This window comes from Mustela putorius, unplaced genomic scaffold (genome assembly GCF_011764305.1).
Source record: "Mustela putorius furo isolate JIRA1106 unplaced genomic scaffold, ASM1176430v1.1 tig00003858_pilon_pilon_pilon, whole genome shotgun sequence".
Classification (NCBI taxonomy): Eukaryota; Metazoa; Chordata; class Mammalia; order Carnivora; family Mustelidae; genus Mustela; species Mustela putorius.
In genome coordinates this window covers 48,341,655-48,918,370 of record NW_025422010.1, presented here as the reverse complement: position 1 = coordinate 48,918,370, position 576,716 = coordinate 48,341,655, and the positions used below count along the sequence as shown (strand labels likewise).

The following is a 576,716-nucleotide window of genomic DNA, read 5'->3' as shown; positions in this document are numbered from 1 at the left end:
AAAGACTGACAGGACCAAGGGTTTACAACAACATAGAGCAAATGGAACACCCAGTTATTAATGGTAGGGGTACAAAATGGTACAGTTACTTTGGGAAAGTTTAGCAATTTCTTATAAAGTATATACTTGTGCAAACAATTCTATTTTTTATAAAAAAGAAGATTTATTTATGAGAGAGAGAGTGTGGGAACGTGGAGGAGGGCAGAGGGAGAGGGAGAGAAGAGCTGATGCAGACTCTGTATTGAGCACAGAACCCCTGTGACGCTCAATCCCACAACCTTGAAATCATGACCTGAGCTGAAACCAAGTGTCAGGCATCCAACTGTGCCTCCCAGGAGCCCCAACCGATTCCATTTTTAGGTATTAGACCAAGAGAAATGAAAATACATGTTCACACGTAGGCTTACGCGTGAAAGTTCCTAGCAGTTTTATTTAGAGCAGCCAGGAACTGGGGGCAACCCAAACTTCCATTAATGAGTGTAGAAACTAGTTGTGATAGATCCATTCAATGGAATACTCTCCAGTGTTAAAAAGGAATGATCTCCTGATCTGTATTAGCAGAGGAATTTCAAAACATTGTGCTCGATGAAAGAACCCAGACATGAAAGATTATGGGATTACATTTATTAAGATCTGGGGAAATGAATTTAATTTACAGTGCTCGGAAATAGATCAGTAGTTACCTGGGGCTGGAGGAAAGGGAGTGGCAATTAACTGGGAAGGGGCTTGAGGAATCTTTGGGGGTGATAGGAATGTCCCTTCTCTTGATGATGGTGGTGATTCTATGTGTATATAAATTTGTGAAAACTCACCCAAAACGTACACTCCAAATAGGTATATTTTGCTGTATATAAATTATACCTTAGCAAGGTTTATTTTAAAAATAGTTTGAGTCTCATAGTTCTGGGATATGAATTTTAATATTCAGATGAATTTTAATATTCAGATTAAAGTTCTCTTAGGCTCTGCCCTTCATTTCACAGGACAGAGGACTAGAAAAGTTGAGACTTTCTAGTCCTTATTTGGTTTCTTAACTCATGGTATAGTCTTCTTTCCAATGTACCAATCTGGATTCTCCATCAGAAAGTAAAAATGAAATACCCCAAAATGCTAGCGTGTTCTAGAAGTGGAGGACTTGATATCACAAAGTTCAGCATGGAGGCTCATATGTGGGCATCTCCACCTAGCTGGAGAAGTCCTATCCCCAGGGGTTCTCTCCTCTTCTCTCTTTCTGACACCCAGTGTCCCAAATCCATGATACCTGCCTCATAGGTAAAGCCTCCTGGGATCACCCCAACAATTGCTTTCTCTTCTGACACTTCTCAATAGGTGCACACTTGGTAAATGACTGCAGCAAAATATCTTGAGTTGTGGTTCAATTCTTTCATTACTATTTTACCTTATATGTTGGCATATCTTGTTTCACCAAATACACGGCTGGTTTCTGTACAACCGAGGCTGTATATTATAAGTGCCTTCATTCTCTCTACATCTGGGCACGCATTAGGTCCAATGAATATTTCTTGAATAAATGAAACGTTTTTTGAGGACAGCCTCCATACCCAGTGGTTCTTGTTGCTGAAGAAGATATGGGAGAAGAGGGATATCTGGTCCTTGTTACCAAGGAGCTCAAGTATCAAGTGTCTGGAAGCCAGGTCTCAAAGGGAGAGGCAATACTGCAATCACTAGGAGTGGTTCTCAATCTTGGCTGCACAGGAATCATCTGGGAAATCCTAAAATAAATGGACTCCTGGGTCCCACTTGTAGATCTTCTGACATGATGATCTGAAGGAGGGGCCTAGGTGTTCAAAGTTTTGTACATTTCTCCCAGATGACTCAAATATGTAGCTGAGGAAATAGAAGGTATAAAATCTGCTTCCTAAATCCCACTCATCAACAAAAATGAGACTGGTCCCAAGAGCATTCTTCAATTGGGGATAGGGTATCAGACGGGGAGTCAACTTTGCCTCCCTAAGTTCCAAAAGGAACTTTATGACATCCTCCCCCAACATTCACTCTACCAGCTGCTCTGTTAGCATTTCCAAGAGAAGACAGAGAGCTCCAGAATGTTCATTAAGGGCTTTGGCAGACCTCAACAGACAAGATTAGAATTCGAAGAGAATTCATTCCTTTGTGTGGCGAAGAAGAAAGACAGCGGATATTTACAGCCTTGCGAAGCTGATCCTTTAAGAGAAACACAGTGCTCAGAGCTTGTTCATGGGTTAGATGTGCCTTTCTACTCCATGCCCTTGAAGGGAGTGTTCCAGGTGACTCCAACCCTGTCCTTCTAATTTAGTACAGCCTTATCATTTAGTCACTATGGAAGGGGCTAGAGACCCAGCCAAAGTCAGATTCATCACCCCAGGTCCTACAGAAGGAAGCAGGGATTGGTAGAATCCTCTCTTGGGGGCTTCTACACCCAGTGGTCTTTCTTGGGGAGCTGGAGGTTTTATCATTCTTCATTCCAGTAGTCTCAGCCCTCCAAAGCCCTGTTTCTCAAGGTGTACATTTGAGTCACCTGAAAGACTTATTGAAAATACAAATTTTTGAGACTCACCCCAAATCCTCTGGCTCAGAGACACTTTGGTGGGAGGCCTGGAATCTGAATTTTAAATAAACTCTCAAGATGATTCTTTTGTCTACTTAGGTATGATGAGCACTGATAGAAAAGAACGAGCACTGTACTTGGAGTCAGAAAGACTGAATGTAAGTTCCCAACTCTCCCACTTTCTGTCAGGACCAGTCATTCAGTCCGTCTGAAGCGCCATAAAAAGGGGCTACTTTTATTGTGAGGGTTACATGAAAATGTAAAATGTGAAAATGCTGCACACAGTGGGCCTTACAGACGCGTTAGATGAATCTAAAGATGACCCTCTGCTTGGTTTCTTTATTCTTAACCTTTTATTATGCAAAAATTCAAATATATGCAAATCTAGAGAGGATAGCCTAGGGAATGGAAAGTCCTCATTACCCAGTTTTCTTGTACTTTTGGTGGTTGTTATAATAGAAAAAACGATCTTCTAAAGTCGTGGTTCTCAGACGGTGGTTTCAGTCCAATGGGACCTTGTTAGAAATGCAAAATCTCAGGTCCCACCCCAAACCGAGAGAATCAGAATTATCCAGCCCCCAAAAGCTCTCCAGATGATTTCCATGCAGCTCAAGTTTAAGAAATATTGCTGATTGCGTCCCCTCTGGGTCCTTTAACATGATCCTCTCTTTTCTACAATTAATGTAATTTGTGGTGAGCCCTAAAGGTTTGAGCAGAGTCAGGGCTAATTTCTTTTCTTTTCCTTCTTCTTTTTCCCTCTCTTCCTTCCTTCTTCCTTTCCTTCCTTTTTTGTAGACTAGTTCATACGTAGGACTCTTAACCTTCCGCATTAGATCACCTTTGTAGTCTATCTTACCCCTCAATGCAGTGCTTTGAAAATAAATCGGTCAATATTTGTGGAGTGGAAAATAAATTTCTTGCCTAATATCATTCCATATTTCCCCAACTGTATTTAGCACAATTTCTATATACCACCTTAATTGTTCCACTTGGAAATTAAATTTTCATCTGAGGCAAACATAAGTCAATGACTCGGGAAACTGGAATATTAGCACCCATTAAATTCTTACCATCTTCTAAGGGACTCATATCCACTTGCTTGAGCCACATAGACAGGAGCATTGGTTACCTCTGTGGAGTGATTTAGGATGAACTTGGAAAGGACCCCTACCTACGAACTCCACTGGCTCACCATATTGCTGAAACCTCACCAGCTGAGATTTATTCCTTTGAATTTAAGGCATCAGTTCTCTCGTTAATTAGGTTTAAAGTGAAAATGCTCTGAGGGTAACAGATATCCATTTTCCGTCACCGGCATCCCACTGGCTATATTAGCTTCCTAGGGCAGCCATAAAAAATTACCACCAAGCGGATGGCTTGGAACAACAGGAAGTTATTCTCTCCAGCTCTGGAGGCTCTAAGTCTGAAACCAAAGTCTCAGGAGGACCGTGCTCCCTCCAAAGGCTTGAGGAAAGAATCCTTCCTTGCCTCTCCCAGCTCTGGGGGCCCCAGGCATTCCTTGGCTTGTGAGAGCATCGCTCCAATCTTTGCCTCCCTCCTCTGTCTTCACATGGCTTCTTCTGTGTGTCTCCATGTGTGTCTTCTCCTCTTCTAATCAGGACACCAGTGGTAGGATTTAGGGTCTACCCTAAATCCAGGATGATCTCTTCCTGAGCTCCTTAACTCATTACACCTGCTAAGACTCTTTCTAAATAAGGTCACATTCTGAGGTTCTCGGTGAGCATGAACTTGGGGGTGGGGTAACAACCCTTTAAGCCACTACACTAGCAATATATTTCAGGGTCAAGATTGCTGAGGAAAGCCATGGAGGAGGCTGAAGAACAATCTGGGGTCCAGTTAACTGTCCAGCTGAAGCCGCATACAGGAAGTTTGCTCAACACAAGCGCCCCAGTGGACCAGAGGGATGGAGCAATGCCAGAGGGGGAGAGGGACCCACAAAGGCAGGCCAGAAGGCCCTGAGATGACCCGCACTGACTTGATGCCCATAACAAGGTCGGTCATCATCTTTCCCCCTTCACTGGTCTTGAGTCCAGTTGCAGTTTTTCACAAACCCCACCCCATCTGTTACGAGAATATTCTGATGATTGCTGTTCAGCTAATGCCCAACTCACTGCCTGACAGGTCCTGGGGCATCACTTGAATCCTGTTCTTAATTTCCTAATAGCCATCGGTGTTCATTTTGGAACATCTTAAGATCATGTCCATTAGAAAGTTCTCTTTTTCTTTTTCTCCCGCGACTTCCTCCCTAATCAGCAGTGGGGAAATGTGCCTGATGTTTGAGAAAGCATACGGCTCTTTGTTCTCCCCTGTCCCACCAGCTGTAGCTTCATTAGCATCAGGAAGTGAACTTCCCAGCTTGGTCAAGAATTTCAAATGTTGATGACATCACCAGCCTCGGCTTCTTTGACTTTACTTTTCCTTCTTGAAATAACTTCCTTAGCTTCCTCCATCTGTCGCAGTCATCGGGAACCTGTTGTACCCAGTTTGCCATGGAGATTCAGAGATCAGCACAGCAGAGCTCTCGTCTACAAGGGTCTCACAGCCTGGCCTGAGAGATGAGCCAGGGACAGGGCCATGTATCTATGAAGCCAGCTATGCATGTATCGTATTTAAGGCTTGGAAATACCACCCCCGCCCATATCCCTTGATGTATTTGAACCGTAACATCCCTCTCTGCTCCCAAATTCCCACCATTCTGGAGACTGGGTAGTGTAGAAGGAGGCAGGATACTTTTTATTTTATTTTATTTTATTTTTTGCCTCCTCATGTCCCTGAGAGAAGGATTTGAATATTAGTGATAATAGCTAATATTCAATAAATGCTTACTACCCGTGAGGTACTGCTCTTAGCATGTTAGCTGCATGACTTAAACAATCCTTACTTCATTTCCATTTTCTGGTCTGGAAACTGAGGCACGAAAAGATAAGTTACTCGCCATGCCGCAAGTTCGCACTGCTAGGGAGTGAACGCAGATGCCATTTTCTCTTAGAAATCAGGGCTTTGGCTGTTTGCTCTCATGTCAGCTGGTTTTGCTCAGCCCCGTAAAAGCCCTCGAGGGAGAGGAGAACTTAGCCTTAATAAGTAAAGGCAAACTTGTCTGAGGTCCGGAGTGAGCCCTCCCAAAACGGAAGAGGAAGCTCTAAAGACCTCAGACCAGGCTCTTATGAGGACAGGTGAGTAGGGGCCGAGTGTGAGGCACCTGGAGACAGGTGGGCAACCCCCACTCTCGCAGCACCGCCTTATTCGGCTCTCAATGCCACATACCAATGGTATGGTCAAGGCAGTCAGGAGGAGAAAAGAGAGTTGAGGACAAGCCATGTGGTACATCCCCATTTAGGGATGGGAATGGACGTGTCAGCAAAGGAGAGAAACAATGATGGGAGCAAGGCAGAGCCCTGTCCTGGAGGTCTGAGGAGGGGAGTAGTTCAGAGAGGAGGGTGTGACCATGGGTCCCATAGAGGCAAAGAAAGCGAGGAAGACTGAGAAACAGGCACTGGCCCTGGGTGTTAGGGCATTTGGAACCTTCTGGAAAGCTGACCGGTTAAAGGATTGTGGGTGAGTCTGACCACGGTGGGGGTGAGTGGCAGGTGGTGAATGGTATCGAGAAAGTTCTAAGGCTTCTCTTCTTCATTTGGAAGACAGAATAGAAAGAGGAAGAGGGAGAGCTTTGGGGCTTGGCGGAGGGGCTGGTCGAGGTAAGGCATGGTCTGAGAATGATTCACGTAGATGTATCATGTGGCTAAAGAGTGGAACGCAGGCCTGGAGGCAGCAGGGAACAGGAAATGTCTGGAATGCCCAATAACAGGGCAACACAGCAAGGCACAGCCATATGGGGACATATTTTGCAGCTGTGAAAAATTACATTTTTGAAAGATATTTAACAACATGAAAACTATTTAACATGAAAAGTTTTCCCCCAAAATAATATAGGGAAAAGAAGGGTGAGAAATGACGTGATGCTTATAAGCATCCTAATAAAGAAATATTTTCATATTCCAATTTTTAAAAAAAAAATCTCTGTTATGATTCCAATTTCCTTGAAGATGTGTGGGTATTTGCACTGGCAGGAAATACACCAGAATGCATGTGACTTTTAAAAATTATTTTCTCTATGTTCCAAATTTTCTAAAAACAAACATGTGTTCCTTTTACGATAATTAAAAGGAGTACAGATGGCTGGTAGCTTGGGCTAAACTAGTCATATTATTGTGCCTCTTACTCGGTTATCTCGCTCTCTGGGATCAGAGAGGAAGTGCCTTCCCCGAGGTGACACAGGGGAAGCAATGGGACGTTATATGTGGGTCACACACTGTGTCCTCCCCACAGTGGGGCAAATTGAAGGGTTGGGAGGCCACGGGGAGCAAGCAAAGGGCTTTTGCATCTGGCTGGAGAAAGGAAAAAGCACACAAGGAGGAAACAGAGCTCTGGTGACGTGGCTTTGCCTTTTCAGGGAAGGCGTCCATCTGTGAGGGCTGGAGTGAGTGGAGAAGTGGGACCTTGGAGAGGGAACAGGCCACAGTGACTGTCCATTGCTTTGGGCAGGAGTCCCTGGCTTGCACTGGAGAAGCCTGTGTGCTCGCCTAGAGAAGGGAAGACTCCATTCAGCTAGAAGTAGGGGAGCCCCTGAGGACCCGGCACCTGCTGGAACCGTCAGTATTGCTTCTCTAGGCTTGGTGGCTCACGTGGGGCTGGTGACCTGCTAGGGAATGGGGAGCGACAGGCCTGGACGGTGGGCTGCCCCACTGACCCAGCCCCTCCCCCCACTTCCCCTCTTCATGGACTGTGGAGGAGGGACAGTGCTAAGAGGCGACAAGAAGGAGCAGAGCTCAGGTGTACGGCGGGGAGACACAGAGTGGAGGGGTGGGTATTTGCTGCCAGACAGCCTTCAGCTCTAATAAACTAGTGGGGGCAGCAGGTGTCCCGTGTCCTTTGTAGGCATATGAGTTGCATGGGGTTGGGGGGGTGGATTCCTATGTCTACCTTCTCTTTCAGTCTTTGACTTGCCTGTTCCCCACCACAGAAACAACTTTTCTTCCCTGCTGCTCTATCCCTTCCTTCCTGCCCCTGCCCACTCCGTTACCGGGCCGGTTTCCCACTTTTCTACCACTCTGGGCTGCTGTGCAGGGGGGGACCTCTGGAAGAATGGCCATGCCTGAACTCTAGTAGTATCATTGCTAAGAGGTGATGGGGGAGGCAGGTCATGTAAGCATGTCCCTTGGATCAAAAAGGCAATGATACATCAACAGGGCTAGGCTATACTCCCCAGTTATTTAATCAAATACTAATCTAGATATTGCTATGCTGACATCTAAAATCACTTGCCTTTAAGTAAAGGAGTTTACCCTGAATAGTATGGGTGGGTCTCATCCAATCAGTTGAAGACCTTAAGAGCAAAAACTGTGGTTTCTTAAAGAAGAAATTCTACCTTAAGACGGTGGCATCAACTCCTGGGAGTTGTCAGTCTCGCCGGTCTGCTTACGAATTTTAGCCCTGAGAGCCTAAGCCCTGACAATCACATGAACCAGTTCCTTGAAATAAATCTACCTATCATCCAAAATCTATCATCTATGTGTCTGTCTGTCTGTCTATAATCTATCTATCCATCCATCCTTTGCATTTGTGCATGTCTATGCACGTGCACACACTCTCTCTCCTTTTGGTTCTGTTTCTCCAGAGAACCCGGACTGATACAGCCTCCCATTGGCCACAATGTCACAGAAGCCAGCGGGCAAGGGAGCTTCCTAAGTGCCGCGCAGAATCGGGACGGCCAGGAAATGAATGTGATTAGCACAGTCTCTTGTCTGAAATGGCATTCAGAACTCTCCTATTCGATATTTTCCTGGAATGTTCCTTTCTTCTATAGTTCCCAGATGTTTGCACAGCAAAAGCAGCTAGCCTTTCTTGAGAATTTACTATGCACCAGGCCTCGTGCTAGGTAATTTCCATGTAATTTCTCATTTAATCCCCTGGACGACCCAGGGAGGTAGATACTATTATTATCTGTTGTGCAGATGAAGAAACTAAGAAGTGAGGGCACCGGGCATTTAAATCACATGCCCAAGACCACACGGAAGCCAGCCTCCTGACCCCTTCCTTTCAAAGGTTGATCACTCATGTGGGTATCCTGGATTTGCATTGGGGGTCTACTGTTTACTGTCTTTGTAGCATTGAGCAAAGCCATGAACCTGGCTCAGATTCCACTGCCTCATCTATAAAATGGGGTATGAGGGAGTTGAAAGGATCAGAGGAGGTCACGCGAAGGCTCGTACCCCGTCCACACACACCTGAGCATCTTCATTCACCTTTCTGCCCTTTTTTTCTCCCACCCAAAGGAGTTTCCATGTGTCTTTCTCCTTTCACTTAACCGCACTCTGTTCCCATTTTTACATCTTTTTTTTTTTTTTTTTTTTTTTTTTTTTTTTTTTTTTTTTGTCTTTCACCCAGTATATGCCACCTAACTCTGTCGGGCTTGACACCCAAACATGGTTGTGTCTGGGACGTGCCACCCTCAGCCAGTCCGAGGGCTGGAAGGAAACAAGGCACGATTTGCCTTTGTCTGGTGCTCATACAGTAAAAAATGCAGGCTGGGAGCTTCCCCAGCTAGGATTATGGCATTTTCCAGAAGCACTGAATTTACTTCCAGCAGGCTCTTACCGGCTCCTTTCATGGAATAAAGGGTTTGTCTCGATCTCCTTCTTACCCTGTAAACCTGTGTTCACAGCTAGCTGCTTTCTTGCACACAGTGCATGGATCATGCAATAAAACATGGCCTTTTGGTTTCTTTTCTTCAAGTATTGATCACTGTTCTGAATTTTCCATTCCAGCTTTGTCCTGCTATGATTTATTTTTAAAACAGGAGGCAGGCCATTCCTTCTCAAGCTTCTCTTCCTTTCTTTTGTTGTTTTTCATTTTTACCTACCTACTAACAAGAGAAAAATAGTCATAGGATCTTAGAATATTAGAGAAATAACCCAGGCCTGTATTTCTCAAACTGGAGGATTCGTACCTCTGGGGGGGAATCTGTGGCCAAGTATCCGGGTATGGTTTTTAAAATACAAATTAAGTGCGGAACAGCTTTCTGGAGCATCATTTTCCCTAAAGATTCAGCTGAGAATATGTTCATATTAAAACAAAGACTTAATTATGGAGTTGATTGCAAAATCCACATGAATTTTTAGGTTAAAAACTGAGATTCTTAACTCAAGGACTTCACGGAGAGGGAGAACAGAGTAGAGCAGCTGTTGACACCAGAGCTCCCAGAAAGCTTATGACTGGTTTATTAATCCAGGCTTCCAGGCTGGAAATTGAAGTCTCTTTCTTTCTTCGTTTCTTTTTTCTTTTCTCCTTCCTTCCTTCCTTCCTTCCTTCCTTCCTTCCTTCCTGTCTTTCTCTTTCTCTCTCTCTTTTCTCTTTCTTTCTTTCTTTTTTAATTTTAGTGAGAGAGAAGGAACAGAGGAGAGGAGAGGCACAAGCAGACTCCATACTGAACGCAGAGCCTGACGCGGGGCTGGATCCCATGACCCTGAGATCATGACCTGAGCCACAATCAAGAGTTGGATGCTTACCCAACTGAGCCACCCAGGTGCCCCTTGAAGGCTTTTTCTGAGCAGAAATTAAAAAGACCCAGAAAAAAGAGTCCCTTTCATAATATTTGGTGAGCCCACCTCCCAAATAAAAAGGCAAGGTTCCCACTGTGATTTCTGCCACCTTTTTAAAGATTAAACAACCGAAGATCACTGGAGTCTTGGATATGGTGGGTCAGTGCTGAATTTCATATCTGCCTCCTTTAAATTTGTCTCTCTGGACTCTCGAACCTGGCAAGCTAAAATCTACCTTCCTCAGACCCCCTTGCATCTAGAGTATGAGAAGAGATTTGGTTCCACCAATAAGAAGCACTTGAACAATTTTAGGAACCGGAAGGGAGCTAGAGGCCATCTCCCCGGGGCTGTGAGTTGCTTTTCTGCGGGTTCGTAGGTTACCGAGGAGTCCTGCAGCAGCCCTCCCAGGGTCTGTCTTTAGCTTCGCGGCAACTGAGTGACCCTTGAGCTCTTGTAACTTGTGGTAGCCTCCCGATCCTTGGATTGCATCCCTGGCAAAGTGTTCTTCAACGTAACTCTTCCCATGACGGCCTCCTGGTTCCGTGGCTTCCTGAATGTGGTGAAGCAGTAGTGTCCTTGGCATGTCGTTTTCTGAAGGTGCTGAGAGCTCAGCACAGAATCCCAGAGCCCAGGCTTCTAGCCCTTCCACTGATTGTGAAAGCACTCCATTCCCTGTATTAAATCCCTTTCTTCTCGAATATCTGCACTGATTTCTGTTTTATGGCCTGCTGCTAACCCTTGAGCAAGTCAGTAGTAGGTGGACGGTAGCTAAGACTGCCAGCTTTTTACTAATATCGATTCTCTTTAATTCTGCAGCTCCAGAGCTTTAGCTGACTATGGGGCTAGCTGGCATGAGACTCTTTCCAAGTCTCACTTGCAACAAGATGTGACCATGTGAGTAAGTCTGGACCAATAAGGTGTGATCAGAAGTGAGGCATGTCTTTTACAGATCCTGCGCTCAAAGGGGACAGACACGCACTCTCTTCCTCTTTTCTCCTCGTTCTCTGGGTGGGATGCAGCTGGGATGGTGGGAGCTAAGGCAGTCCGCCTGGACCCGGAGACAAAAGCCATGTGTTGAGGATGTCAGAGTCACGTGAGCAGGACAGCCTATGTTTGGACAAGTATGTGACAGGAAAATAAAATTCTATACTGAAGCTAGGGCTTGGGGGAACTCTGTTACAGCAACTCAAACACAAATTTAACATGTAGAACCTGTCATTTTGGAAAAGAATCCAATAGGAAAGACCAAGATATAGTGAAAAGGAATTCAGAAAACAGAGACAATGGAACAGAAGAAAACTTTACAACAACGACAACAACCCATAGTTAATATTCTCGGGGAAAGAAGAAAATAGATCACATCCAGAGAAAAAGAAAAATATACGTACTTCAAAAAAAAAAAGAATATTTAGAAATTTTAAAAAGAGCTCTTAAACTCAGATAATCAAAGATTTTTTAAAGCAGGAGACAGATTGGAAAGCAAGGTAAGGAAATCTTTCAGAAAGAACAGAAAAATCAAATAGAAGGAAAAATAAGAGTGAAATCATCAGAAAATTGAGCAGTCATTTGAATAGGTCCAAGATCCTACTAACAGAAATTATTGTGACTAAAAACCCAAACTGAAAGAAGTGAAATAATTAAAGACACAAAAGAAAACTTGTCTCCACAGAGGCATGAGTTTCCAAATGGAAAGGAGAATTAAGTTCTCATTATAACGAAACACACACCAGTCTCAGGACACCTGGCAGCAGGAGACCATCTTAGGGCGATCGGAAGGAAAAACAGGCTCACATGTGAAGTGTCAGGCATCAGAATGACCCCAGGCTCCTTAACAGCCGCTCAAGAAGCCAGAAGGCACTGGGGCAACGCCATCAAAATTCTGAAGGAAAGTGATTTTCTGTTTAGAATTTTCTGTCTACTCAAATTATCAATAAAATTTGCTCATTCTAGAGGAAAGTATGCTCAGACAGGCAAGATATGAAATAGCCTTTTATTCATCCATTAGAAAAAAGCTTTTGAAATGTCATCCTCCCCAGGGCGGGAATAAGCCAAGAAAAAAGGGACATGAGATCTAGGAGACTAAATGGAGAGTTAGGAGTTGAATTGGGTCTCCCCAGAACTCCTATGTGTTGAAGTCGTAAACCACATCTGCATAGAGGGGCAGCACTGATATAATGAGTTACTATGTGGTTGTTCTGGAGTCGCGTGGACCCTACCCTAACATGACTGCTGTCCTTACAAAAAGAACTCTGTGTTAAGGTTCGAGTCGTGCCACCACAAGCCAAGAAACTGCCCGAAGTTGGGAGAGAAGACTGGCAAAGATGCTCCCTTAGAGCTTTCAAAGGGAACACGGCCCTGCCAACGTCCTGGTGTCAGACACTGAGCCTCCAAAACTGTGAGGGAATAAATTTCTGTTGTTGAAGCCCCTCGGTCTGTGGTGCTTCGTAAGGGCCATGCAAGCAAACCAATATGGAGGCAGAACACGGACAGATAGTGGGAAGAGCGGCTCCAGAATGAAAGTGAGCCGCAGGCCTAGGAACAGCTTGTCTGCTCTGGAGTGGGAAGTAAGAGGCTCCAGTAATGGTGTCTTCAGGAGGAAAGCCAAGTTCATGTATTATTTGTTCTGTTTTCCCAAGTGGAAAGCAACACAGGGAGAAGATTTATAGCTCTGTTGGCAACTTTGGGGAGAACTAGGGATGGTACACACACACACACACACAAAACCAAAATCAAAAACAAAGAATAAAGACAACCCTTGAGACCAAGATACACCCAAAGGCACTGTATTTAGAGCACACCCCATGGCCTGGCAGTAAGCACTAGCTAGTTGGGATCTCTGACTATCCGCTTCACCAAAAATGATGAGGTAGCCGTACTGTGGGGATGGACATGTGGGCAGGGGTCGGCAAAGGGGAGCGAGCTTGTCCTCCCCCACAATAAACACCAACAAACAATATAAAAAGTCAATGAAATCAAGAAGTGCAGCACAAGGACATTAACTGAGGAAACAGAAGAGTTAAAAACAAAATGGCAGCCCCGCGGGATTAGGGTCGGGGCCGGCTAGTTTTGGATGGAAGTCTTCTAGCACTCTTTAATTTCAAAGTGTTTGCCTGTCTCACTTTGAAAAAACAAAAACAAAAACAAAACAACAACAACAAAAAAAAACTTTTGAAACACAGCCTTCCCTTTCCTTTTTCCTTACCAACAGGGGAGGCAGAGGTAGGGCTAGATGTGCCTCACTTATCACAGTCAGGTCCCTGATGGCAGTTGTCATACCCGATAGCCTTCTCTTTAGTTCTGTTTCACGTGTCACCGTTGCGCAGGGCGATGTTTTGTGCCTTACTGCACTTCGTCCGATTTGCTATGAGATGGATGGCATGGAGAGCTTGTACTATTAAAATTTTATCATCTAGGCTACAGATAAAGATGGGTAATCTGAAGACCATTAATTCCCTTCTGGAACTTTCTATCCATCTCTGTCTCTCTCTTGAGACCATGGCAAGCACTGGGCAAACAGATCCTGCTTTTGACTCTGCACACGTTCAGGCTCAGTTATGGTATCAGTATAAAGCTGGAGGCTGACATTTTGGAGGGAAGGAGGAGCAGATCGCTGAGGGCTTGCTGGCTGGCGGTGGCCCCCAGAGGGGGTGGATTGGGGTGAAGCTCCCCTGTGCCAGTGCCCTGAGGTTGCAGCTCATCTGCATAAGCATCCATCCATCCATTTGTTCAACAAACATTTATTAAGTGCCATAGCGCAAACCCAGGAGGCACAAAACAAATGTTTATCAAATAAAACTGCCTGGCACGGAACGAGGACTCGCTGAGGCAACAGAGCACAAGAGAGTGTCCCTGCCATGTTGCGTAGGAGATGCTGGGTGTCTGACCCCTGGCCCGAACCAGAGCAAGCTGGCTTGTCACTGAGCCCGTCACGTGGGGCAGAAGCAAATGCCTTGCTGAGGTCTCAGGTCGATTACATCTATAGCTTGCACCTTATCTACATGGCCTGTCACTCTATCATAGAAGGAAATTAAATTGGTCCGACTTGATTTACTCTTTACACGGCTGTGTCCATAAGCTCCCCAGGCCTTGCCCCCTTCTGGCTGAATGCACATTGATTGCTTGATGATTTGTTCTAGCATCTTCCCTGGAAGCCAGGTTAAGTTTAACGGGCTGTAAGGAATGTGGTCATCTTTTTCGACCTCCTAAATGATGGGCATCGTGTTTGTTCATTGTGACGCTCCCAAGGTAGCACCCCTTCTCTGGGAAACACTCGGAGTAATTGCTAGTTCCTCCCCAGTGGTCCCAGCCGATTCCCTGCAAGTCCGTTCATTCCAGTGTCCCCGTGGGTTTTGCTCCAGGCAGCTTCTTGCAAAGGATGCTCTGCTCTATTTCGGGTATGGGCCCCCCCGGGGCGTGTCACAGGGGGTGGGACTCCAGGCCTGGAAAGCAAACCCCAGGGCTGAAGACAAAGGAAGGTTGAAAGAAGAAACCTGCAGACTCATCAGCCAGGCGTGGGGCTGACCGATCAGAAAGCCCGAGAATTATTGGGAACTGGTCCCACCAGAGACAAAATGTCTGCTTGTGGTTACTCTCCGAGTGTAGCCCGCAGACCTCACATCAAAACGTGTCATCTTTTGGTAAAGACAGAAGTAAAAGATACACATTAAAACCTCTGCTCCTTTGTTACCGACTTGCCCTCTTAGTCTGTAGGGAAAGGTATTTTCCCGGGTTTTTCTTTTGTGTAATGTAAATGAAGAAGACTTCCGGTAAAATTTCATAAAAGCCTGTCTAGTCTTTCTGCTGTCTAGTCTTCCTGTGCCTGCAGGGTCTGGCCCCTTCTTTGTTCCTGGGTGATTCATTCTGTTCCTCCCTCTCTCTCTACCTACCCCATCTGCTCCCACCTCCCCACCTTCCGGTCCCAGAACACAGCACCTTCCTGCTTCTCTTCCCCCCACCCCCCGCCCCCCGCCCGCTTTCCATGTCCCAGTGTTCTTCTTGAGTCCCCTGAACAGATTGTTTAAAGGGCATTTGCTATTTCCCATAGTTCTTCACCTATTTGAATTTTTCTGTATGAAGTAGTGAGAAACTTCTTATGAATTCCTTCAGTTTATAGAGATCTGCTTTGGGAGGTTCTCTCCGGGTCTCTTTTCCTTTTTTTTTTTTTTTTCATGACCACCTTCTAGTTAGGATTGTAGAGTTTTGCACCAAGATCGAAATCCCAAATCCACTCCCTTCTAGGAAATGAATCAAGATAAAGTAAATTGCTCCTAACGTATCCTTAGAAATTAGTGATTCTTATTCTAACTTATTCTGTGGATATTTTAATGAAGAAGAGATTTTGTGTTACACACACACACCGCACCCCGATGCCAACCTGGCATTTCTTTGGGTATCTTATTTTCCAACATCAACCCCTAGATTTATAGATTAACTATACGCTTCACTGCCATTAAAAAAAAGGTTTAATTTTTTTTCCCATGAAGGAACCAAGAAATTCCAACCATAGCCTAAAATGTCCTTCTAGCTTTATTTCTTCCCAATATTCTCCCCTCCCCATCCCCCTTACACACAATGTCCCCCACCTCTTCTTTTTCTCCTAACTGATCCTGGGAAGATGAAACAACTTATAAGAGTAGAGGCATGATAAAAACCTTGCTTGACCTCCTGCCCTGTCCTGTCTCTCTGCCCGGTCTTCCTCACTGGTGCCATCCTCTTGAGAAGCGCCTGGTCTCCAGAAGGCTATGTGCCCCTTTAACTCAGCAAGCTCCTATCATGCCCTAGAAATCACTTATTAGGATTCTGAAAAATTGGGACATGTGACAAGTAAATGTTGATGATTCAAGAAGAAAATCAACATCTGCTATGCCAGCCAGGGAGGTGAGGTCAGGGTGAAGAAGGGCATCAGGGGACCATTCAATGAGCTCCCAAAAAAGGGAACAGCACAGTAAGGAATCAAGAGGTAAGGTGCGGATGTTTTCCGCCAGTAACATCTGGCAGAGAGAGAACGCTGAGCTTCTCCATAAAAAATATAAAAGAGAGATGAGGAAGGCCCATTTGGGGATTTGATCCTAGGCACACCAACATAGGGAAATGGGTAGACATCTTCCTGAAATGGCTGTAAGTTCACTGCTAAATTATTAAAGTGATGGGATGCCCGCACCTTCACTGGGAAGATGGAGAGTCCTTCCAGAAGGCACCAACATGGGGAAATCTGTTCCTGCACTCAGCTGAAGTTCTGAGCTCCTTTCCAGTCAATTGCTTGTGTCAATAACAATTCTTCCCTAAAGGGGCAGGCTTTCCAGGGCTGCTCCTCCATTTTAATAGTTTGCAAAGGGAAATTAAAGTGAAATTGAACTCTGTTCACCTTCCTTCCTCCCACCCCTGCCGCAGTCAATGCCGAGCAGCTGGCTCAGGAGCACTCAACTTTGGCTGCACGGTATGATCCCTTGGAGAGCTTTTGAAATGCCCACCCCAGACCAATTAAATCAGAACCTCAGAGCAGCTGAAGTCTTAGAACTAACTGCCCCAGGATGCCATGTGCAGTCAAGCCTGAGAATCGCTGAGTTGCTGGTCTGTATTTTTGGATAACGCATCTTGAGTGGGGCCGAGATGCCTATTGGGCAGTCTTCCCCCACCACCCCCAGGATATTGGCTCTGTTGCCTCATTCCAGGGGTTGCTGATCTTCCCATGCTTGTGACATCCGTAGGAACCCTGAGATTTCTGGCAGCACTCTTGAAATGACTCAAAGACCCAGAGTCACAGTGACCAGCTAGCAATTAGCACCTGTTACTTTGGCATCTCTATAAGTGGCTATGAATGCTCCTGGGGAGTGGCCATTCCCTACGGGTTGGGATGCCTTGCCCCTGTCAGATCTCTCTTGTACATTCTCAAGACAAAGCTCTTCCTTGCTCCAGTGAACACTCCTCCTTCTTTGGCATCAGCCTGACATGCTATGCTTCCAACCTATTTCTCTTAACAAGATATACCCACTGGTACCCCATGGTGTTAGAGCTCCTCTTATTCCACATGAAAGGCACCAAAGTAGCATTACTTGGTGGTACACTGATCAAAATCTAGTACACTCCTATGAAGAGGTCTGAAAAATGAGCTCCAACAAAGGGATTGAGATTCCCAAGTCTAATCACTGAAATCAGAATCTTTTCCTATCTCTGGCCCCGTTCTTCCAGTGAGGCATGGTGGGGACTTCCTCCCTGCCCCTGCCCCCTGTGGGCTCTGGGCTCCCTCTACCCAGAGGATGGCCCCATCCCAGGGGGAAGTGTGCAGAAGGTTTTCTGTCTAAGCAGGAAACTACCCCTCTCCAAAGCTTTCCTTGTCACTATCTGTCCCCTGCTCTCCTGCCCTCTGGCCTGTTTTCTTTCTGCTTCACTCATTCCCGCCCTGACCACCAACCCTCAGTTGCCCAGCCTCCTCCTCCCTGGCCTGTTTCCCTTGGCCCTGCCTTGCCTCTGCTGGCCTGACTCTCTGGTCTGACTCCCAAGTACCCACCACCACGCTCAGTCCCACTGTGGGAATCAGCTATTTTCAGCCAATGGCCAACGTTAGAATTCTGCTTTGTTCTACCATCTGCCCAGTGAGGTAGCAGCCATGCTCTACCTTCATCCCGATGGTCTTAATTGCTTCCTTCTCTTGGCCTTGCTTCCTCTTTATAACCAATCATTCTATTTCCCTGTTCCATTTGAAGCAGAACATGATAGAAACTCTCTGATCCCTTCTGTCCTGTCTTCTGCCCCACTGCCAAGGACTGGAGTCCCACATCCAGGCAAGGTTGTGCTCAAGAGCCTGGGATAAGAGACATGGAAATCAAATCTTCTTGGAACGCTCCAGGTTTCTACTTCTCTCCCAGCTCGTGGCTGTTTCTGTTTCTGATTTCTGTTCAGAAATCCCTGAGCCCAGAACAAACCAAGAAGCTGACTGAGGAGAGTGAAGAGTTCAGCCACAAGACAGGGCGCAGGTCCCAGCAGCTGGCAGCAACGGGGTCCCCTCCTCCTGGTGCTGCCCCTGAGGTCACCAATGTAGCAGCCCCAAGACTGAAGGAATATAACCATCTCCTGAGAGGGACACCTGATCATGGGTCCATAGCACTGGCCAAGAGGTGAACATTTATTCCCCTCTATGGCTATCCCAGGCTCCCAGAAGAAAGGAGGAAAAAACAAAAAAAGATGTCTCCCCTGGGATGTGACAAGGAATCCGTGTAAGAAGCCAGTGCCTTGAAAGGACTCTGTTTCTTCTTTTACCAGTCTGTTGGAGTCTTGTGAGAGTATTTTGACCAAAACAGCTAGGCTTTTGAGGAGGGAAGAGGAACACTGCTCTGTGTCCTGCATAATTGCCCTTTCTCCTCTTAGCTTCCACTGCCTCCTGTGCAGGCTAAATAGTTCCAGCTTCTTGGGGAGAAGGTGAATGAGGCCAAGTCAGAAATCACTGGAATGTTGGCACTAGAAAGAGCTTCTGGGCCAAGACGGTAATCTAGAGGCGACCCCAACCAAGTGGTACAGTCTACCTGGAGAGCCAGTCATGAGGCTGCCCGGGGACTGGTCACAGAGACAGGAGTCATCGATGACTGGTATCTGCCATAGGAGCAAGAACAGAATCATGTGCTCTATATCCCCTTCTCACCTGGTCCAACAATTTCATTTCCAGAGAGATGAGGTAATTTGCCAGAGATCACAAAACTAGTTACCAAAACGAGGCATTGAACTGAAATTACTGACTTCTGGCTCATTGCCAGTAGGCAGTTACTTTCTGTGGTGTGCCATGGAGTTAGGTGCCCATATTTGTGGTAGACACTTCTTGTGTGAACTGGGAATTCCTACAAAGTTCCATTATCTCCATGGCTCTGGGTTCTCTGTGGGGAGATTCTCAGCCAAACCCGCCATCTTCCTGTCTGTCTCCCTTTCTTCCTCTCTTTCTACTGTTCAAGGCAGTATTTGTCTTTCTCTGCTTAACATAATGCCCTCAGAGTCCACCCACGTTGTCACAAAGGGCAGGATTTCCCTCTTTCTCATAGCTGAATCACAGTCCATTGTATATACCCCACATCGTCTTTATCCACTCACCCACTGATGGACACTTAGGTTGCTTCCATGGCTTGACTATGGTGACTAACACAGCAGTGAACATGGTGGTGCAGATATCTTTTCAGTATCCTGCTTCCATTTTCTCTGGATATATACCCGGAAGTGGATCACATGGTAGCTCTACTTTTCATTTTTTGAAGAACCTTTACACTGTTTTCTGTACGGCTGCACCAATCTACATTCCCACCAGCAGTGCACAAGGGTTCCCTTTTCTCCGCATCCTCTCCAGTCCTTTCTATCTCTCGTGTTTTTTTACGGTAGCCAGTGATCACCATCTCCCAGTCTTCATGCTCTGTCCCCTTCTGCGCGGGCTGGGTGTGGTAACTTGCCTTTAGAGACTAGAACGCAGTGGAGTTGATGGGATGTCACTTCTGGAATTGGCATGGAAGAAGAGTCTGCCTTCTGTTTCGAGTAGTCTCTCACTTGCTTTGAGAGAAACCTGCTGCCATGCTTTGTCCTGTGAAGAGGCTGTGGTGGCAGGGAAATGTGGGGGCCAACAGCCAGCAAAGAACTGAACCCCTTGGTCCAATAGCCTTCAAAGAACCACAGGCGTGAGCTTAGAAGTGGGTCCTCTCTGGAGCAGGCCTTTGGATGAGACTGTGGTCCCAGCTGATTCTTGACTGTGGCCTTGTGAGACACCTGGGCCAGAGGCATGTAGCTAATTGTGCCAGAATTCCTGACCCACAAAAACTGGCAGATAATAATTGTTTGGTATTTTAAGCTGCTTAGGTTTGTGTTAATTTGTTACACAGCAATAGAAAGTAAGACACTTATATAATGATATTTAGAAATTACCTTGTAAAAAAAAATCCTAGGGACAAGTCTGCCAACAAATTTAGCTCTAACTCCTTAGTCTCTTTTCCCTTTCTCTTGCCTGGGGCTTTCTTCCTGATGTTGCTAAACTAGTTAGATTCAGACATCTGGGTTCGGGTCCCCGACTGGCCACAGAATCCCCTTCCTCCCAGAGCCTCAGTTTCCCCTTCCTGAAGCCGGCGTGGGGCACCTTCCCCGAGGACTTGCTGGGCGCCTGTTGGCATCCATCCTCCATGCCTCTCTCCAGAGGCACCAGCTGGCTTCAGTGTCGGACAGAGGGAGCCCCCCACCCCCCTCTCAACCTTCTACCCTCGTCAGCCACTGCCAGCACAGGAACAAGAATTTTCCAAAAACACAGCTGCAACCAATCTTCCACACTCTGCATAAAACCTCTCCCAGAATTTCCAAATCTGAAGACATCTGTGCTTGTGGCCCAGCCTCTGGGTGAAACCTGGGTCCACCTGAGGAAGAAGAGCCAAGTGGAGCTTCTCCAAGCCCTCCAGACCTTCAGGGCCTCTGCCAGCCATGCAAAGTGAAGAACTCACTGTGCCAGGCATGCGTTCTGTAGTCCTTCATGCAGTGACGCTCGTGGAGGAAAAGAGACGAAATGAATGCCTTGAGCTTCCCTTCTGGAATCCCACAGCAGCGAGGTGCTCAGGAGCCCAGTGCAGTGTGACAGAGAGTGCCCCGCGCATTCAGCCCTTGAGAGCTCCGGAAGCAGGCTGTGTCCCCTCCAGTGTGGCTCATTGCATAAACCCTACAACAGTCCCACTCCAAGCATAAAATGGTATATTTCGAGGGTGATTAAGCGCTAAATGTTCACGGGGACGGAGATCTCAGGGAGAAGTCATGGATTATGATCCTTGCAGAAAACGGATGCCAGAGCAGCTATGCTTTAGCTTTTTGCCGTGGCTCCTCTGGTAGTTTCTGGTTCTTCCCGCCATAACCATTCTTCGTGTCTCAGCAAGGTCCTCGCCTTCCTGGGAAGCTGCAGAGACAACAGAACCAGTAGAAGAGCTGGAGGATGGATACGCAGGTACAAATCTCCTTCATATTTTGAGTCTCTGGCGTAGGCCCAGTTCAGTCCATGAAGAGATGAGCAGATTGAAACAGCCCCACGAAGTTCTCTGCCAAGACATAGCTATCAAGTGGCAGACCTGGGATTCAAGCCCTGTCTGTGTGACTGACTCCAAGCCTGTGTTCTTTGCTTTATACGCTGGACTAAATGGCTTATAGGTACTTCCCCTAACTTGCATTCTCCTGCCTGATCTGGTGGTCACAGAATACCCCACACCGGCACGGGCGCTCTTGGCAACCCCATTCAGCCATGAGAGAGATGCGCGCTCAAGGTCAGTGGTTCCCGACCACTCTGAACCTCAGCATCTGCGGCGGCACCAGGCCCCACCTCACTCCTGAAACTTTCAGACTCGGGGGTCTGGGATAGGACCACAAATACAAGTTTTGTTAAGAAGGGCTCTGGTTGGTTCTGACGCAGCCAAACCACACACCCACGTTTTGGAACCACCAGGCTGAGTGATCTTAAACTCCTTTCTGGAACTCAGGGTCTGTGGCAGCAGGTTACTTGGCGAGCTGCCTGGTCACCTGCCTGTCCTCACTCCTCACTCTGTCGGGTATCCCCTTGCTGGGTCTTGCCATCCCTCCCCACACTCTTTGGCTCCCTCCTGGCCCAGACTAGGAACACAGGTCAGCACACACCTGCCCAACACTGGGCCCCTACCCCGCCCTTCTGCCTCTGCCTGAGCTCATCTTGGTCAACTCTTTTCCCTGGGTTTGAGCTCCTGTTGCCTGTCATCTCATCCTTCCAAGCCTGTATTTTTTTAAATAGGTAATACACAGACATGGTACAAGTCTCCAAAGTCACATAAGAACATACTGAGAAATATTTCTTTCCTGCTCTATCACCTGGGCACCCAGGTCTCATGCCCGGAAGGATTCCTAAAGTGTTTAACAAAAAGAAATACAAATGGTAGCTCGCTGTGTATACTGTTTTGCTCTGCTTGCTTAAAGGGAAATGTGTCTTTTTAAAAAAGATTCATGTAGACGCCTGGGTGGCTCAGTTGGTTAAGCGGCTGCCTTTGGCTCAGGTCATGATCCCAGCGTCCTGGGATCGAGTCCCACATCGGGCTCCTTGCTCGGCAGGGAGCCTGCTTCTCCCTCTGCCTCTAGCCTGCCACTCTGTCTGCCTGTGCTTGCGCTCTGTATCTCTCTCTCTCTCTATAACAAATAAATAAAAAAAAAAAATCTTAAAAAAAAAAAAAATAAAAAAAAATAAAAAAGATTCATGTATTTATTTTAGAAAGAGAGAGAGCATGAGCAGGGGGAGGGGCAGAGAGAGAGAGAGAGGGAGACAAGTAGACTCCCCACTCAGAGGGATCCTGACACAGGGCTCGATCCCAGGACCCCGAGATCATGATTTGAGCCAAAACCAAAAGTTGGACACTTAACCAACTGAGCCATCAAGGCACCCCCATTTTGAGGAAAGTATGTCCTGAAGATTACCCCAGATCCTTGTTTAGGGAATTCTACGGCTTCTTTCTTCTTTGCATAAGTGTGCCATAGTTTATTTGAACCATCTTCTACTGATGAGCATTTACGTTATTTCCAACCTTTGGCTATTACCACCAATGCCACATATTCTTATGCCCATGTCATTTCCCACAAGTATGAGAACATCTATAGAATAATTTGTTGGAGTAGAATTGTAGGCTAAATGACAGTACTCTCCTTCTAAACTACCAATTTCCTATCCCTGGTACCATGGATAACAGAGCCCAGGCCTCTGTTCATTTATGGCCTAGGTCTCTAATCTGTGTCCTGGGCATCTCACACTGGCCATTCCATTCACCCTCAGCCGCCCAGTGTGTGCCCCCATTTCAGCCTCTAGAACTTGGACTTCCATCACACTAGGCTGAATGGTTTTCCCTCTCTGTGTAGGCTTGATCCCCAGGTCCTGGAATCACAGTCTCCATCCAGATGTAAAGTTTTTGAGTGGCTTTCCAATGCTCATTACCCCCTCACTCCTCACGGTGGCCATCTCTGCATACCCAGGCTCTCTCTTGTCTCCTTCAACCAGACCCACTCTGGATCATTTCTAGATAAAAACCTCAGTATAGATGACATTTGTCCAGGAGCCTATCCATTTACCCTGGGCCACTCCATGCCCTCAAAATACTCTCCAGCTACCCCAAGACTCTTCTGGGCCCCTTACTTGGATTCCTTGTCTCTATTTAACAGTGCCATGTGCCAGATTTCTTACACTCCCCCAGCCTTAGTTCAGAACATACGTGTCTTGTCTTCCATCTCCTAAGGGTCCTCTTAGAGTCGTCCTCCTTGGCAGATAATGCCATCAATGTGCTCAACCTTCTGGTGGCATTCATCTTGGTGTGGCACTCCCTAAGAAAGAATGGCCCTTCAGGGACAGCAGTTCCCACATCAGGGCCCGTCAAGGGTGGGAGACTTGAGGAGAGGAGGGTGCCCTGTTGAGATGGTGTGGTGTGGTGTGGCAGGAAGAACCCAACCGAAGCAACACCCCCCCAAAACTGGTTCCGGGTCATCATATCTAACCACGCAAAGCCAGCAGCCCCTCCCCTTGCAGACAGCCCCTGACCTCATCATATATTACTGAGAGGTGTGGAGGTCAGCTAAGATAACGGATGTTTATTTGAACCATCTTCTACTGATACGCATTTACATTGTTTCCAACCTTTGGCTATTACCACCAATGCCACATATTCTTATAGCCATGTAATCAGCGAAGTCTTGACTGGATATAAGCCATTACTACTCTTCCTCTCCTGAAGGTCAGCATCTTGAGTGGCCAAGAATCCCAGCCCCGGCAAGAAGCCCCTTGGCAGGAAGAGGACAGCGTTGTCCTATCCTGTTTCCACCTCATTCTCTAGAAAGTACGGGCAGTCACGGGTTAACCAAAGCAATTCTCGTGAAAATCTTTCCATCATCGGAACCAACTCTGACTTTTTCATTTTGCCTTAAACCCTGACTTTGCCTTCTTAGATTCATCCAGGAACACGTCATCCTAAGCTATAAGTAAATAGACTACTTGAATGTCTTTTTGTGAATGCTAGACATTAGCACGCCCTTTTGCATCCTATCAGCTCTTCCTAATTTGGGGGAGACGTTTCCTGTGTCTGCTCTTCACACTGTGTCTTTCTGCTTATTTAATTTGCTGTGGGATCCTGACTGTCACGGGAGGTCTCAGAAAAGCCCAGATGAGAGCTGACAGCTTCCCTGCTCGACACTGACTTGGGATTCCCAGAACACTCTCGCCACAGCTTCTGACCTGAACTGTGCACACCCAGGTATCTGGATGCAGATGCTTTCTTTGTTTCTCTGTATCATTCTGATTTTGTTCCATTTTGTACTTGTCCATAACGGCTGGCTGAGGCCATGGAGTCTCCGATGACCTGGGGAAAACAGGGATCGTAAGTATTTTGTCCCATGCCATAAGAAGTGAAAAGAAGAGTAAATGCTCCCTTCTACAACTGCTTTAGGAACATATTTTTTTCCTTCTCTCTTTCCCCAGGCCAACTCAAAAGAAAATAAAACGCTAATTGCTAAAAGCTCATTCTTATTCCCACCTGTCCTTCACAGCCAGACAATGGCTAGGACAAAAGCATTTGAGGGAGGGGCATCTGGGTGGCCAGTGGGTTAAGCCTCTGCCTTCAGTTCAGGTCATGATCCCAGGGTCCTGGGATGGAGCCCCACATTGGGCTTTCTGCTCAGCGGGGAGCCTGCTTCCCCCCATCTCTCTGCCTGCCTCTCTGTCTACTTGTGAGCTCTCTCTCAGTGTCAAATAAATAAATAAAACCTTTTTTAAAAAAAGGCATTTGAGGGAAACAAGAATCTTGAGAAGTTAAAGGATTGCCCCACAGTTAGTAAGTAGCCCACCCAGGACCCAGAGGCAATGAAAGGAAGATAAGCATCCCCTTATCTGAAACCCTGTAAAACAGAGGGTCAATGCGCTTGGCGAGGGGAAGAGTCTGCTTATTTTGGGAAAACTGTATCTTGAAGATCATTCCACAGCAATGCATAGAGCATTCCCCAGCTTAATATTCTGTTTATTCATGTGTCATAGCTTATTTTTACCAATCAGGAGTAATTGGGACTAATATTAAAATCACCAGGGTGTCATACCCAGCTATAATCTGCTGTAGGTGTACACAGGTATGTGTAACGTTTAAATAGACCACTATCTATACGATGAATATAAATATTTGTGCATAGAGATATTTATTCATATAATACAGGTTATACCCCTGCTATCCAGAAGTAGAGCATTCCTATGAAATCTTTCATAAGCGAAATGGTGTAAAGCAAAGAAGCAATTACCATTAATTTATATGGAAACATTTTTGAGCGTTCCCAGACCCAAGGAAAAAAACCTCTTAGGCTTTTTTCATACCTTACGACACATCTTGCTAGCAGATGCCCAGAATAAATCGAGATACAGCACAGATGCCCAGACAGTTCAAAGCTCTGGGGCTTGCTGCTGAGATGCTCTGTGTGGTTCCCGGGGAAGGAGTCGGGCTGCGTCTCTCTCGCCCCCTCGTGCTCTCGCTGCCTCCAGACAGGCTCCCTGCAAACAAACGCGGAATGCTATTCTCCATTGTAAGGAAAAAAGCACTTTTTTCCTAAAAGTGAAAATCCCCTTTGGATTTCTTTTGGTCAGAAAACAGGTACTGATGTATGCCTTTCATTAAAGTGAAGGAGTATAACATGGACTTTGGAAAAGTGGGGCTATCTGTGTATTCTCTGAGTGGTAAATAATCTTTTATTTGTTCATTCTTGATGGTGTTTGACTTTTTAAAAATGAATCCCTTGTTCTTTTAGAGCCACCAATTAAGAATTTGTTCAAGTTTCGTATATTCTTTCAAACAATGGCTTCACTATCAAAATTCAGTGAATCTTTAAAATAATTTACACACACACTAAGTGTTTTGACATTTGGTTTTTGATCTTCCATACTTATTCAATTCCCCTTCCCCATCATTTTTCTAGAACAAGAACATCACCACTTTTTTTTTTTTTTTTAAGTGAGAGGTGAAGGTCATATTTTCTCTATTTCTGCAAAATTTCTTCAAACACCATGTTCTAGTTGTGGTGGGGGATGAAATCCCACTTGGATGTGTTATGCTGAAGATGTCCATCCAACGGTAACGATGAGACGTCAAGGGTATATCCTGTACTGCTCAGCCCAGAGTGGAGTTCCTCAGTTCCATTTACAGATGACATGCTCCTCAAACCGAAACTGCTTACTATCATGGGCCTCTCCTCTAAGAAACACTTCAGTTCTCAAGATCCCTCTCCAATGTGGCACCCAGAATTAAATAATTTTAGTATGCCCGATAAGGGTTGACCAGCAAGACGGTCTGTTATATCACTCTTAGGGACGACAGCAGATGGTAACCGCCGCCCAGCTCATACCCCCTCGAGCCTTCTCATTCAGTGCACACCAGTCTGACTGAAGCACCAGGACCTGTATGTTTTTGCCTGAGGGCTTTCTGGGGTTGCCAAAACCCATCTGGACTGTGCCCAGTCAGCAGCGCCAAGGAATGTGCAGTGCCCAGCCTTCAGCGAAAGGCAGGAGGGAGCTGGAGTATAGATACCGCAGCTGTCTCACCCCTCAGCGGGGCTCACCCTGAGATTCAGGTCCTTGTCACATCTCAGGGTACCACAGGAGCTCCCAGCTCCTGTCGCCCGCATGGCTGCCAGCTTCATACTCACGCTTTATTGGCTTTTTCCCTGAGCCTTCCTCCACCCCCCTATAGAAGGAGGTGTCATGGGGTCACCTCCCAAATTAATTAGTTGTACTGGAATCCTTATCTCAGGTTCTGCTTCCAGGGGGTACCACCTAAGGCAGAGCCTAAGAGTGCATCAGCTTTCTCAGCAGTCACATCCAGCTGGTGCTTGTCCTGATCTCTCGGTCAGATAAACCTCCAACCTTTCTTTTGTGTCAGCTGCCGCCAGGTCGCACTTCCTAATGCTGTGCCTCGGCTATTGATTTTTTTTTTTTTTTAGCCTCAACTCAGACTTTTGTTTATTCCTGTTCTGCTCTTGGTTTATTTCCATATTCTAGCCTAACAGAATAGCTTTGAATATTGGCTTGTTCTCTTACCATGTAAGCTGTGCTCCTCGCAGACAAGAGCCGGTTTTGTACATCTGAGAAGCCTGTCTTTTGTGCCTTCATTCACCTCTTTGAGGAAAATGTTGAACCAGGAAGGGTTAGGAACAGAATTCTAAGCTAAATTCCTCCTTGGAGTCAACAGTCAGGATCTTTTCAGTAAGAATCCTTATTAATAGTGATTCAAAGGAACAGCACACATTTAACCCAGAATTTACAGGCTTGCCCATAACCATATTGGGTATGATTAGCTCGTTGCTTTGCTAGAATCAAGATGAGCCCTGGTTATGTCGTACTTGTGATACACAGATCTATAACCCTATTGAAAAGAAACTGTCGTTAGTTTGCTTTGTTATTCACAAATCCATGTTAACTACAAAAAAACCTTCGGATTCATTTTGAAAAGCCCCCAGTCTTACTTTTAGTAATCTGTTCTGGAATTTTATCAGAGAGCTACACTTGAATGTCAGGGGACAGGGGAGGGCTCAAGTTTAAAGTTGTTAGACTCTCCCCTTTCTTTTTTATTTGAAAATGAGGACTTTGGCCAGTACCTATTCTCCTATCCTCTTTCCTTAATGTCTTAACAATGGAAAGTAGAACTAAGGTCACATTTGCAAAATCTTTTAGGAACCTGGCGGTTTATCTGCAAACATCAGCCCATGTCAAGTTCTCATGCTTCTCTGTGCCCTTCTCCTTCTCACTACTGCTCCGAAGCTCCCATCACCAGCAAGGCTGGCTCCTGCTCGAGAACCCAACTGGGCCCTGTGCCCATAATTCCTCATCAACGTTCTCAAATCTGGATCCTCTCTTTCTCATTCATCGTCTTACACCGAACACATGCTTTAGAGCTTCTGCAATTCTATTCCATTCTGTGGGAACCCAGGTTCCTTCCGGCTCAGCCCTTCATCCTCTCCTCAGGGTGGGTCAGCCCCATCTGTCCCAGGACTCCCCAGCCCGGCAAACACTGCCTTGAATCCCCAGAATGCCACCAATGATTTTGCTTTTTTTTTTTTTTTTGGTTTTGCTTTATTTTTCCTTTTCACTAGGATCATTTACGTTCAATAATCCAATTCATTTTTTTAAAAGATTTTATTTATTTATTTGAGAGAGAGCAATCATGAGTTGGTGGGAGGGACAAACGAAGAGGAAGCGGGAGAAGCGTGCAGCCCCCTGCTCAGGGAGCCCGATGTGGGGGTTCCGTCTTGGTACCCTGGATCATGACCTGAGCTGAAGTCAGACGCTTAACTGACTAAGCCACCCAGGCGCCCCCATATGATTCATTTTTCCCTTTTCCTTTGTCTCAGGAGAAACAATTCCTTTTTAAAAATAATTTTTATTTAAATTCAATTAATTAACATATAACATATTATTGGTTTCAGAGGTAGACTCATCAGTCTGATATAATAGCTAGTTCTCATTACATCCAGTGTCGTCCTTAATGTCCATCACACAGTTCCCCCATCCCCCCACCTCCCTCCCCTCCAACAACCCTCAGTTTGTTTCCTTTGATTAGGAGTCTCTTATGGTTTTTCTCCCTCTTTGGTTTCATCTTGGTTTGTTTCTGTTTTTTTTTTTTTTTTAAGATTTTATTTATTTATCTAACAGAGAGAGATCACAAGTAGGCACAGAGGAAGGCGGTGGGAGTGGGGAACAGGCTCCCTGCTGAGCAGAGAGCCCGATGTGGGGCTCAATACCAGGACCCTGAGATCATGACCTGAGCTGAAGGCAGAGGCCTAACTCACTGAGCCACCCTGATTTCATCTTGTTTTATTTTTTCCTCTCTTCCCCTATGATCCTGTTTTGTTTCTTAAATTCCACATATCAGAGGGATCATATAATTGTCTTTCCCTGATTGACTTAGCATAACACTCTCTAGTTCCATCCATATCATTGCAAAAGGCAAGATTTTTGTTTCTTTTGATGGCTGCATAGTATTCCATTGTATATATACACCACATCTTCTTTATCCATTCATCTGTTGATGGACATCTGGGCTCTTTCCATAGTCTGACTATTGAGGACATTGCTGTGATAAATGTTGCGGTGCAGGTGCCCCTTTGGATCAATACATTTGTGTCTTTGGGGTAAATACCCAGTAGAAAAACACGCTTTTATGATCTTTTCTCTTGGGATCAGCCCATTTTTCCCCCTGAGGTATTTTGGGTGAGGCAGACATCTCCTCCGTCTTTGATCTTCCCTACCAGCTTTCTTCCTGAACATTCCTCAAATCTGCTGATACCCTAAAATGGTTCAGGCTACTGACACAGTCTGCAATCCCCCTGAGGGCAAGAACGGGCCCCTCTCCGTGTTGCGCTCGGCACAGTACCTGGTTCTAGCCCTGTCTGTTCACGTTTGTGGAATGGATTTGGCCAACTGGGTGCCTTCCTTCTTGCAGCGAGGATTAGGGGCGCTTGCCTAGCACCTTGTCTAGCAGGGCTATGCTGAGGGCAGGCTGGGATGCTCGAGGGTGCTGGGGAGCAAGCATCTGACTTCCTGACGGAGGTGCTCTCACTTCGGAACAGCCCTGCCTTCCTCTTCAGGAAGCCTTGGGAATCAAGCTGGCAAGGAAATCAGCCATCAGGCGGCTTCCTGATGAATAACTCAGGAGGAGGAAGCCAGCCAGGGACCTCCCGAGTGTCCACAGCCCAGGGAGCTGCGATGCCACTCTGCGGAGGGGGCTTCTAGGGACATCTGCCGCAGACTGGTCAGCTGGGAACTGGAGGGACTACAGGGGAGGAAGTGGGAAGAGAAGGAGAAAGAGGAATGGGGGCAGGGAGGAAGGGAGCGGAAGGGAAGGAGGAGCCAGTCGTGTCTCCTGACTGCCCCCGAATCCCCTGGCAAAGCCATTATCAAAATTGATTTTAATAAATGAAAGATTTACCTGGGTCGAACATTGTTTTTAACTGGCGGCTATTAATTAATTAACCATCACCATCCTGGACATCATAATGGGATGATATTTTGATGCTAACACATTATTGAAAAAGACAAGCCGTGGTTTTTTTTTTTTTCCCCCAAGTAATCAATTAAACAACCCCAAATGAAGATTCCGACCACTGCTCTGCTCATGGGTACTTGAAGATCTTCCTCCGCAGGGGCCCCAGACACCTGCCTTCCAACTCTGGCTCCTGGTAGGCAGTTTGAGCCAAACCAGTTAGTGTTAACTCGGGATTTCTTTTCAAAATCACTATAGTTAACTTTAAGAAATCTCTGAAACATCTTCATAATTAATAAATGAAAAATGTTCCTGCAGCTAATCAATAAAGTTGTTAGAGAGAATTGATCGGATGGGGAACTCTTTTTGTGGGTACAATTTTTCACCTATTCAGAACAAAAGACTCCCTAGAGCGCCATCAGCATGATAGACACTTAAGAGTCTGACCCAAAAGGAAAAAAAAAAAAAAATAGAAAGACGATTAATTAAAATCTCCAGGAGTGACATCTACTTCCATCGTGTGTGTGTGGGGGGGGGGACTGGGTCAGGTGTGCAGGTGGCTAATGGGAAGCTTTGGGGAGGTTAAGGGACCAGAGGTGCCCTGGGACATCCCTCACCCTGAGGCTGTGCCCTGGACATGCTAGAGTCCTGGACTCTTTGCAAGATGAAACAGGAGCAGCCCATGGAGGCCTACAGTCTTTCAAGTTTGATAAAGAGTTTGATAACCTCCTTCTCAGAGGTGAGGTGCATAAAATGCAAGAGAGACTGCCTGAACAGAACAATATCTTGCCAATGATTTTCATGCATAAGGTATCCAGCATGTTCGGAAGCAACGAACCCTGGGTATTTTGCTGGATCTCAGACCTGACAGCCCCTCAGGATTATCTGCACATTCTGGGGCTCGGGGACATCTACTGAATCAGAATCTGTGAGTCTGGGGCCTGGAAATCTGTGTTTTCAAAACGTGCCCCAGTGATTTGACCCTGGTTTACATCAGGCTAGGGTTACGACTGATGTCGCCCACTGCTCTGTCTCCAGGTGTAAGTCCAAGTGTTGAATGATATGCGCAGCCCCCCTGCCCCTTTATCTTTTGTTGGGCAAGTCACAATACAGAGCATTTACTGAGCACTTACTGTGGCCAGGAATTGGGCTGAGTTATTGATCCTCACCGCGATTCTATGGGACAGGCAACAAGATCCATTTTACAAATGAGTCCACTGAGACTTAGAAAAGGAAAGTGATTGGCTAAAGGTCACACACCTAATAAGAAGCCCCCAGATTTTGAACCCAGGTTTGTCTTATTCGAGGGCATGTGTGTGCCCTGACTGCCCGGAAACCCTGCCCTGAGTGATGGGCCGTGGGGAGGACCCAAGGCAGATCCATGAAACTTTACCTCATATGATTAAGTGGATTTAAGTAATATATTGTCCCCCTTTATACAATGTCAACTGCCAGTCTTTCAAGCTGAAAAATGATGAAGGTGAGAAAGCAGGCCAATCAGAATGACAGCTGTCATTGTCCCAAAGCATATTAGCCAGTAAACTTACCCTTTCATTAGAATAACTATAATCTGATGAACTAATGACTATAGAGGGCGTTAGGACGACTGGGGCATGTGTTGAAAAAGCAGGTGCTCAGACCCACACCAGACCTACTGCATAGTCAGGTGACTTGCATTTTGACAAGCTTCCTAAATCATCATACTATCTGGTTAAGTTGGAGAACCACTGATATGGCACCTTTCCCACTGGCCCCAGTTGGTTTGGGCGGGGGTAGGGCTGAAGGTCTGCTTCCAGAAAGGTCTACACACATGGCTAGCATGGGTACTGGCTGCTGGCTGGGAGCTCAGCTGGAGCTGGGAGCCAGGGACCGTGACTCCTCTCCACATTGGCTTCCTAACGGGGTAGCTTGGGCTTCCTTACAGCATGGTGGCTGGATTCTAAGACTGGGAGTTCCAGGAGACAAAAGGTAGATGCTGCCAGTTCCTTCCACCCCAGGCTGGGAAACGGCTCATAGCCTCATTTCTGCCACATTCTATTGATCAGGCAATCATAGGACCCAGATTCAAAGAGAGGGGCATAGACCCTTCTCAATAAGAGGAATGTCAGGGGCGCCTGAGTAGCTCAGTGGGTTAAAGCCTCTGCCTTCGGCTCAGGTCATGATCCCAGGGTCCTGGAATCAAGTCCCACATCAGGCTCTCTGCTCAGCAGGGAGCCTGCTTCCCCCTCTCTCTCTGCCTACTTGTGATCTCTGTCTGTCAAATAAATAAATAAAATATTTTTAAAAAAATAAGAGGAATGTCAAAGAATTTGGGGGACACATTTTAAAACCACCACCGTGGGGATACCTGTCTTGAACCCACCTCTGCAATTCATTGTGTCACACGGGAGGATTCTCTTTACCTTTCCAGTCTTAGGATCTTTGTGGACAGGATGAAGAGGTTGGGTAATATTCCCATCTCAGGGCTTTCTGATTCTATGTCTACACATAACCAATAGGAGAGCTAGAGCACATGGGGACAAGTAAGGTCCTCTGCAAGATTATTTGTTTTTGTTCTTCAATGGTTACTACTTTATTGTGATTCTCTCACACATGCCTGAAATCCGTGTCCTTGTGGGGCTTTTTTAGCTTGGCTGCTGTTTCTGGTCAATGTCAGAAATCCCTCTGAGCTCTTAAAGGGGCTGAGGAGGTTAACTCAAGTGTTGGGAAGCAGGGCTGCTTATAGTGTCATTCCTTCCCTCAGGCCTGCCCAACATAAGGACACAATCGTGCAGCCACGGGCTTAGAACCTAAGGGTCATTCTTCAGAAGAATATGGGAAAGAAGAAGGATGCTTCAGTGCACCTTGGTATCTTCTTCAAGATCTACTCAAGAGAGCATTGCAAATGTCCACGCTAAGGAAGGGTGGGAGATGGAGATATCTAGCCAATACATCTTATTTCCTCATTCCAACAGATGAGAAAGATACCGCTCCTTCTGCCTCACCATGCTTAATGAGTCGGGGAGGTGAGGGAGATCATTCCATCATGCCAATCCCTAGAGAACAACATGAGGGACTTATACCAAGATTTTCTGTAGTTGTTTGAAGGGAGGGATGAAAATAAGCACCTTCCAAACCATCAAGAACAAGTGCATCATCCTGGAGATGTGGTTCCCAAAGTCACACGGCTGGTTCTAGGCACAGCCATGATAAAGACCGAAACATCGGCATTTTCATTTTTTCCAGTGGATGTGTGCAGGACACCTCTTCAGAGAGACGTGATCAAGGAAGACAAGAAGAGTGAAAGGTGGAGGAGTGTTGACCTTGTTTATGAAGGAATCTCTGAATCTCCTGGATGAATCACAAACCAAGGAGAATTGAGACAAGCATCTCAACTAGGGAGCGTGGACCAAAACAAATGGGTTTTTCATATTCCTCTTCACTTCTCATTTGAATATATGACTACATCACTTACAACCTCTTCTTTCTTTACATATTTGTGTTCCAAAGAAGTTCTAAACAGAAATATCTTTCTACAGATTTTATTTTTGATGTGCAATGAAAAGTATGTATTTAAAGGACCATTGAGATAAATTATATTTCTAATGACCTGGATTGTCAAGCTACAATATAATCTCTCTACTTGTTTTTAATCTGTAAAAGAAGCCCACAAAACTCAGAATCTCTGATATCATTTGTCAGTTCTAGAATTCCTTGATCCTAGAAACTTGCTAAAACTTTTTAAAACTCCAAAGTCAATAAACCAAAGAGACCCTATTCCTGGGTTTGAGAATGCTCTGTTACTAGGTGGCCATATGATGGTCCTTTAAAGCACAGAATGAGTAACAAAAAAGATTAGGGGTTCCTACACATTTTGGGGGACACTCTATTGCACTTTCAATGAAAATTGAGGGATTCTACTTGCCAGAACTCTTTCAGATGGCTTCATGTGAACAGACACACAACCTACCCTGGCTTAAACACACAAACAAAAAGAAAATGCGGGTCTGAGGGGAAAAACTCAGTGGGTACACGACAGGAAAGTTTGAGAGATGAACATCCTCAGGGAGAAATCCAGTGAAGTCATCAGGATATGCCTTCTCTCTCTCTCTCTCTCTCAGCTGTGCTGCCCTCTGTGTTGACTTTATTCTCGTCAGACTTTCTTAAAATGGTGGCAGAGAGAACCACTAGTGAAGTCACCCTATGTATCAACATGACAACCTTAGCTTAAAGGAAGTCGCAGGATGTGACTAGGGCCACATGCCTGATCCCGATGGGTCTGGGTCATGTGACTGGAAGTGAGTCACATGACTGGAATGACAGTAGGGTCAACCCCACTGTCAGCCACTCAGACCAAGCCAGCAGGAGAGGAACAGTGTTGCTGTGGCCAGAAGAGAAGAAAAAGAAGGTTGGGCAGCCAAGAAATAAACCCTTTGCCCAATAAAAATGCACACACCTGATATTCAATTCCTAAGGCTGCTGTCACAAATTCCCAAAGACGTGGGGGCTTAAAACAACGGAAATTTATTCTCTTACTGTTCTGCAGGCCAGAAGTCTGAAATTGAGGGACTTGCAGGGGCTCTGCTCCCTCCAAGGGCTCTAGAGAAGGATCGTACCATGCGCCTCCCAGCTTTCAGTGGCTCCTGGCCTTCCCTGCCTTGTGCCAGCATCTCTCCAGTCTCTCTCTCCCTCCGTCTTCACATGACTTCTTCTGTGAATCTCTGTGTGTTCTCCCCTCTTTTTCTAAGGGCACAAGTCATTGCTTTTAGGGCCCTCCCTAAATCCAAGATGATTTTATCACAACATCCTTCTCACACCTGCAAAGACCTTATTTCCAAAGAAGATCACTTCAAAGGTCCTGAGAGGGGAGAAGAAAGGGAGGGGCGGGGGATGTTGCTGAACCTGCTCCATACCTCATAAACACACACACATAAAGTCTGGCACACATTTTCAGGAGGTTCATGGAATCACTCAGTTCCATCAATGGATCATTGGAAAGGAATATGGGCCACAGATTAAGATGCCTAGGTGCTCGGTGCCTAGGCTGAGTGTGCTGGGTTTCTCAACCTCACCATACTGACATTTGGGGCCAGATAATTCTTTGTCGGGGGGCTGTCTTACCCATCGTAAGATGTTTAGCAGCACCCTTGGCCTCTACCCACTAGATGCCAATATCCCTGGGGAAAAAAAATCACGCCCAGTTGAGAACCCTTGGTCTATACCCAAACTTAAGTGCTATCAAGACACTTAAAGCCATTCTGGTAACCTAGCAATCCTGGAGATCTATGCCAAAGATGTCACATAGGGCAAACATGAATAAGAATGCTCAACAGAATATTGTTTGTGACAACTGTTTACTGGGGACACAATCTAGGTGTCCATCACTGTGGGAAATTAATAAAGGAAGTATAGTTTCAAGGAGCCTTTTATCACATATACTCCTTTATCTTTAGACCCAAAAGCTCCCTCCACCATTAACCACTAGTCACTAGGCCAGACTTCAAAATGCCTCAAAGCTTCCATTTGGTACTCTGAAGTATGAGTTCCATGGTTGTCTCTGCTCAGCCCTTCCCTAAAGGCTCATACCCTTCTATTTTCACAAACTCCTTTTCAAGGAAGAGGTTGTGTTCAATCCGTCTTGGTTTGCCTCCAGAATTTGCCTGATGCTTTGCACTCAAACATCATTCAATATAGGCTACATTTATTAAATATGTAATATGATTACCTGGAATTTATTTGTTAACTCTACATAAGATGTATTAAGATGGCTTGAGATAAAAATAAATGTTTGATTCTTAAGAAAATAATCTATTTTTAGAAAGTAAATATAATTTAACTCGGTTGCCCCGCATAAGTAGGAAATCTGATTATTCTTTGATCTGACTTTTCCTTTTTAAAATTTAATTCACGGAGAGACAACCAATTATGGATGACCCCTCAGCTTAATAACACATCTGTTAATGTTCTAGGAAAAAAAAAAAAAAGCCAAGGAATTAAATTAAGTATTAACGGGGTTTGAATTGATTTGAGGAACTGAAACAAATTGTTATCGTACCCTGTTGTGATCTAGTTCTATGTATTTGTACTGCCAAGACTGACTTCCTGCTTGGAAATAAAGAGGGACTCTATCCTTTCCTTGTGTTTTCAGAATTCATTTCCCTTGGGTCATGTAATGGTACTAGACTCTTGGTTGTATGTGAGTAATAAGAAGCCTGGTAGCCAAAGTGTTAAGCAGATTCGTGCATATGAATCATTCATTTATTTATTCATTCATCAGTTTACCCATTCAGTAAGCATTCGTAGTGCACCTGCTGTGTCAGACATTGCTCTAAGTCCTAGGGATGTAGACAAAGTAGAAATAGTCCCTGTCTCCAGGGAGCTGTCAGAATGGTAAGGAGAAGCCGGCATGCAAATAAATTGGGTAACAGTATTAGGGGGTGGTGGGGAGTCGTATACAGAAAACAGTGGAGACACGGCGGTGGGTGGGGCAGATCTACCTGGGAAGGGCCAGGAACGTCGTCATAGAGGTGACCCTTAGACTGGCACAGAGGGGTTGAAGGACATCAAGGGGAGGTGTCCTGTGGGCAGGTGGACATGGAGAGTTGGGAGACTAGAAGAAAAGCTGGTCCTGGAGATCTTGACTTAGTGATTATTAGATTCGAGGTGGTTTCGCAAAGCAGGGAGTAGCTGAGATCCTGCTCAGTGAAGACCGAAAGGCTGGGGAAAGCACAGAGAGTACTGGGTTTCCTGAGATCAGAGAAGGCTTTCCTGAGGAGGTGAGATCAGAGAAGGCTTTCCTGAGGAGGTGACATTGGAACACAGACCTGCAGGAAGCCAAAGAAAGAGTCTTATATGTTTATCTGAGAGGAGGAGCTTCTAAGCTAAGGGGACCGCATGGTGAGGGCCCTGGGCCAAGAGAGTGCCTGACACGTGGCCTGGGTGGTAGGGGCCAGCCAGGGAATGGGGAGGAGCCTGGAGGCCAGGAAGAGACTGAGCCTCTGTCTTTCACAGTCTGGGGCCCCCCAGCACCTGGCCAGGTGGGAGTTACACAGTAAGCACTCAAAACGGGAGGCATTCGAGGGAAATAATTCACCTCTAGGCCAAACTGGGCTTGCCTCCTGGGTTACTCTCACAGGGAGACAGTCAAGTTCAGCAGCTAGGTGGGGGCCCCGAGGTCAGCAGAAAGGGCTGACCTTCCCTTAACTCAGCCCCAGGACTGCTGGCCAAGGAGAGGGGCAGGGCCAGCCCTCAAAGAGCACAAATGAGGCCTGGGCTGCTTCCCAGGGGTACAGGCTAAACCTGAGGACACAGGCCTCTTGCCTGCTTGTGAGCTAGGAAAGCAGGTGATTGTCCCGCAGCTTTCCCCCACCACACAATAGCTCTCGTCCCTGCCTCCGCCGCCAGAGTCCTCGGGAAATCATGCGGTGCCGGGCAGGCAGCAAGTGGAATCATCCTACCCCAAACCGACAGTTACGAAGCCCTCGCCTGTGCCTGGCACTTTCTGGGAACTTGACTCATTTAATTCTCACCAAAAAAATTCCTGAAGTGGGGGATATTATTATCCCCGCTTCCCAAATGGGGAAACTGAGGCCCAGAAAGGCGAAATAACTGGCCCTGGCACACAGGACCAGTCAGCGGTTAAGCTGGGAGTGGCCCCAGGTGTTCTGACCCCAGAGGCTCCCAAACCACCTTTTAACCGCCACACTGAACTGGCTCTGGGTAGAGACCATGGTGGACGCCCAGAGGAGCCCTCCAGCACGGCCAGCGGCTCCTCAGGAAGGACTCCGACCGGACGTCTGTCCTCTTCCGTCCCACGCCTAATCCCACCTGGGGCTGGTGGTGGAGAGACCAGAATTCCAGGTACCTGGGAAAAGACCTCAAACGGCAAGAAATCTAGTTAGATAACCGCAAAGTGCCGGGCTTACCCAAAGCTCACTTGTTGATTTGCTGCCATCCTGAGGCTTGCTCCAAAGGTTCTAGAATGCAAACACAGGCAGACCTGAGTCCCCTCCCTCTCAAGCGTGGGAGGTGGTTTTAACCGAGCTACCACTCACCTCTGCTCCCAAAGGGCTGCGGTGGGGAGACCCCATGGCGGCCAGGCAGGGCCTGTGCGGGCCTCTGAGGCTGTTCCCTGATCTCTGCATGCTGCGCCTGGAGACGGGACCTGTAGGGGCTCATGATGTCCACTGCAGTGCCCTCCCCACGACCCAGCAGGAGCCTTTCAGATTTTTCACACCAGGGACCACAGCCTGCTCTCCTGGGCTCCTACATGGTGTGTGGAGTGAGCTTTAAGGGGAGGCAGGGAGAGGGAACCTGACCTCTGGTGACTTTCCGGACATGTTTTGGGAGAATGATCAGCATCTAGGTCGGCATGTCAACGACAGGGCAGGGGCAGGCAGCCTGCAGGTGTTCAGGGACAGAGCTGCAGGTACAACCCCTGGACCCTGTCGGGGCTGCAGCGGGCCTGCTCTCGCCCACAGCCAGGCTTTTCTGGAAATGGTGTGGAAAGGGAGCCGAGGGACACAGGGCCAAGACACAGAGACACAGAGACACCCTAAGGCAGCGGAAACTGTCTCTTCGTGCAGCCTGAGCCAATAAAGAGCCATTCCTTGGCCCAGAAGCCCTCGCGGGAACCGGTCAGAGGGCTGAGAGCATGCACTTCGCAACCCAAGGAAGAGCTTCCAGAAGATGAATTCCTGGTTCCTCTCCCTGCCAGTTTCGCTGTGGAAGAATGCCCTCTCTATGGTACGGGCACAGAGGACATGGCCAGGCTGGGATGCGAGGACAAGGAACAGGTGGCTGGCCCGGCTGGGAAGAGCGAGGTCCTGTCCAAGCCAAAGCAGCTGCCACTTTCCAGAGTGGCTGCCCCAGTTTGTCTTCCCACCAACAGTGTAAGAGTGCTCCCCTTTCTCCGCATCCTCGCCGACATCTGTTGTTTCCTGTGTTGTTAATTTCAGCCATTCTAACAGGGGTGAGGCGGTATCTCATCGTGGTTTAGATTTGTTTTTTTCCCCGATGCGGAGTGATGTTGAGCATCGTTTCATGTGTCTGTTAGTCATCTGGATGTCTTCTTTGGAAAAGTGTCTATTCATGTCTTCTGCCCATTTCTTAACTGGATTATTTGTTTTTGAGTTTGGTAAATTCCTCATAGATTTTGGATACTAACCCTTTATCAGATATGCCATTTGCAAATACTTCTTCCATTCTTTAGGCCGCCATTTAGTTTTGTTGATTGTTTCCTTCGCTACATGGAAGCTTTTTGTCTTGATGAAAGGGATATAGGTTTTCATGTGGACACAAGTTCTCAACTCCTTTGGGTAAATACCAAGGAACATGATTGTTGGATCATGTGGTAGTTTTGTAAGAATCAACCAAACTCTCCTCCAAAGTGATTGTACCATTTCGTATCTCCCCCAACCTCCCCACAGCAATGTGTGTTTCTGTTTCCCCATTCCCATCAGTGGTTGTTGCTAGGGTTTTGGATTCTGGCCATTCTAATGGGCGTGTAGTGATATCTTGTTCTAATTTGCATTTCCCTAATGACCTATGCCTGGGGCACCTTCTCATACACTTACTTGCCATCCGTATATCTTTGTTGGTGAGGTATCTATTATGATCTTTGACCCATCTTTTTGAGTCACTTTTTAAAAATTGTTGAGTTTTAAGTGTTCTTGGAATATTTTGGATAGCAGTCTATCAGATGTCTTTTGCAAACATTCCCTCCCTGTCTGTAGCTTGTCTTCTTATTCTCTTGACATTATCTTTTACAGAGCACAAGTTTTCAATTTTAATGAAGTCCGGCTTACCAATTATTTCTTTCGTGGATCATGTTATCTCTAAAAAGGTGGCCACCCCCACGGTCACCCAGGTTTTCTTCTCTCTTATCCTCTAGTTTTATAGTTTTGCATTTACATCTAGGTCTCTGATCCATTTTGAGTTAATTTTTGTGGAGGGCGTTAGGTCTATGTCTGGATTCATTTTTTGTGCACGTAGATATCCAGATGATCCAGCCCATTTGTTGAAGAGACCAGCTTTGCTCAATCGTACTGCCCTCACTCCTTTGTCAAAGATCGGTTGACTATACTTAAGGAGGTTCACTGTGTTTTTGTGTTAGCTTTTTATTATGGAAATTCTCAAACTCATACAAAGGGAGAGAAAACAAAAATGAATTCTCCTGTCGCTGTCGCCCAGCTTCCATAAGTATTCATGTTTGGTCTGTCTTTTTATCTACATCAGTCCCTGTCACCCCATGGAAGTTTCGTAAAGCAAAATCCAGATGGAGCCCTGCAACTCCATAACAACAACAACAACAAAACCACAATTAACCTGATTAAAATACGGGCAAAGGACCTGAATAGACATTTCTCCGGAGAAGACAAACAAATAGACAACAAGTATATGAAAACACGTTTGACATTACCCGTCATCAGAGAAACGCAAATTAAAACTGGAATGAAAGATCATCTTACAACTGCTGGGATGGCTATTATCAAAACATCATCAGGAGAAAACAGTATGGCAGGTCCTCAAAAAAATTAAACATGGAACCACCATGTGATTGAGCAATCCCACTACTGGGTATGTATCCAAAGGAAATGAAATCAGTATCTCAAAGAGATGTTTACACTCCAGTGTTTGTGGTTCATTGAGCATTATTCACAGTAGCCAAGATAGGGGAACAACCCAAGTATCTGTCCAAGGACGAACAGAGAAAGAAGATGTGGGATAGGTATACAATGGAATATTATTCAACCATCAAAAAGATGGAAATCCTGCTGCTCGTGACAACATGGGTGAACTAGGAGGAAATTATGCTGAATGAAATCAGCCAGAAAGGTGAATACTGTGTGATCTCACTTCCATGGGGAAATCTAAAATTGCTGAACTCGAAGAAGCAGGGCTAGAATGGTAGTTACCAGGGTTGGGAGCGGGGTGGGGGGTTGGGGAGAGGATCGTCAAAGGGTGAAAACTTTCAGTTATAAGATGAATGAGTTCTGGGGATCTAATGTACAGCGCGGTAATTAGAGTTGTAATACTCTATTGTATACTTGAAAATTGTGTACAAGAGGGAGCCTGAGTGGCTCAGTCCTTAAGCATCTGCCTTTGGCTCTCTGGTCACGAGATGGAGCCTGGCATTGGGCTGCCTGCTCGGCAGGAGGCCAGCTTCTCCCTCTCCCACTTCCCCTGCTTGTGTTTCCTCTCTCTCTGTCAAATAAATAAATAATTTCTCTCTCTCTGTCAAATAAATAAATAATCTTTTTTAAAAAATCATTAAAAAGGGGTGCCTGGGTGGCTCAGTGGGTTAAAGTCTTTGCCTTCGGCTCAGGTCATGATCCCAGAGTCCTGGGATGGAGCCCCGCATCGGGCTCTCTGCTCGCTGCGGAGCCTGCTTCCTCCCCTCTCTCTCTCTGCCTGCCTCTCTGCCTGCTTGTAATCTCTGTCTGTCAAATAAATAAATAAATAAATAAATAAATAAATAAATAAAATCTTTTTAAAAAATCGTTAAAAAAAAAAGAAAGTTGTCACAAGAGTAGATTTTAAATGTTCTCGCACGGAAAAGGTCCATACACACACAACTGTACGTCCACACATTAACTGTAAGACGAGGGAATGTGTTAATTAGCTTGATTGTGGTGATCATTTCACAGTGATTACGTATATTAAGTCATCCCATTATATACCTTTAAAAAATCACATTCTACAACCTAAATACACACAATGTATTTATCAATCATACTTCAATAAAGCTGGAAAAAAAAAAACCCAAATTCCAAACGTTATAGCATCTCATCTATAAACAACTAAGTGTATATTTCTAATGAAGAAAGACTTTTTGAAATAGAACCACAAACCTGTTATCAACTTTAACAACCTGTCGGCGATCAGATTTTCCCAACTGCCTCAAAAATGTGGTTTCATAGCTGTTTTGTTCAAACAAGATCTAAACCAGGCCCAGATATTGGATTTAATTGATATAGCTCTTAAGTCTTTTTCATTTTTATAAGAAAGCAACCAAAAAACCACATTTGTGGGCAGGAGGGCCTGGCTCTACCCCCTGGCAGCGGCGGGACTGAGGCTGTCACCATTCCTGGCCTGTGGCGCACTCCACCAGCCGTGGAGCCCTCTGAACACCAGCTTGCTAATATCCTTAGTTTGAAATCCACTTCCGTCCAGGAGTTGCAACGGCTGGCATTCGACCTGTTTTGTTTATATGTGCACAGTGCCGGACCCTACGCAGTGGGTGATCAGTCTTCCCCACTGGACGACGCTGTTTGTTCAGATCCTCCCCAATAGTGGGTTTTTAGGGAAAGAAGAGGGGACAGTTAGAGTGTGAGTGTGAAGGTTCAAACAGCAAATGACGGAGTCGAAGCACTAATACACTTGCATCAGGCATGGTTCTGAGTGCTTTAAGTGTGTCCAACCACTTACTCATCACAATAACCCCATGAGGGTAGGTACCATACTCTCTGCTCTACAGATGAGGACACTAGGTATAGGGCAGTGAAGTGACTTGTCCAAGGTCCCACAGCTAGCAGGTATGGAGGCAGGAAGAGAACTGAGGCCATCTGGCTTTTTCCCTCCGCACTGTGTGCTTGGGACCCCGGACCACAAGCTCTTGGGTTTGGTTGTCTGCAACACACAAGGGGACCTTGACAGAGAGGCAATGAGCTGACCTCATAGATGACTGATGATATGTGCATGGAGAGGACTAGAAGCCGCACCCACACACTGGCCCAGCACAGGGACTCACACAGCCCAAGGGGGCACTGGGCTGGGGTGGAGAAGGCGGGGAGGGAGGCAGCCGCAGGTGGAGCAGCCAGGCCAAGGGAGGCCTGCACAGCGCGGCAGGAAGCCCGGCATCACTTTGCCTGGGACAGTGCCCTCAGCCAGACCTTTCAGCTAAGAAATGCAAACATTCTAGAAGCCAAAGCCCCATTGTTCCTGGTTTTTAAATGACTGGAAACAAGAGGTCTAAAAACAGCAATCAGCAAAGTACTGAAAACAGGGTTTCTGGGGGCCACATCCAAGGTCACGCTTCCCATTTCTTGGCGTCTAGCTCTGCCGATCTGAGCAGCTGCCTCAGGGGATGAGTGGTCTGGAGGGGGCCCTGTGGCCTCCCAGAGTCAGGGCCTGGCCTCTGAAAGAGCCTGCCTGTCAGCTGTAGACCCAGTGGACTGGAAGGAACTGGCTTAATACATGTTTCTACTTTGGCATTTGGAGGAGGGCAGGCCCCTCCAAAGTGCGATGGGGCCCGCTGACACTTCCCTGACCTTTCCAAGGTGTTCTCAAGACACCTGCTACCTGGGGGCCGCCAGGCTGAAGCCACTGCTGTGCAAGGTGGTGACCTTCTAAATCCCGATCAGTTAATGAACCTGGCTGGCCCCGGGTGGGGGGGGGGCAAGGCTGCGCCCTCTGTGGTGGCTTCTGCCAAATTCCTCTCCTTGTTTTTGATTCCCTTTTTCCTCCTCCTCCCCCTTCCCATTATGCCTGACATTTCTAAGGCCAAGTTTTGTTACAAGCAATTAGCCTGTGTCAGGGATCTGGGGAGATGAGCTCGTGCCAAGACACAGGCCAAGGTAGACAAAGCATGAGTCTGGAGGACCGCTTGCGAGCTGGCTGCCAAGACGGTCCTGGAGCGCTGGCCCCGCAGAGACCACCCAGCTCTGCACTCACAAAGGGGTGGGGAGCTCCCAGGTGAGCCCGGGAGTGCGGAGCCCCGGCGGCGCTGTGCAACCCAGATGAGAGTCTCACGCCCGCTCTGGAGCTCTCTACCATCTTCTAATCTAGAAATTCATCCTCCCAACCTGAGTCTCCCAGTTGCTGGAAATGCTCAGGGGCCAGAGTTCAAGGCCTCTTTTCAGTCTTTGAAAAGGTGGGGGAGGGGCGCAGGAAGGGGAAATCCCGCATTTATCTATAATAAACTATACGGGGTAACCAAACATATGTGTATGTATTTTAATTTTTCCTGGAATTATTCATCCACTCAGTGTGGTTGTCTAGACGCTCAGTTATCAGTTTTGCATGCTGACTAATAAAAACAAGGAACACAAATTTCTGAGTCAATGTGTTTCATGGGGTAGGCAGTGTCTTCCCCATGGGAGCCAGGAGAGAGGAGAGCCGAACCCACTAACCATTCAGCTTCTGCTCCCCCATTTCAGTCTCGGGTGCTTCCTGATCCCCTCAGCCATCCCTCTAGGAGTCCTTCCCCAGGTGTCCCAGGGGCTCGTCCAGCCATTCAGACCCAATCATTGGAGTCTTGGGTTCAAAATTCCAGGCTTCGAATCCAACCACTGGTTTCAATGACCTCATCTCTTTGGTGCTGGGATATAATGAACCAACTTAAGAAATCAATGCAAGTTCCTGAGAGAGGGTGAGGCCTCCCCTGACCCTTGCATGTCACAAACGAGGACTTCGTGGTAGCTTTCTTGACAATATGTCCGTCTTTGGCATGGAGCCACAGGTGGGCATTTCAGGAAGGGGCGGGGGGGAAGCGGGGAGGCCTTGTGAGCTGGCTAAGGTCACACACGGGGTTGTGTAGACCGCCGTGCCCAGAGTTCAGGTCCCGCACTCCAGCACAGGACTCTTCCCACTTTGAGAATGACAGTGGCCATGTGCATTCAATCCATGTTCCACCTACAATCCATCAAGGGAACATAAACATAGAGTCTGCGATAACAGTAGGATCCAGAAACCCAGAAATTGCCCATTTTAGCCCTAAAGCCAACAGTGCTCTCATGAAGTCCCTTGCGGCCCTGCCAGAAACCCCACCAGATGGCAGGAAGCTGCCCGCCTTTTGAGGCAGTGGAGGGTCTGGGAGGAACAAAGCAAAGGAGACAGGGAGGGAAAAATCTCCGTGGAAGCTGAGGGTGGGGAGGGCTAAGTGGCCACCAGCCCTCTTAGCATCAGGCGTCCTTTCTCTCAACGGGGCAACGGAGGCCCCTGTCCCGTCTTGTCCCCAGGAAGGGTGTGAATGGGGCCAGACCCTAGGGTTCCCTGACCTCCTCCCCGTGCTGCGCGGGTAGCCTGGGCCACCATCTCTTCTGACCTGCACCCACCAGCACAACCATATGCAGCCCGCTCCCTCCTTTCCAGACCGTGCAGTGGCCTTCTGGCTCAAACATTCTGCTGCGGAAGCCCTGAGAAGCCCTCCTCTGTGCTCTCCAAAACAGAAAGAGGTGACCATCCCGCATCTCCTTACCCACTCTTGCGACCTTTGCAAATTTTGGGGGATGATAGACTGACAGGGTGGTTTTTACAACCAGGGGGTGGGGGGAGGGGCGGGGTGGGGAGCGGTGATTAGAGGAAGCAGCAAGGAATATGCAGTTGGAGCATCAGTGAAAAGGGCCCTCATTAATGTGGTCTCCAGTCAACAACACAAGATCCTCCCAGAGGTTAGAGCATCCTGCTGCCTACCGGCTCCCTGTGGTGAGACCCCACTGGCTGGCTTTCCCCTCCTCAGTCCTAGGGCCTGCGTCTTGTATTGGGACCATCCGTGCTGGTGACAGGTGCAAAGCACCAAACCTAACTGAGCTCCTTCCTCTCTCTGTTTGGAGTCTGGTGATTTTAAGTCGCTCCAAGGGACAGGGGACAGGAAGATCTCATTTAGCCCCCAGACTTTCTTCCTCCTCCACCGCTCTTGCAAAACAAAACAAAAATAGGCAATTAATTTCACCTTTTTATGTTTAACATAGGTCTAGAACACAGCCAGTCCCAGGAGCTGGGGACAGCCGCCCTCGGAACTTGCTAGAAATGCAGATGCCGGGCCCCATCCCAGACCCCCTGCGTCGGACCCTCCGGAGGCGGGGCCAGTAACCTGCCAATCAACAAGGCCTCCGGGTGATGCGTTGGTTTACTCAAGGTTGAACAGCTCAATGGGAGCTCGCCCCCCACGCCCCCCATGCCCCAGTTTCCTGCATTTGGGACCATTCAAACTGGAGTGCAAGACGCTCCCAACACGCGCTCCGGGGCCCCAGCTGCTCTCGCCCATTCACACCCCCTCCCTTTCCATTCCCAGTGTCGCCTTACTGGGCATCACACTGGCTCCTCTCCGTTTCCTAGCTGTCTTTCAAAATCTTACTCGTCTCTTCCTCCTGAGCCATCAGAGCTGCTCTGAAGCCACAGGCACTAACTCTCATTCTGCACTTGCCTATTTTAGATACTCATTTCCCCAACAGGCTAGCCGTGCCTTGGGGGGCAGGACCCTTGCCCTGGAATTCCCCGTGTCTCCCGCCCCGTGACCCCAGGCGCACCCTGGGTGATCTCAGGTGGTGGGCCCAGAAAGCTTTTCCTCCAAAGGCGATCCCAGGGCCGGTGTGTAAATCAAAAAGGATGGCCTGGGGGCACGGGGACCTCACAGTGTCCTCCCAGGATCGCCCTCCCAGCACACAGCCCAGGGAGCAGGCCCTCCCCTCCAGGCCCCTTCATGTTATTCCCCACGTGGATTAGAGGCTGAACACAAACAGAATACAAAAGACAAAAGACAGGGAGCTTTCCTTGCTGTCAGAGTCTATAAAAGTCTTGGAAGTGACAGCAGGAGCTCTTGCCTGCTGCTGCCGCCCTGAAATCCAGAAAGAATCAATTTCAGACCCAGGGCCAAATAGTGCCCCAGGGGGCGTGCCTGTGACAGGCACTGACTCCGCCCCCGCCAGCGAGCCGGAGTCGGGGAGGGAGGGGCGGGGCGGAGGGGGCATCCCGCGGTTTACAAAGGGAATGCACACCCCGTTCCGCCCCCAGCCTTTCACGCGACCCCTTCTCTGCAACCCGCTTCAGTCCTTATCAGAGCCACAGCTAGGATAAATCATTTTCTTTCTTGCCCCCACGAAAGCCAGACCGTGACCCCAGGATAGGGACTACGCCATCTTTCTCTTTGGATCCCAAGTCCCCTGAAAACATGTACATTTTCAGTACGTCCTTGTAGTTCACCGATAAAGGCAGTTTAGGGTTCCAGAAACTACACTCATTTATCCTTCTGGATTGCAAGAAAGGAATTATTTATCAGGGGCCAGCGAGTGTGTGGGTATGTGTGTGCATGATGAGAAAGGTCAAGACACAATGTTAGTTTTATTTGTTTGCTTATTTATTTCAAGAATATTGTTGATCCTGTAAGTTTAGCCTTCTCCATTTGTAGAAACAGGAAGCCCCAGGCTAGAGTTGTCAGATTTAGCAAATGAAAGTAGGGCACAGGGAATCCGTAAACTTGACTTTCAAATAAACAGCAAAAAAAAAAAAAAAATTTTTTTTTAATAAATATATCCTGAAGATTCCATGGAACTTATGTATACCAAGACCGTGTTTGTTGTTTATCAGAACTCCAGTCTACTGAGTGTTTTATCTGGCACTGCTGTCTGAGGACACTCAAATAGAGAAAGGCAAGAGGACTCTGGTAGAGGAAAAAGAATAACTAAAAATTGTATTGTAGTTTACTTTATATATATATGTATATATATATATATTTAAAAGAAAAAATAATGGAAAATTGCTTCTGCAACACATTTCTTAAAAACAGAAATTAGGCTCCTTTTATGGGAGTGCAAAGGTAGGTGCCAAGCTGGGGTCTCAGATGGAGTGATTTTAAATCTCAAAAAGAGCTTAGCTGTTTTTGTAAAAAGGAAAGTTGGCAAGTGATTAGTGTCGATGTGGCCCAGCTGTTCTTTTGTACTTTGAAAGAAACAATTAAAATGGCTGGGACATTAAACTTTAAAGAGCTGGGTCGTTCATATTCAGAAGCTAAATTTAAAAAGAGCCTGATACCTGAGAGAGGAAGGGGCATTTCTGAGAGGACATGATTTCTGTTCCACAGAAATCTCCACATTTTGGCCCATCATTTGAAATAGCTCGCAGGTATCTATTACAGATAAATAGACAAATACCAGGGTAAGAAAGTTCTTTCTTGCTTGGGCATGAAGAAAAGGAGGCAAAATTAAGTTTTTCCACATTTTCGATTGTGAAAGGCACAGTCTGAGAAGTAGAACACATTCTGGAAAAAATGGAATCAAAACTCGTTTCTTTCCACAAATTGCTGAGACCCCGCGATGTGCCGCGCACTGTTAGGGGGAAGAAAGCAAATGAACAAAGCAAATCCGTGCCCTGGAGGAAACGGACACTTGAGTGGCAGGGACAGAGCTCTCAGCAAAGGGATCTCACCTACTGAGGTGAGACAGCGTGGAGCCGGCGTTCCAAGTGGGAGTTCTGCGCTGGGGCCATGTCTGAGCCTCAGTTTCTATATTTATAAAATGGGAATAAAGGTGGGATTGCTTCATTAGATCATGAGGACTAACTCGGGAAGCAGAGTGCACAGTGTAGTCCCTGCCATACAGCGCGAGCTTTATAAATAGTAGCTACTGTTATAAGTATTGCATACTTTTTTTGGATTTCTGGGAGCACAAGGCAAGGAGACTGTTACTCTGCCTGGTCTCAGAGGTGGGGAGGGCTCAGCAGGCCGCTCTCCGGGAACTGGGTCTTAAAGGAGGGCCTTGAGTAGGGCGTTCTCAAGTAGCTCAGGGCCTGTCTTCACGGGACATGGAGGGTTAGAGGTGTGTACCGGACAGTGGTGGGCATGGGCGTGGCTGTCCCATGGGGGAATGACACTGTTTGGGGCAGCAGAGGATCCCAGACCTTATAAACCAGGCCATGTGCTTGATCTTCTAGAAGAATCTGAAAACTTCAGAAAGTCTGCATTTCTTACGAAATCTTTAATAGTAGGGTGAACACGAATGGAAAGGAGGCCACAGGAAAGGAAACGAGAGCACTGAAGGGGTCATTTCAGTGACCTACAAAGAAGGTGGAGGACTGAATTCCGCTGGTCGCCCTGCAGGTGAAGAATATAATAGCGATACCGAAGGTAACTCCGGGAATTCATCACAGGCCTTGGGGACCGAATGGGAGTGCGAGAGGCGAGGGAAGGAAGAGGCTCAGGATGGCCTCCGGGGTTCTGACCTGGGAACAAGGAGGAAGGCCCCACTCACTGAAAACAGATTTGGGGGTGAAGATGAGAAGTTAGGTGTGCATAATGCATTCCATTTTTATTTACTGAATTTAAGGTGCTTATGGGGCATTCAGGTGGAGATTTCTGCCTAAGAAGCCCAAAGAAACAGGGACGTGGAGAGGATGTCTGTCTGGAGATAGGGCATATAGGTGGCAATTGCAATGTGAACTTTTTTTTTTTTTTAATTTGTTTATTTGACAGATCACAAGTAGGCAGAGAAGCAGGCAGAGAGAGAGGAGGAAGCAGGCTCCCCACTGAGCAGAGAGCCCGATGCAAGGCTCAATCCCAAGACCCTGAGATCATGACCTGAGCCAAAGGCAGAGGCTTTAACGCACTGAACCACCCAGGCGCCCCGCAATGTGAACTTAGTTAGATGGAAGAACAGCAAGGGAGCCCATGAAGGAGACCGAAAAGAACAGCTAAAGAGGTGGGAGAGAACCACTAGAGCCTGGTATCTTAGCCTGAAAAAGACCGGGTTTCAAGAAGGGTTTCCCAAAAGTGTCTTTTGGATGCCACACTGCATTCCAATAGATGTCCTTTCCGTTTGGTGGTGGTTGATGGCCTTGGAGTGGAGGGATCGATGGGATGGAGCCTCGTAGCACGGAGAGAACTATTTGGGATCTAAAAGCTGCAAAAGACAATCCTATCCAGCTCTGCCCAATAGAGTAGCGCAGGTGCACAAAAAGTAAGCTTAACATTTCAAAAGAAATCAGACACAATTTCATTGGAATGTTCTCTCTCGACCGAGTTAAAGTGGTCACGCCTCTGAAATGGAGACATAGTTCTACGAGCTCTAGCTTAACTCAGGGAGAGTATATCTCACAAAGAAAATTCATACAACTGCAGACTCCATGTATAATCTCACCCCATAGCCAAGAGCAGATAACTAGGAAGGATAATAGGTTGCATCTCATCTTGGAGGAAAGATCTCACTTTCCAAGTGAACTTTACCAAGATCTCACCACAGCAATGCCACCTTCACCCTTCACAACCCCTATGACCAAGGCAACAGTTGGGTTCCCAGTTTTTTTCATCAATCAATACTTATTAAAGGACTGGTACATGCGTGGCCCTACGCTAAGCATTATGAACGCCATTATGGATGCATTACGAATGTAATCGTGGCTAGAACTGTATCATACTCAAGAAATGTGTTGCTGTGGCTGTTGCATAAGATACCCAACATGGCCCCAGAATTCCAGAAGTTCACAGTCCTGTTGGAGAGGGAAGACCTAGATAAGGACCATTGCTTGGGAGCTCTACAAGCTCTGTGGGAACACGGTTCTATCATGAGCTTGGCACAAAGGAAGGGTTCTCTGCATAGGGGTTGAACGAGGGCCCTGCATAGATGAAAGGTCATGTCCCCATCATGTGCTGGAGAACATCAGAGAACTGGAGAATGTGGCAGATGGGAGAAGCCTTTGCAAAAGAGCCGTGCCCTGATCGGAGTCTTATTTTATCCATTCGCTGTGTGTGTGCCCCTCGGATCGTGTGAGCGTTCTGTCTGGCTATCACTGCCTGTATGGGTCAGTGCGGTTCCCCAGGCACAGGCCATACCCACATGGACACTTGCTTAAGCTTTTGACAGCGACCACAATAACAATCATATTGCAGTGCTCTGCTCTATGCTGAAAAAGGTCCACTGTCAGACACACTTCTTCCTCCTCCTCCTCCTCCCTGAGTCTTAGGTCGTGTGAGGGTCTGGGTTTTCCAGAATGGCTCACTGGTGTTTTATTTGCAACAACAGACATTAAGGTTACCATAATTATTCTGTCACCTCTTGTCAGCGTTTAGGGCACAGGACGGTTCCCACTGAGGTGTCAGCCACTGCTCCCGGCTGCCTGGCAAACTGGGAGGCCACTGGACTAACTTCCCTGACCTCTAGCTGACCTGCAGGGATCAATGAACAATTAATTACTATCATCCCACTCCGGGAGAGATAGCGCACGGCCATTTCTCAATTACAGCAGCAAGTGCCCCTTAGCTGACAGTTGCCCGTCCGCCAAGACAAGCCCCCTCCCCAGTCCAACCCCACCCGCACCACACCCGCCCACACGTGTACAGAAGAACCCACAGCGCCTGTCTCAGACCACGCCCATCCCCGCAACGCCTGCCCCCGCAACACCCGCCATCACACTCTGCCTCCTGTGACATGTCCACCAAGACCCGTGGTATTTTCCACCATCGGCCCTTCCTCTGTGTTCAGTGCCCCCTGTATTCTGCTCTCTCTCTCCAGTCACCCCAACCCCATAACCTAGACCTTTCCCAGCCCTTCCCCATAGAACAAAATCTTCTCCTTTCTGGGCTGCCTTCTCCCCACCCCCTAGTAAGTGACGGAAGCCAGACCAAGCCACTCAGACTGAGATATTCGTGGCTGCTGATATCTTCAGGTACCACGCGTGTAGTTAACTGGGGCTTTTAAATCTTAAGTGAAGAAGTAAATATGGTGGCGCCTTCAGGGGCTCTGGCTCAGCCTGGAAGCCGGAGGGCGCTGTGTTTGGTTGCAGAGGCTCTGCGAGCCTTCAGATCTCACCAGCTGTGTGTTTGCTTCTTCATTTTCACAATAAACTCTCTGCAGTGGTTTATTTCTTTGGAAAGATCCACAGATGCGTTAACTAAGACATTTTTGATCACAGGCAGCAGAAAGGCAGCTCAGAAAGGTGGGACCTAAATGTTCCCTTGATGTGGAAGCTCGAAGAACAGCCAGCTCAGGCTTAGTGTTTGAACAAAGTCAGAAGGACCTGATCTCCGATTTCCTCAGCCCTGGCTCTCTTCCCAGACTGGACTTATCCACCAGGGCCCTCGCAACCTCCCCAGACTTCCATTACCCCCATGGTTAGCAGTCTCTGCCTACAACTTAGCTGCTGGTTCTCAGAAAGACAAGTTACAGCAAAAGCCTCCCGACTCTCTCTCTTGGTCTAACTTGACTGTCTCCATTCTTGAACCCATCACCAGCCCAAAGCTTGCCCAGAGCTTGGCTTAGGGAGGCTGGTGACTGTGGAGACGAACAGGCAAAACAAACAAGCAAACACCAAAACCAAAAAAAACCACCTTAAATTAAGAAAGTACGTAACATCCTGTGCAGAGTACCTGGCAAAAGGAGGTCCACACTCTCACAGCTGGGTAAGGGACCCAGGAAAGACAGTGCTGGAATAAACATTTCCAGGCCCTTTCCCCCCCCCATCCTGTGCTGCTCCAGCCAGAGGAAGGGAGGTCAGTTTGCTCAGTGAGAGCAAAGAGGACCAGTCCGGGGTCGCCTGGGTGGCACAGTCGGTTAGGCGTCTGACTCTCGATTTCAGCTCAGGTCATGATCTCTGGGTTGTGAGATCAAGCCCCACCTTGGGCTCCCCACTCAGTGGAGAGTCTGCTTAAAGATTCTCTCTCTCTCTTTCTCCCCCTCTGCCCCTCCCCCCTGCTCTCTCTCTGTCTCTCTCTAAAATAAATAAATAAATCTTTTAAAAAGAGAGAGAGGGAGAGAGACCCAGGCAGATCCCCTGAGCCACCCCTGCCAGGAGCCAGATCCCTGAGGGGAACCTGCATGTCTTGCTAGTTCTCACCCAGACCTGCCTGGCTCCTCTGGAGCTTGCCGTCCTCCTCCCCTCTCTTTGGGGTGCCCGTGGCTGGTGTAAGTGTTCAGACTGGGGATCCAAGTGCAAGATCCTACAGGGAGTCCCGTGACTCTGGTAATCGACTCTCAGATCCCAGCTATCTCCTTAATTGATTAGAACCAAGACTTCCTCCTTCAATCACAATAGCGATTTCCCTCCTCTTCTTCCTCCTCTTCTTCTTCCTCTCCTTCCTCTCCCTCACGATCATCATCATCATCCTCATCATCCTTACAGGGACCCTCTTTCCACACCAGAAGCTGGAGGGGGCAGAAGTCACTGTGGTCTCTCACTTTCTCTCCAGAAGAGAAACCCCTGGCCCTGAAGGTCTCTTTACCAGGCACTGAGACTCATCCTCGGCAGAGAATACAAAAATAATTGGAAAGCCCCGCCTCCGTGCAGCAGAGGCAGACCAGTCCCTTGGACTCGGGCACTAAATCATCCCACAAGCCCGTATATCTGCCCTGGCAAGAAGGAAAGCAATTGAAACCCAGTATTTAAAGGCGGTCTCGGATGGATTCCCCTTCTCGACAGCCTACAAAATGTTGGAGAATAGACCCTGCCTTTCTCTGGATGATAAAACAGAATCTGCTGTCCAGTAACTGGCCCTGAGAAAGTCCATTGCTCATCTTCATGTGACCTTCCTAAGAAACAGAACCGCAGGCCCAAACTCTTGCTTTTAACAGTTTTCCCTTTCGACCCATTTGCAAAGCAACTATTGTCTCCAGCATCCCAAGATCCTGCCCTTTCTGTGCATTTTAATGGAGATGACTCTCGCCTGTTAGCGAGAGTTTAACCAATACCCCATCTTCTTCCCTGGACCGTAACCTAACATGGTCCCAGAAAGGATTCCTAAGGGCAAATATTTTGGCTTGTTTCCATTCAGAAAGCTTCCCTGTTATTTGGACATTGATGAACTAAAACCCAAAACCTCCGGCCAATGTCCTCACCGCCAGCCTGACTTTGGAGGGCTGTGGGCTCCCTGTCAAGGGGATAACTGATCACAGGCCATCAGTCATCACGTCTTGTTTATGGGCAGGTCAACCCATTCACCCTGCAGGGCCAGACACAAGTGGGCCCTTCTCTTCCCCACTGGCTATCTCCTCTGTCACTCGGGTCTCAGCCGGGACATTCTCTAGTGCAGGCACTTTCTTTGACAACTTCTTCTGCTCCAGGGTTCTTCCATAGGACCCACATTACGTTTCCTAGGGCCACATGGCTGGGTGGCTGAAACAACAGAAATTTACTGTCTCCAAGTTCTGGAAGCCAGAAGTCTGAAATCTAGGTAGGTGTTGGCAGGGAAGAGTCCTTCTAAGAGCTGTTCCCGGCCTTTCCCCTTGGCTTGTGGAGATCTGTTTGTGTGTGTGTGTGTGTGTGTGTGTGTGTCTTCACCTTGTCTTCTCTCTGTGTCTCTGTGTCCAGGTATCTCCTCTTATAAGGAAACAGTCAAATTAGGCCCCACCCTAATGACCCCTTTAACCTGATTACCTGCAAAAAGACTTTTTCTCCTAATAAAGTCACATTTCTGCTGGTTAGGACTTCGACATGTGAATTGCAAGAGGACACGATCCAACCCGTAATAGGGCCCTATCACTTTACACCTATCGTGAGATATTAACTGGCCCCATGCCTCCTGCACCCCCTCACTGAGGGCAGGGACTGTGTCTGATTCTCCCCTCCCTTCCCAGGGCCTACCCTAGGGCCGTTGGTGTTCATGACTTCACACCTGTCTCCCTACTCATCCTTTTCTTCCAATTGTCATTCCCCTTGCTCCTTATAGCGAAGGCATGAGGCGCCTGTGGCCACAGGGATTCCAGAACTGGCCAGAGCTGAAGTGGGGCGGAGGGGTGCTCCAGAGCGCGCCTGCGGGTGGCGGCGCTGCTTTCATGATCTACACAGGTCCTCCCCATCTGCTTCTCCCTCCAGGGAGCGACCACCCCTGGGATGCTTGTCCCTCCTTGGCAGAGCGTGCGTCTAGCTAATTCTCCGGCTCCATTTCTGCATCTAACCGGTGGTTCCAGGAACCCAGCCATGCGCTCTAATGGGCCCCTGTCATTAGATCCTTGGCAAATGTTCACACTCTGGGGCTCCCCAAAGCCCAGGAGAGCTGGCCAAGGGCTGAGAGGCACCAAGGCCATTTTCAAACACAAAGGGCAGCAGGCTCATCATTGGACATTTTTTTTAAACCTGCATTTATTTAGTAAATAATGTATGTTAATGCAACATATGCTAGATTATGCAATAATTATGGAAACGACCGGATCTCACTATCCCAGTTTTCACTTGTCTTCCACAGCCTCTCAGCGGGACTCCTGCAGCCTCCTCCGGCAGAGCCTTCTCCTCGGGTCGTTGACAGGGCTGCCAGTGTTGCACGGCGGCCACTCCACTCCACATCCCTGTCACCTGCTGAGCTGCCTGCCCTCCTCCCCATAGCCCCTTTCTTACCCCAAACCACCCACGCCCTGCCGTCTTCTAGAGATGCCCCTTAGACCTGCGAGGCCTCCCTGAACTTATTGGCCTGGAGTCATCTCTAGACTTGTAAAATCACCTCATTCCATTGTGATTCTGGCCCTAAATGACATACAAGAGGCCACTGCAACTCAGCTGTTTCCCAGGCCTGTCTATAAAGTAGATCACAGAGTCCCAGGGGCCCCACTCTCTACCCCTCCCTCCAGGACCCCAGGGCGGTGCTAGGCACCGAGTCAGAATTACTCCTACTTCAGGAGAGGAGAATCTTACTGTCAGATCAGGTGTGTGTTTACTGGGGCTGGGGGTATATGGAGTTGGGGGAGGGGACAGGTGATTGATTGCAAAAGTGTATGAGGGAACTTTCTGATGCAATGGAAATGTCCTGGAATGGCTGAAGAGGAAAAGTGGGTGGTGACCAAGGCAGACACCCCACACCTCAGTGGAATCCCCACAAACATCAGAGCCATAGAAACTCCCTAGGAGCCTGACCAGGCAAACTTAAGGACAGATTAGCCCTAATTTGAAACAACAGCAGAAAGGTATTTCTTAAATTATGACCTTCAGAGTGTAGTGTTTGGGGAGAAATTAATATGCATTCTATGAAGGAAAACTTAAGGTCAAATGAGTAAGAAATGGTGAGTGAAATTCGAACACATCTACTTACTAGTGAGTGCTCGTCAGAGTTTTCATGATGTCAAGTGAATTATGAATCTCCAAAATGTAGTTTGCCAAGCTCCTTTTGACCATGGATGGTTGCTATTTGTAGTGGTGGTGGTGTGTATGTGTCGTGGGGGTGAAAGAGAGGGGAGGTAGTGGTTTTTGCCAAATACTTATTGACATCTTGAGGAAAACCACAGAAACAGGTTTCAAAAAAATGCTGCTGCCCTGGAAATGTGTGAGATAATAAATGTTAATTGTTGTCTTAAGCCGTTAGGTTTGAGGGTCACTTGTTATGCAGCGATAGATAACAAATAGAGTTAAGCAGGGTTTCCGTGATGTTTTAATGTAATGAGTCTTTGGGAAATCCTTCACAGCTTTCAGAAATGAAGATAGGCTGAAGATTCAGATAAAATTAATATGGTAGTCAACCTCCATGATGGCTACCAGTGATTCTTACCTATTGGTATTAATACTTTTCTGTTGTTCCTGCCCACATATGCCAACTTGATATTCAATAGGATTTTGCAGAAATGATGAAGTGTGACCACTGAGGCTAGGTCCTAAAGACGTCATAGCTTCTGTCTTGTTTTCTCTTGGGTCATTGACCTTGGGGAAAGCTAGCTGCCATGTCATGGGGAACTTGAGCCACCGTCTGGGGGAAGTCCAAGTGGTGAAGAACTGCGGGGCCTCATCCACAGCTGGTACTGACTCACCAGTCGTGGGCGTGCACCATTTTGGAAGCAGATCCTCCACCCCAGGCAAGCCTTCAGATGACATCATCTGAGCCGTCATCTAACCTCACAAAAGACTGTAAACTGGAACTACCCTGCTAAGCCACATCAGAACTCTTCACCCAAAGGAAATGTGTGAGATAATAAATGTTAATTGTTGTCTTAGACCATTAGGTTTGAGGGCCACTTGTTATGCCACGATAGATAACAAATAGAGTTTAGCAGAGTTTCCGTGATGTTTTAATGTAAAGAGCCTTTGGGAAATCCTTCACAGCTTTCAGAAATGAAGAGCAATGGTACTCTGGCAGTTATGCTCCCCTCCCAGTTACTGGAACAAAAGTCTGGAAGTCTGAGAATCACCCCTTTCCCAACCCTTCAAGCTCTGTCCTGTCACTCAGCAAAACAAACAACAAAAACTTCTACTCAGGGATGTTTTCTCCCACTAACTTGAAGACCAGTGGCGACAGATACGAATACATGGCTTCCATAATTTCCTTTTCACACGTTGCTGCTGCAGGTACACTTTTTCCTTTACCTAAGGTAAAGAGTTAGCTTGCACTGCATTAATTTAGCTTTAGAATGAGCACAGGATGAAATGACCTGCAACAGCCATCTGTCTGTCTTGGACCATACGCCTCTAGCTGTAAGGACAGGTAGATCACCTGGACAGGAGCTCTGGTTTTACCAAATGGTTGCGCTTATGGACAAAGTAACCACACCCCAGGGCATCATTTGGGCCATCCATCAGCTTTCAGCCCAGTCCCAGAGAGTCAACAAAAGGACTGTCAAAAATCCCACAAAGAAGGAAATCTCATAATCTCAGCAAAAAAAAGTCACATTATATTAATATTCTAATGGTTGCCTTACTGCTATACGTTCTTGCTATATTCTGAGAAAAGTCTTGAGTTACCACCTCAAAGAGAAGGATATGTAGTATAAAACAAGGCATTTAAAGAGTCAACACTAAATAATATTAATAACATGATAATGTTTGGTTTGAATTTTCTTGGGGGAAAAACAAAAGTCATGGATAGATAAATGTGATCACGAACTGACAAGATGAATAGGGGAGGCTACATTTCCCTGAGCCTCGGAACAAGGATATTGTTTTTACAGAGCCCCTTTCTTGGAAGAAGAGCTCATAAAACTTTATCATACATATATTTGCTCTGCTAATGTAATCATTTAATCTCTCTCCTGCTTTTGTGAAGGCATCTTTACTACCATGCAGCAGGAACCCCAGACTAATTGTGTTTACAGAGAATGTCAGACCATGGTCTGGAAAGGTCTGACTTTCTGAGAGGATTCAACAGTGAAAAATGCCACATGATTTTTCTCTTTATCAAAAAAACATTCTCAAGGTTTAATAAAATCGTAACCAGTGTCCCTATGAAGCAATGAGCACCATGTGTTGATTAACCTTATCTATAGCCCTCCTCATTCATTCTCTCTGGCACACAGGCTGCCGTGGGAGAGTAAATACTGCCCCAGACTTTACCTTTTCACCTCTTCCTAATCTTCCTTCAGGGGCCCCTAGCAACTGTCCTCCCCGCCGAGAACCCAGGTAAAATGTGGAGGTGTGTGAACTCAGACAAAGCAGTCAGTGTTTTGACCCATATCAACCCAAAAGAGGAAAGCTGAGAAGCCTTCTTCTGGAATCTTCCTCAAAAAGGTAAAGTAGACTCTTGAGGATGCTGGACACACCCTACGGGGATGACACAACATCAAGGAAAAGTGTGACACTCCCCACATGCCCTTGGTTCTTCCATTTTGCCCAAGGAAATGAGAAACCAAGCACCCACATCTTCAGGCAGAGTGCTGGGCTCTCAAATGGGAAGGAGGCACATGGGCAAGACAGTTTGTAGGTGCGGGGTATAGACTCCTGGACCTATCTGGGTGTCCACATGCAGAGCTTTGGGGTGCACACTCCTGATCCCAGTTGACTTTCTCACACAAGATGCCTCTCAGATGGTCTTGAGACTTTATCTTTTTAACAGTTAATGAAAAGAGAGAAAATATATAATTAGTAGTAGCTCAGGGGCCAAGAGCATTTCCAAAGCCAATGCTCAAATGTCTCCAGTGATTATTGTCTAGTTCTCTCTACTGATAGAACTGGTTATAGCTCTTGATCTAATTGGAATTCCATATCCATGCCTTTCCCCCTTTTCTCCTGATGGAATCCCAAAGGGCTCAGGGTGTGGATACTTGAAGGAATGGGTGAATGAATGAATGAATGAATAAATAAACAATTTCCCATGTCAATATATCATTCCATCCTCTGAACAACCTGATGAGATATGAAATCAGGTACTTTCTTCTTTTTAACAGGTATGTAAACTGAGACGCAAAGGGACCTAATGATGTTTCAAGGATCCATGGAAAATGAGTAGCACTGATTTAGAACTCACAATGCTCTTTCTACCCTCAAAGGAAAGAGGAGAAGCAAGGTAAGTGACTAATCCACAAACTCTGTCTTTACTGTATATGGTTCTAGTCTTAGTTAACAAGTAGTTCAGCCTACTCCCTCAGCTTGGATGGTCTCCTCTCCTTCCCACTCTGCTGCTCCAATACATTCCCAGAGCTCCCAGAATTTTACAGTCCAACAGAATCTTGTTTCTTCCATGGCACCTTTCTGAAACCCATCAGTGGAAGTTAACCTCTTCCCCTGCCCCGGGAGGCCTCCGTTAGTGCTGTGTATGTTTTTTTTCTATCTTGCTTTGTCTCCTTGGCCAGACTGTCAGCTCCATTCCTGGGTCTCCTACAGTATTCATGGTCCCAGTCTTGTCTTTATGGCCATTTCCACCACCGCTCTGAAAAACCTAGCTGGAAGAAGCATTTGCATCAATTATTTTGGAGCAAAAACAAGACCACCCCATGGGATGCTTCTCTTTCTATGATAAATGGGGGAATCAGGAATCAGGTGATATGGGAGAATGATTGGAGTGGATGTAATCCACTTTGGGTCTTAACTATTTCTGGACACTGTGTTCTTACTTCTTTGGCTGGTTCCTCCCTCCCTCATCCCTCCAGGCACAGGGTAACTATATAGCAATGGGATTGATTTTTTTTTCATTCATTTAAATGAAAAGACTTTCCTTCAAAGTACTTTCTTATTCTAATGACATCCTCATTATTCAAAATGTATTGATATCTCTTCTGGCATTTCTTTCATTGCTGCAGAATATTCTTTTGTATAATTCTCAATGGTGGCAGTTTTTCATCCCTTAGGGTAAGTTTGGCCGTGGCTCTTTGGCCAGATAATAATAACAAAGGAAATGTATGGAGTGTTTTACAGGTTTGGAGAACTATATCCTTGATGTTGATAGTCAGAATTAAGATTTCTAACTAAAGAAGGTTCTAAGTATTGTTTGGATGGAAAATTTTACATGGTAACAAAGGAAAGAGACAAGTTTTCTTAGGTAATTCCAGGATGGCCCCAAAGCAAGCCCAAGCACCAAGTTCTAGACCAGCTTTGAACAATGGTGGTCTCACTGGTCTACCAAGGTGACATTTTTGAAGGGTGGAATGGATTTGGATGCATTCATTCAGTGTGCTCGTTATTAAAAAATCATAGCCATTGTGTTAGGGGTTTTCAACAAATAGTCACAAAGTACCTATGAAGTGTTAGGTACCAGTGTCATAAAACAGGTATAGGGCTCCAATATCTGGGTTACAATCTAACTGGGGGCAAATAGGATAGTGTAACAGGTGCAGGATTAGAGGTGTCTAGGCCAAACGGCACAAAGGAAGGAGCTGTCACATTTTGGGGGGTGAATGGGGCAGAGGACACTGATGGCCAGACATAGAAGAAAGACTTCACAGAATAGCTTCAATCCTCACAACCATCCCCAAAGTAAGTATCAGTATTCCCATTGTGCGGGTCAGAGACGTTACAAGTCTGAACAAGGTCACGCAGCTAAGAGTGAGAACCAAAGATATTTTCACTCTGCTTGGTTCATTGGTAGATGTCCACACAATTATATTCAAGTACTAAATACAGGGTTTGGGGAAGCTGGGGGCTTTGGTATAGGCATGGACAAGTCTAAAAATCACAACATGCACCACCATTCCACGAAAATGGCATGAAACAGTATCAGGAATCCCTGAACACAAAGATATGACCCTCTTCATGGGGGTAGATCTCAAGTTCCTGAGGAACATGCGTTTTGCCAAGAAACACAACAAGCAGGATATAAAGAAGATACAAGCCAGCAGCACCGAGGCCAGCAGTGCCCAGGCCAAGGCTGTCAAAGAACCCCATCAAGCCCAAGGAGGTCAAGAACAGGATCTCAAAAGGGGGCAGCCACAAGCTAGGTTGACTTGCCTACATCGCTCACCCCAGACTTGGGAAAGGTGCTCATGCACACATTGTCAAGGTTCTCAGGTTCTGTCAGCCAAGGTCAAAGCTCAAACCAAGGCCCAGGCTGCAACTGTGGCCCAGGCTCCAAATGGTGCCCAGCCCCCCACGAAGGCACCAAGTAAGGAGGGATGGGGGTGACCTGAGTCTTCTGTCTGCATGGGGCTGCTGTCCTCCTGTGCTATTTGTACAAAGAAACCTGTGGCAAGATCTGTCAAAAAACAACCAACCAACCAAACAAACAACAAGAACAAAACCCATTAAAAAAAAAAAAATACCCCCAGGGTTTGGATCTGGGTCTGAAGTCCAACACAGTGCTCTTCCCACCACAGAATGCTGCCCTCACTTTTCTTGAATGATCAGCTTTGGGTTTTGTTCTAAGTTTCTAGGAATGCTCTAACTAGAACAAAGCACTCTAGAATAGTCCGCGACACAGCCGCGGGAACTCAGCAGGCGCTCTCCCTGTTAGTCTCTGTGAGGCTTTGGGGAAACACCTCACAGGTTCCTGTCTCCTCACAGAAGAGGAAGGTTGTGGCATGCCGGTTGAATTCAGGTGAATTCGGGTGAAAGCCAGCTCCATCTGGACATACCAAAGGGCAGGAATTTGGGCCTCTGGAAGCACCCGGAGGACTTGCCCTTCAGTTGTTCCCAGGTAAGAATGGGGCAGAATGGCCAGAGCTCCCAGTGTTTCCAGAAAATCTCTTAAACTTTATTTTTATCTGAAATCTCCTGATTTTCCAATAGTGACAACAAACAAAAACACTGCACAGGCCAAACAAAGTTGGGTCCCTCGTGGGGCCCCAGCTGGCCACCAGTTTGCAAAATCTGAGTGACATGACATCTGACACCTCTTCTAGCTCTAGAACTTGGTGATTCAGTGGCACTCGCATGGTTCTGCCCTTGTGAAGACACACATACAAAAGAGTATAACCCAGGTGTCTTCTGTCTTTGAGGTAATGCTGGTGAACCTTAGGCCTTATCACTGGTGACAGACATCTTCGAGTGGATGGATTTTTCTCTGTCTTGGCAAAAAGCCCATAACCAAGCTCCTCCATCCATGTTTAACATGGCCGCCCCACCTCTTGCTCCCGTCCCGCTGAAGACTACCCTGCCATGACCTTTGTCACCCCCCAGTGCCCTCAGGTATGTAAATCGGGAACTTTCCCTTCCAAACTGGGCAGAAAAGATATACTGTCACAAAGCAGACATGTGCAATCAAGTCTCAGTTATAGAAGAAGGTGATGTTCTGGAAATATTTTGTAAAAAAAAAAAAATTGTGTAAGTATGAGAAGGGTCATCAGATAATATCAGCTTTTACAGATTGGGGCTGCCCAGAAAAGAGTCTATAAAACACTCTTCACAGAGACTCAAAGGAGTATTGATTTTTTAGGAGCAGAAGGGGTCAAAATTACATCCCTTGCACAACGGCTGCCTCTGCTCCTCCATCCAGACCTTTTAAACAAAGAACAAAGTCAGGAAAAGGCAGAGAGAGAGAGCTGGAAAGAGGGACAAAGAGGAAGGCATTGTCTGGTCCCTAAAAACCTCCCACCCGCCCTCCCCTGACCCCCCGGCCACAGCACTGAGGCCCGCTGAGTCTCTTCAGGACAACCAGAGCCTGGTTTCATGTTGTGCCTGCTGCCGTTGACAGCCACCTCTGGGGACACCTGCTTTGTGTCCGGGAAAGGTCACAGTTGGGCGGGCAGAGGCCCGAGGCCACTGGCAGCCAAAGATTTCTCAGGTTGCTTCACCTGCTCCTGCAAGTACATAAAATACCCAGAAGGCACTAGACATGTCCTTATCCTGGCAGCATCACGATGAAATTGGCCTTGTAGGATCCTGATAGCATGGCCTGGAAAATGTATGATTGCTGGTGCCTTTTGACCCAGAAGGATAGGCATGTGGAAATGGGAAAAGGGTCACTCTAGTGTGCTGTTCCAAAAGGTGGTCCAGCCCGTATTCACTGCTGGGGACTGGGCGAGGTCCCTGGTCTGAGGGGCAGGAGGAAGCTTCTTGAGGAAGGAAGCAGGATTTATAAATCAGAAGAAGACCACTGACCTTGCAGTTGCAGCCAGGAAGAGGAGAGCGCGTGGGAATTAAAGAAAACTGGGGTTAGCAACAAGGTAGGAGAGCCATGCCTTGTACCTTAACTCTTGCTACTTATTAGAAGCAAGGATATCCTATTCTTAGCTCTTCCTCCCTTCCGGGTCTGACCAGCTGGTAACTAGACCAAATCTGCCTTTAAAAGGATCAAAGTAGGGCTCCTGGGTGGCTCAGTGGGTTAAGCCGCTGCCTTCAGCTCAGGTCATGATCTCAGGGTCCTGGGATCGAGTCCCGCATCAGGCTCTCTGCTCAGCGGGGAGCCTGCTTCCCTCTCTCTCTCTCTCTCTGCCTGCCTCTCTGTCTACTTGTGATTTCTCTCTGTCAAATAAATAAATAAAATCTTAAAAAAAAAAAAAAAAGGATCAAAGTAAATGAGCCCCTTCACCCAAAGTGGAAGGCTGGTTTGGAGAGCCCAGCAGAGCTTTCTTCCTGCCTCCCAAGTTGGAAGTGACCTTCCTAAACCTGGGCCAAGATGCTGGGAAGCGGAAGAGGAAGAAAGCTGTAGTCTCGGGCCTAGGGAAGCCGAGAAAACGAGGCCCCTGTTGCCTGCATTTTGCTGGGTGCTCCTGCTCCTGGAAGAGATGGCCACTGATCCCATCATGCAGTTCGAAGGAAGTGGAGAGGAGGCCGGAAGCGTTCACTCTAATACTGCTCCAGTCCACGGAGATTTGAGGGAGCAGAAGATAAATGTTCCCCCACCTCTCCCATGCAGGGTGTGGAGCAGAGCTGGGCCCCTGGACAGGTCACGACCAACCCAAGAGGCACTCACTGTGAAGAGGGATGCCAGCCCAAAACAGGGAGGGTTCTGCAGACCAGCCATGCTGCCTACTGACAAGTGAAGTCAACCGACATGGTGATACTTGCCATACAGGGGAGCCATGAGAATTAGGGTCTCAGGAGCTAAAAAAGAACCCAGAAGAGAAAGAGCTACGAAAGACAAGCATAAGGGATGGCTGTGGTGGCACCGGCAGGAAAGCCCATAGCTTAACCCCATAGCAGTGTCTTTGTAGTTCTTTTTGCAAAGACTCAGTCTTCAGGTTAGGTATCTGGACATGGGTTAGGGGTAGATATGAGGGAGCCCACAAGAGGAAGGCCAGCCTGAGGTGGTCAATGGCCAGGGAGGCTGTAAGCATAGAAAGACATAAGCAACAAGGAAGGAGGAGGGAAGATGCATTGGGATCACAGACCGTGGGAAGAATGGGGTGGGGCCAGCTGAGAAAGCTCTAGAACTGAGAATAGTGAGCTCTATGTGGTGATGATAGGGACAGAATTCTGATCTGGATACCAACTTCCCCCACCCTGGGCTTCCAAGAATTTCCAGCCGAGAAAGAGACTAGACACCTGGAGATGGTCTTGAGGACCTGAAGGGAGCACAGTCTGACCAAGATGGCCGATGTTCTCCCCATAGTCACAAGTGTTGAGTGCCAGGGGAGCGCTCCACCTCAGGTGGCCTGGAGGCAGATGAGACCTCAAATTAAGGAGCGTCAAATTTTGTGAGTGTAGAGATTCACCTCAGTCTGAACATTAAGGAGCTCTGAGATACGTCCTTGATGACAGATTGGTTCAGGGTTGGGTAAGATTCAGGTAGAAGTTGGGACTTTATTGACTGAGGGAAAAAGCCTCTATAAAGAATCTTTTATAAAATAGCAAGTTCAGTTCACTCACATTTCTCAACGTTGTACAATCTCAGTCAGTCAGATCTTGCTAAGATCCTGTCTCTTTCTCTGTGTACAACCCCACACTCCACCCCTAATAGTCCCTGAAAGCCCAAGCCTAAACTTGAACTGAAATATTTATAAAGAAACTACGAGCAAAGTTCAATACTTAAGGTTACATTTACACTTCCGTTACCAACCAACAACAGTCCTTCATTGATCAAGTTCTTGTCTGGCCACCAGTCATGGATGGCATTCGCTGGAAGACTGAGGGCTTCTGGTCCATGGAGTTGCTCCAGGTTACTCAGATCTTACACTGGTGCCTACACTCAGGTCAGTGTTTTCTGAAAAACCCTATCTCAAGACAGCTGTTTATTCCAGGTAGTAAATGATTACCTGTCGCCACAGCACCACAGACAGAACCCTAAGAAAACATCTCCCCAATGGCCCTTCTGGCTTATGGGGATTAGTCTAATCTTTCCCACCAGCAATTCTGTCTCCTCTGTCTGGGGCTTCTCAGGCAGACCATGTTCCTGAGCAAACACTGTCCACAGGAAGGAAGGAAGCTTATAGGGACTCAGTGACATTTGGAAATTGAGCATGGCGAAGACATGTTTATCCAGCAAAGACACATTTATCCCTTTGTTTAAAAAAAAAAAAAAAAAAAAAACTGGGAAAAGTGGGAAATGGCCTTTACTCTTCTTTGAGATCCAAAACCTCGCCATGGGTTTATCCACTCAACAATGTAGAGAGGCCCTACGAGAGAAGAGGACGTCCCAGTGCCACACAGCTGGGACAACGGTCCTGGTCGGACTCCTCAGGCAGCTCCCCGGGGCGATTTCCATGGCACCCCACGTTCCTGCAAAATGGAAGCTGGCAACAGGGTGCGCCAGCCCCTTTGAATGTAATAGAACCGGAAACCATAGCTCAGCGAGGAAAAGCTGGGGAGTTGAAGCAAATGTTACACCGGGCTCAGGATGGTAAATGCGGCCAAAGGGGCGCCTGGGGGGCTCAGGCGGTTAACGGGTAAGCATCTGCCTTCGGCTCAGGTCATGATCCTGGGGTGCTGAGATCCAGCCCTGAGTTGGGCTCCCTGCTCAGCGGGAAGCCTGCTTCGCCTTCTCCCTCTGCACCCCCCTCACCCCAAATCATGCTCTTTCTGTCTCTCAAATAAATAAATAAATAAATAAAATCTTAAAAAAAAAATTTTTTTTAAGTACATGGGTTTGTAGGTTCCTTCCTCAGCTTTGGATGACCCCGTGATTAAACAAACTGATGTTCAGAGAAGTTAAAAGACTTGCCCAAGGTCACCAGGCTAATTATCTGACTGAAACTAAGTACCCACGGGCCACAGCTCTCTGCTTTGTTGTTTTCCCAATCTCATTAATTCATTTAAAAGCGTGAACTACTTCTTGCCACCTTTGGAAGAGATTTATTTACAATGTTTTTAGTGTTTTGTTTTTGTTTTTTAACAGTCTCTAGTAATTCCACTTCTAGAGTCTCCTGCCAATATAGTCTCACATCTGAGAGACGATGGGTGTACAAGACTATACCCTGTGGCATTTTTTTAAAGTTTCTTTATTTTTTATTTATTTTTTTTAAAGATTTTATTTATTCATTTGACAGAGAGAAATCACAAGTAGTCAGAGAGGCAGGCAGAGAGAGAGACGGAAGCAGGCTCCCTGCTGAGCAGAGAGCCCGATGCGGGCCTCGATCCCAGGACCCTGAGATCATGACCTGAGCCGAAGGCAGTGGCTTAACCCACTGAGCCACCCAGGCACCCCAAGTTTCTTTATTTTTTAATAATCTCCATACCCAATGTGGGACTCAAACTCACAACCCCGAGACCAAGAGTCATATGCTCTTCCACCTGAGCCAGCCAGGTGCCCCTACATGGTAGCATGAAACCACTTAATTTTCCACCGATAGAGAGCCCTTCATGTAAAGTATCCAGTAGAGTACTATGCAGTTATTTTTTTTTAAGATTTTATTTATTTATTTGACAGAGAGAGAGATCACAAGTAGGCAGAGAAGCAGGCGGGGGGTGGGGGGAAGCAGGCTCCCCACTGAGCAGAGACCCTGACGTGGGGCTTGATCCCAGGACCCCGAGATCATAACCTAAGCCAAAGGCAGAGGCTTAACCCACTGAGCCACCCAGGCGCCCTGACAATGCAGTTATTAAAAAGAAGCTTATGAGAAAGGAGTTATTAAAACAAAGCAGCCATACTGAAGGTTCTGTACTTGTATATTCTTACCAAATGACCCATACAATACAATGTTAAGTGAAAAATAAGATACACAACAATGTATCTTATTGCGGCAGGTGGTCTTTTTGTAAAATGTGTGTGCGCATGTGTGTGGTCCTGGCAGATGCAGGCTAATTCTAGAAGAATGTTTAGGAACTCAGAAACAGTGGTTGCCTTCTGGGTGCTGATGTCTGACCCACAACAGGTGCTCAATGAACACTTGTCATCGAAGATCCCTCGGGCTTGGGGCTCATCGCTTACTACCAAGCTGGAAGTAAAAGTTTATGTATCCGAGCATTCTTATTCCCCAGAGTCGACACCAGAGCCCACGCCACAATTCCCTGGCTTTACGGAGTACATGTCCTGTGGCAAACGTCTCTGCAGCCTGGCACAGCCAGCTGGGTTCCAGCGAGGCTCAGAAGCCCAGCCTCGGCGGCTGAGCCCTTACTTCTAAATGTCAGGAGGAGAAACTCACCAGCCACTTAGCATCCCACAGGAATACTGTAAAATGTTTCCTAGACACCATCTACCGGGAAGTAATATTCTCCTCAGTAAAAAAATAAATGCAAAAGTGGTCCAGACAAAAACCCCAGTAAAAACACAGACTCCTTCCTCAAAATTGCAGGAGAGAGCCAAAATCTAAAATGCCTTCTTTTCTTTGTTAATATTTAATTTAAAAAAATTTTTTTTAAAGATTTTGTTTATTTATTTGACAGAGATCACAGTAGGTAGAGAAGCAGGCAGAGAGAGGAAGAAGCAGGCTCCCTGCTGAGCAGAGAGCCAGATGGATACCAGGACCCTGAGATCATGACCTAAGCCAAAGCAGAGGCTTTAATCCACTGAGCCACCCAGGCATCCCTAAAATTTTTTTTTTTTTTAAAGAAGTATAGCTCCTCATGCTGGCAGGATCACTCCCTTCCCCGGGCTACTCCTGGGCAGACCATCCTTCCCCATCATCCGTTCCCACTAACGGGTACCTGCTGGGCCTCCCAACTTTGGTGTCTGTTTTCTGAAATGGCAACTAGGTAAGAACTGAACAAACGAAATATACTAGTAGTGGACACATGCTTATAACCCAAAGAGATATATTTTTCAAGAATTGAAACTCTTACTAGAAGCAAACTAACAAGGAAGGCTTTAAAACAAAAATCATAATACTTGATACCTTTATGGCACCTCCCAGGTTCTAGATGCCCTTAGAAGAACTTCACCAAAACTAACGTCGTCTTCCTAAACAACCCAAGGCGGTCAGGATTAGGATGGTCCTCCCTGCATACTGAGGCTAGTTAACCTTCCCTGGGCCCTCATTTCGGGTTTGCATAGGGGAGACCCTGCTTTGAACAGGCCCTTGGAAGAGCTGCCCCCTCCACAAGGAAAAGACTGTAAAGTCTCTCCCGATAGTTCAGAGAGATGGCCCAGAGATGCATCATCCTCACAGCGGGGCAGCAGAGGAACAATGCCTTCGTGGGAAGTTGAAATCCCAAGGCTGAGCCTTCCACAGAGGTCAAGTTTGAATATGAGCTACCCAAGGGGATGCCAGAGCTCCAAACTGAGACCATTCACAAATCAGGGAGCGCCTGGTGCTCCCAGCAGAAGAAAATGCAGGGACCCCACCTCCCACCCCCTGCACCCATGACTCAGGGCAATGGGACACTTATAGAGCAAACAGACCACTAGGGAAGAAAAGTAAAATCATAAGTCCATATGAGGACAGGGGTCAGGCAGCTGCTCCCCAAAGTGCTCCTTCCCCACTTTGTCTTTATCTAGCACTCGCATGCTGCATTTTAATTTGCAACACCCCTCCCTCCCCCCCACAACACTGGAATTTAAGCTAGAGTGTTGAGATTTTGTTTTTTTATTGCTCCATCTCCCATGCCTACAGTAATGCCTACAGCTTCCTGGGCATTCAGTAAGTACCTGTTGGACACTGTTAAAAACAGGAATGCTTATTGGGTATGGCTGTGGGCACGGACAGCATACGAAACCTGAGTGGCCCAGAATTCAGCGGTGTCAGGGAAGAGGGACCCTCTGGAAGGACAGAGGGCAAAGGGTAGGAATGGTTGGTGATGCTTTGTCCAACTCTACAGCTGGAGCAGTTTATTTCTTTTAAAAGAATGATCTGAAGGCTTATGGCAAAATACTAACGTTTGTTACAATCTGGGTGGTGGGCACGCAGGGGCCTTAGAATATTCTCTGTGCTTTTCTGTTTGGAGCATTTCCTAACTTAAAATAAAAACAGGTGAAGGAAGGTAGGTGGGGAGTGGTGGATGCTTTGGGGGGCTCCAAGAACCCCATGGGACCTACAGGCTGCCCAGACCCCACATCTGAATTCAGACCACAGCCCTGAGTAAACCCAAGAACCCCAGAGAGGGTGCCTGGTCTGCATTCACACCTTCTCATTGCAGAGGTGAGCAGTAGATGGGGACCCGGCCTTGGAGAAGCAGCTTCCCCAGGAAGAAACCCCCCTGGGATGAAGATGGAGCTCAGCATGAGGTGGAACTGGGAAGGAGGTGGTTTCTGCTCCTCATGCATTTATTTAAAAAAAAAAAAAAAAAGGACCCCTCACATGTCTCTCAGCAAAAATGCAGTTATTTGGTTAAAGACACCAGCTACCAAGGCAGCTTGCAAGGTGAGGGATTTCTTTTCGGGTCTGAGACCGAGCTGGCCTCAGGATCTGCTCCACCGAGGGAAGCCCAGGCCAGGCCTGGATCTCTCATCCCTGCGGAGGCCGGCTCCTTGCAAGCCTGGGGAAGTGCACCCCCTACTGGGCGCCTTTCCCCGTCTGGCCACCCCTGGGGTGAAGAGGGCTGAGACTGGCTTTCCACCTCTCCATCTGCCCACATACCAGCACCCAGGCTCTTCTAGAAGCAGCTAGAAGCCAATGTAGTGTGTTCCCCTTCCCAAACCAAGATACAACAAAATTGGAGCCCATCCACTCTGGTGATCTTCCTGGGCCTTCATGAATTCTTTTCGTTGTTGTTGTTTTAAATAAAATTATTTATTTCTTTATTGGACAGAGAAAGAGATAAGGAGGGCAAGACCATAAGCAGAGGTACTGGGAGGAGAGGCAGGGCTTGGTCCCAGGACCCTGGGACCATGACCTGGTCCCAGGCAGGTCAAAGGCAGATGCTTAATGACTGAGCCACCCAGGCACCCCTCTTTTTGTTGTTTTGCAAAAGATCATGTGTCTGCTGGTTGTACAAGCCAAGTAAACCCTTGCTGAGTGTTTCTGCTCCTCAAGCACCAGGCAAGGGGTCTGAGGAGCTGAGAGAAACAGACAACCGAGCCACAGAGGTCAGCCACAGATGCAGTTTGAATTTTTCCGGTGGTCGCATGAATGAAAGTCCAAAGAAAAGCAAGTGAATGTTTTAATTAGTAGACTTTATTTTTTGGAGCAGTTTTCGATTTCCAGAAAAATATAGGGATCTCAGTATCATCACCACCACTACAAACACACAGTCTCTCCTACACGTGGCAATGCCGTGGGACATTTGTTACATTAGGTGAGCCAGTGTCGATGTCTTATTATTAACTGAAGCCCGAAGTTTCCATTAGGGCTCATTCTTGGTATCGTACAGAAAACAGAGCACATGGGTTTTGACAGATGTATGAATGATTGCATCACCTGTATAATATCATACAGAATAGTTTCACTGCCCTAAAAATCTCCTGTGTCCCACTCATCCGTCCCTCCCTCCCTCTCCCCCACTCCATCCCCAAGCATCTTTTCAGTGTTCCCATAGATTGGCCTTTTCCAGAATGTTCTATAATTGATATCATACTTTATGTAGCTTTTTCAGACTGGCTTGTTTCCTTTAGTCTATATATGCATTCAAGCTTCCTCCAGGTCTTTTCATGGCTTGAGAGCTCCTTTTAGCATGGACTAATCCTCCATTTTCTGGATATACCACAGCTTTTCTATACCACAGCTTTTCTATTCAGCTGCTGAAGGACACCTTGGCTATGAAATTCATTTCGGTAATATAGTTTGCTTCACTGAATATATCTAACCTACCATTTCAACGAGTCATCAGTTCTTTTAGGTGATTAGGGGGTATTTTACATTCGTTTTCATACCAAGGCTTCAAAATCCGGTGCATATTTTTTACTTACTGTGCAACTCAATCTGGTTAGCCACCTTTCAAGTGCTCGGCAGCCACGGGTGGCTAGTGACTACTGTATTAGACAACACAGATTAAAGGAAAGAAAAATATGGTCCCAACCTTGGGAGGTTTCGAATTTCATCAGAAGAGACAGAAAACCCCATCTTCTCACCCCCCGTGACTTGAGAATTGCGTACATCCCTTTCACACAGACACAAATAGGTTCAAAATTTTGCTCATTCATTGCTTGGATGTTGTTTGACTTTTTCCATGGAAAAAAAGTTTTGTTTGTTCGTTTGTTTTGCTTTTTTTTTAAAGATTTATTTATTTATTTGACAGACAGAGATCACAAGTAGGCAGAGAGGCAGGCAGAGAGAGAGGGGGAAGCAGGCTCCCTGCTGAGCAGAGAGCCTGATGCGGGGCTTGATCCCAGGACCCTGGGATCGTGACCTGAGCTGAAGGCAGGGGCTTTAACCCACTGAGCCACCCAGGCGTCCCGGAAAAAAGTTTTTATGATAGTTTTTTTGTGATGGACCTGCCCCAAATCTGAATCATAAGATGACATCTTAAGCTACTGCTTGAGTGAGAGAGAAACAACTAAGCGGGTACAAGTCTTATCTCCCCCCGACCTACTAGAAGTTTCCACATTGCTCTTATAGATTCTCCAGCTTCAAACTTGTTTTATTCAACAGGTACTAACTGAGCCCCCAGTGAGGCTCTTTCTCTCTTTGCCTGGCGTGCTATGACGTCACAGGGAAGCCATCCACACATAGGTAACATGAATAAGAGGGTCTTGCTTCAAGAGCCTGATGACTGGGACAGCAGGTGATTTATTATTCAAACCAGGATATTTAACTGGAGACAAAAGAAATATGCAATTCATGATCGTGCTGTCGTAGTCATCCCGTGACAGTCACAATCCCACAGAAAAGTTATCTGTGCTCATGAAAATGACTGGAGATGAAGGTTGGGGACATCTCCGTGGGTGGGAAGAAACCATTGTGGGGGAGGCTCCGGAGGACCTGGCGGAGGGATGGCTGGGAGGTTGCCCCAAGAGGGGGGTTTCAGCCAAAGAGCTTGAGTGAAGGCGAGAAAGAAGTAGGACATCCCCTTAGCAAGGCCTGGCATCCTTGGGCTCGGGCTCCCCTAAGTCCTGGCATAGCCAGGCTCTTCCCAGCTCATTGTCCTTTACGAAAAATCGAAAAAAGAACAAACAAACAAAAAATGCCTGTGGGCTACACAGCAAAGGATAATGGATAAAGGGGACTAATTTTAATTTTTTGCAGGTACCAGGGGAAGAGAAAAGGACCCCATTCGTGTGGACTCACCACCTCATCATCCTCGCAGAGGAAGGGGATACGTCTACGCCACTGAGTCGCGCTGTCATTTTATTTCATGTCTTTGCGAGTTTCTAAGTTAACTTTGAAGATTGTGTTCTAGAAATGTCACAGGCTTTTATTGTCCTGTGGGGGGCAGGAGCAAGTGGTTTTCAGAAGGAGAGACGAGATGCACCATGTCCAGATTTGTCCCAAGGAGCTGACAGCCTTCGCCGAAGGATCCAGATGATGCTCCATCCCATCAGCCGATCGAACCAGGCACAGAAAGGAGCTCAAGCTCAGCTGTTTGCAGCTGTTTGCTGTGCCCAGAGGTGCAATGCCTCGGGGTGGGGGGCCAGGGTGTGGGGCGGCTCGGAAGGGTCAGACAATCCATCCGAAGTCCTGGCCAGCCCTTAGCTGCTGCTCAGGAGACCCGGGATCCGGACCTGGTCAGTCCCTGGTTAGCCGTGGGTCTTGCCTTCCCGTTTCTACCTATTTGAGACAGACCATTGCACGTACTAGTCGTCCCGGGCTGTGGGGATGATTTCGGGCGAGTCTGTCCAAGTGCTGGGACGCTCTCAGTAATGGAACACAAACTAAACCCCGCAGCGGCCAAATGTGAAATAATGATTTGGTCCCTGTTTAGGAAGTGATTGCCATTCTTTTAATGGCCACGGGAGATTAAAAATGAGGAGGAGAGGGAGGGAAGGCAGAGGAAGAGTGTGAAGATAAAAATAGGCAGACAAGATTGAATCCCCCAACTCGGAATTCAATCCTGTCATCTCCTTGACAACTGGCCCTGCCGAGGGACAGGGGGCAGAGGTTAAGTCCCAGGGGTCCACCTGCCTCAGCAGAAATCCAGGCCTGGGGCCTGCCTCGGCGGGCAAACTGGAAAACCTGAAGTGGGAAGCTCCTGGCCAGCAGCCTGCATACAACCCGCCCTCCCCATCGTCTGACGGGGGGGGGGGGGGGCGAGGGGACAAATGCAGGGGAGAGGCTGCTTGCTGGGGGTCCCCCCCCCACCGCCGGGGGCTGTAAGGGCGCATGCCCATGAGATCCAGCCCGGCTAAGATTGTCAGGAAGTTCTGTATCCTGAACTCAAAGTCTAGAGAACCTTCCAGAGCCCTGTCTTCTGAAAGACAATGGCATCTGTGCTCCTGCCCCTTCCCCAGCAGTTGGAGAAATGACACCATGCAGCCTCTGCTGTGCAATGACCAGTGGGAGCTCTTGGGATCCACCCCCCACCAAGCTCGGCCTGGTCTCAGGTGCACAGGGCTGGGTCTCCCTGTTACTGTCCAGCCCCGATCTGGGCAGCTGTATATCAGGTCCCTCGGTCTGGGGAGCAGTGCCAGGAACCACAGCGAGCCGGGAGGGGCATCGCTGTTCCCCTCTCTGCAGCACCCAAGTTTTCTTTTCTCTGATCCAATCATCTGGAGAATGCTTATGTTATAGAGTCAAAGCTTGCACGAACTTTTAAGGAGGACACTCATAGAAATTTCACCCTTGCTGTGTTCTCTGGCTTGATTCACACACCACCACCACCACCCCCTCCCGCCCCCAGCACATACAGGCTCGCTCCCTGCTGCTGTGAGCGTGCTTAGCGGGAAAATCTGCAAACGGCAGGTCTGATGTGTTACCTTTCCAGGAATACTCGCCTCTTATGAGCACGTCAGGGAGAAGAGCCCATAAACCCCTGTGGAATGAAATTAGACTTAAATAAATGAAAAGATGGTTGAACTGTAGCTATTGTAGATCAGGCAATGCAGGGGAATGGCAGGAATTTGGGGCCCTTCCACTCAGGCCAAACAGACAAAGAATAATGGAAGAGCAGCCACCACTTACTGCGCACCTGCAGGATAGGTAGGTGGGACCCTCACCGGCAGGAGAGGCGTCTCCATCCCACCTAGAGCCACAAAGCCACTAAGCACCCACCTGGCAGGTAAGATTTTCATCCAGGAAGCCACGGTCCTTTTCTTCCTCTATCACCTCGAGGCCCTTCTAGGGAGTGAGAATCAACCCTAGGCAGAAGATTCATCCAGAAAAGGCAGTGACAAGACAAAGTAGCCTCTGTCCCCAAGGACGCCCAGGTGAGAAGTGGCCCTGTGAGCCAGGAACTCCAGGGCAAGTCAGGAAGCTGCTCCCCAGCAAGGGTAGGGTCTGGACTGGCATCCTTCTTGTGGCTTCCCACTAACCTGCTTCTTGTCATCAGAGTGGCTGCCCCTGTTTGGTGAGGTCCAGAAATGGGCCAAGATTAGGTTTCCGGCCAATCATCCCATGGTACGTGGATCGTATTTGGGTCAATCGCCGAAAGCTGGGGTGAAAAGCGTTCCCCCTGTGCGAGGCCCAGTGCCCTCCGGAGGCTGGACCCCTCTTTCCGGCATACTTGGCTGTGTGACTTGAGAGGGGCAGCCCTGTGCGTGGCACCAGAGGAAACAGGGAGCTAACTGGAAGCGCAGCCGGTGGTCGTAACAGCTTCCTGGATGACTAGACTTTTGGAAAAATAAATGGCCGGGAAAATAAAGAGGGGGATGTTGTGGCACCCGGAGCCCCTGAAGGGAAGCCCCCAGAGCCTCACTGGCCTGACTCTACCAGGCTTGATGTACCGTCCCACCCTGCGTCTCCGCCAGGAGCCAGTGACCATCCTCCCCAAATATCTCTGGAGTCTCATTACTATGCAGACCAATTTTTCATTCATCTGGAATCCACTGTAGCATTTTAATGTGGAAAGCCTGCTACTCCATTTCTCTCCCCTGAAGAAAAATGGCTTAATTTCTCCAGCTGATAGATTTTTTTTTCTGATCATTTAGACAGTAGAAAAAGACCCTGGAAAATCAGCTGTTGGGCTATCCACAGACATTTTATGATGGTCATAAACAGGGCTGTGGCAGGGTGACATGCCAGGCAGCATCCTGATCGGTGGCCTCAATGCTGTTATTGTCAAGCTCCTGCGAAAATGATGGGTAGATAGATAAATGGGTAGATGGGTGATAGATAGAGAAATAGATGATAGGTAGGTTGAAGATATGATAGGGAGAGAGATGATCGATGGTCACATGGATGGATGGATGGATGGACAGATGATAAACCATGATAGAAGCTGTGCTTCTCCGCCATTTTGAAAAGTATAATCCCTCCCTATATTTTTCCCTGCAGACATGTGAGACCTTCTGATACAAAATCAGTCCAGACTCCCCTACCTACCAACCCGCCCCCAAATTGAGACAGATGTCATCAGCAGGGGAAAAATCTATTTAGGAAGGAAATTAGAGGCAAAATTGGGGTTAATCATTTTAGCTGTTTTCTATTGTTCAGCCCATGAGGCTCAGATGAATGAAATCAGGCCATCCTGTCTAGGGTTCTTCCTCTGAGGCTGAAGATGGCCTGGTCTGGCCTGGGGCAGAAGAGGGCCAAGGGGAGAGGAAGGCCAGGCCCACTTCTGGGTGAAAGAACTGGAATTTCATTAGAAGAATGTGGTAGTTCAAGGCAAAAACCCTGGAGTCCAAACACTTGGGTTTCAAACTCAGATCTGAGTCCAAACTCAAATCTGCCACACACTAACTTTGTAACTTGAGCAAGTTACATGACTTCTCTGTGCCTCAGTTTCTCCATTGATAAAATGGGGGATAATAATAGTACATACCTCATACAATTGTAAGGATTTAGTGAGTTAATATCCATAAAGTACCTGAAACAGAGGTCAGCACATACGGGGTGGGGGGCCACGTCAAACCTTCTGCCTAGACACCGTTGATAAAAAGCAAGTTCACTACACAAAAGATGAGACTTTAACCCCAAAGAAGAGAATTAAATTTAATTAACCCAGCCTTGGGTTCAAGGCTGAAGATTATACTTAAGTATTACCCTCTTCCCTTATACTATTTATTGATCTTCCCTAAGATCCAAGACAGCTCTCATTCAAAGCACTAGCCCAGTCTGGGCCTGGACTCTGAATACAGAGGAAGTGATTTCTATGACCCAGACCAAGACCTCATTCCAAGGGCTGGCACCTCCAGGGCTGAATTCTCCACTGTCAGCTGTTGTGGCCTTGGAGGAGCCACTGGGCGGCTCAATGACCTCAGAAACCCCAGAGGAGTTGAACAGATTTTACCCTACTATTGCATAATCAAAATGCCTATAATCTTAGGCATGACTTAGAAGTCACCCAGTGCCTACATTCACATTAGCTGCCTATTTGTTAAATATGCTTAATGATGTGTGGCCTCTTTGGGGGTTTGGGCCTTAGAGGAGCTGAGGTTACAAAAGCAGAAGGCAGACAAGTGTTAACATTGAACTTCCCATACAAAATTTTGTGTCATTGTCTCAGTGTCTCCCAACTACCCCCCCACCCCGCCCAACTCTGCACACATCACAGGGACCAGCTAGAGATTTGGTTCTAAAACTGAAAACAGTGGGGCACCTGGGCAGCTCAGTCGGTTGGGTGTCTGACTCCTGATTTTGGCTCAGGTCATGATCTCAGGATTATGAGACTGAGCCCCATGTCAGGTTTTGCGCTTAGAAGGACGTCTACTTGGGATTCTCTCTTTCCCTTTTGCCCACCTCAAGTAAATAAATCTTTTTTAAAAACCTGAAATATCTCCTACTGATAAACCTTGATCTCCTGCCTAAAACTGCCTATTTCTCCTGCAGTGGGAGCCAGCCAGAGCTCTCCCTACCGTAGGGCAGTCCCAACAACCAGTTGGAATGAAGCTGGGACATTTTGCCTTTGGAGAATAGGATGTAAAACTAGCGTGTGTCAACATGATGGAGTACTACGTTGCCATAAAAAATGATAAGTGTGTGGATTCTGTCAATATATGGAAATGAGTATGTGAAATAATGTTAAATGGAAACAGGCAGAGGACCCAGTAGTTGGCCGGCACTGATTACAACTCCATCAATAATTACATCTGCACATTCAGAAGCAAGGACTAGAAGCCAATTTAGAGTTGCATAAATAGAGGATTATTCACCAGATTTTCTTTTTCTCGCATAGAATATATATTTTTTATCTTTTTAATGAGAAGAACAGGAAGTGTGGAGTCAGACCCACAAGAGAAGCATTTAGCTGCTGACGCAATTGCTTGGATGGGAAAGGACATTTGCAGCAGTTGAAAAAAAAATGCATCGAAGGAAGCTAGACGCCTAAAAACAGAGTCTCATGAACTATGCAGACCCTGTCTCTGCTGGACTGGCTGCAGCCCCAGGCTGAGTGGGGACTCCAGTACCATTCTCCCGTGGACAGAGAAGCAAGCTGCAGATGGAGACTCCGGAGGAAACTGCACATAGACATGGGGCTAACTCTTTACTAAATTCACGCTTTGCTTTCAAAAACAATGATCAGGGGCGCCTGGGTGCTCAGTCAGTTAAGCGACTGCCTTCAGCTCAGGTCATGATCCCGGGGTCCTGGGATTGAGTCCTGCATCAGGCTCTCTGCTCTGTGGGGAGCCTGTTTCCCCCTCTCTCCCTTCCTGCCTCTCTGCCTACTTGTGATCTCTGTCTGTCAAAAATAAAATAAAAATAAAAATAAAAAGTGTCCCTGTTAAGATAATAAAGTATGAGGTCATCCTATTTAAAGAGGCCACACAGGCTACAGCTTGCTGCCTGGTGGGTGAGGAATGTCTGTGTCTACAGGTGCCTGAAATACTTGTACATCGTGGCTCTTCTCACCTCATATCCACCAGGGAATCAGGACAGTGCATCTAGCTGTGGGTACATGTTTGGACTGATGGCAGTTCTCAGCTGGAGCTGGTTGGTAGCAGCCCACGAGTGCAGACTATGCACATTTTCCCAACATCACATTCAATGACGTCATGTTAGTAGCTTGAGATCAGCACCATGGCCATCAGGAAATGCACAAACCTGGCCTTTCCTTCCCCTCTACCCCCCCCCCACCCCACAGGGAGCTGGTTGTAAAATATTTAGCAGCACACCATGGATTGCTGGAGTCAATAAAGCCAGAATGTAAACCATCTTATGGGGTTATCTGATCTGACAGGTCCACATTTAGTTCCCCCTGCCTAAGCTCACAGCCACATTTCACACCAAATGCCAAAAAGCAACCAGAATGTTGTGGAATATGGTGGTCTTTTGCATAAGAGAGAAATTGAAAAGCATCTTCTTTTATTTTCCACACACATTAGAAACAGAACAAGAATGCAAACACAAATCAATTCAATTGTCTTGGAATATGACAGTTTGACTCACAGTCAGTTCATCCACTACCTGACAAGGTTGTCTGCATACATTAAAGCAGATGACTAGTGTGCTATTGACACAGTATTGGGTTTTCTGACGATGACAGCTTTTGAATAATGACTCTTTCTTCATCATACAAGTCACAGAAAACCCCTGCCCCAATGGACACCATAACATGGGTGTCACTATACAAAGTGGCTTATTCTTTGGCACCAACAGTGTCTTGTAAATTTTTCCCTCCTCACACCCCTTCCTCCTATGGCTCCTCATTAGACCCCCTCATGAAAGTCACATTTCATGGTCACAGACAAGCCATTACTTCCTGTCACATGCCATTTATTGGCAGGGCCCTTTTGTAACACATGATGAGCTTCTACAACATTTTAAGAGGTTCTTTTAAGTAACTTATTGACACCTGCACTTCAGCACTTGGTTAATGAGTCAGCTAAATCCAAAAGGGCCAGTGGAAGAATTGATGGTGAGGAAATTCTGGTCTTATCATGGAACCCACGGTACTACAAAAAAGAGTGCTTTGGACGAGCGGGGGATGATCACCAGCATCAACTCCAAAATAAGCACAACCTGGTCAGCTATGTGAGCTTTGGGGCTGAAAGAAGCACTGTGCTTGCTTTGATCAAGCATATCCTAGATGCAAAGTACTCTGCTAATTGGCAGAGGATAATTAGAAAAATTAGGATATGTGTTCTTTGCTTTTATAAACAAGTGAAAGAGATAGGATGGAGACAGAGGAAATAAGGAGGTGCTAGAGAATAGGAAAGAGAAGACAAACAGCAATGGCAATGCTTGACTTACCATTGTGGTGGTGGGAAACTAAATTAATTCAGTGCTTATGGCTGGACTGGATTCATCAGGACGATCTTCTGGAAGAGGGCTTTTGAGCAGGGCCCTCGAAGGTACTCCGCTAGGAATCATGGGAGTTTGTACCTTCATGAGCTGAAAGCAAACCAAAAATTACAAAATCCTAGGATTGAGAAAAGACCATAGCAAATTTTTCTTCAACTTTCTGGTCATTCCAGAATGTTCCCTGACAAGCTTGACTTTTTTTCTTATTTTACCATTCTAAAGTTTCCTTGACGTTTAAGTGCATCTGGGACCTACGAGGAAGAATTAGAATAGTTGATGGTATAACTACTGAAGCAAGAGCAGCTAGGCTCCCATTGTTCTTTAGTTAATCATTTACTAGCCAGTCCCTCCAACCTCCCTGTGGGCTCTCCAAGAGTGGGCACCATTCCAGGCTCTGTGATCACAGGATGCATGGTGCCTATTGTACTGATGGCAAAGAGCAGCTTCAGCCTTTGTTGGAAGACTTTGATGATGGTCATACTTAGCACTGTGATCTCTGGGACTGGTGACTTGTTAGTCATGTTTAACAAGTGCAAGTCCTTGCACCTACCTTAGGTAAATGCAGTTCACCCAAGAGACAGTTGTCTAATCCTGTCACCACCTAACCATCAGCCAGAGCACATGCTTTTTCTATGTTCATTCAAGTTCTAAGAATTTAAAGTTTTATGGTGGTTTAAAGGTCAGATTATTAGGGCAAAAAAAAGTCTTTGAAACAGGAACTTTTTAAAAAAGATTTTCTTTATTTATTTGACAGAGATCACAAGTAGGCAGAGAGGCAGGCAGAGAGAGAGAGGGGGGAAGCAGGCTCCCTGCTGAGCAGAGAGCCCGATGTGGGGCTTGATCCCAGGACCCTGAGATCATGACCTGAGCCAAAGGCGGAGGATATAACCCACTGAGCCACCCAGGTGCCCCCAGGAACATTTCTTATTAGTGATTGTATAATAAGCGTTAGGTCTGATATAATCTCACAATGCTGAGCTGATACAACCTTTAAAAGAGGGGAGAGGAGAATAGAGAACAAAGTTTCCGGTTATGAGCAATGACACAGATTTCCATGTCATCCTTATATTTCTGCATGCCCATAGCAGTCAACTTTAAATTAGACAAGCATTTGAGGAAAAGGCTGTATACACTTTGAATAAAATTGTGTTTCTATAAGCCTGGAGTCCACAACAAAAGACCTGGATTGTGTTCTCAGACATGTGTTCCTCTCCTTTGGCACAGTCGGAGTCTTATTTATCAGGGACTGAAATAATTCTTTCTTTGTCTCTCTGTACTGTAAATAGTGTCCTCAGTGCCTCCACAGGAGCTCCTTAAATGTCTGCTTGTGTTTCAGAATAGGAGTTCGATCATCTATCAATGCATGATCTTCTCCTAACAGGTCACCTGCCCTTATATTCCAAACTTGACAAAATGTGGTATTTGATTCTAACACATCACTCATAGGTAGTGTGACAACTCTTCAAAGAAAGAGTTGAACGCTATATAGTTCCTTTCTTACCTAAATGTTTTTTTTGTGAACATCAGTAATATAAAGTTCTGAAGTTTTCTGAAATTCAGCTCCATGTTTTCATTAATTCTGATAAATAATTGACCAATTTTCTCTACTCATCGTTCGTTCATCTCTATAGCTGGCTTTGAGGATATTTCTCTTTACACACATTTTCTGAACTTCTCACTAGGGTGCATGTTGTGGGGTAGCTGTATTTAAGAATTCTCTTTTTTCCCTCTGCACCTAGATTACCCTTAGACTTTAAAACTGGCACCAAACTGATGCTCATTTCCAAATAATTGTAATGTAGAGTTGATTTCTGGATTATGACAAGGCATCAAGGAGAAGACAGTGAAATCACAGTGTGTCTCAGCTTTAATTAATTTGATAGTCATTTGGGGACTGCCATGGGTTAGGAGGCTGTGTATTCTTGGGATGTTAGTGGTTTTTTTTTTTTCTTTTTCTTTCCAAAAGCCTATCCCAATTTATTGTTTCAATGAAATGTGAAAGCCAAAATCTCAGTGAACTACATTTTAATATCTACTCCAGTCAAAGGATTCCACTTATTGGATTCCACTCCAATTCCTAAGAGGACATAGAAGACATTTCCTGGTTTGGGCAAAATTCTCCACAAAGTCATAGAGCTAGTAGGAACCTCAGAGATCATATAATTCAATATCCTCATTTCACAGATGAAACAGCCAGAGTTTAGAGAGGTCAAGTGATCTGACCAAGGTCACTCAGCACATTAGCGGCAGAGCTAAGGCAAATCTCTTCCTGTGTTCTGTTCATCACACTGCACTCTCTGCCTAGTATATAGACCACTTTGGTGCTACCATCTCCTACCCCCTCTAGTACTTACCCTCCCACTTCCCATGACTTGGCTATTTCCTGACCAACTATTTTATATTTGGGCAATCCACACCACCATGAAACTTATATTTTTGCCTATTTCTTACTAATTGCTGTCATCAGTTGCTTTATAAGGCTGATGCTTCCAGTTTTGCTTACATCCATGGTTTCTGCTTTTATCCTGACACCTGAATCCACAGTATGTTACCTAGAAAATGCCCTGGATATTACTAGATACATCTTCCTTATCCCATACTCCTCACTGTCTTCTAGTTTTCAACCCACTGACAATTCCAGACCCTTAACTTTGAGATATTTTGGGTTCTTCTAATCCTGGCCTTTCTATGGATTTGCTGTCGCTGTCCATGGTGCTGATAATAGCACCAGTAGTGACGATACAGCCTGAGTAGGGAATGCAGTTAAGAGTTCTCTATAACACATCGGATTATTTTGGTGAACTATTTAGCCAAACAAAATTAAGTAAGATAATAATTAAAATTATAATCTTCATATATATTTAACCAGACATATCAAAAGTGGTTCCCCTTTATAATGACTTCAAGTCAAATGGGTAGCAGCAGATAATATGTTGGTATGTATTTAAAATTTTAAAGCATTTTTCAGGGAAAACAAACATGACTTGTGTTTTCTAATTTCCATGATGTATATAGTTCTCCCACAATGGCTAACTTCAAGCTACTCACAAGATGGCACTGAATATGAAGGTTGGAGGACATATGCAAAATCAGATGTCCTGAGCCAATACAAGCTGGTTCTATCACATCATTGGCCATAGCCCAATATTAAATCTCAAGTTACCCAAACTGGGTCCTACCCAAGGTGTGGCATACCTAACGTGGTTCGGGGCAAAACTATCTAGAAGGAAATGTCCCCAAGTTAAAGCCCTTTAGTGAGATCTGAGTGTAAAGCCAAGGGAACAATCTAGAGCACAACAAGGCTGACACAGTTCCTCAAAAAAAAAAAGACAAATATAGATGTTATGAGAAGTATTTTAAGAAGCGTGCATGGATTAGAATAAACAGGAGCTCAGTTCTGCAGAAAAAAGAAAGTTGGAGATCTGTCCTTATTGTTTATGGATGGATGGGGTGTGGGCACATCACATTGACTAAAAGGTGCATGGACAAAGAAATCACCTACAATGTGTCCAGCGACAAGATATTCTCAGCTCTGGATCTGAAAAGTGATATCCAAGTTCAAGGAGTTCTGTCAAAGTTCATTTTGCAATCACAGGTAAAATTCTATTATTGTAAATTCTATTTTTATCTCTAGTTCATTCTTTTTTAAGATTTATTTATTTTAGAGAGAGAGAGGGAGAAAGGGAGATGGGCAGAGAGAGCAAGCACGAGCAGGGGGACGGTTAGAGGGGGAGGGAGAGAATCTCAAACTCCTCTCTGAGTGAGGAGCCAGTCATGGGACTTGAACTCACCACGCTGAGATATGACCTGAGCTAAAATTAAGAGTTAGTTGCTTAACTGTCTGAGCCACTCAGGTGCCCCTCTGGAATTATTTTAAATTTTTTTTAGAAAAAGAGAGAAAGCATGTACTCAAGTGGCAGGGAGAGGAGCAGAAGGAGAAGGAGAGAGAGAATCTTAAACAGACTCCATGCTGAGTAGGGAGTCCAACCTGGGGCTCAACCTCACAACCCTAGACCATAACCTGAATCAAAGCCAAAAGTCTGACACTTAACCAACTGAGCCATACAGGCACCCCAGTTCATTTTTAAATTAAAAACATACAAAGTTGGGACTATATTTTGGTTATAAATGATAGAGGACAACTCCACTTAGAAAAATGAGACATTAATTGGGAGGGAATTTGGCATACTTCAAAAAGACACTAAAAGGACAAGTATTTATTGAGATTCAAGAACAGTTCAAACTAGGAATATGACAATATCAAGACTTCCATTTGTCTCTTATCTCTTCTTCACTTGGGTATCAGCTACTTTCTTCCCTCCCTCAGACTCCACTTCCCCACATAGCAGAGAACAATGTATCTTTTAAACTTTATACCTTATAGTCAAGGGGGAAAAAATGACTGAACCCTTTTAGTTCCAAATCCAAGAATCTCGAAGAAGAGATTCATTGTCTTAGATAAAGTAAATCTTTCTGCTGAGACTAATCAACTGCTAGCAAGGTGGTAGGATAACATAAGAACCTTGCAGAGCGAGGGGAAGTTCCCAGGCAAGGGATGTTGTTGGGCTAGAAATCCAAGAGACATCTACACCATTATCTCTTTCTACATGTCAGATGATTGGACCATAGAACTAGAGCTCTCCTGATGTGACTCTTAACAAATTACACTCAATAATGAGTAAAGGCTCTCATAAGACCAAATACTTGTAGCAACCCAGTGATTTTTTTTTAGTTACTGCTACTGAGTAGTGGACCATTTTTTCCAAACCTGTTTGGGCATCAGATTCACAGGAGGGTCTTTAAAGATGTTCAAATTCTGAAGTCCATACCATTCCTATTTAATTAAAATCTCTGAATAGAGGCCTAGAAACGTGTTTTTTAAGACCCCCAGATGGTTCCAGTGCACCCAGACAGTGGATACGGGTCTGCTGCCTAACATTTAGAAATGCGCCTTCTGGAGTTTAAATGTATTTGTGCATCAGGATCTCAAAGGAAATGAAAATTTTAAAAACTCAGATATGGGGGAAGGATGTGGTGAAGTTTTGATCAGGGAAAGCAATTACTCCTTCTCATGACAGATAGAACTCATTATAGGCATTCCTTTCCTTAGTCAAAACCCTTAGGGCCAGATGTGGTTCCGAATTCAGAATTTTTTGATTTCCAAATGTCACTTTCCATGTACATCCACCTCAAAATTTCAAAATCACGATGGAGAATATTTATTGAGCACTTGCTTTGTGCCTGTCGTTATCTCATTCCCACAATAACTGCACAAAATGAGTACTATTCTCATGACTGTTTTCTAGATGAAGAACCCGACACATGAAGAGATTAAGAAATGTGCAACACATCACACCACGAGGACGTGGCCAAGCTGGAAGAAAAACCCCTGGACCATTCCAACTCCGGTCATAAGCAGCAAAACAATTCCTCCCACGGATTTTGTATTCAGTGGGTCTGTGCTTGGGGGGAGGAAAGATTTGCTCTATGTTGTCGAGGTTTAGAGCTTTGGAGAAGGTCCCCCGGCCAGATATTTTCCAACTGGTGTTAAAAATGTTGCTCTCAGTGATTGAATCACTTGGAGGGCAGACATAGTAAGTTCCTAAGACTTCACAGAATGGATGACTTTACCAGATGTGTTCCCATTATAAAAGGAAGGTAGTCACAAGAGCTTTGGAGAGAGAGAGGTCAATGAAAGTCAAGATAGGAGAGGTATCACTGAAAACATGGGAAGTGAGGGAGACCGTCTTTACAAAGAGAGCTGGAAAGCAGAGGCCAACTTCACTGACTTTGCAGTTTGGCTTGAAGGGAATTTCTCTGGCCACTACACTTATCAGATACAAAGCTAGACGCCCTTGCGACAATTAGAATGATAGGGGGAAAGGACCGACTCTTCCACAATATATTCAGCTGTTTTCATTATGTCCCATGCAGTTCATCCATACTGTGGACTTTTTCCATCAGGAGCGAGGGCCTTCTTTCAGAGCAAACCAGGCCCCAAATCCACCCAAAAGGGCTTGGCCAGAAGGTCAAAGCATGTGTCCATTCTAGACTCATGCTGTCTTACAAAGTCATTTTTCTTTGACGTTACAAGCCTATGTGTCTGCTTTTGTTCCTTCTCTTATCATGGCTCCAAGGCTGTCTCCCCCTCCTCCCGGCCCCCAATGAATCACTCTCTCTTGTTTCCCACTGTCTGACTTCTTAGCCTCAATATTTCTGCCTTCTCCCTTTGCTCTCTGCAGGAAACCGAAGTCTCAGATTTCACCTCTACCTGAAGCCTGACATCTTTTCAGCACATATCAGAACATCCAAGAATTCCTCCGCCTCTTGTTTCCTCCAGCACATGTGCCTGTCAGCGGCCATGGTGAAAGGCACCCAGCTCAGGGCAACACTCAGATAATATTCAGAGCAGGCCAGAGCAGAGCATGCGGGGTGAGTAGCACAAGGGTCCCTCATAGAGGCTGCACTGTGCCAAAGGTGCCTGCATGTAGGGCAGTTTTTACATCCATCCAGAAGCTTTTTTGTCCAGTTCCATGGCGATCACCAACCAGCATTGCCACTTTGACCCAACATGCCTTATTTACAAAGAAAATGCCATTTTGCCCTTTTAAAAATAGATGCTTATAGTAGAATGTTACAACATTTAATGCTCTCCAATGCCAGAATAAAAAATGGGAAAAGAAATACAAAGAAGGGCTAATTGGTTTCCCCCAGGAAATGCAGCAGGTCAGCAAGTATCAAAATTGGATATTACTAAGCAAGCGTGTGGGGCTCTGCTGCTCTGCTGGATCCTGGGTGTTGGAGCTGGCAGGAGTCTGGAGTTCTGGTTCCCCTCGTGTCCCACAAAGGCTGCTCAAAGCCACCCAGCCAACCAGGGGTAGGGCCCGTGTTCAAGCCCCATCTGACTCCCAGGTTGATCTTCTTTCAACCACATGCCCAATTTTCTCATTTTGAAAATCAGGACAGTAGGAGCCCTTTGTGGAAGTCATTCACCAGGGAGGAAAGAGGAAAGAGCTAGCTAGAACCCTCTGGAAGGACCTTCTCCTTGGATCCCAAGACCTTACTGGCACTTGAAGGGATGGGAAAGGAGAACCTCCTCGAGGAGACCGCACATGGGACAGTCCTACTAGCCACAGTTCCGCAGGAGGGGCAATGAGAGGTGGGGGGGGGGGCAGCATGGCTCAGAGGGCACGGGGTTTGAATCTTGCCCCGAGAGCAGGGGGCAGCTAGGGAATGTTGTGAAGTGTGGGTGTTGCTTGGGCAGCTTGCGAGGGCTGGGGGAAGTGGCTGGAGCAGGCAGGGGGAGATGGATGGTCTCTGACCTGAGAGTGGCACTGAGGCAGGGCATGGGGGATGGGTGCTGGACCAAGTGCAGGGTTCCCTGCAGCACCTTCAGTGGCCCCAGGTCCTAGAGCCTCTGGTCAAGGAAGAGGGCGTACAGCACACCCAGCCTGGGCTCTGAGGTCGGCTCACCATCCCCTCCAGGGACTGGGTGGAGCTGCCGGAACCATATTCCTGCTGGAGCAAAAGGGAGCAAAGCCAAGGGCTCCCTGGGGGGCCGGAGTCTGAGAAGAGCCCGAGGCTTTGCAAAGTCCAGAGCGATCAATAGAGCATAATACGGGTCGAGAAGAAAGGAGGCGAAGTGGGAGAGAAAGCAGGCTCCGTGCCACAAGAGCTAAAAACAGATGGCTCGACTTCCCTCTCGTCCCCCAGCCCTTTCCCTCAGGGCATCCGAGAGCAAGACAGCCGCCTCTCCAGCTGAACGTCTGCATGCCCTTTCTCTTTCTCCCTCTCCGCCTCCCTCCCTGGCCTCTCCCTCTAGCTTTGCCCTCCCCCTCCCCCACACCTCCCTTCTCTCCCACTGATTACACCCTGGAGCAGCTGTGTTTTGTTTTGCCACCGCCAATTTTCTCATTATCAACATTTAGCTGCATCTCCTCCCCATGCAAGTGGTTGTCCTCACTGACACGGATATACAGGGGCACAAGAAGCCCTTCCTGGGGACAATCTTGGTGGCACCTTTCTGCAAGACTACTTTAGATTCTGCCTGGTAGAATTTTGCAGTGTCTGTGTGTGTGTTTGTGTGTGTGTAGCCTGGCCTGAATATTGTTGGTTTGCCCCAGGGAAGGCTTGGGTTTCCTGCCCCTTCTCTACGCTGGTCCTGCTCTAGACAGAAATATTCCTTCCCTAGGACACCTTCACGCTCCTGCCCAGCCCAAAGCGCGCCGTGGGATGGGAAACAGGAAGGGAAGAGTCAAGGTTGGAGGATGAGGGCGCTTGCATGGTTTGTGTCCTGGTATTTCTACAGACGTCTGTGGAGTCAACCATTCTGCTCTCCTTGAACTGCCTTTGCAAAATGCAAATGTGTGAGCCAGGAATGTCATTAAAACCTTTCGGCACTCACCTCTATGAAATTGTTAGCTTCAGCCCCCTAACCAGGTCTTGTGAGAAAGTGACTTAGGCTTCGAAAGAGAGAAGCACGTGTAGGGACACAGGCCCGAGGACAGCGTGGTGGGAGGCATTCCCTGGGAGCACCTGGTTAATGCCACAGGTGGAGCTGGGGAGAACATATCAAGGAAACATTTTGCACCCTTTGTCACCTTGTCTAGGACCACCAGCCCAGCCCAGCATCTCTCCCAAGATTTGGATATTTTTGCCTCCGTGTCCACTCTCCTTCAAAAGGAGTCACTGCTTCTTCTGCCCGTAATACCCCTGAGCACTTTCCTCCTTCCCGCCATGTGTCGTGGGCAGATGGTGGTGGTTCCCTATCCCACAGAGTTCAGAAGGTTCTTCAACCTGAGCGAGAAGCAATATGGTTCAGCAGTAGGATGGGCTTGGATTGGAGAATGAGGCAGACTTGGCATCTAATCTCAGCTTTGCCCATTTAAGGACCCAAACCACCATTTCCCATTTGTAAAACAAGAAGGAATTGCCTAGTCCCCAAGCTATTGGGCAGAAGATCGCCTCTTGCACGATACAGAGCCCCATTTGTATCTTGAGATCCCTGTCCTCCACAGATCAGGCATATTATAGAGGCACAAAAGTACTGAATCAACTAACAAGAATATAGTAGGAATTTAGAAAATGAAAATAGAATTTTTAGTATAGGAGTGTAATTAATACAAGCCCGATCTTCCTGTTCAAGGCTATATGCAAATGAGGCCGGGAAGCAGCCTCAGGAAGACCGCTCCACTGGGCATGTCTCCCTCACTGGGTATCGTGCTCACCTCCCCAGCATCCAGGCCCAACACCATCAGCGTGTAGCAACCTCGGTGTTCAGTGGGGATTAACCCCACCCGGGACCCTTTCCCTTGCCACAGTGAATGGTTTAGTTAATGCGGCTCAATCCATCCAGTGGCTGACATTACCCCAGCCAAGGGGGTTGGTTCAGGATGGTCCCATCAGCCCAAACCCCAGATCTCTTGTTGACAGTTGTAGACAGCCAGTGGCTGGATCCCAACAAAGACAGATCACCCCAGTAGTGCTGGCCACTACATGAGAAGCCAGCCTTTACATGGCATGAACCCCAGGGACAGAGAATAAGAAGGGCTCTGGATCTCACTGAGCAGCTGGATCCAACATTCCTGAAGTCCACCCACCTCTGGCATTTTCAGCTATGGGACCTGATATGTTCACTTATTATTTATGCCAATCAGAGTTGCTGTTATTTGCAACCAAAAATATCCTCCTGCTTCTGATTCTGAACACGGATATCCCGCCTACTTTTTTGGCTCAGATATCTGAGTCTCTCAAGCAGGATAGACAGCCTGCCTCATTTCTGGTTCTTGGCCTCACCACCTATTTGCTGAGCTTGCTTTTCATAGATCTAGGCCTTGGGTTATGAATTTCAAGGTGATGACATCAACCACACACAACTTCCTCATTCGCTCAAAAAAAAAAAAAAATTATAAGAACTTCATTATGGGGGCCCCTGGGTGGCTCAGTTGGTGAAGCCTCTGTCTTCAGGTCATGATCCCAGGGTCCTGGGGTTGAGCCTGGCATCGGGCTCCCTGATCAGTGGGGATCCCATTTTGCCCTCTGTGCTCCTCGCTTGCTTGTGCTCTCTCTGTGTCAAATAAATAAAAATATCTTAAAAAAAAAAAAAAAAAGGAAATCTTCATTATGGGTCAGGCACTGTGGTAGGCACTAGAAACAGGAGAGAAAGCAAGCCAAGAACATGCTTTCCCTAAATGGCATTGGAGGGACCGCGAGCAACTTGTCCACGACAGGTGTGTTTTATCTGCGAACTCCTCCATGGAAATGTTTCTTTTTCGTTCTATAGGACATGGCTATGGAACTTTTGCCTGAAGGTCTCAAAAGCCCCGTAGGAGTCAAGGACTTCAGCTGGAGACAGAGTGGGGGTGTGGGGGGGAAGCTCCCTTGCAGTTGGGAAGGCAATAGGGAGCCTCAGACATCAAGGATGGGGGCCAGCGAAGCTGCACCTCGTCAGGCTGTAAATTAGGTCCAATTAAGCATCCACCTGTATGATGGGCCCTGAGGTCTGGAATAGGAGTCAAGTAGCCTCCGTTGCTCGGCTGGGCTGGTAAGGGAAGCTCCCTCCTCATAAAGGACTATACCCAGCCATCTCTGAAGCCCAAATAGACCATAAAACTCCCACTCGGGACTCACGGCTATTAGGAGTAGGTTTGAAAAATCGGAGGCCGAGGCAAAGCCCCAGAAGCCTAATACGCACGGGTTTGCAGTTTTACAATTTAGTCAATATTCCATTTTTCTAGCGCACTCGGCTTGGTCTCGCAGAGGTCCCCATCTGTATTCCGGCCTCCCCGCCCGCGCAGGGGTGACTGCGGCTCGCGGTCCGCGCTGCCGACCCCGCACCAACTCCCCGAGGCCGCTGCCAGCCTTGGGGGCGGGAAGAAGCAGACCCTCACCTGCACAGCAGCCCCGGTCCCCAGACCCTTGCCTTATGCGCTCCAGCCCCTGCTCCAGATCCTTCACCCAGAGGTCGTCCTCCCTGGGGTCTCGCTCTGCTTCCCGGATGAGGAAACGGAGGACCCACGACATCGCATGGCCGGGAGCCTCGCATCGCGGGGAGGGGGCAGCGGTGGGGTCGCGAGCAGGCGCCTGGACTCGGGCATTCTTGGGCTTGACCACGTGCCCCTGGGCCTATTTGTAGACGCTCGAGGCAAGTGTGTGGAATTAAATTAAGCTAACGGGAGAGGCCTCTCTCGCAGACTTCATGCCCATCGCCCAGTCAGCCCATCCCCCACCCACCACCCCTCCAGCAGCCCTGGGTTTCCCTTTCAGTTTTCCCTCCCTTTCCCTATGATCCTTTGCTCTGTTTCCAATATTCCACATATGAGTGAAAGCACATGATCATTGTCTTTCTCTGATTGGCTTATTTCGCTCAGCATAACACCCTCCAATTGATGTCAGTGGTAAGTGTTCATCCTTTTACTGGGCATCCGTTTCCTATAATATGATGTGGCGGCTTCAAATTATGGTCCCCAAATCTGACATGCCTCCCTGGAGAGGTGGAGTCTGTGTCCCCTTCCCCTTAATCTGGGGAGGCTGTGACTGCTTTGGCCAAAGCCTAGGGACAGAAAGGACACTGTGCCTTTTGAGGCTAGATGATGCCATATGGTTAATCTGGGGAGGCTGTGACTGCTTTGGCCAAAGCCTAGGGACAGAAAGGACACTGTGCCTTTTGAGGCTAGATGATGCCATATGGTTTCCACCATGGTTGCTAGAACACTCATTTTGGAACCTTCAACCTCCACATGAGAAGTTTGACTAGGAGGAGACCACTGTGCTGGGAAGGCCACACGTCCGCACACTGCTCCCTAGTTCCAACTCGGCGCATCCTCCAGCCAGACCAGCTCGGCCGCCTCGTAGTACGGCCCTCCAGCCCCGGCGCTTGTAGCCAACAAAGCCACCGCAGCTGAAAGCCCAACATCACAGTGCAGCCAGCCTCCTGGCCCCCCAGAATCTGGGATCACAATATGTGGTGGTAGTTTCATGCTACAAAGTTTGAAGGTGTTTGGTTGTGCAACACGAGGTAAGCAGGACATATGGGAACCTACCAGTTTGTTGGGATTGGATGAGGTAATGTGGGAGACTTGGAGACTGACTGTAATGTAGTTTTAAAAATGCTGCATTGACCCAGCTGGGAAGCCCTGATGACAGAGTACCTTCCTGAGCAGTGGGTTAAATCTACGGCCCCGCGCCCCTTCCTCACAGGGGCCTCTTACTCCAGGCCACCTGTTCTAATCACTCCCCTACCCCCAGGCACCAAACAACCGGGGACAGCCCCCATGCCCACCCCTGGCACCATTCAGACTACCCTGCCTCACCCATAACTTCTCCCAGAAATAAAGGCTCCTGCCCAGCACCCCAACTCTGCCTTGTGACCTACCCGAGCTTCCCAAGTGGCTCTGGAAGGCATGCTGTGTGCTCCCCAGGGAGCTGGGAATAACAAACTCTAGAACCTTCCAGTGTCTTTTGCCAGCTCTGCCTGTGGCCTCACTGTTCCTGGCCCAAGGTAGTGCGGTGTGTCATCATGCTGGGTACCTTCTTTTCTTTTTCTCCCTCAGGTGTTAAGCCCTGTTTCCCTAGGACCCTGCAGTGGGGACATAACTTCTTCCCCTGTGCACAGCTAAGGCTTCCCTTCCAGCCCGTTCCCTCATGCCCGCTCTCCCCTGAGCTGGACTTCTCCTGCTCACCTTGTCTAAGGGGAAGCGATGTTACGTGTGGTTCACATTCCTCCCCTGGCCACCATCACCACCGGACTGGGGACACTAAGCCCTGGGCTGAGTCATCATCTGAGAAGTCCATTTCCTGGAGGCTGCTTCTCCTTCCACCCGGGGAAACCTTTCTGGAGGAGAAAAGGCATCTTTGTTTTTAAAATCCAAGAGGGAGAAATGTTGGACATATACAGAGAAACAGGTGAAGCCCTGCAAGTCCTCCCTCAGATGATTCTGAATTTCTTCAATGGCCTGATGTCTAGACACCTGTTTTCATTTCTTCCAGAATTTAGGGTTAGCTATTATTATGCAAATGCGAGTGCACCCCTATTGCTTGGCCAACTTTGGAGAAGATAAAGAATGTCTGAACCTGGAGGGAGGTTTGTCTGATTGTCAGGTGATAATTAGGGCTCACTGGCAGGGCTCCCCAACTATCTTCATAGAATTGAAAGGCTAGTGCCAACAAAGATGAATTTCTACCAGTGCAGTGTGTTGATGGAGGTTTGGAGAAATCACTAGAGAGAAATCTATTGAATAGAGTCTGGCCCATGTTCCATGAGCACGTTTACAAGCTTTCTGACTGCCCCGCTAGGCGACAGTCAGTGTCCTGGGTGGCTGCTGGACTTGGTCTTGTGTCTCTCTAAGTCCCTGCCATGGTGGTTTTCCAGCTGGGTCGTGAGGCTGAGCTCCTGATGATGCACACAGTGAACACCTGAGGAATAGAACTTCGTTATTGTAAATGAAACTAAATTTTATTACTTTGTCTGGAACTAATTCAGACACCCTGCCCACCTAATCTCACGTGGCCAACTGGTCAGAATGTCATTGCTCCCTTTTATTTCTCTGTGGCATCACCCCATCCTCTCCTTGTCTTTGCTGCCCCTGAAATCCTCCCCCTGCTCTCCGGCCCTCTGCCAAGGCCCCACAAGAGGCCACCACAGCCTGCTTTGCTCCTGACCACCCTGACCACCCTTGACTTCATTTGCAAGGTTATTATAAGGCTGGAAGTCCCCTGTGCCAGCAATCCAGTGGCACGGGTGGCGCGTGGGCAGCTTAGCCTTTGCTCAAAATGCTACTCTACCCAGGCAAACTCTGGCCCCAGCTCCCACTCGCCCTTCACTTGGAACAATGCAGAACATCCCACCCTCCCCCTGGGCCCACGTCAGATCGCAACAACACCATGTTCCTTGCCTAATGGACTGTTGCCAGATGGAGGAAGGGGAGTATAGTATCTTTCAAACTGAGAAGGTACTTCGAGACTAAAAAAACGAAGCAAGCTGCTCCATACCATTTACAGTTGTGTTCAGGGTAACTTACAGACAGGGCATCAGGCGGGTGGACGATCAGACACTACACAGCTCTTCTGCTCCAGGTCCAGGCCTGAACCCCTCACTTCCACAGACCTGGGGGGGTGGGGGTGGTGAAGTCCCAGGGTGGCTACGTAGATGGCCCCACCTGTGTACCAGTCATCTCTACGAGTTACCTAAAGTGGGGCCTCCTGTGCACTAGTCATCTCTACTAGTTACTTAAAGTGTGGTCTTCTGTGCACTAGTCATTGGTACTAGTTACCTAAAGTGGGGCCTTCTGTGCACCAGTCATCTGTACTAGTTAAAGTGGAGTCTTCTGTGGGCCACTTCAGGGAAGATCAGCACAAGCTTTCCTGCCTTCTGGTCATGGCCCAAGTTAACTCCCAGAGGACCTGGCACCTGTTGTTCTAGCTGGGTTCATGCGCAGGCACGAACAAGACAGAGGGCCAAAGATGGAGTCAGTGTTGTCAGCACTCCTACACACAACTTCTCTTGTCTTTACATTAAATTCACCATGACATTTCCTTCTTCCAAGACAAGAGTCCACTTCTGAGCAACGCTGTCCACTCAACAACCAAAAGGTCAACCAGCGGCTGGTACAGTGTCACCACCTGACACATAAGGCTAGGTAGCGAGGAGGGAAAGCACAAAATAGGCCCAAGAAATAATAGAGAAGTCGCAAGAATTAGCACTGAGAAGAGAGGGATCTCTGTGAATTGGAGCTGGAGACAAATGAAAGAAAGCCTAGGAGAGAGTGAGACAGAACCTGGCTATGGATGGTTTCTCTATTCGCATTCAGGGACTATCGTTTGCCTTAGGTCCAGCCCTTTTAGGTGTGATAGGAAGCAACTCAAATGCTTGGGCATGGCTGAGGGATAGTTAAAAGAATACAGGGTATCCCTCGGGCCCCAAGGGTAAAGTGGCCCTTCCTTGAGCTGGCTAGTCTCTGCTAACGAGAAGCCAGACAGGAGTCTTCCAGCATCTTCCAGTACTCCTGCCCCCCATGCCTCTTGCCTCCCGTCTCCCTCATTCCCGCCCCCTCCCCCAGCTATCTCTGCTCCCCTGCCTGGATTGGGTTGACCAGCATCCCCCCAGTGGCTAGAACCCCAGGCGTACACAGCCCAGGGACTAAAAGACACTTCTGAGCCCCAATTCTGAATTTCCCAATTGAACTGATTCCCACCAGCCCTGACCAAGTGAGACGTCTCAGGGAAACAGAGTGAGGCTGATGTAATCACAAAAGGTCTATCTATGCACGTCTTCTTCAGAATCGAAGGCTCTAAGGGCAGTTTGCTCTACTCCTTTCTCACACCTCTATCACAACCACTTCCTTGCCTGTCTTTAATTTTCCGTTTATTGACTTCAGCTTCTTGTTTCTGTCTTCCTTTTCTGACTACAGGGCAAGGTTCCCGAGAAACAACTGATTTCATTTGAAGCAGCCATTTCGGCTTAGTGACATTTGGTATTTGAGTGCAGATCTCTAGTAGTTACTGCTGCTTTTGCCAAAAAAAAAAAAAAAAAAAGCCAGTTGAACCCTGCCTGGCCGTGGCAGGAAGTCACACTTCCCCCCTCCTCACCTTCTCTTTTCCTCTATGTCTCATCCAGCTCGTGCAGCTCACATTAACACCCTTTAATGAAAGCAATCACTGAAAAGTTCTCCAGGTGTAGTTAAGACAGGTTAATAATGGTCCTGCCACGATGTGAGGGCATTCTATGATGAACGTGGAGTGGATGAAAATGTAAAGCAATCAATGTTTTCCATTTTCTAGTTCATTCATTTATTCTATATCTCAATCTTCCAGTTGAACGGTCAATTAGCCAAAGTTCTGTCATCCTCTTTTTTTTTTTTTTTGCTCTCTTATTCACATGGTATAATGAAGGAATGAGAGACGATTAGTCTAATGAACCACTGGTGTGTAACACAAGAGGGAAGAGCAGGAAATGTACCCAGGAAGGGTACATATGAGGAACTAGGATGTTGGGTGAGGTCTGAGAAAATCGGAAACCCAGGGATGAGATGCAGGAGGCAAAAGGAATGTGGAAGTTACATTTACTAATAAGAGACGGGAGCTCATCAGTGGTTTTCAGCATGATTTTGTGAAGGTCTTGTATAAGTTATCCATCACCACCCTATGCCAGTTGCAAACAACCACAGAGCCTCTTAGACATGCAACAGTAACCTTTGCTCCATGGGAATGCCTGGAGCCAGCTAAGGGCTAGTGATAGGGCTCTGCTGAACTGCGAAGAGCTCATGTCCAGGTTGGCTGTTTGCCGGCTGATCTTGGCCGGCTTGCTCGGGTGTCTGCTGACATCCCATTGGCTAAAGCAGATCATGTGGCTGAGCCCTGTGTTCAAGAGTGGGGCAGGTCACTCTGCCTGCCATTCAGCACTCAAATGCACATGGTAAAGGGTATAGCTCTCTGGGAAGGGTGTTGGATCGAGACCATTGTTGCAATCAAGTGCAAGAACTATCCTTAGCTGAAGTTCAAGGGCAGCTTCAGCAGTAGCAGCTGTCACCACCCTGAGTCTCCAATCTCCTGGCTCTGCACTAGACCCAAGGACATGGTTATTATATGCAGCCTTGATGGGCACAGACCTACTATGTGGCCAGAAGCTCTAGACGTCAGCAAGCATATGCTAGCAGTGTGTGGACAGCGGGAGCAGTAGCCTCTGTGTGGAGATCATGGATTTGCCCTCACTTTATAGCTTTGGGTTCATGGTTTCACAGTCCCTGAAGACCTTTCCTTTTCAAACAGGGGTATGCTACTCATCTCCTGGGGGCTGGTGGCATTATCTGTGCTCAACCATGTGGTCCTGGGAAATTTTTCTACTAGCATTGAAACAAATGTATTTTTCTTGCTTTTCTCTCCAAATAAAGAAACAACATTGAACATATTTATAAAACATAGTATTCAGGGGTATCTGGGTGGCTCAGTGGATTAAAGTCTCTGCCTTCATCTTAGGTTATAATCCCAGGGTTCTGGAATCGAGCCCCACATAAGGCTCTCTGTTCAGCAGGGAGCCTGCCTCTCTGCCTACCTGTGATACCTGTCAAATAAATAAATAAAATCTTAAAAAAAGAAAAAAACACACCACAGTATTCAAAAATATCTGTGCTTCCTTTTTATATAATCTTATCCCTGATCTTATCAACAAGACTGATCCAAATGCTTTTTTGAAAATTTAACATAATTAATTTCTTGGGACTATAATCCTTTCGGGGCAGCCTACCACTGGAGAACTTCAAGTCAGTATTAAAATATCTACAGGTATCAGGGGGTCTGGTTGGCTCATTTGGTAAAGCAGGTGACTCTTGACCTTGGGGTCATGAGTTCCAGCCCAGTGTTGAGCATGCTTACTTAAAAAAAAAAAAAAAAGAAAAAAAGAAATTCTGTAAGTTTTATCTACAATTACCTTATAATAAAAATAAAAGTTTGGGGCACCTAGGTAGCTGAGTCAATTAAGCGTCTGCTTTTGGCTCAGGCCATGATCTTGGGGTCCTGGGATTGAGCCCTGCGTGGGGCTCCCTCCTCAGTGAGAACCCTGTTTCTCCCTCTCCATTTCCCCTGCTTGTGTTCCCTCTCTCACTATCTCTCTCTCTGTCAAATAAATAAATAAAATCTTTAAAATAAAATAAAAGTTAAATTAAATTAAATTGGGGTGCCTGGGTGGCTCAGTGGGTTAAAGCCTCTGCCTTCAGCTCAGGTCGTGATCCCAGGGTCCTGGGATCGAGCCCCGCATCGGACTCTCTGCACAGCGGGGAGCCTGCTTCCTCCTCTCTCCCTGCCTGCCTCTCTACCTACTTGTGATCTCTGTCAAGTAAATAAATAAAATCTTTAAAAAATAATAATAATCTGTAGGGGGTTTTTTTCCACCAGCTTTGACAACCTTGACTCCTAAGTCACATATTCAGGATTTTAACTCATTTTTAAATGGCCTATCTCCATGCAATGGAATATTCTGCATCAATAAAAAGAATTGTGCCACTGACCCATGTAACAACAAGGATGAGCCATGAAAACGTCATGCTCCGTGAAAGACATCTGTCACAAAGGACCACAGATTGTACTGCTCTGCTTATACGAAATGCCACAAAACAGAGAAATCTATAGAGACAGAAAGTAGATTAGTTGTTTCCTGTAGCTAAGGGATATGGGAAGACTGGAGAGTGACGGCCCGAATGTATGGACTTTCTTTTGGGATAATGAAAATATCCTAAAATTGGTTGTGGCAATGGAAATACAGAGCTATGAGAATACTAAAAGCCAGTGAGTTGCATACTGTACATGGACGAAAACTTCAGGACATGGATTATATCTCAACACAGCTAGTTTTTTAAAGTTTGCTTTCTAACATCCCAGATCAACCAAGGCATCCACACCACCCTGTGCCTTCCTGGTGTCTTTCCTGCCATGTAGTTGAAGCAAAAAAGGGAGCCCCTAGAACACGTAGAACAGTTTTACAGAAAGAAAACAGAATTCCCCATGACTATTCTCATGTCAGGCAGGAGTAATGTTCCCTTTTTAATGTTTACACCATTATTGCCTGCCAACGCATGGACACCCACACGAGTATCCAAAATCTGACATCATCACCATCTGACTGGGGAAGACAGGGCAGAAGGCTTGGAAAGTTTAGAGGGAATCACCAAGCTCGGAATGATTGCTTTTGGAGAGTGAAGAGCGAGCGGCAGCTGGAAGGGCGCTGTAGGCTTGCTGGGGTGCTGGGAGCTGAAGGCTTATCTGAGATTGGAGTTTGTAAATATAGTGGTACCCATCGGCCTGGCTCCTCAGCTACGTGAATGCCAGCAGATAACTGGATTCACGCAAGGTTCATGCATGAAAAAGCTAGGAGAGCCAAGGCGTGGAAACAGCCTAAGTGTTCACAGATGGGTGAATGGATAAAGAGTACACGTGGTGTGTGTGTGCGTGTGTGTGTGTGTGTGTGTGTAGAGAATACTATTTATCCATGAAAAGAAGGAAAGCCCGCCATTTGCAACAGTATGTGTGGATCTTAAGGGCATGATGCTGAATGAAATAAATCAAACAGAGAAAGACAAATGCCGCATAATATCAGTTGTATGTGGAATAAAAAAAAAAATGCATGGGGGGCTTGTGGGGGGCTCAGGCCATTAAGTATCCGACTGCGTTTCAGCTCAAGTCACGATCTTCCTTAATGAGCAGCCCTGGGCCTGGAGCGGAGAAGAGGAGACGGAGGTGGGAGCCCAGCTGTGAGCTGCTGCGGTGCAGGCAGAGCAGGAGAGTGAGGCAGAGCTGAGCCGGAGAAGCATCAGGCAGCGAAGGAGGGTCCGGGGGCTCTCAGTTAGCCTTAACACGGAGCAGCAGAACGGAGGACCCTGGCCTTGGAGGTGGGCGGAGACGGAGGTGGGGAGCCTTATGCGTTCCTTCATTCGTCAAATGTTCATTATTCACCTACTACGTTCCAAGCGCTTTTCCAGGCGCTTGAGAGAAAAATACTCCTGTCCTCTTAGTGCTTCCATCCCAGTCGGGAGACAGGTGTTACACCAACGAGCAAGGAAAGTGCACCGTCGGCCTGCGTGTGACGGCGCAGAGCGGAGAGAGCCAGCAGCGTGCGGGGAGCGCAGGGCTGGGGCGCAGGGGTCAGCGTGGAACAGAAGGGTCAGAAAAGGTGAGAGACTCATAGGGATGGTGGAGGGGGCCAGGTCTGCAGGCCCCGAGGGGTCCGTGTGCTCACATAGAAACAGATCCCAGGACAGTCAGGACTGCAGCGCTGGGTTCCCTTCTCCCATGGCTGCTAAATCAAGTGCAAGGGTCTGCTTGGGCTATTGTCTCTCTTTGCGGCAGAGGAAGCATTTGTAAACTTGGTCTGGGCCTCACTGGGGCCGAAGCTAGGGATGTGGCTCTCTGTTCCTCTTAGCCGTGGCCGCTAGTTGGTCAAAGTCCTAGCCCAGCCCTCGAGGCCCGACTCCTTCCCGCACACCCACTACCCCTTCTTCTGGCCAGGACCTTCCTCCAGTCTGGGAGTGGGGAGCACACGGGGCCTGCCCGGGCACTGGCAGGCTGTCTGCGGGTCCCCTGGTCATGCCTGCATTGTTGCCCCGACTCTGGGAGAGGGGAGGGAAGGGCGGCTGGGAGTGCACGGGGTCTCCTTTCTCAGGGGCGGCCGTAGCGGGAGGGCCCTCAGCCAAGCGCCGGGAGACTGGACGGGTTGATCCTACCAATCGTCCATTAGTAACTCCAGATCCATTTTCCAGGTTTACATTCTCAATTCATAAAGGTTTAAAAACTATGGATTTTCATTTTGCTTGTTGCACCTGTAACCTCCAGAAGCATCCTCTGGGCACGGGGTGTCAGCCGCCGGCGGCCGGGCCTGCGAGGTAATATAACATCTCTGGGGCGGAGATGGCCGCGTGGGGAGGAGGGACATTAAGCAGATCCACAATGGCAAATCAATCAGGCCTGGCCTTGAGACTTGGGCTGGGGCTGCTCGGGTCTGCCCTGTCATGCCTTAGGGTGTGTGTGTCCAGGGGAGCGAGAGGAGGGAATGGAAAATTCTGGAAAGTGCCAGAGCTTCCAGGCCTGGTGAAGGCAGAGGAGCGAGGCCCAGACTCTGACCTTGAAAGAACTGAGAGGGCAGCTTACCCTCCACCTGCCACTGCTCTCCCCAGACTCTCGCCTGGGGCCCCGGCAGGCAGCACAGGGACAGACGCTGGCCTCCATGGAAGTGCCGAGCTGGGCGCCGACGCCACTGCGCCCTCCGCGTTCTCCCCGTGCCTCCTCACTCTCACCTCCCGTGTGCACGCACACACACTAAATATTTCAGTAGACAAATGATTTTGAAGGGTGTGGGAGCAGGCCAGAATAATGATTTATAGAATTTTAGAAAACTTGATTCCTTAAGTGTACTTCACAGCGGGACCGTCCCCCGCTCGAAAAGCAGGGCTCTGGGATTGATTCTTTTAGGAGGAAGAAGAAAGGGAAGCCTAAGAGCCCTTTACGCTGCGTTTGCAGGGCACTTGGCAGCTGCTCAGGATGCCCTCAGCACACCACCCCCCAACCGCCCGGGGCCCCTCCTTGTCTGCTCTGCCCTTGACAAGGGAGCCACTCTGGCTGGTGGAGGTGGGGCTGCTCCCTCCCTGGGGAACTTGATGTCCCCCAGGGGGACCTCTGGCCCCTGGACCCCCTGTGCCCGATCCCAGGTTAGTCCCCGATCCCAGGTGAGTCTGGTTCTGGCCGCTGAGGGCTTGCTAACAGGCATCCTGAGGCTCCAGGAGTGGCTCTCCTGACCCGACAGTCTGAGGCCAAGAGACTCCTGAGGCTCTTTCTGGATATAAAGGTAGGAGCAAGTCACCGTCACAGGAGCCCAGGCTGTGCAGGAAGTGATCCCTTGGCTGCCTCCCACCGCGGCGGGCCGGTGTTCTCCAGGCAGGCTCGGCCCCACCGTGAGGGCAGCTGTCGCCCCCTCACTCTCTCACTCTCTGGCCCAGGGCTGCCCGTTCCCTCCAGAGACAGCCTTTCCCACGGGAGGGGGACCTCCTCCAGAACAGTATGGAGAAGACTCCGGGGACTGTGGCCAGAGGAAGGCCACCCTCAGGCCAAACTGACCTCTGGGGTCTCGCTCGGGCCTGGGTGCTGCCAGTAAGGATCTGGGTGAGAAGAACAAGGGGCAGGACCCGAATGGCCACCGTCCACAACAGTCATGGGAGGCTCCCATGTTAGGGGACCAATTAATTATCCAAACCTCCCGATTTGAAAAGGAGGATGTTTAATCTCCCGTTCTCCCCCAGGGTCTCGGGCCTTTGACCCCGCTTCTTGACCTTTGCCCTTCTCCCTAGCTGGGCTCCCCAGAGGCCCTGCCTTTGTGCTGCAGTTTTGTTTAGTAAACAAGACCCCTGAGTGGGGGAGGGTAAATGCAGGACGCTGCCGGGCAGGGGCAGCCTTTGCCAAAGCCACAAGCTGCTTCTCAAAGGGCACCTTGGAAGCCCAGAAGAAAGGAACCAGGGCCTGGCAGGGGTCATTGCCAAGCACTGCTCCCAGGATTTTGCCCCGTGACCTGGGGAGAGGGCCTCAGTACTCCCGCCGGACAGAGGGCCCACTTCCCTGTTGCGGCATTTTTTTTCTGAGCATATGCAAAGGGGTTGGCCACAGCTCTCCCAGCAGTGGGGACAGCTATGGTCAGTGCAGTAAGACGATTCCCACAGGAGCTGGTAGAAGCCCCACGTGGGAGCTTCCAGCTCTTAAGCCAGCGTGGAGAAACAAGGCGCCAAGTCCTCCTGGGTTCAAATCCCAGCCTGGCATCCGGTTAGCTTTTTGGCTCTGGGCAAAGTACTTCTCTTTGCCTCCGTGTTCTCAAGTGCAAAATGATGGGAGAGAGAGGGCTGCTCAGATGGATTTGTCATAAAAATACATTAGACAAGGACCCGTGGCGTGCTGAGCCCCTGCATGGTTTTTACAAGGATCGACTTATTTTATTTTTTTTAAATGGAAGTATAGTCGTTTATTTTTCCAGGAAAATAGAGATTTTTCTTCCCAGCAGGTGGCTCTGCTTCAGCTTCATCCTCTGCCTGGGCCCCCACATACCTTAGCATCCCCAAAACCCCTAGATCCCAGGGACGACACCAGGGCTTGTGGCAAGTCTGGGTCTGCTTGAGTCTCTGGTCACTTTGGGCCAGTGGCTCTCCATCAGCATGGAGTTTGCCCTCTGGGGACATTTTGGCACTATCTGGCAACATTTTCGGGTATTGAAACTGGGCAAAGGGTTGCTACTGTCATCTAGTGGGTGAAGAGCAGGCATGTTGCTCAACGTCCCCCCAGGCCAAGGAGAGCCCCCCAAACAAAGAAGGATCTAGTCCAAAATGTCCACACTGGAGAGCTGGAGAAAGCCTGCCCCGGGCGCAGGCCCTTGGTGCGAGTCAGCCCAGCACAGGGAAATACCCGAGGTGCCTGCCTCCCGCCAGTCCGCCAGTCCCTGACCCAGGGGAATCTGGATGTTTCTCCACCGCAGCCAATGAGACCCATGGCCGGAAGGGCGAGCGCTCTCCCTGGGATAATTCCATTCCCCCGCATTCCCTAAAGAGTTCCATAAAACAAAAGCAACCCCGTGACACGAATTATGTATCCTGAGAAGCCAGGTACAATATGCATGCATGTAAATCAATGAACAAAAACCAATTCCTGGGGCTCCAATTGCTAGACAAAGCCTCCAAACTAATGCCTGTAATTTGAAGTATTCACCAAAGTGATAAAATCTATCCAGGGTGCCGGGTCCTCCTCTGTCTCCCAGTGACACTTCTGGCCTTTCAACTGTCACTCAGCCCGGGCCACTCGGAGAAGGGAGCGTCTGCTCCCTTAGCCACTGGGGTCCCCTCCGAGTTAAAGCTTTGCCGGGCGCCGTCCTCTCGCTAGAGACAAGAACCAAGAAGTATTCTTTCTGCTGGGCCCTGGTTACCTTGGTTACGGTCAGGGAACAAACCAATCAACCTAATTAAAGAGGGCAGGGGTGGGGTAGATCAGAGGAGGGTGTATGAGAGGTTGCCCTGGAAATATCTAGCACCTCTGTAATTATTTCTTCAAAATGGAGTCTGAATAAAACTCCCCAGCTTGCTAGAAGACCAACTAACCTCTCCCTTTTGCTCTACTTCATGGAGCCAAATACCATCAGTCCTGAATCCTTTACCACAAACAGCCTGTCTGGCATCAAACCAGATCTTGATAGGATGCTCTTGGGGGGCTCAATCTGGGAGACTGTGACGCACGGCTCTGTCTGTGTCTTTCCGACCGGGCAGCGTGATGCCTGAAAGTTGACCACCCTGACTGAGAACAGAAGAAAGGAATCTGGCCATCACCTTGAAATGGTATGCAGGGCCTATGATAAGCAATTAGAATCTCAATTCATTTTTTAAATTTCTGAAATGGAGAAAAAAAAATTGCGAAACTTGTTTTTCTTTCTTGGGCGTGGGGAAGGACTATTTCCCCAAACTACAAGGCTCCAAGAATTCGGCATTCTGCCTTAATGGGTTACAGCACAGACTTAATTACAGCTCCTCTGGAGTGCATAAGGCTTGACAAGATGCTGCCAACCTTTAATGAAACGGAACTAGTCACTAGAAATGCATCAGCCTGACCGCCCAACCTTGGCTTTATAAAGGGTGCTGGGACGTACTTTGTCTGTATCGGCATCAAAATAGCCAGTGTGTTTTGCAGGGAATACATGCTATACAGTCAGCAGGCAAAACATGCTCTACAGTCAGCAGGCACCGGAGAAGCAAACAAACTCAGGTGGGATGTTTTGCACCTGCGCCCCTGGGCAGGTAGTCCCGGGGCAAATCCCACACCACTCCCTCTGTGTGTCCTTGGGCAAGTCCCGACACTCTTCAGAGCTTTAGGTCCTCACATGCAAACTCTAAATAGTAACAGAGCTCCCATCCGGATGCTACTCTGAGAATAAAGACAGATGGTGGCGTGGAGCCTCCACAAAGCAACAGGAATCTGGTTGCGGCTGAGGAGAGCTCACTGTTGCGTAATTAAGGTAGTAAGGTGGGTTTAATCCGAGTCTTCCCTAATGCCCTAAGATGGGTTCAAAGAGTTTCCAAGGCAGGTTTGCTGAGCTTCCAGGCTCTTGGGCATGAGCGCTCTGCCTATCCGATCGAGGAAAACTCCTGAAGGTGGAAAGGTGAGACTTCCCCGGGTCTGGCCAGCCCCGTGAGAGTGTAGCCCGAGTGTGCTGGGGGGAGACAGGGCTGTGGAGTGGGTCTGCTGACACCGACTGGAACTTGGGACCTGGGCAGAACCCAGCATGAGTCTGTCCGACTCCCAGAGGCTCTGGTTCCTCCTCCACAAGGGAAGAGGGTGAGCTGAGAGAGACTGTCCTATTCTGAAGTTCCGGGACAGAGTGGAAACTGGCCACGGATGCACGCATTCTGTAATCCAGGGGGACGGGGGCACAGGGAGGCTCTCGTTTGTGTCTGTGACCAGCCTGTGCTGTCCAGGGCTCGATAGCTCTCTGCTGGTCGATCCATCGGTCAGATCCTGGCCTTGTGGCTCCCAGCTCCTTGCTCTTTTAATTTCAAAAAGGTCAATCAATCAATCAATATATTTTCTACAACACCGCAGTGCCCCTGTGCAGCTCGGAAGGAAGTCAGTGTCAGACCGATGGCACCCCCACCTCACCCTGAGAGGCAGATAAAGACCTCCACACACACATGCATGTGCAGGCAGGTGCCCACGGGCACCGCTGGGAACACATGCATACGTGTATGCGCATATGCACACACGCAGGGACATGGACACACGTATGCCCAGGTGCACACAGGCAGGAGGGTCGAGTGATGTCACAAGCAGGGTCTCGCTTCTAGGAGGCCACCTCGTGAGCACACATGCCCTTTTGGGGTGTTTCTCCAAGAGGCTTTGCTAGGTGCAAAGATTTGTAGGAACAGAGCCAAGAAGAGTGCACACACAACAGCCTGGTGCCGAGAACCACGCCAATCCAGGCAAGCCGAATGCAAGTGTGGGTCTCTCTGCCGACATGAGTATATCCACAGTGCACCACGAAGGGGGAGCCCCCATCCTGGGAAGGAACAGACCTCTCGGAGATAGATGCACAACAAAGAAAGCAACCTCCAAATAAGTCATGGGGTGTAGGGCGCTCTGGCCTCCTCCTCCTGCAGCTTCTTCCCCTGGGAGCACATCCATCAGACCCCAAACTTTCCCCATTTTCCAAGTCAGTGCCTGTGATGGGGCCCGTTGGGCTCCTGATTCCATTCCTTCTCACTGCTCAGCCAGGGAACCGGGCTCAGTTCAGAGGTTCCAATTCATTTCTTTATATCCACATCTGATCTTATCGGAAGGGGCTGCTGAGCGGGGAGGAGCGGCAGGTTTTGTTCCTTTGGCTTCCATCCTCCTTCCTCTGTGAGTCTCTCCCCTCCCCCCGGCCCCGGAGGGACGCTCCCCCCACCCCCAGGGCTGAGCCGAGATCCCCTCCTCTCCGAAGTTAATGGCTGTAAGAAGATTTCATTTTATTATTATCTCCAAGGGCTCTGATATTTTACATTTGCCTTTGACCAACTCAGAGCCCTGGACTCATCATTTAGGAAACAAAGCTTAACCCGGGAGCTTTAAGGAGGGCTTTTTTCCTTTCCATTTTAGCAGGCTAGTAAAAATCAATAACGCCATGTTCCCATCTGTAGCCCACCTGACATCTCATGAATGGTCAATGGAGCTGGTTTCTGGCTGCGGAAGCCGGGAGAGCCGCCCTGGCCAGCCTGGCTGGGATCACACCTCTGTTCCTCCAATTTAAAGTGCTTTCTCCCCACGGAAGATGCCCCTTGGTGTCTGCCTCGGGGAGAAGGTCAGCTTTTTCCAAAAAAGAGTTCAGGGTGACCATGCGGAGGACAGAAAAATTGTGGGGTGGGAAGGGGAGGTATTATCTGAGCACAGAGATTAGCCAACTCTAGGTCCCTCAAAGGATTCGTTAAATAGGACAAGCCGAGGATGGGGATTTGGAGGGTATTATTTCAGTGCAATTAGCCATGAGCTCCAGGACTCACGAAGCTGCAAATTGGTTCTGGCTGGTGCCAAAAGGTTTGGGACCCAAAGCCCTGTTTGGATGCTGTGCAAGCCCTCGATGGGTTGAAGTTGGAAACTGCAAAACAGCCCCGGTCTGCAGACGCCCCGTCCCTGCCTGGTGGGGTGCCGCCGGGACCTGAGTCTGTCCACTGGCCCTGGACATCTAAGTGTGCCCTCAAGGGGCGGATGGCCCAGAACAGGCAGTGTGGCCTCTCGGACAGCACAGGCAACGGTGCCTGTGCAACTCCCGAAAAATGGAGACAATATTTGGGAGCCCTGGGGCCGCAGGACGCATGAGAAACAGGGTTCAGCGAACACAACGGAGCCGGGGCAGGGGAACATGAAACAGCCACCATCCCCCTCTCACCCCACCCTGAGGCCTTTTCAAAGCCACAGACTGAACCATATTGTCACTCCCAAGCCAAGTTTAACTTCTAAAGAAATCTTTTCAAGATGTTCAAAGCACCCGCGTGCAGCTTAGCTCTAAGTGCTACCATCTGCTGCAGCAAGCAGCCCATCCCCGTAATCCCTGCTCACCGCGCTCGGGCAGAGGCCTCGTGGCAGGGTCCCTGCTGTGCCCGCTGGAGAATGCACGCCGGGTAGCCCGATGACAAAGGGCCCGCGGGGCACTCGGGCTCCTGGGCAGCAGTGCCCCAAGCTCCCCCGGGGTCTGGGAGCGGCACCGGAGGGACCACATCTGTGCTGACACCCAGCTCGGCCAGGGCCGGAGCTGTAACTGCCTCCCGGAGGGGTCCTGCCCCCCCCACCCCCCCACCCCCCACCCCCCCACCCCCAGCAGGAAAGGAGGGCTCAGAGTCCACTGGCCAGGCCTGGAATTCCTTGGACTCCAGAATTTCAGGGGCGAGCTAACAGGACCTATCTGATTCTAGATGAAAACCATCCTTGTGCTGGTTTTTGTTCCTCTTCTCCTTTTGTTTTTTTCCCCCCCGTCCACAAGTTGGGATGAAATCAAATAGCTTCGGATTTTTATAAGAGAACCGACACGTGTCGAGCCGCCCACCGTGAGCCATCTCCTCTCTGACCTTGTACCTCCGGTGTCCAGGAGATTCCAGGCCAGGAGGTCTGTTGTCCCGGCTCAGGAGCATGGCAGGTGCTCAGAGCCCAGGGGATGAACAGGAGTGGGTTCCGGGCCCTTCCAGAGGGAGGGGCCCGGGGGGGGGGGCTCAGGCATTAGGGAAACCAGGAGGCCTGAAGGACCAGAGTGGAGAGGAAGGGGTCAGCCTGGGGAGCAAGGTGATGGGGAGGAATCGGCCGTGCGCTGGCCTCCTCTGAAACCCTCAGCGACCGGGGACCTAGGCCAGCTTCACGGGGGAGAGAGCACCCAGGGTCCAGCGGCAAAGCGTGCCCTAGGTAAGTTGGAGGGCAAGGCAACCTGGAGGCCACAGCCCCCGCAGGTTTCTCAACTCAAAGATAGCTGTGATCCAGAGTCTGGGTGTCCCCTGCTCTGTGTGGCAGGGGAAAAGGTAGCCAGGCAGGAGGAGGGCCCTGGGGGCTGTGTGTCTGCCGTGGGTGCGGGGCTTAGAAACCCATGTCTAGAAGCCACTTACTGGATGGTATGATTGTGGGAAAATTACTTAAGTTCGTTGTGCCTTAGTTTTCCCATCTGTGAAATGGGGGTAGCTGCTGATAACACACCCCTCGCAGGGTGTCGCCACGGTTAGCACGCCTGCAGTGCTTCGCGCAATGTGGGGGACACAGCGGGGGCCTGAGGAGGCTTTGCCGTGATCACTATTATTGCTTTGTTCATCAGAAGAGTGCGTGAGAGAGGGGCGGTCTCAGATGTCATCTCCGCTGACAGAGGACAGGGAAGGCAGCTGGCCCCTCTCTGCCCAAAAGGGGCTCTCCCATCAGCTGCGGGGATTCCAGAACTCATTCACACCTTTCTCTCCACCCCTCTGCCCCTTTGGCCTGGGCGCCCCTGGCCTGGTAGCTTGGCAGATCTGAGACCACCCGCCAGGAGGCTGGGAGCCACATTTCCCAAGGCAGGTGCCTGTCAGAAGCTCTGCGGGGAGAAATTGCCCCTCGGGGTCTGCGTGGCCACAATCGCCAGACGTTTCTGGCAGCGGCTGTGTTTCAAAGCTGCTCTCACAACTGAGATTCAGATGGGATCCAACTGGCCCACCAGGGGCTCCCCAGGCCGGGTGACCCCCCCCGCCCCCCGCCCCAAGCTGTCTTTGACCACAAAAGCAATGCCTGAGTCCTAAGAAGAAAGAAAAACAGAAGATTGGTGAGCTTTGGGGCGGGGTGGGGGGTTGGGGTTTCTCTTTTTCTTTATTTTTATTTTTCTTATGCCCCACCAGAATCTGGGAGACAACAGCCAAAAGCCCTGAAAATCTTTAGCTCCCACTTTGGGCAAAGGACCAGCCTATCTTGCTATCTAGAAGTATAATGACGTGGATTTCACAGGGATGGTCCAATCCCTTCTTCCTCCACCGTCGTTTTGCTCCAGGGCCCACCCCATCCTCCATCCCACCCGGGGCTGGTAAACCAGGAGCCCAGAGAGAGGATGCGAGCAGGCTGGGTGTCCGTGACCAGAACACAGGTCTGCGGGGAACGTGCTGCTCCCACGGAGCCGGGGTGGAAACTGGCCGGAGTGCCTTGTCGCAGGGTTGCGGGGAGACAGTACTGGCCTTTACTTGGTGAAGCCTGGGCTGCTGGAGCTAAGGCTCTAACTCCAGCCGGGAACAGCTGCCTTCACAAGCACCGGTTCGCCCGTTCTCTGGGTGTGCGAATGGCCCGGTCCCCGCGTCTTCATCAGGAAATCATCGACAGCACTTGTACCCACCTCCTAGGGTCGTGGTGTGTGTTCCGTGCTCACACACGGCACGAGGCCCCTAGAACCACATCTGGAACTTACAGATGTCCGCTGTCCCTGTCCTGTCGACTACGGAACAGTCCTAGCCCCAAGTCGTGTTCTAGCTGACTTTCAGATGCCCCAGTGAACATTTCAGTGGGTTGAAAAAAATGTCTTCATAACGATCAGGGCTGAAAACATGTTTTTTTTTTTTTTTAAATATATAAACACAAAACGATTTTTTAAAAGGTTTTGACGTACAAGCAAGTCTCCCAAGAATGTTGTTTGTATCCGACTTGGCTTACTCCCCTCTGGCTGGCCAGTCATCCTCTTGGCCGTTCCTGCCTCCCTGGCCTTGGGCTGCCCGTCCCACCTGACCCGCTTTGAGGCGTCATGGTGCCACCAGCTGAGGTCAACCGGCCCTAGGCCCACATGACCTGAGGCTCAGATATCCCAACGTGGCATCTAGAGTCAGATCAAGGGCCACGCTCGAAAGGGTGCCGTTGCCTTGGGGACCAGAGGGCATGACCCAGAGGGGCAGGAGATTAACTAGCCCAGGAACCAACTTCAGCTGAGGGGTATGAGGATTCCGAGTCCCTCGCTTCTCCCAGGGGACCCTTCTGACGTGTGACTGCCCCATCTGCTCTCTCCAGAGACCTCTCCAGAGCCAAGTGTCCTCAGCCCCCTAGCGAGGTGTCTGAAAAATGAGTTGCTCAGGAACGCATCGCCTGCAGGGCTTTCTGTCCTCCATGGCCGCTGCTCTGACTTTTCTCCTCACTCTGGCTGCCCTGGGAGGGCACCTCCTGGAGAATTCCTCCTCCCTTTATCCCTGCCTCGTCCTGTTTTCCGAGACACTTGGACTGCAGTTTTCCCAAAGAGTGGAGATGGGACCCTGTCTTGGGCATAACTTCTCGAAGAGTTGTTTACCATTTCAGAAAATCACATAATCAATAGCAACAATACTTAAGGTATTGAAGTCACCGGTGCGACAAATCTCTACCCGCCCGTGTTTGGAGCATTTGCGGTGATTGTCTGTGAGGCTGGTGGCGCCCGTGTATTTACTTATTGAACTACTTCATTATGAATTACTTCCCCCTTATTTCTCCCTTATATTACCTGTAGGGCATTATATTGATTTTTTATTATGCATATAGCGAAGCTGTATTATCTATAAGCTTAATATCAAGATAGTTAAAAGGTCATTACAAGACATTTGTCATGGAAGTGGGCTTCAGGGCTGATGGTGTGCGAACCGAGCAGGGCAGGCGCCGTCCCCAGGCCGCTGGCCAGCTGTGTCGTGGTGCAGAAGATCCCGGGCCGTGGGTGGTCCGTGGGCTGTGGTTTGCAAAGTTGAGTGAGAGGATCCCAGCGTCCTTCAGACGTCTACTCTGGGGTTTAATTTAGGGGTGCCATCGGCTTTTCTTCTGGGCTTTCGCTAACGTGCTTTCTCTGTTGTCAGAACCTACATTCAGCCCACCTCTCATAGGCAGGAGTGGGGTAATAGTCATTCCTCTCTGAGCCTGGCAGGAAGTAAATGGATGCCCAGGTTTGATTTCACTCTAAAATCATATTCATACCATGGGGTCAGCCAGCTTGCAATCCTGGCCCACTGTACCCATCGGCCCCCACTGGGGATATCTGCCTGTGCTCTGTAAGTGGGCCCACCTGTAACGCCTGGGGTCAGCCCCAGCCTGGGTCTCCATGTCAGTCCTGAAGCTGGCCCTGCTTGCTGTGTCCCCAGGGCCATCCTGTGAACCATGCCCCATCTCTGTCTCTGTCCTTCCAGCTAACAGCTCCTGATTCCAGTCCCACGTCCGACTGTCAGAGCCAAGGCCAAGTCCATGGCATGGAGCTCTGAGTCCTTCCCTGGAGGGCAGGTGGTTTGAGAACCAGGCTGCTGTCCTTTGCCCTCTTTAGGGGGGCCCAGGGAGGGGACTGAGTGTGGTTCAGAAGCAGGAAGAACTCTCTTAGTGGAACCCCACTTGTCACCCAGCTGCCCCAAGTATCAGGAGCAAACCCACATTGATGACCCTTTCTGTTGTGCCATGTTGGTGACTGGACTCAGGGAGCGACCTGGGCAAGGATCGCCTTCCCCCGCCCCGATCCAAGAGCTCTCCTTTCTACCCACCGTATTTTCAAGTCCGAGGAGTGCCTGGCAATGTTGCTTGTGAGTAAAGAAGATGACAAAGTAGAAAGTTTGGACGAAAAGAAGTTTGTCTCTAAATGCAGCGGTTTCCCACAGGGACACCTCGGAGGAAAGGCCGTGTTCGGGACAGGGAGGAGGCCTTGAAAACAGCGAGCCCGAAGCGTGGCCCCTGCACCTCCATCTGCTGGAGGGGCACAAGTCCTCAACATGGAGGTGCTTCCAGGACGCTCTGCCTCGGATTGCACAAGAAGGTTCCACTGGTCAGCTCGTCTGGTGCCAGCCTGGAGCGCCCTGAATGTTCTGGGTCCAGGAGAGCCCCTCCCTGCTGCCAGTGGCAGGGGCGTGGGGGGCTGCAGCTCGCTGTTCTTGGGCCCTGGGCGAGGCCTGGGACGAAAGAGCTACACATGAAGCTGTTCAAGAACACCGATGGGCTTAACTCAGGCTTCTGAATAGGAAACAAATTGTCGGGTTCTTCCTTGAGGTCACCGTGCTGTGTTTTCCTGGAGCTTGTGGGTTCCTGTTAGGAAGAGTGGAACCAGGGAGGCTTGGGAGAGGCTTTGAGGCCTGAGTGTGGGGGTGCCTTAGACTCTGACAGCCTTGGCTTCTCAGCAGGTGTAAAGCTCCCGCGAGGATTTAACACACAAGGGGACGAAGACAAGGAGGTTCCGGGGACAGTGCTTACACATGTCCAGACAGAAGCCAAATTTCCAGAGGACCTGCTTTGCCCGAGGAAAGCCGGTGTTGTGAGGAAGGTTAGAGCAGTGACCAGAGAGCCCGTGGGGCCAGTAGGCCCCTGCTGGTGTCGGAGGGCCTCGCTGTGGCATCCAGAGGCAGAGCCCATGCTCCTGGCCCTCGGACTCCTTCAGCTGCTTTATCAAAAAAGCAAGACAACAAATGAAGCCCATCAGAAAGCCACCCCCAGGCATGGGAAGTCCCACCGCGGCCACGGATGGTCCTGGGCCCCAGGCTCTGCACGCGTGGCGTCAGGGTGCCCTGCGTATCTGGGGAGAGGCTGGGGGGGTTCCATACTGATACCCCTCGGTAGGAGAAGTGGGGGAAACTGAGCCTGCTAGGGAGGTCTGCTTATCCTGCGGGATGCCCGATCCTTGCCGAGTATGGGGGCTTCTTTTGTAGCCCCCTGGCCATAGCCAGAGGGCAGGGCTGGTAAGCTGCCGGCTGCTCTAATGGGAGCGCTGCGGGCCTCTGCGCGAGGGCCAGGTAGGCCACCGCCCCTCCCGTCCCCCAGGAGTGGCGACAATGTGGGTGGCCGTGCCCAGGAGTCGGCTTGCAAGGCGTACCCCCATCTAAATGTAGGCGCCTACACCCCAGAGCCCTCTCCAGCAGCATGGCCAGTCTCCAGTTGGAGACCAAGCTCCCGATGACAGCCCCCACTGCTGGGGCTGAGGTCGCGGAGGAATCAATGTCATCGACTTTCACTGCTGAAGGAGTTGGAGGGCCCAGCCGCCTCACCGGACCCTGTGGCAGCCCAGGGAATGTTCACTCCCACTCGGGGCCCATTTCCCCAAAGCCTCCTGGTGCCTGGCCTTCTTGGGGACTCAGTAGTGAAGGAGGCAGACAAAATCCTGTCCTCAGGGGCCACCATTCCAGTGGTGACGATGCCTTCCATTCAAGTTACACTCGAATTACAGATACTGTCACATTGTGACCCCCATAGTGATGGGAATATTATTTTCCTCTTCTTACAGGCGGGGGAACAGGCCCAGGGAAGCCAAAGGCCCACGCCAGGGGCCTCAGCTTGCCTGAAGGTCACGCCTTCTGACTCGCATGTCCCTCCCCTAGAGACCCGCTGGCCTCCCCGCTGCAGAGCCTCTCCCGCAGGCAGTCTGAGCTGGGGGACGCCTGACAATGTCTGCAGACCCTGCTGGTTGTTGGAACCAGGGTGCGCCCGGCACAGACCAAGCACGGGGCAGGGCGGCTGCAAACACGCCAGACTGCGCAGGACCGCCCCGCACAGCCGAGATCTAGTTGCCCAAATGGCCGGAAGTGTGACAGCCAGGACACCCTGCCTCAGAAGCCGGGGAAGGCAGGGACCGGACGCACCAGCTTCAGTAGTTCTCACAGGCCCTGCGGGAGAACAATACCATCCTGCCCATTTTACAGAGAGGAAAACTGAGGGTAACAGGGCTAACAAATGGCCAAGGTCACAACAACCAGAAACCAGTGGAGCTGGGGTTTGAATGAGCACCAGCTGGAACCAGCCTGACTTTGAGGGCCACCTGGTCACCCAGCATCGGGAGAACAAGAGGGGTCATCTTGGAGTCATCAGAGGTGACCTGTATAGCCTGGCATGGCTGGGTCCCTGGGGAGCAACAGCTTGGGGAAGGGCCACCCCCTGCATCCCCTGGCCGTCTCTGGGCCCTCTGCTTGCTGTCATCTTCGGGGTCCCTGTGTGGCGCCACGTGGCCCAGGCTCCGGCTGCCAATTTACCTTATTTCCCACTAACAAAATTCCCTTGCCACTTGTTTTTTTCTTTTCTTCTTTCTTGCTTGTTCTTGATTTGTTTGTTTTATTTTTTATTTTGCTTGTGGGAGCAGATCTGACCTCTGTCTTCCGCCGGGCATTAGATCAAAGGCTGAAACAGAAGCCCTTCTCCCCAGCCTGGGGTGGGGCTCGCGGATTTGTGGCCCCACAGAGGCTCACCCGGCAGCCACCGCCGCCACACCCGCACCTCCCGGCCACGCAACCCAACCGGGCCCTCGGCCTCCGCCAGACCCACACCGACAAGGAAGCTGGGACAGGAAGCAGGGAGACGAGGGAACATTCCAGAACAGTCATGAGGACTGCCTAGTCCTAGTTTCATCCTAAACGTGCAGGGAAGGGAATTACGGGAAACAGTATTCGGCTCAGCCAAGTTGACCCACTGCACCCACACCAGACGTGTGTCCATTCCAGATACGTTTTGCTTGTTTCTTTTTCAAGCTCCCGATTGTGTTTGTATAGATGAGTGTGTAGGTTTGTGTGGGCTCCCCTTGAGTTAAATACACCTCTGCGTGTCGCAGCTGAATTCCTTTGAGGATCCCTTTAGCTGCTGGCAGGGAAGGAGCACCGTGCCCAGAAACTTGCTGGAAAAGAATGTGGTGTCTGGAAGGAGTGGTGGTGAGTACGGGTGTGTGTGGCTCTGGTTTTTGGGTGTGTGTGCGTGTTTCAGGTGTGCGCATGTGGGTGTGTGTTTCATGCGTGTGTGTGGCTGTGTGTTCCAGGTGTGTGTGCACGGGTATGTGGCTGTGTGTTTTGGGAGTGTGTGTGTATATGTGTGTGTTTCAGGTGTGTGTGTTTGGGGTGTGCGCGTGCATCTCTGCGTGTGCCATTTCCAGGCACACTTCGTGCTGGGAGGGGGCCGAGGCGAGGAGAGTGCAGAAGGCGACGGACAACCCAGCTGCCCGTTGGGCTGTGAGGCCGTGTCCTTTCCCCACAAACCAGATGCAGATTTCAATCAATTCAATCAATGGGCAATGTTTGCTGGCCATAAAAATAGCCCAGAGGTTGCTCGTCAGCGGCTCTAAGATGGATGGCCAGTGGCCCCGGAGGTCCCAAAGGTCAAAGATGACTATCACCTTAAAATGTAATCTGTGCCGGCCCCCAGCCCCAGGCCCGGCGGGTGGGGGGCGTGCTGCCAGCCATCTGCAGCCACCCGCAAACGGCCCGCTCGGCCCAGCAGCCGGCAGATGGCTCCAGGGCACCATGGGCTGTGCCATCTGTCTGCCCACTGTCCCAAGCCCTAGCCTGGTGCCGCTGTCCTCCTGGGCAGGGAGAACGCACACATCGGTCTGCCGGCTGCTCTCCCCTCCACGACATCCCACCGGGGCTGCGAAGAGCAGGGCTGCCGTCTTGCTGGCACCCCACAGCCCCTTTCTATGAAGCAAGCCCTCGCCTCCTTCGGCTCGGAGCTCCCTCCCGCAGCTCCTCTGGCTGCTCAGGAGCAAGGAATACAGGGTCATTGTGTTTCCTTCGCACTCTCGAGAGAGGATGACCACAGCAGCCCTCTGCTCCGGAGCGAGTGAGGAGGGGGCCCTGGCGCGCTCCCTTCTTCCCTGCCTGTCTGTGCAGCCTCATTGCTTTTGCCCCTTCCCTCCTGATGGGTCTGGGCTCACCTCCCTTTTCTGCGCCCAGACATTCCTCCCCAGGCCTTCCTGCCGCCGGGGAGACACTGACACGGCACGTGCTCTGTCTTAGAGCCTCAGCAGCTCATCTTCAAATAGCTCTTTCTTCCTTTCCCTGCTGGTTGTCTGATGAATGCCAGATCTTTCCTCTCGTCTTTGGTGTACTGCTCTTCTTAATGTTTACCATCTGCAGCGCTGCGTTCGGGAAGTGTGTAAGGAGGAGACACGCCTGATGAACGGTTTGTCGGGCGCACTGTGTCCCGGCAGGGGTGGCTCCCACCCCTGCCCAGTGACGCTGTGGGACCCCGGTGTCGCGTGCTCTAGACTAGGGCGCGTGTGCCGCGTATCAGCCTCCGTTCACAAATCATCGGGCTTCGGCTACACAGAGGTCGGTGTGTCACCCAAAGATGTGGTATTTCCCAAAAGTCAGGAACCAAATAAATTATTACAGTTTAAAAATGAATCTATTTATTGATCTCCTTTCACACTATTAATGCTAATTGTTTTTCATGGTGCACGCGTTTGGGATTCATCAACATGAATTCTTAACGAACTTCCAAATGCAAAAATTAGAGCAGGATCACAGATAGGCCGAAGTCATCCTACCATTTCTCAGAAGGCCTTTGGCTCTGCAGGGTGCTGGCCTCGAGAGGTAGAGCTGCACGTCCGTCCCGAAGCCTGGGTGCTGGGCCAGCGATGGACAGGGGCACAGATGTCATGACTGGCTATCTCACTGGAGCCCTTCCTGTGAGCCCGGCTCTGGGCCAGGTTGTTAACAGGCTTTGTGTCATCCAGCACTCACAGCCTCAAGGGGAATTTCATGATCTCACTCGGTTTATTAAGACACTGAGACCCAAAGGTCAAATATGGTCTCACGTATCTATAGAGTGGAAAGCCCAATTAACTAATTAGATTAATTAGATCTTTAAAAAATCTTTTAAAAATCTTTAAAAAATCTTAAATCTTAAAAAAATAAAGCACATGGCCACTCCAAAAAAATAAAGCACTGAGCCAACGTTCACATTGGCGGCAGCAGGTTCATTTCAACACACTCCGTCACTGTTTCTGCCTGTCTGTCTGACTCAGAGTTAACCTTGAGCTGTCTGTCTAAAGGAGCCCATGCCACAGGCACACATCTCACACCTTGGATGGACTGTCATCACGATGGCCCATCATCACCACTGTGCCCTCTTATCTTTTTTGGCAAAACTACTACTTGTCTCCCCTAATTCCTCAGTGGTAACATTTTATCTAGACACAGTTCCCCTGAAGACTACATCTCCCAGAGTTCCTTGCAGCTGGGCACAACCATGTGACTAACAGGATACCAACAGACTAGATGTGTGCCGATTACGGGCTCACCATCAGAGACATTTTCTTCTCATCTTCCTGCTGTCTGGAACTCAGACATGATGGCGGGAGCTGAAGCAGCCATCTCAACCCATGAGACAGAAGCTGTGTGATAGAGAGAAGAGAGAAAAGAGGTTGAAGGAGCTGGTGTCCCTGATGCGACCGAGGTGCCCTCCCAGCCCTGAACCACATGCCTGGACTTGGACTCGTCTGTGAGACAGAATCGAATGCCTCTCTCTGCATAAGCCACTCTTGTTTTCATCCTGCTGCAGTAGCAAACATTTATCCTAACTGTAGCTTTCCAAGACAGTGCCGACAGATGAGATAGACCGAACAACAAACTCCCAAAGATGTCCATGACCCACTCTCCAAAACCTGTGACTATGTTACCTTCCATTTTTTTCCCCCAGGAGGTTGCAGCCAAGCAGTTTTAACACCCATCCCTGCCCCAGACCTTAAGAGAAATAAGAGCGATAATGAAAACAACTTTGTAAGCAGAAAATGAGTGCGTGTCCAGCAACCACCACTGTGATTATTATAGGCAAGAATCATCAAAAGATGGCAAAATTAGTAGGTAAAGATATGATGGGAAGCAGGATATGTGCATAATCCCACAGCATCTCCTCACAAGATACTTACTAATTACAAAATAGTAATTCCATAGATGACCACAGAGAAACCTGGCAGATATCACCTTATTCAGGCGATCAAAGTGGGCACCCCCCGGAAAGGCACAGTTACTCTGTGCAGGTACTGATACCAACACCACCATTAATGTATTCCTGCACAAATGCATAGTGTGAGTCTAGCCATTGGGAAACATCAGATAGACCCAAGTTTGGGACAGTTTATAAAAGATCTAGCCTGTACTCCTCAAAAGTGTCGAGGTCACAAGGGCGCCTGAGGGGCTCAGTCTGTTAATTGCCCAGCTCTTCATTTTGGCTCAGGTCAGGGTCTCAGGCCCCTGTGCTTGAGCCCCGCATTGCTGGGTGTGGAGTCTGCCTGAGACTCTCTCTCCCTCTGTGCCAGCCCTTCCACTTTGCTCACATGCTCTCTCTCTCTCAAATAAATAAACCTTTTTTTTTTTAAGTGTCAAGGTCATGAAAGATAATGGAAAACAGAGGACCTGTTACAGATTAGAAAAACAGAAAGAGGCATCACAACTTATGAAACTGGACCAGATCCTGGGCAAGGAAAAAAAAACAACAACAACCTGCCACACATTAGTTAGAACATTTTGTGAAATTCAAGGTCTACAATTTAGTCTGAAAGTGTTGTTCAGTGTTGACCTGCTGATTCTGATCGCTGAGCTGTGATGACCTCAGATGGCAACATTTGGGGATGAAGGGCACATGGGAATTCTTTTTGTGACTTGTAAGTCTGAAATACTTCAAAGTAAAGAGTTAAAAAAAAAAAAACTTCATGATTTATGGACCTGATTTGAACCTAACTATATCCTCAAAGGTCGGTAATACCTAAATTTACTGATGAGGAAACTGGGGATCAGGAAGTAAGTGACTTGTCCAAAGTCACCAACGGGTAAGTGATGTGTGACCCTGACAAGAACCTGAATTTCTTCTTTCTAAATCCTATTTGCTTTTCCCATTAAGATAAATGGGATTTGGGGCGCCTGGGTGGCTCAGTGGGTTGAAGCCTCTGCCTTTGGCTCAGGTCATGGTCCCAGGGTCCTGGGATAGAGCCCTTCGTCGGGCTCTCTGCTCAGCAGGGAGCTTGCTTCCCCCCCCCCTCTCTGCCTACCTCTCTGCCTACTTGTGATCTCTGTCTGTCAAATAAATAAATAAAATCTTAACAACAACAACAAAAGAAAAATGGGATTTTACTTAATATCAAACACTATAATTCGTTAACAACCAGCAGACAGCCTGTGGAGAGCCCAGAGCCTAAGCAGGACATAACGGACAGTTCCACTCTGGGGGTACTCTTGTCCATCTGCCTTCCCCCCCAAACCCCCACCTCCATCCACCTGGCAGCATCAACGATCAGAGACAGGATGACACTCTGCCAGCCCCTGCATTCACCAGTGATCCCACCCTTCCAAGGGCCGAAACAGAGCCTCCTTCTGCCACCTGGTCAGACAACGCAGTGGAAAAAATATGCCCTGGGAGCAAAATGAATGTCCGTAATGTTCTTAGTGAGCTGGGAGTTGAATTCACCAGGGACCTCGGATCTGTGCAACTCTGGTTACAAATAGGTCGACTTCAGATCCCAATCCATAAGGGAACTGTAGACAGATGGAGCTCTGAACTGGGAGTGTGGACACTTGGGTTTGGAGCAGAGATTTCCAGGGATGTCTAGTCCTGGTTTCCAAGACTGACTTGGTTTACTCCTGCTGTCCTGGAGTGGTTATTAATTGTTCCCCCTTTTACTCTCAAGAGTGTCCTGGTTATGACAATAAACTATATCGTTATCCTATTTAGAGTTTATCTAGTTGAAACTCTTCATTTTCAAGAAAAATGGAGGCCCAGAGAGGTCAGTGAGCTAGTTCGAGGCCACACAGCATTTAATAGCAGTGTCTTATGAGGCTGCCCTATTACTCCCAAGGGTGACCAACTTCAACCATTTTCAGCCAAGGCTTTGGTGGTGCGACCTGCCCAGCCCAGCTCTCGGTTGGCTCGAGGTGACTTTCTTTATGGCTCCGCCTCTTCCCACAGGGAAGGAGCTGGCTGATCCTGGCCTCCTCTCTCAGGACGGCTGCAGGAGCCTTCTAGATAGACTTGCCATGCCCATTCTCACTCCTCTCCAATGTCACGTGCCAGCCGATAGGCTCTTCAAGATAGAAATCAGATCATGCCCTCTGTCAGCTGAACGGCGCATGCGCAGCCACACTTGCCGGCCTCGAGGCCCTCTGTGAGCCCACCCCTCCTACAAACCGCCCCTTGGCCTCATGTCCCACTCCTCCTGTGCTGTCCTCCCCCCGCCCCAGGCCCTCAGCCATACTGGCTTCCAGTCGTACTTGTTTCTCAAGACAGCCATGCTTCCTCCTGGCGCAAGGGCTTTGCACACGCTTTTCTCTTAGGCTGGAACATGTTTCCATCTTTTTCCTGCTGGCTTCAAGGTACTACTTCAAGTCTGCCTCACTCAGTGGAATGCAAGCCCCAGGGGGGCCAAGTTGTGCCTGTCGTGTGTCACAGTCACATCTCTGTTGCCTCCCAGATGCCACCCACAAGAGGACGACCCGCGCTACTGAATTCATGGCGGACACCACAGTCTCATTCAATGGAGTCCATCCAAAACCATCAAGCATGCGGGGCCCAAGGATGCACTCTTCCCCAGATATGATTCCCTAGCATCTTCTCCTATTGGTTCTAAGTAGAACTAGAGTCACCCGACAGAAGATGTTCCATGTAAAATGACACGAATCCAACATCTTAACACACTGCTCTCACCTAGAAGCTACGTGAGGACTAGTCGCCTTTCTCTTGACAAGTGGCCATCCTTACAGAACCGATGATTCTGTCAATAACCCCCTGCCCTCAAACAAAACCAAAAAGCAACAAATACACAAAATAGAAACACAAAACAAGGGCATATGACCAAACCGTAGGGGACTTCTGATGTCAGTTCTTCAGACCCCCATTATGCAGATGGGAAAACAAAGGTTCCAGAGACGGAAGAAGGTGGCTTTTTAGGATTGGGGCATGGGCCAAGCTATTGATGGCCAGCATCGGGACATTTTCTAGAGGAGTAGCACCCTCCAGGGAAAGAGGGTCTGGGCTCCTTCCACCCTGGGGTACCCACCGGGTACTAGAGCCCATTCCCAAGTTGGGGCCTTAGGAAGCGATGTCTCTCCAGGACACACCCACATGGACTCCAGGGTGGTGCTTCTCAAACATCCCAGGCTCACAGACCACCCAGGGAGCTTGTCAAAGAGCAGATTCTGACGCAGGAGGGCTGGTGGGACCTGAGGCTTTGCATTGCTAACACGCTCCCAGGGCCTGTCATGGCGCCCGGAGCACACCGGGTGGAGAGGTTTGCTTCTAGCTCAGTAGTCAGCCACCTTCTCTTGTGAAGGTCCAGAGACGAGATCTCTTAGTTTTGCAGGCCTAGAGGCAAAACAGAGAATATTACCTGGGTGTTTCTTTTACAAAAGAGAAAACAAATTCCTATAATTTTTTGGATAGAATTCAAAATCTAATTATGATAATTGAATACAGATTTGCTTTGTTTTTGTTGGCTAGTTTGTTGGTAATACAGGGTGGCTGATGAAAAGCCTGAAATTTTGTTTGGAGAAAGATAACCCTTCATTTAACTGGGGCTCAAAGCCAGTACTCCCCATCATCCGATGGATCGCAAATGTTGATCCGTAAGAACCACTTTTAGCTCAAGGGGCACATAGAGAACAGGTGGAAGGCTGGCTTTGGTACCAACCCTGGCTCTAGCCCAATGGTCAATCCAAGGAGATTTTTCCCCTCTTTTCCCATCTGGGACAAAGAACAGAGATTCAGGGGTCTGGGTGTTACCCTGTCAACAGTTCCCATCCCTCCGCATGACTTAGTTTGTAACTAAGGAAGTTCCGGGCAAGGTCACACACCTGAAACAAACATCCTGATTTTTGCTTTGGAATTAACATTTGCTTTGAAGTTTGCAAAGTCAGTTCTCCAGTTCTCCAGGGCTGGTAGAGTTCAAGGCCACCCACATGTTACCCTTGAACAGCGCATGCTCCCAGAAGAGGCGATGATATTGATGCTGCCGCCTGACTTGTCCATCTTTCTGCCCCATCAGCTGTGAACTCTCAGACTTGAATGATCCCAGGTCAGCCTAGAGGCGTGGTGGTCACGGGCCACCGCAGCACTCGAGGTCGCTGGGGGTCGAGGCTTCAGTTCTCCAGAGGCATCACTTCCCCTCCCGTGCCCAGCCAGTGGTACCTTTTCTGGTCATTTCCACCGGTGTTCCCTTAGTCTTGGTCCTCTTCCTCACGTGGGTCAGGCCTGGGTGGAGCTTACCTCCTCTGGTTCAGCTTCTGCCATAAAGCAGCGAGTTAGGGACGACCCAGCCCTCCCGCCCCACAGCTCACCAAGTCGTACAGACGGACACAGCTGGCCCAGCTCAGCTGCTAACCAGCTGTTTACTCCTCCTATCATTTACGCTTCTCATGGCTCAGCCCCAGATACCGGGGATGAGCGACTTAACCAGCTGGAGCGCCACCCCCACCGTCGAGCAGGATCCTTCATCTGAATTCAAAATGTGGCCACAAAGAAGAGAACACTCAGGAAAGCTGCTGCTGAGAAGGAAAACCCCTCGAAGCAGGTTTTCAATGTGAAGAATGGAGACTCCAGCCTTTCATACCAGCGCCCCCGCTCCCTTGTTATCTAACACTGTATTTTACAGAAAACAAGAAATTTAAGCCTTGGGAAGTGAAGCACAACAAGCATTGTTCCAAGTGCATTTCTGAACTGGCAATGGTTAGCCTTTGTTGGATCTATTCAAGAAATAGATCCAGCATGAGATGCTAGCTTTCTATTCTTTGGCCAAGTTTACAATCAATATATTGGAAGTGATTCAGCCTTCCGCTCCCCCAGTGCTCAGAGGGGCTCCTCACTATGGTTGGTAAAGGTGGTTCTCTATCCCGGGGGTTAAGCTCCAGATCCATGACTGCAACCCTGGGACTGCCAATGACATTTGATTTCCCAAGAGCAGCGATGCTATTCCATGGGATCACAGGAATGGGAATTCATGGAGGAAGGTCTCACGGGAGAGACAACCATAGCAGTAAAGGCATTAAGGTCTGAACGTGGATGGTATTTTCTAGAAATGGTGAGTGGTCTGGGTGAGCAGACACTGTTAGCTACTGTCTCTCCTGCTGGGGAAACCCATGCCTCTCCTTCATTCCTGACATTTAAGCTTGTTAAATCCTCCCCTCCTGCCTAGAAATGTCCCTCAGACCTTCCTCTCCGTGTCCACTAAGTCTCCTGATCAGACTCACAGCCGTCACCCACCTGGTCTTCCTGTCACAGTTCCCTTCTGTCTCTCTGATCTGCTTGCCACCTGGCCACCAGGATTAGCAAAGAAACAGAGCTGTACCCTTCCTTAAATTCAGATCTCTCCCCAGACCTCACAGGAGAAAGCTGAGCCCCTTGGCACTGGCTGTGAGGCTCTCCATAGGGCCTCAGCTCACAGGCCTGCGGTCGCTTCCTGCCACGTCACCAGACAACGTGTGGTCAGGCTTCGGCTGGGGATGGCGTAACCCGTGGGGAAGTCAACTACATCATACGGGGAGAGTCAGAGGTAGGCAACTGCAGGATAGGCTACTCTAGAAGCCCCGTGGGGTCTCCAGAGACTCCAGGGTTCTCCAGCTTTCGGCTCTGCAGTCCCCAGTGGGTTGGCCTGGGCCTTTGGCAGGTTCCAGTGTGGGCCCAGGAGACAGCTCGTGTGGCCCCCAGAATCACAGACTCCTCCAGCTGTGTGCACAGATGGAAACTTCTACGTGAATATCTCTTTTCTATCCAGGAGAAAAACCTTTCCCAGAAGCACCCCTCCCACATGTCCTCCTCACATCCCCTTGTCCAGAACGGCATTGAGGGCCGCCGCTAACCACCGCTAGGAGTCGAATTAGCGTTATTGGGCTTCAAGTGACCCAGCTTCCACCCCCAAGACTGAAGAGAGCGTCCTCCCCAAGCACATGACCCCATGGTGTGATGAACAGGACCAGACCCAGTCGCATTATCAAGGAAGGAAGGAAGGAAGGGCAGAATGGCTTTCGGGTCAGCAGGCGCCACAGTTGCGCTCCTAGAGACCACCACCCGCTTTCATACCTTCCGCCTTCACTCGTGATCTCCCTTTGCCCCAGTGTTCTTCCGCCACGAGCAACCCTGATTCATCTCTCGAGGTCCAGCCATAAAGCCACCGTCAGTGCAATGTGCCAGTAGAAGACACCAGGATCGCTCCACTCGCCACTCTAATCCCGAGATCCCGTTGGCTGCGGGTCGTACGGTAGATCTCCAATAGTCACCAAATGCGTGAATGAGTAGAATGTTGACTATGTATCTACCAGAATGTATATATGCAAACGAATGTTTATCTCGGTGGCTCAGCAGTCTCATACTCTGTAGTCAAAGGACACACTCCCAGGGCCAGATCCGGGTTTCCTCTCTCTTTTCCTTCCTCCTTTGAGCTCCCAGGGTGTCCCTGTATCTTGCGCATGAGGCTCTGGAGACAAGGGCTGGAAGAGGAAATGAAAAGAAATGGAGTCTGGGGCCAGGGGGCTTGAGCAGCTGGCACAGGGAGCACAGGCTGAAGCTCTTAAAGCAGACAGAGCCCCAGGCGGCAATGGGGAGGCCACCCGGAACCCAGTGCCCCCGTGCTTAGCCTGTGGGACACTGGCTGAGCACAGTGAGGCTGCTCGAATTTATATCACCCGAAGGGGCTGTGTGTGTGTGTGCGCGCGCGTGTGTGCACACAATATGTATAATGGGCTTCACGAATACACTACATTAGCTAGATAGCTTTTGAGATGCGTAAGCGACGTGAGTGCCCAGGCTGTATTAATTTAGCCTTCCTAGAAATGCCTGGAAAATAATAGGCATTCAATGAGTCATTGAGGAATAAATGAAGATTGAATTTTGAGGTCCTTGGTTTTTTATTGAGGTCAGTAGGAGAATGAAGCATGTCTCTTTAGCTACTATGAAACTGGCCTTGAAGATACCATCCACCGATGGGGAGGAAAGAGCACTTGGACCTGAACCCTGGCTCCTCCTCCAACTAGCTATGGGAGTCAGTGGATCAGTTTCTATCCTATAGCATAGAGACTAAATCACAGGATTTTTGAGGGGCTTCAGTGAAATCACATCTGTCAAATGTCCAACGTGGTCTCCATAAATGTGATTTCTCCCTTCAAATTCTTTTATTGAAAGTTCCAGGTGATACATCTCATTCTGAATCTAGGGGTCAGAAGTTGGTCTTTCCTGATGTCCCCTATGGGTCCTCCTTGTATCAGATAATTAGGATTATCTAATTCACCTTGGCTCTCGCTGTTAGGAAATTTAACACCAAGCTGAATGGTAAGGTGCAGCTGATCCTTTGTTGATGCTTTCTGGAAGCCTCCTCTATCTCTGCCCCTGAAAGGTTTGGAAACAACAAACAGAAAGAGAAACGTGAGGGGTGGGGAGAAACCGGGTGATACAGAAGGTGCTCTGGCATTAACAGGACAGTCGAAGCCGATCTGGACCCTCCAAGAGGACCCCTTGACTCATTAGAAAAGAGATTTTCTTTGTAAGTAAGATTTGTGAGTCACAGAGTCAGGGTGTGACTCTTCCGTTTGGGTGGGAGTTCAAGTCACCCAGGAGGGGTGCCCTAAAAACTTGACTTTTTTATTCCATTTTTCAAATCTGAAGTTTGTATAGTATGTTTTATATACGTCCAGGATTCTCAACTTGTTGGGGAAATGCCCGTCTGGAGAAGAGTATCCCAAGGAAGAAGAAATGTCAGCAAAAGCAACTGGGAGAAAAAGTCAGAGAGACGTGTTCCCATGGGGGCAAGGAGAGAGAGTAAGTAGTTCACGGGGTGCCCGCAGCGACAATGAGACCCATTTCTGGAGGGCAGATTCTACTTTCTAAAGATATCCACGTCACAAGAGAAAACACTCGTCCCTGAGTTATAACAGAATTACTCCGTGGAATGTAGTACATTATAAAGCTTACAGATTTGAACTCAGCCATTTCATGGTAAGAGAGTCCACGTAATTCCTGTCCTTTAAAAATTGGCACAGTGGCCATAAATCCAAAGGGGAAAAATAATGACTTCAGTGGCTTAAATGAATGAAAGCCCTTTTCTGTTCTGCAACATCTCCTTCTGTTCCGAAGAGTGTCCGGCCAGCCCTCTGACGTCTGTCTCCTCGGCTCCGGTCACTTGAGGGACTCTGGAAGAACAGAGAAGCCTGGACTTTAGTGACAGACTCTGGGACTCTACTCCTAAATATGCCTTTTATTAGCTGTGTGATCTCGGTCATTTATCTTATGTGACCGGCAATTTTTTCATCTGGGAAAGGGAGGTAATAATTCATGGCTTTTAGGATTAAGAATTAAGCAGAATAATGAATGCGGCTAGTAGTATCTGGGACAAAGTACATATTCAGAAATACCAGCTCCTTTCCACATTTCCTCTTTACTTTTTAAAAAGGAAGCACTTTGATCTGGGTTGAAGGAAGGAAGGAAACACAGGAAAGCAAGGAATGGAAAAGTGTATCTTCCTGCAACACCGAGGCAGGATGTGAAGCGAGACTTGGACATCTCATACCTATACTTCTAGATGGTAAGAGTGGCATAGTTAACGTTTCTTGAATATTTACTTTGTGCCAAACCCTGTTCAGAGTGCTCTACCTGTATTCATCTTCTCTTTTTATCTTTATAACAAGCCTGTGAGGTAGGTATGACCATTATTCCCATTTTGCATATGAGAAAATGGGGGCCCACAGAGACTTATTGAGTTAATATGTGGCAGAGTCAGAGTTGGCCGCAGGCAGGTTCATTTCCTGGGAAGGAGACGGAGATTGACGTTTGAATGGCGTTCTGGGGATCCGCCCGGAGGCAGGAGGCACAACTGGGTGGAGGGAGAAGCTGGGCCAGCTGGAGAGGCGACAGAGGTCTCAGCCAGTTCCCGGGAGCCAGGATGTGGCCTGGCCCTTCAGAGATGGCCCAGCCGAGGCAAGAGGAGGGGAGTCTTTGTCCCCCCTTGACTCGTTATTGGCTGCAGCTGTGGTGGGAAGGAGGGTGCGGCCTTGAGAGCAGTGGCTCCCTTCGGCCTCAGGCACTTGCTGGAGAAGGACGCCATTGAGCGAAGTCAACTGTCCACAAGCCAGAACCCAGGCTCCTGGTGTCCTCTACAGTCATCCTTTGTCCCCTCGAGATGTACCTGCTTTGATCAAGTGCTGGGAGCGGCTATTCCAGGATTCTGGAGGGATCCTGTAAAAAAAAGTACCAGAGGGAACAAACCACAGCCCCAGATATCACAGCTGGTCTGGAAGCCACCGCTGATACACCCTGGCTCCTTCCTCCGTTGGCTGTTCGGACCCCTGCCCGGCAAAAGCCTCAGCTCCCCATCCACGACGGGTACCAGCTCCTCATAACCACAGCCGTCAGGTCTACAAACGAGGCAAGGCGATTTTGACTTTTTATTGGGGCAGGTGCCTTCGGCCTCCTGTAACCCTTCCTTGATTCCTTTAGGTTAGGATACACTGAACCCTTGCTGGTTGCCAGAGGGATGACAGGTTTTATGAATCACTTCCAAAGATCTCCCCAGGCCAGGCCCCTCTGGCTAAGAGGGGGGCTTGGTTCTCTAATAGCCTCTTCCACGCTCAGTCCTGTGAACACCACATCCTCTGGCCTCTCTTGCAAAGCAGTCACCTGGCGGGGTTCAGACCTGACATACCGTATCTCCTCCTCCACTCGGAGCTTCTCGGTTCTTTCCTCCACCATCTCCCACAGCAGTTCGGCGTTTCTTCCTGACGGAGATCAGCCTTCAGTTTCTCCAGGCGGAGCAGCAGATTAGTACCTTGTCCCTGGTCCTTGCCAGGCTGTTTCATCCTGGTCAATACACTCTCCCTAGTCTCCCTTCCTAGTCTCTCCCCTTGATGCAGCACCTTGGAAACCAGCCCAGGATCCGCCCAGTTCTGCAGGTCTGCCTTGGCGCTGTCCTACAAGCGCCTCTGGGATTTTAACGGGCCCAGCATTGCCACACGGCCGGCAGGTCTTGTTTTGCAAGGGAACGGCCTCTGCACCATCAAGCAAAGGGGAAGCAGTTGCTTAAAAGAGAAGGAGGGGGGGGCACTTAGGCAGGTCTGGGGAGGGTTTCCCAGACTCTGAAGATTTGAGGTTGTTCAAGTGCCTAGACCCAGATAGATAGCCCCACCCATCCTAGTTAGGGCTCTGACCCTGTACCAGAGGTAGAAGGGATAGCAAACCTTTGGAGGCCAAGGCTTCGGCCTCCCCGGAACTCCGTCGCAGAACAAGTCCTGGGTCTGATCCCCAGCTCACACCTGGCTGTAGGAGATGAGGCTCTTGAGATCCTGCCCAGGAGTCTCTCGGCTTTCATGCTCAGCCTTTAATTGGTGATTAATCACACTCGACTTTTGTCTTTTTTTCGTGTGCCCGGCATAGACCTGCAAGTCCACTGTCTTTATGATTCCTATTCCCCCTGACTTCCCAAATGCCTGCCGCGCTGCACCACGCCGATTAGCGCATCCGCTTCCATTAGCAAGCTGTCCCAGTTCGTCACTGAGGACGTTTTCACAGATGCATTCCATGATCACCTCCAGCTGCCGATAGGCTCCTCCTTGGTAATGGCTCAGTGAGGGACCCAGCTCCCAAATTCTGTGTTTGTTTTTCGAGATCCTGTTTTCCTGGACAGCTCCTGGTCTCATTTCTCCTGGGTTGGGTTCTAGGAGGCAGACCGACCGTGAGGTGGGGATCTGCATACGGGAAGTGTGTGGAGTCGTGTTCTCAGCACTGATGCGGGAGCGAGGGAAGCTGACCTGCTGTGAGTGCTGTGAGGGCTTCAGCCCATCCTCAGGCCAGGACTGCAGCTGGATGGCCCCCCCAAAGTTGTTACGAGGCAGAGCTAGACGGCTGGGCCCAGACCCATCACCCGAGATGCGAGATGTGAACACCCCCAGGAGGGTGAGCACGACCTTGGAAGCCCTGGGGTTGGGACCTGGAGCTGGGGAGGGGCAGCTAAGCAGCGCCCGTGGCAGGCAGCCAACACACGTGCTCCCAGCAGACTAGGACACAGGAGAAGAAGCAGGCGTAACTTTTTTTTAAAACAATTTTTTTTCTTTAACAGAAAATGAGAACTGGAGAACTGGTAAATGTCCGAGAAGTCTCTTATTCAGGTTTTTACGGACATCTTTTTTTAAAGTTTTGCCTCCTAGCTCCCAAATGTCCTGTGGCGGAGAAGTCCCGTTTTCTGTAGGTTCAGTCATCATTACCAGGGATGCCCACCAGTGCCTGGCAGGTTGCATGTTTGAAGCACTTTATAGCCATTCAAATGACAGAACAAACTGGACTTCCATAAATTCCTACCTTTACACAGCCCTTCCCTCCCCCTAATTTTTATTTACTTCTCAAGTTTCAGCCCAAGTTCTTCCTCTCTGACTTGATTCTACCCAATAAGCATGAATCACTTCTCATGGTCTCCTCGCGCTGGCATCTCTCTTTCCAGCATTTTCCATCAGCATGGTCGCCCTTTGCTAGGTGGGGAGCTTATCAGCAAGGAGACCAGAACGTAGAACAGATGCTTGCCATATACGAAGATGCAGAAATCCTTGTGAACTGAATAAAAATGTTTCTTTGCAGTGTCTTTTGATTATTCGTGAATTTTCACTAAAGCCTGAAGTGCCACTGGGTGGGTCAAGTTTTAGACCATACATTTCACATTGGGGTAGAGAGAAGTGCTAAGGCATTTTGATACCAGTCAGGACAAGATGTTAGCAATAGAACCTACACATTCAATTTCCTGTGCTTCGGGGGATCCCATGAAACCTACTTTATGACATTTTGCGCAGAGTCTTGTTTAATCTTCATGGATGCGTATTTTGAAGATACTCCTGTAAGTAATCTAAAATCAACCCTGATGCTAAGGTGAGTCTAAAATCTAACAGGAACTATTTCCTTTGTGAGGGATCAGTCCTAACTTCAATCGCTATCATTAGGCGGCCCCATCCACCTGCATTATTTTGGCATTTCTCAGTGTCCACCAGTTTTGGTGAGACGACAGTCACACACAGCAACACGGTGAAAAGCCTCGTGAACACAGGGAGAACCACAGAGACTCCCCCTTGGGTAAATGTGCAGATCTCTTACTGGAGTCTAGGTAGAGATGAAAACACAAAACAAAAATCCAAAGTGTTTTCCAAAGACCACGAATAATTTACAATCTTGTTTATCCACAATCGATAAAGACTTCTAAACATCTCCTAAAAATGATGAGCTCGCATGCATTGCATGCATGCTTTGTGCCACTCCTAACAAGCATTTTATAGGCATCATCTCATGGATCTAACAAATGCAACACATATTTACTTGATACCCACATTAAATCGGGCATATGCTAGATTCTTGCCCTTGTCTGGGAGATCACAGAATATGAAGGGCTCTTGGCTTGCTATGTCTTCCTTTTGAAACAAATACAATTTGAAATCTCCAGCCAGATCCATCTTCTCAGAATAAAGTGGATTTTTTTAATGAGAAAGAGGGCATATAGATTAAGGCTATATTTTCACTGTTATTTTAATACTCACACAATTAGGCTACGTTTACAGCACGCCTGATGTGGCCCAGCCATGAAAAAACAGGGTTAGATACTTAGAGTACTCAGGATTCCTTTGTCCTGAGGTTGGCTGGACGGTATGGGCGCCATTTGACTTCGTTTTCTTATCTGCAGGAAAGAAAAGAATCTGTATCTGTTTGAGGGAAGTATCAGTCCCCAGAATGAATGGCTCTAATCTGGCTGGTAAGAGTGGAGTGAATTGCTTACCTTTTTCCTAGAGATGCATCAGCCTCTCATTCAGCGGGGCACTAATTAGAATATTTTGTGAGTAATTTGCTTAAAGGGACTTGGGAAACTAGAAACAATTCAAGTTCGGTAGGCACAGGAACTCTTTTGTCATGCAAACGAATGAACTAAGTATGAAGGAGGGTCTGAGACTTTTGAGAGCAGCCTGGCAGGATGAACATGAATCGAAAAACAAGATTCTGAGATGGGAGCAGGAAACGAAGGAAGTGCTCAAAAACCAGTTTCTGTCTTTAAAAAAAATGTACAGAAACAAGAAGTCTAAGCATCCTTTTAGGCATTCACTTTTATATCTAGTGCTGCCTCTAGAAATGTAAGGTTTGATTAAGGAGGGATGATAACCTCCAAGCACACATGGTGAGCCTGGTTCATTTAAACAATTACAAGCACACACCTCTCTGCAGTCTTTTTTAGTTTGTAAACAGCAGAAAGAACTGAGCATCTAATTTTTTGAAATTCTTCTGGCTTTTCTTTTTGACCTTTGGTATTTGTATGTATTGACGATCTCTAAACCATTGTGCAAAAACACCTTGAAGTGTCAAGCTTTAAAAATGAGTCTTCTTTTCTCTTTCTCCCGTGCAGCTTGGATTATCTTGGCCTTGTCAAAATACATTCTCTAGTTAGAGGTTGGAAATATTTCCCTCCTGGCTCCAAAGTATTGATTTTCTTCAGCACTCAGCTCTGTCAGTCAGCTGAAGGGGTGAAAGGTGAAAGTTCACCCAGCACTGCTTGGCTTTACCTTCCTATTAATGTCATGCCCTTTCCACATTTGATCAGTTTATGTGATCACCCATCATATAGGACCGGTACTGCCCCGATTCTCCCTATAAGGACACACTGGAGTCACCAGGAGACGTGAAAGCAGTTCGCGGGATGGACACCGGGCATCTGAATAGGGCCGGAGATGGGGAATAAAAGGACAGTTACAGGACAATGGGCTCAACTGAAGCTGTTCTATAGTCTTATGGGAAAATTAAAGACAGACGTTCACAACTTAACAAATAATCCTCCATGAGCAACGATGACCTATTCTGTTAGTCTTCACTATTCCTGAAAACGAATTGCACCCATTACCTCAGGGATTCAAATTCAACTCCAAACTGGGTCTTAAATGAGTTTAATGATCTTCGTCCAGCCCCCCTGACTCTGGGGCGGCCAACCCATGTCACGAAATCTGACGAGACAGAACTGGGTACGAGGAAGTCTCTTTGGGAGCAACACAAGGTGGAGAGCAACATGCGTGCAATTCCCTTGCCCAAACCACAGAGGGTGCTGTTGAGTTTCCGGGAGGCCGTTGTTTCCCTCACACTTCACAACCGTCTTCCTGCTCTGCCGTCCTTTGCGACAAGTTTGCCTTTACTGAAGCGAGCTCCCCAGGGAAATGAATAATTACACAGAAATAGAGGCTTAACTTGGTACCAGAGGAGGCGGGAGGGGGTCGGTGAAGGGGGAGAAAGCATATGGATTTCAACTGAGAATGTTTAAGAAGAGTGAACAATGTTTTTTAATGAGAAAAACAATCTTCAGTACAATTCAGTTTTATTTAACACACATATGTACACAGGGACATTCAGCACATATAGAATCTATTCAGTGGAAATGTCTTGAGAGGCAGACATTTTAATTCATTCGCTGTACACAGTGAGTTCAATCATTACATTTTCATACAGGTGTCACGTCATATCATCTTTTGCTTGTAAATTACCAATGAAGCTGCATATGTCTCTACATTTACAAGGGTAGGTCCGGATACGGTGCCAACAAAATCAATAAGACACTAAAAGCATACACTGGGATGACAATACGAAGTTTGCCTCAGTGCTGAGACATCTAAGCTGTGATGATGAAGTCTGGGGCTGTAGTTAGCAAAACAGCCAAGGGGAGATCTGTGTTACCAAGAATGCAAATACCCATTTAGCAGTTAGCCCAACCACCAGATATCATCCACCTGACTTACAGAGCAGTACTATTCTACTGGCCAGTGATCTGGGTTGTCTGTGCAGACAGAATGTGGGACAGGCTGGCCTCCGCCCACTGCCCCAATGTTTTGCCCCCTGGGCCCCCACGGCTTTGTTCCGGACCCCCGTGGTGTGCTCCCTTGTGTGTCTGTGGTGGCCTGCCTACTGTCTCACGTCTCTGTTTTAAACAAGTCTCTAAGGTGTACTTTTGCTTCATCATTCCAAAACAACTTGGTAGTCTAGAATAAATTAATCCCTATTTAAGTTAATAAAGTTAAACATGTGCTGGGTATCGAGAAAACTCGGGAGCCCACTGGAAAAACCAAGCGCGCCTTTTGTTTACCTCAGGTTTTTCTACCTATATTAAACACAATGGCATGTGCACCAAACAAATACATCTACACTGGATAGTTCTTTGTTTCTTCCTTGGAAACTACACATGAAATCTTTATAAATACAATGTACATGCATGCGGCATAAATTCACTTTTAAAAGAACACCCAAAATCTAAAACCAAGAAACAGTACAGGTTTGTCATCAATGCAAATAACATACTTCAGATCAATAGATAAGAGACATCCTAGTGGTCTTAAGTTCTTAACATGTTCCTTAAAAATCTGTTTCAATAAAATAAAATGACACGTGGATTTGTTCCTAGACTGTGATTTTTTTTTTTTAATATTACATAAACTGTGACAATCTATGCTTTTCCAATTAAATGCTCCCATTATCACTTTGGTTCCTCTGTAAACTTCCTATCTTCTCTGAATTTAACAAATTATTTTCCGTTTTTGCATTTAATAAACCACTGTGCATAGCCAACCAATCAACAACTAGCCAAATAAAGAAATGACCAAAGCCCTAACTATGTACACATCAAGATTTGTTAAGAGCAATTCATACAAATACAAATACAAATTTTATGGATTTTTTTCCCCATTACTATGGGCAAGAACCAGCATAATTTGACATATAGAAAGCGACCTAGTTAAAGCTTCCTTCGAAATGTGATGGACACCCCTGCAAGGTTTCTGGAGAGAAGGGGTGAGGGCTCTCTTAAAAGGACCTGTAGCAACAGACACAAGAGTCTTATTTAGTATATGCTATGCTTCCAAACTCCGTTCTTTATTATAAAAGTCCACTTAAGAGATTAGTTACAGTGACTGGATAATTATATTAACTAGATCATAAACAGTGATGATTTTTTATTTTAAACTACTAAATAGAATATTAAGCAGGATATGAGCATTTTAGAAGGCTAGGTGTCTGGGAAACTATTTTCTGTATTGAGAAAAGATTTTTTTGGGTGTATGTTCTCATTAATCTCTGATCTGTTAGGTGTTAATAAAGAAGTAGTGGCTAAACCCTAGAAACTGGAGGGAGTCCTTTCCTAGCCGTCATGGGGGGAAAACCGGCCATGTAAACATGGAATGTTTTTGGTAAACAAGAATATATTTTAGGAGATCCAAAGGAAAATGACTTCGCTAATTAGGACTGCCCCATTACCTCACAACCCAATGGCAAAACCACCAGGTTCAAGCGGCAGCTCGGAGGTGGGGTTGAGCTCCGAGCAAATGCTGATCTGGGCTGGGATCGCGATCACAGTGTTTACTGAGCTGGAGGCTTCTGGTGCGCCCCGTGATGGGAGGGCTCCTAGGGACCGCAGACACCCCACCTCCACCCCTGTCCCTGCCTGGGAAAAGCGACCTAGTGTCGGCAGAAGGGCCACACCCTGCAGGGCGGCGTGCACATGCCTCTGAATCACGGGGGACGCGAGCTGGCACCTGCCCCCGAGGGCCATGCAGGAGTGACCCGGCCCCGGCCGCGCCCCCAAGCGGCATGGTGCGGGCAGGCACTGAGGAAGGACAGAGGACTCTCGGCTGGGAGAAAGGACGGAACTCAGAGGCGGCCAGGGCGGCCAGCACCCGCGTTAGACCATGAAGCGGTGCTCCTTCCCGTCGTGCGCCATGAGGATGACATTGCGGTTGGAAGTCCAGATGAGGCGGGCCAGCCTGAGGGCGTTGTGGGAGCCGGGCGAGGCCGGCTGCACGGGCGGCACCTGGTAGGTCTTAATGCAGCGCAGCTGGGGGGCCGAGTTCAGCATGCCGATGCTCCCCAGCAGCGAGGTGTTCATCTGGAGGGACACAGGGACACGAAAGCACACGGGTCACTGACGGAACCCTCTCCCGGTCACCCTCTCAGCCACGGTGCTGATTCGCATTCATCTGGGAGTCTGTTCTCAGCCGCAACGGGGCGCCTCTCAGTGTGTCTGAAACTGCGCTGGGCTCTTACAGTAAATGCATAAATCCAGGGGAATCGGACTTCGTGGGCAGAAGCCGACAGCGGGAGAGGCCATCAATCTTTAAGAAGGGGGCTAAATTATAGGTGTTAACAAAACAGCTCGGTCAGACAACCTCTGGCGATTGCGAGCGCTTCCCAGGGCAGCCCTTTCGGTTCCTTCCCACCAGGGCTCCCCGCACCCCCGAAGGCCCAGGCCGCCCACGCACCTTGGCGGACTCCCAGGTGGCTCCGTGAAACAAACCAAAGTGGGCTCTGTCCCCGAATCCAAGCGCAAGCCGTGGTGACCCTCTCTCCCACGTGCCTGTACCCACACCTTCCCTCCTCACCTGCCTTCTTCACAGAATTCAGGCTCTGGAAAGCTCTAGTTCAATCTGAGGGGAAACCTAGAGTCAACTGCCCCTCAGCACCGGGTCTGTGGCTTGCCTTTTGCTGCCACGCCGAAGGCAGAACACTCCAACTTTACTGGCAATACCTTTTTATCGGTTGATTTCTGCTTTTTGGGATTTGGTTTGAATCTTAAGTTTTCTTAATCTGTTCACAGCAGTGAAAAATAACATGGAAATTATGGCTTGTGAACAACTATGCGTTCCGTCCAAGTGCTAAATACTGAAAGGCAGTTCGTCTCAGTGAACCGTTACCTGAGCAACAGGCTCTGAAGAATCCTGTAGATTCCAAATATCAGTTAACATGTTCTCAATATATGTTTTTTTGGGGGGGCCATTGAAAATCCCATAGAAAATATACTGAAAATCAGAAAAGGGGTTTCAAAAATAGTATATTTCTTGGCACTACTTTTCATTTCCAATTCTTCTAGCCAGTATAACCCCCATCTAAATGCATACGGTTCTAGGGTTTTGTGTAAGGCATGCAGATTATGATTCAATGTATACGAATGGGTGACACATGAAACCCTGGCAAATCCTAGGACATGTACGATGTGTTACTGCTGATCTCATGCTCTGCATTTGGATCAGTGCAAAATACAAGCCATTCTTTTCTCTGGCCCTTCTCAGCAGCACGATGGTGTCAGAGGGCGTAAATCATGGCATCTCTAGCAGGACGCGTGCAGGCTCCACTGACATTTTCACAATTTAAATCATCTTGAGTAATAACCCTTTTAAGATGACTAATGTTACTGATTTTCCTGCATTAATAATAGTGCCGAACACAACACAGAGGTGAAAAAAAATCACTAGTGTACGAGGTCACATTTTAAAACCAAATGTATGGTTATCTTTAACTCTTTCTGTTAAAGTTAGCATTTAAAACTTGAAAGTATCTTTCTGTCATCCTCCAGAAACTTCTTTCCTTGCTTTCTCCCCCCCCCCTTTGCAAAAACTCATTAAAAGAAAAAAATCAATGTCTTGTTGCGTTCTGAAGGTTCCCAAATAGTTTAAATATAAATAATGGTGGTGAGCTCGATTTGATAGTCCTTACTTGCACAAAAAGTAACAGTACATAATAATTTAGTCCTCTAACAGAACAGATCCAAATGATCCAGAAAATTGGTGGTTGAAATTAACTGGCATCAACAGGCACACTGTGTTTAATAAACACACACACACACACACACACACACACACACAAAACACACAAAACCCTCATTTCTCAGTTGATAAATAACTACAAACTATTTTTCATTCTATATGGATTTTCTATGAAAATATGTATGAAGCTTGAGTTCTGCTGGTGGCTCCAAATGCTAAGGGTATCCAATGTGCTCAGCCACTTCCTTATTTTTAGTTCTTTCCTGCAGAATTTAGCCATATACCAGAAATGTGTTGAGGGCCAAGGGGCGACAGGGAGAGGGTACCTTATTGGAATGCCACAGATGGAAAAACTTTAACAACAAGTCCACCATTCCATCTGGGCTCTCCTTAAAAGCTGAGCCAGCCCATGAATGACTGATAAATCATTTGATTGCAAACGTCTTCAGAAGGGTCACACAGCCTTCCCACCTCAGAAGGGGGCGATGTGAAGTTCTGTGTGGTACGGCACTGTTACAGGTGTGCGGCTGGAATGATGGAGACTCTGAGGTCAACGAGAATGTGTTGCTCCTCAGACCATGCTTTCCCTATGACCTCCTCAGAGTGGAGATGATCTGTAGTAGTAACAGTGAGTATTCGTTTTTCCAAAAAGCTCATTACAACAATGAACCATGCTGATATTTGGTATTAATGTTTTCTTGACCAGTGACTGTCAGAATCTGAGCCTCGAATGAATAAAAACTACCTGGAATTAGAGTACTTGGTAACCTTAAGGTTTTTTCTTGATTACAAAGATAATAAATACTCATTGTGGAACATGTGACTAATAAAGAGATGTATAAAATAGAAAGCAAAAGTTCCCTGAAATATTACTTCCCAAAGACAATCACTAACACTGTGGTAAACTTCTTTCCTAGACCTCCAAGTATGTGTACATACAAGGAAAGGTAGGTTTCAGGATTTTTATGTAAAACAGGCTCATATCAGAAGGCAATCTCATAATCTGCCTCTTTTACTCAACAAAATGTTGAGAACCATCTTTTCAGGTTACTGGCCATAGATTTACAGAATCCTTTTTCAAGGGCTGAACAGGATTCTATTTTACAATGAAATACATAACCATATGGGAAACCAATATCCATCCAATTTACTTCTGGCATTTCTGAGAGAAGACACTCACTCCTTGGAGAGTAGTGGTGAAATTGCGGGGGAGGGGCGTCATGGGTATACTTGGTTTTGTTACTCAACTCCCCTTGTTCAAATACCAGTGGAGGCCCTGATGTGAAATATTCCACTTAAAGGAATCTGTTGTCAGAGGATCAAAGGGTTTGGAAGACTGCCTGATGACATCATTCCAGAGCTGAGTTTGTAAATAACTAGAGGGCAACTTTGGTTTTTCCCTACAAAACCAGTTCTGTGAAGATTTTTTCCCGAACACATAGAAACACGTACGTAATTCATCAAAACAGGAAGTGTTTTAATGCAATTCTCAGTGTAAGTAATGCTGCACACAAACCTTTTACTAAGTCTCACTTGAGTAATTATCTAACCAATATTTCTCATTAACACTCATTTCTCAGCAAAGATTTTAATAGCTCATAGCTTTTGTAAGGTCTTGTATTAATAAGACTTCATTAAGTTTTCAAAATATATTGCAGTACATTTACTGGAATAATATAAAAGTATTATCATACATCATTAGAACTAAACAATATGTATCTAAATAAATCAGCAAAGCCCATTTTGGGAGAGCAGCAGGAGATCCAACAATGCTTTCTAGACTCTCTTTAATCCAAATCAACCCCCACCTCCGGAAGAGGGTTTAATGTATTTTCTTGATAAAGCAGAAATGTTTCAGAGCCTTCTGCTGAAATTTCAAGACCCAAAAGGGTACAATTTAAGAAATGGGCTGCATTTTACATCCTGCCATTGGGTTTGGAGGCTAAGACTTGGGTGTTGCCTGAGCTGCCCCCAGGCTCCATGCACTGCCCACCCCCACCTACACGTGCGGACAGCAGGAGGGGGCCCCCAGGAGCGGAGCAGCATGTGTACCAAGGAAGGAAGCGTGCTGTGGCTCCACTGTTGCGGGCATGACCACGCTCACAGATGCGCAGGTTCAAGTGTGCTTGGCAAAAGCCAGGGGCAGCAGCCTGAGCCTGAAGAGTAGAACTGGAAGAGAAGTATCTCGAAAAGCTACCATCTATCTAATGAATGATCTCGAGCTCTAAGCTGAGAGGGGATGCTAACCCTAATTCCCTCAATGCACAAGGGAGGAATTTCGATAAAAACAGGAAAAAAATTCAAGGAAGGGACGAACATATCCAAACAGAATGCTGAACACCTAGATAAGGAGAAAAACGTTTACCATACAGAAAATCAGGAAGATGCTGGAAACAGTTTCAAAGCTGGCTAAGTTAGGAGGTACTCCTTTATAAAATGAATTTTTTTCTTTCTGAGAAAGTCAAGTTGGACAAAACCAAAAAGATCTGTTCTTGTTTATTCCACAGAAGAAACTGCGGATCAACCCAAGCTCCTTGAAAGCAGGGACCTGTGGCTTGCTGACTCCGTATCCCGAAAGCAGGGGCCGGCACCCAGCGCTTCAGCGTCTTTGAATAAATGCGGAATGAACGTGGAACTTTCTATGCAGTCCTCTTGGATTCCAAGACAGTGGGGAATAGCAGAAAATTTCTATCCAAGTACAGGTGGTTTAGAGAGACCACAGTATAGAAAGACAGTTGGCGGGGAAACCCTTTAAAGAAGCATTGTTGCAAGGGTCCAGTGCATGGACCCAACGGGCTGGCAGGGGGACGGTAGCAGCACAAACCACAGGCCCCGCGGTGGCCCCTGAGAGAAATGGGGACCGGGGAGCTCTCTAAGGAAAAGAGTTTAATATGAGCCAATTAAGATGCTGGAGATATATTCTGGGAGAAAAGATAACGAGAAAATAAACTGGAAAACTAAATTAGATGAAGAGCAGGAAAAGTCTGTGACGGATTTGGAAGTTGTCATGCTTTAGCTTTAATAGCATGTTGTTAATTAAGCAATTTATTGTATCTGTTTTACATTTTATTAGGTATTGATTTTTTTAAAACCATCATCAAGTTGTGCTGAAATCTTATTTAAACTTTCTTTTTTTTTTTTTTTTTTTTTTTGAGCTTTCAAGGCAATAAACCGAGTCTCATAGAACATACTTGCATCCCAGGAAAGTAAAGGTAACAACCAAATTTTAAATTGGCTTTTCATGAGGGAGGGAGTTGATAATATTTAATTTTTTTTTATAACTCTCAGGAGGAAGATAATTAGAAAAATGGGATAGAGATTAATCACTGAGGATGAAACAAGTTCTACTGTAAAAATTAGGTGCTCAAAGTTAACATGCGTTTTAATCGGAATTAAACACAGGCATCCTCATGAACTGCCACTCAACGATCCTCAGGTCTTTAAAAATGTTTTGATAGTTGAGGAATGAAGAGCCGTATGTGGGGAATTCAGAATGCAAACAGAAATGGCATTCCGTAAGCAGGATATGGAGATAACCCCCTGCTGCCTTTCCCCCGTGCCCCCGCCCCTCTGGAGTTGTCCATATCCTGGCACAGTGCCTCCCTGGCCCGCGCCGTTCTGGCCAGGCCCTCAGGCACGCCGTGCCCTTGCTTACTCCTGGAAGGCTGCTCCCTTTCCCTAGATCTGCCCCACCTTTACCATCTGGCCCTTCTTCAGTCTTATCCTGTCTCCGTTCAGATGTCACTTCCTTGAGAATGAGTCCCACAACCTTATTCTCAGGCTCCCCTCTGTGTTCTAATTGCTAGTCTATTTCCATGTGTCTCCCTCAGACCTCAAGCTCTGTGAGAGCGGAGCCCACTCTCTCCAGATGGCTAACTGTATTCTCAGCGCACCCTGCATGCTAGCATGTGGCACAGAATCAGTCAGCAGTAAACTCGTGATGCTTGCTGGGAGAGTAGGGGAGGGCAAGAGGAAGGGCTGGTGGGCAGACCTAACAGGAAGCCTCTCTTGGCGAAAGCAAATCATGTGATACGCTTCAAGATCCTGTGGCATCTACCCTTACCTGCCAGAAAGAAATGTGGCTGTCCGTATTTGAGTAGGTGGCAAGATATCGTCCATCAGGAGCAAAGGCCACGGCCGTGATTGGTCCCTTGTGTCCATGGATTGTCTAAAATAAAATGCACTCATTAGCGGTCTGCAGTCCACAGAACTACTGCACATACATGTGCAAATGCACATACATGTGCAAACGCACACACATGTGCAAACACATTCAGTGTTGAACGAGTTATGTCATGGAGATCAGATACCGTTATGTTCTTGATTTATAAAATCAGATTAGAAAAATAGGGAAAGCAACCAAATTTCTCTCGCTGATACACCCAAGGGCTTTATTTAATTTTGTTCTGAAGAACCGGCCTGTATCCGAGTTGGGAGAACAGGATGAATCCAAAGGAAAAGCGTGTATTAATGGGTGAACTAATGTATTAATTCATGTGTCCATTAGAGGAAGAATTTTACAATTAATTAGGAAGGGAAACAAGTGATGACCAAATCAGTGTAGGAACCTCACTCATCTGCAATGAAAACCAACCAAAGCTGTATCCTAAGAGCCCTGTTCTGGAAGGAGTTAAAAACTACAATTTCAACCCTTAATAATTATACATTTTTCATGTTTTATGCTTCATTTCCCACCAATAACACTGTATTTAAATGCATATGGCTGCAATTAGTAAACATACGCACACGTACCTGGTGGGGGTTTGAGGACATATATAAATCAAATACTATTAAAAACAGGTTAACAGGGATAATTTTGAGCCTCTGCCAAATAGCTATTATTGATTTAACCATGAATTGAAAAAAGGGAATTGTATTTTAGACTAGGTCTATGATACAAGGTCTTTACTAATAAAAAATTACACTCAAGTTTCATGATATTAAATTATCATAAATACTGGCATACTAAGAAAATTAGCATAATATTGTATTAAAGTCCTTTCAGTCAACTACTAAAGGTCATACCTCTACCACGTTAACCAATATTCACTCTACTTCCAAGCTGTGGGTTAGTCTCCTCCCTTTGTCTGAAAGGAATGGAGAAATATGTTCTCTCAAACGAAGACAAAACCAGGAAGGTTTATTTCCATCTGCTATTTTTTGATGAACAATTGTGAACCCTGAGTCCCGGCGGGAACATCAGGCTCATTAGGTGATTCAGCCCCACACATACCATAAACATCAGTAAGAACAGTCTCCTACTTCATAATGAGTGATTAAAATGAGGTAGGAGGGAAGAGAGAGGGATGGGGATACAGCCTGTTCCTCAGTTGTTCTTTGGATTTTGTTCTTTCCTGTTATTAGACTTTCAGGGCACTGTGGGATCCAAAATAATGCCTGTTTTCCACACTCAGAGAAAACATGTTCTACTGGTAACACACTGGGCTTTGGGCTGGCAGAGAACGCTGCTCTGAGTCAGCGGCCTGGCTTGCGTTCAGGCTCTACTGCTTGCTGAAGGACCCAGGGAAAATGACGTTAAGTTGCTAAACCTGAGTTCCCGCGTCTAGAAAGTGGGAATGATGATGATGATGATAGTATTGATAATACCCACCTCAAAGAGCCCTGCGAAGATTAAATGAATTACTAGGGATGTAGCACTCTGCACAGTGATGGCACATGATAAGAATCCAATAAGTAATATTTATGTTTGTATTAGTCCCCCTCACATAAAGATGACCAGACCTATAGATTTGAAAGTTGTTTAGGAGAGTAGACCTTAAAATGTTCTCAGCAACAACAAAAAAGAAATGTAATTATGTGACAAGATGGAAATGTTAGCTAATGCTGTGGTAGTAATCATTTTTCAATATGTAAGTTTACCAAACCATCACCTGTACACCTTTTAAACACGTATATTACATGTCAACTGTATCTCAATAAAACTGGCAAAAATTATCAGACAAATGTAAACAATCACAAAACTTGATTACCTGAGTATACAATTTAATGAAAAAGAGATGCCCTAATCATGTATCCCAGGACCAGTATCAGCGAGCATATGAGATTGTCTAAAAACAGATTTCATTTCATTAAACAGATACAGGAACTATCCATGGTGCTAGGCCAGTAATGTGCTAAATTAAGCAACGGGGTGAGCATGCTGAATAATTATTCTGCCATCTACACTAAAATGAAAATTATTGTGGATGAGCGTAAAGGGAAAAACTGACAGTTTCCACTTACTAGGTCAATTTAATGAGCTCACTGGAAAGCATCTTTAATTGTTTTTTTTAAAATCAAGATTCAGTTCTGCTAAAAATGTGAAAGCTTATGGGGCCAATTTAAAGCTATGTTATGGTAAGACAGTTGATTAGTAAGTCCTTGCTTTAAAACAGAAGTTGCAAAATGAAGACTCTTAAGCTAAAAGCAGATTGTAGATGTGTGTGGTTCGGCCTGAAAGATGTTTAAAAAATGTTTTCTGGGTCCACATTCTAATTCATCAGATATGGAAAATCAAGATTTCTAGCTCTCCTGAAAGACCAGAAGCTCTGGCAATCCTGGGTCTTTGTTTGCAAGTGGCCACAATAGGCAGGGATGAGGTGAGATGGCTCCTTTGGCCTGGACACTTGTCCTCCGTGTCCTCAGTTCCACCCTCCCCCCCAAGAGGGGCTGTGCAGCTAACACAGGCTGCCTGGGTCCCTTATTTCCTGCCTGGTCTCCTGGCATTTAATGCAACCCTTCCATTAAGAATACATGATTTAAAATATTTTCTTCTGCAAGAAAGAAAAAGTGTTGGTGGGAATGCAAAACGGTATAGCCACTATGGAAAACAGAATGGAGGCTCCTCAAAAAATTAAGAATAGAAATATCATATGATCCAATAATTCCACCACTGAGCACTTAACAAAAAAAATGAAAATACTAACTCAAAAAGATATATTTCCCCCTACGTATACTATAGCATTATTCACAATAGCCAAGATATAGAATCAACCTAAGTCCATCAATAAATGAATAGATAAGGAAGATGTGGTGTACACGCACATGCACACACGCACACACACTAATATTACGCAGCCATAAAGATAAGAACATACCCTTTGTGACAACATGGACAGACCTAGAGGGCACTATTCTAAGTGAATTAAGTTAGACTGAAAAAAAGAAATACCATATGATTTTGCTTATATATGGAATCCCAAAAAAAAAAAAATGAACAAAAAGCAGAGTGAGACCTATAAACAGAGAATAAACTGATGGTTGCCAGAAGGGGGGCCAAAATGTGCGAAAGGGAGTGGGACTTTGAGGCTTCCAGTTATGGAATGATTATGTCATGGGAATAAAAGGTACAGCAAAAGAAGCACAGTCAATGAAACTGTAAGTGTTGTACGCTGAGAAGTGGTAGCTTACCAGTGGTGAGCACAGCATAAGGTATAAATTTGTAGAATCACTATGTTGCACACTTGAAACTAATGTAACATTGTGTATCAACTATACTAAAAAAAAAAAAAAAACAAAAATAGCTTCTTCATGTACTGGGGTCCTAGTGTGCACATAAAGTGTGAGTAGACTAAAAGCTCCTCTGAGAAAAGTGAGCCCTTCTTGCGAGCCCCCCAAAGCCTAGCCTTGTGTAGAAGTGGATGATCCTCCTTCTGGAGTTTGGGCCCCTAGATCTCAAAACAGAATGTCAAACCTGCCCGTCTTCAGATTAGCACTTGTCCTTCATCAGCAACCAGGACGTGCTTCTGACAATAAGAACCCAATGGTGAGTTGGCCATCAACCAAGAGGTCCAAAGGATGTTCCAACCCAACAGTCACATGAATGTACCTCCCTGTGCAGCTAAGTCAGTCCTGTTGCAAAGGCAGAAAAACCAGACATGGTGGCTCCTTCAGAGAAGGCTTCATGAACTATTTTCATAATATGTTTCATCTTTCACAGGGGGTGGGTATTTAAAACATTTGCTTCACAATTACTTTTGTGTCAGCTGAGGATACCCTTCCTTACATTATCCAGTGTCTCTCACAGAAGACCCTGTGAATTAAATGTCAGCTTGGACTTTTCTGCCAGTAACATCTTTACCTTTGCTCCTAAATGTTGCTGCTTTCTTGTATCATGTCACAATAATTAAATAACCTTAACATGTGTTTGCGTTACCGCCAGGACAGGTGTGCTCCCCCTGGGTGTACAGTGTCAGTACGTCCTCATTTCACAATCATTGTCCTCCTTCCATTTGTTGTTGTTGACATCCCATCAGACACTGGACTGCATTTCTTTAAAGTCTGTTTTGGGCAAAGGGGCACTACACTTAAGTGTATACACACCACATGCACACGTACATGGTTAAGATACTGCTAGGTGCTGCACAGTGTATCTTACCGTGGCCTAGAGAAAACTCCGAAACACAGACTGCAGTGTCTGTCTGTTTACAGACCTGTTGTCTTGTGAGGAAGCAAGGACCACTCACGGTAGCTCAGTTTGCCATATCTGGTGAGTTCAGCACAATCTCAGTCTAAGAGCTGCTTCAGAATGCAATGTCATGGAAATGCGGCCACTCTCTTTGTTCTGAATTTCTGCACTTCTCAGATCTGTGCAGGCACCACCTGAACTGACTTTAACCTCACTTCCAGCATTAGAGATGCAGCTGTGCGGGGATCTCAGCGAACTTGTTAAGTGCTCTGGATGGGGCAAACCCCATGGCTGGCATCTTAAATGCTGAACGCTAAAGAATATTTCCCAGAACAACAGGTTCCAAAATAAAAGGAGGTGTGGTCTATATTTAAATGCAGATGAGCATCCTTCCTTGTTATATTTTTTGTCAAAGTAATTGCTGTCTTGAAAAGACAGAAATGGAATATAAAGAAATTAATCTAATTCAAGAAGTGCTACGAACAACAAAAGAAATCACACAATTACCCCTAGCAGGAGACAGAGTGCTGAACTGTTAAACACCCCCTCCCATGTTTCTTACCAAAGAAAAGGAACTGGGAGGCAGGATTAATAATGAGCAATGCTCGAACTTGCCAAGCAATTTTAATAGGCACTTTCCATGTGCTCTGCAAAGAAACATAATTTTACCCCTCCTATACAGAGAAGGAGAGGCATGGATTTCAAAAATGATACAGTCAGAGCCAACAGGAGCTGTGACTAGCTAGGATACTTTCTTTAAAACTTCTCTTTACATGATCGGTCTCTTCCTGGAGTTCTTGACATTCAGCTTCCAAAGGACACGTCTGAGAACCAAATCCAAAATGTAGAACTCCATTAAACCTGCTTTAGAGACTGAACAACATCAAAGAGAACATTTTATATTTATTTGCAGGTCTCACCACTTTTTTAAAGGGGAGGAAAAAAACCCAAACAAAATACTTTCCTACTTTTGACATAAATTGCGAAGAAAAGGTTTCCTAAAGTAGGTAAGGCTTTGTTATCATGAGCACCATCACAAGAAGAAGGTTTATAAAGTACAGACCACATAATTTATATGACATGTACTAAAATGACCTAGTAAATAAAAGAATTTCGACCGGACCATCAGAGCCTCACCTGAGGTCTGTAGGGGCTGAGAGAGAAGAAGGCTACATTGGTTGTAGGCTTTTTCCAGGGGTAGTATGGCTACTTTAGGATTAAGATAGGCAATTGAAGGAGGAGGAGCAAGATGGCAGAGGAGTACAGACCTAAATTTTGTCTGGTCCCAGGAATTCAGCCGGATAGTCATCAAACCATTCTGAACACCTACAAACTCAACAGGAGATAGAATAAAAGAATAGCAGCAATTCTACAAACAGAGAAGTGACCGCTTTCTGGAAGACAGGGTGTGTGAAGTGAATCTGAGGTGATATATGGGAAGATAGATTGCAGGGGGAGGGAGCCTCCGTCAGCTGGCTCCCAGCAGTGATAGAGCAGTGGAGGATGAAATCAGAACTTTTAGTCTGCTCCACTGAAGGATGTCGTTCCAGAGGCTAAGTGAGAGGGTGGAACCCTTGTGGGGACTTTGTGGTCTCAGGATCCATGGGGTCAGAGAAAGACAGGAGGTGCTTGACTGTGGCAGAGCTTCCAGGTATTGGAGCTGGTTGGTGGCAGAGATGGAGCCAAAGAATGGGCTCTCAACTCAGGGTTGCCATAAACTGTGATCTGAGGCCCAGTTGGGCCACTGCTCTTCCAGGAGGGACCAAATAAGCTGCAGATCTGGGGAGACTCCCCTTCCTCCCCAAGAAGGAGCGGTGCAGGAGCATGCTGCGGGAATCTGCTGAGTTTGGAGACTCCAAACGGGGTTGTGTGCAAGAGACAGAACTGCTCGGTCACAGGCCAGGTGAGCTTGGAGTGCAGCGGAAGACCAGGGAGACAAGAGTGATTGACTGCTTTCCTCTGAGGGTGAACTGAGGAGTGGGGCCTTGAGTTCTTGGCTCCTCCAGGACCAGAGACTGGGATCCCAGAAGAAGAGAGAGAGGGGCAGAAGCAAATTATAGCAGAGAACTTCTCTAACTTGGGCAAGGAAAACATCAAAATCCATGAGGCATAGAGAATCCCCCTCAAAATCAGTAAAAATAGGTTAGCACCCCGACATCTAATAGTAAAACTTAAAAGTCTCAGAGACAAAGAGAAAATCTTGAAAGCATCTTGAGATAAGGGGTCTGTAATCTACAATGGTAGAAACATTAGATTGGCAGCAGACCTATTCACAGAGACCTGGTAGGCCAGAAAGGACTGGCATAATATATCCAGAGCACTAAATGAGAAAAATATGCAGCCAAGAATATTATATCCAGCTAGGTTGTCACTGAAAGTTGAAGGAGAGATAAAAAGCTTCCAGGACAAACAAAACCTAAAAGAATTTGCAAACACCAAACCTGGGTCACAAATCAGGTCTCAAATGGTACCAAAAGATTGGGATCATTCCTTGCATATTTTCAGACCACAAAGCTCTGAAGCTAGAAATCAATCACAAGAGGAAAGTTGGAAAGAACCCAAATACATGGAGGCTAAAGAGCATCCTACTAAAGAATGAATGGGTCAACCAGGAAATTAAAGAAGAATTTTAAAAAATTCACGGAAACAAATGAAAATGAAAACACAACTGTCCAAAATCTTTGGGATGCAGCAAAGGCAGTCCTAAGAGGAAAGTATATAGCAATACAAGCCTTTCTCAAGAAACAAGAAAGTCTCAAATACAAAACCTAAACCCTACACCTAAAGGAGCTGGAGAAAGAACAGCAAATAAAGCCTAAACCCAGCAGGAGAAGAGAAATAATAAAGATCAGAGTAGAAATCAATGAAATAGAAACCAAAGAACAGTAGAACTTGGAGCTGGTTCTTTGAAAGACAGTAGAACTTGAAAGCTGGTTCTCAATAAGATTGATAAAACCCTGGCCAGACTTATCAAGAAGAAAAGAGAAAGGGCACAAATTAATAAAATCATGAGTGACAGAGGAGAGATTACAACCAACACCAAAGAAATACAAACTTAAAAAAGAACATATTACGAGCAATTATATGCCATCAAATTAGACAGTCTGGAAGAAATGGATGCATTCCTAGAGATGTATAACTACCAAAACGGAACCAGGAAGAAATAGAAAACCTGAACAGACCCATAACCAGTACGGAAATTGAAGCATTCATCAAAAATTTCCCAACAAACAAGAGCCCAGAGCTAGATGGCTTTCCAAGGGAATTCTATCAAACATGTAAAGAAGAATTAAACCTGTTCTCCTGAAAATGTTCCAAAAAATAGAAATGGAAGGAAAACTTCCAAATTCATTTTATGAATTGGATCCCAAAACCAAAGACCCCATCAAAAAGGAGGATTATAGAACAATATCCCTGATGAACACAGATGCAAAAAAATCTCACCAATAGGATCCAACAGTACATTAAAAGGATTATTCACCATGACCAAGTGAGATTTATTCCTGGGATGCAGGGTTAGTCCAACATACACAAATCAATCAATGTGATACAATACATTAATAAAAGAAAGAATGAGAATCATATGATACTCTTAACAGATGCAGAAAAAGCATTTGACAAAGTACAGCATCCTTTCTAGACCAAAACTCTTCACAGTGCAGGGATAGAGGGTACATGCCTCAGTATCATAAAAGTTATCTATGAAAAACCCACAGCAAATATCATTCTCAATGGAGAAAAACTGAGAGCTTTTCCTCTAAGGTCAGGAACATGGCAGGGATGTCCACTATCACCAGTGGTACTCAACATAGTACTAGAAGTCCTAGTCTCAGCAATCAGACAACAAAAAGAAATTAAAGTCATCTGAGTCGGCAAAGAACAGGTCAAACTCTCACTCTCTGCAGATGATATGACATTTTATGTGGAAAACCCAGAAGACTCTACCCCAAAATTGCTAAAACTCATACAGGAATTCAATAAACTGTCAGGATATAAAATCAATGCACAGAAATCAGATGCATTATTTCTATACACTGACAACAAGACAGAAGAAAGAGGAATTAAGGAGTCGATCCCATTTACAACTGCATCCCAAACCATAGGATATCTAGGAATAAATCTAACCAAAGAGGCAAAGAATCTGTACTCAGAAAAATATAGAATACTCATGAAAGAAATTGAGGGAGACACAAAGAAATGGAAAAATGTTCCATGCTTATGGACTGGAAGAACAAATATTGTGAAAAGGTCTATGATACCCAGAACAATCTACATATTTACTGCAATCCCTATCAAAACACCATCAACTTGGGGTTCCTGGGTGGCTCAGTGGGTTAAGTCTCTGCCTTCAGCTCAGGTCACAAGCTCAAGGTCCTGGGATCGAGCCCCGCATTAGGCTCTCTGCTCAGCAGGGAGCCTGCTTCCCCACCCCACCTCTGCCTGCCTCTCTGCCTACTTGTGATCTCTCTCTCTGTCAAATAAATAAATAAAATCTTTAGAACAACAACAACAAAACAAAACAAAACAAAACCCGCCATCAATTTTTTTCAAGTAAATGGAACAAATAATCCTAAAATTTTATGGAACCAGAAAAGACCCCAAATAGCCAGAAGAAGAAGAAAGTTGAAAAAGAAAACCAAAGCTGGTGGCATTGCAATTCTGGACTTCAAGCTCTATTACAAAGCTGTAACCATCAAGACAGTATGGTACTGGCACAAAAGCAGGCACATAGGTCAATGGAACAGAATAGAGAGCCCAGAAATGGACCCTCAACTCTATGGTCAACTAATCTTTGACAAAGCAGTAAAGAATGTCCAGTGGTAAAAAGACAGTCTCTTCCACAAATGGTGTTGGGAAATTGGACCGCCACATGCAGAAAAATAAAACTGGACCATTTCCTTACACCACACACAAAAACAGACTCAAAGTGGATGAAAGACCTCAATGTGAGACAGGAATCCATCAAAATCCTTGAGGAGAACACAGGCAGCAACCTCTTTGACCTCAGCTGTAGCAACTTCTTCCTAGAAACATCATCAAAGGCAAGGGAAGCAAGAGCAAAAATGAACTATTGGGACTTCATCAAGATCAAAAGCTTTTGCACAGCAAAGGAAACAGTCAACAGAACCAAAAGACAACTGACAGAACGGGAGAAGATATTTGCGACATATCAGATAAGGGGCTAGTATCCAGAGTCTATAAAGAATTTATCAAACTCAACACCCAAAGAACAAATAATCCAATCAAGAAATGGAAGAAGACCCAAACACTCATTTTTGCAAATGAGACATCCAAATGGCCAACAGACACATAAAAAAGTGCTCCACATCACTTGGCACCAGGGAAATACAAACCAGAACCTCAAGGAAATACCTCACACCAGTCAGAATGGCTAAAATGAACAAGTCAGGAAATGCGAGATGTTGGCGAGGATGTGGAGGAAGGGGAATCCTCCTACACTGTTGGTGGGAAGGCAGGCTGGTGCAACCACTCTGGAAAAACAGTATGGAGGTTCCTCAAAAAGTTGAAAAGAGAGCTACCCTACCACCCAGTAATTGCACTACTGATTTTACCCTAAAGATACCAATGTAGTGATCTGAAGGGGCATATGCACCCCCATGTTTTAGCAGCAACATCTATAATAGGCAAACTATGGAAAGAGCCTAGATGTCCATCAACAGATGAACGAATAAAGAAGATGTAGTGTATATATATATATATATATATATATATGAGATATTATGAGATATTATGCAGCCATCAAAAAAAAAGAAATTTTTCCATTTGCAATGATGTGGATGGAACGAGAGGGTATTATGTTAAGCAAAATCAATCAGAGAAAGAAAATCATCATACGATCTCACTGGCAAGAAGAATTTGAGAAACAAGACGGAGGATCACAGGGGAGGAGGGAAAAAAATGAAACAAGAAGAAACCAGACAGGGAGACAAATCGTAAGAGACTCAGTCTCAGGAAACAAACTGAGGGCTGCTGGAGTGGAGTGGAGTGGGATGGAGGGGTGGTCGGGTGATGGACACTGGGGAGGGTAGGTGCGATGGTGAGTGCTGTGAATTACGTCTGATGAATCACAGACCTGTACCCCTGAAACAAATAATACTTTGTATGTTAATAAAAAAAATAAGTCTTTAAAAAAAAGATAAGGCAATTGCGATTTGGGGGTGCTTAGAAGGTCTGCTGAGCTGGAAGTGTATCCCCAATTGGCTGCACGTGGTCTCTGAAATTTCTAAAAACACAGTGAAGTAGCTGGCCGAGCTATTCTCCCTAGAAAGTGTTCTGACAGACAGCAGACAGGATAAACATGCTTCCACGAGGGACCAGCGTGGCAGACGTCCTGAGTTTAAAGGAGAACCTGAAGGAAGTATGGACACAGAGACAGGAAACAGGTTGGAGGTGGGCCACATAGTCAGAGAAGGGAGTGCCTAGAAGTTGGCTGAGCCATGAGAGGAAAAGGAGAGTAAAACCAAAGACCTACAAATACTGACATTCTCCTAGTGCTGGTTCCTCTTCAGGATAACAAGCAACGCCAGCCACGGAAGTTGAGGACATGCTCGCCTCGGCTCCTAAAGCACCAACCACAGATTTGACATCTCTTACAGGCTGTGCCAAAGTCAGAAAAGGGCAGATAAGGACAGTGAGCGGGGGTCTGATGGGCAGCCCTTTCTGACATCCCAATACGCGAGGCCCCTGATTTCATGGCTGACTGGCAGGGAGGTAACTGCTCAAGGCAGACAGAAGACAAAGACATCGCTCTGACTGACAGCTCTGTTTGTTAGGCAAGGCAAAGGCTCATCAAAAAAGAGCCATTTCAAAAGAGCTGAAAAGTTAAGAATTAATTACATTCCAGAAAAAACCTCCCCCTTTCTTTTCTTCGAAGCAACCAATTTGTGAAAATTTTATTAAATATCAAGGTTCCACTGCTCAAGGAAACAATTTACGCAGATGATGTCATTAAAAAATAAAAGTCTCACTTATGTCTGATGAGAAGACCCAAATAAAATTTAATTATTGCTATGAACTAAGCCTTTTCTAGCAGCCTTTTAGTGTGTGGACTCCTAAGGCCCTATGACATTGCCAAGAACACCAAGAGGTCACCCATTCTTTTCTATATGTGAACACAGCTGCTTAAGGCCGGCCAGAGACATGAAGATCTATTCTGTTTTCAAAAATCTCTAGAGAAGATTCTAAAACTTTCCCTGAGAACCCTATTCTATGTTGAACAGTGTATGCTGTGAGGAAATTTTTCCTTGTATCAAATCTAAATCCAAAATGCTACAGTGTGAGGCCACTTCCTCTTGCTCTAGTCTCTGCAGAGATGGGAAACAGCCGGTCACCTATCAGCACCATAACCTTTTACAGAGTTGAGGACTGTTAAAGCAACTTGCCCTCCCCCCTTTTTTTACTTATTCTATATTTTGGGGATTAAAAAAAGTGTTTATGATATTTCCTTTTAAGTTTTAGCTTCCAACTCTTTAATCACATCTGTGATTTGTGCTTAAAATCTCTCCAAACTTTTCCAATCATGCCATTGTAGAGTTGGATGATACCTTAAAGCCACCTTATTTAACCATATCTCAAAATGTGGAATTTCAAACTGAATGAGCTGGTCCTGGCAACTGGGTGTTTTCAGAGCTACTCAGAGCACAGGGAAGGAAGGCCCGCACTGGGCTTTCTTTACCAGAACACTGCAACTATGCCTGTGAAAGGCTTCAGGAAAGTTGCTGGTGTGCAGGTGGCTGACACGCAAAGACCCCCCCCCCCATCATTGCTAGAACAGGGGCTGTGGACACCTGCGCCCCGCGGGTGGCCTCGGCTGTGCCTCTTTGCCTCCAGGGACCTCCTCTGACAAAACCACAGACTGCCAGTCCCTGTTTTCAATCCTTTCCCCCTACCCTTTCCAAAAGTCATCTGTACTAATTTTGCCTTCTAGCTCTTTATTTTCATTTAAAAATGTACTCCTATTCAATTATTGTCCAATGAGCCTCTTCTATTGCTTGCTGTCTACTTCTGCAACTTAACAATTCTTGACGCTTACAACTATCACTTGGGGGCCTAGAGAACACAGTTTCTGGCTTGTGGCTGTGGTCACTGATAAAAAAAAAAAAACAACAATTCTTATTTCATACATTAATTTAAAACAAAGAAAACTGGATTTATCGAAGGCCAACCGCAAGGCAGCTTCTGTCATCCTTCAAATACGTTCTAAAATTGTACACTAACAGGCACATACGCGTGCACGGCTGTGCCTGGCACTGTGGGGGTCCAGGAAGCATAAGGAGAAGCTTTCACAGCACATGTTCTGTACTTTTATATAAGCTTCTTCAGCCTTACACATTAACCCTATGAGATAAGAACACTACAGTATCCCCTCCCTTACAGATGAGGAAACCGAGGCAGAGAGAAGTGGAGTCATTTATTTTGAGCAGAATCCGGGCGGTCTGGCCCCAGAGTCCACTGCCGCACAGACCAGCTACTAAAAAGCGAGAAGCTGCCACGCCTTCAGTTTCCTGATTTACATATAACTGGCACTGGGGTACAGGATACATCGGTATTTCTAAATGACTTTCCTGTGCCCAATCATAGGTTTTGAGGGATGTCTGGTGGTGGCCCAGCTGTAGCCCAGGTGGCCAGAGCAGGCAGCCTGAGAGCAGGGACTGTGGGGGAGCTGGGCCTTGCTGGGAAAGTGTCTTCCCCACTGACCCCCTCCACACCAGGGGGTTTCCTAGATCCCTAGACTCCCAAGCGCAGGTGGTTTCCACATCCAGAGGGTCTGGAGGAAGGTCCCTGGATTGGTCCAGGCTCTGCTCACATCCTGGAGGGATCTCCCCTGCCATCCCTGTGAGGGGATGTCATTCCACTGAATGACAGTCAGCACTGCCTGGCAGAAAAGGCCAGTTCTCCCAGGGAGCTCATCCACCCCTGAAGTCCTACACCTGTGGGGAGCAACACATCCCATGGCCCTCTCAGCAGTGGTGGGCAAAGAGAAACTCTTTCCTTGACCCAGTTTCCAGCAGTTTAAATGCCTTCAAGCAGAGGTTGAAAGATGAGAGGCTGCCATCTTTTTTCATTGTCTGGGAAGAAGAGGATGGGCTGTGTTGGGAACCCAGGGCCACAGAGTCCCCATCACCATCACAGAGAGATGATGACTCCACCTCTCTCATCAGCAGCCTCCCTCCCTGGCCCTGGGTCACGTTAGCTCACCGGTGCCTCAAAGAAGCAACATCTACCTACGAATACCCTAAAGAAGCACTTTTTTTTTTTTTTAAGATTTTATTTATTTATTTGACAGAGAGAGATCACAAGTAGGCAGAGAGGCAGGCAGAGAGAGAGCGGGGGGAGGCAGGCTCGCTGCTGAGCAGAGAGCCCGATGCGGGGCTCGATCCCAGGACCCCAGGATCATGACCTGAGCCAAAGGCAGAGGCTTTAACCCACTGAGCCACCCAGGCACCCCTAAAGAAGCACCTCTTGAGGAAAGAATCATACAGTTAGGAGCCTGGCTCTTTCTCACTTGGGACATAAAGCATAGAAACTAAAAGTATTGACCAAAAGGAAAGTAGATGGTAAATGTATTCTTCAAACTCTCTAGTATTTTTAAAGAGAGACCAGGTTTTCCTGATTGGCTGTACTGTCTCCTACAGAGAAGCAGAGAAGCCTAGACACCACCCTTTGGCGAGTCTATAATGATTCTGAACAGAGATTTGAGGGTTGAAAATAGGTTGTTTATCTCTATAATTTCTTTTCTTGATGGAAGGCTGAGGTAATACTTGTTATTCGCATTATGCCAACTCTATGACACAGGGTCAACTCATGGTGGTTTCTTCCCAGCTGAAGGGTATTGGAGCTATTTGATGAATTGAGTTTTCTATCATTATCTAATTGAAAAGAACATACATTTGGGGTGAAAGACGAGTAGATTTGGTATCATTTTACATCTAAATGGAAAACAGATTTAAGGATAAATGTAATAAAGCAAGCTACCTTAAGTCTGATTATAAGATACAGGGCCTCAAGTACACGGTCTGTCTTTAGTCCTAAACACAGCAGCAGCACACGCTGCCCATTTTCAGTGACTAACAGCTCCTTAAAAAGCCATCTGGGGATAAGTTAACTGACACAGAGGAATAAAAGGAGTTTTTCAGTATCTACATACTGGTGATCCTTATGACACAGAAATAGTTTTTGAAATTTGTGGAGGGTAAGACACCAACAAGTGCACACACACACACACACGCACACACACACCACCCTTAAACAAGAATAGCAAGAATCAACATAAATGCTCAGGACAGTTGTACTATTGTAATTTAGGCATTAGTAATAATTACAGATTTTTATGATATCGAAGCTTAGATTTTCACCGGTACCAATTATAAATGATCAAAATTCACCTTTTTAAAGATCTTTTTTTCCTTTTGAGAGAGAGAGAGAGAGACAGACAGAGCATGCAAGCAGGGCGGAGGGTCAGAGGGAGAAAGAGAAGCAGACACCCTGTTGAGCAGGGATGCCCATATGGGGCTCAATCCCAGAACCCCAGGATCTAGACCTGAGCCGAAGGCCGACGCTCAATAAACTGAGCCATTCAGGTGCCCCCAAAATTCACTTTAAAAAGGAAGGTCTATAAATAAGCAAACAGAGAAGAAACAAGCTTTTAGTTGTTTTCCAGTTTTAAAATGTTATGGTCATCATAACAGCAGCTTTTGTTAAATATACCCTCTGGTGTCAGGAGGTCCCACCCGCCTTCTCTTCAACTGAGGACCTTTTTCAGACTCAAAGAATAAGTTTTCCAGAAGTCTCACTTATTAATGTTTAAGGGCTTCTTCCTTCTCTTGCTGTTACGAATAATTAGGCACTGACCACACATGTTCATTTACACATACACCCCTGCAACGTCTTCTGCTTTAGTAGACCAAATATTTTCAGGATGAGGTAGCTATAAAATACCCAATTAAGCTATACTTAACTGGTATGTTCTTTCTTTGCATGTTGAAATAATCAATTTTATATCGTCATACTTTGAAATTATTTGCCAAAAATCCCAGATATCACAAACTTCCAATTATTTTAAAATGTAATTACCACTCATTTCTGACTGCTGAAATGACAGTAGTGCATTAGGGCTGTGAGAATCTTAAACTCAATAATGATAACACTAAAAAGTCTGAAGAAGTTAATTCAAACCATAACAGTTTTCATCAACATTTAAAAGTAATTAGTCATATTTAAAGATGATTCATGGATACTGAAACACTGAATGCTGATGTGATTTAGATAAATGTGGTTCAGTTTTAAATAAAACTGAGAGTGAATAAATTGTTGTCAAATATTCACATTGCTGGTATGAAGTAATTATAAAACGATTAAAGTATATAATTCACATATGCTTCAAAAGTTACAGAAAATGGTTTCTTCAGATTTGGGCAGACCCAAAGCTAAATTTTTTTTTTTAAAGATTTATTTAATTATTTGACAGAGAGACAGTGAGAGAGAGCATGAGTGAGGAGAAGGTCAGGGAGAGAAGCAGACTCCCCATGGAGCTGGGAGCCCGATGCGGGACTCGATCCCAGGACTCCAAAATCATGACCTGAGCCGAAGGCAGTCGGCCAACCAACTGAGCCACCCAGGTGTCCCCTAAATGTTTTTTAAAAACAGTATTTCTAACATAGGTCTATTCAAACACATGCTAGAAATCTTAAAATGAACAGAGTTTTGTTCTTATATTCCCAGACTGAAAACTGTTGTTAAATATCCAAAGGGCTCCTAAGAATTGAACATAAAACGGTTAGAGACTTCTTGAGAGAAGCTGGGAGAAAGTAGCGTTTCAGGCAATGCTGTGCCACCGAAAGGAAATCCCTGCGGCTTCCACTTGGAGTTCCCTAGGAACACGCACTGTGGTGTTTATCTCGGTCCCCTTTCGGGTCACTATTGGCCCCTACATGGCAGGCCTGCTGCAGACACACGTCCACCGGTAACTGTCGGAACATGGCACATTCGTGGGTTCTGATCTGGGTCAAGGTAAACAGAAGATGGCTGAATGTATGTAATACCTTAATTTTCTATTACACTTTTTTTGAAGACTTTATTTTAGAGAGAGAGAACAAAAATGTGTGTGTTGGGGTGCCAGTAGCAGGACACGGCCTTCACACATGTGCTCTCTCAGCGCTCTTGCCTGGTCTACACCACCTGGTGACACAAAACCGTCTTATACAGATTGTTCTAAAGCTACAGATTTACTCAAAAACACATTTCAAAAGGATTTGACATTTTTACCATTTCAAAAAAAAGAAATCATTTAAAAAGTGTTCTAGACGGGTGCCTGGGTGGCTCAGTCAGTCACTTGTCTGACTTCTGATTTCAGCTCAGGTCATGATGTCAGGGTCCTAGGATCGAGCCCCATGCTGGGCTCCACGCTCAGCACAGAGCATGCACGAGATTCTCTGTCTCTTTTTCTCCTCTCTGCCCCCGTTAAACACATGCATTTTTTTTTTAAGATTTTATTTATTTGACAGATGGGGATCACAAGTAGGCAGAGACTGAGGAGGAAACTCCCTGCTGAGCAGAGAGCCCGATGCGGGGCTCAATCCCAGGACCCCGGGACCATGACCCGAGCCGAAGGCAGAGGCTTTAACCCAATGAGCCACCCAGGCGCCCCAACACACACATTTTTGTTCTCTCTCTCTAAAATAAAGTCTTCAAAAAAAGTGTAATAGAAAATTAAGGTATTACATACATTCAAAAAAATTCATATACATATTGACCAATATGTGACCACATCTTTTGGCTTGTATTTATTTTGCAGTACAAGAGAGTATATCTATTAATACATAATATAGATCCAGGAATTTTATATGTTTATGTGGCGTTTACCATGCCTCTTCATCTTATTAAAAGAGAAAGTCAGATTAGTCTGGAACATAACCTAATTAATGCTGTTGTATATTAGAAGTACATCTCTTCTTTTAAGAAATGCCAAGTTACAAAAATATAAAATTACCTTCCTAACTTTCATGTAATAGCAAAAATTTTTCTCAATATCAAAATAGCAATGAAACAATACAATAACATATGTGGACTTTTTCTTTTCACATGACAATTGCATTTGCAAATATTCCAAAGCAATTACTGTGGCAAAATCACATGGACTTTACTTGTCAGTCCTCTGACTTAACCTTAAACTATCTTCTATTTACCTAGTAGATTAAAATTTGTCCCTGCTGGTTTATGAACGGACAAAATTTTCTGAGACACAACTTGCTTATTTATAAAATAAGGCTAATATCTGTCCTGTCTACCTCATGGAATTCAGTATGTTTAGCACAAGTGTACTTAAAAATGTTTGCTGAGAGTTTATAATGTCCTAAGGGCTGTATCAGAGTACGAAGATGAGACATGACACCTGCCAGGAGAAGAGAGACAGACTGACAGTAAGCAACTATTGTGTAGTGTAATTAATGGCATCACAGACACGTCCATAAGGTGCCACGGAAACACAGAGGAACAGGCTGTACTTTCCGTTCTGGGTAGGATATGTCAGACCAAGGTACAGAGTTAAGGTGGTATTTTAGTTGAGCTTTGAAGGATGAGCAGAAGTTGCCCAGAAGCAAAAGGGCATCCTCTGTGGACAGATGAATCCAGCAAACATGTGAGAGAGGTCCAGGAGAGCAGCAGGCATTCCTGCGTCACTCTGACACTGGAAGCGCAGGGGTGGGGGACACTGGGGAGAGACAGGGTTTGCAGATGAGGCAAAAAGGTAGCTATGGCCAAGCCACATATCATATTTTTGTTGTGCCAAGAAGTCTGGACTTAAGTTCACAGTCAACAGGGAGTTTTCTGAAGTTTTTAAACAGAAGAATGGTCAGATCAGGCCACTTCTAAGAAAATTCTGGTGGAGGGAAAAGGAGAAAGGAACTGGGTAAGAGGCAGATGTAGTAGATTGGTCAGGAACAGAATGCGGTACTGGAAGTGGACAGGAAAGAGGAGCCATGCTGGGTACACAGGGATACTGGGACTTGGATGGGAAGACCTAAGAGAAAGAACATGTTTTTAGGTTCAGAGAATAGGGGAAGGTGCAAAATCGTAACAAGCTAGGTTTGGGATAGGTGGATAGTAACCTGAGCAAGTAGCTGGAAACATGTCAGCAAGTTTGAAAGATGAATGTGGAGCTCAGGAAAAGGCTTAGGGAAGGAGCAACAGATTTGGGACTCACTGATCTGCCCTTCAGCACTGTACGCAGGGCGCAGCAGTCTCTCTGTGAAGATCTGTCAAATCACAAGTGGCTAAGAGAACCCATGAGGTCAGATGCAAAAAGCCAGGAAGGACGAGGAGAGAAGGACAGAGGTTCCTACCAGTGGAAGGGCCATGCAGAGAAGAAAGAGCTAATAAAACTATTTTTGGAGTTTGGTAACATTTTATCTTTTGAATACGAATCCTTTATCAAGTAGTAATTATTCAAGTTGGAGATCAGGAAATAAATTATTAAAAGGTCAAATTTATAGAATCAAAAACAGGTATCTGAATTAGAATTAAAATTTGTAATTCTAAACTACCAGTGCTAGTTAGTTGCCCAAACTGACAGTCTAATTTCTCTACTTTTAACTTTGCTTAATGTCATCATTTATCTACAGCTTTCAATATTTTAGAAAGATCATTATATAAAAGATGTCTCTGAATATAATTACAAAAAGGCAACAAAGACACACTACTAAAAAGTTAGGAAAGACACCAAAAAGGAAACCAAAAATGGAATTGTATGTATTTGTGTGTGTGTGCCCACGTATACAAACACAGTACTGTGGTTGCTCAGTGGGTTAAAGCTACTGAGTTGGGCTCTCTGCTCAGCAGGGAGCCTGCTTCTCCCCCCAACCCCCGGCCTGCCTCTCTGCCTACTTGTGATCTCTGCCAAATAAATAAATAAATAAATCTTTTTTAAAAATGAGAAATAGTTTAATCAAATTGATGATTTATGAAGACTAATATTGATGATCACATCACCAACTTAGTTCTGTTAGAAATTTCAACAATTCACTAGATTCATAAAACTTGAATCAATGCAAGATACACTGTATACTTTACTAATAATTATAGTCATACAATGCATACTGAAACAAGCGTTCCCTATAGTTTGGGTAAAGAACAGTCAACTTAAATGCAAAGAAAATGAATTAAATATCCTACTGCTGAGATTAAACTCTACAGGAATACCTATTTGACATTCTTAGAGTAGAAGATATGCTGGCTTAAAACTTTGTATCTTTTAATGCAATCATGTTGCCTGAATAAGAAAAACGGAAAGTTCAATTCATTACAAAATTCAGTATTTGGACCATCAAACTCTTCAGCACTTCTATACCCAATGTGGGGCTTGAACTCACAACCCACAGATCAAGTCACATGTTCTTATGACTGAGCCAGTCAGGCACCCCTTTGTTTAAAGTTTGTTTGTTCATTATTATTTTAATATAGAAGACAACCCCAAGAAGGAAACTAAAAATGACCTATAATCCCACTTTTTTGAAGTACCTCTAATAAAATTGGGAGCCCCACCCAACTACTCCGACCCATCAAATCTCAAGTCTTAAAGGAACCACCATGAATCTTTTGGCATTCATCTTCCCAGACCGTCTATTACTTTGTCTTTGAAGTCATACAGCTCATCAGTTTTTCCTAGTGTTAACACTCTGGTACTCCTCTGCATTATTTTATTTTTTCCATAAATATTTTATTTGTTCAAAGATGAGACTCGTCATTGTCAGATCATTTTAAATGTTAAAAATTGTGCTTGCCATGTTAAGCACGTGCATTCCCCCCCCTCCAAATTTGCCTCTGCTTAAGAAAAAAAAATTATTTAGCAAAGAAAGATTATTTACCACATATTTAGCTGCTTGTACAATCTGGAAATGACAGAGACTCACTAACCATTTCTGTAAAATGATCAAAGGCAGTTGTGCTCCTTTAAAGGGAAGGGTTCTTTCAAAAAGAAATAATACAGCTGAAGAAATTCATTTTTGTGATAAAAGTCTTCATCATAAACATTCTCATTTAACAGTCAGCCGAAATGATTAGTTGGATATAGCACTGTGCATTAGGAGAGCCAGCAGGGCACTGAGAACTATGCACTCACAGGTTTTAAACGTAGGGCTATCCAGCTGTCAGAGTTTTTAAATTCTTTAACAAGGAACCTAAACTAAAAAAGCAAACAATTGGAAAACCTAAGAGTACTCCTTGAAACCACTGCAAACTTTCACACTCAAGGCTTGAGTACAATTTAATAAAGAACAGAAATGACCATTTCTGGATCTTTGGAAAGTTGAAAAGTTAATGAGAATTCTGATTCCTACTTCCTGTTTCACCTGTGACATAGTCAGAGCCCAAAGTCCATGCTCACCAAAAGGCAAGGGACGCATGTGAGGTTCAAACAAGATCGGTGTTGTGAGCACTTTTGTTTTTTTAAAATTTTTGATGATTTATTTTTAGTAAATATAAATATAAGAAATAAGAAACCATTCTATTTGGGGTTCTGCGTCTTCACGACAGACAGTATCACTCCACGCTGTTCCCCAGGCACCCGGTCATGCTCTGTGCACGAGCCGGTGCCACTCTCCCATGCAGGATGCTGACGGGTTTCCATGGATCAGTCAGCAAGTATGAGGTCCTACGGTTTGTTTGGAACTCTGAACACATCTATCCACTGAAACAATGTCACAAATAGCAGTTAGATTTCTAGACCAGATCTCAAAAGCTTCTATAACTCCTAATGTTTCAGAATTTATAACACCAGTTCAATCTCCTAAGCACTATTTAGAAGTTTCTAAGGGGAGAAGCATTTCGAGGTCCAAGTTAGCCACAAGGAACCTAATTATCTGCTGTAGACGCCAGAAACTTCTCTAAGGGCCTAGCATCTTTAGATATATGGGGTGGACGGGGATACATGTGTGTTACCAGATCAGCTGGAGTTTATGTGGGCCGTTTACTGGTCTTGAAGCTCTATAGGCACTGGATTCACCAAAGTTCTAAGCTAAACTTTTTCCTGTCTTTACACGTACACCTTCGGGTGGAAATTACATTGTGGGAATACTGCAGGAACGCTCAATGAGCTTCTGGGTAACAATCACCAGTGACCCCGTGTGGCGGCGGTGCTGTGCGCATGTGCGCTGGGGTAAAGCGGGGGATGGCAAGACCCAAAGCGCGTTCTGTGCAAAGGGTGCCTCCTGATCAAAGGTCTAGAGGAAAGAGAACGTACCCCTGGTCAGAAAAACTAAGACCTTCAGAAGGACTGGATTTACGGTGAAGGGATGCAGTGGGAAAAGATGAAGGTGGATGGAGAATTAGGTGCGGGCAGACCATGAGAGCGTTGTGATTTTCAGTGAATATATACTTACTGTAAATGCATATTGTGAGAAGGACTTTAGGACCCAATAATATTTTAAAAAATATTTACAGAAAGACATTGTCTGATCCAGATCATTGCATTCTCTACATAATTTAACTTTTAAGATAGATATTTAAGATTAAATTCCTATTTAAACCTTTCGCTATATATGGAGATTTTAAAAGTTGGATAACACCACAGTTTTGGTTATTTACTATTTAGATAAGTGTGGTTCAGTTTTGAATAAAAAAGGGTGAATAAGTCGATCACTTTTTCTCTGAAAAATTACAGAGTACATGGTCAGAAAGTTAGTGGTAACATTTTCTTTGGATTTGGGCAGGTCTAAATTAAGCAAAATGTTTTCTGTATTTTTAATTTAAAATCTACTTCAAACATACAGTACAAGCCTTAAAATGAAACAGTTTTGTTTTGGAATTCTTAGACTACAAGTTCTTTAAATTTAAAAAAAATGGAAGAACCACAAAACAAAAAAAGGGCTGATTACAGAGGTCTGTCCACCCTCAAGTTTGGCTTCTGTGAACACTGTAATAAATCTATACATATGTACTAGGCAACTACCGCACGAATTTATATTTCCTTTGGTTTCCAGTCAATTTTCAACAAAAGCAAAATAAAACCACAGCGAAAATATAAAGATGTTTAATTTATCTAAGTGCTGAATAAAATTAATGAGTGATTTTTTTTTTTTTTTTTAAAGTGAGGCATCATGGCTCTGATTATTAGAACTGCTTAGAACGGGGATTTCATGATTTTTGGTGGCTGCACACTCAAGGACAACAGTGAATGACCTTGAACAGCAGTGTATAAAAATACATTTATCACCGAAATGGCATGCTGGCTGCCCGTCAATATATGCCTCTCATTTGTTAGGAGGTTCTCCTGCTGTGATTCCCTCATTACAATTTGCTTTTACTTCCTGCACAAATGACAACTAGAAAATGAGGCAGCTTCTTTCTTGACCAAACTTAATCCAGAAGAAATGAGACGACAGCTGCAGCCACTGAAGTGTTACAGGACATTTTACACAAGTTCGTGGAAGGCGCGATGATATATTCGAAATATTACGTCACTAAATGCCACAGCTAACAAGTCATCCTACTTGCTTAGTCTATTTCGTTTTAGGGAAGAGGGGTTTCAGAAACTGGATAATTTCTGTTTATAAAATCACTTCTTGCATCCTATCCAATCTCTTTTTCTAAATAAATAATTCGAGATGCAGGATGCAGATAAAGACTCAATTTAGAGACACACTCTAGAAAACACTCTCAGATACTTTAAAAAAAAAAAAAGGATCCAGTTGAAAAGTTTGACTGTGGGAATAACTAACTCCTGTCCTATATTTTTATGATAATTAGTCAGTCTTGATGCATTTCTCACATTTTTCTAGGAAGCCAAAAAGGGTACATTCACTCAGATAATTTACTTGTACTAGAGAAACAGTCCCATCTGTCAAGAAAATTATGGTACAGTCACCTATCGGTTTAAGTTGTATTTAATTTAGTTTTTCATATAAGGATTTTCTGACCCACTGATTTCTAGTCATGAGCTGAGACACCTCAGGGCATAGTACATTATTACAAGAACTGTGAAATTATCACAAAAATGCTGAAAACAAAAACATTTTTTCCTTTTAATTTAAAAATACAGATACCAGAAAGCACCTGAGGAGGTGGAAGACAAAGGGAGTAAAAATCCCAATGACAAATAAGAAGGAACAGAAAGTCAACTCCGACAATAAAGACTGCTCCGGGAATTGCTTTTGCTTTTCCTTTATTTAAATGTGGCTGAACAACTGCTGTTCCCTGTAACGGATCCTGTCTTCTAGTTAGGGTTCGTACTTGGATTCTGTATTGAGAACTTTAGCACCTGTGGTAAGTAAGGAAACAGACTGGAAGCAGGGTGACATCAATGAAAATAAACATGATGCTGAGCAAAAGAAGCCGGACACCAAAACCACATTCTGTATGATTCATCGTATGAAATTCTCAATAAGGCAAAGCTACAATGACAGAAAGATCCGTGACGGCCAGAAGGACTGACTGCAAGGGGCAGAAGGAAACTTTTGGGGGCGGTGGGTATGTTCTCATCTCGGTCACAGTGCTGGTGATGAGACTGTACACATTTGCTACCACTCATCAGATTGTGCACTTATGACGGGTATATTTATTATATGCAAATTACACCTCATTAAATCAGTTATGACTAGATAGGAACAGATCTATTAGGAAAGAGTGCATTGCATAGTTCTGCTGCTTTTGTCGCTACTGTCTGGCAGCCCTGAGAAATGGACATGGAAAAGGCTAATTACTTACAGCGTGAAGCTATGGCTGTTCCCTGGAATGCATTTTCTCGTTGTTCTTCAGCTCTCAGTGGAGGGTGCGCCCACAATTTCCCTTGGGGAACCTTAACCACAACCTACCATTTCTCAGTAAGGGTACTTTTCCTGTAAATCCGCGAGACGTGTTCTTTAACTTGAACTCTTGTGCATCACTCTCTAGTAGATTTGTGTTTGCCAAAGGCAACATTTCTTCATTTTGAATATCAGCTTCACATTTTTTCTCTCAGTTCACAATACTGGTGATTCATTCAGGATGGCTGGTCCAAACCATTCTTAAATTCTTTGTTTTTAGAAAGTTGTAAACCTAAATTTACATCTGTTACTGTCCACATATATTTATATTCTTTTCAAAAGGACTTAGTATTCTAGAAATTCTAAAATCTGCACATACAAGCTTTTATGCCTTTAAGATTCTATATCAGAAATTTATTAATTTATATTTAATAAATGGTGTAATACTAAAAAAGTCTAGCTTTAACATGAGCTTTTGAACACTGTCCAGAAGAACAACCAACCCATAAGAAAATAAGCCACACACATCACATGTGTGTCACAGGGCAGTTCTAGAAGGGCCTTCCACTGACTTCCCCATCGCTCTGTGAGAGTGACAGACCAAAGGAGCTGCTGTTTGAGCTTATCAATTTTCAACACATGATCCTTTCCCCAAAAAGGAAGATCACAAAGCACTAAAATACAAAAACAATTAGGGTCTATTTGAAAAAAAATCAATCTGACTACAGAATATGGTACATACAATTAAAATAATACCCCAAAAGGGGCTTGGAAAACATAATATTCAATATTCAATGAAAGAAGGAAAAAAATCAGTGTTTTTGAATCATCCCTCATTCACACTTTCTTAATTAAGAAAAACAGGAACTCAAAACAACCCAGGATCGGAGAAATCGAGTATGAAAAAGAGCTAGCCTTCTCTTCTTCTAGCCCACTGAAGAAATTCTGGCTTTTTAAAAATAACGAATGTGATTCTGGCTAAACAAAAACACTAATACATCTCTTTAAAACTACTTTATAAACAAAAGGATCATCCTGTCACAATTTTAGCTTACTGAATTCTTCCGGTGTCCCTACTACATTTGTTAACTTGGGACTCTGAATAGTTTCATGCTCCCAGCTCTTCATGTCGAGATGGTTGTCAAATACAGGAAATGGTCACCAAGCAGCTGTGGCACTATCCCATGTCCTGACTACAGAACTTTGCCACAGGGAATTCTGTCCCAAATGCAACTGCGGTACAGGAAATTTTGCCAAAGGTTAGAGGAGAGAAGCTCAGGGTGGTCAGAGGGCAGACAGAGATCCCTTCTGTTTAGGAGACTGTCGTGGCAAGGCTAGGGAATGGTTCATGCTCTGGGAAGGGTTTCTGGAATCCTACTTCTGCCCTAGTTAGGTAGTGATTTGTGGTTTTCTATTTTTCTTGCCATCTTCCCTTCTGTCTGTATTGTTAAACATTGTATTGTATAAGATGATAGCGCAAAAGCATTAAATCTCCTTATTAGTCTTGGTTATTTTTTCTTGATTGTTTTCTCTGCCATAATGTATCTCTATCTCTTCTTGGCTGTCAACACAAAGAAAACCTTCACTGTTAAGTTTTTGTTGTTGTTGTTTTTCTCCTGGCCTACATTTTCTGAACACTTTTTCTTCTTCTGAGCCCTCTGCTAAATGTTTTTTTCAAGGACTTTGATGCTCCACACTAACACAGGGGCTGATCTCATGGAGAAAGGTTTAAAAGAATTCTTACTTTCCTTTCTCATTATTTTAGTCATCTCAGAACAACTGGTTTAAAAGAATTCTGTGGGTTATTCTTTCTGCCCAACTGAGGTTGAATATATATATAACCCACCATCAGCATTTCACATACAATATTTCCTAATATTTATTTATTCCTAAGATACTTATCTCTATTATCTCTACCTAATGGACTTAACTATTTTATATTTCCACATTCACGAATATCCTCCCAACCTTGAATCCTTCATTGGGTTTCTTCCGACACAGGACAAAGATGGGTGGTGTAGAATACGGAGAGGTTTAGAACTCCGCTATTATTTGTCACGAAGTCTCACATTAAACTAAAGGATTTTACTGTCAGGATTTTATGTCACTGACATTCTCTGTAAACTTTTTCATACTGTGTTTTCTAACATAAGACTCTATAAATATTCTCGTAACTCTGACTTCTTCATGCAAAGGCCATCCCCAGATACTTGAAATTATGGACTAAATTATTATGCCTTCTATATGACACATTATTCATATTAGTACTGGGTGGGATACTGTTGCTAAAAGCTTATTTTTCTGGTCTATTAAGTGCTATAATGTACTATCAAGAACTTAGAACAATTAAGAGTAAGACCTACAATTTCTCAACTATTCAATATTTATAAATTTTTAAAAGATATTTTCTTATAAGTAGAATATGCTCATTTATTGCTTCTGGGTAAGCAGCCACTTAAACCACATTCATATCCATAAAAAATGCTATTCTTTGGGTAAAAAAAGATTTTTTGTGTGTGCACAACTTAGTACAATTTTTTCAGTGACTTGCTTTTAATAATGGCATTTTATAATTTTCCACAGTTGTATCATTTGATGATTAACTCACTGAAATGGACTTCCCAGCTTCAAATTATCTTCCTTAATAGAATTCTGTGTGGGAGGGGTTACAGAGGCAAACAGCATAGGAAAGAAGTGTGGAAGTTAAATGATTAATTCGAAGCCACTAAAAGATATGCTGGTTTCAAGTGTGCTGACAGAATTCAACCCTTTCCCTGTAGACATTTTGTCCCATATGAAGTATGCCCCTACCTCCATATTTTGACAGTCTACTCCAACCTGATTTTAGTAACAGAACCCATAAAAAACCTGCATTAGGCCTACAACTACAGTGTCAAATACACATGTTGGGAGATGGCACACTTGACCTCTGCCTCCCTGAGGCTCAGTGAGAGAGTTCCAGGAACATGCACAGTTCCCAAGAGGCAGGCAGTTTAGACCCAATCTCATGTAGGTCCAGGGGGCAGGGAAGCTCACAAAATGCCAGGATATGTGGGTTTTCCCAGCCTAAACACTGTGCCTTTGGATATCAGACTGTTCTTTCCAGAAACACCCTATGACCTTGACACTCTCCTGCCGCAGTTTTGGAAGACACATGAGGCCCAAAGGTACCCTGGTTTGCCTTCACTCCTTTGTTTTCGTTTTCCCCAGAACGTAAGAAAGCAACTCAGTAAGGAGGCGGAGGACTTTCTCCTCTGCTCTTCACCCTTCCTGTAAAGACCATCAGGAAAAGTGGCTTCTCTAAAACTAGAGTTAGGAAAAGGTAAGTTAGAAAACACAGATCATACACCCATTTATTATTTAATTATTATTTATTCAGCGTGAAGGAGAGAACACACTGAAGACCAGGCTGGTTACCTCCCAGCTCGCTTGGCTCCTGCCATCAAAACTGCGCATCCCGTCGGCACCAGTGGCTGCCTGGTCCTGTGCTTAGAACCCAAGCAATTTACTCACCTTCCTTCTGAAAAAGCTGGGCTCTAGAGACCACCAGTCCAAGTGCCAAAAAATAACTCACGATGAACCAGGAAATATTTTTTATGGGGAGTGCAATGGTTTTTAAAGGCTTGATTGTATTTGCTTGTTTATAAGAAGCCCCAAAGAAGCAACTTTCCCCTAGCTCCCTCTGGTTGCCAAGATCTGTGTTATCTGTCCACATGGAAGTGAAATACCCTTTGGACAATTCAGCAAAATTCCTTATTTCATTGTGCCGGGAAACACAGATATTTATGATAAAAATGAATTGTTAGTTTAATTTCCTATTTTAGTCATTAATATTCAGCCTTACAGATCTAACAGTAAATGCCACCTTCCCACCCCCCATTCTGACCCATGGGGAAATTCAAGAACGGATGTTGTCTTTTCAGCAAATACTTCAGCTTTGCCTCAGATGTTTACAAGTGTGATAAACATTTATTTTTTTCTATATCTGCCACTACTGTGAGGTTATTGATCAAATCATACTTGAAAACACTCTGCCAGAGACCATGGAGAAGGATATATGTTGTTTCTGAGAAGTAATTGCTTCTTTTCTTCTGAACAATTCATTGTTTAATCCAGGTTTGTTTTAAATCTGATTTTTTTTTAAAGGCTTCACGCAAACCACAGTTTCTTATAAAATGCTCAGGCAATTAAGGATTTCCGTATATAACTTTCATTAATATTAAGTTCACATGACAGTGTTTACGGTTTAGAAATGTAATTCTTTGTGTATTAGGTATAGAAAAGACCCAGTTTCTTTTTTTAAGGCTATTTGTAGGTAATTTTTTTTTTAACATTATATGCTCTTCCCTACCTCTCAAGTGAAGTATTAAAGAAGCCTTTAAAAATAAGTTTAAATGCTTACATGACCATTGTAGGCTGCAAAGTATAAAGACTATTACATAACAGCCTGCTTCTTGCCGAAGCCCCAGATTTTGAGCACCATTTTGTATTGGCTGACAAAGCAGAAGGAATAAATGAGGCTGTTTCCCCTGCCCCCTTCTGAATAGTTCTGGACCTTTCTAATTCCCTTGGGGGGTTCTTCCCCTTACTGGTACAACTGCCTGAAAGTTGGAAGGAAAAGAGAATTTTTAAAATCAGACATCATCTAATTCTACAGGACTTTCTAACCTACCAAGTAGCCTAATTTTATTTATATCCTAGCATATATATTCTTGGTTGTATCTATTTGTTAGACTGCTACAAATTTTCCATTTTCAACATTTTAACTTTTTTTCTGAAAAATTTTAAATATTTTCAGTAATTTCTGAACTATAAAAATGCCTTTCAAAGCCCCAGAATCTAAGAGAAGAAGCCATATTTCTTCTCCAAAGTACATGTACAAAGGAAATCCAAGCGTTCTTTTTATTTAGGTTCACCTGAAAAAAAAAAAAAATAGTGACCAGGGCAGAAGCTGGGGACCAGCTCCTTAAAAGCAGAAACAGATTCTCAATTGATTTGTATTAGAAAAGAATATTTAAGGGGCACCTGGGTGGCTCAGTGGGTTAAAGCCTCTGCCTGCAGCTCGGATCATGATCTCAGGGTCCTGGGATTGAGCCCCGCATGGGGCTCTCTGCTTAGCAGGGAACCTGCTTCCCTTCCTCTCTCTCTGCCTGCCTTTTTGCCTATTTGTGATCTCTGTCTGTCAAATAAATAAAATTAAAAAAAGAAAAGAAAAGAATATTTAAGGGGCACCTGGGTGGCTCAGTGGGTTAAGCCTCTGCTTTCAGCCCAGGTCATGATCTCAGGGTCCTAGGATGAAGCCCCACATCAGGCTCTTTGCTCAGCAGGGAGCCTGCTTCCCACCGCTCCCCCGCTTTCTCTCTGTCTACCTCTCTGCCTACTTGTGATCTCTCTCTCTCTCTCTCTCTCAAATAAATAAATACAATTAAAAAAAAAGAATATATAAGACATGGATGAATCAACCAGTGTGGGAAAGGATTGCAGTCAGCCTCTTATGAACTCCTTCTGGACTCACTTTAAATGGTGGACGTGCGGATGCTCCAAGCCCTCTGGCAGTCCTCTGAATTTACGGCTCTATTCTTTGGTTTGAAATCAGTAAGGCTCAAAAGCAGCAAGTGACCCACCTACCAAAGGTGCACTAATTCCAAGTGCCCACCCTGTGGATCCAAGTCAGTCTATACGGCTCATTGGACAACATATCCTTTCACTAGTGGACCAGCTTCTACCCATAATGATGCCCTGGGGAGGCAATCCCCAGATGTGTGCATTAAACCTGCTAAGGCAGCTGACGCTGTGACCAAACCCAGGGATTTTGTAGAGAGAGGGGGTGGGGGGGAGGGTGTCAGAAAGTCGAAGTATCCAAGTGGATTCTAGAAGTTCTCAGACTCAAGTGAAGGAACTCGATAACACTTTCTGGCAAACAAGACGACGTTTTAGGATTCTGAGGTGAATGCATGGAGGCAGGAGAGGAAAGAAGGACAAACCTACGAGCGCCGGGAAAGCTAGGCATGGTTCAGAAACAGACAATATGGATATGATTTAGAAGAAAGCTGTGATTTCCTATAATCCCAGTGGTGTTTGCTGTAGACAGAATGAGTTATGCGTGGAATATACGTTTAGTATATGACAGAGCTAGTTCCAAGATGATGCACTTCTGGCTATCAGTCAGATTCTTTTTTCCTTAAGAAATAAATGCTATATATTCCATAATCATTTATATGATGCCTTAAAAAAAATCACAAATTTTGTAGCTTTAAACTTTTTGCCAGGAAATAACCATTTTGAAGAGGAACCCATCCTCCGAGTTCAAGTAAAATGTGTGTTTCCAAGGAAACCGGCAGGATTTTAGCAAAGGTAGCTTTCCCAAGGTCCTCCTCTTTTTTCATTTATCTCATAACTACAGGTAGACAGTAGGCACACCAGCCACTGCCTTCAGAATTTTTTATCTTTAGCATTATACCAGGCTCAGAAAATCTAGAAATCTGATTTTCAAAAGGAAGTTACTTTTGTCTCACTTACTCTAGCTTAAATTATTTAAACAGAATTAGTATTTGATGAACAGCTAAAGAAACTAAGTAGTTTTAGTGATTTAAATTCTAATATTTTGATAATTTAATTTATCTGAGTAATGTACCATTGCTTCTCGAAATATCTGTTGACTGAATTAATAAATGACTGGCTACCTCCTGAAAATTTAACACTCTCTAACATGTGGCTCGTTTGGTAAAATCCCCTCTTACAATCCTGAAGTCTAGAACTTTTTGGATGCTAGAATGAGGAGAGCCTACACTATTACGAGATTTAAAAGTTTACATGTATTCTAGAGTAGCAAGCAATTGGATTTTTTTTTTTTTTTAGATAATGGTCACTATAGGGTCTGGCTAATAAACAGTCTACCAACAAAGGATACTGAAAACCTTGCTACTCCTTATTTTCAAATCAGTCTATTAAACAAGGCTCTTGTAGTTTATTTATTCAGGGAAAACTTAGAAAAAACCAACCACCACAAAAAAAGGTAAAAAAAAAAAAAAAAATCCCAGGACAGAATAAACAAATTCTTATTCTTAATAATGTGAGAAACTCCATTTAGTGGTCAAAAATTTAAAGGACAGTTCAAAAAGAAGGAATTCAGGAATGCCACAAGTATAACAAAAGTCATGAGTTTCCAAGATTTCCACTACTTTAAAAAAGGATACAGACAGATGTAGAATACAGAGAAATGCCCCTTAAATAGTAATGAATGAACAGTATTACTGGTTTCATTTTAATCAACAAAAAAAGGTAAAATAAGTGACATACTAGCAACAAAGAGTCCATTTCCCTCGGTGATTGCCATACAACTGATTGACAGCAATTTATCTGCCTGATCACTGCCAAATATGTATCCAGTAATCAGAAGATTATCCTGGGAAATGACTGATCACTTTACAGGAAAATACCATTCCTGTGAAAGGGTTTCCTATAAATTAGGGTGAACAGGAAAAACATACGACCCCCCCCATCCCCCTATCATCCCTAGACAGAAGCTCCTTTTGACAGCCTGAACAAAAGTGCTTTGCTAACACACTTAAAATGGAGCATTTACAGACTTAAAAGCTGAAAAGGCCGATCCAGAGAGACAGAGGTAAATTAGATACATTTCTGCATTTCTTCTGATACAAATTCAATTTTTTAAGAGCCTTTACTCTAGACATGACGTCACACTTTTTACAATAAAAATTTTAAATCACAGTATGTGGCTTCACAGAGCGGTCAGCAAGTTTACTATTTTTCCAGGCAGCTCTATCTCATTACAGCAAATGGCATCATTCCAAAAGAAAATAAAAGAAAAAAGTTAAATTGATTATTACGTCAAACTTGGCGTCCATACGCCCAACTTCTTTGATAAGAGCTAAGTATTGGGTAGAAACTTGAGAAAAATGGTTTTCTTTACTGAATTCCCAATTCTTGTTATCAGATACAACTTCTGAAGCTCATGGATGTTATTTGAAATGATCTGATCATCATTTCCAAAATAACTCAAGTGGTTTTTCTACTTTGCTTCTTAGGAAGTCAATGTATTAGCCTACTAAGTGCATCTCCCCCACCGCCACCCACCAGATCACTCTATTTTATTCAACCTACTTGTCGAATATGTAAACACAAATATAATTTGAACTCAACTACTAGCAATATTACTACGATAGAGATTGGAGTTTGGAAGGTATAGAATTCCACAAAACACTAGGCTATTACAGTAGTGTGACAGCTTGAAGTTTGGACCAGCATGAAGGACATGTGAATCATAGCCGTCCTAACACACCAGCTCGTGGTTTAGCCTTTTCTCATTCAAGCTCCAAGTAAAGGGCAAGCAACTAGGCAGAACTGGGACACATCCCTTCAAAACTTGACCCAAGAGCACACTACAGGTTCTCTTGACCATCCTATCTTTGAACTCCTAGTCTAGTAGAATATTTGGGGATAGCTTGGACTGGTTTTGAGAAGCCACAGCAGGACTTGGGGATACAGTGCAACCAGGAAAAGTCATTTGACCATGTTTACATTGCTAATTACATTGTTTTTCAAAAAAAAAATTACTACCTATTCCTTGGGGCAGTTCTCTATTACCATTCTATGCTCTGTATGGCCCTAACCACGAACTGTTATATATTCTGAAGACCTTTTCAGAGCTAACTCTTATTAATTAGTATGCTCAATATTGTTAGAAATATGTTATTTCCTCCTTTTAGATAGAACTCGATGTTAATTTTCATTTTAAAATTTGCATAAGAAAATTCAATCCTTTGGGAATACTCTCTGTGTGTAAAGGTCCCATTCAGTCTCATATTTTCTTGATCCTGGTTTGATCATTTTTGAGATGCCTTAGTTTATTAAGAAACATTCCACACAAACAACTCCATCTTTATAAAGATATTCTGTAGTTTCTTCCAACAGATAAACTTTTTAAATTTAAGTATCATTGACACACAATATCCCATTAGTTTCATGTATACATCATTGTGGTTTAATATTTTTATATATTACGAAATGAACCCCGTGATCCGTCTAGTCACCATCTGTCACCAAAGTTATTATTGACTGTATTTCTTATGTTGTACCTTACATCCCCATGACCTCTTTATTTTGTAATTGGAAGTCTGTACCTCTTAATCCCTTTTACTTACTCTGCCCCCGCCCCCTACCCCAGCCTCACAGACTAACTTTAATATATAAGATGTGGAGCTGCTGTGCAAAAAGAAGGCAAGCACCCCCATCTTCCTGGCTCTAAAGCATTCGCATTAATGCATTTTGCTACTGTTGCATGTCTAGCTTAGAATGGATTCTCAGGCAGCAAGAGTGATTCCAGAAGACCAGCTGCCTTAATCAAGATAGGTAAGGAGAAAGGAAGTTGTTATTTGATTAACTGAATTATTCTTTTTCATTATGGGTGCTTTATAAAATTAAACAACATGGGCTTGAGGTTCCTTTACACTGAGCAGGCCTCATGGCTTCAGTTTTAATTGATTAATATGATTAATTAGAAGAAGAAATGGGGAATGTTAAAAATCTGGCAAGATATATTTATAACATAAATAATAATACGTTTTGAAAGGCATGACTAGTCTGAGCACTGCATTAAATTATACTTGAACTCCTAATGAGAAAGTGAACTGAAAAATGGGGATCTTGTCTCTCCACTAATACTTTGTTCCTTTTAGAGATTTGTAGAATCACATTTTAAAGTAGTGCATTGGTTTTCACACTTTCTTTTTTTTTAAACATTTTTTAAATTTGTCAGAGACAGGGAGAATGAGCACCGGCAGTGGGAGCAGCAGGCAGAGGGAGAAGCAGGTTCCTCACTGAGCAGGGATCCCAATGTGGGACTCAATCCCAGGACGCTGGGATCATGACCTGAGCCAAAGGCAGACACTTAACTGACTGAGCCACCCAGGAGTCCTGGTGTTCACATTTTAAATAATATCTTGGACTGCTGTTAATAAACCTCATTTTATATAGATGTATAAGATACTGCGGGTTCTACAGAATCAGATTTTTCTTTCTTACTCTATAATCACTCATATTTCTATCCACATCGGCAGACTGCCCGTAGGCCCAGTTTGGCATACAAACTTGCTGTGTTTGGTCCTTGTGATGCCTGAAATTTTTAGAGGTCTTCACCCTTGCCCTCCGGTGAAGCAGGCAAATCCCACTTTACTATGGTCCCTCATCCCTCTCAAGATTAATTCAAATCTCATTTGACCAGTTTCTCTCCCACTATTTATAAAACAAAGGAGGACGACCAGGGTGGCAAGTGAGGAGAGGCAGAATCTTCATATATTGTATCAAAAGCTGTGAAAACCATATGACCTGACTTCAATCTCAAAGAGTACAAGAAATGAACAACTGGGCCTCTGGATGGATACCAAACTGAACAAGATTTGGTCTAGTCCCCAGTAGCACAGTCTGTTATATCAGTGACATACACAGTGACCCCTGGGTTTGAGAAAAAGTGAGGATAGCAGTAATTTAAGTCATAGATTGAACATGTGGGGTAGAGAAGAGGGGTCCTAAATGAGGAAAGAGCATGTGCAAAGGTTCTGGGGCATGAGTGAAGAGAAGACTAATGTACCTTCCTTCCCCCCCACCATAAAGAGAGCTGGTGTGGCCTAAGTAGAGAGCTTGCTGGGGAGCCTTGTGAAGGACAAGGCGGAGCAACCGCAAGAGTTTAAAGGAGAATAAGTATGGGATGAGGAACTCTTACCTCACAAGTATTATTATTCATGATAGTAAAATTTACAGTAACCCAGTATTTATAGTTGTTTATATTTAAAATTATTATGGAAAATTTCAACACACACAAAAGCATATAGACAGTATAATGAGCCTCTAGCTACCCTTCACCAACTTCAACAATTATCAAATCATGGTTAATTTTGCTTTATCCAGACCTATCTTCTCTTCCCCTTCCCATTTAGTTTTCAAGAACAGCTTAGAAATCATATGATCTCATCTGTAGGATATTTTATTTTAAAATAAGTCCCTACTGGGGCGCCTGGGTGGTTCAGTAGGTGAAGCTGAGTGTATGACTCTTGGTTTTGGCTCAGGTCATGATCTCAGGGCCCTGAGATCACGTCCCACATAGGGCTCTGCTCAACACGGAGTTGAGATTCTTGAGATTCAACATGCTTGGGGTTCTTTCTCCTCCCTTTCTGCCCCTTTTGGCTCCTCCCCCTGCTTGAGCTCGGTCTCTCTAATAATAAATAAATAAAATCTTTAAAATAACTTTCACTATCTTAAAAAATTTTGCCTAAAATTAAATATAAAGGTGTTGGGAGTATGCCAGGATCTAGAAATGCAAAAGGATTTCCAAACACGCTTTTTGCTCAAGATCAGCCCCTCCCATCCTCTGATTGCCACATGGAAGAGGAGGAAAGGCTCCTTTCTCTCTGGACTGTAATGACAGCAGCTTATACTGCTACTCACTGTTCTTTACCTAAAGATGTCTCTAGAACTTTGTTTATAGTTTTACTTGCCATGAATGGCGATCAGTTCACATAATGAAAGAGGGTTCCCTGGGTCTTCACTTCATGTGCCTTTGGTTTCATGGATTTAGTATCAAATACTTTGCTTTTATATATTGGCAATTTTGTTTACAGTTTTCTGCCTGGGATGCTCTAATCATATTTTAAAAATAATGAATACAAATATATAATACCAATAAAAATAGTACTAACCAGCTTATGCTTTAAAAAATGTTTATCTTCCACTCAAGGAAAGATACTAGTTTTACATGTACCTGTTCGCTCATTTAGAGGACACTCCCACCTAGACTGGGGCTTGGTAAGTTTTGTAGCTTAAAATCTGAGGTTGTTTTAAGAATGAACAAACACGGCTATGAAAATGAGAAAGTCTGGACTCACCAAAAGAGCATTTAAAGTTTACCTAGTATTCTCAACCTTTTCACATTAGGAAACCGTACCTACAAGAACAAAGGCAAGCGTGGATGCTATAATTCTTATTAAGAAAAAAAAAATTATTCTCTCTATGTGATAAATAAAACTACATGGTATGATCATGATCAAGCATTAGGTCTTTTAATAGACAGGTGTAACAAGTCCCAACATTTTTGATTGATAGAAATTTTTCCTCACGTGTTTCACTTTGCCAGGAAAGCTAGTACTTTAATTTCATAACTAGATTAATAGTTTGAACATGCATCTAATACTTAGCTACTGGATAGGAACGTCTGAAAAACTGAATATGAATTAGAGACAGAACAGAAGTTCTGCTAAGGAGAATTTCTGATCTTTGCAAAACTAACAGACTTTTTCAGTTTTTATTTAAACATTAAAACAAAAATTATAAAATAGATGAATTCCTTGGAAAAATACTCTTTAAGCCACAAAATCATTCATTTCTCAATAATTTTGGAAGAGGAGCTCAAAAAAGATGAACTTTCAGGGCTTTCTTTTTTTCTTGAGAATTATGCTATCCAACATATTAGCCATCAGCCAAGTGCAACTATTTAAATTAATTAAAATTAAATAAAACAAGAAATTCAGGTCTTCAGTCTCATTAGCTGTACATGCTTAGTGTCCACTGTATTGGAAAACATTGATACAGAACATTTTCTTCATCACAAAAAAGTCCTAGTGAGTAGTTCTGTTTTAGAGGGCATGATGAACTCAAATTCATACTGAAAATATTCAAAAGTTAGCCATGGTATTTTCAGTATGTCCCCTTTTCTTAAACAACAATAGGAATACACACACATTCCTAAGAAGGCAGATCATCTAAAAGGTGATCTCTTTTTCCCTTTCACAGGTCAATCCTACTGTAGATAATCCCATTTTCCCTTTTAAATACCAAATTAGGGCCTATAACAAGAAAATAAAAATCATACTTCCCTGAAATAATATCAGCTCACCAGACATCTGAACTAAAATAAAATTATGAAACTACTATTTTCTCCTCTCCCTGCACTGGTCTATTTTCAACGGTGACAGTTACAAGTGATAAGCTAAAAGAGATTTTTCAAACCAAAATTCCAATTAATGTTTCCTATAGCACTTTCAACTACTTAATACGTTCATTTACATGAGAGCACATGCATGCCTCATCTTTTTTACCATTTACTGGTGTGGTGTCCACCGACTGCTGCAACATTAGGACATCAAAAAATACCTTTGCTTTCCATGCAGCCTTTCTCGAAGAAACCTTACCTTTAAAAAAGACCATCGATTTGTATTTTGTTCAAAGATCCACTCCCAAGTCAACGGATACAACAAAATAAAAGCTTATCGGTTTCACGTTTTGGTTTCTAAGTCTGAGATCTGTACCAAGCATTTTACAGAATCAACAATTTGGCTGGGTAAGAAGATGGGCGAGGACATGTCACTTTGACGCCAACTCGGGCCACGTATATATGCAACGATGATATCAATGAGCAGCAACGTGGCAAGTTTATCATGAGATAATCACACCCCTGGAGGTTTAAAAGCACTCAGCTGAACCTTGTGCCTCACAACACACTTGGGGTGTCATTATCTCATGATAACCATACTCCCTGTCAAGCCTTATTGCTTAATTAGGGGTTACAAAGGTGATAAGACGAAAAGAAATTGGATGAACACTACCTAAGATGAATGATACCTTAATCAACTTAAACCTGCTGGCGGAAGGGAGCACGATGAACAAACACATAGAGTGAGTTTTATATTATTTTTCGAGAAATTTGTTAATAATAAATGAGAAGCCCAACCTGCATTCACAGATTTGAATTGCATTTGCCACAAGACATGATGTTTATAATCAATAATTTAAATCGTGTTTTCATAACGCATGTAAAATGTTCACAAAATTAATGGTAACGTAAAATTTCACTTTGACCTAAGATACCGGGTTTATGCATGACATTGATTCATCACAACCCAAACACAGAATTTAGGTATTAAGTCTGCAAAGGAGCTGATCAATAACACCCATGCCATGTAAGATTTTTAACAAACTAACCTAAAACCAAAGAGGAAAAATAACATGGTATGTCCCTTCCAATTTCCACCTCCCACAGTGGAACTTAAAATAATCAAACATGAAAAACAAAACAAAACAAACAAACAAACAAAACCCACAGCACCAAATGCTTTGAAAGAGCCAGGTCCGAATATTTAACTTTAGTTCTTTTGTTCTATTTTTATAAACAGATATTTGTGGATAGAATATAGCTCCGAATACGGTGCACTTGAAGCTGCTTTCCAATTCACTGTGAAACATCAATTATCTTTATCAAATAACAGTATCTCATCTCAGTCCATTATCAAGATGGAGTCTTATTTTAGCTGGACTGCAGCCCTATCTGTATATCAGGGCTGGCCGCAGTGGCAGAGCGTGAGTGAAAGGCTGTGAAATAATCAATAATAATCATCAAATTGTGGTCGAAAAGGTTGTGAGGATGGAAGTTTTTGATGAAACCTCACCTTTTTTTTTGGAGCAGATGATAAGGCTTAACCTTTGCAGTACCTGATAACTAACTAGGACTTGGTTAGAGGAAAGCCTTCTGTATAAAGTGGTCTGAATGCCCAAAGACACACTGAAATACTTAGGCTTAAGTGGAACACAAACCTCAAGCTATCAAAAACCATCAGGTTGGAGGGCTCAAAACCATTGTGACCGAGGTTTACTGTAAACTTGATACTTGACTCTGACACAGACATACTGTGGGTGTTAAATCCATGTAAGTAGAAGTTGGCTCTGAGAAAACACTGCTCGCATAACAATGGGCCCATGGGCCCTGTTAGTGGCTCCAGAGGTGAATAAAATGTTGCCCAAGCCTGGGTACCCAAATTTGAGAAAGTCCTCTGTTTGAGAGTTGAGAGATTTTATCATGTCTATCCTTATTACATGTTCTAAAACTTTCAGAGGTGTGGCATGAAGAATCATGGGGAATTAATTTTTTAATTTTAAAGAACGCCACTCATTTGGAAGGATGAGAAGTGGGACATCTTTCCTCTGATTTTTGGTCACTGGCTTCTATTTATATCAATGGACATAAACCCAAAATAAATGAACTGAGAAACAGCCCAACTTGAATTAGAGACAACTTAGTTGCTTGGGGTTTTTTGTGCAGATCTGTTGAAGGTAATTTCCTGAGGCTATGCTATATCCCTCCACCAGCCCAAAACAATCCTTGCTAAAAAACTTTAGTTAAAAAGCTCTTATTGTATGACAGTTTGATATTTTAAAAAGTGTACGTTTAGATTTGCTAGAACAAGAAAACACACACTAAATCCACCAGTGCAAATGAAGGCTTTCAAATGTTAAAAAATTCTGTGACAAAGCTCACTGATATAAATGGTCAAACTATTAACATTTTTCCAGTGGTGAGGTCCTGTTAATCTGAACATACTGTTAAACAGTTTTATAGAAAACATTTTTGAACCAGACCCTACTTAGGGAATTTGTGAAATCTGACACATACTAATAGAAACTAGCTTTATTATAATTCTCCCAATCTGAATTTATTAAAAATAGTTTTGATAAAGAAATTTTAGTTTGTTCTGATGAAAACACTCTTAAACAACTTCAGTAAAAAGTAACCAACAATTTTAACCTAACCTGTAAATCATGCTTGGACTTATCTTTTCTATAAAAATGTCCAGATACCTCTGGCAAGAATAATTACCTTCTTTTGAACTATTTTACCATTTATATTCATACCAGTACTTATAGTTGGTTAAAATATTTAAAGTATCTTTAAGAAACATGTTGATTTTATCCTCTCTGTACTAACAGAATCAAAACCTATTTCTCAGGATCTCTGAGATTTTTTTTTTAAAAACACTATACTACCAATCAACACTAAGGATACAAAGGAATTATTAATGCTGATTATGGATTGGGAAAAAATGGGAAATATAAAGTAGAATAATCTGATATTTCAAAAACTCTGAAACTCCAATACAACACACACACACACAAAATGCTCAAAGAAATCCATTTTCTACTAATTACAGCTTAAATTTTAAAAAGTGTTCCAAGATAACTAAGAAGAAAGGGTATCAAGTAATAAGAAAGGACATAACACCTATCAGAAGTTAAAATGTATTTTGGATAATACTCTGGAAATAGTAAATTAGAGGCATGTTATTCAAATACAATCAGAAATCTGAAAAAAACTATCATTTACCATAGTACAAGTCACAAAATAAACCTTGTGACATATTTCAAAATTTAGTTTTGAAAATGAATATTCTAGCAACCTGTCAAGCTTAATGTGAAAACAGAATATTCCTTTTATTATCTCAATGTTCTAAAATTAATTGTGCACTAATAGTGTTAACAATACATCCAAACTAGTATGGGCTTTTTTAAAACAATAAAAATGTAATAGTGTATGTGGAATCTTGCTATAGAGGTAGCTATTAAAACTATACAAGACAGAATCCTAAAATTGCTACAACACTTTACCCCACATACAATAAATGTTCTCCAGAAACATTGCAGTATTCTAGGGCTGAATCAGTTGGCTCTCCGAGCTGAGTTGCAATAAGATAGTATGTTTTATTATGAGTGTCATGGAGACGCTGTGAAAAATCAAGAGCCACAGGCAGTCAGCAGCAATGGGTCAATAATGCTCCCAGAGACACTGTGTAGATAATCAACAACAAGGCCTGAGGTTCTCTCTGCACTGCACACAGCTGAAGGGCAAATCAATACAGCCAGGGGAAGGACACTGCCCTGCTCCACTTCCCACAATACACTATGGCTACTCTAGGAACAACACCCCCAAAATGGAAATAAAGCAAACTTGCTGTGCAACTAGCAATCAACTAACCTTTAACGTATTCACAGATGCCCCCTTCAAATAAGCTTCCAGAAAATCCAAACAGAATTCACTGTAAAGACTGCCTAAAAATGAAATCAGAGCAAGAGGAAAAAAACAAAACAAAACCACCACCTAAATAAATAGGGGCCAGGGGGAACTACTTAATCGTAAAAAGGGCACACCTGATCTTAGGAATATTTCAGTCTATAATCCGAAAATTAAAGCTTAACCAAAATTTTTATGAGTAAACTCTATAGCAGGAGGTTTTATTTGCTTAACTTTGGGGTCTAATATTGATGATGTTCGAGCCGATCACGTCCATGCTTATGATCAGCAGAGTGATAAAAAGGAGTAAAACTACTAAATACAGAAAATTATAAATGGAATCTGAAGTACTTTGTTATAAAAAATGGAACATTTTAATGTAGTCTACTGCTTATGAAGGCAACATTTTGTCGACAGTTTTTGTATCTGACATCTCGTTAAATATATGCTACTAATATTTCACATTTTTCAGTAAAAATTTATGGGTAGGAATATGTTGATTTATTATTTCTCAAGAAAAAGGTGATTCATCACATCCATCATTCTGTTAATCATTAGGTGTTATTTCTAAGTTACTATGTAAAGCCATCTTTCTTGAAATGTGGAGAAAATATGCTAGAAGAAAAAAAAGAACAGTGGAAAGCATTTTGAGAGTTATTTCTTATTTTATTGCCATTTTACAATTAATACTTCTTTTTTCCCCCAACAGATAAAATAAACATCTTTAAGCAGTAAAATGTACACTAGCTCAACTGTAAAATACTGTAAACATTCCTCCAACATAATGTTATAGGAAGGACTGCAATGTTTCTATTGTTAGAACATCAAAAGAATATTAAAAAAGAAAAACAACAATTGTGTAAAATGCCTTGTGAGTGAATTCAGGAAACAAAGCACTGATCTCTTATAGGATTTTCACCACACTTGAAAAGAATGTTATTTTTGTAGCCTATTGACAAGAGACTTTCCTGTTTCTTTTTCTTTATTCACTGACAATTATTTACACATACGAAGGAAAATAGAACTATATTGTTTAGTAAGGTAATGTCATAATAATACTCCGAAATTATGATTCTGGGAACACGTGTCCTTTAACCAGAAGGAACATGAATTAAAAACAATTTCTGTGTTGGTGCTTACTATGTTTTCCTATCTGGAGACTGACAGGGGGGCTACTGTGTGTGTGTGTGTGTGTGTGTGTGTGTGTGTGTGTTTAATTATTGAAATTCAATGTCTATAAAGTCAAGAGTTTAGCTAGGAGAGAAACTGAGCATAAACTGTCCATTCTAAACTCTACATTTATAACTACTTGGTTGGAAGGATATGGTTAAAAGCAGGTTTTCTTTTTTGAAAAGTTGTATTTCATTATCTAATCACCATGACAACAAATTGAGGTACTATAGCAAGCCTTAGAAAAACACCTGTCTTAAGAAAGGAAAAGTTGGTTTCTTCAGGTAGTTGGAATCTCTGTAAATATTTAATTTGTTAAAGCCCTAATATTATAGAAATAATCCAAAGCGTGATTAATGAAAAACAGGAAGTGTTCCATCCTCAAATAAGAAGGATCAGACACAGATGCCACTGATAATGGGAGATCCAAAATGAAAAGCAAGCATATCAGCAGTCTTTAAAAAGCAGTTTTCCTATGGGATCCCTCTTTGTGCCTTCGCATCTACCTATTATTAGAGAATCTGTGTTGATCTATTTAATTTTAGACCTTCCACCTCTTTGTCAAATCTGGTTGAGATCAGCTTGCCTAAATCCTGCTGTTGTCCTGTGGAAGAGGAGTGTGTGACATGACAGCTGGCTGATTTGCATATTTTCCTCTCATTGGCTGAGGAAACTGCCCAGGCAGTGAAACACTCCAAGGCAGGCGTGGATTTTAGCTGCTTCCTCATTTTGAAAACTAAGAACATTTCTAAATGTGCTTAAGAGCATCTATAAAACCCCAGACACTGTGCATTAGGACAGTCCTTTTTCCCACCTACCATGAGCAGAAGTTCAAGATAATCTGAAAGTGTACTCATACAGACACCATGCTAGCAGATTAAAAACCCCTCAATTCCAATTATGTATAGAGGCTTTGGTGTTTGGTGGGATTTTTAAAAGTCCCATAACCACATGATCAATCCAGGTGATTTAAAATCAATACCAGAGCCAGACAAAGGCTGTTGTAAACAGCTCTCTATTTGGTTTATGGAAAAGGTGAAAAATCCAAGCGAAGCTTTCTTCAGGGAGAGGCTAAACCGTAAGACACTAGCTCAAGCCTCTGAGGCCACTTCATTCCCTTGGTGGGAATTCAGAAATACAAACTATACCCTGAACCTACCTCTCTCTTGTCCAGAGAAAATGAAGAGAAAAACCTCTAAATACTGTGCTTATCAAAAGTGCTACCTCTTTCTTGCTAATATGAGAAGAATGCTTTGGCCATGCTATATTTATATTTAAGATAAGTGTATTCGAGAAGTCAAACATATAGCCAACCAGTGCTCTACCCTTGGAGAAAAAGATACACCCTTTAATCTTAGAAGCACAGGATTACTGAATAATTTCATTTTAGAATACTCATAAGTTCGGGCACCTGGGTGGCTCAGTTGGTTAAGCATATCCTTTGGCTTGGGTGATCTCGGGGTCCTGGGATCCAGCCCCGCATTGAGCTCCCTGCCCAGCAGGGAGTCTGCTTCTTCCTCTCCCTCCGTCCCCCACCCCAGCTTATATTCTCTCTCAAATAAGTAAATAAAATATTTTAAAAACAAACAAAAAACCCAAACCCCACAAAACAAAAAACAACAACAAAAAGCATACTCAAAGGTAAGTGCTTTTGAAATCCACCGAATTTTAAAGTAGTGCATCTGAAATCCCTGGACAAATGTCCCTCATTCAAGATAGATATGAAGGTAGTGCTCGTTGTCTTAGTCTCTGCTTTCAAAGCTCTGTCTTCATAGTCTTTCGTTACTCTCCTTAGTCTCCTTAGCAGAATCTCATGCCACTTATATTTTCTAAGTTGGCATTAAGTTGATATTAAAATGACACAGAATAATAGTTTTAAGGTATATCAGGATACAGAAAATGTACAGGACTGTTTTCTTCAGAGCCAATCCAAAACAATATCTTTCATAGCTGTTTTAAACCCCTTCCTACTGCAAAATGTTTTACTTTGGTAAACCACGGGTCAGGTACTGCTCCCCCTAAGCAGTCAAATATTCTACAGCACATTCTTAAAAAGCAAAACTCTCTTGACGCCACATTTACTCCCAGCTGTGTCTCTTCTCTCATCTGCCCAACCAAGCTTCTTGAAAGACTGGTCTACAGAGGCCTGCCTGCCCCTGGCTTCACTGCTGCCAGGCTCCCGTCCCCACGGACCACACTGAGACAGTGACCTTCTGTTGCCAAATCTGATGGGCTTCTCTTCATTTTTATCTTCCTCGACCTTTCAGCAGCATTTCTGCATGAGACACTCTCCTCTTTTAGTAGCTAAGACACCACAGTCTTTTGATTTTCTTCATGCCCTTCAGCCATCCCTTCTCACACTTTTGCCAGATGCATCTCTTCCCATCTCATCCTTAAATGGTGAACATTTTGAGGGCTTTGTCCCCCTTCTCACTCTATCTGAGCTTCTCTTTGGGCTGTATATTCATCCACAGCCACGGCTCTAAACCCATCAACATGTCAATGACATCTGAATGTTTATCTCTAAAGCCAATGGACAGCTCCACATGAGTGTTTACTAGGGTTATCAAAGTTAACATCCAACAACTAAGTGATTAATTTTCCACCACTTCTTATTCCACAAATCTGCTGCTTCTCCAATATTCCCCAGCTGCTCAAACCAAAAACCTAGAAATCATCCTTACTACCTCACTCTCTCAATGACCATACCAAATTTATCATGAGTTCACCTTCAAATGTATCTCAAACCAGTCCATTTCTATCTTCACTATTCCTTGTTCCATTCAGGGATAGTGGTGAGGGATTTCTCATCAATGACTCAAATGCCTCTGTGACCTAGCACCAGCCCATCTCTGGAATCTTATCTCTTGTTGCTTTGCAAAACAATCTCCTTGGTGTATAATATCTTTTAGTATATTACTAAGGGTGTATTGGCACACAAAATGCCTAGTGTTTCCCCCAGTATGGGAATTTCACTCGATTCACCACTTAGAAAAGCAAGGTAGCTAAGAATGCTACCCCAGTTATGTTTCTGGAGGTGGTGTTAATTTCTTCATAAACATTAATAGAGATACATAATTTCAGTAGTTTACAGCACTAACATAGTAGCTGGTACATAGTAAATACTTAATATCTGTTAAATTAGTAAATTATTTGGACTGCTGCTGCAGCAGGGGGAAAGATCCCATCATATTGTGAGAGAGAGAGCCAGGGATAGAAAAGTCTTGAATTGTGTGTTGGTATTTGAATAGCTAGGGAAAGCTCCCAATTAGGGACAAAGCTATAAGAGGTTAATAAGATATTGGGGACTTCTGTAAGCACTTTTTCAGTTAGTGATTTTATCTGGTGGGGGATCCCTCCTCTTACAATTTGAAGAACAGAAAAGTCATCAGAAAGGGAACTGTGGAGAGAAAGGAGGCTTATACATGTACCCAACAGTAGCTGCTTAATGCTCTGGCAGGGGCAGCTGGCCTAACATAATAATGGAATATGAAAATAACATAAAGATGCAATATGAAAATCTAGGATTCTGGTCTCAGCTCAGCTCAGGACAATAAGAGAAACTTCCCCACAGAAAGGAGTAACTAAAGCCTCATAAGATAAAATGTTACGATTTTATGTAGTATTTCAAAGCAAACAGAGGGATATGTAGACCATACTACAAAAATCTGTAAGTAGCTATACATGTGAATAAGCAATGTATAAACATATAATTTTTGTGGGGTGTGTGTGAAGGGGCTGTGATTGGTTTTCCTCCTCTGAACCTTTCTTTAATATTGCTGCTTTGCCTTTTCAATGGTGATACCTCCCCATCTAAATCAAATTCCATTAAGACTACCCTAAGGCTCCATTTTTGTCCATATGATTCTAAATCTAATGCAAGATATTCCTATTTTTAAACTGTTTGATTTTACAGAGCGTGGGGACTTTAAATACTAATTCACGGTAATTCAAACATTATTTGTTCCTCTTGTTATCTGCCATCTTATTCTGTAAACCCAGAGCTTCTCAACTCCAGTCTGCCTTAGAATTACCTGGCAGCATCCTACGAAATGTAGGTAACTGGGTCCCTGCTACAGCGATGCTCATTCAGAGGTCTGAGGTAGGAAAAATTCACTCTGAAATTTCCCATGTGATTCTGACATGTCACCTGGCTTAGAAAGAACCATGCTAAATCAGGGCCCGGTGAAGTCACAGGACAGCAACTCCCAGGCAGGTGGAGACATCAGAACTAAGCGCACACACCCCATGACATAAAGGAGCTATCGGCTGGCTCCATATTACCATTCATCCTCATTTTCCCTCGCATGCACTTTGCAGTTCTCAAAAACCCTTTCACATACTCTCTAAAGCACCTCGTCTTTCTGGCCTCACTTTGCTTTCTGGCAAAAATAAGGACATTGGCCTCAATTATTTCTTTCAGCCTGAAAAAACAATGTGTGCCTGACATATAGTAGACACTCAATAAATATTTGTTGAACGAATGAATGAATGCATGGCTACCTCACAAAAACCACAGAGAGCGTGCTAGGGGTTGGTATTAACAAGGTTTTTGAAAAAACGGTCTGATACCTAGTAAACTTAGGCTTCGAGAAGTTCAGGGACAGGGTTAGGAATTGGATGTAAGACTCGTTTTTTGACTTGTCATCTGGTGATCTTTCTTTCAGCATTCTTGCTGAAAGTTGCCAATTAGACTGTGTTGGGTGAAGGACGGTCCACCTGCTGTATTCTGTATTCCAGCTACTCCTGACGAATGACAAACCGTTGTATATGTGTAATGGCATGTAAGCTGTTACCTTCTTCTTTAACCTCTGTCTACAGTAGAGGAAGTAATTCCAGAGGCTTGATATATGTATCTACAAGTGATAAATCTGTGTGAGTTACAGCTGTGTCCTTGTAGATTTACAACTATAAGTTTTAATTCATCTCTGACAACGCATTTACATAAATTACAGCAACACAGTAACAATGCCATATGCTGGGATGTTCACCCAGAGAAAGTCAAGAGGCTTACCGGAGCTGGCTTTCATTCTTTTACAAAGGGCCACTCTGAGTATATATGAGAAAGCAGCTTTTTGTTTGGTGTGGTGGGTATTATACTGATGTCTTCTTGCTCTTGACATTCCTCTGAAAGTAAACGATGTTTCAACACCTTTCAACACATTAATGAATTTTCTACACTAAGGTGTAACTTTACAGAGCGGCAGAATTACCTAAATGATTCAACATTCAGAGGAATGAATGGGAATTATTTCTAAGCACCTACTCTGTCTTCAAGTGTGCCTGTTTAACAGCACTCTGAAGTGGGAGCGCAAGTCGGCTGAGTTGGGAGGGAAGAGGGACAGTGTGAGGTAATCAAGGGTGACCCTCTCCTTCCAGTGCAATGATGGGAAAGGCCTTTGGCTTCAGACAGGATACAGAAAAGAACAGAACCAGATCTTTTGAGGCCTATCCTGTACTTTTCAATCCCAGCTCACTGTTCCTATAGGAATAAAAGGGTAAGCTGATTCTTTCACAGTAACTTTGTATTAGTCTACTTAGTTAAAAAAAGTTTCCTACTAAGAGTTTTCTCTTTTTAAAATTTTTATTGATCCAATTTTTTTAAGTAAACGCTACCACCAACGTGCGGCTCAAACTCATGACCCCAAAATCAAGAATTGCATGCTCTACTGACTGACCCAACCAGGTGCCTCAAGAGTTTCATTGTTAAACCAAGACTAAAGTCTCTTTCAAGTTCAGAAACTCAAAACTTTAAAGGTGACTATCAATCAACACAACCACTACCATTTACTGAACTTAACTTTAACTTAAAATGTAACAGTCATGACAGTAAGTATAATATATATGTCAGCTCAACTAATCTCCAAGAAGACCTAAAATTATTCCCATTTTACAGGTAAGGAAATAGATTTAAAGAGGTTGGTTATGTTCCTAAGGTCAACCCCCTGCGCTCAGGGAAGATGACAGCCTTCCTGTTATCTCAGGGATGAACTTCAATTCATCAGTCATGATAATTCCATGCTCTTTGCCAGCAAAAGGCCAGAAAATGTGATACAATTCTGGTCAGTGGAGACATGAGAACAAGGCTTTCTGAGGGTATATCTGCTTTAAAACTTCCTCCTGGGGAGTCTAGGTGGCTCAAGGGGTTAAAGCCTCTGCCTTCCGCTCAGGTCCTAGGATGGAGCCCTCCATCGGGCTCTCTGCTCAGCAGGGAGCCTGTTCCCTGCCTGCCTCTCTGCCTACTTATGATCTCTGTCAAATAAATGAATAAAATCTTAAAAGAAAAAAAATAAAATAAAATAAAAACTTCTTCCTGCCTCTGGCCAGTACTCTCTGCATAGGTGGCTATGCCCAGTGCTGCTGGTCTAGCCCTGAGACCAATATACCAACGCAGCAAAACAGAGAGACGGACAGACAATGGTCCCTGACCATACCATTGAGCTGCTCATTTTCCCAGATACCTCTGGATGTCTTGTTATACAAGATAATGAAGTTTTAAATTTAATGCCTCTTTTGTGGCTTCTATTACTTTCTAGATGAAATATCCTATTAAATCTTTCTAATGATTCCACAATTCTTTTATTTTAAAATTCCTCTCTATGCTTAATCTAAGTCTATTTTTTTATAAAGATTTTATTTTTAAGTAATCTTCACACCCAACATGGGGCTTGAACCCACAACCCTGAGATCAAGAGCCCCACACTCCAAACTGAGCCAATCAGGCGCCCCCTAAATCTTTCTTTTTAATGTGACTATTTTTCTACCAGTTTACAAAGAGCTCATCCCCTCCCCCCCAAATTTTTTCATGAAATATTGTTTTTACATTTTCATTATGGCATCACTTTATATTTTAATTTAGTATCTGTACTTAAGAGACTGTATTTTGAGGTTGATCAGAGTCTGCTGGTTCTGTCATGCCTTCTAGCCCTCTTCTTTACTCAGACCCCATGGATTCCTTTCAAGGCCAGATCAACTGTTGCCTGGACCACCGTCATGGAAGCCTTCAGTCCATTATCTGTGGCCCTGACCTTCCAAAATGGAATGTGTGATGCTGTTGCTCTCCTGCTTAAAACTCTTCAAATGGTCTCTCTGAATGTACCACTACACATTCAGCATAGTATTAATCTATATGCACCCTAAAAACTTTTTTTTTTAATTTTATTTATTTGAGAGAGAGATCACAAGTAGACAGGGAGGCAGGCTCCCTGCTGAGCAGAGAGCCTGATGCGGGGCTCGATCCCAGGACCCCGAGATCATGACCTGGGCCGAAGGCAGAGGCTTAACCCACTAAGCCACGCAGGCACCCCCCTAAAAACTTTTAAATCCGTTACTAGCATTGAAAAACTGGGAGGTTTTTACATGAAAACCCAGATTTTCAGCTTTCTTGAAAAATCAGACCAGGCCAAGCTCCACAGCTGCACGTGGCACCACCCTGTACATGGAGCGTGTGTTCTCCTGTCTGCCGCAGCACCCCCTCCCCAATCTCCTGGCTCCCAGTTCGATCCCTGCCACTCAAGGACAGTAGCCTGGTGCATTTTACTAAGGGCTTACACAGCTCTTTTTAAGAGCTGCATTAAAAACCTAAACATTTCTTGGAAGGTGCTATCAAAAATGGAAAAATGAAAGACAAAGCAAGAGGGCTCACCTTGTTCTTTCAATTCACGCGACCTGCTTCATCTCTGCAGGTGTCTGAGTTCGTCTCTTCTGATCTATGAGACGGAGACTATGAAGCAACCCATCTAGGAAAGGCCTTCCGTGATCTCGCCCCTCCTAACCGCTGGCTTTCTCTCTCTCCTCTTCTTAATTCCACACTCCTTTGCAGCCTCTTGTTCCCAGCACAGCCCAAACTTTCACAGTTCCTGAAATGCACTAGAGGTTAAACGATGCCTCTGTGCTTTTGTGGATGCTTCCTCGTCTCTCTGAAGGTTTCTTCCTCCATGTGTGCCTATGGAGCCCCTACTCAACCTCAGTGCACAAGTCACCTTCTTCATGAACTTTTCCTGCTCTTATCTCTTACCTCCACAGGATTCGCCTCTTCCTACCTTGTGTTGTCACGCTCTGCTGTGGCACTGAAACACTTTATTACACTGACTTGCTTCACCTTTGTCATCGCTGTTGGACTACAGATTTCTAGCCCATAAAGTGGTTACTCCCTTCTGCATTTCACAGTGTCCTGTAAATACCTCTACGCACCACGCAACAGAATCTCTCTTAACTGACTTCAATTTTACTGACTCTTGGCGTCAGCCAATACTCTCTCCTCCCTGGCTGAGGTCCACACCCGAGAAACACCAGCGGTTACCAGGCCCACTCCCCACTGCTCCTGTCGGGTCAGCTCTCTGACCTCGAGTTAACCAAAGCCATGCTAGCTCTGCTGGTCAATGTAAGCATGTAGTGGAATTAAATATCTGAAAAAATTATAAACTAAGAGTGGGAAGATGGTGTTAGAAAGATACACCATGCATATACATGAAATTAGGTGTAGGTGAGACAAAGTGTACTGAACAGGCAAAGTGTAAACATCCAGGATTATACTCTGAGCCTGCCTTACACGCATCTTTAATTTCTTGTCCTACTTCAACAAACAGAAGACGGCAAGGTTGAGAAAGAAAAATGTTCTAGAATATCATTAGTGAACCAATTATAGAAAGAAAAGGACTTGTTCTCACACCAAGAGACGAAAAATAAAATCATTTTGATAGGATTTAAATTAAAATGAAATGTTTAACACACACATCATTTTACATGATGCTACACGGGAGCAACATTTTTGATGAGCTGAGTGACTCCCGGGACTGACTGTACTAGATCCACAAGCTTTTAGGACACCTCCCCCAACCTCTGGCTTCACCAGATGTGAGCTCCATTAGGAGTTCTATTTAGGATAGGAGTTACCAAATTTTGACAGCAAGCTCATTTAAAGCATCAACATCTCTGGGACGCCTGGGTGGCTCAGTTGGTTAAGCAGCTGCCTTCGGCTCAGGTCATGATCCCAGCGTCCTGGGATCGAGTCCCACATCAGGCTCCTTGCTCGGCAGGGAGCCTGCTTCTCCCTCTGCCTCTGCCTGCCACTCTGTCTGCCTGTGCTTGCTTTCTCCCCCTCTCTCTCTGATAAATAAATAAATAAATCTTTAAAAAAAAAAAAATAAAGCATCAACATCTCTTTAAAACCTATCATGAGGAACGCCTGGGTGGCTCAGTGGGTTAAGCGTCTGCCTTCAGCTCAGGTCATGATCCCATGGTCCTGGGATGGAGCCCCATATCGGGCTCCCTGCTCAGTGCAGAGCCTGCTTCTCCCTCTCCCTCTGATGCTCTGCCTGCTTGTGCTCTCTCGCTTTCTCTGTCAAATAAATAAATAAAATCTTAAAAAAAAAAAAAACTACCAAAGCTGCAGACTCACGTCCTCATTATATGTGTTTTAGAGTACTTAGGGATCACATTTATTGAATACTACATGCCAGCCCTGATTCAAAGTACCTTGTACATCAAGAGTAGATATAAAGACTATAAGGCAGTGAATCCAGGATGAGTTCAATGTACTGTGACTCTCCTACACAGTATTTTCTGATTTTATGACTACTATGCATGAGATATCTAAGTACACGAGCATACACACATACATACACATGTGTACTTTCTTTTCTTTCTTTTTTTTTTTTAATGTGTTGACAGGAAAAAGAGAACGTCTAGGAAGGAAACTGAATGGCATTCAGAAACGTACCTAAAACGTGAATTTTGAAAATCAAAATAAATTTTAGTCTACCTAATGCAAGGATGTTGAAATGCTGGCTCTGTAAACAAAAGAACTTTCTGCCTCATGTATTTGCAATCACAGATATTGCCAAGTATTTTAATTGTACTTCTTGGGGCAAAAATCTTGAATACTACCACTCAAAATATACCGCAAATGTAAGAAGTACACAGTGAGTGACAGAGTAGGTAAACAACAGGAAAACACGCAGTCTGCTCAAAATATTCTTTAAAAGTGTTTAAACGTTCTGAATAAATGATGGTCTAATTTCAAGCACTGTTCCAGATATCTGTTTCTCTTCCTAGAGATTCTTCTCTAAATAGCACTTCACTTTCAAAACAGGAAACTTGTTAGGTAATTCTTCAACACGGTGTCAGGAAGCCATTGTCTTCCCCAACCATTCATCTTATTATCACCCTCGATGCCGTGTTTCTGGCTGTGCTCAGAGGACGTCATAGGAAGCACCGGCCATAAACCCAGCTGCTGAAAAGAGCAAGAAGAAAATACCTAAAATGTCACAGGCTGACTAAGTACTGTAGTCAATTCTCCCTGCAATTTTTGCAATCACCACATAAGTGCCCTTGATGTATAAACGTTATAGACTTCTGCTCAGTGAAAACTGTGCCTGAAGCTTCAAAACTCTGCCTTAAAGAAACATCAATCTTACTGTCCACCACATACCTCAGGCCCATTGCTCCCTCTAACTACACGTAAAATCTTTGTTATTTTTGTAGAGAAGGACACACTGTTTTCCAAACTTCGATTAATATAGTGTTTGCTGACATTTCTGCCGAGTCTTGATTAGCTTTCTTTGGATTTACAGTAGCCTCAGAGTGCTTGCCAAAATTAAATGTATTCTGGAAAATTATATTGGTTTATTTTTATTAGAGGGCTTGAAATCTCATGCTGAAAACATTTTCATATCTTGCCCCACCCCCCTTTTCCTAAAAATGTTATTTATGGAAAATGCCAGCATTCAGTTGTTTAACACTTTGCCAACGCCATGTAACTTTATTTAGAAAATCTGTTACTTAGTGTTTAAGAAGCCACACATAAGAGCTGTCTCTAGGTACCTACGGGAATAACTGTTTTCCAGCTAAGATTTGTGCAATTCCAGGTATTAAGATAATCTGAAAACTGCTATAAATGAACCATTCACATACGTCCAGGAAAACAGCGGTTGGTCTTTGGTTAGCACGTTTCCCCTTATGCTTTCTTGCTCCTCTGGGCTTTGCAGATGTTGTCTCTTTTGTCCCTTCTACCTGGCATAAAGTCCCTAGCCCATCTCCTTCTTTGCCTAACCCCTAATTGTTAATGGCTCAATTCAGATGTCCTCTCCTTTAGAGAAACCTTCCAGACCGTTCTCCCTAGACTCCTAAGCAAGTCTAGGCTAGGGTTGTCTCCTGTGTTCTCCCACAGCATTCTAGATGGCACTACTGCAAAGGGTGATCACAGTATTTCGACCACAGGTTTACGTCTTGTCTTCCACTCTACATTATAAATTCCTTGAGGGTAGAAATTGTTCATATTTATTTTCTGAGGTCTTGCATATACTATGGTGTCTGGAACAGAGAAGAGGCATCATGAAATTTTAATTTTAATTTTATTTTTTTAATATTTCAAAAAATAAAATGAGTGATAACTCCTGAATAAATGAATAGTCTGTCATGTGAGATGAGAAATACAGGTGACAAAACAGACCAACCGTGGGGTTTCATTTTTTATGAGAATAACTGCTGGTCAAGAGTCATTCGGTTCTTCTCAGGAATGCTAGGGAGGGTAAAAAGAAACTAATAAACTATGGGAAAATAGTCTCAGAGTATTCCGGCAATCAAGTGCACACATCTTCTGACCTAGCACTCTATAAGCAGGAATTTACCCCACCCCCCCAAAATCGGATAGGCATAAAAAGTTACATAGATTGGGCCATTCAACATAGTACTGTTTGTAATGGTGAGAAATGGGGGGGGGGGCACCTGGGTGGCTCAGTGGGTTAAGCCGCTGCCTTCAGCTCAGGTCATGATCTCAGGGTCCTGGGATCGAGTCCCACATCGGGCTCTCTGCTCAGCAGGGAGCCTGCTTCCCTCTCTCTCTGCCTGCCTCTCTGTCTACTTGTGATCTCTCTCTGTTAAATAAATAAATAAAATCTTAAAAAAAAAAAAAAAGAAATGGGGGGGGACTTCAATGTTAATCGATAGAAGTTTGGTTAATGAATTCTCTTACATCTGTGTTTTGGAATACTATGTAGTCATCCAAACAGTTTAAAAAAGCCCTTTGTACTTAGTATGTCCAATGGTGAAGTCCTGAGCTTCATCCTTACTCCTCGCCTGCTCTTCTCCTGGTTGTTAGGGCATCTTCATCCATCTCAGTCATCCCTGCCCTCTCTCTCTCACCACTGCCTCCCCCTTACCTGCCCCATACTGCACCTACATCTGAACAATCATCAAGACCTGTTGGCTCTCCTTCACCCACCTGCTTTTCTCCATCTCTGCTATAACAACCCTAGTCCCAGCTCGGCAGCAAGCAGACTTTTAAAATAAAAATGGGTCAAACCAATTCCGATTTTTAGAATCTTTCCTACAGAGAGAAAAGCACTGGTGTATAAAGATATATATTCAAAAATGCCTATTGCAGTCTTGTTTGTAAGAATGCAAAGCTGGATTCAATTTGAGCATTTTCTCAACAGGAAAAGAGTTTTCTAAAATATTCTATTTTTTATAAGGAACATGCTAGATTAATGGTTTTCAACTGGGAGATCTAGCTATTCAGACTTTCAACTGGAAGAGCAGTGTGTCTATTATGATTCCAATGTTGTGAAATAAAGAACAAAAGCCTTCCAAAACTAATAAATAAAAAACAATTCTTAAAAACAGATATAATTTCCCTGCTTAAAATTCATTAAAGGCATTTCATCATGCTAGAGTAGAAGCTGAGATCCCCACCCTGGCTTTCCTATCCAGCTCCACCTCCAACCTCTCTTCTGCTGCCTCACAAAATCAGTGCCCCCTGCACTTGCCTTTTTTCTGTTCCCCAAACTTTCCAGTGTTCTTTGTACCACCTGCTCCTTGTAATACCCTTCTTCTAGATGATGGCACCGTCTGAGGCTAAATGCCATCCCCTCAGTGTGTTCACACCTGAGTACCCTAAGTATGTACCCCGTCATTCCACTATCTTACCCTACTACTACCCTGATGGTTCCTAGTTAGTTTCTTGTTTGTCTCCTCTTACCAGGAAAGCCGCTCCCTGAGAGCAGGACCCATGCCTGTTTTATCTGCAGCTAACAGTTGGCATTCATCACATACTTGCCATTACTGCATAAAACAGATGGGCTCACTGGAAGACATAACACAGTGTTAAGTAAAAATACGAACATGTTCGGGCACCTGGGTGGCTCAGTGGGTTAAAGCCTCTGCCTTCAGCTCAGGTCATGATCCCAGGGTCCTCCGATGGAGCCCAGCCCAGCCAGGCTCTCTGCTCAGCGGGGAGCCTGCTTCCTCTTCTCTCTCTTGCCTGCCTCTCTGTCTACTTGTGATCTCTGTCTAGCAAATAAATAAATAAAATCTTTTAAAAAAATTTAAAAAAAAATACGAACATGTTGCAGAAGACATACTGAGGAAAGGTGGGGGGGGGGGTAGTATTATTTTTGTATTACAGAAAGCAGCCTCAAAGGATTTACAACAAGTGGATGAAACAGGAATTAACTCTAAGGGACAGGTAATGGCGGACTTTAACTTTCCACTTTAAATATTTGTTACTGTTTGAGGTTGTTTTTTAAATGAGCATGAATTACATTTATAGTCAAAAGAACCAATCAATATGATTCATTTGGGGAAAAAATGGAATGCCAGGGAAGAAAGCAGGTCCACCTCCTCCCTCGCCAGGTGCTCCTTATTGGTTATGTTCCTCTTCTCTCTTTCTCATGGAAATGCTAATCATTCAAACATTGTATCTAGATGTCTCACGGGGAGGATGGAAATGACACAAATTACTCTATTTTGACTGGCTAGGTATCAGTGGATCATTATTGTCAAAGAGAATAAAACACTTCTGTTAGGGAAAACAACAACAATAAAACTGTTACAGGAAGCTTCCTGTTGACAAAAAGAAGAAAGAGAATCAGACACTGGCTAGAGCCCACCAGATCCAGAGATGAAGCAGAATAAAAAAATCTCAGACCAACTCCACACCCAAAAAAATCAAACAACAACAAACCTTAAGATTCTAACTACAGTTTTCTTTTGGGTTATAAAAGCAGCCACACACCCATGCAACGTAAGAAGGTCCTGTGATTTACATAAAAAGTTAAGTTCATAAATAAACATTACTGAATTTCAATGGATAAGTAATAGATGACATGCAAATGAGGGAAAATGAGAACATTCACAACTATTCCTGTTGAAACTAAGAAAAACTACAAAAAATTACGCTGACACCTGAGAAACTGAAAATAAGAATAATAATAAAATGGTTGAATTACTGAATTCATCTCTTATATCTTAAAAAGGATGAAGCAAACAGATGTGGAAAGTTATATAGTAATAAAGCCCTTGAAAATAAAATATCCAGCGGTGGTTAATATAAGGACTTTGAATATATGCAAACAGGTAAGCCAACAACTGAGATATGGAGATAGGCTAAAAATTAGCCTAAAATTACTTTACCCAGAAAGATTCTAATATAGCAGTAACATTAAAAGTAGTATTTATAAAGACTTTAAAAAATCATTGAAGGAAAAATATCAGTAGGACAAAAGATTAATGGTGTGGAAAATTAGGATAAACAAAAGAATGTTAAATATAATCAGATAAGGACAGATCAGTAAGTATATCTAGAAATCTGCTAATTACTTGACTTGATACCCTATTCATTCATTCTACTTGTAAGATTAATAAAGTAGTCTGGAAATAAGAGCAGCAAATAAAATCATAAGAAAGAAATTGCAATAAATCTACCTGGTATGAAGGTTGATGTGTACCAGCAGGAGCCAACAGAATGAGGTTGACTGACTGTGTCTTATTTAACCAACGACCAAATAATAATCATGATGGCTAACATTTTTTAAGCCCTTACTATTGGCTGACATTTGTTTCATATATATTTATTCTTTTAATCTTTACAACACAATGTTATGAGAGTTACTGTGTCCATTTTGTAGATGAATAAACTAAAGCATAGAGAATTGAAGGACCTTAGGCCACAAAGCTAACAAGGAACTACAAGAGCCCAAGTCGGTCGGGCTCCAGAATCTGCTCTGCCTTTTCTAACATGTAAGAGAAAATATATAACTTGCTAATTAATTTTCAAACCAAATTTGGTATGTTGCAAATATTACCAAAGATATAATTAACCTGCGCCAGATAAATGCGTACCAGTAAGGAATTTGAGAGGCCATATAACTTAGTGGTATAAGGGAATCAAAGAAAGGTCAAAGGAAAACAAATGCAAAGGAAAATAAATTTCAATGGAATTATTAATGAAAACAGGACCAATGTTCATTATTTTAATGTGGATTATCTTCAGCATTTTTATTAACCAGGAGTGCTAGTATGCAGCAACTGTATATATTCAGTGCAGGCAGACATTCAATCTAATCTAAAGACAAAAGGAATTGGAAAGGGGCATTTCTTGAAATCTTCACTGTGTTTGAAACGAATCCTCCCACAGACATTTTTGAGTGCTTCCTGTGTAACTGGGGGAGGACCACAATAGGTAACAACAGAGGATGGTGTGACTGAGTGAAAAGTAGCTCAGAAGAGGAGAGGATTGATGACGATGAGCCCAGCCAGAATCTCAAAGGCTCTGAAGCACAAAGGTCAAGGGCCTAACTTAGGGTTAGCAGAGGACAAGGTGGATCTCAGGTATACTGGTAAGGAAAGTTGGCTGAACCCAGTGATTGGATGAAGATGGGTAAAGGAGGAGTAAGAGCTGCGATGTCCTGGTATGACTGCACCACTAACAGAAAAAGGTGGGTTAGAAAAGATGCGGGGCGAAGAATATAGGCTTAGGTTTTCTAAAACACTGAATATGAAACAATGACAAGATAGCAGAATGGAAATGTCTAGTGGATAAAACCTTTAGGGGCTAGAGTTTAGGCTGAGCCCAATTATAAGGTGACATGTGAAGTTCAATGCATCTGTCCTACATAGAATAAAGAATCTGTTAAGGCCAGAGGAATTCAACATGCGGGCTGATTACTCTTTATAGCATTAAGCTGTGTGATGGGTTACACGTCAGCATTCCAGAATTTACCTTTGGTCTAGAATGGATTATAGCTAGACCTCAGTTGTCACAGTACTATGAATACAATCAATCTTTGCTTCTATTTTTTCCTTCATTATCTGGCCTATGGCAGACCTGGTCATGGTCCACTACAGAAATATAGGTACCTTTCATGACTCATAAGAAAGAGGTTTCTCTATGCTCTTTCTGAAAAGATATCCGTTAGAAACAATGTGACAAGGTGTTTCTGACTAACCAAAAATACAACTATGCCCAAAATTACCCATATATTTTTGATATAATTAAGGCATACTTTGTTTTCATTACCATGTCATATAATGTTTCTTATTATATTTTTTAGTCCAAAGACTCAGTGTTTTATTTGATTCATGTGTATCCTACTATGCATCCACTATGTTCTAGGCACTGAAAAACAGGCTTCAAAAATGAGTTAAGGAACTTAAACTTTTCAATGATAAAGTTCTCTTAATAATTCAAGATTTAGATAAGACTTCGGCCACACTTTCTGGCATACATCACTGCGTTTTTGTGAGCACTACGGCAAAGGAAGTAAACATCTGTATTTCCCACAGTGGATCAGAGACCCCAAGTGACACGGAACAACCTTCGAGAGGAAAACTAGCTAACAGGAGCCTGGGAGAAACTTGTAGAGAGTGGGCAGGTATTTATTACAGAGGCTGGGTTTCAAAGAGATTGGAAAATCAGTGAGACATAATATCAAGTCTGCCAAACCAAAGGCAAATATTGCTAGAGGGAGGATTTTCATTGCTGATTTAACCACACACAAACCTGCAGCTCTAAGGATTCATGGAACTTAATTAGCCTGCTTATCAAGAATACTGCCTACCAACAAAATTTAAGTACTTCATAGAGAGTTACTTTTCTTTTCTTTTTTTTTTCTTTTTAATTAAGCAAAATTCGAGTCAGGTATAGGCCTCAGTTGCTAGCAGTCGCCAGGTAAAAGCGAAGTCAGCAGCACAGAAGGATTTTTAACTACCGAGCTGCATCAGAGTTCTGATTTGCACAATCAGTAGAGAGTCAGCCTAACAGCACAGGCAAGAGTTGCCTTTAGGAAGGAAGAATCTGCACATGCCCTAAGGCAGCCCTGCTTAACTCATCCACCAAAGTGCTCCTCACTGACGACTGTGAACTGGCCCCAGAGTCTACAAACACTCTCACATCTCCATGTGACCTTGCATGTTCTCTACAATTAAGGTAATTTAATTGCAATGTGATGCATTTCCAAGTTTATCTGAATACAATAGCAACCTGTGCTTACTGAAGACTAACCTAAGAATTTCACATCAATTACCTTATTTACTTCTCATGCAAGAACAGGCACTATTTCTTTTTTCTTTTCTTTTTTATTTTTTTTAAAAATTTTTAATTTATTTTCAGCGTAACAGTATTCATTGTTCTTACACCACACCCAGTGCTCCATGCAATCTGTGCCCTCTCCAATACCCACCACCTGGTTCCCCCAACCTCCCACCCCCTGCCCCTTCAAAACCTTCAGATTGTTTTCAGAGTCCATAGTCTCTCACGGTTCACCTCCCCTTCCAATTTCCCTCAACTCCCTTCTCCTTTCTAACTCCCCTTGTCCTCCATGATATTTGTTATGCTCCACAAATAAGTGAAACCATACGATAATTGACTCTCTCTGCTTGACTTATTTCACTCAGCATAATCTCTTCCAGTCCCATCCATGTTGCTACAGAAGTTGGGTATTTGTCCTTTCTGATGGAGGCATAATACTCCACAGTGTATATGGACCACATCTTCCTTATCCATTCGTCCATTGAAGGGCATCTTGGTTCTTTCCACAGTTTGGTGACCGTGGCTATTGCTGCTATAAACATTGGTTGGGGTACAGATGGCCCTTCTTTTCACTACATCTGTATCTTTGGGGTAAATACCCAGTAGTGCAATTGCAGGATCATAGGGAAGCTCTATTTTTAATTTCTTAAGGAATCTCCACACTGTTCTCCAAAGTGGCTGGACCAACTTGCATTCCCACCAACAGTGTAAGAGGGTTCCCCTTTCTCCACATCCCCTCCAACACATGTTGTTTCCTGTCTTGCTAATTTTGTACGCACTATTTCTACTACCTTTACCGTGCGGAAGCTTCAGCTCAGATAGATTGAGAAACTTCCCCAAGGTTATGAAATTCACAAGCGGTGGAGATGGGATGCAAGCTGCCCAGTTTCTAATTCATCTTCTCTGATACATTACACTGCAGCATTTTAATGGACTTTGTAGTTAAATTCGCTAACTCTTCCTCCTTGGTGAGCTAAGGCACAGCTCAGCAAACCTTTCCTGTAAAGGGCCACATAGTAAATATTTTCAGCTTTGCAGACCATGTAAGGTCTTCGCTGGCGACAATGACTCAATTCTGCTGTAGTGTGACAGCACCACACATGGCCCTCAAAGCAAGGAGCGTGGCTGTGTTCCAGAGAGCTTCATTTACTGAAAGGGGCGGGGGTGATCTCGGCAAGAGCTTGAGAACGCTCACGTAGACTTCATGCTCTATACAGATATGCATATGTATTCTGTGGCTTTGTATCATCTCCTACTGTGTGTGTTTTGGAAGAACATGTAGGAAGAAAATGGATTAAAAAAAAAAAAAAAACAGCAGCCAATGCCAAAAAGTAAGGGGAAGGGGATTTAGTGCTTCTATGCTCTATGCTCTCTGTTACCAACCAATCTAGTAACGATGACAGGGAATCTGCATGTTCACCCTCTTCCCCCCCAGTCCTGTGTTCTCTGCATCCTGGATAGACCACAGCAGATTCTCCCATCAGCTGTGACTCTCCCTGTATGGTGGTTACATCTTATCTTTCCACCTAATTGGAACCCCACCCCCTAGAGTCCAGTGAATTTACTAATTATCGTCTCTGCATGTTTTAGGTTCTATTTCCATGTCTCTGTGCGTGCTAGGAAAACTGTCCCACTCTCTCTGTCAACTGATTCCAATAGCTGGTCAGGAAATGCAGTACTGCATTCCCAGTTCAAACTCCCTAGTCCTTGGATTCACCTCTAAGACATCATTTCTGAACATGCCAATTACACTTGTGCATTCTGTTTCAACAGCTTACTCGCTTATTTCAAATACTACAACACTGACACCATAAAAGATTTAAGAGAATCCCCGAAGTGTCACTGGCACTGGATGTAACTGGTGACCGGCAAAAGCAGTTAAGACTTAGAGATGTAGCTTCATTTTCCTGTTCTCAGTGATCAGAAGAAAAGGTAACCTTTATTTTCATACAGAACTGGAAGGTGAAGGTTATTCAGTCATATAAAACTAACGGTAATCTGGGACATCAAAATCAAGAAGCTGAAGTGGACAAAAATCTGGAGGCACTAAAATGTCTAAATGTACTAAAATGATGGACAGAAAATAAAACAGGCTAAGAATGACATTACAAATTCCTGTTAAGAAAGAATGCCTTTGATTAGTAAGTGTATCCTAAGTAATTGAATTAAAAAGAATAGAATATCCAAATTATTATGTTTTTTGCATGTTCCAAAAACCTGCATTGAGACATTTGCCCATAATGCATCAGGTTTCTCTCTGCTGGTTTTGCCAACTGTGTCTTGTCCAGTAACAGTCTTCCCTCTGCTTTCTCTGCTAGTAATGATATACTCTCATTTTTAAAAACTGTCTTACCAGAATAGATGCTGAAAACGCTACTTGAAGAATCTGTCCCTTTTAGGAGAGAATCTTACAAACAACATGGAACTTAATTTTTAAACAAGTATTTAGAGTGATTTCACTGCTCGGAGTTCAGAGTAAAACAAACAAACAAACAAACATGGCCACCAATAAGGAGTTAATGTCTAAAAAAAATTGACATCCACCCTCTACGCTCTCACACAAAATGCACACTTACACATTAGAGACTGAGAATGTTTGCATAAAGAAACGTGTTCAACATTCCAACAGTATCCCCTAAACTTGTCTGACCCCTGAAATTTTTACCCCCAACATCTATTAGCAGCTCTTAGAACTACTGTTTTCATGGAAAGCAGCCAGGGAAGCTTTTGGAGAATTAATTAATAGCCTATTAAATTTTAGAGGCAGTATAAAATTTTAGATATATCCTTACGAATTTCTTTATATTTCTTCTGGAGATTCCTAATACAGTTGACTACATACTTATCTAACATAGTTGAATATAATTCCTAATACGGTTGAATAGATCAGCATTGATAAATGCTATAATGAAACATAAGAAGTTATGACTTGGACTATTTATCAATGAGCTCTATAAATTCACCATGTTCACAGGGGAGCTTAGCCCTGGTTTTGCCATTTGTTAACAGTATGACCTCTGGGATAAAGAGATTTAAAGCCTCTCTTGGAGCTTTGATTCACTTATATCTAAAGTGGGGCCAGACTTGCCCTGTCTAACCAACTGGTACATTCTGAGAATCAAGTGATCAAGATGAAAATTAAAATCAAGAACAATTCTTCATAAACAATAAAGTGTTATAAAAGTACAACAAGATTTATAAAAGTATAAAAATAATATATTATCTCATCAGTTTCTTTTTTCTTCTTCTTTTGAACACTGGCTAGGATGCTGTCTTAGAATTGCCAAATCCCTTGTTTTACTTAGAAAATTAATTTTTGGTTAGTCATTAATCATAACGTACATCAAACATTTTCAGAAAATGCCTGGTGGGGGCGCCTGAGTAGCTCAGTCAGTTAAGTGTCTGCCTTTAGGTCAGGACATCCCAGGGTCCTAGGATCAAGCCCTCTTGGCTCTCTGCTCAGCAGGCAGTTTGCTTCTCCCTCTCCCTCTCCCCCTCCCCCCTGTTCATGCTCTCTGTCAAATAAATAAAATCTTAAAAAAAAGAAAAAAAGACAATGCACGGCAAAAATAGAAGAATCAGAAAACTGTTTAAATGTAGAGACTTATTGCAAAGTAGCTGGCGAGCAGAATCACCTTTCTCTAGGCTCTATTATGAACCCATCCGTAGCAGCCCTTCGATGCCAGTGAATAAAGACAGTAGGGCTCTATATTCTTTGAGTCCTTCATTAAACTATTGATCCCTTTAGCATTATCCATAATGTTCCAGCAGCTCAGCACGTCAACTGGTGAAGTGCTAGTCTCTCACTCCTTTCAATAACTTCCACACTTTATGGAGAGGAAGTCACAGTGATTTATTTACCTGACATTTTCCAGTCCGGATGTCGTACAGGGCCACTGAACCATGGCGAGCTCCAACCGCTATTCTGTGATTCCGCTCATAATAGCTGACCATGTAGAACCTGAATTGAACATTTTAACAAACAACAAAAACAAAACAAAAAACCCAGGTGAGATGACCTGCACATGGAAGTGGACAAAACGTATCTCAAAGATAGAAGTCAGCTCTGATACATATTTTTAAATAAATATATCTATAATTAATACATTGAGATTTTTCAGAACTGTTTCATTTTAGTAACTCTTAAAGTCAACTGACAGATAAACATTGCAAATTACCACTTAGGCTATGGATAATTATTTTCAGTAGAAAACAACTTCATCATTACAAACACCTTTGAATTTTCAAGCAAGAAATAGGGTCAAATAAGGTTTAATAAGAAAACTCAGTTTTGCTATAGTCATTATTATGCAAATACTTCTACTTAAACAGAATGGAAAAGATGAAAAGGCTTACATATTCAATCCAATTATGTTCTCACATTTTATTATAGTATCAAGGAGTGAAACATACTTTCTAGCAGATCATAAAAAAGCTACACTAATGTTATGCTTAAGTACATATCAATAATTTAGAATGAAATTAGCAAGTTATCCATAAGGAAAAGGCAAAATCTGGCAAATTCCATAGATTTTCCACATTTACTGGTTTCTCTAAATGACAGCTATGACTAAAGGTAGTACAAGGAAGCACATTTGGTACTTATTTGGCATTACATGAAAAGAATACTGAGGGAGGATGATTTGAAGGTTATAAGAGGTTGATTTATTTTTATTTACTTCTTTTTTTCTAAGTTAATTTGCATGAGTGGATTAGGTATCTGAATTCCTGATCTATGCTTTGCCATAAAGATTTCCCGGCCATCTGGCTAGAGCCTGGGAAGAAATAAATAAAAATCACTACAAGTGTAAATAAGGTATGATTTTCTATCCCCAATGAATTCTGAATACACCTTCCCATTATCTAGTGCTATTGTCTCGGTAGGAGTTGCCCAGATGAACAAGTGGCCTACGTTAAATATTTATGAGGATATCCCATCAATTCTACCACACATTCCTTGACTTTTTTCTCTGTGGTCGTCCTACCAACCTAACTTTTCTGCTACCATTTTTTTTAAAAGATGGGCAGGAGAGGGAAAGGAGAGGACAGCAAGGAAATATTTCTCTAATGCTTTCTTGAAATGGAGTAAAAACACCTACAAGGTCACGTGACGACATTTCTGAAATTCTGGTGAGGCTGGGAGACAGACTAGAGTTTTAAATGTGAACATTTTGAAACCAGCGACATTGTGATGAAGCCATCTAGGCATGGGATGGCATTAGGACATTCTCACACAGTTCGTCAATCTGGAAAATGATACACTCAGTTTTAAAACCTTTTGTTTGTTCCTTATTAGCAAGTGATGGATTCATTAATAGTTCTGTCCTATCCCTAAGCCTTACCCAGTAGAACAACTCCTTTCCCTTCAGTGGAAGATTAACGCTTCATTTTTCAGTCGCACGAGAGAGACACTACTTTACCTCCTGCTGGTTTTGGTTTTGCTGTGCTCAGGCAATGGGATGTCCTCTCTGTACACTGGCTGGAGGGGAGGAAAGGCACTAAAGGCTCCTGACACACATGAAGCTTCCCCACTACTGAGTGGCTAGGGTAAGGCTGTTTCCTCAATGCTTTCCTGTCTGAAGCATCACATTATGCTACCGCAACAGAGAAGGCAGGGATGGGCATTCAAAATCCGATGCACCTATATTTGAAAATTTAAAAAATGCCCTAGAAGAGTTTAAGACCTTCACTATTTTGTTATTCAATCATTACAGTGGTTTAAGTGTCGGGCATCACTATATAGCTACACTGACATCTACACACACAGTTAACTCGCAATTACAGTAACATGGAACATACTACCTAACAAATGCTTTAGCGAATATTTATTCTGTTCAGGTTAATAGCCACAGGAAAATGAAATTTCAGAAGTATTTTTAAAATCTATTCTTAAACTTCGCACAGATGTAGCTGCAATACTGCTGAAATCTTTCTGTAAAACGTGACTGTAATTACCCCTCAAAATAATCCTTTTCAAAAGAAATCTGTGCTGAAATACATTTATGTGGACAAAATTTACTTAAACCAGAATTTCAAAAGTTTCTGATATACTGGCTGTCTTCTATGCTCCGATATGAACCTCATCCTTCTATATCATCTGTAAACACCATTATTTATGGAAGAAAAGAATTCAAATCTATTCTTGGTATCACATCTTTAGTTTCCCTGAAAGGACCATACATTACAGGTCTGCATTTGTCATTCTTTGCAATTTATTGCTAGAGTAATACTTCTAAGCAAGATCTTAAACAATTCTGGACAGTGAAGGTCTTGGGGCACGTTTTTTATCTTTGGACTTCTTGTTAAACTTTTTATTCCCTTAACAGTATCTCTTTCAACACAAGAAATCTGTGGTATAAATATATGTAGTCACTTCACAAGTATCTACTCTGGGGAGAGACAGGCTGTAGGGAGTCTATCTCTGCCGAGGGTTTCCAGAACCCAGCATACCCCTCAACTACTCTCCACTGAGTACTAGTTTTCCATTGAGGGACTGTGAGATATGCATTAGTTGCCCCTACCCCAAAAGGTGGTTGAAGAGGAGGATCCACTACAGTTTTAAAAATTATTCTCGATGTGACCTGAAAGTCTTAAATTCCTACATGAAAGTCTTAAACTCCTTCATAATTTGGAAGGGGGTGCTCTCAGAGTAAGGACTGATGTGAGCTGAGTCTTCTAAAATGGTACTTCAGCTCCCAGTTCACTACATCAACAACGTGTCACTTGGGCAGCTTTCTTGGGTAACAATCTGGTAAGAATCCTTTTATTATATTCAAATCCGAACAAGGAACTTGGCCCATCACAAGGAAACTCTACTAAGTCAGAGAGAACACTACCATCCAAGTACATGAAAGAAAAATAATCTGGAATCCAGTAATGTTACAAAATATATTTCTTACTGGGTCTGGGGTGGTCATCATCCAAGAAATTTAGTCACTGGCCCCACACTTTCATTACTGCCCACATGCAACTGGGGTGATCCTTTTCTTTTTATTCCCAATAAATAAATATTTATTTATCTCAAATCATTCTTTTGGCAATATTTTAAATCACTTCTGTCCTTTGAAAATTACCATGGCCTCAGGGTTCCTTTGACAGACTCATCTTCCAATTACTCTGATAATTTTTTAAATTTTATACTTTAAAAAAAATTTTTTATTAACATATATTATTTGCTCCAGGGGTACAGGTCTATGAATCATCAGGCTTACACATTTCACAGCACTCACCATAGCATATACCCTCCCCCGTGTCCATAACCCAACCACCCTCTCCCTACCCACCCCTACCCCCAGCAACCTTCAGTTTGTTCTGTGAGATTAAGAGTCTCTTATGGTTTGTCTCCTTCCCAATCCCATCTCATTGATCCTTTTCAACCGTGAATTAAATCACCTTTCTCTCATGTTCACAACAATCCTTCAAGATCCTTGTGACAGGACCCCATCTCTCAGACTTCATCTTCTCTCTTCCTGTTCACTCTGCTCTAGTTACACTGATTTCCATGTACTTTCTCGAATATGCCAAGAGTGTTTCCACTTGGGGAACCTGGGTGGCTCAGTTGTTAAGCGTCTGCCTTCGGCCAGGTCATGAACCCAGGGTCCTGGGATCAAGCCCTCTGTCAGGCTCTCTGCTTACTGGGAAGTCTGCTTCTCCCTCTCCCACTTCCCCTACTTGTGCTCCCTCTCTAGCCATGTCTCTCTGTGTCAAATGAACAAATAAAAGCTTTTTTTTTTTTTTTTTTAAAGAAGGTTTCCACTTTGGAGCTCTAACACTTGCTGCACCCTCCACTTGAAAACTTCATCTGCCTGATATCTCCATGGCTTGTACCCTCCCTTCATTCAGGTCTTTGTTCCAAGGTGATCTTGACTAAGATCTTCATAGGCCACCTTATCTAATATAGCAGCCCTTCCTCCATTATCCTGTAGTCCATTATCCTATTTTGTCTTTAATGTACTTAACCATCCCTGATATCAAACAATATTTTGCTTATAGCTCGTTTCTCTCCACCAGAGACTTTATCTTTTGCTGAATGTATGAATACATAAATGTGGTCCAAATGAGCAGTAAAAAGTAATGCAGTAAGAAGTTCAAACACTATGCCTATCCCCCAGTGAACTAGTGTAAAAACTATGCAAAACATAATGATTTTTATGGCCAATGAGTATTTTATAGGGTCTAAAATAATAATAATTGAGATGGGGAAATAAAAGAAACAAAACATGTCCAAAAAAGTTAGGCAGAAGAAACAGAAGTCAAGAAACTGCCATGATCCCTCTAAAAATAAATTTTTAATTGAGACAAGTAACTGCAGATTTATATGTAATTATCTATAAAGGTCTCTGTCATCTGGGTATGTTAGCATGAGGCTGACAGTTGCATACTGGAAACTATTTAATTATACCTTAGGGAACTAGAAAAGATTACTTGAACTGAGATTCAAGAAGGCAAATATAGTCTAAATAATGATGCATACAAGAAAGTATGTATTTTTGGTATAAATGTTGTTATGGAAATAAAAACTATGCTGTGAATCTGCCAGATATATTGCCACATGTAAATGTCAATGAACGTGGTATTATCACACAAAACATAGTTAAAAGAAATAATAACTTATCGATCATCAAGAAACACTGGAATAGGTTATTTTTCCAAAGCTGTCTCTGTGACTTCAACTTTCCATGACTAAGTCACAGTGGGGTGTCAGCCACCCCACAAATGGGTGTGAAGCACAAATGTGAATTGAGTGCAGGATCCTGGAGCAAATCATTTTGCTTACAGAGTTCGCCAACACCCAGTGCCTGTGTCTCTAAATAACTTTGGTACTCTCTATTTATAGTCTCCTTTAAATTGATGACCTTTTAATTTTTATTAAAAATCACCTTCAAATAAGAGAACACTGATGTGAAATTTAAAAGTCAATTTGGAAACACAAAGGAAAAGGCAATACCCAACTCTTGGCAAAAATACGATTTGGGAGGAACCTAGAAACCGGTAACATCCCTTTCTTAACCATGACTTTGGTATTTTCCAATGATTTCAGGATGCTGAGTTACTATTGTCTATCATATCCTTGAGCATTAAAAAGCAACAAGAAACACTCTGTTGATAATCCAAAATTAATCTCCAGGTTAACAGGAAACCATCTAAAATCTAAGGATGTCGAACAGAATGTGGGATATAACCATCTACAATTTAGAACTATTTACAATTCTCTAACTACATGACTTGGAGCTAACATGTACTGAGTACTGATGGTAGAACAAGCACATGTACTTTCATAAGCCATTGAGATACTAGGATTACTGAGTGGCTTTTAGAAATTCTTGATGTTGATTTAAAATGGTTCACAAACTTTTGACTCTTTTTGTTAAAAAGGTCTCAAGCCATATGTACTGGTAAAAAAACCCAAAACACTGCCAATAGGTACGTAGTAAAAAGGAAGTCCTCCTTCTCACACCCCTCCCTTACCAAGGATGAACGACTGTCAAGGATTTGGTGGGACTTCTGAGAGATTTTTCTTTTTTCTTTTTTTAAAGGTTTTATTTATTTATTTGACAGACAGAGATCACAAGCAGGCAGAGAGGCAGGCAGAGAGAGAGAGAGGAGGAAGCAGGCTCCCCGCTGAGCAGAGAGCCCGATGCAGGGCTTGATCCCAGGACCTCGAGATCAGGACCTGGGCTGAAGGCAGCGGCTTTAACCCACTGAGCCACCCAGGCACCCGAGAGATTTTTCTAATTCTGATAGCACAAATGGTATCGTGTTACACATATTACCCTGCAATCTTCTATCCTTCTCTCAACACTTCAAGGAATGTTGCCCATGTCAGTATCCATGATCCCATGTCAACCTTTCTCATCCCTGCATCGGGCTCCTGTGTGTGTCAATTCTGTGTATGAATATTCCCTTCCTGACAAGTTATACTGTATATGGATCCTTATATATAGAGGTGACTGTTTCCGTAGGACAAGATCCCCAAAGCGAGATTCTGAATTAAAGTATACACACATTTTTAATGTGATAAGCAATGGCAATTTCCCTTCAATTCCCACTAAAATTGAGAGTGCCCCCAGTTGGTATTACCCACCTTTCTACCTTTCCCACCAACACCAGAGAAAAAATGGTTATCACATTTTAATTTTAATTTGCATGAAATAACTTTTTAGATTGATTCATTCAGTTACTCTCTGCTGGATATGCATAAAAATTTCTTGATTAATGTAAACAAAAATTATTTAAAAGCTAATCAACGCTCTGCATCCCTGTACTCATCGGGCATTCCAGATGAGGGCTCAGACTTTCTCAATATCCACAACATGTTCCCAATAACCCACAAAAAAAACCTGAAGCCCTAAACACAGGCAAACCTGTTCTGTGGGAAAGGAAAACAGGCCTTCCGCAGCACAGCGACGTGCAGAAGACACTCACCATCGAAGGCACCACTGACAAGGCACCTGCCCCAAGCCCTGTGCCGGCCAGTATGAGATGCCAAAAAGCTCTTCTGAGGGCCACCACGTGAGGGCTAGGAAAATAATGAGGAGTAGGTTTTCAAAGCACTGGCCGTCAGCTCTCACAGGCGCACCCCTGCCATCAAGGGCAGGGGCACTCCGTCAAGCAGGAGGTACTCCACAAAATGTGTATCGACACTGCCCCCAGAACCCTAGGTCCCCGTGCTGCTCATGTGTTTGCAAGACTTACCCGTGTGCAAAGTGGCTTTGGCGAAGGCACCAGTTCAAGGGGACCTGTGTTAGTTTTGTGGGGGCGTGAGCAGTAAAGGGCAGGGAAATGTTTTCTAGAAGTGCTTCTTTCCAAGGGAGGGCACCAGTTCAAAAGACAAAAAGGAAAAAAAATCCCTCATTCTGGGATGGTGATGGATACGGGTGAATTCCATTTGAAAGTCATCACCTCCTGTCCAGCCTCTTGTCAATTTTCAAGAGTCAACAGATATCTTCTGAATAACACTGTTAAATATTTAATAGGCGAATTACTTCCCTTCTGGAAGAACTTGTTATGGGCACACTGTAGCTGGAAACACCTCCTATGTTGTACAGGCAGCAGCATTTCCCCAAGGGAAATAGTGTGCATGTTAAGGATGTATTGGTGCCTGGGAAAGAGTTCTTATTGCCTGACTCTGCCACTGAGTAACTTTGTGACCTGGAACAAGTCACCTGCCTATTCCTTGGTTTCTTGGTTTCCTTATATGAATGCAGGAACAGTAAGAGTACGGTTGTTGTGGGAAATAAATGAGCTAATACATGCACAGCACTCAGAATAGTGCCTGGCCCACAACAAACACTTCCTATCGTGAGTACACGCACACTTCAGCACCTTTCATCACCATCACCATAACCAGCATCATCTGCACCTCTGAAGATAGGCTACAGAAAGAATCAAGTGCTATTAACATGCTAAATAAGGGAAATGAAAGCTCCCACATATTTCATACTTATTTCTTAAATACTTGTGATTTGCCAATATAACCTGATAGTAACTGCAAATTATTTTAGTTTCAGCTTAAAGTTGCTGATACTAATAAAAGGGATTTTGGGTTGAAACTCCATGTATCATTTCAAACAGTCTGAAAAGTAACCTTTCTTTCCATTATACAGGGAAATGGAATAGTCCTGGAAGCTTTAGCTTTGTTTTGTTTTATGAAGAACTTTAATATTGAAAAAACAGTCTTTCTGTCATAGAGTTTTTAGGAGTAGGGAAATGGACTAAAATGGTTTGAGAGTGACTTCTATTCACCAAAGTAAAGGGTTAACATCTGTAGTTATTATAGAAAGTAGACAATAAAATGGTAACCAATTTAAGAATTTTCCTGGAAGTTAGCATAGAAGCTGTTTACATCTATTATTACTGTTTACATCCTATTATTGTTATCACCATATGGGATAAGAACAAACCACAGGTTTGGAGGAGTTTTTTTTTAAAAAATGAGCTTATGCACTGTTCTAAAGTAGATGGTATTCATTTCCTTACTGGATTTTAAGTGCCCATTTAGGGTGAACAGAGCTGAATCAGCTTTTCACTTGAAAAGCAGAATCAATCAGTCTGTCTACATAATAACAAAGTTTAAGAAAAGGTAAACTGGCTCTGAAAATACAGACTTTTAACTCTTCTGTCTAGATTTTTTTTTCTCATTCAGCTCAAAAGTTTACTTGTTTTACTTTGATTTTATGGACTCTTCTCTATGTTACAGCTTTAACAGTTTTACCAATGATTATTATTTACTTGAATTTTCTAATATATATCAAATTTAAATTTTTTTAATTTTTTTTTTTTTGACAGACAGAAATCACAAGTAGGCAGAGAGGCAGGCAGAGAGAGAGAGAGAAAGGGAAGCAGGCTCCCTGCTGAGCAGAGAGCCCGATGCGGGGCTCCATCCCAGGACCCTGGGATCATGACCTGAGCCGAAGGCAGAGGCTTCAACCCACTGAGCCACCCAGGTGCCCCATATATATCCAATTTAAAAGAAATACACACTCAGCGTAAAAAAGAAACACAGAGAACACAGAAAAATAAACAGTTAAGAAAGTTACGCTTTACTACCAACCCCTTCAGCACCTCAGGTAATCCTGAGAAATACTTTGGAGTATGCCCCTTCCAGATTTTTCTCCTCTTCATATGCACATACATACAAGCATGAATATAAATCCTCACAGTTTTCTTCTTCAAAAATGATTTTTATGTGCCCTTCTGAAACTACTAATCTCTCCGTGAGTTACTCTTCTATTTCTGTCTTCCCGGATCAGTAGAAATGGACTGACCTCAATCTTTTTAACAGCTGTATGGTATGTCACAGATCTAGTATCTTTTAATGGGAACAACTGTTGGCAAACAAGAACTACATTTAGAGGACATGAGCGAATAAAAATGTTTTAACATAAAGTACATTTTCTACATGAAATCATGCTAAGGGATTCCCAACAAAGGTCAGCTAAGAGATAATGAGCTAAATCCAGCAAAACCATAAAAACATTTTAGATTCCAGGGTCAATACTACTAAAATGCTGATGATTTATCCATTTATAATTAATTAGAGAAATTTATACCCGGAGCCCTTTCAAGTTAGTTTCCTCCTTGCCGCTACAAAATCTGTTTAGTATCTACTAAGAAGTCCAAGTATTTGAGCCGTTGAATATATAGTTCAGGCCTATGCATAGACTGTTTGAGAACTCCCTCATTCTTGGCAATGAAATATGCAACGTAAAAGCATATGCACTATAATTTTTGCAAAGCAATCACTGATTCATTAGTTAGAGATTCACAACCACATTTAAAATACTGTTTTAGTCAATGACAGCCGATTCTACATATGGAAGTACCTCAGATTTTGGAGTTAGAAGGATTTGTTGGCCTCATAAACATCTACTCATCATTTTATGTTCAGCGAAGACATCACCAGTTCTCTTTTTCCCTCCAGCACACTACTAGCCGCTCCCTCCTTCTTCATTCCTTCCCATCCGCCCACGTGCCCTGGAGACCCTTTTATCAGAGCCTTACGACATCTCTCCGATGCACCGGCTGTCTCTGCCAAGCCGGCGTGAAGGCTTCTGAAGCAGACAGAGCCATGCCCCACTGACCAGTGCAGCTGAGCAGCCCGGGCTGGCCAGGCACCGCACACACAGAACAGACGCACGTTATGTGGCCGCTGAGTCAGGGAATCAAGTCTGCAGAAAACCTTACTCCTCCAGAAAAGCCCCACGACTGCTTAAAAATTATTTTACTTTGTTAAGTCACCTGAACTCCATGTATTGATTCTTATTTATTCGGTGACTTTTTTTTCCAATTTTGGAACTGGGTGCTATGATTTATCATTTATCTGGCAAAACCCAGTCAATTAGAATATTTCTTTTCATACCAATTTTCAATTCAAAAAATAAACATTATCGAGCATTACTTAGAATAACCGGATGGCATAGACCATAAGAGTGACTAATTAATTAAAATTTCTCATCACTGAATGATTGAGAATGATACGCTGTCATCAAAAATAAATACTGAATGCTCGCCATTACACATCACTTAAGTTCATATTGATTTCTTGACTCTTATAATAGATTATGTATTTTTTTAAATGGACTTTATTTTTAAAAGAAGATTTTATTTATTTTGAGAGAGAGAAGGAGAGAAAGTGTGTGTGAGCAGGGGGTAAGGACAGAGGGAGAAGAGGGAGAGAAGTAGACTCCCCACTGAGCAGGGAGCCTGACTCCCTCATCATGCCCTCCCCCCACAATGCAGGGCTCAATCCCAGGACCCTGAGATCATGACCTGAGCCAAAATTAAGAGTCCAATGTTTAACTGACTGAGCCACCCAGGCACCCCAAAAATGGACTTCACTTTTTTTTTTAAGATTATATTTATTTATGTGAGAGACAGAGTGAGAGAGAGAGAGAGAGCAAGCGGGGAGGGCTGGGGAGGGAGAAGCAGATTCCCCTTCTGGGCAGGGAGCATGATGTGGGGCTCGATCCCAGGATCCCACCTGAGCTGAAGGCAGATGCTTAACTGACTGAGCCACCCACTGACTTTACTTTTTAGAGCAGTTCTGGGTTCACAGCAAAACTGAGCAAAAAGTACAGGGTTTTCCCAAATACTCCTCGCCCCCAACACGCACAGACTCCTCTATTATCAATACCTACCTCCCAAGAATGGTCTATTTGTTACAAATGATGAATTTACGATGGCACATTATCATCACTCCCAGTCTGCAGATTATATTAGGACTCATTCTTGGTTTGTCCATTCAATGGGTCTGGACAAATGTAAAATGACGCATTCACCATTCCAGAATCACACAGAGTAATTTCTCTGCCCTAGAAACCCTGTGCTCCACCCACTCACGCTCTCTTCCCACGAACCCCCTTGGTAACCACTGATCTTTTTTATTGACTCCACAGCTTTGCCTTTTCCAGAATGTCATATAGTTGGAATCAAACAGTATGTAAGCCTTTTCAGATTGGCTTCTTTCACTGGGTAATAAGCATTTAGGGTTCCTCCACGTCTTTCAAGGCTTGACAGCTCATTTCTTTTTAGTGCTGAATAACATTTCATTGTCTGGATATACCACAAATAATAGGCTTTTAAAAGCACAATGGTGATTCTATGTTAAAACTATGTTCTGATTTCTACCTAATTGACTTTTTCCACAGAACTTCAACAGGTTAAAAAAAAAGTGTAATAAAATAGGTACTTCTCGTGTTTTCTTTTTAAAACCTTTAACTTATTTTTCATACTAATTGAGTCCTTTGTTCATTAAATAATCTGGTGTTGGTTCAGATTTGATAGTTAATTACTTGAAAGAATTTTAGGGAGAGCATTAAAGAAGCTGCAGCGTCCTTACATTAAGAGCATATAACATGTCTCAGATCTTACTAAGAGATAGGATGATTGGTAATCATATATTAATAAATGAGTAATGAGGAAAGATTTTAACACTTTCGGGCTCTAGCTTGCACCAGGTTATTACGCACTGGAAAGCCCCTCATTTTCCAGAGGAGGAAACAGAAGCCTACAGACATGTCCAAGGCTGCCCAGCTGGGTGTGATAAAGGCAGGAACCCCCCCACCCCCCACAATCCAGAACTCACGTCCCACTGCCGGCAGTCCCAGGCGTGCTTAGAGCAGTTCTTGAAGCATGCTCTGTGTCAGGCCCGCCTTGGTAGGAACACTAAGATGCTATTTTCCCTTTTCACTCTCATTTTCTCAAGCATGTAGCTGACATCCAGATTCTCCATGGTGTGAGCTATCACAAGCAGAAGCAGATACGAGAATCTGGCTGACTTCTACTGCAGACGTGGTAGATTGGAAAAAACCCAAAATGATGCCATTCTTCTAATTTGCCTTGTTTTAGAAAATATAATCTTTCATTAAAATATTACTTATGTGAACATTTAACAGATTACTTTGAAACTTCTTAATTTTAATTTCAAATATTGCAGCAAATATGGGTTATATTGATAGTTATAACCCACATAAAAATTCTCTGGGGTCCTCGGGGTGCTTGGGTGGCACGGTAGCTGGCACAGGAGGTGACTCCTGGCTTTGGCTCAGGCCATGATTCGAGGTTGTGGGATCCAGCCCCACATCAGGCTCTGTGCTCAGTGCAGAGTCTGCTTTAAATTCTTTCTCCCTCTCCCTCTGCCACTCCTGCTCACGCTCTCTCTAATAAATCTTAAAAAACAAACAACAACAAAAAAAACTTAAAAATAAAGATTTTATTTATTTATTTGACAGAGAGAGATGACAAGCAGGGAGAGATGCAGGCAGAGAGAGAGGAGGAAGCAGGCTCCCTGCTGAGCAGAGAGCCCGATGCGGGGCTCGATCCCAGGACCCTGAGATCATGACTTGAGCCGAAGGCAGCGGCTTAACCCCCTGAGCCACCCAGGTGCCCCGGGGCCCTCAATAATTTTTAACTGAGACCAAGAGGGTTGAGAATTATTGACTTAGAGTCTCCTCTCTTTGAAAAAGTAGACTCTCATTTTCTCTCTCTCCTTCTATGTGGAGGGTGTGTGTGTGTGTGTATGCGTGTATAGAATATATATTTTAAGATTTCATATATAATCCACACCTTTGAGAATCTGGTTTCAATGAAATAAAAGCAAGCTAAATACAGAGTAAGTGCTTAGGCTGCCAAGAAGAGACTATAGGATAACTTTGGAATCAACAGGATGAGATGCGATTTAGGACTGGGAAGAGGCAGCCGAGGAGGAGAGGAGGCTAGGATGGCAGACGTGACAGAGGGTGAAGGAGCTGCCTGCCCTGTCCCTTTGTCCCAGCAGCAGGTCCTGTGAAGCCTCGCTGCGGGCACAGGGTCTTCGGGTGCGTTCTCTCAACAGCTAGGGGTGCTGGGAACGTTAACAGGAAAGCGACCAGACAGGGCCCCTGCTCTCAAGCACCTAACGAGGAAGTGCAAATATGGACAAGGTGACTTCGGATGACATCAGCCCGATGCAGATAAAACGGCAGTGTTATAGTGGTGGTGGAGAGGCCATGCGAGACAGGGGGTCAGGGGAGTGGACGTGAATGAGGAGACCAGACAGGCCACGTCACGATCTGGAGGAGGGAATAGCAGGAACCAAGGTCCCGGAGGAAATACGTGCGGGTCTATGCAAGGAGCAGAAAAAAAACACTGAGGTGCTCTCAGCACAGTGAGTTTGAGATTAGGATTTGGAGAATACAGGTCTAACCCGTTTAACATAGTATCTGTAACACGAGTCCTTAAATGATGGTAAGTCTGGCCGCCAGCTTGTTGGTATCACAGCGCGTAACACACAAAGTCCAGGGTCAAGCTGGCCCCCTTCCGAGAGCAGCGGCACCGCACTGCGGTGAGAGCCAGGAATCCCTAGAAAAGCGAAGGGTCCTTTAAAGTAAGTAGGATCGATTTCAGGATTTGTACTGAGCCTCAGAAAAACTAATCCCTAGTCTTCCTGAAGTCTAGCCTACCTCCTCCTCGGGCACTGGATCTGGGAAAGGTTATGATATAACCTATCTATCAATCTTGGGGATTTAAGGGCTGCAGAGTGTGCAAGAGCTTTAATTAAGAAGAAGTAAGTTTCCCATTTCAGGGCAACAAAAGGCTCTGCTACATCAGCCTCAGAGGGTGGTGTGCACACGCCTCGGGGCCTCGGGTTCCTGTTAGGAAGTGTGTGAGATCAAAACTACTTCTGTGAGATATTGAGGTATCACTCGATCTGTTCTTTGTGTTGACTCTGCACGGCCGGTGTCAGAGCAAGGCCAAGTATGGTGCTGGTGCGTTAGCCTCAGCCAAGGCCACGGCCCTGTGGTCTACTGGCTGCCATTACATCTTCACGGCCACGCGCTGCTGGCAAGCAGAACTAAACCCCAAGGCATTTTCACTTGAGAATGTCCCTGATGAGGCAGCAAAAATTATTAACTTTATTTACATTCTGACCCTTGAGCACCTGTTGTTTTAACATTCAGTGTGACAACACGGGAAGGGCACAGAAAGCCCTCCAGTATGCAGCAATCTGAGCGTTGTCTCAGGGAGAAACACTTGTGCGATCAAGGAGCAAGTTAAACCAGCTGTTTGTTTGTTTGTTTGTTTTTCCCACATGACACTGTTTGTACTTGAAAGTATAACCCCAGAGACAAACTGTGGTTATCGGGACCTGGTTTTTTGGTAGACATTTTCTTGAAAATCAACTACTTTATTCTTGTCCAAGAAAACAACTGACAGAACTTGCTGCCAATGATAAAATTCAGGCTTTCAGGTACAAACGAAAACTCTGGCTTCCTACACCACACTGGCTTTTTCAGGAGATCAGCAGTAAATATTAGCAAAAGTGATGTTTTTGATACTGTGTGTTGCAATATGACAATATATGGACAACTACATAACTCAGGAACCAGTACTTTCCAAAGACAAATGCATAATGTCACAAAGTCATACATGGGAGAAAGACCCATTCAAAGTGCAAGATGTACCAATGGGTTTAATACAACAGCATGAAAAGTTCATTATGATTACAGATTCTACATTGTAGCTAACCTTTAAAAATGATCACATGACCACATGTTGCGTTTTGGTGAACTTCTGAAGAAGATGCAAAATTATATTAAATTATATTAAAAAGGCTTATTGAAACATTTTCAACTCTGTATCTATGTGAGGCCAGATTTTTCACCACACACTCAATTAAAACACATATGGCAACAGAGTAAAGACAGGCACAGATATGAAAGTCCATCTGTCTCCTATTAAGTCAGACATTAGAGAAATCTGAAAAAATGTTAAGCAATGCTACTTTCTCAGTATTTTTCTGGCAAACTAGTTATTTTTCATAAAAATATGTTTTTATATCAACATGAACTTCATTTAGTATTTCAAATAACTCTTTTGGGTCTTTAATATTTAAGAAGTTCTGAGACCAGAAGGTTTGAGAATCACCAAAGACTGAAAAATACTGGACAATCAAAAAACTATAAAGGGGTGGGGGGCGGGGAGAGGGAGAGGGAGAGATGAGCGAATGGTGGGGCAAAGACCAGAGCAGAGTGGCCCAAGAGGACACGAGAGGGGACAAAACGGGCAGAGCGCAGACTCCACTTCCGGGAGGAGGAGAGAGGAGAGGCAGGAAGCAGACAGATGGGATGCAGGGGGAGGGAGGGCTGCTCAGTGAGAGAACAGAGCCTGCTTCCAGGCCGAGGACGAGGTGCCAGAAAGAAGAGAGGCTAATGTGAGAGCAGCGTTCTCTAGAGAGAACAGTCCGAGAGGAAGCGAAAGAGGACGGAATGAAGAATGCAGCAGGAAGAGACCGGGGCCTGGAACACAACAGGAGCCATCCCGTCCTCTGAGGAGAGGACACAGCTGTCGCTTGGTGAGTCCATGCCTGTGGACTGTCCCCTGCAGAGCACAGAGCAGGTGTGAGATCTGTTCAGCAAAGCTGGGCTTCACTGTCATCCGACTGTCCGCACAAAAATGTCTTTATGCTTGTCCGTTCGTAAAGTGAAGGATGAAGACGTAATGGGTAACATAAGGGCCTTTTCGGATTCAACAGTCTACAGCTTGCCGTCCTATAAAAATAATGCAGCAAGGTCACTGCTGCAGTGAACTAACTGGCACCATTTATTGCGACGAAATTAAGGACTAAACTCACGAAGTGGCCTAGCTCGTGTCATTATTCCACTCAGTCCTTGAGTGTCTGCACCAAGTGTTTAGACTTTCTTCACTAAAAACGGAGACGGAGCCGACCAAAGGATTTCTTTTCAACCTGTGAGTTTATTTGACAAGTCTTTAGAAGGCATAAAAATTAAATCACTCTTAGTTGTATGTCAAATCAATTGCCTCAACTTAAGGGAATAAAAATACTTGAAATAAGGATCTATCTGGGAATTTTGGAGCATACGGGTTTGGCCAGAGAAGCCCTCGCCTTCTTGCTAGGGGGCGCTCCAAAGGAAGTGGATCCATAAGTCCCTTCAGCTTCTTAGCAACGTGCGTAAATGAGGACTCAAGTGACTAAAAAATTGCATTTAGAGGCACATGTATCTAGTTGTTGCTATGAAAAAATCCTGAAACCTTTTATATCTCCAAGTATAATCATACTTTCCCATCAACTTACAATTTCATTTTTAAATCCCTAATCCTTTATTTGCTATGCATTATGTCACTACTAGTCCACAAGAACGTAATAAGATAGCCTCAAATTTTAAAATAACATTATAATTTCATTCTATTTCCAGAGGTATTTTATCTTTCTTTCTAACTGAGATTTCACAGGCAGTAGCTTACAAGAGCTTACTCAATTTTTTATTGAGATGAGCAAAAGAGTATTTTTACAAAATGAATTAAGAAACATTTTAAAAGTCTATGTAATACATACATGTTCTATACTGCTTTTCTCTTAGTTCAGTAGCATCTGTGTATTTTTACACTTTGATTTTTTATGCTGCTGCATCAAATATAGTCATATAAAATAAGTCACAGGGTTTATATGGTGACCCAAAGGGGAAACTTAAACTGAGTCAGGCACAAGACACTCAGTGTTGACTGGTCTGTTATATGAGGGACTTCACGAGGATATCCAAGTTCAGCAACACAACAGTTCGTAACTATATTTTACTTTTTTTTTTAATTTAAGATTTTATTTATTTAATTGTCAGAGAGAGAAAGAGAGAGAGCAAGTGAGCACACAAACAGGGGAGTGGCAGACGGAGGGAGAACCAGGCTGCCCTGCAGAGCTGAGCTAAGGCAGACACTTAACTGACTGAGCCATCCAGGCATCCTGGGAACTACATTTAACAAGGAATTCTGGGAAAACTCCAGTGATGTTTATCTTCCACTCCTTGAAAAAAGTTAGTTCTACTTTCTTGGTGTCTAGGATATGTTTAACTGTGGACGCTGTATTATTTATAACCAGGCAGTTAACTGTACCTCACTCGAGAGCCCTCAGTACTTCTGCCTCCAACGACAGTGACCTAGAGTGCCAGCTGATGCCTCTTTGACGATCATCTAGGAGCTTGACAAAGGCAAAGCAAAGGCCAATGAGTCCACCGAGAATCTGGAGGGATTCATGTCTTCAATGAGTTACCTGGTTGTAGCTCTGACTTTGCTTATTCACAAACATAAATATTCAATGTTTCAAGAATCTTACTGCTATAAAAGGAAGGCACCTTATTTCCTATATAATAATACAGCCTTATTTGTTATAGTGATGGAAAATCTGGCAGAACCATTTTGTGGATCAGCTTTTTGAAGGATGTATGTGCTATAATCTCTCAAGGGCACTGAAATTTAAGTAATTTTCTTCTATTATTAATAGACACTTCTATATTATTAACAATATTTCTGGAACTAATGTGGATTAGGAAATATTCAAATTCGTGATTATAAAGTTTATATAGCAATTAAAATCATGTGATTTTTGTATCTTCCAGTAAATAAATATTTACAGATACATAAACTACTCCAGGAAGACCTAGGATCATTCAGTTAACACAAGGGCTTTTAAAAAATTTTTTAGAAATGGGTGCCTGGATGGCTCAGTGGGTTAAAGCCTCTGCCTTCAGCTCAGATCATGGTCCGAGGGTCCTGGGATGGAGTCCTGCATGAGTCTCTGCTCAGCAGGGTGCCTGCTTCCCTGCCTCTCTCTCTCTGCCTGCCTCTGCCTACTTGTGATCTCTGTCAAATGAATAAATAAAATCGTAAAAAAAAATTTTTTTTTTAGAAAATAATCAGTTGGATTCAGGGTAAAATTATTTTTGTGGCCATGGCTTTTGAAATAAGATTTAACACATGCATCTACTTCCCACAGACCTACACATACATATATATGCACATACTCCATCATGGACTTGGGGAAGGTACAAGAGAAGGAGCAGTCTGAGGTCTGATGATGAGGAAGGAGAATGGGAGATGGGAGACACGATTGAGAGGCAGGCAGAGATTTGGCTTTGAGCTGCCTAAGGGCCAAAGCAAAATTTTCAAATGAACCCCCTGGTTATGTGGAAGAAAAAAAACAACAACCAAAACACATACTAGTTCCTTAGGACCAAACAAAAAATGCTTGTTATCCACGTTTAAAAGAAATGTCTTGAGTCTTCACGGAAGGGGGCACTAAGCAAAGTGAAGCATGACGTCAGCACGAGCCCTACACTAATGCACTGGCCATCTTCTCCAGACACTCTCCTGGAAGATTCCTCCAAAAACTGCAGGCGTAGTCCTGAAGAGATCTTGGGGACAGAACTGGGAAGGAGACCAGACACTATGGTCCAACAAGGCAGTTCTCTGATGGTGTGTAATTTCCTCTACAGATATAAACTCAAACATGTAGAAGAATAAATGGACCACGTGTTCTGGTTTGGTTTTTTTGCTGTTATTGGATTATGTGTTTGATTTTTTTGTTTTGTTTTGTTTTGTATTATTTTTTACTTATTTATTTTTAAAGGTTTTAAAATTATTTAAAGATTTTTATTTATTAATTTGGGGAGGCACAAAAAGGGGGAAGGGTGGAGGGAGAGGGAGCAGCAGACTCCCCGCTGAGTGTGGTGCCTAACTTGGGGCTAGATCCCAGGACCCTGAGATCATGACCTGAGTTGAAGGATGGCCTGTGTGTTTTTTAAACTAGCTCTGGATTTTTTCCAACTGAGTTTTAGATAAAAGCCAATCAATGACCAGTTTGAAGTTAACATCTTTGGCAGGCATTTCGTGATACAGTCTAAGGGCAACTCTTTAAAAACTAATAGGGCATCACCAGAGCGAAGGAAGTAAAGGAATGTCTTCAGGTGTTTCCTTGGTGTTCCTCTGAGTTTATTCAATATAGAAGCAAATAAGCATTCACGGATCCAAGGTTTTATATAACATAACATGGTCATTATGCACAATGACTCAGGTTTTGTGTTTCTTGGTTTTGGATTTTAGAGTACTCATTTTCAAACTTGAGGGTACTTAAAAATCATCAGGGGAGGCCGCCAAATGCAGTGTCCCAGGCTTTGTAAGAGTCTGAGGAGGTGTCTCTCTGGTGGAGCGTAGAAATCAGGTAATTCTCCTGAAGATGGTCTAGGAACTGCACTTGGAGATCATTATTCAGAGGGTCCAATTGGGAGGGAGCCCTCAGTACATTTTTAAACATCACCTTCTCCCCTGTGTCCTTAGTTCTCTCAACCAGTGAGTGCTCGCTGTACTGTGTTTAATATTTAGTTGTGTAGGGGCGCCTGGGTGACTCAGTGGGTTAAGGCCTCTGCCTTTAGCTCAGGTCATGATCCCAGGGTCCTGGGATCGAGCCCCGCATCGGGCTCTCTGCTCAGCAGGGAGCCTGCTTCCCCCTCTCTTTCTGCCTACTTGTGATCTCAATTTCTCTGTCAAATAAATAAATAAAATCTTAAAAAATATATATTTAGTTGTGTAAGCATCCTTCTAACACGTTCTTGAGAGTCACAAAACCTCTAAAACTACAGGGTCTGTAAGCTACATACATACTGTATGTCTTTTATATGAGGACTCTCAGTTGCATGTAGAGCTCAGGCTTATAAAGAGGAATGTTTGTTTTGAACAACTGTGCTACCTTATGAACACTGTGACTTAGGTATTGATGGTCTGTGCCTCTCTGCACATCAGCTGCTAAGTTTAGATTTGAACTTACGGCTTATCTCTGGCAAATTATGCATTGATGCATTGCTGTAACCTCATGTTTTAGTATCAGCAAGTGAGTTTTGATCAGTGATAAGAAAGAATGTCTGTCAAATTTTACTGGCTTGCGTCCTAATGCATTTCTACTTTCAAGCAGAAGATATTCAAAGGGGGTGCCTGAGTGGCTCAGTTGTTAAGCATCTACCTTCAGCTCGATCATGATCCCAGGGTCCTGGGATCAAGCCCCACATCAGGTTCTCTGCTTGGCAGGAAGCCTGCTTCTCTGTCTCCCACTCCCCCCTGCTTGTATTCCCTCTCTCATGTGTCTCTCTCTGTCAAATAAATAACTAAAATCTTAAAAAAAAAGATATTAAAATAAGTTTTAACACTGACAGAAAAGCTATTATATAAACCAAATTGGGTAAATCAAACTTTTTGTATTACTCCTTCTTTCTTTCAATGAATTTACAAATTGCAGCTTAAACTTTAACATGTTTTGAATAAACATATCAGAGGACAAAGAAATTCAGTTAATAGTATAACTAAGTAGATGAAGTCACTACTCATTAAATTACATATGGAGTCATATAATCATGAAATAAACCTGAATAGATAAATGAATAAATAAGAAAAACGGAATCAAATGGACTCTTGGTATTTAACAACACATAGAGATCAGCCCAAGTTAAAACCGAAGACTTTCATAACAATAAAATGGAAGTTTTATTATCTCAGGCAATCTGAGAAACAGGCTGCCAAACTTCCAACAATAAAGAAGAGCTTTGGGCGCCTGGGTGGCTCAGTGGGTTAAGCCGCTGCCTTCGGCTCAGGTCATGATCTCAGGGTCCTGGGATCGAGTCCCGCATCGGGCTCTCTGCTCAGCAGGGAGCCTGCTTCCCTCTCTCTCTCTGCCTGCCTCTCCATCTACTTGTGATTTCTCTCTGTCAAATAAATGAATAAAATCTTAAAAAAAAAAAAAAAAAAAAAAAAAAAAAAAAAAAAAAAAAAGGGCGCCTGGGTGGCTCAGTGGGTTAAAGCCTCTGCCTTCGGCTCAGGTCATGATCCCAGGGTCATGGGATCGAGCCCCGCATCGGGCTCTCTGCTCAGCGGGTAGCCTGCTTCCTCATCTCTCTCTGCCTGCTTCTCTGCCTACTTGTGATCTCTGTCTGTCAAATAAATAAATAAAATATTAAAAAAAAAAAAAAAAAAAAAAAAAAAAAAAAAAAAAAAAAAAAAAAAAGAGCTTAGAGAAACTACCAATTTAATGTTAAAATGTTAATGTCAAGGTTTTAAAATCCTGAATAGAAAATTCAAAACACAGGTGTGTATCAGAATCATAAGCCCACTGATCAAGTTTTAAAAACCACACCAAACCAAAAACCAAGAGAACCATTATCGGGATTATTCAGCATTTGATGATGTTCCTTCATCTTAGTACTCACAGAAAATTGTGAATTTTTTAAGATTTTTTTTTCTTTTCACAAATAGATGAAAATTGTGAATTTTATGTATAACCCAAGTCAGAGTACTTTCGATTTTTAAATATTCAATGACTTTGGGATCCTAGATTATTTCCTAGTTAAAGTAATACAACTTGAGATGTGAAGATCGCCTTTATTACACTGACTAAAAATTATTATTTTGAGAAGTAAACCAATTTTTTTACATATATGAAAATAATAATTCCATTCTGTAGTCTGTATGCATATAAAATACTTTCAAATCTTTGACTAATTTCTTACATACATTTTGGTTTTTCGCCTTATTACTAAGACAGAGAGACCCACAGGAAACTAACATTCTCAGAATATCTAAATGATGAGCATTCCACTAGGTGCTTATTTAATATTTCATTTAAATGAGTAGTTCATTTAAAAAGAATATTTCATTTAAAATATTTCATTTAAAGAATATGTAATGAAGTTTTTAAACACCTTTTTATGATCTGATCTAGTGACCATAACAACTGAATACTAGTATAGAGCAACACAACATGACAGAGCTTAGCCTAAGCTAAAACCCATAGCATGTTTAAAGTAGGGTAAAGGAAAAAATAAAAATAAAAAAAATAATGAATAGGGTAAAGGAAAGAAAAGAAGAAAAATTCCACACACAAAAAGACTACAAGATTATATAAAGATTGCAAAAACAAATACCGCATGACTGAACCACAGATACTCACTTCAGTGACTTTGACTGGAGTTCCATATTTAGTGAAAAACGTTTACAAGCAGGGGGCTCACAGGTGATGTGAGGCACCCAGAACAATGGCATGGACACAGCAGAGATCGAGTAAAAGAATTTTAACTTCTGTTGCTATGCTCACATCTGTGTTGCACATTCATCAACCAAGTACAGATCAGCTAGTAGGCAGGGAGGCATCAGACAGTAACCTTCTGAGGCCTCATTTCCGCTTAATGTTCTCTGCAGTCCTCCATAACTTACTGCCTGTTCCAACTAACATGTAGCATACGCAACGACCTTATATTGCTAATCACCTTCCGATGTTTACGGGCTGGCTCTCTGTGGCTTCTATCTTCACAGCTATATAACATCTAACCTAATTTCATAGTTAACAACTGCTTGTATTAGTCTGAAGTTTCCTAAGATTAGGTCTTATCAACTTCGCTCTGGCCCAAGAATTACTTAAACTCTGCTGATTCTCCAATGCTTAGAGAATGACGGTCAAACTCCTTCGTATGGAATTCAAAGCCCCACCCTCTGACGCCACATTAGATGTCCACCCTCAACCTGCATTCTGGCCACTAGAATTTGCCAAAGTTCACTATATCCTTTTGTGTCTCTAGACATTTACTGATCTGTTTTTTTCTGCAGTTCCAGACGGCACACACCGGTTCATTCTGCGAAGCTGGCTCCAGTAACTTTTCTTTGAAGCTTTCCCAGAACCCACCATCACTCCTCCCACCACCACCCCAAACCCTTGTGGGGCATGGATCCTTCTCTCTACCTGGCAGTTACTGTTATCAAAACATGTTTCTCCTTTAATAAAAGGAGATTATTATTAGTCTGCCTTCTCTTTTGCGAAACTTTCTAAGATTCTATTATTATTATTACTATACTTTCTCCTTTGTGAAACTTTCTAAGCCTCCTCTACCCAGAATTAAGCACTGCCATTTACTGCCCGGTCTTGTCTCTGGTATAGAATTCTACTCTGGCGCATAACACAGCACCCTGGAATTATCTATCTTAATCATCACCTACCCTTTTAGACCCTGTGTGCTCCCTGAGGATATCATCCTATTCATCATTTTATCCCTAGGGCCTAGCTAGTACTTGATACACAGTAGGTATTCAATAGATGTTATCAAATTAATAAACAAAATACAACTGTTTCCTGCCAAATCAAAATAACCGGGTACTGAGCATGCCATCTTAGCTTCCCAGCAGAACCCTTACTCTCCAGCAAAGAAACACCAGCAAACAAGAGTGGACACCAGCAAACTAGGGTGACCTAAGGAACTGAGGGGGCCGCTTACTGGGGAGGCAGGCTTCCAGCAAGGGCAGACAGGCCCTTGAAACACTGGACAATTTCCTCACGTTAACTCCAGGAGGCTTATCTTACATCCCCAAGACTGGTGCTATAAGGAATCCTTTACTAACATTTGCTAGCACTCAGCTCTACAATAATCATCACCTCTATAAAGAGACATCCCAGTGTCCATTTCTGCACAGGCATTTCCTTAGAGAACAACTTAACTGAGACAGTAACAGCTACATATACTGTCATCAGTTAACAGCATGAAAAGATTTTATACATACAATTTCTAACAAAAAGAACACAAACCTAAATTAACGTGGCATAATGTTAAAAAAAAAATGCCTGCATTCTCACACATGTAATCTGTACCATAAGAAAACACACATCTGTCCACATGTATATTCCAGCACAATCTTTTCCTTTTGGGTGTTCTGTTTTTCATTTCTGGGTGGCATGATTCAGCAATGCCAAAATGAGGTGGCTACAGTATAAAGTCTATGATAAATATGGAAGGAGATACTAGAAGATTCAGGGAGTACAACCCAATCAGCAAACACTTGCTCAAAGGCCAGGAGATACAGAAGACATAACTATGTGCCATACGATATCACCTGTCTCAGGAAACTTAGAGTCTGAAGTGAAGCTTGTCACTACCGTATGTGTGCAGAACTGAGCAAACAGAAGGAAGGAGATCACTGAATGTGTCTTAAAAAGAAAAATGTAACTATGACGACTGGTGTTTCTGTTTTCTATAGAAACAATGATTTTCAACAGATTTAAGCACTATTTCTAACAACCACTTGGAGGTAAAAATTTTTTTAACAAAATGTACCCCAAGCTATAAACATTTTGAGAACCAAAAACTATTTTAAGGGGAAAATAAACACTACTGCATTTAAAACACCTTCATTTCCTAACAATGAAATGTTATATACGTCTAAAATTATTGGTTATATTCAACATATGCAACATTATTATTTCAGTTCTAACTGTTCTTGGCCAGTTATCTCATAGGGAAAACAACTGCACTTGGTAGGACAATATGAAGAATGCTACCTTTACATTAAAAATAAAACTTACCAGTGAAAATGTGGTAGAAATGTTCCCCTGGCTGAAAAGTATACCTTCTCTCCTAAGTCAGACAGAAGCTTCCTAAACTCTTCCTTTTGTAATGTAAATGTTAATTTGAGTGATGAAGGTAAGGACACACACATACTCAACAGATGCTATCTCTTACTCATTTTTTCAAGTGTGGAGAAAATCTCATCAGGATCCAATTTCAAATACTGGTTCTATTATAGCTGTGTTTTTGACTATGAGCTGCCTAAACTGTTTTCAGAAAGTAAGCAGATAGTAATTCAGAACTGGTTTTCTAACTGGGCAAGACTACTCATTCACTCCGTTAAAAATTTTTTCAAAATTATTTGTTAGTAAAAATTATTTATTTTGCATGCTATGGAAGGCTTCTTTACCTGCAGATGGCGGGGAAACATTCTTGAAGACCTTTCTTTTTAACTAAAGATCCTTCAAGGCAGTACATAATGATGTCCATAACCTTTATAGAAAAGATGCAAATCCAAAATTAATTTCAAAAATACTTAATTTTCCAAAATTCAAATTATTAACTTGGGCCTCAGTTGCATGAAAATTCTAGATAGTGTGCAGTATTTAAACTATAGTATATTTACTAAAGTTACAGTATAGTTACTTAATACTACAGGATATTCTTTCCCTAATCTGCAAGAAACATAAGAGCACTAAAATAAAGAAATAAGACTTGTTGACTTCAAAGGCAATTCATGTTTATGTACAATATAGGTAGCTTTTATTCGAGCACTCTACATGCTTTATTTATAATGAAAGACATTAAAGAGAACACACTCTTTAAAAATTATTCCAGTACAGACCCCTTCCCTATGATGGGTAAGTGTACACAGCAATCATTTTGATCTTTAATGAGATTTAAATAAGGCCCCTAGGAAATGGTCCAAAAGTTAATTCATTTAATTATCTCTCTTTCTGTCTTGTAGATAAGTCTTTGGATTCTTTTTCTTTTATTTCTTTGGAAATAAAAATACAGATTTATATTACTACGTGCACATACTTAACTTGGGCTGCTGCTCTAACATTTAAAGTGGATATCCTTACCTCCACGAGAAGATCCACAACATCCGTGGGCATCTTTTCAATAAGAATCTCAATGACTCTCAGAATTTCCCCTTTAGCTCGTGCAAGAGTTGTTGTGTGCATGTTCTGTTGCGACTGGGTATTTGCTGCAAGAGCTGTATGTCTGTGCACCTGTGAAGACATTTCAATGCTGGAAACACGGCTGACACTAGATTCAGTTTTGCATTTCTAGCCACTCGTTTACTTCTCCTTTGTTAATACAGGAGGGGAAAAAAATGAGAATCAACAGAACAACTTTCTTGGAGTGGGTCGGAAAACACTTTGGATTGCAAAACAAAGTATTTAGTACAATAAAAACTCAGTAAGTATCCTCTAATAAAATTCTGTAAGTTCCTGAGTATTACATGAGGCTTTAATACAACACTACTGTGACATTTTTCCAAAGACAGGCTGAAGGTTTGTGAATTTGGTCTACTTGGGGCTGAGGTGGACAGTGGTTAGGAGATACCCAGCGAGTAAGAAGCATGAGACTTGCCCTCAAGTGGTAATAACAGTAAATAATGTTTATAGAAGACTTCCGGTGTCCCAGGCACCGTTCCTGGTGCTCTATAATGAGGCTGGGAAATGTGAATGAACGTGCCTCCAAAAATAATAAGCACTGTAAAGAATATTAGTTCACTGTGATTTTTCTTCCCTGTACAAACTGTAAGTCTTAATCATTCGGAGGAGAAAGAACACTTGATGGGACATGACGGGAAGGGAACAGTGAGAAATACTTCAGGATCTCACTCTAAAACTCTAAGTGAAGTGGAAAACTTATTTTTACAAGGTAATAACTGTCTATTACACTGAAATATCAGAACACTAAGAATGTAGGGATCAACTGGTAATTAGTAAAACATCAACATTAAAATATTTTAAAAATACCTTTCTAACCAAATGCTGGAGTAGAATAAATCCAAACCATGGCTATTCTAACAGTTCATTTAAAAATATTCATACATAAATGGTGAAAACTAAGTTCAAGAACACAACACAAATACTTGCTTATTCTTTAAAGAGGTAGTTTTATGGCTGGCATTTATAGGACCTATATATGTGGTCAGACTGATGTAAGCTTTATTCAATATATTCAATATTATTATCAATGCATATTCAACTGATTAAAAACTGATTAAAAATTCCATGGCTAATAAATATGTTCATTTATATATTTATTTCTATTACATAAGAAATCTGTTCATTTATATATATATATGTTCTTCATACAAATATATACCTATAAATTACAGGTATATAACATACATGTGCATACTTTAAATACAGTGTAACCTCACTGTAACACTATGCACTATCAGAAAAACACAACCCCTTATTCTACAGAATTATTTTAAGTATGAATTCAGAGTCCCATCACCTCCTATTAACCCATACAATCTATGAGAACATTCCTTCCTCCCTTCTAACTAACTTCACGTCACAAATATTTGCTGCATGCCTATTAAGGATGGCTCTGGGGCAGACACAGGCCCAGTAGGTTTCAGGTTATCAGGGCAGACTCAGAGGTATTTATTTAGTATTTTAAAAATTCATCATAGCTACAGGAAAAACAACTCAGAGCTCATACCCCACGGACACCAAGTCTACACATTATTCATGCTGAAATGGAACAAACCTTTAAAAAAAAATGTAGGAGCTTATCATCTTTCTCTCCCACTACTAAGACCTACAGGAAAGATCCTATAATTGGTTCATTGTTCTTTACTAGTTTTTCAGTTAGATGTGGGCAATTAGTTAGAACACTAAGAAGTGGGAATCAATTGGCATTCAAGTCTTTATCTGTGACATGCAATAGGAAAAACAATTAGCAAGTTTATGACTTACATTTTTGTTTACAGTTGAAAAGCCAGTGTTAAATAAGTTCAGTGTTGATTACAGGCAGATATTTACATTTGTAAAATGGGAGTATCTCTAGTATATTTTAATTTGAATAAGGCTGCTATATTTCAGATTGAAAAATTAATTTCAAATATTTGCAAGTAAGTTAACTTTGAGAACAGAAATGAATACAAAAGCACAAGTAATGACTGCACTGCAGTGGAATTCAGGGTACATACGTATTCATTTCGGCACTAAATTATTAACTTGCATTGTTCTAGAACTGGAAGGATTATTTGTGGACATGGACCCTCAGCTCACAATATCTAATAGTTCCTCTAAATGAGAAGATGGAGCACACGGAGAGGTTGTGCTCACCTCTTTGGCTATAGTCGTGATGAAGGCGGGTGGTCTGGCAGTGGCAATGAGCGAGAGGGCATGCCTCGCAGAGCGGGCGGAGTCAGCTGCAGGGCTAAGAGGCAGCCCCATTGTGATGCTAAACAGGGATCAGGAAAAAAGGAAAAAAGAAAAGAAGCATTAGAAATATAGACTGAAAAGATTAGACACAGCTTATAATGTCAGTTCAAGGTCAATGGGAGCACTCAAACAGTTAGAATATAATGGACTTGCAACAATGAGCAGTGATTAGGAGTCAGGGTGTTCTGGCATCAAACACAAAATCGAATAATTAACCGTGAAGATTGAAAACAGTATGTGCATCTGTCCAAAGTGTTAAAAACGCCTTGTTAACAAATTATCAAGAACTAGTACTGAATGCATATCACAAAGCTCAGAATCAGGCAAGAAAGAAGACTGTTCTGAGTATTTTCAAATTTTTTGCTAAAAAAATTAAAGGCAAATAATTTGTTGATAAGGCCACAGAAAAAGGCTTCATTTAAGGACATGTATCGGAAAGGAAGCAAAATTCACTTCTGTCCATATAATTATCGAAAGGACTGAAAAAACTGCAAAAATTATTTTTAGTTTTTAATATTATTTTTAGTTTAAAATATCCTCAGTACTGTTAATTTACCCCATGCCCAATACTTTTAGAACCAATCTACTAGTCAGCATGTTCTGCCAATTATTACTTTGTATCGATGCAAAAATCATATTAATGGGTACTTATTTTCTCTCTATAAAGCTCATAGGCATGGCACTGTACAGACAACATATAAAAATAGGTACATGAAATTAATCTTTCGAAACTGTTGAAATATCCTAATAGTGATGTTATATTCCTTTGCAAACCCCAAAACATAAAAATGATCATATTATGTTTGTAAACTTCCTGCAAATTTTATATAGACTACTGTAGAAAGTAGTCAGACTTCATTAAAATGTGGCATGTGATCCAACGTCAGCTGTATACAAGGAGCATTTTGCTCTTGTATACAGTAAGAGATCCATTATAGTTTCTAATTTTGCTACTGAAAATTACATAATTTTGATACTTACATACCCACATTAAATTATATTAAGATTTGTCCTGCTGTAATTAGTCTATATGCTTCATGGGTAAACTGGATTATGTTTACTAAAAATTCTCAAAATGTTTACAATTATTTCTATGACTAGTCTAAGAATCATTTTAACTTTTCGATGAAAATAAGTATACATTACATAGGCATTCTTTTTTTTTTTTCCAAAGATTTTATTTATTTATTTGACAGAGAGAGATCACAAGTAGGCAGAGAGGCAGGCAGAGAGAGAGGAGGAAGCAGGCTCCCTGCTGAGCAGAGAGCCCAATGTGGGGCTCGATCCCAGGACCCTGAGATCATGACCTGAGCTGAAGGCAGAGGCTTAACCCACTGAACCACCCAGGCACCCTACACAGGCATTCTTATCATTGTTAAGAGAAGGTAAATTGATGATTGGAAATTCTGCTTTTAATTTCATGGTGATTACTACACTGCTTAAATCTCTGAACGATATTATAACTGCCTCCAGTCTTTTTTCCAAACTGAGGGTAGATACAAAGCAATAACTTGGAGAGGAGGATGGAGGCAATCGTTTGATGTTTCCTACTAAAAAGAAAGATGGGAGCTGACATAACGCACACATACTGAACAAGAAACAGAAAGAACATGTGGGTAGACACATCACCTCCATGGAAGATCCTGATGCCACAGGCACCCGGTCGGGGCTAGAAAGAAGTGTTCAGCAGTAAAGCAAGGTCAGGTAGTTAGCCAGGTTCTTTTTGGGATTAAATTTTACTATTGAGAATTCCACAAAGGAAATGCTCAACTATGTGAGTAGTGCTAACTAACCTAGACTGCTCAGTAATTGTTATAAAGTTCTGAGCATATTTTAAGTTTTAAAAATTTCAAAAGTTAAATACATTTTTGAGATATTCTATGATGTTTCTCAAGTCAGTATGAAAAGGTGTTGATAATACTGAAAGGCTGAAACAAAAAATGGTATGTTACGGATGCCTGCGTGGCTCAGTCAGTGAAGCATCTGCCTTTGGCTCCAGTCATGATCCCAGCATCCTGGGATCTAGCTGAGCACTGCCCTGCAGGGGGTTCCCTGCTCAGCAGGAAGTCTACTTCCCTCTCTCCTCCCCACTTCTGCTCTCTCTTGCTAACTCTCTCTCTCTTGCAAATAAATAAATAAAATCTTTTTAAAAAGGTATAATTCTGAGCAAACCTAAATCAAATTTCCTAAGATCAATAAAGTCACGAATGCTGGGAGTTGGAAAAGATCCCCAGGTAACCTCCCTGCCCAGCAGTCAACCATGGGGCAGGAACGTCTCCCTCCTGGACAGCCCGGCCTAGGTCTGGAAGGCATGACAGAGAGGAGAAAGAACTGGACGTGGAACCCAGGGTCTAGGTTTGAAATTGAGCTTTCCTGCGCTGTTTCATGTCTTCTTGCATCTGCCCAGAATATCCCTAGGAGGGGGGTGGTATTGGCATTTTATGAAGGAGAGATCAGGTCCAGAGCAAGGTAGTAGAACGATGTTCCTAGGACAGCTGATCTTTGGAGAAAATAAAGAGGGGAGGGGCTTGCCCATATTGTTGTTAACTGGATTAATGAACTGTTACATGACTAAGCCGAGCGACTTCGGATGAATGGCTAGATTGCATCCCTGAGTGAGGTTTCCAGTAGGATGTTAATAACATGTGAACTTCAGCTCTGTTCTTTTCAACATCAATCGTGATTAAATGAAGATACAGATGCACAGTTAACCAGCGGTATGGATATAAAGTTGTAATGGAAAGCAACTGTACTACACGGCAGACCTGGATTCAAAATGTCCTCAGATTAAACTGGGCTAGAGAAAGAAATCTTATATGTGGGTACAAATGACCAACTTTACAGGAATGAGAGAGGCGATACTAGGCTTGACCAAGCCTAGGGAACTGCACTGAGGGTTGTATTGAGCCACAGATGTTCATGGATGTTAATGATGTAGCTGCCTTAACGTTGCTAGGTCGTATCAAGGCTAACTGAGTGATAGAGAACATGTTGCTCCTGCTGAACTTCATGGTTCCAGCTGCGTGGCTGCCCTCCCCGTGGCTATACTGCCTCTGAGCTGCTGAGATGGGATCTGCCTTCTGCAGGCCAAGTGTTAGAGCTTCCTCCTGGAGTCTGGGAGAGTCCCACCCATTCCCTGCTGTGTGCTACTGTGACCTCTTGGAGTTGGAAACCAGAGTTCAACTCCCACAAACATGATCCTGCCAACCCTACCACCCACCTCTCTTCCAGCCCTTCTCTGTTCCTTCTGGAGGAGAAAAGTTTAGTGGGAAGCCAAGGTCGGGGGGCGGGGGCAATGGGAGGAAACAAAAATAATGAGAATCAATGATTATGTGTGCCTGTGTTCACCTGAGGATGACAAGTGGATACTGTCCCCCTCTCCTTAGGCTGTGCCCTGTGGCCACCCTGGCCTGAGTAAGCACGATGTGTGGATAACGTGTCTGGTAAAGTAATAACTTCACAATGTTGTCGCGAAGATTAAATGAGCAGGCAAATGTAAAAATCACCAGCCCTGCATCTCACCTACATGATACATACAACAGATGCTTCTTCTAACCCAAGATGACTCCCACACATGGAAATCAAGTGAAAAGAAAATGGGATCAACTAACAGCAGGTCACTGGTTTCAAAGTTAAAGGCCCAGCCACATATCAGCCTTAATCCATCTCAGCAAACCATCCTGTGAATTTGGGGAAATCTTCTTGTGGGAAGAACAAGGGTAAAGTCTGGCGTCTGGAAGAGAAGCTGTAGGGTAACAGGTAACAGGGTAACAGATAAGGAAGCTAACCAAAGACATACACAAGTATTGCTCATGAATTCAGTGCAAGTTGGAACATCCAACAATTGGTAGAGGCGTCAAAGGGTACGTTTGAGTGACCCCCATGATCAGTGTCCGATGGCTGGAGTGCAGGACTTGGGAATGTGGACACAGCTACTGTTCTGAGGTCAGGGTTCTGCACACGCATAGGGCACAGGCAGGAGGGCTGGGAGTGTGAGAACAGAGAGGGGTGGCCAAGGCACAGGGGAAGAAGGCAAACCTTCTCTCCTCTTTGCAGTCTATTTAATGAATCACTGCCAGAGTTATCTTCCAAAAGCACTAGCTTTATTTCATGGTTAACCTGATTAAAACCTGAGTGGGTCCCAGGGCTTCTAAGAAAAATCTTAAACTCCTTGGCTTGAGGTTCTAGGCCCTCCATAATCTAGTTTCACTACTTATAACTCAGTCTTTTCAACACCATGCTCCTGATGCCAGGTTAATTTCAAGGTTGGTCCCTAAAATTCCATTCCTTTTTTGACTGTAGGGTATGGCTTATGCTTCTCTACTCCCCATCCCCACCATTAGCACCCTGTCCCCCCTCCCCTCTCTTCAGTTCTTGTGGAAGCCTACTTGTTGTTCTGCAATTGCTAGAACATTCAATTACAATCTATTAAAACAAAAACAACCAACAACGAAACCCATTTATTCTAGGCTCTCAGCACTGAATCTGATTCTGCCAGGCATTACGAATTAGTTTTGTATTGTGAACTCTGTGCAGATTGGTACCATGCCTTCTAATCCTGTGATCCCCCCAAAGTGCCTAGTGCAGCCCTTGGACAGAGTGGTAGCTCAATAGTTACATGCTAAATGAAGTTACCTGGCAAATCCAACAGGAAAAAAAAAAAATCACTTAAGCCAGTTATTTGACTGAACTGACCAAGCAATGAAGTCAAAGTAATTGATCTAGTAGTCCCAACAGACGAAGTCTAATTCTACATGTAGTTATCTTGAAAGTCAAAGGTGCACTGTGTATGTGATATATTTTAATGTGGGATTCTAACTGAGTGAAAGATCACACTCTCAGAGGTGTGAAATTAAAGGGGTATCGGCCTTATTCTGGAATCCATGTAAATACAGAACTTATTCTTTTCATCCGATCCTGCTTATCTGGCTGTTATGCAGATCATTTGTTATATAGGTTTATAAGATGGGTCATTAGTTTAAAAAAAAAGATATGACATACTCTCTCTTTTACTCAGCATTTCGGTACACACATCCCATATGAAATACCAGAGATGATAGATACTGTAAATAAAAATCATGAATAGAATAATAGTCCACTCAGGCTGAGCTCATTCCTTTCGTGACTGCTCATTAATCCTGTTCTAACCCTTACTCCGTTGTAGTAAAAGCATTTTAAAAGTCACAAGTGAGACCACTGTAGTTAAATGTCACCATCTACAATTGTCAGACTTCCCCATCTGTCAAATTAAGGAATACTGCAAGAGAATATTTAGGGGAAAAACCACTTAAACTTTCATAGAATAACCCACAAATCACGGTCAATGGTGTTATGGACTAAATGTTTGTTTCCCCTGAAAATTTGCCCCTATGTGATGGTATATGGACACGGAGCCTCTGGGAGGTAATTAGGGTTAGATGAAGCCAGATGGGTGTGGTCCTCAAGATAGGATTCCTGCTGCATGAGAGACACCAGAAAACTTGCTCTCCTTCTCTCCTAATTGTGAGCACAAAGGAGTCATGTGAGCACAGAGCCACCTGGCAGCCACCTACAGGCCCAGATAAGAGGTCTCAGAAAGAAACCTGTCAGGAAACAAACTGAGGGCTGCTGGAGTGGAGGGGAGTGGGATGGAGGGGTGGTCGGGTGATGGACACCGGGGAGGGTGGGTGCGATGGTGAGTGCTGTGAAGTGTGTAAGACTGAAGAATCACAGATCTGTACCCCAGAAACAAATAATACATTCTATGTTAATAAAGAAAGAAACCTGCCTTGTCAGCACCTTGCTCTTGAACTTCCCAGCTTCAAGAACTATGAGAAATAAATTTCGATTGTTGGAGTTCCCCAGTCTGTGTTATTTGCTATGGTAGTCCAAGCTGACTAAGATAAAGAGTTTCAGGGCATTGAAACCACTTCTCAGTGAAAAGAAAGACTAAAATTATTTTGAAAATGCATACTTAATTACGTAACAACTGGGCACCCCATCTTACCTCCTCCTGGTAAAAACAGACGCACTAACAAGTGTTTTTAATGTAATAGGGAATCATCAATTCTTATCTGTCTTGTTAAACCTGAATTTAATAATTCAAAGGTGGCATTAGTCTCCTAAACACAAATGTGGTAATTCTCCCAGTACATGCCTATCTTTTAACCTGTTTCCTATATGTTGTATGTATTTGCAACTATGAGTTGTAATGTAAAAACTATGCTAACAGGATTTAGTTAAACGGTTCCCTCAGATTATAAATTTTCTATTAAAAATAAACAATTGGGGTGCCTGGGTGGCTCAGTCAGTTAAATGTCCAACTCTTGATTTCAGCTCAGGTCATGATCCAGGGATCCTGAGACTGAACCCTGTGATGGGCTCCACACTGGTCATGGAGCCTGCGTGGGATTCTCTCTTCCTCTGCCCCTCCCCCACTACTCACACACATGCACTCTCTCTCTAGAATAAAAAAATAAGTACCATAGGAAATGAATAGGAATAATAGTTTAAATATAAAATCCTAAAATACCTTAGTGTTTATATATGTTCTTTTCTCTATGCCCTACCCCATATATAAAAACATACAGTTGAAATTTGAGTTAAAATGTCAATTCTTTTTCTCTAACTATATATAGTTCAAAGAGAATATATCTAACATTTGGGGCTTATCTGTAGTTATCAAAGCATGTGTGGTTTCTACTTGACTATATGTTTTTCTTTTAAAGTTTGGTAAACCAGGAATATTCCAGGAAAAAAAAAATGGGCTTTTGGTAATGCATTAATGTCCTTCCATCTTGGCAGTGCGTGAGAGACTGCCCGCTTTCAGCAGCGGGGGCCAGCATGGTTCTGCTATTGTCTTTCAGAGTAAAGGCCCTGCAACAGGAGCTGGGAAAACAGAATCACACCCAGACGACAACAGGTACAGAATGGAGTCTAGCCTTCTAAAAGCACAAGGATTTTCCTGTTCTTTTACAGAGCAGGATTTTTCTACTGTTTCTAACATTTTATCCATATATATATATATATATAACCATGGAGACCTAAAAAAAGATAAATTTTAAAAAAATGTAATATTGCATTTTTTTTTAAGATTTTATTTATTTGACAGATAGAGATTACAAGTAGGCAGAGAGACAGGCAGAGAGAGAGGAGGAAGCAAGCTCCCTGCTGAGCAGAGAGCCCGATGCGGGACTCGATCCCAGAACTGGCTGGGATCATGACCTGAGCTGAAGGCAAAGGCTTTAACCCACTGAGCCACCCAGGCACTCCCATACTGCATGTTTTTTTATTTTCCTCATAATTAGCTAGGAATGGCTCTACAATTTCAGTGAAGGGCAGCCTGCATTTTCTATTAGAGTTCATCGTGAATGAGCAGCCCATAATCGTTAACTTTAAAAATTCCTTAGCGATTCTACCTGTGGGTCACTGGTGACATAAAAGACGGCATGACTATACCGGCACAGGAGAAGGCAAATGGGAGTCAGAAGACTTGTAGCTCTTCTAGTTCTGGTGAGATCTCGAGTTTCTGGTGAGGTGTTTCATCTCTCTTAATCTTGCTTTTATTGAATAGCATATTGAGAGCTCTGGATTGAATGCTGCTCTGGATTGAATGATTTTCATCTCTAAAATTCTTTGACTTAAATGTTTGTTGAATGCAAATCATGTGACAGTGTTATGAATAAATACATAATACATGGTTCGGGCACTCAGGGAGGTTACTGATATTTAAGTAGGTTATTAATTTTTGAAGGTACAAAATTCTTGATGGAAATTATTTCATTCAGTATATTTTTAAGATCTGAAAGTGCACTGAAAATTCTGAGTTGACCGCTTTTATGTCCTTTGAATTGCCTGTTTTACGTTCGCTCTTCTCTGGATCTCTAGCTCTGGGGGTGCAGATGGCACAGTGGTGGAAGCAGAGCTCATGGGGTCAAGGAGCCCTAGGGCAGAACCCCACCTTTCTCACTGATCAGTGTTTCTGTGGACAAGAGACAGAACCTCTTTCAGATTCGTTCTGCAATCTTCTATTATGTTTATAATCATTTTATAAAGTAAAATGTGAGACCAATCCTCTTTTTTGCCCTAATTCTATTGCCCAGAGAGAACTGGGAAGGAACTTATGTTCAAGTTTTAGATGGGAACTCCCCACAGTGTAAGTTCTGCAAGGAATGACTAAAATTAGATAAAAGCAATGTGTACAGTGCCACGCCCTGTGTTTTGAGGAGCTCGCAGCATCGGCTGGGCTGGCCTGTACCTTCCCACCGCTGTCCTCTCGCATGTCCTCGTTCTTCCAGCTCTCCTCAGAATTACTCGGATGAGGAAGGCAAGTGAGGCACGCAAGTACAACTCTCCCCGGCATCCCTTCGGAGCCCCCGGCTGTAATTCATCTCCGCGTCTTCTGAGCATCCCTGCCTCTCTCTCTCCTCCTCCCTTTGCACCATGGTCCCCCCCCCCGGCTGTCTCTCCTTCAGTCGGCAAGTGCCTTGGAGACAGGATCTGTGTTTGAGGCAAATTCGTAACTACATACAAGACCCCATAGTGTTCCTTCTATATGTTAACTACTCAGTAAAAGCTTGTTTAGTTAACAGACATAGTTTAAAGTTGGGTACAATAGTTGAAAACGTTAGAAAACAGCTGGTGTTCTTTTGACTTCAAAGAAGTAAAATTCTCAGATTTCTAAAATAAAGGCATTTTAATTCTGGAAAAATGCCCTCTCCGTCGAGTCGGCTACAGTTTCTCAGGAGACCTCTCAGGAATCATCTCTGACAGAGGATGTCAAGATCGGGGAGAGCGGGGAAGAAAGAAACTCTGCTCTAATATGTGTCTCCAGGACTAGGGAGCAGCCTGAGCTGGCTACCCCCCCTTAATCCCCTCCCTCAGAATGGGAGTAAAGAGGGAAGCACTGGGTAGGTTTTTTCTTTTTCAATTAACATGAGCTGAGATTTTGAACAGCGCAAGCCTAACACAGAAGCTTCATAAAGCGAGTTTAACATCACCGTCAGAAGCAAGGGCTGAGCCCGGTTATGGAGCACAGAGTCAGTCTGGCACAGGGGTGCTGGTAGGTAGGCATCATGAGGGTCAGAGGCACATGGCCCTGCTCCTTTTTGCCCGATCTTAGCCCTTCTGCAGCCTGTACCAAGTGTGTCATGGATGTAACAGGCCATTTTCAATCTAAATCTTGTTATAGATTAATAAGCAAACATTTTCTTGCTTATTATGCAATTTATCATGAAGAAAATTACATTGGACTCCTCAAGGCTACATGCTGATACGTTCCTTTATTTAGAGCTGTGTATAGAGAGTTATACTAATCTTCATGACAGAAAAGGATGTGATAGCAAGATTTAAATTAGCTACCGAAGAGCAAAAAGTATTTGTGTCTGTGGACGTACTACATGCAGATAAAACACACTGCATCTTTATGTTTGCTGATATAAGCTTCATGTAAACTGATTTAAAAGCAAAATAAAACAAAATATTAAATACTACACCTAAAATAAAGCCCACCACTTCTCCCAAGCAAGAAAACAAGACTGTATACTCTTGAAATTATGTTTAGATCAGCTTTGAAAATAGGCTATAAAATTAGGTCAAAACCAAACTGGAAGAGATACAGGGAAGCTAGAGCCAACAGGAGGGCAAAGGATTGGAAATATGTTCTGGGCTTTGCACAAAGGCCAGCGGCCTCTTACTGTTGCTTCAAATTCAATGAGTCCAGTTCTTTCCTAATTCCTAATGTCAATCAAAAACCCTCAGGCCTCCTGTATCCAAAAACTATCCTGGCTGCTGTTATGTAGAGCTATTCATTCCAGAATGGAGCAGCTCTTGACCTGCTGAACACTAAAACTATGACAATGGCATCACCACCCTTACTGGAACTGAGGTAAGAGATGAAGTGATTTGCTGAAGAACATACAGCTAGGGAGCGACACAGAGATAATGTTTAGGAAGCATGGCAAAATGATGGCGGGGGGCGTGGGGGGGGAAGCTGCCTAAATTGGAAATGAATACTGTCTCCTACCAGTCCATCGTGGGACTTTGGGCTGGGCATGCCCAGTCTGTAGACAAAGCCACAGCATCCCAGTCTAGCCTTTTAATAGCTACTTTGATCCCCACTTCTTGAGCTTAGAGCCACAAGAGATCATACGGGAACTGTGGGAAATGAGAGAGACAACCATGAAGAAAAGGGCAGAGAATTCTAATTTTTTTCCAAGGTCAACAGAGATCAGAATGAAATGCCATTTATTGAGAAAATCAAAGAGATGATAACATTTACATTAAGAGAGGCATCGTGGGCCAGTTTAAGGATCCGAGCCCTAGGAATTCACACCCATGTGGATGGCTATACTAAAAAAACGAGAACAGGGGTGCCTAGGTGGCTCAGTTGGTTAAGTGTGTCTGACTCTTGGTTTTGGCTGAGTCATGATCTCAGGGTCATGGGATTGAGCCCTAGCTTGAGCCCCACCTCAGGCTCTATGCTCACCAAAGAGTCTGCTTGACCCTCTTCCTCTGCTCCTCCCCCTCTTCTCTCTTTCTCTAAAATAAATAAAAGTTTTCAAAATAAAATAAGAATAGGAATAATAAACCAAAAACCTTCCTCCAGGAATTAGGAGGCCGAGTTTTCAAGTCAACATGACCACTCCCAATCCCCTTCCCATCATTCCTGGCCACTTGGCCACCAACCGCGTCCCACTGACTTCATTTCAGCAGCTCCCTCAACTCATCCGCCTCCCTCTACTCTCCTCATTGCTTCTCTGGGTCTCTGCAACCACTGGTCCTTGACTGTGTGCAAGTTAAACCTCATTAAAGTGAACTTAAAAATTACCATGAGTATGAAGGAATGATTCCCCAAACTGTTTGGCCATGTATTCTATCAGGAAAACATTTTTGAGCAAGTATATATATATAATTTTCCTTAGAAGTGATATGTTTACACTCTTATTAGACAGTACTATGTCAAGGCACAATGTCATAGATCAGTCATTCACTGACTCAATGCTAAATCCCACGTGTGCCCAAAGTACAGAAGTATACTTCCCCTTCCTTGTCTATATCCAAAATTTCATATATTGAGATATCTTTTTTTTGTCAATTAAAAATACACAATCTATCAAGGGCAATCAATGACCTCAAACACAAATAAATCACCAACCAAAAACCCCAAATATTAACTGGAATTGAGCACGTACTTGGCAAGCTGCTTCTCGGCATCAGCACAGAGTTCGAGAAGCCCCATGAGGACAGCAGACACGTCCATGTAAGGCTCCCAGACTGTGAAACCACGTCCAATCAGATCGATGGCTGTTCTTCGGATCGTACTGTGTGGGGGAAGTTTGGGGCTCGGGGGCTGCAGCAGAAGAAATGTCAGTGCCTTACCTGAAATCACAAAATAAAAGGCAGGGCAATAAAGTAATTTTACTTTTGTGATATTTTTTTTTGAAGGTATTTTCAAAGTATAAACCACTTTTGATTTTCTTTTAACTGAACAGGTATTTTCAACATTAAGACTATAAAAGATCTCAAGTTCACAGTTTGCTCAGCCACATACTTAAAAGAGATACTTTAGGTTACAATATTTTATACCATATTCTAAAATGTTTTAATTTCAAAAGAATTATGCATAATTAAGTATATATCATTTTAAAACATACCACTGATCCTAACTTCCAAACAAGGGTTCTCCCTACTCAACATTCTGTAAAATGGAGATGGTTTCAAATAATGTTATATGGTATTTATCTTTCTTCTGTACCTAACAGAGTTCCTATGTCTAACACTTCCTCCAGTAACACTTGTCATCACAGGTGATGTTTATCAGCAGGGATGAAGGATGAAGGTAGAGATGTAGTTTTAAAAAGTTTCCCCCACAAGCATCTCTGTTTCTCCATACTCCACTATACTGATCCAGCACAACCATGTGAAGTATGTGGTAAATTCTTCACGCAGGTTTGGTAAAGAAATTAAAAGACAGTTCGATATCACTTCTAACCTGATGAAATGATCTCGATTTTAATTAACATGTATTTATGTTGGAGATAATGTGAACAATTTGTATACATAAGCCTAATGGCCATTAAGCTGTAAAAGCTCATCGATTTCAAAAGGCATTTTGACATTTACAAAAGAAAATAGGGATCGTGAAGAGCAAACTGCAATTTAGAAGAGGCTGTTTGTTTCTCGAGGGGAAAAAACAAAACCGTTTACAAATCACAGAACAGTACAGCAGACTGGTTAAGGGGCACATGGGTTTCAGATCTAAGACAGGGAAGTAACCACAGTTTCCTAACTTATCAGGGGGCCGGCTGAAGAAGGTACTCCAGAGCTGCAGTTTCCCTGTCTTAAAGCGGGGAAAACAGCAGTCATCTCTCACGCAAAGCACGAGTGCCGAGCGAACCGAGGCATGCCAAGTGTCCTGCCACGGGCCCAGGGGCTGAGAGGGCTCCCCAAGTGGCAGTCAGGGCTCATGACAAATAGCGCCTTGAACTTGTCTGTTTTCAAAATTAAGAACGTGGCATATCAACTTTAATTTAATGCATTCAACAGATAAAAGCATTTACTCATTTTTATGTCCTAGCCAATTGTTCAATGAGAGACCAGATAAGAGTCTGTGAATGCACTTTGTTCGTGGTTCAGAATATCTTCTGCCACAAAACCCTTGAAGAATCCATTGAAATCCATCAGTCTTTTCTCCAGGAAACTACATACAATACATATACATATACATCAAATTCTGCAAAAAAATTTCAAGGAGGCCACGGTTCTTGGGTCAACATCTCCTGTTGTAAACTGAGAGGGTACGTATACAAGGAAAGCCTCCTGGAGGAAACAGCTTGGAATTCAAGACTTCATTCATACATGCATTTGAAAATTTTACTCTCCTACTTAGCCCTGTAAATGTCATATGAAAAGCAAGTTTTGCGGATCATAAAAATAGAAACTTCTTATAAACAGGTGACCTATTGTTCTCTCCCAGCATGTGCACATTCCTTAGGGCACGGCATTTTTAATTATAAGCCTTTCTGGGCATTTCCCGTCACTCGTGGTGGTAGGAACTATGTTTCATGCCAATTTCCATCTCCCACACCACTGAGCACAGTGCTCTGCACACATTATGGACCTACTATGGAACCATCTCCATGGTGACTGCATGGTTTTTTTTTTTTTTTAAGATTTTATTTATTTATTTGACAGAGAGAGATCACAAGTAGGCAGAGAGAGAGAGAGAGAGAGAGAAACAGGCTCCCTGCTGAGTAGAGAGCCTGATATGGTACTCAATCCCAGGACCCTGAGATCATGACGTGAGCCGAAGGGAGAGGCCTAACCCACTGAGCCACCCCGGTGACCCTGCATGTCCGTTTCGAACACTGCTCCCTGCTCCAGGTGGGAGGAATGAGGTTTCAGCATGTCAAGAAACCCACCACGTTTCTGTTATTCTTTCCTCTGAGAAAGTTTTAAGAGCCATGGAGAGAGCCCCCCTGCCGCTCTCTGCAGATACCCTGGAGCTCAAGCAGCAATGGGTGTGACCCAGGGGACAGGGCTCCCTGAAGGTGTGTCCCTGGGAAGCAGGGTTGTGAAGGGGCAGGAAGGCTGCCGTTCAGTACAACGTTCTACCGCGTTTCAGTCCTCACTCTGCTGAACTGCACTCCACTATTTCTGCGTTGAGTACAGGCAGGATTATTCTGCGATCCTAGGGACCTTGCTGATTTCTCACAGCCCCTGTGCGGGAACTCTGCAGGCAGCTCCCTTACCCACTCTGACAATTTTATCCGGAGAGCCAGAGTAAACCGTTAAGTGGCTGGTTTCTTGATGTTTTTCATCATTTTTCGACAAAGTAGGAAGGACAGCAGAGGGGATGTGATCACTTACCTTCCGAAGAAATGACAGAAAAGAAGAATGAGTAAGCATACTTCAAAAGACTGCTGGCCTTGCAATGGTCCAGCAGGGTACCTGCCTCTCTCCTGCCAAGTGTGATCTACCCTCACATGAGGCCCAGCCCAGCAGGAAGTGCAGGTTCCCTACAGCTCTGACATCCCCTCTCCTAAATCACTTTCTGTTTCATTCAATGATCTCATAAGTAAAATTCTTCTACAGCATCGCTCCTTCTTTAGTCGAGATCACAGTCTCTGGGTAACACAAAGCAAAGATCCCCACAGTTCTGGCAGGCCATGTACGGGGCAGCAGGAGAAGCAGAGAGAAAAATGGCCTATTTATCACACACATTTTAAACCTACTAAACTAGAGTCTGGGTTATTTTTCACTGGTCAGTCTTGGAATTATAAAGACAGAAGAATGTTAAAATTCCACATCCATCTCTGACAACTTATCCCAAGCAAAACATGTAAAATAAGAGAAGATGAAGAGGGTTCTCGAGTTGAACATTTTGATTTCTAACGTGGCTGACTAATAAGATGCTTATGACTTTAACGCTACCAGGAATAACGACCCTGATGTCCTGAAGGAATACTCTGGATACCTAAGGCTTCAAACTTCCTAATCACAGACTCTTGCGGATGATATTAAGGACTGAGCCTTGAAGAAATGGTTATTATGATAATCCAAAGGGAGAGGTAAATTTAAAATTCCTTTTCAACTTTAACTATATTCTCTACTTTGGGGTTTATCTGACTTATGTTTCCATAAGAGATAGCTGCTCTGCAACATGGACCAAGGTAATAAAAAAAACCTAAAATTCACATACCCATCGTATCCTCCCTTTTGACAGGAAAAGTCTCATGACAATTTTATGAACTTTATCTCTCAGAATTTTCCTTAAACCTATGGTACCCAATAAAAGTTGTATTTTAATCTGTATAAGATGAAATCTAATTTTGTATAAAAATATGTATTTATTTTATGTAAATGCCCCACAATTCCACAGTGCCTCACTGAATAAGCAAGACAGAGAATGATGTTATTATTGGCCATCATGACTGATTCCTTCATAAAAGGCTCTTTAATGGCAGTATTTAAAAGTTCAACTGGACTGACATTCATTCAAGGATTTCCGCAATTTGGTCCCAACCTATCCATCCAAAGATTCATGCAATTAACTATTTACAGAGTGTTGTTCTACAATACTAAATGCTGGAGAAACAAAAGGAAAGAAGACTAAGTCCTTTCCCTCATGGAAATGCATTCGAGTTCAGGAGACAGTTGAGCAAACAGGTAATTTGAATACATTCTGAATAGTGTTAGAATATTTAAAAGCACAAGGTGTACAGAAAGAACTTAATAGGGGCACTTAACCCTGTCCTAGAATTATGAGAAGGAGTCCAGGGAAAGGTGACTTCTATACCCAAACCTGAAGACTGAGTACGAATTAACTACTCAAAGGAGAAGACTGTGGAAAGAATGCATTCCAGACAGAGAGAAGAGCATGTCTAAAGCCCAGGAAATGAGAAAGTGGCCAAATCAAGGGGTTATACATAGTTCAGAAGAGCTGGAAATTCTGTTGGGGAAAAAGGAAGAGGTTGAGGTATTGGGCAATGGGGAAAAGAGGACAGGTGGGTGAAACAGAACAGTGAGAGGCGAAGCAGGACAGGGTATCAGAGCCCAATCACAAAGAGCCTCATTTGCCATGATGGAAGTTTGTTAATTCTGGTGACAATGGGGAACCACTGCAAGTTTTAAGCAAAGGAGAGGTTTGATTAGATTTTCATTTTAGGAAGATCAATATTTGGGTTGTCTTGTAATTATAAAGGGGTAAAGCTACTGCCTTTTCATTCTGATCTACTCATTCCCAGACAAACAGATTAATTAGAATCACAGAATTTTCATATTGAAAGGACCTGAGAAAAACAGCATCCATTCCCGTGCTTCATATGAGATAACTGACAACTGTAGAAGGCAAGTGGACATGCCCAATGGGCCAGTGTACAGGTCTGAACACAACCTGCATCTTTATGACCATGCTTTTATTCCTGATGCTCTACCCAGCTATGGATTCAAATCTATACCCTTTATGATCAATCTCCTTCTCCTCAGTGAAAGCCTGATTTCAACTGCAGTTACTAGTGTCTCCTGCAAACAGAAGGTCAAATAAAATATATCCTTCATCTTTTCTCACACAATGAGAAGATTGCCATCACTGGTTCAACAGCTAAATATAACCATAGTAAGATCCACAGTAAGAGCAGTTGTCTTGGCTCTAACTTAGTTGCATTGTGGTCACAAAATGGCCTACTGAGCATCTAGACTGTTCTCCTTATCTTCCCTGCCTACCTTAGAATGAAATCCTTTTTTAATATAGCAATCGCTATCCAAACATTTCTCAAATAACAATCATCTGGCATTTATTTCATTTTTTAAAGCTAATTTTATTTATTTTTATTACTTTTCACATCTGCTAAGTGAGTAAGTTCCCTAGGGCATATGAAATTTTTTGAAAATACTTCCGTTTGGCATAAGGCTTAGCATCATGCTTTGTATTCAGTTATCACTTAATAATTGTTGCTTTGGCAAATACTAAGAATTACTTTACCCTGTGCGTACCTAGCACAGTCAACAAAATTATACACAGATCACAAATTTCCAAAAGTCTACTACAAACCTATGCTGGCCTGTGGGGATGTTTCCATGGCTCTGTGGTGAAATGGCAAAAATATATACAATGCCAAAAAATAAAAACAATGCAGGAAGTCTTTTTCATAAAGCTAAATTTATTCAATTTAAAGGGTTGCTTGGGTGGCTCAGTCTGTTAAACCTCCAACTCTTGATTTCAGCTCAGATCAAGATCTCAGAGTTGGGAAATCCAGCCCCACTGCTCTCAGTGGGGAGTTTGCTTGAGATTCTCTCTTTCTCTCTCTCTCTGTCTCTGCCCCTATCCCTCCCGCCCCCACATGTGTGTGCTTTCTCTTCCTCTAAAATAAATAAATAAATCTTTTAAAAAATATTGACGAGGATAGTGCTATTTTTTAAATGTCTGTTGTGAGCAAAAAAAAAAAAAAAATGTAAAACACTTTTTCATACTCTCGGATTTTACTTTTTGAAATTTTACTTGCCCATAATATCTGAAGTTTGGAAACCATTACCATTTATAATAAATGGTAATACAGGGGGTACACAAAGTAATACAGAATAATACAGAGGGAACAGAGTGCACCTTCTCCCACCATGGAGTATCACAACTAAGATTTCTACTACGGGTCCCTGGCTCTTACCTGAGAATGCCAAGAAGCTCCTAATTCACTTTGTTACAGGATAGGATTCAGCGTTATTCAGGTAATTCTGGGACCATATTAAAGATCCATTTATCAAATTACTAGTCTTTCTCACCCACGAGATAGGTAAGTAATCAATACTCTGGCAGCTTCATAGTGGGATCTAGCAGATAACACACCACCACCACATCACCATGTATGTCCAGCCAGAAGTAATACACTACCGAAACTGCAGACATGCTCAGAACAGTGGAAAACAAGTCAAAATAAAAAAAAAAAAAAAACGCTTTGAAAAGCAGAAAGCACTAAAATCCAGCACTGGATAAGTCACAATTTACTTAGAACCTCTGGCTGTTTGAATTCTGTTGTCACACAGTCAAGAGTAAAAACAACTGCTCATATTTTCGTGCTATTTTATTCCAAGCTTTTTAGCTCAAGCGTTTTTTTGAAAAGTGCTCCACCTTTATTCTGTTTTTTTTAAAGTGCTACATAAGAGCAAAGCTGCAAGACAATTATTTACGCTTTGCTGTAACAGCAAAATACTAAAAATGAGAAAAGGACGGAGAGAGAGAGGAAAATAAAGCTAGGAGAGCAGTGATTAAAGAGCTGACAGTTCTACCAAGACTACCTTGTTGCTTTGGCAAGATAAATACTGCTCCATCATGAACTGACCAGTGAGAAAACACCAATTCAAAACATTTTTGTACTATTTGGTTGGTAATGACGACTAGCTCTTTCAAAAGACTAAACAAGGCAACACACACACACACACACGTGTACGTGTGCGCTATTACTTAGGTAATAATGAATTTGTCTTCTGGGGCATTTCTTCAACCTTATCATAAAGTGTAGATTCCCTTTCCTAATTTAACAGTTACTTCATGCTTTTTATTAAAAAATGACTTGGTTTTGTGCAAACAGGTTAACAGTTTTTAATAACTGCATTAATAGGCACCTTACATTTATGGAATGCTTACTTTATGAAAACACATTAACTATAAAAACTATAGTTCTATATTTCTATATGCACTGGGTGTTGTTTTAAGCACCATATGATAATAAATAACACTTATCTTAGTTTTTTCTCCTCTTGCATTTCTAACATGGGTGGAGACTAAACCTGACAGTAGTGGTGTCTTGCGTTCACTGCTTTTATTCACTTATTCACACACACACACACAGGGGCAACTGCCAATTATGTACACCAATACAACACTTTTAATACTAACCGAAACCTTGATTTTCATACACAGATCCTACTAACACAACATGTTCATGACATGAACATGAGAATCGTGTAGTAGTGTTTCCTTACATCGTTTCTCTTTGTGCTGAAATAGCACTAAATAGGAAAGGATCACTTAAAAAGTTGTAAAATTGATATTTTTGTTCCAGTTCTCCATTTATAATTTTTATTTCCTTTGGGGGAAAGCTAACTACCCCCCCTACCCATACTTCCTCGACATGTGAAGACCTTTATAGGAGTCCTGTGGTTACCTCATAGGCAGATTCTAGAACGAACTATTACCAGCCCTCTAGCAAGCAGCACACCCTGAATGAAGAAGGAAAGAGCACTGGCTAACTGCGGACCGGACTGAGTGGTGTGGAGCACTGAGCATGAGAAGGGGGCGGGGCACCTCTGTTAGGAGCGCTTCCTTGCTGCAGACAAGGGAACCTGGATTTTAGGGCAGCCAATGCTTTTGGAAAACCAGTAGCCACAGGGAGGAGTTTAAAGAACTAGAAATTAAAAGAGAAGCTGGAGTCATGCCATTTTTATCAAGGAAGAATGAAATTTGCTTACTGGAATTATTACAAAGTCATAGTATTTCAGAGAATTTTTCAAAGAGTCCTTAGAGAGCCTTCATTATTGTCGTGGCTGTCCCACTGGTAGGTAATATACAAACCATTTTCTTGAGCTCTGGTCCCTCCTAGGCCAGTCAGGCTAGTCAATGGGCCTAGTTAGAAGAAACTTGTTCCTCTCACTTAAAAAATACCATGAATGAAGAAATGGCCACGAATCACCCTTGGCTCTGAATAGCAGAGGAGGGGGGGAAAGGTCATATTAAAAAAAATGCGTTAATTAATAGTTCAATTACGAGGAAATTCCTATGGGAGAACACATTATATGCACTTTAAACCAAATGAATTTATGATGATTTATGCCATTACAATGAGTGCAAAATGAATTAATAATGATTGGCCACTTATTTCAAAGTGTAACCAAGTGAAGGAAGCCTTTTCCCACTTGTTCATGTCCATCAAAGAACAAGGATGGCAGAGTGCCATCTGGAATTCTGTTCCTTTGCTTTATACAGTAACTTGATTTAATTAAAAATAATTCCAATCTAGTGTGCATTATTCATGGATATGGACTAATTAACAAATACTTCTATAATAAATACCTTGTATTAATGCAGTTATTAAAAACTGTTAACCTGTTTGCACAAAACCAAGTCATTTTTTAATAAAAAGCATGAAGTAACTGTTAAATTAGGAAACCAATTTAACAAAAATATTTAAAAACTCATTAATCTACTATCCATTTTATCAAAACAGTCCTATTTCAATGTAATTTGCTATTTCTTGTCCTATAATCAGAAGACTCTAAAATCCCAATGCTCTTTGATTCAAAGTACATTTTTTTTCAATTCTGCTGAATTTCAAATTGTGTCATACCACGAAATTTAAAATTAGTTTGGCTTTTAGTATTTGATATATTTTGGATGGCAAACTAAGATTAGGGAGTCTTACCTTCCTATGAACAAAATGATACGATTTATTGCAGATAGCCTTTTTCTGCCTTAGGAATGTAAAGACTGCTGATTTTTGGACAATCTGAGAGTCAGCAATAAATACTTCTATGCCTTGTTCTCAAAAGGTGCAGATGGCTAAACAGCGTGAATGAGTGGATGGTGGATGGTGGCAGGCAAAAACACACCAGGGTTTAAGTTCTAGCTCTAGTGCCTACTAGCTAAGTGAGCCTCTTCATGCAGTGTTCACTAGTGCTTGCTGTGTTCCAGGCACTGTTATTAAGCACGGGTCAACAAGATCTGTGCTCTCACGGAGCTTACATTCCAGCTGGGCCAGAAGGACCAAAAGAACAAATAGATACGTCAAGGAGTATGAAGTCCTGCGAAGAAAAATAAAGCAAGGTAAGAGCCTAGAAAGTGAGAAAAGGACTCTGCAGAAGGTGACATCTGAACAAAGGCCTGAGTGAAATGAAAGAGAGGCATGTCAGCATGTGTGGGAGAAGCATTCTAGGCGGAGGGGATGGCACAAGGCCCTGTGGTAGGCAGGGATCTCTAACGGCCAGCAGGAAGTCCAGAGTGGTTAGATGGCAGTGAAGACGGATGAGGGAAAAGGACATGAAATCAGAGAGTCAGTCTTGGGATGGATCACACAAGGTCTTCTCCCTGTGGGGCTATAAGTGTTATGAGAAACTCATGGAAGTTATGTGGAGGAGAGCGACATGACCCGCTGACAGCCAGAAAGGATCGGGGTGCTACGTACAGAACAGACTGAGGCAGTTGGGGGGAGTGAGTCACATAAGGGAGGCCAACTGTGAGGTTCTTAAAATGGTTCAAGCAAGAGATAATGATGGCATGGACTAAAACAGTAGTGACACAGTTCTCATACTGTGTAAACTCTGGATTAAAAAAAAAAAATTAGAAGATAGAGCAGACAGGATTCACTGAGGGACTGGATGTAAACACAGGATGGAAAGAGAAGCAAAATGGATTCTAGGCATTTGGGCATGAAGAGTTATGTGAATGGTGGTGACACTCACTAAATGAGTAACAACAGGAGAGAAGGTGTTGTTGTTGTTTAATTTGTTTTTGAAGTAGGAACAATAATCCAAATTTTCATTTTAGGCACTTCCAGTTTGAGATACGTGTCAGACATGTGAAGGTAGATTTTCAGATAAACCACTGGATATATGAGTGTGGAGACTGGTGTAGAAACCAGGGCTGGAACTGAGAAGTTAGAAATCACACAATACACACGCGCTGAAGCCACGGAACTGGAGGTAATGCCTGGGGAATGAGGATAGGTACAAAGGAAAGAGGGGGAACACCAAGACTGAGTACAAGTGGCAAATGAAGCAGGAGAAATGGGAAAGGACAATGTCAGAGAAACCCAGAAGAGGTGCAGGTTTCACATAGCTGAATTACGTGCTACCAAGAGACAGACAAGAGGAGAGACGAGAGCTGAGATTTGCTTAGTGGCTTTGGGAACATGTAAGTCACTGGTTATCTTGCAGAAAAGGTTTCAGTAGATTGAAAGTCAGAAAAGTCTGAATGAAGCAGGTTCAGGAAAAAGACGGTGACTGAGAAAGCGGGGAAGGTAAGCTGCATGAGTATTTGGTACAGAATGTATACAATTATGCAGGCTAGACTATGTGTATTTTCCTACATCAGTGATTTCTTAATAACTCTGATAGTTATGCGGTGTTCACATTACCTTCTCCAGACACATACGATGGATGAAACAGATAGGAGTGTCTGGTTAATGTGACATCTATTTCTCAGTGTGTTCCACACATATCTTCTACAGCCTTCTCCAAATCTCATCACCTCCATGAACCAACCAATCACAGTGAGTCTCTGGCCTTCAAAGCAGGGACTGGTCTTTCCAGAGATGAAGCCCCCCAACATGGCAGCTTCATTCATGTCCGATCAGGAATGCATCACAAGCCTTCCTGGTCATCTATACACCATTAAACATCCTGTGAGAGGGGCTTGCCAGATGGATCATAGGATTCTGAAGATGCTGATGTACCTTTCCAAAATTACTGACTTACTGCTTGATCAAAGCCTCATGCTCAGTTCTTTTGCCCATTTATAATACTCAAGGGGCTTTAGAATTTAATTATTAAAAAGTACATGAAAACTAAATAAATAAAATCTTAAAAAAGGGGGGCAGTGCCTGGGTGGCTTAGTCAGTTAAGCTTCTCCCTTTGGCTCAGGTCATGATCCCAGAGTCCTGGGATGGAGCCCCGCACCAGGCTCCCTGCTCAGCGGGGAGTCTGCTTCTCCCTCTCCCTCTGCCTACCCTCCCCCTCCCTGCTTATACTCTCTCTCTGTCCAAAAAATAAAATCTTAAATAAAAATTAAAAATGCATGAAATAAAAAACATTGACCTTTCCCCCAAAATACCATTTTCTTTTTCATTTGTTTGATAGACATATCACAGGCAGGCAGAGAGGCAGACAGAGAAAGGCAGACAGAGAAAGGCTCTCTCTCGCTGAGCAGAGAGCCCGATGCGGGGCTCGATCCCAGGAACCTGGGACCATGACCTGAGCCCAAGGCAGAGACCTTAACCCACTGAGCCACACAGGTGCCCCCCAAAATACCACTGTTAACCAAAAGTATGGGAAAACTGAAATACTTCATGATAATTTCATAAAGAGCATACTCTCAATGTAATTTTATAAGTAGTCTAGTGAAGATGAAAATAGTATGCACAATTAGTTGATCTCTTTTCTAATAAACACAGTAAAACATTCACCTGGAACAAAGAGCTGCTGAATGTTAACCCTTCACAGATAGATCATCAAAGATGAGAAACAGCTAGCTGCCCTTAGCAGACACTAAATATTAAGTCAGCTGTGAGATGAAGACCAGAGTAACCCTAGGAGAAATAAATTCAGAATCGCTTTACATGCGAGCAAATAAACAAATGCTAACAATCTCAGTGCGAGCATTCTAAATGTTTCCTTTCTACACATTTGTTTTATTGAAGTTGAGCAAGGGAGGAAAAAAAAAAGATGAGCAAACAAAAGTCACTCTGCTACCCGTTTCTCAGTCTGGACATCTTTGTTTAAGCTTTGACTTGGCTTAAATGAACGAATTAATATTGACAAAAACATCAACTAAGCTAATGAGTTGTTAGTTAAGGCAATAAACATGTCACATTAGAGTCAGCGCAGTAAAGAGGTAATTAGCCCTGGAAAAGCCCTGCTGATTGGAGCTGTTGAGATCCTCTGCTCTTAACCTTTGAGTCCATTATCCAGCCCAGGAGTGGTGGCTATGTTAATGGAACTCGCTGGTAAACAGCAGCCGGGCTGGCGCAGCTAGACCTGCAGCCAAATTCTGGGATGAAAGGGGCGCTGGTAGGCTTACAAGACCGCCATCAACAAAGCTCCATGCTCTTTGAGGAACAGACATTCATGTCCAACAGAGAAGGCAAATATATTTCCAAAGAAATATTTGTGCGTATATATATATTTTTTTTAACAAAAAAATACTTAGCAATATATTAAGTAACATTCAATGAGACGAAGGAAGTCACTTTAATCACAAAATACTCTCCAATCTACAAATAAGGATGCCCTGACCCTTTCAAGATAAAGCACAAGATACTATAGTATGATGAACTCCTAAGCTATAAAAGCAACCAAGATCACAATTAAAAATCATAGCTAATAATTTACATTCATTTAAGACCAAAAAAACCCACATGCCATTATACCTCTAAAATACCTATGTTTACATGAATAATTACAAATGTTCCTTCAGAGCAGTTTGCTCTGTAAGATTTTTCTTTTTATTTTTTTTAAACTTCTCACTAATTTTACTGATGGGGCTTTGAAACAACACTAACATTTCAAAGTCCATGCTGAAAAAGAAATTAGATTCTTATAGAAATATCACAAATAGGAAGAGAGAACCTCCACAGGAATTAAAACCCAGAATATGTATAAATAAAATGTCTACTCTCTCAATTACTGGATCATGACTGAAATAAAGTAAAAGACCATACTGGAGAGTACAATGTGAACTTGCATAATAAATTCCAAAAAAATTGTCAAGTGGACTAAATTTTGACACTGCTTCTAATATTATGTATGCCTATAAGTGTATTAATTGATACTAATATATGCATTGAAATAGGTTAAATCAAATTCATATTATCAGGAAATACATATTTTTTGCCTCTTCGAAACTTGTCTTTGAGCTTAAAAGCAAACATACACATTCAAGATAAATATTACACTGCCACTCATTTTGCATACTTTAATAATTTTATGCTATTTGCTTTTACAGAGGAAGAAAATGTTCCATCCTAATTCTGTTATTACGTAAGTTTGATGGTGGAGTGGTCAGATAGGCAGTTTCTTGCCACTACTCTGTGCATGTATGTGCAGTCTGTGTCTGGGTGTTAGAGGAGGAGAGATGTGGGACATTTACTATACAGTAAATCAATATGTGCTCTCTTTTCTCGGGCTGAGTAATTTCGAAAGGGACAGGAAGCAATTAGCTCCCTCATACCTTACTGGGCAGTGTATGGTTTTAACATTTTTCCCCCTCAACACAGCTTTCTACTGAATTTGCAAAAACAGCTGTATATGGCTTAATTTTCCTTAATTAATTCTTTTACATAATTAAATTTAGACTGAAAAGCACTATATACCAGTCTTCATTTTCAATGAAAGAAGAATCAAGAAGTAATGCTGCAAACTAAAATAAGAAATACTATTTTTTGTTGTTTTATTGTCCCTGACAGCTAAGTGTAACCTGTAAAAAATACATGACAGTATTTACTTCTTCTATTAGACAGAAAACATATAAAAATGCACAAATACTTCAAAGTTGTCTAGGAGCAATAAAGAAAAATAAGGTTGTCAAAATATTTTTAAGACTACACCCATACAATAAATCCATAGCTGTAATTATTCATATAATTTCATATCTAAGCAGTGTATCACAGAACAATAGTGTTCAATCTTTATTCTATCCTAACATACTTGCAGAATGTGACATATTACCAAATCATTTCTTAATGTGACGGAATGAGGGTAACGAAATCGGAGGGAAGCAGAGTGCCATAAACATAATTTGATGTGTTAACCCACTTCACACCCTGCCCTTCCCACTTGCAGTCAGAAGACCATAGTCACCACCTCACCCGGTCCCCTATACCATTCCGTGACTGAAAATCCATGGAGCACGGTATAAAGCTTTGAAGTATGATCTAAATTCTAATCATACACCCACAATTTGCTAAGTTAGATCTCAGTCAATATGAACTGGGTATTAGTTGCCTCATCTGAGATAAAATGAGATGGAGAAAAGACTTCTTTCTTGAGTTGACAGTAATATTAAATGACAGAACACGCATCAAGCCTAAAACGGGGTGGGCTCTTAATAAATTCTTCTTCAGCTTCCTGAACACAACTACACAAAAACTGTTAATTATTTTCCTCAATCACAGACATTTATTTGTATATTATCCTAAGACTTCAAAAATTACTTTTGAAAAAAGGGGAAACTAGTGTGACTCTAGTCCTATTAAAAATATGTAATATCAAGGGGCGCCTGGGTAGCTCAGTCGGTGAAGCGTCCCACTTTGGCTTAGGTCATGATCTTGGGCTCATGAGATTGAGCCTGACGCTGGGCTCTGTGCTTAGTGGGGAGTCTGCTTGAGATTCTTTCTCCCTCTCCCTCTGTCCCTCCCCTGACTCACTCCCCTGCTCTCTTTCTCAAATAAGTAAAATCTTTAAAAAAAATTTTTAATATATGTAATATCAAGCATTTTACCACTCAGAAAAAAACAATAAAATAAATGAAAGAACAGAAGAAAAGTGGTAAAAAGGAAAATTATATTTGCTGCCTGGTGCGTGGCATGTACTGTTTTGAATGCTTTACCTCTAGGGTTTCAATTAATGCTCAAAATAGCCCTGGGAGGAATATATTAGTTTCAGTTTTGAAGATGAGGAAAACCGCTTCTCAGAAACCTTAAATACCTCATTCTAGATCATACTATGAATAATGCCAAATAGGGTTTACCTGACATGAAATCCTCTATTCCGTTCATTATACTTTATACAGTAGTTATTTAAAAATAATAGGCTATGCCATATTCCAGACTTAAGATGTTATCTGCAAATGACTTTGTTTAATACTGCAAATGAAATACACCATATTATTTCTCACCTGGTAATCCCAGAAATCATAAATTGGCTTCATGATGATCGAGAAAGCACTGAATCATTTTAGCATACATGAGAAGTAAAAAGCCTAACCAGCAGAGCCCCTCAAGGAATACCGACATTGTTTATCTGAATAATCTGCATATATTAACACATAACGAGAAGACAGAGAAAGGCAAACAAATATTCTAACACTGGTTTTCTAACCTTTTCCCTGTTAACTCTGACCTAGTTAAACTGGGTTAGCAATGCTATTTTTCTTCCTCTCAAAATCTATAGAGGGTGAATCAAATGTGAAAGCAAGATCAATTCTGTTCTAAGACAGTAAATGAGCTTAAGATCAGACCTGTTTCAGTTTATGAAGAGAATCTAATTATGCTAGTTTAAATATATGTTCACAGAACTATATTACAGAGTCAGGAAAAAGAGAAAATACCCTCACTCACCCCACTGACAAGCAAATTTCATGGGCACTGATAGGGTAAAAAAAAATATCAGGCCCCCAGGCTACATGTTCCATAAAGCCAAAGCTACAGAGCAAAATATCTTCGCCCATCATACTTTTGTGAGAGTCAAGAGCTGGAATAGTCCAACCTCATTCCATTCATTCCAACAGAGTCTCCAAGAGGTTGTGTTATTTTACATTAAAGAGCAAGTGCTATGGCCTTCCAGAGGCCAAAGCTCCCAGCTCAAAACCCAGCATTCCCTCTATGGTAATAACAAGGTCTCCACAAGTGAGGTTCAAAATGATCGTCATCATACTGCATCAATCACAACCATATCTCAGCAATGGGCACACTGTCTGGTACCGAGGAAGCAAAAATTAAAATATTTGTGGAACAAATAAATGGACTTGATTTACACTTTACCGTCCACATTTTAACCACTTTTCAAGAGTCTTGGTTAAATTTTCTTTTATTTACCAAGCTTTGCTGGTCACTCCCAACTATTGTGTCCCTGAGTTTCTGGAGCACATCTTGTTCATTCTAAGAAATACTAGACTTACAAAGTCTGTTCCAAGAAATACTAGACTTAGAAAGCGCCGAATTACATAAGATTTCAAAGATGGTCTGGCCCAGAAGTGTCCAATCCTCGTATTTAGGATCACCTGACAAGCTTAATGAAAACCCAACTTTGTGGCTTCATGGAGACCTCCAGAGTGAGAATGCAGAGTCAGGCGGCACAGAGTTCCCTCCTCTGTGCGGCAAACAGTTCCACTCTAAGATATCTTGTTTATTATGAAAAATTTCAAACATATACAAGAAGAGTATAGTAAGCCTTGCTGTAGCCATCATCCAGCTTCCAGAGTTTTCAATACCTGGTTAATCCTGTTTGGCCCTATACCCTCACCCACCCTCCCCAGCACCCTGAATTACTTTGTAGTACACCTCAACTACGATTCTTCAGTACATATGTCTAAAAGATTGGGACTTACAATAAATATAATCACAATTATTATTACCACAGCTAAACAAAATGATCAATTATTCCCTATCATCAAATAGCCAGGCCGTCAGCTTTCATATCTTGTTTTCTTCCTGTTGCCCTAACTCTCTCTTCCCTCTCACCTTCCTCCTTTGTCTCTCCAATCATAATCCAACTATGTCTCTTAAATCTCAATCTAGGGGCGCTTGGGTGGTTCAGCTGGTTATGACTGACTCTTGATTTCGGCTCAGGTTATGATCTCAGGGCTGTGAGACAGAGCCCTGCATGCTGCTACCCATCTCCTCGAGTGTGTGAACATACACTCTCTGAAAAAAAAAATTTCAATCTATAGGTTGCTCCCCAGCCTCTGCTTTTCGGGAAGAAATCAGTTCTTTTGTCCCACAGAGTTTTTTAAAATCCAGATCCTGCTGATTATTCCTTTATTCTTATATTCTTCTGACCTCTGTGTGTCCTATAAACTGATAGAACAGATTCAGGTTTGAATTTTTATTTTACTATTTTTACTAATTCTTATTTTTGCTATTTACTATTATTATTTTTATTTTTACTCTTTCTTACTTAACTATTACTATTTTTACTATTTTAATTTTTACTATTTTATTTTTACTATGTTCTTATGTATTTCCATTCAAAAGTAAATAACGTCTGGCTGTCTCTTTTTGGGGGTCACGAGGAGTGACTGCTTTAAGTTCATTAATTGACGAGGGTGGCAGAGTGGTGATATTCTATTACCCTTTCTTCATGCATTTTGCTAGAACACTTCTAAAGAAGCATTTTCTCTCATCAACCATTTGATTCCTCTGAGTTACATTTATACAGAAAACATAGGATTAATATTTATTTCCCTTTATTTACCAAATTTTCAAAATTATAAGTTAATTCTCTTGCTTCATTCAAAAGTGACACTGAAATTTGTGTGGTCCCCCACCCCAGGATCATTCTGAACTCTCGATAAAAATGACATGTTTCTCTGTTCCAATCCACTGCTGTTATTTGTGTTGTTTTTTTTACTTTGTTTATGGTATCTTATATAAATAAATACAGAAATTGCTTCTGGAATCTGAGTCACTGTGTACAGAGGTATTTCCACATTAGACTAGTTTTCTGTGAGCACTTTTATGATTTTACAACAAATATAAATAAAATCTCAAGTAGAATCATTACCAGGAAATAGAAAGTAGATTGCATGTCTTAAGTTCTAAGTTCTTAGGGCACTAACATCTGTATTTTTATTTATTTATTTTAAAAAAGATTTTATTTATTTATTTGACAGAGATCACAAGCAGGCAGAGAGGCAGGCAGAGAGAGAGAGGGAAGCAGGCTCCCGGCTGAGCAGAGAGCCCGATGTGGGGCTCGATCCCAGGACCCTGAGATCATGACCTGAGCTGAAGGCAAAGGCTTTAACCCATTGAGCCACCCTGGTGCCCCACATCTGTATTTTTAAGTCCATCAGAATAAAAGTAGTTAGAAACAAAACAGAAATCCTAATACCACCTCCTAAAAATTATCTATAATCATAAAGGGAACTAATACAATGCAGGAGTTTCTCAATTGTTTTAGATATTTCTTAAGATTTTAGGCTTAATTTTAACTTTCAGCCTTTTTCATCAAAGTTCTGCCTTCTACATACTCTCTAAGCCATACTTACCTTTCAGTATCTGTGAGAAGATCTATATACCCTCTTACCCTACGTGTTAATAGCATCATGCCAATTTTCTGCCCTCAGAATATCTGCCCTAATATTTACTTCAACCTGGTTCATTCCTTCCAATCTTCTCACTGTTCTGTAAAACAAGAATTTTTTAAATGACCACACCACAAAGATTCTCGCCATTTCGAGGGAAAAGGGCCAAAGGAAACGATATTTGAAAATGATGTTTCCTCAGTATGATAATGCATTTAAACATGAATTTCCACAGTCACTTAATAATTATAATTGAGAGCAAAAGACTCTGCATACTGGATTCCTTTCTCTCAGTAACACACTTAACTTGGTTTCCACATGTGGAAGTCAGGAATAACGGCCTATCTCCAGTGTTTTGTGAAAGTACGACAATGTCCCATGTAAAATCATCTGAGTATCTTGGAATCAAAAGACCATGCAAAACACGTAATTGCCAAAAAAGTTAGGCTAATGTTGTTACCAAGTGTGGAAGCAATTAAGGGCAAAATACTTCCATTTAACAGCTTCATTAACAGCTGAGGTTCTAAATCATAACACTGCATTAAAAATTAGTCTTCGCATTTTCATATTCAAGATAAAAGAGTTCTATAAACTTATCAACCCATTAACTATAAGCATCGCATTAAACGGAAAACTGTGAATCATTACAAAGGAGTTTTCTGGATGGCTCACTGTAATCTAAATATACTGTGAACCATGGTAAGATTGAATCAGACTAGGTCCCAATCAAAAATTTTAAATAAATTACTTTCTGGATAATACGAAAAAGTGATTGCTTATCGCCAGTGAGATGGCAGTAGGGCCTATGGCCTTCTGTAGTGCTTTTCTTAAAGCTGACAGAAGAACCCAAAAGCCAACTTCTATTAAAAATGGCAAAACAAGGGCACCTGGGTGGCTCAGTTGTCTCCCCTGGGCTCAAGTTATGATCCCAGGGTCCTGGCATCTGCCTACACCACAAGCTCCCCACTGGGTGAGGAGTCTGCTTCTCCCTCTCCTTCTCCCTCTGCCCCTTCCCCTGCTCCTTCTTTCTCTCTCCCCCATGTGCGTGCGGGCGCTCTCGCTCTCATATAAATAAATAAAATCTTTAAAAAAAAGGGGGAAAACAAGTATGTCTACTGGTCACTGTTTTACTACTGGCCATAGCTCAACTCTCAAAATACATCTTACCACATGAATGAAGACTATTAAAAATACCAAACTATTAAAAATGCCAACTTTATCTATAGAACTAAAAAGACCCCAACAACTCTCCTCATTAGGAAATATCAGGAGATAAATGTGGGCCAGTAGAAAATGCACAGCCTCAAAAGTGGAGGAGGTTACTTTCCAAAAGCATCTTTTCAGGCAAGGCTATCATTAACTATACAACACAAGTGCCACCCGAGGCACTAAGATACAATACCATCAAAGGGAAATCACCTTGATATTTAAAAGTCAGAAAGGCAGTACAGAGTACAGAAATAAAAATCTGTTGGTAGAAGGCAGCCATGTAAGCTGATGTGAATTACCTTATGTGCGAGGAATTTACATAATCCTAGACCTAAGACACATTGTTCAGAGACTGAAAAATTTGTTGACCAAAATATTTTCTCCAATACAGTTATGAGGATCATACTTCTGCCACCATAGTATACGGGTGTCATAAGTTACTTATTAGCTGGATTTTCCTTAACATCGTCTGTCTCTCATCCAGGTTTTTTTTTTTTTTTAAAGATTTTATTTATTTACTTGACAGAGAGAGATCACAAGTAGGCAGAGAGGCAGGCAGAGAGAGAAGGGGAAGCAGGCTCCTTGCTGAGCAGAGAGCCCGAGGCGGGGCTCGATCCCAGAACCCTGAGATTATGACCCAAGCCGAAGGCAGAGGCTTAACCCACTGAGCCATCCAGGCGCCCTCTCTCATCCAGTTTTTAAGTTGGGTTCTTATAAAATTTGTTTTAATAACTTAGAGCTCCCCAATACCATCACAGAGCTGATACTTTACTATTACGTTGAACAATGTGAAATTGTCAATATTTTACCATCTTTGATTCAAAGAAGTCAATTTCAAAGAATGGCAATTTCAAGTGATATAAGCTAATACTTGATACCTCACAATCCTCTATCGCTACACCAGCAACATGCATTTAAAGAGAATAATCAAATGAGGCTTCCATCTGTGTGCACTTCGGTGACTATATATGATCTAAGGGGGCATTAAACGTGAAAGGCAGTAACTTTTCAAGCTTTCACATCCATCAAAAAAGCACATTATATCTATATATATCGATAGATACAGATAGATATCTAGATAGATATCTATCTATATCTCCTATATATAAATGTCCACAAAGGCAAATTCTACTTTGCAGCTACCCAAATTAACTTGACTGACAACCTATAGGTTCAGCACAATGATTTCTGGGCAATGAAAACAGCTTGAATGACACAATGCATAGAACCATAGAATACTGCTATACTTGAGAAGTGGTCACATCAATATTTTAGGACTCGTGCTCCCGCCCAGAAGTCCTCTCTTCCCAGAAGCAGAGTGGCCTGCTCCACTCACGCCAACTGCCGCGGGAAGCTCAGTCACGGAACCGACACTGGAGACGTTCTGAGCAGACTGTTCTGTAATGTGACGGCTGGTCAGACAAAGCAGAATTTTAAATGAGCTTGGGCTTAATACATTACCTTCTCTTGGTCTGAAATTCTTTTCTAGCGCTTAAAAGTCTGAAGAATTCTCCATCTGCCTATAGTGTTCCCCCTTTAAGCCGCTCAACCTGAAAACATCAGTAAATCCCCTGCTTGCCATTTTTATTTTTTTGTAACTCACAGAATGCTGTCCCAGTGAACAGACAACTGCAGCTAAAATGGATGGCACTGCAACATTTTACAACATACAACCGGACTGGGCTGACTTTTCTGTTTTGGAGAAAATACATTGTAATGTCCACTAGGTCTGAGGATAAGAGATTATAGGAACCATGTCTTCAGTCTGATAAAGTAGCTAGCAGCAAGCCCAGAAATCCATAGCAATTAAAAGGCAAATAAAAGTTAAATATAGAATTTGTACATCTATTGTACATTATAATCAAAGATCTGATCTTGTTAGCAAATCATTAATTATTCCTTATCACTAACATCCTCTACAGTTGTAGGTAAGTGATGGGACATTACTAGGCCATTGAAATGCAAATTTGGGGGCAAGAGTTACCAACCATCGTTATTTATCTGTAAATGTAAAATTGCCGTTAGTTGTGCTGACCACCCACAGGCATGGCTCAGGTCTCATTCTCTGTTTTAAACCTACTCCTTCCAACACTACAAGACTATATTGCCTAGACATCCGTAAGGCAATAAAGGTCCTCCTCAAAATGAAGAAACAAAAGAGAACAATTTCTTTATTGGTCTCATAGAACTTATAATAAATACTACAGTAACTCAAAAGTATCTACAGAGGACAAAATTACCTCATTATAAAGGACCAAGCAGAGAAGGAAACTTAAGCAATCTGACAGTTCTGACTGAGGAGACTGTATCTCTTAGAATTAGAATGATAAATGAGGACTTCTGGGCCAGTTTTCAATTTGTAGTAGCTCAGCTAAAAATCCACTGTCTGCCCCCACTGCTTCGTAATGCTTGAGTTGGACTCTGTAAATATTTCCCTTGCCAGCTTGTGGGAAATGTTCAGCTTCGTCACTGGAGGTCAACAGAGTGGTCCTGCAAGGGCAGAGACACTTCCCTCCATGTGAAAATGGCCGACTGCTCCTACAGTCTAGCTTGCCCTCCAGCAAGGCTGCTTCACAGCAGGGTCACCCCCCAGCCCTCCAGCAACATCAGGACCAGCTCCTATCTGCTGTGCCCACTGACCCGAAGCACTACCAGGCCACTTCCACCCAGGCCCACTGGCAAGTTTCTCCACCTCTCTCAGGCTAGATGCTTCCCTCTTGGAAGAAGTCTAATCTTGGGAGGAAAGTCCTTGGTCCCTTCATCATCTTTTCACCTCACCCCAGACGAGGTGGTAGCCACTATCTCCTGCTTGCTACCTGTAGTAGTTTACCACTTTCTACCAGAAAGCAATTAGTTATAATTTCCCTGCTCAGATAACTGGCATGGTTTCTGTCTCCTGTCTGATATATCTCCCTTCTTTCCCTTTAAGAATTATCAGGAATCAGTACCATACTACCTCAAAGTATCTGCTTTTACTGCTCTGCATGGAGACTATCATACAACTCCTATGGTCTTCAAATCAACAAGTCAGGAAATGACAGATGCTGGCAAGGATACGGAGAAAGAGGAACCCTCCTACACTGTTGGTGGGAATGCAAGCTGGTGCAGCCACTCTGGAAAACAGCATGGAGGTTCCTCAAAATGTTGAAAACAGAACTGCCCTATGACCCAGCAATTGCACTACTGGGTATTTACCCTAAAGATACAAACGTAGTGATCCAAAGGGGCACGTGCACCTGAATGTTTATAGCAGCAATGTCCACAATAGCCAAACTATGGAAAGAACCTAGATGTCCATCAACAGATGAATGGATCAAGAAGATGTGGTAAATATACACAATGGAATACTCTGCAGCCATCAAAAGAAATGAAATCTTGCCATTTGCGACAACATGGATGGAACTAGAGCGTATCATGCTTAGCGAAATAAGTCAAGCGGAAAAAGACAACTATCATATGATCTCCCTGATATGAGGAAGTGGTGATGCAACATGGGGGCTTAAGTGGGTAGGAGAAGAATAAATGAAACAAGATGGGATTGGGAGGGAGACAAACCATAAGTGACTCTTATTATTATTATTATTTTTTTATTTGACAGACGGAGATCACAAGCAGACAGAGAGGCAGGCAGAGAGAGAGAGGGAAGCAGGCTCCCGGCTGAGCAGAGAGCCCGATGTGGGGCTCGATCCCAGGACCCTGGGATCATGACCCGAGCCGAAGGCAGAGGCCTTAACCCACTGAGCCACCCAGGTGCCCCCATAAGTGACTCTTAATCTCACAAAACAAACTGAGAGTTGCTGGGGGGAGGGGGGTTGGGAGAAGGGGGGTGGGGTTATGGACATTGGGGAGGGTATGTGTTTTGGTGAGTGCTGTGAAGTGTGTAAACCTGGCGATTCACAGACCTGTACCCCTGGGGATAAAAATATATGTTTATAAAAAATAAAAAATTTAAAAAAAAAAGAAGGTTCTACTTCCTTTCTTCACACAATCTAGAAGTAGCACATTTAGACGCTATAAGAATTCTCCAAAATGTCTAGCCTGATTTAACCTATAGAAGACAAGATGAAATTTCTGATAACAACAAAAATTCATTAAAATGCCTAAATCAAAATGCCATTCACAAAACTGAACAATGTGTGTGTGTGTGTGTACACATATATTCACTGAGTTCAATTCACAGATCACTTACTAATCATGAAGTTAATTCTGTTTGCCGAAAGGAGAAAATCTGGAGGTTTGAGGGCATAACTCAGATAAACATCACTTAGGCACACACACTTTCAAACCTGAAAGCATATACTGAATTCTCGCACATTATTTCCCAATATAGTTGTTTCTCAATGTGTCAATACTTTGACAATGGAAATGAAACACTCGTTTATTTTTAGATGTTACATGATGATCAGAAATTGTTAAGACAAAATACATTTAATTATTACACATGAGGTTTGGTTCAAGACCAGTTTTGACAGCTAAAAATTTAGAATGTTTATTTTTCCATTTTTATTTTTTAATTTTAATTCCAATACGGTCACAGAGTTTTATATCAGTTTCATGTGCACTAGAATAATTTTTTTTTTTTAAGATTTTATTTATTTGACAGAGAGAGACATAGTGAGACAGGGAACACAGGCAGGGGCAGCAGGAAAGGGAAAAGCAGGCTTCCTGCTGAGCAGGGAGTCCCAGTGTGGAGCTTCATCCCAGGACCCTCGGATCACAACCCAAGCCAAGGCAGATGCTTACTGAATGAGCCACCCAGGCACCCATAGAATAATTTTTAATAGTAAAATAAAAAGTGATATTAATAAAAGAGGCATACTGTACTGGGGGCTCATTGCCATGGGCGGTCCTTCCTCAGCATAGGTTCAAGAAGCACAACGAATTGAACAGGCTCGAGTGGAAGAAAAACTTGTAAAACAAAAATTTCAGAAATATGGGGCACCTGGGTTGGGTGGCTCAGTGGGTTAACCTTCAGCTCAGGTCATGGTCTCAGTGTCCTGGGATGGAGCCAGGCATTGGGCTCTCTGCTCAGCAGGGAGCCTGCTTCCCTCTCTGTCTCTGCCTGCCTCTCTTCCTACTTGTTATCTCTCTTTCTGTGTCAAATAAATAAACAAAATCTTAAAAAAAATTTTTTTTTCCAAAACTTAAGGCTATACCTTAAAAGCACACCATTATATCTCTAATATAAGACCTTAAAAAGTTGACTGAGAATAGCATGAAAGATTTTTTTTTTCCTATGTCTAGCTATAAACAAAATTCAGAGTATGGAAATATTTACTCTGATATTTTCCTTCAAGTTAATTTCATATACTATCCCAGAGAAAAACACATCGAGCTAAACACTGAGTTCCAAGTAAGAAGCACTGAGATTTAATGGACATAGAGTAAAACTGAATATGAAAAAAATCTGCCATGCCTTCCAAAGCCCACCTGTTAATACAATGATACATGCTAAGAATTTCTAATCATTATGCTTTTATTTTTAAATCTATAAAGAAAACTGTACTAAACTTTCTACCCAAGGGTTGTATCACACACTCGGAAACTGGGGAGGGGAGGAGGGATGTTGAAAATGAAAGCCAGAGAAAAATTAAATTGCTATTTCCAATTCGGAACATCCTCAGCTAATTTAAAATACTGTATTACTTACACTGCTACAAAATATAAATCTATCTTTATACTACCACCTAGGAAGAACAGCTTCTTAAAAACTTCCTATTTTGAAATAATTTTTTAGACCGAGAGAAAAGGTGCATAAATAGGAAAGAGAATTCATCAATATCCTTCACCTAGCTATTCTCTAATGTCAACAACTCACAGAACCATAACGGAAGATAGTCAGAAGAAAGGCAGGCAGGGGCAAGTTCCATGAACATCCCATCCACCCCCACCTCCCCACCCAGGCCTCTGCCTCCACCCCCCCATCCATGTCCCTCCAAGAGGAAACTACCCTTAAAAGGAAAGACCTTATCACCTTGAAAGGAGACCTCCACCCTTTCCCATGTAAACAACTACCTGATAGATAGATGAGCACATGGACAAAAACCTGATTGGGTGACAGGTACATGGAGGGTTAATCAGATTAAAACCATCCACCAACAACCACATTAAAAACCCTAGACTTAGAAACTCCAACACTAACCCTCTCAGATCCCCTTCCTCTTCAGGAGCTTTGTACTGTCGCTCAGTAAGCTTTGTTTTGTTGCCCTCCCCACCCCCCGCATCCCCGGCCAGTCTACCTCATTCTTCCAAGCGGTGTGACCAAGAACCACAGGCACCAAAGGAAAAGAAATCCTGAAACAAGTGTATGATTACCGAAACGAGGAAATTCATATCGGGAGACACTACCGACTGAACTAGAGACCTTATCTGAATTTTGCTCATGTGCTTTTTCTGTTCCAGTACTGAGTTCAGGATCTCACACTGTATTTAGCTGTCATGGCTCTGTGGTCTCCTCCCATCTGTGACTGGCCTGTACAGTTGTCTTTATTACTTTGACACTTAGGATGAATGCTAGTCAGTCATTTTGTAGACTGTCTCTCAGCTGGGGTTTATCTGATCTTTTCTCACTATTACATTAAGGCTATTCATTTTTGGCCAGAAGACCATGCAAGTGCTGCTGAGTCCTTCTCAGTGTATCATATCAAGGTGAGTATCTTATTAGTGACCATATTAACTTTCACCATTTGGTTGAAGTAACCAATTACAGTGGAGTTCCAATTTCCCTTTGCAATTAAATATCTTGAGAGGACATAATTTAAGGCTGTGTTAATATACTGATTTTAGCATCCACCAGTGGACCTTGTCTGCAACAGTTATTACTATGGTCTTCGCCTAATGGAGATTTAGTATTTTCCTCATTACTTCTCTATCTATTAACTAAAATTCTTCTGCGAGAGGATCCTTTCTTGATCGAGTTACATTTGTATGGACTCACAGGTATTAATTTTGTTCTATGGGTTATAATCCCATAAAATGTATCATTTATTTCATTGCCCAAATTATTCGTTTTGGCTACTGAAAGCACCTACACATTGGAGCCCATGTTCTTATGACATGTCCCCGTCTATTTTGAGCCCTTTCTTAATTTTTGACATCAAAGATGTTTCAGGTTCAACTTGTACCTTCCCTGCTCCAGCCCTGGAACTAGCCACTTGTCCAAGGAGTCCTGGGTTCTTTTTATTAGAGAGTGGTATTTAAAAACTAGTATCAGAGCACTGGGTATACACACACGGTTACTGGGACGTCACTGCTCCCAGGGCCTTTCAGTGACCACAGCTAGGATTCTGTGTATGCATATTAACCAATATATATACACCTACCTCTATTTCCATATCTATCTTCATGCATACCAAAAACCATGAGTTCAATTGGTATCTCAAGATTCATTCTAGTATTTTTCCTAACTTGTAACTGGGAAAATCACTTTTATTACCTTGGTCACTGTTATCCTAGACTCTTGAATACATATTATTTAGCTCTAAATTGAGTGAAAATGTACATATTTATGTACCTTATTTTTTGGTTCAACATAAAGGTAAAGATCTGAATACATAAAAATTATAAATATTTGCTACTAAGAATCAAAAAATGTAAATAAAAAACTGAAAAATACCTGTAATATTCATAGTACAAAATAAAGAACTTTAGGCAAAAAATAACATGAGGGATGAGGATGAAGGATGGCCAAAATGGGTGGAGGGGGTCAAAATGTTCAAAATTCGAGCTATAAAAATAAGTCATGGTGATATGATGTACAGCATGTTGACTGTTGTTAATAATACTGTATTACTGGGCGCCTGGGTGGCTCAGTGGGTTAAGCCGCTGCCTTCGGCTCAGGTCATGATCTCAGGGTCCCGAGATCGAGGCCCGCATCGGGCTCTCTGCTCGGCGGGGAGTCTGCTTCCCTCTCTCTCTCTGCCTGCCTCTCCATCTACTTGTGATTTCTCTCTGTCAAATAAATAAATAAAATCTTTAAAAAAAAAAAATAATAATACTGTATTACCTATTTGAAAGTTGCTAAGAGAGTAGATCTTAAAAGTTCTCATCACAAGGAAAAAATAATTTAATAATTGTGTGTGATGTGTTAGACTTACTGTGATTATCACTTAGCAATATATACAAATATCAAATCATTATGATGAACACTGGAAACTAATATAATATTGTATGTCCATTATATCTCAGTTAAAAAAATACACAACAGAATAAGCAATTCATGAACTAAAAAATGATAAACATGTAAAAAGATAATCAATCTAAAAGGTTTAAAATGCAAATTAAAGTAACAATGGGTATCATTTCTTAGTAATCACTTTGGCAAACAAAAAAAATAATATCCTCAGAATTAAAGAGGTATAAAAACACAGCAGAAGAGTAATTGATACAACTTGATTGGAGGACACTATGGTAGAAGTATCCAGATGTAGAACAGGGATACAATTTTCACATGGGGATTTACTTCTAGGAAGTTAACCATAAAGTATAAACACATACAAACACACCCACAGAGGTGGTAACAGTAATGGGGTATCTCTAACAGTAAAAACTGGAAGCAAATTATACATTATAATGTTTCCGGGCATGACTGTCTTAAAGTTTAACCTGTCCAGGGTTCATTTAACTTACTAATCTGTAAATTTATGTTCTTTGGCAAATTTGGGAAAGTTTCCCCCATTACTTCCTCAAATATTTTTTCTACTCATTCTGTTTTCTTTTCCACTGAGATTCCTAAACGTCTCCATGAGAGCTTTTGAAATTAACCACAGAATAGTGCTGAGAGGAACTGAAGAAGGTATACATAGTGCAATATACTGCATTCACATATTGGAAGACAGTATTGTTAACATGTCAATTTTCCCCAAACTCATCTCTAGATTTAAGGCAATTGCAATCAAAATTCCCGTAGGTTTTCTGCTTTTTTAAACAAACCGACAAGTAGATTCTAAAATTTTTATCAAAGCACAAATAGACAAACGAATTTAACAACAGAAGAACTCAACTGGAGAATTTATGCTACCTAATTTCAGTACCTATACTCTAAAGCTAAAGCCATCAAGACAGTGTGGGAGTTCCAAATAAACATGGATCAATAAAAGAGGACAGAGAATGTAGAAGTAGACCTCCACATCTAGGATCAACTGACTTTCTAAAAAGGCACCTCAATGGGGACAAAAAAGAAAAATGCTTTCAGCAAATGTTGCTGTGTAAGGGGCTATTAGCCAGAGCGAGTCCATCCCGTTATGTTGCTGTGTAAGGGCCTATTAGCCAGAGCGAGTCCATCCCGTTAAACAGTGATTTTGTTGTTTCTACAATAAAACTTAAACTGTCCCTGTCCCCTTCCCCCACTCAGGGAACTTACTTAAAAACAAGTCCTGGAAACCAGTCCCAGGTAACAAAGCCCAAATACAAGGGTGGGTCAGGCCAGGTGGAGGTATCCCATCAGTGGGGGCGCATACTGTCTCCCTAGCTACCAAGGAGTATGGGCCCCGCCTTTTGGGCACCAATTCTGACCAAGGTGATAGGCTAGTTCAAATATCTACTATAAGGTAAACTGTAATTCAGTTGATTCAACTGGTCACTTATGTGTGACCTAGCATGACTGTGTAGCTTTCTCTGTGTGTCACAATCTCATTGGCTACCTCTGCATGGCCAGGCCCAACCACATGGCCTTTGCCCTTAAAAGCTAGTCTGCAAGGCAGAGAGAGGGCGCCTCTTTGCAAGAGACGGCCCTGGCAGGTCAGTTTGATTCTCGATGCTTGGCGCGAAATAAAGCTTTGCTTGACCTTCGCACTGTATCAGTCTCACTCCTTTGACCATGGACCCAATAGCTGGAGCAACTGAATTTATGTATATATGTCTTAAAAAACATTTTTAAGGGGCGCCTGGGTGGCTCAGTGGGTTAAGCCGCTGCCTTCGGCTCAGGTCATGATCTCGGGGTCCTGGGATCGAGTCCCGCATCCGGCTCTCTGCTCAGCAGGGAGCCTGCTTCCTCCTCTCTCTCTCTGCCTACTTGCAATCTCTCTCTGTCAAATAAATAAATAAAATCTTTAAAAAAAAAAAACAAAAAAAAAACATTTTTAAATATTTACTTCACATCATACTCAAAAATTAATTCAAACTACAGCATACATCTAAATGTAAAAGCTAAAACTGCCAGAAAAAAACACAGGGGGAAAAAAATCTTTGAAACTTTGGGGTAGGCTAATATTTCTTAGCATACAAAAAGCATGAACTATAAAATAATTGATAAACTGTACCTCAATGAAATAAGAGAACTGTGTTATCTGAAACACACTGGTAAGGTGAACTAAAGGCCATCTACAGAATAGGAGAGTACTCATTTCACAGGCGGAAAGGTTTCACACCTACTTTTCACAGGTGGAAAGGTTTCTCTACACAAAGTAAAGAGTAGACTCACAGGAGAGTAGACCAAATTGTTTTCCAAAGCTTACACCAATTTACACTCCACAGTAGGTATAAAAAACAGTCTATTTGCTCAAAATCGTCACCAAAATTTGATAATGTCAGACTAAGCTTTCTGTTTGGTAGGGAAGAAATGATAGTTCATTTTGCTTTTAATTTGCATTTACCTGATTACAAGGCTTGGCATCTTTTCATAGGTTTACTGGGCATTCTTACTTCCTCTCTGTGAAGTGCTTTTCCCTCTTTACCCATTTTTCTTCTCTGCATTTTTTTTTTTAAGAATATAAACATGTTTAAGAATCTTTTGTCAGTTACCTGTGCTATAAAGACCTTTCCCTCTTTGTGGCTCTACTCTTCACTTTTGTAAAGATATTTTTTACTATAGAAGTTCGTAATTTTAATGTAGTTGAATTATTAATCTTTCCTATTGTTTGGTTAGGCTGTCACCTGTTTACAGAATCATGCCCCATTCCAAGGTCATGTTTTCCTGTGTCATGATTTTAAGGTATTATGATTTTAGCATTCATATTTAACTATTTAAATCCACATAGTTTTGTGGGATATTTTTGTTTCTGTTTTGTTTTGTTTCGTTTTGGGATGATTGGCTATAATGGGCACTAGGGATATAATGTTATTATTTTATATTATATTATTTAATAATTTATTTTTCTTCTGTGGTAACTATACAAGTTATCAAAATTCCTATCCTTTATTTCACTGATCTACAATGCTAGATCTGTATAAAATCAAACTCTTCTGTCAATTTAGAAACACTTCTGTGCTATTCTGTTCTATAAGTAAGTCTTTTGGTCCGTTCTGCACCAAGATAAAGCCATATTAATTACTATAAATTTATAATAAATTTTGATATAAGGTAAAGGAAATCTCTCCACCCTGTTCTTTTTTACAGGGGTGCTGGCTTGGGGTGCCTGGGTGGTGCAGTCCATTAGGCCTCCAATTCTTGGTTTCAGCTCAGGTCATGATCCCCCAGTTGTAGGATTGAGCCTCACGTTGAACCCTGGAGCGGGCTCTGCAAGCTCAGCACAAAGTCTACTTGGGATTCTCTCTCCCTCTGTCTTTGCCCCACCCCTCTGCACAGGAATGCTCTCTGGATTGCTCTCTCTCATATAAGTAAGTAAATCTTAACAAAAGAAAAAAGAAATGTCCTGCCTTTTATTAGCTCATTGCTTTGTCTCAAAAATATGAGAATCAGCTTTAACTTCAGTAAAGAAAACAATAAAGACCCTGTTGGTATTTTGTTGGAATGGTACTGAATTTATAAAAATTGCCATTCCTCGGGCACCTGGGCGGCTCAGTTGGTTAAGCGTCAGGTTATGATCCCATGGTCCTGGGATGGAGCCCCACAGCAAGCTCCTTACTCAGTGGGGAGCCTGCTTCTCCCTTGGCCTGCTGTTCCCCCTGCTTGTGCTCTCTCTCTCTCTGAAAAATAAAATCTTAAAAAAAAAAAATTGCCATTCTTATTATTTTAAGTACTCCAATCCATAAAACTGTCTGTCTCCCTATTTATTTAGGTCTTTAAAAATGCTTTTTAATAAAATTAAATTTTTTTCTGTAAGTCTTGCATATTCTTTATGTTAATGCCTAGTTGTTTTATTATATTTTTACAGTCCTTCATAGGTTGACTTTTTCTATAATTTTATATTTCAAAGGCATATAAATTAGGATTAGAAGGGTTAATATTTATAAAGTCTAAAATAGTGACTAATATATATGTGTTTATTGAATAAAACAAAATAAATCAAATATTCCATTTATCTCTGGTATGTTAATTTTAGAGTAATTTCGACTAGCTATTAAAAGAATGATGTTGAGATTTTTTTATTGTGCTATGTGAGATTTACATATTAATTTGGGAATAACTGAGATATTCAACCATATGGAATTACCCATAGAGAACTACATATTCAAATTTTTATTTCCCTCAGTAAAATATTATAATTTCTTCCATATTTCTTAAATTTATTCTTAGCTATGGGACTTCCTTTAGATGCCATAATTATTGAGATTTTTTAATATTTTAATTTAAAATATAAATGTCTATGTATCATTTTCATTACACGAATATCCATTCACTAAAAAAGAATTCTTTTAAATAAACGAGTGCGTCTAGTAAATTTTTCTTATCCCCCAATTCCTTTAATTATTGGGTAAGTTGGGTATTTTCTGGCAACTACATTCTTTCTATGTTAACGCCTAACAGCAGTCTTACTCAGGTTGATTCGTTTTTCCCTCCTGGTTCTTACAGTCTTATGAGTTTGATGCGTCTTTCAAAAAATCATTACTTTCTACATTTTCTGTTTTGTTCACTGGTAGAAAACCTACTGATTTTTGAGTATTTGTCTTGCTGATTAGTCATCTGGATACCCCTGAGGGATAAGATCTACTTTTGGTTTTAAAAGCATTACTACCAGGTCACCTGGGTGGCTGTTAAATGTCTGTTAAATGTCTGACTTCCTCTCAGGTCATGATCTCAGGGATCCAGTCCTGCCCCACTGGGTCCTCCTCCTCTGACTCTGTGCTCAGCGGGGAGTCTGCCTGTCCTCTGCCCTACCCCCAACTCGTGTTCTTGATAAATAAAATCTTTTTTTTAAAGATTTTATTTATTTATTTGTCAGAGAGAGAGAGAGAATGAGCATAGGCAGATAGAGTGGCAGAGGGAGAAGCAGGCTCCCTGCGGAGCAAGGAGCCCTATGCGGGACTCGATCCCAGGATGCTGGGATCATGACCTGAGCCGAAGGTAGCCACTTAACTAACTGAGCCACCCAGGCGTCCCTCAAATAAATAAAATCTTAAAAAAAAAAAAAGAAAGAAAAAGAAAGTAAATAAAAGCATTACTACCACGTCTACTATGCTATAAAGCTACTATATAGGGGATAAGCGTAGCAGCTGGAAGGCTTGACAGTAACTGAGTGAAAAATGAAGTTAGTCAAGCAGGGTGAAAATAGTAAAGGTAGTTAAGAAGTAGCTGAATTTTTTATGTATTCTGAAAGTAGAGCCAGTAAAATTTCCTGAAGGATTCGATGTTTGTTTGTTTTGCAGAGTCTAGCCCTGTCTTTGACAGTTTCTCTTTGCAGATATGATTCTGAACTTCAACTTCTATATCACACGACAATCAGTACAGTGCTACTGTACTTTAAGTATTGTTAAGAGCCCAGGAAGCCACCACACCACGGCTATGGTGGAGAGCCCCAGGGTTCTGCAGAACATAATTTGATAAAGGAAACCATAAGGAAAGAACTTTACATTTATTGATTTCATACAAGCATTAAGGTCCTCTAGTGGCCTGGGTGGCACCAAGAAGTTCACCATCTCTTGCTTTGTGATCACAGAGGCCAAAGTGTAAAGCAGTAGCATAGACCTAGGCATCTCACCACTTAATAGAGTCCTAGAAATTGTGTTTTCTAAGGATATGGTAGGGAACCTACAAAAAAGTTCACAAAATGTTTCTGTTCACTTCTTACTGTTAAATGTTTTTGTTCACTTCTTCCTAAAAGGATTTTTTAAGGAGGTAGGGGCAAAGGTAGATAGAATCTTAAGGAGGTTCCACACCCAGCCCAGGCTTGATCTCACAAACCTGAGGAGAAATCAAGAATCTGATGCTTAACCAACTGAGCCACTCAGGTGCCCCTTACCAAAAGGCTTTGTAAGAGATCAAAACACCCACCACCTGCGCGCGCGCGCACGTGTGTGTGTGTGTGTGTGTGCGCACGCACATCCATTTTTTTTTTTTTTAAGTAATCTCTGAGCCCAACTTGGGGCTCAAACTCATGACCCCGGGATCAACAGTCACATACTCTACTGAGCCAGCCAAGAACCCCAAGTTCTGCAGCTTCTGAAGGATTAGATGGTCTCTATTGTCCCTTTCTGATATAAAATTATTTGAACTTACAGAATTAAATACATTAATATATTAATATGTTAAATGTAATTAAATACATTACAGTGACACTGTAGCACATGTGTATTAAGACATACAAATGTGAAAAAGAACATTCTGAAGAGTTATCAGAAAACTTCAGATTGGGCGCTCAGTCGTCAAGTGTCTGCCTTTGGCTTAGGTCATGATCCCAGGGTCCTGGGATCGAGTCCCACATTGGGCTCCTGGCTCAGCAGGTAGCCTGCTTCTCCCTCTCCCACTCCTCTTGCTTGTGTTTTCTCTCTCTCTCTGTTAAATAAATAAATAAACTCTTTAAAAAAAAAGAAAAAGAAAACTTCAGATCAAGGTTATTTGAAAACTAGAATGTTCTATGCAAAAAGAAAAAAGAGGGGTTGCCACTAGCAATATAATTCTAAGACTTGTCACTGAGTCTACTACTCAGGCAGCCCAGTGATAAGAAATTAAGGAAATTAAAAATCGAAATAAAATTGAAAATGAATTTAGGTAATTAATATATACATTAGATGGTTGGCCGAGTCTTATGCCAATGTCACATCACATTCTAGACGAAAAAATTGTCATAATGCCTATGTACTATATCTCTGTAAGGATATAGATCTCAAACTACCACAGATGTTACATGTAGCTACTGAAATGAATTCAACATAATACATGTCCACAAAGCTGGATATGTGTAGAGAATTTTATAGCAACAACTGCAGCCTGGTAAGTTGATATGACGTACCCATAAGAAAGGATGGTAGAAAGACACTCTGGAGATGCTCAGCTTCTACATATCAGAGTGATGAATCACTGACCTCTATCTCTGAAACTCATGCATTATATGCCAATTGACTGAATTTAAATAAAAAATAAAGATGGTTAGCTTCAAACACATGGCATGGCTGTGGACTCCTGGAGCCTATAGGAGCAGACAGAAAACTTGGTATAGAGCAATCAAAATAAGATAGTCAAGTTCACATGGCAGCAATAAGCACTCGAGAGTAATGATAATAAAGTAGTAATTTCATAGAGCCTGGTAATTTTGACAGAAGTGGCCTTAGAAATAACCTTTTCCCACTCACCTGTTTTACGGAAGAGGAATCTAAAACAAAGTAGTGAATTAACCAAAAAACAACAGCAAATTAAAGTTATTTTTAGACAACAAGGATGGGATTACATCACTGAACAGTCTATAATGCAAGTGCCAGATCTCAGTTAAAAAATGATAAAGCTGTTACACAACATAAATTATTTACAAGAAAAACAAAGGAGTAGTGAAAATTTCCATTTCATCTTAGTTTGCAGGTTGAAATAGGAAAGTGATAAGCGTAATAGAAACTTATCCCATTACAAATAATTACAAAAATACTCAGTGTTTTATTTAAACATGTACATAATAATGTAGCCAAAGTAAAGTCTATGTTTACAGAAATCCTCAAGGAAATAACAGACTTTACCACAAACAGAATTAGCATGTGTTGCAGAAAATAATTTCCTGGGCTTTAGGGGGAAAAGTGCCTCTGGATTCAAATCAGTTACAAGACAGATAATTTAAAGGAAGTTACTAATTTTTGTTAACAGTTCACTCATATAGAAAATGTTGATAGTAATACCTATCTGATAAGGTTCCTAAGAAGATTTTTTAAAGTAGTATATACACTACATATATATATATATATATATATATATATATATATATATATATATTTAAGATTTTATTTATTTGCCAGATAGAGACACAGTGAGAGAGGGGACACAAGCAGGGGGAGTGTGAGAGGGAGAAGCAGGCTCCCCACTGAGCAGAGAACCCAATGTGGGGCTCAATCCCAAGACCCGGGGACCATGACCCTAACCAAAGGCAGATACTCAACAACTGAGCCACCCAGGCGCCCCCTAAGAAGATTTTTTAAAGTAGCACATACACTATAAATGTCCCAGAAAAGAGCTGCTTCCTTTCCTTATTCTTCCACACACATTTCTTGTATCATTAACATGTACCAACATCTGGCTAAAACTTAAATGCCAGGCACTTTTCTAGATGCTTTGCATACACTCATTTACCTAACCCTCACAGTAACTCCCATGAGGAAGGTACTATTATTATTCCCATTTTTTAGTTAAAGAAACTGAGCCACCAAGCATTTAAGGCTACACAGCTACTGAATGGTAATGTCAAGATTCAACCCCAAGCAATCCGGGATAATGAAATTCCAATAAAAAAGCTGAACTACCTAAAGAATTAGCTCTGAGAGTGATAGAAATGTCATTTATTCACTCAGATTAGTTCCCATTATCTCTTCCATTTTAAACATAAAGAAAATTATAATATATATTGGGCATTAAAGTAGTTTAATGACCAGAACTACCACGGAGCACTCAATTTAAAATAACTAAAGGATTCCCTACTCTACTGGGTATCTCTACGCTGGTTACACATGAAAACTACGTGTGTAGTTTTAAAAATCAAATACCCCACTTCTTGCTTTTTGAATAAGAACTCCAGGGTATGGCTCATTTTAAAACACTCCACACAAGATTTTAGTGCACAGGCAGAGCAAAGAATTGCTTTTCTAAACACAGAAGGTGTGCTGGCAAGGCAAGACAACTGGCATCTGAAATCAGGACTATCTCAAAGGTAAAATTCCACATGAGAAGTGCAGATAAGAACATGAAATGCTGAGTCAGTGCAATGAGAAGAATCAATGAATGAGGTGGACAGTGGAGTAAGAACACAGGAAGGCAGGGGCGCCTGGGTGGCTCAGTGGGTTAAAACCTCTGCCTTCAACTCAGGTTATGATCTCAGGGTCACAGGATCGAGCCCCGTGTCGGGCTCTCTGCTTGGTGGGGAGCCTGCTTCCCTTCCTCTCTCTCTCTCTCTGCCTGCCTTTCTGCCTACTTGTGATCTCTGTCAAATAAATAAAATCTTTAAAAAAAAAAAAAAAACCACAGGAAGGCAGGATTAGCAGTGTCAGGGAGTCTGGGCTAGCAAGAGCAGGGAAAGCAAACACAAATGCAGCAGCTCCCCAACACAGTCTGGTGTCTTGTTTGTGAGCAGTGAAAATACCCATTTTTGTCATTCTTTATCCTCCTAAATGGCATTAATGCCTCCCACATCATTGTTGCTACTTTTATTCATTACGGGCAAATACCACTAGTTTTGTTATTAATTGCAATTCAGTGACTTTGTCCTAATCTTGAAACATTTGAGATTTGGCATAACTTTCTTACCTTAAAATTTAGGAAATAAATCTCTTACTTGCTTATAACATAAGACAACTATGTGAAATGGTGAAAATGCCCTGGTTTAAAGTTGCAAAATAGGTGTTCAAGTCCGTCCATTTCCGCCCCTCCACAACTGAAGTACTCACTCTGTTCCCAAGCTCGTGGGGTGTCAGTGACTGACAAGTTTCAGCTGAGTGTCTCTGTAGGATTTGTGCTAGGATGAGGAGGGCTGTCTCATCCAAGGTCACACCCCCTATCCAGGGCAGCAGGGTGAATGAACAACATTCTCCAGGGTGAATGAACAACATTCTCCAGGCTGAATGAACCAGGAATATGAATAATACAGGGATATGAAGGCTAAACCCTTTGCCCCAATTCAAGGACAACAACTGTGAAGGGCCATCCCCGTTTCAGAGTCTCCTGGGATAAGCTGAAGCTTTCTAAGCAAAGGAAATGCTATTCAATGTTTCCCTCTGCCCAGTCCTGCTTCTTTCACTCCCTAAAAGTACTGAGCTCAAGAATACTCCTGCACACAAATCTCAGAATCCACTGTCTAGGGAAATGACTTATGCTACTTGTCCAAAGTCAAAACGTTAATGAGAGATCACAATGGGATCTACTACAGATGTGGCAGCCTAATTCCACAATTATAAAATGAGGAAGAAGAGACCAAGTGAAAGAATGAACAGGGGTGCCCGGGGGGTGGAGTTGGTTAAAGCATCCAACTCTTGATTTCGGCTCAGGTCACGATCTCAGGATCATGAGATGGAGCCCCACGTCGGATTCTGCACTCAAGTTGGAGTCTGCTTGAGACTCTCTCCCTCTCTCTTTACCCCTCCCACTTGTGCTGTCTTTCTAAAATAAACAAATCTAAAAAAAAAAAAAAAGAAAAACGAAAGAAGCAAAAGACCTACAGGCAATTTTATAAATGTACCCCAAAATATCCTAACAGTGTCTCATTTGTGGATCAAAATAAAAATGAAGAGTGATCTCTACAGAAGTTGAGTTGAAATAAGAGAGTGTCCATGCCTACAAGAAGAGGAAACTGAGAAGGTCATGCAGGTGAATTTCCTGGGACGCCTCTCTGTTTCCCTTCAGACTGGGACGCTCTCTGTTTCACTTCAGAGGCAGACACTAGCTGGACGTTTTAAAAAGGGCTTTGAAGACAGAACAGTTCTGTCTTTTATTTTACACAAGAGGAAACTGCAACTCAGACCAAGGGTACACAGATAGAGTAGCCTAGACCAGGCTTTTTAAATTTCCAGAGTCCTTCCTTCAGTTTTGTCTTCAATGTGTGATTTTGACTTTTTATGTAAAGTGTACACTGCCACAAGAGATTCATAAGTACTCGAACAGAAGCATGAAATGCATTATAAAACTAAGCATGACTTTTGAATTAGGCATCATTGTCACTCTTCCCTCCTACCAAGGTGGATAACAGGGAATTGGCTACATTATAAGTATTCACAGAACAGAACGGCTTTACAAGGAAGGTTAGAATTCACTATCTATACCTCTAGCTACATTAGCAATTAACTTTCATCAAATATTGTATCTTAATGGTCTTATCTCAAAATGAGGATAATAATAATTATCTCATTCAATAGGATGCCAAAGAGACTAAATATTTAATGGTTGCAGTGCATTCTAAATGCCACATAAACAACACAGCAATACATATAGCAACTTCTAACAGGTTAACATCGTAGCAGGTTAACTGATCAAAAAGAGTCCAAGAAAGGCACAAGTACATTCAGACACCTGACTGAATTTAAACTGATTTAAACTGATAAATGTTTTAATTATTAAAATAAAATAGGGCAACCACAATAAATGAGGAAAATATCGAGGACATTTTACACATTTTAAACTGGTTCTAACAGGTACTGTATCATTTGTTTTTAATTTCTTTAAAAAATTTTTCAAGTAGGCTCCATGACACAGGGCTTGAACTCATAACCCTGAGATCAAAACCTGAGCTAAGAACAAGAGTCAGGCGCTTAACTGACTGAGCCACCCAGGGGCCCCATATCATTCATTTTAATTTTTATTATTTTACTTTTTTAAATCTTTTTCAAAGATTTATTTATTTATTTGAGAAAGAGCATGCACATGCGTGGGGGTGGGGAGAGGGAGTGAGTAAATCCTCAAGCAGACTCCTTGCCAAGCACAGAGCCTGATGAAGGGCTCTATCCCAGGACCCCAAGATAATGACATGAGCTAAAATAAATCAAGAGTCTGACACCCAACTGACTGAGCCACCCAGGTGTCCCTCATTCATTTTTATCTACCATTTCTCACTGACTGGAAACCTTACAGAAATCTTCTATTTCAATAAAATAATCATAAATATTATTTAATAAGAAGCATTAGCTTCTGCCCTTCCCACATCTAGCCCTTTATCCAAAATGTTCAAGGAACAAAATTGGCTCTAAAACATTTAAATATTTTCAATGTTTGGGTAAATTTTATTTATCCTGCTTGGGAGAGCTAAGGTGGCATCATGCAAAAGTCTCTTCATGCAGCAAATCCCAGTTTCTCTCCTGTCAGAAACAGGCTTTGGGATCTCTTTGTGTGTAGTTCAGCTCCCTGTTTCCTAACAAACCCAAAGAGCAGAACACTGACACCCTACTATTTTCTCATCAATTCCCAAGGCTTCTTTGAAAAATTTCTATTTCCATGCTGCCACAGCTTTTTTGATTCCTGTTTTTCTCCTAACCCATTTCCTCTTTTTCTAGTTACAGTAGATATAATTTGCAAGTAAAATTATTGCAGTTAAAAGAAAATTCATGAACATCAGAATGTATTTTTAATGGATGATGGATATCAAGTAGTTATGGTAAATATTCTATCGAATATATTTATCAGAACAGTATTTTATTTTTAACAGTCAATATTTACCCTCCAAATTACATCTTTTGCAAAGGTTTAAACTTACTCTTGGAAAGTTTTAGCTGTTAACATAAAAACTTGTGAGGTATCAGACTTTTCTTGATCTCCATTAGAGAGATGGTAAGAAAAAAAAAAAAAAGTCTGAAAGTTACCAGACTAAAAACAGGCCAAAGTTCCATTAACCTCTAGTATTCTAATGTTAGGACTCCGCATAAGAAGCTACACCCCTAAATCTCTGGGGTCTACATTGACATAGAGAGGTGAGCCTTTTGTAGAGTGGGTGAGATTTGAGTAGGGTTTCATGCATGAAAAGCAGGAACCTGCAGAACCTGAGTAAAGATAAAGATGCCAGAGGTGGGGGTGGTGCGCAGAGGGCAGGCCTGCTTCAAAGGAGAGCAGATGTACACATGTGGAAAATGCAAAGTCATGGACTTTCAGGTCCGAAGAAGCTTGAGTTCAAGTTGAGATTTGACTACATTTTGACTGAGCTACTTGGAAGAAGTTTTCATTTCTCTTTTAAAGGTCAAATGAGGGGATAGAAAACTCTTCTTAAAGTATGCAATAATAGCACAGGCAGTAAGCCCTTCTCAAGAAGAAGCCATTAACCAGTAGCAGTGTGTGGAACAGTCAAAGCTCCAGCTCTGGAACCAACAGACTGTGCTGAAACAAAAAACTGCCATTTCCAGAAGGTACCATCACAGCCAGGGTCACCACACCTCTCTGCACCCAGTTAGCCTTATGTGTCAAATAGAGATAACCAAGCTGCCTACTTTATATGGTCATTATGAAGATTAAGTAAGTAAAATCATACTCAAAGAATCAGTTATTTATTCCTGTTGGTGGTGGCTCTGTCATTACTACTCTCTGATTCTCAAATGTCAAATACGGATCAGGAGAATACCAACCACTAATACATGTTTGTGGTATTAAGAGTAAAAAAAGAGGAGCAGGGGCGGGGAAAGGCAGCTAAATCTGTACAAGGGTTTTAATAATAAAAGGTAATATGGCTCCATGACTTCAAAGCAAAAGTATGTGACAATGAGCCAATAAAGTGAAGTTTTCTGCTGTTATAAGTAGCAAAGTAACATATATATCTTTTTCCCTTGATAAAAGGCCCCAAATCCCAAAGCACACTGCCATTTGTTCTATAAAGAATACCTTGTGATACATTCAGTGGGACTACATTTGGTTCCATAATAACACAATTTGTTGGAATTACTTTACAATATGGTAGGAATATTCTGACCTTACCTAAAGAAGTTCCGACACTGAAGTACCAAAAGATGTTATAAAATACCCTTAACCTGTTACTAACATACCAACTACAGAATACAAGGTAGTGGTACCACACAAGCACTTTGAACTCCAATTGTAACTAAACCACCCCTGCTCCTGACTTTTCTAACCACATTCAGGACCTACCGCATATTTTTATAGAAATTATTTTAGAAACTGTGTTTGGGTTAAAATCTTTTTTTTTCCTTAGATTTTATTTATTTATTTGACTGACAGAGATCACAAGTAGGCAGAGAGGTAGCAGAGAAAGAAGGGGAAGCAGGCTCCCTGCTAAGCAGAGAGCTGATGGGCTGATCCCAGGATCCTGAGATCAAGACCTGAGCCAAAGGCGGGGGCTTAAGCCACTGAGCCACCCAGGAGCGCCCCGTTTAGGTTAAAATCTTGACCAAAATATGTGAACACAAAGATTCAGAAATGTGTTTTTTAAGAAAAGTATCTCCAGGAAAATCACGTTTTAAACTTTAAAAAGAAGTCTAAGTAACTACAACCAAAGGGTGATGTACCAAACAGATTATACTGCTTCCTGACTTCATGTCAACATTCTGTTGAAGCTAAAACCCAGAATATGAATTTTCTGAGGTTTTGTTATTAAAAAATTTGTATTGAAACTAATTATCAGCATTAGGAATTTTGTAACTTACAAGTATGTCTGGCAAGTGAGTAGTTGGATCCACCACTAGTCAAGCCAAATCCCTCAGGAATTTGACTAGAGCTTCGAGGTCTGGTCAACAATTTAGGAGGTTCAATTTCAGCACCAAATTCAGCTCCTATTACGCCTAGTAGAACAATAGCAGTAGCTTGCTTCCGTCTTTCCTCATAAGACGTGGAAATCTTTTTCATTTGTGGGATACTTGATAAGCAACCTGAAAACCAAAACATAAGTTAAAAAACATCAATACACAAGACATATGATAATAAAAAAATTTCGAGATTACTCTTTCAGGAAATAACGGTCTTTTCAACAAATGGCACTGAGGTGCCTGGTTATCCACCTGCAAAAGAGTGAACTAAGGCTTCCACCTTTCACTACACAAAAAATCAACACAAAATGGATTCACAGTACTAAATGTAAGAGCCAAAACATAAGAACTTGCAGAAGAAAACAGAGAGATGTACCTTCATGATCTTGGGGTAGGCAATGATTTCTTAGATATGATACAAAATGTACAAGTAATTTTATAATCTTTCTTTTTTTTTTTTTTAAAGATTTTATTTATTATTGGACAGAGAGAGAGATCACAAGGAGGCAGAGAGGCAGGCAGAGAGAGAGGAGGAAGCAGGCTCTCCGCCAAGCAGAGCGCCCGATGCGGGGCTCGATCCCAGCACCCTGGGATCATGACCTGAGCCGAAGGCAGAGGCTCAACCACTGAGCCACCCAGGCGCCCCAATTTTATAATCTTTCTTAATTGGATTTCATCAATATTACAAACTTTAACATTTAAAACAGAATCAAGAAAGTAAAGACAACACACAGACTCAGAGAAAATACTGTCAATTATATATCTATAAAGTATTATATCCAGAATAGATGAGAAACTCTTACAATAATAAAGCACAACTTTTAAAATGGGTAAACAATCATTTTTTATTTTTTATTAACATATAATGTATTATTAGCCCCAAGGGTACAGGTCTGTGAATTGCCAGGTTTACACACTTCACAGCAGTCACCATAGCACATACCTTCCCCAATGCCCATAACCCTACCACGCTCTCCCTACCCTCTTCCCCCTGGCAACCCTCAGTTTGTTCTATGAGATTAAGAGTCTCTTATGGTTTGTCTCCCTCCCAATCCCATTTTGTCTCATTTATTCCTTTCCTATCTCCTTAACCCCCCACATTGCCTCTCAACTTCCTCATATTAGGGAGATCATATGATAATTGTCTTTCTCTGATTGACTTATTTCACTCAGCATAATATCCTCTATTTCCATCCACATAATTGCAAATGGCAAGATTTCATTTCTTTTGATGGCTGCATAGTGATTCAATTGGATATATGCATACCACATCTTCTTTATCCATTCATCTGTTGATGGACATCTAGGTTCTTTCCATACTTTGGCTGTTGTGGACATTGCTGCTATAAACATTCAGGTGCACATGCCCCTTTGGATCACTATATTTGTATCTTTAGGGTAAATACCCAGTAGTGCGATGGCTGGGTCATAGGGCAGCTCATGTTTCAACTTTTTGAGGAACCTCCATTCTGTTTTCCAGAGTGGCTGTACCAGGTTGCATTCCCACCAACAATGTAGGAGGATTCCCTTTTCTCTGCATCCTCACCAGCATCTGTCATTTCCTGACTTGTTAATTTCAGCCATTCTGACTGGTATAAGGTGGTATCCCATTGTGGTTTTGATTTGTATTTCCCTGATGCTCAGTGACGTGGAGCACTTTTTGATGTGTCTGTTGGCCATTTGGATGTCTTCTTTGCAGAAATGTCTGTTCATGTCTTCTGCCCATTTCTTGATTGGATTATTTGTTCTTTGGGTGTTGAGTTCGATAAGTTCTTTATAGATTTTGGATACTAGTCCTTTATCTGATACGTCGTTTGTAAATATCTTCTCCCATTCTGTCAGTTGTCTTTTGGTTTTGTTAACTGTTTCCTTTGCTGTACAAAATCTTTTGTTCTTGATGAAGTCAAAATGGTTAAACAATTTGAACAGATATTTGATATACAATGATATACAAATGGCCAATATGCATACCAAAGATGCTTAAGATCACTGGTCTTTAGGAAAATGTAAATCAGAACCATAATGAGATACCACTTCACATCCACTAGAATGGCTGCAATAAAAGGGATTATAAAATGTACTGTCAACTATGAAGAGAAAATGATTGTTTTGCAGGTGGAAATGTAAAAAGATACAACTACTTTGGAAAACAGTTTGGCAGTTACTTACTCAGTTTGGCTTTCTATTTCTTCTTGAGTCATTTCTGACTGCTTGCAATTTTAAAGGAATTACCTATTTAATCTGAACTTTGAAATTTATGGATCTGAGATTATTTGCAGTATTCTCTATGATGAAAACATTTCAAAATGTATTTTTTTTTAAGATTTTATTTATTTACCAGAGAGAGAGAGGGGGAGAGAGCAAGCACAGGCAGACAGAATGGCAGGCAGAGGCAGAGTGAGAAACAGGCTCCCTGCTGAGCAAGGAGCCCGATGTGGGACTCGATCCCAGGACGCTGGGATCATGACCTGAGCCGAAGGCAGCTGCTTAACTAACTGAGCCACCCAAGCGTTTCAATGATGAAAATATTTCAAATGTATCATTCCTTCTAAGTATTATTTGTGCCTTTTCTAATATTACTTATTATGCTTTTCTTGATCAGTTTTGCTAGAAATATATATTTTAATAGATTTTCAAAAAATACTTTGTTGGGGTGCCTGGGTGGCTCAGTCGGTTGAGCATCCAACTCTCGGTTTCAGCTTAGGTCATGATCTCAGGGTCATAAGACACAGGTCAGGCTCCACGCTCAGTGGGGAATCTGCCTGAGATTCTCTCTCCCTCTACCCACATATGACACCCCCAATTTACACACTCTTTCTCTAAAATTAAAAAAAAAATTTTTTAAATACTCAGGTTTTGATCTTATTTCATTTCTATTTTACCAACTTCTGTTATTTTTATTATTTCTCCTTCTACTTTATATTTTCTATCAGTTTTTTTTTTTGTTTCTAGGTTTTATTTACTTACTTGTTTTTAAGTAAACTCTACAACCAACAGCCTTGAATTGACAACGCTGAGATCAAGAGCCAACACATTCCACCCACTAAGCCATCTGAGCACCCTTGTTTTGTTTCCAAGTACTCAGGATAAACACAACTCACTTATTTTCATAACCTATTAGGATTTACATTGCCAGTCACAGAGTTAAAATCCATTTTCCTCTCCTTTAATAAATGACTTCAATTTTACCTAAGTAGTGATATATTCACATTCTTTCGGGGTCCTTTCAAGAACCATAGCCTAGCGCCTGGCTTCAAGCTTTACTCATGATATATTTTAAGTCCTCTTTAGCTCACAGGAGTCAGAAGCCTGCTTCTGGAAAGGAGCTAAGGATTTCAGCCCAGATCTTTTCTATTTTATTACTTATCCATAGAGGTATCTATCTTTTTGGAGAGCAGTTATGTCTCTTTGGATTTCTGTTTGTATATTTTATCCATCATGGCTATAGATTTGGTACAGAGAAATTTAAAAAGTGAACTTTGGGAGACATCTTCATTGGAGATCAGTTTTCTCCTCTGTCTAGTCATCCAGCCAGTTTTCCTGGTCCCTTTCAATACTTTGTTTCTATATTCAGCAAAGGGCCCTCAGAGCTCAGTGTGCCAACTAAAGAATTAGAAGTGGAGAACTCTGAATGCTTTTAGATATTTTATTTTATTTCGTCTCTTCATTTACTTTGTCATTCTAACCTAATTGGAGGTAAGGCAAGGCAATGACTTACCTCCTAACTAGACGTAATGACTTACCTCCTAACTGGAGGTAAGGCAAAAGGCTACAGGGGTACCACCAAATCAAAAGAGACTTTTGCAGGGCAAGTGAAAACGTTTAACTTTTGGCTAACCGTAAGGTGTTGAATAATTTTGTAAAAGGTGGTGATATCAGATTTATTCACTGTTAGAAACATCACGATAATGGTAGGAAGGCAGATTATGTGGTAAAACATGAAGTGTCTAGAAAAACCAAAAGAAGCCTCCTGCAACGATCAGGTGAAAAATAGTAAGTACAAGTGGTGGTAGAAATTCATTCATTCTGACATCAATTATTCAGTCTCAATATAAGAACTCATGGCATTATACTGGACATGAAAAGAGATGTGAAAAGCAAGTTCACTGTCTTCTTTGAACTTAAAGGCTACCAAATAAGAATCAGAAATAGGTTACGGAATCAATGAGAACATTATGAACTGAGAGAACAGTATGTTTAAGAACCTAAAGCATGAGGTAATTTGTTGACTTCTATTTTAAGGAGAGGTAATTGGGTTGGAAGCCCATGAGCCAAGAAGAAGACAGAAAACAGGCAAGGGAGGCAGGCAAGGGCCAGACCACAGATGGCACCATAGATCCTATTCACATTTCAATTCTTATCCTATAAAACATGGGAAGATACTCAAGGTAGGATTTAAGCCACAGAGTGATATAATTAGATTTAAGGGTTCAGAAGGATATCCTAAAAATCAAAGTGAGAGATTAAGATTGGTTTGGTCTTGGGATGTTAAATAAGAGATGCAGAGAATAGCGTCTCTTCGATGGTGATTTTGGATGACACGCTCTAAGTTTTTTGAAAAACCTAAATTAAGTAAAACAATGAAAAAAATTAAGACAAAATCAGAACAAAAAGTAAAGCAGTAAAAATTAGTAATAATTTCAGCAAAAGCTAACTAAAACAAGAGTATAACAAAGCAAAAGAAACCCTTTCAAAGTAAGTAGATAGGTATGGCCTTTCTAGAAGCTTAAAAAAAAAAAAACAAAACCTAGAGTGCAAAGCTTTTTAGTATAAACTTTAAATTGCATTCATTTAGCTGTGCTGAAAAGCAGAAGGGATGTGTGCAAGCAGACCTAGTTGAGCCTAAGAAAAGGAAACGGCAGGATATTACAAAGAATAGTTGGAAAGGGATAATTGTGTAAGAAAATGGCCTTAAAGGACTTCAAAAAAAACTAAGAAAACTAAGATGGTGACATCAAAGACTGGTTACTGTTTATTTGGAAAATAAGAAAAATTTGGTTTAACTGAGTAAAAAAAAAAAAAAAAAGATTTTGTTGTTGCTACAGTTTTTTAGCTTCTGCATGTCATACTTTACTTTAAAAAAAAGTTCTGAAAATTTGCCATTAGTTTTCGGGCAGTGTATAGAAGACAAAATCCAAAATGAGTCCACAAAGAATACAATGATCTTTAAAAATATTTGTAATTCTTTCATATAAAATTTCCATTATTATTAACTTCCCTATTTTATTTTCTTATAGTATATTTCAAGCCACTTGCAGGCTGCTTTACAAGGATATTCCTCCAATGTTAACAAAACTACTTTGTCACTTCCAAGGTCGTGATGTTTTATTTCACAAATTCACATTTTTTTTATAAAAAGCCTCAATTAAAATGTTCAAAAATATTTAAGTAACATTCAGAAACATCTTCTAATCAGATACCAGAGTATGCAGGTCTCTCTCTTCATTTTTTTTTTTTTTAAGTTTTTTAAAGGTAAAGAAACGATAGTGAGAGGCTTGGTGTATATATGCAATGACAGATTCCAACTATGCAACTGATCTGTCATAGTTTAATACAAAAGTGGGGGAGAAACCTAAAAGCTTAGCCATACTAAGAAGAAACAAAGTTAATACCCACTGCCTCTGTGTTTAGGAGGATGAAAATCAACCCAAATTCTAGAGAAAGTGATATTTAACAGTTTGATCATCGGAATCTCAGTGCATGCATTTAAAACCAACTTCATTTGAGCACAGGAACACACAGGAGTGAGAGCTGCGCGCCACCGCATCTAGATTCACGCAGCATATATTTCACTCTTTCCACAGTGGTCTGGAAACAGGAAGCAAATCAAGCTCCCCTCCCCCCATGTCTCAGCAAGAGCATGCTCCATAACAATAGTTCAAAGGAAAGCTCTATTCTGCAGTTGCACTGATTGTTCTGTCAGCTGACCTCTGCAGAAGGGAATTGCTAACCGCTGCCTTGCTCCTTAGCTGACAAATGAATGATCGCGGCTCCATCTATTTTCACTATGGCTGCCTCTAGCCCAGGTGCTCAGACAGAGAGCCCGGTGTGACATCTTAGATCAAGATGAATTGGCACAAACTCCTGATCCAAGATTGTTTTATACCATTTAATTTAGTTTCTTCCCCTGCTTGGATGAGCACAGCTCTGGTTATGGATTTCTATTCTAATGTACTGAAGCAGGCCCTGAAAGAAGCCAATGAAGCAGCTGCTGGAGCAAGGGACTGCAGGGATACTGATCAATAGGCAAGGCATTGACCCCAGCCGTTCAGCCTGTGCAACGGCCACTGCTTGAAGGGGGAGGGGGGCCCAGACGCACACATGGGCTGCTTCCAGTAGGAAATTGAACAACAGGGGCATTTGGAGAGCTCCACCTCCCCCCTGATCTCCCACCTTCCCTATGTTCCTTTTGTTTAATTACCTCAATCTTGTCTTAACTCCCACTTCTAGGGAAGGAATTAAGACTTTAGGGAAGTTTTAATAATGTCCTTTAAAACAGCCCTTTGTAAATTGTATCCTGAAGCTAATAGAAAGAATCATAACAGGTGCTCTCTGCTAAGTGGCCAAAATATGAAATCTTAATTAGCTGTCAAGCACATCACTTGGCGTAATTTAAAGTTTGGCATGTGCACAGGCTCATAAGAACACTGTCCAGCTGGCTATTAATACTACTGATGCTGAAATTCTTTGGCATGTTAATTTTTATCAGTACTCAGATCTGAAAATATGATAGCTCTTTGTTAACAAGGAAAGAAGAGCAAGAAAAGGATCTCCTAAAAAGAGACACTGACCAATTAATGGTTGTATAAGGTACAGATGACCATCCCTACTACTATTCCAACAGTAACACACAGTAATTTCTGATTCTTTAATTTTTCAGATTTGAAAAATATTTAAAATTATTGGCTTTGCTTGGGTCTTCTCGTAAATAATACAAGACACGCACAATTAGCTACAATGTTTTCCTATAAAAAAAAGTGACAACCAAATGGGAGATTTTGAGATATTAAAAATAAAATAATTCTGTAAAAGTAGACCTTTCTACAGTTTCATTTGTCTCATGAAAATTTGGTATTTTTTCACAGAGACATGCCTCCATTTAATCATGCTAACGGGTGACATGGAGATCCATTTTCTTGACAGGACGGTTGATCACCCTATCACAGTAAGAAAATTAATACCTTCGACTAGCCCTGTGTGGAGAACAGAAGCTGCATGCAGTGGGAAAAGACATAAATGTCCTACATTTTAAGTTGCAAATAGAACACTCGTTTTGTGTTCAAATAATATGCTTCTTCATTATTCGGTTTCTTTAAACAAAATATGAGCCTTTGATTTTTATTAAAACAACCATTTAATTCATACAGTGTTCCTCAAAAGTACATAATTGTCTTTAGATTTAGCATAATTGACTCTAGATTTACAGGAACAGGAGTAAACACTTTACTTACAGCTTAACTAGAACACAGGTAAAATATTTGAGAAGTTTAAGCTATTTAAAGGGCTGTGAGATATTGATTGCCTCATTTAAAAAGCAGTCAGAGAGTGCAACCAAGAGGTCAAGATAAATTTAACAGTTTGAAGCACTTTACTAAATAACTCTAAAGATGTTAATTGGCTTTGTGCAGTTCCAGGGTAAAATTAATTTTATCCTAGCTTACAATAAAAGGATTAAAAGACATATTAAGTTCTTCAGTTTTAACTGGAATAGGAATCAATGGATTTGAATTAAGGCTAACGGCGGTTTTATGAGAGATGGACTACCAGCAGATACTTCATATCTGCGATTAGCCATATATTGATGGAGCTCTGTTACTGTATTAGGTATTAAGCCTTAGATAAGAAGATATTACCAATTTACTATTCTGAGAATATACTGTAAGAATGGTGAGATTTGACCTGGAAAAACCATTATCAAAAATGTGATTCTTTGTTTAGGATAGAGCATCAGAATGATTCCCACAGATGCCTTACATATGTCTGATATGTAAAATTCTAGTAAAAATTAATGAAGTAGTCTGTTTCAGTTCAAGCGCAATTCACTTTACAATTATGACTATACTGAAAACTATATCATAAGCATATCATTAGGGTTTTTTGAATCAAACATTACATTCAGACTGGTTCATAGCATGTTAATTTTCAGCCAGAAATTTATGCCATATGATACAGTTCAAGTGATATTCACAATGATATCAATGTTTTCTAAATTTGGTGTAAATTTCAATATATTCTAAAACGTCCCTTTAGATATTCAGAAATATTATTCATGATAAATGAGAATAAAATTTTAAACATTTTTCTTTACTCTTTCAGTATTTAATCTATTTTAGAATCATATGTATAGAAAAATAAATTACTATGTACTGCCTTGGAGAGCAATAAAAATTGTATTCAGTTAGGTTATGTATCTTATATATTAACGAATAACTGACTTTGTAGGATTCTATGGGAATGAGCAGAAAAGAGCAGGTGGCAGTTTCTTACAGCAGAAACCTAAAGGGCGGCATATAGAGACTACTTAATAAATTGGATTAATCTAGAAAGTAGTCCCTATTATGGTTCTTTACAACTTTGTTTTATTTGCCATAAAGCATATTTACTAACACCACATTTTGATTAATTACTAAAAAACAAAGGAAATTTAGTAGACTGAACTTTGTTAATACTGGCAATCTTGAGGATGGAGAAACTTCCAGAATTAGGACCTGATTTACTTTTTATAAATTTTTAGACAGAGTAGTCTTAGCATATGTATAGTCAAAGCTCTTATAAAGGTTAGTCAATAAAAGTACAAAAGATTTTTATTTTCAGACTGGTGAAATATTTTCCCGAATTTTCACTTTTACCTACTTCTCTTTTCTCAGCCCCAAGGATACTTTAAATGTGATGTGGCATTATCAACTGAAACCAAGAAAAACACATAAGATTGAAGATTAAGATGAGTTTACAGTGATGGTGAAATATGTCCAATCAAAATATATTTTAATACATTTCTGAACATAAACAGAAGTATCTAAAAAATAACTAGATCTTCAAAAGCAAGCTGAGTTCAAATTTTTTTAGATGTACTTTAAACAAAGTAACTTCAACTATTAACTTCAACTATTATTGAAATTGATAAACATGGTTGCCTAATGGAATATTAATTTATGTTTAAGATCTGCTTTTTTAATTATCATTGTATGGTGCTAATCAAATATACTGGTTTTGCATACACATACACACATATGAATATATAATTATATACATGCATATAAGTATATAATAGTCTCAGTGTACCAAGACATTAAATTTTAAATCTAAGTGAGCTAGAATTGTATTTTTGAGATATTAAAATGTGTTGTCTACGTTTTAGAATCATAATGAGAAAAATGAACCTGAGTGGGGTTTCCACAGTATAAACTGTTTCCACATATATTTGGCCTGAACTTTTTCTACTACTTGATATTCTTAGAGCTGCTTAAGACTGATAAAGTACAATCTTCCAAGTAAGTTTAACAATGTGGGGAGGGGGCATGGAGGGACTCTTTAAGCCAAAATCTTCTCCTATTAATACATTGTATATTTTAGAAATAATTCGTTTTTGAGAGAATTGAAATTGCTACAGTATTCTACTAATTAAATTTCAGTTATTCATTATATCCCAATTCTTAGTCAAATACTTTAAAAAAGAATTAATTAAATGAGAACACAAAAAGGCATAGATTGGTGACAACCCAGAGTGTGAATAGAGGCTCAAAGACTTCACTCTCTTGGTGGTGAATCTGGGTTTCATAAGCTCACAAGGAGAAATCTGTGGTTCTATACCACTGTAAACGAAATGAAGTTCCTTTTCTTCAGCCAAGTGCTTTTATATGAATATTGCACACTATTTTCATTTGTTGGCACAACTTAGAGCACTGCAAAACCTGCAATTTTCACATAATAAGGCAAATAAATTTCAATGATATGGAAAAAAGTTAAAACTGTAGATGGTTATATGGCCAACATGTATATTTCTGCCTGTTCACCATAAGTGAATAAAATGTGCAAGTTTTCTGAATGTTCCAATCTACCTCTTTGGCAAAAAAGATGAACTGATTAAAAATGACAATCATGGGGCACTTGAACATTTACCTACAAACTTTCACATGATTACTAAAGCAGGTGTGTGTCCCCAAAATACTTTTAGTATCCACCTCTCTTACCAACTAGGTTTCCTCCATGCATTAAAAACATTTTAGTTTACTTTTTGACCCATCTATTAGAGTTTTCCCCCTACCTACTGGGGTGGGAGGTAGGGAAGTTGCTCCCCAAATCTATGAGGCTTTCACTGTTTTGGTTGCTGCCCCCACACCCTCAAAGCTGAAGTAAACAAACATGCTCTTCATTTGTATGTATGCACGATAGCCCCCTGCTGGAACACAACAGGTGCTGCAAACACGTATCTCCTGCTACTCCTGCTGATTAAGCCATTTTAAAATAATGCCTCTTGCACATCTTCTTGCACATCTTTGGAAGAATCCATCTTCCACAAAATCAGACAAAAGCAGGATAAATGAACGCTCCAAATTGATTTTCTTTTTCAAAGGAAAGTTAAAATAATCACAATATTATTTGGGGGTATGTTGATTATTTTGATAAGTAGAAACCTTAAGCTTTGAAAGCAACTGGTACTTTCAAGTAATTCTTGTAACAATTTCTTATTCTTCACACAGACAAGTTCTATATCCTTTGCCCCACAATCTGCATTATCTTATCCCCCTGCCTCCATTCTCTATTGAAACATTAACAAGTCAATTTGTTTTTACTTTTAGTGCAAATGCTCTCAGTGTGAAAGAAAACTGAGATTCAAAAAATTCCAGAGATCTACAATATCCATATAGTCAGAAATCTTGTAGTTAGTAATTACCAAGAATAATGTTCAATTGTAGTTTCACTTTACCTTTCAAAGGTGAATCTGAGATAACGTGTCAAGTTTTAAAAACTACAAATGTAGTTTTAAAAACTACAAACTTCTACATTAAGAAGACCATTATTAGCTTTTTCATGAAGAAAGAACTATTTTAGAAACAGTGGTTAGTGGCTTATAAAGTTAGACATCTGAAAACACAGCAAATCATTCTCATAAATTCTCATACAGTTAATGTTCAGAAAAAGACACTTTCGGCAATGCAATTCACCTATAAAAATGCTGGAGTAGACATGATGTATTTCTGTAAAAGATCAAATGGGACACATGAGACTTAATATTTGGGGCGCTATTAGGGTCTATCCTATGACAATTTCACACCTGCGCATTACAGAACAGTGGGAAATAGATTGTTACACCTGAGGTCATTGGTATGCATAAATGACAAACCACTTATTAGATTGGCTTAAAAACTACTTCACCTAGGTTAATTATCTTTATCAACTTGGTGATATAAAACCAGATCAAAGGGGATAATTGCCTTGTTCTACCTTTGAGAAGTTAACAAGTACATCTGCTCATTTATAAGAAGTATTTGTAGTATTCATTTTTCTGAATTATTGTACATTTGGTCACAATAATGAAACAATGCCATGTAACCAAAAGTTAACAATTTTTAAAAGGTTTGCTTGTCATAAATTGGAACCTGTAAGGTATTTCTTGCTTTTATTTTTCTTAGTAGATTATAATGTTATCTCTGATTTTAAAAAGATCATCTTTTATTTTTTTCCTTTTGTTTTCTTCACTATAGGTGAGTTGTTAAGTAGAAATAATGGAGCATAGTCAGGGGCAACATAATGCCAATATTGTGGAAATTAATGGCAAGACCTTTGAAGTAATAGCAGATCTGGGAAAAGGTGTGGTGGTTAAGTCCAAAACCAAGTTTTATAGCAAAGATTCTAACACAGTTGACAGCTAGCAGAAATACATAGGATTTATCTTTTTTAATGCATCCCTATGTGTTATTAAAACGATATGGAATAAACTATGGTACAATTCCCAAGAACTAAATAAATTTTAAAAATATTTTTCAAATTTAAAGGAGAAATAAAATGAGAAAAGAAATTTAAAAGAAATAAAAAGGTCATAGACAACTTTGACTTTTAATTTACTAATCACATTAACAGATGATCAGGAAAGTAAAGCTTTGAAAAAGAACAAGATAAATAAGTAAAAGCAAACTAAGCATTTGTGTTAAAAGTCTAAAAGTCAATGACAAAATAAACCACAGCCTCAAACTGTTAAGGGTACACTCATTACTGGCCTAGAACCTATAGAAAAAGTAGCCCATTTATACAGCCCAAGGAATATGCACATGTATAAAAGACATTTGGGCCCATTTTCCAAAGAGATTTTTAAGTAGCTCCAGAGAGCTTAAAGACATCGAAAGCTTGAATTTATTAGACAGCTAAACAGGATTGCCATTTCTGATCTTGTTACATATTCAGGCTTTTATCATTTTTAAGCCACATGTAGAGAGAAGAATTATGTGCCTTTGTCATTATAATAGATTATTTAAAAATTATTTTACATCTCCTCATTTTACGAAGAAGGTAACTAGTCTATCAAACTGACTGCAGTTGTTATTTGGCAATTTTTTTTTCTCAGACCCTTTTTCTGGATATATGATTTCTTCTCAAATAAGCATACATATAAGGATATTAAAATTTACTAATATTCTCTTTCATGTAACTATTTCATGTGATTTCCTATTAATTAGTTAATTCCATTTATAAGTTGGACCTGAGTTGCCTGTCTTGTACGTATCAAATCAAAACAGTCTTTGAGCCTTGATTTTTTTGCACAGTCCTTCCAAGTGTTGAACCAAAGAAAGCTAAGTACATACAACTACAGATACCAAAAATCAGTCACTGATTTGTTACTAGTATGGAACTGAAAAAGCTACTACTCCTGAAATGAATACTAAAAAAAGAAATTAATATTTTAACCTATATAAGCACATAGTCAGATATTCTGGTTTGTAAGATGTCACACAATTTTAAAAGACTTTTTTTAAAAATCTATTTCTGCTACATAATAACACATAATCATTTCCTCAAAATGCTGCCTGATTAGCTCAAGTTATTAGGTTACTCAGGAGTTGCAAAGAAATAATTTTATAATCTTATGTGGATTCATCTTTTATTAAGAATAGAGAGATACTGGGGCACCTGGGTGGCTCAGGTCATGGTCTCAGGGTCCTGGGATCAAGTCCCGCATCGGGCTCTCTGCTCAGCAAGGATCCTGCTTCCCTTCCTCTCTCTCTCTGCCTGCCTCTTTGCCTACTTGTGATCTCTCTCTGTCAAATGAATAAATAAAATCTTAAAAAAAAAAAAAAAAGAATAGAGAGATACTTTCATATGTAAAAACCTCAAACTAGATGCATATTGATGAAAGGGAGACACATATATCCAGGATGACTCTTACTGAACTCAACTGCTCTGAGACTTTTCGGCAGGAAAAAAAAAGAAGAATCAAATCAAGAGGAGGTAACATTTATTCCTCCAACCTTTACTCCTACAACCACCACTCTGACAAGACAACTGGTATCAGTGTCGTAACATAGCCCAGAAGGGCTGAACAGAGGCAGATGAAAACAATCCTAAGTAAGAATTTATCACATGCTTATTATCATTTTTCTTAAAACCGTTTCCTTTACTAGCAAATGAAAAAACTGAACAATTTCTCTAATATTTATCCAATGTTTTTGATTCTACAAAACACTCAAATAATGAGAAACAGTATTTATTTATGGTTTAAAAAAATATCCAAGGAAAAGGTTCCCCAATTAACAAGAACAACAGAAAAACCTGAAGTCCATCTTTTAAATAATCAAGAATTTCGGTCTCTATAAATCCCACCTGCTGGCTTAGGGTACGGTACTTCACATATCCACTGATATGTTATAACAACGCATTTGTTATATATGATAATCTATATTTGTTATAATGACAGGGTTACGTGTCCACTACAGTCACTTTCCAATTCTTTCACAAAAAAAGATAAACCATTAAGAATTTACAAGGAAAACAAATCCAAGTAAAGTATATAAAATAATTCCTAGGTCCAAGATTAGATGACTGTTAGGAAACTTTGGAATTTTAGAGGAAAAAAGGGGCATCAACAATCCCTTCTAACCAAACCAATATCCATATTTTATAGATAAGGAAGTTCAAGTAGGTTAAGAGTTCAAGCCATAAGGTGAAGAGCACCAAAGAGAGCGGGCACTCATGGCGACATCATCCCAGACTGATCTCTAGAATCCTCATTGGCCTGTAAGTCAGCGTGTGTTGCAAAGAAACCAGATAATACTTGATGCCTATTCCAAGATGAATCTTTAATTAGGTATCTTCAAATCCTGTATAATCGAAAATGTTTCTCAAAAAAAAAAAAAAAAGCAAACAAAATTTATTATTAGAAAAAATTTTTAAGTTTTGGTCTGTAATATCTAATAATGTTACGTGTATTTTCTACTGGGGCTCTCTACAAAAGATGTGGAAAACTGGGAGGAGATATTCTATCAAGCGTATGAAGTAACTAGTTTCAACTGGATTTCATATGTTTTATATACATATATATAAACTACACATACATATGTGTATATATATGATGAAACAAATAAAAATATAAAGTACTAAGCATAAATATTATTACCATTCAGAGATGAAATACTTAAATAATGTATTATCCAACAGGATAATAAAATGGGCATGTCATCCACAGAAACATCAACAATTTCCACAGAAGAGAAATTCTTCAAATACAATATATGAAGGAAAACACTAATTAAAAACATAACTTTTAGTAACCTCTCTATAAGTCCCCTAAAAGTTACTGCCTCACCTGCACAAAGGTTTCCCAAACTCCCAGGCTGCATTACAAATATTGCAAATAAATTCATGATCATTTTCGGAGCCCACATCGTAATATCAGAGAATAGCTTAGAGTCACCATAAGGGTTAAGACAATCATTTTCTACTGCATACTAGTGCTATTCTAAGCCGATAGTGTGTTTAAATCCACACCAATGAAATCAATACAGCAGTGTTCTATTCAAGGTGAGACCAAATAAACCTGTCTGAAGCTTTGAGAAATAGGCTTTGCAGTATACTTTGAGTGCTAAATGCCTTTCAGTCCAGAGATCTGTCATTAAATAATCATTAGCCATCATTCACTCTTCCTAAAAAGCTTAACATCTAAACTTGTTCAGCACCCACTAAAGCATTAGTATAGACTACCAAGTAAGCACTCATTAGCACTTAGGGATGTTTCAAACACTGTTTACTGGGTACTGTCTTATCAAAAAATACCCCAAAATATTAACACATAATTTGCCACTAGATTAGAGGGCAATTTATACAAATGATCAGTAAAAAGGACATTAACCTAACGATCAGTCTCTTTTGGATAACACGGCATAACTCACAGAGTTACAATCAACTCTTTCCTGTCTGATCTATCCAAATAAACCCTGATGTCTTTCCTACTATTCAGCATCATATATAATTCAGCATCACATACAAGCCAAATAAAATCAAGTTAATCACAACAGAGAATTCATCAGGAAGTAATCTTGGCTTTGATCCTGAATGTATTTTAAAATAATGCTTCTTTTATCAGTACTATTCATGTCTCACTTTCAATATATGATCATCTCAGTTGCTGAACATATACTGTAATGCACTGTGCATTATTTTAGGTATTATTAAGTAGAGAGAGAAAGTTCAGATACATTTACCATCTATTACCTGAAAGATTAAGTAAATAATCAGTTATCTAGTAATGTTATTGGATCATATGCATAAATTTGATGATCAAGGTAATTTTCTCTGAACTTATCAGAATCTTTATATGCTATTACACTAATCTTCTCAATTTCAAGCTAGTATTAATGAAGATGTCATTTCTGAAAGACATTAATTCATTCTTCATTTTTAAAAGCTCAAATAAAAATATATGGCTAGATAGTTAGGATCTCATCTATATTTTTATAACTTAACACTTTCAATTTTAATATAGATTTCAACCTAAATGAGAGTCATGATATTATATGAACATTTTATTTAACTGGATGGCTTATGATATTTTCCCAGGAGGATTACAATACAAATACATATACAAAATAATTCTTTTAGCTATTAGGTACTTTAAAATGCCAAATATACACCGTCTGAATACAAACTGTAATATTTAGGAACTTTCTAGTATTCTAATTATCATCTCATTTGATTTATAACGTTTTCTTTTTTTAAAAATCAATACCCCAACATAAAGTTTCAATTGCTAAGGTAAGATTATTATCCAATATTACTTGGATAGTTAGGTAAATATAATATCATAAGATTATATCCTAATTATAAAACATTTTAAGGCTCAGAAGTTAAAGTAGTTAATATAAAACCAAATCTGATCACAGATGGTCAAATTTTCCCTTACGTGCTGCATTGAGATACACTTTCAATATACTATGGAATATAAAATGGGCATTCCTTTTTACTGGTTAAGATACATTAACAGTTTTACCAAACAAGCAAATAGTTAACTAACGACAAAGTAACAATCTACTGATTTTACAAAGAAGAAAGTTCTTTGGGAAAAATGCAAGAAAAATAGTAAAACTAAAACTCACCTACTTATATAAAAGTATAATGTGGAAGTAATAAGAGAAAAGGGAGATACCCCAAATTAGCATGAATATTGTGAATGTAAATTCATTACACTTTCCTAGAAGAGCACTGAATCTCAAATTTTGGAAACAGTGTTTTGCAATAAATAAATAAAAATCCAAAGTTTTACAATTATAATTTACCAGAAAATGCAATATTTTTTAAAAAATGTATCACATACAAAATTAGCACCACTGAACTTGACTCTGACCTGGCCTTCCTTAAAACCGGTAAACTCTTTTAGAACCTCAGGTAAATTCTCATTTTTTCATCTACAAAACAATGCTGGCAAAGTCAGGAGGGCCTGACAAAATGCTTTCATTCCTTTCAGAATCTACTGAGAATTTCTTACCACTGATCTCTTACTAAGGAATCGATATTTCAACATATACTATCTTTCTGAAACTTTAAGTAGTAAGTTTTGCTTTTTTATCATCAAATTTTTAATTAAACAGAATAGACTTAATTATCGTTACAATTAAATTTAGCCTCCTTTTTTTAAAGGTAAAAATGAGAAAAGGAATTCATTCACCCTTCATACCAATGTAACTGTTTTGTATATACTAAACAACTACATTATGAAAAAGAAACAAAATACTGTTTTCAAATAATTCATGCTTTAAAGATATGTTAGATTAACTGTTAATACAAAAACATGATCAATAAAAGCAATTCATTCTTGACTCTCAAATCTCACTGGGTATAGGTGAAACTTCAATAAAACCAGTACTCTTCTGGATTTTACATTTTGAAGCATGATTACTATTTTATTGAAAAGTATACAGGAGTAACACACTATTTTAAATTATAGTCATTTTGAAACTAAGTTGCAACTTATCCTGACTCTTTATGAATACACTAGGTTCTTATTGGAAATCAATTGGAAGGCAGGTAAAATTAGATAGCCATGGTTACCAGAATATCAATAAGAGATACAACAATATCCAGTTCTAACTCTGATGCTAAAATAGAAAGATACGAAAATAGACATTTTCTACAAGAAAATATTTAAATACACAATAAAAAAAAACCATTTCATCATTATTTCCACCAAAATTATCTAACTTGATTTTATTCTGTATTTGTCATTTGAATGTCGTAAAAACAACAAAAAACCTATACCAAATTGTAAGGATATAAAATGGGCAATTTAAGCTTTATGGCATTTCAAATGTTTAAGGTAGACAACATCAGGTAAATGAGAACATCCTTCAATAATGGTACCAAATCTGCTGCGAATTTAAGAGTTGACTGTAGAATATTAAGAAACAAGATACAGAAAACAAAATAGAGTTCATTGTAAACATATTTAAATACATTGCACACAGATTCAGTAAATTCAAACTTAAACATCAGCTTTACTTGTGAAATATCTTCAAAACACATTATACGGTAGTTACATTTTTAAGCTATTAAATCAGTTTCAGCTTAAAAGCTTCACATTAAAAACTAAAGTCTACAGCATTCCAAGATATATAAACATAATAGATGGCAATAGTGAAGTGCTTCTGAAAACTGTTTTAGTTTTGCTTCTGAATTTGTCATTATTGGTTAATGCATATTTATATGCAGATCGTCTCGTACTTTCTATACAACTGAATATACTAAGGCTTTTTCTTAAAAAAGGCATAACTATGAAATTATAAAATATACTAATATGTTAATAATCCATCTCATTTATTCCTTAAGTATCAATTTTTTAAAAAGAAATGCACATACCTAAAAGGTACAATCATCACTGAAATCTTTTTGGTATGAAAGTACTGAAAGCATCTGATAGTTTAACTACTGCTGCAATACAACAGTTTACATTACACACTTGAGGCTATTAAGCATGCATTCCTTATCCTAATTAAATGTTCAAAATGGCTAGATTTAATTTTCATAAGAGAGACAAATCAATATCATGAGAGCTGTTTTTCTTAAAGTATTTTTCAAAATCTCTACACCTATACACCCTGCTCTCTCCTAAAATGATGAATACAGAAAATCAGTAGCTTCTTGAAATATGCTACCAACAGTCCTGTTCAGAAATGAAAGGCCAATACTATATTAAAGAAAAAAATGAAACCACAAATAAGTAACAGAGTTACAGGCCCCACTGTATTCTAGAAGCTCAATACTGGACTGCTCTGCTGCTGGAGAAACTCCAGAGAGAGTTAACCTGGTGTGATAAAAGACTTGACAAAGCAATTCTGACTGTGTAGCAATGCTAAGTTGTGGACTAATACAAGAACAGGGGGCCCCAATCGCTGTCTTTCACCACACGCAATTTACACATGGCTTTATCAATAGCCCTAGTGCTGAATACAGAACACACTCTATTTGGCTTTCAGTCAATTAAGCTTTAAGCTGTCAGCAAACAAGACTTTTAAGTTAATTTTGAATCACCACGAATCAAGTTGAAGGTTGTGAAAGGGCGGCTCACATGCCGGCATGAAAAAAGGCAGTTTAATTGCCTCTGAATAGCTATTATATGCTGCAATTGGCCTATTGAATCTTAGATGATCTATTTATTTATCAAAGTGCAACCATCAAAGATTAGTGAAAGAGTGAATAATAAGAAGTATATATTCCTTATTTTGCATAAGCAATTGATCTGTTTGCAAAAGTATAAAGAATTCAGATTTGAAACATATTTTCTAATGTATAAATTTCATGAGATAGAAAATTAGCAACTCAAATAGGCAGCATTAAAACAGAGCTAGAAAATAGGCTTTTCTAAAAAAAAAAATACACTTGTTACCATAAAACATTTTCATTTATTATTTGAAATAAAACTGATGACTTAGAATGCAAATATTCCTTTATAAATTGATCAAATACAGAGAGCCAGAGAAACATTATAAAATTATAAAACTGAATTGAATCAGAAATTTTAAAACATATTAATTTAGAATTCTTTAGATTCTTTAGACTGACTGCATTATTAATTACATGAAGGGAAAGAACACCAAATGTAATTTTAATAAATATTAATTTAGGATTAATTAGGATTAAGGGTTTCTCAAAATGGTATGTATAATCAAATTTAAAAGATTATTATATTCTTAATACTGCATAACCTCTATTTTAAAGAAAGACTGTGGTTGACCACAATCCTAATCAGTTTTTTCCTGAAATTACTTTTTTTCAATTGCACGTACTCCGTTTATTATTATAGGGTTACTCATGAGTGCAGGATGCATATATTGATTTTTTTATTAGAAGAGAGCACTGAAGCATTAGGTCGAGGGGGGAAATGCTCAGATTTCATAAACAGATGTAAATGTAGATCAAATTTAGGGATGGTGAAACTGAACCATTTTATTTTGGCCGGAATGAGCTGTGATTGCTTTTACATGTTAGTCCTTCAGTAGTAAACACACTGAACCATGTATTCATGGTTGATTTACATAGGGAAATCACATGGAGATTAATGGTTATAAAGTATTAATGGTTTATAAGAATTTGGATGGAATATGAGCTAATTTTAGTATTCCCTCAAGGATAGTCACATATTCTTGGAAGCCTGGACCCATCACTCTGTATTTCCAGTCAGCAAGGGCAACAGGCTTGGGGCTGAGTCCTGACAACCATCATTCCAGGAATTACCACATAGTCGGAGGCTGAACTGCAGTGCCAACTCGGAAACCCTTTCTCCTCCTCTCTTCTCCATTCCATTATTATAAAACACTTTTTTACATTTGTTTTCACTAAATACCTTATAATCATTTACTAGTTACTCCTAACAAAAATCAATGTTACTAAAACCATGAAGACATCAATGGAGAGAATGTCTATATGACTTTCATGAGCAACAAGAGAGAGAAACAGATTAAGTGTAAGAGCCAGAGTTCCCAAGATAAAGTAGAAATCATGTGAAGAAGGAATATTCTTTTTCTTCATCTTTTTTTTTTTTTTAAGATCTTTATTTATTTATTTGACAGAGAGAGAAAGAGAGAGAGAGAGATCACAAGTAGGCAGAGAGGCAGGTAGAGAGAGAGAGGGGGAAGCAGGCTCCTCGCCGAGCAGAGAGCTTGATGCAGGCCTTGATCCCAGGACCCTGAGATCATGACCTGAGCTGAAGGCAGAGGCTTAACCCACTGAGCCAGGCACCCCTTCTTCATCATGACTGAGCACTGTAAAAGACCTTCGAGCTCAATGGTCCTGAAAGTTCACCATGCATCTCCTACCGTATCTGTATATTTCATATATTTATGTGACATACAGTGTGTTCCAACACTTTTCTATTACTCCTGCAAACATCCATGCTTTCCAAGGGAGCGGGCAAAAAAATAAGCGAACAAGACAGCCAGCGCTCTCTCCATTTGCCGCAGCTTACATTTAGGGAAGGAAGACAAACACGCAGACAGGTGACCACAAATTGCGAAGTGTGATAATGTAACAGACAAACAAGAGATGGACAGAGAAAACCAAGCAGACAACAATCAACCTTAGACAGAGGGCTCTGAGATAAGGAAGCTAGGCAGCGCGCTGGAAGAAGGGGCCCGCGGCTCGCAGCCAGCATGCAAACAGGTGGTTTTAACCCTACCTGAAAGAAACTATGAAAGCTGGTCTGAGATCCCTTCTTCAGAGATCTCCACACTGGCAGGGAAGCTGACCTCAGCCGGGAGGACGGTATGCCGCCCAGAGGAGGGGCCCTTCAAGACAGGTCCCCAAATCCATTTCAATTTGATAAGAAGAAGTGCGGGGAGGCACAGTAGAAGAATAAGAACCTCTAACAGAAGCAGAAGTCTCGCGCAACCGCAACTGCATTCTCACCCCTCCTGCTGATGGCCTCCTTATTCTCCCTCTGTCCCGCTCTACTTCCTCCCGTGCTACCTACCCTCCTCTAGCGCACTACAAAATACACTCCTGACTTACACTTATTGTACCCTGCGCCCTGCACCTCTTCTCCCTGCTAAAATGTAGGCTGCCTGAAGGCAGGGATTGAGATTTGTGTCATTTTGTTCAGGGATGTTGCTCAAGGGCCTAGAACAATGCCCCGCACACAGATGCTTAATAAGTATCTGTTGAATTAATGAGTAAAGCACAAGCAGAACAGTTCCATTCACACATGGGAAACAGGAACCAATTTGCTTTTGGCCCAAGATAGAGATCATGAAAGCAGGAAGTGGGACCTAAGCCTAGAACATCAAGTAGTTTTAGAATAGAGGCCTTGAATACAGGCTAAGGTGATTAAATTATATTCTAAAAGCAATGAAAAGCCAGTGAAAATTTTCTAATCCCATGGTGATTACTAGGAAGATCCACATGGCAATGTGCATTTAAGAAATCTGAGCTGTGAGAGACCACAGATACTAAAGAGCTACAGAACAGGGTAGTGGCAGTGAAAATGTAAAAGAGTAGGTATTAATCCAGTGATCGATAGAAACTTTGTGTTGTATCTTCATGTTTCACAGAGCTAAGAGGCACAAGCAGGTAGAGAGTCAAACACCGTTTTAAGGTTTCAAATCTGAATGAGGGGTGCCAGGAATAAAGATATGTTCAGTTTTAAACATACCTGAGTTTAAAATATCGTATGGATAGCCAGGCGAGCCTCTGAAAATAACGGCCTGGACGGAGCTCAGCAGAGAGACGAGGTGCAGAGCGAGAACGCTGAACACCACTCCTGGGCAGGGGAAGAGTAATGCCATGTGGCTGGCTGAGTTTACTGGAAACGAGAAGCAGACTGAGCAGAGAACTCGGGAAGATTTAATTACTACTCAAGTTCAGGAGACAGAAAAGGAGCCATAGAGAAAGTGGGAGAGGAAGACCCCTTTCCTACTTTCTTATTCTGACAAATTTTTATATAGCCTTTCAAGTCACACCTGAAGAGTCAAATCTGGCAGCTGGTCTGTCCTCTGTGCTCCCCCAGTGCTTAGTGCAAAGCCTCATGGCAGCATTAAAAGGCTTTTTGTGATCTGCCACTTGGTATGTCTTTTACCCCAGAGTCTACTGCAGGATGCCCCAGGTGTGTGTGTGTGTGTGTGTGTGTGTGTGTGTGTGTGTGTGTAGTGTATGTATATATATACACGTATGTGTATATATATGTGTGTGTGCATAAAAGATTTGGTGCTGCCAAAATGTATTTATGTTCGTACGTGTGTCTGAATACGTGCATAAGAGTTTCCTGCTGCCAACATATTCCTGGTTTCCATGGAGAACCATGCTCCGAGGGAAATACTAAATCAGAAAGCACTGTTTAATACTTTCCTTTTTCTCTAGTATAAAAAACCAAGAAGCTCTACATGTTGCCTCAAACAAAGATAATTACTCTGGAATGTTTGGTAATGAGACTGACATGCTGCCCACAGCGCTAAGAAGGTAACTAGAATGTTTGGTAATGAACCTGTAGAGGATTCTAGAATAATTAGGCCAATACAGCCTATAGAATTTCAGTCTCCTTCCCAGGGAGGTTCTAGACATATTCTTGGAGGGTCCTCATTGCTAACTTAAGCTGACAAAGAAGTAATGAGAAGGTGTAAAGGCAGGTATATACCCCGTATGTTATAACTTTCTCCTTCTAGGTTACAAAAAGAATTATATGAAGGGGAAAGGTAGCCATAAGCAAAAATTTTAGAAGAGCTGTGACCTCGACTAATAATCTCTACTTCTCAAAGATGTACCGGAGAAGAGAGAGGGAGGACAGTAAAAGGACATTAACTTCTGGCTTTAAAGTATTGTTGTTTTTCCTTCGAGAAATCTTAGGAAGTTTAGGTGGCTATTCAGTACTTTGTTATGTGTCAAAGGTATCAATATGCAAAAGTCTTAGTAATTAGAGGTAAACAGCCTAGAAATAGAAACTAACAATAAATCTTCCACTTAGGTAAAATGTGGATCATTCCTATTTAAATCAAGGAAGATGTTAGAAGTTACAGGATCTTCAGAGAAATGAAGTTGATTTCTTCAGTATAATAAATAAACACAAAGGACCAACAGCTATGAGACTGCGTACTCAGACTATGTCAGGGCACAATGATTACTTCCACAGAGTCAGTCTTAGAAATTTTAGAAAATTGTTAGAAATTGGGGGAAGTCTTATTTACCGCTCCTCTAGTTTCCTTCCACAGATTTTCCCTAAGCGCCCCACGTGGCCCCCTTGTTGGTCCACACTTAATTCAGTGCTCCCACATACTAAAATGATTTTTTTAATGGATGAATCTAGGACACAGAATTTGTCCTACGTAGCTCAGCCCCTTCCCCTTTCCTTGGGATACCCTGTAAAGAGAGGATGTCCTGCTCCGCTCTTAAGGTTGTGATTTTCATAGAATCAGGCGCACAAAGGGGAAAGGCAGAGGTTTGTCAGCATAGCCTGTGATGAATGATTAATTTCACTGTAAAATGTATTCTGGAAGAACAAAGGGCCAAGAATAGCCCAGACACTTCTGAAGAAAAAAATGAGGGAAGATTTGCCCTACTGGATATAAAGACAAGTTGTAAAACTACAGTAATTCAAACAGCATGGTTTGGGACGCCTGGGTGGCTCAGTTGGCTGGACGACTGCCTTCGGCTCAGGTCATGATCCTGGAGTCTCGGGATCGTCCTGCATCAGGCTCCCAGCTCCATGGGGAGTCTGCTACTCTTTCTGACCTTCTCCTCACTCATGCTCTCTCTCACTGTCTCTCTCTCAAATAAATAAATAAAATCTTAAAAAAAAAATGCATGGTTTTGGTGCAAGGATAAATTTACCAATAGAATAAAATAAGGAGTCAAGAAACAGAAGCCAGATACATATACAAACGTCATGAAAGAAAGGGTTATTTATATGAGTAAAAATGAAAGTAGAACTCTACCTTAAGCCATATGCAAACATCAACTATAGGTGGATTAAGAACTTAAATGTCAGTAGCAAAAGTTTCAAACTTTTAGACAAAAACATGGATGATGATATAGGGAAGACTTACACTAAGTTTCTAAAAGCAAGTCAAAAAAAAGGAAAGAGGGACAAATTAAATAACATAAAAACTAAGCTCTCCTTTTCATCAAAGCACCTTATAGAAATGAAAATAAAATGCACAACCCAAAGGAAGATACATGTCATGAATAAATTGATGAACTATTAGTATTCTACATATAAAGACTTCTACAATTTAAAGACAATGACCAATTAAAACAAATGGGAAGCAAACTTGAAAAGGCATTTCATGGAAGAGGAAACATACATGCTCAAACTCATTAGTAAGCATGGAGACCAAGGGCACAGTAAGATACCATTTTATAAAACTCATCATTTACATATCTTAAGACACAGCAATTACAGTCTTAAGTATACACTCAAGAAAAAGTTGTATGCATGTGTATAAAATACATGGATAAGGATGTTCATAACAGCACTGCTTGTAATAGTAAAACCAAACACAAAACCCTAATAACTCAAATGGCCATTGACAGTAAAATGAATAAACAAATTATTTTTTCCTATTACTATTAGTAAATAGTAAAGATGACTGAACCACAGCTACATAGAACATAAATGAATCTTTGTAATGCAATATAAAGTGGGGAAAATAGCAAGTACCAAAAGATTATATATACTGAGACAGCTTTTTATAAAGTTTAAAACAAGTGAAACTAAACAATACAGTGTTTAGGCAACCCTATGCAAGAGGCAAGATAAATGGAAAGCAAAGAAATAATAGACATGAAATTCAAGAGAGTGGTTACATTTAAGAGAAGGCAGGAGGTTGGAACAGGGCAAGAACCCACATGTAAGTATAAATGATTGGCAAGATTCTAGTTCTTGGTTTGGGTGGTGTGGTGGGTTCAGGTGCAACACAGCAATTAAAATTGGCTAATTGATAAATAGAATATATTTTAAGTTAGGTAAATGAAACAGGCCCTTTAATTTAATGGATCAATAATGATTGTTTTGTTGCATTTAGGTGTCTGAGTTAAATAGGGGAAACATCCTAAAAGTAAATAGGAAATGAAAGGTAAATTATTTATATGTACTTTATATAGCCTTTTGAACCATTAAAATCAAGGTCAAGAATAATGTTTATGACAAAAGGCTAACTAGAGGATAAAACATTAGGACACAGAATTATGTATTTCCTAAAATAACTTTAAAAATACATAGGAAAGATAACTGGAAGAAATTTATTTCTCTGTTAATGGTTACTGTGTTGAGACAGTGGTATTCCATATTTCTCTAGCTTTTGTGTTCTAAAATTTCTGCAAAGTAATTTATATTCCTTTTGTAATCTTAAAAAGTATTTAAAATTTCATACATACAAAGAGAAAACTTTTTAAGGAAATTTCGTATTTTGCCTGAGTTCTTCATTTTCCCATAAACCCAAGAACTTGTAACTAACAATTACAAGTTCACGAATAATTCAATGAATTTAAATCCATTTGCATATTTATGTAGAGCAAACAAATTGAGTGGCTATGGTAACTTAATATTGCAGAATGTTAACTGGAATTAAAATTAAAAATTAAAAAATCACAACGAAGTGTAGAAAATATTTTTTGAAAAATAAAATCATGCTAAGGTACTTATTTAGTTGGAGCCTTAAGTTCATCACCAAAAGCGTTTACATTTTTATCTCAAATGAACGTATATATCCACAGATATTCAGCAAACTAAATATTCTAGTATATATATCCATTTATGCATATGTACACATGGATTTTTCTACATATAGGAACTACATTTATACTTGCAATATACTTGTTTAAACCATTACATCAATGTGTCTCCAGAAGGGCCTAAAAAAATGAGGATTATTCTGGCAATATTACTTTTTTTTAAAAGATTTTATTTATTTATTTGACAGAGAGACAGTGAGAGGGCATACAAGGAGGGGAAGCAAGAGAGGGAGAAGCAAGGCTTTCTGCTTACGGGAAGCCCGATCCAGTGGGATTTGATCCCAGGACACTGAGATCATGACCTGAGCCGAAGGCAGATGCTTAACGACTGAGCCACCCAGGCACCCCTATTTGGTAATATTAAAAGTAATGCTAACCTCTTGATATTTAGATGAATATTAAAATGTAGTAAATATCTAAGATGGCGTTAAAACAGATAGTAATTATTATTTACTATAAAGGAGGTACCCGGGATGCTTTCTTTTAAGACACAATGAATGAACTGACAGAATTAGAAACTTCTAATCGAAGCCCTCGTGCCAGTCAAGGGCCGGCTATCTAGAAAGAGGCTACAGGTATTCCCATGTCATTCCAGGGTTACTTCAGAGTACATGGGTCTGTGTTTGTATGAGAACTTTGATCAGCTTCTAAGTGGTACAAAAGAAAACACCTTCTGATCAATCAGCTACCGCGTCCTGGGCTTTGCCTCAGGTATTTTACACGTTTAGGTGGTACGGCCTAGAGTTCAAGCCCTGGCATTACCAGACCAAACCTGAATTTCAGCCTTTCTACACACAAGCTGAGTGAACTTGTGTAACATACTTAACCTCTCTGAGCTTGAGACCTCTCATCTCTAAAATGTGGACAACATATATATCTGAATAGTTTGTCAGGATTAAAGAGATAAAGCATCTAGTTCATAATACTGGAGACATAATAAATGGTAAACATTATTACTTTATCTGCAAATCAGTAGACTGCCCCCTATATCTGGAGTTTTTAGAACATTAACAAAATAAAATAAATTTTAAAAATTACTGGCAAAATCAAGTTCTATTTAAATCTTTAAAAGTGGTAAGCCGAGGTGCCTGGGTGGCTCAGCTGGTTAAGCAACTGCCCTCGGCTCAGGTCAAGATCCTGGAGTCCCCAGATCAAGTCCCATATTGGGCTCCCTCTTCAGTAGGGAGTCTGCTTCCGCCCCTGACCCTCCCCCACTCACGCTTTCTCTCTCTCTCCCTCTCAAATAAATAAAATCTTAAAAAAAGAAAAGTGAAAGGTTGCATTTAGTTTAAGTATAGGTAAAGTTTTTGTTTGCTTTTCCCCACCCAGATCTCACACTCATAATTCTGATAAAAGCTGAAACTTATGAATTATGAAGTAAGGACAAAGTTTCCTTTGGCTAGGGCTGTCCCCAATGTGCAAACCCCTGAACAAAACCCAGTGAACTTAGACACATCAAGTAGTTTAAAGTCACAAAGTCCAACTGCTGACAGACCTTTCTAGTTACCACCTGGAGGTAGAAACGATTTTTGTAACCTTACAAAAAAATGTTTTCCTGGGGAGCCTGGATGGCTATAGTCAGCTAAGCATCCAACTCTCAATTTCAGCTCAGCTCGGGCCCCACATTCACCAGGGAATCTGTTTAAGATTCTCTCTCTCCCTCTCCCAGCCCCTTGCCCCTCTCCTACTCACTTGCACGTGTGTATACACTCGCTCACTCTCTCTCTCGAATAAATTATTTTTTAAAAATGTCTTGGGCCCCTGGGTGGCTCAGTTGGTTAAGCATCTGCCCTCAGTTCAAGTCATGATCCTGGAGTCTTGGGATCCAGGCCTGTGTTGGTTTCCCTGCTTATCAGGGAGTCTGCCTCTCCCTGTGCCCCTACCAACCCCCCAGGCTCATGATCTCTCTCTCTCTTTCTGAAATAAATAAATAAAATCTTAAAAAAAAATGTTTTCCATCTCAAGATGACTGGCAATAACAGGAACTGAAGTCATAGCCTAGGGCCCTTCAGTAGGTCCATATTTAAAGCATTAGTTTTAAAAAAAGATTTATTCTACTTCCCACTTTTATCTTTTTTAATCATTGTGGTTCACTCATTATTTTCTATACTTCTCCACTGCACTTCCATTTTAGAATTCTTCATTTCTCCAGAGAAACCCACTAATCCAATGTCACAGATGCATCTTATTTCACAATCCCTCAATGCCCCTTTGTCTCTGTCTCAAGATAACCCCTTTTCTTGACTCTTGCCCTGGTAGCAACTGTACACAGCTTCCTTCCTTGCCATTATGAATACTTTTGGCCTTACATTTTTGTACGCTCACCCTATCACTTAAAAATACCCCATGTGGACAAAACCATACTATATGACAGATATGCCATAAATAGTTTGTTAACCTCAAAAGTAAGCGGCTAATTACTATAGCTTTCACTTCATACGGTCATTTTCTTCTCTGATGAGATTTTCAGACACAGAAGAATGTAGATCATTAGAATTTTACCTACTCTGAAGAACTTGTGCCAACACTTTGTCTAGGTTTTAGATAATATTAAAGAAATAATAATCCTAAATAACCACACTGTAGCTAAAGGTTATTATTAGTAGGAGGTACATATAAAAGTATTAATGATAAAATGATATGATGTCTGAAGTTTGCATTAAAATAATCCAGTGGAGGGGAGAATAGATAAAATTGACCACAGATTGACAATCACTGAAGTAGGTATTCAGTAAGTGTCCATTCATTACATTATTCTAACTGTACATGTGCTTGAAATTTTCATATAATAAAAATAATTTATGGTGGGGCGCCTGGGTGGCTCAGTGGGTTAAGCATCTGCCTTCGGCTCATGTCATAATCTCAGGGTTCTGGGATCAAGCCCCGCATTGACCTCTCTGCTCAGCAGGGAGCCTGCTTCCTCTCTCTCTCTCTCTCTCTCTCTCTCTGCCTGCCTCTCTGCCTGTTTGTGATCTCTCTATCAAATAAATAAATAAAATCTTTAAAAAATAATTTATGCTGAATTAAATTGGGTCATTGTGTATTTAGCTTTGTTAAGTAAGCATAAAAAAGGCAGGGAATAAATGTATGCCAAATACAGAGAAACTTTATAATGTTAAAATAAGCGTATATAGTCTTGGTATGAAAATAATAAAAGTCTTGTTTTAAAATATTTCATGTTTTAGGGACACCTGGGTGGCTCAGTGGGTTAAGCCTCTGCCTTCAGCTCAGGTCATGATCCTGGGGTCCTCAGATCGATTCCCACATTGGGCTCCCTGCTCAGCGGGGAGCCTGCTCCCCCATCTCTCTCCGCCTGCCTCTCTGCCTACTTGTGATCTCTGTCTGTCAAGTAAATAAATAAAATCTTCAAAAAAACCAAAATTTCATGGTTTTTTTTTTTTTTCAAGCTTTAGTTCAGTTTATTTTTCTTGTATAAAACTATGTGGTAGCCACAGCTGGAGCCTGGGTCCTCTGAACAGAGACTCTGGTGTGGGTCTTCACAAGATGGTCCGTGAACTCCTGATAGGGAGACTTGGTGAACACAGTCTCCTTCCAGAGATCAGGGGTGAGATAGCTGTAGGTCTTGGAGATGGCATCGAAAGTAGCCTTGGCAAAGTTCCCTAGGGTGGCAGTGCAGCCTCTGGCCGAGGTGTAGCAGTCGTCAATACCAGCCATCATCAGCAGTTTCTTGGGCACAGGGGCCGAGACAATGCCAGTGCCTCTGGGGCGGGGATGAGACGCACCAGCACAGAGCCACAGCGGCCAGTCACCTTGCACGGGACAGTGTGGGGCTTGCCGATCTTGTTCCCCCAGTAGCCTCGCCGCACAGGGACAATGGAAAGCTTCGCCAGAATGATGGCTCCGCGGATGGCAGTAGCTACCTCCTTGGAGCACTTGACACCCAAACCGACGTGTCCATTGTAATCTCCGATGGCGACAAATGCCTTGAACCTGGTCCGCTGGCCCGCGCGCGTCTGCTTCTGCACAGGCATGATCTTCAAGACCTCGTCCTTGAGGGAGGCTCCCAGGAAGAAGTCGATGATCTCAGACTCCTTGATGGGCAGGGAGAAGAGATAGATCTCCTCCAGGGACTTGATCTTCATGTCCTTGACCAGGCGGCCCAGCTTGGTGACAGGGATCCACTCCTTGTCCTCGGCCTTGCCACCGCGAGCTCCGCGGCCTCGGCCCCGGCCCCGACCACGGCCCCGGCCCCGGCCTCGGATGCCGCTGCCGAAGCCACCGCGGAAACCGCCGCGGCCTCCCATTCCAGGGTCCCCGGGCCCTCCGGGCCCTCCCGCAGCACCGGCGTCATCCGCCATTTGGTGTTCTCTCGAAGAGCCAAAATTTCATGTTTTATATATTGCTAATTTTTTAACTTAATCCTGGTGTCTCACTTTATAAAACAAAAATTTAAAGCTAGTAAGATAAAACTTCAAGACATAAAGTGATATTTATGGTTAACATGTGGTTTTATATATTGAATATGCAAAATAATTTACATCCCATTTGCCCTAAGTTCCTTAAAATGGAGAATGTAGAAACACCACTTGGTTATAATTCCAATTCATGAGAATCTGTGTGTCTGACCTTAAAACAGAGACTCCATCTCATCTTTTTCCAATTTTGAGTAAATGCATCAAAACTGAAATTAGTGCCAAATAATTAGCGAAAAATTTTAAGGTTTTTTAAAAAAGATTTCTGCTACAGGGACAATTTTGTGGTCCACAATGATGAGTGTGCTCTGGGATCAAAATAAAGAAATATAAAATACATGAATTTAGAAGCAGGTACAAATTTAGTCATTAAAATTCTTGTATTCACGCCCCACCAGCAGATGTCCAAAACTGTCAAAAGAAAATCTATGCTTAACTTCTGCATGTCATTTAATTATTCAAAGGTGGTAGGTCCAGTTTGGTACAACCATTATATACTGTTCAATAAACAGCAGAGAATCTGGACTTAATATTCTCTGAGCATCACACTTGTGCTTAAGAATAAAATGCCTAAGGATCAAAGAACATGCTTTTGGGTATAAGAAAGTAAAAGGCAAGCAAAACAAAGCTATTCTGAAATAGAAATTTTAGCATACACTCCCACACTGTTTGCTGAGTTCCTTAAAATTAATTCATGCAAACCCAGATTTTCTTTTGTATATCACCATCACAGTGTTTTGAAAGAACCTTATTTTTGTTTGTAACACTTTTTGGCAATTAAGAGACAAATACTTAAACATCTCTCTCAAAATTTTGCCTGAATAGAAATGTCCTAGCTTTTTCATTTTACACTGATATAATCCACATCAGTCATAGTAATATGCCAACTCATAATATCTTCCTATTCCTAAAATGAATCAAATTGTGCATTTTAAAATGGTTAATTTACGTTACATGAATTTCACATAATTAAAAATTTAAAAATTTCAATATCTAAATTTATTCCCAAGCTATTTTTTTCACTTATTTTTTCCATGTTTAAGTCCACTAGTAATGATCTGATAAAGGTGGCATTTTTAATATACGAATAAAAATTAGAGGTTATAAAACTTGTTTAAAATTTAACAATAGCAAATTGTTAAACAGATTCAGCTTGTGACATTTTTACTTAAATTTGTTGGTGATTACAGCTGATGAGAAACATTAATAAATCCAGTAACATTTTTCTACACGGCCATTTTGAAATGTCAGCCATTGCTAATCAATAGACTTCTTTTCTCACTGGTCACAATGGCTCACAAAATGGTCACAATGACTAATTCTGAGATCTCTTTACAGGCCTTACCCATAAAAAGCTTGACCCATAGTTACTAGAGTTGTGTGTTTATGCTTCTTTACTAAGGAAGGAGACAATTATATTAATGACAATAGCCTCAGTTGTTTTTAAGATGCAAATGACTAAAATGTGAGTCTCTTTTAGATTAAGACTCCCAAATTTAACTGCATTTTAACTGCGCGGACATCTGTCATTCAAACAGTTGTCAACTTATAAACCTGACAAAGTACGAGTTGTTTATAATACAAGTTTGCGATGTGACAGATGTTTATCAGTCACAGCTCTGAGTGGTCACCTTTGATTATAAGACATTTGGTAATTTTTTGTGAAACTGTAAAAATTCACAGAAGAATACATACAAAAAATGATAACCCTATTAAAATTCCAATGAATGGACTCATGAAAATGTTATTACTTTGTTCTAATTTGAAGTTATACGGGGGTATAAAAATTCCCACTGACAAATGGGCTAAAGCATCTTATTTGAAGTTTTATCTGAAGGACTTCTTTAAAAGAAAAAAGAATTATTACAAAGCATAAGTCACCCAAAATTAATACTTTCTGTTATACTATCTTACTTTTTTTTTACTTCTAATTTTACATGAAAGATGCAAGGAAGAATATAGTCATATTCTATTCTGAAATAGAAATTTTAGCATACACTCCCACACTGTTTGCTTTTTATACCATAGCTATTGCTGGATATGGTAGACAGTTTCTCAAGGAGTAATCAGATGCAAATTAAAAGCTTCTTTGATGTCTCTATAACTGGCCGGTTGATGGAATCACATCCCAAAATGTGTGACAGGATCTGTCCTAACCCTCCGAAATGAGGCTCAGCAGGAGCCCATCCAAGGGCTGACTCATGTGGCACCAGCATTGTCCCCAACAGTGGGTTAGGGACTAGTTGGTTGGGAGAGGCAGATGGTTTCATTTGTTCTATATTTTCACTCTTCACTCAAGTTTAGGTGAATACCGGCCAGAGAAAGGGGAAAGTACTGTTAGAGCACCTGTCACTTTTATTTCAAAAACAACCAACTCCAGTTGAAAGAGAATAAGGAAAAATCTGCTAAATTCAACTTTAGCATGTCAGTGAAACACTGGCTACCTGACTACTTCCTAAGAGACTACACAAAGCTTTCTATTAGACTTCACGCTTTTTCTTTAAAATTAAACTCTTAAAGCTTTAAAACAATACCTCATATTTAAAGAAAATGTTCTCAGCCAAGTATATGGTATGTTTATAAATATGTAAGCTCCTTTACATACTCCATGAATCAGATGCAGTCAACGGCAATTTAATTAAAAAGAAACAAAACAAAACACCAAAGGGCCTGGATTCTTTTCTCCTAATCTAAGTTTTCTTAAAGTGATATTTTAATACAGTACATGAATAACCTTATGCCTACCTGATTTCCTATGTCTTTCTGCTAACTTTAAAAACATAGTAACATAAGACCTAAGCTTTAAATCGAGCATATCAAGCATTTACACATTCTTAAAAATACCCCATCGATAAATATTTGTCATGACAATCACAACATATGCAAAGTCAGAAATGCTACTTTTTACATATTGTTGAGATATATATAAAATTTCTTGATATCCATGAGAAGACTGTAATATCTGCTCTATCACAAGACAATCATCCAGTCAATAATGCCTGAGGCGACTCTGGAAGATCTGGAGATGATTACCGCTATTGGTTGCTAATTAAAAAATCATATAAACCCCAGTATCACCACAACTCAATGCATTTCAGTTTGAATGCTTGTAAGTTAGACTCATTACCAAAAACAAATTTGACTCTCAATACTTAAAACCTAGCTGTCTGTAACTCCAAGTATTCTGACATCAGCAGGGCCTATAAAGAAAGCTCTTTGAGTATTCTTAAGAACAAGATGGAGTTCGGATACCCGGGTGGCTCAGTCGGCTAAGCATCTGTCTTTGGCTCAGGTCATGACCCCAGGGATCTGGGATCCAGCCCCACATCAAGCCCCACATCACACTCCCTGCTCAGCAGGGAGCTTGCTTCTCCCTCTGCCTGCCACACCCCCTGCTTGTGCACTCTGTAAAAAAAAATAAAATCTTTAAAAAAAAAGAACAAGATGGAGATGGCACCTAGGAGTTTCAGTTGGTTAAGTGTCTGCCTTCGGCCTGAGTCATGATCTCAGGGTCCTGGGATTGAGCCCTGTGTCAACCTCCCTGCTCAGTGGGGACTCTGCTTCTCCCTCTGCCCCTTCTCACCCCGGCCTCCCTGCACATACTCTCTGCCTCTCTCTCAAATAGATAAAATAACCACCACCACCACCCCCGCCAAAAACAAACAAACAACAAAATGGAACAAGGTGGAGAAATTTGAGTTAGGTGGGTTGGCATGTATTGAATTAAAGAACTGAAGCTACACAGTAATGGCAGGGCTGGGGGCCAGGTGGACTAGCTCCCAGCCACATGCTTCAGCAGGCACTGGGGCCGGGTCCACTGGTCCACAATTAACTGGACACAATGTCACAGCATTATGAAAACACAGAGGCTTGTTCAGCACATTCATGGAGGATATAAAGCTCGAGGAATAACTAACCCACTGGATAACAGAGATTCTTAGTCTGGATGATGGTGTAAACGAACAAGAAATAAATCAAAATGGATAAATACCAATTCCTGTTCTTACACTGGGAAGACTTGAATTAACAGCACTTGATGTAAAAATGGAATTTAGGGGATTTCATATTTAGCAGAAGTAAAAAATGTGGACACTTCAAAAGAAAACCAACTTAATTTCACAATTACAATACCCAGATAAAAGAAAGCAACAGTCCCATAATACTTGTACTGGTCTGCAAGTGGTAGTGTTGTCAGTTCTAGGTGCCAAGGTCTAAGCAATATCACTGATAAACTAGAATAAGTACAGAACTGGAAGAGGGAAGGGTCTAGAAACTATGTTATATGAGAAGTGGCTGAAGGACAAAGAGAGAACATAGAAGGAGAAATTCTTTCCCAAATAGACATACACACACGAACAAAACAAGCAAAATATGGAAGGCATGACAGTATAGGCAGTGAGTCCACCACTGCAAAGGTGTGTGTACAGTGGGAGCATCCAAAGGTGACACCCCCTCCTACCATGACCTCCATGACCCTTCCATCACTCCCTCCCCTTGAGCGTGGGTGGGATCCAGGACTTGCTTTTAACCAATAAAATACAGCAAAGTGATGGGATGTCCCTCCCATTAATTCGGTTATGTTTTATGGCACTCTCCTAATTAGGTTACAGTAAGCATGCACAAATTCACCTGGTGACTTTAAAGCGGCAAACTGCTACCATGGGAAATGCCTATGCGAAGGGCCACTTGGCAGGAGACCGTGGACAACCTCCAGGAACTGCACACCTTGGCCCTACGTCTGCAAGTAACTGGACTCTACCAATAATCAGTGAGATTGGAAGAGGACCCCAAACCTCATATAAGACCCAGCCCCGGCTAACATCTTGACTGCAGCCTTGTGAGACCCAGAGCAGCAGATATAGCTAAACTGTGCCGGACTCCCTAACTCCTGGAAACTGTGAGATTATTTTAAACCACAGTATTTGTAGTAATTTATCATGTAGCACTAGAAAAGCAATACAGAGTAGCAGTAGGGGCTGGATAACCTTTATGATCAGTGATGTAGTATGAGGAATTCCTTGCCCTGGGAACAAACTGCTCTAGAATCTAGCTACCAGATTATGAATGAGGTTTCTCCAACCCTATGAAAATGTAGCAAAAATGGGGGGGGGGGGGTACTTTTATATGGCACATGAAGGAATTTATCTCGACACTAATATCTCTACACTAAACTCATAATAAAGCAACAACATGAATCACTTTATTTCAGCTGACATTGGTAAATGAAAGCATTCTTTTTATTGGAATGTTTTAACATTAGGTAACAACTTATTTTAATTATAAATCTAGAGGACTTCAAATAACCAGAATGTCTCAAACAAATTTAAATACTATTCTAAGAAAAACAGCTTAGAGTATTCAATTTAGCTCTTCGTTACTCTGTGTAGGTCTCTATTGGGCTGCTCCTGTGCCACCTTTGCTCAGGCCCTTGGCAGCGGGCTCCTGGACCACTGCAACATTCTCCACCAACATTCTCTGCCCTCATTAAAGGGTATAACCCCCACTCGCCCCAGCACTGACCTCCAATATATTCAGCACCTATAGCCAGCGTGCTTTGACTAATGGAAAAACAGATTACACTTTTACCTGGCTTAAAACTCTTCAATGGTTCCTAATTGTCCCCTGAACAAGGATAAAGCAGCTCAGCATGACATACAAAGCCTTTCATCCTCTAGCCTCCCGTTCAGTCAATCCTTTAGGAAGTCCCTTTAGTCTTTGGTCAGCCCTGGCCTTGCTCCACTCTATATGCATCCACAGTGAACCACTGACACTTCCTTCAAAATGCTACACCACCTCTGGCTCTCTCCCTCCCAAGCCCTGACTCCAGCCTGGAAAATCTCCCTGCCCATGATTTTTGCCTGTCTTGAACTGAAGTTCAAAGATGCTCACCTAGTACTTCATGAAGCCCTCAGGGGCACCCTGCTGGGCCTGTCTGGCCACACTGAAGACCATGCTTCTGTAGGCGCAGACATCTGCTGGATACACCACTGCGTTGCAAGAAGAAATGCTACTTTCTGCACATGTCGTAGTAAAAAGTCTGCTTCAGCAAGGACCTTTGAAAGATCATGTACTTACTGGAATGTGCAAAGACTGCCACATGAATAGATCTACACAAGTCAGACGTACATCTTAGTATCACAAACACAAAAGATGCAAAATCCTGTACCCATGCATGTAGCACGGAGGCAGTGATTAAAACTACTGTCACAGATGCTCACGGTGCTGCTGGATCTTGGGCTGTAAGCCCGAGATCCTCTTTATAGACTATTTTTATTTTTCAGAAGTTCTCTTCCCTATCCCTAAGTCGGTCAATAAATTCATTTCTCGTTGCATGAGAAAATAATGAGTAAAGCATTAATAGCAAAGATACTTGCAAAAGTAATGACAAGTAATGTCAAACCAAGTTCTAAAAAGCCCAAATTTATCATGAGAAATACCTCCCCATGAACAGGAAAATGACTCATTTCATTGCATGTAACATGCAGTGAAAAGCCACAGAAGAGTATAAATGTCATTGTATGATGAATTGTATACATCTTACTCCAAAACATCAAAATTATTTTAGGTGACGGATGATAACAAAATTAATACAACCAAAACACTGGGATAAAACTCAAGTGTGTGGGAAGGCTCGGGGCAGCTGTACGGATTCTCACTTTTCCTTCTAAGTGCTCCCAAATTGTTTTTAAAATCTACTGCAGGTTTTTGGTATACCTGAACAGTACATGAACCTGTTCAGACTTTCTTAGCTTTCGATTTATCTTCATTTTTAAAAATTAAGACTTTTGTCTGTCTGAAAATTGTTATTTTCATTCATCACATTTTCTTTTTCAAAATTAACCAAGAGTGATTCTGTGAGCACTGCAGCCAGGTTGCAAGTGATGAGATCATGAGGACAAACTAACAAGCTGCGTAGGTCTCCTTCACGCAGGTACACATATCAATTGAGCATTTTTAACGTCTCTCTCCCTCTTTCCATCTTACACCCTGTGACAGCCTGTTGGAACTCTCTCTCCTTTGTCTTTTCCTTTAGATCAGTTAGGGGAAAGGATGGGAAGGAGAATGGGTGGAAACACACACTAAGCTTGTTTCCAGCTCATTCCAATCTGGTGACATTAATTTATGTCATCCTAGCAATGGGCTGATTAACCACGGAAACAAGGGCAGATACTGAAGCCCCACACCAGGCCCCCTGTTTTCCACAGTCATTCATCCCTGTATTCCACATTCATAACACTCAAGCTCCACCCATTCTCGGCCCTTTTGCTTCCCCACCGTCTCAGACAGGCTGGCTAACAATCCTTGGGTGTTTTGAGGGGGCATCCCCGAACTCGTACACTGGTCTGAAACACTCAAAGCACCTAGCCAAGTCTCCCTACCCCTTCACTATCACCTTTTGTTATATGCTTCCTTATTCTAGTTTTTAGAATTTAATATTTTTAAATTTAGTTTTTATTTTACGAAACTATACATTGTTTAAAGAGTCAAACAGTTCTACAAGTTCATATGAAAGCAGCAGTCCCTCAACCCTACCTGCAAAAAGACCCATTTCTGGCTCTACTAGAAAATCCTACATTGCTACTTTCTAATTTTTTTTTTTCCAGTTTTAGGCTTGTCTAAAGTTCCCCACTATGGTCAATGAATATTGGGTTCTCCCTCACATATACACAACTTACCTGCACACATCACACATATCCATATTCACTCACACACGCTTGTGCCCATGGTATGCTTTCATTCTCTGCTTATTATACCATGTTTCTTATTACACAATGATATAATCAACATTTATATTTTCATTATGATGTGTATACTATTTACAGTTCAACCATGTGATGTATCAATCATGGTAAGTTTTTCAATACTATTTATGCCCCCCCCCGCCCTGTAGTTAATAATTACCTTTCGTTGGTAGTGGTCTTCTGTACTTTTCAGTAATTGACCTAACTGTATAAATCTGGAATATAGAGAAGTAGGCTAGGGAGCAGAAACAAGTCCAGCCTGGGAAATGAAACATCTTGAAAAATAACTGGAACATAGTTTGGTGCATTAGAAGAAACCTTAATGAACTTTCTAGTCACCGAGTGAGACTCCTCCCAGGAAGGGCTAGCAGACCTTGAAACACAAATGCCAATCTCCCACAATTCTTTTATCCATCCAATCCTCAGGGTGGTAGGTGCCTGGGGTTACATTCCTAAGACGTGCCAACCCATGAAACAGTGCAACAGCATCCAGCAGGGAGCCAAAGGATCCCAGGCTGTCCCTCCCTTAGTTTACTCCCTTATTTCAGTGGAACATACCTCTTCCTCTAGTTCCTGATAAAAGAGGAAGGGAGGTACACATTTTTTGAAATCTTGCATTTCTGAATATGTCTTTATCATACTTTCACACTGAATTTATATTTTCGTGTGGTATACCTTATTCTACTTTTTTTAAAAGATTTTATTTATTTATTTGGCACACAGAGAAAGGTCACAAGTAGGCAGAGAGGCAGGCAGAGAGAGAGGAGGAAGGAGGCTCCCCGCTGAGCAGAGTGTGGGATGCAGGACTTGATCCCAGGACCCTGAGATCGTGCCCCAAGCCGAAGGTAGAGGCCCAACCCACTGAGCCACCCAGGGGCCCACCTTATTCTACTTTTAAACATACTCTTTTAAAAAGTGAACTAATAGCTAAGTATCCTTTGCAAGTCTGAGAACTGCATTCAAATTTTCTCTTCTTGGGGGACTTGGGTGGCTCAGTCAGTTAGGCATCTGCCTTCAGCTCAGGTCATTCTCAGGGGCCTTTATTATTATTATTATTTTTTAAAGATTTTGTTTTTATTTATTTGACAGACAGAGATCACAAGTAGGCAGAGAGGCAGGCAGAGAGAGAGGGGGAAGCAGGCTCCGTGCTGAGCAGAGAGCCCGATGTGGGGCTCGATCCCAGGACCCTGAGATCATGACCTGAGCCGAAGGCAGAGGCTTAACCCACTGAGAGGGGCCTGCATTATTAAGCCCTGCATCAGCCTCTCTGTTCAGCAGGGCGTTTGCTTCTCCCTCTCCCTACAACCTGTGCACTCTTTCTTTCTCTTAAGTAAATTAAAAAAAAAAAAAATTATCCTTCTTTTTCCTTGGCAAAACTATTAATGATAGCAGCATGGAAGTTTTCTTTTATCCTTTAAATTTTAGCATCTTTTAGATACACTTTCCTAAGTCTAGCAGTGACTCTCAGATGAATGGCCGTATCAAAGTCTTCAGACAGCTTTTTAATGTCAATATCTCCTTCTCATTCTATACTGATCACCATGAGTCAAACATAGTATGTAATATGAAAATTAACTCTCCCTCAGCTACTATAAGTATAAAGTAGTATTTTCTCTTAAGGTTGTCCTTTCTATTTCATCAAATGATTCACTCTTCTTGGTAAAATTCAATTCAGACAATAAATGTGGTTTAAAAAAAAAAAGCCAAATATAAAAGCACTTAAGAAATTAGAATAATTCATCAATATTTCCTGAGGCAGTTTTTAGAAATTTCTGAAAACATACCTGGAAGTTGGATGTAGCTTTTTCTCTATATATAAAGTATAAATTTGTCTAGTAAATTTATATTCCTGGAATGATCAACTATATAGAATAAGCATTAAGTCATCTAAAAGAACTGATTTATAAGTGATTCATAAATTAGTTACAGATCATTTATTCTATTTACTAAAGCAAATCACTTAGAGTAATGGTGATGGCAACAAGGGGTTGGGAAGGAAGGGGGGGGCACACAATACTTCTCAAGCACTTATGGGTCAGAACAGTTCCTCTGCTCAGTTTAGAAGCATTATCTCATTTAAACATCTCAACAATCTTACTATTATTGTATTTCAGGTGAAAAAAAAAAAAAAAGGAGACTTCCCACAGTCAAGTAACTTGCACAAGCCACCCAATGAACAAGCAGGGAAGCTGAGACTTGAACACAGACAATGAAACACGAGCGCCTGTGCCGCAACCATATTTATTCTAAAATATTCTAAATACATACATACTATTGCAGACCAGCTTGTGTCATCTAGTTGACTGTTTCATTTTGTTTTTCTGCTTGCACGAAATCTACAGATTCACTCATAGATAAACTGAAATGTTAAGTTTTACATCACAGTAACATGGATTTATTAAACCTTTATGTTAAGAGTGTTCTTTAAGGAAAAATTTCCCAAGAAAGAATAAACATAACCAGTCACGAATCTTGCCCTCTGGAGCATGAACATGACTCTACCCTCAATGTCTAGTAAATACTCAATACCCAGTAGGTGCTCAAAAATACCAGCCAGACTTCTCAGCCTCCCTCTGGGTCTTCATTTCAAGGTCTCTAAACTAACCATCAGTCCATCCCTGCCATGACTGCCGTGATTTACCTCATACATAAATCCTACCCTTATGTCATCCCCGGTGTCTGGAATTCCCCTATCTAAGTCTGTCTTCTGTACATGTATGTTGTGCATGTGTACGGGCAAGTGTGCATGAATATATAGCTTCTCCCTCAAATTAGATCATCAGCTTCCCAGCTAGCTTCATCAAACCTTCCCTAGAATGGGACAGAAAGATACAAGGTGCATATTCATGAATATTCCTTATAGTACTTCTAGCTGGGATGAGCAACACTGGAAAAAAAATGTATATAAAGTGTAAAGGGAGTAACTGGTTCAGCTTCCTGGAATCCTTTTAAATGAGGTCTACTCGGGGCACCTGAGTGGCTCAGTGGGTTAAAGCCTCTGCCTTCGGCTCAGGTCATGATCCCAGGGTCCTGGGATTGAGCCCCACATCAGGCTCTCTGCTCAGTGGGGAGTCTGCTTCCTCCTCTCTCTCTGCCTACTAGTGATCTCTGTCAAATAAAATAATTTAAAAAAAAATTTAAAAAAAAGATTTTAAATGAGGTCTACTCCATTTAATTCACTCATCTGTATTTAAGATACAGAGTTGTTATTGTTTTGGTTTTTTTTTAAGATGAAATATTCTCACTTGGTTTTATCCTACTTGATTTTATTCTACCTATGGGTGAGGACTCCTTTCCATATGAGGACAAATATATACAGGTTCATGACTGTCCTCACCTCAAATACTTAATATTTGTGATGAAAAATTTCAAAGACTAAAAGCCTTTATGCTTCACAATTTTAATCCAAGAAATCACGGGGAAACTCAAGGATGCTAGTCAATTCAATTATCCTTTTGTATAGTAAAAATGATTATAAAGTATCAGGAAGAACTCTTCTGAACCCCACATCCGTTTTTAAAACCTGTTTTTCCCCTTTAATGTGGTTTGCACAGTAAAAGTAATCATTCACAGGTATGACATAAAGTCTGTGAATTATGAGACATTGTTGTCATTACTTTTGTGAATTACAACTTTTGGTCATATGGGTTTGATATCAATTATAAGGGCAATTCATGTAATATACAGATATATAATAGTGTGCCACAATCTAATGCAATTCATTCTTATCCAAGAGGTATTATTACACGGCTCACAAAAGGCCAAACTAGAAGTTCATCCTGAAGGTTATTCATTCCCATGGACCGCTTTAAAAACAAAACAAAACAAAACAAAAAACCAATTCCTATATTCTTATTCAATTAAGTATTTCTCCTTTTTCCTATTTAGTCTAAATTTATCAAAAAGAATATACAATATTAAATCTGAAATATGTGCACTGGTATACTAATGTGTGTGATTTTATATGGATATAAAATAATTCTTACTTTACTAGAAAATACACAAAATTGTTTTCCTTTACGAATTTATCTGTTTATTTTTTTCTAAGATTTTATTTATTTATTTGAGAAAGACAGAGAGAACATGGGGGGTGGGGTGCCGAGGTAGAAGCAGACTCCCTGCTGAGTGCAGGGCCAATCCCAGAACCCTGATATCATGACCTGAGCCACCTAGGCACACCCCTATGTTTATTTTTTAAGAAAATAGGAAGTCTTTTCTTCACATATTAAATATTTCCCTGCACTACATAAAATATTAAACTGTATCAAAAATTAAAATAGAAGTATCTATATTTCATGAGAAGAAAATGATGCGCCACAATAAATACATTTGTTTTCTTTGTTTTTCTTAAAAGATTTTTTAAAACATTTGTTTTTCTTATAAGATATTTTTTTAATGACTTCGTTTTGAATAACTTACCTATATTCAAGAGCACAAGACCTAGAGGCAAACAGCCAGGATTCAAATCCTAACTCTGCCATTTCCTATGGACTTTATGGGGAAAATTACTTAACCATTCTGTGACTTACTTTCTTGTCTTATAAAAAGTAATTGATATTAAGTTTATTACAATTATTTGTAAGGATTAAAAAGAGCCTAGAGCATAGTGTGACACGTATCAGGTGCTCAATAAAGGCTAGTGAGTTGTGATAGTTATTACTTTAAGACCTTTTTTAAAGATTTTAAGTAATCTCTATACCCAACATGGGTCTCAAACTCACAACCCTGAGATCAAGAATCACGTGCTCTACTGATTGAGCAGGCAAGCATCCTACTCCCTGATTTTTTTTTTTTAAGATTTTATTTATTTATTTGACAGACAGAGATATAAGTAGGCAGAGAGGCAGGCAGAGAGAAAGGAAGGGAAGCAGGCTTCCTGCTGAGCAGAGGGCCTGATGCAGGGCTCAATCCCAGGACCCTGGGATCATGACCTGAGCCGAAGGCAGAGGCTTTAACCCACTGAGCCACCCAGGCGCCCCGTTACTCCCTGATTTTTAAATGTATCCTTTTAGATGAGTTTGCTCAGATGATGTCAATTACTGTGTATGTGACCAATTCCTTACAAAGGTATTACATGCAAAGAGGATGTACCATGCGCACACACGCACACAGACACACAAACACATACAATGAAAGTGCTATTTTTAGAAAATATCATTATGAAAGATTCAGTGCCAATATGAAAGCTGATTAAAATAATTTGTTAGAGCACCTTTCTTTACAATAATTTATTTATGTCATGAAAACATTTAATATCTACTTTCTTAGAAAACCTCAAGTATATAAAATGTACTTATTTAAATACACAATCACTTTTTTGGCCAAAATACATCGATTATTATGTAATTTTTCTTTTTTAAAAGATTTTATTTATTTGAGAGAGTGAGAGCACACAAGAGCAGGGGGCAAGAGTCAGAGGGAGCGAGAGGGAGGGGAAGATCATCTCCAGCGGAGTCCACATTGAGCACAGACCCCAGGACCCTGAGATCCTGATCCAAGCAGAAATCAGGAATCAGATGCTCAACGGACTGAACCACCCAGTTACTCCTGTATATTTCCATTTTTAAAAGTCTAAACAAAATCTTAAAGAGGCATTAAACATTCAAATGGTACTTACTAGCCATTCTTTGTTCTTTTTCTTGCCTCATTTTCTTTTGTACTTGTTCTTAGGCAAGTCACCCCAGGCCAATAAACATTAGCTTGAGCACATGAAATCTTGAACACGTTAAAATTTCAACGGATGATAAAAAGCAAGTTTTCTTCGTGCTAAATAACCCACTGCAGACACCCAGAGGAACGCCACAAAACACTATGTATGTCACCCCATAGAGCAGGATTCCACACTTTACTTCTTTGGTGGCATATGTTCAAGTATCAGGCCTCCTGGAAAATTCTGCATGGCTCTCCTCCCTATGAGCATCTCCCCACTTTGTATACAAGCCACCTTACTTCTCCTGTGGTGGGTTAGCAAGTCCCAGAGGGAATTCTTGGACAACAGTTACACTGACATCCCTCGCTCTGGGAAATCCACAAGAGATTTTGGTTTTCACTGACAGAGCCGAGCTTGGACATGAGGCAGCACAGCTCCAGGGCAAAGGGAAAGATAAGCATAGAGGGGGAAAAGCATGACTGAAGCGAGAGAGGTATAGCAACCAAAACTTGTAAGAACCCATCCATAAGCAATCTCCGGTTTGGGTCAGTGCAGACCACGGAGCGGGCTCTCCAGAGTTTTCCATCTGCTTCTCTGCCTGTGTATCCCACAATAAAACATCTCACCTTCCATCCCCTCATTAAGATTTAAATTACAGAACACATTTTCCCAGGCATTTTTTTGTATCTTTCCCCATTTAAATCCAATGGATCATATCTTCTTCCTAATTCTGAAGACATGTATTCCAAGACAAAAAGAAGGATCAACTTTTAAATGGGAATCAACAGCTACTGATTCAATGGAGATAATTAGGTTCTTAGATTGGTTCCAAGTCTCACTTTCACAATATCAGTAGACAGTTTATCTAGAAAGGAGCCTATATTCTCTCACAAATGTGTTACAAATGCTTTTTGAGTCACGAAACACCCACTAAAAAGGAAGGGGAGGCTAAGGAAATAGACACATGATATATAAGAATAGGAAAGACAGAGTAAATATATGTAAGTAAATTGCTGATATGTAAGGAGTTCTTTTTGAAACTGGAGTTATCTTATGAATTCACTAATTCAATCAGTCATTCAATAAACATTTATTAAAAAGATGCTACATGCCAGGGTACTTACTATTTTATTGCTAGAAATACAAAGTAAAAGTCACATGTCCCCACATGACACAGAGGGCAAGGGAAATGGTCATGTGACAATACTACCGAGTGCAAGGGCAGAAGCGTATACAGCAAACTGGGACATCTTCCAGAAGGGATTCAGGAAGATGGTGAAACTCAAGCCAGGTTTGGAGGGAACCCTCAGAGCTTCATCACGTGTGTGAGACACTGAGGGCAGCACAGCAGTCAGAGGAAGAGGTGCGGGCAAAGTCTAAGCCATGAAGCAGCAGGGTCCCCTGCAGAAACAAAGTCCAGTGTTGCCATAGCAGCCAGGGAAGCTCAAGATGGGAGGTGTTTGGATTTTGTGTTATAAGCAACAGAAAGCCATGAAGCAGCACTTACGGTGGGGGGGGGGGTGCGGGGAGGAAGGGTGATGAGCCGGCTTCTGACACTCTGAGCAATGGAAAGCACCAACCAAAGAGGAGGGCAAGGGAACGAAGGGAGATGGTTGCAGGGGAATATGACAATAATAATCCAAATAGAAAAAAATGGAAGTCAGACCTATGCATTCATTGTGAAATGGAGAAAAGGAAAATCATCAGGAGATATTTAAGAGGTACATTTTAAAAGAACTGGGACTAACTACATGTGGACATTGTCGGAAAGTGGGAAAGCCAGGATTATCCCTTGATTTCTAGTTTGGGATGATGGGTAGTTAATGGTACCCTTAGTGATGCCTTTAAATGAGATATAAATATAAAATGAGATAATGAGATATAAATATAAAAGGAGATGAGTTTTAGCAAAAAGTAGGGCTCATTTGGGACCATAGCAAGTATAGTATCTACACCTTCCAAGCACAGAAGGTATGTTAGCTACTAGAAAATATGTGTAGTATAATAAAGTCTTTGGATAATTGTAAATGAATATATAGTAGGCATTACAGGACATTCAGGCTGAAAAACATATTAATCTGATATTCAGAAGAAAAGCTTAGATTGGGGATACAGATCTGATAGTTATTAACGTAAGTAGTTGTTAAAGAAAAGGGAAAGCCATACTTACCAGGGGTCAAGTATGAGAAAGAAAACGAATTACTAAAAGCTGTAATTCTGGTTATATTTTAATATTCCTATCAGAAACTCTCAAATACTATATCTAGGAATTCTTAACACCCTATTAACATGCAAGTAAACCCGAGTGTTAAGCACCAAGCAAAATTTTAATTCACTTTTTCTTCCCCCTGATTAAAAGTATAGAAATGTAAATTATTTGTAGTGATATATTTCACTCAAAAATCCACACTTTAGGGGCACCTGGGAGGCTCAGTGGGTCAAGTGTCCACCCTTAGCTGAGGTCATGATCTCAGGGTCCCGGGATCAAATCCCAATTTGGACTCTCAGCTCGGGGGGACTCTGCTTCTTCCTCTCACTCTCCCTCACTCTCACATAAATAAATAAAATATTTTTTTAAAAATTCACATAGATGTAGTACTGTTTTTTAGACCATCAATTATAATTTAAAGAATGAGAAGGAAAGGAAAAGGATGCAGTATAGAAGTTTATTCTAGTATAATAATTATAAGGCCTCTGGCACTATGTTGGAATGTATTTCTGATTTCAGAATATATAATGCCCCAAAATTCTTTGGAACATATCTGTATTTTAACAGGATGTGAATTTCCTATCTTTCAGTCAAACAAATGTAGAGACAGTTTATGAATAGAGCCCTTAGTAAATAGCAAAATGCACAACAGTCTCAGACTAGATGGCCTTTCCAGCTCTATCTTAATGTTGAGTTTAGTGTACGAATACATGTTAACATGTCAGCTTTATATTGATGACTTCAAAAAGCTAAACAATAAATATTTCATCTTACATGTATGCAATAAAATAGTAATAAACACTACTTATGTTTACAGTCTTACATCACAGTAGTCCTAAATAATTTGAAGAAGAAATTTTTTAAAGAATATGTGATGGGGATGCCTGGGTGGCTCAGTCAGTAAAGTGTCTGCCTTCTGCTCAGGTCACGATCCCAGGGTCCTGGGATGGAGCCCTGCATCAGGCTCCCTGCTCAGTGGAGAGTCTGCTTCTCCCTTTGCCTGCTGCTCCCCCTGCTTGTGCTTGCTTGCTCTCTCTGTCTCTCTCTCAGGAATAAATAAAATCTTAAAAAAAAAAAAAAAGTGATGGGTTTTTTTCTAAAGGAGATAATCTCTTGGTCTAAATTTAGAATGACAAGTTTATATTTTAAACAATAAGATATGTCTGATAGCCAAAGCAATAAAGATAGACTGTGCCATCATCTCACATTTGAAAAGAAAAAAGATGCTGAAATTCAGTGAATTTAAGAACTTTAGGTAGTATGGGATGGTATTTAAGACCGCATATAAGCTTTGGGGTCAGGCAGGACTCATTTTGAGTCTCCGATCTACCAGGTATTAAGTATGGGATCCTGCGGAAGTGAGCTCTCTCACTTTGTTTCCTCGTCTGTATATTGTCCGGAAAACTATCAGTATCCACTTCAAAATGTTGCTAGTCAAGGGTAAAGTGCTTAGTACATAGTCATACTTAATAAATTGTCAGTAAATGTTACTTTCCATTTCTCTTACCCTTCTCCATTTTTTCTTTTTTCCACAGCATTTGTCATTTTTTTAAACTGCGTTTAAATTTTGCAAGAAATAAAACAAATACAATCAACACTCCCATCTGAATCCATATATCATTGCTGCTTTTGTTGTAAGCAGCTGAATCTGTCAACTATTCTGCTGATCTACTATAAAGTAGTCTCTTCTTGACAATGTCAGTGATTTCTGACCCTTTATCACTATTACAGGGTCAGTGTGTCCATGCTGTACTGAACAAGGGGCAGGATACTGCAATATGACCCTCAGAAGAATTGAGTGACTTTCTTAAAGGGATCCATGCAGATTTGTGAATGAAATCTTTCCAAAATTCTTTTTAACTGCAATTAGGGGTACGCTGTTTTAAAATGCAACATTTAGGGGACGTAGAGCTTCATCGTCATTCAGAATGCCAATCGTTTATCATGATAAAAACTATGTAATTAACTATGTCACCTAAAAGGTCTACTTTAAAAAAAGATTATAGTTTATCTAAAATTTTTCTTACATAAGTCAGTTTTTAGTGAGATTTGCTCTATAAATATAATTATGACCTATTTAATATTGTAATGAAAACAAGCATATATTATTTACAAATAATGACCATATATCTAAATAAACATTTAAGTTACAATACTAAAAACAAAAGTATACTGTACAAACAAAAGCAAACACATGTATACAGTGATATTCATGTGATGCTGAAAGTATACTCTCGAAACAATCAATGCTATTCTTTCTACTGTAAAGAAAATACCAATATTGTTGTTAAAACAGATTTTCATAAACAGAGTATTGCAAAACCTGAAGCAATTCCAATGAAAAAGAATGAAAAGTGTATTTCCTATGCTTACTGTACTTTAATATAAAAAAATTACAAGAAATAGGTTTTAACATTTTTTCTACATAAAAACTGTATCAATCTGTGAAAATGGCTCATACAGCTTTGATGTGTAATTGAAAACATTTGGTTAAAGGAAAAAATCTGATGAACCTTAAGACAGAACGCTGAGTAAAACAGAGTATGTGTGTTGACCACGGCACACTGGCATTACTTTGTAGAGCCGATCAATACATATTAGCTTTAAAAAGAAAGATATAGAAAGAAGCTGCCGTATATTTCTTAAATGACAGGGTGAAGGTTTAAATTGTCTCAATCAAGACTCAATTTTTTCTTCCCAGTTTTTCCAGCTGTTCTCTTCCAGTTAAGACTCTTCATTTCAAATAAATTTAATTAGTTCCAATTGATCATAGCTAACACTTATATAGCTTTATCCATGCTTCTCTCCTTTTATAAGGCGAACACTAACAAAGCCTGCTAGGCTCAGATCAGTGTCCTAAGATAACATTCATATCTCATGCTTTCTCATTAAAAAGAAAAATTTCAAAAATAATTATTCCATGTAAGCACTAAATCATATTTCATATTTAACTGGTATCTTGGTCAGTTGTTTAATTAAGGTAATTAAAGAATGAAGTCCCAGATTGCTACAAATACAAAATTAATATAGTGATGCATATTAGCCAAACTAGAACTTCTAAATCAGAATGCGTTCAAAATATAGGCAAGTATGTCTGCCATGATATGATTTCTATTTATCTTATGGGAAGATATTAATGGAACAATTAATGGAACAAAGTAGACAACAAAACCCCAGATTTTTCAAAATCAATGGCTAAACTGTCCAGATCTCCCTTCCCTAGTACTTGTGCTCTACAATGGTGGTTATCCCAGAATAAGATTATTGGCCTGAAACAGGTTTCTCTCAACGCATCAACCATATTTTTCATAATGTAATTTATATGGAATTCTAGTCAATAAAAAGAAATATGGTTTTCTTCTAAACCCTCACAAAAATCTATACCACATCTTAATCAAGTCTCACAATTCAAAGGTAACCTGAACGATCTACAGACTGCAGCACGCTGGCTGCTTCAACAACACGTTAAGGAAGCCTTTTTTAGTTATTTAAATTCTCTGACCATTCTTGCCTCTAGTACCCATGCCATGAAATGAATAAATCAATTGATCAAAACCACTCATCACATATATTTAACTTTGTACAGATTAAAATATAGTTTATGTAGCATTAATGGACTCTCCAAATGAGATTTTCATTTTTAAGCTTTTTGGTTTTCTTTTTTAAAGATTTTATTTATTTACTGGAGAGAGAGTGTGTGAGAGAGAGCATGAGAGGGGAGAAGGTGAGAGGGAGAAGCGGACTCCCTGCTGAGCAGGGAGCCTGAATGCAGGACCCAATCCCAGGACTCCTGGATCATGACCTGAGCCGAAGGCATTCGCCTAACCAACTGAGCCACCCAGGTGCCCCACTTCTTGATTTTTTTCAACAATAAAAGCATGGTCAAGTGTTATTTGCAGTTTCATGACTTTGGTAGTGCATAATTCAAAATTTCAATGTACTGATTTAATAATGCTTACTTGAAAGCTCAAAAATTTAGCTTTTATTCCAGAACGCAAATTGAGTTATTCTACTGCTACAAAGACAACTTCTTTTCCTCTATGAATTAAACCACTACTTTTTAATAGTCTAGAAGGCCTTTAAAACTAACAGGGAGGGGCACCTGGGTGGCTCAGTGGGTTAAGCCGCTGCCTTCGGCTCAGGTCATGATGCCAGGGTCCAGGGATCAAGCCCTGCATCGGGCTCTCTCTCAGCGGGGAGCCTGCTTCCCTCTCTCTCTCTCTGCCTGCCTCTCTGTCTACTTGTGATCTGTGTCTGTCAAATGAACAAATAAAATCTTTAAAAAAATAAAATAAAATAAAAATAACAGGGAAAAACATACCTATAATATTTTAAAAAATAATGAAAACAATAAAGAACTAGTTAAAAAAGATCTACAGGTAAAAGAATTTCCTTTTGTACCTACCGATACAATTTCGTAATTGTGAAGTGCCAAATGACTTTCAGGAAAGTTGGGAGTTTCTGGAAACATTTATATTCATATTTAAGTTGAAATTTTTTTAAATCAATGAACTAACACCTTAAAAGGATTAAAAAGTAGCAAGTACTGGGCACCACCATTTTTAGTGGAAACCAGATGTTAACCCACTTTAGTCAACAATTTATTTGCAGCAGTAGCACAAGGCTCTAGATTTTGTAATTGTTCTGTATGCTTTGTAAATTTTCAAGGGAGATCATTAGGCTCCTTCAACTTCCTTCTGTGAAAGACAGTAAAGAACCTGCCATACAGAGCTTTAGAAGAAAAAAAACTCCCTTTAGTTTTTGGTTTTCTTTTTCCCTTTAGTTTTTATTGAAAATTGTCCTGATGTTTCCTGGGCATGCTTCTTTTCAAATTATTTACTATTAAATTACTATTTGTTGCTTCACAGTAATTACAGATTTAAATGGTCAGATTTTACATAATAACCATCCATAGGAAAAAAAAGCTTATTAATACCAATAAAAATATTTATAGTGGGTTGTTTTTAATCCTCTGTACATTAAAAGAAATTGAGCTGGATGCATTTGGAGATCCAGTAACTAAAACTGATTTAAGTCTATAAAAGAGAGGCTGAACATAGATGAACATAAAACATACACAATATGGAACATATGTGGAATATGGCTTTCTTAAATTTTACTTTATACGTTTATTTATGTAATAATTAATACAGGTAAGAATGGCCAATATCTACACAACATAAATAACTTTAAAAAGCAGCACCCAGTGGCGCCTGGGTGGCTCAGTGGGTTAAGCATCTGCCTTGGGCTCAGGTCATGATCCCCAGAGTCCTGGGATCGAGTCCCACATCGGGCTCTCTGCTCAGCAGGGAGCCTGCTTCCCCCCTCTCTCTCTGCCTGCCTCTCTGCCTACTTGTGATCTCTGTCAAATAAATAAATAAATAAAATCTTAAAAAAAAAAAAAGCACCCACTCACATTCTATAGGTACAGAAAATATCTGTAAGCTTCCTCACACAGCCTATATATTGCATATATTGCCATTAGGACTTCAGTATTTTGCAGTTTACCTATAATTGCAAAACCTTTCATAACATAATAGGTCTATTCCTCTACACATTTCAAGGCTTTCGTAATGATCCTAGCCTCTGAATTAGAAGGTCTCCAGGAAATCAAATGCACAGCTAGCAGGTTCATTGTTATAGCAACAATGAAAAACCTAGACCAAATAAACAGTTCTGCTTCTTTCCACTTCAAGATCAAAAAGGACACTAAAGAGTCTCATAAAACTAAACCCTCCATTAATACAAGTTTCCACCTTTTCCATCAACATAGTTAATCCCCTTACAAATGATCTGAAAGCATTTTCCAATTTTGGACAAAGTTCATCCAGATTATGTTAAAGCTGTCCCTGCTTACCAGCTGTGATGTCATCATCTGCAAGGTCATGCTCTTCCTCCTGGACTTTGGCTTCTGGCCCCAAGGTATCAGGAGCAGTGCTGATAGTCTGCATGGCTTCTGCTGAGACTCCAGCTAGAACACATGTAATCACAAGTTTTCGTTTTTAAAAACTAAAAGAAGGGTGGACCAAAACCTTAAACTTTTAAATTTACTTAATGGATACAGATGCAATAAATGACAAAAAATACAATATGTTTACGACAATTAGGCTAAGACACAAATTAATGAACACAATATTCATGTGTGCTCTCTTTATATATGCACACACACACATACATATACACATGGGTACAGACTTGACTAACTTAACTTAAGATCTTGAAAAAACAGAAGGATGTTTCAATAAGTTACATTTTTACTTGATTCCTTCCAACATTTTTGCTTCAGTTACTTTAGGTAACCTAGACATAATCATGCTACACAGAGAGAAAAAAAAAAAAAAGCCTAGAAAGTACAAGACCGTTTTAAAAGTTTACTTCTTTCTAATATTAGCTTGCTTATAATTTAAGGACTGGAAGGAGGGATGATGACAGGGGCTCTAGGTCTCTGTAATAGACCTAAAATACACTGACCCGAAGTGGATGCTATCTCTGTCTCTGGAGGAATTAGATATGAGATCTGATCATTATCCCATTGAAAGAACCTAACTGAAGCAGACAGCTTGTACTAGATTGGGGGCCAGAAGCTTCCATTCTATAAATCACCTGGGAATTGCCAACTGTTACACATGTCTGTTCCTTATACACTATTTTCCCATGCTTGAAGATATATTTTGTTGTCTACTACCTTATTTCTAATTTGGTAATGGATGTAGGGTGTCTCAATATTTTGCATACAGTTATCAACAGATATTACTAAATCACGAAATACAGAAATTTCACCATTGGAAGTACTTTAGGAATTGAACCGTCTAATCAATCTTTTAAATAAGTACTTCAATAATTACAAGCAGAGTATCCATCAAAATATTTCAAAAATCAAAAGCTATAAATATTCAAGGACTTCTTTTTTCCCGAAGGTGTATTAACTTAAACATTTCTATGTGAAATTCAATCTTGCTGCCTCAGGTTTACCAATTATCAAGAGAGGAAAAATCTTAGTCTTGAACCACCTGAATGACCCAGAACTAGGTCTACCAGTAGATAGTTCTAAGGCTTAATGACTTCCATTTGGGAAGGAGGACACACCATGTTAGTATGACTACTTTGTTCAGAACTGATCTAATAAAAAAATGAGTAGTGCTAAATTCAATGGTCACTGATGAATGCCAAATAATGCCACATCCCTCTGCAGTGTCATGTTGCTGGGTTTTCAAGATAAAAGTTTTTAAAAAAGGGAGCGAGATTACTAGAAAATTACTATGCAGTTAATTACTTAATTTAAAATGGCTTTCATTAAAATAATCCTAAGGGGGAGGAAATTAGGTAAATGCCACATTTCTAACAATTTAGTGCCTAAACACAAAATCAAAGATTATGTCAGATTAAATCAAAATATAAACCTCTGAAATCTCTCAGAGATTTATGCTAGTATTTATGTAGTAACAAGTGTATAAATCCATTTAAATTCATCTCATTTAATTAAAGAGATTAAGTAAGGGCGCCTGGGTGGCTCAGTGGGTTAAGCCGCTGCCTTCGGCTCAGGTCATGATCTCAGGGTCCTGGGATCGAGTCCCGCATCGGGCTCTCTGCTCAGCAGGGAGCCTGCTTCCCTCTCTCTCTCTCTCTCTGCCTGCCTCTCCATCTACTTGTGATTCCTCTCTGTCAAATAAATAAATAAAACCTTTAAAAAAAAAAAAAGAGGTTAAGTAACTGTTCAACATAACACAGCTATTAAATTTGAGAACAAGTGCTGACACACAGGTTTTCTGATTTCAAACCCCAATATCCTTTTCACCATGAAGTTTTCCAGGAATGAGTTGCTCAGGGCAGGATAGGAGGTATGACAAACATCACAGCATAACCATGAAAACTCATGGACTCACACAATACTGACGCTGTTAAGCCCCATCATGAAGTTCTTGTGCTGTGCCCAGTGACCAGTCAACTGTGGGTAGTCAATACTTTGGGACAGAGCTTAAAGTGCAAACATACTTTTCTCAAAGTAACCAGGTTCAAAGACCAAGATGTAGCTATGCTGAAACTGGTTCTTTGATTCATGCTTTCCAAGACAAAGTTATAAGATCCTTTAACTCTTGACAGAAAAAAAAAAAGAAAGAAAATGTAAAGAAAAGAAAAACAGAAAAAAGAAAACTACAGATTGATATCACTTAGTCTCAAAAGTCCTAACTGAAATGTAAGGAAACAGAATTCAACAACACAGATGAAGAATTATACACCATAATCAACTGAGATTTACTCCAGGGATGGAAGTCTGTTCTATGTTCAAAATCAAATCAACCTAACCAAAATATTAACAGGCTAAAGAAGAAAAAGAGCATATGATCATATCCATCATTTGATAAAATTCAACATCAACCCATGAATAAAAAAAGAAACCTTTCAGAAAAACAGAAACAGAGGGGAATTTCTTCACTTAATAAAGAGCAACTGCTAAAAATCTGTACCATTGTTCTTAATGGTGAAAGACCAAATGCTTTCCTCCTATGACCAAAAATGAAGCAAAGCTGTCCCCACTGATCTCTGTTATTTAACAGAGCACTGGAACTTCTAGCCAGTGTACTAAAGCAAGAAAAGAAAATGGATACAGTTTGGAATGAATGAAGTAAACTATCCCTACTTAAGAATAAAATGACTGTCCACATAGCTAATCCAAAGGAACAGACAAAACAAAAACAAAAACAAAATTCAATAGGAGAGCTCAGCAAGGCTGTAGAATATAAGAAAAAAAATATTAATTATATTTTTATATGCTGGCAATGAAGCTACATTAAAAAAAATACTACTTGGGGCGCCTGGGTGGCTCAGTTGGTTAAGCAGCTACCTTCAGCTCAGGCCATGATCCCAGGGGCCTGGGATCGAGCCCTATGTCGGGTTCCCTGCTCAGCGGGGAGCCTGCTTCTCCCTCTGCCTCTGGCTGCCTCTCTGCCTACTTGTGCCCTCTATCTTGCTGTCAAATAAATAAATACAATCTTTTTAAAAAATACTACTAACAATGGTTCAAAAAGCTGAAATACTTAAATGTAAATCTAAAAGAAACATATACAGGGGCACCTACATGGCTTTCAGTTAAGTACTTGACTCTTGATTTCAGCTCAGGTAATGATCTTGTGTTACGACATCAACCCCTTCATCCAACTCTGCGCTCAGCAGAGAGACTGCTTGAGATTCTCTCTCCCTCCACCCCACACCCCTGCTCACTCACTAGCTCTCACTCTCTAATAAATAAATCTGAAACAAAAATATACAACAAGAATTATATGCTGAAACCCACAAAATACTGATGAAGAAAATCGAAGATCTAAATAAATGAAATGGGAAGACATGTCATGGTTATGTATTGGAAAGATTCAACAAACAGTAGAGATATCACTTCTCCATGAATTGATACACAGGTTTAATCCAATTTGTATCAAAATTCTTGCACCATTTTTTTGTAGATACAAACAAAATTATTTTAAATTTATATGGCCCATATTGCATGGAGCACTGGGTGTGGTGCATAAAAAATGAATGCTGGAATACTGAAAAGAAATAAAATAAAATGGGACGCCTGGGTGGCTCAGTTGGTTAAGCAGCTGCCTTCAGCTCAGGTCATGATCCCAGCGTCCTGGGATCGAGTCCCGCATCAGGCTCCTTGCTCCGCGGGGAGCCTGCTTCTCCCTCTGACTCTGCCTTCCACTCTATCTGCCTGTGCTCACTCTCGCTCGCTCTCTCTCTGACAAATAAATTAAAAAATATATATATTTAAAATAATTTAAAAAAAAAGAAATAAAATAAAATGAAAAAGATTATATGGAAAGACAAAGGAACTAGAATAGCTAGAACTTTGGGAGGAGGGAAAGGAAAAGGTAGAAAAAAACCCCATATACTCCATTTCCAGACTTCTTATATAGTTACATTTATTAAAACTATGTGGTTTCAGGTAAATGGAACAAAACAGAGAACCAGGAAGAAGATGGTACAAATATGCACAACTGATTTTTGACAGGTACAAAAGCAATTCAATGGAGGAAAGATGATCTCATCAACAAGTGGGCTATTAGAACTGGGCATCCATAGGCAAAAATATGAACCTCAACCTAAGGCTCATACCTTCTATAAAAATTAACTCAAAATGGATCATGGACTTATATGTAGAACATAAAATTATAAACTTTTAGAAAAAAAGAGAAAATCCTTGAGATCTATGCTTAGACATGCTACCAAAAGCACAATCTTTTTTTTTTAAAGAAAAATAAAATGCCAAAGTAGATTTCATTAGAATTAAATGCTTTTGTTCCACATAAAATCTCATTTAAAAAATGAAAAACAAGCTGTAGATTAGTACAAAAGATTCACAGACCACATATCCAACAAGGGACTAGCAGCCAAACTATGTAAGGAACTCTAAGTTTTTTCATTTTAAAGATTTTTAAAGTAATCTCTACACCCAGTGTAGGGGGCTCCAACCAGAAACCCAAAATCAAGAGTTGTTCTACAGACTGAGCCAGCCAGGTGCCCCTATGTAAGGAACTCTGAAAATTCTACGGTAAGCAGTCCGGCAGTTTCTCAAAAGGTTAAACAGAGGTAACCTAACAATTGTACTCCAAGGGAATGAAAACCTACGTCCACACAGACTTGTATATGAATGTTCACAGCAGCATTATTCATAAAAGTCAAAGAGTGTAAACAATCTGAGTTGTCCATCAACTGATGAATAAATGTATAAATATATCACAATTTATTGAATGACAAATCATGATATATTCATGCAGTGGAATATTAATCATCAATACAAGGAAATGAAGTATTAAGTAAAAGAAGCCAGTCAGAACACATCACATGTTATATGATTCCATTTACATGACATGTTCCAAATAGACAAATCTATAAAGTATATTTGTGTACTTAGGGCTTGGAAGTGGGGGAAAGTGGAGAATGATACCATAGGTACAGAATTCCTTTTGTATGCAATGGAATATTACTCAGCCATCAAAAAGAAAGAAATCTTGCCATTTGCAACAATGTGGATAGAACTGGAGGGTATTACGCTAAACGAAATGAGTCAATCAGAGAAAGACAATTATCATACAATCTCACTGACAGATGGAATTTAAGAAACAAAACAAAGCATCATAGGGGAAGAGAGGAAAAAATAAAATAAGACAAAGCCAGAGAGGGAGAAAAACCATTAGAGACTCTTAATCACAGGCAACAAACTGAGGGTTACTGGAGGGAGGGGTAAGGGTTGCACAACTCTGTAAATATGTTTAAAACAAACAAAAAAACAAAATAAAAAAAACCACCCTGAATTGTGAACTTTCAAGTGTGAATTTAATGGCATATGAATTATACTCAATAAAACTATTTTTTAAAAGTCTCCTTCTAACATTCCAGATGAACCACTACAACAGTGTTCCTTCTACATACTCTCTTGGTACCTTTACTATCATGCACCTGAAGAAAAAAAAGGGGCGGAAAGAGCCACAGGGAACTTAGTAAGAAAACAAACTATGCCATGAATATTTTGTGTGAGGAAGCAGTAATGCTCCCTTTTTTATTCTTTTAAAAAATTAGATCATATTCTTGACTTTGGCCTTAACTCACTCTATTAGTCCTCACAGTCAAAATACCTGTGTTCTTTAGGTACCAGTCAATAAAAAGAGATTGGTATGGTTACTTCAAAATTACATATATTTCACTTTTTTAAATACCAGTTAACTATCCTAACTTCAAACGGGGCATTGGGTTGGTAACAAAATACCTAAGATTCCTAACTTTTGTTGGGAGATCACAAGGAAGAGATACTAAGAATGGGAAGACCACCTTACTATTACCAACTCTCAAATCCAAATGTTGCAGATCATTAAAAACTAACTTTAACAGCTCACTTTGAGGAAATTATAAAGGCTTTTCCTTCTGAACTTTTGGACCCTACAGTTCCAGCAAAAGATGAGCAGAACTGTTATTTAATCCCTCCAAGTATGGCAATCATTACATGTCCTATTACCATCTTTTCTTAGCAGGCTGACATTAGAGCAGACATTCTGTAAAAGGCAACTAACTGTAGGATTGAAATTTTTAAAATGCCTGCTGGAGGCTAGGGGTGTGGGTAAGAGACTGACTACAAAGTGGTATTAGCAAATATTTTTGAGTAATGAAAATCTATGTTTGGGTTTTTTGGGTTTTTTTTTAAGTAATCTCTCCTGGGGCTCAAACTCATGACCCCGAGATCAAGAGTCAGAGACTCCACTGATTGAGCCAGCCTGGTGCTCCGAAAATAAATGTTCGAAATGTTCGAAAATAAATGTTAGAAAATATGTTGACTGTAGAAATGGGGAACAGGACTACCCATATTTACTTAAAACCCAAAGAACAATAAAATTTCTGAAAAAAGGGTGATATTTACTATATATACATTATACTTCAATAAACCTAACTTTAAAAAGAAACTGATAAAACAGAAGGTACTACATCACTGTCACTAAAGAGAACTGAGGATTATGCCAGAGTGTAGTGTTTCATGTTTTCCATGAGACACTAAGACTAGAGAAAATTGTTTTACTTTCTTCTTGGCATAGAAAACTAAACTGAACTTTTTGAAGCATAAAAGTCAATTTACCACTGTCCACTATCAATAAGATGATGAGGGGCGCCTGGGTGGCTCAGTGGGTTAAGCCGCTGCCTTCGGCTCAGGTCATGATCACAGGGTCCTGGGATCGAGCCCCGCATCAGGCTCTCTTTTCAGCCGGGAGCCTGCTTCCTCCTCTCTCTCTGCCTGCCTCTCTGCCTGCTTGTGATCTCTCTCTGTCAAATAAATAAATAAAATCTTAAAAAAAAAAAAAAGATGATGAAATATTCCTGAGAAATATGAAGAAAAGTCCACTTTGAAAATACTTACATAGAAGCTTCAGTTTCTTGCATATTAATAATAAAGATTATAAAAGTTGTCAATTAATTATATGTCGGTACTTTGCTATTTCTTATACACTTGATGTAAGTAAGCTTATTTGTCAAACCACACCATAATATTTAAGACGTAGTTATTTCCTGAGTATCCCCAAAATAATTGGCAATAATGAACATCTCATAAACACGTCTTGAATAGAACTGAATACTTTCAGTCTCATGATACAAATTATGTCATTTAAATATAGTAAGAAAATCAGAGTAAGCAGTAAGCTTTGGGGAAAGATGTACAATAAAGAGATGGTGATAGTGAGATAAAGTAAACAGATACTATAACAAAGGAGAGACAAAAAAAATAGAAAGATGAGAGATACTTAAAAAACAGGTTAGTCCCCAAAGCCAGATTTCACAGAATAGGAAAACGTGAATGTATATAATGCCAGACAATAGGAGTCTATAAATGGGTTCACTGTGAATCAGGAGGAAAACAAGGGAAAAATGGGATGGAACAGAAAACAGGTCTGAGTAGGTTTGGACGCATGGCGAAAGGGGCGGGGTGGGGTGTGTGTGGCTGGCAGCCGAAGGAAGAATCAGAGGACAGGGAAGACTATCGTGAGCTCTCCATGACATCTGGATTCTCAACACTGAGATCACTTTCACTGTGAGATTTTATATATATACATATATATATATATAAACATATATATATGTATACATATATATATATATATATACACACACACTTTCTTTCCTATTTGTCTGCAATATTTTTAATCACTGTAGAAAAAACATTTTTTTAAATGTAAATATGAGACACAGTTTTCAAAATCAAAGGACTGAAACAGCACTCGCCTCTCACTACATCAGCAAAATCAGGTACATTACTCTAAAATTTCTCTTTCAAAAGCCTGTAAATTACCTTCATAAATATTTTTCTCCTACTGGCTAATGCTATCTGAGTAAGGGTAAATAATATGAACTCAGAAGATCTCCATGTCGTGTGATTAACTTAATAATCAAAGATTAAATACTAAATTTTAATAGAGTAACATTTAAAATACAGCGCTTTAATCCATACTGGATATAAAACCATTTGAGTTCATTATAATTTTATTATTTTATTGAAGATTAGATGGATGAAAGTGATAAACGGTATTGTTAGGATTCAGGAAAACATATACTACGATATTCATAAATATGAACAAAAATGCAATTTCTCATTCCCGTAGTGATATAGATTTGCACTGAGGGTGAAAAACGGATCTGAAAAAAATAGAAGGTATTTTTATTTCATCAGTTTCTCACAACTGTGGCTTTGTGGTGGTCCAATTAAAGTATACCAGAGGCAATAATTTGATAGGAACATTTACTTTGAATAAAGTAAAATTTAACAATAAGGAAGGGAGAATGAGTGCACCTAGAGTTTCTTTTCAGGCAGAAGGCTTGAATTTATTGGAAGCAGATCTCTGCAGTGACTGACCACACTGCCCCACATTCCCCACAATCCTATGACAGACAGACGGCCTGCCTTGCATTAATTCACTTCACACCACTTCTATCGATCCACAGCCGGTTCCCTAGTCTCTCTGCACACATTGCCTGTCTGGCTGCCTACATCCACATCAGCACATACACACAAAGGCCAGAGAAAGATAACCTTTTGCTTTCCATTAAAGACACAGTATCCACTTTTCCTTCTGCAATAACATCAAAAATATAAAATATAACAGCATGTCTCAGAGAAAAGTCTTCCTGCAAAAAATTTGAGAGTATTTACCCCTTATTCCATAGATCATTTCAATTTATCAAAAACAAGTTAGTTTATTAAAGGTCACAAAGTAATTAGATGAAAAAACATAGGTAAAATAAGCAAAATGTCTTCAAGCCTGAGTAAGAATATAATAATCATTGTGTAACATGAGGTTTGGTAGTTATTTCTAAGGAAATGAAATACATTCTTCCTATTAGCATTTTTATTTATTTATTTTTAAGAAAACTGTTCTCGCATAATAGTAATTATAAACAATTCTGAAAGCAACAAAAGAAACACTTACCAAAATATACACAAGGAATAGAAAACACATTAACCGTATCAACAGAATAATAATATAAGAGAATAAAGCTTTATTGTCCCTCTTTCCCAACAAGAACCTGAAAAAGATCCATGATAAAAATCACACCTAATACTTTTAATTCATTGCATGTACTTTTTCAAAGATTTCTGTTTGATTTGCAGGCTATGAGCTGACTCAACACCAATTTTGGTTTCAGAAGACACAATAAAACAAAGATTTATTGTTCAACCTCAACATGTTGAGAAACAAAGGCAAATCTGTCTTGACACACAACTGTACTAAAGTATAAACTTAAAATTACAACCTTGAATTATTTAGAACCCTAAATTATAAGCAGAATCATATATCTCAGAACTGGGCAAAGTATATTCTTGTGGAGAAGAAACTTCCTTTGAAACCTTCTATGATTTTCACCTTTTTGCTACGATTACCCAGGTAGAGGTTACAGCACCAAGTAGTAATAACATGGTGCACTAAATATAGTTCAGTAAGTATGCTGTTCTTTCTCATGACAACATGCTGCTTTAGAAATCAAAGAACAGGAAAGTGATGAATGCTGCAGGACCTAGGGAGAGCTTTAAAATAAGGAAGATCTGCCTGGCCCATAAAATTGGGAGAGATCTGAAGGAGAGAAGCCGGTACTACCAACAAGCAAAGCCATTAGAATGGTGAAGATACGTGACCATGCAAAGTTCCTTCCATGCTCTTAAATATTGAGGGGGCACCCAGGCTACTTGGTACCAAACCCACAGCAGACACTACAGACACAGAGGTGAAAGAGACACAGCCTTAGCTCCCAAGAAGCTAACATGTCGGGTGAGGCCAAGGGATTCATTAAAGAAATTTAAGCATGAGAAATAACTTCACTTGTGTTTTAGAAAGAGCTCTCTTAAAGCAATGTGAAGAATGATGTAGAAGAACTCAAAAGCAGAGGTAGCAATAAGGCCAAGAATTTTAAAACCATACTACTTGGAGCTCCACGAGTTCCCAAGCGGTTCCAGAAAGAAGACCTCTAAGCTTCCCATCTTTATCTTTTTATATGTGGATATATGTGGCCAGTTTTCATTTGAAGAAAAAACACCACTTAAACACACACACACACACACACACACTGAAAACCACTGACATCAATTTATATAGTATAAATGGGCAGAAAATCAAGGTTGTTTTCACATAAAACATCTGGAAGGAGAAGGGGCTCTGAACACAGAAAAGGACAAAGACGATTCACTCATCAACTCTTTCGAATGATGGTTACGCTGGGCAAAGGGAATAAAAACGAAGGGGCACGAAGGACTTTACACCAGGGAAACTTAGAGTCATATGGAAAATAAGATTGATAACTGCAGGGCGAAAATAGTGCCCATCTAAAGAGAAATCTATGAACTCTAGGAGGGGTGAGGAAGAGAATACACATCAAAAACAACCTCATGAGAAGGAAGTACTTGAGCTGGGTCTTGAGGTATGTATGGGAATTTATCATGGAGCGACCCTAAGTAAAGGAAATTTCAGGTAGACAAGACAATATGGTAAAGGACCCTGAAGTATCCACAGAACTGGGCAGCAGAAGTGTAAGAAGTGTGAGGAGAGGTAAAAATGAGGCTAACAGGACATTTAAGATCAAAGCCCTAAAGGGAGTGAGAAACAGGGTGCTAAGAGAAAAGATGAAGCAGGAAAGGAGCACGTTTTTAATGTGTAAGGCTCCATCATAGTTATGTGGAAAGAACAAGTCAACAGGTGGGTAAACATACTCACGAGATTGCCAGGGTTGGTAGCTCTGTAGCAACAAGAAACAAAACTTTTATATTTGAGATTTTAGGGTAAATAAGAATAGCTCTATAACTTCCATTTCTTATCATTAAGGTAGTTTAGGAATTCAGTTTGCATAGAGCCAGAAGGAGCTGTTTGAAGACAATTATGAAGGCAGAGAATTTGATCTATACTAGCAGAGAGTCTCATCAGAGAGGCAAGCGATAAAAAGGAGTAACTTCTGGCACCCCAGCCAAGATGCTTTGCATCCTTGTTTACAAGCCAATGAATACAGGATAAAACACACAATGATGTTTTATCTATTAAACTCAAAAACAAATATAAAGGGCATAGGTTAGCACAGCATCTAGGATATAGTGAGTGCTCAATAAATAGCACCGTAATTAAATTATTACCATTTCTTCTGTTATTACTAATTTTGGTTTATTTTATTTGCTTTTTCTCTAGAAGTACTTTACTGCCTCCAGTATTCAATATTCAATTTTTTTTCTCGTTGACAAACCCATTTATTTATATCTTTTTTAAACTTGATTAAGCATCACTTCCGGGCTTTTAGAGCTCTATTTCCAGACATCTTATGACATCTGTTGATACATAAGCCATTTGAAGGCAAAAACAGAATATTTACATTTCAAAGAACCAATTTATCTTACAATTACTTGTTATTGCCAAATTATGTTATTTTCAAGTATCTACATCCACACAGGAATGGGAAAGCTTCTGACCTCCTAATGTCTTAACACACAATGATTAATGGATTTGAAAATAAAGACATAGGAATCTTGTTTTAATATCCTAGTGGGCAATACACTTAATTGGCAGCAATATGCTATAAGATCACACTATAAGGCATTTGTGATATTTCAATAGTTATAATAATAACTTAGATAAACACTATGATGTACTCTGACTTCATTATCTGAGAATATTAAGTTCTTCTTAGATAATAAGAAAAACATTCAGATCCATAAAACCCAGAAGACACGTTAAGTCTAGACAATAAATAAATAAGTAGCATGTAAGACTACAGGCAAACTCTTAAGATGTGTTAAGTAAAGACAGTAAGTTAATGACCTAAAAGATATGTTATAGGTTAAAAAAAATGAGCCAAGCAAGAATGCTACTTACAGAGAGAAATGAAGGAAAATATTAAGTCATAAGATAAATCTAAAGCTTCTAGGAGAAAATCTGCATGATCATGGCTTTGCCAATGAGTTTTCAGATACCAAAACATGAGTCGTGAAAGAAACTGATTATTGGACTTTATCAAAAACCTTTGTTCTGTAAATGACAAGTCACAGACATTGACAAGTCAAGACAAGTCACTTGTCATTGACAAGTCAATGACAATGATTGGAGGAAAATCTTGAAAACTATACATCTGACAAAGGACCTGTACCTAGATATATCAAAGAACTCTTAAGACTCAACAGTAAGAAAAAGAGCAACCTGATAAAAAATAAACTAAGCAAAAGGCATAATCAGATATTTCACCAAAGAGGATATAAAAATGGAGAATACGGGGGACTGTGTGGCTCAGTCAGTTAAGCATCTGACTCTTATTTTGGCTCAGTTCATGATTTGAGGGTCAGATCAGTCAGTATCAGGCTCCACAGTCAGTGGGGAGTCCGCTTCAGGATTCTCCCTTTCCCTCTACCCTCCTCCCGCCCACTCACTAAGATAAATGAGTTTTTAAAGAAAAGAGAGATGGAAAATAATCATGTGAAAACCTGCTCAACATCATTAGTTACTAAGGAAATACAAATTAAAATCACACTGAGATAACACTTCACACAACATAAAATATGTAAACAAAACAAAACCAAACCTAACATCATCAAATGCTGGTAAGGATACAGAGCAACAGGAATAACTACTGCTCACTGCTGGGGGATATAAAATGTTTCAGCAGCTTTGGGAAAAGCAAAGTGGCAGTTTGTTTTTTTATAATTACACTCACATTTACCATATGATTTAGCAATTCCAATCTTAGATATTTGTCGAAGTGAACTGAAATCTCACGATAATGCAAAATCCTGAACAGCTATGGCAGCTTACTCATAATCACCAAAATCTGGAAACAATCCAGATTTCCAGAAACAGGTGAATGGATAAACGCTGGTGCACCCATATAATGGAATACTATTTAGAAATAAAAAGGAATGACCTACTGATCCATGCAAAAATATGAATGAATCTTGAACATATTTTGCTAAGTGAATGAAAACAAACCCAAAATTCTACATGCTATATGATTCCATTTATGCAGAATTTTGGAAAAGGCAAAACTATATGGATGGAAAACAGATCAGTGGTTGCCAAGGGTTGGTTGGGTGAGGATGGGACTGATCACAAAGGGGCTACAAAAGGTAACTTTCAAGGTCTTAGAAATGTTCTGTATGGTACTGTAATGGTAGATACCTGACTTTATTCATTTGTCAAAACCCAAAGACCTACAAATCCAAAGAGCAAGTTTCACGCCATGCAGATGAAAAAAAATTATGGATTAACCAGAATGCCAGACAACCCAGACAAACTGCAGGATGAATAAATTATATCATAAATAATGACATGTCACTGAAGGCTGTAAAGGAAAAAGGAGTTGACCCAGGTAGCTGGAAAACAGGCCAAAACACTGCTTACTGTGTGAAGCTAACTACAGACAAACAGAACTGTACACAAATACTACATTTCAGCTGGGAAACCGGTTTTTCACAGAGGTACAGGTTAGCAATTCTAATTACTTTTTATGTCTACCAGGGTTGAAAAAACAAGTGAGTCTATTATAAATAATGAGAGTCAGGTTTCTCACATACAGATAAAAAAATTACCCATAAGCAAAAGGGGAAGACTAGACTGAATCCTGTGTTGCTTGATTCAAATAGGAGATATGATTGAACTCCTATCAGTTTGAATATATACACAAATAGAGAAATCATGACAGGTATGTGGGTATACATGCGTTAGCTGTATGCAGATCTTCTGGTTCTGTCCTGGGAGAGGACCTAGAAGCAGCAAAAGGAAAGCACACCGGCATCCAGATCTTAGGTTCTAATACTTTTACTCTAGGGAACCAGGGCACCCTCAGGGAAAGAGCTGAGTCTAGGACTGGGGCAGGAAAAATACAAGTGAGTGAGGAACATGTTCTAAGTTGAACATAAGGAAGTACTTTAAAAAAGAAAAGAGAGAATCCTATCAAAATGACACTGAAGCCAACTTAAGGGAGCTCCCTATGGCCAATGCTGAAATAATCCAAGCAACAAATTGGTATTATAAAGTCAATTCCTCACTGAAGTGCCTGCTAAGCTGGGGACCTGGTGATGGGTCACGTGGGGACCAAAAATAAGGTGGTCGACCTTGTCCCATGAATTTCTCAGTACAGTACGTACTACATAAATTTAATTTTATGAAGATTGTGTGGCTTCATTCTCATAATGAAACACAAGTTATGTCTCAAAATTTAAATATATATTCATACATGGGATATAAAGAAAGAAGTAAAATGGCAATCCTTAGAGGAAACTAAGTAAGCAGGTACATGAAATATTGTACTGACTTCAGCCTGGAAACATGACAAAATGGTATCAAATTGCTGCAGATATAAGCATTCATACACTGTAATGAACGTAATGTATCTACAGGAGCACATCATTATTCCACTACATTACACTGATTAAATCTCACAATTCATTCTAAAGACTATTCATATCTAACCAATGATTTAGAGGAGGATGGAAAGTTGAATTAAGTAAGGGAGTACCAATCATTGCCTCTGGCAGAGCTTTTAAAGAATTAACTTGCAAACAAAGTTATAAAAAGAATGAAAAATGAGTCAGATGAGTACTAAGACAGTGGAGAAACTACAATGTGCAGAGAATAAAAACTTTCTTTTTTTTTTAACCTAATCCCACAAATAAAAACAAAATTTTAAGTATGTTTTTAAATTAGGCAGTCACTCCTGGATTAAAACTCAAATTTTTCCCCCTTAGTCTGGTGGTGGGAGGTGGCCTATGGTGGGGAAGTAATAGAAAAGGTAGCACATGATCACTGAAAATAAACTGTCACTAAAGAAACTTGAGAAGATTCACAAAAATAGATGAACTACTCTTACAGAAAATGGCAACAAAAAAGAACCATGCTCCAAACAGGTTATAGGAATGATTCCAATCCACCTGACGTCATTAGAATGCAGGATTATCTGATTTTTCAACCATTCCACCCACAAAATTTGATTTCACTTGCAGGGTTTCACAGCACAACTTAAAAATATGTTTAATTCTTTTAGTGTAAATATACACATAGCCACATGTTACCAGGCTGGCATACACACTGTTTTTAAGTGTTTTTCACTTATGGATCAAATTTTATCATTTTTGATCCACCAATTAGCATGTAACAGATTATAGAAACATTTCCAAAGTTAGTGTATATTTATTTTCCTGGGACACATATATATAATAAAAGTGATGGCATGCCAGAAGGAGGTAGAAGAAAAACAGAAAGAAAGAATTTACTGATAAAGATGATAGGTTTGAAGTGCCTCTAAACATCTAAGTAGAGATGGAGACTACTGAATTAAATGGGATCTTTTTAAAAATATATATCCAGTATCTGGAACAATGCCATGCTCTGAGTATGTGCACACTTAGCTCGGATATTTCTTAGACAAATTAATAAAACTTTATTCTGACGAATCCACAAGATGGATTGTTTCCTTGGAAAAAGAGAAGTCTATTACTCTAATGAAGAGATAGAGTACTCTTGAGAATGATCACCAACCTGGTAAAGAAATTTGAAATCAGAGTATTTTAATGAATTTAGTCTTCACTTAGGATTAATTCCGTCTTCACATTTCCTATATATTCTGCTTATATTTGCTTCGTGGCAATTATGTTTTTAAAACTGTGTGGGACTAATTAATCACCAATCAGAAAATGATTCTCTAGGGACAACAGGGTGACTCAGTCATTTAGGTGTCTGCCTTCAGCTCAGGTCATGATCTGAGGTCCCATGTCAGGCTCCTTGCCCAGCAGGGAGCCTGCTTATCCCTCTGCCTATTGCTCCCCCTGCTTGTGATCAGCTCGTTAAGCAACTGTCTTCGACACCGGCCACAACAACTTCTTTTAAGACATGTCTCCAAAGGCAAAGGAAACAAAATTGAAAATGAACTTTTGGGACTTCATCAAGATAAAAAGCTTGTGCACAGCAAAGGAAAGAGTCAACAAGACAAAGAGGCAACCCATGGAATGGGAGAAGATCTTCGCAAATGACACTACAGACAAAGGGCTGATATCCAAGATCTATAAAGAACTCCTCAAACTCAACACTCAAAAAACAGATAACGTCAAAAAATGGGCAGAACACATGAACAGACACTTCTCCAAAGAAGACATACAAATGGCTAATAGACACATGAAAAAATGTCCATCATCATTAGCCATCAGGGAAATTCAAATCAAAACCACACTGTGATACCACCTTATACCAGTTAGAATGGCCAAAATTAGCAAGACAGTAAACAACAAGTGTTACACTGTTGGTGGGAATGCAAGTTGGTGCAGCCACTTTGGAGAACAGTGTGGAGATTCCTTAAGAAATTAAAAATAGAGCTTCCCTATGATCCTGCCATTGCACTCCTAGGTATTTACCTCAAAGATAAAGATGTAGTAGAAAGAAGGGCCATCTCTACCCCAGTGTTCATAGCAGCAACGGCCACAATTGCCAAACTGTGGAAAGAGCCAAGATGCCCTTCAACGGATGAATGGATAGAGAAGATATGGTCCATATATACAACGGAGTATTATCCCTCCATCAGAAAGGATGAATACCCAACTTTTTTATCAATATGGATGGGACTGGATGAGATTATGCTGAGTGAAATAAGTCAAGCAGAGAAAGTCAACTGTCATATGGTTTTACTTATGGAGCATAAGAGGACATTAGGAGGAGGAAAGGAAAAGTGAATTGGGGGAAATCGGAGGGGGAGATGAACCATGAGAGACTGCAGACTCTGAGAAACAAACAGGGTTTTGGAATGGAGCGGGGGTGGGAAGATAAGGGGATGGGTGAGCCTGGTGGTGGGTATTAAGGAGGGCACATATCACATGGAGCACTGGGTGTGATGCATAAACAATGAATCTTGTAACACTGAAAAGATAAAATAAAATTTAAAATAAAATAAAATAAAAATAAAAGGGAGTCAGAGATATGAACCATTTGAATTACAAAAGACACTTATATGAAAAGATACAAAACCCATTCCTAACAAGAAAAAAAGAAAATAAGACAATTTCATTTTTCATTTATCCGAGTCACAAAATTCCAAAAGTATGACATATACTCTACTGGAAATGACGTGAAGAAACAGGCCCTCACATACACAGTTGCTAAGAATGAAAAAATCGTATAACTCCTATGGCAAAGAACTTGGTAATAATATCTGATCAAAGCAGACATACATTTATCCTTAGACTCAGGAATCCCACCTCGTGAAATGCATCCAAGATACACCATTTCAACAAATGAAAAGACATACGCACAAGTCTATTCACTGCAGCCTTATCCATAATAACAAAAATTGGAAACAACCTAAATATTCAACAATAGGAAACTTGTTGAAAAAAACATGGTCCACCCACAAAATGGAATACCACATAATCATAAATGAGCAGAGGAAATGTCTCTAGTACATGATCTCCATAATATGTTAAGTGAGAAAAGGTAGGTGAAGATATGCAGTAGTACGTTACCATTTAAGAAAGGGGGTATATAAATATATGTATTTGCTTACGTTAAAAACATGGAGACAAACCATAAGTGACTCTTAATCTCACAAAACAAACTGAGGGTTGTTGGGGGGGAGGGGGTTTGGGAGAAGGGGGTGGTATTATGGACATTGGGGAGGGTATGTGTTTTGGTGAGTGCTGTGAAGTGTGTAAACCTGGTGATTCACAGACCTGTACCCCTGGGGATAAAAATATATGTTTATAAAAAATAAAAAATTATATTAAAAAAAAAACATGGAGCAAAGAAAGAGCAGTTTTTAATAAAAGCTGCTGGGAAATCCGAATAACTACATGCAAAAGAATGAAGTTAACCCTTATCTTACACCATATACAAAAATAAACTCAAAATAGTTGAATGACCTAAATATAAGACCCAAAACTATGGAACTTTTAGAAGAAAACATAGAAGAAAAGCTTCATGATATTGGATTTGACAATAATTTCTTAGATAGGATACCAAAAACACAGGCAAGTAAAAATAAATTGAACTATATCAAAATTAAAAACTTCTATGTATCAAAGAACAAAATCAACAGAGTAAAAAGGCAACCTTTAGAATGGGAGATGGTAACTATATATCATATGTCTAATAAGGGGTTAATATCCAGATTCTGTAAAGAACTCCCACAACTCAACAACAGCAAACACAAACTATTCAATCAAAAAATGGAAAAAGGACTTAAATAGACATTTCTCCAAAGAAGACATACAAATGGTCAACAAGCATATGAAATGATGGTCAACATCACTAATTACAGGAAAATGCAAATCAAAACCACAAAGGATAGCAGCCATCTTGACAGATGTGAAGTATTATCAATAAAACAAAAACTACAAGACTTGATAAGAAGATGGACAAATCAGAACTCTTGGTAATGTGGTGGGAATGTAAAATGATGCAGCTGCTATGAAAAACAGCATTGTAGTTTCTCAAAAAAATTAAAAACTGAATTTCTATATAATTCAGGAATTCCATTTTTGGATATATCTAAAAAAAAACAAGAGCAAAGTCTTGAAAAGGTACCTGTACTCTCGTGCTCATAGCCCCATTATTTGCTAAAAAGTGGAAGCAATTCAAGTGTCCAATGACAGATAAATGGATAAACAAAATGTGGTCTATACATAAAATGGAATATTATTTAGCTTTAAAATGAAAGGAAAGTCTGACAATGGGTACAACATGGCTGAACCTGGGGGACAGTATACTAAGTGAACTAGGATAGTCACAAATACCTGTATGATTTTGGCTGTACAATCTATCAGAGTAGTCAACCTTAGAGACAGAAAGAGAATGTTGGGTGCCAGGGACTGGGGTGGGGGAAAGATAGGGAGTTACAGTTTACACCTACAGAGTTTTAGTATCACTTTCCAAGATGGAGACGTTCTGGCGATTGGTTCCATAACAACATAAATATATTATACACCACGGAATCATACATTTGGAAATGGTTAAAGTGGTAAATTTATGTCCCATCTATTTTTATCATAATTATAAATATCACAAACAGGAAGACAGGAGAATAACCCCCAAACTAAAAAGAAATTACTATCTTCAGAGAGAAAGGAAACAGAGTAACGGGCACTGGGAAGCAGAGAAGCTACATTTCTCTGAAGATACTTTATTTTGTTGTTTGACTTAGGAATTATGTAAATATTTTGTATCACCATAAAAAGTACAATTCAAAAATGTCTATCTAAAAATTGACCTATAAAATTAAGATTAGAAAACACTATTGAAAGACATATTTGAAAAAACAAAAAACTGAAAGTAAAAGATAAATAACTGAATGTGAAATGAAACAAATGAACCTCAATGTGTATCACATGGGTAGTAAGATCACACAGAGGAGCTATTCCTAGGGATTTTTTTTTTTTTTAAAGACACATTTATTCAGCGTCATGATCAGACTATTACATTTAGCAATCAACAGCATGGGTGCAAAAAAAAAAAAAAAATCTACATTAAAACCCTTTGTTGGAATGCTTTACACTTTCCACAGAACAGAAACTAAAATAACCTGTTATACAATTAGTCACAAATACAGTCCTCGAGTTTTTTTGCCCATACACATGAGTATTGTCTAAAACATGTCTTCTTTGTAGCAGCTAGGCCCTGCCACCACTGTGCTTGGCTGAGTTCACAAATCTGTTGTAACCTGTAGCTTCCCTGTCACTTCTCTGGCTCTCCTCTCCTGCTAAGCTTTGTTTCCTGGCAGTAATTAAACCCTTTTGCCACTGCCTATTCCTAGGGATTTTAAGCATAATTCAACTATTCATCTTTAATGAATTATATCCTAAGGAAAAGAACTGCAAAACATATACAAAAACCCCACACAACATTTATGGTAAACATACTGTGGTAATGCTGACATTATAATAAACTGCTGTATGTTTACGGTAGAGGAAAAGCAGATTAATGATTACATGGATGTCATTTAGAAACAAGGTTGTAAAACCTGGGGAAGTAGACACAGATGTAACTATAAAGAAATTAAGTAAAAATTCTATAGCACTAAATTTAACAGGAAGTATCAATATATACTCAAGATATTATATAAATTTAAGATCCAAACAGAAATGCATAGGTATATCCACCAGAATGACCAAATAGCAAAGAACACATCTGGCACTCAGTTTGTGAGTTAAAATACCATTTCCCACTAAAAGGATAAGGGCTCCTACATGCTGACTCAGGCATGAGTCAGGAAATGTACACAATGAACCTCAAAATCCTGTCCGCGAGTAACCCATCAAAGAGTACTATGGTCAACTTGAAAGGATTCGGAAGTCAACTACAGAGGCTCCCACTGACCAAAGACAGAACAATTTAAATGCTCCTTACAATGGATCACAACATAAATATGTTTTAATCCATGAATTCATAACACTGCTAAAAAGTAAGACAAATCACCTCAAGCATTTATCCTGTGATTCCTAAAGTGTAGCTCAGGATAGCAACTGGTGATGAGGGTAAACTTCTCTTTAGAAAAGTATTCTGGCTAACAAATGAAAAAGGTATGTTAGAATTCAGATTAACAGGATTCACCACTCTAATGAAAACAAAGGCAGAGATCAACACAGTACAAACTTCTCAATTTATACCACAAACAAATCACAAGGAAAAGCACAGGAGAGAGGTGGCCAGAGAAAGTAGATAGATGGTGGACTGACTGATTGATTAATTGATTCACTGACAGGAATCTGATGGATTAAATGAAACATAAAAGACATATAAACCAACCATAATATGTGGACTTTTATTAAACCTACAATGAATGAACAAACTGTAAAAAGGAATTATGAGACTATGAAGGAAATATAAATATTAACTGAGTTATTAGACAAAATTAAGACGTTTTAATTATTTTTCACATTTTAATGGTATTGTATTTATGTGTGTGTGTGTGTGTGTGTGTGTGTGCATGTACATACCTATATAAAAGAACCCTTGCTTTTAAGATACAAACTGAGATATTTATAGATAAGGGGATATTGCAGCTAAGAATTATTTAAAATTGGGGGACAGGTGTATGGGGTTGGGGACACATAAAATTAGACTGTCCGTGAGTTAATAACCATTAAACTAGGCACCAGGTACACGGAGGTTCATTATATTACTCTCTACTTTTATGTATGTTTGAAATATTCTAAAATACAAAGTTTTTAAAAATGAATAGGAAAACACATATATATTTTATCCCAAACTAATCTATAAAATTACGCTTGGCATTCAAACACATCATTTCACAACCCATCCTGACATTATGCAGTGATTCCAAGAGGAATTAAGAAAAAAGGATTTACTGATTAGTAGTAAAGGTTAATACAATTCCTTTAAGACGATCCCTATTTGATGTGTTTTCTCCCCTCTACAAATCACTACTAAAGATGATCAGCACATAATTAATAGGAAGGAAAAAGGTAAGTCTGCTTTTGGCCAAAAACAAAACCAAAGCAAAACAAAACAAGTAACTCCTCTCTGTTATCCTGCTCATCTGCCTGAACACTTAACTTGAAGAATGAATGTTCCTGTCGTGGATCATGATCCTCCCACGCAACCCAACAGGCTGTAGGCCATGTACAGCCAATGTGTGTGTGTGTGTGTGTGTGTTTTTTTTAAAAAGGGAGACAAGAATGTACAGAATTACCTAAGAACTCCTTAACCAAAAATTTAATCTAAAACAAAATCTCTTGTAAAATGGGTTTAACCAAAAGTTCAATCTAAAACAAAATCTCTTGTAAAATGGGTCTTTAAATATTTAGCATGAGAGGAAAAAAATAATCAAAACTCAAATAACATGCTTAAGAAGGCATACAAGTAAATTTACTGATTACATATACACATAGTATAGAAACATTACCACACTTTTGCCTTGGGGTGGGGAAAAAGGATATCTAAATTAACATACTGAGTCTCATCCAATGACTATTCATTAAGCCACATGAGCAAGAAGTGATTATTATAGAGGTTTGTCAAGTGGATCATGGCTATTAAAAAATGACTGAAAACAAACTGAGGGTTGCCAGGGGTAGGGGGGTAGGGAGAGGGTGGTGGGGTTATGAACATTGGGGAGGGTATGCGCTCTGGTGAGTGCTGTGAAGTGTGTGAACCTGGTGATTCACAGACCTGTACCCCGGGGCTAATAATACATTATATGTTAATAAAAAATAAAAAATTATTTAAAAAAAAGATGACTGAATATATATAAATCCATACTCACATTATACAGGTAAGTTTTAAAACCAGACAGTTGGCTAATCATATCTGAAAGATGAGCACTTTTAAATCAAAATAATAAAGTATGTATCAAACATTAATGTAGGGTATTCAAAATTGTTTCTGTGCTTCCAGGTGGCAACTATTTCAGGCAAGATGCTGAAAGCACACACTGGGCTAGCACTCCCCTAGGCACATGCTGCCATGAAGCTCTGTAAGACCACAGGCATCTGCTGGAGAAGCATCAAAACTTCTTCACCCAATGCCATACAGGACCATTAGAATGATACAGAAACTAAAGGTTGTCCTGCATAGTAACAAATTTTAGGAATTGCCAATATATAAGGGAGTTTGTGATCCTGCCTGTATCGGGTGTATGGATGTGGGCGTGGGAGGGTCTCATTTGTTAGAACAAGAGGCATTTAGGGAACAAATACTGAAGCAGTTTTTCACTGCGCTAGGTAGATTCTCAGAAGTCAAGAGAAGAGCATGAGGGTTTCAATACACAAGAAATGACTTATTTTTCACTTAAAAAAAAAAAATCCCAAAGATTTAAACCGCTGAAAGAAACTACTCAATATTATTTACCTGTTTTATATATTGTGACTGTGATTAAGATTTCATATGTAAGTTTACTATAGATTTGTTCATTCCCCTCCTTTCGCATAAAAAGAGACTGAACAAGACAAGGATGTACAGAAGCTGGTCATCTCACTGGGCCTTAGAGCTATTGCTCAGTGAAGCAAGACGATGTGCCAGATCTTCTGATACCCCTTTTCCATCGGACTTCCCAGCTAGTAATCTGGTTCCATAAATTAGTTGCTCATCAGTCATTAGAAAAACCATTTGAAAAAACGGTATTTTCCTCCCTAATTACTGCCATCTGAGGAATTATGAAATGAACGCAGACAGATCCTCAGTTGAGAAGGGGGTAGTATTTGGGATAATCACCTTTTGAAACTCCTCTCTCCTGCCTCTCCCCCTTCCATTTGAGAATCACTACACTGGAATCCCTTCTCCACAACAGTGGCCAGTGATGAAACGGAATAGGAAAGGCTTCCAACCCCAAGTGCCCAACCAACTTCTATATGGGAAAAGCTTGGGATGTTCTCATAATCCTGATCACATCTTAAAACAGGTCACATCTGAGATTAGGTAGTCCTTTTAAACCCTACATAAATATGTTATAAGAGGTACCATGATGCTTTAGGGTAAGACTACAAATACTCAATCCTCTACCTACCACCCAGAATTCAGAGATTCATTTCGAGTTCAGTTCCTCTGACTTCCATATTATTTGTTCCAAAGACCAGCTTTGCTTTAAGAGAAAGAGCAAACAAGCAAAAATCAAAACCAAACCAAACCTGAGTAAAACCTGTCAACCACCCTCTAGCACAGAACAGAGAAAAAGCCTTCTTCACTTCATGCCTGTGACAGAGAAGTGTCTATAAGCTAATTTATGTCTCTGTACTCATGAGCTATGCCAGAATTTGTTTAATGTTGGTTAATTATTAGGGGGTGTTATTTCATTAGCCATCTTAAAATCAGCAGGAATACTCGTGTAGTAAGAACAATCCCTCCTCTTCCATTTCCACTCCCTAGGGCTGAGTGTTCTTTAGCACAAGTACACACTTCAGATAGAAGCCTCATCATTATTTCTCAGTAAAATGTAAAGTCCTTTCATAAGGCTTCCAGAAACAGAACCATGATTACAGCTCAGACATTAACTGTAAGCAACAATTTTTAAAAACAACAAGCAATAAAATAGGTGGTTGCGGCTCTTTTCATGTCTAAATCAAGGAACGAAAACCTTTTCAAGTGATGAGTAAGTTGCACAGAACAAACACAGGAAATATGTACAGAAAAATTACAAAAATACTAAGTATTGTTACAGATGACTGGATTGGCATTTAACGGGCTGAAAGAAACCAGATCAATCTCAATCTTGCCAGGGTCAATGCGGGTGCTCAAACCAATAAAACAAATTTTTTTTTCTTTATGTTTGTGTACTAGAAGTGCTAAAATATTAACCAAGTCTGCAAATGTCATGCACAAGAAAACCATTTATAAATATTAAAACACTTATTTGTCTCAAAATCTGCTTAACAAAAAATAGATAGCAGAAGTAATAAATCATTAGGACAATACTGATGGAAAATAAAATATAAAACACCATACTTCCCTCCAAAGAAGCAGGAAGAGGAAGGGAAGAATGGATTCAGCAAAGATATTTTAGTATACTTTGATCATTTTAATCCCAGAACTTAAATGTAACACTCAAACAAAATCCACAATTAGCTATTACAATTAAAATATCAGAGGTAAAATAGGTTTACATAATTTTCTTGCAGTAACCAAATTACTGTTTTCTTTCCAAACTATTGACTATTTCATCACATGCAGATCACAATAAGGTTTCAAACTAAAATATTAAAACAATGCAGTTACATATAATATCCAGTCAATAAAGATATAATAAAATTAGAAATACGGCATAAAATCATGTCTCACAATCCAATCAAAACTGGATTTGTGCATGCATATTAGGTGTCCAAGATTTAAAACATCATAGGATAACCAACTCTGCTTTTTGTTTTGTAAAAACAAGTTGAATAGGACTCTGAGCTCCTGTACTGGAATAATCTGTACTAGAATAAGGAAAATTTATATCTGAAAGCTTACTAGACACTAGTTCTATTACAAAGACATGTTCCGGTATTCGTGGGCAGTGTTTTGTAAAGTACTTTATTTCCATTAGCATTATAAATTTTTGTTCCTCAGCAAATCAGCAAGAGACTAATGGCACAAATCAATATCATACTCTTCGTAGCAACTAATATTAGGTCATTTATTATAGCAAAGGCCACGAGAAACTCAGCTAAAGGTATATCAGGCACTTCAATTTGAACACCATTTTTTTTTTCAACAGTGTGTCACAGGTTCAATGAGTTTTTCTTTTATAAAGCAGTCTTCATAGGCTTAAGAGACTTCAACTCCTTAAAGCAGGCAGCAAGTGTACAAAGACCCCAAAGCAAGTCAGCCGTGCCTCCTAGGGGTCTGGCCACCAACTACAACTGTAGGAGAGGTAACCACACTGAAAGGAGGGAGACACACTTGTGAAAGGGAAAAAGAAGGGGGAATGAGAAAATAACCTCAACTATTTCAAATCCTTTCAGCTCCAAAGCTTTTCCAAGGGGCCAGTGGCATGAGAGAAAGACAGTGGCAGGCAAGGAGCACCGCACCTAACGGCCCCCCCCAGGCTCTCACTGTTACGCAAGGAAGAAGTCACTGAATTTCCTCAGGCTCTACTCCTGCTTTGTTGCACAGGCTGGAAACTGTCCCAGGGCTCTTGGGGAGAACTGGAAACCAGGCTGCTGGTATTATTCGTATCCAGAGGACTTCAGTGTGAAGTTCCTTATTCCTGTGGAGTTCCTAACCTACAGCATTGCCGGATAACAGAGTTCTGTTTACTAAGAGGTAAAGTCTAAATAACCAATCGATCCAGTAACGCTAACATTTTTAATTTGCCATTTTACTACTCTAATTTCCAAGACCTGTAAAAAGGATTTAAGGACAATGTGAGCTTTTACATATCACCTCCAAGAACTCAAGTCACATGGAACTAAAGAATTTTCCTTTAAATAGTTGAGACTGAGTAAGAAGAAATTTTGTTATTCATCAGGTTAGTAGGCAAATATAGATAAGTACGACAGTTTAATGCTGTTAAATACATGATCAGTCTGGAGTGCTTACGCTTAAGCCCCATAGCTCTGATACTTTAGAAGAAAAAAGAGAAACAAATCCCTTAGGTCCCCACTTAACACTGCAAACAGATACACACAGATACAGAGCACTTTGCATAATATAGTTTGTCTTCAGACAAACCCTACTGCCTCTTAATATAAAAACTTCCACAGAACGCCAAGTCCTTTTTCTGTAAATCACTTAGTCATAATTCAGTACTTTCCCTTTCTAATCACAACACACAATCACTTCCAACTGGCTCTGTGAACACAAGGTAACTACCACAGATATTTCTGAGCAAACCTCATCTTTTCGTTTCAGCGGATTCGCAAAGTGGGCATTCATTACAAAAGGGCTATTTTAGAATTCTCAGTTCTTCGTAAGCAACCAAATGATTTTCCTTTTCCCCACATCTAATTAGAATATTTTTTCTGAAAAAGAAAGATACACCCAGAATGCAACAAAAGACCTGAGAAAGTAGTCAAGTAAGCAGAATGTAAGGAGTCAACAGAGACACCACAAAGTGCTTACACTAAAGCTTAGGGATTTTTCCCCCCCATCAGAGAGCTCTTATTCTTAGCCAATTTACTCTTATTTTATATTTAACTCAAATAAGTTTGGCTGCCTGGCTTCCACACTCCCAAAACAGTGATAACAGTAAATTAGACACAGGGGCAAAAGCTCCTGGGGGTGAGACAAAAAAGCCCAACCAGCAAAAATTGTTAACAATTCCTAGACAGTAAAAAGAAGAAGAAGGAAAGTTATCTTTTAAAGATATGAAACGTGAGAGGCAGTTCAGTCTGGGTCCTTTTATGTTCAGATAAACAAGTCTACTCTCTTCAATAAGCAAATGGTGGTAATTATGCAGCACAGGCCAAAACAACAACTCTGGCTATTGAGAAGATGTTTAAAAAGCCAGAAACAGATGAACTATTTCAATAAAAAGAGTTAACATTTTTTAAAAAATCCAAGCATTTAGTGACTTTTAAACCCTCAGTTATCTAGAAAATCATTCCTTAGAGAGTTCCAAATAACTGAGGCATATATAAAAAAAGAAAGAAGGAAGGAATGCTGTGTTAAGGCCTTTTGGGGGTAGAGGAGGGACTCACTTAAATCCTATTTAGCAAACACCGTTCCTAGCCTCTCCCCATCCCTTCCCCAGCAAACCCTGAAAATATCTGCCTACCACAGAATGCATTAATATTTAAATTTTTACTAGCTACAAGAGACCTTTCCACTACCTCTATAATATACAGTTCCATCTTACCTTCTTGTATATTGTTGGTCCATCCACATTTGTGCTCAGAATGACCACTACCTTATAATCATCAGAAAGTGACTTCAATTCCAGGTTAAAATAGGTACTACAGTGTGGCTTGTTGAAAGTCAAACCCAAAACATTTACTAGGAGTGTCTTTCACTGAACAAAGAAATCCTATTCTGTTTCCAAGGGGGATAAAAAAGACGAGCCTAACCCTGGTAACCTTAGCACAAAAGGAAGCTAAAAAGGCAGGGCCTCGATAAGAACAAAGGATTGTTCTTTCTGATGACATCAATATGTATTAAACACGATGTGTTACACATCCTTCTATCAATATCTGAGACGATAAATTTGCAAATTAATACTACATTGGTCATAACTGCATAAAATTACAATAGCACCCTCTTTAGAAGAGATTTTGATTTATATAATGGTAGTAACTTTTATGTGTTTAATGTTTCTGAAATTAAAGGAGGAGATGAGCCCCAGTGCGCAAGCAGAATACAACGTACGAGAAATAATTACGCTTGTGACCTCATGCCCTATAAGGTCACCCTGCATCACAGGCCAAAGGAAATCAGGAACCATCAGCATTTACCTCCAAGTAGTCACTGCCTGGAACGAAGGGCAAACGCGGGTGTATTTCATAAACTAGCAGGAGCTTGACCTCATAAAAAAGTCAATTATCAAAATGCTACATGCAGAATGTCACAAAAAGAAATATATAAAGGTGCGTTCTACACAGTATCTTCCCTTCAAAGTAAATCTGAGACAACTTAAAACATTTCATCTTCATCTGGATTCTAACACATTTCACAAAATAACATTAACCCTTTCTTACTCAAAATAAGCAACAGAATTTCTAAAAAGTATTTTGTAACACAAACATGATCATAAATACATGAGAAAGAGTGATAACTCAGAAAACATTTACAATATTTATATAAGTCACTATCACTAGAATGTACGAAATATTCAGAATTCCGGTCCTGTAGCCATTACAGTAAGAATCACAATGCACTTATCCTCAAATTTTCAATCAGAAATCAGGCATCAAAAGTTTACATACTGCCTGCATTTATAAGGGATAAAATGTTTCCTAATCCGATCTGGGACAGAACTCCATTACCTGAAGCAAAATTCTCAAATCACTCAACAAGGACTTGGTTTTTATGAAAATTTGTGAACTAGCTTTTCAGTTAAAGCAGACTATTGCTCCTTTTTCCTCCCCAGTGATTTCTGGTCTACGGCCAGAATCTCTGAGCAATACAAATTCAAGTGAATTCTGAGGCAGTGACAATAAGAACAAAAGTAGAGAAACCAGCACAGCAAAGGAAAGGGGTCAGTCAGCCAACACTCACTACGCGTATAATCGGCCGTGCTGGGTGCTGTCCAGAAGTTTCTCCTTTACTACTCTCCGCAGTCCTAAGAAAAGCAACTGGCTTCTGGCCCCTTGCTTTCATTACGTTCTCAGACAAACCTACAAAAGGCTTTTATCACATAATGTACCTAAATACAATTCCAGAAGACCCCACTCACTATGACCAGCGGACTTGAGTTGTCATCTTAGTCCCAGCTCAATTACTTACTGGCTGCAGAGTCAGAGAAGGGTTACTTCCCGTTTTAAACCTCAGGCTCCAGAGCTGTAAGATGAAGGGGCCTTCAAAGCCCATCAGCCTAGTAGCACATTCTGCTCTTCAAGCAAAAGCATTTTCTGGGTCTCAGACAAACATCCAACGAAGGGACTCTTAGGTCATAACTTAGGAGCTGCCAATATTGCTTAGGTAATTACTGCACATTTTTAAATGCTTAGGCTGATTAAATTATAAGAAAATATCTGATGAATAGTGTATTTACCATAGTAAATAGTTTACCTTTAATATTTGACCTACTTAAGTAAGAAGATTCTTATGCTAAAAATAGGTTTTAAGTTCCTAAAAGAACATTTTATGCTGTTAACTCGCTCCGAAAATCATCCCCGCAAACACTACTGACCACAACAGAGGCGACCGCCCTATGAACACGTTATAGCAGGTGTGGGCTGTCCAGCAGCTGGCTCCATAACCTTTTGATCCCTTTGGACAGCAAATCTGTTCAACAGCCCTATGTGGTCATTTCTCATTTGTTGTATGCTTTCTTCTCCTTTCGCACATTCAGAATCCTCACTCCTTCAGTCTGATTAAAACAGAAAGCTCCCAGTAAAGCAAACTCATTTTACACTCAGACAATGTAAAAGTTCCAGAATAGATTACTATATTTTAGAAAGAGTTGTTAGTATAAGCTGTTTTAATTATATGTAGACTGCGAATTTGTTCTTTCACTAAAAATAACAGGATGATAAGATTAAAATTTTAAGTGAGCCAATATTCAGCTAATTTATAAGGAACTCCAGGATACTATAGGTAACTAACAGGACTTCAATTTACATAAATGGAAAGGTTTAAATATGACCTAAGAACAACCAAGTTTATGCTTAAACAACGATGAGAACCATTTTCTCACAATGAAGAGTAATTTTCTCACAGTTGCACGTTTCTGCTCCAAGTTACTGTTGTTGCTGTTGTTAAGTTTAATATGGCTACAAATGACATTGTGCGAAAGCAGGATTAGTTCAGATCTATTCAATCCTCTACCCCCAACACCATTTCAAGATCTAAGGATGCCGGAGGAAGCAAGACAGAATAAATGGTGGTGAGGGAAATCAGTTTTGTAGTCTGACAGTCACTCAGTAACTGAAGAACCTTAAGAAAGTTCTTTAATCTCTTGGCCTCAACTAACTCATCTGGGGGAAAAAAGTGGGGGCTGGTAGTGACACGAGTGCTACTTTACAGGCTTATTGCAGTGGCTTAATGAAGTAACACAGACCAGGCACTTAGCAAAAGCCTGACAGAGAGAGTGCTCAATTAATGGTAGGCATTGTCACTATTTTACTTATACTGTATCCTCTCGGGACCCTCTAAAAGACCTCTCACCTAGCAACATATACATTTTCATCATTGCTTCAGGGAGTAATTTGAGACCATATTACACCTTTATCTTGTAGCTAACTCATTCTCTTTCCAGGAAAAAGAAAATAAAATGGAGGGGCGCCTGGGTGGCTCAGTGGGTTAAGCCGCTGCCTTCGGCTCAGGTCATGATCTCCAGGTCCTGGGATCGAGTCCCGCATCGGGCTCTCTGCTCAGCAGGGAGCCTGCTTCCTCCTCTCTCTCTCTGCCTGCCTCTCTGCCTACTTGTGATCTCTCTCTGTCAAATAAATAAATAAATAAATCTTTAAAAAAAAAAAAAAAAAAAAAAAAAAAAGAAAATAAAATGGAATTCACCACCATCACTAAAGATATCTTTCTTCCCAAACTGTCAAGAACACAACACTGTACACATCTTTGGTGTTTTCCTTAGATCCTGATATGTAATCTGTAATCAAGCCTTAGAAATACATTTTATTCTACTCTATGTACATTTAGGTCTGGGTCCCATATCCCTTCTGTAGTAGCTTCTCCATCTACTTCAGTCCACTCTCCTATTGTATTCCATTCCAAACAAAGGTCTCCTGAAACAGTTCCTCATACTTCCATAGCAGCGTTGTCCTTTCAAAAGGATCTCTAATGGTTTGCTACTGTTTCACACCTTCAGCCTAGGTTTGTCCTTTAATTGGAGCATCTTGCTTCCTCCAGCATCCTTAGATCTTAAAATGGTGTTGGGGATAGAGGAATGAGTAGATATTTGGGCTAATCCTCCTTTTACACAATGTCGTCTCATAGTTTGTCCTTATATTGGGGCATCTTTTACTCAATAAGGTTTACGATGAGCTGATGAGCTAATTCTATTTTTCAGATTCTGAAGCTGAGAGCCACAAGTGACTGATTCTTCAAATGCTCAAAAGCAAAGCTTTTTTCATCCTAGTCTTATTCTTTTAAACATTTTTTTATATTGTAAAAGATATTAAAACCTATACACATTTAAGTAAGAGCTTTAAGCCTAATACCTTTCATAGAGTCCGTATGTTTAAAGACTCTGGTCTTTCAATTTCCTTTTATTAAAATGGAAAAATTCCTAGTAAGCAAATGAAAATCAGTATTATCTCAGTAAATTCTGTTACCTAAACAGATTAAAAAATATTTATTAGTGTTGTTAATGTGTGATGCTATGGTCATATGTAAAACACATTATTTGCATTTTTACAGATTATGAACATACTTAATATAAAAATCTTTACCTAGACATTGTTCCATATGCTACCAAAGATTAACTCATTCCAAACTCAGAATAACCCTACAGTCTCACTATCATCTTCATTTCATCTATGATAAAAGTGAGGCTGAGAAAGGTTAAATATCAAAGGTCAAATACCTAAAACAACCACTAGAGTTACCACTGACAAACATCAGGTAGACCTATACCAGGTATAACAATTATAGTCCCTTTTGAATCTTGTTTTCATATCCTTCTTATATAATCATGTATTGTCTGTCTTGACATGTACAGTGAGTACCTTATTAACTAAGAATTTGGTATTAGCCAAAATCACTTAAAATGAATCCATCCAAAACCTAGGCCAAGTTATCTTGGTTTTTTTTTTTTTTAAAGATTTTTTATTTATTTATTTGACAGACAGAGATCACAAGTAGGCAGAGAGGCAGGCACAGAGAGACAGCGGGAAGCAGGCTCCCCGCTGAGCAGAGAGCCCGATGTGGGGCTTGATCCCAGGACCCTGGGATCATGACCCGAGCCGAAGGCAGAGGCTCAACCCACTGAGCCACCCAGGCGCCCCCAGGCCAAATTTTCATAGTAAAAGATTATAAGTTTCATTGAGAATTCAACTTAAAAAGTAAAACTGATTTTATCTTATATTCAATGTAACAGTTTAAAACTTTAATTCTGAATTCTTCTTTAGAAGAATAAAGAATCGGGGGCACCTGGGTGGCTCAGTCAGTTAAGCATCTGCTTTCGGCTCAGGTCATGATCCCAGGGTCTTGGGATCAACCCCTGCATGGTGCTTCCTGCTCAGTGGGGAGCCTGCTTCTCCCTCTCCCTCTGCTGTTCCCCTGCTTATTTTCTCTCTCTCTTTCTCTCTCTCTGTGAAATAAATGAATAAATAATCTTTTTAAAAAAAGGGAAGAAGAAGAAAAAAATCAATCAAATGATGAATTGGGGATGAAGCACACTTTTCTAAAAAGAATAAACTACAATAGCATAATACAACTTTTCTTCAATGACCACTTGACCTAGCAGCAGGATCACAAAGGTCTGATTCTACAAAAAACATTCAACCACTTCCAACAATTTTTCCCAAGGCCTTTCTCAGTCCATTCAAATTATATTCTTTTGAAAGATTTGTCTGTGAAAATCCTTGCTTAATTTTCTTTTCCAAGAGTACACTGGTCTAAATCTACCCAATTTTTACTTCTTAAGGATTCACAATTCCAACCTCAACTTCGAAAGGCCCTGCCTTATACTGCACGTGCACACCATCAGATCGGATCTACAAGCCGGCATCCGCGCGAACATAATCATGCAACAGAGACAGATGTTACTGTGAAACAGAGCAGGACTTTTTGATTGGGGATTAATTTCGTAAGAGGTCTGTCCATCAGAGAGTATTTAGATGTATTCTTTTAAACCAAACTCCAAACCACAGGGATTCGAAAGTGAACACGTAGAAGTCAAGGCTCCCTTATTTTCACTTCAAATGACTCACTTTTATTGAGAGGCAGTAACAAGCCTATCTGTGAGTTTAGAACTTCTGTATGTTTAAGCATGTAAAGCTTTGGTAGAACTCTTACGTGATATGACGTGGTCCATAGACTGAGGTAAATAAGGGGCCCAGGCGTCGATGGCTTCCTTCCGCCCCGCCTGCTCAATTCTGCGCAGTTCAGCGAGAAGCAGGGCCTGGGCGGCTTCTCTGACCTGAGAAGGAAACGGAGCCAAATGAAAAAATAGGAACCAGGTCAGTTGCTGAGGTGTTTAAAAACTAGAAAGTTCATCACAAAATAAAGCTAGGAAATATACAAGCCACATTTATTTACAAGAGAAAAACCACAAACCAAGGAATGAATTAAATACTGAATAAACGGATGTGAGCAAAATCAAAGACATTTTAATGAATGATCTCAGTGAAAAGTATTTTAACACAAATAGAATTATATTCGTACATTTATGCAGCGTTGGGTTTAAAACTTCATTTTCCAAAGCTTTTAAAACACTCCTGTACTTTGATTTTCACCTTAAATTTCCAAATAGTTGTCAGTGTTAAAAGTCACTGTTAGAACTGTTAAACTCTGTCTTCTCTTTTAGCCTCAAGAAATTTAACCTTATCTTGTGAATTTCTTTATACACTAAGTATTGTTTGCATGAACCTATATATAAATCTGCACAGTTCCTGTATACCTAAGACATGTTTAAACAATTTGTTTTCAACAAATAGGCAAAATACAATCCTGTGTAATGGCATTAGTTCTATAGAAGGAAACAAGTTCTCAAAGTTACATCATTTCAGTTTGTCCTTCAATGTGGCACACTTTTATCTTGCAATTTTAGTTGACTTTTATTTTGGCAAATTACCACAAGCATGAGGTCAAAGAAGCTCTTCAACTGTCAAGTGGTCTATCAATCAATTTATTTACTCTTTGTCACTGAAAAGGTAACTCAGCAATGTCTGATAAGAGTTTGAATAAAAATTGTTTTTAATTATAACTGATTTTGAAGTGAATTCAGATACTATTCAATGCAAAACCATGAAATTTTAATATGCTACAATTCTACTTAGAATTGAGGGAAGAGAAACCAGATGGGGGAAATATTTATATTTGATAAATTTGAAATCTTGAATGATACAAACTGCTATAGCTAGATAGGTCAAATGCCATAATAACGGAAATCTCTATCCATAAAACATTCCCAAGTCCCTGGTGATATTATATTCAAGCGATGTCTAATACAGCATAAGTCCATTAACACAAAATAATAGCTACCCATTTATGAACTCCTACCATGTATCAGGCTCTGTACTGTTTTACTTGCATTATTTGATTTGATCCTGACAGCAATCCCATGAGGAATATATTATTATCCCCACTTTACAAATGAGCTTCAAATAGCTTAAGTAAATTGTCCAGGGTCACAAAGTTAATAATTGGCAGAACTGATATTTAAACCTGGGTCTCTTCGAATTCCAAAGACTTTCTTTTATTATAACGCATTATCTTCCATTGGACAAGGGCTATTCACTTAGAATTTGACTGATGCGATTATACCTCAATGTGTGATTTTGAGGGAGTTGGGTGTATGTATGTGAGCATGCATGTATGTTAATCTATACAGAACACTCTCTATAGAAACTAACACTCAAAGAAACAGTCCTATAAAGTATATGAAACCTTTGGTTAATTATTCATTAGATTCAAAAGTAAACAAACGTGCAAGTTGGAACATTACCACTCACACATAAACTGGAAAAAAATCATGAATCCATATTTTCTATGAAATAAACAGGTGAAAAGAAATTAGATAAATATTAAGCATTTCGTTTCAAATTTACACTTGTCTACTGCTTTCATGTTTTTGTTATCTATCCATACCACATCAATATTACCTCCAAGCATCGATCCTGCCATCTTCGGGCCAGCATCTCTAGAAGTGGGGGCCTAAATTTATCCAGTCCCAGCAGGTCTGGTAGCATCACACAATGCATAGCAGCCAACTGACTCCATCCTGTTAAAAATGTAACATATTACAAATACTGTAAGCATTTTAGCATTCCCTAATTCAAAGACATTTCTTTAAATAAACCAAAAATCAAAAAGGACAAATGTGCTAAATTACATTAGAAATGATTATAATTTATTAGATATTTTTTACAAATTATATCAAATGCAGTTTATCTCTAAATCTTGTAATTGGTACTTACAAGAAATCTCAAAGTCTTACACAAAAATAAACTTCCACATAAAGTACATACAAATTCTACAAGGAAAACATATTTCTAAACAGCCCCTCTAAAACATATTTCTAAACAGCCCCATCAGAATTGAGAAAAAATAGAAATAAAAATGTACTAGAGTTGTAGACTTGAAACTACTTTCAGTTAAAAGTGCATTCACATAGATATCCAAAGTAAGTTCATGTCTGCTAAGGCCTGGCCATCTGTGTATGACCACCTTTGTCAGTCAACAGAGATGTCTTCCCTTGTCTATCACAGGGCCTTTAATTAATACTTATTGATCTCTTTTCCTACTAAATGAATCAGATATTTAATCACAATCATAACTGAGTAAGTAACAGAACATCAATTTTGAGAGGAAAAATGAATTCAGACATTTCATAAAATAAAAACCAGATAATCCAAAATTGACAACATCTTAACTATCACTAACTTTAATCTACAGGAATAAAAGTTTTTTTTTCCCAAAATTCTAATATGGAACTTGATTATTTAAAGAAAATAAATACTGGAAGCCACTGCAATATCTAAAAGTAACAGTATCCAGACATGCTCAAATAAGCATTTCAACCAAAGGGGTCTGAAAAATATATACAAAATAAATGCCTCAGTCTTCCCAAATCATGTATGAAGCTACTATTAATCCACAATAATTACCATTATCCACAGGGGATAACACTTAAAGACAAGTAATCAAAAATGAATGCAAAAAAGCAATTACTACCATATATAAGCGATCACAGAATTTTAACAAATCATTGTTTTGGAAATAATCTAAAACAAAAAGAATCCTATCATAAAATTCAAAATAATTACTAGGATTGCTTAAAGAAGAGAGATAGAGAGAAGAGAGAGAATAAGTGAGTAACAGATAAGCCACCTATCTAAAGATTTATCCTTCCAGTAAGAAAATTCTCATCAACTGAGAATATATAATTAAATGATTAAGATGATGAGCACACACATTTTAGATTCCAATTTATTTTCAATAGAGGGTATATATACATATATAAAGAGAGTATATACATATATATATATATACACACACTTATACACACACACATATATGTAAATATAAATTACATGTCTCATAAACATGTGAAGTATTATTTATGAGCTGAATTTTAATAGGACAGTGATTCTCACCACGGTCCAAAGTCAAAAGCTTTTTTTTTTTTTTGAACTAACAAATTACTCTTTCACAATAGCTTAACAAATTTGACCTGAATTATTTTTGGTAAAATCCAGTCCTGGCACACTAACCTTAGCACATGTCTATGATAGGGAAGCCAAACAAAAAATGAGTTATACTTTTGTGCTCCCATGTTTTCTCTCCAAATGAGTGGTACGTCAAACATGGACTCTATACTTTTCAGATACTACGCCATTCTTTCCATTTGAATGGATTGTTAATACTGCTTTCTAGTGAAGAGTCAGAATCAATCTGGATTACACTTGAGATTTTATAAAATTTCCTTTTATATTATACATCTGGTGAAGACAGAGCCCATAATGAAGACAGTGGATAGAACTCAGAGCTCACAAGTTCCGTTAGGCTTCCAGGCAGTATAAATAACCCCATGGTGGCTCTTGGGGAAAAAAGGTTTGTGGATTCCATTCACATTTTCAGAGTTCCAAAAACACTTTCACCTAGCGTTAACTCCATCGGGATAATATGATAGCCTAACTACACCTTGGATTTTTGCCTCATCCAGAAACAGAAATAGTAAGGAGGATAAACAGGCGAATTCCTCTGTTTATCATCATAGGTGCTGATCAACATTCTGAAGGCTTCTCTAATGATAATGTAAACAGACCCCTCACTCTCCCTCTAACCTCAGAGTAATGAAACATGCAAAACAGATTCATTAGTTCTAACACCAGAGATCACATAGCAAACATCATTATGAAAACCAATCCACTTTTTAATACCTACTTCACATCAAAGATTAGCATCTTTGCCCTTCTTTAATGGCATTGGAGGTTACGAGAAACACAGTGTACACCTGCCACGAACAGCATTACATTTTCCTAGCTGGCCCTTATCACTGACATTAGCAAATAAAGTAAAAAAAAAAAAAAGGAAAATTTAGGATCTCATATATAACAAAGCAGATAAATGTGTAAACTGGATAAAAAGAACATGTCATATCAGAATAAAGCACAGACTGAGAGGGAGTTGTTAGGAAGTTGAGAGAGAATACCTTCATTTACTAAGAAACAGGTATGTAAAGCAGGAGTAGAAGCAGGGTCAGAGCCAGAGTGGTCAGCATCAGACCGAGCGGAAATGACAGGAGCAGGAACTTGCAGAGAAAACAGAAGAAATAAAGAGGAGAGAATTGAGGTACAGCGGCTTCTGAAAAAAAGCTCAATATTAGTGAAGAATGAAAAACAAAGTTGGCAAAATATAGTAAGTAAATGGAGAACTGAAAAATGATGTTTTCATCAGAAGGGCATGATCGTTGAGGATTACGGCAGGGAAAGGATATATTTTACCGAACAGCAATCACAGTGTAGTTCAAATTCCTCTTAAAATCAAAATCTACTTAATATTCTAATTTATTGATGTACCAATTGATACAAAAACAGTTCTAAAACAAGTAAGGCTATAAGTAAAAAATGACAGACATATTAAGAATTAGCAAGAATGTAATTCAATTTTTAAAATGTACCACATACTGAAAACTTTTAAGTTGGTCATCATACTGCCAATTACATTTTTTTTTTAAGATTTTATTTATTTATTTGACAGAGATCACAAGTAGGCAGAGAGGCAGGCAGAGAGAGAAAGAGGAGGAAGCAGGCTCCCTGCAGAGCAGAGAGCCCGATGTGGGGCTCGATCCCAGGACCCTGGGATCATGACCTGAGCTGAAGGCAGAGGCTTTAACCCACTGAGCCACCCAGGCGTCCCCCAATTACATTTTTCTAATGATTTATTTCCTAACCTTATATGTAAATTATTTTTTAATATCTCAAACCAACATCCACTGAAATCATTTCAATTTTCCACACTCCTTTGATAAAAATACAATTTAAAATCTGCCAACTTATAAAGTATATACTAAACAACTTTTGTATGAATCCTAACATAGCTTCATTTTTAGTTTAAAAAATATTTTTATGATACCCATGTTTGTGTTCTCAAAGTAATTACTATGAATGTTCTAATCTTCATCAAATACATGCAGCAACCCCATCCCACCCCCCAAAAAGTCATATTACCCAGGAAAATGTTTCAGCTTCAATTATCATATGAAAAGGCAAAAAGACCGTATGGCACACACATTCTACAACTGGAGGTCAATGGTAAGATTTAGAGGTCACCATTTGACACTTCCTTCCTATGGAGAAATTACCATATGTCATGCACAAGTATCTTCAAATTAATCCCTTTCCTTTCTTCTGTCATTGAACAGCAATAGGTTTGGGCTCCTGAACAGATTAAGCATTGTCCCCTGAATGATATGTTTGTTTTTCATGCAGTGAAGTTCCTTTGTAACTGCAGGACAGCTGCATGAAAACAACTTTTCATAATTTCCACACGAATGCATCATAATGTCAATCAGGCACGTGTGAGGTAGTAACCAGTAGAACTGAAAGTACATGAACAGTAAAAAAAAAATTTTTTTTTAAATCCAATTCTATATACCCTAAGAAGCACATTCTGCACATATGAAAGTCTCATCTGGGAAATTATAATTGTTTTTATTATACACAGACCTGTTTCTGTCCCTTACGAAATGATAATAATTTTATGTTATGTTTATGAAAGAAACAGAGCTATTCTTAACTGCACATTTCCTAAGATATAAGAATTCTACTGTAATCTTGTGAAGAAATCTTAAATATTTTTATGTTCTATTAAATAATTTTTTCATTTTATAAATCATTTCTAATTACAAATTCAGTTACTATGGCCTATCAAATATTCACTTCCTCATGCAAAAAAGTTGCCGAGCCTGGATAGCAGAGAGTAAATTTTCAGGTTTTAACTTTCATGCCACCAAAATTGTTCACAAAGTTCCTCTGGTGGCTTCCAACAACTGGGAATTTTCCATAATTTCACTTAAAAAAAAAAGAAATTATTATTATCATCCCTGAAAAGGCTGTGATACCTGATTTTACTCTTAAGTGAGAGGACAGTAGAGTGAGAGTTGAGGAAATTTAATACAAATGAATAAAAGTTCAGTACTGAGTGATCATTACCCTAATCTTGTCAAGTAAGTAGTGGGATTAAACTCCATCTTCTGTAAGTCACAAGCATAAAGGAAACTAGAAATGCTACTGAGAAAACTACTAGAATAAGTACAATAGCTCTTAACAGAATAATGTTCAATATATGTAAGTTTATTTTTAATGAAGTAAATAAACAGACTCTTTTTTGGACTACTGCTTGAATGACAGGAATAAGGAAAAAGAATTTACATTTTCCTTTAATAAATTCTGTGAGCACACACACACAAAAATCAAGAATACTATTAGACAGATCAAGGAATCAGATTTACTATGCTTTAAAAATCTTGGCATCACCACCAAAAAATACTTCATTCAGACTACCTCACAGCTGAGACTGCAGAATCTGGAACTACTTTTATAACTAATTGAGAAATTCAAATTAACTCTGCTTGAGCTTTTAAAACTGTCCACATATAAAGAAGTCAGCAAAAGAAATTTAAAGATTACCACTCCCAAAACAAAAAGCTCAAGGCTTAATGACAATAATGAATCTGAAGGAAGTCATATGTAGCACTGAATATTGACAATTCATAGCAGGAAGCATAAGAAGCATTTGGTTTCTTAAAACAAAAAAGCTGCGATGTCAATTATCAATTGACTTCTCTTACTAAAGGTTAGTCAAGCCTAAGGGCAAAAGTCTCAGCATAGCTTCAAGAGATGACAGGGGTGGCTAGAGTTCTATTATTTTACCTACAAAAGTTCTTTAAATTTTGCAGCTAAGAGCCTCTTCAATTACTTACTATCATAGGCAAAGATAAACGAACTATGTGACAACATACACACCCACACCCACACGCTTTCCATTAAATAGCATCTACATAGAACTTGATGTTACAACATTCCTGGTTTTTCAGTTTCTGAATAGATCTATTTCAGTCTTCATTTGAAATCTGACTCTGAACTCCATTGTTCCCTACTGCCATTGTGACATGCTAAATATACAAAGGATAGAAAGTGAACATACTTTAGGTAGCAAGTTATTGGTCTAAAACTCATTAGCTTCCTGGTACATGAAAACAAATAGCCCTTTCAATACATTTTTCAGAAGAGAATTAAAAAAATCTAGAAAGTTTTCTGTAAAACCAAATGCAATGGGTAAAGAAGTTTTTCAAAGTTTAACACAAATAAAATTATTTAATAATGAATCACTTTATCTAAAGTGTTACAGGATAATCACAAAGCTTTGAGAGGGGAGAACAGAGAAGAAGGCATTCCACACTAGGTCTGCCATTCAATGTAGAGATCTTAGAGCAACATCTGCCCTTTATGTCTATGGGAGATGAGCATTCTCATCATCTTTTAAGTCAACATGAAGCACTCGGATAAATCATTAATCAAACAGTCTAAGAAAAAAGTATATCCTTAAAATGCTATGACGGAAGAGCACAAAAAGTCTAACGGCAATAGGAAAGTACAAGGTTCCAGGAAGTAGAACAGATAAGGACCTACCATAAACCAGGATGAATTAACAGCCCAAGATAGTATTCTGACAGACATACATCAAGGCAAAATACAAAAGTGCTAATAATGTTTGAAAAATACAGTAAAACTCTATTTAACCTCCAGATCGCCAATGGATTATACCAGAACTGGAATAAGTTCAGATGTAATGGCAATTTTACCTTGGCCTTTAACTCTAGTCAGAGTCCAAAAAATAAAAATTAAAAAACTTTTTAAAAGTCCTGCTTCTGTAAAAGGCCTCCTTCATTACTAACATCTAAAAAAAAAAAAAAATGAACTAAGACCAGGCACCATGGGGGGGAAGAGTTTATTACACTGAAATATAAAGGGATAATATAAATAACAACTTGAATTAGACATATGGAGGCTATTCAAATTTTCTATTTCATTTAATTAACAATAAGCACCTACTATGTGCCAGATGTTGGGCGAAGCATATAAAAAGTCATAAAGATTATACAAAGATGCTGCTTGCAGTTACTCAGAGTCTGGTAGGAAAAGCAAATAACTAATGAAAATGTTACCACCAACTGCACTTTCCTCTGGATCTCCTCCACTAGACATAAGCTCCTTGAAGGCAGAGATTTGTTTTGTCAGCCTTAAAGACCCAGCCCCGAGTTACTGACTTATCAACACTAGAAGCATAAAGAAAAGGTATCTATAGATTCACTTATCCAAATATTTACTGAGTGCCTTCTATGCTTCAGCTACTGTTCCCAAGAACTTGTACTAAATCAGTGAATAAAAAAGAACAAAGAGAACAAATGCCTGCCCTTTGAGCTTCCAAAGACCAAAGTCATAAACCAATTTTTTAAAATAAAAGGCATATAAGTTCAAACACAAAATTTTAACGAGTCTTGAGGTCCATCCATTGACCTGATATATGTACTCCATACTTCTTGCTATAGAACCTAGAAAAGGATGGTGAAAAACTATTGATTAATTTGTATAAATGATGCCTGAAATGATTTAACAATGACTACCTCCTACTTCTAAGTTTAGACAACCTAAATTAAACCCATTTCTGAAAAATAAAATAGCAGATACTGTAACATAACCTTACATATTTAAATTGCTTAGACTTGCTTCCACACCTGCCACTGAGTAACGATGTAACTACTAACGTAGACAGAGGGTCACAGTCAAGATAGGCACTAGAGACACACACCAAAGACTTAGGACATAACATTACTTAACTGACCAAGAGAAGTACAGTGTGTCAGGATGTAGATAAGCCTAAAGCTATTGGGCATTTAGGGCTGTATAACTATGAACAACAATTTAGTCTGATCCCTTTCTCAAGTGAGATGTTTTGTAAAGTACACAATCAAGTGTCTAATAAATAAAAACTGACTTTATCAAAAAGTACTGACATGACTGTCAGTAAATGTTAATGATTGGCAAAGACTGAATGAACAAGCCCACTGTTAGACAAAATAAAGCTCTCGTGAAGAAATTATTTTCCAATGAAATACCCTAATAATGTTTATTAGAAATTATGTTAGCTGAACTATCTATATCATCCTTATTCTTAGACCCAAACGTCTACAAAAGGTCCAATCCGCAACTAAAGTCTTTACTCCATATAGATTATTTTGCAGTTGAACAAGTATTAGCCAACATGTAAGTGACAGTTTATCGAAAAAGAGCATATTCATGTTTGCATTCAGCTTGAGGAATGGATTGTGAGTCAATGTGCAATGTAGTGGCAGTCAGGAAAAGAAAACATAAGGAAAGAGGAAAATGTCTGAAAGCAAACCGAGCTAAGTTAGAACAGAAAGACAAAAATGTAATACCCTCACTGCTCTACTGTAGTCAGAGAACTCAGAGCTTTGTCCATTCTCTTACCGTTTCTTACACTAGCTAGTTGTTTATGTCCATTGAGTTATTTACTAGATAGATGTATATAAACTACTCAAGAGAGTATACATCAGACTAATTTTTCTAACGACCAAATAGAGTTGGAGGAAAAAAGGGCTTAATAAATATTTATTAAAGAGATAATCACTCTATATTTTCAATATTCAAATAGAAAGTGAGTTTCATCATGCCATCCTAAAGTATTTTATAATGTAATTCTCACTACAGATTGCTAATCTTTATTCGCTTTAAAAGATAAGCATCTGTATTGTTTCAAATGGAAATTCCTAACTCTAAGGCCTTAAATAAATGCTTTGGAAAAAGCCTCAATTCTTAGTGTCCCTCTCCCCCTCTTCACTGCTCTCAAAACATGATGCTTTATGAGAGGAGCAGCATTAAAGTATTCAAATCAAAGTAACGTCCTCAGATCTGACCAGGTGAGTAAGTTCAATGCCGTAATGGTGATGGAGTACAAAATGCATCACAACAATGTCAGAGATTAAACTGGACAGCTTGTATCTGCTAGGATTACAGAGGGAGAAAATGTAATCCAAGAAGAAACATCAACTACAAAGAATGATAATAACAATGGTAATGATGAGGAAAACAAATACCATCTCTAACAGGAACTGATTTTTTTTTTTAAAGGTTTTGTTTATTTATTTGACAGCAAGAGAGGAAACACAAGCAGTGGGGTAGCTGGAGAGGGAGAAGTAGGGTCCCCTCTGAGCAGGAAGCCCAAAATGGGCTCAATCCCAGGCCTCTGGGACCATGACCAGAGCCGAAGGCAGATGCCTAACAACTGAGTCACCCAGGCACCCCTAAACAGGAACTCATCATCAATGAAGCTCTGAACTAACTAAATAGAGGAGATTATGCCCTGCCACTGATTTGTACAGTGTAAGCTGGAAGATATTTTTAATGGATTTAGGACATAAATACAAGCACAGACTTAGAGTTAAAAGGTGCTGTTGTATCCTAATCATACCACTATAACTAACCATATTTTAAACAAGTCTCTTACCCTTGTGAGCCTGTTTCCATTTCTCTCTGAAGTAATGGCTCTAAAAATACTGAAACTATATACAACATAAAGGATTTTTACTTTATGAAGTAATAGTACATTTAGAACATTTTAAAAGTAATGGGAGAGGAACTGTCACTTCTGGCCAAGATGGAGTAACATGAAACAGATTTATAATCCCATCTAAAACAACTCCCCCAACCAAACACATAAAACAATGGTTTCAAGCCCCTGGACATCAAGTGATGATCAACTGAGAGTCAGAAGTTGGGAGACAAACAGCAAGCACTATGATTGCCCCAGCTTATTGCTTTGTGGGAGTTTCTCGACCAAGATATGGGAAGAAGTTTGAGGAAGAGCCTCTCAGTTTCCCTGAGTTGAACAGACAGAGCTGAGAGTCTCAGGAAGCCAGAGCAGCTAGAATCCACTGCACAGAGAGAAGAAAGCTTCAGAGATCAAGTTCTTCAGACATCCCCCTGGAATAGTCAGAACACTGATCAGTTCATGTGTGTGAAGAAACTATAATGCCAAAGACCATGTTGCTTCCACCAGCCAGACTGGAAAATTAATAATTTATGGGGTACTAGATAGAATACTCAGGAAGCTCTTGCCTCAGTAATGGGAAATTAGCCTTAGAGCATGACTCTAAACCCACCAAACAAATCAAAAACAAGACCAGAAAAAGATCAAACTGTTTCCAAGCAACTTAACTGTATCCAGAATATAAGTTACAAAAGAAAAAAAAAGATTTATAACAATATAAAAATCTTCAGTACCCAACTAGGTAAAATCCAAGTGTCTGCCATTTAACAATGATTACCAAGCATGCAAGGAAGCAGGAGAGCACAGTCCATAATGGGGGGGATCCATTAAAAATGAACCCCAAACTGACAGAGATGTTAAAATTATCAAATAAGGGTATAAACGGTCATTATAACTATAGCTAATATACTGAAAAAAGTTACATAGAAATAATGAAGATATTAAAAAAGATACAAATCAAAATTATGGACATGTAAATCATAATGTCTGAGGTGAAAAATACACTGGTTCGTCTTTTAATACCAGGATGGATATTGCCAAGAATAAATGAATGAACTTGAAGACATTGGAACAGAAACTAAATAATGAAAACACAGGGGGAAAAAAAATCCAAATATAAAGCATCAGTGATCTATGAAACAATTTCAAGAGACCTAATGTACATAGAATTTGAGTCCACTAAAGAGAGAAGAGAGGACAGAATAGAAAGAATATTTGGAGAAATATTGGTTGAAAAATGTTTTAAATTAATGAAAACTATAAAAAATAATAAGCTCAATAAACTCAACCTCAAGAAACATAAAGAAAATTACACCAAGGCACTTCATAAGCAAATGGCTCAAAATCAATAACAAAGAGAAAATCTTTAAAACAGCAAGAGTAATAAAGTAAAAAAAAAAAATGTTTTAATGTTAAATAGGAAAATACAGATGACATCAGATTTCTTGTTAAAAACAAAGCAAATGAGGGGGCACCTGGGTGGCTCACTCAGTTGAGCATCTGACTCTTGATTTCAGCTCAGGTTGTGATCTTGGGGTCCTGGGATCAACCCCTGCTTCAGGCTCCACACTGAGCATGGAGTCTGTTATCCCTCTCCCTCTCCATACTCACAAGTGGTCACACATGCACACTCTCTCTCTCTCTCTCTCATGAATAAATAAATCTCTAAAAAAAAAAAAAAAAACAAAGCAAGTAAGAAGATAATAGAATATTCTGTTAAGTACTGAAAGATACAAATGGTCCACCTAGAATTCTATACCAGACAAAATATATCTTTCAAAATCAAAAGCAAATAAAGATGTTTTCAGATGTGAAGCTGAAAGAATAGCAGACCTTCACTACAAGAAATGTTTACTTCAGGCAGAAAAAAAAAAATTACACCAGACAAAAATCTGGATCTACACAAAGGAATGAAAAACACCAAAAATGGTAATTACATAGCTAAATGTATTCCTTTTCTTATTTAAATCTCTTTAAAATACAATTAACTATTAAATAATACTGATTTGAAGAGTTTATAAAATACATAAATGTAAAATACAAAACAAAGATAGACTAAAGTTCAGGAAATTTAAAAAATGCAAGTATAACATTTTAGTTTTAATATTAAATGTTAATGGTATAATATCACTTGAAGGTACTCTATAAATTAAAGATCTCTGTAGACTAGAAACTCTAAAATAACCATTAAAATAACAAAATAAACAATTAGCTTGTAAATCAATAAAAGAGATAAAGTGAAATCATAAAAGAAAACAGTAGAAAAAGGAAAAGAAGGAGCAAAGAACAAATGAGACAGGAGAAAAAAATAGCAGAATGACAGATTCAAACTAACTATATCAACAACCACATTAAATGTAAATGGCTTAAACACTACAGCAAAAAGTAGGCCATATTGTCTATAAGAAACACAATTTAAATGTAAAGACCCCAAATGGGGAAAAAGTAGAAGGACAAGAAAATACATTCTATGCAATAACAGTAACCAAAAATGCTGAACTGGCTATATTATTTTAAACAAAGTAGATTTTCAAAGCAAAAGATACTATCAAAGATAAAGAGGTCATTTCATAATGACAAAAGTAAAAAAAAAAAAAATCAGTAAGAAAAAGTTTATGTACCTAATAAGAGAGTTGTATAATACATGAAGCAAAAACTAATAGGAATTCAAGAAAGAATAATGAAAGCCACAACCACTGCCAGACTACTCAGGAGAAAAGAAAAAAAAACATAAAATATATATAACAAAAATGAGAGGAGGGTACCATTTCAATTTCTACAGATATGATATTAAAAGAAAAATAAGAGAATATTAAGCTTTTCTCCCCAATAACTTTGACAGAAAATAGCAAAGTTCACCAAAGATGTAATAATAATGATAAAACATCTAAATAATCCTGTATCTATTAAAGCATTTAAATCTGTAGTTAAGGGGCGCCTGGGTGGCTCAGTGGATTAAAGCCTCTGCCTTCAGCTCAGGTCATGATCTCAGGGTCCTGGGATCAAGCCGGGCATCGGGCTCTCTGCTCAGCAGGAAGCCAGCTTCCCTCTTTCTCTCTGCCTCTCTGCCGACTTGTGATCTCTGTCTGTCAAATACATAAATAAAATCTTTAAAAATAAAAATCTGTACTTAATACCTTTCCCATTAAGAAAACTCCCGGCCCACATACTTTCAATAGTGAATTTAGATAAAATGAGTAAGGAATAAAATCAATCCTAAACAAACCCTTCCAGAAAATACAAAGAAAAGGGGGGGTGTCGTGGAGGGGATAACATCCTAATTCCTACGAGACCAGCATTATCCTATTACCAACACTGAACAAAGAACATTATCAGAAATGAAAACTGTAGACCAAAATCTCTAATAAACATAACATAAACTCTTAAGAAATTTTAGCAAATTATACCAGCAATCTGTAAGAAGAATTCATCATGACCAAGTGTTGTCTAACATAAGATCTCAAGGTTTTTTTTTTTTAATTTTTTTAAAGATTTTATTTATTTGAGAGAGAGAGAGAGAGAGCGAGCACTCATGAGAAGGGGCAGGATCAGAGGGAGAAGCACAATCCCTGCCGAACAGAGAGCCTGATGCGGGACTTGATCCTAGGACTCCAGGATCATGACCTGAGTTGAAGGCAGTTTCTTAACCAACTAAGCCACCCAGTCACCCTCAAGATTGTTTTGAAGTTCAAAAGTTCATGTACTTTGTCTTAAGAAAATAAAGGAGAAAAATCATTTGCTAATTTCAACAACTACAGAAAAATCATCTGAAAAAATCTAACATACATTCATAATTTTTAAATCTCAGTGAACGAAGAATAGAGGGTACCTGACTTAACATTCTGTTCATTTAAGAAAAACCTGCAACTAATATCGTGCTTTAAAAAAAAAAAAAAGATTTTATTTATTTATTTGACAGAGATCACAAGTAGGCAGAGAGGCAGGCAGAGAGAGAGGAAGGGAAGCAGGCTCCTGCTGAGCAGAGAGCCCAATGCGGGGCTTGATCCCAGGACGCTGGGATCATTGACCTGAGCCAAAGGCAGAGGCTTCAACCCACTGAGCCACCCAGGGGCCCCTAATATCATGCTTAATAAAGATTGGATGCTTTATCCCATGTATTGGAAATGAGGCAAGCATGACTGCTCTAACTTTTCAATTTAACAGCATTCTCTAACTCCTTACCTGTGATATAAGGTAAGAAAAATAAAATTCAAACTGACTGAAAAGAAGCAAAACTGTCTTTATTCACAGATAACATTATTTACTCTGAAGGAAGAAGGGCTAAAAATTGGTAAGTTACCATCCACCTTAGGAAGTTAAAAATAAACCGCATATTAAACTACAAAAAAACCAGGAGAAGAGCAGATTTCAGTGAGACAGGAAAAAATATGCACTTAGAAAGGAAAAACAAAGGCACAGAGGATTCATTAAAATGACTAATAAGATTGATAAGTGCCTGATGAGACTGATCAAGAAAAAAGAGGGAAGATACAAATGATTAAAAACATCAGGAACAAAAATGATGGTATCATCACATATATTAAAAAATTTGAAAGAGTACCTTTTCAAAGGACAACAAATTTAAAAGAACTAGAAAAATTGCTAAATATGTACTACTTAATGAAACTGACATAAGAAGAAACAGAAAATCTTTAGTGTCACATGAGAATGAAAGAAATTAAACCTAGAATTTTAAAACTTTCCACAAAGAAAACTCTAGATCTAAATCCAGCAAATTCTACTGCACATACATGGAAGAAAGAATGTCAATCTTACACAAATTCTACCTGAAAACAGAAAAAAAGGAAAGATTCCTTAATCCATTTTTTGAAACCTGCATAATGTAACACTTCATAAGAGCATTAGAAGAAAGGAAAATTGGGGCATTTGGCTGGTTCAGTTGGTTAAGTGTGTAACTCTTGATCTCAGCTTAGGTCTTGATCTCAATGTTGTGAGTTCAAGCCCTGTATTGGGCTCCATGGTAGGCATGGAGGCTACTTATTAAAAAAAAAAAAAAAAAAAAAAAAAAAAAAAAAGGAATAGGAAGAGAAAGAAGAGAAAACTTTTTCCTAAACAAAAAATATTAAGCCAAATTCAACAATATATAAGATGATAATACATCAAAACAGAATAAAAGGAAAAATTATATAATCATCTCAATAGATACAGAAAAAGCATGATAATATACTGATGATAAACACTTAGCAAAGGAATAATGGAAAGTTAATTTCTTATAAATTACCTATAAAAAGCATACAAGAGATATAATAATTATGAAAGCTTAAAGGGAAAACATTGGGAATAGAAAAAGTATCCCATATGACTGTCCATATAGTCAAAGTAATCTACAAATAAAGTATTACAAATAATGGATGAAGAGCATGCCTGCTTGATACAAGGTCAACATATAAAAATCATCTGCATTTCTGTACCAGAGGCACAGAAAATAAAATATTCAATATCAGTTATAAGAATATTTTAAAAATCCTTACCTAGGAAAAAATCTAAATAAATAGTATATAAGACCTCTACACATCAAACTATAAAAGAGTTACAATAGCTAAATAAGATCTAAATAAATACAGGAATATACTGAATGAATGAACCCACAAAGATATTAATTCTCCTCAAACTCATCTACAAATTCAATAAAACTGCAGTTGAAATCACAATAGGTCTTTATAACAAATAAGAAACTAGCTCTAAAATGACAATTGAGATATTCAAAGAAACAAGAATAGCCATGACATTCTTTAAGAGTAAGATGGGAAGGGGCGCCTGGGTGGCTCAGTGGGTTAAAGCCTCTGCCTTCAGCTCAGGTCATGATCCCAGGGTCCTGGGATCGAGCCCCACATCGGGCTCTCTGCTCCACGGAAAGCCTGCTTCCACCTCTCTCTGCCTGCCTCCCTGCCTACTTGTGATCTCTCTCTCTGTCAAATAAATAAATAAAATCTTTAAAAAAAAAAAAAAGAATAAGATGGGAAGACTCTATCTGTTGAATACCAAGTCCTACTATAAAGCTACAGTAATTAAGGAACAAGAATACACAAGCAAGTCAATGGGCTCAAACAGCCCCAGAAACAGATCATATAGAAAAATGTTTTATTTATGAAAAGGATGGCATTGCAAAGCAGTGGGGAACAAATCAGGACCCCTGCTTCCCATTATACCCAAAATTGAATTGTAGGCAGATTGTAGATCTAAATAAAAAGGATAAAACAATAAAGCTTATAAAACAGAAGGGTATCTTCATGATTATCAGGGTAGAGGTATCAAGGTAACTTCTTAAATAGGACACAAAAATATTAATCATTAAGTGAAAAAATAGATATATTAGATTCCACTGAAATTGAGAGATGCTGAATTTCAAAGATAAGAGCGAAAGGCAAGTAAATATTTGCAATACATAGAACAAAGGGCTCAAATCAGGGACAGTGACAGATCAACACTTACAAGTCATTAAAAAAAAAAATCTAGACACACATGAGTTGAACAGGCACTTCACAAAAGAACATATGTAGAAATGAGCAATAAACATACCTAAAAAGTATTCAACCCAGATGGGTATTGGGGGATGTAAATTAAACACTTGAGAGACTACTGCACATACACCAAAATGGCTCAAGTGAAAGATATGGAATATATTCAGGGTAGCTACATTCACTGCTGAGCATTAGCTCATCAATGGTCTATGAGACTTCTTGTTGCTCCATATCCTAGCCAACCCAGTATTTTCCATCTTTTTCACTTTAGCCATTTTGATGGATATGTATTAGTCACTCACTTAGAAAAACATAGTATTATCTGCTAAAGCTAAACATATGCAGAAATTCCACTTTCAGTTATATACACAACAGAAGTACTGATACTGATAAGGTACATTAAGATTCAAATGCAAGATTGTTTGCAGATTTACGAAAAACAATGAAAATAATTCAAATGTCTATTGATAGGAAAATGGATGACGAAACTCTGGTCCACTCATTTTGCAGACTATTACAGAACAATAAAAATAAACAATGAAATAAGCAAATCTCAAACGCAGTATCGTCGAAAAATCTCATAAAAGAAACCCAAAACAAAAGTATACTCCATGACTGACGGAATTCATATAAAACTCAAAGAACAGCAAAACTAAACTACAGTTTTAGGGCTTTAAACTTGGGTGGTATAACTCTAAAGCAAAGAAAGTGATTTCCCAGAAGCCAAGACAGTAGCTAACTTTTGGAAGAGGGCACTAATGACAGGGAGTGAACATCCCAGAAACCTCAGGCATGATGGCAGTGTTCAAGCTCTTGTCCACGGATATAGTTACAAGGGAGTTTAGCATGTAAAAGTCACTCAGCTACATACTTCCGTTTTGCGTACCTTTCTGTATATGTATTTCACACATACACAAGTACAAAAACTTATCCAACCAAGACTTTTCTGTAACATGAAATTATTTTACACGAGTTTGTATCTTTCATCAGAGGAAGGGTAATAAAGGAGGTGAGCATGAGGGGTTGGAACGGACACTGGGAGTAGGAGCAGAGAAGGTGGGAGTTCATCTCCCAGAATGAGAAGCCAGCAGTGCCTAAAACTGAAAATCAGGCATCTATTTAAAGATATTAAAGTAAATACCAAATAATAAGCTAAGAAAGAGAAAAGTACTTGTCCTAGGGATGGGAAAAAAATTTTTTTTAAAAATCTTTAAAACAGAAACTATGGGAAAAAGAAGACCCTGAAGTCACCATTCACAGGCAGAACCTTCATCATCTCATCTCTTGCTCACTTCTTCTTCACTTTTATCACATTCTGAGAGAGTCAGAATTCACTCTAGGCCTGAAGGAAGGCTCTCTAAGCAGAAGTCACCCCCCACCCCCAACTCTGGTTGCCTCATTTGCCACTCTTATAATGGACATAAAAGATAATAATGGAAGCAAAACTCAATTTTCTCTTCTATCTACTAATGAAAAACAAAGCTACAGACAAAAATTAAGACAGGGGTGCCTGGGTGGCTCAGTTGGTTGGGCAACTGCCTTTGGCTCAGGTCATGGTCCTGGAGTCCTGGGATCAAGTTCCGCATCAGGCTCCCAACTCCATGGGGAGTCTGCTTCTCCCTCTAACCTTCTCCCCTCTCATGCTCTCTCTCTCAAATGAATAAATAAAATCTTTAAAAAAAAATTAAGACACATAATGACATAAAAAGAAAGTTTTTCCACTTGTGGATTACAAAGCATGAACTACTGGCAAATAACAATAGATACAGTATGAAAACATGAATTTAAAACATTTATAAATGTAGTTAACAAAACAGGTAAAACTTTTAAACTCAAGATACACATGATTAACACACTAGTGCTGTCAAGTTAAGATGCCCCTAATTCATAAAAATTAGGTCAAAGACAGTACAACAAAATTATGTGAAATATGCTCATTTATCAGTTTCTAAATAAATCTGATTTATTTTTAACTGACATCTTAATTATCCATATTTACATCTGGAATATAACAACTTTTCTCTCTTTTAACAATATGAGACAAATAAAATGTTATGATTATACATTAGTTATGCCTCCTCAGTTTCTACAGCTGAAATGTCAGGTCAATTACTTAATAAGATTTAATTTTACCTTGTTTAATCTGTCCTTGTACAACATTACTGGAAGTTGGAGGGGAACCCCTTGCCTTAGAAAGGTCTGGGGTGCTTGGTCGAGGTGGCCTTAAAAAAAAAAAAAAAAGAAAATATATGTATATATACATTCATACTTTCATATTTCCAGAACCATTTAAATATTAAACTTTCTAGTCCTCAATGAATTGCAAAAGAAACATACAGAGAACATGTTCAAATTACCATTCCAAAAAGACGGGGTTTTTTTGTTTTTACCTATTAACATTTTCCTTTTCAAACTTTAATCAATTGAATGATTAGCAAATAGCAAGCAAAAATTTCATATCTATAATTTATGCTTTATACTAACTTAAGAAATATTTCTGAACAGTTTAATGTGCTACCACTGACAAATAAATATCGTAATTAGTCCTTCATTCTTCAGTATCAGCATGCTGAGATTTCAGCGTTCCCTGTATGATTGGTCCAAATGAGTTCATGGAACAATACAGTGAGTCTAAAAGAATTCATCTCTAAAATCTGAAAAAAGTAATACGGCATTAGAAATCTTGAACTTCCGAGGCAGTATGTCTTCTGTGAATTCTTTTAACACCACTCAACTACCTGTGTGACCTTAGACACATCACTTAACCTGTGTCTCAGTTTTCTTATCTGTAGTAAAAGGATAACAGTGCCTGCCTTCTAGGGTTAAGAGCATCAGAACCAGACACTAGGTAAGTACTACTTAAGTATTTGATTTTTTAAAATTTCTCAATATGATCAACTCTCAATAAAGGATAATAAAACCACAGTTTAAAAAGTTGCCTTCATGACTTCTAGAAAATAGATAATAACAAATCAGGTTCAATATTCATGAAATATTAAAATAATACTCTCTTACAATTAAAAAAAGTTTTCTCTCTCCCAACTGAAGAATTCTGACAAAATTCTCACAAAATTCTGAAGCTAATTACTAGACACCTATCATTCATTACATATAAGTCATAAAGAAGCACTTCAACCAAATATAACACTTTGAATTAAATGTCAATGCAAACTTTAAGTGGATACAATTCTAAGATTATACTCTAAGAGCTAGTCCCTAACTCACTTACTTAACCTGAACTGAGCTACTCAGTTTAAATAGCTATGTAGTATGTTTGAATAAAGATTAAACATGCTTTAAATCATGCATGTTGTGTTTTAAAATTTCAAGGGGAAACACTGAGATGACACAAAAATGCTAAGGTAGGCAGAACCAAAAAAAAAAAAAATACTAAACAGAAAAATAAAAGAGGTTTCATTCTGTTTTTTTTTCCCTGAAATGTGAGAATAAAATCAAACTATCATGGTCACACCTGGTAGGACCCTTCTTCATATGATCACCAATAAAAGTTGCATTAGTCATACTCATTAACGTATTTGCCAAAGATATGATAGACAGGAGATGCTGTGTAGTGACGGCTCGGGACACTCCGTAAGTTCCCTTTCCAACGCTCTCGGTTGCAGGCAGCTTCCTTCCTACTTCTGCTTTCCCATGTGACAGTTTCCGAGCAGACTGATTATAACCAGGAAGCATCAGGGACATGTGACCTCCTCTGGATAGGAGACCAAAAGATACTGTGCAATGCGGTTTCAGCATTCCAAGGCGATCAAGGCAAACTTCATCCAGAACTTCATTTAAACCCCAGGCATGAAGACACGACATGAACAGTTTTGCAGTGTCCATTGTTAAATTATATTCTAATAGTGTCAGTGGCTTAGATTTGCTGGACCGATACTCTGGATCACTCTCCTCTCTTCTCTGCCTCATCAGCTCCTCGTCCTCCTCTTCATCATCAAGGAGATGTTCCTTTATGTTCTCTTTGATGGTTTCTTTCACTTGTTGGAAGAGAACTGCTGCGCGTTTTCCAGTTAGAAAAGAGCCCCCTTTGTCTGAACTGCCAGATGCTTTTTGCAAATTCTCTGGGGAAATAAGCGCAGTATTCGGCCTAGAGGCTTCTTCAGTCAGGAGTTGAATAATCAACGCTTCCACATCAAAGAAAAGCACATGTATGTCCGGGTCTGTTAGGTTCGTCTTTATTGCTTGAACCATCAGGGAGTTATGAGAATATTTAGGCAAATTTCCCTGCAAAAAAAAAATTTTTTTTAAATGGTCATAACTATAAAGTGTTTAATTGCATACATTCACAGATGAGGAATAAACAGAAGAACTTGAATGCATATTCGGTGCCTCTACCATTAAGAGCAACGCACGAACTGCACCAATCAGCAGAATATAAAAAATGTGAATTTATGAGGATTTTATGCTGAAACAATTATAAAATGGTCAATTATTTAAAAACAAAAAAAAATTGTTATTGAAGCAGAGTCCTTTCACTCATAGAAGAGACTAAAATATCAGTAACCTCTATGCAAATTCTCTGAGAATGAACTACTGGTCCGCCTGAAAGAAAAATCCATTTATCACAGCGACTCGTCCGTTGCTGTACCATCAAATCCCTCCTCTTTCCACATTCCCTTCACTCTCTGCCTATTCACAGATTCTTTTCCCTCAGTTCGGAACTTGCACAGATCTACTTAGATTCTCACAAAGAGTGTTATCCTTTGACTGTGCCCCCTCTTCTACAGATCTCTCTCCTCCTCTACTGTCCCTTTTAGCCAAATGTAGAGAAAGTTAGGAGGCTAATCCAAGGAAACTCTCAGTCCTGCTTTTCCTTGAGCTCTTTGCAGTATCTGACATCGTTATTTTTGCTGGGGGAGTGAGAGAAAAGCATAAAGAAAAAAATTAAAAGCCACCTCTCCCAGCTTCCCTTCCTGGTGAGCCTTCTAATTCTGACCACCCTTCTCAGCCGTCAGCTGCCCTGAAAACTCGTCCTTCCTCCTATGTCGGGACGGACGCCTGTGGCTCCCTAATTTCCATCATCGCCAGGCCGGCCTCCTGGAGTTTCAATCCTCTACTTAACAACTGCTTGTATCTAGATGTCCCATAGCACCTCATAGTCAATGTGTCCCCATGTCCACGCTGCCACTGAACCTGCTGTGTCTGCCAGGCTGTCCGTGGAGAATCCTTCCTCTTCCATTCTGTCCCCCCCATCACTGTCACCACATCTGGACCCTTATTTCCTTGTCTCAGTGGGGTTCACTGCCCCTAGTCTCTCCTTAGTCCAACGTAACTTCACAGAGCCACAAGACTTCTTTCTGAAGCACAAATACAGTCACATCACTCTTCCACCAAAAAGCTGCCATTATCATGGGTTATAAAGAGAAATGGAAAATACAGATTAAAAACTAAATCAAAATGCAGGTGAATATCTCTGATCTCAAGATGAGAAAGGGCTTTCCAAACATACTTAAAGATTCACTACTATAAAATTCACTACTGTAAAAATATTAAAAGGCAAATAAGAAATAGGAAAATGGGCCAGAATTATTTCTGAATTGTAATCTATATAAATATGTCTTAAAATCAGTGAGAAAAATACTAATGCCCAAATAAGAAGGAGAATACCATAAAGATCAAGGACAATTTGCAGTAAAAGAAACAAAGAGTCAATAAACATAGGAGAAAACCAGCTCAAACTAGTTGTCAAGGAAATAGCTGTTAAAATAACTACAAGATACCATTTATAAAATTAGCGCACAGTAAACACTAAAAACTACTTATCCAGGAATACAATGGAAGTCAAACCCACACACTGCAGGCATGAATTTAAAAAGCAGCCTTATAGAAGAGCAATGTAGCAAAATACATTGTGAGACCTTTGAACAGTTTGATCCGGTGCATTTATTTCTAGAACCCTATCCTAAATAGTCAGAAATACAGACATGGATTTATGTACAAAGATGTGCAAAGATGTGCAGTGAAATGGTAGCCATTATTTTAAATTGAAGCCTAAAGAGTCTAACAATAAGGAAACAGATAAATAATTTAAGTGTAGCCATATAATAGAATAAATACTGCAATCACTACAAATCATGCTTTCTGGACACATTTAACCACATGGCAAAATTTCCTGTTCCAATTTTTTAAAAAAGATTTTATTTGCGAAAGAGAGAGAGAGAAGGAAAGAGAGACAGAATGAGAGGGGGGAGGAGCAGAGGGAGAGGGAGGAGCAGAGGGAGAGGGAGAAGCAGACTCCCTGCTGGCTGGATCCCAGGACTCTGGGATCATGACCTGGGCAAAGGCAGACACTTAACAGACTGAGCCACCCAGGCACCCTGCCTGTTCCAATTTTAAGTGAGATCAAAATCACACACATGCACGCACACACAGAGTATAGTTCTGATTTCATTTATTGAATGCTTAAGTATATATCTGAGCATGGTGAGAAACACTGGGAAGAAATACGTGAAAATACTGGTCATTACATTTTGTAATGGAATTACAGACTAGTTTCTTTTTTCTTTATATTTCCCTACATTTCTTAAATGGTATACAGCCATGATATATTATTCTCAAAATCAGAAAATAAAGCTTCAGGATAAAATACAAAATCGTTCAGCACAACATTCAAGGCCCATTATGGTCTGATAGCAAGTATTTTTCCCGCTTTAACAAACCGGCTCTCATACCGTAACCAGGGTCTCCCACCCATTAATCCTTTTATTTATTCCTTTGCCCAAAATATTCTTTTTTGTTCTATTCTAATCCCTTCTATTCCATCAAGACCCTAATTCTCCAAAGGAAAGTTAGTCCATAATGACCCAGCGCCCATAAAATTTTCTATCTACTGTATGTCACAAACGTATACACCTTGGCTATGTTGACATAGTTGGGTATTTTTCATATTTACATTTTCCTGTACTCTGTGGGAACTATGTTTTACTCATCTTGTGTAAGCTTATCAGAGTACATGACAGAATGAACAAAAGACATTATAAAAAAAATTCAAAATTATTTTAAATTGCTAATCAACTCTTCAATCATAAAATTGTAATAAATCTCCTTAGCTGGTCCCTCCCTGCTGCCTCAATCATCCTCCCATCCGATCACGATCACGTTTCTTCCTAGCTGAAAGGATTTCTTTTTTTTTTTTTTTAAAGATTTATTTATTTATTTGACAGAGAGAGATTACAAGTAGGTAGAGAGGCAGGCAGAGAGAGAGAGGAGGAAGCAGGCTCCCTGCTGAGCAGAGCCCGATGTGGGACTCTGAGATCATGACCTGAGCCGAAGGCAGCGGCTTAACCCACTGAGCCACCCAGGTGCCCAGCTGAAAGGATTTCAATGGCATTTTAGAATCCAAGGATACAATCTTTCCAAAGTAAAGACTTCTTTGCAAGGCAAAGTATATTGCTGCCTCCAATTTCATCACAACCCCCATATCTTCTACTACAGCCCAATGAAATCACTTGTATTTTTTTTTAATTTTCTATTTTTATTTATTTGGGAGAGAGTGAGCACAAAGAGGAGGAGGATGGGCACAAAGAGGAGCTGGGAGCCTGATGTCGCGCTCGATCCCAGGACCCTGAGATCATGACCTGAGCCGAAGGCAGTGGCTTAACTCACTGAGCCACCCAGGTGCCCCTACAAAATATGATTTTAAAAAAAGTCAAGACTTTCTGAATTTCATTCCCATATTTAATTCATTTGTTACACATTCGCCTGTGTTTGTGCAAGACACTGGAGATACAAAGACTAACGAGATGATTTTCTAGTAATGGAACTCAAACCTCACAGATACATAATGGCATGAAAAGACACCATGACCATGTAGTAAGAATAGTGCTTTGAAGAAAGGAGGATTGCAAGATACAATAAGGGACACGGCAGAGAAAGCACCAACTCTACCCTGGGTGAGCCTCTCCGAAGGGGTAACTATGAAAGGGCAGACAGAGAGCAAAATGTGAAAAAGGATAAAGGCTGGAGATGCGACAGGCCAGATGCTGATGAAGCCACAGATGACGAGGGGAAGGAATGTAAGGGTTGGTTCACTGAGAACAGAGAGGTTCCGACTAAGGCTTTTGAACTTTATCTTGCAAACTTGAGAATCACTAAAGCAGTGCTACTCTGAGAATCATTGAGGCTATTTGTTAAAATACAGGTTCCTGGGCCTGATATCAGGCCTGAATCAGTATGCATAGACCCAAAGGGATCAGAACCTGCCTAACGAGAACCCCAGACAACTTCAGGCTATCGTACAGCTTGACAACTACCATCTAAAGGCTTTAAAAGAGTGGAATAACATAACCAAATTTAATTTTATAGATGTTTATCTACCAGCAGTGTTGGCTGAAAAGATCAGAGTAACGAATATGATTTGGGAGGAAACAGAAGCCATCCAGATGAGGGAAGATGAAAGTGTGCAACAGGACTGAGAATGCAGAAGTTGGGATAGGATGAAGAATGTATACATTACCCTTTTATTTTTTTTATTCTTTTTTTTTTTTAAGATTTTATTTATTTATTTGACAGGCAAAGATTACAAGTAGGCTGAGAGGCAGGCAGAGAGAGAGGAGGAAGCAGGCTCCCTGCCAAGCAGAGAGCATGATGCGGGGCTCGATCCCAGGACCCTGGGATCATGACCTGAGCCGAAGGCAGAGGCTTTAACCCACTGAGCCACCCAGACACCCCACCCTTTTATTTTTAACACCACTGAGCTGCATATTTGTTTTTCCAAACGCTGAATATGTAATGTCAAACGCTATGCTTAACGCTTTGTACCTACTGACATTAATTTGAATCATAAAGCTGTTTATAATATATTATATCTAATATATTATTGATATGAAAATTGATACTGATAGCTACCACATACGAAGTTGCTGTTACGGCCTAGGCATTATTCTTGGCATTAGGGCTCGTCAAGTCACAGAAAAAGATAAAACATCATCTTAATATCTACTTTGGGTAGACAGCCATGTCACTATGTTTAGAAAATAGGTTAAAAACAGCATCAGGTAAAATCAAGAGCCCACCACAATACCTTAGTAAATATTGTCTTTCTAGTAAAGAGCTACGAAATTCTATTAGGAGAAAGGGAGATCACTACTACCAAAGAATATAAAATCAAACATGTTTGGTAAGGAAATTACTGAGGCAGCAAGAGGGGTTTGAAGAAAAAAGAAGGCAAGAGTGAGGACACAAGGTCAGCTTTTAAGCTCTCCCCTCTGATGTCAACCACATCTGTGCCCCTTTCAGCACCCCGAGATCAGCTCTGGTTCTGTCTCTTTCCGGGAGGTGCGCCAGCAGACAGCCCATGTGCTTGGACAACTGAAAGGTTATCTTGTGTCTGGTGCCATGATATCTGGATGTGATTGTGTGTGACTCCTTGCCATGCTATCTGGATGTGATTGTGTGTGACTCCTTTTATCACAACCTCTGGGTGCTGCTGATTGTGTCACCATGGAGAAACTGGACCTACGAGCATGCTACAGTCAGAAAAGAGGGTGAAAGACAGCAATAATGAAGGAAGATGAGAACAGAGTGAGACTGAAAGAAAGAAGGAGAAAATGATTCATCCCCAAGTCCTACATATGACCTGTAACATCTGTCAATGGATTCTACTGACTTAAAGGCTTATTACAACAAAATACAGATATCCAGCAAAGTTGTGAGGGCAGCACTTAAGCTGAATGCATGAGATGGCAGAGGTGATCGCAGGCCCGTTTGATATTCTAATATGTCACACTAAGATTAAAGAAAAATGAGCCGAAACATCTACCAAACTCCAAGGATCTTTTAGCTCAGTCACAAGATATATATATATATATCTAGAACAAACTAACACATTTGAGTCATCTTATAGTCTTAACAGTTTCATGTACAGGTTACCTAATTCTGGAAATTCTTTAACATTCCTATTAAAGTAGTATGCTTGTTCTATTACCTTTACTAAGAACATCTGAAATGCGTGTTTGCAAATTCCCTTTCACATTATCATGGCAGAAGCTTAATTCAACAAATACTTGTGGAGTGTCCATTATATACAAGATACTTAGAAAAAAATGAAGCCTTTATACTTAAGGCAATTAATTTCAAAACTTACTTGACAAAGGGCAGCAAGCAAAGCTAAATCATAAAATATATTTAAATAAAATGGTCTCAAGTTTGCTAGTAAAACTCAAATCATAAACGCAAAAGACACACAATGTACTTTAAAGAGCTAGTAAGACCGATAAAATTGATATCTCCATTGTAAGTGCTAAGCCTATTAAAATTATATTTTCTGTATACGGGAAAATACAGACTTACCCATTTCAAATACTAAATAAAGAACTGCACTAAAAACATTACAGAAATGCACCAAAAGGAAAAAATTACTGCGCTGCTTGCTCATCACTGAAAGCGAACCTGTGGAAATCACATTAAGAACAGCAGATAAAATTGTATCTCAAGTGAAAAACCCAAGGAAAATGACAGAACTATGATCAAGAGATGAATCCTTATTCAAGCCCGGGTACTTTTCAGCATATGGACACACACGCACACCATAAGCAGCACTGCCAGCAACAAGGAAACAACTTCCAACCTGCAAAGGAGAAAATGTTTATGTATCCCTGTTACAACATTTATCATTATTATATATTTGAATACATGCTTGGTTAAATCATATCTGTTAAAACACCCCGTAGCTTTGTCCCCTAAAACCAACGTTATAATGATATTTTAGGCATATGTCATTTTATCTGATGATTTAGAGAAATTGAGAATGATGGCGATAATTTTACTCTTGCATCATTCACTTCAATGGTCCTGATTTAAAACTTATTTTTGAATCATTTTTTAATGTCATAGTTTTCAGGACTATTTCTAAAGTTACCTAGAAAAATAATTATTTTTCCTGAAAAAGCATGGAGTCCAATCTATAATACCAAAGAGTCCAGACTTCTACCTAAACATAAATTTGATTTATGCCAGTGAGCATTAAACACCAGCTGATTTGGGGGTACCTGGGTGGCTCATCCAGTTAAGTGTCTGCTCAGGTCATGGTCCTGGGTCCTGGGATCAAGCCCTGCATTGGGCTCCCTACTCAGTGGGGAGTCTGCTTCTCCCTCCCCCTCTGCCTATTCCCCCAGCTTCTGCTCTCTCCTTCTCCCTCTCAAGTAAATAAAATCTTAAAACAAAACACCAGCTGATTTTGATGCTAATGCGTAAAGCAGATGAGTAAATAATTTAAAAAAAAATCTGAATCTGTTTTGAAACCAGAGATGGAGGATACTAAGACTAGGTAATGTTATATATCTAACACACACACACACACACACACACACACACACGCTTCTATAAATATCAACACTGAGTCCTAAAATAATGTATGTGACAAATATATATGTACATACAAATACGTATGTGACAAATAATAATAAAACATTTCACAAAATAATTATTTAGGTGTCATATTTCTAATGCATGATCTTAATAATTTTTTTATTTCCTAAGCACAGTATAAAGAACTGGTTTATCACCTAAGAATATTTTGGTAAGAAAAATTAAGCAATTTTACTCCTGATTATGGACGGGATATCCTATTGAATAAAAATCTTTAGGGACGCCTGGGTGGCTCAGTCAGTTAACAGTTTGCCTTTGGCTCAGGTCATGATCCAGACAGATGAGCTGTACATCGGGCTCCCTGCTCAGCCAGGAGCCTGCTTCTCCCTCTGACCGCTGCTCACCCTACTTGTGTGCTCGGTGGCGCAGTCTCTCTATGACAAATGGATAAATGAAATCTTTAAAAAAAAAGATCTTTGGGATGCCTGGGTGGCTCAGTGGGTTAAGGCTTTGCCTTCAGCTCAGGTCATGATCTCAGGGTCCTGGCATCAAGTCCCACATTGGGCTCTCTGCTCAGCAGGGAGCCTGCTTCCTCCCCCTCTCCCTACCTACTTGCTATCTCTCTCTCTCTGTCAAATAAATAAATAAGATACTTTTTTAATTTAAAAAAATTTATTAAATAAAAAATAAAGATCTTTAAAAGAACTTCTGATGCATAATGTTAAATGGGAAAGGTCTGATGAATAAAAACACTGATGTCTTAATGTGTTTTTTTTTTTAAGATTTTATTTATTTGAATGAGATCACAAGTAGGCAGAGAGAGGAAGGGAAGCAGGCTCCCTGCTGAGCAGAGAGCCTGATGCGGGGCTTGATCCCAGGATGCTGGGATCATGACCTGAGCCAAAGGCAGAGGCTTAACCCACTGAGCCACCCAGGTTCCCCGTCTTAATGTGCTTTTAAAATATTCTAAAATTAGCCAAGGGAAAACCCCACCACTTACTATAAGAATATATGGTTTTAGCGTTACCGATTTTAAGTACAGCTGAGCCCTGGACAACATGCATGTCCGGGGCACTGACCGCCTTCTCCCCACAAGCAGTAGGAAGTCTGCGAGTAACTTCTGACTCCCCAAAATCTTAACTACGAACAACCTATTGTTGACCAGAAGCCTTACCACTAACAGAGTCAATTAACACATACTTTTGTATATGTATTAGATAGTGTATTCTTATAATAAAGAAAGCTAGAAAAAAGAAAATCCTAGACAAAATGTTTACAAGACTACACCGTATTGAAAAAAAAAATCCACACATAAGCGGACACACACAGTTCAAACCGTGCTGTCAACTGGATTAGAAAAAGGAAGGAAAGGAGGAAGAAAAAAGGGAAACTATCGAGAAAATGTCTAAGACTGAAATCGATCTTTGGTGCCCTCTGCTGTCGCACTGCTGCTACTTAATATTAACAGGGTAACACGCTTCTGAGACTCTAAGTTACAATTGGACAATACACTTATCTTAAATATTTGATTCTGGAGAGGAGATTTTATGACGGCAGGGATGACAATATACTCAGAGCCGATATTATTTCACTTCCTTCCATGTGTTTTCATTAACAAGTATATTAAAAAGCCTAAACCAAAAAAGGATATTTCAGAGGTTTTAAGGTTTAATACTAAACAATTTAAGTCACATGACATAAAATGTAAATTACTCAAAAGTTAAGTATACACATTAAGTATAAACACTTAGGTCATGCCTGCTATAGAGATAATATCTTCTAAAGATATTTCTACAGGCCATGTCTTACTGAATAATGTTTCAATACTAATAATATCCAAATGGTATTAATATATTAAGAGATTAGAAGATTAATATAATAAGGCTCCATAATACCGGCACAAAAGAGATTAAGTTGTAACTCTCCCCAAATGGCCAAATCACCAAAATCACAAGACCAGGAGCCCTGGGGGCTGGGGCACCCCCACTCCTCCATTAGACAAGCCTTTATATGACTCACTTAATGCCCCCTGCATCAATTCCTCTGTTTCCTCAACAGAGGAGAGATGCTACAAACAGTGAACAGTTAACACATCCTATTCCCTTCACTGGTAAAACTGCGACAACAAAAGCCAGCTCGTTTTATCTCAACTGAATGTTAAAGACACATGGAAACAATGGATCATTATTATGCCTCCATCAGAAAGGATGAATACCCAACTTCTGTATCAACATGGACGGGACTGGAGGAGGTTATGCTGAGTGAAGTAAGTCAAGCAGAGAGAGTCAATTATCATATGGTTTCACTTACTTGTGGAGCATAAGGAATACCACGGAGGATGACGTGGGGAGATGGAGAGAAGTGAGTTGTACCGCTGTACACTGTACCGCTGTGGGTGGGGACAGTGAGTGGGCCGAGAGAAAGGCGGTCAGTGCCCCGGACATGCATGTTGTCCAGGGCTCAGCTGTACTTAAAATCGGTAACGCTAAAACCATATATTCTTATAGTAAGTGGTGGGGTTTTCCCTTGGCTAATTTTGGATATATCGGAGTTGGATATATCGGAGGGGAAGACAAACCATGAGAGACTGTGGACTCTGAGAAACAAACTGAAGGTTTTGGAGGGGAGGAGGATGAAGCTTGGCTGAGCCTGGTGTGGCTACTAAGGAGGGCAACAGACTGCACGGAGCACTGGGTGTGGTGCACATAAACAATGAATTTTGGAACACTGAAAAAAAAAATAAAATTAAATTTAAAAAGAAAATAACTGAAGGACAGAAACAAAAGAAAGGAAAAAGAAAGAGAACGGGAGGAAGGGAGGAAAGGAAAGAACGAAACTGTTAAAAAAAAAAATAAGTGCTCCTAGGCTAATGCATCCTCCTGGGTATTCCAAATCCTTCACACATTTGTGAATGGAAGGAAATGAGAGGATATCGTAGGAAGTCAACTTGCTAAAAGAAAAGCTAAGACTAATAATGGCAAAATGAACAGGAGAAAAGAAAACAGCTTTAATCCACCCAGGGTCACAGTGGGGAACAATCTCCAAAGTCAGAAATACACTCAAGCAGATTCTAACCTGTTTTTAACCCTCCTCTCCCAGGGCTCCCTATGCCCTCTCGGCCCACTCACTGTCCCCACCCACAGCGGTACAGTGTTTTCTCTGCCTGGGATGCTCTTTCCCCATTTTGCCTTTTGGTATCAAACCTACACACGAATGACTCTCTTCAGTATATGTGCTGCTGACGCGAGCACGAATGACTCTCTTCAGAAAAGCCTTCCCAACACTGCATCAGGTCAGCCACCTCCCAAGGGCTCTCTCCCACTTGGTTCCTGCCTACCTTGGGGAATAAAGCTCACCATGATGAATGGCTCCCCCCTCTCCCTCATGAGAGCAGGAACCCCTGGACACCAGGACAGGCTGGGTTTGGAAGTGATTCATGCACTCTTCAGCTGTGTTAGCTCGGGGCCCAGCTTACAGCACGTACTCAAGGTGTGCTGAATGAATGAAATCAGGCTATCATTCAATCAAGAGCATTAAACTAGTGTGTGCTGAATACCTATTGTGATAAATGTGTGAAAACATGTTGCCATCTGACTTCATTACAACCTTATTACCTCCCTTTTAAAGCTAAAAACAAATGGATGGCAAGAGGTAAGCCAGTCAGTCACACGGGTCGATGCTTAGGACATAGAAGTCAGGGTCCAGACTTTGGGGTATCAAGAGCTTCTCAGCATTAGTTTTGTAAAGATTCTAGAGATGAGGGGTGGCGGAGACAAGTCCGCTCCATATTAATCAACCCTCAAATTATGGGTTATTCACAGTGATTCAATGAACAGTTTTTGCCAGGCACTGGAACTACAAGCAGGACTATCTCCGACAGTCCCATGAGGAGCTCTTAGTCGGATACAGAGCAGCAATCCTCAGCCAGAGGTGACCTACTCCTCACCCTCAAAGGACATCTGGCACCATCTGGAGACATGACTGTGAGTCACAAGTGGGCGAAGGTGCTAATGGCATTTCGAGGGTAGAGGCTGGGGAGGCCACTGCACAGGCCGCAGGGTACCAGACGGACCACAGAACGGAGAATGATCCGGCCCCAAATGTCAGCGGTGCTGAAGTTAAGAAACCCTAACACACAGAAACACACATGTAAACGAATACATATCCTTGTTCCCAGGTACTGGCACCAAAGAAGTAGTACAGGGACAGAAACATAAAGCAAATGCCAGACAGTCAGAGAAGATCCAAAGGACTGCTGGCCTTGGCAGCATTACCTGAAAACTTCAGGACCCTCTGCAGAGACAGTGGTCACAGAACTGAGGCTCGTGGGAGCACCAAGGGTCAGCCGGGTGAGTGGGAGCTAGCCATGGAGGGGGTGAAGGAGACACGGGTATTCTGGTCCCAGCAATGAGCAAATACTACACTTACTGAAATACAGACTGGAGAACCAAGCTACATGCACTGTGGAAAGCTGAAATCCTGATTTATGCTGACATAATCAGCATAAATGATTATTTCTTTTTTTTTTTCCTACATACTCTTTGAAGACTTCCACCCACCCTGAGAAAATATCACTCTCACCAAGACTATCTACTGCCGGGTGTGAGTGTAATTACAAAAAATAAGCATCTTCATACAAACTAAGAGAAAGATGTGTGGACCACCACAGAAATAGATACACATGGTATAGAATTCCAACCACAACCACTACAACCATTTACACTTCCTATCCTCAGACACTGCAATAAACTGCCTCCCAGAGATGACCGCCTAACTAATCCACTTCCAACCAAGGTTAACTGTAGGGCCTACAACACCATGACATATAAATCACCTTATGAATGTCATATGGGAAAAGTTCTTTCAAATTTTAAAATCATTGTCACGGGGTGCCTGGGTGGCTCAGAGGGTTAAAGCCTCTGCCTTCGGCTCAGGTCATGATCCCAGGGTCCTGGGATTGAGCCCCCACATCGGGCTCTCTGCTCAGCGGGGAGCCTGCTTCCCTTCCTCTCTCTCTGCCTCCCTCTCTGCCTACTTGTGATCTCTGTCTGTCAAATAAATAAATAAAATCTTAAATAATAATAATAATAAAATAAAATCATTGTCACTGGCGCAAACCCCAACGGCCACCCCTCATTCTGGAAGATCTCACCATTCACATAGGTCAGTGATTTTCAACTTATGGTCTGTAGCCCTGGGTGGACGAAGGCTCTCCTAATGGATATAAAAGGATTTGAAGTTCTAGGGCAAATGACACAATGTTAAACATGGAGCCCTGAGAGTAATAAAGTGAGTTACTACGGTTACGTGGGCTAATTATGATACAGGTGTTAGTTTTATAAGTTACTATTTATAATTTGAAGTTAATAGAGGCCTACAGCTTTCTAGACTTTCAGTACTGAACTTAGATGTCACACAATCACAAAATGCAGAGTATTGGTACAAAGATTCTACTGCTTATTAAAGTATAAATTGCCCATAAAGGAGATGTTTTGATATCAGCACACCATAAGTGCTGGTTTTCAACTGCTGTTATTCTTGCTTTTAAATAAGTTCCCATTAGTTTGGTTATTTATTTTGGGCTTTTATTTGCATCGACAATGTTTTGCAGTATTATTTTCTAAGAACAAGAGTAAGACATGTTTGAGCCTTACTGTTTGTTCCGCAATCAGCGTGCCAGGAGGGACTGCCCTCTCTTCTCAGAGAGCGCTCACCGGGTGAAAAGCAGGAAGTACCTGGAAAGTGGGCTTCAGGGTCTTTTGTGCCAAAGATGGAAACCATACTTGCCCTCCCAACTCTGGAGCAGTCTCAGCTCCAGCCCACTTCACCTGAACGTGCCCTCACCTCAGAAGTCTTAAGTGTTAGTATCTCCACACCGATCACAATCTTCTCTAGTTCCAGACCTCCCACCATACCTGCTCTTCAACCTTCCAGAGCAGTGGTCCGCACACTGCTGCACATCAGTCACCTGGGGAACTTTAGTGCACAGGCCGCATGCCCACGGATTCAATCACAAAGCCCATGAGAAGAGGCCAGACACCAGTAGTTTTTTCTTTCTTTCTTTTTTTTTTTTTTTAAGATTTTATTTATTTATTTGACAGATAGAGATCACAAGTAGGCAGAGAGACGGGCAGAGAGAGAGGAGGAAGCAGGCTCCCTGCCGAGCAGAAAGCCCGATTCGGGGCTCGATCCCACGACCCTGGGATCATGACCTGAGCTGAAGGTAGAGGCTTTAACCCACTGAGCCACCCAGGCGCCCCCAGACATCAGTAGTTTTTAAAGATCTCCAGATGATCTCAATTTGCACCAGTTTGGGAACCATTATCATACACACACTCAGTCCCTGCATTCCACAATTTTGTCAAAAACTATCAGCCTCATCCTCTTTTGCACTCCTTCCCTAAAAAGGCTGGAACCTCTGGTTAATCATATCAATCTCTTACAACTACATCCTCAGTGTCCTTTATCATCTGAATTATAGAACTGCAATTCAGGACCAGTAGCAAAATTTACCTTCTACTTCTTCCTGTATCTTTTACTACAGCATAACAACTACAAATTCACAATCCTCCTACCCCTGATTTCCCCCCTCTCCCCCATCTCTACCCCTCCATCAAGTCCATACCCAGGTTCTTGCTCCCCAAAGACAATCTTACCTATAGCCTCTTGGGAAAACGTGAAGGTTTTAGGAATGTTCTCTCTTCAATTTCCACCCACTACACGCAGAAACATGTATCTACCCAGATATCCAGTCTGCCCTCTCTCTCTTCAAACTCAGAAAATAAAGTCTTTCTCCTCTAGGTCAAAGCCAAGCCAATCTTTGAAATCTGCCACCCTCTCATTCCTGGGAAGCTAGTTTCATCAATTACCTCTTCCCCATGCTAATCTAGAATGTTCCTCTCTCTACTGGCTCTTTAACCCTGATCCACAAAGATTCTCACCCCTTGCAAGTGGCATTTTCCTCTAGCAGTTCTTTCTCCTTTCCTTATCAAACTTTTTGAAAGTATCCTACACATTTGCGGTTTCTATTTTCACACTTCCTGTTCACTCCTGAACCCACCACACTCAAGCTTCTGTCCCCAACATCCTAAGGAGCAATTCTGTAAAAGGGTACTCATGACGTTACCAACAAACATATTTCACCCCCGCCAATAGTGAACATTTGCTGCATTTGATACGACTAATCACTCTCTACCCTTCTTGAAACTCTTGATCCCCTCAGTTGGCAACTCAGCACATTCTCCTGGTTCTCCTCAAACTCTTCACACTTCGAATTGTTTCCACTTCCTCCCCTAAAGTTAGTATCCCAAGAGTCTATCTCAGCCCATTTGCTTCCTCTGAATAATCTCATGGCTTTCCATGGTTTTAAATACCAGATGTCCACTGGAGATCGCTCAGTCCATATATCCAACACCACACCCCTCCATCATATATGGAGCAACTCATCATCATTCCGCACAAAACCTATTCCTATGTTTGGTATTACACTTGATAAAGCCAATTTCTATTCAATCACCCAATCAGAAAACCTGTGAGTTAACCTCACTCACCATCTGCACCTAATTAATCACTAGATCCTGCCAAATACCACTTACACACAATTCTTGAATTTTAACTCTCCTCTACATTCCCTTGTATCTGTTGCACATATTTGCTTTCATACAAAATTCTTTTTGAAGGAAGAAATCTAATGTGACTTTGTTTTTTGTTTTTGTTTTTTTTTTTAATGTGAAAGCCACAGAGGTAAAAGATAAAGTTTAAGCACCTTCCAATGGTAAGCATGGCCTGGCCTCATTTCACACCACTTCCTGTCTCTCCTCTCTTCAATCTTGAAGCCATGCTGAACACACATCGTATTCCCCACTTCCCTCTTTGCATCTGCCATGCCAGAACATACTGCCACCTACCTCCATCCATCACCTGGACTACGTTCTACTCATTCTTCAATGTCCCCTCCTCCAAGAAGCCAATCCTGATCACCACAGGCTAGTCCAGGTCTCTGCAATACTTTCTGCATTTCTCAGCCATCTCACTCACTCCTCAGCATTGTATTTATCTGATTATATTTGCTGAGGGTAAATATCATGTCTTATTCATTTTGGCTCTCCAGGGCCAAACACAGTACCTAGTAGTCAATAAATGTTTACTGAACTAGACTGATTCAATTATTTTCTAACAGAGGCTATAAAAGTCAAGAAGTTTGAGCATCTTTTATATAGTCTAATAAAGAACAGATATTTCAAGCATATTAGAAGAAATTATTTCTTACCCAAGGTACTAACACATTAGTATTTAGCTACAAATCTTTATATTTTTATCAAGTGACTTCAAAATACCTTCAAGTTCCCAAATAAGAGTTAAATATAAAGTATCACACACAAGGGCTAGAAAGATCTGGCTGTTGAGAAGGTTGTAGGGTTAAATCTATCTACTAGTCGTATTCTCTCAGCAGTCTGCCATTTGATTTATTACGTGAGATGGTAAAAGGAATTTCTCCTTTGTTGTATCTCACATACTTTGCAGAACAATCTGAATTTCTTCTCAGGTACACTGTGGTTTGTTAAAGTACTTCCAAGGAGAAACAAAAGTATTCTGAATATAAAACCATCACAGAATAAGACTTTCTTCTTGGTTCAAAATAATATAGATGAATTACATTTAATATGAACTATGAATTCCATTCATAAGTCCCCCGAACACCTATTATGTGCAAGACAGAGGGCCAATAAGGCACTAGAGCTATGGGGAGCTGGAAGGGGAGCTCCTTTATTTGATGGTGTTATGTAATGAGCACAGTAAATGTGGTCCTAATTTATGGATCCTTTAAAAAAGGGAAGAATTTAAAATCCTGTAATCACCAAAAAATGTAGTAAGTTCAATTAAATATGTCGTTAGTTTTGAAAGCTTAGTTTTATTCCTTAACAGTATTCAGAGTAACTTAAAACTCCTTACCCTGGAACAGGAGAAAAAGTTGGTGCAAAAATAACCTGAGTCGGAAATCTTCAAAGGAGTCATTCGAAACTTGATGAAATATCCACACATGATGCAGATGCACATGGGCGCGCGCGTGCACACACACACACACGCACACACACACACAGGAGCGCACGTGCATTCACAACCTGCATATATGTACTTTCTTATGTGTGCGAGAGTACGCTGAATGCGAGGTAAATATAAAGAGAGAATAAGAGACAACAACCAGAGTTAGGACGCAAATACACGAAAGGAATGTGAACCACGGGAGGAATGATTAATGTAACAGGGTGAATGAATTGTGGAAGGAGGACAGAGAAAGAAGGAAAGAGGAGGAGGAGGGAGACAGGGCAGCTGGACTTCTTCGACCTTCTTTTGATAACAGCAACGTAATAATGTATGTTTAGAAACAGATCCCAACGTAATAATGTATGTTTAGAAACAGATCCCAATTACCTTACTTATACACCTGTGCCTAATCAATAATATTAACTATTTTAATTTTATATTTCTGGCTCCAAAAGAATTTTAAGTTTATTATTCCTTAAGGAATCTCTTTACCAAAAGCCTCATATTAAATTCTAAACTTTTCATTCTAGAAATGTCTAGATACCAATTGATAAACAATACAGAGGGAAGAAGTGGCAAAAAAAAAAAAAAAAAAAAAATCACTGATTGTTCAGTGTAGAGCCTGAAGTCATTCTCTCTAATCACTACGTTGTGAGATTGTGGGTGTGGGCAGTAGATGGGTCAATACATGAGGAAAATTCCAGCCCAGACTGAAGGACTCTGTCACCTGCCAGTAGGTTAAGGATGTTCTCACATAAATAGTCTTTTAAATTCAAGTCCACAACTGATCCAGAATAGAGAAAACAAACATTCACAGATGTGCCTCATCTAGTTCAATAATAAATATAAAATTAAGATTTAAAAATGAATGTTTAATACTATTTCTCCTTTACTAAATCTCCTTACTGGCTCTTACAATTAACATAAAGAATACAGAAACTCAGAGGCACCTGGGTGGCTCAGTGGGTTAAAGCCTCTGCCTTTGGCTTGGGTCATGATCCCAGAGTCCTGGGATAGAGCCCCACATCGAGCTCTCTGCTCAGCAAGGAGCTTGCTTCCTCCTCTCTCTCTGCCTGCCTCTCTGCCTACTTGGGATCTCTCTCTCTGTGTAAAATAAGTAAATAAAATCTTTAAAAAAAAAAAAAAACTTAAAAAAAAATGCAGAAACTCAAAGGGATTCTGAAAAGATCATGGCACTGATGGCAACATAGTTATTTTATTTTTCCAAATCTTCACATAGAAACAGAGCAATTAGATAGAATAAACAAAATGTACTGAGAACATTTTCAACAAAACAAGGTAACAAAATATATCCAGAAATCCCCAAATTCAAGCAGGTGGAAAAACCCACCAACAGCTACAAGATCTATCTGGTATCTGGTACCTCTGTAGGATGAAGGAAAGGGAAGTAGGAAGATATGTGACAGATCTGATAGGAAAACCCCAAAATGCTAACCGATATTTACCAGGAAAATAGAGTGGGCCCATTTAAAAACAGCAGCTGACCGTGGGAAAGTTTTAGCCATCTCCACAGCAAGGGAATGCAAGGGCCCTCAGTAACAAGGTCTGAGGGGCTGGCACATGGCGGTCCCCGTCCACGTGCAACACGGCTGCGTCAGGGCTGCCTTCAGGAAAGGGCCCCAGGAATGAGACACTGCTAAGAATGCAATCAAAACTGACAGGTAATTCTCCCCACCTGAAAAAAAGAGGTGGGGACTGGTGTTGGGAGATGTCAGAAATCGAGCCACCGTCTTTCTGAACCACGTGCAACAACAGAAAAGGAAGTTCTGTGAAGTTAGAAAAACTACCTGAACTAATCTTTCAGAGTCCAGGAAAGATTACTTCGCAAAAAAAATAGTCAACAAGAGAAAAGTGTTAAGGTCAAATTATGCTAATTAAAGAGTAAGAACCAGAAAGGAAAAAACAGACACACTCAAAAAGCAGATACAATGAATGTCCTTATTTCAAAACAAGCTGAAGAACATTTTTAAAATGATAACGCGAAAGGAAAATAAAAATGAGGATTAGGAAAATCAGAAATGAAAGGACTGAACTCAGTAAGAATAAGAAATACGACAGCACATTAGCAATGAAGCCTCAACTGAAAGAAACACAAGAGTGAAAACATACCAGCAATAATGCCTCAAGAGAAGCAGAAGGTGAAAAAGGGGACAATATTAAGGACAAAAAAGAAATGAAGCTTCTTTCCCCTTGCGGAAAAGGTGCTGACACACCTTTGAGCTGTCCAGGAAATTATTTACATAAAGGGCAAATCGAACAAATAAATACAGATGTCCCCTGACGTATGATTCCTTGACTTTACGATGGGACAAAAGTGACACACATTCAGTAGAACCTCTACTTGGAACTGTGAATGTGGATCTTGCCCTGGGCCAGCGACATGCCATGGCACCCTCTCCTGTGGCAGTGGGCCAAGGTGGTGGTCTCGGCTCCCAGCTGGCCAGCATGCATGAGGGTCAACAGCAGACACACTGACAACCATCTGTGCCCACAAAGCACTCGGTTTTTCATTTTCAGTGCAGTATTCGATGCATTACATGAGATCCCTAACACCGTGATAACTAAGCTTTGTGTGAGAGGATTCTGTCCAACTGCAGGCTAGTCTAAGTGTTCTAGGTAAGGGTGGCTGAGCTAAGCTATGGTGTCTGGTGGGTCAGGTGTATTAAATGCATTTTCAACCTAAGAGATTTCTGCCTAAGAGATTTTCCATTTACAATGGGTTTATTGGGATGTAACCCCATAGTAAGTCATGGAAGACAGTAAATACACTGAAAATAGTGGGAATGAGGTTCTCACTGTTGGAGAAGAGAGTTACATGTGTCAGGAGAAGAGGCCAGAACAAACACTGTGGTGTCTGATTGGAGGTGGAGGGAACAGGGTTAACTGACGGTATTTACTATGTTTGGGAAAACAGAGGAACACACGTGTGTATATAAACAGACATATATAATCTAGCTCTGTCTTCTGAGACAGCTTGGATGCAATGTCCTCCCAGGAGCAATGAGTGCGTGCAGCTTCCAGATGTGGTTTCTAACTATTATCCCCATTAAAGAGAACCACCCATCACATAGGCACTCGATGAAGTTTACTCCCCTCCAATAGTCAGAGACCTTTGTTTTCTTAAGAAAAACCTGACAGCTCACTAAGGTTCCTTTATTTCTAGACAGCAATTAGTGTAATGTAAAATTTTTGTTCTAATAACAAAAATAAAATTTTTGTTCTAATAATGATTTAAAACAATCAAAAATGAAATCTATATATAATAAATATACAATCAACATATTCTTCTATTAAAATATTCATTCAAGTTTTGGAGTAGAATGTTAAGCAAGTTTAATTGATTCTTCAAAGGTCAGACATATCACAAGGATTTTTCTAAGGCCATAAATGGTTCACTAGACAAGGCCTGGTATCCTGTATATAACGTCATATGGCTTGTCCCTGTCTATACCTTACAGTGCCCTTTTCACAATGAATCATAAAGTCAATTCAATCAGTATAAAATTTTTTTAGAATGAGTTTTGTAAGCAGAAAACACAGAGCATGTTCTCAGTAAGTTATATCTGATTTCTAAATTCCATTCTCTCACCTAGTTACACAGAATACAAAGCTACTGACCTTTGCAAATATAGCCCATTCATTTTTTTAAGGCTTTTGACTAATTAGACAACAGAGAGAGAAATGTAACATAAGAGATAAATCATCCTCGTCATTTTCCAATTTCTTCAACCTCGTGATCTTTCAATAATCAACTCTGATTGGTACACAATGCCTAAGATATAAAGGTGTCAAACAGAAAATTATACACAGTAGGCTTAAGAAATAATTTTCAAGACAGTGAAGGCTTTCTAGCTTCACGAGTAAAATCCCATAGACTCCGAGCATCCCCCAAGATCTCCTCACCAGGAACCAGTGTCTGTGGCAAATGCTTTATGAGAAAGTTCATCAAAAAGACCACCTGATATGCTCAGACCATCTCCTTAACACAGTTCTTCGTGCATTCCTCAAACCCCACCACCTGCTGTCTATGATTTACTAGCTATGTTTAGGTTAGGAATCTGCTAATTCCTAGTCCAGGACACGACTTATGCTGGGTGTCACACGGCATTAAAATAAAGATGGCTCTGCCTTCAAGGGATTAAAACTACTTCCTTCCTGTTAACAGATATTACAGCCTACTTTGCCCCTCTTCTATTGAATATTACCTTGGTTATATTCAACTCCCTCTCTTTCATCATTACCAGTTAAAAGGAAAACAACATTTAGTCAGGGTGAATTTCCCAGTTAACTCTACTATCAACCACCATGTTCTCTGCCATGGCTCCGCCACCTACCTCCTCCACCCACAAAAACATTCAATGAGCTCCTAACAAAGTAAAACTCGGCACTTACCCCTGCAACCACTGAAGGTACTACTTTTTTTTTTAATCCTCCAAAAACAAACATCTCCCACACTTTCCTGCTCTACTTTATCTCCTCCTCATTCTTAGTTCATTGTACTGCGATTTCTGACCCAACTAACTCTACCACAGTGGCTCTCCTGAAGATCACCAATGACTTCCCTAGTTACAAACTCCACCCATTTTTATTCCCCAAGTCTTAATGTTATTCCACGTATCTGATCAACTGCTGACCTTTGTTCCCTTTACAAAAATCCATTTTTTGGTTATATGTTTGACCTAGACCATTGCAGGTTACTTGTCCAAGGTCACCCACAGGCAGTAAGTTACAGAAATGCAATTTAAACACAGATATGCCTGTCACCAGAACCCAGGTTCTTTAACCCACTGAGCCACTCAGGTGCCCCTCACCAGAACCCAGGTTCTTAACCACGTCTATGAATTGCTTTTCAAAAATGAAGCAAAGACTATTCCATGACAGAACTGTACCCACAACCTTGTTATTAATAATACCATTCCCTGATGCAGGGTGCAGCAAGCTATGACCCAGAGGCCAATCCAGCACATTGCCGATTTGTGTAAATAAAGTTTTATTGGAAGTCAGTCATAGTCATTCATTTATCTATTGTCTGTGACTGCTTTCACACTATAATGGCAAGAGCTGAGTGACTGCAACAGAGATTGTATGGTTCACAAAGCCTAAAATTTTTATTATCTAGTGCCTTATAGAAAAAGTCTGCGATGCCTATTCAAACAACCTGTTTTTTTAGGTTTATCACTGGCAAATCTGAGGATTATAATAACTAACTCACCTATTTATAGTAAAGATTAAGGAAAACAGCATATTTGAAATACTATAGTGATAGCAGACATCCCCAAATAGGACTACAGTTTAATCCACGCTCTATACTCCAGTATTTATTTGGGGGGATAAAATATCCCCCCCCACTCTATCTCACTCTCATGTCATTTCTTTCCTAGAGGATGTTTCTCCCCTTGAACACATTCCAACTCTCAAGACTACAAACAAGAGGGGGATGTCTCCTATGACAACCAATCTCAAAGCCTATTCCATGAACTGTCTGTATCACCTGCTAACCTCTCCGCCTTTCTCCCTTCAACCAGACTTGGATCTCTGAAATCAGCTTGTATGTCTCAACTCTTCTCTTGCTTATCATTTTTATTTATTCAACCCACACAAGAGCTTCCAAGCCATTCCCTCTTCAATATTTCCTCTACCTAATCCTACCCTGGTCCCTACCACCTCTCACTATATCAACCTAACAGCCTCATAATTCATTTGCCATGGCAATATCTGTAAGTGTGCAGCTACAAATGTCAGATACAGCAAAATTTCTTAAACAAAGATCTCTTTTTAAGACCATCCAATACTACATTGCTACCCACTGAGGCAAGTCCTTGGCTTTGCATTTAAATAGATAACACAATAAGATTCCAATTTACACCTCCAAACTAACTTCATACTATGTTTCCAGGGTATTTTCTATGCTTCAGGTACTACATAAAGCACTGAAAATAAAAATATGAGAAACTTGGCTCCTGTCCTCAAGAAGCTCAAAATCTAATAGGGAAGACAGATATAGAGAAAGAAAAAATACCCCATATAAAATAAAGTGATTAAAGAAAGGTCTGATCAGGAAGGTGTTGAACACAAGGAGCATACATGAACTAATTCTGCCATGGGGCAGAGAAGATAAGGTTTGGAGGGATGGCTTCACTATCCTCAAAGGAGAGGGATTAAAGAAGCAAGGGTGGGGACAGGAAAGGAAACATAAGATATAGGATATAGGATCTCTACCATTTCTCAACCTTTTTCTCCAGCAATGTTTTTAAACCAGAGACAATTTTGCCCCACATGGGGCACTTGGCTATAACTCAAAACACTCTGATGGTCATGCCTGGGCAACTGTATGTATGTACTGACATACAGGGAGTAAAGAAAAAATGATTCTCAACATCCTACAATACATAGGACAGCCCATCCCAACAAAGAATTATCCAGCCCAAATTGTCAGTAGTGCTGAGGGTGAGCAACCCTGCTCTTGAGCCATAAGGAAAAGAGGTAGAGGGGAGGGCCTCGCTGACAGATTCTGCAGGATGTGTTGGACTGCTGACAATACAGAGATAGCAAAGAAGGAAAATGAGTTATGCCTGGACAGCCTCACTCACCAAAACCAACAGGGAGAATGCGAAACTGAATGGAGGGCAAAGGTGATTAATAAATGTTTACATCTAAGGCCTTGTGAACAGGAATAGATCTGACCATCAAGCCAAGACAATCTACTGGGAGGGAAGGGAGAAGACCCGGGCCAAGAGGCTGAAGCAGAGGCCATCAGAGCTTTCTGTCACACATCATCCAATTCAATGCATCTTTACTGCACAGCTGCTGTTAGATGTCATGAGGGAAACAGCAATAAATAAGTCACAATCCCTGCCTGCAAGAAGGCTGAATTTCAGTGGGGAGAATCAGAGAAGTAAATAAGTTATTACAACACAAAGGAAATTAAGATACATGTCATAAGAGAAACACACAGGGGTTTAAATACACACATCTTGCAAAGATTCAATGCAGTCGTAAGGAATAATTCCATTAACATCCTCTTGATCTTCTAGTGAAAGAGAAGAATCGGAGGAGAGTAAATTCCCTATCTTTGGGGCACCTGTGTGGCTCAGTCAGCTAAGGGCCTGCCTTCAGCTCAGGTCATGATCCCAGGATCCTGGGATGGAGCCCAGCATTCAGCTCCCTGCTCAGTGGGGAACCTGCTTCTCCTTCTGCCCCTCCCCCTGCTCATGCTTTCTATCAAATAAATAAAATCTTTTTAAAAAAAACTCCTTATTTTTTTTTTTTGCAAGGCTCTACGTGTCTGCCATAGTTAACTAAATAAGCAATATACAGTACATGTTCTTTACAAATCACCCAACTGCTAACACCAGTCTAACAAGGACAAGGTGGGCTTCTTTCTATACAGTATCCCCATAACGATTTCACTTTCCATTGAGAGACCCATGAAAAAACTTAGTTCCTATATCCCAGAGTCAGTCCTACACCACTGAGAGGCTCTTAGTTATGTTTTGTTTTGTTTTTTAAACTTTGGGTAGGTTTTATTTCTCCTGAGGTTAAAAAGCCGTCCAAAGGACAGCTCTTTAAATATTCCCCTCAGAAGAAGACTCAAACTCAACATGAGAAAATAGTTAGAGAAATCCCTAATGGTCCAGCCAACATACATTTTTCATAAAGTGATTACCCTCCTGCAGCCTCAGCTTCCTAAGCCTTTCCCCCCTCCTATAATTGTTTTCCTTGTAGGCCAGGCAACAATTACCACTGCTACAAGACTGAGGAGGTTCACAAGCAATATATTTTACAATACATAAGTGTAGTGTCTCTGATATCTGGTGCTTTTATCACTAATTGCACTATAAAATGCGCTATTAAAACAGGGACAAACAAGATTGTAAAAATCACATAATGGACCATGACCACTTACAAAAGCCATTCATAAATGTTACTGTACTACTTATTTTTCCTTAATTTTCCAGTTGTATAAATAATTTTCCAAATTTTTATTTTTAGGAGATACCAACAAGAAAAATATATATTTGAAAATTATATAACATACATACGTACCTGCCCTTGCATATACTATTTTATAAATTGGCACAGAATTAAAATTATAGAGAACATCAGACAATGTGCTATGGACACTGAACTGCTAGGGACATCTATGTGATCTCTTAAAAGAAATTATAAGCACAGCAAATGCATTTAAGCTGTGATTTCTATTCAAACTTCAGAGCACAGGACAGAAAGCATGAAAGAAAATGAAGAAGGATTTCATTATCCTGATCTATGAAACATACAGTACAACAAAGCCAATAAAGCATTTAATATCTTGGGGAAAGACAGAATGATCAAATGTTACTGCCATTTGGACATGGGTCATTGGAACCACCTACAGCATTTTATGTCATCAGCACTCAGCACTAATTCATGGGCAAATTTTCAAGTTTGTAGATGAGGCTTTCAACCTGTTTGTTATTTAGCCACATGTCTAACTACTTTAAAAAAAAAAAAAAGGAATTCGGAATAAGAAAATGAAAGTAACAATATTTGTGTTATCCATTAATAATTCTAATGAATACTTAGATGCAGCTGGGAATTTTATGGTGTGACTTAGATGAAATGCTGGAACTGTAAGTTTCACTTAGCCATTACCAGAGACGAGTGATTTCTAACAATACCACAGAACACAAGTATCGCAAACCAAATAGTGGCCAGTCTCTATAAAACTAGAAACAATGAACTGGGATTAATGAATTGGGATTATTTGTTCTTCTCTTCATAGGATAATCTTGTGTTAACTGAAGAAGTGACAGAAGTCATTATGTGAGTATCAGAGGGGAAAGCGGGGCTCAGCTTGGGTCATACAGTGCTTGTGAGACTCTGCCATGCCTATTCTCAAATAGCCTCCTAAATCCTTAAATGGCCTTACCTTACTAAAATCAGAATCTTTGACTTTTAAAACAAATGAGCAGCCACAATTACAAACATCTTAATTGTACCTAAATTATTATTTTTTCTTCCTAGAGATACTAGCTAGTGTTCAATCTTTCAACAGGAAGACTGTGCAAAAACCAAAAACACAGATTATGTGAAAAATGTTTGCTCTAATTTCAGAAATTCAAGTCACTTGATTCTGTAGGAATCATTTTAAAATATTTTAAGTGTTAAGAATAACTTCCTTAAAAAAAAAAAAAAGAAAGAAAGAAGCCAAATACTTGAAATAGGCAAAAAACAATGTTGCGTAGACCTACACAAAACCAGCAACTTATTTTTCATCACTGTCATCTCCCAAAAGTTATTCCTTTAAGCCATGCCGAAACCGTGTTGTGAAGTGGACTGGGATGGGGATTACACACATGAACCACATACAAAACTTACTTTGTCAGAGGCCTCGGAAGCCAAGAGGTTAGTTGCAAGAGTCTGCAGCTTTTGATGGGCCATGTTTTTAAGAGCAGCCAGGCTGCGCCGTGTCATGGCCTGTTTTAGGTTGACTGCCGGGTGACTGAGAGAGTCCACTGCAGCAGGCACTGCTTCATCGCAGGCATTCAGTATCTCCACTGCTGTGATCCCCATCACGCAGCGATCCAAGGCGCCTGGAAGACATACGCATTTCTACTTGGTACACGCGACACCATGCCCACTCCGAGTCATTCTTTCAGGAAAGAAAATGCAGACATTTTCTGTGTAGTCTTTTTCTCTCTGCCTCCCAGAAACATTTTCTGGAGCTTCCCTCCCCTGATGATCCTCTACACAGCATTACCTTTATTGTTTCTTCTCCTGTAACACCCCGACTGCAACTCCTAGAGACAGCCAAGTTCAGAGCGGAGACCTCAACAACTTCCTCCAAGCTTTTCCACTGTCTACTTAGAAGATGGATTTCTGGATACTCCACACTATGACTCTACTACAAACACCAGTTCCTATGACTTCACCTTCCTCTAAGTTATCAATCACAAACAACAGCTAAATTTTGCTGTTCTTTTCATTCTTTTTTTTTATTATTTTAATTTTAAGATTTAAGAGAGAGAGGACAAGCAGGGGGAGCAGCAGAGGGACAGGGAGAAGCAGGCTCCCTGCTATACAAGAAGCCCGATGCAGGACTCAATTCCTGGACATGGGATCATGACCTGAGCCAAAAGCAGACACTTAACTGACTGCCCCACCCAGGCACCCCACTTTTCATTCTTTCCCCTCTAATAATTCCTGGAGCTCCTCTTTCTCTAGGAAGTCACCACAAAGCAGGGAAAAAATTGTAACTTCTCATTCTGTCTGCAAATGCCTTGACTTTTACTGTTTATACCCAATCAAATGTTTCTCTGGGTGTTTATGAAAATAACGGCTACTCCAGCTTATGACCACTTCAAAGCTTCTTCATTTGGCCATTCTTTCCATTCATCTCTACACATCTGTTTCATGTCTAAGCTAAGGCACAACTCCCTCCTTTCATAGACAGCTTTTCTGTACACTGTGTTTTGTAGAGTACACAGCACCACACCAGGCAGAGAACGGTCTCGTTTCACCAAAACTCGTTCTACAGATTTGCACATAATCTTCTGAAGATTACAATAAGGACAGTTAAATGATGATGAAGTTCATTTTGATTTACTAGCCATTCCTCCAGTCATTCTAAAAGAGGACAAATCAATTTTGAAAAACAACCACAGAGAACACCAGAAACTTAAACGTCAACAAAATACATGATTTCTAAATTGTCCTTGAGCTAGTACCCAAACACCCAAAAGTATTTTATTCCCAATGCTGAGTATTTATATTCATGTCATTCAAGTTTGCCCCGCCCCTTCCTTAAAGGGCTTAGCTACTTTTCTTTCCAATAGTAGTCCTGGAATTAATTCTTGGTGATTTTAATATTAACCCAAATCAGTGTTTTACTAACCAATCTGTTGAGTCCTGACCAATGTATTTTGGAAGGCAAAGCATAAGAGGGAGCTGTGGCCTGCAACTTCTTGTGTATGTATAAAAAGAAGAGTATGTATACTCTGAGAGGGTTTAAGAGTTCAAAAATGTTTTGAACATCACCAGCACATATGATTCTTCCATATATTCTGATCTCCTGGTTCTCTGAGTTCCTCTACTCCAATAAGTTTTACCTACACTTGACTCCAGCCAATGGTCACATTATAATCTTCTCATTATCAATAAGTAAATCCGAACGTGATCCCAATTTCAAAAATGACACTGTCCAATAGCAGCTCCCTTTACTTCAATTCTCTGACCCAATAGTTCCTTACTCAGCACTGACGCCCAAAAATTCATTCATGCCTGCCCTGTCCCTCATTCCTTAAGTCCCATAAACTAAAATTCCACTGTCCGTCCTCATAGGCATAGCTCTGTTCTCATCTTACTTCTTTGTACCAGCCAAGCAAACTCTAACCTTGGTTAAATCCAACTCTCCAGCTACTCCACACCTGTACAATGAGGATGGATATGAATGAAGAACATGCTGAAAGATCCACTTGAAAATCATGACCACTGATCTCAGGGGTCCTTAATAGTGACCACATTTTCACAGATCTTTCATTTTCCTACTTTCCAAGTTCATTATTTCAGAACTTCTCTCTCCTGCAATCACCAAAACTCCACTTCCTGCCCTCACCTGGGTGAAAAGTTTTGTTTCCTATTTCATTTATTAAAAAGCAATTAGAGGGTGCCTGGATGGCTCAGTTGGTTAAGCTCCTGCCTTGGGCTCAGGTTGTGATCCTAGAGTCAGGTTGTGATCGAGTCCCACAGGAGGCTCCCAGCTCTGCAGGGAGTCTGCTTCTCCCTCTCCTCTCATGCTCTCTCCCACTCTCTGTCTCTCTCAAATAAATAAATGAAATCTTTAAAAAAAAAAAAAAAAGAAAAAGAAAAAAGCAATTAGAAAAGAAGTTCTACCAATTCCTACCAGCGTATCTCCACTCACATTACTCATAACTACACATGAACTATCCAGACGCCTACCTAACACACTTGTAGCTTAAAGTCCATCCCTCTCTTATCTGCCCATGGACATCATTTCAGCAACTGTCCCCTATCTCTTCATCTGTTTCCCTACCTACTAGCTCCTTCCCACCAGCATACAATCATTCCCATCAACATATAAACATGCAATTATTTGACCTGTTTAAAAAAAAATTATACAGACCAATAAAAACAAGAACACACTTGCCCCCGTATCTCTCTCCAGGTGGTATCCCATTTTTCATATCATTCTCTATAAAGCTATCTGTATTTGCTACCTACAAATTCTCCTCTTCCCATTTTCCTTTGAACTTACTCAAATCACATTTCACCCCAAACATGCACAGAACCTACTCTCCTTGTTGTTAGATCCGATATTCAGTTCTCAGTTCTCATTTCACTATGATTTACTATCAGCTGCACTTGGTCCTCTTCTCTCCCCCTGAAACACATGTTTTCACTTGGCTTCTATGCAGCCACACTCTTCGCTTTCTTCTTCCTGGAAAGTCCATTTTAGTCTCCTTTGCTGGTTTCTTCCACATCACAGAAATATATCTAAACCGTAGAGTACCCCAATCATTATCTACCTGCATCCACTTGGTGATACATCCAGCATCATGACTTTGAGTATCTTCTACATGCTAAGAATCCCCAAATTGAGATCACCCACTCTGATATCCCCAGCTTGAACGTTAGATGTTACTAATTAACATCTCTACTTGAATGTCTAATATTCAACTCAATATTAAAAAAAACAATTTAACACTTGTTCTTTCCAAAATCTGCTTTTCTCATTGTCTTCTCAATGTCTAGAAAAAAATTCCATCCTTTGAGTTGCTCAGGATGAAAACCTTGGAGACATCTTTGACCCTTCTCATTTTTTATGTCAGCAAATCTTATTCAATCTCCCTTCAAAATATACCCAGAATTCAAACACTCCTCACCAGCTCCACTCTGGTATAACAATCCATCATCTTTTATTGCCTAGAGGCAATAGCATAAAAGCTAATCTCCCTGCTTCTACCCTGTAACCACCTTCAGGCTATTCTGAAAAAAAAAAACAAGAAAAAAAATGATAGTGAGGACAAAAATCAAATCAATAAAACCCAACCCAGAACTGACACAGATTTTTTAAATAGCAAACAACAACACTGGAAGTTATTATAATTGTATTCCAAATGTTCAAGAAGTTTGAATAGAGAGACATGGAAGATACCAAATGACCAAAATCACACTTACAGAGATTAAAACTACAATGGCTCGGATGAAAAATATACTAGACGGGAATAATGACAGATTAGACATTGTAGAAAAGAGACTAATAAACTTGAAAACCTAGAACAGAAACTATATAAAATAAAACACAGAAAAAAATACTTTTTAAAATGAAAACACAACCTGTGATCTATGGGCAATTTCAAATAGTTGAGTAAACACATAGCTAGAGTCTCTAAAGAAAAGAAAGACAGGGAAAGATCAAAAACATATTTGAATAAATAATGGCCAAAAAAGTTTCCAAACTGGTTGAAAATCACCTACCAACATATCCAAGAAGTAGGACAAGCCCTCAACACAAATATGAAGAAAACTACAATCCAACTTCTCAAAACCAATAATAAAAAGAAAAATGTTAAAGCTGTTGGGAAAAAAAACAGACCCAACACATATAAAGGGACAAAGCTAAGGGTGACAACAGATTTCTCCCTGGAAATAATGGAAGCAATAAGACAGTGGAGTATTAAAAGGAAAAACAAACAAAAAAAAAACTATCAACCTAAAATTCTCCAACCAGAAAAAAAAAAGGTAAAGATGAAACAAAGAGTTTTCAAACACACAGAAGCTGAAAGAATTCCTCATGCATAGAACTGCACTACAAGGAATATTAAATATTAAACAAAAGGAAAATCATTCCAGATATAAATTTTGTCTCAGGAAACAGAGGGTTGCTGGAGCGGAGTGGGGGTGGGAGGGATAAGGTGGCTGGGTGATGGACACTGGGGAGGGTATGTGCTATGGTGAGTGCTGTGAACTGTGTAAGACTGATAGATCACAGACATGTACCCCTGAAACAAATAATGCATTATATTAAGAAAAAAAAAAAAAGAAAAAAAAAAGAAATTTGGATCTATACAAAGCAACAAAGAGCAAGAGAATGGTAAATAGATGGGTAAATATGCAATATTTTCATTTTTTTATTCAAATCTCCTTAAAAGGGACTATTTAAACAAATAAAAAAATAGAAAGAAATAATGTTCGGGACGCCTGGGGGTGGCTCAGTCGGTTAAGCCACTGCCTTCGGCTCAGGTCATGATCCCAGGGTCCTAGGATTGAGCCCCACATCAGGCTCCTTGCCCAGCAGGAAGCCTGCTTCTCTCTCTGCCTCTGCCTGCCACTCTGCCTGCTTGTGCTCTCTCTATGACAAACAAATAAATAAAATCTTAAAAAAAAGAGAGAGAGAGAGAGAATGAATGAATGAATGTTCCGGGGCACCTGGCTGGCTCAGTCAGGGGAGTCTGCAACTCTTAATCTCTGGGTTGTGAGTTCAAGCCCCATACTGGGTACAATTACTTAAAATTAAAATTTAAAAAAAAAATAAAAAGGAAAGAAAAAAATAATGTTCCAAATGAGTGAAAACCATGAGCAACAATATGGATGATATAAAAGATAAGAAGTGATAGAGAATGGCCCAATTATTCTTGAGTAGAATTATTCTTCACATAGAACAACCGGTCTGTGTAAAAGAAACACAGTATCTCCTATTATGGTAGGAAGGTACCACAATGTGAAGGGCCTGGTCTTAAAGACCATAGGAAATAAATTATTTTGTTTTCATTAAGACTGTAATGGGGGCATGTGGATGGCTCAGTCAGTTGAGCCTGTCTTTGGGTCAGGTCGTGATCCCAGGGTCCTGGGATGGTGCCTGGCGTCCGGATCAGGCTCCTGCTCAGGAAAAAGTCTTTTCCTCGCTCCGCCTCTCCCCCTGCTCAAGCTTTCTCTCTCTCTCTCTCTCTCTTTCTCAAATAAATAAATAAAAATGCAGATGCCGCAGACTTTTAAGTCTTATCCTTAGAGATTCTAACTCTTAATGTCTGGGATACAGCCCAGAAATCTGTGTTTAAAAAAAATTTTTAAAGACCAAACATGAAGCAAGTGTTGTTGCTGTTGTTTCATTTCCTAAGATTAATTTTCCAGCAGAGTACGGGTTGGATTAGAAGGCAGAAAAAGAAAACAGGAAAACAAATAAAGATAGCCCCAGTTTGAAAAAATATATCCTAAATTAGTCCTAAGAGCGCTAGCTGGCCAAATCTTGTTGCTAGTTATTTGATTAATTTTCTAACTATCTAAGATGTGAAGGAATAACAATTTTCCTGGCCTCTGCATCACTATTAATTGTTATTACATATAATAAAGATGAAACAAGTAAAGAACAAAAGATTCTTGACTTCTTTCTAATGAAATTTTATTTTACCAGCTTCAACTTCATTTCATTAGGAAATAAATACTGGAAATAAAAACTACCCATTTGAAGGGAAAAACTAAAAAAAATGCTGCATAAAAGTATAGATATTTTTAAGTGTTTTTAAGCTAGAAACATCAGTAAAATTCAAAACAATAAACAAAAAATTACACTATGCATGAGTACTTTAAGTGTAATATATCTTCATTTGTAAAAATACATCCCCAAAATGCTAAGAAGAGGGATAAAGTGTCTCCTCAGAGTTTAAATACATTTCATACATCAAACCTTAGCTGAATCTGATTTATTTCGCTTCATTTTTTATTTATTTAATAAATAAATAAATTTAATAAATAAATAATGTCAATACCTTCAGGATGTGCTTTACTCTCTCCCCTGGGGCCTTTATATCACTAGCTAAAGCCTGAGCAGCAAGGAGGAAAAAGGAATGTGTATCTCCTATTATGGTTAATTCCAAAATAAATTCTGCTTCTTTATCTTTTGATTTAAAAATGGCACACTGATTGTTTACCTAAATCTTCTTGAAGGTAAGATAATTGTGAAATTTCAATATTATATATATATTGTGTTTAATCTAAAATGGGCTTAATTGCACTAACCTGGTTATAAGAGTAATCCCTCCAGGATACCTACACACCTATACTTGGGAGCCATTCATCATCTTCTTACTGGAAAAGTAACTGTCTTTCAGTAACATCTCATTTGCACAGAATTTCATATTCATATTCTTTTTTTTTAATGATTTTGTTATTTATTTAACAGAGAGAAACATAGCAAGAGAGGAAACACAAGCAGGGGGAGAGGGAGAAGCAGACTCTCCACTGAGCAGGGAGCCTGACGTGGGGCTGGATCCCAGGGCCCTGGGATCGTGACCTGAGCCGAAGGCAGCCACTGAACGACTGAGCCATCCAAGCGCCCCACATATTCATATTTTTTACAAATGTGTATTAAGTACCTGAAGTATTCAAGTATCAATTATTTATCTGAAAAATTCAGAAAAATGACATTCTCTTCCTTTATAACGTTATTTTAACTATTTATTTATTTGTTTGTTTATTTATTTATTTTAAAGATTTTATTTATTTATTTGACACTGACAGAGAGATCACAAGTAGGCAGAAAGGCAGGCAGAGTCAGAGGGGGAAGCAGGCTCCCCACTGAGCAGAGAACACGATGCGAGGCTGGATCCCAGGACCCCAAGACCATGACCTGAACTGAAGGCAGAGGCTTTAACCCACTGAGCCACCCAGGTGCCCCTATTTTAATTTTTTAAAGTCCTAGACTAGTTTACCATACTCTTACATTTGCACTATATCAATTGTTAACCTTTATATTATTTTAAAATAGTGCTTTCTGAACGTCACTGCTGCAGAACTTACTTTCTTTAATAGTAACCCTCAAAGTAAATATTTCAAAATGTGGGTAAGATCACATTCCCAAGTTCAACAAACTAACAAGAAAAGCAGTATGTTTGTTAAATAACATTAGTAGCAAATAAAAACGTGTGCATGCATGCACACACAAATTTCAATTTCACATACACATACACACATTTACAAATGTCTACTATACACCAGGTAAATATTATCTCATTTTATTCTCCCAGCAGTACTATAAAGTCGGCACTGTTATGATCTTCATTTTACAGAGGAGTAAGTTGAGAGACAAAAGTCCAGTTAAGCTGCCGCAGATCACACGGCTAGCAGATGGCTGGTCTTAAATCCAAATCAAGCAATCAGATTCCAGAGCCCAACACAAACTGGGCACAAAACCAGCAAGCAGAAAAGTGCTGCTTGGAAGAGAGGGTATCACAAAAAGGAATACAAAAGAAACAAAGTCACATATGCAGTAATGGCAGCAATTTTGTTTCTAAAAATGCACAGAAACAAGACCAGAAAGAAGTATGCCAGAATGTTAATATTTATCACTGAACACTGAGATTTCAGTTCATCTCTCTTCTCTTCTAACACATTTGTGCTTTTAAGTTTTAACAGAAAGCATGACCCTCTTTATAATCAGACAAGAAAAATTAGATGCAAAAGATAAGAAGTCTGACACTCTTTAAGAATGTTCCGTCTTGGCAAGATGCCTACACACTACCAGTTAAAACATGGACTATAAATGACAGATCCCTGAGGGCTGTGACTACTTGTGACAGAAAGACTCAGCAGAACTCCCTACTGCACCACAGGACAGACAGAAATATGTATAGTGTCTGATTTGGGAAAGGACTATTTAAAACAAAGAAAGAGGAAGAAAAGAAAAGCAAATTAGTAGAAGTATTATATAGTACAACTAGGGCTTTAATCACTGAAAGAAGATGACTTAGAGTAAAGGTAGGATAAAATGTGTTTTTAAAACCTAAAACAATAAACATTTAGTTACACACTTAAAAACTTCCCAGGGAAAACTGTAAGATTCTATGTATAAACATTAGACATAATTGTGTGTACTTCTAAGCTACATGTTACTTGTTCTACATTATGCCCCCTACGTAAAATCTCTGAAACTTGAAGTTCTAAATGTTCTCTCTAGATCTTAAGAAATTTCGTTTCAGGAGCACCTGGGTGGCTCAGTGGGTTGAAGCCTCTGCCTTTGGCTCGGGTCATGGTCCCAGGGTCCTGGGATCGAGCCCCGCATCGGGCTCTCTGTTCAGCGGGGAGCCTGCTTCCTCTTCTCTCTCTCTGTGCCTACCTCTCTGCCTACTTGTGATCTTTGCCTGTCAAATAAATAAATAAATAAAATCTTTAAAAAAAATTTCGTTTCAATTAACTCCTATAATCAACTACTCCATATTGCTTTTCTACTGTCCAAATAGAAGATCATTTTTTCTTCCTCCACTGTTTCTAAACTTGATACAAAAATAGTTTCCTTAATCTTACTCATAATTTACTTCATTAATTATATAGAAATCATTTATTTTTTGGTCTGTTGTCTGTCCTAAACTGTATGTTGTCTTCAGATGCATTCCTTTAGAGATCAGAGATTTACTCTGAAGTATCTGGTGTAGTACAAAAAATGAGAGGACGTTTAAACAGGTCTTTGTTGACGATGAGAACACATAGAAAAAGCAGCGATGGGAAGTAAAAGTAGCAACTTTGTACATTTTAGGTCACTTTTCCTCTTTATATAAAAGGTTTTTTAATATCCAAGAATTCAAATATACCTATTTAATCTTCTAGTCTCTCTCTTAACTCTTGTTCTTACCAGTATCCATCTGCCAGACGTATACAGAGCCATCTGAACACCCCACGACCAGGTAATCATCAGAAGGCCTCCACTTGATGACGTGAATGGGAAAGAGATGACGAGATGCCAACATAATGCATTTCTTCTCCCGCAGACTTAGGAGTCCCACTGAGTGGTCACTGGCTACAGAACAGATGCAGTGCTGTACTCTTGCCTAAAAAGAAGAATAAACCTTAATTATATTTAGATTAAATTCAGAATAAAATGGATCTGGTCCTCAAAAACGTAAACCAAAATTAACTGTACATCTAACACTGCTGAAAACCAACCACAGTATTAAATTCTGTTGAGAAGTAGGTTCCTTCCCATTACACATAAAACACCCAGCTCCATCGTGACAATACTTGGAGAGATGCTAAACGAGTCCTAGATTAAAGATGGAAAGGATGCCTTAGAAAATCTGTTCAAATGTGAAGATGACCTTACTGACATGATCGCCGTACAGGCACAGGCAAAGCTGCAAAGAAATTGATCTGTTATTATGCGTTTTCTTTCCACAGTATGAACTTTCCTTTGTTGGCTGCTATAGCTGCTACAGTGCTTCTTTCTGTCTGTGACTCTGTCATTTTGGACCCATGTTCTTCCCTGCTCCTTTGCTCAAAAACAATGCCCTCCTGGTCCCTCAGCCACAATCACACCTCCCAAGAGCCATGGGGATTTGATATTATGTGTAGGTGTGTCTCCCGGCTTCTGTCAGTAACACCAGCAGGTGCGGCACCTCCACTAACACAACAGCCACTTAAACATTCTGCTGTGTATTCTCTGCTCATCTCTAGTGTGTGCCCTTCAATTCCTTTTAAACCAAGATGGAATATAAATAATCAAAGAATGGTAAAGATTTTCACTAGCAGCAGAAAATGGAAACCACAACCTAGACAATTAAAAATTCAGGTATTTAAAGTTTTAAGAATGTATAAGCTATTTACAACTTAACCTTTCGGTGATTTGTTGGATTAGTCTTTCAGCTCATACTGAGGTGAAACCATATGAAAACAGCCACACATCACTGGATATATTGTGAGTAATATTGAGGACGAGGCCCAATGCACTGCATACACAGTAACTCTACAGTGGGCTCCAAAGGAGAAACTTCTCAAATCTTCACCTAAGCAAACAATTTTAGCTAAAGAACAATCCCACACTGATTAGTACATCTCACTGAATGGGAAATGCTGACAGGAACAAATGAAAAGAGGTAGGTATGGACAAAAGTGCACAGAAAACAAAAATTACTGGTGTTGACTTTAACCATGGAACTCCTAAGAACCTTTAACATGCTGATGAGAACAGAATTCTCTCTACAAGGGGAATACAGTATTGCTCATCTTGATGTTTATTTGACCAGGGTGATCTTAGAAGACCGAGTTTTAGAGGAACATACTTTGGGGAAAGCTGCTGTAACTGGTTCCTTTCATGTTCTGGCCACACGACACCTAGACCTGAATTTTCTACCCAGCACAGTCGGCGGGGGAGGGAGACACACACTTCTGCAATGTGACTCAGCCTCCTCTACTTTCTTCTCTGTTTCTCTTCATCATTTCATTTTATTTTATCTTACTCCATCATGTTTATTTTTATAAACAACTCAAAATCAACCTTTGAATGAAGCAGAACATTAATAAAATAAAGACAGTAAGATTTAACTATTTTGTTCTTAAATTCAGGTATGTTAACCTTTTATCCTCTGTTAGCTTTATTTACACTTTTTGTTATACAATGATTTAAAAATTATAATCAGCATTGCAGATGTTTACTAATTTTAAGAGTTAAAAAACCAAGTTCAGAAAGATCATGTTATAAACCTTATTAGGAGTACCTGGGTGGCTCAGTGGGTTGAGCCTCTGCCTTTGGCTCAGGTCATGACCTCAGTCAGGGTCCTGGGACTGAGCCTCGGGCCCCTGCTCAGCAGGGAGCCTGGTCCCCCCTCTCTCTGCCTGCCTCTCTGCCTACTTGTGATCTCTGTCAAATAAATAAATAAAATCTTAAAAAAAAAAAAACCTCTATTAAAACATCAGATAGAATTTTCCTAAACATTTAAGCTTACTTATTTCATCTTCCCTGATAAGCGCTCAACTGTAACATAAAACATGATTTCTTCCTTTAAAAAGATAGAAGAACTGAGGGGTAGTTGACTATGGCACAAAAAAATTACCTTTAGAATTAAGCATTAATCAAAATAAAGTGGTAAACTACAAAAAAAATCATTTAAATACGGGAATGTTAGAATAAAACGGTAAAAAGATATCTGTGATACCTTTATTTCAGATCATATAAAATATTTATGAGTTCCACCAGACATGCATTGCAAACCAAAGATAACACTTTAATACAATCAATGCTTTGCATTTCTACAGATTACCATTAGTAATGACTTGGTATTTATCAAACATATTCATCATTCAACTCACAAAAAGGGGTGCTTTCATACATTAATGGTTAACTACTACTATTACCATTCAGCAACACTGATCTATGAAAAAGTGGGTTATTTTACCTATTTCTCTCGTCACAGGAAATAAACATTTACAGGGATCTTTTCCTCTATGTATAACTTACTAAAAAGAAAGGCTCCTAGACAACATTTCTTTTCATCTGTCCAAGTTCTTTAATCAAGCGCCAATCCGCCACACCGTGCACAACACCTGCCACTACTTGTGACTCTGCTACTTTGACTCACAAGCTCCTCAACTTCAAAATGAGCTGATGCTTAAGTGATGCCACATCCCTCGCTAGCTGATCACTGGCCCTCAAGTCCACAGTCATCTCATTAGTGTCCACATGCACTCTTGGCATTCCATTTCAAAGGGGCATGAGTTAGGGTGAAGTTTACTCAACAACAGGTGAATTGCCACTAGTATCCTTCACAATGTTTGGTGCTCTCCAAGCTACAAGCTATGGGCAGATCGTAACGTCTGAGGGGATACAGAAGTACTGACCGCCACTGACAGATACGTTCTCTCTGCCAAATGTTTACAGAGGTTCATAACCTAGCAGAGAGAGGACTGCAGACATTCATCCCCATTTCTATGACAAACTTGATCTTCAGGTACCAGCTCCCCAGGGGAAGTTTCAACTTTCACCCTCCCATTTAGATCCAGGTGGGTAACTTCAAAAATTCAAGAAAATGTAATCCATCCTCAAGAAAAGACTTAAAAACCCTACATTCATGTTATCACTTTTGTTGGTAAAAAATAAAGGACAAAGCAAATACCAAATAGCAAAGGATCTCCTTTCAAAAAGTAGACTATGTAATTTTCTGAAGGGAAAAAGTAACTGTAATTCAAAAAATTCTAGCTTTTCATTTCCACATAATGTGCTCTAACACATATACTTATATAAACATACTTTGAAGAGTTCTATTCCTCTTTCACATAGAGCAGTAAGGATGAAAATAGGCAAATGATGTATCCCATCCCCCTCTTCACGTACAAAATGTTTGGTCCAAACTAAATGATATATCATCCCCGTAAATGAAAATAAGCATCTGAAGAGTTAACGCTAGCTTTACTGTAATAAGCAACAGTCTGGAAATAGCCAAAATAATCAAGACTGAAAACAAAACAAAACAAAAAAATCAATATTGCTAAGCCCAAGAAAGCGTAGTTATTAGAGGTACTTAACTCACGAGAAAAGATGGTTCTCTGCTTTTTAAATATGGATTAAAATAAATCTAATTTTTCTTCTTTCAAAAAAATGCTAGTCCAACTCGTGTGAAGAAAACTGGCCTAGAGTGGAAATAGCCCAATACAGTAAAACCTCATTAATTTTGATTCCACTAATTAATTGTGAGTTGATGGTTACCTTCACAGGCTGTGTGAAAACAAATTAATGGTATAAACAAAGCAAACGTCTCGCCTATTTAAATGTAAAAGGAAAAAAGACCATTCTCAAGCACCACTTTGGTATTAATTTTAATTCAAACAATGAACAGAGTAATGATAAATAATTCTCAGCTATCTGTTAAATGAAAGCACTTAAAAGATTTGCTAAAATGCAATTAACTTGGTTTCTTCTTATCTGTCCTCGAAATTATTAAAGAAGCACTTCTTAAAGGATATTTAATAACTCCTATCTCTGATTTAGACCCAGCTTCCCCACAAATGAATTGAATTACCACAATTCCTTTATTATTAAATTATTAAATTCCAGGGATCTTGGTTATTGAACATCTATTTCACCCACAATGACTGATTCCATAATTTGATTAATTCCATTCTACTTTCCTTTGCTCCGTTTTCAACCTGGAAAAAGTCACCTAAGTGTGACTTAACATCAAGGACACTGTAACAGGATAATGCAGAAGACATTTAAATTGTGTGATTAAAATAATAACAACAAAAAGTGTGAACCTCGTGCATTTATGCTGACTTTGATCCCACAGCTATTCGTTAAAAAGACTTGGTGATGTATTCGCGTTGTATATATATTTACAAATTATATAGGCACTCCTGTGCCAATATACCATGTACTTATAAAACATGCACAAATTTAAGAGAAAGGAAGCACCTTCTTAAAATGTCTTACTAATGTTAATTATGTTAACGCTAGGTAACAACTCAAAGCACAATATATAGCTTTAAAAAGATTTCATTGCTAATGACTGTTGGACGTAAATACATATTTCATATAATTATACATTTTTTGGCTGCCCTCCTGTCAGACGGACCAAATGATCACTGCCTGAAACCATAATGCAGCTGCTGAAGAGAGATTTAAGTTTCATGGGAAATCTGTTCCATCCTCAATTTCTCTGCCCATTTTGTGGGGGCGGGTGAGGAAGCAGACAAGGAGCGCGCCCGGTGAGAGCCACGCTGTGCCTCCTCTGGCTGCCAGGTGTGCTCTTCCCCCAGGTGACACATGGTCACAGGACGTAAGGAACAAGTGAGACTCCAGTATCCTACCGTCTACTACATGTTCACAGGTGCGATTTCTTAAGGTTAAAAAAAGGACATAAGCAAGAGCTTTCATATTTTGTTCCTTTACCCCAGTGAACTGTCTCACAGATTGTACTTCCCCAACCACTACCACCAACTGACTTAAGGAGTGAAACTCATGAGGGGTGCCTGGGTGGCTCAGTGTTAAAGCCTCTGCCGTCAGCTTGGGTCATGATCCCAGGGTCCTGGTTTCGAGTCCCGCATCGGGCTCTCTGCTCAGTAGGGAGCCTGCTTCCCTTCCTTTCTCTCTGACTGCCTCTCTGCCTACTTGTGATCTATCTGTCAAATAAATAAATAAAATCTTTTTATAAATAAATAAATAAATAAATAAATAAAAATAAAGAGTGAAGCTCATGAATACCATCTAAAATTTTGTGTTGTTATGGAACCCAGAATTTGTACAGCATGGACTGAGCATCCTATTATCAACTTGGCCAGTACTTTATAAGTGAAAATTATTCAAACTCATGCTCCAAATATGACTAATTCTGCCCTAGAAACAAAATGTAACAATGACATCAAAAATTAATTTAAAAGCAGAGGCTAACAACAATAAACAACAGAATATTTAACAAAAACTGTATTTTCATTTGATGAAAAAAATTAAGATAACTGGCCAAGGAAAAGAAGGGAGATGATGGACCAAAACATACATATTCCAGGGCCAATTTTTCTTTCCAGATAATTCTGATCCTCAACCAGAGTCTCACTGAGTGTGCCAGTAAGTAATCCTCACAGTACATTAGTGCTGAGCAGCAGAATGCCACAAACTATCATAGAATCTGACAGAGTCAGAATATACCACCTAGGTCATCCAGCCTGACCTTATGCATTTTACAAGACTTCATTTTAAGCCATTCCCAGAAACCTCTTATATAACCTGTTCCTAAACATCTGCCATGAATTACAGAAATTAGAGACAGCTAGTTTACCCCTTCCACTACCTCTCTGGGGAGATGATTCTGCTTTCCAACAGTTCCCGATATAAATTACATACATACATTTTCCCTACTTTTGCTAATTTGTTTTCCGAATTAAATTCTTTTTCTTCATATCATTTCAGGGTCAATCTCTTAACTGCCCCCAAACAATTTTTCTCTTTGTGTATTCCCTAAATATCTGATCACTAACTACTGTCTTTCCTTTTAAATATGCCCATCATTAGACAAGCTATAAAAGACCAGCTTCTTTCAGTCGTAAATCAATCTTGCTATTCTCTTAATCATTCTTTCTCGTACTTCCCAGAACTCTTTATATGGAACATAAATGTGCAGTTAAGATGCATCATTTATCACTTTTAAATATTCTACCTGAAAGGAAAAAAGAGCCTAGGAGTATTAATTTCATTTCCACATTTTCATGAAACTAGCTTAAAAAAAATTTTTTTTCAGACATCCATAGCTTAGCCTTCCTTTTTTTTTTTTTTTTAAAGGAAAAAGAAAAGTAGAAGGCTGTTTCTTTAATGGCTGTTTTAGAAAAGACGACCACGGAGTCCAACCAAAACACTTACCTTCTAATTGGTTACATTCTATACAAAGACTTTTAAAAACAAATTTTAACATCTTCACTCAGTCACTATATATAAAAGATAATAAATAGTGGAGTAATTAGAATTCCATCTTTCTTCAACTGCTTCCTTACCAACTAAACAGCAAATAAAATATGAAGAATTTAATGTAAGACAGGTGCCTACGCGGCTCAGTGTTGGTTAAACGCCTGACTCTCAATTTGGCTTAGGTCAAGATCTCAGGATCGTGAGAACAAGCCCTGTATCGGGCTCCACAGTGTGGAGCCTGCTTAAGATTCTCTCTCTTCCACTGCCCCTCCCCCATCTCTCTCTCTCTCTCTCTCTGCCTCTCTTTAAAAAAAAAAAAAAATCCATCATTCTTCTTTCCTCACCCCACAAACAAATCTCTGATAAGTATGTTATTTGTTCTTAATCCAGGCACTGTTTTTAAACTAAATTCTATTACGTTTCTGGATGGAGAAAGATTCCAACCTTCAAAAATATGAAAGAAGCTATATAGAAAAATGATAGATAACCTAAGAACAAGAAAATTTCAACAGAAAGCATATATGCTTAACATTTCAGTTAAGTTAGGCACTCACAGAAGTACTAAAATTCCCAAGAAAAACAAATAAGCAAAGGACAAAAGATGTCTCAAAAAAAAAAAAATCACTAAAATCTTCAAAGAAAAACTTCAGTATCTCTGATAACCAAAGAAATGCACATTCAAACAATAAGATATTCTTTCCATCTATCAATTTAGCCAAAGATTTTAGAAATTGTAATAGAAAACAACCAACATTTATCAGGTTCTTACTTTGTGCTGGGTATTATTCTAAGTACTTGGCTACATACCAAATGTTATAATTCATTAGAGTCCCACAACAATCCTCTGAGGTAGGCAGAATTATTATTTCCACTTTACAGATGTGGCAACTAAGGCATGGAAGTAAATACGTACTTCTTATGCTAGCATGGGGCAATGAGACAGGAACTGAGGGTAGAAAACAATTTGCTACTAGACCTCAGTCACCTTAAAAATGTTAATGCCTATTACACAAAAATTCCGAGGTTCTAATGTTAAAAAATTCATGGAATCTATCTAAGGGAATAATTATAAATTTTTTTAAACTTAAAAAGATAATAAGTAATTTATGGACATTGGGGAGGGTATGTGCTATGGTGATTGCTGTGAAGTGTGTAAACCTGGCAATTCACAGACCTGTACCACGGGAGCTAATAATACATTATATGTTAATAAAAAAATTTAAAAAGATAGTAAGTACCGTATTGTATAATACAGATGGTCAAATTGGGAACAATTCGCATAACCAAAGTAGGAGAATTGCTAAGTAAATACGGTATGCTCACATAAACATGGTATATTTTACAATCATTAAATATTACTTTCATGAATAAGTATGACTTGGAAAAGTATCTGTTATGATATAAAATGAAGATAATGTGCTCAAATAACTCAATCTACAATATAATCACAAACATACAGTAAGTGGATTTTAAAGGCCATAGGAAATTATACCAAATGTTAACTGTGGTTCTCTTGTATGTACAAGGATAACAGGTAACCTTTTCCCTTCTTAGCAATCTCTTCTGTCATTTTCACAGTGTCTTATGTGTTAAACTTACAAAATTGCAATTAAAAACATGTTTTTTAAAAGCAAATAATGTATTATAAAGAAAAGGAAGTAAAAGTAGTTTAAAACTAAAAAATTCCAGAGCTGAGGGGCGCCTGGGTGGCTCAGTGGGTTAAGCCGCTGCCTTCGGCTCAGGTCATGATCTCCAGGTCCTGGGATCGAGTCCCGCATCGGGCTCTCTGCTCAGCAGGGAGCCTGCTTCCTCCTCTCTCTTTCTGCCTGCCTCTCTGCCTACTTGTGATCTCTCTCTGTCAAATAAATAAATAAATAAATCTTTAAAAAAAAAAAAAAAAAAAAAAAAAAAATTCCAGAGCTGAATTATCAAAGAAGGGAAAGTAGAAGAGAACTGAGCAATGCACAGTCTCTAAAGGAAAAGTAGAATATGGGAATTCAAAAGAATGGCTGTGTTTTGTCCTACAAAGTGAAAGAAAAATATTCAATAAATTAGCAATTGAAAAGTAAGTATGCATCAAAGTCATATACTTACATAGATCAATAGATCAATAATGAAAACAACAGTCAAAATTTGGAGAAATACAGTTATTTTAAAATACATAATGACATCTACTAGGAGGCAGTACGCTCGGTGGATAAGCACAGGACATCAAGTCGGACTACTTAGGACCAAATTCCAGCTCTGCCACCTGCTAACTCTGTGATGGAGGGAAGTTATTTAACCTCTCTGAACTCCTTTCTCTGTATAACGTGGTTAACAGCAATAACCACACCTCACGGAATTACTGTTTGACTTAAACGAAATGTACACAAAGAAATTAGCACAGTGACTAACATATCATGCATACAAAAGAGAACAGTAGCTAATGTTATTTTTACCATTATGATGTCATTATACACCATAAATTCTACCTTTTTAAAATGTAATTATATTTAGTTTCTGAAGGAGTTGCCAATATTCAGGTATCTGCCAAGAAACATGAAGATATTTATAATTCTTCGATACATTGGTTTTCCTTTTCAATATTTTCTCCTCACATTAATATCTCTGCTTTAATTTAATCTGAATAGTTCCACCTGCATAATCATCACTTTCACACAAATATTACCTTAAAGCTACATTAATAAAGTTGTTAGCACTCTTAACAATATGTCAATAAAACGATTCAGTCCAACAACCCAGTGACCACCCTCCATTGTTCTTGAGTATTTCCTCACACTGCTTTTCCGCTGAATTTACTTTGTAATTTTTCACTTTGTGCCTTTAAAATATTAAAATGTTTTCTTGAATTCCACTTACATATTTATGGGCCTTAGAGACTGAGACAGTCAAATCTGCAGATTGAATATAACCGGAGTTCTTTTTAAGGAACTCACAAGTGCCACAAGTGCCCTTTTCCCTCTCTGCACCCCAGGCAGCTGTCCCCACTTATTGCCCAAACCCACACCCAAACCTTGGGCTACACACTTTCAAGGATTAAGGTCTTCTGTCACAGAGGGCCTCCTTTCTTAGAGGGCACTGACTTACGACTCCAAGTGGCTGCTGGTCCTGCCCTTTCCTGCCCTGTCCAGCATTTTCTGGGTCTCATTTAGAAAGGTGAAAGGCACTATCTATCTGACCTAGTGACTTTGAATCTCCCTGCTTGGCCTTAACCTATTTACCCCAATTACACCTGTATCCTTACTAGAAATAAACATCGAATTTATACATCTGATATAACTATGAAATATGTTTTTTGCCTTCTCATGAAAATAAGTGGGTTAATAGATACTGACCCCACTTCTCCAAGCAGAGATATTGAAAGAGTATGTGTATCTCCTAGCAGTAAATTATTAGAATATATATGCTAAATACACATCTTTGTTTAACAACGATGCTGGCTTGCTTTAAGTCTGTTATCAAAGAACATTAGAGAAACCTAACCTTCAGAGTTCACAATTAAGCAAGAAAGTTGTGCCTAGCCAATCATTTATGCCCAAGAAAAGCAGTAAGTAGAGTCAAACTTCCCCCTTGATCATCTGAGGTCATGCTACCAAAGGCTTTGCACAGGTAACAGTCATACCCTTCTGTAATCTGCCCCCAATTTTCCATTAGAAATGACACAGTTGGGGCCACTCAGACAAGTAAAAACGCCAATGTACACGCAGCGAGCAAGCAAAGAACATTACTCAAGAAGTACAATTTCTAGGGAATTAGTTGCCGATATCCTGAAAACTGTCTCCTGCAATAAAAAGATACACAGATAGATGGAAAGAGAAAGGAAACTCATCTCTAATTTGGGCAGATTCTAAAACCACCTGGCCATACTTGGGAAACAAGGAAATGAAAAGCAGTTCCTGATACAGGAACAAAGTTTATCTATCATAAAGTCATTCCAAAGCTGGAAAGAATGAATACATTCCCCAGACTTACACCTTTATCACCTAAATGAGAATGTAGGTAACTGCAAACAAATAATAAAATGGAGCACTTAGGTAGCTCAGTCTGTAAGCATCTATTTTTGGCTCATATCATGATCCCAGGGTTCTGGGATCGAGTCCCAAGTCAGGCTCCCTGCTCAGCAAGGAGTGTGCTTCTCCCTCTCCTTCTGCCCCTACCCCCTGCTCGTGTGCACACGCTTTCTCTCCCTCCCAAATAAATACATAAAATCTTTAAATAATAATGATTTAATGAGTTCCTATCATAAGCTGGGCATGACCTCCAAACTTAGAACTAACACTTGACAGAAAGTAAAGTGCTAGAGCTTGCCAGAGCTCCACAAGGACTTCTAAAAGTCACCCCAAAATGAAGACACAGATTCAGGTCTGTTTGGCTCTAAAGGTCCTGCTCTCCCTGATATGAACAACTGGGGGTTCTTTCTTGTAGGCTCCATGTGCCAACAGTAGAAAGTTTTCTCCAGCTAATTCGGAAAGTCTTCACCAATGTCTGAGAAAAAAAACACTGATTATGACTAACAAAAAAATTACTATACATTAACTGGCATTTTTTGTTCTTTTTAGTATACATTCTTCCTTTCTAATCTTGTAGCATTCCATTTTCATTCCACTTTACTCTCTTGTCCAACTTCTCCTTGGAAGAACATCATGAACAGTTTACTTTGCAGGACAGTTTCATATTTTATCGTTCCTTCCAATACCCTCCCTAAGTAGGATAAAATAAAAAGTCCCAAAATGGTCTCACATACACCTAGCTTGCAGCACATACAAAACCATTACTCTGATCTCTTGGTCATTTTTTTCAAAGTAATGTACAAATATGTCACCTTCCTGCCAGTGTTCGCCATCGACAGATTCAGAAAACTAAGAAGAACAACTTAAGAAAAAAAAATGGGGCACCTGGGTGGCTTAGTGGGTTAAGCCTCTGCCTTCAGCTCAGGTCATGGTCCTGGGGTCCTGGGGTCCTGGGGTCCTGGGATCAAGTCCCGCATCGGGCTCTCTGCTCAGCGGAGAGCCTGCTTCCCCCCTCCCTGCCTCTCTGCCTACTTGTGATCTCTCTCTCTCTCTCTGTCAAATAAATAAGTAAAAAAAAAATCTTTTAAAAATTTTTAAAAAAAAGAACTTAAGGGCTACAGACTCCTCCACCAAACACACAGAAGGTTCCTCAACAAACAGAGTTTGTTCACATACCATAGGATTTTACACAACACACCCATAAAGCTAACATCGCCCTTTTTGAAAGTCTCCCAAAACCACCCACAGCTGGCCTACTAAGTGGCCATTCTAGGACCTCCCTGAGGAACTCATGCTTAAGGCAGTCCTGAGAAAGTGCTTCACATCTACTCTGCTGCTTTATAACTGCGTGGTTCCCAGCCTGCTCCCACATTAGATGAAATTCTAACAAACAGGAACTAGGGGCAACTGGGTGAGTGGCTCAGTGGATTAAAGCCTCTGCCTTTGGCTCAGGTCATGATCCCAGCGTCCTGGGATAGATCCCGCATTGGGCTCTGCTCAGTGGGGAGCCTGCTTCCTCCTCTCTCTCTCTCTTCTCTCTCTCTCCCTGCCTGCCTGCTTCTCCGCCTACTTGTGAACTCTCTCTCTCTGTAAAATAAATAAGTAAAATCTTTCAAACAAAAAAATAGGAACTGGAGCTTGTCAACTTCCAAATGAAGGTACCTGGAATACAGCAGACACTCAGATATTTGCTGAACGAATGACTATTCAAAAATACACTGCTGCTAACTGAGCAGTCATCTCAAAAACTCATTATTATTTTCTAAGAATTTCTGCCATTTTAAGATAAATTTTAATTCATTTTAAAATTGCTTTTTGATTAAGTTACTCAAGAAAAATTTAGTCTTTATGTCATACTCTCTATGTCATACTATCTCTTCAGCTCAAAATAAAAAGTCAAATTAGGGGCGCCTGGGTGGCTCAGTGGGTTGAGCCGCTACCTTCGGCTCAGGTCATGATCTCAGAGTCCTGGGATCGAGTCCCACATCGGGCTCTCTGCTCAGCAGGGAGCCTGCTTCCCTTCCTCTCTCCTGCCTCTCTGCTTACTTGTGATCTCTCTCTGTCAAATAAGTAAAAAAAAAATCATTAATAAATAAATAAATAAATTAATTAATTAATTAAATAAAAATAAAAAGTCAAATTAATCAACCACTTCATTCACAAAGTTTAGCACCAAATGACTTCTATTATTAATACTAAACTCCAGGGGTGCCTGGGTTGGCTCAGGTCATGATTGAGGTCCTGGGATTGAGCCCTGCTTTGGGCTCCCTGCGCAGCAGGAAGCCTGCTCCTCCCTCTCTCATTCCCCCTGCTTGTGTTCCGTCTCTCGCAGTGTCTGTCCCTCTGTTAAATAAATAAATAAAATCTTAAAAAAATAAAAACAAAAACCTAAACTTCATTCCCAATATAATCTTCTCTACTCCCAAGGATATGACTTTAGAGCTAAAAAAGCCTTTCCAAGATAGAAGAATATCTAAATCTCTAAAGTGTTTGGCACAATATAAGCATCGCCTGAATAGAGGGATGCAGTCTTTCTCTTTGCTCTCAAAGGAACCACACACTGACAGTCTCTCGGTATATTACTGAATTTTTCAGCTTCCTACACGAGAGACAGGGTGTATTATGATACCTGAATATATAAACATGATTCATAGCAGGAAAAATTAATTATTTATCTTGAAAAAATAAGACAGTGGTAAAAATTTGGAAAACATGAAATTTAAAGAATACAATGTAAGCCAACCAGAATGAACGGCCAATACAATATTGATATATTAATGCATGTGCTTTCAAAATCAAAATTGGTGCTTTTCACTCATACATACTCTGCATACAGCTACTTAAAAGCCCGAATATTAGCAAGACTTTAAAGAGTAAAGATGATGGAGAATTATGAGGGTAAATAGGTGGTAAAACCCTATCCTTCGGCTTTTAAAGGATGATTTAGCAACACCTACTCAAAAGACTTTAAAAATCAATATGCCTTTTTATACAGAAATTCCACATCTACAAATTTAACTTAAGAAATCATTTCAGATGTGCAAAAATATTTAGGTATACTAATTTATATTCTCACTATTGACAAGAGAAAAAAAATTTTTTTTTTAAGATTTTATTTATTTATTTATTTGACAGAGAGAAATCACAAGTAGATGGAGAGGCAGACAGAGAGAGACAGAGGGAAGCAGGCTCCCCGCCGAGCAGAGAGCCCAATGCGGGACTCGATCCCAGCACCCCGAGATCACGACCTGAGCCGAAGGCAGCGGCCCAAACCACTGAGCCACCCAGGCACCCCGACAAGAGAAAAAATTTTTAAAGCAACATTCTAAAACTTCTGATAAAATAAGTTAACCCAATATCATTAAAAATGGTGTTGGAATCCACTTAGTGACACAGAAAGATGACCAGAACATCTTTAGAAAATATTTGTGTTCTCTAAAAATAAACTAAAAAAGGATGAAAGACTTAATGTGAGACAGGAGTCCATCAAAATCCTAGAGGAGAACACAGCAACCTCTTCAACCTCAGCTGGAGCATCTTCTTGCTAGACACACATCTCCAAAGGCAAGGGAAACAAAAGCAAAAATGAACTACTGGGACTTCAAGGTAAAAATCTTCTGCACAGCAAAGGTCAACAAAACTAAAAGAAAACCTATGGAATGGGAGATATTCACAAATGACCTATCAGATAAAGGGCTAGTATCCAAGATCTATAACGAACTTCTCAAACTCAACACCCAAAAAACAAAAGAATCCAGTCAAGAAATGGGCAGAAGACAAGAACAGACAATTCTCCAAAGAAGAGATACAAATGGCCAATAGATACATGAAAAAATGCTCCACATCACTTGGCCTCAGGAAAATACAAATCAAAACCACAATGAGATACCACCTCACACCACTCAGAGTGGCTAAAATTAACAAGACAGCAAACAACAAATGTTGGCGAGGATGCAGAGAAAGGGGAACCCTCTTACACTGTTGATGGGAATGCAAACTGGAACAGCCACTCTGCAACACAGCATGAAGGTTCGTCAAGACGTTAAAAATAGAGCTACCCTATGACTCAGCAATTGCCCTACTAGGTATTTATCCCAAGGATACAAATGCAGCGATCCCAAGGGGCACCAGCACTCCAATGTTCTCAGCAGCAATGCCACAATAGCCAAACCGTAGAAAGAGCTGTGAGGTCCACCGACAGATGAATGGATAAAAAGATGCGGTATGTATGTGTGTGTGTGTGTGTGTGTACATATATACACACACCCCACACACAATGGAATATTAGCCATCAGAAAGGGTGAATACTTTCCACTTACATCAACATGGATGAACTGGAGGGTATTATGCTGAGCAAAATAAGTCAAACAGAGAAAAACAATTATCATATGTTTCCACTCATTTGTGGAATATAAGAAACAGTGCAGAGGACCATAGGGCAAGGGAGGGAAAACAGAATGGGGAGTCATCAGAGAAGAGAAAAACCATGAAAGACTCTTAACTATAGGAAACAAACTGAGAGTTGCTAGAGGAGAGGTAGATGGGGGGATGGGTAACTGGGTGATGGACAGGAAGGAAGGCATGTGATGTGATGAACACTGGGTGTTATAGGTAACTGATGAATTAATGAACATTACATCTGAAACTAATGATATACTGTATGTTGGCTAATTGAACTTAAATTTTTAAAAAGTAAATATTTGTGTTCTGTATAACAAGTTAATTTAAAAAGTAAAAATTAATTTCAAAAAGTGCTGAATACATAAAAACATGAAAGTGGCCTCAAAATATAAGAGAATTAAATGTTAATGGAAAAAAAGAGTAGAATATTATGTGCACTGTGATGTATTTTAGAAAAATGTTAGTTCTGCCTCCTGGTTTTGCTTGATTTGTACTGCCAAAGTTAACTCTGCTTGGCTTCAGAGGCCATGTCATAATTATAAACACTGTTTTTTAAATGCAACACTCAAATTAAATTAGTAACAAAAGCCCAAATTCAAAAAGGTGAGATAAGAGCTAATTCAGGCAAAAGCTTTAGGTACTTTTTTAAAAAGGACAATATATTAAAAAGAAACCTAATTTGCTAATTGTTCTTAATGGCTTTGAACATTAGCTCTGCTAGCATACGTATAGCAACATACATCTTTCATGTTATCATATCTCTTATCTCTAAGAGCTGGGGATTTCACACTGTCAAGGGAAGGCACACACAGGTTAGATTCCGGGCTTTCCTGTTTTCATAAACCCATGCTGCCCCCTTCTGGATGCTTTTGGAGATTATGTGATAATACAAATTTACTAAGATAATATAAATTAAAAGTAATCGTATTTAAAATAATTTATTAAAGAAGTTAGCCTAATGCTCTTATAAAGAAATATATTACTGGTGCTAAATTTATTTGGAAACGTTTTCCAAAAATTCCATTTTGAATAAAGTTCTACTAGCAGCACATAGCTGATAACCAGTCACCCATACCAATGAGGGAAATAAATACAAATATATATTTATTAAAAGTAAATAAAATACTTAACAAAGTCATGTTTTTTGTTCTCTTTCATATGCATCCCCCCATTCCCAAAGCAAAGGAGAATGTGAATTTGGTACTTACTTTTACAGTTCAATTTTGAACATTTTACTATCTATGGTGCATCCATAAACACATAGTACGCACTTGTGTTTTTCTAAACGTAAACAGACGGTATCTTATTGTATCATGCGCACAAAGGTTCCACATCACAGGCGCAGCCAAGCCGCTGCAAGTACTGTTCAATGAGGAGACGTGGAGAGTTCCACACAAAAACATCTGCACCATTCTATAGGCAGGAAACACTAGTGTTATTTTTTAATTTCTGCATTTTCATGCCTGTCAATAATCTCTGTTTGGTTTATTAGGGAAAATGTTTTTTAAAGCATTTCTGACATTTTAAAATTATTTTCTTAGTACTTTTTTTCTTTTTTTTTACAAAGTCTGGTTTCTTTCTCTTAAATTAAAATATGTGGAAATGGATCTTGAAGAGTGGAATCCCTCATACTGGAAGCTATTGTTTAAAAAAAAAAAAGAATGATGAATAAGAAGGGAAGCTGGCAGGGAGGTGAAGGGAAGAGGTCAGATCATTCTCAGTTGGAAGCACTAATCCTAATGCCAGAGTCTTGGAGGCAGTTTCCTGCTGTAGCATTCCAGAAGCCTTAAGAAATCTGCCCTCCTTTTCAAGAGCTCTCTTCTGCAAACTCCCTGGGGATCTGGTGCAGTCTTTGGCCTCTCCTAGCCTCCAGTTCAGATTTTGGATATTCACCAAAGCCTACCTCTGACAGCTACCCAAATCTGAAAAGCATTCTATCTCTAACCATTCTACTTAAATTTCTCAGTTATTAGAATAATAACTTAGATTTATGAGTTTTTTAATAACTGAGAGTTATTAGAATAATAACTGAGGATTCAGTTCAAGTGCAACACTTCTCAAGTATTAAAACATTCTAGTATTGAAAATCTCTGCAAGATTCCAAGATGAGTTAAGGTAATCACACAGAGAACAGGTGGGAAGGGAGACTTGCTTTTCACTAAGAAGGTTTAAGACCTCTTGCATTTTATATGCCTATTTATGAAATATTTTAAGATACTACAGTAATATTCTCAGTGTAGATGAAAAGTTAAAATTTAAAAACTCAAAATTTTAGCAAGCCCATTTTAAAAACAGATTTTCCTTAAAAAGTCTTCTTTCTTTTCTTTTATTTTTTTTTTAAGATTTATTTATTTATTTGACAGACAGAGATCACAAGTAGGCAGAGAGGCAGACAGAGAGAGAGGAGGAAGCAGGCTCCCCGCTGAGCAGAGAGCCCGATGTGGGGCTTGATCCCAGGACCCTGGGATCATGACCTGAGCCGAAAGCAGGAGCTTTAACCCACTGAGCCACCCAGGCGCCCCCTTAAAAAGTCTTCTAGATGAGTATTTTTTTTTTCTATATGAGTATTTAAAGTGGCAATCTAATTTTAGTAATAATAGTAGTAAGAGTAACAATATAAGGATTCTACTTTAAATTTGAATCCTATTCAAACTGCCTCAGAGCTTTAACTTCTGAATAGCAATACAGAAGGTGAAAACCACTCTTTTAAAAACAATAAACACAACTTGGAATGACAAACAAAAATGGTATAGAACTGTATGCTGTGTTGTATAATTCAGATACTATTTAAGTCATTTCACTTCAGTCTCTTTCCAGATGCGCTTTTCATATGTATACACAGCACACATATATGTTCTCTTTCAAATATACACAGTACATGTAGATGTATCTTTTCTGTGTACTCACGGCACATGCATATACGCCTTTTGCACATTGGTACAGCATGTGTATATATATCTCTTGTGTGTATGTACAGCACATGAGTAATTTTCATTCACGTGTATATACAGTACAGGTACAGGTATCATTCATCTGCATGTAGGACACATTTTGTTTCATCAAGAAACCAAACCACCAAAAAGGAAAAAAACCTCAAACTCAAGTTTTTCCTTTTACATTCGATAACCTGAAGAAGAAACAGAGATGGCAAATAACCTAATATTAAAGATCTCAAAATTACAAGTTTCAACATCTCTCCTAAAGTCAAAACACACAGATAGTCAAAGCTCACAGCAGTTTTTGAGTAGTTTCCCAAAGCTCCCTATTTCTCTGAGTACCTAGAAGATGCCCCTCCCCTTATCCTTCAAAGCATGTTGTTAGTATCTCTCCTTTATCTTTATATAAGGTAGGCCTTGTAGGAGACTAACATTTGCCTGAACCTCCTCCTAAAACACAAGGTTATATTTCTGGGAAGACTTAAACACATTATGTGGCAGATGGTAATACTGCCCCCAGAAGCTTTCTGAGTTGCTCGCAATAATCCTTCAGCACTATACAACCCTGAATTACTTCAACAGTCCATATCTTAAAGGATACCTTCAGAAAAATTTTAACATTATATGTTAATTATTTAAAATAATCTGTATCGGGGCACCTGGGTGGCTCAGTGTGTTAAAGCCTCTGCCTTTGACTCGGGTCATGGTCTAAGGGTCCTGGGATGGAGCCCCGCATCAAGCTCTCTGCTCAGCGGTGAGTCTGCTTCCCCCTCTCTCTCTGCCTGCCTCTCTGCCTACTTGTGACCTTTGTCAAATGAATAAATAAAATCTTTAAAATAAAATAATCTATGATATATATAAAAGAGACTACTTGGTGAATCAAACTCAATTTCAAAGAGCTCTGTCTACTAAATGGACTTTTACTATTTTGGGGAAAAAAATGTAAATCCATCTAAAAAAATGAAAAACAAAAATGCCTTCAATGTAAAGTAAAAACAATCTGTTCAATTTAAGTACTCTACACAATACTGTAGCTAGGCAGTTTTTATCATCTATGTCAAATGTTTAAATACTTACAACTCCCATTAGTAAAAGAATACTGAAATCATTTACTAAAAATAAAGTATACAGAACCACTGCACCAGGCAACAAATTGATGCTATGTTATAGCAAGAATACGGAAAGGTTTTTTTGGTTAAAAAGATACTAACATGGGGTTAAAATGATGGGAGTGGAGGAAGAAAGGACGAGAAACACTAAAATGCAGGGAAGGAAGCACATGTCCCTGGTCCGCTGAGACATGTATCCGGAGTTGTGAAGGAGTCTACCGTCTGCCTCAGAGCTGCCCGCAGCATCTTTCTACCTACAAATAGGATCTCATTCCTTCTTTACCGTCTCACTAAGACACAATGATCCGCTTAGTATTTAAAACCTTTCGTATGTTGGTAAACATGAAAATGATTACAAAATAAAGGAAAAATCATCAACCTTCTACATGTTTGATTATAATTGAAGTAAATTTTAAAACACAACTAATATTCTTCTGTTTTAGGACATCTTTTCCTGAAAAAAAAAAATCTACAAGTGAAAACTCACCTTTCTGATTCTACCTAAGATAAAAACCAAAACTCTGTTCTAATCCAAAAAGCAGACAACAAACATTTTGATATTTATCTTTAATCATTGTGTGTTTGGTAAATACTTATAATCTTCCAATGACCAGATCACAACTTTAAAAAATATTTTCTGTTCAAAGAAAATGATACCAGATCAATTTATGAGAGGGACAACCCAAGCACTGGACGCTTTATATGTCATTAACTCTAACCTATCAGCAAGACAGTCATTTGCTAGACATTTAGCAAATATCAAATTCTTAGCTTTCTATTAATCATTTAGGCTCTTTGACATTCAGGTACATTACTTGATGCCCCTAAAACCACCAACTAAATGAAATGGTTATTAACCAGGCAGTCACTACTTGTTAAATCATCACAAAGCAAAAAGCAAGTTTGTCTTAACTGTTGTTGTTAGATTTGGGGTTTTTTGTTTGTTTGTTTTGGTTTTTTTTGCAAGAAAGTAAAGGAGAGAGAGCAAGTGAGCATGAGAGGGGAGAGGGAGGGGGAGAAGCAGTCTCCCCACTGAGCAGGGAGGCCAAGGCAGGACTTGATCCCAGGACCCTGTGATCATGACCTGAGCCAAAGGCAGAAGCTTAACCCACTGAGCCAGCCATACTTTTGGATGTCAATTAAAAAGAAGAGAATCTCTACCGTTAAATCTATAAGTCGTTGGTTATTTTCCAAGTACCAGACTTCCTTGTCTGTGTCTTCCTCCTATTAGCCAGGCAACAAGCACCTGGGTCAGTCCTTTGTCTACTCAGAACCCCGTTCCCTATATAGCTGCATGTGTGTACCAGGTACCTTCTCTTCTTTTTCTCCTTCTTCCTTTCTTTATTGTATTGTATTACATTAGTCACCATACAGAACAGCATTAGTTTTTGATGTAGAGTTCCATGATTCATTGTTTGCATACACTAAGTACTTTTTTACTCACTAATGCATTTCTAAATGCAACCAGTCAAAAAAAAAATCATTATATTACATATATCCACTTGAAGTTTTTTTTTTTCTTTTCCTAAAGATTTCATTTATTTGACAGAGAGAAAGAGTGCAGAAGCAGGGGGAATGGCAAGCAGAGGTAGAGGAAGAAGCAGACGCCCCACTAAGTGGGATGTTGGGGCTTGATCCTAGGGCCCTAAGATCATGACTGAGCTGAAGGCAGGCCACTTAACCAACTGAGCTACCCAGGCGCCCGTCCACTTGAAGTTTTTAAAAAAGAAACCAGAGAATGCTCGCATACAAACATACAAGCTAAAAAAAAAAAAAAAAGTATATACCAATGTAGATTTAAAGAGAAAACATGATCTTATATAAACCACTCTAAACTTTACTTTTAGTTATATTTATAATTTAAAATACATTTCTTTAAAATTTTATATAACAACAAAAATCTGGGATGTTTCATGCTTCACTACAGGGCCTAACTACTGTACAATGAAACTTAGCATAGACTGTAACAGTACTGTAACTCACAAGTGCCATTATGATATCTGTTTCACGAAAATAGAAGACTGGTTGTTTAAATAAACACATAGCAACTTTTACAGCAATGGAGATAAGAATCTAACAATTTGAAAAGAAAGGATTAAGAAAGAAGGAAGAGAATGATTAAGAACCTGAATTTGGGAGCAGTTGGGTGGCTCAGTCGGTTAAGCAGCCGCTCTTGATTTAGACTCTTGATTTCGGCTCAGGTAATGACCTCAGGGTCCTGGGATCAGGCCCCACATCCGGCTCCACACTCAGTGGGACAGCTCCTTGAGGATTCTCTCTTTCCCTCTCCCTCTGCACCTCCCCCACTCTCGCGTTTGCACACACGCTCTCTCTCAAATAAATAAATACTTAAAAATTAAAAAAACAATTTTCAAGTCTGGCAGAAAAAAAAAGACAACTGGCACTAGGACTTCCTACAACACCACCAATATCAAATCAAACAAAATCTAGCTCTGGCAGAACACAGCAGATAAAACACGTAATCAGGAAGATTAACAAGCAAGCAAAAAGGCCAAGGAAAATTTCTTCGGTTTTGAAATGAAATAACCTTGTGAACACTGCATCATATTCACAAATAGAACACTTTTCCATTTCAGTAAGACCATAACTTGTGAAGCTGAATGGATTATAAACATGAAAGCTGTGTGTAAGACAAGAATGTGTGTGTGTGAGCACATGCACACATATGTGAAAGCTGGGAAATAGTGACTGTGCACACAAAGGTGACGGATCAAACGAAAAAGATAATGATTAACGAACAGTAAAAGAAATTATTAAGAAGAAATTATGGATCTGTTATTTATCAGTCCTAAAGCCTCCTCAAACCTCATATTCCTAAAATTATTGTGTTTTCTGATATCACTACACACCCATCAGGAAGAAAGCAATCTGCTTCCACAAAAGTATGTACAAAATTTTCCAATATCATTATCAGTGACTGTTATGGCTTTCCCTTGTCACAGTAAATGTTTATTTAAACAAACACTATTAACAAGCTGATGAGTATTTTGTCTCTACCAAAGTATACATTCACTATCTTTTTGCTCAGATAGAGATGAAAATGAGATTGCAGAAGATCTTCGTGAATATGTAAACTACTTTAACACAGAAAACTGAAACTTCAATAAACGTATTTTAAACTGCTACTGTGTTTCCAAGACAAGGTATACTATTTAGAAGTAACAGGGAAAAATAATGTGCATCTTCTATTTCTGTGCCCAATAGTAAATAACTATAATTCTGCTTAAATATTATATATTAACATTATCCAGTTTTAAAATTGAAAAAGTTTTGTTAATTGTTTCGTCACATTTTCCTTAAGTTACTCTAGATTCTACTCCTAACAGCAATATAACTCTGGGATACCACAATAAAATAATCTTTTATGATCAACTTACACTACAGTTTTCAGGTGGAACTAGAAGTTGAGTAATCTCACCACCATGCACACAGAAGATATGTTTCATTTCTCCAGAAAATATGTCCCAAATTATGACGGAAAAATCCACGCCTCCAGATATCAGGTATCTTTGGTCATAACGAGCTGAGACCTGATGAGGATACAGCAAACATGTGACCTTGTTCCGATGACCGCGAAGTGTTCTGTGAGGTGGCCAACCTGTGAATGAGGTTTTGGATTTAAAATGGGAAAATTAAAGTCTTACAAAGTTTCGACAAATAAAAGCAAACATGAATTGTCAGAATAGCTATAAATTTTATCATCAAAAAAACCTCTAACTTTATCTTCTAAAATACTCTGTCCCATACAGTAGCTACTAGCCACGTAAGGCTGCTCAGCATGTAAATGTAGCTAGGGCAGATTCATATGTGCTAGAAAATACAGAGGTGATTCCAGGGATTTAGCACAAACAAGTAAGTAACATATCTCATCTATAATTGTTTATATTGTTTGCCATTGATTTTATATTGTAAAATTGAAATTTTTTCAATTCTAAAAGTTAAAATGAAAATACTTTTCCTATATTGGTTATATAAAACAGATTATTAAAATTAATTTCACCTGCTTCATTCTTTGCTAATGTGAATATAGAAAAATCACATACTCATATATACATATTTCTACTGGACAGCACTATTCTAAAAGATTGGCAGTATTACTGTTAACGTGGTTATTACTTAGTAAGCTATAAAGATAACTAAAAATAAATGAAACTATTAACATACACCAAGAGGTAAATCAGATACTTTGTCAGATACAATCATTACATGGTATGTATTCTAATAATAGGTACTAAGTATTTCTTACCTGCACTGGCATTAAATTCTACCAACTCCTAGCACACTAACAACTAAGCCGATTTGTTATACTTGTTACAAAGAGGGAAAACACTGTCAATATCATGGTTACAGAGTTCGCAGAACACTTTAGACATTGGTAGACCTTCAGTATACCTCTGCGGAGCATGTGTTCCCCTTGCAGCAGCTGTACTATGGCCGTCTGTGTGGCAGGTACAATAATGATGCTTCCATCCTCACGGCCACAAACAAGTCGTCCATGTGCTGGTATGTACACACTTGCGGTTACTTTAAGAGGCTCATTACTATTGGGAATCACACTCAGCTGATCTATAATTCCAGCAGGACAAGGATTCAGTTTATCAAATGCCTCTTGCAAACTAATAGAAGTTGTCATTTTCAGCTCTGTGGAGGTTTGTTATGTATCCAAAAAAAAAAAAAAAAATTGTCCATGTTAGAAAAAAATTAAACATTAAAATAAATGTACTTAGAGTTGATTCAGTAATATATATCAAGGAAGGGTAACTGTGATAAAACTGTAATTCTAGGGTGCCTAGGTGGCTCAGTGAGTTAAGCCTCTGCCTTCAGCTCAGGTCATGATCTCGGGATCCTGGAATCGAGCCCCACATCAGGCTCCCTGCTTCCCTCTCTCTCTCTACCTATTCTCCACCTACTTGTGATCTCTGTCAAATAAATAAATAAAATCTTTTAAAAAAAAAAACTATAATTCTAAGAAGAATAAAATGACGTATACACTATGAATTTATTATGCAATGGTTAATATTTAGGTTGCTAAATTAAAAGAACTGAGAAATTGCTACACATGATTTATTACTGTCTTCTTTACCTTCCTGTTTATCAGGTGTGTCTGATATGTTCCAAATATTCAATCTTCCTGAAGAATCACCCTGAATTAATAGTTTATGGAGGTGTTCCTTGAATCCACAGAAGAACCGAGTAACAGGAGGACAAATCAGCAACTGCCAAAGGAAAAATAAAATTGGTCAAATATTTTAAGCTGGTCTTTTTTTAATTTTTTTTTTTTTAAGGTAATCTCTATACCCAACATGGGTCTTGAACTCATTATCCTGAGATCAAGAATCGCATGCTCTACCAACTAAGCCATCCAGGAGCCCCTTCTACTAATCAAAATATTTCACATATTAACATTTTTTTTTCAGATAAGGATGTTAAGTGCTTTGCCTCAGAACCAGAGTAAAAAAAAGTAATTATAGCATGAATATTCAACAATGTAATATAACATAAATATAACTTTACAGCATTAATTACACATCAGCTAATATTCAAGTCCAATAAAATACAAACATACAAAGAAATGAAAACTACATTTAAAGTCTTTCTCTAAAATTAGTATTTATATTTCTTCTCTACTTTAGAAAATCTGATCACTCACCACAACAGTGCAATTTATTTAACTGTCTCCTATCAATTAATACAAAGATATACCACTCTTTACCAAAAAGAAAAGTCTCCACTTTAAAGGTCAAAAGGGGAGAACTCGCTAAACCTAGCTTTTTGTCCATCACTGATTAGTAATAACTAAGAGTAGCAGCAAAATTAAAACTACCCAAACTGTACAAGTAGAAGACTCCATTTTTTAAAGCAGCATATTTTCAACTAATAGCATGACATTTTACTTGATCACATTTATATAATTAATTTGAACCTAGCCTGACACGTTAACTATAAACCACTAGGAACAATACCATTCATTAGGCTCTTATGTATACTTTTTTTTAAAACAAATTTTTTTCTGATTTTATGCCCTCAGTGAGATCACTTATTTGAAAATACTAAATAGGGGTGGACTCATAAAATTAAAGTTTAGATTATCAATTCACAAATACTTGAATATTAAAGCATAGAATCTTATCCTGAAAAGCAGAAAAAAAAAATTTCAGTTATGTCAACTATAGTTAACAAAAACCTACTTACTGTATTTAGTGTTAGCATTCCTAAAAATTATTAGCCTATAGAAATAATATATATTAAGCATAATCAATTATTCATTTAAAGTCACAAAATTACTGAATGTTGTAACCGATAAACAACATCCCTAACATGGAGAAGTTGCTGCAGCAGCTATAAAACCAGTATTCCGCATTCCACAGTGTGAGTATCTCATATGTCTCTTAACTTAAAACATACTGGGGAGGTAGTATTTTAAAAAACATAGTATGTATATTGTTTGGTTTTGTTATTTGTTTTTAAAGATTTTATTTATTTATTTGACAGAGAGAGATCACAAGTAGACTGAGAGGCAGGCAGAGAGAGAGGGAGAAGCAGGCTCCCCGGTGAGCAGAGAGAGCCTGATGTGGGGCTCGATCCCAGGATCCTGAGGTCATGACCTGAGCCAAAGACAGAGGCTTAACCCACTGAGCCACCCAGGCGCCCATTTTGCTTTTTCTCTATGCTTTTTTGTACAAGTCATTATCCTTTAGTTTACCTGGAAGTGACTATGTGGCTGGAGAGAAGGGGGCATTCAAGTTAGAGGAGAATGACGGATAGGTTATAGAGCATCTTAACTGTACAGAGATATATAAATTCTGCAAACTCAAAATGTTGAAAAAAGAAATTTCCTTCCCCTCAACATCCCTTCACATAAAGAAGGAACAAAATGTTTAAAATGAAAAAGCTGTGCAAACCCAAAATATAAGTAAAGGAAACTTTACTTCGAAAACCAAAGCTTTGTCCTTAATGCTCAAAAAATATAGAGATGAAAACCTAGTACTAAGTGCCACTGCATTTCAATTTTAAATTGATATTAAGTAGGTTTTTAGAAATCAGGGGCATCTGGGTGGCTCAGTCGATTAAGCACCTGCCTTCGGCTCTCATCATGATCTGGGGGTCCTGGGATTAAGTCCCATGTCAGGCTCCCTGCTCTTGCTCTCTCTCTCACTCACTGTCTCAAATAAATAAATAAAATCTTAAAAAAAAAAAAAAAAAAAAGAAATCGTAATAAACTTTGGTTTTTATAGAGAAAAAATTTCTTTTATCCTTTATTTCTAATGCCTGATAATTTAAAACACTGTATGATTTTTGGGCCGCCTGGGTGGCTCAGTGGGTTAAAGCCTCTGCCTTCGGCTCAGGTCATGATCCCAGGGTCCTGGGATCGATCCCCACATCGGGCTCTCTGCTCCAAGGGGAGCCTGCTTTCTCCTCTCTCTCTGCCTGCCTCTCTTCCTGCTTGTGATCTCTGTCAAATAAACAAATAAACAACAACAACAACAAAAAAACCACTATATGATTTTGGAGATATACTGCAATGCCTTATCCAAGTAATGAACTATTACTAATCAGCAGTATTCCATGATTATCTTTGCCCTCCTAAAATTATACCTGTCACTATGTTTACAATTGCATGATAGCGTAAATTTATGCCATCAATCTTTTATCAAAAAGTCATTTATTCTATGTAATCAGTATAAGATCATCTGTATTCTTAGAGAAATGTGAACACCAAAAGCATATATGATTAAGATATGCAAATTTTACAACTGTGCTTATAAATGACCATATCATGTTTTATGACATTTAACACAATGCCCTGAATCTTTCAAATTCTTAGCAACCAAAAGACATCAAGAGATGCAGTTGTGAAAAATTTTCAATGTCAATATCAATTATAAATGAGACCTGAAGAACTTTACCCCTTTATCTGTTCGATCCAAGAGGCTATGTTGCACAGGAGGAATTAAATTTTCAACTGCTTTCCCCACATCACTGCGGAATGAATCACTAGCTGGAAGGCAACTGAAAATGAGAAAATATAACATCCAATTAATATACTGGCATCAAATATTTTATCATACCATATGAGGAGGATTTTTGGACAATAGACAAAATATGGATTTTCAAATTAGAGTGAATTTAATGTAGGCATTAATATCATTAAAATACCCAACTTCAAAATAAAAAATAAATAAAATACCCTACTTCAAATAAAGAGCCACCTAATTTTTGTACTTAGAAGTGAAACTAGAATTATAAATCTAACTTAAAAAAACCTTAGGAGACTCTTGGTCTCAGGAAACAAACGGGAAGTTGCTGGAGTGGAGGGGGGTGGGCGGGTTGGGGTGGCAGGTGATGGACACTGGGGAGGGCGTGTGCTATGGTGAGTGCTGTGAACTGGGTAAGCCTGATGAAACAGACCTGTACCCCTGAAACAAATAATACATTATATGTTATTTTTAAAAAGTTCTGAAGTTTTTTACCTAAATCATTTATATTTTTAACATTTTCATACATCTGAGTTAGGCCCTGAATTCAGACTCTTTGCTTTGACTAAAGTCCTAAGTTATTATTGATTGAATACCTGGCAGGTAGTTTATAAATATAACTTTGTCCATTTTCAGTCCAAATGATGACTTTATCTGCTGACACAAAGTCACCTCCAGTCCACGTTTGTCCATTTTCACTAGGACCTGAACACAGCAAGGAATAGTCTCCAGCATCAAATACCTACAAGGAACAAGAAATTCCCAATCTAATCCACGTTGGTGTCATTTAAGTAAGATACAGTGACATTTAAACTAAAAACAAGGGGCACCTGGGTGGCTCAGTCAGTTAAGCATCTGCCTTCAGCTCAAGCCATGATTCCAGGGTCCTGGGATGGAGCCCCAACTGTTAGGCTTCCTGCTCAGTGGGGAGCCTTCTTCTCCCTCTCCTTCTCCAACAAAATCTCTTAAAAAAACAGACTAAAATCAAAGCAAAACTTCTGGAAATACGTTTAACAAACTCAGGCCTTTAAAATTCACTACCTCAAGTTAAAGACATTGTGTCAGTGAGCTATGGGGCTCAGTCAACTTCAACAGGGAAAACACAACAAGGGACCCAGCTGTGTGCCTCTCTGGGGTCAGGCATATGATAAGGGCAGGCATGCTGCCTTACATAGGGCCAGGGAATCCTTAGCCCTTCTTACCTAAAAGGAGGAATATTCTATAATCTTTTTTTTTTTTAATTTATTTATTTGACAAACAGAGATCACAAATAGGCAGAGAGGCAGGCAGAGAGAGAAGAGGAAGCAGGCTCCCTGCTGAGCAGAGAGCCCGATGCGGGGCTCGATCCCAGGACCCTGGGATCATGACCTGAGCTGAAGGCAGAGGCTTTAACCCACTGAGCCACCCAGGCACCCCTAAAAGGAGGAATATTCTATCAAGAATTCCAAGTCACAGGGAACCAGCCTCTAGAATGCATGTTATGACTCCTGTTTTATTTCTACATCCAGTAACACTATTTCTAATAAACCTAGACATCAGAATATCTCTTTACTAATATGGGAATTACCTTACTTTATTTCATCCTGGGGCTGATGCACAGTAAATAGGAAGTTAAAAGACTGAGTTTTATTATTTAATAATTCTCACATATAAATGTCAAGTCCCCTGTACCCACAAAAAAGTCAAGTCAGCAACACAGGCTACCTGGCGCTTTGCATCTGTAAGATACATCAAAGTTTATAAAGTCCCTTTACGTCACTATCTCTTAAGAGCCTTCTGAATGCAGGAGGCAGGAATTGCTATTCCATTTTACAGACAGCAAACTGACCCAAATGAGGGTTCCATCACCCACTCAAGATCACATCCCCAATAAGTGCTAGAGCTAGGACTCAAAATCCTGATCTCATAATTCCTAGAATAATTTTTCTACCACTTTCAATGATTGGTAAAAGTGTATTCTATAGGGCTAAAAAATTCAATGGCTTAGAATTTTTATTTTAGTTTTCCTTAAATAAAAAGCAAACTGCTTATACAGAGCCTTTTTGAAATTAAAATAAATCCTATCTGAATTTACCATGATTTGCTATATTAATCACTTATTACATTAACACTACAAGAATAGCCAAGACAAGTCTAACTAAGAATGGAGACCACCCTCCAGCCTTATTATCTGAGAAAACAAATTGTAAAGCCTATAGAAAAGAAAACAATACAGTACTGATACATAAACAGAAAAATCAACAAGTCCAGAAACAGATTCCAGTAACTACTGGAACAGAATGTATTATAAAGGCACAACAATAGAAAAGTGAATTATTCAGCAAATGGCACCAGGCACTGGGGGTCCATCTGGAATAAAGACAACATTGGATCTACACCTTGCAATTTATACAAAATAAGTTCCAGATTAAATATTTGAAGATAGTGCTCGCTTCAGCAGCACATATACTAAATATCTGAAGATATACAAAGTAAAATTATACAAATATTAGGAAAAATGAATTTTTTTTAAAGCTCAGCTTGCGATGAGCCCTTCAGAACATCTAACAAACTGCTAGAACCCATAAAAGATTTCTTTTTGGCCATAAGTATTTAGAAAAGTCATTCTATTCAGTTAGTAGTACTATCTTAATGTTGTTTTACTATGCATTTCCCTGAGTAATGAAGCTGAGCACCTTTCTATACATTTATTAGCCACCGGCTTTCTTTTTTATGAAACATTTTTGTCCATTTTCTTATTGGATTCTTTTTGTTCTGCTCTCACGTACTTATGTGAGAACAGAACGCTTATCATGAACACACAAGAAATGACATTAGATACTGCCCCTGCAGAAGGGAAGGAAAAGTACGATGGGAAAAAGATGTGTCAAACTATGTCCTCCTACACTCCGAGTTCATTACTATTTGCATGCGCTTTCATTTTTAAGACAAAGGAAGGATCCCATGTACTCGCTGTAACTGCTGCTGCTAGCTTCTCCTCTCTAATCTTATTCGGCAACAGTAGTGGTGGCGAGGGTGAGGTTAAGGTGTTGCCCGCCGCCCCGGCCTGTCTGGTCAGTCACAGCCTGTCCCCTATGAGGCAGGGTCACACGGCAGTAAGGAGAGCAGCTGCTGAGCTCAGGCTGGCAGAGCTGATGCCCAGCAACTCCACCAGCGCCTGAACACCCTCAGTCAAGCTTTCGGTGCCCCCTACACCTCACGAGCCTCATGTGCAAAATGAGGAAAGTGGTAGCTCCTACTGCAGCCGGCAGCCTCTGCGACTGCCCCGACCTGGTATCCAAACCCTTCTGTAATCCTCAACCCTGAGCGCGCTGGAATTTTGTGACGTTTCTAGACAACGGACCAGGGGAGAAATGGAGACACTGCAGTCCCGAGAAGAGGTGGGTCATGGCTACAACCCCTCTTGCTTGCTTACTACTCTGAAGGAAGACCATTCCCAGACTGTGAGGGGCCCACACGCAGGGAACCAATGTCTCCAGCCAACGGTCAGCTGGACGTAAAGCCTGCTAACCAGTGGGTGGGGAAGCTTGCAAGCAGAACCGCCCTACGGGACTCCTGTGAGGACACTGCGATCCTGGCTCCCACCTTGACTGCAGCCTGTGGGAGACCCCGAGCCAGAGGCGCCCAGCTAAGCCGTGCCCAGACTGCAGACCCACAGCTCGGGCTGTGATACATGAACCAGAGGGGGGACTGATAAACATGTTATTGTTTTAAATTGCTAAATTTTGGAGTAATCTGTTATGCAGGATTAGGTGATCAATACACCACCCCTCAGAGAGCTGTGAGGATTTAAAGAAACAATACATGGAAAGCTTTGAAATATATGCTAGGCACAAGTGGTCAAAACATGCTGGTTCTTTTTCTGTTATGGAAATACTGAAGTCTAGCAAGATGGAAGGAACAAACTCTTTTCATCATTAGCTCTCCAGTGATGTAGGAAAGCCTTCCCAAATCCAACAAGTTGAACAGAATGGCCATTGGGAGTAACAACAAACTACAAAGATAGGTCAGCCTGCAGAAAATTCACCGCCGCTGCTTATGTTGTGCTGAGGAAATAATGACTGAAACAGTAGCAAAAGGTAGACATTAAGATCAATGAAATAATAATCATTAATAGAATCATTCTATAACTCAGAACAAAAAAGGTTAACGATATATAACCAAATCCCAACCCCTACAAATTTGATATCAAAATCATGTATGAATTCCAAAGGGTTAAAATATTCTTAGACCAAGCTCTTCCTTATAATTATCTTTGGAAGTCTAATAAACCAACACCTCGAAGGGTAAAAATACAGCTTCTTACTTATGTGGCTATCTTACCCTCCAATATCTGGAGCACACAACCAAAAGTGACCTTTGTGTGAATGCACAAAAAGAAATGCTTTGGCAATTCTGACAATAAATCGGTTTGGACTCCTCCTCAAATATTGGCTCAGTATCCTGAAAAGAAAAAGATATGTAAAACGTTAGGAATGGTTTGGCTGTCGGTTAAAATTATCATACAATGATAAAAATAAATAAAATGGAAGAAAGGTATCACTTGATATATTCACCATTTTAACCTCTCATGTAAGAAGGAAGGTAACAAAAATACTCTCCAAACACAACCAGGCACAATATCTTGACACAAAGTTACTCAAGATTAAAATGCTGATGATAATCAGTGTCAACACCGTGGCAGTAACAGATGATAAAAGTGAGTCAATGCTAAATTCTGTATCTATATGTCCTTCTAGGTTAAAAAAAAACTAATCAATTCCTCCAGGTCCTCCTCCAATTTCAGTGTGTGAAAATTCAGTAGCTGTAGAGATTAGCATCGATACTGTCGGAATACTGATCCACCGTTCCTACTGACAGAGTTACAAGGAATTCAAACCCAAACAACAGAGAGAGAACTAAAATTGGCTTTATGTACTTTTTGTGTTGGTTTGCTTTGTTTTTTTTCCCTCAAGCAAACTATCTCTTAACTTTAATAGAGGCAACTGAGGAAAATGCCAGCTCTTCTGTGTTTCTCTACTTTATATCTTGTACAGTATATTTCTCTATTTCATATCCTCAAAAGAGCAGATGTCTGCCATCAACAGCAAAAACATAATACACTTACAGAGACAACATACTAGGGGATGTTCTAATACTATGTCAATAAGGCTCTTGAAAAAGAATAGTTTTCTCCTGGCCCTTGAGGAAAAAAGGGGAGGGGCCTATCGTTGCTAAAATTGAAGACTCTGTAAGAACAGAGCATCCTTCTCACCTGCATGCCACTTATTTCAGAGGTAACGATCCAGACCTTCAAGATGCCCGTTGCTGAGAGTGCGACCACAGTGTCCTCTAAGTCGAGAGGGACCAAGAAACCAAGGTTATAAATATAATATACTTTTTTGCAAATAGTAACATGGCTTGTATTAATAATAATGCTTTTTAAGTGGTGTAAGAGCATAATTCTATATTTCATGAAATAACAGAAGCCAGATTTTGAAACAAATTTGAAATTCAAGGAAAAGGTGTTTGCAGCTACTTCAATTTTTTTATTTCTAATCAACCAGCTTTTAATCATTTCAAATGTTCCTGATCACTATGATTACTCGATGATTTAACAAAGAATTTTTATTCTTCAACATTCACTTTTAAGTATTTGTCATGGATTAACACACTCACTTGACGTCTTAAAGACACTCATTTCCCCACTGTCCCACCCACTCTGCCTGACTTCTAGACATTCTATGGCACATTACACCCTGCATAGACTGTGATCAAGAGAAGACATGACCTAAAAACAGAATGCATAAGCTGTAAGTAAGAAAGCCATCACAGCATACATGAAACATACATGAAACTCTCACCCGGGCTCCAGAGGGAGCCCTGGATGAGGGCTGAGATTTGAAATGAGATTTGAAAAATCTCTTCACTAACTACCTGATAAACTGTAGATAACTTAACTAACCTGTCTTAAGTTCAATAAGCAAATACAAATGAGTAACAACAGTACTGAGCTTAATGGGTTCTACGAGAATTAAGACATACCACAGGTAGAGCACTCAGTATGTCAGTCAAGATGAGTTATTACTACTATAAAAAAGAACCATTTGCTGTCCTTAACTAAAAACTTCCCTGTATTACACAGTTCTCCAGACAGTGTAAGGCTCGGGGATGCAGTGATTACAAGTCATGAGCCTGGCCAGAGACACAACAACTGCTCACAAAGTTGTCAATTTATATTAAAGTGGAATATCCCAATACAGCTAAAATTCTCAAATATCCAAAGACTAGAATACGGTAAATGCAGATTAATATTCTTGCAAGTTTATAAACTGGTAATATTTAGAAGTGCATGCACAGCACAAAAGTTTTCATCAGTGACAGCCTATCCTGTTCCAACCAGAGTAAGTACATGTATATCTCATATGGAAATCGTGCAAAAATTCAAAATATGCAAACTGCTTGTCACAAATATAGTCCTTTCTTAAAGAAAACATGGCTTGAACTAAGATTACAGGTGAACTAATAATGAGTTCCCTATTGCCTGGAAAATGAAGTTGAATCTCTTTTTCACTGCTATGCTCTTGAATAAAGCAGTAATTCTCTAACAGGCATTAAAAAGCCTCTACTTAAGAAGATCCCAGATTAAAGAAGCCTGTTCAGTTTTATTTCACTGAACATCTCTCAAATATATGTGACCACAGAGCCCTCCTTTTTCACTAATACCTGTTAACAAATTTCAGAACCAATACCCTGCAGACAAGCCCTTGGGAAGTGCTGCAAACCCATCTACTCTGTTTCACAGCCACCGCTGGACCTCAGACCTGCACCACCCTCAACTGGGGTATTAAAATTCTCTCCCATCTAAACCATTCTCAACAACGCCACCAAAGTGATGCTTAAAACACAAGTCCCAGAGCGCCTGGGTAGCTCACTTGGTTGAGCATCTGCCTTTGACTCAGGTCCTAATCTCAGGGTCCTGGCATCGAGCTCCCAGCATCAGGCTCCCTGCTCAGTGGGGAGCCTGCTTCTTCATCTCCCTCTGCATCCCTCCTCATGGTCACTTTCTCTCTCAAATAAATAAATAAAATCCTTAAAAAAATAAAATAAAACTTGAGTCTCTTCGAGCATTCTTACCAGAGGCTGTCCAACACCTACAGCAAGGACCAGAAAGCTATCGCTCATGGATCAATTGAGCACACTGGCTGTTTTTTGTAAATAACATTTTAATAGAACACACACAGGCTCATTCACTTATACACTATGTGCTTTTATGCTACACTGGCAGAATGGAGTAATTGAAACACATCACATGGACTGCAAATCCTAAAATATTTAGTATGTGGTCCTTCATGGAGGAAGTCTACCAATCCCTGATCTACAGGACGAAACCCAAGTTCCCGAGCCAGCACACAAGGCCCTTCTTGATCTGCCCCCCATCGACTCTGTCAACCACAGATGCCCCCACTCCTTCCCTCAAACTTATGTTTTATGCTTATGAAATATATCATATATGATACAGAACTCTATAGTAAGTACCTATCATGTCAGGGCTCCCAAGTCCCTAAAGGGCATCACACACTGACCTTGTGTTCGGTGGGATCGGATAATACTCATGGAGCTAATCCAGTCTGGAGAGATCTTTGATACTAAGGAGTATAACACCTCAAGGCTGGTGGCATCCACAACGAGGATTTCAGGATAGTGGCCATGGCATAAAAGCCTTCCTTCCCTCTGATTTCCAACAGAAAACTGGTAGAACTAAAAGGGAAAAGAATTTTAAATGTTCTCCTTTACTTCTGAGACTCGATTCACAAGCACTCATCATGCTTATTATGGCACTCAATTTCCCCAGTACCAGACAGGTGTTATATGGCACTTATTATAGGTGTCTACATATGTATACACAATCCCCCAAATTACATTGATATTTTAAAATATCTCACAAAAATTACTCTTCCTAACATCCTCCCTTTTGAATAATTCTGGAGCAGAAGTCACAGTAATTCTTCATTTTTAACCTTCCTATAGCATCTAAAACAGAATTGTTGAATGAATTCATAAAACACCTCCATAAAATCAACTTCACAGATCAAAGCAAAAACAATCTTTTCACAAAGCAAAGCAAAAAATATGAATTTTAGAATTCGTGAATTTAGAATATGAATTTTAGAATGGGAATAGGTGGGTATAGGCTTATAATTACTAGTTATGACCAAATAAAATTTAGAAGATGACTGCTGTTCAAACATGTTACAATGAGCAGGAAATTCTAAGTAATCTGAGTGTGTTATCTCAGACTATAGTATGAGACAACCATGTAAATCATCCCCATAATCCACATTTATACTTCGTGGAAGATAAACAGAGGAAGAGCGAATACAATCATGAGCTACATGTTACTCATCCCAAATATAATTCAAAAGGAAAAGACAGGCTTCTATCAACCAAAGAGCAGAGGAAGAATAACTAGCAAAACAAGACTAACAACTTCTCAAAGGACCTGCCTCCCACTAGCTTCAAAAAAAAAAAAAAAAGGTGACTCTCCTAGTGGAATAATTCTCTTAGAAGATTATTAACAGGTGAAGACATCTAATAACCAGACTACTACTTCCCAAAGCACACAAATCACGTGACAGCACGCTAGACTGAGCACAAAGGGCAATCCTCTAACCATTCTACAATGGGGGAAATAACTAAGGACCCTTGGTCCAGTCTGCTCCCACACTCATCAGTCCTGTTCTCGGGTTCAACATGCGTGTGAAGAAATACAGTCTTCCCTCAACTATGGGGTACCCTGTATAACAAGAATCACAACTTCTTCAACATAAACACTGATCACAGAGCACATTAACTCAGTGCAAGGTGGCACCACTAAGACTCCAAGAGGGGGGTCTAACAGAACACAGATGACCACAGAGGGCAGCTCTAGATCTTAGAAGGTTGATCCCCAAAACAGGACACACAACCTGGAGGTCCCAGGGACTGCCAGACACTCTCACATGATTATACGACAGTAGAGATCCCTGACTCATCTAAGGGGAGAGGGTCGAGGACGAAAAGATGGGTGCACAGAAGCAAATTCTGTCAATATCCACCTGACACCAGCCAGGAGAGACATGCGCACTGCAGTCAGGAGAAGAGCTCTCTCCTGGGGGCAGGGATATTTTATTCGCCTTGCCTGATAAATGACTCTCACCTTTTGCTTTAAAGATACACTATAAAAAAAGTATACAGTATAACTGTCATTGCATTAAAATAAAAAAAAATAATAAAGCTGTACTCTCAAATAATCTTCTGACACCTAAATTCAGCTTCCTAGACACTGTCATACTAGCAAATAAAGTATCCTGAATGGAGAAACAATTTTTCCAAATATTAAAAAGGGATCGCCCATGTGATAATTCAGTAAGTTGGCATCTCCTTGTGATTTCAGTAAGTGCCAGTGTGACCAAGGTTTACCATTTCTGCTTATACAAACAACTCGCTCTTGAACCTGAGAGAGTGAAGATGACACAGGAACCAACTGTCCCACACTAGTGAACCTGTCAAAGAGCTTCTTCTACTTAGAGATGGCTGCCAAGTTAAATGCAGGACCTAATACAGGATCTGAGAAAGAACACGCCCTAAAAATAAGCTGAATAAACAAAGAATTTTTCCTAAAATGTAAACCAAAAGCTTTTAAATCATGGAATTATACAACAGTTAAAATGTTTATTTCCAATGAATTCAAGACACAAAATAAATTTCTCTATATAAAGTCACTAACTGTATATCATTTATTATCCATTTTCTCTATAGACCTTGGTGACTCATCATATGATAAAAAATAAATAACATATGCCCCTTAAATAGAAAGCATACACTCTAACAACACTGAAAAAGCAATTTCTAAAAGGCCTTTCCAAGGGTAAGAAAGTTTAAAAAAAAAAAAAAAAGACTTTATTATACAACCCACCACCTCACCCTGAAACATTTTCTATCGCTTTTCTAATTTTTGTTGGCACAAGTTTTCTTTCCCTACAAATGACTGTATTTGTTTGAGGGAGGCAGTATGATGTAACTGAAAGAAGAGAAAGATAAACCTGATTTGGGATCCTGGCGCCAAGAATGACTCACTGTGAGACTGGGACAAATCATTTAATCACTCTGGGTCTCAGCTTCTTTCTATGTCAAATAGTATACTCCTATCTCATTTGTAAGGCTGTGGGGAAGACTAAATGAGACACCATAAAAGAAATGCCTACACAGTAAGTGCTCAGCAAAAGTTCTCTTCTCTTCCCTCTCCTGCCCCATTCAGAACATAAATGATATTTTCAGTGGACGTGAGATTTTCCCAATATTCAACAGAGTAAATGATGCATAAATTGAAGCACAAAAAAAACTTGATTATGAAAGAGAAAGAAGGGATAGCAGGAATAGAAGTCAGAAACTATAAATTCCTATGTAAATTCTTGTATAAAGGCAGACATAAAATAATCATTTCTTCAACAGTTAGAAAGTCAAAAAAATGTACCCAAGGACCAACTGCACAAGTAATAAACAGGTATGACCTGTAAAGTGGGTCCATTTGTGTCACGCTTGAATGGAACCACAAAGGCTTTAGCAGGAGAGAATTCATTTCTTAGGATCTAGGGGACAGATCAAACTAATAAAGGGGCTCTCACTTGGGTAATCAGTTACCATGGCAGTGGTAACTGGCTTCCTCCCGACCTTTCCTCGTGAGTCTCCTCTACTAAATATGTCCCCACTATGCCATCTGATGAGGAATACTTGTATTACCCCAACTGTAGTCTTCTTGTCCTGTTACTCATCTCTACCCATTTTTCATATAAAAATTTAGGATCAATGTTTAAAAAACATTTAATTGTATACCTGTAATAAGTTGTGCTGACTTGGGCGGTTACAGAAATAGATACTAACCTGTATGCCTGTATGTGTGCAGGCTAATTTTGTAAACTCAATACATCTGCCATCATTCACGTCCCAGAGACACATCTCTCTATAAAACAAAAATAGCTAACTTTAAATCTAAATTTTAGAAGTACTGTCAAACTTTGTCACAGTGCTTTAATATTAATCTTTCACTAAAACTGATATATTTCAGGGAAAAGTAGTATATAATCATTATTGCTGTTTGTGAAAAATTCTGGTCCTCACTCACCATCCCCACCTCCCCTCCAAGCCCCCCATCCCCTCCTAGATCCACATTCTTTCTGGACACAGGGTAGGACTGCACTTCCTGGCTCCCTTTTGGTTGGTAAAACCTTGTGAGTAGTTCTGGCCACAACTGACGGAAGGGCCTCCAGAACTTTCCTTCTCCCTCCATTCCAGACAGTGTCTGCTTCTGTCAGTGGTTGCTCCCTTCACCCTCAACCTCCAAGTAAGGATAATAGTGAAACAGAGCCCCAAATGATATACCAGGGTCAAGTGACAAAAACAAGAAATAAAGTGTTAATTTAAACCACCAGGATTTTCCATTAGTTATCAGCACAGGTAGAAAATTTAGCACAACACAAAGCAAAAATTGAGGTCAACTTAATTCCAAACCTATCTGCATTAAATGTAATATTCCAATTTTAATCCAGTATTTATTACACACATCTTATCAAATACATAACAAAAAAACCTTCTACCTCAAACTAAAGATAGGACATCCAAAATTAGAAATATCAATATGTCTCTGTCTTTTAAAGAAATAAGCTTTATTTAACAGAATTCAACATTAGGAAAATGAGTGATGCTAATATTCTCAGGGCTTTCTTCAAGATACCCTTTCATATATTTCACATGGTATGAAACAATTTTTCAAAGGATGGTCAATCTTATTTAGAATATGCATGCTAATATGAATTATCATTTAATTCACCAAAAGGGTCTATATTTTTACCTGATGCTGCTCCTTCTTGTTATCATTACATAAGGTTCTTTATAAGTTCACAAATTGGGGATTAATGGGGGAGGGAATAACTTCTTAGATATTTCTCTTCTAGGTCCCCAACTCCCCCCAGTAACATATTATGTACATAATTTTCTATGCACCAGAAAAGTTTAAAACTCTTCATTCTGAACCCTACAACTATTATCTAATGATTTCTCTCTTTCTAAAGGCAAGTTATATTCTAAGACTCAGGAATATATAATTACCTTATGTATGAACATTAGTATATGAACTTTGCATGCCTTCATCTTCCAAATTTATGCTAACCTATCCATCATTCAGTTGTCTGCTAACTCAGTGAAAAGACCATGGGCATTAGTGATCAAGCTTTAACTAATAAGGTATACTGAGTTTCTCAAAAGCAAGGCAAAAAACAAGATCATAAATTATGATAAAAGTATTACAAAGGTCATTAATAAAGGTAAAACTCACATTTATAAAACCATATTCCAAATATCTTTAAGTTCAAACAACTGAAGCATTTATTTCAAAGATAATTCAAAAGAAAAAAATTCTCTATTCACTAATACACTGGTACTATTTGCAATAAAGACTTATGAGGAAAAAAGTGAATAAGAAATACTTGCCCACTTTCAGATGCACTCACGATATACTGTTTGTCGCTAGAAGCACAAGCTTTAGACAAACAGGTGATTGAGGCTGTGTGACCGAACAACAGTGCTCGAGGATTAACCTAGAAATACACAATATGTTGATATAAGTACCAAATTTTTAAAAATTAAATTTTAGGACTCCTGTGAAATGTTCAATATAAATATACAGATACCGATTTGAGAAGAATTGCTCAAAACACCAAAAACTGAGAGTAAACAACAGTTTACAACAGTAAACAACTCACCTATTTAATGCTCATAATCATCCTACCAGGTAAGTTCTGAAGTCAGAATTGGAGCACCAAAAGATAACACTGTTTGCTCAACACATACAGGGAGTGACCGAGCTGGAGGTCAAACAAGGGCAGTCTTAAGCACTAAGCTACAGTGTACTAAAGAATCAGATTAAGAATGTGAATCAGGGGCGCCTGGGTGGCTCAGTGGTTAAAGCCTCTGCCTTTGGCTCAGGGCATGATCCCAGGGTCCTGGGATCAAGCCCCACATCGGGCTCTCTGCTCTGCAGGGAACCTGCTTCCTCCTTACTCTGCCTGCCTCTCTGCCTACTTGTGATTTCTCTCTGTCAAATAAATAAAATTTTTTAAAAAAAAAAAAAAAAAAAAAAAAAAGAATGTGAATCAGTAATAAAATAATTGAACCCCACTCATTTTTTAAATAATATGCTCATTGACCTGAAAACATATTTAGAGTCTCTAGATTAATACACTCAAAACTCAAAAAAAAAAATAGAGGATGGGCACTCTCCCAAATGCTGGTAGCAACATTAACTACCAGGAATGAAGAATGACCTTCACAGAGCAATGATTTAGTGACACAGTTTCTTACAGAAAAAATGGCTTGGGCACCTGGGTGGCTCAGTCGTTAAGCCGCTGCCTTCGGCTCAGGTCATGATCTCGGGGTCTTGGGATCGAGTCCCGCATCGAGCTCTCTGCTCGGCAGGGAGCCTGCTTCCCTCTCTCTCTCTCTCTGCCTGCCTCTCCATCTACTTGTGCTTTCTCTCTGTCAAATAAATAAATAAAATCTTTAAAAAAGAAAAAATGGCTTAATACTCACTATTCTAAAATACTGGCCATCAGCCCCCAAATTTATCCACTTTGTTCCAAGTGACATGTTATTATTGCAGGTTACTTCAGGGCCTTAGGTGATTTCAGGATATATTTTTCAATTAAATATTTAATACATGCAAATAACATTTATAATATATGTGTGTAAGACATAAAGAATACATTAAATAGCCACATACTCAATACCCAATTAAAAGAATAGAATATAACAAAGTCCCTTTGTACCCATCCTGGTGACCATTTTATAAACAATTTATCCTAATTTATTAGTAAAGCTAAACTGTTCAAAATTAAATATTCCACAGGAAGAGTACGGATACTGTTCTGGTATATAACAACTGAAGAGATTTTCCAAATAAAATTCATTCTAGTCATCTTTCATACAACTACAATTAAGAGAAAATTTCAAATCTTTTTTTGCTTAGTTATATAATATGCCTTTTTTTCCTCAAAGACTAAATTTCTATTTTAATTACCTAAGAATCAACCATTGTTTTTAGTTAGAATGGGCCTAGAAAATTTCCCATGCAGCCAAAATTTTCTCATACATCCTACCCCACCTCCATATAGAGATTCAGCAGTCTTCCACTAAAAACTATGCTCTTGGTCAATTATTTAATTTCTCCCAAGAAAATCAACTTAACCAAAAGTTTTATTTCAAATGTACATGGCTTTGTTAAGAAAGTCCACTTTCAGCCATACCAAGTACTAGAACTAGATTTTAATTCCACCATAATCTAGAAAAATAAAAAATGTTAAATGAAGTATAAACATCCCATGATCATCGTAATACAGACAATAAAATTTCTGACAAAATTCAGTATCCTTTCATAATTAAAAACTCTGAACAAAATGAATGTAGAAGGAATATACCTCAACTTTATAAAGGCAATATATGCCAGCTCACAGCTAACAACATACTCAACAGTGAAAAGCTGAAAGCCTTTCTTCTAAGATCAGGAGTAAGACAAGAATATTCACTCTTGCTACTGCTACTCAACATAGTACTGGAAGTCTAAGCCAGAGCAATGAGGCAATAATTGCCTAATAAATATTGCCAAAATAAATAAAAGGCATCCAAATCAGAAAAAAAGAAGTAAAATTTTCTCTGTTTGCAGATGACATGATCCTATATATCTTAAGGACTCCACCAAAACACTGCTAGAACTAATCAACAAATTGAGTAAAGTTGCAGGATACAGAATAAGCATACAAAAATCAGTTGCATTTCTATACACTAACAACAAAATACCTAAAAGAGAAATTGAGAAAGTGATCACATTTAAAATAAAATCAAAAAGAATAAAATGCAGTTGACCCTTATAGAAATCTAGAAAAATCTAGAAAAATACTACTGGAACCAAGAGTGAAGCAGAGAGCCTGCTTCCCTTTCTCTCTCTCTCCCTACTTGTGATCTCTCTCTCTGTCAAATAAATAAAATCTTTAAAAAAAAAACCTTCAAAATACCAAAAAACAATGTTATCTCTAAATACTGACAATGGGGGCGCCTGGGTGGCTCAGTGGGTTAAAGCCTCTGCCTTCGGTTCAGGTCATGATCCCAGGGTCCTGGGATGGAGCCACACATCAGGCTCTCTGCTCGGCAGGGAGCCTGCTTCCCCTTTCTCTCTCTCTCTGCCTGCCTCTCTGCCTACTTGTGATCTCTGTCAAATAAATAAATAAAATTTTTAAAGTAAATAAATAAATACTGACAATGAACATTTGTAAAATAAAACCAGAATATATGGCTTTGCCACCCATTTTCAGATGAAAGAAAAAAAAAAACAAGAATAACAAAAGAACTGTATAAGTGAAACTGTATTTTCTTTTCTTTTCTTTTTAAAGATTTTATTTATTTACTTGACAGAGATCACAAGTAGGCAGAGGCAGGTAGAGAGAGAGAGGTGGAAGCAGGTTCCCTGCCGGCAGAGAGCCAATGCGGGGTCCGATCCCAGAACCCTGGGATCACGACGTAAGCTGAAAGCAGAAGCTTTAACCCACTAAGCCACCCAGATGCCCCTGAAACTATATTTTCAACTCTATCTTCGTTAAGTACAAAGTCAACTAAAAATAGAAAGGTTTCATATTTTCATAAATCAACATGTTTCTTTAATGAACAGAAATGTATTCAATTCATTATACAGAAGTTTTCTAGAATTTAAAGAAAGAAAAAGATGGCTTTAACAAATTGCTCTGAATGAACACATATATTAAAGTCAAGAGCCAAGCCCAACTTTTATTTAGCTTTCTTTTACCCTGGATAAATAATCCAATTCCCTTAATATCTTTCAAAAGATCTACTTCTCTCTTAGCCCCACTCCTGCCCCCCAACACTCCTCACACCCCCCACTTTTTTCCCCTCTTACTTGAATTTAAATAAATATAACACTCTAGTAAAATCTATGCAGCAAAATTCGTGAAAGAATTGTTTCTAAGCTCTCATAAGTGAGTCTTACTGCTTGTAATCATTCCAGTAAAATGTGTGTGGTTTTTTTCTCTTCACGACTACACTGATGATTCATATTTAGTTCGCTATCAATCCTGAAGGTGAATCACATTTCATGACACTTCTCAGCTACTTTTCAACATGTATACCTAGGCTTTACATGTCATTCAAGTGTGTGAATTTTTCCAGCTCTAGCTGTTCTATGGCAACATGTATAACTAAGAGCAACAAACACGTATGCCCACACGAAAACTCATAAACAAATATGCACAGCAGCATTATTCTGTAAGGCCAAAATGCAACAATCCAAATGCCCATTAACTGATAAATTTAGTATACTCGTGCAATGGAATATAATTTGGTCATTTTAAAAAAATGAAACATTGACACACGCTACGATACAGATGAACTTTGAAAATACTATAGTAAGTGAAAAAAGCCAGTCACAAAAACCCACATATCATTACATGTATATGAAATGCCCAGAACAGGTAAACCTACAGAGGAGTTATATTTGGGATATGGGATATTTATCATATCAAATTAACATCCTTACATATATTGCACATTCTAAAAAGAGATAGAAAACAGATTGGTGGTTGCCTTGGGAGGGAATGATATCTAAAGATTACAGGGTATGTTTCTGAGGTAATGAAAATGTTGTAAAATCAACTCTGGTAATGTACAATTTATTTTTTTTTTTTAAGATTTTATTTATTTATTTGAGAGGCAGAGATCACAAGTAGGCAGAGAGGCAGGCAGAGAGAGAGGTGGAAGCAGACTCCCTGCCGAGCAGAGAGCCAAATGTGGTGCTCCATCCCAGGACCCCGGGATCATGACCTGAGCCAAAGGCAGAGGCTTTAACCAACTGAGCCACCCAGGCGCCCCTACACTTTATTTTTTTAATTCAATTTATTTAAACTAAAGAAACAAAAAACAAAAATAATTCACCCATTTTTCCCACCCCCACTCTTACCTCTGGCAACTACCAATCTGTTCACTATGAGCTTCATTTTAAATATTTATATATATATTTTTTTTTCAGATTTCACATATAAGAGAGATCATACAGTATTTGTCTTTCTCTGTCTGACTTATATCACTTAGCATGATGCCCTCTGAGGTCTATCCACATCCCAAATGGTAGGATTTCATTCTCTTTTATGGTTGAATATTATTTCTAGATGTGTGCGCGTGCGCGCGCGTGCATGTGTGTGTGTGTATGACACAATTTCTTTAAATGAGTGAATTATACAGTATATGAATTTTATCTCAATAAGGCTGTAACAAAAACAAGAAATATTACTTAAAAGATCAACCTGCCTGCCCTATATTCCGTGCTGGCCACCACCCCATTTTCTCTGTTACCCTTTACCCTGGGGAAAATTGCCAGAGAGGGAAATTAAAAATATGGGGGGAAAGGAGAATAAATCCTGAGGTGTTATAACTAGAATTGAAGATGTTAGTCTATTTATTTATTATAACTAGAATTGAAGTGTGTGTGTGCGTGTGTCTATTCCCAACTCCTACTTCCCTAGTCTGTCCACTGTGAAGGCCTAGGAGCACAACACCCTGGGCACTCCACAGTAGGAAAGAATGGCCATATATACAACTAAATTTATGCTTTATAAAAAGTTTTGCTCTCTTCGAGACATTGATTTTAGAAGGTATAAATGTCCAAAACTATTTTTTAATTCTTTTTTGGAAGCTTGCTTCAGTATTTGGATAAACACCTTTTGAAAAGTTTTAAATATAACATATTAAGCCACTTAGGGTAAATATAACAACTGAAAATAACCAAAAACCAGCAGAAGTCAATTCTGATGAATAATACAAATTATCAACCTGCATAAAAGCAATTTGAATCAAAACATATTTCACAGAAAATATATTACGAGGGCAAGTATTACTCTAGGACTATTGTTTTCTCTTAAGAAGCTCCTTGTGTCTAAAACATACAATAGGCATTTCAAATACTCACTTCTAATTCTATCGAAAGATCCCAGAGACATATTTGTCCGTCATGGCATCCAGTTACAATTGTGGTCCCGTCGTCTGTTAAAAGTACTGCTGAGATGCAATGTGTTGGTGCTTTGCGACCCCAAAGAACGATGGGTAGGACAAGGCTGTTTCCTGCCATTGTGTTTTCAAACCTGGAAAAAGAATAACGTCAAATATTACAATAATTCCTTCTAAAACTTACATTTGCATTATGAATCCAAGTTGAGCATCCTAAGTGCCAAAAATTCTCCTGAATATATATGATATATATATATGATACACCTATATGAAAATACATAAAATTTCATTTTATATATATATATAATCTAATTAAAATCTTAGTTAAGATTTTACAATAAATCATGTAGCAAGTACTATGGTCATGCCTTTTTCACAGATAGAGACACTGAGTCTGAAAGAGTCAGAAGGTGAAAAGCAAAGTAATGGAGCCCAAATCAAAAGCCAGGAGGCCTGACTTCGAAACCTAAGATCTTATTCACTCTGCTATGCTACCAGTGACATATAAGGTCTAGAAATTTGTTAGGTCTCCAAAACAGTAATAGATGCCAATGTCCAAGAAAAACTCAGTGCTGTTTTACAGTGTGCTAAACAATAAAAAGAGGATGTTCAGTGGAAAACTCAATCAACTCTATTTACTACAAACCTATTATGTCTCAAGATCATCAATGTCTTTTACTGTAAATTTTGAAACTTCAGGGAAAAGGATTTCTCTTTAAGTGTATATGGGAGTACAGGAGAGCACAAATACAAGGAATTACTCTTCCTATGACAAAATCAAGATCTAGTTGGTAAAACAACCAGATTTAAGTGTTATAAACTGTATGGCTAAAAACTAAATACTAGTTCAGGGAAGTTAGAGAGAAATGAAGAATGGAATAATCAAATAGGGCTCCACAAAAGACTGCCAGCTCCTATGAGACACTAGGGGGTCACCTATAGGGCTTGACAAATGGTCAATCAGAAATGGTCACTGTAGTGATTTTTTCTGCCCCAAACTTTTAAGTGACAACAAATGATGTATGTATAATCATAGACACTTTAGAATGCTAAGACGGTCCCATGAAATTTTCAGAAATACTTAAAGGAATAACCATTTTCTGTGAAGAAAACTAGTTTGATAGCCATGATCTTATTGTTAGCTGCTTCCAACAAGACTTCTTTAAACTACTACCTGGCGCCTGGGTGGCTCAGTCGTTAAGTGTCTGCCTTCAGCTCAGGTCATGATCCCAGGGTCCTGGGATCGAGTCCCACATCAGGCTCCCTGCTCAGTGGGAAGCCTGCTTCTCCCTCTCCCACTCCTCTGCTGTGTTCCCTCTCTTGCTGTATCCCTCTCTGTCAAATAAATAAAATCCTTAAAAAATAAATAAATAAATAAATAAATAAATAAATAAATAAATAAGAAAAACTAAAACTAAAGTTGCTATTAAAGAATAGTCACTGGGTGAGGTGCCCGAGCAGCTCGGACAGTTAAGCATCCCAGGCTTTTGTTTTTTTTTAAATATTTATTTATTTATTTATTTATTTATTTATTTTATTGACATATAATGTATTATTAGCCCCAGGAGTACAGGTCTGTGACTTTTCAGGCTTACACACTTCACAGCACTCATCATAGCACATACCCTCCCCAATATCCATAACCCCACCACCCTCTCCCTAGCCCCTCCGCCTGGCAACCCTCAGTTTGTTTTGTGAGATTAAGAGTCTGCTATGGTTTATCTTCTTCCCAATCCCATCTTGTTTCATTTTTTCCTTCCCTACCCCCCAAACCCCCAACGTTGTCTCTCAAATTCCTCTTATCAAGGAGATCATATGATAATTGTCTTTCTCTGATTGATTTATTTTGCTCAGCATAATACCCTCTAGTTCCATCCACGTCATGGCAAATGTAAAGATTTCATTTCTTTTGATGGCTGCACAGTATTCCATTGTGTGTGTATATGTGTATATATGTATATACACACACATACATACATACATACCACATCTTCTTTATCCATTCATCTGTTGATGGACATCTAGGTTCTTTCCATAGTTGGGCTATTGTGGACATTGCTGCTATAAATATTAGGATGCACGTGCCCCTTCAGATCACTACATTTGTATCTTTAGGGTAAATACCCAGTAGTGCAATTGCTGGGTCATAGGGCAGTTCTATTTTCAACTTTTTGAGGAACCTCCATGCTGTTTTCCAGAGTTGCTGCACTAGCTTGCATTCCCACGAACAGTGTAAGAGGGTTCCCCTTTCTCCGCATCCTCGCCAGCACCTGTCATTTCCTGACTTGTTAATTTTAGCCAATCTGACTGGTGTGATGTGGTATCTCATTGTGGTTTTGATTTGTATTTCCCTGATGCTGAGTGATGTGGAGCTCTTTTTCATAAAGCATCCACTCTTAATTTCAGCTCAGGTCATGATCTCAGGGTCCTGGGATTAAGCCCTGCATTGGGCTCAGCCATGGAACCTGCTTAAGCTTCTCTCTCTCCCTCTCCCTCTGCCCTTTCCTTCCTCATGCACTTACACTCTCTCTCTACCACGCCATTTTCTGTTACCTTTTATAAGAAAAATCCCTGAAGAATACTGCCAGAGAGGAAGGTTAAAAATATTGGGGGGGGTGGGAGAGGAGAATAAATGCTGAGGTGTTCTACTAGAATTGGAGGTATTAGTGTGGGGAAAAAAAAAAACTCACTGGAAAGAAAATGAGGCAAGTAAAAACTCTAAAAATCTATATTACTTAAATCTTTTATTTTTTATTAGAATACATGACTTTCATCATTTTACATGCCCCAAAACTTCACTTTTTGCTACTAGTAAAAGGGATGTACTTAAGGAAAAAATTTCAAGTTCACTTCCTATTAATATAACCTTATATATATATATCATGTCCACCATTTCATAGGCTACCACAATACAATTATTTCCATTTCTTTTTTTTTTTTGCGTATTTCTATTTGATAACAGAAAATGAAACAGAGCACTGAACCAATTTTAATAAAACAGGTACAGCATGTTTCCTGGCTGAAAAACATATCCAACAATGACTTTCTCAAAAAGGGAATCTGGAAGAAGTTCATTTTTCCATGTTGAAAACATTCAGTATTAAATTATATCACCCAATATCACCCAAAGATTTATCTCAATTAAATAAGCTCACAGGGGCGCCTGGGTGGCTCAATGGGTTAAGGCCTCCGCTTTCGGCTCAGGTCGTGATCCCAGGGTCTTGGGATCGAGCCCTGCATCGGACTCTCTGTGAAACAGGGAGCCTGCTTCCTTTCCCCTCTCTCTGCCTGCCTCTCTGCCTACTTGTGACCTCTGTCAAATAAATAAAATCTTTAAAAAAAAAAAAAGCTCACAGCACTGAAGACAATATGGTAGGATCTGGAAAGAACACCATTTCTCTATATTTGAGGAGTCATATTCAGTGCATATTGTTTTGCTTAAAGAAAATCCAATATAGGGATTCAGGACTAAGGAATATGTGTGCTATGGGGAGATGGGCCTGCTCTGATGCAAAAGGAAAGAGCATTCTGGTATTTGAGTGAATAGGCAACTCAAGGAAACCTAGAAGAATAATGCATTTCATAGCCCCTAAAACAAGTGAAAGTAATCATCCATAATATGACAAAGGCATATAATATATCATTAGAAAACATATCAATCTCTAACTCAAACTTTCCAGAACTAAAATAATTATAAAGATTTAGGAAAAAAAACAAATACCCCACATCCCCCCAGTCAACAAGTCAACAAGAATCTGAGAGGAATTCTCATTAAGGGCAATGAAGGATTTTCATACAGAACTGGATTAGTTTCCTAAGGTTGACACCACCACAAACTGAAGAGCTTTAACAACAGAATGTATTGTCTCACAGTTCTTGAGGCTTCAAATCTGAAATCAGATGTAGGCAGGTTCACTGTGAAGGGAAGGATCTACTCCAGGCCCTTCTCCTTGCTTGTAGAAGGCCATCTCCATGCTCGTATGGCATTCTCCCTGTGGGCACATCTGTCTCTGCACATCTGTCTCCAAATTTCCCCCCCCTTTAATAAGGACATCGGTTATACTGGATTAGGACCCATCTTGATAACCTCATTTTAGCTTGATGACCTCCATTAAAATCCTACTTATGTCCAAATGAGGTCACATTCTGAGGTACTGGAAGTTAGAATTTCGACAAAGGAATTTTAGGGGAGCATAACTCAACCCACAACAGGAATATATCCTTTTAAAGAATATAACCTGGGGCGTCTGGGTGGTCAGTCAGCTAAGCATCTGCCTTTGGCTCAGGTCACGATCCTGGGACCCTGAGATGGAGCCCCACGTCAGGCTCCCTGCTCGGCAGGGAGTTTGTTTCTCCCTCTCCCTCTGCCTGCCTCCAGGCCCACGTGCGTGTGTGCGTGTTCTCTCTCTCTCTCAAATAATAAAATCTTTGAAAACAAAAAAGAAGAACATAACCTAAAACTAATTAATTATCCAAAAAGCAATTACCCCTCAGGAAATAAAAAATAAGAATTTCACTATGTCTTTCCCAGGAGATACTACATCAGCTAGTTAACTGAGTATCTGAGGAAAAAGTAAGAAATTCTAACAAAGGTAAGGAGTTACTATCTTCTGTCTTACATTGGGGACAGGGGCAGCGGGAACCAGATTCCAAAATTCACTGCTATATTCCAGTGGAAATTAGACAGTAAAAACTAACCTGTCCTAACCCATATGTGTGTGTGTGTGTGTGTGTGTGTGTGTGTGTGTGTGTGTGTAAAACATACCCTTGTCAAAGGTCCTTAAATTATGCCCAGTGTTATTTCTCAGCTGGTATACTAAAAGATCTAAATAGAGGTGCCTGGGTGGTTCAGTGGGTTAAGCCTCTGCCTTTGGCTGAGATCATGAACTCAGGGTCCTGGAATCAAGCCCCCCATCAGGCTCTCTAATCAGCTCTCTGCCTGCCTCTGCCTACTTGTGATCCTTCTGTCAAATAAATAAATAAAATCTTGGGGCGCCTGGGTGGCTCAGTGGGTTAAAGCCTCTGCCTTCAGCTCAGGTCATGATCACAGGGTCCTGGGATCAAGCCCCACATCAGGGAGGGGGTCTCTGCTCAGCAGAGAGCCTGCTTCCTCCTCTCTCTCTGCCTGCCTCTCTGCCTGCTTGTGATCTCTATCTGTCAAACAAATAAATAAATTCTTTAAAAATAAATAAATAAAATCTTAAAAAAAAATAAAAGATCTAAACATAAAGTACCTGTTTTGGGGGGTTTGGTTTTTTTTGTTTTGCTTTAGATTTGACAGAGAGAGCAAGAGAGCCCAAGCACTGGGAGTGTCAGTGGGAGAAGAAGGCTCCCCACTGAGCAGGTACCCTGATGCAGGGCTCCATCCCAGGACCCTGAGATCATGACCTGAGCCGAAGGCAGACGCTTAACTGACTGAACCACCCAGATGCCCCTAGAAAGTACCTGTTAAGTGAAATATTTAGAAGGTAAATAATCATAAAGGATACTTGAAATGAAACATAAAACTGTAGTGGGACTCAGAATCAGTAGCTGCTATGGATGTCTTACTACTGGGATTAGGGTGGTTCCAATCAAATGCAGAATAAACAGAAACAACTTCTAAGTAAATAATAATCAAAAGGGCTTAGTGGTCAACCGGAAGATGGTATTGAGAAAAACCAGGTGCATACAGTTTCAGATCATGGCTGGGCCAGTGGGGCGGGGCCAGAGACAAAGTCCTACCTGTAAGACTCATGTGGAGAAGTGGATTTGTGCTCCTGGGTCTCGGATATTAAAACCTCCTGGATACGAGGTTATTAAGTCAAAGTTGGGGGCAGAGTGTGGAGAAATGGGCTTGGGGGAAGCGTTCAAAAGTTGGAGGCAGAGAAGACCCGTCAAGGACATTTTGACACTGGATCTGCTCTCTCTTGCCAGACATGGAGACATCCTTAATGATGCTGGGCTAGTTCAAAAAATAAGAACGCTCAGGCTTTACAATACTTCCTTACCCTACGCTAGACTTTTTGTTATATAGGAAAAATAAGCTCTATTAGTTTAAGACCACAATTTTTAAGTTTTCTTTTTTTTTTAAGATTTTATTCATTTATTTGACAGACAGAGATCACAAGCAGGCAGAAAGGCAGGCAGAGAGAGAGGAGGAAGCAGGCTCCCCACCGAGCAGAGAGTCCGATGCGGGACTCGATCCCAGGACCCTGGGATCATGACCTGAGCCGAAGGCAGAGGCTTTAACCCAACGAGCCACCCAGGTGCCCCATTTTTAAGTTTTCTTATACATAAATATTATGATCTTTCTCACTGCACAGATATACTACACCCCCAAATATGTAAAAATAAAATCCATGGCAAACATATGTGGTAAGAAGAAAGACAACTCCATCAAGGAAAGATGTTAAGACCCTACAAGTAAGAGGTGGCTTTGTTGGAGGGGAGAAGAGGACAAGGAAACAAATACAAGCATCATCCTGTAGCCAAGCCCCTTCACACACCAGCAGAAGATAGTTAAAATTCATCATGAGCTGATTAACATGTGAAAGACAAACTTAAGATGGTTTAGGTAGGTCACTGTAAAATGTATGTATACTTCAATTTTATACAAGTCCAATATATAAAAGCTAGTCCTGCTGAATTTATAAGAGAATTAAAGAAATTTCCACATCCAAAGAACACATCAATATTTCCTTTCAGCACTGAAGTGTGCTAGTTCTTACTTTCAAGATTCCTTTGGATATTCTAGGTCCTCTTAACTTCCACACAAATTGAAAGATCAGCTTGTAAATGTCTGCAGAAAAGCCTGATGAGTCATGATTATGCCTAGAGCTGCATCAAATTCATGTATCAATCTGGGGAGCACTGATTCTTCCAGTTTCAGTGAAATATTACTAGTGCAAAAGTATATTCTAAAAGCAATCTTACTGGGGGCACCTGGGTGGCTCAGCTGGTTAAGCGTCTGCCTTCAGCTCAGGTCATGATCTCAGAGTCCTGGGATAGAGCCCCGAGTTGGGCTCCCTGCTCAGTGGGGAGTCATCTCCCCCCCCCACCCCACCCCCATTCCTGCTCTCTTGCTCTCTCTCTCACTCAAATAAATAAAATCTTTTAAAAAATAAATAATGGAATCTTACTTCTTAAAGGAATGTATGGTCAACGTAGTACGTGCAGCTTCTTGATAAGATTTCACCGCTCTTATTTCTCAATATAAATGAAAATAACCTGGTCCAACACGGTTAACCAAACAAGAAAATCAAATAGAAATCAAATAATTTTGCAGCTCTCTCCTGGAAGGTTCTGAATTCTTCCTATCACTTTTTTGAGAGAGTAACACTTTTCTTCTAGAAAATAAAAAGTTTAATAGAGAACAAACTGACGGTTACTAGACAGAGGGGATGGGTGGGAAGATGGGGAAAATAGCTGATGGGAATTAAGGAGTATACTTGTGATGACTACCAGCTAATGTATGGACATGATGAATCACTACACTGTACACTTAGAACTAATCACACTGTATGTTAACTAACTGGTATTTAAATAAAAATTTAAAAAAGTGAATTACATGGAAGAAAGAACAAAAAAAATTTATTTTCTCCTTAAAGTACAAACATCTACTCACCAGCGACAAGGAAGAAACACTAAGAGGTATGTGTATTAAATACATATTTATATATAAATAAAATTAATGTCATATACACTAAAATGAACATGTACCTAATGTATGAACACTTTTAATTTTGACAAGCTTTTTTAAGGTACAGTAACATGGGGGCGCCTGGGTGGCTCAGTGGGTTAAGCCGCTGCCTTCGGCTCGGGTCATGATCTCAGGGTCCTGGGATCGAGTCCCGCATCGGGCTCTCTGCTCAGCGGGAGCCTGCTTCCCTCTCTCTCTGCCTGCCTCTCCGACTACTTGTGATTTCTCTCTGTCAAATAAATAAATAAAATCTTAAAAAAAAAGGTACAGTAACATGTTCTCCATTGAAACAAATTATTCTTGGAACATAGATACTACTAACCTTTCTTAAGAGCTTACAATTCCCTTTAGCATACAGAATAAACAATTCTATTCATGAAAATCTGAGAGACTATGAGATTCTAACTTGAATTTCTGAATCAAAGAAAAGACATATTATTTTTAGTACTTATTTTGACTAGATACAGTACAATGAGTATTAATTCCTTAAAACCTAGAAATCTGGTTATGGTGTAATAATTAACGGGAATTTCTTGGAACATGTACTGAAGAAACTATCATTATAAAGAAATGATCTTGGGGCACCTGGGTGGCTCAGTTAATTGAGCACCTGACTCCTGGTGTTAGCTCAGGTCATGATCTCATAGGTCATGGGATCCAGCCCCGCAACAGGCTCTTACTCAGTGGGAAGTTTGCTTGAAGATTCTCCCTCTCTGCCCTTCTCCTCACTCTCAGACACACAGTGCATGCTCCCTCTCTAATAAATAAATAAATCTTGGGGCACCTGGGTGGTTCAGTGGGCTAAAGCCTCTGCCTACAATTCAGGTTATGTTCCCAGGGTCCTGGGATCAAGCCCCGCATGGGGCTCTCTGCTCTGTGGGGAGACTGTTTCCCTTCCTCTCTCTCTAACTGCCTCTCTGCCTACTTGTGATCTCTGTCTGTCAAGTAAATGATTAAAATCTTAATAAATAAATAAATCTTTAGAAAAAATAAAGAAACATGATCTATAAGATGCTTTCTATAATTTAGTCACTGGTATTTATTTAATAACCTGGGTCATTTTAGAGACTCATTCATTACCTTACACTGAGACAGAGAGTCTTTCCTTCCATGGTACTTGTCACTTACAACCAAACCAATGGATGGCCTGTGAATTACCTAAAATTTCACATAATCCTCAATCACTAGGCTATAGACATTTGGGTTTTTGTTTGTTCGTTTGTTTTTACCCCCCCAACCTTTGGGTTTTCAACATATTTTTTTTTCTCTCATGCTTTTTGGTGTAATAAAGTCTTCTAGATCTATCTGACCCTATATACCATGTGAATATATAGCTTAGATAAAAGAACAGAGAAGAAATCAAAGGAACAGGATAAGGTATCTTTAGTTCATTATATGAGCACTGTATGTGTGAACACTCTTAATACAAGGAAATATATACAGGAAAAAAATTAGAATCTCAGTCCATCAAAAATACAAATGCTTCAAAACATTTTTTTTTAACATATAATGTATTTGTTTCAGGGGTACTGGTCTGTGAATCATCAATCTTACACGATTCACAGCACTTACCACAGCACATACCCTCCCCAATGTCCATAACCCAACCGCCCTATCCCTCCCCTCCACCCCAGTAACCCTCAGTTTGTTTACTGAGATTAAGAGTCTCTTATGGTTTGTCTCCTTCCCCAGTCCCGTCTTGTTTCATTTTTCCCTCCCTTTCCCCAACTGCCCCCCCACCATGCCTCTCAAATTCCCCGTATCAGAGAGATCATATAATTGTCTTTTTCTGATTTACTTATTTCGCTCAGCATAATGCCCTCTAGTTCCATCCACATCATTGCAAATGGCAAGATTTCATTTTCTGATGGCTGCATAGTATTCCATTGTATATATATACCACATCTTCTTTATCCATTCATCTGCTGATGGATATCTAAGTTTCTTCCACACTTTGGTTATTGTGGACATTGCTGCTATAAACATTTGGGTGCATGTGTCCCTTTGGATCACTACATTTGTATCTTTCGGGTAAATACCCAGTAGTGCGATTGCTGGGTCGTAAGGTGTGATTTTAGAAAAGCCACCAAAGGCACTAATGAAATGACACGAAATAAAGGATACCCTGGCTTACGATACTACACTATCACAGTCAAATACCTCCAAGAAGAACTGACTGAGGCTTCCACCTGGTAACTGAGTCTAAGTAACTGATTAAAACAACAAATGGGCAAATTAGCCAGGACCTAACCCTATAATTGGGCAGGACACAGGAACTTAAGTTTGAATTTCTTCAAACTGAGTAACAGATAAGCCAAGACACTCTAAATGGGCACCACACAGGGAGTTAAGAGGAATTTAAATACAGAGTATGCAGTTTTCCAACCATCATCATTCAACTGCTCTATTAATTAGCTAATAATCCATTCCTTGTTTACAACACTATCACCTAGCGTATGAAGGGAGTTAAACATGTTCCAAAAAAGTTTTATATTAAATGGGAATGAAACAAGTCCTGGAATACGATTGAGATTTTTAAAAATTCCTATTTTCATGGAAAAGGCCCAAAGCAAAAGTGATTAAACAAATTATTAATATGATATGTCATATTAATGATATAACTTTAACAGAAACTCTGAAGAAAATTATCTAACTCCCTAAAATATTGTGTACAATATATTCATATTTTGCCACTAATAGATCAAAGAAAAATGTTAGCTTTCAAATTATAGACAGACAGGGGCTAAGACTAGATGCCTCTAGAAGCAGAAGAATACTAGAAATGCTCAATTTTCATTCATGTTTGTAACAAAATCATGCTTAAAATTAAATTGAGATTGGTTATTAAATAAAATTAACAGATCAAGCTTCACAGTCAAGTATCAGGAGTCCTGGATGCTACCACTCACTATGCCACTAATCATGCAGTCTTTGATCATACCAATTCTAAAGCTTCTCCCTAAGACTTATTTATAAAATTAATTTTGAATCCTTTTGAAGTCAAAAAAATCAAAGAGCAAGGATCTCAATGTCTACCTCTAAATCATCTCAGGTGGTTGCTTTAATTTCATGTATTTCTCTATTTCAATGAATCTCCTCTATTTCTCATTCTGTATAGAAATATAACTGTACTTCAGTCAACAACAATAAAAATAATCATAACCAAACGAACTTAACAATCAGAACTGTATTCAAATCCTGGCTTTTCTGTGGAATCTTGAAAAAGTTACCCCTCTGGGTCTCAGCTTCCCCATGTGTAAAAGATGGACAATAATACCCTCTTTTTTTTTTTTTTAAGATTTTATTTATTTATTTCACAGAGAGAGACACAGTGAAAAAACGAACACAAGCAGAGGGAGTGGGAGAGGGAGAAGCAGGCTTCCCGCAGAACAGAGAGCCCGATGCGGGGCTTCACCTTTACTAACGACTGAGTCACCTAGATGCCCCAATTATACCCTCTTTCAAGAAAGCTGTCCTACTGTGGGGAGGGTATGTGCTATGGTGGGTGCTATGAAGTGTGTAAACCCGGCAATTCATAGACCTGTACCCCTAGGACTAATAATACGTATATGTTAATAAATAAATAAGAAAGAAAGAAAGCTGTCCTAATGATTGAGAGAAACCGTACATGTAATGCAACTAGTGAAATACCTAGCACATGGAGGATGGTCAGTAAATAATTTTTTAAAAAGACAGGTTTTGCTACATCTTCAGATTCTGCTTCCACAGCCACTGGTTTCTTCCAGCACTGCCATTTCATATTTTATAAAGTTGGATTTTTAATAAGGTTATGATCTTTCAACGACTTTCTGCTATAACATAAAAGAACTACTATATATGCTTTTCAGACACAATTCTATTATCTGCAAATATGGCAATCCACTTCTGCATGACTTTATTACAAGTAATGCTACAAACTCCTACGTGATACTTAACAGCTTTCAAACTAAAATCAGTCTCCTAATAACAATAATTAGTATACATTTGAAAGCAGCACTTCCTAAGTTTTCATTTTGTGCCTATAGCATGGCCATTACAGCAATAGATAAAATGGACACAATTCAACTATCCAATGGGGCTTATACACATACAAGCAAACAATGACCACAGAGTGTGATATAGGAGAAATCTCAAGACCTATGAAGACACAAAAGATAGATATCCTAACCTACACTCTAATTGCTCCAGGAAGGACTCTTGGAAGAAATAATGGTGAGAATGAGTAGGAATTAACCCAGGAAGAAGCTTAGGGAATCACATGTTCTAAATCCCATAGGTAAGAGAGCTCAATTCTTTCTCAACAGAGAAAATAGTAGAGTTGGCATTCAGAGCACAAAGGCCAAATGATGAGACAAGAAACAATAGGTCGATTTGCACCAAATCATAAAGGATTTGATCAGCCATGTGAAGGAATGTGGAGTTTAACCTGACAGCAATAGGAAACAGGTCAAGTGTTTTGAATCTGAATTTGCTTTTCAGAAAGATCACTCTAGCTGCAATACCATGGATAGAGATAAAACTCTGGGTTTGAAGACCAGTGGGGCCACTGCACTACTGCTGGTAAGAAATGATGATACTGAAATTTATCCCAATCTCCATTACTTATTTCTGCATTTTTGTGTTTAATGAACAAACGACTACTACTCTCCCCTGCTACTCTTTATGCTCATGTTCCCTAAGATCAAGAACCACACCTGTGTATTCACCACATAATGCTTGGCATAATGTCTGCATAAAGAAGGTCTTTAATAAATGATGCAAGGTAGTAGTGGTGAGACCAGCAATAATAAGATGAAGAGGAGAGCTGTTTAGAGATACAATAGATAGGATCTGGTGTTCAGAGCACCAAGTTGATAAAGATGCAACATAGATTTTGATATAGGTTCTACAAAAGGGCACTATGAGGACAAGAGAAAAGAAAAAGCATTTTGAAATACTAAAAGTCCTCTACATAAAGGACTATTATTATGATACAGATGCCCAGTAAAGTCATCAAGACATCGGATTCTAATACATGCAACAAATTATTCTACACCTAACCAGAATTTACTAACTATAGGTTTTGAGAAGGGAGAAGATATTACAGGGTTTCACATTAGTCTTGAGCAGGATCAGACTAAAGAGACTTAGCGACCTATAAGTAGTTCTCTAAATAGAGAAGCGACATGCTAAAACTCAGCAACATAGTATAAATTTCAGATTAACATGGAGGAAAACACTAGACAGGGAAACAAATACAATGCTACTACAACTAGCCTGAGTGCACAGAGATAAGAAACTTAGCTAAAATTACAAGTTTTGAAAGGAAAAGAAAATATAAGACAATAAAGAAAAATAGTAAATCATGGGGTTTGATGCGATATGTAAGGCCAGAGGCTGTAGACAAAGACATGTGACTGTTACTTTCTAACAGTCAATGGAGATGGAAAGAGGGAGGAAGCATGAGGGAAGGAAGGGAAGTGATAACATAAATGAGGCAAAAGTGGAAGAGACGCATCATCTCGTATCTGAGAAATTACAACTCAGAAAATATCTGCATTAAATGGGAGCAGAGAACTCAACAGAAAGTGTTCTACAGGAGCAGCAAAAATGCAATCACCCTTTGCCTGCCTCAGTAAATCAAGTCACTTTAAGTTGATGAAAATGGGTCTATGTCCCATGGCTTTGTTTGTTTTTGACATTTAAGCTTTTTTAAAAGAAAGGCTTTTATAGATGACCAAAAAAATAAATAAATAAACTGGCTTCCTAATTTAAAAATGGAAAGATTATAGCCCATACACCATCTAACAATTTTTATTTTGGTGGGTATTTAGGTCCATCGGCAATTCTCTCAAAATCATATGGCAAACAGATCTCACAAACAGATCTCCGGATTCCTAATGCAATAAATACTCTCCACTATTTTTTTTTTTTAAAGTAGGTTCTATGCCCAACGTGAGGCTTGAGCTCAACCCTGAGATCAAGAGTTGCATGCTCTATCTTCTTAGCCAGCCAGGAGTCCCTACTCTTCACTACTCTGTATTATCTTCATTTACTGCAAACTTCCATATGCCAGAAAATGTCATTGTCCAGTCAACCTGGTTAATGAATGTGTTTTTCTAAATCACATTACTCAAAGGTAAGTAGAACTCTAGTATTCATGGATAAAATAATGTGTCTCAGCTCAGCAGCATATGGGGGAGAGAGGGAGAAATGGGGCGGAGGAGATGTTGAAAGGGATAAAGGTGAAACAGGACTATGAGTGTGAGGGATGGTCTGCATCCAGACCTCCTTTGGCAGTTAAGGACTTAAAACCCAGCTGCTGAGAGCCCTGGGTTGTCTGCCCACACTAAGACTGCCTTAGCCAAAGGAAGATCCTTTGCCCAAGCTCTCATCCCTTCCTATAGGATAGCCCATATCCAGCGACTAATCAGCTGAAGGACATAAAAACCAGGCCCCCTCAAATCAAGATAGCCCTAAAGGGTCATTTTATCTTCAGAATTCCTCTCACCCTCCAGCTCAACTGAGATTCCACTGAGACTCATCACAACTCAACTTCTCTCTTTGGCAGAACCTGCTTCCTGTGCTTCCCCACCACCTGCACAAACCCCTCCTCCATGTTTTGGTGGGCATTTTGGTTGGCCTTTTTTTTGAGAGAGAAAGAGAGAGAGAGAGAGCACACGCACAAGTGTGAGCTGGGGGCAGGGTTCAGTTAGGGGAGGCGGAAATCTCAAGCAGACTCCCCACTGAGCACTTAGCCTGAGACCATGACCTGAATCGAAATCAAGAGTTGGAAGCTTAACCAACTCAGCCACCCAGGCACCCCTCCCAGGGTACTGATATCAAGAGCCCTCCCTAATAAAGGTTTATTAGTGCCAATCTCCATCTCCAAGTCTGCTCACCAGAGAACCCAGGCTGCAAAAATAAGTGCCAAAGCTCTTTTTAGCACAAGAGGGTTCATCACATTATTCTATTTGTATGAATCTAAAATTTTCTCTAATTTTTAAAGGGTATATTGAAAAAAACTTTAATGTCCATCAATCAAATTATGACAGAACTTACCATGGAACACTGCAATGTGAGATATGAAATAATCTCCAAAATATATAGTGGGAGAAAAAGTAGAGTGCAGTGTGTAAAATATACTCCCATGGTGGGCTCCAAAAAAGGATAGATGTGAATCTGTATACATCCAGACGTGCATCTAAACTAATACTAATTTTGTAGATAAATCATCAGTTTTATGGTTTTCCTCCCACCTTTGGATACTTCACTGTACTCCAAAATGTAGTTTAATAAATAAACAGATACAATGATTTTATTTGATTCACCAGGTTTTGTTTTAAAGATGCATATGTGGGGCGCCTGGGTGGCTCAGTGGGTTAAGCCGCTGCCTTCGGCTCAGGTCATGATCTCAGAGTCCTGGGATCGAGTCCCGCATCGGGCTCTCTGCTTGGCAGAGAGCCTGCCTCTCTCTCTCTCTCTCTGGCTGCCTCTCCGTCTACTTGTGATTTCTCTCTGTCAAATTAATAAATAAAATCTTTAAAAAAAAAAAATAAAAAAAAAAAAAAATAAAGATGCATATGTGCACACATGGAGTTTCCAAAAAACGTTTAACAAGAATTTATCTGCAGCCTATAATCTTTCAAATGCTAGTTCTCTGCTGTGAGTGCTCTGTCCCAAACCCCACTATTTCTGCAAACATGTTTTCACTACATATTCTATATACAGGTACTTAACACTTAGCCTTGTGTGTAGTTATTTGTTTAAAAATTTGATGTTCCATTACAGTCTGTGTTCCTCAAGGGTAAAACCAGATCACCTATGTAAACCTACCACCTTTGTTATTTAATCATAATCAAGTAAACTGCATTCCGCAGGATTTGCAGCGGCTCACCAGCACCTAGAATAGTAACTGACTTCCACAAGTGGTCAGTATGTATCTCCTGAATGAGTAAACAGAGAATAACAATAACTAGCATTTTACTTAGCTCTCACTGTTGTGCCAAGCAAGAGATCTTTTTTTTTTTTTTTTTTTTTTTTTTTGCTAAATCTGACTCCTTCTGGACTCTTTCAAGAATCTTACTCCCTTAATTATCCTCCTGTCAACCATTTTAATTTCTACTAAATTAGCCGTCATCCTTCAAACGTGTTCACATGCCATTTTTGTCCGAAATACCCTTTGTCCCTGGCCTCTGGTTGTAAATCCAGTTCTCTCTGACATTCTAATCACAATCAACACTTTGAAACCTGTGATCTTTGACTCACTGTTTCCATCCTTGCTACAAAAGTCCTCATGTAATTGAGTTTCGATCCTCAAACAAGATCCAAGGATCTCAAGATCTCCCAATACACGAAGAGATCACTGATTTCTCTAACAGGACACTCCAGGGACACTCTCTCTCCAGTACTAAGAGAGAGAAGCAAGGCCTTGGAGAGACCTGAGAAAAGAGAATGCTTTGACATTAGTAAGGCTGCTAGTTTGACATGACTGAACAATTGCCAATCCCCAACCCTCTCCCTTTGGTTTCTGTTTCAGTTTTCTTGCAATTATCCTCTTCCTATTTTTTCAGCTTTCTTCTGCCTAGATATATGAAGGCCCAGAAAGACACAGAAGAGGGACACCTGGGTGGCTCAGTCATTATCAACACCATAATAATTCTTTAATAGCACCTAACTGTCCAGTCCACAAATTACTTCAACTGTCTAAAAATGTCTTTTGTAGCTTTTTTTAAACCAGTAAATATTCAAGTTATATGCATTGAATTTGGCTGTTATGTCTCTTTAGTCTTTAGTTCTAGAACACTCCCAATTTCCTTACTTTACATTAACTCTAAAAAACAAAACAGGGCGCCTGGGTGGCTCAGTTGGTTGGACGACTGCCTTCAGCTCAGGTCATGATCCTGGAGTCCCGGGATCGAGTCCCACATCGGGCTCCCAGCTCCATGGGGAGTCTGCTTCTCCCTCTGACCTCCTCGCTCATGTTCTCTCTCACTGTCTCTCTCTCAAATAAATAAATAAAATCTTAAAAAAAAAAAAATAAAAAATAAAAAACAAAACAAAATCAATTGCTTACAAAATGTTACACATTTTAGATTTGTGTGATCTTTTTTTTATGTCATTTACCTTGTTTTTCTATTCCCTATTTTCCTGTAAACCGGAATTTAGATCTAAAATCATCATTAGGCTCAAGTAAAACATCTCTGACAAGAATACTTAGTAAGTGATGCTACACACTTCACACTACATCACCACAGGAGGCATATAACATCACATTGTCCCACACCATTTGGTTAAGATGCTGACTACCAGATATTTCCACTGGACTGTTTTTTTTCCCCCCCTCCTTTAAAGCTATCAATAACCAGGGTGCCTGGGTGGCTCAGTGGGTTAAGCCTCTGCCTTCAGCTCAGGTCATGATCTCAGGGTTCTGGGATTGAGCCCCACATCGGGCTCTCTGCTCGGCGGGGAGCCTGCCTCCCCTTCTCTCTCTGCCTGCTGCTCTGCCTACTTGTGATCTCTCTGTCAAATAAATAAAATCTTAAAAAAAAGAAAGCCATCAATAAGCTATGGAGTGATACTCTGACAAGACCACCCTATTCTGCAATATCCCACGTGACACTGACATCTCACATGATTTCTAAAAGCTATAAAACAGAATAATATGTGAAAAATCTAGAATGAGATCAATGTTAATCTCTCGACATTACTTTTTAAACTCTCAAATGCAAAAGACGTATTTCTATCCCACGAACGCAGGCATTTTCATAAGGGGCACAACAACATTTCAGTACGTGCACTTCCGATCCCTCAGGCAGGCCCCTGAGATTTGTAAATAACAAACTCAAATTCTCTCTCAGGAGAACGGGCACACATGACCAAAAGGAGGCCTACAGTACCCACCTTCCTCAGGGGAACATGAGTAACAGGGACTATACAGTAAGTAGCTGAACTTAGCTTGCCACAGTTACAATGAAAGAAAGAAGAGTCTGTAAAGGTTTGCTCAGATTCTCATAGAATATTCCTACATCATTTGTCAGAAGAGTGTCTTCAAGTCAAATTCACAATACAAGGCGATGAAGGAAGTAATCATTAAGATTATGAATTTTCATTGTGCTGCATTTTTGTTACCAATTTATTGAAGACTTGAAAAAAAATGAACCAGGTCATAAAGACTGTTTACTGGAATGCAATGAGAGAGCCAGGTCATAACATGTGCTGAAGGACTACCAAGCTGCTTACTCAGAACAAAAGGTTTCCGGATTAAAGAGCTGTGAGGGACACAACCTTCTGAACACTAAGCTTGTCACTAGCTTGACAAGATCATACTTTATTATTTGAGTGGCAAGAAAACAATTCCCAAAGAACATGACACTTAAGGACTCCTTTTTTAAGAGAGTTCCAATATTCTGTTTCAAAAGGACATGTGTAACAAGCAGATGGCAACAGAAGACTACACTTATTTCTTACTGCCAAACATCCCTGAAGCACGAGAGTCAGGTTTTGAAGAACTGTAGAGCTATCTGTTCAAAAAATATATCACAATTTTTTAAATGATTCATAGATTTTGAGACATGAGTCATGTTCTAAATTTCTATAGCTGCAATCAGGATGTCTGAATTCAACTTATGCTCTATCACCAAACTGCCTCAGTTTCAAGAGTTACTGATTAAACTAAAAGCAAACTATGCCTATCAAGCCCCTACATTATAGGTAAAACAGGCCCCATTTGGTAGAACCAACTTTGACCCACTCGCCTCTAATCTCATCTGCGTCTCCAATTATTCCTACATGTTTCCCTTCTCTCACTTCGTCATCAAAGCTATATTAAGCACCAAAGTTTCTCATTCCTCACAAATTAAACTACCCAGGTAGAAACAAATAAGCTCTTCCAAACTGGAAGTGGAACTTTCCCAGTATTCTGGGGATCAGGACAGTATGCCAGGTAAGTCAGAGATTTGACAGTCATACTGACGAGGGACTAATCCAGCTCCTCCGTTGACTAGCTGCAAATGGTAAGGGAATATGGAACCTCTTTCCAAGTCAGAATGCCCTCATTTTTAACATTACCCTTCTTAGAGACTCCAGAAAAGTGTTGTGCCTGTCACCAAACTGCTCCTTGACAAGTCACCAGTGACCTCTCCAACACTAAATCTGATGTCAAGTCCTAATCCCGATCTCTCCTGACCCATCAGCAGCATTTGCATAGTTCATACTTCCTCTTCCTTGAAACACTTCTTCTCTCACCCTCCAAGTCTTCACACTTTCCTGATACATCTCTAGCTTTAGTCTCCATTTTTCCTCATTTTGACCTTTAAATGCTGGCATACCAAGAGTTTAGTCCTTGGACTCCTTTTCTAGCATCACTCCTTCCCTTTCTCCCTCCTTCAGGGATTTCACCAAGCCTCAAAAGCTTAAATACCAACTCCATGTTGACAATTCCCAATTACAGCTTGGGGCTCTCTTCTGACTCCGATGTCCACCTATCCGGCTTCCTACTCAGTATGTCCCTCCAGATAGCTAATTAGCTTCTCAAACTTGACCTGTTCAAAAGTGAGTCCCTGCTCTTCTTCCCCAAACTTGCTCCTCCCCAATCTTCACCATCTTAGTTAATAGCAATTCCATTTTTACAGCTTCATAGGCCAAAATCCTAGAATCATCTTTGATTCTTCTCACACATTCCACCTCCCAATCCATCAGAGAACTCTACTGGCAATACCTTCAAAGAGTACTCTATCGGGGCGCCTGGGTGGCTCAGTGGGTTAAGCCGCTGCCTTCGGCTCAGGTCATGATCTCAGGGTCCTGGGATCGAGTCCCGCATGGGGCTCTCTGCTCAGCAGGGAGCCTGCTTCCGTCTCTCTCTCTCTCTGCCTGCCTCTCCGACTACTTGTGATTTCTCTCTCTGTCAAATAAATAAATAAAATCTTTAAAAAAAAAAAAAAAAAAAAAAAGAGTACTCTATCTAGCATCCAAAGACTCCTCTACACCTTTCTACCACCGCCCCATTTCAAACTGCCAGCAACTCCCATCATAGATAATACAATAGTCTCTTAACTGGTATCCCCGTTTCCAACCCTTGTCCCCTTCACCATCTCAACACAGCATGCAAAATGACACTCTTGGGGGAAAAAAAAAATCACAGCATATCACAAAGCTATTCAGAATTCCTCCTGTGACTTCCTGTGTCACCCTGAGTAAAAGCCAAACTATTCAACCGCCTATCCCACACGAGTGAGGCTGTAGTCCTCTCCTTGCTCTCTCTCTTCATCCACTCTACTTCTTGGGTTTTCTTCAATTCATCAGGCAGGGTCTTATCTCAGAACTGTCCCCCAGGTCGTCAGGGTACACTCCCTCACTCTCTTCGGGTCTCTGCTAAAATGTCATCTTCTCAGGGAGGCCTTCCCTGACCAACATAAACTGTAAAATCCATCATCCCCACGGTATTTTATTTTATTTCTCCAAAGCACTTAGAATCCTTTAACATTCAAAAATTTTGCTTATTTGTCATCTGGCTTCCCCACTATAACATAAACTCCATGATTTGTTTATTGTTCTATATACTGTATTTCCAGTGCCTAGAACTTCTGCCACTTAGCAGGCACCCAAATACTTGTTGAATAAATGATCCAAGTACTGAATAAAGTGTGTTTGTTTTGGTTTTTTAAAAAGTTACAAATTAAAATCCATCTTGATCTTACATACTTTGGATTGCAAAGAAGAGTTGCTTATCAATTACTTTTTCTATAACAATGTCAGCAATTAATATAAGTCTCCCTAATCAAATCCTTAACACACTAATTGTTTTTTGCCAGCTGCAAGTTGCTCCTATATTGTAGCCTTTTTCATTCTATCTGTGACACATACGAAGCCAGACATATCATAGGACCTATGTAGCTAATTAGCTGACATGGTTTACTTTAATCCCTATTACACTCACAAAGGCCTGCTAATGAGTCACAAAACTGTTTCTTAAACTAAGTAAAGTGATATTTTATTAGTGTGAACTTTTCACTCCCCCTAATGGTGGTTTTTATTGTTTGTATTTGTAACGTTTAGAGAGAAGAAGAGCCCTTAAGGAAGACAGCCAAATAAATAACTTGAATGTGAGAACAGAAGGTAACTGGCACACTCTTATCAATCTGTTATCACTGACATATATTAACTACCAACATTCAGAGAGAAATATGTACAGACAAAACACCAGTAAAATACCTTGAGTGAGTTTGAAAGGTCATAAGTTACAGTTGCCAAACTGAATGGAAGACAGTGGTTTAAAAAGCCATGTATTTCCTGTAATTTTCAATTCTAACCTAGAAAATAACCCTTGGCACTTCAGAAATTTTCTCTGCCCTCAACTACTCACCACTGCCCTAATATTTTACTGTTCCATCATTTTCTGATTCCCACTAACTCAAGCAACTATGAGCAACGGGGGGGGCGGCGGGGCTAAATGTTCATTAAACATCACCAACACATTTTGGAAAAGATGCCTAATTTTATTTAAACCATTTAATATTTCATGAATATAGTATATATGTTAATAGAAAAAAATAAAAATTCTACTTGGACAAGGACCTTCCAAGTGATGCAGTCATGATACCGGGCTTCTCCTTCCAACAAAAATTTCTACCAGCAAAGTTGTCTTAAGTAATCAGATGAACCACATGAATAGAGTTCATATTCGAAGCTGACATCATAGTTATAGTATCTATAAGTAGGAACATAAGGTATCCTTTTATTGATGACAGGATTCCACTGGGCCACAGAAAAACTCTCAGTTGGTTCTGCCTATGATCAATGGCTTGCATATAGCTAAGACTATGAACTCTGTATAAAGGGCAACAATGAAAGGGACAAAATGGGAACAGAACCTACAAACCTCACTAACCAATTACTTTAATCATCTGTCCCATAAAACAGACAAGTGTCACAGAGAAATGTAACAGATAAATCAGGAATAAAGGCACTACCTAGTTCCAGGACTAACAAACACTAAAATTATTCCCATGGGGCGCCTGGGTGGCTCAGTGGGTTAAGCCTCTGCCTTCAGCTCAGGTCATGATCTCAGGGTCCTGGGATCGAGCCCCACATCGGGCTCTCTGCTCTGCAGGGAGCCTGCTTCTTCCTCTCTCTCTGTCTCTGCCTGCCTCTCTGCCTACTTGTGATCTCTCTCTGTCAAATAAATAAATAAAAAAAAATCTTTAAAAAAATAAAAAAAAAATAAAAAAAATAAAATTATTCCCAGATTTATATTATGCATTTTGATCTCTCTCTAGTAGAACACAACAAAGATATAATCTATGTATGGAAATCAGTAGCATTGTCTTCTACCTACAATAATCTACTTTAAAGTAGTATCTAGGCACAGTATTTTTTTTTGAAGATTTTATTTATTTATTTGACAGATCACAGGTAGGCAGAGAGGCAGGCAGAGGGAGAGGGAGAAGCAGGCTCCCTGCTGAGCTGAGAGCCCCATGCCGGGATAAATCCCAGGACCCTGGGATCATGACCTGAGCAGAAGGCAAAGGCTTTAACCCACTGAGCCACCCAGGTGCCCCTAGGCACAGTATTTTTTTTTAAACAACAACAACAACAAAATTCTGCTCAGTCATAAATGGGAGAACATTCAATGTTCTTGAATCAGATGATTTAGTATTACAGAGATGTCAATTCTCCCCAAAATAAATCTATATATTCAATGTATCCTCGATTAAAATTCTAGTTGTGTTGTTTTAGAAATTCTAGCTCCAAATATTTATAGAAAAGAGTAAAAATCCACAAATAATTAAACCAACTGTGAAAATGGGCAGAGGGGCACCTAGGTGGCTCAGATAGTTAGGTGTCTGCCTTCAGCTCAGGTTATGATCCCAGGGTCCTGGGATGGAGCCCCGCATAGGACTCCCCACTCAGCGGGAGTCCGCTTCTCCCTCTCTCTCCAGTGCTTGTGCTCTCTCACTCTGCCAACTAAACAAACAAAATCTTTAAAAAAGAGAAAAAAAGAAAATGAGCAAAGAATGGAGAACTTGCCCTACCAGACACTTAACATCACTAGCCATTTGGAGGGACAAATTAAGACCACAATGAGATGTATCACTACACATCTGAACAGCTAAAATAAAAATACAATGATAATACCAAATGCTAGCAAGGATGCAAAGAAACTCAATCTCTAGTACATTGCTGGTGGAAACATAAAATGGTGCAGTAACTCCAGAAAACATTTTGACAGTTTCTTCACAAACTAAACATACACTTATCATACCATCCAGGAATCACCTTCCAAGGCATTTATCCCAGAAAACATGAAACTTTGTATACACACACACACTCTGTACAAGAATGTTCACTGAATCTTTATTTATAATGGCCAAAACTAGAAACAGCCCCAATATCCTTGTGAATGCCTACACAAACTGCAGTACACATATACCGTGGAATACTACTCAAATTATGCAACAATTTGGAGGAATCTAAAAAATTATCTCACACAACAATTTGGGAGAATCTCAATCTCAAAAAATCATATGTTGTTTAATTCCATTTATACAGCACTCCTATATAGATACAATTATAGAGATGGAAAGCTTGATTACTGAGCAGAGGTTGGGATTGAAAGGAGATGGATGTGACTAAAAAGGTGTAGCGGGAAGGAGATCTTGGTGGTAATGGAACAGTTCTCTATTTTGACTGCAGTGATGGTTACAGGTATCTACACAGGTGATAAAATGGCCTTGAGCCATTGTCAAGCATTGTACCAGTGTCAATTTCTGGGTTTAGCTATTGTACTATATATAGTTGGATAAAAATGTAACCATGGGGGAAATTGGGTAATGTTATATAAAATGTAACCATTCGGGGAATCAGACCTCTTTGTACTATTTTTGCAACTTCCTGTGATCTATAATTATTTCAAACACAGACTAAAACAAAATGGAAAGAATTATTCACGTAGGGGCAAAATAGTAATACAAAGCCATTACGTGAAAACCACATGGTGTCACAGCAAGAGCAAACAGATAAATCAAAGGAAAACAATACAGTGTTCAGAGTATGTATGAGAACTTGATATACAAGGAGTGTAGCATTTTATCCAAGGGGAAAGGAGAGAAGGCCACTAGGAAAACTGGCACACTATGCAGGAAATAAACTGAACCTCTTACTTGTGACAGAAAAAGACTCAGGATGCACTAAAGTCCTATACATTTCAAGGAAAACTATGAAGTTAGTAGAACATAAAATAAGAGTAACTTTATAACTTGATTTGGGGAAAGACTTCTTAAAACCCCCAAAGCACAAACTATAAGACAATTTTTTAAAAATGTGACTACACCAAAATTGAAGATTTCTGTTCAATGAAGCACATCATGAAAAATGTTACAAATGATAGAATAGGAAAATGGATACTTAAGATATTCAACAGACTAGTCTCTAAGAAAATACAAGAGCTTCTGCAGATCAACAAGAAAAGGAATGAACCTCAAAAATGAGAAAGGGATGAACAATTTTACAAGAGGGAAAGCCAAAAAATAAAATGCACATGAAGAAATGCTCAAACTCCTTAGTAACAGTGAAATGTAATTTAAAATGAGATTTTACTTTGTACCAATTAGCCTGGAAAAACTAGGACGCTGGATAACACTAAGCAACAGTGGAGCTACAAGGACACAGAAATCCCAAAGAACTGCCTGCAAGAGTACAAACCATTACAGTTTGTTCTCAAGCACAATCTAGCAGTCCTTTGATAAAATATATGAAATGCCCTATGATCCAGAAATCACATTCCTGGATGTAAATCTCACATCCAGAAGTCTTGGACATATGTTTATTATGGAATTTTCTATGGCAGTAGGAAAATAAAGGTAAAACGCGTATCGACAAATTGGAGAGTAGATGGAAACCTGTAATGCATATAATCTCTGAAATACTATCAGCAGTCAGATGCAATGGACAGTGACACAAATAGATCTTTAAAACATGGTAGGAAGAGAAAAAATTTCCAATATACAATATTATTATATAACATACTTGATATGTAATATATAACATAAAAATATACCATATCTCTAAAAGTAAAAAAATGTGGGCATCTAAAACAATATGCATTTAATAACACATAGAAACATAAAGTTACACATCATGCATATTAAAACGATTTCTCATGGGTTGAAGAGCAAGGGAATGGTGTGGGAATTGGAAATAAAACATAGCTAATGAAAAAAGAAAAAAAAACCAGAGACACGCCTTGAACAGTCAATGATGATCACTGAATTGAGAAAAAGTAATTCAATCCTCTTCACCTGAGGCCCAAAATAAACTTTAAAGTCTCAGACCTAACAGAGAGCACACTACTGAAGCTAATTGTTTTCCTACTCTTCTCAAGACAAAGGCACAAAAACTAGCTCACTGAAGCGTTCAATGCTAAGCCTGTTACATAGATAAATCACTCATTTTGCTTCAAAACAGAACTTACCTCCAAGATAAAAATAAAAGGAAATTATAAGATATAAGACTCACTACTTAAAATATAAATTCCCACAATGATATTCAAATAAAGCCCAGTCCCTTTGATTTACTTCTCAAGCTCTTTCCAAATTTAGCATGTACAGGTAGCAATAAGAGAAAGTGTATATGGTCTAGTTTTAAGTAGAGCTCTGGAGTATTTTAGAAATAAAGAGAGATATTTAAGCAGATAAATTCTCTATAATAATCTCTTACTGAAATTAACAAGGCATTTACTATCTATATTGTTTTCCCAATTTGAAATAACTAAGATCTGTTATTTTCAATGAAATCAAGGTAGCTTTGGATTCTTCGTAAATAAAAGTCTTTCAATACACTATTTTTACTTTTATTATTATTATTTTTAAAGATTTTATTTATTTATTTGACAGAGATCACAAGTAGGCAGAGAAGCAGGCAGAGAGAGAGAGAGGAGGAATCAGGCTCCCTGCTGAACAGAGAGCCCGATGCGGGGCTCGATCTTAGGACCCTGGGATCATGATCTGAGCCGAAGGCAGAGGCTTGAACCCACTAAGCCACCCAGGCGCCCCACTATTTTTACTTTTAAACTGCTCTCCCCTTCCACTGTCACAAGTAGCTTATAAAACAAGAAAATCTGTTATACCAAAATTTCAAAAACTCAGTTTCTCTTTCACACACTACGATTCTTGCCATCTTATCCATAAAGTCCTAAGCAATAAGCATCTAAGAGTCATAGTCGCCTTTTTTTGGCTTATGGCAAATGTTACCATGAAAGCAAGCTGTTCCTCTCACTGAATCCTAAAATCCGCAGCATCAACATGGCCAATGCTGTCTAAGATGCAATCGTACCTGCCATAATTTCAAGCTATAAGAACCAGCAAATTCTGCCTAAGATCTGAGAAACTGACAAAGCAAGTGAATCAAAACATTAAATGCAATCTTTGAACCAAGGGCAGGATAATGCTGACTCCAAACATAGGGCTTCAGAATGCTGGGATGCAAAAGTCAGTGGGAGGAGCAGGTATCCTTAGACCAAATCCTAGGGCAAAGGGATGGAGGGCAGGTAGGTGGCACCTCAAAGATGAAACTCTAACAGACGTTAGCACCTTAGGCAAGGGCAAACTGGAAAGGAGTACCAATAGGTTAAGGAAAGACCATTCGCACCCAAAAGCAAACACATTTCCCGAAGGCAGCACTGTCAATAACCACCCACTCATCATCACAAACCACCTCACTCTTTGGATTGCCACTGAGGTCAGGGCGGTCCCATCTCAAAACCAAAGTCAGTGTCACCTGAAAAAAATGTCATTCACCAGGCCAAGGGACCCCAAAGACCCCTGGCTGAACCCCGCTCCGGGGAAAGGCGTCAAGCTGTGGGCCTGAACCTGCAGGCTCGGCAAAGAACAGAACTGCCATCAGCAGCGCTCGAACAGCTGGCGCCGCCCCCGGCCAGAATGGTCTGTGACCCTTGACCCCCGGCCCCTGACCTCCACTGCAGGCACGTCCCACGCTGGGGTTCCCCCTGGGATAGCTTGAAAGCCCCCTCACCTGTCACAGTTTCATCTCATGCCGCAATGTTGTCCGTCCCACCACCCGCGGGCGCCCGATCAAAGGTGGACTAGGCGAGGACGTTATGTGAGGAAGATGTGGGGTGCTCAAATCCGGGTAGACAAACCACAACCCGAGCCCAGCAGGCGTCTCCCCCGCGGAGGTTGCACGGTGCCACTGCTGCCGCTGCCGCCGCCGCCGCTGCAGTAAATCAGCTGACACCCGACTGCCGTGACTTTCGCTGCAACTGTCGCAAAAATGAGGGGGCGGGAAACGATCATCATTTCCATACTTGCCTGGCGGAGGCTGGAGCCAGAGAAGCTGGCCCGTTACCAAGGAGACCGAACTGTGTCGACTGTGGGCAAAGAGTGCACGGTCGCCATTTTTACTATGGGAAGTGTCGTCTAGGCTCTCGTCTCGCCTCCAGTGCCCAGCCTGGGAGGACCAAGATGGAGGGAAGAATGAAATGGCAAGTCTAGGGGCACCTGGGTGGCTCAGTGGGTTGAGCCTCTGCCTTCGGCTCAGGTCGTGATCCCAGGGTTCTGGGATCGAGCCCCACATCGGGCTTTCTGCTCTGCAGGTAGCCGGCTTCCTCCTCTCTCTGCCTGCCTCTCTGCCTACTTGTGATCTCTGTCAGATAAATAAGGAAAAAATCTTTAAAGGAAAAAAAAAAAAAAAAAAAAAAAGAAATGGCAAGTCTAGGTGTTTCCAGGATGTTGCAAGTTTACTCTTCTGCCCTGCGACTCCGTCCAGACACTTGGAAAGTGTTAGCTCAGAAATTTGGTTATTTTTTCCCTCTGACCTCGAACTTAGATGTCGCCCACGACAGAGAGAGCCAGAGGAAGAACTCGGCTTCTGAGCTAGAAGTCTGACCTTGTGCAACATTCTTGTAGAGGAGTGGAAATGAGTGTATCCTCGCTGCGTGGGCGGTAGAGCCTAGTGGAGCGTGAGATTGCATTTGGAGAGGCTCCGATTGGGATTCCGGGGCCTCCACTGCGCAATGTTACTGTCATCAGGGACGTGATGCTTCTTCCCTTCATTCTCCTCAAGCCCCATATAAAATATAGGCATCATAACCTCATGGCTATCTAGGAGGCTAAACGAGCTCAATAAATATTACTTATTATGCTTGCCATCTGCCTCCCAAATATTTGTTGAATGAACAATAGCCAAGGGGAAAATGATGCTATGCTGGTAGCCAATGGTCAGTTCTGTTAAAAAGATAGAAAAAAAATAAGCATTTCATATCTTTGTCCTTCATAGTCTCACTAACACATTTATGGGACAAGAATTCTATCGCAGTTCTCAAAAGTAAGCTGTGTAAACGAATCACCTGGAGAGGCTGTGAAAATAAAAGTTTTTGATTCAGTAGGTCTAAAGTGGGTTTCTGAAATCCTTCCTCCTCTTCTAAGGAGCTCCCAGGTAATGCTATTTGCTGCTGGTCCTTGGACTGAGTCCTGGGTGGCAAAATCCTATTGGATGAGTCTGAAGCAGGAGATTGACTAGGAGATTGACTAGGCGATTAGAACAGAGCAGAAACAACTCCTTGAGACAGGATCATTTTCTTACTAATTCTTCAGAAGAGACCTAAGAGTTGGTTTAGTCAAAAGGCTTTCTGTCAATGTATTATTCCTGCAAATAACAAACTTCTTCCTCCCCTTCTTTCCAGCTTAGATAGTCTTCCTCCTAGCAGCATACTGCAGACCCATCAGTTCTGGGGGGCACACCTCCTTCTCCCTAACTAGGCCATTTAGTGTCCTTTATGTCCCGGGTGTCATTTCCTACTTATTTGTAGAGACCAGCTCTGCTGCCATCATGATAAAAACTCGATCATAGGGGTGCCTGGGTGGCTCAGTGGGTTAAGCCTCTGCCTTCAGCTCAGGTCATGATCTCAGGGTCCTGGGATCGAGCCCCACATCAGGCTCTGCTCAGTGGGGAGCCTGCTTCCTCCTCTCTCTCTGCCTGCCTCTCTGCCTACTTGTGATCTCTGTCTGTTAAATAAATAAATAAAATCTTAAAAAAAAAAAAAAAAACTCGATCATAATGTTGACCAGGGAAGTCAGTAGAACACTTGAAAATCAGCAATTCTGAAATTGTCTTGTACTACAAATTGGGATTCTACAATTTTCTTCAACTTTTTACTAACTGCCCTGCAATCACATGGGGGCTAAGGAAAAGCAGGGAAATTATGTCAAATAGAATAAATTAATTCCTTGGACAGTTGGGTTAATATACTCATTCACGCTGTTGTGATGATGAATACATTTAAACTGTTAAGTTCATAAACCCCTTTACAATTTATAAGAACTTTTTGGAAATATGGGAAGCACAGTGTGGTTACCAGGGGATAATTGTAGGCTTCATTAAAGCTTGTTTGGTTTGTAGAGGAAATCTATAAAATATCCCTCCTAGATAAAGTTGACTTTTACTCAACAAATACTAATTGAATTTACATGTTTCAAATACTTTCCTAGGAATACAAAAGTTAATAGGAAGTTTAATGAGAATCCTTCAGACTACTAACACTCTGTCCCCTCTCTGCCAAGTTTACAAAACGTATTGCCAAAGTCTATATATAAATGCATGCAATGTCCTGAGCCACAGGACTAAAATAAAGATTCAAATATTAATGAATAACATGCTTTTGTTTCACAAAAAAGTCACACATTTTTATATGCCCATATATATTTTACATGCATAACCTTCCTTAAAATTAAGACTTGTATCTTCAGGGGTGCCTGGGTGGCTTAGTTGTGATCTTCAGCTCAGGTCATGATCCCAGGGTTCTGGGATCAAGCCCCACATTGGGATCCCTGCTCTGTGGGAAGACTGCTTCTCCCTCTCCCACTCCCCCTGTTCCTCTCTTGCTGTCTCTCTCTGTCAAATAAATAAATAAAATCTTAAAAAAAAAAAGACTTGTATCTTCAGTAAGTTGATCCTGAGTATATTTTTTGAGTAAATTATTTATTTATTCCTGTTATCTGGAGAGATTATACAAAAATCTTAAAAGATTTATGCAACTGAAAAATTCAGTTCAACACCTATTTATTGAACTTTAACAGAAAGCAAAGCCAAGCAAACAAGAAAGCAGGCTCTGCTTCACACCAAGGCTCACAAAATGAGGAATTCTCTAAACATTGGAAGGCGTTGGGCTGCTAAAATGAATGGCAAATTTCCCCCAAGACCTGTGGCTACCATACAGCACAGTACAAGGAATAAGGAGCACATAAAGAGTCGTGGAGAAGAGGTGAGTTCCTTGTAGGCTGAGATGAGGAAGGTGAACCACATGAGATTTCATGAAGGGCTACGAAAATAAATAGGATTTGGAACAGGAAGAACTAGGAAAGCAACACAATTTTGTTGCTAGTTTTGAAATGTATACAAGTGTGTGTATACATATAACACATGAATATAGACACATATATAATGAACAGAAAGTTAATTGAAAGTGAAACACAGGGGACATAAAGCAAATGTAAAGGGAAACTGTGGCATTAAGACTTAGTTATGGGACGCCTGTGTGGTTCAGTCAGTTAAGCATCTGCCTTCAGCTTTGTCATGATCCCTGGGTCCTGGGATGGAGCCCTATATCAGGCTCTCTGCTTCTTCCTTTCCCTCTGCCCCTCCCCCTTACTCATGCATGAGTGCTCTCGCTCGCTCTCTCTAATAAATAAATAAAATCTTGGGGGCGCCAGGGTCGCTCAGTGGGTTAAAGCCTCTGCCTTCGGCTCAGGTCATGATTCCAGGGTCTTGGGATCCAGCCCCGCATCGGGCTCTCTGCTCAGCAGGGAGCCTGCTTCCCTTCCTCTCTCTCTGCCTGCCTCTCTGCTTACTTGTGATCTCTGTCTATCAAATAAATAAATAAAAATCTTAAAAAAAATAAAAATTATTTTAAAAATAAATAAATAAATAAGTAAAATCTTTTTTTAAAAAAAGTCTTAGTTATTTCTACCCCATAAGGATTGCCCTTCAATGGCAGTCTTTGCCCTGGAACTCTCCTTGATTGATACGGTCTTTCTCAGATTGGGCCTAAACCTACTAATAAAAAAATAACATAGGGAAAATAGAATAAGATCAGATAAGAAAAGGCCTTGAATTCCCTTAGAAGCTTTTGGGACTTTATTCCAAAGGAAGTGAAAAGCCATCGAAGACTTTTGACCAATACCTAGAGTGGTGGTTTTGCTTATAACATTATATTTGTTCTTATTGCCATATAACAAATTACCATGAGTTGAGTGGCTTCAAACAATGCACATCTATTGCCTCGCAGTTTCCATAGGAAAGCAGTTTAGGCACAGTTTAACGGGGTCCTCTGCTTGTGATGACACAAGGTGACAACTGAGATGTCAGTCAGACTGTAATCTCATGTGGAGGTTCAATTAGGGAAGAATCGAAATCTGGTTCCTGTCCTTGTGGACAAATGACTAAGGACCCTCACGTTCTACAGGCCAACTACAGTTCCTTGTCACTAGAGCCTTAACAAAGGCCTTTCACGTGGCACCTTGTGTCTTCAAAGCCAGCAAAGAACACCTCTCTAGAGGTGCAAGAAAGATGGAGTTATATAGTTATAGCTATAGATAGAGATAGATAAATCTATAGATAGTAACCTAATGAAGGAGTGACAGCCCATCACCGTTTGCCATATTCCACTGGTTAGAAGCAAATGACAGGTTTCACATGTACTCAAGGAGAAAAGACTGGACAGAGTGTGGCTCCCTGGGCTATCCCTGGAAGGTGTGTCAGCCACAAAAAATCAGTCCAGCAGGAAAGCATCATGTACACCAATTGGAAAAGATGAAGAGGTACCGAGGCAAAGATAGAAGTTTTCATCGTTGTTTTCACCAAAAATGTATAGTTGTTACCAGGAAAGAGCCATAAACAGAACCCATGGGAGTAAGTAAGGGTCAAAAATTTCAACATGCTATGTTTTAATGATATGGGCATAAAAAAAAAACCCTTTAAGTATTACCCTGTCTTGAGAATTTAGTAACAATTACCCTACAACACACCAATACTTCTGCACCTTCTAAGTTCCAAGTTAGTTCTCCAAAAGGCAAGGAGATTTCTGCCTGGTGGTCTAACTGGCTTCACTGTTACTCTCATTTCCAGATTGTTTCATGTGTGCTGTTATTATTTTCCTATAGACTGTAAATCTGTGATTTGGTATTCCTCACAGGGCCTAATACGGCTAATTCTGTTCCCTCCTTAGTGGACTCATCTGCCTAGAAGTCATGTCATGCTTGGGGGCTTCATATTAGTACTAGAGTCATCACCCTTTCTCATGTTGCAGCTGAGAAGTTTAGTAAGTGTTCTTTGCATGGTTTTGTGTAATTATAACTCTTTAAGAGCTTCCGTTTGTACTTTCTCATATGACATGAAAGTCACATGACATGAAAGTCAACTGGTGAGGCTTCTCCTTTTTTCCTACCTCATGACTTCTTCCAAACCAAATGATTTCTTCTAAGTAACAGGATATCTATTTCTAGAAATACCTCTATTTGCTCCATATGTACACCTTCTAGGAAAGAGTGAAGGCGTTAAAGTTGGGAATACTTGAACTCTTCACAAATAAGCGTTTGGCGGCGCCTCATCAAGCTACCAAGATCAACAAGGGGGAAATTAGGATAGTAAAGAAGGATGTGAGGGCTGCCTGGGTAGTGTAGTTGGTTGAACAGCTGACTCTTGGTTTTAGCTCAAGGTGTGATCTCAGGGTCCTGGGACTGAGTCCCACATTGGGCTCTGTGCTCAGCAGAGTCTCTAGAAACCCTTGCTCCCTCTCATTCCGTGCCTCCCCCTGTTCTTTCTCTCTATCTCTCAAATAAATAAATAAATAAATAAATAAAATCTTAAAAAAAAAAAAGAAAGGTGTGATGAGTAACTAGTAGCCTTGTTGCAGGCTGTAGCAACAATGGTCGTACTTTGTCCTAATCTCTCTCTTCTCTCTCCTCTCCGGATGATAGGACCACCACAGCCCAGGGAGAGTTGTTCTTCAATCCTGTGCTGAGAAGAGGACCCAGGTGTCACAAAGTGGGCCATGGAAGACACAAAGATGCACTGCCCAGATTTTTCTTCTAGGAAAAGCCACTTCCCATCTCCATGGAGAGGATTTGCTTACTGCTCTGTTACAAGCTTCTTCCGGGTCTCCTTAGCTTTCCAGCTGGGATTACCTATTCTTGAGGCAGCCCGGGCAGATATCATATCCGAGCACACAAAGTTAGTCATGAGCGCACTCTTCTTGGGGAGTCCTCAGTGAGTGGCTGGCAAGAAAGTGCCCGCTTCTTCTCCCTCTTCTCCTACTTCTGCCTCTGCTATTTCTGTTGCTGATGAACTTTTCTGTCCATTTGAATCATTTCAAATAAAAATTTAGAAAAAAGAAATAAAGAAAAAAATTTTAAAGATTTTATTTATTTATTTGACAGACAGAGACCACAAGTGGGTAGAGAGGCAAGCGGTGGGGAGGTGGGGAAGCAGGCTCCCTGCCTAGCAGAAAGCTCAATGTGGGGCTCGATCCCAAGATCCTGGGATCATGACTAGAGTCGAAGGCAGAGGCTTTAACCCACTGAGCCACCCAGGTGCCCCAATAAAGAAATTTTTTTTTAAAATTATTTATTTATTTATTTATTTGACAGAGAGAGATCACAAGTAGGCAGAGAGGCAAGCAGAGAGAGAGAGGTGGAAGCAGGCTCCCTGCTGAGCAGAGAGCACGATGTGGGACTCGATCCCAGGACCCTGAGATCATGACCTGAGCTGAAGGCAGCGGCTTAACCCACTGAGCCACCCAGGCGCCCCCCCAATAAAGAAATTTTAATAAAAATGAGGAGACAGGGGCGCCTGGATGGCTCAGTCAGTAAGGGTCTGCCTTTGGCTCAGGTCATGGTCCCAGAGTCCCAGGGATCAAGCCCTGCCTCAGGCTCCCCGCTCAGCAGGGAGTCTGCTTCTTCTTCTGCCCCTCACCTCGCTCTTTCTCTTTCTCAGATAAATAAAATCTTCAAAAAAAAGGATGTGAGACGGATATCAACCAATGCAATGTAAATGCCTTATTTTGATATTTATTCAAATAAGTCATAAAATAAATTAGTAGAAAATGGAGAATTTTAGCATTACATTGTTATTTGATGATATTAAGGTATCATTGTTAACATTTTAGGTGTGATAATGGTATTTTGGTTATGAAGGTGATTTTTAAAGGAATCCTTATGTTCTAGACATGCAGGCTAAAATAACACAGATGAAATTATATGATGCCTGGCATTAATTCCATAATAACCTGGGTTGGGGGGGGCAGTGGCTATGAGTAATTTAACCTGCTTCTACTTTCATGAAATAGCACTTTTACTTGTCCTAAATATAATTTGGCAAGGTGGAAAACATAATTTATTCAGCATCCAGTGGTATTGGGTGCTATGCTGAACTGGGCATTCAGGTAGTGCCAAAACCTGGTTCTATGGTCAAATTTCTCAGAGTCTGGCAGGGAGACAGATACATCTACCATGAGTGCAATGCTGTGTTGAGAAGTGGTGTGTTTTGGTACTTTCTACCAGTTATGTCTGATCCTCCTGATTTTTTTCTGATCCAATATTCTGAATTTTGGTGGGATAGATTTCTTTTTTAACATTGTGTAAATAATCACTTCCTTACTGGGTGGAAGCTAACATACATTTTATTTTTATTGAATGTCTGCTGTGCCTGGCCCTCAGAGGTACCGAGGGTATGTAAATAGTGCCACTCAGGAATGGGCTGATGATGTTGTGTATGCTTGGTGTATGTGTTTGCTCAAGGGCATGCCTGAGAGGGTGCTTTGGATACAGCAAAAGTCTTTATTGGGAGGCATTTCTTCTCTACCTGTACATCCTAGTCAGACAGTATCTACTACACCACTATAAGCAAAAAAAAACCCCTCTCTTTACAAGTGGTTAAGCGAAAACATAGTTATGTTTAGGCATGTGTAGTTTTTCAGCTTTAAAGAGTTAACTCTAGGGTTGCCTGGGTGACTCAGTGGGTTAAGGCCTCTGCCTTCGGCTCAGGTCATGATCTCAGGGTCCTGGGATCGAGCCCCGCATCGGGCTCTCTGCTCGGTGGGGAGCCTGCTTCCTCCTCTCTCTCTGCTTGCCTCTCTGCCTACTTGTGATCTCTGTCAAATAATTAAATAAAATCTTTAAAAAAAAAGGGTTATATGGATTTTTATCTCAGAGTCTTTCTATCTGGCCTTCTTAGCAGCAACTCTAGGCAGTTTAATGACTTCTAAACCTCAGATATAAATTTCAGAATAAAAAAAACTATTTTACATTTCTGGGAAACACCCAAAACTGACTCAGAATTGCTAGCAACTTTCTTCAGTATGTTCTAGGAAGATGAGATTTATGATGGTGATGGGTCACTCCACGATTGCCTAGAAAACTCTCTCTTCCAAGACATTGCCTAGCAATGGAAACTAAGGAATATAGTGTTAGTGGGACAAATGGTCTGTCTGGGGACTTGAGAGAATTATTTAAAGAAGCATTTGATATTCAAGGGGAAATCATACCCCTTCGATTGAAAGACACTGCGCCACCTAGGGACAGCCATGGGAAATGACATTCAATTTTCAAATTCAACAGCCCACACCTAGAAGGAAAAGGTTTGGAAATTATGAAGCAGGATGTCGTTTCTACTTAATATTTATATTACATAAATTACGTATTTCCCTCAAGACTTTAAGAATAAAACAAAGCTTATCTAAAATTATTTTTAAAAGAAATTATTCAGTTGATTAAAGATTAAACTGATATAAAATGTTTTCTACTTCTTCAGGAATAAGGTAACAGTAAGCTATTAAGCCGAAGTTGTTTTTTAAAGATTTATTTATTTGTTTGAGACAGAGAGTAATTCAGAATGAGGAGGGAGAGCGACAGAGGAGGAGACAGAAGGAGGGAAGCGGACTCCTCCCTGAGCCCAGAGCCCAGAGCCCAGAGCCCTGTGCAGGGCTCCATCTCACAACTCTGAGATCATGACCTGAACAGAAACTAAGAGTCAGATGCTTAACCGACTGAGCCACCCAAGTGGCCCAAGCAGAAGTTATTTTTCTGTAGAATTTTGGGATAATTATGATGGTGATAAGCTAATGTAGGGATTTCATATGGTTTATGGAATTTATCAATAAATCTGTATTCTTGGGCTTCTGCAACTACAGATTCAGTTATATAAAGAGGTATGTTATATCTCTGAGGGATTTATGAGGACTTTTTTTGTAGAATAAAAGTTCTATCTACATTATATTCTTGCTGTTGCTCTTCAAAAAACCAGAAACTGGCATTTCCTCCAATTTTTACAAGAGGACTACATTTAAAGAAAAACTTACGTTAGAGATTTTATGGTTATCGCATACTGCTTCCCTAACAAAAGCTAAAATATATACAAAACTGGAAAACTGTGCCTTTCTTTACTATCGTGAGAATACTTCTAAGTGATTAGAATCAAATTGGTTCAAAAATGAAGGTGCTGAATCAAATAAACCTAAAAGCTGAAACTATAAAGCTTTTAATGAAAATGAGGGAAAATCTTTACGGAAGGGAGAAAGGAAGAAGTAAATCCCCTGGGGAGAAATGGCAGATGGGCCCATAGGCAGCTTTGAACAAAGGGTCCCAATCCGTAAGGTCGTCACATAAAGCAGAAAGGGCTAGATTTCAAGATAGCATGTAGAAAGAGACAGTGCTCCTAGACATCTACACTCTAAAGTCCAACTCCCACTCTAAATCCAGAAATTTGGTACCATTTCTGAGGCAGGCAGAGAGGAGGTAAAGTTGTTTTTGTTCTAGTTGGATACAGGAGGAGGGTGAGGGTTCAGAGTCAACATGAAACTGAGTTATACAACAAAGTAATATTTCTTGTATCCCTGCACGTTTCAGACAGAGAGTCATACTTATTATGCTTCCTAGCCATTCATTTATTAAACCAGTATTTATTTTGTACCTACCGTGGGCAAAGGGCTATGAGAGAGATAAATCCAAGGGTGATGTATCTCTAGCATTTCTATTTGTAAAGTCAGCCAAGTGAACCCATGGCAGCTACAAGTCATGATAGAAAGCCTGCCTCTAGTGACTGGCTGAGCCTGATAAAAATGGGCGAGTCTAAAGCACACTATATTCTTGGCAAGTTGAGGAAAGTCAGGACTCATTTCCGTGAATGAAGAAACTTATGCATTTCTTTCTTATTTTTATCCAGGCCTGAATATTAGAACACGTTCCTGCATATAGCTTTCTCTGCTCATTCCAGCTGGAAATGTTCTCTTCTTTTTCTCAACCACTGTGGTACGTAATCTGTAGTTCTACCATGGCACTTACCACATTTTGCCTTGTATTATTGGCTTTTGTAGTAGTGTCTTATCTGCCTTTTGACGTCCTTGGAAGAAAGGTGTTTCAAAGCATTATCACAATATCTTGTACATATTTAAATTCTATGTGATCGTAGACATCAAATAATGGAACTCAAAATATGGACTCCTTGGGGCGCCTGGGTGGCTCAGTGGGTTAAGCCGCTGCCTTCGGCTCAGGTCATGATCTTGGGGTCCTGGGATCGAGTCCCGCATCGGGCTCTCTGCTCGGCAGGGAGCCTGCTTCCTCTCTCTCTCTCTGTCTGCCTCTCTGCCTACTTGTGATTTCTCTCTGTCAAATAAATAAATAAAATCTTAAAAAAAAAAATAAAAAATAAAAAAAAAATTCAAAATACGGACTCCTTGCATCAGCTACTCTGGATGCCTGTTAAAATTCACTTTCCTGGGCCATGCACCAGCACTCCTGAATCAGAATCTCTGGGTGTGACCCTGGAAACCCCCATTTTAATGAGCTCACTGAAGTTCCAGATCTATGGATTTCAAGATGGAACAGTTACAGTAAGATGGGGCATGACGAATAGGTTTTATCCTGATTGCTGACTCTGGTTGTGGGTGGGGCTGAATGGAATTCTGAGGCTGAAGCTAAATAAACCCTGGGAAACTACGTCCTCTAAGGGTGATGCCCGCCAAGAGAGGGATGGAGTGGAGGGAGTTTATGTGCTGTGAATTCTGCATTTCTGAATATGGTCATCTCAGGAACTGAGAAAGTATATCATCCTTTTAAAAATAATCATGAGTCATCCTTGTAGAAGTTTAATGGTAAGTGCTTTCTAAAAATTTCATGGAAATTCCAGTAAATGGGTTTTTTTTTTTTAAAGATTTATTTATTTATTTATTTGACAGAGAGAGAGAAAGAGATCACAAGTAGGCAGAGAGGCAGGCAGAGAGAGAGAGGAAGGGAAGCAGGCTCCCCACTGAGCAGAGAGCCCGACGCAGGGCTCGATCCCAGGACCCTGAGATCATGACCCAAGCCGAAGGCAGCGGCTTAACCCACTGAGCCACCCAGGCACCCCTAAATGGGGTTTTAATACACATTAAGAAAAAATAACATTTTGGGGAAAATTTCATCCATCAAAGGCTCATTTTCCTTAATTATCTTAAACATTACCTAAATTTCACAGGAGACCAATTAACTGTGAATATCATTTTGTTTTAAAGTTACTACTAATAGGGTAAGGCAGAAACTTGGGCCTTCTTTGTAGAATTTTGTGTAGCACTTTTTCCCCCAGCTGCACCTTCTTTCTTCTTCTTATTATATATACTATTTATAATTATAGAAAAGATTTGTACAATATAGAGGAAAAAACACTCAGCAAATCATCACCTCAATAACATTTGCTAAAAGTGTCTATGCAATATATAAAGTCTGTTTCAGTATAATGTTGGGTGCAATGGTGAGGGCTAAGCAGCTGTACAATTGCATAACTGAGTAAGTTACCTACTTTCTGCAACTTTAGCCTACTCCTTTTTCTTTTGTTCCAGACTCAACCTTCCTACTGTCTGCTCTCCTCCTTACCTAGATGTTCTACTGGCATCTTAATTCAGTACAGAGAGCCCCAGGATTGTTATATCCCCACTATTCTAGACTCCTTCCTCTGTCATTGCTCTACATTGGTCCAATTGGTCACCAAATCCTGTGATTTGTAGCTGCTAATTGTTTTTCAAGGATATCATGTCCTCTTCATTTCCATTTCAACTGTTCCCATAACTCACTTCCTGGATTCCTACAGTAACCTAAACTTGTCTCACTGCCTTCCATCCTCCTCACTGCTACCTCAGTAGACACTTTTTTTGTAATTAAAAAAAAAAATGCCCTGCAGTGATTACGCCTTTGCATTCACGTTAAAATACAAATTTCTTAGCTAGTCCTGATCAGACGTCTACCTTCCTCTTCAGCTTCATCACCCCAGCTAAATCCAAAAGCAAATCACTTGTCATAGTCTGACATTTAAAAGAACACACTAGTGTTAGACTGTTATGGCCCGATAATGGGTCCATGATTAAAAAAACGAGACTGATATAAAGCGAAGGTCAAGCAAAGGTTTATTTTGCGCCAAGCAGCAAGAATCAAACTGACCCACCAGGGCCACGCCTCGTACAGAGAGGGCGACCTTTCTCTATTTCACAGGCTAGCTTTTAAGGGAAAGGCCATACGACCAGGCCTGGCAACACACAGGTGACCAATGAGATTGTAACACACAGAGAAAGCTGCACAGTGATGCTAGGTGACCAATTGAGTTACAATTTACTCTAGCAGCCATTTCAACTAGCCTATCACACCTTGGTTAGAATTAGCGCCCAAAAGGCTCCCAAAGGGCAGGGGCCCATACTCCTTGGTAGCTAGGGAGACAGTATGCAACCCCACACTGATCTGATGGCTCCACCTGGCCTGACCCAGGTGTATCAGTATCTGGGCTTTGTTACCAGGAGCTGGTTTCCCCGACTTATTTTTAAGTAAGTCCCCTAGGGGAAAGGGAGCAGGGGATAGTTTAAGGGTTAAACAATGTTATTGTTTTAACCTTGATGGAAGCCTCTTGCTAAATAGGTCCTTACTAGGCTACCTCAACTCGAATGCTGATTTGACTTGTTACTACGTCAAAGTGAAGCTATCCATGAAATAGGAGAACCTACTTCACAGGGTTGTTGTGAGGATTAAATGAACTAATATACACAAAGAGCCCGTATCTTGTCTAGCGCACAGTTTGTTAGCTATTCTTATCATCATCATTAGCAGCAGCAGCCATTTCAAACCACGAATCGGTACTGCTGGTTCTTCTGCCTCTAATACTCCTGTCACCTCTCACCATCTGGCTCTCTTCTATCAACAATCAGCTCACGGGCTGCAATTTCTAGCAAGTTTACCCTGCCCCATCCTCCTATCTCATCTGTCCCCACCGTTTCCTTTGCAAACATGTTATTCTATTGCTGGTTTCTATCACTAAGACTGTGTTTCCAGGGGAAGGATGGTGCTTTCATTTTTTTTTTTTTTCAGGCACAACTTAAAGACAGGTGCTGCTATCTTGAGGACGAGCGCAGAGAGCACCCTTGCATCATGAGATCCGTAAATCAATAGATCTAAAGTCTCTTTTTATCTAGTGTGGCGATCCGCCCCAAATATGAGACGAAAGGACTTCTTCTAGCCCTTCCAGGGAGAGGGGTTAAAACATTAGCCACGAACCTCGGGGGTTAAAGCGAGTCCCCCCCCCCCTTTCCCTCCCCCACCCCAGGATACTCCATAGAAGACGCAGGTCTTGGAACCGCGGAGGAACACAGGAACTTCTGCATCTCACTCCAAGTCTGAGCTCGCGACCCGCTGCTCTCCCGCGCCTGCGCCGCTCCCGCCGGCGTCGGGTTCCGCAGCGGTGGGTGGAGCCAGGGGTCGCGTTTTAGGATTGGGCGGTGGGAGCCAAAACGGACGACGCGGAAATGACGCCATCGTGCGCAAGCGCCGGCGTCCCGGTCGCGCGGTGGCTCCTGGGTGCCGCACGCCTTTCCTTTCCTCGCCTCTCCCCTCCCCTCCCCCCTCCCGTCCCCACCCCCTCGGCCGCTCCGCTCCCTGGCGTGACTCGGCACTGAGAGTCCCGGAGAAGGCGCCGCGGTCGTCACCTCCTGCGTTCAGGCCTCGGCCTCTCTGAGCCTCTCCCCTTCCTCTCCCGGGTCTTCTCCTTCAGTTTTGAAGCCGGTGGCGTCGCGGCCGCCCTGCCGGGCTAAGAATGGTGGGAGTGAAGCCGGTCGGGAGCGACCCAGATTTCCAGCCGGAGCTGAGCGGCGCGGGCTCCAGACTCGCCGTGGTCAAGTTCACCATGCGAGGGTGAGGTCGGGCGCGAGCGCTGTGGGCCCTGGGTGTCCGTCCCTGCTTTCCCTTCACTTGTTCCGGGTCCCGACTCCCTTGCGGTCTCCTGCTCGGGAATGTCCGGCGCTGGCCGCAGCCCCAGGCGCTGCCGGGTTAGGCCGCAGCTCTTGGGTGTGAGTCCCGGTTTGTGCACAGGGGAGTCTCTGGAGGGCACGGAGGCCTGGCCCTCCGCGTTCCATAGCCCAGGAGATCGCCTCCCGTCCCTTCTGCGTCCTCGGACGGGCTCTGGACTTGGGGATGGCCCCCTTCTAGCCTGTGGTAGTCTTCCTTACAGCGGCCCCTGCTTTCGCCTGCCCCGTTCGTTTCGGGGAGCCAGCTGTCACTTGCATTTTAGAAATCCTAAAATCTTTTTTTTTTTTTTTAAGATTTTATTTATTTATCAGAGAGAGAGAAGGGGAGAGAGCAAGCACAGGCAGACAGAATGGCAGGCAGAGGCAGAGGGAGAAGCAGGCTCCCCGCCGAGCAAGGAGCCCGATGTGGGACTCGATCCCAGGACGCTGGGATCATGACCTGAGCCAAAGGCAGCTGCTTAACCAACTGAGCCACTCAGGCGTCCCTAGAAATCCTAAAATCTTAATTTACCCAACACTTTGGCTTGCTTCACCACCTGCATTTCTGTAAAACCTTTAAAAGATTCAGTTGGGTCTATCCAACTAATCCACGTAGTGTTTAGGCCCGAGGCTCATTTAATGCATTTTAAATTAATGTTGAGTCCGGGTGCTTTTTAATTTTCTTAATGGTTTTGTTACTCGTTTGGTTAGTAACTTGGTAACTTAGGCTCCCTTATGTGCGGCTACTTCTGATCACGGAAATTAGAATGAGTATATAGGAAATCTAGATACCCAGACATCTGGGTTTGGCCAAATTGACTTCATTTTTGACTTGATGGCTTAAGAGGACAGGGATCTTGAAAGATGCTTAACTGGGTTGGGTAAATCTCAACGTAATATATTGGTCGCAGAGCTCGTGGATTTTCTATTTTGAGCCTGCAGTGTACCTGTGTCAGAGTGACATGTTGGAACTAGCCCTTCGAAACCAAGATTTCAGCGACTGTGTTTATTTATTGACCTTCGCTTGTGTATGTCAGTGCCTTCTAACTTAGAAGGATTAAAGGTCTCCATTAAAAAAAATTTTTTTTTAATTTTTTGTCTTTTTAATTAACATCTAGTGTATTATCAGCCTGAGGGGTCTGTGAATCGCCAGGTTTACACACCTCACAGCACTCACCATAGCACATACCTTCCCCAGTGTCCATAACCCAACCCCCTGCCCCCCAACCCTCAGTTTGTTTTGTGAGATTAAGAGTGTCTCATGGTTTGTCTCCCTCCGGATCCCATTTTGTTCCATTTACTCTTTTCCTACCCCTCAAACCCCTCCAGCATTGCCTCTCAGCTTCCTCTTATCAGGGAGATCATATGATAATGGTCTTTCTCTGACTTATTTCACTCAGCATAATATCCTCCAGTTCCGTCCACATCATCGCAAATGGCAAGATTTTATTTCTTTTGATGGCTGCATAGTATTCCATTGTATATATATATACACACACACCACATCTTCTTTATCCATTCAACTGTTGATGGACATCTAGGTTCTTTCCACAGTTGGGCTGTTGTGGACATTGCTGCTATAAATATTCGGTGCATGCGCCCCTTTGGATCACTACGTTTGTATTAAAGATCTCCATTTGATTTATCTTGACCCCCTCCCCCGAGTTACTTACAATTAAACCTGGAGAAATCTACTACAGGTATCACTATTTAAGTAACACATTTAGTTGTCCAGGTAACTTTATAAATATTAGGCAGTATTTTGAATCAGGGTGAAAAATGATTCATGGCTATTGAATATGATTCAGTAAATGTTGAATGTTTAAATAGTAGCATTAGGATTAGATAGTTTTAGGCATGGGGGGGATGCAGATAGAGATGAAAACAATTAAGGACTTATTCCTACACCATTAAGGACTTATTCCTACACCAATCTCTCTTATACAGAATTGAAAACAGACAGTACATTGGATTTTCTAGGGTGGCAGAGTACCAATTTGACATGTGGACTTTCATATTTACTAAGTTGAAGAAGATAAAAATTTCATCATGAGGACATGTCTGAAAGTAATGTCAAATTCTGTAAATGTGTCTTCCCAGCTTTAGCAGTTTTGTAATGTCTATTAATGTCTATATTTTTAATATGGAGGGATACCCATACATTTATTAGGTACCTAGGCCAAAATTGGAAAAGGGAAGAGATGATTTTAACAGTAAATCTCATTTTTAATTCACTTTTCTAGTTCTAGCATATAGGAGTGTGTAGACTTTCATCCCCCAATAAAACACTCTCTTTTTCCCTTTACCATAGCAGAACAGATGACAAACAGTGATCAAAAATTTATTAATTGAAATGAGAGAAGTGGGGAAACTTTGCTGTTAAGGCAACACTTCCATTAACAGTGAGGCAACATTTACTCATAAACAATTACAGGCATTGATTGGTGAAGCACTGTGTTATTTACTTTTAAAAAGGTATTTTGATGCAATGAAAATTTATTTTTTTTGGCAAATGAATTTAGAGAACTTTCAAGTTCAAAAGTATATTTATAGCTAACATTTATAAATCTGATAAGGTTATATTTGCTTTAAAGTTCTTTAACATTTTGGCCACTGAGGTAACTGGGCATCAGTATTAGACCCTCAAACAACTGTATCCAGTAGGTCATGTAGGAAACCTTTTAGATCAAAGTTAATGTCCCATTTTAGGCCAAGAATATAGTTTTCTCCAACAGCTATTTCTTTTCCAACCCAACTTTAAGCCTTATTCCTTTTTCTCCACTTCAATGTTATATCTAACCTATCAATTTTAATATAATGTTATGTAGGTTGTCACTGTTCTGTTTAAAAATCTTTGTGGCTCTCCAGTATTTTCAGAGTTTTGTCTTGTTTTCAAGATGGAATGTTTCACGAATTAGCATGTTATCCTTGCACAGTGGCTGTACTAATCTCTGTATCATTCCAGTTTTAGTAATAAAATATTTTAGTAATAAAATATTTCATTAATAAAATAAAACTGCTACCAGAGTGAGCACTCAGGTTTTTAATTGTAGTGAAATATATGTAACATGAAATTTACCACGTTAGCCATTTCTAAATGTATAAAGTACATTCACAATATTGTACCAACATCACCACTATTTCTTAGAGTTTATTCATGATCTCAGATAAAAGCGTTAACCAGTAAGTATCCATTAAGCGAAAACTCCCACTCCTGGTAACTTCTTTTTGTCATTATGAATTTGCCTATTCTTGGTACCTCATGTAAGTGAAATTAAATATATTTGTCATTTGGTTTCTGATTTATTTCACTTAGCATAATGTTTTCAAGGTTCATCCACGTTGCAGCATGTTTCAGAATTTCCTTTTTCAACTTAAATAATATTTCACTGTATGTATACACCATATATTGCTTATTCATCTGTTGATGGACATTAGGTTGTTTCTACCCTTTGGCTGCCGTAATACTGCCATCAGCATTGGTATGCAAGGATTTCTTTGAGTGACTGTTTTCAGTTCTTTTCAGTATATTTTCAGTATATACCTGGGAGTGGAATGTGGTTGCACCATTTTGCATTCCCACCCCAGCAGTGCAGGAGAGTTCTGATTTTCCACATACCTGCCAACACTTTTTATATTTTAATGGTCATCCTAAATGGGTGTGAAGTGGTCTGGTGGTTTTGGTTTTCATTTCCTTAATGACTAGTATGTTGGACATATTTTCTTGTGCTTAATATCTTCCGTGGAGAAATATCTGTTCAAGTCCTTTACTCATTTTGAATGACTTTGGTTTTTTATTACTGAATTGTAGGAGTTCTTTATATATTTTGGATATTCCTTACCTGATATATGATTTATAAATATTTTCTCCTATTGGTTGCCTTTCACTTTCTTGATAGTGTCCTTTGATGTACAAGTCTTTAAATTTTGGTGATGTCCAGTTGATCTTTTGTTGCTTGTGCTTTTAGTGTCATATCCCAGAAATCGTTGTCAAATCCAGTGTCATGAAGATTTAACCCCTATGTTTTCATTAAATTATTTTGTAATTTTAGTTTTCAAGTTTAGAACTTTTACTCATTTTGAGTTAATTTTTGTATATGGTGTAAAGGTCCACCTCGAATCTTCTGTATGTTGATACCCAGTTTTCCCAGCACTGTTTGTTGAAGAAACTGTCTTTTCCCCCAGGAATGGTCTTGGCCTCCTTCTCCAATATATATATATATATTTTTCTTAACAATTAAAACAGCCAACATTTGTGTTTTATCTACTCTTGTAAGAGACCTATTTAAACATTTATATTGACTTACTCAATCCTCAAAGTAATCTTTGAAATGATCCCCATTTTAAAAATGATGGTAAGTCCAGATTAAATAACTTAAGGTCCCAATGCTGAATGCAGTTTGGATTGTAAAGTGCTGTTCTTGATCTTTCCAGCCTAAGTAGAAAGGAAATGCAGGTTCATCTCTATATTGCACAGCGCCTGATATTTTTAAATATATTTTGCCTTGAATTATTTAGTTTCAGCTGCTTGCAAACTAATCCTATGATTTAGGACAGTTCCTTTCACTCTATTCTTTTCCCTAACTGTAAAATAGGAATAGTAACATAACAATATTGTTTAGAGAATGAAATTATATATGTGAATTACATACTGTGGTAACATGTTTTTGTAACCGTTATTTCCAAACTGTTACTTGTTTAGATATACTCAGATACATTCAGTGATTATAAGCTGAGCCAGTTTTGTTATCACTGTTGGGTAAGCCCAAATGCTAAAAAAACTTAGTATGATTTTTTTTTTTTTTAATTTATTTTTTTTTTAAAGATTTTATTTATTTATTTGACAGAGAGAAATCACAAGTAGATGGAGAGGCAGGCAGAGAGAGAGAGAGGGAAGCAGGCTCCCTGCTGAGCAGAGAGCCCGATGCGGGCCTCGATCCCAGGACCCCGAGATCATGACCTGAGCCGAAGGCAGCGGCTTAACCCACTGAGCCACCCAGGCGCCCTAGTATGATTTTTTAAAATTGAAATATACTTGGCATACAATAGTTTATTAGTTTCAGGGTATAAGAAGTACAGTTACCACCTTTTACCATATACAGTTATTAAGTATTACTGACCGTATTCCATATGCTGTACTTTCCAGCCCCATGACTTTTTTAAAACTGGAAGTTCGCATCTCTTGATCCCTTCACCAATCCCCTCCTCACCACCACTAGTTTGTTTTCTGAGATTATGAGTCTGTTTCTGTTTTTTTCATTTGTGTGTTTGTTTATATCCTACATGTAGGAGAAATTATATTGAGTATGAATGATTTTGATACTGAATTTATGAATGTATCATTTTTACCATATTCAGTTTTGTTAAAACAGGTCCTAGTTTGTATTTGGTTAGGTGTTACTGTTACCATCTGGGAAGAATGTTAGTGTATGTTAGGATGTTGGGTTCTAATGGTTATGGTAGGTGGTTTAAATAATATATATGTGTGTGAAAATAGTATGTGCTGCATTATTGCTGCAGACTGAATTACAGAGATAGCAAGTTCAGTAGTCTAGGCACCAGGAAGATAATGAGAGAGGTGGGTAGCTTTAAGATAGCTAGTGCATGGCAAGGCCTCAGAGAACATAGAGAATTTTTCTTAAAAGTATACTTTTTTATTGAACTATAATATGCATGCAAAAATGTACACAAATCGTTTGTGAATACTTTGAGAAGTTTTAACCAACCTGTAGATCAAGAATTTGCCTCCCTCTTCCCCTGCTATGCTTTCTTCTCATACTAGAATTCTAATACCACAGATTAGTTTTGCCTGGATTTGAACTTCACAAAATAGAATCTGTCCGAATTATTTAATAGAGCATATAGTTTTAATCTTGACAGTTAATTTAGAAATAACAAAAGGCAGTGTGTAGGCCACTGTTATGAGGTTTTGGGAATAGCTATCAGGAGTTGGGTTTTGTGATCAAATTCTAGTACTGTACCTCATTGTTCTTGACTTTGGAATGAGTTGTAGGGCTTAAATGAATTTAAGGGTTTTGTAAATTGTATAGCATATGGTAAATGCTCAGTGAACGCTAGCCATTTTGTGTTATTAATTGGACCAGTTATGATTATGCCTGCCCTAATTGAAATAAAATAATGTAGACATTACCTACCTTAAAGTTACAGCCTACAGAAAAATAGACTTTTAAAATATCTCTTCAGAAAGCATGTACATTTTCCTTACCATTTATCAGCAATGTGTTTACATATGTTACTGCTCAAGGCAGGGCGCTGACTGCTTTAGCAAATAAAGAGTGGCAAGTTCATGAAGTAGAATGTGTTTATATTATGACGGTAAACAAAAATCTTACTTATGAAACTAATTTGGTGCTTTCAAAGAAAGCTGATCTTGAATTGGATTAGGAATTAAATGTTCTGTTGTGGCCCTGCCATTGACTAGAGCGTCTGATCCTGGGCATGTCCTTTAACTTTCCTGGTCTTCAGTTCTTACCTATCCAATAATTGTGTTAGGTTAGATTAGTTTTAATGTTTTAGTTTTGTGGGTTTTGTTCTTTATGTATTGCAGAAAGCTAGAGAGTTGTGTGCTGTGTTCTTTTTCTCAGAAAGCATAAGTCAGAGTCCTTATATATGCATTTCACATATTAGATTTAATAGCTAACCTTTCTATCAAAGAGAGGTTCAGAGGTAGAAAAAGAACTTTTTCTTCACTTTCTTTTTTAAACCTCTGGACTAGATGATCTCTGGTCACATTTACAAGTTCAGAGGCTCTGTGATGATGTATTATTTGAGGGCTGAGTGTCAAGGATTGCACAAGAGAAGAAAGTATGATCATGAAATTCAGTTGTATTTGGGGCATAATATTTTAAATATTATTTATTTGAAGAGTGGGGGAGGGGCAGAGGGTGGGGGAGAGAGTCCCAAGCAGACTTTGCACTGAGCATGGAGACTGACCTAGGGCTCAATCTGATAACCCTGAGATTATGACCTCAGCCAAAAACAAGAGTCAGACACTCAACTGACTATACCACCCAGGTGTCCCTGGGGCATAATATTTTAGCTATGAGAAAGGTGCTAGAGAATCCAGTTCCTTCTATTTTATGTGGAGTAATCAAGTGACTTGTTCAGGAGCTTAGCTAATAATGGAAATTTAAGTTTATTCTTAAAGCTAATGTTAAGCAGGCAAACATCTTAAAATAACTAACCAGTTTCATTTGAGTGATTATAGTGTGAAAGTATGCCGTTCTGCTTTTGTGTTCCAGGGCTTATTTTGATTTTTGACTACAGTTACAACCTGTGATGGCTAACTGAAATTAAACAGAGGATCTAGATAAGGTTAAAGTTTGAAAGGGAACAGTTGTCTTAGGACATTTATTTTAGATACAAGAATTTCTTTTTTTCTTAACACTTGTTAGCTCATACATGCCTGGTGAGCATGATGTCAGTATAGTGTGGAAGTTCTGTTGGTTTGTATTCTATTTTTCCTAGGCAGTGAGGAACAGAAATGGAAATAGAACCTTTAGCAGGAAGAAGAACCCTCAGCCATACAGGCAAGCTCTCTTCCACGTTTATTTATTTATTTTTTAAAATATTTTATTTATTTATTTGACAGATCACAAGTAGGCAGAGAGGCAGGCAGAGAGAGAGGAGGAAGCAGGCTCCCTGCTGATGTGGGGCTTGACCCTAGGACCCTGGGATCATGATCTGAGCCAAAGGCAGAGGCTTTAACCAGCTGAGCCACCCAGGCACCCCTCTTCCACGTTTATTTTAAGAGAGTTATTACAGTTTAACAGAAGCACTTGTACCCAACACTTGTTCCCAAGAGGACTTCATTGTCAGTGTTGCACTTCCTCCCACAGCCCCATGGCCTGGAGCTCTGCTTCCACCTGCATTGTCATAGCACCTGAAATGCACACATCCGTTGTTACTCATTTAAAATATTCCCTGAGGTAGCCTCTAGGTTTGAGCCACCTGCCCAACTGTCAAAGTGTTTCCTGAGTACTTTACTCCTTTTTCTTAGGGATATTTTTACAAAGTTATATCGATTTAAATGGTTTGCCTCAGTCCAATTTTCCCATAAGTCTTATTTTGAATGCATGCTTTTGCGTAATGGAGATTTTTTTTTCCAGGAATGAGTGTATTGTAGTGTAGCATAGATAGCTCTGTTTCATTTGGGACACCCGTTTAAATGCAGTTAGTGTTTAATTCTCTAGTCTTGAGTTATTTAATATTTTAAAATAAAGGTACCTGTTCATCCTAAAAAAAAAAAAAGATACAGAATTATGAATAATTTAAAGTCTCCCCTAAACTCTCTTCCTTTTCCAGTCTTACCTTGCAGAAGTAATTAACTGATTATTGTGCGACACACCTAATGTGTATATATATACACATCTTTGTAAACAGTGCCGATTTACAGATTATCCTTATCCCCTGGTATGTATGTGTCATACCATATTAAACTATTTTTCTCTTGATTGCCATTTAGATTGTTTCTAATTTTTTTATCATTGTAAACATTGCATTGAACTTTGTTATACATATTGCAAAAATGAGTTAACCTTAAGGTAGTATGGATGTATAGAAATGAGATTGTTGAATCTTGGGTTGTGTTCATTTAAAATGGACAAATCATGATTAATGGCCCTTAAGAAAGGATCTAACAGTTGGTACTCCCATCTGTAATGTTTAAGACTTAGTGATAAGGAAAAGTATTTTAACAAACATAGGTTTAGTGACTGTAAATATTTTTTTCTTTATAATTTGGGTCTCCGGACTTATTTGAGGAGAAGATCCAAAAATCTACTTTCAGAAGTACCAAGCTTAATATTAAAGAACTTAATTGCTTATTTTGTTAGCTTTTTTGGTATGAGGTTTAAGGATGGCATGGGATGAATATACTGATTAAAATTTGAAGACTGGAGGGCGCCTGGGTGGCTCCGTGGGTTGAAGCCTCTGCCTTCAGCTCGGGTCATGATCCCAGGGTCCTGGGATCTAGCCCCACATCAGGCTCTCTGCTCAGCAGGGAGCCTGTTTCCTTCTCTCTCACTCTGCCTGCTTCTCTGCCTATTTCTGATCTGTCTGTCAAATAAATAAATAAAATCTTAAAAAAAAAAATTTGAAGACTGGAGAGATAATCACAGCTTGGGGATGAACATTAGTGAGTTTGAACATTTTGTGATTCAGAATTTGCTTTTCCTTGTGCTCCTGTCTGCTGTTGCAAAGATTTTTGTCTAAATTTTTATTGAGATACAACATAATGCACAATTATAAATGTATGGCTTAGTTAATTTTTGTAAACTGAACACACATGCCCATGTAATCAGCTTCTGGACAGACAGAGCATAACTAGCCTTTTGATATCTCCCATGACCCTGTCCTGTCTTTAACTCTCAGAAAGATAACCTTTGTCCTTATTTATAGTACCATTGATTTGTTTTGTCTGTATTTGAACTGTGTATAAATGGAATCATATGATGCACCACTTTTCTCAGTATTATTTGTGAATTAATCTGTGGTTTTGCATGACATTATAGTATTCCACAGTATGAGTAGCTGCAATGAATTTCCTCATTCTGTGTTGATAGAAATTTAAGTAGTCTCCACTTTTGGTTATTAGAAATATTACTACTATCATTATTTTTTTCAAATGCCCTAAGGCAAACATATGTAGATGTTTCTGTTGTTTCTATACTTTAGACATGCATATGAGGTAGGCATAGGTCTTTGTTTAGCAGATACTGACAGTTTCTTTTCTTTACCCCTAAAGTGGTTATGCCCCTAAAGTATGCATAGTCATGAAACAGTTCAGTTGCTCCATATTCTTGGTAATGCTCTATTATACTTTTTTTTTGTTTTAGCTGTATCGGTGGAGGTTTTAATTTGCATTTCCCAAGCTTCCCTAGTGACAGATGAAGTCAGATATCTTTTCATATTTATTGATTGTTAGGATAACCTCATTTGTCATGTACTGGTTTAAGAGTTTACCCAGTTTCCTTTTGGGTGTCAGTCTTGTTCTTACTGATTTGTATGAATTCTTTACATATTAGCAGTATAAGCCTTTCAATATGTTTCACAGATTTTTTTTTTTTAACCACTCTATGGGGTCTTTTCACTCTCTAAATGGTATCTCGATGAACACAAGGTCTTGATATCTTCCCATTTATCAAGTATATTACAATATATTAATTATTCCCTTTTTTCCTTTTTTTTTTTTTAAAGATATCACTTATTTATTTGACAGAGATCGCAAGTAGGCAAAGAGGCAGGCAGAGAGAGAGGAGGAAACAGGCTCCCTGCTGACGCAGGGCTTGATTCCAGGACCCTGAGATCATGATCTAAACTGAAGGCAGAGGCTTTAACCCACTGAGCCATCCAGGGACCCCTGTTTTTTGTGTTTTAAGAAGTCACTCCAGAGTTTTGAAAATATCCTTTGTATTTTTTTCTTAAAACTGTTATTGTTTTACCTTTCATATTTAGATCTCTCATCCATTACTATGACAAAAACAATTCCATCTGGAATTGGTTTTGTATATGGTGTGAGGTATTGGGGCCAAGATTCATTTATCTTCCCATGTGAGTATCCTCTTGACACAGCACTGCTTATTGAAAAGACCATCCTTTCCCCGCTGCAGTGCTCTGTCAAATGTTTGATAAATAGGTACTCTGTGTAGGATTGGTTTGTTTCTGGACCTATTCTTTTACATTGGTCAGTTTGTTTATTCTTTTACTGATACTGTACACTCTTAATTTGCAAAGCTTTGTGATTGTTCTTATTATTCAATAATGTAATTTTCTCAGCTTTGAACCTCAGAATGGCTTGGGTTATCTTTGGTATTTCCCTATAAATTTTAGAATTTAAACTTGTTAACTTGGGCAATAAAACTTACTGGGATTTTCCATTGATTCTAAGGGTCAAATTTAGGAGAATTGACAGGTTGACACTGTTGAGTTTTCCAGTTTATAAGCATAGTATATTCCTCCTTTTATTTATTTCCATCTTTAATTTTTCTCAGTGAGAAAACAGAAGACTTAACATTATTAGACTTTAAAACTTAGTATAAATCTGTAGTCATTAAGACAGTGTGGTATTGATGCAAGTATATCTAAATAATCTCGTGGAAGAGACTAGAAAGACCAAAGCTAAGATGATGAGATTTTGTTTAATTTCATATTTTAACAAATTCTTCAGAGTATAAATTAATACAGTTTTTTGTGGGTTTTTTGTTTTGTTTTTGTTTTTGTTTTTTTATCAAGCATGTTTTTTACCTTTCTCACAGGTGTGGACCATGTTTAAGGATTGCCCCGGCATTCAGTTCTATGAGTAATAAGTATCCACAGGCAGTTTTCTTGGAAGTTGATGTACATCAGTGTCAGGTAAGAGAAAGGAGTCCTTTAAAAAAAATTTTTCATTGGTTTGAAATTCAACATTATTATCATCCTTTGTTTCTCTCTTTATGCACATAGTACTTCTTTGAAGATGGGAAAATGTTATATGGACATGAATTATAAATGTTATTGTGGCTGCTTTAGTTAAAAAGGGTAGTTCAGTATTAATTGCTTCTGGGTTTGTTAATATCTTTCTGACATAAAACTAATGAGCTATTGAACTAAATCAGTCCCCTGGAAGTCCTTTTTTTTTTTTACAATTTTGTTTATCTTTTGCAAATTGAGAATAGTATCTTTTATTGCTGAGGCATTGTTTGATTTGAAAGCCATGGCAGAGAATTCGTGATTGTAGTTAGAATTGGATTGATCGGGTTAGTTTGTAATCATAGCTTCAAAGCTGCATACTCAGCAGAAACCTGAAAGTGTTAATTACCGTCCATTGAGCAGCAGTGTTGTTGGGAGATTGCCCTGATTACTTAGTCTGAATGGCTCTGTGACAGTTCTATGTTTGCATATGTGGAAGTAGGGAGGAATTAATGGGAAAAAATTTTCAAGGTTCCTTCCAACACTGAAAATGTTGTTTTTGGTTCTTACTAAGGAATAGCTGTGTGGATCCTCTTTTTGGTGAGGTTTTGTCTTTGATACATTTCTGAGTGTGAAAAGAGTCTGTAAATGTTACAATAGTTTGTAGTAAGTAGTTTGGGTTTGGTTTAAATCCTGTAATATTGCTTAGTACTTCTGTTGCATACTACTGGACTCCCATTACTGGCCCTTATTTCTGTATTCACTGTCTCTGGAGCTCTGTTCTGGAGTTTTATTTCCAGTATGATAGCCACTAGCAGCATGTGGTTACTACACACTTGAAATGTGGCAAATCGAAATTGAGAAGTGCTATAAGTGTAAAATACACATAGGATTTTGAAGGCTTAGTATGAAAAAAATGTAAAATATGTCACTTTTTTTTACGGTGTGTTGACAATGCAATTATTAGATTTACTAAAATATATTATTAAAATTGATTTCATTTGTTTCTCTGTATTTTTTATGTTGGCTGCTTAAAATGCTGGGATACTGGCAATTTAAAATCATGTGTGGCCCACATTTATGTCTTATATATTTTTTGGACAATACTGTTCTAAAATGTCAATCATGTTGTCTTTTTTTAAAAAATTTTTTGAGGTTTAGAGACGGCATCTCTATGTAAATTTTATGCTTTTTTTTTCTTTAAACAATGTAGTGATATCTCTTCATAGTATTTGAATATGCAAGGTGACATATTTGCTTTACTATTTTCTTTACACTTATGAAAAGTTTAAGTCATGAGTCAGTGGTTAATTAGCTCATTTCCGCTCAGTACTTAGTTTTATAATATAGTGGAGTTGGAACAGAATTGTAAAAGGTAGTTGTTGCAGTGTATTTGATGGGAGGTCAGAAGCCATTTCTATGAGTAGAGTTGAGTAAAGTTACTTCATTTTCATGGAGAGATGGGCTACTGTTGTTCAGATCTGTATTTTTTTCTAGTAGCATTGACATGTCAATACCCTTTTGGGCTTTTCCATTTAAGAAACAGCATGTACTTGTGAAAACTCTGCCTGGTGGTATAAAACATAATTTCTGTATTGGAAGCTAATTGTTCTACTAGGGGGTTAAGTGTTTAACACTAAAATTGATAAAAATGCATGTTATTCTTCATTGGGAATTTGAAGGTAATGTAGTTGTGCCCTCAGTAGTAGGTCTGTTTTTTCTTAAATAACAATTGGGAATAAATTATTTTATGTGGTTTTGTTCATCCTTGGATATTTAACTTCTATAGAGATGTAGAATGAATATTCAGCGTGGTTTAAGGTAAATTTTAATCATTAACAGTATCTAACTTGCCAATTCTAGGGAACAGCTGCCACCAACAATATATCAGCAACACCTACATTTCTGTTTTTTCGAAACAAAGTGAGAATTGATCAGTATCAAGGAGCAGATGCTGTTGGATTAGAAGAAAAAATCAAGCAGCACTTAGAAAATGACCCTGGAAGCAATGAGGACACAGATATTCCAAAAGGCTATGTAGGTAGACTTAAAAGTGAAATCATGATACATCTCTTCTCATTATTTGGTTAAAATGATATTGACTGTTATCTTTTGCTAGTTAAGAATACTTTCAAATAAGATCTTTAAAAGTAATTTCATTAGCTGACTATTGGGTATTGCTTCTCTTGTATGCATTATAATCTTAAGCCCTCATGAGAAACAATTTTTCTTAATTCTTTTCGCTACTTGTTTTCTTTTTTAAACCTACTTTCTGAATTGTCTTAATAGCCAGTTTTAAACATTTAATCATTTTTAATGTATATATTTTTATATATACATTTAATTTTCATTTTATTACATATAATGTATGATTTATTTATACATAATTTTAAAATTATACATTTTTTTCCAAAAATGTGAAGAAATGTGCGTTGGAAAAATTTTTCAGGTTTTGACAATTGAGTAAAATGACATGTAAATTTTAATGTGTGATCTTTATATGCTGGACTCCTTTTCCTGCCGCTTCTTTTAGTTTTTCTCTCCTTTTTAATGTATCCCTTCTTTTATGGCACCTCTTTCTTTCTGCTAAAAAAAAAAAAAAAACCTATTTATTTTGTTTTCGGCTCATATGTGACTTTGCTATTGGATATGTTTTTCTGAGTTTTGAGAGTAAGTTATTATTCAACTAAAAACTTGAAGACTTAGGAACTCAAAAGTGTTTGAAAATTGCATAATACAAATAGTTACAATTCAGCGTCTATATCATAAGAGCTATTCAGGAAGGACCAAAATTCAGAAGTAATTCATGGTAACTGACTCATTTATACAAATTGGTTAATCCTGCATACTAAAATATATATTTGTATATATCTTTCCTAATTTTTCTTGTTATAAAGTTCATTGTAGTTACAGATAAAAAATGAACTTTTTAAAAAATAGTGATTACCTCTAGTTAAAGCTGATGTATGAAAGAATGTGTATCAAGTACAGTAAAGCAGATCGATGTCATGGACTAGACGTTCTTTACGTAAAGTTCCTTAAATTCCTGCTGAATAAGGAGACTCCTACTCCAGTCAGATACATATGAGAAAGTCTTTTTGTGTGTGGGGGACTGAGGGTTGTGTCTTCAAAAAGTGTGTTTAACATGTTGTACTGGCATTAATTGAGGGAGACAGTTAATGTCTATTTAAAATAGAACTGTTATGTAATAATTTGGAATTATAATATGCAGTTAGAAAGTATGAGCGTGCTGTATAAGTCAGGTTTGTGACACCTTTTGGAAAATTTTGGAAATTATTTGACTTGTAAACTGTTGTGTTTACATCTTTGTATTTTTTTTCCCCTGTATTTACTAAGGGTTTTTGCATGAAAAGGTCTTAGGAGCTCAACAGTCCTGCTGTTTAGCTAGAGGGATACTTCTTTACACATCAGCTAAGTGTGATTATCAGTGTTATGACCTCAGGTAGGAAATAAGCAGGAAAAAATGAAGTTTTAAGAAATTAAAAAAATTTAGTTTCCATGCAGATGTTATGCATACGGTGTGAAAGGCTATTAAAAACATTTTCATTTTTTCCATCAGGTGTCAGTCAAAACATTAAAAGTTTTGAACTATATGTCTACAAGATTATTAAATATTTAAGATTTTGGTAATGTGTTTCTGAGAATGTCATCATTCTCACAAGACAAATAGAAACTAAATGGGAGTAAGTCAATGAATGAAAGCCTTAAGTAGGTCTAAGTATTAGTATTACAAAAATGTATTGACAATTTTAAAATAAAATTTTGGTTTTAAAGACTTTCAGTTATGTCTTAACACTAAGAAGTTATACAAGATACTGAGTTTATACATACTAGTTTTGGAACACCTAATTTGATTGAAGCCAGAGTAAGAGAGGTACTCCTATCTCAGAGGGGTTTGAAATATTGCAATAAATGTAGATGTGATACTCAAAACATTAAGAATCATAATAGTTCTTATTCAGAAGTAAGACAGTATTTTTGTGAATGTAATGACTTCTAGTTTTTAAAGTGTTGATTGAAGCATGGGAAAGTTTAAAATGTTCTCTTTTCCATATTTGCTAAGAGTACCTAGTTTGGCTCTAAGTGGCAGTGAGAGGGCCATCAAAATCAAGTCTTCCTCTCCCCCAGAAGTTTGAGTACTGGGCACTCTGGAATTGAAGTTGGATTTGCATATGTTCTGAATCTTGAGGTTTATATGTGTATTTTAGTATTCTGACCTCTGAACTGTAGATTTTGGTTTACAGATTTTGTCATCATTCATCAAAATGAAATGAAACCTTAAGTGACCCGAATTTGTGTAGTAAGATCTTTCGTTAACCCAAACTAGAAGCATAGAAAGGTTTTTCTAAATTCCCGTGTGTCTTATGTTAGATTTTCCCCCTCTAAAAAAGAAAGGTGAAATTTATTAAACAAAACAATTGACAGAGCAGTAGTACAGCAAACACACATATATAACCATTCACCTGTGTTCATCAGTTGTAAATATTTCGCTGTTTTTGCTTTCTCGATATGTACTTATCCACTTTTACCTTCTACAGAATCATTTAAAACTATAGACATCGTGATGGTTCATCTCTAAATATTTTATTAGCCTATAGCTTCTAGGAGCAAGAACATTCATTTACATAACCATGATACCATTATCACGCCTAAGAAATTTAACAATGTACAGTATCTCTGATACTTAAAGCCTACATTCACATTTTCTTAATTATCTCCAGAATATATTTTTTTAAGATTTTATTATTTATTTGAAAGAGAGCACAAGCGGATGGAGGGGCAGAGGGAGAGGGAGAAGCAGACTCCTGCCTGAGCAGAGAGCCTGATGTGGTGCTTAATCCCAGAACCCCAGGATCCTGACCTGAGCCAGAGACAGATGCTTACCCAACTGAGCCACCCAGACACCCCTCCAGAATAGTCTTTATAGCTATTTTTGCCCTGTCTAGGATCAAGTCAAGGATCATGCATTACATTTAAGTTGTTTCTCTTTAGTGTTCTGGAGACATGTCTTTTTTTTTTTTCCATTCATGACAGCCTTTTTTTGGAAGTTTAAACTGGTACCAGTCAAATATGGTAGCCAGTACCTAGTAGGTACATGTGGCTATTGTGCATTTGTTACATGACTAGTGCAACTGAGGAACTGAATTTTAAATTTTATTTACTTTTAATCAATTTTAAATCTCCACATGTGGCTAATGGCTATCTTATTGCACAGCGCAGGTTGGACTGTCTGTCTTAGACTGTCCCACAATCTGGATTTGTCTGATGGTTTTTCTGTTATTCTTTCCTCATTATTGGCAAGTTGATTACATAGGTAGTGATATTTATTTCCAATTGCATATTTCTAGAATATGTCCGTGTGTAGTTAGGTCAGATATAATGCCATTAGTCCCCCAGACAGTGTTGTATAACAAAAGCTACCGACCAGTTCCAATTAGGAACAATTGTTGTAAAACTCTTACAATGTTAGTAAACAAAATCCAGTGATCTAGAAGAGAAAGATTATGATCTAATATGCAGAAAAGGCATTTAACAGAATTCAATGCCCATTTATTCCTAAAGGAATCAGTAATATCTTAATGGAGGAGCACCAGAGGCACTCTTACTAAAGTCAGAAACAACATGGGGATGACCACTGTCACATCTCTGGTGTTGTGTTGGACTATTAACACATACACGGGAGACAGGAAAATGTTAAATGACAACCACATGGAAGCAATCAGCCAGCAAACTCTAGAATATTAGAAATCTGTGGGTGCTAAATGTCCATAGATTAAAGGAGATTTGAGCTACATTAACCAACTACAGTGTATGGATTTTGGATTCTTATTCTAATAGTTCAACTGTAAAACATTTACTAGACAACTGAAGAAATTCAAACATGGATATTTGCTAATAATAAAGTATTACTTATTGTTTCAGTTGTGATAATATTTAAGATTATTTATTTATTTATTTAAAAATATTTTATTTATTTCACAGAAAACACAGTTAGGCAGAGAGAGAGGAAGGGAAGCAGGCTCCCTGCTGAGCAAAGAGCCCAATGGGGGGCTCAATCCCAGGACCCTGGGATCATGACCTGAGTCGAAGGCAGAGGCTTTAACCCACTGAGCCACCCAGGTGCCCCAATATTTAGGATTTTTTAAAAGATTTTGTTTGTCAGCTGGAGAGAGAGCGTACGCTTGTGTGCATCACAAGCAAGGGAAAAGCAGGCTCCCCAATGAGCAAGGATCCTGATGTGGGGCTTGGACCTAGGGTCCTGGGATCATACCTGAACTGAAGGCAGATGTTTAACCAACTGAGCCACCCAGGCATCCCAGAGGATTTTTTGAGTCCTTATCTCTTAGCAATGTTCATGAACACAATGGAATGTTCTTGAAAGAAATGAAGCAATGCCTAAGATTTATTTGAAAACAGCAGGGGTAGGGACTGCTTGCAGGGTAAAGAAGAAACAAGAGTGGCCATGAGTTGATTATTGTAGCTGGGAGTTGAGGACGTGAGGTTTACTTTATTATTTATATATGCTTGAAATTTTCCATAATAACAAATGTTTTAATCCTTGTTATTCATCTTATATGTAAACTCTTTATGAATATAGGTTTAAGAGTACATGACCACAAGAAGAGGGAGGCAGGCTTTTCTTGGATCTTATGGATATTTTAATTTGCATATTTAGCTTTGCGAAACACTGGTATTAAAAAAGTACAAGTCAACGTTTTTTTTTGTTTGTTTGTTTGTTTTTTTTTAAAGATTTTATTTATTTATTTGACAGAAGAGATCACAAGCAGGCAGAGAGGCAGGCAGAGAGAGACAGAGGAGGAAGCAGGCTCCCTGCCGAGCAGAGAGCCCGATGCGGGACTTGATCCCAGGACCCTGAGATCATGACCTGAGCCGAAGGCAGCGGCTTAACCCACTGAGCCACCCAGGCGCCCCACAAGTCAACGTTTTATAATCTTTTCATTAAAGACTTAGTTTTTGATACCTTATCAAGTGAGCTAAGCCTAGATTTAGCTTTAATAGTAGTAGATCTTGGTCAGAAATTCAAATGAAAAAATTATTATAAAAATTTTAGTAACTGTTTTATAAGAGAAGTTTTCTTTAAAATTGCCTAGAGAGAATCACATATTTACAATATTTACATTAATAAAGAATATTTACATTATTTGTTAGATTGTTATACCAAACATTTGTTATACCATATAACAAATAACAAATAGCAAATAACATTTGTTATACCAAACGTTGTTATACCAAACATAAATTTGTTAGATTGTTAATTTGTTAGATTGTTATACCAAATTCAAATACTTTGCCTAAAGTCTTGATTTAATTTTTTTCAGATGGATTTAATGCCTTTTATTAACAAAGCTGGCTGTGAATGTCTTAATGAAAGTGATGAGCATGGATTTGACAACTGTTTACGAAAAGATATGACCTTCTTGGAATCTGATTGTGATGAACAGGTAATTGATATTTAAATTAAAGCTTCTTGGGATCATCAATATTTATGCCCGCTCTGGGTTCATCATCATGTTTCCATCCATGGTTTTATGTTTCTCCTTTGCACATGACCACTTCCTTTCCTTTTTATAAGTTTTAGTTTCTTTGATGGTGCAGACCCACCTTCGTTCTCTGTTCTCTGCAAGCTGCCAGGTACATTACACAGAACCTCGGAGTTTTGGATTGGCTCCACTACTGAATTGAGCCTTCACTATGCTTAAGTCCTATGTTCATTTTTGACCTGTCTTCCATGTTTTTTACTCACCCAACTGAGTTTGTACCTGAGAAATAGAGACTAACTAGATGAGCCCTCCCATGTGTGTGGTCCTCATTCCCAGAGGTAAACCTGTATTGTACTTCCCTGAATTGTTGTCACAGGAAAGTATAGTACTGCCTTAGTGAAGCCATCATTATCTTCATCTTGACTCTGACTTTTTTTTTTTTTTTTTAAGATTTTATTTATTTATTTGACAGAGAGAGATCACAAGTAGGCAGAGAGGCAGGCAGACTGAGAGGGAGGAAACGGGCTCGCTGCTGAGCAGAGAGCCCGATGTGGGGCTCGATCCCAGACCCCTGGGATCATGACCTGAGCTGAAGGCAGAGGCTTTAATCCACTGAACCACCCAGGCGCCCCGACTCTGACTTTCTTTAACTTACTTTCTAATCCACTGTCTTTGCTTTGTCCCCATTCCAGTTCATCTTCTACATGTTCACAAAAGTTACTCTTCAAAGCTTAAGTCTGGGGCACTTGGGTGTCCCACTCCATTAAGCGTCTCCCTTCAGCTCAGGTCATGATCCCAGGGTCCTGGGATCCAGCCCAGCATCAGGCTCCCTGCTCAGTGGGGAGTCTGCTTCTCCTTTCCCTCTGCCCCTTCTTATTTGGATACCATTTATTAATAGACTCTGTATCAGGATTTATTTTTATTAGAAATTGTCTTTTAGTTCAATCTAAAAATGTGTATCCTTGCTCTCTCTCTCTCAAATAAATAAAATCTTAAAGAAAACATAATCTGATCATGCTTCTTTTTCTTAAAGGAGGTAAATGATTCTTTGCAGACTTTAGGAAGACGGTATCATATTCTTACTGACTTGATTTGTTTCTAGCTTTCCATTCTTTTCTCCTGTGGTTCAAGTTTCTGTAAACATGTCATGCTTATTATTTTTTGACACACTATTGCAGGTCAAGTATAAAAAGTAATTACATAACCAAAGGAAATAGTCTGGGTATTTTCTGAGGCAAACAGATCACAGTGATCCTGAAATCATAAATCCAAATTCCATTTTTACTCTAATCATAACTACTTTACTGAATAGTTTTAAGAATATTGTTCACAGTTGTGTCCTTATAAATGGTGCCCTGAATGGAATGTGATGATGCATAGCAGCAGAACTGACTGACCATAGCCTCCCGGAAGTTCTGCTGGAAGTTCTGCTGACGGGGAAATCTTCCTTCTAAGGTGGAAGTATAGATATGTACATCAGACATGATTTCCCCTAGAAAGAAGATAGAGCAAATGATTCATGGTTTCTGATAGAGAGAGAGAGAGAGAGGGCAACTGACAGCATTTCATATCCTAGTTCCCTTATGTGGCCTTCTAAATTCAGTTAAGTCCAATAAGTTTAGGATGGAGGTTTGAAGGTTACTATAGAGCTATTAAAAGTCTTATTCACTTGAGTTTTGGACCAAATAGAGTGCATTTGAGGGCTAGTTTCTTCATATAGTCTGCATTGTCTTCAGATTGTCAAATGATGTGGGTAGATGCTTGACAAACCATTCTATAAAATGTTAAGCTATATGCTAAAATATATAGTTTGAATTTTAATTTGGATTTTGTTTGATTTTTTGGGAGACAAATTGCTTGTCAGTTCACAGGTCACAAGACATTAGGTTCATATGCATTTCCCCCTGCCCCCACCTTATTTTAGTAGGCTCTATAGCCAGTAATGGGTTCCACCTCACAGCTTCTAGATAAAGTGTTGCATGCTCTACTGACTAAGCCAGCCAGGTGCCCCCCCATACCAATTTTTAATTTAATTTAATTTATTCCATTAAATTTTGTTGTCATTCCCTTATGTGAATAATAGATGATTGTATTTCTCAAATGTCAGTCTAGTCAAGTTACTTTCAACTTACTGATTTTTTATATTACATTGGTTTTATGAATCGAATATTTTGTCTTTGAATTATTTTAAATTTTTTAAATATTTGAATGTTTTAAATATTTTAAATATATGAATAACAATTTTTTTCCCCCTAAGATTTTATTTATTTATTTGACAGAGAACACAAGTAGGCAGAGAGGCAGGCAGGGGGGCGGTGGGAGCAGGCTCCCTGCTGAGCAGGGAGCCCGATGCAGGGCTCGATCCCATGACTCTGAGATCATGACCTGAGCGGAAGGCAGAGGCTTAACCCACTGACCACCCAGGCGCCCCTTTAGACTTAAGTTTTAAGTCTAAATAGCTGTTGTGTGTATTCAAGGTGTTCAAGAGCCCTTTTAAAATGAAACTTTTGGGGCGCCTAGGTGGCTCAGTGGGTTAAGCCGCTGCCTTCGGCTCAGGTCATGATCTCAGGGTCCTGGGATCGAGTTCCGCATCGGGCTCTCTGCTCAGCAGGGAGCCTGCTTCCCTCTCTCTCTCTGCCTGCCTCTCCGACTACTTGTGATTTCTCTCTGTCAAATAAATAAATAAAATCTTTTAAAAAAAAAAATAAAATGAAACTTTTTATTTTCTTCACAGCTGCTTATTACTGTGGCGTTTAATCAACCTGTCAAGCTTTATTCAATGAAATTTCAAGGGCCAGATAATGGTGAGTAATGGACAGCTTTTCTTTAACTTCCTGCTCTGTGGATCTGTTAAGCTCATGTGTAAAACTTTTTATTAAATTATAGAGGTAGATATTCCTTGTTTTGGAAAGAGTGAAATTGTTTCTGGAACAAAGCAAGGAGATAAATGAATGTGCAAATAATGTGGTATTACTAGAAACCAAAAGGAACAGAAAAAGAAAATTTTATCTTATTTCTAAAAGTAAAATTTCTAAAATTAATCTTGAAATCTGAAAACAAAGAAAGTCTTTCTTCCAATTCTTATTGTAAGACTCCAGGTTTGAAGTAGCATGTTTCAGGATCAGAACTGGGAGGGATTTATTTCACACTCCGTTGTTATAGATGATAAAAAAGGTTCTGAATCTTCCTATGTGTTCACTATTACTAGTTTTACAACTTATTTATAAATATTATGATGCCGTAAACAGGATTTTCCAGACTTGGTATTTCTCTTTCTATTAAATAAGGGATTTTCCGGGTGCCTGGGTGGCTCAGTGGGTTAAAGCCACTGCCTTCGGTTCGGGTCATGATCCTAGGGTCCTGGGATCAAGCCCCACATTGGGCTTTCTGCTCAGCAGGAGCCGGCTTTCCCCCTCCCTCTTTCTTTGCCTGCCTCTCTGCCTACTTGTGATCTCTGTCAAATAGATAAATAAAATCTTTAAAAAATAAATGACTGACTGACTGACTGAATGAATGAATGAATAAATAAATAAATAAGGGATTTTCCTTATTCATCTCCCTCCTTTTTTTCCTGTCTATTGATTTATTTTGGTTGTGTGTTGGCAGGTAGTGAGGAGTAGGATTTTTCTTTGATTGGAAGAAAGTGCAAGCACCCTATTTATTAGGTAGCATTCTCTTCTCATTTTGCTGTTTTAAATTTGTATGTATTAATATTTTTCACTAATAAAATTGTATCTTTATTGTGAAAATACAAGAATTCTGTAAAAGCAGTTGCTCCAGAGGTGAATAAGCAATATGAATATCTTAAAGATTCCTTACTTAGCCCCCAAATACAGGTTTTGGATTGTACCCTGAAGTTTAAAGGGACCAAGGCATTCTCTCTAAATGTGATGTAACAGCTTAGCACATCTTAATTCCTAAGGTGAAATTTGGTAATTTGTATAACTTTTTAAAAATATTTTATTTATTTATTTAAGAGACAGTGAGTGAACCAGAGAGGGAGTGTAAGCTGGGGGTCAGGGGCAGAGGGAGAGGGAGAAGCAGGCTCTCCCCCCTGAGCGGAGAGCCCCATGTGAGGCTTGATCCCAGGACCGTGGGATCATAACTTGAGTTGAAGGCAGATGCTTAACCCACTGAGCCACCCAGGTGCCCCAGCAATTTGTATAATTAATTTTCTTTTAGCTCAATGTTGTCACTGGTAATGCGTTTCTCCTTAATAACAAATGTACCAGTTGTTGGCAGTACAAGACCTAGCTCAGACGGTAACCGGTACCTTGTTGGGCTGCGTGGCTGCCTTCCCTGTACCTCCTCACTTAGTAGGAGTGCGTCTATCACACTGTGGCTTCTACAGTCGAGGGCAGGAAGTCTGTGTGTGTGTATGTGTTTGCATATGTACATATGTGTTTCAATCTAGTAGTCATAGAACTTAGCATACTGCTGGCAGGCATTAAAAAATGTCTATAGAAAAATGGCTATGAAAATACTCAGAATTTCCAAAAGTTCCTAAAGATTTAGGTAGGTATGTGCATGTATTTGGGAGTGTGACTGGTTGTATAGTGTGAATGTAATGGTGAAGGGAGGAAAGTATTGCAAGGCTGATTTATCAGTTAATTTTATTCTACCATTTTATAGGTCAGGGTCCTAAATATGTAAAAATTTTTATCAATCTACCCCGGTCTATGGATTTTGAAGAAGCAGAAAGAAGTGAACCAACTCAAGCTCTGGAACTAACAGAGGATGATATTAAAGAAGATGGCATTGTCCCACTTCGTTATGTTAAGTTTCAGAATGTTAACAGTGTAACTGTAAGTAGTATTTCACCTGTATTTAATGAGTTTGTGGGTAGCAGTTCATGCTAGGATACCTTTAGTATCCTAGGTGATTTTATTTTATTTATTTATTTTTTTAAAAAAAGATTTTATTTATTTATTTAACAGAGAGAGAAATCACAAGTAGGCAGAGAGGCAGGCAGAGAGGAGGAAGCAGGCTCCCCGCTGAGCAGAGAGCCAGATGTTGGGCTCCATCCCAGGACCCTGGGATCATGATCCCAGCCGAAGGCAGTGGCTTTAACCCACTGAGCCACCCAGGTGTCCCATATCCTAGGTGATTTTAAATGATCCTTTAAAGTTGGTTTTTGGGCTCTCTGCTCAGCAGGGAGCCTGCTTCCCCCCTCTCTCTCTGCCTGCCTCTCTGCCTACTTATGATCTCTGTTTGTCAAATAAATAAATAAATTTTTTTTTAAAAAGTAGGTTTTTGTCCACCTGACTTTGAGTAAAAATGTATAATGAATTAATTAAATTTTCTTCTTTAATTTATGTGCACTAAAGAGAAAGGACAAATTGATTTTTTAAAAAATTGTGAATTTGTCAGTTTACATACTTTATACATATTTGGCAGCTTCTGTTAAAAGTTTATTCTAGAATATTTATAGTTAAACTAAAGATATTTGTACACTATCCTCATCCCGGATGATGAGTAATGTTACAATTATAAAATCCAATTTGCTCTTCTAAAGTGTATGGTTTTTAATAGTGTTGTGGTCATGATCTCAGTAAAAATGACTTTTTAAAAAGATACTTTTACATTATCTTAATTTACGTAAAGAAGTTAGCTGCTTCTTAGCAGTTTAAATTGCTTTTGTGAGTTTTAATAGTGAAACCAAGCATATGTACTCCAAACACCCCCTCCTCCCGTTCACCCCTCCCAACCCAGTCTTTCAGAGGAGGGAGTAGGAGAGTTAGAATAGCATAGAGGAATACCTAGGGAAAAAAGTGGGAACAAGCACAGAATCACTGAGAACAAACAAGTCATGCTAAACTAATGTGATTTCCTTGTTACTTATATATTTATTTATTAAAGATTTTATTTTGCTTGAGAGAGAGAGAGCAATCGGATGGAGCAGAGCACAGCAGGGGGCGTGGCGGAGGGGGAGGGATAAGAAGGCTCCCCACTGAGCAGAGAGTTGCATTGAGGGCTGGATCCCAGGACCTTAGGATCATGACCTGAGCTAAACACAGCTGCTCAACCGACTGAGCCACTCAGACGCCCTGTGATTTCCTTGTTTTAATGAAATGATTTTGGTTTTTGTTAAGTAAAGAATGCTAGTGTATTCATTTTCAGAGGTTTTCACTGGATTTTTCACAGGATATACTTAGTAATAAGATGAAGGATTATAATTGAGACTTCAGTATTTGAAATACTCTACCCAAATGAAATGGACGAAAATGGTTATATTAAACTAGAATACTAGTTATCAGATATTTTCCTGACTTACATTTGTAGCATATTCTCAATTAATGCCAGTTGCTTTACTTAGTGATGGAAGCAAGGTATTTATTGGGAAAGCCCTTTCAATCCAAACATCTTGATATAATCTCCTCTGTCATTGAGAATCATTGTCCATAGTTATCTTGTGATAGGCTCTAGTCTGTATGTGCTGTGTGTTATCTCAGTCAAACTTTAGTCAGTGACTTAAGTCATAGAAAGCATGCCATGACAGTTTTGATTAGAAAGTGTAATCAAAGTAAGTAGGTGAATTTTAAAAGCCATAAATATAAGCTGATGTGCTAATTTTCAAAGAGCATTATAGATAAATGGAGAGTTGCTTTAATAGTCTACCTGTTGTAGACTTGGAATTTTTTTTTTTTTAGAAATTTTGTTGAAAGTTCTTTTTTTTTTTTTTTAAGGTTTTTATTTACTTGTAAGAGAGAGAGAGCGAGTGAGAGCGAGCACAGGCAGACAGAGTGGAAGGCAGAGTCAGAGGGAGAAGCAGGCTCCCTGCAGAGCAAGGAGCCTGATGTGGGACTTGATCCCAGGACGCTGGGATCATGACCTGAGCCGAAGGCAGCTGCTCAACCAACTGAGCCACCCAGGCATCCCTGTTCTTTTTTTTTTTAAAGATGTTATTTATTTGTCAGAGAGAGGGATGGGGAGAGAAAGCACAAGCAGGGGAAGCAACAGGCAGAGGGAAAAGCAGGCTCCCCGCTGAGCAAGGAGCCCAGTGTGGGGCTCCATCCCAGGACCTTGGGATTATGACCTGAGCTGAAAGCAGACGCTTAACCCTCTGAGCCACCCAGGTGTCTCCAGACTTGGAAGTTTTAATTGATAAGCTCAGTTTGAGATGAATCTGTGCTTGCCTGTAAAAACAACAAAAACTGATTAATGCCATCAGAGAATGAAGCTATGTTGTCAAAATCAAAAGAGGCAGTGTTCTTAAGTGTAGACAGTATCTAGAGTATTGTGTTTTATTTTTATTTATTTATTTTTTTTAAAGCATATAGTAATCTAGTATATTGAAAAAGAATCTGTGAGTAAAGCTGCTGTCTACTTACATGCTGAGGGGAGTTTTTACATAGAAAGTATAGAGAGTCAAGCTTAAAAAGAATGCAGGCTGTATTATAGTATAGTTTTAGGAGCTGATTTCTAATACTATTTTTTTCTTTTAATATTTTAGGAATTTGAATGAATTAGTATCAGAAAGAAGTAACTGTAGAGACTTTCTTCAGCCAAAAACCAATTTTAATAAAATTTCAGCAGTGGTTTGCCCATTATAATAATTTCATACTCTTTGTACATTCTATGTAAAGAATTTAATTGTGACTCCTCCACACCCTCACACAGAATTATCTGGAACTTGGTATTTGGGTGTCTTGCCATGATACCCTGGAGAGGATGAGGCTAGCAGGGCACAGTGCAATTAATAGCCTATAGGAGCACTAGTCTAAGTGTAGTTTGTTAACCCTTACAAAGGATGAAAGGTATTTTCATTAATAATCTAACAATATCAGTTAAACATGTTTGTGAAAAAAGGATACAATTATTAATGTAATTTTTTTTTCTTTTTGGTGGGGGGGTGTAGATATTTGTTCAGTCCAATCAAGGTGAAGAAGAAACAACAAGAATTTCATATTTTACTTTTATTGGTACTCCAGTCCAGGCAACAAATATGAATGACTTCAAACGAGTAAGTTTGTTTTAAATGGTATTTAGGGGAAGTAAAAATACAATTTTAAAGAAGTAATTTCATAAAGATCAAAATCGTAACCATGTCATGAAATTTTAGGTTAACCTAAAATTAACAGTGGGTTCTCCTAATCACATTTTTAGATATCCAACTAAAAGATAATTTCTAATAAAAATAAATCCTGATACAGAGTCTATTAATAAATGGTATCCAAATAAGATACCAGATAATGGTAGCCAAATAATGGTGTCTGTAAATAAATGATATCCATTAATAATGGGATCCAAATGGTATCCAAATAAGTGAGCATAGTATAAAATGTATAGAAGTGTTGAATCACTGTGTTGTACACCTAAAACTAATAGAACATTGTATGTCAACCATACCTCAGTTAAAAAAAAAAACCTTATCTGTAATGAAAGTGTAGTATACCTATAATAAAAAGAAAGTATTTTAAACTAACTAAATAATTGGTTGGTTATAGAAAGTAGTTAGGAATGTCAAAATAGGAGTAAGTTAAAATCATTATTATTAGTGAATGTTTAAGAATTTTGCTGATACCAAGATTTTGATTATTATTGTTTCCGATGAAAACATTTAAAATCACTTGAATAGTTTTAATCAAAAAGAATGGGTTCAGTTTTACTACACTGAGATGCCTTTAAACCATGTCTGTGTCCTGAAAGACCACTTGGCACAAGTAAAGAAATTATCAGTGAACAAGCAGATTGCATTTGTATGTATATGTACATTTTTAAAAAGATTTTATTTATTTGACAGAGAGAGCACAAGTAGGCAGAGAGGCAAACAGAAGAGAGGGGGACGCAGGAACCCCGCTAAGCAGAGAGCCTGATGCGGGGCTCGATCCCAGGACCCTGAGACCTGAGTCGAAGGCAGAGGCTTAACCCATTGAGCCACCCAGGCGCCCCCGTATATGTACAGTTTTGTTTTGTTTTGTGGACACAGTCCTAAGGATTGTGGGAGATTAAGATATATGAGACCCTTAGGACTGAGAACATTTTGTCCATTCATGGAACAACTGCTACTTGGTCACAGTTCCTTAGGGAGATATAGCGTATTACAACCACAGATCACGGAAATGCGTCCAGGAGCTTTCTGAGTACAGAACCTAGTTACGGGGCACAGATTGAATGTGTAGCAGCAGGGGAAAGGTAGCTGTGCCCATGTTTCTGTGGCTGCCTTTGACAGTCTAGAACCGGAGGTGATGATAAAGATGTGATTATATGGGAGAAAGTTTCCCTAGGGCTGCTGGTGCCTGGAGGAAGAGGCACCCAGCTGAACAGTTTAGACCCCTGTTTGGTGGGGAGGTGAAGCCATGGAGCATCCTGAAAATTCTTACTCTTTTTGGTGGTTTCTACAGATCATATTTTAATTCGATTACAGAAAAATTTATAAAATTGCATAACAGTGGATAAGCTTATAAAATTGTATACTGGTTTTTACAAAATTGATAACCTTGACCATAGATACTATAACTGGTCAGTTTTCAACAACTATTTCTTCCTGTCTCATAATTAACTTTTGGGAACTGTAGGACAATAATGTACTTAGATCTGTCATGTCAAATGTTTGCCATATGTAAGACAGATCAGAAGGTCAGAAGAAGCAGAGATTAAACATCTCCATTTTTATGATATGAGATATGCTGTACTGGGAAAATTGTGAGCACCAAAGACATTTTGGCTGCCTGCTTTGTTAGATTGCTTGTTGGAATTAAATGTCATTGGATTTGGCTTTAACTGCCTTGCATAGTTTGTTTTTAGATTAATTCCTTCATAAGATCTACTATAAGCTGTATACCATTAATTCAGCTCAAGTTCCCTGCTTCTCACCTCTGCTCCTGCTGTTTGATTTCCATTTTTCTCTTTAAGTAACCACTGCTTCATTTTGACCGTCTTCTTACCAGCCTGCCGTTCAGTCAGTTTTTCTAATATATGTCAATCATCATCCATCCAAGAATCTCTCTCCAGCTCTTTGGTTTGAACGTCCTCCCTCTCTTACACGTTCTCTTCTAGCTCCTCTCTTGCTCTTTTGACTGACCAGACTACTTTTTCTGGACTGTCTTTAGGATGGCAAAGATATTAGACTTTGCTTGCTTGGGAGTATTTGTGTTTGTTTTGTAATTTGGCTGTGTATTCATTTAACTAAATACTTTTTTTTATCTTAACATTATTGTAGAGCAGTAGTTCTCAAACTACTCTCAAAAGGCTCTCAGGACCCTTTTATACTATTAAATATTATTGAGGACCAAAGAGAGCTTTTGTTAATATAGGCCATATTTGTCTAATATTTACCTTTTAAGAAATGAAACTGAAAAATATAAAAATTACTTATAAATCATAAACTCCTTAATATATTAACACAAATAATATTTTAAAATTAAAATACATACTTTCCAATAAAAACCAATTTAACAAGAAGAGCATTGTTTTATGCCCTACAAATTATTCTACTGTCTAGCTTAATAGAACCCTCTTATTCTCATGCCTGCTTCAGTCTGGTTTGATATCATAGGTCATGTAGCCTCTGTAAAACTCCATTGTACACCTGAGAGACAATGAGATTAAGAAGGCAAATAACGATTTAGCATTATTATGAAAATAGTTTTGAATGCTCCCTGAATGGGTGTCAGGGACCCCCCAGCTAGACCACACTGAGAACTACTTTGAGAATGATTTCATGATTTCATACTATCATGGACTCCTTTCTTGGTGTTAGTCCCTTGCTTTTAGTGTCTGATAAATTTTAATTGGTTGAATGATCTCATGTATGTTAATACTACATTGCATTTCCTTTTACTAGTTTCTGAATGAGACTTGTGTCATTCATTGAATTGTTCCTCAAAAGCAAGCTAATATTTCAGTCCTCTTTGCATTTTGCTAAGTTAACAACATTGGTGTAGGAAACTGCAATAAAAAAATATTTATTGTTTAACTGAAATTGGCCACTTTAGATTTTGTATAGATAGTTGCTTACTAAAAATTATAATAAATACATGGTATGGTACTTGTTGTCCCTGTAGTACTGTGCTAGGTGTGATCATAATCTCTGTGTATAGCAAGTTTATCTTATAGGGTAACATAAAAACTTTGGAAAGTTGATCAAAATGAATCAAACCTTAGTTCAGGTCTCTTCCTTTACAGGGCATCCTCATACTTTCCTAGGTCAGTGCTATCTCCTTCCCAGGAATGGTTGGGAGAGGACAAGAATGTTCTGTGGAGGGAGGAGGAGGGTCTTGAACTAAATAGACTTGGAGAGTAGAAGTGGATGGCAGTGGAGGAAAAGATAGTGGGGGGGCACTCCAGGTAGAAAATAGGAGCTTGGGCCTGAAAATGGGAAGGTGTAGGACTTTATTTAATTAGTCTGAATTTCAAAGGAATTACACAGTCATTAGAATTTAAAATTTCAAAAATAGATTTAGCATGTATTTTATCAGCACAAAAAGGAACATTTTGATACCTCTTTCTGTAATGAAAGCTATAAAAAATGGTTTAGAGAATGATAGAATTGTATTGCATTTTCAGTTCACATTTTATATTGAGTTGTTTCTAGATAATTTTAGTTTTCAGAGTGTCATTGATCTCCTTATGTCACTAAGGTGACAGAAGCTAAGGTAATGCTAATGAATCTTGGATGTGGATAGAAATCTTAGACCTTTTTGCATGCTATTACAACTTTAAAGGTTGTACTTTTAAGATGTGGTAGACTAGAACATACTTCCCACTTGTCTGTTTTTGGTTATTATAGGCATTGCGCACAGATTATAATACACACTTCAGCTATTTGTTGTTGTAAATGGATTCTTTGTGTTGCAGCATGAAAAGCTTGCCATCTTAATTGGAAGTAGATATTTTCTTTGCTAAAATATGCTCTATACATGGATTACTTTATTCTAATACAAAAATAATAACATGTAAGGTCACAGAAATGAGCAAAATCGAAGGGGCTTCTGCTTCTTAGGGAATGAGGTGCATGTGAAAAGCAGAGCAGATTTTCTATCACTGTAATAAAAAGAGACTTTTCTAAACTGGCCATTCATCGTATCAGCTATTTTTGTAACATTTCTGTCTGTTTATTTTTCAGCTTTTTTAATGCAACTCAAATGAACTAAAAACAGAAGATTTTTTAAAATGAAGTAATCTAAAGATTGACCTTATCTCACTCTCCTCCCCTCCTTGCTTCTCTGCTCATCTAGCACCTGTCTGCTCTCACCCTTCCCATGTTCTCGCCATTGTTGGTGCAAGATTTCTTCAGCTTCTGTCATCTGGATCAGCCTTGTAACCTAGATTTCCTCAGCCATCTCTTTCTTCAGATCTTATTCTAGCCATGTGTCTCATTTGGCCTTACGTTCTGATTGCTTTTTATTTGGGGCTTGCAACTAAGTGCTTTAATTTTATTATCATACCATGTTGCTCCCCTTTTATTTTATTTTAATTTTTTTACTTTCTCATATTTCATTTTTGTACTACCATTTTGAGGAATCATATTGCAATAAAATGTTGTTGTAAATGCTTTCAGACTTAACTAGTTGTTGGATGTTTTAATCCAATCTAAAGTTTAAATTTTATTTTTTGGGAACTATAGAATCATTTTAGATATGAACAGTTTCATTAACTTCTTTTATACTAGAAGTAGTGTAATATATTGAATAAGCTTTAGTTAGAAGACATGGATTTTCTTTTCTCAATGGAACTGCAGCACCAAAGTCTTTTCTGATTAATTATGGGCACATCCACTGCTTTGTCTACCCAAGTGAACTCAAGGCGTTGAAAGAAGGACTGAATGTGTTAGGCTGGTTTAAATTCTTAACATAGAAGATCAATGGACTCTTCACTGGATAAATATTTTTGACACCTAATTTTGATGTACCTAGATGATTGTTTGAGGTGTAATATACACTTAAAAATGAATAAAATACTTCTTTATGTTTGGGATGAGAAAAATCCATATTGGAATGCTGAATTTCTTCTTTTTTACAGAGAATACACATTGGCAAGTTGAGAGTTATCAACCTGTGAAACAGTATGCAGATTTGTGTCTTCTGTATCACATCTGCTAAAATTTTAATTTTTAATATCAGTTGTTTTTGTTTTCTTTTGCTTAATCTAATAGCTCTGTGTTTTGTGTGTTCCCAAGTGATAATAATGATCAATAATGCTTTCAGTGTTTATCTGCTTAAATTCATTTGTGATACAAATATTGCCACCTTCCTTCCTTTCTTAAGAAGGCCCCCCCTTGGCTCTTAAACCATGATTTTTTTTACTCTTATCCACATATTTTATGAGACTATCTCTTTCGTATCTTTCTGGCTTTTTGGGCTTTCTAACATACGGTTTTTGTAGATTGGAGAGGAGCTCTTTTAAAGTAATGGAACTGGTTTTCCTCAAGGTCAGGAAAATGGCATGTCTGACATCATATGATTGGGAATTAAGTGGAAGGGTTTTTATAATCTTCTCTCATGAATGGCATTGACCCAGCCATGTTCTGTTTTTGACAAGACATGTACTGAAGACCTTCATGAGTGTTGCTTGATTCACACTACCATTTGGAGCAGAATCAGTTAAAGTATGAAAATTACATTTATAAATAAACATAGAAATCTTTTTTTAAGATTTTTTTTTTTTTAAATTTGACAGACAGAAATAGTACGCACATGCATACACAAGCACGGGGAGAGCAGGGAGAGGGAGAAGCAGGCTCCCCACTAAGCAGGGATCCTGATTCGAGGCTTGATCCCAGGACCCTGGGGTCATGACTTGAGCCGAAGGCAGATGCTTAACTGACAGCCATCCAAGCACCCCATAGAAATCTTTGTATACAAATACATCTTCAGTAGCTTGCAAGTAGATTTCTTTAGAGGCATTTCTGCTGTGAGACTATATTATCTAATGATAAACTTCAGGTTTTAAGTAAATTATTTGCTTAAATAATTCTAGAATCTTCCCACAGAGAATTTTGTTTTCTAGCACTGTTGGTTGAAACCAGGTTTATTCTTATATTTTTATGCTGTCACATTTATACCAACTAGGACATTTTTAAAGCCCTCATGGAGAATTTTTCTAATCATTGACAGAAACAAGATTTATTCTTTATGTTTTTTATAGTACATTTGTGGCAGCCAGGGTTTTTTAAAAATAGTAGCTAGGCAAAATTAGTCATTTTTAATCTCTTTTCATTGCATATCTACATATTGAGAGAAAAGTCTAGAAACCTGTCATCTAGGGCATTTCGACATGAGTTTAGCATACTCTTGATTCTAGAGTATTTTGTGATCGACATTTGATTTCTAATTGCCTAAAAATAGTTTTCCAAATATATTTCACTCATATAGCATCATCCTTTTATTAACTTCTCTAAACTGTCAACCTTGTTTTGAAAAATTGCATTGCTTTTCCTTTAAACAGTTTGGGAAACCAAAAATAGCCTGCATGTGTTTTATTTTTAATTCCTTGAGGCTGGGAGGAAAGGGAAGGTCACAGTTTGCTTCAACAGTGAAAATACACTGCATGCCAAAAAAAAACCAGGGATGAAAATTAATACCAGGTTTTAAAGGTGATTACCAATTGGTAATATTATTTTGAAAATAACGCATATTTCTAAATCAGATGTACATGTAAAGTTATTTTTGTTTTCTAGGTAGTTGGCAAAAAAGGAGAAAGTCACTAAGGTACAAAAGACACTGGAAGACCATGTTGCAATCAGATCTACAGCTCCTGGATAATTGCTTGATTCTCATCAGAGACTGTCAATATTCCATTCATTGCCATTACCAATAAATCATTGCTTTTGTTCGGATGGTATCACTAGTGTTTTTATTGTAATCTTGATACATTCAATTGTAAATAAAAGTCACTACTTTTGCCAAGCTTAATTTTTGTCATTCTAAGTAAGTATTTTCTCTTTTCATTTATCTGAAAATTGGCCCACTTCTGACTTTCGAAGAGACTTAGTCTAGTCTGGTAGCATGTTGATTGAAAGCCAGTTTTTCTCTTTAGGGGAGCAAGACTGTCTTAAGGAATTAAGGAGTGAGTGTGCTGTGCTCATACACATACACAGAGCAAGTGATTTCGATAAACGGATTTGGAATAGCTAAGTATGTTAAAATGAGTACTAATTCATGTTTATTAAACATTTGGGTATGCGGGCTATAGAAAGTACTCAAATTATAACCTACCAGAAATAAACAAGTTTAATGAGATTTAACTGTTCTCACTTAAAACTGTTAATGGGACCACAGATTTTAATCCCTTCTGGATGACCTTTAAAAATTTGAGTTAGCCATTATCCTTACTGTTGAAATCTGACCATGGGGGAAAAGACAGTACTGGGAATTCATGCAGCAACAGGACTTAATATTTTTAATCAAGTATTTATCACCTTAGCTGCCAAAAGATGCAGTGTTAATATACAGAGAACATGATTTAAAGTTAAAAACAAATTTGCCAAATTGTGTGTTTGAAAGGTGTTTCACAAAAGGCTAGCAAAACAAAACGTGTTCCTTACTACGCTTTTTAATCTTAAAACTAATCTAGAAAGTATTGGTAAATTGAATTTTTTAATTTCTCTTTAAAATTAAAACTTAATTTAAATATCTCTGAATATTAAAAATTCAGTGTTTGAAAAGAGTACATAGACTATTTTGATTCAGTTAATACCTGTGAGGGCATTTTTGTATAGGAATGTGGTTGAGACAGCATTTTTACCTTTGGGAGACCAATGTATTTATATGCATTTATGGAAAAAATTATGCAGAAGTTTTTGTGTTAAAATAGTCACTTTCTAAAATGCCCTGTGTCATTACATGGTGTTTAGTTCTTCTCTATGTAAGCCTATTAACTGGTCTGTGATGATGTCTATATACTTATGTATTTCATAGTTACTTGCCTTGGGTCAAATGGAGGGGGAAGGGCAAGAAATAAAGTTCATAACATTCCTTCATATAGACCATCTCAGATTAATTACGTCTGAAATTAGGCATACAATTAATACCAAAAGTTTTGTTCTACACTTTTGTACACTTAACCTTTTTGGGTAATTGTTCAAGTGCCTCCTCTTAAGTATTGCTAACCTCATCCTATTTCTACTTGACAGGTTGAAAACCCAGTGAAAGTAATTTCATACGTGTAAAGGATTGGGTATCAGATTTATATTGTTTATGTGACTTTTCTATAACTCAGCTGGTTGCATTATCCAAACATTCCATGATTATTCAAATTGTTAAGTAGTGAAAAATGAATATTTTTAGGTAACTATAACGTTTCGCTATGGGAAATTTTACAAATAAACATACGTAGTTGATATTACTTAAATCACCAAGCTGAAATGCTGTTTTCTCCTAAAACAGTATATGTATGTGTGTACACACACACACACACACACACACACACATATGCGCTGAATTTTCCAGATTAAAAAAAAAAAAGCATCTGGAAATGTAACATATTTTAACCAAAACCATCCCTGAGATAGTGTTTTCTAGAAAACTAATAATAGTTTATTATTTGTTTTGTCAGACATAGAAAAAAAACACCCCACAAAACTTTTCCCTTGATTTACATTTTTTGTTATATTTCGCATCAGGATGCATTATCTGATTTGAAACAGTAAAGAAATAACCCATAGTAGAAACAAAAGTATTTGAGTACAGAGTCTTGCAGCATAAGGCTGAGGTCAAGAGTAACATGTGCTCTTTCATGCTCCTGGCAGATCTTTATGATCTGTTTTGGCCAAATTATCCCCCAATCTCGTATTGGAGGGAGCTATATCATCCATTGGAGTTGCCACAGGAATTGAAACCAGTCTGCCACTTGAAGATGGATACTCTGTTTTCTGCAGCGTTCCCAAAGCAGGGTGGGTATTGCACATTGGGCCAGAGTATTTTATTCATGGCTGCTATTAATTCATCTGAAAATACTGGAAAAAAAAAAAATAGTCACCGGGTATGGAGGGTGGAGGGCTTTTTACCTAAAATAGGTAAAAAGGCCATCCCATGTTCCCCTTAATGTCTAAAGTAAATCTTCAATTCTGAAATAAAAAGAAAGCATTGGAATTGAGTGAGTTAGGCAACTGAACCCTCTCCTTTTAAACATTAGAGAATGAAAGAACTTCAGGGCTTCCATGTTGCTTGTATTAATACTCATACTTCAAAGTGGCAGACTGGTTTTGTGTGTAGGATATATATGGAATTGGTCTTTTCTAACCTTAGATAGTTTTTTAAAATTTTATTTATTTTTATTTAACAGAGAGATCACAAGTAGGCAGAGAGGCAGAGAGAGAGGGGGAAGCAGGCTCACCAAGCAGAGAGCCCAATGTGGGACCCGATCCCAGGACCCTGAGATTACGACCTGAGCTGAAGGCAGACGCTTAACCCACAGAGACACCCAGGTGCCCGATAATTTTTTTTTTTTTTTTTTTTTTAAGGAAAAGTAACTTAGAAAAGAAATCCATTCACTGATCACTGAAGGGAAACCTTGAAGGAACCATGCATTCACTTGGCTTAACACAATTATTAAAGGTTTATTCTGCAGTTTTTGAAGTTTTCCAAACGTGTGTGCTCTATAACATACAGCATGTTTGTTAGGCAAATAAGTTTTGAAATCTTTCACCACCCAGTGAAGCCTATATTGCTTAAGAATAGTGATGTCATTTTAAACATTTTCACTTTATCTTTAGATCAGTACTTTGTTTTTTTACATGCCCAGCACCATAAGTGGCAGAATGGATGTTTTACAGGTTAATAAGATTATGTTTAGACCTTGTGGCCCATGCAGAATTACTAATTGGGAGAATGTGTAAATAAATTTGTCCATGAAATAACTTTAGAATTTGATATACTACTAAAATTGTAGACAGCCTGGAATAATAATCTTACCATATGTAACCTTAAACCTGCTAGAGTCTGTCTCCTTCCTCTACACTTGCTATGCTTCTCTATGGGAAGAGGAAGTTTATTTAGGAATTAATTCTGGTAAGTCGAACAGGCCAGAATTAGTTGTAAAAACATTTGTTGATTTATACTTGGACATGCATTTGAGAAATTGACACATTATGCTACTTTGGAGCATGAGCTTTGAAGTTTGAATCTCTGCTCTTCCTGCTTGTAAGCTGTGTCATTTTGAGCAAGTAACATATTAGGAGTTTGAGTCCTCTTGGGTAAAAATACGAACATCACCTCTTAGGCTAATGATGAAGATTAAATGTGTTACTTTGTATCTGCAGCAAGGATTTCTTCTGTACCCTGCTATCTCATCTCCCTGCCACTGCTTTTTAAAGGCTTTCATTTCTTGCAAGGCATAATGCAGTTGTCTCCCAGAGGTCTCCTTGCCTCTGACCTGGCCTCTGTAATGTGCCCTCCTTAGGGCTGCCAGTTATCTCGCCTTTTTGAGGTCCTCATAATGTGATTCCCTCCAGCCTTATACCTTACCCCTTCATTTCCAGCACTGGCAGTTCCCAGAATGTACCTTGATATCGAATGCCTTCCTCTGACCTAACGGGTTCACCTGACCAATTCCTACTTCTCTACGAGTCCCAGTCCAAGCAAAACTGATAGTGCTAGCACATGATTGTATGCCTCCTCTGCTCCCATAGCGCCCTGTGGTTATTTCATCCTGGTACTTGGCGAACAACATTGTAATTATTTGTAGTCTTATTTGCTGTACTAGCTTATGAGCAGCAATGCAAGGATTTTCCCCTAGTACCAAACTGATACTTTGATCTCTATCATCAATAAACACAATATTAAACAAATTCTCAGATTCCAAGAAGACAGATGCTTGAGGTCTGAGAGACTATAGAATTTGCAGTTTAGTAAGGAAGAGAATTTAACAGTAGTAAAGGAAAAGTACATGTTGTGTGCATAGAATGACTTTAAACATTTTTTATTTTTTATTAACATAATGTATTAGAATGACATTTAAATAAAAGATTTCTTAGGGAGGTGAAGGAGAAGATGAAGACGGAAGAGCAAGTAGAGACCATGACTGGGAGCTCTTACCGCCGTGTGAAAGAGATGAGACTATTCTCAGTTTATGGGATGAGGAAGGTAGTAGAGAGGAGCCCACGCTGACTCATGGGCGTGTCATTTTTGCAACTGGCAGTAGAAATCTCGGTTCCAAGGAAAGGCAGCAAGTCGGGAGGGGATGATGAATATGGTTTTCCCTTGAGCCGTGTATCTGAAATGCTTTTTTGGCTGTCTGGTGGAGATGTGTCATAAGTACACAGGCGGGAATGTGGTTTTAGAACCTAGGGCTAGAAATAGGGAACTAGGGGTCACTTAGGTGATGAAAATGAAAAAAGGTATATGAATGGGAGTATCTAGAGAATATAAAGGGGAAGAAGGAAACTAAGGAGCAATGCTAGGGAATATGAATTAATACTAAGGAATTAGCAGAAGAGGAGAGCGAAAAGCAGAATATTCATCAGGAATGTAGAAGAGGGAACAGGAGGACTTGGTATAGTGAATGTTAAATGAATTAAAGAGAGAATAGTCATTATTACCATGTGTAGAAATATTGAAATTAGTAGACCTATCCAATTGTCCATCAAGTTGTGGAAAAATTTTGTAGTACTTAATTATTAGAATCATTGATTATATTAGTAATCCAATGGTTGAAGGGGGCATCAGCAGACAGAATGATTCTGAAACCTTCCTGGCAAAGAAATTTAGAAGCTTTCATAGTCTACCGTTGAACCCAATTTTACATGACAATTAGCAAGGCGTGGAGATCGATGGCAACATTCCATAAAAGAATATGCAACACTGTTTTGAAGTTGTCATTAAAGGCTTTAGTACTTCCTTATAATCAGGTGCCTTTTTTCCTGTGTTTTGTTTGTAATTATAAATTTTGTCCCATCTGTCATTCTAGAACATTCTTTGATGACTGCTTTTATTATCTTAAAAGTTACTTATTTCACAAAGATAATTCCCATCAGAATCCTGAATGGGTCATTTAGTTTCCTTAGTAATTAAGCTTTGTAATTTTATAGGGTAGTATTGAATGCACAAGTTGTTGATATCACTGTTCGGAGTTTTTGAGTGATACACAATTTCTTCGTTAGATCCTTATCGTCTTCCTGAGACCAAAGGTAGTAAAAATAGTGTTGCGGTTTCATTTCCCTGGCCATATAATTCTCTCAAAGGAATCAGCGCACTGACAGCATTAGGAATGCTTCTGCATGGGTTCAGCTTTCACTGCAGAGGACATTTTCATTTTAAAGATGGGTATCAACTTCAGAAAGACAATGGCAGGGAACCTGGGGATAAGTGGATAGGCCAATCCAACCACTGGGACAGGCTTGCATAGAAGTAAATAGGTGTGACTTCATCTGATTTTTTGACAGAATCTTGCAACTGCAAGGGGAAGATATTTGGGTGTTCACATTTTAGTTTACTTAAAAAGGTGTTTTTTGTTTTTTTTTTTTTCCTGGATGTTAGAAATTCTTAATCCACAATTTATGTAAGAGGAAGCTTTGATGCTTTGTTGCTTACTCATCAAAATATGGAATCCATTGAATCTGGGAAATGCTAAGAACTTTGGTCCAACATACTTGGTTTAAGAGTATCCTAATACCATTTAAAAAAATTTTTAAGGATTATTTATTTATTTAATTGACAGACAGAGATCACAAGTAGGCAGAGAGAGTGAGAGAGGAGGAAGCAGGCTCCCTGCTAAGCAGAGAGCCCAATGTGACGCTCTATCCCAGGACCCTGGGATTATGACCTGAGCCGAAGGCAGAGGCTTTAACCCACTGAGCCACCCAGGTGCCCTTCCTAATGCCATTTTTATTGGGACTTTAATATATGTATGCCATTTCAGGAATTAACTGTATTTTTGGATATAAAAGTCTATCATTCTTGTTGAAAATATTTCTAGACTCTCCATTCCATTCCATAGATCTGTTTGTCTACTGTTATGTGAACAGCATTGTCTTGATTACTTGAGCTTTGTAGTATGACTTGAAATTGGGTAGTATAATTTCTCCAACTTTCTTCTTAATAAAGATTTGTTGTTATTCTGGAACCTTCGCATTTTCACTTTAGAATAGCTCATCAATTTCTTAAAAAAAAAATAGCTTTATTGTTGGATTGCCTAGAAAAGAACATCCTAACAATATTGAGTCTCCCAATTCATGAATAGTGTGTGTATATATATACATATATTACATACACACATAATCTCCATTTATTTCGATCTTTAATTTCTCAAGCCAATGCTTTATAGTTTTTCATATAGGGGCCCTTCTTTCGTTAAATTTAGTCTCAGCTATTTGATGTTTGTTGACATTATTGCAAGTGAAATTTTAAGCATTTCGTTTTCTTGGTGTTCAGAATGATTTGACATTTATCTAGCTGGTTTCGAGGTACAAGGCAAGCTTAGGGTCCCCCTATTCCTCTGCCGTCTTAACTCCTCCTCCTAAACATTTTTTTCCCCAATTGTTACTAACGTATAGTAAAACAGTTAATTTTTGTGTATTGACCCTGTAGTCTTGGCACTTTCATGAACTATTTATCAGTATTAGTAATTTTTAATGGATTTCTTATGACTTTCTATGTAAATAAACGTATGCAAATAGAGTCCATTTCAACTATACTTTCCAGACTTTATATCTTTTATTTCTTTTTTTGCCTTATCGCACAGTCTAGGGATTTTAGTACAATGTTGAATAGAAGTAGAGAGTGTAAACATCCTTGCTTAGTTCTTGGTCCTAAGGGGATGGCATTTAGTGTTCACTATTAGTATTATTTGTAGATTTTTGAATAGTGTCCATTATTAAATTGATGGAGTTGCTTTCTATTTCTAATTTGCTTGAATTTAAAAAAAATACCATGAATGGGTGATAAATCTTGCCAAATACTTTTTCTGCATCTATCGAGATGATTATGTGTGTTTCCTTCCTTATTCTGTTAATATGGTGAATAATCTAAATAGATTTTCAAATGTTAAACAACCTTATTTCCTATGGATTAACTGTACTTGGTCTTGATGTATTATTATTTTCATATATTGCTGAATTAAATTAGCTAAATTAGTTTGCTGAAGATTTGGGGGTCTATACTTAACCAAGGATTTTATTTTATTTTAAAAATATTTTATTTATTTATTTGGGAGACATAGCACAAGCAAGGGGGGAGAGGCAGAGGGAGAGGTAGAAGAAGGCTCCCCAATGAGCCGGGAGCCTGACATGGAGCTTAGTCCTGGAACTCCAGGATCATGACCTGAGCCGAAGGCAGTCTCTTAACTGACTGAGTCACCCAAGTGCCCCAACGGAGTTTATTTTATACTCTTCTATTTTTATGAGGACATACTCTAAGATTTCAATCATTTGGAATTTTTTGAGACCTGTTTTCTGTTCCAGCATAATTATCTTTTTTTCTCAGCATAATTATTTTGATGAATATTCCATGTACACTTAAAAATGTATATTCTGCAGTTGTGAGTTTGGTATTTTTTATAAATCTCTGTGAAGTCAATGGGGCGCCTGGGTGGCTCAGTGGGTTAAGGCCTCTGCCTTTGGCTCAGGTCATGATCCCGGGTCGTGGGATCAGGCCCCATGTCGGGCTCTCTGCTTGGCAGGGAGCCTGCTTCCTCCTCTCTCTCTTTCTGCCTGCCTCTCTGCCTGCTTGTAGTCTCTGTCTGTCAAATAAATAAATAAAATATTAAAAAAAAATATCAGTGAAGTCAAGATGGTTGGTAATGTTGCTCATCTACATCCTTATTAATTTTATTGTTTGTTATTTTATTAATTACTGAGGGAATAGTGTTATAGACTCCAACTATGATTGTATGTTTGACTTAAGCATATATATATATTGTATCTTTCTGATGAAATGACCCTTTAATCATAAAGGTTTCTTTATATCTCTGGTCATTCTCCTTGTCTTGAGGTTTATTTATTTTGTCTGAAGTTATAGTCACTACAGTTTTCTTCTGATTGTTTGAATAGACTAACTTTTAACTTCTTAACTTTCAGTGTATCCATTTCTATATTTATATGTTTCTTGTAGAAAGCATTTAGTTGGGTCTTTTAAAATCCAGGCTGATAATCCCTACCTTTTAATTAGAATTTAGATTTACATTTATCTATTTACTTATCTATCTATTTATTTAGATCTTAATTATTTGAAAGAGAGAGAGAGAGAATAGAGAGAAAGAGCATGAGAAGGGGGGGCGGGTCAGAGGGAGTAGCCGACTCCCTGCCAAGCAGAGAGCCTGATGCAGGACTCGATCCCTGGGACTTCAGGATCATGACCTGCGCTGAAGGCATTTGCTTAACCAGCTGAGCCACCCAGGCTCCCCCTGTTTACATTCAGATTAATGATTGCTATGACTTATTTGGGTCTACCATTTTAATATTTGTTGTCTAGTTGTCCCATCTGTGTTTAGTTCTTTTGCATTTTTACCTGCTTTTTTATGTGTTAATCAAAAATTTCATAATTCAATTTAAATTTCCTCTTTAGTGGCTACTCTAGGGATCGCATTATGTATCCTTAATATATCACTTAGATTTAACATACTATTTCACAAAATACAGCAAGTTTGAAGCCTTCTAGTTCTCTTTACTTCCATTATTTGGGGGGTAATGTTGTCACATTGTATTTACAAGTTATAAACCCCATAATATGATACTATAACTTCTACCTAATTTGTTTTTTTTTTTTTTAGATTTAATTTATTTATTTAACAGAGAGAGACACAGTAAGAGAGGGAACACAAAAGCAGAGGGAGTGGCAGAGGGAGAAGCTGGCTTCTCTCCTATCCCAGGACCCTGGGAACATGACCTGAGCCAAAGGCAGACCCTAAGGATTGAGCGACCCAGGCTCCCCCACCGAATGTTTTTTAACAGTTGTAAACATTGCCGTTATCTCTCCAAATATTGCTTCTGTTCCATTTTCTCTCTCCTGTCCTTGAATTCCAGTTTTCATGCCTAGTCTTTTTCACTGTTTCTTGCCATTTCTTCTATATTCATCTTTTTACTTTCTGCATTGCGGTCTACATAATTTCTACTGACACCTCTTCTAATTGTCTTACCTTTCTGCTGATCTTACATTAAACCTACCAAGTTCTTCAGTATATATATTTTTTATCCCTAGAATATCTATTAGATTTTCCTCAAAAGATGCTAAATCACTGGTGATTTTCTCTATTTTTTTCCCATCTCATTAAAACCATTTTCATTTTTCCCTCTCCTATAGAAATTATATTGATTTTAAAGTCCTTTTCTGCTAACTCCAAAATCTGATCCTTTTATCAGTGTTTCTATTGTTTATCTTTTTTCTCTTGGATTTCAGTCCTTTGGTCCTATCTCTTGACAGACCTGATCCACTATTTTATTAGTATTTATTTAACACCTATTACATCCTAGACATTGTGTATGAACAGTTAGTAAAGCCTCTGGATGATGCTGTCATCCTCCACGGTGAGTTTACAGTTTCCTCCACTAGGTAGACATAGTGGGCAGATTACCCATGGGCTTATCCACTAAGCTGAGTGAAGGCAGCCCAATGTATTCACTGAGACCTCGCCCCGTGGAGGATTTGGAACTTAATTCTTACGCTGTGAACACTGTGAGATTAAAGAGCACTCTGCTTTCAGAAATTTTCTAACTTCTTATCTCTAGTTCCGCTTGGCTTCATAATTTGGCTAAAGTTTTGAAGGAAATACCAGCTGTATGTCAAGATTTGTTTTCTAGGGGCGCCTGGGTGGCTCAGTGGGTCAAGCTGCTGCCTTCAGCTCAGGTTGTGATCTCAGGGTCCTGGGATTGAGCCTGGCATCGGGCTCTCTGCTTAACAGGGAGCCTGCTTCCCCCTCTCCCTCTGCCTGCCACACCCCCTCCTTGTGCTCTGTCAGATAAATAAAATCTTAAAAAAAGAGAGAAAGATTTGTTTTCTGTTCCCCCCTTCCATGATGATGGTTGGAAAGCTGTGTACTCTGTTTTTAAATTCCTCTTAACTCCCGTGTGGTGCCCATTTAGAGTATCTTGGCTCATCTGTTACTCAGTTTAAAGAAATTCAAACTTAAACTCCTGTGTCCAGCCTAATTATAGGGTTAGGTCTTGGCTAATTTGCCCATTTGTTGTTTTAATCAGTCACTTAGACTCGGTTACCAGGTGGAAGCCTCAGTCAATTCTTCTTGGAGTTATTTGATTGTGATAGTCTAGTATCGTCAGCCAGGGTATCCTTTATTTTGTGTTATCTCATTAGTGCTTTTGGTGGCTTTTCTAAAATTTCACCCTACAACCCAGCAATCGCACCACTGGATATTTACCCTAAAGATACAAATGTAGTGATCCGAAGGGACATGTGCATCCGAATGTTTAGAGCAGCAATGTCCACAATAGCCAAACTATGGAAAGTGCCTGGATGTCCGTCAACAGATGAATGGATAAAGAAGATGTGGTATATATATACAATGGAATACTATGCAGCCATCAAAAGAAATGAAATCTTGCCATTTGCAACGATGTGCATGGAACCAGAGGGTATTGTGTTGAGTGAAAGAATTCAATCAGAGAAAGACAATGATATGATCTCTCTGATATGAGGAATTTGAGAGGCAGTGTGGGGGATTGTGGGGGGTAGGGAGGGAAAAAATGAAACAAGATGGGATCGGGAGGGAGACAAACCATAAAAGACTCCATCTCAGGAAACAAACTGAGGGTTGCTGGGGTGGGGGGCAGGGAGGGAGAGGGTGGTTGGGTTATGGACACTGGGGAGGGCATGTGCTATGGTAAGTGCTGTGAAATGTGTAATCTTTTTTTTTTTTTTTTTTTAATCTTTTTTTTTTTTTACGATTTTATTTATTTATTTGTCAGAGAGAGGGAGAGCGAGCGAGTACAGGCAGACAGAATGGCAGGCAGAGGCAGAGGGAGAAGCAGGCTCCCTGCGGAGCAAGGAGCCCGATGTGGGACTCGATCCCAGGACGCTGGGATCATGACCTGAGCCAAAGGCAGCCGCTTAACCAACTGAGCCACCCAGGCGTCCCGAAATGTGTAATCTTGATGACTCACAGACCTGTTCCCTGGGACAAATAATACATCTATGTTAATAAAAAAAAATTGTGTCTGGTGATTGAATTATCTACAGTCCTGAGTCTGTTTCTGTGGAGTGCTGTTTCTTTTCATTTTTATTCATGTGTTTGTTCTTTTAAATAACTTCAGGTATAAATGACACAGTAAATTATGCATAATGTACAGTCTGATGTGTTTTAGCACATGTATACACCTGTGAAGCCATAACCACAGTACAGTGAACATATTTATCACTCCTAATATTTTCTTTGTGCTCTTTGTAACCCCTGTTACCCTCCACCTCAGCCAACCACCAATCAACTTTCTGTCACAATAGATGAGTCTGCATTTTTTAGACTTTCACCTCAATAAAATTATACAGTATTCCCTCCCCTTTTTCCTTATTTTCTGTCTTTGTTGTTTGTTTGTTTGTTTGTTTGTTAGGCTTATCAGCAACAGAAATGTATTTTTTATAGTTATTGAGCTCTGGAAGCCCAAGATCAAGGTGTCTGCCAATTCAGTGCCTGATAAGAGTCTGTTTCTTGTTTGCAGAAGGCTGACATATTTCATTCAACCTATTGTTAGATTCATTCATGTTATGTATACTTACAGTATATTTTTAATGCTGAATAGCATTCCACTGTATATATCAAAATTTATTTATTCATTTACTTGATCAAAATTTGGGTTGTTCATAGTCTATCTAAAGATTTCTCAATTTTATTAGATGTGTCAATGAAATAACTAGTTTTATTGAATTGCTGCATTTTGCCCATTTTTTTCCTGGTTCTTTCATTCACGTTTTTATCTTTATTGTTTCCTTTCATGTAGATTTATTTACCTTCATTTTACCTTTTTTATCCTGCTTTTTGTAGTGGAGATTTAGCTACTTAACTTTCAGCTTTATTTATTTTTTATTTATGTAGAGCGAGTGAGTGAGTGAGTGTGACAGGGGGAGAGAAAGAATGTTAAGCAGCTGGAGCCCAAGGTGGGGCTTGATCTCATGACCGCCAGATTATGATCTGTGCAGAAACCAAGAGTCAGATGCCTAACTGACTGAGCCACCCAGGAGCCCCTTCAGCTTTATTTTAAAAATATATGCTTTAAAGCTATGTATTTCTAAGAACTGGTTTAACTGCATTCTACAAGATCTATTGTCTAGGCCAAATGTTTTCTGTTTTTCTCTTTGACCTGTCAACTCTTTAGAATATCTGTTAATTTCCAAATACATGGGATGTTTTTCTAGATGTTTGTTTTTGATTTCTAGCTTAATTGCATTGAAGTCAGAAAACATATTTTATATGAGTTAGCTACTGAAATCTGTTGAAACTTGACTGTGGCCCTGTATATGTATTACAAGACATACTATAACACAAACATTTTAATACAATTATTTAACACAATATATATAATTGTATATATATAATTAATGTAATATAATAATGATAATACATTTTTGGTAAATGTGTTTTTTATAAATGTAGTTTTTGGATACCTAGCGATAAATGTGTTTTTTTGACACCTAGGGTAGGTTTATTTCTATTTCATGCCCCCAGGTTCCTGCTCAGGTCTTTGGATGGTTTCTTATTGTTATTATCCCTGATATGCCCCAAGCTTCATAGCTGCTTCCCTAGGAGGGTGCAGAAATGCAACTCAGTTTCGTAACTTCTTCCCCAGGACTGGCAAATGCCGTCAGGGAAAATTATTTTGCCTTGTTGATTTTGGCTAAACTCTTGGATGTTTTCAAGAAGATTCTAAACATTTTGTTTAGCATATTTAGATATCACCAGTGGACAGCTAATCTGAATCACCTATGGTGTCATTACAAAAAGGAGAAGTTTCAAATGAATGCAATTTTATTTATAGACTGTGCCTGAGATCATGTAATCCCTAGTAAAAAATAATTTTGAATTTAAAATCAGGTCCCTCTATACGAGCTATATTTTAACCCTTATTTAGGTTGATAAAAGTGAGAAACAAAAGAAAAAAGATAAAATTGAAAAAATAAAGCTTTAAAATATTACAGAGGTCCCTGAGTGTCTAAGTTGGTTAAGTTTCTGACTCTTGATTTCAGCTCAGGTCGTGATCTCAGCGTCCTGGGATCAAGCCCCTGGGATCAAGCCCCGTGCCGGCTCCATGCTCAGCAGGGAATCTGCTTCAGGACTCTCTCTCTTCCTCTGCCCACCGTGCCACATAAATAAATAAATAAATAACATTGCAAGAAAATGTAAACATTCAAGTAAGAAAGATAGATACCACTTAGTGATAGAATGGATTAGCATAGGAGACACCTTTTGAGATCACCCCATTCCCTTTAGCCGCCAACCCCCCAACCCCCCATTACCCCCACTCCTACGTTACTACTAATTTCCTTTCTGTCTCTGTAGGTTTTCCTATTCTGGATATTTCATATAAATGGATCACATGATATATGGCCTTTGTGACTTCTGTCACTTAACGTCTTTTCAAGGTGCATCCATATGTATCAGTATTTTTTTAACATTCTTTTTTAATTTTAATTTTTATTTTATTTTCCTCGACGTGATAAGTATACTCCTTAATCCCCATTACCTATTTCATCCACCCTCTCACCCACTTCCCTCGGGTGACCATCAGCTGGTTCTCTAGAGTTAAGAGTCTGCTTCTTGTTTCATCTCTCTCTCTTTTTTTCCCCTTGTTCATTTGTTTTGAAGTTCATACATGTGACTGAGATAATATAGTATTTTCTTTCTCTGACTGACTTATTTTGCTTAACATTATACTCTCTAGCTCTACCTATGTTGTTGCAAAATGCAAGATCTCATTCTTTTTAATGGCTGAATACTATTCCATCTCTCTCTCTCTCTCTCACACACACACACACACACACACACCACATCTTCTTTATCCATGCTTGGGCTGCCTACAGTTTGGCTATAGTAAGTAATGCTGCAATAAACATAGGGGTGCATGTATCCATTTGTATTAATGTTTTTATAATTTTGGGGTACATAGCCAGTAGTGTGATTATTGGATCATATGGTATTTCTATTTTTACCTTTAGAAGAACCTCCATCCTGTCTTCCACAGCAGCTGCACCAGCTTGCATTCCTACTAGCTGTACAGGAGGTTTACTCTTCCTCTACATCCTCACCAACACTTGTTTCTAGTGTTTTTGATTTGAGCCATTCTAATAGGTGGGAGGTAATACCTTCTTGTAGTTTTGATTTGGATTTCCCTGATAATGAGTGATGTTGAGCATCTATTCATGTGTATGTTGGCCATCTGTATGTCTTCTTTGGAGAGATGGTTGTTCATGTCTTCTGCCCATTTTTAAATTGGGTTGTTTATTTTTTGGATATTGAATTATAGTAATTCTTTATATATTTTACTCAATAAGTCATTTGCAAATATCTTCTCCCATTTAGTAGACTGCCTTTCAGTTTTGTCAATTGTTTTCTTTGCTGTGCAGATACTTTTTATTTTGATATAACCCCAATAGTTTAATTTTGCTTTTATTCCCCTAGAAAAATATTGCTATGGCCAATGTCAGAGAAGTTACTGCCTGTGCTCTCTTGAAAGATTTTTATGGTTTCAGTTTTCACATTTAGGTCTTTAATCCATTTTGAGTTTATTTTTGTGCATGGTGCATGGTTTTATCTGCATGTAGCTGTTCAATTTTACCAATACCATTTGTTGAAGATACTGTCTTTTTACCATTGTATATTCATTCCTCCATCAAAGATTAACGGACCATTTAATTGTGACTTTATTTCTGGTTTCTCTATTCTGTTTCATTGATCTATGTATCTATTTTATGTCAATACCATATGTCAAAACCATACTGTTTTAATTACTACCACTTTGTAATATAACTTGAAGTCTGAAATTGTGATACTTCCAGTTTTGGCTTTTTTTTTTCCCCCCAGATTGCTTTGGCTAATTTGAGATCTTTTGTAGCTCCATACAAATTTTAGGATTATTTGTTCTAGTTCTGTGAAAAATGTTGTTGATTTTTTAAAAAAGATTTTATTTATTTATTTGACAGACAGAGATCACAAGTAGGCAGAGAGGCAGGCAGAGAGAGAGGGGGAAGAGGCTCCCTGCTGAAGAGAGAGCCTGATGCGGAGCTCGATCCCAGGACCCTGGGATCATGACCTGAGCTGAAGGCAGGGGCTTAACCCACTGAGCCACCCAGGCTCCCCAGTGTTGTTGAAAGTTTGAACAATATTTGTTCTTCCAACTCATGAGCATGGAGTATTTTTCCATTTCTTTTTGTTGTCTTGAATTTTTCTCATCAGCTTTCATAGTTCTCAGTGTATAGGTCTTTCACCTCTTTCGTTAAGATTTTTTCCTAGATACCTTATTGGTCATGGTGCAATTGCAAATGGGATTGTTTTCTTAATTTCACTTTCTGCTGCTTCATTATTAGTGTGTAGGAATGCAACAGATTTCTATACATTGATTTTGTATCCTGCAACTTTAGGCTAGGACTTTCAGTCCTATGTTGAATAAAATTCGTAAGAGCGGACACCCCTGTCTTATTCCTGACCTTAGGGGAAAAGCTCTTGGTTTTTCATCTTTGAGTATCATGTTGACTGTGGGTTTTCACATAAGGCCTTTATTATGTTGAGGTATGTTCTCTTTAGACCTACTTTACAGAGGTTTTTTTTTTTTTATCATGAACGGATGCTGTACTTTTTCAAATGTTTTTTCTGCATCAACTGAAATGATCATATGGTTTGTATCCTTTCTCTTATTGATGTGGTGTATTATATTGATTATTTTGTGACTATTGAAACAAACTTGCACCCCGGGAATAAATCCCACTTGATTATGGTGTATGATTTTAAAAAATGTATTGTTGAATCTGGTTTGCTAATATTTTGTTGAGGATTTTTACTTCTATATTTATGAGAGATATTGGCTTGTAGTTCTCTTTTTTTGTGTGGTGTCTTATCTGGTTTTGGTATCAGGGTGACACTGGTCTCATTGAATGAATTTGGAAGATTTCTTCCTATTTTTTGAAATAGTTTCAGAAGAAGGTATTAACTCTTCTTTAAATAAACGGTTGGTAGAATTTGCCTGTGAAGCCATCTTGTCCTACATTTGTCTTTTTGGGGAGTTTTTAAATTTATTTTTATTTTTATCTTTTTATTTCTTTTCAGCATAACAGAGTTCATTGTTTTTGCACCACACCCAGTGCTCCATGCAATACGTGCCTTCCCTAAGACCCACCACCTGGTTCCCCCAACCTCCCACCCCGACCCCTTCAAACCCTCAGATTGTTTTTCAGAGTCCATAGTCTCTCATGGTTCACATCCCCTTCCAATTTCCCTCAATTCCCTTCTCCTCTCCATCTCCCCATGTCCTCCATGTTATTCGTTATGCTCCACAAATAAGTGAAACCATATGATAATTGACTCTCTCTCCTTGACTTATTTCACTCAGCATAATCTCTTCCAGTCCCGTCCATGTTGCTACAAAAGTTGGGTATTCATCCTTTCTGATGGAGGCATAATACTTTGTAGTGTATTTGGACCACATCTTCCTTATCCATTCGTCCCTTGAAGGGCATCTTGGTTCTTTGACTACTGATTCAATTTTGCTGCTGATAATGGGTCTATTCAAATTTTCTATTTCTTCCTGTTGTAGCTTTGGTAGATTGTATGTTTCTAGGAACTCATTCATTTCTTCTAAGTTGTCCAATTTAGGGCATGTAGGTTTTCATCTTATTCTGTCAGAATTGTTTTCATTTCTGTGGTGTCAGTTGTTATTTTTCTTCTTCCATTAGTGATTTTATTAATTTGGGTCATTTCTCTCTCCTTCTCTCTCTCTCCCTTATTTATTTATTTTTGTGAGTCTGGTTAGAGGTTTATCCATTTTGTTGATGTTTTTAGAGCACCAGCTCGTGCGGTGCTTGGTTGGCTCAGTTGGTTAAGCATCAACTCTTAATTTTGACTCAAGTCATGATCTCAGGATCATGAGATCATGCCCCAAGTTGGGTTCTATGCTCAGCACTGCACTTGTGAGATTCTCTTTCTCCCTCTGCCCCTCCCCCTCACTTGTGCGTGCGTGTGCACGCGCTCTCTCTCTCTCTCTTTTTAAATTAAACTTAAAAAATCTTTAAAGAAGCAGCTCTTGGTGTCATTGATCTATTCTATTTTTTTTTAAGTTTCTTTTTTATTTATTTCTGCTCTAATCTTTATTATTCCTTCCTTTTGATGGTTTTGGGTTTTGCTCATTCTTCTTTTTCTAGCTCCTTTAGGTATAAGTTTAAGTTGTTTATCTGAGATTTTTCTTGCTTTTTGAAGTAGGCCTATATTGCTATAAACTTCCCTCTTAGAACCACTTTTGCTGCATCCCAAAGATTTTGGGTCATTGTGCTTTCATTTTCATTTGTTTCCATGTAATTTTTGATTTCTTCTTTGATTTCTTAGTTGACACATTCACTGTTTAGTAGAATGTTTTTTAACCTCCATGAATTTGTGCTCTTTCCAGAATTTTTCTTATAGTTTATTTCTAGTTTCATAGAGTTGTGGTTCAACTAAGATGCATGGTATGACTTCGATTTTTCAATTTGTTGAGGCTTGTTTTATGGCCTAATAAGTGATCTATTCTGGCGAGTTCGCTGTGCCCATGAAAAGAATGTGTATTCTGCTGTTTTAGGATGAAATGTTCTGAATGTGTCTGTTAAGTTCAGCTAGTCAGGTGTGTCATTCAAGGCCACTGTTTCCTTGTTGATTTTCTGTTTGGATGATTTGCCCGTCAGTGTAAGTGGGGCGTTAAAGTCTCCTATTCTTTTTTTTTTTTTCCTATTCTTTATATGGCTATATAATACTCTATTGTATGAATGTACCACATTCATTTATGTATTCATTAGCTGATGGACATTTGGGTTATTCCATTGTTGGCTGTTATAAACATGCTGCTGTAAATATTCATATATAAGTTTGGGGGGTTTTTTGTTTGTTTTAATTCATATGTAAGTTTTATATACACATATATTTTCATTCTCTTGGTTTGGTATTTTCATTCTCCTGGTTTTCATTCCTAGGTTTGGAATCACTGATTCTAAGGATATTTCTATTTAACCATTTGACTCCAGACTCTTCCCAAGTGGCTACCTCATTTTAAACCCCCACAAGTAGTGTATGAGCGTTCTTTTCCCTTCATATCCTCACCAGAACTTGTTTTACGATGACTTTTTGATTTGAATAATCCTAGTGGGTATGAAGTGATGTCTCATTATGGTTTTGATTTGCATTTCTTTGATGACTAAGGAGGTCCAGCATCTTTTAATGTGCTTATTAGACAGTTCACTGATATAATAACTTCAGTACAAGATCCTCTGCCCATTTAAAAAATTAGGTTATTTGTATTTTTATTATTGAGTTGTAAGTGTTCCTTATAGGAGCTAGAGTGACATGAGCAAAATGATGGCATAGGAATTCCCAGTGCTCATCATTCCCCTTGTCAATCTGAACAAGTTTCCACATTCAAAAACACCTTCACAAGAGCCAGGGGTTCCAGGTGAGGGAAGCTAGCACCATGTGAAGTACAGACATAAGAGAAGACGCACTGAGGAACGAAGGGAGAATGGATGCTGCCCTCATCCTGCCTCCCTTAAGCTTCCCATCTGGAGACAGATGCCCTCCTTGTGGTAGAAGGAGAACAAAGTGAGCATGTGAACCCGAGTGGCCTCCTCATATTCCCAGGCCACCTGGTACCAGGCTGGCCCCATGGACACAAACTATAGACCTGTTGCCCAGCACCAGGCCAGCACCCATGGACCCAAGGTTCCTGGGTCATCCCAGTGCCAAAACAGCCCATGCAGACCCAAATCCAGACTGGCCTCTGAGGCCCCAGTTATTTGGCCAATGCCCACAGCCCCAGGCTCCAGAGTTATCCCAGCACCAGGCTGGCGCCTGTGACCCTATGGCCCCAGCTTCCAGCCCTGCTTGAGTGAAACCAGGGTCTAGGTCCATTCCAGTATCAGACTGCTCCCCCACATGCAGATGGTGGACTATCCCAAAGGCCCCCAGTGCCTGCTTGACTCCTGTGGACCCAGGATTCAAGTCTACCCCTCATATACCCAGGTCCCAGGCTCTCCATCGAAGGCTCAAGTACCAGGACCGACCCAGTGAACCCAGGATCTAGTCCTGTCCTGTGGTTCCAGGCACCAGACCTCCTACCTCCTGACCCCGGCTCCAGTCCCATCTACCCAAGGGTTCTAGCAACTAGCCCCTAGGTGAACAACTACAGACAGGACACCCTGAACGCCTGGAAGAGCTGACTAGTGAAAGGCTTTGTCACTAAATTAAATACTTACATTGAATTGAAACTATATTTAATATATATTTAAATTCAATAGAAACTAGAATAAGTAAATCCTCTTTGATTTGGGGGGAGTGATTAGATAGATCTTTTTCACGATGACTTTTCTGTTTACCAGAACCAAGAAGTCAGTAGAGTCTGTTGGCATTTTCTTTATTGCCAGGGTGAGACTATATTTCTGCCTTGAGAGGGGCACTGTAGGTAGAGCGCACAGTCCCGACGCTGATGGTGCTCTGTCAAAGCCTCAGTCTGCTCATGTGTCGTCGCTGGCATGACCTGTCCCCCACTCCCGGGAAGCCAGTGCTGAGCGGGGATTAGAGTGCCAGCATCTGATGCACGACGAGGTTGCTTCCTGCTCCCCCTTGGAGTCCTGACAAGAAATGACCTTGTACAAGCCTGCTGAGCTGCCTAGATTTACTGGGCTTACGGCAACACATGGGAAGGAGATTATGTTTATTTTTAAAACGTAAAAAAATGCAACCTTCCCAAGGCCTTTGTAGTGTCTGTGTGCAACAACAACACACACACACACACACACACATGCAATGTATGTATAATCACTTCTAATTAACTTCGGCTCTTCTTGCAAAACCGAGTGTGAAGTCTTAAAGACTTGTCAGCTTCTCTGCCTGTGAAATTTATCTACTTCTAATTGTGAATAACAATACATTCAAGGTTAGCTATAAATGACTCCGATTTCACAGGAATCCAAAGTCTTAAAACCACATTTGAAGATGAATACATTGACACAGAACATTTTTGTAGTATGCTTCCAGATCAAAATATAGTTATTTATGCTGATAGTGTGTTTCTCTGATCTCTCTGAAGAAAGAGACTTGATTGATTTCAAAGGGAGCTCGGATGCAAAAGGTATAAAGCCGTAAGATTGCCTAAAGTAAGGAAGAGGATATCATCCCAGTGAAAAACGGGTTCAGTTCACAGTTTCTCAAAGGATCCAAAGAGCAGATATTAAATAAGATTACGATTTCCACTCCCATGATCTCAGTAGCTGTTGGAGTACTGTAAGCTCTTCCAGCCTGCACCACTAGATGTCATGAAGAGCCCAGTGAAATGTAATAGACAGGCTTCCGGAGTACAGTCTGTTACAGAACCTTTACAAGTTTTACCCAATTTCGTACTTAATTTGGATAGGAAGTAATTTCCTTTGGGGTTTGTGTCAAAATACTCATTGTGGATTAATGTTAAGTAAGACGTTGGAAACTTAGAAAATGCGATCAGTTATCAAATGCTGGGAAGCACATAGCGCATTGGGAGTATCTCTAGGGAGGATGCTGTCTGCCCCATGAGAGTATCCGAGCTATGCTGGACTACAGTTCACTTAGGATCCAGTCTTCCTTTCCTTTTGAAATAGGCATGGGTTTGTCACATGTGCAGTCAGTAAGACTTCCTAGGAATTTTGGTAAAACCGAATCAGGGAAAGGAATGATAAAGGGGGGGGGGATCTTGATGATCAGGCTGAGGATGTTTGAATGTAGACTTTGAGATCCACTAATCAGAGTCATTCTGGAGGGAGACAAGTGGATGGGTGGAAGTTTGAGGAAGAACTTTCTAAATAAAAAATAGCCCATCATTTGAACCCAGTGCTCGATGAAACAGTGGTATGCCTTGTCACTGGAAAGATTTAAGCACCAACAGAGTGGCCCTAGTTGGGCCAGAAAGAATTTCTGTTGTAGGTGGAAATTTGGACTAGGAGACTTGTAAGAGTCTCTAAGAGCCACAGTTCTATACCCAGGGACGTCTATCATTTAACAGCTAGGAAGGCAGCAAGGAAAGCGCTGAAAATGTGTCCTTAGGTAAATACGAAAGTGTATTTGAGTTTACTTAACCAGGAAAAATTGGGTTCTTGAAGCCACACAGGACATTACAATGGGACTGCCTGGGAACAACTGGCAAGAAGGTGCCATTGGACACTACTATTTCCCACCTCTGCCTCCTGACTCCTCTCCGTCCCAAGGCCCCATCTCTTCTCTCCCAAGAAAATGTGCTCCATTTGCTCCTCCTAACCAAAGCTGACCCGACTCCGTCTTCAAAAAGCAAACCTGGGAGGAACTTCAGTGAAAATCTCCTGAATGTGCTGCATCTTCTTAGGGAATAGTGGCCTCAAGGCTGTGCTAATGGAATAAAAGTCAGTCTGGGTGGGGGGGGAGTCAGTCTGGGGAGGGGAGGTTGGGAGGTGTCCGCTGGCCTGCAGGGAAGGGAAAGGGCCCTGGTCTGACCCTGGTCTGACCTCCGAACAGCTGGCTTTTCTGCCAAGACCATATACCCCAGAGTATGGCTGGCCCTTGAAGTGTATCACTTCAGCTCTACGGATTGACAGAAAACAAGACAGAGTATTTCCACAAATTCTTGGCTATTAAAAACAAAGCAAAACAAATCACAGCTGATCTATGACTTGCCCACCCAAGACCTTGAGGTGTAGCGTCTGACCCCGATATAGTTCAGGAATATGACTTGATTGTCCCAGAAGGTCATTCAGTAAAAGGCAGGTTTTATGACATCTTTCTGAGCTGAGCGTTTGGTAACACATAACACGGTTAGCCTGTAAGATTGATTTAAAATATCCTTCTTATGCCAAGATTGATAAGGATTTACCCATGCTCACATTTTCTAGGTGCACTAAAGAGTTGAGTGCAGGAATGTTCATGAGGATTCTGGACCAGATATTCAATGAAATCCTTTCTCTTCCGTTCCCCATGACAGAGGCCACACACAGCATCACAGCATCACATACACTGAGAGCAAAGGTGAACCCCTGGCATCATTTAGCTCAGTCTCTTAATTCCACAGATGAGGAAACTGAGGCCCAGAGTCACTTGTTCTGATGGGCAACACACTGTTCCTCAATCATGCTGTCTCATACCCAAAGGGCGTGTGCTGGAAAGGCAGACCCCACATTCGCGCGGACCCAGGCATGCGCTCGCACCTGACCTGCCCTGGGAATCAAGAACAGAGAAACAGGGGCGCCTGGGTGGCTCAGTGGGGTAAAGCCTCTGCCTTCGGCTCAGGTCATGATCCCAGAGTCCTGGGATCGAGCCCTGTATCGGGCTCTCTGCTCTGCGGGGAGTCTGCTTCCCCCTCTCTCTGCCTATTTGTGATCTCTCTGTCAAATAAATAAATAAAAATCTTAAAAAAAAAAAAAAAAGAACAGAGAAACAGAGAGGCCTGTGTGAGGTGGAAAGGGCATCTCTTGCCATCAGCTCCCTAGTGGTTCATTCTGTTTTATCACCGAGAAATGAACCCACTTTGAACCCCAAGAAATGAACCCCAAGAAATTACCCACTGCCTATAGTGGACCCCATGATTTGAAAAATTATGTCCATGAAACAAACCCTGTTTGTTAAATACTCATTTATCTTCCTACCAAAAAAGAGGAATTAGAGACAGGCATTGCTATTCTGATCAGCATGGAGAGCCAGGGTGAGGCCAGCCCAGCTCGTTGCAAAGAAACTCCCGGTATGCCAGCCCAAGTGACCTTCCAGATGATTTCCCTTAGGAGTATGGAAACATAGGAGCCGGCTGAGGACCTCTTGAGGACCTCCAGAAGTCTGGAGGCTCAGGTAATGCTAGCCCAAAAGACACTCCCATGATTCCTTAGCCTTGACCTCATTACCACCACTGTCGGAGCTAACCATGGCTCCCTGTGGGACAGGTGTGAGGTGAGGGCACACCAGCATCTTGCACCTGGATTACAGAAATGGTCCCTCCCTATCTCCCTGACTCCCTGTCTCCCTGAGTCTACGCTCAACGGAGCAGCTGGTAACGTGGTTTAACCCTTCACTGCTGCAAACCCTGTGCTGGACCCGCATTTACTCAGCAAAAGTGAAGTCCTGACGGTGATTCACAGCGGCCCCCCCCCGCTGCCTCCCCTAGTCCGGCTCCTGCCCCTGCCTGTCCCCTTCCTCCTCAGACTCTACCTCCCACTCCTTTCTTCACATTGTTCAGCTCACTGGGCTGAGTCATGGCCAAACTGCTGTTTCTCAGTCATTCCAGGAAAAGCCCCAAATCTGAGTCTTTTGTGCTGGTCTTCTACTCTCCAGAACCCTCTTCTCCCGAGTGGCTCAAAGCCCAGCTCCTCACCTGCTTCAGTGTTTACTCAAATGCTGTCTCCTTTGCTCTCTCCCTGAACGCCCCTCTCCCCACGACAACTGCCCACATCAATTTCTTCCACTTTCCACCCCTCTACGCTGCTCGATTTCTCCCCTTATCAATCTAAGAAACCAAGTATTTTCCTCGTTGACTGTCAGTCTCTCCCAGCAGAGTGTAGACTTCATGAGAACAGAAATCATGGTCTCTTTGGTGTCCTCCAGTGTTCGGAGCCTGGACGTGTGCTAGGCACAAAGTTGGCACTCAGTAAACGCTTCCTGAGGGAAGATAGGAACGAAGGCAGACCATCTCGCCATGTTCTGTGCAACACAGGCTAGGGTCTTTTTTTTTTTTTTCTTTTTTTAAGTATGGCTCCAATTCTTTTTATTTTATTTTATTTATTTATTTGACCGACAGACATCACAAGTAGGAGGAGAGGCAGGCAGAGAGAGAGGAGGAAGCAGGCTCCCTGCTGAGCAGAGAACCCGATGTGGGGTTCGATCCCAGGACCCTGAGATCACAACCGGAGCTGAAGGCAGAGGCTTTAACCCACTGAGCCACGCAGGCGTCCCCACAGGCTAGGATCTTAAGGGGAAAAGATGAAAAGCCGCGGTAAGTTCTGGGAGCACCATTCTAGTGGAAATCACACGGAACTGTGGATAGGAGACCCCGGGCTGTCATCAGGGTTCTGTGAGCGTCTCACTATGTGACTTTAGGCCAGTTGTATAAACTCTCCATCCCTCACTATTCCTCCTTTACACTTGAAAAGACTAATACTAGTCTTAACTCTCTCCCCAGGATTTGTAGGAATAAAAGGGGACAAGGCATACAAGCTCTTGGAGAAGTCAGACATCCCATTCAGCAGTAGGAAATTATTCTTCTTTCAAAGATTGATGGCGTGTCCAAGAGAGAAGGATTGGAGAGAGCTGCTGCATCTGGTGTCGAGAGAGGAATCCGAAAAGCGGGGAAGCTCTACCTGGAAAGCTCAGTGTGTAACATCCCAAACAGAAATAATTTGGGAGCAGAGGAGGCTGAAAGTCTGTGTCTTGCCACCCACACCAGAAATCCACAGCCGTGCCTCGGCAGATAAATTGTTCCTCGCCCAAGGCACTTTAGCCCAAGTGAGGAGAAGGGTTGATTCAGGTTGTAATAATGACCACTTACTTTAATAATAATAGCTACCACTTCCTTCGCTTTCTGGGATGAGCTCCATTCTATGGGTTTTAGCTGAGTTACTTAATCCTCACTACACTCTGCGGTAGGGATTATGATCTCGGTTTTATGGGTCAAAATATTGAGGCTTAGAGAACTGGAAAAATCTGACTGATGCTCTAGGGCCCATGGTGTCAACCCATCTATTTTCTGCCCCGCAGCCTTGCTTTCCACTCATTCTCAGCCAGGTACGAGACAAGAACACTGAATTAGGATTCTAGATCCAAGATCTTGAATTTTTATAAGGTTCAACTTTTATTTTCTTCCTCATAATCAGCATGTCACAGTGTAGGACCTAATGAAATACCATCTTTAGTCATGTTCCAGTCTTTGCATTTGTGTTAATCTTGTCTCTTTAAATGGCTTTGAGTTTCCCGTAGTACTAAGACAGTCTAGTAGTTAACTCCACGGTAACTAACATTTCCCATAGCACCTCCTGTGCTTGAGTACTTGTTTGGTTAAATGAATGCAGTTTTCTGAATGCTATTAAAGAGCCACATGACCATTTCTGGAAGTCTTAATCCTCTTCCCTGAACCACCCCCCCCCCCCCAAATGAAATGAATATTCAATTAGAGAAGTTGGTGAGGAAGAGAAGTTTCCATTTAAGGATTTTTATAGGAGCGAGTTGATGGTGGTGATCTTGACTTTTCTTTGTACATTTAAACAGACTCAGGAAACTTCGACATTTTCAACCCAAACACACTGATGTATCAATTCATTTTCGCACTTTTCAGCTTAGAAAGGGGGAAATTATTTGTTTTGCAAAATATGAACAATATATATTTTTAAAAAAAGTTGATTTAATTTTCTGCCCAATTGTATAATTATGGGCTCTTCATGGTTTAAGGCACCCAAAATGCACTTGAACTCTGGAAAAGAGAAGCCAACTTTCAGAGAACTGATGTGTTTTCTTTCCTTCCGCAGGATTGTATTGGGAAACCACCACAGACTATTATAGTCTGAATTACTGCTTAACCTAAAGGCCTTTTAACTGACTAGAAAATGATTGCCCACAACTTGGCGCTGAGAAGCCTGAAACCACAGTGGACATGGCTAGGAAAAAAAAAAGAGGAAAACAGATGTAATGAAGATGTTTATATTCATTCAAACGTCTGCATATGTATTTAAACAGAAGTAATAAGCCAAGCCTGCCTTTCGAGAGGTCCTGAGGAAGTTTTTTCTGAAGGGAGAGGAGCAGAGACAAGTTATGCTCTTCTAAACCTAAAACAATCTCCAACTCCATGGAGACAGAAATTTAATTTAGATGTATTTTATTTTATACCAAAGGACATACCATAGACATTGCAAATCAATCTCACATTTCTTATTAATTTTTTTCACTATATATCGTGGAAACAACTTGTTCTTTCTTTTTCTACAGGTGGAGAGGGAAGGAGGCAGTCTATATGTGTCTGTGTGTGTGTGTGTGTGTGTGTGTGTGTAAATACTCACTTTCTCTCTCTCTCATAACTTCCTTATAATATGGATATTGAGTGACATCACCAACACTAATGTGGAATACTAGTTGGATTTTTAAAAAATTATTTTATTTATTTGACAGAGAGAGGCCCAGCCAGAGAGGGAACACAAGCAGGGGGAGTGGGAGAGGGAGAATCAGGCTTCCTGCCAAGCAGGGAGCCCGAGGACCCTGGGATCATGACCCCAGCCAAAGGCAGACGCCCAACAACTGAGCCATCCTGGCACCTCTTGACCAGTTGGATTTTAGTAACTGTTTTCTCTTCTTAGGTCTTGAAATAGTTAAGTTGACTTACACACTTTCTCTGTGGTAATAGGTTCCAATTTGTATAAATTAATAAAAGTTCAGGAGTTTAGATTATCCGTGTTGTACCATCCCCCTAACCAACATCTGTGATGTCTGGAAGAAAAATAAAATCACTTAGCAAGCTAGATGGAATGGAAGGGGGGAAAAAAAAGCAAGAGACATTTCCTATCGACTCCAATTAAAGAATTTTTGCAAATCATTGCCTACATCTTGAGCTGTGCACTGCGCAGTCCACACTGGCTTTTAATTTGCTTTCAAGAGCAGTTCAAGGTGTGGATATTGATCTATAAACCCCCGATGGTTGATCCCCGGGTACCAAGCTCTAGCTCTTTGTTTACCATTGTGACAGCTGAGGTCAATTAGAGTGTTGGCGAACAATCCTCATTTCCAAACACCCTGAAAAGCTGTGCTTGATAAAGTACCTCGAGCTCACGAGTCTCTTCTCCAGGACGGCCTGCGTCCGGAAGATTTGCAAAGCGAGGCTGTTCAGCCCAAGTCTTCATTTCACCTACTCACCTTCTCTTAGGCCGTTTTACCAACTCAGGTCGGGGTGCTAACTCTTTCTTTAACTCTTTCTTTAGCTTAACGGATTTGATTCTGGGCATCAGAAACAGCTGTCGCTGAGACCGGCTTCTGGTGTCCGTGGTGCACCCGGGGTCCCTGTCCGTGCAACTCCAAGTGTGGTTTGCCTATCAGCGGCAGCACCTGGGAGTTTGCTGAACGTGCGCAGTCTTGGGCCCCATCCCGCACCGAATGAATCGGTACCTCTGGGGCGGGGCCCGCAATCTGTGGTTTAACGAGCCCTCCCGGGAACGTCCCTCCACGCTCATGATGAAGAACCACGGGTGTCCACATGAGGGCTCCAGGAGCTACCGCGACTTCCCCCTCGCCCTCCCTGCCTCCCCCAGCAGCATTCAGGTCTCCCTCCACCTGCTACACACCGGCGCTGTCATTGGACTGACATCTTCTCCGTCATGTACAGCTTTGGATCCTGGAAGACACACATGGCTACGAGCCTTTCAAGCTGCCATTGGTTATTTATAGCTTAGTATGAATGGTTTCCTATTTTTCGTTTTTTATAGAAAGGCAGACTCAAGATGCTGACCTTTCCAGCCTTTGAGAAGAAAAATAGTACAACCAGAAGGGAGAGGGAACCTGGGTAAAACTCCCTTCAAGTTACGTTTCCCTCAGCGGGAGCTTCGTGTCCTATTCATCTGAGACACTTTGCAGAGCAACGTCAAAGGACTAAAAACTCTGGGGCAAACCACATGGATATTGAAGGATCCAACCCATGAAGCAGAGCAGAGTCTTGGCTTAGAGGTGAAAAGGTGAAGGTTAGTCAGGGTAGCCCTCAAATATTAACAAGGAGGAAGAGAACCCACCAAGGAAAGTGGAGGGGGACACATATACAGGGGAATGACCGTCTGTCTAGACGTTTTGACTCAGGATTCTTTGAAGGCTTTATCTCCACCGCAGAAAGAAAAAAGAAAGAGGTTATGATCGAATTCCAACCTGTATCACTAGAGCTTGCATCTGCTGTGGAGACAGAGGGGAATTTCTCTTTTCCTCACTGACGCTGTTGGGGCAGCTGGGCGGTGGTCCCAGAAGGCGACGTCTTGCCTGGTGGGCTAAGTGTGGAAATCAGAGACAGGGAACTCAGCGTCCTTAATCCTAACTCCGCCGTCCGCTCAGGCAAGCCCGCGGCTGGTCTCATAACTTCTCTGTGGCTGTTCCCTCCCTGCAAACCAGGAATAAAAACATTCACCTGCCCCTCAGGGCGACTCTGGAGGACTGACTGGCAGATGACAGTGCTGCCCTTTACATTTTCAATGTGCCACATAAAAGCTGTTTTGCTTGTTGGGGGCACCCTTTTGTCTGGTCTCCTCACAGAGCAGTAATCACTCGGAACTTGGAGCTTTAACTTCTGAAACTCAAGTTGCACAATAGGAAATTGCCAAATGTGGATATTATAGGAATTTGAACATGCGGAACGCGGCCTTGCGCTGGATAATAACGGTATTGAGGAATGTGCAGCTGTTTGTATGGGAGTGAGGAGTCCCAGTCCTCGGAGAGCGGGGAATGGCAGGAACTGCCTCTAACTATTGTAATCTACAAGATTATCCCATTAATCATATTCGTCTCTGGGAGTACCTTCGTTCTAACTCGAAGTGCTGTTTTCCCCTTGGTACGTCACATGCGAGAAAGCTTCTAATTGAAAACGTTACGGGGACAAATTTCAAAATGTTCTTAAATGCAAGAGGAGTTTTGGTTGCCAGTAAAAGTAAACCACACACATTAAAACCTGCTCTGATTACATTTTTGGTTTTTTTCTGTCTCCCCCCACCCTTTTTTTAAGCCTATAATATGTTATCATTTGTTAGGATCTGAAACACTCTAGGGTTTTTCTTAGGTAGCGCAAAAGCCTGCTACGTGCTCTAGGCCTGTAGGGCAGTTGGGAAAGGAGGGGGAGTGACCTGTCTGCTCTCCTTTCCACCCGGAATTCAACAAGGCCTGGGAGAGGCAGATTAGTCTGGGGACAAAAATTAAAAGCACATTTAAAAAATGAGATTCAGATGCACGAGGATGGGGTGATAAGACTTTTATTAATGACATACTATCGGAGCTGTTCGGCCAATCATGGCAAGTGTTTCAAAGCTCCGGCGGCTTCCTCTTCAGCAGCTGGTGTGACTTCTCACGCTGCTCTGGGACTTTCTCCTACTGAGAACCTGCACACATTTTAGGGGGTGTGTGTGTTTCATCTCAGTGGCTGTATAAGAATCCAGCGCATGCCCCATCCCCGGAGTCACAGATCCACTCTAGGCATTTGCATGGGTCTGGGCAGTTACGTAAGCACGGTGTATGTTCACACACAAGCACATGTGTGCACACACGCATGCATGAGCCATTCACGCAACAGATTTTCATGTAGGTCGGAGCTAAAGACCGAATGCTGATAGCAAGGGACAACAAGTAATTGGACTTGTGAGTCTGTACTTGAACTTGAAGCGAACGAGGTAACTTTTTGTTTACCTAACAAGGTCTGCAATGATTACAGACCTCTGAAGTGTAGAAGCACATTAGTAATTCGGCACAATATTTGATTTCTTGGGTTATAGATAACTGGGAAATGTGGCCCAGCTGGTATGTTCAAACTCGAACTATATTAGGAAAAGAGTGCACTAGAAAGATGGCTGTTTGTGCCCCTGAACTACAAACTTCATGGGTTTGTTGACTGTTTTTCTTGCTGTCAACATTACCTAATACTCGAGCCTCAACCAAAATATCGGACTACGACGTCTCCTACTATCTGTGGTCTGTGTTTAATGGGCTTATTCATTCAGTAAATATTTATTGGGCGTCAGTGATGTGTCAAGCACGAGGGGGGCACAGCTTTCACTGGGGATCAGACGCATGTTAAATTTTTTCTTTCTTCACCATTCTGTACTATTTTCTCTATCTCTACCTCCCGGACTCCTAAGGATTTGAAAGAATACAATTGCTCTTACAGCTGAATATGTGTATGCGTAACACGTGTCTTTTGTTTGAGAAACCACAGCCTTTTAGAGTTTGCTCCTTTAAAATGGACCCGCAAGCCCTAGTCCTCCCGCTGAGCCGCAGCTGTGCCCTCTGCATGGACCCAGACGAGGGAGGACCAGGTCCCAGTCCGGACCATCTCTTTCCTGCTGTGTGATCTTGGGCAGTTCACTTCATGTCTCACGGCCCCCCGCCCCCCCGCCAGCTCTTCAGATGGAAAGACTACAAGAGCCGCCCACGCCTTGTAAACGGTCAAGTGCTGCAAAGAGTGGCGAGGACTCCAACCCCAAGGGACACAGCCAGCCAGGGTCCCGGTGCTGTCCCATGAGGTGTGGGGCCCGTTGGTTCCAATCCACTTCCTCGCGCCGCAGCCTAAAATAGAGCAGCAACATCTGCAGGCCCTGTGCGAGCTGTGGGGCCGTCTGGCCGGGGGCCACAAGGGGGCCGACGGGCTGCCAGGGGCACAGGTAACCACATGATGGCAATAAGGGGAACTGAACCTTCTGGGGCTGCCTTCCTGCTGAAGTCAAATGGCCTTTGTCAAGTTACCCTGCTGCTTGTCTCTAGTGGACAGTCGCGGGCTGGGAAGAGGCACTGGGCGCACTCTCTGCTCTCTGCTGCTGCTTTGTTTGTAGGAGGGGAAGGAGAATGATGGAGCATGGAGGGCACAGGGTAGGGTGTCCCTTGGGCCCTCCTTCCCCCAGTGAAATTGCCTCTCGTTGTCACTGTCCCCAGCCCCTTCCTTTCTGACCAAAGACGAAAGAGGGCATGAGTGTGCAAAGAGGCCCAGGAGATGGCCAGACATGGAGGGCCTGGCTAATTGTGCTCGCTGTTTTCAACCCCAGTTTAGTGATCACCTCTTTCTGGAAGCCTTCCCTAAGCTCCCAAGCCTCCCCCAGATCACTGTGGCGCTTAGGACGTGTCACCGTCGTTACCTGCTTACTCATCTCCTCCCTACCCAGGGAGGAGCAGTTCTGGTATGAGCGACTCGCCTTTGCCAAAAAGAACCTGGACTCACAATCCAGCCCACGAGTCAGTCATTGTGTGTAGACACTGATGCAATCCATGGTTCATTGTCATTGCTAAGTACCACCCAGTTAGGGCTGTGTCTTTGTGGTGTAACTCAGTCAGAACCAGACTATAAGCTCCAGGGGACAAGCACCGGGTGTATCTTGTTGATCCCGGGGTCCTATAGCTGACGTGACCCCAGGCACCGGGAGTCCAAGATGGCTGGGGTGCTGTAGAAGCATGCCAGGAAAGGCCTTCTCTTTGCCCCCAGGACTGTCTTCCCTGGGGTGGGCCAGAGGGGTTGAGATGCCTGGAAACAGCCTGTGTTTTCTGGCAGGGTTGAGGGGGTAGCAGCAGCCACAGGAGGAGGAAGGAGTGTCAGAGCAGAGAGCCGAGGGCACGAGGTGGTGAGCATTTACAAGAAAGGCAAGAAGAGCTGGAGGGGCGGGGAGCGGGGACTGACGGTTTTGTGCACGTTTCCCAGACAGCACAGTGACTAAGATATCCTCATCAGCAGCCCTCCCAGTGACCCATGATCAGGCCCAAGCACACACACAGGGAGAAGCGATTATGGTATGAGCGACTCGCCTTTGCCAAAAGGAACCTGGACTCACAATCCAGCCCACGAGTCGGTCATT

General features: G+C 40.6%; 2 protein-coding genes, 1 non-coding gene and 1 pseudogene across 8 annotated transcripts; 1 reads left to right on the top strand and 3 right to left on the bottom strand.

Moving 5' to 3' along the window:
• Positions 1-131,463: 131,463 nt before the first annotated feature.
• On the bottom strand, positions 131,464-497,135 carry WDR7 (WD repeat domain 7). Of its 4 annotated transcripts, XM_004745540.3 has the most exons (28): positions 496,927-497,135; positions 470,200-470,371; positions 464,667-464,773; positions 463,062-463,140; positions 459,725-459,899; positions 457,414-457,490; positions 456,483-456,602; positions 452,756-452,901; positions 452,091-452,193; positions 449,267-449,399; positions 448,576-448,824; positions 447,561-447,781; positions 425,173-425,368; positions 415,908-416,122; positions 389,629-390,398; positions 388,290-388,378; positions 373,256-373,354; positions 370,704-370,822; positions 368,896-369,019; positions 335,712-335,825; positions 283,526-283,747; positions 241,908-242,094; positions 230,638-230,755; positions 228,403-228,552; positions 227,727-227,809; positions 203,037-203,136; positions 139,751-139,855; positions 131,464-134,033 (listed from the first exon to the last, which is right to left on the bottom strand). In XM_004745540.3, exons 2-28 carry the CDS (start codon positions 470,356-470,358, stop codon positions 133,830-133,832), a joined length of 4,464 nt encoding a protein of 1,487 aa, XP_004745597.2. In that variant the 5' UTR covers positions 470,359-470,371; positions 496,927-497,135; the 3' UTR covers positions 131,464-133,829. The 4 variants fall into 4 exon arrangements, with proteins under 4 accessions (XP_004745597.2, XP_004745599.2, XP_012908190.2 ...); XM_004745542.3 differs by lacking the exon at positions 373,256-373,354 and having other exon boundaries at positions 496,927-497,134; XM_013052736.2 differs by lacking the exons at positions 131,464-134,033; positions 139,751-139,855; positions 203,037-203,136 and adding an exon at positions 215,530-216,515.
• Positions 313,210-314,175, bottom strand: LOC123387643 (annotated as a pseudogene).
• Positions 497,136-510,762: 13,627 nt separating the features above from the next.
• Positions 510,763-544,985, top strand: TXNL1 (thioredoxin like 1). 3 transcript variants are annotated; one of them, XM_045065664.1, is made up of 9 exons: positions 510,763-511,106; positions 522,475-522,571; positions 524,471-524,644; positions 529,969-530,091; positions 532,865-532,934; positions 534,763-534,935; positions 537,989-538,093; positions 543,094-543,136; positions 544,751-544,985. In XM_045065664.1, exons 1-8 carry the CDS (start codon positions 511,009-511,011, stop codon positions 543,130-543,132), a joined length of 879 nt encoding a protein of 292 aa, XP_044921599.1. In that variant the 5' UTR covers positions 510,763-511,008; the 3' UTR covers positions 543,133-543,136; positions 544,751-544,985. The 3 variants fall into 3 exon arrangements, with proteins under 3 accessions (XP_044921599.1, XP_044921601.1, XP_044921600.1); XM_045065666.1 differs by lacking the exons at positions 543,094-543,136; positions 544,751-544,985 and adding an exon at positions 542,198-543,055 and having other exon boundaries at positions 510,764-511,106; XM_045065665.1 differs by lacking the exon at positions 543,094-543,136 and having other exon boundaries at positions 510,767-511,106.
• LOC123387689 lies at positions 514,090-514,198 on the bottom strand. The gene has a single exon (XR_006602198.1). It is a non-coding gene; the product is annotated as a U6 spliceosomal RNA (small nuclear RNA).
• Positions 544,986-576,716: the final 31,731 nt, after the last annotated feature.

Coding starts and splice junctions, on each gene's coding strand:
- TXNL1 (XM_045065664.1), top strand. CDS start 511,009: ATGGTGGGAGTGAAGCCGGTCGGGAGCGACCCAGATTTCCAGCCGGAG. Junction 530,092..532,864: donor AATCTGATTGTGATGAACAG/GTAATTGATATT, acceptor TTTTCTTCACAG/CTGCTTATTACTGTGGCGTT. Junction 538,094..543,093: donor ATATGAATGACTTCAAACGA/GTAAGTTTGTTT, acceptor TCTTTTTTACAG/AGAATACACATTGGCAAGTT.
- WDR7 (XM_004745540.3), bottom strand. CDS start 470,358: ATGGCAGGAAACAGCCTTGTCCTACCCATCGTTCTTTGGGGTCGCAAA. Junction 448,825..449,266: donor CACACCTGATAAACAGGAAG/GTAAAGAAGACA, acceptor AAACCTCCACAG/AGCTGAAAATGACAACTTCT. Junction 230,756..241,907: donor GCCGAGAAGCAGCTTGCCAA/GTACGTGCTCAA, acceptor ATCCCTGTTTAG/CATCACAATGGGGCTGCCTC.